Source organism: Zeugodacus cucurbitae, chromosome 4 (genome assembly GCF_028554725.1).
Source record: "Zeugodacus cucurbitae isolate PBARC_wt_2022May chromosome 4, idZeuCucr1.2, whole genome shotgun sequence".
NCBI classification, from domain to species: domain Eukaryota; kingdom Metazoa; phylum Arthropoda; class Insecta; order Diptera; family Tephritidae; genus Zeugodacus; species Zeugodacus cucurbitae.
Genome location: NC_071669.1, coordinates 35,269,936 through 35,820,681, shown reverse-complemented (window position 1 = coordinate 35,820,681; position 550,746 = coordinate 35,269,936). Strand labels below are relative to the sequence as shown.

Genomic DNA, 550,746 nt, shown 5'->3' with positions numbered 1-550,746 from the left:
ACCATGGCTTGCACTTGAGACCGCATACACAGCTGCAAAAGATTCACTTCTCCATATCGTTGTGCACTTGTACATGTGTCTACATACATACATCAGTACATCCATATATTACAACATATAACATATATGTTAGGTCAGAGTAGGTGTCTGAAGTGTTGAACACATAGACGACGACAAGCGACGATCGACATTTGTCAAATATTAAAATACACGCGTTCTTATGGGTACAGCTTTTCAGACAACAGCACGCTTGAAGTTGTCGCTGTCGCCAAGTTAGAAATGTTTCTAATTTTGCCACCGACAATTGCCGCTGTAGAGCTGCCACTAATATGTGAAATATAAAATTACTCAAAGTTCTAACAAGTATGACCTTATTTTGCAGGGAGAAGCATCAAATAGCTTTGATATATCATTTGTAATAATAACAATCGATTATTTAAAACAAATAAATCGAATTATTTATACAGTTTCTGCTAAAAAAATTTCACTTTGAACGAATAATTTTAAGTGAAAGTTTCCGGACGGCAACAATGAAATTCTTGTTTGATATGCAGTTGCTGTCTTCAAAATGTTCAAGACGCTGGCTTCAAAGCAGTGGTCGGCACTGCTTGGCACAATTGTGCCGACTTTACGTCACACGTACGCTTATAGCCTGGACAGACGTCAGAGTTAACCCCGATTAACTGCGGTTTTAATCAGTTCCAAATTTGTAGTTGACTGACGGTAAAATGGTAAAATAAAATTGGCATAATTAGTACAAAATCTCTAATAATTAAAGAAATATACATAAATACGTTATTATGAGAACTTCCATTTTAGAACAATTTAACTAACTCCCACTAACTCTCTAAAATGTTGAGGATTAAATGGGAGTTAGCAAACGGAATTAAATGAGATACCTCCCAATTAATTAATCCGGATTAACCCCGCCGTCAAACAGTTACATTTAATTGAACACACGCATGTACTTAAGATATTTTGAATATCGAAAATTTTTCCGTTATTCTAACCTTTAAAACAGTAATACTAATGTAATGGTAAGGAGTTATGAAAAAATTGTTGTTGATGTACTCACATTCTTTTAGATTATTTCGTATACGCGTCGAAGATACTTTAGATTATTATTGCTTCTTTATAAAAAGGCAGTGTTGGACAACGGGTTGTTAATAATATTATTTTACAATCCTGTCTATACATTATCAGTTAATCAGTCGTTTAAAAGCGGTTTTACCTTGTTTATTATATAAAAAAGAAACAAATTATCCTTAAAAGTTTTTTTTGTGTGCTTCCTTGCACTCTATTCTCTTTTATGACTTCGAATCTGCAATCTGTTCTTAACCGCCTGTACATATCTCATACCTTTCTAAACCGCGAAAGCACACGGTAAATTATCGATTACCGCTGATTGATTTGGTGTTTTGTTAGCAAATTATTAATTCCAAAAAGTTATGGAATCTTGAAAGTTTTAGTTGTATTTGTTGTTTATTTGGTTTTTAGATTTCTTCACTGCTATATTGGCATTTTTATTTTGCATCGAATTCCATGAATATGTAAAGTCTTGCCATTAACATCCACAAATCCCACCTTAGTTCTTCGGGGACGCATTTATAGAAGTTTATGTAACCCAGCATTGAAACGTGAGCTCATTGAAAACTGCAAAGAAAAAAATTAAAAACAAAATGTATTATAAAATGTGGTGTTTATGATTGGTGTAAAATATATATATATCTATGTATGCGTTTTTATATCATTTAAAAAAATATATAGAGGAATGATACCGCTTCATTTTAATTCTCACATACCCTACGGTCACAATCACTTGGCAGATACTTGTTACGATCAGAACTTAAGACTAAGGCTCGCCAAACAGACAGTGTGGGACCTCCATACGCGTCATAAAATCACTCAGTCCTTTAAAAGAACTCTCAACTTATTAGAAAACATCAAGGCGCAAAATATTTTAGTAGAAGCTCTTTGCGCCATACTTGTACAGAAGAATGGAACAAGTAAGGAATCGAAATTCTCTCCAATACAAAGTTAATTATGGTATCGTATACATTCACTCTGTCATATTACCTTATCGAAAGAAATATCATATATGACGCTCCTCAACTCACACTCTGGCTCTGCTTCCAACTAGGAATTTATAATATTCTTGGTATTATCTATTTTCTGAAAGTGCTCTTGTAAACTTATTTTCGAGATAATTTTTAACTGCGGTCACCTTCAGAGTAATGTGTTTATGTTCTTTTCCTAACCGAAAAAAAGATTCATAAATATTCACTCAATATACTTAGCAATATGATAAATGTAATAGTAAATGCAAAATACAATAGTAAAATGTCTGCTAATTATAATAATTACTTAAAAATGGATCTATTAGATACATTTTCAGAAGAGAAATAGCCCGAGGAGTAAGACAATAATTGGCGTTACGTATACCTCTAATAGTTTATAAGTATAAGTATCTCAAAAACTACTGAAGTTATATTAACCAAACTTTGATAAAGCAATACACACAACACTCAACTTTACTACGAAAAGTATGGTATATACATATGTATCTAACTAAAGACCTTAATCAACATTCCAGAATCTGCTCTATAATTGGGCAGTGGGCGCAACAACGTTCCAATTTGGGTAATGCTTAAGTCTCAGTTAGTTCGTGACCAATTTGTAGCCACATTATCTTGGTATCCTTATATTACATGTATTTTAAAATTTAAATTGTTTTGTCTTATTAAATAGTACAATATGTTTAAAATATTCACCAAAAGTTTCTAATCGGTCCGAGTAAAATTATAAGAGATAGACCGTTTGAAAGTTCCGCCCACCAGGCCACGTCAGTTTGAATACAAAGTTTCAACGCGTTTATCTACTAAAACTCAATTTTTCAAGTCGGTGGACACGATTTCTCGAAAAGTTATGAAGTGATTTTATTCAAATTTTCCACATATTTATACTCTCGCAACCTGTTGCACAGAGTATCATAGTTTTCTTCACATAACGGTTGTTTGTGTCACCAAGAAATAAAATAGTTAGATATGGGGTTATATATATATAAATGATCAGGATGACGAGTGGAGTTGAAATCCGGATGTCTGTCCGTCCGTCCGCCCGTGCAAGCTGTAACTTGAGTAAAAATTGTGATATCTTAATGAAACTTGGAACACATGTTCCTTGGGACCGTGAGAGGGTTGCTTTCGAAAATGGGCAAAATCGGTCCACTGCCACGCCCACAAAGTGGCGAAAACCAAAAACACATAAAGTGTCATAACTAAGCCATAAATAAAGTTATAATAGTAAAATTTGGAATAAAGGATCGCACCAGGAAGGGGCATATTTGGATGTAATTTTTTTGGGGAAGTGGGCGTGGTCCCGCCCCCAAATCGGTTATTTATATATATCTCGCAAACCAGTGAAGCTATATAAACCAAACTTTCTGCAGTCGTTTTTTTTAGCCACTTCTTAATACAGCCAAAAATTAAAGAAATCGGATAATAACCACGCCCACCTCCCATACAAAGGTTAGGTTGAAATTTACTAAAAGTGGGTTAACTCACTAACGAAAAACGTCAGAAACACTAAATTTCACATAAGAAATGGCAGACGGAAGCTGCACTCAGATTTTTTTTACAAAATGGAAAATGGGCGTGGCGTCGCCCACTTATGGGTCAAAAACCATATCTCAGGAACTACTCGACCGATTTCAATGAAACTTGGTTAGTAATAGTTTCCTTACCTCCCAATAATATGTTGTGAAAATTGGCCAAATCGCTTCACAACCACGCCTACTTCCTATATACCAGAACTTAGAAGATGATCTGAATCATTTACTTTACAATATATAAAGTAAGCACTAGTGAAGATATCGGTGCAAAACTTTGCACAAATACTGTATTTATAATGTGGCAGCCCATTTCTAAAAATCGCCGAAATCGGACCATAGGTTTTCAAGGCCCCATATATCGAACATGAGGACCTCGGTGCTTCTAACCTAATATTAGGGTTTCCAACTTTCAATGGACTTTATACAATATATATGACGAATATGTAGGTCAAATGAGTGTATTATATAATATTAATTAAGTTAAATAAATAAATTGCGAGAGTATAAAATGTTCGGTTACACCCGAACTTAGCCCTTCCTTACTTGTTTGAAATAACATTATCTAGTTAAAACACGTAAGGAAGGGCTAAGTTCGGGTGTAACCGAACATTTTATACTCTCACAATTTATTTATTTAATTTTATTAATATAACAAACAATTGGACTCACATATTCGGCATATATATATATTGTATAAAGTCCATTGAAAGTTTGAAAACTCTAATATTAAGTATATGGGAGATAGGGGAAGTTATCACCTGATTTCACTCATTTTTGGCACGGAGACATATTATTAAAAGAAAAATATTTCCTCTGAATTTTTTCAAAATATCTGAGAGACTTACCTCTGTAAAAAATTTGTTAGAAGCACCGATGTCCTCATATTCAATATATAGGGTCTTGAAAACTTATGGACCGATTTAAATGCAGTATTTTTGCAAAGTTCTGTTTCGATATCTTCACTAGTGCTTACTTTATATATTGTAAAGAACACGATTCATATCGACTTCAAAGTTCTGGTATATTGGAAGTAGGCGTGGTTGTGATTCGTTTTGGACAATTTTCACAACATATCTTTGGGAAGCTAGGAAGATATTATAAACCGAATTTCGAGTAGTTTCGGAGATATGGTTTTTGGCCCATAAGTGGGCGGAACCACACCCATTCAACATTTTTTATACCATTTTGAGTGTAGCTCTTCTGTACCATCTTTATAACGAAATTTAAGGTTTGTGGTAGTTTTCCTTACTGAATTTAAGCATTTTTAGTAGTTTTAACATAACTTTTGTATGAAAGGTGGGCGTGGTTATAATCCGATTTCCTCCATTTTTAGACTGTATAAGGTAGTTTACGAGATATGAACAAAAACTTAGTAGGGGGCGGGACCATGCCCACTTCCCCAAAAAAATTACATCCACATATGCACCTTCATACCAAATTACTTCAATAGCTTAATTTATGGCTTAGTTACAGCACTTATGGTTTTCGGTTTTCGCCATTTTCGGAAACAACTTTTCTGTGGTGTCAAGTAACACGTGTACCAAGTTTCATCAATATATCTCAATTTTTACTCAAGTTACAGTTTGCACAGACGGACAGACAGATATCCGGATTTCAAATCTACTCGTCACCCTTATCACTTTGGTATATATGACACTATATCTAACTCTTTTAGTTTTAGGTGTTACAAACAACCCTTATGTGAACGAAACTATTATACTCTCTTAGCAACTTTGTTACGATAGTATAAAAAAATGCTGAAAAAATATAAACGAAATATATTTTTGTATATTTAAAAGAAATTATAAAAGTGTCTATTATGTATGCTTCTCATATGATACCATTTTAAATTCCCATTATTTAGAAAATCTATATTCTTCGCGATAGTGGGGTTTATTATCAAAAAATATAAAAAAATCGGTTCAATCCTTATGCTCAGCCTCCGTATCGATAATATAATGTGTTTCGCACGTCTGTTATGTTACATTTATCATAATGTAAAGATATTTCGTCCCATTGGTTAATTGTATACCGGTGCACCGAAAATATGGCAATGAAGCTAAGTCAACCCTTGACATATAGTATGTGTTAAGACGCCAAATATGATTGTAATTGTGTAACAGTTTTTCGGAAGTACAGAAATGAAAGTGACCACATTGATCCGATGCAAATAAATACATATGTAGCAAATATATAAGAAAAGCATTTGTATGTAAACACATCCGTGTTTAAATTACTACTTCATTTTGTTGTTTTATAAGAATATATGAAAAATATTTATAATGCGTTCTCCAACGCGTTTTCTTATTATTTTCCTTGTTCTCTTTTATGTATATGTGTATAAAAGCATATCCACATATTTACTTAATTACTTTTTGCAAAACATTCTCAACAAAGGTGTTTACGAGTGCCGATCTCAAAGCTCTTTCGGTACAAAGCGAAATTTTGCATGCACACGCACACAAACATACATACATACATATGGTTTTGTATGCATTCATATATTTGTATATTTGGCATTTGTAGTAGGTAGTTTTAGTACGAAAATGCGAAATATCGAATAGGCGCACATGCTTCGGACGAAAGCTTTTTCGATTTCATATGCGTAAATAGTACGTATTTATTTATAAGCAGGCATGCATATGGGTACATACATACATATACATATGTACATATGTAAAACTGAGTGTTTATAAACAATAAAACCGCAAGTTATAGGTAAAAGCGAGTCATGCTTCATACACATATTGACAAAATATAAGGTATATATGAGGTGCTCGGAGAGGTTTTATTATGTATAAATATACATATATGTATGGAGGTATGCGCATATTTATACTCATATGTGCCTATGCATTTATGCATACATTAGTGCGTGCGCATATTTACTTGCTCCCGCATTAGCCAAGCATGATTGCGATGACCTTCCCACACTGTCATGGCTAAATAAAAAGCTCGGAATTCATCATACATTTAAGCTCGTATGCACATTTGTTTGTACATATGTATGTATATAAGCTTATATATTAGGTGGAGAACATCAACGTATGCAGGCCAATATCGAAATCATGTTTTTATAGATGAGAACTGACGGACACATTCTCTAAGACAAAAAATTTATGAACGTAACACAGTCTTCCCTACAGGATAGATATATTTAATATGTACATATGTATTTATATATGTATAAATAGTGTATACCTAAAAAATATCAGTCTATCATGATTATACTCAATAGTTTGATTACATGCAATAAATATGAACATTTGTTTAGACTTATATCTTTGAAATCATAAAAGGAAAATACATATGCGTAGATAAAACTAAAAAGCTTTTTACCTTTAAAACGCCGATTGTGCTGTACGTGTGATTTGACTAAAAACTACTATGTAAACATGTTGGGTATGTAGGTACAAGTGTGCATAATGTCATATTTGCGTACAAGTATACAGCTCGCATGCGAAAAAAATTTAACAATCAAAAATCAAAAATCGTGCAAGTTTTCTTTCTTATATCTTTTTGGCCGCTGAGCACCTGCCGCCAATGCCACAATGCCACTGCCAGTGTCAGTGCCACTGCTGCGCAGGTACATTCACATCACACTGCTGGTGGTGTTGTTGGTGGAGTCGCAAGGGTGTGCGATGCAGGGGGGTTCGCAGCTGAGCAGGATGAATCGGCCATTCAACTCAAATGGAGCTCAAAGCTTTTATATATTTATTTTTGACAATTCGATTTGCAGTAAAGAAAAAAATTCAAAACTGGTAACTATAACAAAAGCAAACTCGGTCTTGTTAAACGGAAGCAATATGAGCACAGCAACAAATTATATATTTACGAGTACGCACTCGTAAGTGTTTATATCAACTATGTTAGATATCTGTATCTTTTATATAGTAAGATGTGTACTCATACAAGAAAATAAATATTATTTCAGTGGAATGACATGATTTGTTATCTGTATGAATGTACGGTATATTGTAAAAGGTACGAGTACTGATCACAAAATTAGCATTGCAGTCCTAATTTACACGCTTTCTTTAAATCATTTAGCTCATACGAGGGCTTTGATGAATGAAAGCAAACTTAATGCAAATGATATCGATAATTAACTTAAAAACGGAAGACCTCTATGAAAATATGAGCTAAAGGTTTTTAAACACTTGAATAATTGGACTTCGATAATTATCGATAATTCAATTGTCCACTTTATATTTGCGCTTTTATACACTACTAAAATCTTTAAAAGTGTTTATCTCAAAGTCTGTGGACACGATTTCTCGAAAAGTTATAATGCAAATTTTGCACACATCTTTCAAATAACATTATCTAGCTAATGAATGATGTTTTTTTTTCTACCTTTATTACAACTATTTATTTCGAATTGACCAAAAAAGTGAGTTTTTTTCTGCCAAAAATTTAATTTTTTTTTTATATTATTTTTCCCTTCGTTCTTTAACTAGAGTTATCCAAGTACTATCGATCACACTAATATTTAATATTCATTGATTTTGGATGAATCAATAATAAGTTATACCGTCCACAGCAAGAGCTTTTTTTGGCCACGTCATGGAAGATGAGGTACGGCAGAGTGTTCGGAATTTTAAAACAAAACTTCCACAAAATGCGATTTAAATATGTATCTTTGAAATGCATAATTGTTTAAATGAACTATTTGCATGATTGTATACATTATTGTAAAAATATCCCTGGTTTCAACCTCTGAAATCCTCCTAAATGCTTCCCTCGAACGAACGATTTCTGAACCCAAATACTCTGATATTTAGTAAAAATATACATTTACTCATTTGCATGAGTCATATTTTGGAATGTTTATACATAATATACAGATTTGAGATTTGTCTTGGAAAGAAAAAAATACATTTATTTAAAATCAATTTTAATAAATGTAAAGCTTTTAATTATTTTATAGTTATCCTTGACATGTGCGTTAGTGTCTTGTAAAATCCGAATATATTTATATAAACATTAGAGTGGTCATTCAACAAACAACTGAGTTATTTTTTCACCCTCTAATCAAAGAGTTTTATTTTGATTATGCGTGTGCCGCATATGTACAAGTTCTTAATCTACTCATTACCATTTATAAAAATATTTTTTATTGTTTTTATTTTTAAACTACCTTTATAAGACTAACGGATATGGTTGAATTTACATAAAATATTTGCTTATGCATTTTCCTTATCCACCGATTGGTATGCATAAATAATATGAATATTTGCATCGTTCTTATGAAGGTCATTCGGCTAGAATTTATTAGCTAACAGTTTATATAACAGTATAATTGCCCAAAAGAGCTAAATGATTAACGCGCTAATTTATGTTTTGAGTCTGGGAATTTCCTTGGCTTTAAGAGGGGAGAGTAAACAATTGTCTATGAAAATTTGGAAACTAATTTTTTTTAGCTTTTACTCCCCAATAACGACAAAAGAACACAAGTGTACAAAAAATTAAAATATATTTCTTGAATTCGAACATTAATATAATACGTATTTAATCTATATTTCAAAGCAAAATCGCAAGTTATTTTGCGAATAAATAAGTTAATAATTTAATTTTACTCAGTTTTGCGATTAAAAGGTACCTTTAATAGTTCGATTTTTATAATTAGATTGACAAACATACGATATTAAGTAGAAGTTATCGAGACGGCGACAAATCAAGGGTTACAAAAAGTGGTTACTTCACTATGAAATTTGTTCTTAGCTACTATTCCACAGATAAATCGCCTATATCTAACTCTTATCCTTCTAGTACAACAAACAACAAAGTTATAATATCGTTAAAGCTTTGTGAAAACTATTCAAATACTAGCGCCAGACTATAAAAATTACAGAATTTTTTAAATTGGGGATATTGATCAATCTATAACATTTCTTTAAAGAACAATTTCTAAAAAAGGGAGGGGCAGAATATTTACTTATGTATCATCAAGTTATTATATAATACATATCTATGTAAAAATAAACATTTACGTTCGCTTAAAACTTTCGTTGTTCTCAATAGATTGAAAATACAATCATTAAATGTCTCACTGCCCATCTGTGATCACTTATGCGTATTGTAAATACACATACATAGTATGTATGTGATATATTCATGGGCTAATCCTTTGTTCTTTTAAATAGTAATTATTAACGATTTCTTCTCTACAATTGATCTCTCTTTTTGCTGAAATAAAAAAATACTTTAAATAAATTATATTGTATGTTAACTCATAAAATTATAGACATTATTAGTTACAAAAAAATTATATTTGAGAAAATTCACAGAGAATGCCCAAAAAATCTCATTATAGTATATTCCTTGACCAATAATTGGTAAAATTGGTTTGCATATTTTTTTATCAAAATATCTGCACTTTCCAATCTGACAAAAGAAACATTCACACAATAATTCAAATGATCGTATTGTAGAACTACTCGAAATATATTATTACAATATATACATATATGAATGTTTATACATATGTATGTACATATATGTATGCTTGTACGCAGTTAGAATGTGTGACTGTGCCTAAGTGTGTCTAATTGAAGCGAAGCTCGACCTCAAGGTCGTTTGGCCTAAAACGTTGCTAGACTATTTAATAACATAACCAGAAGTGGCTAACAATGTGGATGGTGAAAAATATGTTATGACTAGAATTAAAGTGGAAAACATTGCCGTATTTTTCGAGCACAAAAACTATAAACTAAACCAAATTACTTGCACTGGATGAAAATGTTATGAATTAAAAACAAAAAATCAAGTAATAAAAAATTTAATTCAATAATTTGAAACTATAAACAATTGAAATTAACAAAATAATATAACGAAACTAACCGTAAAAATAAAATCACCCGTTATGATATATCATGCATAAAATTTCCAAAATTAAACATATAGTAAATTACGTTGAAATGAAACAAAGGTAAGCGGCATGTGAATTATAAAAATAGAATCTGCATTATATGAATAACTTACTGCATTTGAGAGCTTATCTTAGCGAATAACTTATTTTATAAATAAATATAAACATAAACATAAATAAATTTGTAAGACATTCGGTTATAGTTTTTCGAATAAATTTCAGAGCATTTGTAGGAAGTTAAGAACTATAATAAACAGTAAATTTCAAATAAAACAATAAGTATTATACGCAACCTTCAACAGTCTAATACATTAAATATACGCTTACGTTACCCCCTGCCCCGGCAGCACCTGCCTTAGCCGTGTAGAATTAGCAAGAGGCAATCTAAAGCACAAAGCACTGCGTCCAATACTCAAGCAACACATAACAGAGACTCAATTCAACTTATGCAAGTTGTTGTTATTGCTGCTATTGCTGTAGTAGTCGCAATTGCGGTCGCAGTAGTGGTGGCAGTGGCAGTCGCAGCACAGCCGCAGCCGCAGTCATAGTTAAATTCACATTCAGTCATATGCGTATCAGGAAGTAAACATTTCAAGGATTGACTCATTAAAAAGTCGAATGCGAATGTGAAAACAAAAACGTTTTCAACGACGGCCGGCAACAACAATGGCAAATGAATAACAAACGCGTCGTGGCAGTGACGGTGATGGCCACGACAATCGACAAATGGCTATGCCAACGTCGTATGCGGCAGCGAAACAAACGTGCGTTAGAATAAGAAGGCCCAGTAGGAATATTTCGAATTATAGAAATTATTAAAAAAATAACTGTTGGTTGGCATTAAATAACTAATGATGTATGTATGTCACTGAACTACTCTTGAAAGGCTGGACCAATTTGAATGCAATATTTTGTGTGCATTGTACATTAAATTAATTTTTAATTAATAATTTTTTTGATATTTTATATGCCACACAAAAAATAAAATAGATGACGCCATTGTTATTGTATAGAAGCCGCCTAAAGGTACATATATAAAATTGTTTTTGATTGAGAAATGATTTATCGCTACTGTCGGTGTTTATTTATTATTATTTTATTAATTTTACAACTTAATTTTGAATGAAAAAATTGCGTGAAACCGGGTGTAAGGCTTTCATTAAAACTATAATTAAAATATAATACAGATATTATTTCATTTTAGAAAACTTTTTATATCGCACATTTTTGTATGGACATTGTCACTCCTTAAATCACTTCTTTTGCACTTGTAGTATTCAAACATTTTGTTTTTCAAAATCAGTGGCGCACATTCCAATTGGGTACTGAAATGCAGTTCAAGCTAAAGAAAATCAAAACAACAAAACAAGACAACGATAATAGAAATTTGTTAGGTCTATACAGGCTGCTAGTTACAATTCAATTACATATTCGTCTATGCCTCTCCTCTCGCCCCTACACACATATACGCATACATACATATTGTATAGCATATACTTATTGGCATTTTCTTATATGCGTTCAGTATTGCAAAAAGCTCGCACCTCGTCACTAACCTAGTGAGCTTACACATAACTATTTGCAATTATACATACAATCATGCATATTTATCAAAAGGCGTAGTCGTGTTTTTCAAAACTTCGGCGAAATATTTTACTAAGCATTCTATCCACAAATGGTATATAAATATAGTATTATGTGTACATATGTAAAATATATAGTTAATATATTTGTGCTGTTGTGTTCTAAATGTTATCTACGCATTGCACATGCATTTTAGATCAGTTGAGTCAGTTTGTTTAGCTCCACTCAGTTTTAGTTCGTCTCAATTATCGTAACGTTCTATTGCACATCCACCCATACATATACATGCACATATGTATACAGACGAATTTGTGTGGATGTGTTTGGCTAAATTCGCATTTCAATTCATTCCCTCCAACTACTCGGATTCCTATATATCTATCTCATACTATTTTTACGAAAAGGTAGTGGTGTTAGAATGCATGCGAACGTGCGTTTGTTTGCCGCCGTTCCGAAGCCTTTTATGTACACCCCACTGCCCCTACTAGCCAATTCGACGGTGAGGCGCGGAGTGTTTTCCTACCCGCATACTTGAAAACAAGCGGCGCAATGAAAATATTATTGAATTATATAAATATCTTTCAATGAAACGTTTATTTGATGTTTTAAGGCGGTATGCGAGTAGTTGTTCTTACCCGCGTTGTGTTGCATTGTGTGTATGCGAGCGTTGTAAACACTTAGAAATAACCTTTTTCATGGCATTTCCCTCTTTGCAATAGGAACTGCCGCTACCGCTTGTCAACCATCGAGCAGGCGGCGGTTGATTCGCTTGGAGGCACGACAGCACAGAGCTTTTGCTTCGGTTCTACAGATGCCTGCAATACGCATGTGTGATTCGATTGCATTCGGGTTCGTGATTTCAGTTAAATTATTAACGATAACGTCTATCTGCTCACCTATCACTCGAATTCAAAAGCTTCCGGTTAGCGCGATTTAGTTATTTCTCGAAACTCTCAAGGTCCTTCGATACTATAACGTAAGTGATTTATGTGGATTTTAATACATAAGTATAGTTGTTTGTTTAGGAAAATCTTTCTACACCATCATAAAATTAATAGTTGGTGGTCGCCGTAGCCACATGTTTAACTATGTTACTACTACCCTATGGGTCTTGAAGTCAAATCCAGTTAGATATAAATCCTGATAACTGGTATTGCGTCTCCAATGCTGAAAGTTAAGGGAGTACAGTACATTGCAATACTGCTTTACTATTCTGGTGACTGAGCGGACACTTTGACGAGCTATCCCCAACGTAAAGATAATAGGAGTAATATCAAAAAATCTACATCAGTTTTTTAAATGGGTTCGTTTTATTTTACTACAATACCAAAAACAATTATTTTACCGCTTTATAATAACAATTTTAACTTTTTTTCGATTTTCGCTTTTGTGAAACACTGTACCATAATTTGTGTGGCATTACTGAAAATTTCCGTCGCAAATATGAAAATTGGTTTCTGGTGTGCAGTGATTCTCGGTTGAGGAGTTGGGTCAGTACTATAAAACTAGTTGATTTCACTAAAGATTAATTCTACAAATTAAGTTAACTGATCTACTGCAAAGACATGGAGCGGTAATGACTTATTAATTTTTTTTTGCAATGTATTAAAAGTATAAACACAGATCTCATTTCCATATTTATAACTAAGTTAAAGTTTGAGTTTTTAATACAAGCTTATCTAAAAACTGATATTTTTATACAAATATTTCATATTCGTGGCAAGTATTTCATTAAAAAATAGGTAAATATTTTACGCGGAATCGGCTGCTTTACTTGAAATCACCTTATTTAACCTCTGCGTAGCTTTTGCAAAAGCTCAAGCTTCAATAAAGATTCGAAAGTTACATACTTTCTGGTATAAGTTTCACTTGTACAAACACATCTGTTATCAGTCCCAAACCAGAATCTAAGGGTACTTACTTTCTGGTATAAGTTTCACTTGTACAAACACATCTGTTATCAGTCCCAAACCAGAATCTAAGGGTACTCTGCCCAATCCACAAAAGGGTAGACCCTACAATCTGCGCCAATTACCGTGGGCTATCGAGCATACTGTGTGAAAGTCTAAAGCCCACCGTCAACAAACTGATTGGACCTTATCAGTGTGGCTTTAGACCTGGAAAATCTACATCTGACCAGATCTTCCCCATGCGCTACATCTTGGAAAAGACCCGTGAAAAGAAGATCGTCACACACTATCTCTTTGTCGATTTTAATGTTGCTTTCAACAGCATGAAAAGGAGTTACCTCTATGCCGCTATGTCTGGGTGATTCACTATCGTGTGACTTCTCTAACTTGATGCTGGAGAAAATAATACGAGCTGCAGAGCTAAAGAGAGAAGGTACAATCTTTTATAAGAGTGTACAGCTGCTGGCGTACGCCGATGAACCGGGGCGTATGGGTATGGTGGTGAACGAGGACAAGACGAAATATCTCCTGTCATCAAGCAAACAGGAAGCACATTCGAGTCTTGGCTCCCACGTCACTGCTGACAGTCACCAGTGTTGATTACCAATAATAATGTCAGCCTTGAAATCCAACGCAGAATCACTCTTGCCAGCAGGGGTTACTATGGACTGAGTAGGCAATTTAAAAGTAAAGACCTCTCTCGACGAACATAAACCAAACTCTTCAAGTCCCTCATCATTCCCGTCCTACTTTATGTTGCAGAAGCGTGGACGATGAGAAGGCACTAGGAGTTTTCGAGAGAAAGGTTTTGCGGAAGATTTATGGTCGTATTTACATTGGCAACGGCGAATACCACAGACGTTGGAATGATGAGCTGTATGTGTTATTCGACGACGTAGACATAGTTCAGCGAATAAAGAGACAGCGGTCATGTTGTTCGCATGGACGAAAATGCTCCAGCTCTGAAAGTGTTCGATGGTGGAAGCCGAGGAAGAGGGAGACCTCCACTCCGTTGGAAGAACCAGGTGGAAAAGAACCTGGCTTCACTTGGTTTAACCAATTGGCGCCAAACTGCCAAAGCGACGAATAAATGTCGCGCTGTTGTGGACGCGGCTATAACTGCGTAAACGGTGTCTACGCCTGACAAGAAGAAGAAGAATGTGATTTTGCGCGAATACAAATGATATCAGTCTGGATCTGTGTTTGAATTTTCCCTCAAATAACCAATAAATACATTATTTTACTTTGGTTTGGTTTGTAACGCATACATTTCAGAACAATACATATATCTCAATTATTGAAGAATATTTCGATTAGAATTACGCCATTGGTTGTACAAATTTTATTCATTGTACTAATATGATGAATATATTGGTTTGTGTGGTATCTCGGGCATGAATGTAAAAGAGTAGCATGAAACTAACTAAGTCAATAGTTAATAAAACAATGTAAGATGTTACCAAATATTATTGGAATTCGTTAACAATTTCGTCAAATAATGCAAATTTAATAAATTTTGATAATTTTTTAAATTCAAAATTTGAAGATATTTCGCCATTTAATCCCTTTGAAACTTGCGAAAGTTTAAAATACAGTGGAACTTCTCTAACTCGAATAACCATAATCCACAAAAAAACTTCGAGTTAGAGAGACCTAGAGTTAAAGAATTTTCATTAAAACATATACATTTTCAAAGATCTGTATAAATACATATTCCTTTATAACTCGAAATTCTCCATAACTCGAACTCATAAATTGGTAATAGAAGTCAAATTTCATACAATTTTCTTTCCATAAATCGAACTTTTGGACAAAGGCCATAATACAAAATGTAAAATTTTACTATCGAGGCAGAATTTTCAGAGTCCCTCTATTTCGTATGGAGGTGAACAAAAAATATGATATTACACTTAAGGATTGCAAGAGCCAAACAATAGCAAACTGCAACAAACAAAATTACAGAATACATGTTGTAGAGTATGTCCATAAAACCGTATGTGAAGCAAATAAATAAAACTGTGTTTAAATCTATATTTTACAGTTTTTATTTTTAATTGCAATTCTGTAACTCGAAGTCTCTCTAACTCGAAGTTTGTTTGTGGATTATAGTGATTCGAGTTAGAGAAGTTCCACTGTATATGTATACTTATACATATAATATCCATATGTTTTCAGATACCATAGCAACACATTCAAATGCATATAGTATATTACAGTATTCCATGGTAAATTTAAATTTTGAGTAGTGGCATAACTTCGGTTCTAAATTCTAACATGTCACATGCCAACACCCTTATCTATAGGCATCTAAATATTTTGTGAACATACACAGTAGTGTACATGTAGTACATATACATCAGTATGTCATTTTTGTCTTCCGCGCATCTGCAGCCACTTCTTAAAAAACTCCCGCATCGGCATCGGTGCCTTACTACCGCAGAAACGCATTGGCTGCCATGTCTTTGCCTTTCCAAAATGCACCAAATCGCGAGGCATGGCAGGCAGCTCCTACAACTACAAAAACAACAACAACAAAACACCAAACACCGAACACCCCAGGCGTCGCACATTTCCCGCTTGCATCGCTCACTGAACCAACCGAGCAACCAACCAACCGACAGCGAATGTGATTGTTGTTTGGGGCAATTGAACTTTCTTAAGAAATTGCGACATATACACTTTGAAAAGCTCTGGATTTACAAGCAAATGTACGCCAATGACCGAGTTCGGGTGAAAGACCTTCGATAACCATCATCATCATTATTATCATGGTAGTCATTGCACCAACTCACTCGCTCACTCACTAACATTCTCGCACATACTCACTCCGTTCGTCATCAATTTATAACGCGCGCGCTCGCTCACATCCAAATAACTCGCTCACATCCAAATAACTCGCTCACAACACTACCCATCAGGCCAGCCAGACGAAATAACCAAACAGGCACAGTCAGCCTGGCAGGCGAATGTGGCATTGCTCACCGGATTGTTGGCCTGCCGTTGTGTTGTCTGCCTGTTGTGCGGCGCTACATCCCAATTGGTAGCATTTCCGCCCGCTCTGCGCTCTGGCCTCTGCGCTCTGCGACACCTTCACCCGCTTAGTTCGTCCGCAAATACAAAAGTAAGATTCAATGAACTAAATATAAATGAAGGCGCGAACGTACCAGTCAACCGCATTGAGAGTAAGAGTACAACGTGCTGTTCGTGCATTCATCCATACAGCTCTTGCGTTCGTACGGTGGGACTATTCCCAGAAAATTGTAGATACATGTATGTATACATAAAATGTAAAATGGGTACTACGAGTGAGGGTGATCTCATTTTACTTGAAGGGATTAAGATATTTTATACATATTATCATTTCAAAATATATATGACTTTCAAAATATTAAAATTGGAATTTTTTATTAAATAGTACAGAAGTTTTCCGAAATAACGAACACATTAATTGTCAGGCCTGGTCGTTACATCGAATTTTTCGTTAATACGAGTACTCACTTAGAGGTATGTTTTTCAATCAAAATGAGTTAAATATATGTAAATTGCAGTTTAAAAAATTATTTTATTAATTATTTGTTAAAAAATGAAAAACCATAACAAATCAATTCAAATCTAATAAATTCTTACAAAATGGACCAATTCTAACATTTATACTTCTATTTGGTGCTAATCAATAATTTTAAACTTTTTTTATAAAATTCAACATTTTTTTCAATTTGCATATTTCTTTTGAATTTTTTCAAGTTTTATTTTTAATTCTGGTTCGATGTTTTTTGATTTTTTTATCTTTCTTCATATGTCTTCTTCATGCTGTTCGTTAAACCAAGTACTTACAAATCCCCGATGTTCGTTATTTAAGGTACTCAATGTAACAAATTTGCTTGTTCGTTATAAGCGGTTTTCGTTAAAACGAATATTCGTTATTTCGGAAAACTACTGTACATCGTAAAATTCTAAGAGATATACCCTTTCACAAAATAGTAGTAAAAAGTTTAAATATTTATTTTTAATAATAAACACTGTGCATTCAGTCTGCATGAGTGGCTATAGGCGAAGGCAAAAGAAAAGCAAACACATCAAAACATAATTATCAAAAAAATAGAAAAGAAAAAAGCTCATATATTGACAGCATCAACAACAAAACGGCAACAACATATCGTTGCTGACAGTGCCGCGCAATTGTTCACTGTTGCTTTTCTTTCGTTGAAACTGAGTGTTTTGAGAGTTGGAGAACAGAAAACCTGCACACAAGCAGGCAAATCATATAAACTGCTACCGAAAAAGAGAGAGCTTGAAAACATAACTCACTGATGATAAATACGTATTTTACATTGATAATCCAATGTTTACAAAATAACTCTTTCTGTTAAGCGTATTTTTTACATTGCTACTTGGTGCTCCAGAGAACTTACAACAACTTATGTTGTAAGTTCTCTGAGGCTCTCTATTGGCAGAACCAACACAACATTCTGACATTACAGAAAGTGTGCGCACGTACATGTATGTTTGCCTGCTCTGCTCCATCGCCGATGACGTAGACACGCTCCGAGTGTACATACTCTACCCGTCCAAAATATGGCTCGAGTTAAGTTTCATTTGCGATAGTTATTTTTTTTGTTTTACTTGAATTCGTTTGCTGTTAATGTTTGTTGAATTCTAGGTGGTTGTTCATATTTTTTCGCTACTCATTAGTATCAACTTAAGATCATATCCGGTATTCCCTGTGCTGGAACCATGCTTTCCTAGTCAATGCAACAGTGTAATGACGGAACGAGAGTGTGGGTTGCGTGTCTTAATATCAGTATAACAATATTTTTTTGCTTTTATTAGAAAATGGTCTCCAACAGTTCTGAATGCTGTAGCACATGTCGTATAAGTAACATTAAGGGCTATTCGAAGCATAGCAATTCTAAATTTGACATTAAAGTAGTTTGTTATTTATTGGATAATTAAGTTTTAGTTTTTAGATTGTGTACATCATATTCGTTGGGTTATTTAAAGAATCTTTGTGAAGCCTGATTTTAAACATCGTTAACAATATGAAGTGAATCGCAGGAGGTAAACCGCCCTCAGTAAAGTTTTCCTCTCCTTAGTCGTAGGGGTTCTAACAGGCCATTGTCTCATCGGGAGATTCAAAATTTTACCAGAGCTGTGGAAGCTGCATGGAGGAGGACGAGGTGGAATTATCTCATCACTTTCTTCTGGAATGCCCCGCCATTGAGAGATCAATTCTCGGTTTTCAGTTTTTCGAACAAGCTCGAGAAATAGCTAACATAGAGGTGAAAAATCTCTGCAGATTTGTAGAATGTTCAGAGCGCTTTGTCGACTCCTAATACCTAATTTAGAGGGAGATTCTGACTTCTTTCCACTGTCTTCCAGCCTTACAACCTACCTACTTAATATATGACGCCGAAAGTCTTCTTAATAATAGTTTCTCATGATAATAGATGTTCACACAAAATTGAAGTTGTAATAAATGGAAACATAAGTTATGAAGAATTCAATACATTTTTATTGCTATACAATATGCTTATCGCCTTTTATGAAATAATACGACACAATGAGTACGAAATCAAAAAGAAACCTTGTTTAAAACTCTTGACAAGCCATGAACTGCCTCTATTTTCCCAAAAAGCCAGTCATTTACCTTTCCAAGTTATTCAACGAATTGCGGTTGTGCCCACCAATAATTAAAGTAACAACAATAAGTGACAACGCTCCGGCTAAGAGTATTCACCTAAAAATAGGCAGTCGTAAGGACAGTCGTTGAGGTAAGTGTACGCATATCTCGATGCCCATGCAATCGCACAAGCGCCGAAAACTTTTAGTTTTGCATGGTCGTTCATGTAGAGGTTCAAGGACCTGCTTACGACAACAAGCACCTACAACAGTTGGCTGTACTGCATAATACACATGTTGATTCAGCAACGACAACAACGACTATATATGCAGCAATGTCAATCGCAACTTAGCACTGATAGTGCCAGCGAACTGGGCTTTTTGTTTCTGCTTTATGAAGTTCGTTCTGCCAAAAACTAAGTATTTCATATTTTAATATAATAGCACACAACAACAACAACAACATACACGCTCAGCTGTGTATGTACAAGTGTATGTACATTGAACAAGTTTTGCTTATGCTCTTAATGGAGAATATGAAAAGTTAACTGAAATAGACAGAGCAAAGCGGCATCGAAAACCGCCAAAAACGAATTGAGGAAGCGCCGCAGAAGTTAGCGTAAGGCAGCAAGCACTTCAGCGTTGAGCAACGCGCATTCTCAGCTACACAAGTAGTCTATTCTACGTTACACTTTGCTGCCCAAATTCGTGCATCTCTTATGAAGTCGCGCCGCCGACGCCGTGAATAGAAGTGGACGGACGGACGGAGGAACTGTACGGAGTAAAGCCGAAATCGAAAATGGTGCTGAATTTGAAGCCGAAGCTAAAGCTTTTTCGAGGTCACAAAAGTTTTTGTGAGTTTAAATCAAGGTGAGTCACCTTGGCCTTATTTTGATTTTCGGCTGTGTGCTGTGAGCGAGCAACCAAAAATGAAATCGAAAGAGCAAAAGCAAACGCAAACACAAAAACAAAAGCAAACGTTTTGCACTTCGTCGCGGCTAAAGCGTAAATGAGCTACTCGAACTACGAAGTTGAATAAAACTTGTGCGCTGGCTGGTTGTCTCGCTGGCTGGCTGGCTGGCATTGTGTAAGGTCATGTTTTCAAATATCTTAGATGAATGCTTGACAGAGGGACGCAAGAGCGCAACGCTTTCGATGTTAGGTTGGCCGTTGGCGCAGCTATGACGCGACAGCCACACCATAACTACCACAAAATTAGCAATTCAATAAAAGAACAGGTAAATTGTGTTTCAAAAAAGGGGCACACATGCTCCAAAATATTCATTCATGTATGTAGATAGGTATGGGTGATTACTGTTAAGTGTAAGTACTCTGGTAGTATATACATACAGCAGTTGAACCAAAATTGTACGAAATATAGCTAAGATACATATTTACATAAATAATTTATTCCTCAGCAATTCCTACCTTCAACATTTATTTGTCTTGAGTGTATGCCTTTTTATTTATTAAAAGCCATTCTCTAACTTCTCATTGCCAAAAGCTCGTATTCTTTGCTTGGTCTTTGCCCAATTTTTCACTATTTTATCTGTCTAACAAATACTTGTCTGCCTATTATTTTTGCTGCCAGCCTAATAAGAACTTACAAATGAGCTTTACGTTGCCGCAGCTCAAACTTGGACTCTTCCATTGCTAGCACGCGTTGTATACCCCAAACAGACGGACAGACAGATAGTCAAAACAGGTAAAGACAAATTAAGCGCACAGCTCACAATGAAAGGTCAACCATTTCGCATCAATGCCAAAACCACTAATCTAATATTAGTTAGTTGTTATTTGTTGCTGGAACGCTAGTGTTACCTCTGGTTAGCCAGCATGTGATATGTAAAAATGTGTATAATCGCATAAAATTTCCCGCATATTTATTCGTATAGCTGTATATAATTATGGATATATTTGTAGCCTAATTTGTGAGAGTATGTCACTACAATCGTGTTAATTTGGATTGACAAACTTACTCCATCAATCCAATTCAGTACGAAATATGATTTCAATCAAGACAAATTCTTATTTTAATTTCTCTTAAAGGAAAATATATTCTTATAATCATACTCTCATTTAAGTGTGACGATCTGTTTTTAAGTCATTTTTTTATAATTTTTTTCTACGACCAGTAAATAGATAGAGCTTAAAGTTTATTATCATTTATTAAGATATATTTCGACAGTATAAATATACATTTTAAGTTAAAAATATTGTGCAGAACATAAGTTTTAGCGTTCTGAACACCACCGCCTCGAAAGAATGGGCTCGCACTTCCTCCTCAATTCCGTCTGATTGGCTTATCGGAAACAAATAAACATTAAATGTGTTTTAATCTGTAAACTTAAATGCATGGAATGGACTACAACTAAATGAGTTTTTAGAAAAAACGCGTTCAAAGTTTCCAGCTGCCAACTCAGCGCTTCAAACCGCTTCTTCTTCAAAATTCTATGTCTATATAAAACGATTTCGAACTTAAAACACTTAATTACCTTTTTATAGATATATTAAGAAAGCAATTTATGAAAAAAAAAACAATTTTTTGAGCCCATCACATGGAATCACCCCTTATATTCATTCGGTGGCTATGTTGTTTTCTTACTCTTGAGAATGACCTTTGAATTGTCCTACAATATATCTGTTGCAAAGACTAACTTGAATATTAACGGTTTTTATTAGTAAAACAGTAAATTTACCATCACTTAAAAAAGCGTCAATTCATGCACCAAAAGTTATTTTATTTCTAAGAAATTGAGAATTTATAAGAAAGTAAGAGAACTTTAGTAGCAGTCTTAGAATAAATGTCCAACTGTACTGAATTATAAATTATTGGAAGAAGTTTGCTTCAGCACTACTAAATAATAAAATAGTATGCTCGAAATATTGCATAATTTTCAAATATCTACAACGGTAGCTATTGTCATCGTTGATGTTTGTTTAAGAGCAACTCAATAAGTTTCAGAAACAACTGTTCCTATATACACATATGCAGTGTGGCCATGCTGTTGTGTTGATATAAAAGTATGTATAAGAATGTATTCATAAATATATACGCAAGGTGAAATAAGAAGTGAGAATATATACGCCTTATAATTTGAATAATAACCGAACTAAGAAGCTCTGTTTATATTTTGCTCTTTAATGATAATGCGCAAAACAAGTAAACGTGTCCATATTCATACAAGGATTCCTCACAACCTGAGAAATTCGTAACTCTACGAAAGTGCGGCACATCTTGTTGCAATGTTTCTAGCTTCTAACTGAAACTTTATCTGCGAACACCGTTAACTTTTCATATCGCACCAAGTCTCTTCGTCTATTGAAATGCAGTGGTATACACTTTCCAATGTTTCTGAAAGCTTTTTTTTCGCTGGTGGCTAAATTTTAACAATGCACGCATTAAAAAAAAAACAAGCACTCAGGTGAACTGCGTTAAAACAGCATCTGCACTCAAGTATATACCATACATACAGACCACAAAACGCTTAGATCTGCTACAATTGCTATTGCTCAGCTCACGTTCATCCGCGCTTCTGCTACCAAATTAATATTTTGTTTAGCTGGTATTCGTTTTCTTTTGAGCTAGTCGAACGGCCGCCCTCCAGTGTCACTGCCAACAATATAACGTTTCTCATTGTTAGATTTGCATATAGTACATACATATAAGCACGAGTATAGATTTGTTATTACTATTCTTACTATTATTTTCATTTATATTTTAAGTTTATATGTGTGTATGTATATGTATGTATGGCTATTTGTATATATTCTACAAATAAGCAACTACAACAATGTCTAGTGCGAGTGAGTATTTCAGTGTTTTCAAAGCGTGTTTACAGAACCTTGAAAAGTGAAACATAAGTTAACTGTATTTTGGTTGACATTGTGGAAAAGCACGTAACGATAAACAGTCTAGGCGCTCTAAAGAGCCAAGTCGAGTCTAGTTGGCTAGCATATTTGTATCGCATTAGCACACACACACACATACAGAAACACATATACGGTTTGTATGCACAGAGAGTTCTCTGAAATTAAGATGACAGAAATCAACGGTATTTTCAAATCCACTGCAAGTTGCTCCAACCAAAACAGCAACAAAGTACCAAAAAAATAATGCACAACTTTAGGGTATCACCAATTTGTCAGGAACAAATCCAGATGCTATTAGAAATCAGAATCTCCATCCCTCTCCATCCCACTCCAACATCCCCTTATCGGCTGCCTTGTTATCGCCTTCTGAAATAGTATCTCTCGTAAACAGTTCTCTATTTAAAGTTCGAACGATTTTTTATGTTGTTTCATTTTATTACAGTAAAATCCAGTTCTAAAATTGTTGTTGCGGTTTATATCAGTTGTTATTAGTGCTGTTAGTGCTGCTAGTATCGTTTGGTTGTTGTGTTCACTGCGTTTTTGTTCGGAATACGAGGCGTAACAAGTGCACTAGTCAATGTCTAGGTCATCGCATAGAATACATGAACACAAACATATGTATGTGCATATGCAGCCGTATATATGGTGGCTCATGTACATAAATATGACAATGAGTATATGAAAATGCATAGAATTTTAGATTGCAATAGTTAGGCGTGCATATGTGCAATAAGCTTGGCAAGAGCAAGTGATAGTTATGAAAGTGATTTGGTGAGTTTACTTTTCCAATTCTAATCAATACAGTTAGCTGAGGAAGAAAGAAAAACTAAAACAAAGGAAGTAAGGGAAACGACTTCCATCCAGTTATCCAAAAAAAAACAGATTTAAAACTATAAGTAGAGCTTCATTTCAGTGCTCAATTGGCACAATTATACTCAATTGTTATATATGTACATATCTTTGTTCAACTAATATCCAAAATAAAAGATCATATCATACATATGTAAATTAAGAGAGAAATAATTGAATATATTAGCTGCTATTAAATGGCTAAAAACACTCTAAACTTATGTAAACCATTTTCGATCAGAATTAAAAAACAATCGACTAGATTTCATTTTTAATTTGAAACCGTTGTTTTCGCAAACGTTACACAGATAATACCAATACGAGTATGTACAACATTATTAAGAAATTATATTTAATTTTACATTTTTTTCAAGTTGGCAACCCGCAGTGGTTTGGTGCACTAATTTTTGCCACGATTCAGCATTTAAACTTTTCACCTTCTTTTTGTTTTGTTCGAAGTAGCTTCAAGTGGGTCAATAAATTTATAAAAAAAACATAAACGAATCCGAAACACAAAAAATCATATTGCATATTGGGTACTTTTGATTTTGGGGTCAGCAAACATATATTGGATTTTTACCAAAAGAGTGATTTGTTTTTGTTAAAAATCTGTTAAAATAAAAATGTTAATATTTTGTTTTTCCTTTGCTCATTCGCTAGTTTTATCCATTTACTATCGATATATTTTACGTTTATTGATTTCAGATCATTCAATTATGAGTAATGATATCCACGGCAAGAGCTCTTTTTTTGGACATGTCATGAAAGGTGAGGTGGCAACGGCTGAGTTTTTGGAATTTGTAAATAAAAATTTTACAAGGTACGACTAAAATATGTATCTTTCATATGCTGAACTGTTTAAATGAAATATATGATTGTATATATAGTAACAAATTGTAAAAATACCCTTGTTTTCAATCTCTGAAACCCCACCTAACCACTTAATTTGCTTCAATCTATTATCTACTCAGTACTATAATAATCAACCGTTAATACTTGGATACTATTGAAACGACAGTCTTAATGTAAACCGATTATTACATAATCATCTTCATATAGCGGTAATTGCAAGGAAACATCCTCCAAATTTAACAGTAGTAATAGAACTGTTCGAATTCGGCGCATTATCTAAATTGGGTATGTACCGATTAAAATCTTAAAAGTCGCTCCCCAACCACAACTCAACAACCGTTTACTAAACAGTGTTTGACATGCGGTATCCACATTTCTCTTAAGGGGCTCATCTCATGTAAAGGGCTTAAAAAATTTATATTTTTAGTTTTTTCCATAAATTGCTTTCTTAACATGTCTATAATACGATTAAATGTGATTTTTAAAAATTGGAAGTCGTTTTAAAGATACAGCAGTTATAAGAAAGAGCTGTTCGAAGCGCCAACTTGAAATTGTTAGGGTAAGGGTTGTCAGCATATGTAAACGCAATCAAAAATTCGCAAAATATCGATTTTCTTTTCTTTAGCATAAAACCATAAAATATTTACTGGTCGTAGAATGAATTCCTAAAAAAACAGGCCGTTACATGGGATGACCCCCTTAAATAAACTGGGTTTCTTGTTCTTATAATTTAAATCTGTATAAATATATTTCGGGATAATTGACTATAATAGCTTTCCGAAATTACATGTTACATTTGAAAGTCATTTACGCCAATGTGTATTAAGGATACTCACCGTTTTCGAAAGTAAAGATTCACTCCTTTAGCTGAGCCATTATCCTTAATATGTCCGAATGCTGGCAAACGATAATGCGAAGAGTCGAGGTGATTCTTTTGTACATATATATTTCCAATTACATTACGTATTAGTTTTCTACACTTTCATATTATGTCATGTGCATTATTTATCCATTACACACTTGCTATTGTCAATTCGTGAATATTTATTTGTTTGATAACAACAACAACAGTGATGACATCGGTCGCAGAGACCTCACAGGAGGAGCAGGAGGTGGAGAGGCAGTTTAAGCGGCTCAGCGTCGAAAACAGAGACAATTTCAGCACATGCATATATGTATGTATGTACGTGCAATTACAAATGTAAATATGTACCGTAGCGCGGTGTGACGAATGCAACGACAACAACAGTAACAAGCAAAGTAATAATACGGCAGTGACAGTCGTCGTCGCTACGGTTGCTTGTAGCTGGTGTCTGTGGTGTTCAGGCACTGGCAGTGGCGGTGGCAGTGACGTAAGGAGACGTCGGAGGTCGTACTCTTCTACTCTCACTCGCGCGGCAACGTTTAAACAGCAGCACACTCTGTCGTTGACCCCGTGCGATGTGATACGATGTGATGTGATGTATTGATATCGCATGCAATTGTAGGTTTATTGCCCTTGGGGTAGACGATATTCGTACAAGCCGAATTCATTCACATTACAAATGTATGCATGTATGTACACACGCTATATCGACGGATGAGTATGCCCGCGCTTTTGTACACTTTCTTATTTGTAGAAACCAATATATATTTTAACAAACACAAACACACTATTCTTATGATTTAAACGCGCTTTACGGTTAAAAAATGACGTATTTTATGAGTAATTAATATTTTTTAGTTTAAGTTATTGGTAGACACATTCGTATATACGTATTCAATTTTCATAACGTACGATTATGAATTGAATTTCCGAAAATTTTTAAAAAAAATTTCGAGTTTTCATATATTCCGAAATGCCGCACGAATATGGTTGTTGTTGTTTTTGTTTTTGTTGTATTGTCAGCTTTGCATTAATGCTAAAATGAAATCAAATATACACTCATTCAAATATAAAGTTCATACAAAGGCACATACATACACACATACGAGTGATTGTATGTATGTATGTATATACACATTTTTACACTCGCACATACATATGTAAGCATATGTATGCGTAAGTGTATGTATGTTGCGACTATAGATTATAAAAAGCTCGACTAGAGGTAAATGGCAAATGCATTTCACGCTTCCTCTTGCAGTGGCCGTGGCATTCACAGAAAACTTAGCGACTAAGGCGGCGACGCGGACGGCGGCAACGCTTTCGAGCACGCTCAGGGACTCCGCTGATTGTTGATATGCGAGCGTGCGAGCGTATAACTGCATCGGCATCGACGTTGATGGCCAACAAAAAACAACAAAATATTTATTCGTTGATTATAAAGCAAAATCCATGTGTTACGCGATTGCAATTGTTGTTGTTGCTGTTATTGTTATTGCTGCAGTTGATACTGCTGATTACATATAATGATGGCGATGATTATGATTACGTAGATGATGAAGTTAATCGTGCAGCCGACCAGCCGACCAGCCGACTGACTGATCGCATAAAGTCTTTGGCAGCGCTCGGTGAATGCAAGTGGCGCAGCAGCTGTTGCAGCGGGTGTTTTGCTGGCAGTGAGTTTGCTCTGCGCTGCTGGCTTGGCAGACTGGCTGGATGGTGGGTGTCAGTGACACCTTCGCGTAAGCAATAATATTGCGAAAAGTTCAAAATTCGACGTTACGAGTTGTAATTGCCAAAACAAAAAAAAATAATAATGAACACGAAATTTCCGCGAAATTTCACAACTTTGAATTCCTTTTAGTTTTTTTTAGCAACTGAGATTTTTAACGATGTTAAACGTTTTCTAATTCTAAATATTTCGAATTATAAGTTTTTGTGACTTTATAATTATTTAATACATTTAATTTTTCGCAGAGTTTGCGCTTTGAAGAGTTCATTCACTGACTCTATTCTTAAAATATTATCCAGTATATTTAAATTGTTTTACATATTTTGAGGATTCAACGTTTTTAAAGAAGCCAATTTGTACTCCAATCGAGCCACATTCACAGATTTCAATAATAAATGCAAACTGCTCACACTTCAATGATTCGTCTTTATTATCTTCAATATTTACACACACAAGTATCGATATTAGTGCTAAACTTTGAATTTTATTTTTTACCTTGTAAAAGTATGCGTTACAGGAAGGCACAACACTAAAATGTTTTTGTTTACATATCCACACATATGCACATGTTTATATGTAATTAATAATTTTCTAATTAGAACTTTACTGCCGATCCGTTATGCTAGTAACGGAAATTATTTGATCTCGAATGGTTCAAAATATGATTCCACATCGCGGGTAACAACTATGGTGACGACACCAACGCGACAGTAGGTCCAATAAATGGAGACGCGCTTAGTGGTAGGTCGGTACCGTCATAAAACTGTATTTGTATTTGCGCGCAAATTTTTTTTTGTTCAATTGCTACCGAATAAGCAATTTAAAAAGCGAAACCGAAAAAAACGAAAACGATGCGGAACAGACGAGCGAATGCGAATGCGCGATGCGAAAAATTGAAAAACTGTTCGGAAGACTCGCAAAATCCGGCCGCTTGACTTACACCCGCTGAACGAATTAATCCACGTTTATTTGCAACAACCGTCTTTTGTCGCAGTCATAATAAGACTAACGTCTCGCGGAGACCCAGTACACATTGGCTGCGGTGTGCGCGCTTTGCGAAACCCATTAGCAGCTGCGGCAGAAACATGCCAATGCATGCAATAGCAGCAACAGTGGCAGCGGTGGCGATAACATCGTGAGCGTACTCAATGTTGCAGTTTGCACTTTGCTCTGTGTGTGTTACGTGTGTATATATCCAAATTTAGCAGATTGCCTACGCTTGCTCCAAGAGTGGCGATTTGTGCGAGCGTTTCGCAGAGCGTAGTGCTCTACGGCCAAGTCAGTCGCGTAGCAAACGTTGTCGTGTGCGCATACACAATCAAGCTTCAAGTTCATCCACTGAACTTCAAAGCTTTGCTGCCAAGCAACCATATCTACAGCGTTGTGCAGTTACTCGGCGTGCACCGTCATCGACGCCACCTTCAGGTTCAAAAACATTGGGGCTCGAGCTATGTGTGTCTGATTTCGCTATGTTTACTTTATTACACGCTGCACTAAAATACACGATTATTCTCTCTCTCTTTCTCCCTCTTTTCTCTGTGGGTCTCTCTAACTCTCGCTTCATGTGGAGGAGCGTATACGTGAAATGCTCTAGTGAGCTGGTGAAATATTGTGAGTTCTGGAGTTCCTTGTATTATTAAAATAATACAAGTATTTTCATTCTTTAGTAGAATTGACTAATAGTTACCGGTTCCGAGGACTGGATTGTGCTACTCAATTTTAACGTAGATTGTGATATGGGTACTCAGGGTAGGGATGCAACCGAGACTCTGCTCCTCTTTGTCCTGAGAATTTTACTCATAAAATTTTCCGAATATAATTAATTTCTGAAGGGTTCGGGGTACTTATTAACGTCGCAGCTTACCACCGTCGCAAAATCTAAGATGTTGAAAAAGAAGTATTACGCCAATACAGGAAGAGGTATTATGTCAAAGTACTAATGACAACGCGAAATCGGATCGACCAAGGTAATTTTTAGAATAATTGTGGTGTTCGAATTCAATAACCATAGTACAAATCAAATCAAACTAAAAAAATGGAACTGTGTCCTTTGTATCGGCGTGATTTCACAATTTTTTCTAATTTTAAAGTAAAAATATTCCCAAAAGAACTCATTCCTATAAACTCCATTTGTCCGGTAAGAGACCTCATATATTTTGTCGGGAAAAGTCAATTAGAGAAAACCATTATATGCGGTACAAAGTGACTAGTCCGCTAAGCCATATTTGGTCATGTTCTCCTAATTTCATTAAAATACCACACACATATGTTGACCGAATCTTTGTTTCTAGTGTCTCATACTTAAAGTGGGTAAATTATTGTGGGTTTCTGGCTTTCAAAATGAGATCTCTCAAATGTTTTCTGATTGTCCTTATACTCATATTCGGGTACCTTCGCACTTTTTTGTCTTTCTATCATTTCAAGTGAAATAAGTTTAGTTTATTTAATATTTAGGGAACTTGCCAATACTTTCGTTTTTCCTTTTTGGTCGACCTTTGCTGATTTTCTTTATATTTTTTTAGTTTTTTCTTTATTAAATTTACAGTTCCTTCGGGGTAGTACTTAGAACACACCTAATATGTTAAGAAAATGTATTGTTTTTATCTTAGTCAATTCTAATTGAATTGTTTTATCAGTAATAATATGCTCTAAGCCAGAATTATATATTCATTTTTAAACAAGAACAAGTTAAAGACAGCACTGCTAACAGCTCAAAAAGAACGATCAACATTAAATGCGCTCGTAAATAGAAATAACGCAAACCCTATTAATACTCATTTTCTGTACCGTTTTGTGAATCGTAAAACACAATTTTAGATGAAATTTCTATAACAACTAGAAAGCGCTTCTAATTAAATAATGTGACAATTGACACTACTATTAAGCTGCAAGATAGTCACCCTTGTCATGTTATTATAGAATATAGGGATCCAAGAGTTACAGAGTAGTCAAAATACAATAACTGCTTTTTAACGCACTATTTATTATACATTGAATATATGTACTTCAGATTTATGGACAATATAATATAACTACATTGCTATTGTAAACAGATCTCAGATATTTATTTGCGTATATTAACTACGACATTTTTGTCTTGGGAAGGTGGATTCGACGAGTTATTAAGCAAAGCTGTGAGTGTTGCATGCGATGAGCTTAACGTGCTAGGCTTTGTAAGAGGATTTGTATCACTGGAGCTGGTGGCTACATTGCTACTTCCAGTATTTGCATTATTTTTATTGTTTTTAATAAAAGTGTTAATCGGTGAAGGTGTGATTGCTGTATTGGTTGAGCTCATTGTTCTAATACTAGCACTGTTGTTGCTCTGTGCGACAATGCCTTGTAGCAAAGCGTTTCGCAAGTGACTATTGCCCTGTGTGCCGGCACCAACCGAAAAAGAGTTTGTAATCAAACCTCGGCTCTTTATGTTGAGATCTACAAAGAACAGCTTCATTTTTTGAATCATAAATTCGGGCACCGTGAAAGTATTCATAATACTAATATCAATATTAGTTTTTGTGCGATATAATTCGTGTGTTTGTTTTAATCGGCACACTTCTTCGTATATTAAAAATAGAAAGCGCGAATTACGATTTTGTGCCGCTATAACGTTTTGAGAACTTAACCAGTCACGATCTTCATTATCAGGTAAGTAACGTATTAATTCTGGGTGCTTGCTTGCCAAACGCTCTTTACCGTCTGTGCCAAAACCAAAAGCTTGATTAGCCTGCACATCTAACACAAATTTAGTTGTTACTGAGATATGTGCGGTGTTCCAAAATATTTGTCTTCGCACAGGCGTAGCAGGAAGAGTTGAGGAACCTGGTGCCTGTACTTGTCTCTGTTGATTTGAAGATGAATTAAGAATTGTTTTTCCATTTCCTGTGCATTCTGGCATATTAGAGGCACCACTTGAATTGATTGTCTGCATCTGCTGTTGGGAGGCTACTGTTAGTTGCTTTTTGGCAGGTAACTCACTAAATTCCACATGTTTTGGTGGCGGACGTCTGACTGCGAAACGCAAACTGGTTGTCTCTCCAACGGGATATTGTGGCGTAATATTTTTGGTACTAACAGAAACACACGCAAGCGGCTGTTTTAAAGTGCGGTACGGATTATACTGTGCCTTAGCGTTCTCCAGTAATGCACAAGACATCTTCTGGAGCTGAAAGGTTTATAAATTTTTTAATAAATAATATACAATAAGAATAAAATAAATACTTACAATCTCCTCTGAAACAACGTTTTGACCTAAATTCTCCTTTATGTTCTTAAATGCTGGTTTAAAATATGTCTTCAATTAACATGTAAGAAAAGATGAAATTCAATATTTTTTTGTTTACAAATTCATACACGAGGTACCTCCATGTAATGTTTAATTATGGCATCTATTTCATGGTCAAAAGATTGTTGAATACTAATGCGTAGCAATTCCAAAGAGCGCATAGCAGATTCAGCAGTTGCTCCTGTGCCACTGACCTGTACGGGGCAGCTTAAACGTTGCCTCAGCCTTTGTAACATTGTTTCAGCCATATGAGGTGTGGTCACATATTTCTATAAGTTTTATATGAAATTTAAATTTATTGTATTAAATTTTGGTATTAAAAATTACACATACCGTGGAATCGTTGGAAATGGTGTTGGATATATTTATAACACTAACACTGGCCAATGTTGGCGCAACCGATTGTTGTACTGCTTGTGTCACTTGGCCTTCCAATTTCATTGTTGGGGGACTCGCTATGCTTGTAACCATTGAGTGTGTAGTTTGATTGGAACAGTTAGAGTCGTCGGAAGATGATTGCATGCCACCACCAGGTGATCGGTTAGCCTCCGTTGAAGAAGCTGAAGACGAACCAGCATCGCTTAAAATTTTCCAACTGCGTTGAATTACCATTTCGTTCACTTTTTATCACTTGCTATAATATGTGTCTTGAGATGTAAATTTTACATCACTCATGTGAGTTTAGTGCAAGACTAACCAGGGTTTCCGTAATATCAAAGTTCTGTATCGACATTCTTCCTCCGTTTGCTCGGCTAACCAGTTTTCCCTCTCTTTTACATATATTAATTAAACATCAGAGTCATTGCGCAGTTGCAAACAAACATCGTTTCATCCCCAAGCCAAAATTGTTTTCTGCAGTTATATATATACTAAACAACAATTAGTTTTTAAAAAATTGTTATTGGAGCAATTCTTCTTCGCACACATGAAGCCGGTAACATTGTTCTCCGATTTCTAATTGACGTTCATCATTAAGCACTTTAAATAATTCAGCATTGTCGTTTTCATCAATGCTTTGGTCATCAATTTCAATTGTTTCAAAATAATCCATTTCTTTGGAATGTGTGCTTTTAGTTATATGTCTCTGTTTTAAAGTTGATAATTTGGCATCAAACTCATCCATATATATTAATGGATCGGTATAGTTCATCGGAGGTATGTAATTCTCGTTTACGTCTATGCCTAATATATCAGGCACCATAAAGGCAAAAAGCCAACCGACTAGGGGCGTAGAGCCACAGGTGTAACTAGCTTCCTTGTGATAAAACAACCAACCATCTAACCGAGGTACATTTTCTGGCCAAAACGGATATTGTTGAAATGCTTCTGAAACGTCGGCTGAGTTTTCAAAATCGTACCGAGGCAGATATTTAAATGATTTTTTATTATATTTATTGCTAAGTCCAAGTTCAGGACACTCATCAAACTTTGAACGTAACCAAAAGAAACGAAACTGTGCTTCACAATGAACTAATTCTTGATTGCCATAAACTAGTGCATCCAATACATAAAATGTATCCTCGTCATGGGAATAAACACAGTCCAGAATTGTACTCACTTTACAACCACGTGGACCATTGCCACCGGGCAATAAACTATGAAAATACATACGCCGACGACCAGACTTAGTGAACATTTCAGTGCGTCCACTATAAGTTACAACTAGACAACGTTGCCCTTTTGGACATGGTACCAAAATCCAGTCACATATGTTCTCGGGACGTTCCCGTAACCACTCAGATAACTGCAATGAATACTCTGAACCATAAGCATCTTGCAATGCTCTAGAACTTTTTTTGTTTGGATGAGAATGCATCGTTTCTTTGTTGCTTTCATCACAATTTGTACCACGATTCAAGTCTTGCAGAAGCAAACGATTTCGTTTTTGCTCTTCTAATAATTTTCTTCGTCTGTCCTCTTGTAATTCGGTAATAATTTTTCCACTTTGCTTGTATAAATTCCGAAACATTTTTTTAATTATTTAGATATTAAAATATATAATTACAGTAACCAACTTCGCAAATGTAATTTACAGTGATGATATTATATATTATCTATGGTAATTTATATCGTATATATGTGTAATGCTGCCAACTTTAACTTTCAACGCAAAAGTTGTGATTTTGGATGAAATACGAAAAACATTGGTGTATTTGACTTCTGGTTATTAAAGATTTTATTAAATATTTCAACCTGAAGTTATTCAGTTTTTTGCAAATATACGTTTTAGTACACAATAGCATTAACAATAAAAAAATTATAACCCAATCTTGGCAACACGTCAAATTCCAAATTGGTTCGAAATGTCAAATACTGTAGGGCTATCACAGAGTTGCAATGTAAAGTATTTCAGTCCGAATTGTGCATCTGTGTTGCTATTGAAGCATTTTTGACGGAGAGACATAAGCTTTGAATATTAACTGCAGGCAAGTGATAATTTGTCAAGTTTCTACTGAAAAAGCGTTTCTTTATTAGGGATGCAAACGATGTTTCTGAAACATCGATGTTTTCGTCAAAAAGCATCGATGTTAGCCATCGATGTTGTGATTCTAAAAATATCGATACATCAATGTCACTTTCAACGATGTTTTATGTCGATGTTTTTTTTTTTAAACTTTACTCCACATCTTTGCAGCACTTTTTCTCGGTATTAATCAAGAATGATAGAAGACAAGATTACGACAGGCTGAGCGTTCACGACCAACGAATGGGAATAGGCAATAGAAGAATTGTCAAATGGAAAACGGAAATGTGAAACATAGTGAACCAAATTGAATAATGTGCAGATAAAATATCACAATGAACGTAATTCTTAAAATCTTCATTTATAAAATGATCTAATATAATCATGCATATTTATAATTAAAATTATATGTTTTGTTACAAAAAGTTCGCCATTTTGCCAACTTTTTTGTTGGTTGGAAAAGTGAGAAAAAAATCTTTATAGACGACTTTTTTGTACTATTGTTGTTTAAATCCGCCATTGCGGACTTCTTTTTCAAATTAATACATTTTTCACTTAAAATTTTAAATAATAATTAAGCACAAGCCTTGACTTAAGCTCTTTGTTTTGGTTTTATTGTTTTGTACCACCGTGCAATTTTGTTTTGCTCGCGTGTTCGTGGTCGTGAAACTTGTCACTCAACAGGAACTCAAAACTCAAAATAACTAACTGTAAACGCCTGTCGTAATCTTGTCTTCTATCATTCTTGGTATTAATGCGAAAACATCTGCTACGGAGAATTCGTTGGTTGAATGTGCACTTGAATAATACTGAAAATTCGCTTATGAATTAATGCGAAATAAGTTTTACAAAAAATCGAAAATACATTTTGTGTGACAGTCTTTTTCGTGCTATGTGTGTTAGAAGTTGTTTTTGGGCGTTTAATATAAGTGTTGTTTCAAATTCATCTGTTATCAATCACAACTTTATTACAGGTATAGTGAATATAAAATATATGTAAATAATTGCATAATACGTTTAAATATGTACACAATATTTCAGATTTTCAAAATGCTGCCTTCAAAATTAAAAAGCAGGGTCTGGAGCTTCTTTATAAGAAATTCAGATGCTTCCGCCACATGCAAAATCTGCAGCAAGAAATTAAAAACATCAGGTAACACGTCGAATCTTCGCTGTCACGTAGAGAATGTACATAAAAAGGTATTACTCGATTAAGTTGATGATGCAGAATGCTCCTCCAAAACTACGCCGCACTCGGAAAACATATTAATATATACAAACATACATAATATAATGAACATAACACCAACCGCTGGGACGACAGCGTCAAGTGAGTTATCCGATAATAGTAGTAAGAAGACTGCATGTATTGAATCGTGTCCTAGTACATGTACTCCGTCAGTACTGCAAAATAAATCGGATCAGTTGCCAGCGCTGATCCAACCTAATGTGAAAGACTTTTTTGAGCAGGTCAAAAGTATTTCTTACCAAGATGGGTCTAAATCAAAGAAATTTACTGAAGCAATTGTGAAATATATTATAATGGACAACAAGCCATTTTCCACTGTAGAAGGAAAAGGTTTTCTGCAGATGATGAAAGAACTGGTTCCGCTTTTTAAAGTTCCAAGTAGAGAAACAATAAAATTACGAGTGGATGAAAAATATGAAGCGCTGTCTTCAATTTTCAAAGAGTATATTCGAAAGTGCGACAGTTGATGCCTAACGTATGACATATGGACGGAGACAATGAAAAATCAGTCGTTCCTTGGGGTAACAATTCATTTTTTGGACAATTTACGTTTGTTGAGTGGGACGTTAGGAGTAATCGAACTGCACGAAAGTGATACAGCAGCTTATATAGAAGAAACTATGCGTCAACTTTTCAACGAGTGGAACGTTTCCATAAATAAAGTTTCTGCTTGTGTAACTGATAATGATTCAACCATGATGAAATTAAATAGAAGCTTGTTTGGCGAAAAAAATAATACCCTGCTTCGCACACACGCTTAATTTGGTTGTAACGCAATCAATAGATAAGTCCACGGAAGTATCAGCTTTGATAACTAAGGTGCGCGACATTGTTAAGTATATTAAAAGAAGTGTTAATGTCAGTGATCAATTGCGGCAGAAACAAATAGACACCGGGGCTTCTACAAGTAATACCAAGAAAATGATTCTTGACGTAAGAACGCGATGGAATTCATGTTTTTATATGTTAGAGAGATTTGTCCAGTTAGCCCCTATTTTAAGTGAAGTACTGCTCACTCACCCAGAAGCACCCTCTATGGTTAATGCCTCCGAGCTGAACAAAATTAAGGAGCTGATTGAATTATTAAAGTGTTTTGAAATTGTGACCAGGGAGATTTCGGCTGATACCTACGTTACCATTAGCAAGGTTATACCTTTAGTAAGCTGTTTAACTGAAGCTCTGACAAAAATTTCAGCTCAAGATGCTATTGTAGGGGAGTTAAAAAGTGAACTGCAAAAGAACATGAATAAGAGATTTGACAAACTTGAATTTAATTCAGTTCTGGCGTTGGCTACTGTATTGGATCCGAGATTCAAATTACTGCATTTTAAAGATGCACTGGCTAAAAAAACAGTTTTGTATTTAAATAGTTTCATAAAGGATGCAAATAATAGCGTTAGTACGTCGGAATCTTCGGATGAGTTTGCAACAGAAAACCCGTTTGATATTTGGAACCATCATAAACAGTTGGCCCACCAAAATATGAAATGTAAGTTTTCCAATTCATCTGCTATTACAACAACGGAAGTTGAAGTGCAAATGTATTTTGGATCGGCTGTTGCTTCTATCAATCAGAATCCAACAGAAATGTGGGATGATATGAAAAATGTATTCCTCGAATTGTATAAACAAGCTTCCAAATATTTATCTATTGTGGCCACTTCAGTACATGTACAGTAAGCTGGAGCAACGATCACACAGCAAATAAATCGCTTGACAGGAAAAAGACTTTCCAAATTGTTATTTTTAAATTATGTTTTATATATTTTATTTATTGAGAAAAGGTTTTAATAGGTAGCTCAAATATATGTATATCAACTAAAGGCGTACTACTGTATTTCACTTATTTATGGTTCTGAAATAAGCCTTTTATGCTCACTAATAAAATACGTTAAAAAAGTTGAAAAATACATCGATGTTTCGATGTATCGATGTTTTAATGGTCAATGTTATTGATTTCGATGAGTTTTGGAGAAACATCGATACATCGAACCATCGATGTTTAATTTCTCGATGTTTGCATCCCTATTCTTTATACACAAAATTAGCAGAAACTAGCAGAAGAGAGCGTCAGCTAATCGCATGAGAGCTACTGGTTTCTGCTGATAAAATTTTATGTAGAAACAGCTCTTAAATGTAAGTGTAAAACAGGGCTGCATTGAGCATTTTCTCTAATTTAGTTCTTTTAAATAATTTTTTTAAATTAATATTAAACTTAAATATTCATTAAATAACGATGAAAACACAAATTTTGATTGTTTAAGCTAACTATAAGTGCATATATTAATTAATTAATTGTTTTTTATTGTAAAAGTTAAATTTTTACTGTCTTTCATTTACTTTAGTTTAAAATATTCTGAATTGCCATTTATTTAATATTATAGTGATGAATTTTTAAGATTTAATATGATTGCCAAAAACAGCACAGATGTCTATTTGCTAATGTCTGCTACCCTGCAAGGCGAGTAGAGTTACTTAACTTATGGAATATTGGTTACCAGTACAGAAAGCTTGTATTATTTTTTATACTCTCGCAACATGTTGCACAGAGTATAATAGTTTTGTTTACATAACGGTTTTTTGTGTCACCAGGAAATAAAAGGGTTAGATATGGGGTTATATGTATATATATAAATGATCAGGATGACGAGTGGATTTGAAATCCGGATGTCTGTCCGTCCATCCGTCCGTCTGTCCGTGCAAGCGATAACTTGAGTAAAAATTAAGATATCTTAATGAAACTTGGCACACTTATTTCTTGGCAACATAGGAAGTTGCTTTCGAACATGAGCAAAATCGGACCACTGCCACGCCCACAAAATAGCGGAAACCGAAAACCTATACAGTGTCATAGGTTAGGTAAGTCTGGTAGGCCTGCAGGCCACGCATAAACCAGTTATGGTCCTTTGCGATACCAGAATGGAGTGCCTTTACGTGTTCCCTGAGTAGTAGTCTTCGTTCAGGATGCCTGCGCCTGTCGTGAATTTTAATAGTTTATGAGGCTTCACTGACGATATCTCCTCTAACTTATCGTACTGTGGGGCCCCTAAGTACCTGAAACGCTGTCTCGCTAACGCAGGACAAACGCACAAGAGATGCTCCACTGTTTCCTTGGTGCCCCGCTCTTGACATTTTCTGCATTCCTCCCGATCTGACAGCCCCATTTTATAGGCATGTGCCGCTACAAAGCTGTGACCGGTAAGAATGCCAACCATGGTCCTACAGCCCTTTCTATCGAGCTCCAGTAGGAACCTTGTATATTTTTGATCTACCGCTTTGCACATGACCTTTGCAATTTTACACCCCGGTAGATCCTTCCAGCGAGATATGATTCTTCTTGCCATGCACCTGTCTATGTCATCGTATAGAATGTGCATGGGTTTAGCGATGTTGATCATGTTTCCGGGTCACTGCTGTACAATCTTGGCAATCCCATCTACGATTTCGTTGTCTTTATGGTCTGGCACCCAGTAGAAGTGTAGCCTCATATTTCTGGCGACCCTCACCACTGCTGCCCTGCTGCTCAGGACACTTTTGGCCGACACGAGGTTACTGCCTTGATTGCCGCTTGGCTGTCTACGTAGATGTTAATTTTAGAGTATTGGCCTTGTGCGCTGGAGGCAGGATACAGTGTCATAACTAAGCCATAAATAAAGTTATGAAAATAAAATTTTTAACATAGGATCGCATTAGAGAGGGACACATTTGGATGTAATTGTTTTTGAAAAGTGGGCGTGATCTGTGCAATACTTCGAAAAGATTTCTGAAGAAAAAGAAAAAAACAACAAACACATGCGAGAGCTGTAGCACATGAAAATTTTCATTAGCTCTGCTGTGCTACCGCTCTCAATTTTTTGCTACCGCTACGCCAGAGCATAGCGCAGAATTTAATTTTTTGCTCTCGCTCCAGCTATAGTTTTTTACCTAACAAAACTCGGAGCAGAGTAGAGCACATACTTTTACATTGTTATGCTATGCTATGCTGTGGCTCTCGACAAAGTGAGAGCGGTAGCGATATAATTTAATAATTTAATGATGTAATATCAAATGCAGCTGTCATAGCAACACCAAACATAAACAACAAACCGATTATCCGCAGAAAAATCACTAATAATGAAATAGAAAAGCTTGTAAATGAAAAAAAGGCGAGCTAGATGTGAATGGCAGTTAAATCGCTCCCCTTCTACTCAGCTGCAACTAAAATATGCTGTACGAAAACTAAAAACAGCGCTTAAACGTGAGGAAGAATACCACACTCACAATTATATAAAGAAACTGTGTCCAAATTCAAACAAAGGAAATTCTCTTTGGATAGCCCAAAAGTCAATGAAGCCTCCAGTCGACTCCAACTTGCCTATAAGAGGCTTGGGTGGAAACTGGGCACGAAGTGACGAGGATAAGGCAAATTGTTTTGCAAATCACCTAGAAAAGATATTTCAACCTAATTGCCCAAAGAACAGCTTTAAGCTGCCAATCATCTCCAATAGCGCTAACGAGTCGCTTGGGTCTCGTCATCTTCTGAAATTATTAAAATCATAAAAAAGCTGAATTCAAAAAAGTCGGAAGGACACGATAAAATTACTCCAAAAATGCTAATTGAGTTACCAAATATTGCTTTAACAGCACTCTCCTTGCTCTTTAACGCTATTCTCAGTTTCGGGTACTATCCAATTTAATGGAAAAAGTCGCAGATCATCATGATAGACAAACCAGGTAAAGACTTGACACAGCCGTCTTCATACAGACCAATCAGTCTTCTACCCTGTATTTCTAAAATATTTGAAAAGATGTTACTATCAAAGATGTCTCCTTTCCTCCATGAAAATAATGTAATACCAACGCACCAATTCGGTTTTCGTGCAAAACATGGCACTGTAGAACAAGTAAATAGAATTACTAACGAAATCAGAAGGGCGTTCGAGTATAGAGAGTACTGTTCTGCTATATTTCTAGATGTGGCTCAAGCGTTCGATAAATTGTGGCATGATGGGCTTTTATATAAGATTAAAAAAAGCTTACCACTCGAAATGCATAAAACCTTGGAGTCTTATTTAAAAAATAGAAAGTTTACTGTCAAAGTAGGATACTTCATATCTGAAGAACGACCAATAAGAGCTGGTGTACCGCAGGGCAGTGTTTTAGGGCCAACTCTATACATAATATATACAGCAGACCTTCCAACAGCAAGTAATGTTTTGACATCAACTTTTGCGGATGACACAGCTTTAGTGAGCCGAAACAAATACCCAATTATAGCATCAAGAGTATTACAAGAGCATTTGATTTTTGTCGAAGAATGACTAGCCAACTGGCGTATAAATGTAAATGAACAAAAGTGCAAGCATGTTACATTTTCCTACATTCCTATTTCCTATTCCTATTTTAGTACCTGGTATTCACTTGGATAGAAGGCTCACGTGGAGAAAACACATATCGAGCAAAATAACCTGCATGAAGATAAGAGCTGCCAACTTAAACTGGCTTCTAAACAAAAATTCAAAACTTAGCCTAGACAACAAAGTTCTGTTATATAACGCGGTCATAAAGCCCATTTCGATGTATGGCATTCAACTGTGGGGTACGACCTGTACTATCAATATCGATATAGTAATTCAGAGATTCCAATCAAAAATGCTTAGAACAATCACGTGCTCACCATGGTACATGCGTAATGAAAATATCCATAAAGATCTTGGTATTCACATGGTAAAGAAAGAAGTAGAGAACTGCAGAAACAAATATTTATCCAAACTCCGAGATCACCAAACCCATTGGCTAATGCTTTAGTACATTCCTGCAATCAATCACGTCTAAAAAGAAGAGATATGCCAGCACACTGAAGAGCAATGTTTCACCAAAACAACTCGATCACTTGAAGCTGCCTTATCTCAGCTGGTTGATGTCCTCATACAACTTAAGGCTGACATCCCCGCCATCCAAGAACAAGGACGGAAGAAAGTGGGTCCTTGAGACATCTACTACAGCGGTCATATAAAGGAGCGCAAATTTAGGAGAGAGACTCCGTCGCCGAGTCCTGGCATTCACCCCGGTAGATGAACGTCTAGCCACAATCCCCATCAAATCGAAGTTCTTCAACATATCGCTTATTTGCGCCCACGCCACCACTGAAGAAAACTACGATGCTGCCCCCGCGACGATGTCAAAATCGTGCTTGGCGACCTAAACGCCAGGTTGGGTAAAGAAGGTGTCCTTGGCACAACAGTCGGAAAATTCAGCCTCCATGACAAAACATCGCCAAACGGCCTGAGGCTGATCGACTTCACTGGAGCCCGAAATATGGTTGTCTGTAGCACCAGATTCCAGCACAAAAAAGTTCATCAAGCTACGAGCCTGTCCCCTGATCGAAACACGCGCAATCAAATCGATCACGTTGTGATAGACGGAAGACATATCTCCAGTGTTTCAGACGTACGTACGCTCCGAGGACCAAATATTGACTTGGACCATTATCTGGTAGCAGCGAAGATACGCACTCGCCTCTGTGCAACAAAGAACGTCCGCCAACAAACACTTCGCAACGTTGCAATCGACCACAACACGTTCAGGGTGGGATAGATATCTAGAGCTGAAGAGGGAAGCGAACCACATTTGCAGACTTAAAAAGGAAGAGGCCGAAAGGCGTGAGTATGAAAAAATTGAAATGCTGGCCGAAATGGGTAATGCTCGAAAATTTTATGAAAAGATGAGGTGATTTAGAGAAGGTTTCAAGACTGGTGCATTATCATGTAGGGACCGAGGAGGTAATTTGGTAACGGATGTCCAGAGCATACTGGGGTTATGGAGGGAACACTTCTTCGACCTGCTGGATGGCAGTGAAAGTACAACACCAGTAGATGGCGAACCAGATTCCCCTATTGATGACGATGGAATATATGTTCCATTACCCGACCATGAAGAAATTCGAATAGCAATTGCCCGCTTGAAGAACAAAAAGCGGCGGGGGCCGATGGATTACAGGCCGAGATATTCAAATACGACGGCGAAGCACTGATAAGATGCAAGCATCAGCTTCTTTGTATAATATGGTCGGAAGAAAGCATGCCTGACGATTGGAATCTCAGTGTGCTCTGACTAATCCATAAAAAGGGAGACCCCACAACCTGCGCCAACTACCGTAGTATAAGTCTCCTCAATATCGCATATAAGGTCCTGTCGATCGTATTGTCACCACCGTCAACGACCTGATTGAACCTTATCAGTGTGGCTTTAGACCTGGATAATCCACTATGAAGAATGGGAGAAAAATGGAAAAGGGAGAAGAATCGACACTCACCTCGAAAGCACGAAAAGTTGCTCCCTCTTTGCCACGATGTCTGAATTTGGTATCCCTACGAAACTAATACGGCTATGTATACTGACGTTGAGCAACACCCAAAGCTCCGTCAGGATCGGGAAAGACCTCTCCGAGCCATTCGATACCAAACGAGGCTTCAGACAGGGTGACTCACTATCGTGCGACTTCTTCAATCTATTGCTGGTAAAAATAATACGAGCTGCAGAGCTAAATAGAGAAGGTACAATCTTCTACAAGAGTGTACAGCTGCTGGCATACGCCGATGATATTGATATCATCGGAAGCAACAACCGCGTCGATTGTTCTGCTTTTTACAGACTTTTACAATCAGCGCACTCGCGTCTTGGCTTCCACATCTCTGTTGACAGTCATAACTTTGAAGTTGTAGATATTTTCATCTATTTGGGAACTAGCATTAACAACACCAACAATGTCAGCTTTGAAATCCAACGCAGAATCACTCTTGCCAACAGGTGCTACTTTGGTCTGAGTAGGCTATTGAAAAGTAAAGTCCTCTCTCGACGAACCAAAATCGAACTCAACAAGTCGCTTATTATTCCCGTCTAGATCTATGGCGCTGAAGCGTGGACGATGACAACATCCGATGAGACGACTCTTGAGGTTTTCGAGGGAAATTTTGTGCGCATGCTTTATAGTCCTCTTAATATTGGCAAGGGCGAATACCGCAGACGATGGAATGATGAGCTGTATGTGTTATTCGATGACAAAGACATAGTCCGGCGAATAAAAAGTCAGCTTCTACGCTGGCTAGGTCATGTTGTTGGAATGGACAAAAGTGCTCCAGCTCTGAAAGTTTTCGATGCAGTACCCGCTGGTGGAAGCCGAGGAAGAGGGAGACCTCCACTCCGATGGAAGGACCAGGTGGAGAGGGACCTGGCTTCGTTTCGTATAACCAATTGGCGCCAAACTGCCAAAAGGAGAGATGCTATAACCGCGTAAGCGGTGTTTACGCCAGTCAAGAAGAAGATAGCTTGTGACAAGCCAACATAATTATGTTGGCTAAGTCTTCCATTGCTTAATTTGCTGGTAAAATAAAACACGCCTCATATCCCTTTTCCTGACATCTCCTTCATAGAAATTGTACCAGCCGTTACAACTGAAAAAAGCTGGCAAGTTAATTCATTATTAAGACTAATTCTGTGAAGTTCCAAAGTGTTTTAACAAATTTAAGTTTTATTAGATAAATAAATACAGTGGAACTTCTCTAACTCGAATCACCATAATCCACAAAAAAACTTCGAGTTATAGAATATATATAGATGTTTACGCAGTTTTATTTATTTACTTCGCATTAAGTTTTATGTACATATATACCCTTGAAACATAAATTCTGTAATTTTGATTGTTGCATTTTACTACGACGTCCGTATCCCTTGCCTTTGTTATATGATTTATGCAATCCATAAGTGTAATATCATATTTTCTGTTCGCCTTTTACGAGGATGGGATCATGTGTAGAAGTTCACGTAACTGAGGAAAGTTTTTGATTTTCATTCATTTGGGAATGACGATTCTTCTCCACATGGTTCAATCAGCTCACGACTTCCGGTTTTAGACCAAGTATCCTCTGGGTAGCCAACAAACATCCGTTTGGAGATGAGCTAAAGTTAGAAGGCGAATCCGCTTCTGCGGTTGTGCATAGGGTTTGGGACCCACCACATAAAAACGAAGTACCAATGAAAAATCGACGAAAGCCGTGGATGAGACACCCCCTTTTGATTACGACCTCTGCAAACTTTTTAAGGATAATGATTTAAGAGCATGCACTTAGAAGAAAGAGCGCAAATTTGGTGTTGGATTTGTGGTGGGAGAGAGACTTCGTCGCCGAATATTGCCATTCACCCCGGTGGATGAACATCTAGCCACAATCCGCATAAAAGCGAGGTTTTTCAACATATCGCTTATTTGCGCCCATGCCCCAATGGAAGAGAAGGACGATGTAACCAAAGATACTTTCTATACTTTCTAGCGCTGCCCCCGCATGTCAAAATCGTGCTTGGCCAGGGTGGGTAAAGAAGGTGCCTTTGGCACAACAGTCGGAAAATTCAGCCTCCATGACGAAACTTCTCCAAACGGCCTGAGGGTTCGCTGGGGCCCGAAATATGGTCGTCTGTAGTACCAGATTCCAGCATAAGAAAATATATCCAGCTACTTGGCTGTCTCCTGATCGAAACACGCGTAACCAAATCGATCACGTTGTGATAGACGGAAGTCATGTCTCCTGTGTTTTAGACGTGCGTACGCTCCGAGGACCAAATATAGACTCGGACCATTATCTGGTTGCAGCGAAGATACGCACCCGCCTCTGTGCAGCAAAGAACGCCCGTCAACAAACACAAGGAAGGTTCGACGTCGAAAAGCTGCAAACGCAACAGACAGCCACGAAATACTCTACTCGACTTGCACTCCTGCTCTCTGAGAGCACTCATCAGCATCTCGGTATAAGGGAACTGTGGGACGGCATCTCAAAATCACTGCGTATCGCTACAACCGAAACCATTGGCTTTCGGAAAAGTAAAAAAAAAACAGCTGGTACGATGAGGAATGCCGTCTCACAGCGGAGAGAAAACAGACTGCCTACCTCGCAACGTTGCAAACGACCACAACACAAGTTGCTCCCTCTATGCCACGATGTCTGAATTTTGTATCCCTACGAAACTAATAGGGCTATGTATAGTGACGTTGAGCAACAAAAGCTCCGTCAGGATCGGGAAGGACCTCTCCGAGCCGTTCGATACCAAACGAGGCTTCAGACAGGGTGACTCACTATCGAGCGACTTCTTCAATCTATTGCTGGAAAAAATAATACGAGCTGCAGAGCTAAGTAGAGAAGGTACAGTCTTCTAAAAAAGTGTACAGCTGCTTGCGTACGCCGATGATATTGATATTAGCGAAGCAACAACCGCGCCTTTTCTGTTTTTTGTTTCGCGCCTGGATAAGGAAGCGAAGCGATTGGGTCTGGAGGTGAATGGGGACAAGACGAAATATCTCCTGCCATCAAACAAAAAATCAGCGCATTCGCGTCTTGACTCCAACGTCACAGTCGTAACATCGAAGTCGTAGTTAATTTCGTATACCTGGGAACCAGCATCAACAACACCAACAATGTCAGCCTCGGAATCTAACGCAGAATCACTCTAGCCAACAGGTGCAGTTCGAGTTATGGAGATCTTCTAGTTATAGAAGTTCGAGTTATGGTAGTTCCACTTTATATGTACATCGAATATTGTCACTACATATAATTGGTGACCCAATGCATCGATTTTTCGTAAAATGCTGACCAATCAAACATGCTAAAAATATCGATAACTCTGCAGATATCAATGGCGGCACTCCGACTAACGACCATGGTTGCACCATCCCAACACCATACTGGAGCTTCCACCATTTTGGGACAAACATGTGGAACTATGGTTTGCAGCAATCGAAGCTCAATTCCAGCTAAGAAGAATTACATCTGACTTAACTAAATACCTGGCCATAGTTGCGGGTCTCGGTCAGGAAGAAGTTAGTGTGGTAGGCAGTGACGCCCTCGAGCCATCGGAAGTCAATAACTACGCTATTATTAGAGAGATACTGATCAACCACTTTTCAATCTTCTAGAAACATCATCGGAAAAATTTGTTTCAGTAATAGAACTTGGTGATTGGAGTCCATCTGAACTCTTAGCAGCAATCAAAGGACTGGGTGATGGCCAACTAGACGCCATCGAAAGTAACAAATTCATCCAGATTCTTAAGTAATTTCCTGAATTATTATTAAGGTTCGTCGAAAAAAGACCTTTTTTCATGAATTTTTTTAGAAAAAGTTATTGCTGTAGGTTTATTTTACTTATTATTATATGAAGTACAACATTTGAAGGATACTTAAAAAAAGTTTTATCGAAAAATAGCGAGGAATAAAGGATTTATCGTCGATCTCTGCAGGCACCTCGAAAAAAAGTTGTTGTGCGGTGACCAGCCTACAGCATCACTGGATCATCCGAAACCAAAAAATCAAAATGCTTTCTTTAGTTTATTAGTTTATCTTTCAATTGATGTCGAGTTTTTTTTAATTTTTCAATTTTTGGTACCATTTTCAAGCCAAAATGACGATTTTAGACGAAAAAATCGACCTATTTGTTATTGTAAACTTGTTAGTAATTCAACTTTTTGGAAAAACTCGACGTTATTCGAGAGCTATATATATGTAGAATAATTGTTCAAAATTTCAAAACGATCGATACAGTAGTTTTTTCTGTAGGCTGGTCACCGACTTTAAAAATGACATATTTGGGAAAATCGATTCAAAGTTTTGTACACTCAGCGCAGATAGCTGGAGGTGCCGTTATTCAACCTGCTGTAACTTCGTTAGTTTTTCTCCGAATGACTTAAAACTTTAACACAATATTCTTGAGATGTTGATGGTTCAGAAAAAAAAATTAAAAAAAAAATTAAAAACAAAAGTTGTCAAACAATAAAGTTTAATCTGCATGCGGTTTGTTATTGTTTGGCTATACTCTCGCAATTTATTGGAAAAATTTTATTAAGATAACACACAAATTTACCCATAAATTCGGCATAAAGTTTAATGAATAACGAAAATAGTCATATGTAGTATTTGAGGGCTGAGGTAATTCCTGAACCGATTTCATTCATTTTCACAAGCAAGGTGCACTATATCCAAGACTATACGCTCACTTAATATTGCTAAGATATCTCACATATTAACCAATACATACATGCGGAATAAAGCCCACCGTATTTTTGAAATCCTATAATTAGGTATATGGGAGCTAGGATATGTTATGACCCCATTTTAATAATTTTTGGAACAGAACACTATTAGAAGAAAACAATTTCCTCTGAATTATATTAAATTATCTAAGAGTTATTTTCGGTTAAAATTTACCCTTCGGTGCTGAGTTCAACATGTTCGATATCTGGGGCCTTGAAAAGTTATAGTCCGTTTTCGACAATTTTTTCACAAATGAAGCCAGAGATTATATACACTATTTCTGTAAAGTTGTATTCCGCTATCTTCATTGGTTCCTTATGTATATCTTATAAAGTGAAGGAATAAGATGGAATTCAAAATTGAGTTATAAGGAAAGTAGTCGTGGTTGTGAACCGATTTCGCCCATTTTGTCCGTGTTATCAGGGTGTCAAGAAAATATTATATACCGAATTTCATTGAAATCTGTCGAGTAGTTCCTGAGATATGTTTTTTGACCCATAAGTGGGCGATGTCATGCCCATTTTCCATTTTGTAAAAAATCTGAGTGCAGCTTCCTTTTGCTATTTCTTCTGTAAAATTTAGTGTTTCTGACGTCTTTCGTTAGTGAGTTAACTCACTTTTAGTAAATTTCAACCTAACCTTTGTATGGGAGGGCGTGGGGCGTATGGGCGTGGTTATTATCCGATTCCATTCGATTCGATTTGGTTTATATAGCTTCATTGGTTTGCGAGATATATACAAATAACCGATTTGGGGGCGGGGTCACGCCCACTTCCCCAAAAAATTACATCCAAATATGCCCCTTCCTAGTGCGATCCTTTACTCCAAATTTTACTGTTATAACTTTATTTATGGCTTAGTTATGACACTTTATGTATTCTTGGTTTTCTCCATTTTGTGGGCGTGGCAATGGTCCCATTTTCGAAAGCAACCCTCTCACGGTCTTAAGGAACATGTGTTCCAAATTTCATTAAGATATCTCAATTTTTACTCAAGTTATCGTTTGCACGGACAATCGGACAGACATCCGGATTTCAACTCCACTCGTCATCCTGATCATTTATATATATATAACCCCATATCTAACTCTTTTTTTTCTTGGTGACACAAACAACCGTCATGTGTACAAAACTATAATACTCTGAGCAGAGTATAAAAACAGAATTTTTAAATTTCTTCTGCGTGAAAGGTGCTCTGGCTTTAGGAAACAGTTGTTCCCTCGAGACTGAAGTGAATTTTAAGAAACTTCTTTATAGAAGTCCGGAAACACACTTTTTATGTCAACCCACCTCTCTATTGGATTCTGAGTGATAGAAGTAACAGATGATCCAAGATACATTTCTCTTCAACCTTGTAGATAAATATTACAGCTTACATTAGGCAAACAAGTATTCTGTTTCACACTGGACCGACGCTTCCGTTGTATATTTTATGAAACAATAAAACAAGTTTTTTTTTCAGCCAAAGCATCTTTAAAATGCAGTAAATTGAATCTCTGATCTAACACAGTAGACAACTCCAGAATTAAATTATTAAAATAGATCAAAGAATTAACCGCAGTATTTTGTAAGCGCACATTCCCCTAACATATTCTCCGTATTTTACAACAAAACGAATTCCAATGTGACAAAGCGTTTCCAAATAGAGGCTTTCAGGTTAATAACTGAAAAAGTGTCAAGATGTGAAGTATAAGTTTACTACAAAACATCGACATAAAACATCGTTGAAAGTGGCATGTTTTTAGATTCCAAACATCGATGCTTTTTTACGAAAACATCAATGTATCAAAGACGCCGTGGGAGCAGTAATTGAACAGCTACGGAATAACGAAAGACAGTCACTGGATTCTTCTACAAAAAGCTTTCACCATCACAAAATAATTACAGCACATATGACACTGCTGTATACGAGACAATTAAATGCTTCCGACATTGGATTGAAGGACGAGAATTTGTCACTGTCGCCAACGTGCTCTACTCGGACTTGGTTACATGCTTCGGCTGCCCAAAGTTCAAAACAACCGACCAAGGCACCCAATTTCGTAGAAGGATGTCACCCTACACTGAAAGCAACACAATTTCGAATGTCATTATATATCCCTTTTCAATTTCGAATGCCAATATACATATATCGTGTTTTAGATAATTTAAGTTTTTTTTGAAATTAAAATACTGTCATAAGGACAGGTTAAGGTTATGTAAACCAAAAAAATTAAATTAAAAACGAAAAGAGTGACATAAATAAAGACTCGGATTCTTCAAATTTTATAAATGGTTTAGCCTCCTAAGCTCTGAACGGAGTTTATTAATTTTGAACGCCAATTCGTGTGGTTTTCAAAAGCACATGTTCGGGAGTGTCTGAATCATATTTAATGGCTTACTTGCTTCTTCAGGTTTGGAGAGGGTGAACAAATCCCCTTCCAGTAAATATAAAGGCAGTTTTTGGGGGAGGAGGAGAACAAGGCCATAATATCAGATACAACTGCAAGTGAAAGCATAAGCGCAGAAATTCAATACAAGTTCACCTTTTCATTTTGATCCTAACATATCAATTCTCATATACTATTGAGTTGATAACTGCACTACTCGCCCTAACTAAACAGGAAATACTCTCCTCGGGGTACAACTTTTCGAACATACAGGATGGCTTTCTTCATTTCGAATTAATTTAAGAACTGTGATGGCTCAAAATGGTGTGAGCACGTAAAACATACTATATAAGATATTAGAATTCCTTAACGGGCAAATTTCTCCCCTAACAATAATTTAGAATTATACAGCTTTTGTAATACCTCTGAAAAGCCCAACAATTTATGCAGGTACGCTCTCAGTACAATAACAAAATATCGCCTCATCTTATGGTAACCAAAAGCCACAAAGCCAAAATTACACCCTTGGAAACATTAAGCATACAACAACTCGAAATGAATGGTGCCCTTCTGGTTAGATTAGGTTCGATGGCTGTTCCCTAAAAAGGAAATACACTTAGACTATTAAGGATAGTCCTTTGTGATGCCAGCTCACTAAAATTTAATAATCGACAAAGCGCATAGAACCTACAGCAAATCTGCAGAGGTTTTTTACTTCTGCCCAAAAAAGTGTGATCCAAAGAACATGATCACGTAAAGGCGGGGCATTTCAAAAGGAAATGTAAATGTCATCCTACTCTAAGCAGCTAACATCCGGTAAATGTTTAGCTTAACCGCGTGAATCCCCATGGGAATGGTCGGTTAGAACTCCTATGACTATTAAAAGGTTGACCTTACTGAGGGCGAAGAGTTTCCTTGAGCTCTTGCGATTTAGTTTGGACAAGAAAGATATAGTCACAGAACAGGTACTAGTGACTGTCCAGCGCTTGCACAGTTCAACTGAGATCCATTCATCCAAAAGCAAATTGCAAGCGGAGAGTCCTACTTGTTCTCATACCACTGCAGGTGGGACCGACGTGCCTAGCCTAGCAAGATCAGCAGCCTTACAATTTCCTGCAATTCCGCACTTAAACTAGTGTGGTTGCGAAGTGATCCAATGCAACAAATAGCGAGTACTGGCACTCCTTCACCAGCCTGGGATGCACAGTCAGCGAACTAAAGACTAGTATCGTCACCTCTTTGAGGGTGCTGCTGCGCTTCGCAGCAGTAAGTACTAAATGCGGATAGTTTTCGGCTTCACTGTAATGGCCTCAAAACAAAATTTTCTCTGGAAGTAATTTGCGTGGCGAAGTGTCCAATATACATATGGGGAATATGATATGGAATAGAGAAGCATCGATTACAATGTTATTATTTTATAGACATTTTGTTTATGAGCGCGTAAGAGAAAATCATGCATACTACTGAGCAGACAGCGGAGGGGAAGATTGGCACCAAGTCTTTGGTTTCCTGATGCTTTCCCGTCAAATATTGTACACACAGCAATGTATTCACATAAGGTACAGACATATATATTGGTATGTCTGTACATATCAGCTTCCATTCTTTCATTGTACATACATTCGTATGCATATTTATGCACATATGTAAATATTATGTATGTAGAAAGTAAAAACTGACAGTAAGGGAACTCGCACAACCCACATTATAGACGCTTCTTATTTCGTCTGCAATCCACTATAAGCCAAACGGGCAATTACTACAAGACACACACGCTTCCATCCACAGAAACGCCGTACGGAGCACTCATGCAACAGCCGATACGAAGCACAGGCGTATGCGTGGAAGTGTGTCAATAGGCAGGCTAGCTAGATGTCAGATTCTGTAGACGTACTGTATGCTCTTGGAAGAATTTACAGCGATTTCTACCGCAACAACAATAAAAACTATTGCATAGAGAAATGAAATGTGAAAACACTGACTAAACTGGATGTTAATGCGTTCGTTGGAAAAGCTGCCCGTCCATACACAAATACACAACATGCATGTATGGGTGTGTATCGCTGTTAGTTCGTTGTATTTGGCTGTGAAATTTTGGAGCAATTGTCAGTTGGAGGACGAACGCTGAAGCTTCTGGTACACTGCCGAGTTTTTGCCAAATAAATATAGTTGCCTTAGTAAACCTTAGTGTTCAAATAAGCTAAAAAATGAGTTCCGTGGTGAGTCTACCAAAGCGGTTATATTACCGTGGTGTGTGTTTTTAAATAAAAGTATTATAATTTTTTATTGCAGGACGAAGATCTGACCCCTGAGCAAATTGCAGGTACATAGTTTTCTAGTTTAGTGGGTTCTGTGTCACTTCTAAGTATTTTTTTTTTTCAAAATTTATAGTGCTCCAGAAAGCGTTTAACAGCTTTGATCACCAAAAAACTGGCAGCATCCCAACCGAGATGGTAGCAGATATCTTGCGCTTAATGGGCCAGCCATTCGATAAGAAGATTTTGGAGGAACTGATAGAAGAAGTGGATGAAGATAGTAAGTAAATGTTTATATGACAATCGCGAATTAATTTAAGGAGCTTTAGAGTGGATCGACCATTTTAGGTTGTAATCATATATATATTTATGTATGTACATTTGTATGCATATCTTAACTTTTCGCTGTCAAATATAGATTTTGCTAATTTAAACATTCTTAGTTTTTATACTTTTTACATATATTTGGATAGATAGTCTTACGAACTATTTGGAAACAATTTTTAGTGATTAGTGATTTTCTGCATAAATAGCATAATGAATGCAAAGGAAGTAATATTTATGAAAAAATTGTTAAAATATTAATGATCTGTTATTTGTTTTAGTAACGATCTATTATTTCTTACACAATTTTGAAAACTAAGGAGGGCTTGCATTGAAGAGTAACCTAGAGTTTGAACAAAAATATATTACAAATGCAACTTTTTTTACCGAAAATTTAAAATTAAATGTCAAATATTAAATGAAAAAAGCTTGCGACGCTCTAAAGAAACTACTTTAATTGTGTTGAATATGTCAAAGAACAAATATGAACCTAACCTAAATATAGTGACCCATTACTGAATATTTAATTAATTGTTAAGTGTTTGGATTTTAATTTTTGGAGTTTCATATTCTCTTTAGAATCCGGTCGTTTGGAGTTCGAAGAGTTCGTACAGTTGGCTGCCAAATTTATCGTCGAAGAAGACGCTGAAGCTATGCAAAAGGAGTTGCGCGAAGCTTTCCGCTTATACGATAAACAAGGCAACGGGTTCATTCCAACAACTTGCCTAAAGGAGATTCTCAAAGAATTGGACGATCAATTGACGGAGGCTGAATTGGATATTATGATCGAAGAGATTGATTCCGACGGTTCTGGCACAGTGGACTTTGATGGTAAGATAATAAATGTTTATGAATAGATGCATATAATACAGGTGCAGTGTTTGTTTGTTTTATTAACGGTAAATTGCCTTCATTAATACAGATATGTGTAGCGTGTTGACACTTGTGGCTATAATTAGGTTTTTATGATCCACATTTTTTTTATTGCCGCATACAATCGATCGAACGCTTCTATCATAAACAGCAACAATACACGCCTCTGGGTGCGAGGGCGTTACCCGATTATTTATTTTCTAATGCGTTAATTAGCGTTGTTCGGCTAATTAAAATCAGTCGGCGTGTGGAAAAACAACAATTGAAATTTTCTTCATATGAATAAACATTCGGTTTATAGTGTGAGGGATTTTTGTGAGATTTTCTAGTTGTTGGCTGGTTATTTTGCAGCAGTTTTTCAAAGAGTTGGAATTTTGTAGAAAGTATTAGAGAGGGGCGTGCGTACATTTGTACATACATACATGTACCGCTGTATGCGTGTGTACGCTGTGCGTCTGTTAAAAAATGTTCCTACTATGAGTTATCGGATATATGCATATACATACATATGTTCATATGTATGTATATAGATGTTGAATGTACAATAGTAGGAAATTTCGTGGGTCGTTTGCAATATCATTTGTATTCGTTTTTTATTACTTTAAAAAATTCAAAAACTTCAATTAATTGTTATTTTAATTTCACAGAATTTATGGAAATGATGACCGGAGAATAAGTTTTACATCCACACACAGTTTCTTAGTCGGCGGCTTTCAGCTGATCATCATATAGGCCGAAGTCGTATAAATTTTTTTTAATTACAATCATAATGCAAGAGGGCCGTTTAATAAAATAACATACCTACATACATATGAACTTACATACTTCCGTACGATGCCTTGTTTATGCTTTATTACTCGTCGTAAAAATGTGGATCCTTTTTCTCCATGTCCGTTTACTGAACCTGTAGCGTAAAATAAACCATGTATATGTATATATAGATGCATTTCCCATTTCTGCAAATGTATTCAATAATCGATATTATAACCATCATCACAATTATACACATGTACACAAATTGTATATACACGCTTAACTTTGTTACCAAAAATATTGCTCATAAAATATAATATTTATATTAAAATTTCGCTATACGTTATACGTTAGCGGATTTAAAATAAAAAAAAATTAATAAATCTAATCAAGAGTGGGTAAAGTGGTCATCTTCGGTACAACAGTTGGGGTCCGCAATATTGAGATTCCAGTATAAGAAAATTCATCAAGCTACTTGCCGAAAAGCTCATAACTATATAGAATATGTTGTAATAGATGTACTGATATGTAATAGGAAGTTTCGACATCGAGAAACTGCAATCACAACTGACAGCCGAATGGTTTCTATTCGACTTGCATTTATCTCTCTAAGAGCACTCATCAGCAACTCCGTATAAGGGAACTGATAAGGGACCAGAAGTGATCTCGGAGTTGTTGCCCAGTGTATAATGTTGAAAGGCAGTGAATAATATGTGAAATGAGGGTTGACACACATTCCTTTTTCTCCGAAAAGGCTATGTCTGAATTTAGTAGGCATGGACAATGACAACAACAAATGAGTCCAAATTAAAAGTTTTCGAGAATAAGGATTTTTGATTATTTGTTCATTGCGACGACGCATACCGCATTCGATGAAACGGTGAGCAGTACGAGATATTCGAATCAATAAAAAGCGGGTACGATGGCTAGTTCATATGGTCCGGATGACTGAGAATAATCCCGCTCGGAGAGTATACGATTCCGGGCGAAGACCTCCACTTCGGTAGAAAGACCAGGTGAAGAAGGACCTGGTTGCGCAGCGAAAAGGAAAAACGAATTAGGCGATGTTCTTAACTCGCCTATAATCGCGTAAGAGGTAATGTAAGGTAATTTTGGAGTATTATCATTTAAATAAATTATTACCATATTATATATTATGCCGACCCTATATTCTAGGTGATCATTTGGATTCTTTCACCGGTTTTTTCATGTTCTGGGTGGATGAATAATCTATTTGGGATTTTTAATATTCATCAACATTAGTTATACAATAACTAAACTTCATGACTTCCAAATGGATCTCGGGGGGGACATCGTTTCTCACATATAAAGGGCCCTCAGAATTTTATTCTGAAAAGCTAGAAGTCACGCCCATTTTTTATATCAACCTTAATGTAGCTTTTATGTACCATCTCTACAATAAAATTTAGGGTTTCTGGTGGTTTTTCGTACTTTATTAAAGCATATTTAGTATTTTTCAGCATAATCTTTGTATGGGAGGTGGGCGTGGTAATAATCCGATTTCGTCCATTTTCATGCTGTATAATCAAATGTCTAAAGGAAATGACTCCAGCGGCCACGCCCACTTTCCCTAAAAAATGTTATCCAAATATTCACCTCTCTAATGTGATCATTTGTGCGAAATTTAACTGTATTTATGGTTTAGTTATAGCACTTTACATGCCTTTATTTGACCATGAAGAAAAAAGATGGCGTTAGTATATTTTAGATTATGCATTAATCTGCAAATCTGTAAAAAATCAAATGGGGAGAGGCGGGAAACACAACTAAAACATTAACTACACATAATAAAGTTGCATTCAAAATATCCAAACAGGGTAAATGAAAACATCAATTTAAAAACAAGTAAGGAAAGGCTAAGTTCGGGTGCAACCGAACATTTTATACTCTCGCAATTTATTCCTATATATTTATTAAGATAACACACAATTTGACTCATATATTCGGCATGAAGTCCAATCACCATATATAGTATATAGGCTGAGGTAATTCCTGAAATGATTATTCTCATTTAATTTGGCTAAGATATTTCATATATTCTATTAAGCCCACCGATTTTAACCATTTCTGGTACAGAGACACACTATTAAAATAAAAAGATTTCCTCTGAATTAAATTAAGATATCTGAGAGATTTACCGATATTTTCCGTGAAAAATTCTAAGGCACTGAGTTCTTCATATTCGATATCCGGGGCATTTAAAAGTTATATTCCGATTTCGACAACTTTTTCACAAGTGATGCCACAGATCATATACAGTATTTGTGTAAAGTTTTATTTTGCTATCTTCATTGGTTCCTTATGTATGTCTTATAAAGTGAAGGAATGAGATGGAATTCAAAATTGAGTTGTCGTGGTTGTGAACGGATTCCTCCATTTTCTACACGTGTCATCAGGGTGTCAAGAAAATATTAAATACCTAATTTCATTGAAATCTGTCGAGTAGTTCCTGAGGTATGGTTTTTGACCCATAAGTTGGGGATGCCACTCACATTTTCCATTTTATAAAAAAATCTGAGTGTATCTTCTTCTGCTATTTCTTCTGTAAAATTTAGTGTTTCTGACGTTTTTCGTTAGTGAGTTAACGCACTTTTAGTAATTTTTAACCTAACCTTTGTATGGGAGTTGGGCGTGGTTATTATACGATTTCAACTATTTTCATGGTGTATGGTGGGGTACGTAAGGGAACCGACTGCAGAAAGTTTGGTTTATATAGATTTATTGGTTTGCATGACATATACAAAAAACCTATTTGGGTGCGGGGGGGGGGGGGGGTTTACAACCAAAAATGGCCCTTACTAGGACGATCCTTTGTACCAAATTTTACTTTTATAACTTTATTTATGGCTTAGTTATGACACCTTATGTGTTTTCGGTTTCGCCATGTTGTGGGCGTGGCAAATTCAACATTGGTGTTTATTGAAAATTTGTGTTTTTTTATAAGTGGCAAACTATTGACTGAAATTCATATGCCATCGTCAAATCAGAAATATACTGAATCGTACATTGGAATGTGAGCAGGCATACAGGAGAATAACTTTGGAACAACAAGTATCATAAAATAATCATCGCTTTGGTAGCACCTTGATTGGCGACTTTCGACAAACACTTCCTGTTATTTCGAAATCAACAGCGGCGGATGAATTGAACACATGTCTTACGGTACGTGAAAACCATACGATGGACTATGAATATGCGATTGTTCCTGCATAGCACCGCAGAAGAACTGTTAAGAATTGGAAATGGGAAAATTCCGGTTGATACTTCCAATGATTGGATATCAATTACACCTGCCATTTGTCAATTCACTTCAACGAAATAATAATACCGATGTTGATGACTTAAACTATACGATTCAAGTAAAATTCCGGCAGATTTGTGTTGAAAATGAAGACAAACCTGTGAATTATCCAGTTGAATTTCTAAATCCTTTGGATATGCCTGACATGAGGCCGCATCTGTGTAATTGAACCCGACTGATTGTGACGCAGCCATCGAATAATGTGATATCTGAATTGGAAAACCATCATCTCTGTACATTTACGCAACGGAACAAAAAACAAAAGTTGTTGTTTATCAAATAAGAATTCCACTTTGTTTTCTTTTCAAAACAAATAATTTCGCGCAGGGCAACGTCTGCGGGGTCAGCTAGTACATATGTTTTTCCCAAAATAATAAAACCTAATAAACCAATTGTATTTGATACAGAAGAGCGAAAAATGGAAGCCTTGGGTTTCAATTGTATATGTATGTTCTTGGTCTTTTTTTTCAAAATTATAAGTCTTAATTTCACAAAATACATCCAGTTAAAGCATGGAATATTGTGAATTTTGAATTTCGGAAAGAGTCGAACTGCACCGAATGTGTCTTAGTCTTGAGTTCATAAAAATTGGATGGTGCCAATCCAATTAAGAGAATAACGCCCTGTTACTTTCGGTTAGAGCATTTCAAGCGTTTAGCAGTTTAAACTTGTAAATTTTTATGATTGTGAAAGAGCAGTATCTAAGCAACCGACTATGTCTCCTTCTGAGGTAAGGCCGAAAAGGAAAATATTTTCACGAGAACATGTCTTAAGTAAAACGACAAGCTGTTCAATACTCTTTTGTAGCAGCGCTACCAATATATCAGCAGTACCATCTGTGTGGGTAAAGTTCATGAATAATATGCATAAAAAAGTCCGACTATATTTAAGGATAGCAGAACATCTTGAGATTTATACTGATGACATTAAATACGTGGTAGCTCCACTGTGCGTCAAATCCCCCGGGGTATTCGTTTGTTCATATGTAGTACGTCTTCATAGACACGATACTATGCTCGCGACGACATTTGTGTATGTGTAAGAGTGGTTCTTACTACGGCGATGCGAGCAAACTATTGGCCATATATAATTTTATCATCGAAGTCTTATCACGCGCCAAACTTTGGCTCATTTGGAGTGTGAGCCGCTTCACAACACGCGCCGGAAAATATTTTGGTGTATGGCCGAAAGATTTGCATAGGTATGCGTGAGTCAAATTCATATGTACGGGTATGTATGAGCTCATAGCGGATTCTAATGAGTCGTTGTATTCACGCCACCTTCGTCGCAGCGCCGACCGCACACCGCCGTAATCACCAACACCTGTCGAGTGTGGAAGCTCTTAGACGCATTATCGGCTAACATGCTCTTTCAGCTTGGTTAGCACGCTCGCTACGGTAATTTTGTTTTGACGTCGAACTGTATTCGCAATCGTGGCCAGAAGCTTTGCGATCGCTCATTTCAAGTCGCTGCAATCAGTTGCTTAACACATTTAGTACCCAGTTGACATTCCGCGAGCATAGCCGTCGTGAGCTTATCATAAACACAGGCGCTTTTTATACGCGTTTGGGAATATTGCTGCGGTTCAATATACCTGTATTATTAGCGGCTACAATATAACGATTATAAATCAATTTATTTTCGTGGTGTTTGATGTTTATTTGCTGTGGCTAAAAAACCGTTCATTGTTCGGCAACACATACTCACATACTCGTACATATGTACCTGTTTCATACACAGAACTAACGTTAACAAAAATAAGTAAAAAGTGTTGGAAGCACCGTAAACAAAACATACAACAGTAAAAATCTCAGCGTTCGCAATGCCACAAAGGTACGTCCAAACACATAGTGACTACAGTGATTAAATAACTAAAAGTTATTATTGGTGGTCTGTCCCCAGTGAGTCACAGTGTGATTTCAGTAAGAGGTCTTTCCCAAGAAAAAAAATCAAATGAATTTCACCTTACATTTCATTGACGCAAAAAGCACATCGACAAGCATTCGCAAATATACACATATACATACATACAAACAATATATGCATAAATCTGAAATTCTGGAAACGCTTGTTTTGCATTAGCATAGCATAGAACAGTTGGGAAAATTTCGTTTTTGTAGCGTATTTTAACTTAATTTATTTAAATAGCGGCATCATTTTTTACTGTTGCTAATATCAATATGTACACATTCAATGTGCATGTACATGTGTATTTATTTAAGGCTTTTGCACCTAAACAATGTGAGCAAATATCTAATCCATGGTCGCCCTATCGCAACACCGATCATATGTTCTTTTTATTTACTGCTGTTGTGTATTTAGTACACTTTGAGTTGATGGTTTTTCTTAACAAAACTGTTGACAGTTCGGACAGAAAAGATTCCCTGATACAAATACTTGTGCTACGCAAACACCCATTCATGCGGCGATATGGTTTGGTGTGCAAATGTATATACATATGTTTGTACATATGTATGTATATATATATGTAGGTATAATAATCACATTTATAATTTTTGGTGTATAATAAATTATCCAAATTTAAACACAATCGATTATGGCAGCTCAATTTATTTACTTATAATTTTGCCCAGCGTGACAAACAATTGAACCTAACATACCAAGCGCTTGACAAAAAGTATAGTATACATATGTGTGTGCTTTTGAACATAAATGCCGCACTGTCAAAGATTATTTTCAAAGAGTATGGGATATTTTTATTTATTTGATATATCAAATTCATTAATAAAAGTTTTAAATTATCACTGGGGCTCCCCCATTGAAGCCTTTAATTAGGGTGCGAATCATAATTTACCGATCGAATTTGAAATCTATAAAAGTGTGAAAAGCGTATAAATTAAAGCGGCTAATGTGTGTTTTATAACCGAGAATATTGCAGAAAGACTCTATATAAACGCGTGTAAGTGTGGCCTAAATAACTAGATACTTATATGGTAACTCTTCGCACTTCTTCCGATTTCACTTTGCATTTGTATTCGATTTATACCAAATGTAAGCAAATAAAATGTTTTCAATAAAAAAGCATGACTTTTTGTACTTTTATCATATGTTTCCAGGTCAGCTTCAGAATTTGTCACAATTTTTGTACACGCGCACAACAATTTGCACAGAGTTTAATGGTTTTGTGTACTATCAAAGTGTTTCCATGACAAGTTGAATTGATTTGCAGCATTAATTGGTTAGGAATTAAGCTCAAATTTTGCAAAGGGAAATTACATTAATTTTGGTATTGTTAGCTTAAATATTCAAACCTCAGAGACTATTTGAGCTCAGATCTTAGTTGAATTCGATCGTCCCCACCTTAAGAGATGAGGTGTGGTCTAAATGTTGATGATTTTTTCCATTTAAAAATATAGTGAATAGAAATATTTTTTTCATGAAATATATTTCTCACAAGTAACTACACCTTAGTATTGAAAAAACTTCAAGCGAAAAAACTTCATAAGCATGTCTCATATGTTACTCGGTACATTGTTTTGAATTACATCAATACTAAATTGAATTCCGGATTTGTTATATTACTATAATTTGGTATAGCATGCAGTATACGGTTTCGCCCGATTGTCGTCATGCTTATTTCTTTGTTAACGACTCCATACCACCATATGTACGTATGTGTTTTTATGTGTGCGTGTGTGCACAATCGGTGAGCTTACTTTAATTGAGGCTAATAAGCTTGGCTTTAGTGCAGAGATTATGTGTATTTTTAAGTTTTGCTAAGCGGTAAACGTTGTTATCTTAACACGGAAACCATAAGTCGTATTTACACGTGCCTATCCATATTAAGCTCACACTTTAAGAAAATTCAGTATAACTTGAATAAAAATATTAAATTCATTGTTAAATTACAAAACAATAATTAGCGCAATCGATTCATTAGCTTTCGTCAAATATCAAATGACCCTCTATGTGATATTTGTTTTTTGCCCAGAAATGTAAGGAATGTCTCGAATCAGTTTTGCGTTCCTTGAAAGTTACTTAAGTTTGTAACGAAAGGCGAATAGTATATATTGAACTCTCATTCAAAAACAACAGCAATCTTTCAAGAAAGCTTTCAGCTTTCAAGAAATCGTTAAGTCTTTACTGTTGTAGTTTTCCATTGTATGACATAATATTTATACATCATTACAAAAATCTATAATTTAAAGCTAACTTCTAGATTATATTCACCTACACAATCTGACATAATAGTCAGCTGTAAAAGAAACTATCATTCATTCATATCTCAGATTTTCAAAATGCTAGCACAATATTGTTATGCCAAGTTATCTGCAGCAATGGTTTTCCTTACTGTGAGTTAAAATTTTTACTTTTTCTCCATAACATTAGGGATTTTTGAGTTATGACTGTTGTAGATTTAGAACGTGATTTGTGCATAAATACCAGAATGATGAGTAAAGTTTTGAATTTTTAAAAATATATGATTTGACATTATATAGCTAATTCGGACCCGATAAGCTCTAGTTCTTACAATTAATTATGCCACAATGCATGTGTCTTCCGATGGTATTTTTCATTTGCACCGTTTTCTGATGTAAGCACTTTTAATTTATACATATAGTATTTAAAGAACGGGCATTAATTTTGTATTTGGATATTTAAGAATGAATCTTAACCCATTAATACCTCAAGGCATTCTCTCACTATCTTCGATGAGACTCTAAGTCGCTGCAATCAGTGATTTCAAGGCCGCCTGACTGTCTGTAAAAATATATATTATAGGGGTATTCAGAACGAACTTGTTAACCTGCTAATTCCTTAGTTGATACTTCGTTGATTCACTTAACTTTAAACATACTTTTCGCTCTATCTCAGTAGTGTGGTAAATTTTGAGACTTAAAACAATAAATATAGTTTAAAAATCTAAAAAAGACGCTTTTAAACCACATCAAACTAAAAAATTGAAAATAATTCTTAATATATGCTGACAAAAATAATTAACGAAAAATATTTGTATTTTAGGTTAAAAATAGTGAGTTGCTCAATATGATAAAAATATAATACAAAGTACCTACGCTTTTTAACCAAAAATACAAATATGTTTCGTTAATTATTTTTGTCAGCTTCGGTTTGGTTTAAAAGCTTCTTTTTTAGTTATTTTAAACTATATTTATTTTTAACTTTTTAGTTTGATGTTACGCTGTAAATAGTTCTGCTGAAAGGCGAAATCTTAAAATCGATAATTAGGCAGTATTCAGTTTTTACGCAGAACCTTCCTGTTACTAATTGGCTTTTATAGAGATGTTTTGGAATAATGTCCAATAACTTAAAGGTAGGCGTTACATACTTTTAGGGCACTTCCTTACAGTGTCGCTGAAATATTTTAAGTTTCAGTACCACTAAAAAAAAAGTTACAACCTATTTTTTCTAGTTTTCTATTTCTTTTCGGAAGTGTTTAGTGTAGGCCTTGTTTTGACGACCACCAAAAGCTCTTCTTATTATAAGTCTAGAATTGCAATTATAAAACTAAATTTTATTACCTGAAAGCCAATGGTTGTGCATAATTTCATATTATTTCCCTTAGTATGCTTTCATTGCTTAGGGTGCCAGAGAACTTACAACATAGAGAAGGTGCAGGTTCGACAGCGACTGAAATTCAAATCTGAAAGAAGTGTACTAGGGAATTTACCACGCTGCTGTTGAACTCACCTCATGAAAAGTTAACAGCGATTTCAGTTTTAGCATAGGGAATTCTGTAAAACGAGAAATCGCTGGCACATGAAATAATCATTTGATGTTTTTCAAATTCATTTAAATTTTGTATTTTTTTTTTTATTTCAAGTTATTTTAAACTAATTTATAAATTGAAATAATTAATAATTAAAATCATATTTTTACCCAATTATTAATAAAATGAATGAAAAATTATGTTTATGATGAGCGTCGAACCTGTTGCCCTTTCTCAACTAGGGAATTCCTTGGATAGGCAAAATAAGAAAATATGTGTGAATATACATATGTATGTACATATGAATGATAATTCACTGATTGTGCGAAAATTCGCCAATTGATGGTAGTCAATCCTGAAAGTCGTGTTTTATTAAATTTATATATTATTCATAAATATTTTTATTTCATTTAATTTTTATTAGATATTTTTTATTCAAATCTGATTAAAAAGTCCATTTTATTCTTTAATCATTTAAATAAACTATATAACAAATCTATAATATCATTCTGGACTCGAACAATCATTGATTTGCCGTCGGCAAATTTCATAACAATGTGTATGTTCAAATATTTTTACTACCATACGCGTGCAAAAATTTATATGTACATACATACATATGTACATATAAATGTGAATATACAAATCTACATTCCGCAGATTTGTCACTTCGACACATCTTCGGAAAAAGCAACTCGCCTACAACAAAAAATTACAACACATTTCCATGTTGAAACGCATGCGTATCAACAACAAAGCATGTGAACTTCATTCATAAGCGCAAGCGTCGCGCACATCTCCGCGCATGCCTTGCCCAAAAGCGGCATTGTCTGGGATGCTAAAAATCACAAATTCAAATAATTTCTGATATTTCCTTCAGAAGAGAAAACTGGCTGTGGCCGAGAATCATATTCATATTTCTATTAGAGCTAGCATCTTGTGCTATGGGTTATAAAATATCAATTAAGCTGATCGACTTTCAGCAGCTTTCGTGGTGCGTGTGGTACGCGCGCATCCGCTATTTAGACAGTGCTCGGGTTCAAATCCTGGCCGAAGTCTTATTTTTCCGCATATTTTATATTTCTGCCACAATTGATGGCAAATATGAAAATTTATTCTTTTATGAATTTTGTCAAGCTGATTGGCACTGTTGCCAATATTCGCTTTGACTTCAGCATCAACATCGAAATATGATTTTAGCTTTTGTCTTCGTCGCGAGGAAGCAGTTTGTCTACACCGACGGGTGCAGCGGGGAAAAGAGTTGACATATTGTTGTTTCTGCTTCTTGATGTTCATAGTTTTTTGTAGTGAGTTACTCATGTATGTAAGTTTGTATATGCGTTGGTTTGGTTTTTGACGGTCATTCACATTCACATATTCTAATTGGTGCGTTTGTTGTTGCGCATATGAAGGAATGGTGTTGTTGTTCGTATGACGATTGCCAATTCGTAATATTATACATACATATGTACGTACACTTGTAAGTTTGTAGGTCATTCGCGAATATTTGGGCGTTGGTGATTGCTCATATGAAGGAATTCCCTTGTGCTTACATACAAATATATTTATGAATGAATGTAGTAGATACATACATATGTAGAAATATCGTGTACGTGGTAGGTTTTTTATGTGATCGCGCATATGACAGATAATATATACATGTGTATATGCATATCTATACATACAAATGCTCATTTATACCTATAATTTTTTTAAAATGTAGCAATTTTTTAAATTTTAACACATTTAATTTATAAAACCGAAATATTGAAAAATATTTTTCCTACAAATTCTATTCAATATTTTTCACATTTCATTTATAAATGAAACCGAAATATTGACATAAATTTTTATTTATTTGTCTACAAATTATTTTAAATATTATTTATGAGCTGAAAAAATTCTATTGATCAGTTAAAATTTATAAAAAGTCAAAATAGTTTATCATATCAAAGCATGGGCATATCACATCAAAATGCCAATCATCACTAATGTTCATTCCCCGGCAGTCAATTCTGTTAAATAATAACGAGTAACGAGCGAATGGTGAATTCCCTACTAGCCAATTATAAGCTCTGTAAATGACCGTATCGAGCATCATACAAAAATCAAAATGCTCCTTCTCTATGTTGTAAGTTCTCTGGGGTGCTTAGGCCTTTTGGTGTTAAAACACCCCCTAAACTCAGAGAAAAATATATGTTTGTTGATATGGGTTTGGAATGAGGTTATTGATAAATCACATCAAATTATAAGCAATTATAATAAGTTACAAGATTTTTGTTGTTATTCATATAATTCGAACTTTGTCTACATTTGTACAAGCAGTATCGCTGAAGCTCAGTGATTAATTGAGGATTACACGGGATCTCACATTCCATGTTATATTTTCCTTGGTTTTTGAAAGAATTCTTCTAGTATTTCATCAACGGACAGATCTATATCCCAATGAATATTCATTGATGCTAGACCATTAAGCCTATCTTGACCTGTCGTATTTCGTAAATAAGTTTTAATTCTCTTTAAACTTAAAAAACTTCTTTCCGGCCGCATTCCCAAAAGACGTTTTGTTCCCTGTTCTAAAGCTTCGAGAGCATTCCGAAAATGTTTGCCTGTAGTTCGCTGTTTCCACATTTTCACCTGCGCAAGAAAGTTTTGTTCTGAACAGTTAATCTCTCATAAAAAGAAAATATTTCTCGAGCTTTTTTAGTCCTATAATAACAGAATTTTCGCGAGGAAACTGCTATATTAAAAATACGTTGAGTAATAAAACTTTTCGTAAACCGCCCCCCCCCCCAAAAAAATTCTGAATCCGCCACTGATACAAGTGATGCTAATAAAAGCTATTAAAAATGAAATGAGCTTTTTAGGCAAAGACACTAAACAAATTTGTTGTTACCAAGTAACGAAAAAATTATCAAACTTGCTAGTCTGGTACTTCGTTACAAGGGTAGAACGATAATTTGTTAATTTGAAAAAAACAAAATGCACGAAAAAAATAACGAATAACGAATTAACAGAGTCTGTATACCCATCTTTTTACTGCTTGCTTCACTGTTAATAAAAATAACAAATATGTACTTGAAATATTTGATTTTTCTGAATATTAATATGGACAGAGATTTGGCGCACTATATTATAGTGTAAACCCGTTATATCATACTTTAGGTTAGGTTAGGTTGTAAGGCCGTTTCGCAAAAGGAAACACCCGTAGACTATAAAAGACAGTCCTTTGTGAAGCCTTATGTCATACTTTACTAAATACTAAAATAATTCAAAAGCACTTGGGATCGTTATCGGTCATAAATATTCAGTTTACATAAAAAGAGTGTGACTCATCGTAGAAATACAAAATTATCCATACTATCTTCATTAGTGGTCCAACCCAACCGTCCAATGACCGCACAACTTTTTTAGTTTATGCCACCGTCTTTTTGGTATATCTTGTTTTGACTCCTTGGGTTTTCTCACGATGTTCAAATGTTCTACAATCAGGACCAGTGCTAATTTTATTTTCCTCCGTAAAAGGTAGCTTTTACGCAAAATTTAAATTTTTTTCATCTACAACAATGAGCGAATGATAATACTTTAATAATTTATGTAATATTTTTTTCTGCTAACATCGTTCGACTTTATTTGTCTGAGACGATTTAAAGAGATCAGCTTTACAATTTCCAACAATTACGTAATGCTTAATTTTTTCAACAAAAGAGTATCTTTAAGTTACAATTTTATTAAACATTTTTATATTACTAACTTTTAAAAACAAGTTCCCAACAGAGAGTAGTTATTTGTTAAACCAAACACAACTGATGTTCGAAAAATATAAGTACGCTAAATCAATGTCCATCCATTTCCGGCGAAACTGAACAAAACAAATTTAATTTGTGAAATGATATGATAACGGGTTTTTTGGTTATACATTTAAAGACGTGTGAGAAGTAATGATCTACTAATAATAAATTTATTGAAACATCGCTCTCTTAAAAGTAACAGAAATATTTCTGATTATGAAGGTAAGTGCGCTTAATCCTTGTCGATAGCTGTATATTTCAAGATTGTGTTTTATGTATATCTGGAATAGCCTCTGAAATCATTTAATATTCACTATACGAGCATTTTGTTGTTGACTTGAAATATACATAAGTGGATTTGTATGTATTTATGTAGCTATGGGCCATTAATTTTCAATTTACTTCCGCAAACTTTTCTTTCAAACTTAACTCCCGAATTTTGCAAAAAAATATTCAAAATGATAACTCTTATGACGAAAAACTTCCATCACCAGTAAATATTTACCACTTAGTAAATAAAAATCCTTAAAAATCGAAATCATTTGTATATGTATTAAGCAGTTTTACATTTCTATTAAATATACCGACATTTTGTTGCGCATTAATGCGGGACAATTTTTAAAATTCTTTTGATAAATATCTATCGATATATGATTTTTTGTAAAAGGAACTTGGGACGCCAATTAAATATTGTTGAACAGAAGTTTGTTTGTTTGTATCTTTCCGACAGATTATACATCTTAGTTTTAATTTCGGCCGCTGTGAATAGCACACCTTGTTGCTGCAATTCCACTGCCATTTCTTCTAAAATGTGGCTATTCTTTCTGGGCCCGCGAAGAGCACACACCTTATTTTGCCACAATTCAATTAGGAGCGCTTCCTCCCTCTCACCACAGGAATTTCTTTATTTGTACTTTTTTGTTTTCTCCAATCTTTTTTAAAATGTAAACAAATATTAACTGACAATTTGAGGATGGCAAAATATGCTTTCCAATTATATCGACTAAACTAGAGCAGACATCGTTTATAATGAGTGGAATGTAAGTTTTCAAGATGTTTTGAGCGAAAACTGTGATTTCGTTTGACAGATTTTGCATGGATGAAAACACAAGTTTTCGAACGAAAACCCATTTTTTCAATGAAAACAATGTCAATGTCGGTCCGAACGTAGTATAAGCACTCTAACTGAACAACATTCACAGGGTTGCACAAATAATCCACGCTGATTTATTGTCAATACGAGTATTTCATAATTAATAGTTCTCTAGAGAATTAAGGTTTAGATTTCCAGTTATGTCCTTATATGAGGGTAATAGTATATATTAAATAGAACTTGTAGAATTAAACAAAAATATGCGGTCACTACAAGTGTTTGCTAAAGCAGAAACTACATAGCTCGCGAATGCAAATGCGATCGTTTGACAGTATAGTTGAATGCTCATGTTCTTACGAGAGGAGCTACATAGCTTTCGCATGTTTTCGCAACCAACGTTCTGAAATTCGCTCGGTTTCGGAAACGCACAGAAGTTGAAAATTTTCAACTTCCATGCGCTAACACAGCAACCTTCACATTCTTAAGAATAGTAACCAACATTATGTTACTTACTATCTTGTGCGTATTAATTATTTAAGCCCGTTTTCTTCACTACAATATAAGTATTTTGTGAAATATAATATTTATTAGTTTATTCATAATAGATTTATCAAATATTTAAAGTATATTTTAAAGATAAGGTTTGGTGAAGTTTTAATAAACAAGGTAGGCAGTAGGTAGGCGAGGTATTCATGTACACTGCTAATAAAAATCACTATAACTTGAAAATCCTTGTCCAATAAAAATTGAGTATGTGTATCACCTTGTACGCCTGACAGCTGCGTATATAGAATTGCATTTAATAGAATAGATTCGAAATATACGCAGTCAAGCTTTCGCATTCGCAGACGCGAGCAATGTAGTTTCAGCTTAACTCTTGCGTTACTGCAATTTTTACGAATCTGAATTATTTCTGAATTAACATCCAAATTACGTACATAATGTAAAATAAAATAAATTCTTTTTTCCATATTTATATTAAAAATATTTAAATTGTGTATGTTTACTTTTTCAGGTCTACAAACTGGAGTTTCACCCGAAATGGATTTACAAATAGAAAGCTGCAGCGCCATCTACCGACTTTACCAGATTGCTTGTTGCCAGCTGATAACGAATACAGCAACAAAACGAAAAGCAGCTGGCTACGTCAAAAGATGGAAACCGAGAAGGAGGAAGCCAGAAATTTGGTAATTAAAAAAAAACTAAGTGCATCAATGATTTTATTAAAAAAAAAAAACAACAAATTTGAAATATTCCTCCACGATATATTCATATTAAAGAAAATTATTTTCATTGACAATTACAGCAGGTTGAGTTCGAATGGGTGCTCCGCGAGGAAGTACATGCGATATTAAAACAATTGAGGAAGATACTGGTCGAGTGTGCTCATCTCTTTCCAGTGCCGTTGTATGCCAATGAGGGCAAAAAGACTGAAAAATATATTATGAATGTAGCGCCAGAAAAACTTCGTGCCATTGTTACGCTTACAGGTGATAGCATCACCCATGCTGTAAGTTTGTCTTTCAGATATATTTTTAAAGAATATCTAATATTGATTTTTCTTAAGGATATAAGTTTTAAACTTGCGCGTCCACCTCATCAACAGCAGAAAACCTGTATTAATCAAGACTCGCCATGGAAGTTGCAGCAAGTGCAGGATGCAGCCAATCATCTGCAGCAAGCAATTAACCACATTGATGATGTTGATGCCACCTACCATTTCAAGTAATTACTAAGTTACTGAAACAAATATTTGGTATTAAATTGTTATGCATTTTTAGAACGTCTGACGAAGTAATGAACGTGGTAGGTAACATACTGGAGGCGTTGCAACGTGCCCGCACCAGTTTAGTGATACCTAAAAAGAAACCTATCGCAGATCTGATTAAAAGTCGCAATATGGTCTGTTAATTTTCTTCATTCGAGAAAATATATTAAAGTTTTAAATTTCAGAAATCGCTTGCTCCCAACTTATCCGAAGATTTAGCAGTCAGTTTTTATCTGCAAAGTCACAAACTGATTATGGCCGTTTATCAACTAATTACTGTACAGGGTACAATGCGCTTTGACTCATGCCAGGCAGAGACGACTGTGCAATGGCTAAACGACGTGCTGCCAATGCTTTGTGCCGGTCTTAAACTCTGCCAACAACTTAAAGACAAGGTATGTTTTATGTAAATGATAGAAACTGTTTCAAAATCGTCGAGAGATTTCTCAAATAGAACGATGTATACTTCAACTCCAATCAATAAAGAATCTATTGTCAGTGTTTCCATATACATATGTATATAATTTCTTATTTTTTTATTCGATTAATTCTTTTAGATATCTGTTTTCTCGGTATATAAGGATTTTACTGTTGAGTCGCGTTCACCATCGGCGCTTTCCTATTGACACACATTGTTGTCATATTTGAAATGTTAAAATAACACGCGATAGAAGCAGAGCATTGATCGGATTTAGCAATTTATTTGAATTTGATTTGCTATTATCTGTTTGTACGAAAATGTTCGAATATTTTAACGCATTTATTTTATGCAATTACGTACACTGGAACACAAAGAAGAATCAAGAAGCACACAAAATTACACAAAGTGCCTAAAATATATTCGTACTTATGTATGCATATAAGTCACTGTTTTTTAAAGTTAACCAAATGTGACATTTAACATATAAAAATGTATTGATCCTGGCATTGCTAGCTTAATTTAGTTATACTAATCAAATTTTATACATACATACATCCGTATACTAAATTGATAAATTTAGTTTTATTTGTTTTAATTAGTTGATTACTTTTTTAGCATAATCCTAAATTTAGTTAATATTATTTAATATTGCATTACTATAGATACCGTGACAGTACTTACAATTTACTCGCCGTCTAAAGTTGTGGTCATTAAGAAAATAATATATTATAATATAGATGTTACAACAGCAAATAATGTCTGTTTTGCTTGAAAAGCAGCAAGTAAGAAGTATAATAAAGTTGCCTTTATATTCTGCCTTAATTGTGAGTGAACTATATTTCGTAGAAATAATTTATAAAATTATGTATTAGTACGGATACGAACTGTAAACACTATTATAGTGAAAGTATTATAAATAAAAAAGCAATTTAAGAACAAATTATTAGCATTATATTTATTAAAACCATTATATGATATTTTCCAACGGTAAGGTTATCATAACCGCAATTTTAACCATAGTTTTAAAATACTTCCTATTTCCATTTAATTTCATTGTTTTGTTGTACAGAGTTTGCAATCTTAATTTGTCAATACTTATGGGTCCGGCATTAATGAGTTGTGTATGTACGGTAATATATTTATTAGAGGCACATATAGAGCATTATCAACTCATAAAATCATAAACTACTAAGCGTATTTTAATGATTTTAATGGCTATGCACTAGACATTTGCTGAAATGTCGTTTGCTTAAGAAATTGACTGAAATACTGCAAACTATTCCGAACATCACTTTTGTTATTATTATGAAGTTAGTTAGCATTTGCGGAAACGACTCGAGTGGATTATAGCGTTTGATAGGAGTGATAATAAATGCTTACTACTTAATCCACCTCTAATCGTACGTATGGTTGGCGAAGTCAAATATTTACTCAGTAACCTTGAACAAACAAAAATATTCATCGATTAACAGCATTAAGAAATATTTTGAATACGCTGCACACAAGTCAATGAATCATGTCCACGTTTTAATGCATTTAAGGTAAAATTCTATTTAACGAACAGAATCGGGTCTAATTAAGGCTGGTTTTTATATACATACATATATATTTATTACATTTACATTAAGATGTCGATCACTAATAAAACCGACTTTGGTTTAATGTAAGTTTTAATGAGTCTGTATGTCCGAATTTATGCTCGGCTTCAGCTAACATGGTTGTGTGACTGAAGCTGTTTCGATGAAATTGTTTAATTTATTGATACCCGATACAAATTCCATCCGAATTCTAATTTGCAAACAATTGTTTGTGCAATCGTGCAATCTTTTACGATTTTTCTTTTTTATACGAATATTACTTGCAAAAACTACACAAACGTAATACTATATACCACCAGAAATTTTCTCAATTAGTGCTTTATATCGTGTCGCTTCCATTTAATTTGTTTGTGTCTTTATGCAATTATAACTGTCCAATTTTGAATAAATATTTGTTTATCAATTTATAAAAAATAATTCAATATTTACGATTATAATGTATCATTATTTTGCTCCACTACATAAAATATTTTTCAAGCGCCTAAAAGTAGGCGTCGTTATTTAATCCGTATATAGCAAATTTTAACAAGTAAGGAGGGGCTAAGTTCGGGTGTAACCGAACATTTAATACTTTTGCAACTTATTTATTTATTTTTATTAAGGGAACATATAATTCGACCCACATATTCCGAATAAAGTCCACTAGAAAACAAACATCTTTGATATAGTATAAGGGATAATTCCTAGACCGATTTTTCATAATAAGATATATTATATCCAAGATTTTACGTTCACTTAATTTGGTAAGATATCTCACATATTAACTGATATATACAGTATAAAGTCCACAGGAAGTTTGAATATCCGAATTTGAAGTATATGGGGTCTACAGAGAGTGTCACCACGATTTTACCCAATTTTGGCACAAAGGCACACTGATAGAAAAAACAGATCTCCTTTAAATTTCTTTAGAATATCTGATAGATTTACCGATATTTTCAATAAAAAATTTGCCGCTAATTTCGAGGTCCTCATGTTCGATATCTGGTGCATTGAAAAGTTATAGTCCAATTTTGATGATTTTTATACTACTACTACACTAGAAATAAAGGGTTTGTGCAAAGTTTTATACCGATATCTTCACCAAACCATAGCATTGGGATGCCAAGGAAATGTTATGAACCGAATTTTGTTGAAATTGGTCGAGTAATTTCTGAGATAGTGAAATTGGATCGTAACTTCTCCATGCTCCCATATACCTAATATTAGTATTTCCAACTTTCAATGGACTTTATACCATATATATGGCGAATAATAAGGGCACATTGTGTGTTAAAAAAATAAAGTGCGAGAGTATAAAATGTTCGGTTACACCCGATATAAAAATATTAAGAACAAAATATTTCACTGAAATTAAAGTTATACTAAGACTTTAATGGCTGCCTACATCTGAATTAATCTTTTCCTAGCTTGATTTCTAAATAAAAAATATGAAGTACTCAGTACAGACAACAAAGGCAAGTTCTGTTGGTCGTGCTTTTCACTGGAATATCTTCTTTGCTAAGCTGTAATAAAATGGAAGGTTTTTCGCTACGCCGACAGAGATTAATTGTGATAATATGCAAGATACCTTATTAGTTTGACGCATATTTGAGCATCGCTCGAGAGAACTAACTAACTTGATTTGATCTCATCTACACAAGTAGCAACACGCTTACCACTATCAAGTAGATGGCTCTAGCGCACTCTCAGCGGCACTGAATAATTCAAACACTAAAACTATGGATTGAGCGCAACATACATTGTGCACCGGTTCCGGGCCATGGCTATAACCTAGAATTGTACACAGCTGCGACTGAGTCTACCCTCAGTCAGTTGATTTGTCCATTCTCTGGCGCTGGAGAAACGCTACAACGTTTTTAACTCAGCGCAGTCAATTTCAGTTGTAGACAAGCGCTGAAGCGACTCGAACGTATAAAAGAACCGTTAACTATACTACATGTTGTAAAGTGAAGTTTTGCCAAAAGACTTGTCGAATCATTTAAGAAAATTTTAAAGGTGAGTTCTTCTGTTAAAGAAATATAATTTTTAGGGGTATCTAGTGCTACTTACGGACCCTAGACCAGGTATATTACGAACTAATTTTCATATTTTCGCAATTAATTACTGTTATAGGGCAAAGTTGATCGCCGTTAAATAATTTGGTTACGTGAAGAAAACCTGTTTAGGTATTCGTCGCTTATAAATTATTAACATACAAATCTATGTAGATGTGTTTTTGTTTATGTGCACAATATTGCCGTTATCAAACGACGCAGTTACGTGAGTGTGCGCATGTGCAATGGCTTACTTTGTTTATGTTTGTGACCTTTTCAATTCACTGGCCCTGGCCAAGTTAGTTGGCCAAATGACGGAACACAAATTTATTCACGTCTAAATGTGAATGAGCCGAGATTTACTAAGGAAATAAAAAAATATGTTGCATGTGAAATCTCTCAGGGCACAGAGGCTATAAACATAGTCTGTAAATCAAAAGTGAAAATGTGTCCAAGTGACGAAATAACTGTTTGCAGTGTTAATACTTCATTCCCGCTAATGCTTAAAGCTAGCTTAAAATGTTTTGCTCGGTCAGCGAGTTATGTGAGTTGTCCGAGTTGCAAAATCCTCTGACTGAATCAAATCGGCTTACTGACTAAAACAATATAAACTATTAATATATAGATACAGAGTAGTTGATTAGAATGTCTGTATATCTCTTCTTCTATGCGATACCTTTAATAAATACTGAGTTGTATCAATGGATATAGACACTAAGGTTTTAGGTGATTTAACATTAGGATAGATATACATAGGTCATAGCTCAGTTTTAATTTTAGGTCCGTCGTTTTTTACGAAATGTAAAAATGACACACTTTGTACGTTTCAGTATTGCAGAAGTTGTTAATATGACGCCAACTGCCCAGAATGCTACGGAGGAAGTGGCTTTAGTCACAGGCGGTAGCGGCTTTATCGGACAACACTTATTGAAATATCTATTGCGCGAACAAAAAAATTTGGGTATCAAAGAAGTGCGTTCGTTGGATATATTGCCCTTTGATAATAAAATTGGTAAGACATTGTATAAATCAACAAGCTTCTTACTAGTTACATTCATCTTTGCAGGAATTTCTCACTTAGAGGCACTCAAGACTTTTGTCGGAGACATTTGCGAGCCAAAGTCCAGCACTGTGCAGGATGCCTTCAGAGGTGTAAATTGCGTTTTCCATTGCGCCGCGCTGGTTAGTATTGAGTATCCGCCGAATTTCAATGAATTAGATCGTGCCAACGTGAATGGTACCAGCGCAGTTGTAGACTTATGTGTTCAGCACAATGTGAAGAGGCTCATATACACCAGCTGTGCATCGGTGTGTCTGGTTCCATTTAAGGGCTACAGCACTTTCACTATAGTCATAAACCAAACTGAGTCAAAGGCCAACACTCCCACATTTAATGCACAGGACCCCGTTAATTTCGACAAATCTTTCCTGATACCCGGTTATTCGTCGTCGAAATTACGCGCTGAGACTATTGCATTAAATTCAAATGGAACACTGCTTAGCAATCAAATTGGTAAGCCCTGATGTCTTTAATTATATAGATATGTAGTATGTATAAGTAAGATCTAATTTTTCAGATTACTTGGAAACTGTGGCCATACGCCCACCGCTCACTTATGGCGAGGGAGATGAGAAATTTGTGCCCCGAATTTTCGAGTACTTGTCAAGCCGTGGCTTCAGCTATCCCCGTATCGCCGGTGCTGGTGGTAAACAACAGCTTGTCTATGCCGGTTAGCCAAATAATATTATTTACGACCAAGTTATGTGATTGTTAATCTTTTGCTTGCTTTTTTATATTTTCCAACATAGGCAACGTGGCATGGGGCCATTTGTGTGCATACAAAACGCTGAAAGCATCGCCGAAAGCTATTGCCGGTCTGCCGGTATTTGTGACCGATGACACTCCCATCAATGATGTGACCCGATTCATACAGAAAATGGCACTGCTAGGTGGAAAGTTCAAGATCAATTTGTCCATGTGGTATCTGCCGCATTTCCTTTTTTTTCTCCTCTCCTTCCTCGCCGAAATGCTTGTGCAGTTATTTTATCCAGTAACGAAATTTAAGCTATCGCATTCGCTTCGTGCAATAGCGTCATTCACAGCGTCGGTGTTGATGTTCAATCGTTTGCGTGCTTCGATACATATGGACTATGTACCGCTAGTAGAACCGGAGGATGCTGCGCAAGAGAGTGCGACCTGGTATGCGCGGTGGTGGGAGAGGCAACATCCAAAAAATTATAATAAATCTAGCTGAGGCCTTATTTCATAGCTCTTAGTGGTATTCACACAAAGATATTATATCCATTAATTACTTAGAAGCATATGTAAAATAGCAAAGAAAGCGATATCTTGCCCTAGTTAAGCACGAATTATTAAATTTGTATTTTTTTAAATAAGTTTGATGGTATGGGTAATTAAAAGTATTTTTACACTGTTGCCACTTTCTTCGTTATTTTCACAAGCAATTTATTTACTCAATACATTTCGAAATATACAGGTTAATATTTTTATACTCTCGCAACAAAAGTTGCTAAGAGAGTATTATAGTTTTGTTCACATAACGGTTGTTTGTAACACCCAAAACTAAACGAGTTAGATATAGGGTTATATATACCAAAGTGATCAGGGTGTCTGTCTGTCCGTCCGTTCGTGCGTGCAACGGATAACTTGAGTAAAAATTGAAATATCTTAATGAAACTTGGGACCGTAAGAGGGTTGCAAAAAAATTGGCAAAATCGGACCACTGCCACGCCCACAAAATGTTGAAAACCAAAAACACATAAAGTGTCATAACTAAGCCATAAATAAAGTTATAAAAGTAAAATTTGGAATAAAGGATCGCACTAGGAAGGGGCATATTTGGATGTAATTTTTTTGGGCAAGTGGGCGTGGCTCCGCCCCCAAATCGGTTATTTGTATATAGCTCGCAAACCAATGAAGCTATTATAAACCACACTTTCTGCAGTCGGTTCTCTTACGCACCCCACCACACACCATGAAGTAGTTGAAATCGGTTAATAACCACGCCCACCTCCCACTCCATCTTATTCCTTCACTTTATAAGATATACATAAGCAACCAATGAAGATAGCGAAATAAAATTTTACACAAATACTGTATATGATCCGTGGCATCACTTGTGAAAAAATTGTTGAAATCGGACTATAACTTTTCAAAGCCCCGAATATCGAATATGAAGAATTCAGTGCCCCATGGTAATTTTTCACCGAAAATTTCGGTAAATCTCTCAGATATCTTAATTTAATTCAGAGCAAATATTTTTATTCCAATAGTGTGTATCTGTACCAGAAATGGTTAAAATCGGGTCCTAACTTCCCATAGCTCTCATATCTGTGTGTTATCTTAATAAAAATATATCAATAAATTGCGAGAGTATAAAATGTTCGGTTCCACCTGAACTTAGCCTTTTCTTACTTGTTGTATTGTCAAACCAATCCGTGCCTAAATGCAGACCACAGAATTCCAAATAGCACCATGAGCATTTCTTCTGCAAAATTGAGTGTTTCTGACGTTTTTCATTCGTGAGTTAACGCACTTTTAGTAATTTTCAACCTAACCTTTGTATGGGAGCTGGGCGTGGTTATTATCCGATTTCAACTGATTTCATGGTGTATGGTGGGGTACGTAAGGGAACCGACTGCAGAAAGTTTGGTTTATATAGCTTAATTGGTCTGCGATATACATAAAATATATATACAAAACCCCTATTTGGGGGCGGGACACGCCCACTTCCACAAAAAAATTACATCCAAATATGGCCCTTGCTAGTGCCATCCTTCGTACCAAATTACTTTCATAACTTTATTTATAGCTTAGTTATGACACTTTATGTGTTTTCGGTTTTCGCCATTTTGTGGGCGTGGCAATGGTCCAATTGCGCCCAATACCAACAGTTTCATGGTTCCAAGGAATATCTGTACCAAGTTTCATTAGGATATTTCCATTTTTTCTCAAGTTATCGCTTGCACAGACGGACGGATGGATAGACATTCAGATTTGAACTCGTTACCCTGATCACTTGGGTATATATAACCCTATATCTATGATTACCATTCAGCACGGTGACAGAAGATTCCTTGAGTTGCATTAAAAACTAATGAAGAATGATTAGCTAGTAAAATAAATAGTTCTGTCGGCACCTTTTAAAGATTAAGTCCTCCACTTCTTCAGTTTTCAGTCATTCTGCTCATGCAATGAACAATGTTCCTTGTGAGACTAGTATTTGCAATGACTAACAATGGGCGTGGCATCGCCCACTTATATCGGTCTCAGGTACTACTCGATAGATTTCAATGAAATTCGGTATATAATATTTTCTTGACACCTGATGACACGTGTGGAAAATGGATGAAATGGTTGTACCCGAACTTAACATTTCCTTACTTGTTTACAACAATTTCATGCAAATCTTGTATGTCAGTTTTTGGTATTTCAGATCACATCTTATCATCAAATTAGTAGGGTGTAAATTATCGCAATTTTCTATTTGCCACTACGACGAGTACACCTAGCACATCACGGACCTGAAAATATAATTGTTCAGAGATTTTAATGTTTGTGTCGAAAATGAATTAATTGAAGCAGAACTCATTATTGATAGTGTGATGTCAATCGGCGGTCAATCAGCGCCGGATTAAGCCAACGAGGGGTTTGTAGTAAATACTGGCATGAGGCCCTTGGTTTGCTATAGGTTCTCAAGATAAGATTATTTAGTAAAACCAAACTGTTACAGATAAACATTTCTGGATTTAATATGGGTAAAACATAGAGATAACACTTTCAATATCGATTTCTTTAAGCAAATCATACCCTATATTAATCAAAGTGAGATGATGATAAAAAAAATCCATCGTGTTTCTCAACTCATTTTTAATACGTTTAACGTTGAAAAAGAACATTCGAGAGAAACAAGTAAATGAGCAAAGCAATTTCCATGTTTGGGAAACACGATTGGAATTATTTAATAAAAGTTTATAAAATTGCAGTTCCACTTTTATGTAAACTTCGATGTCCACTTCTTTTGCCTATAAGTCGTTTCTGCTAGTAGCTAAAGGGTGATTTTTTAAGAGCTTGATAACTTTTTTTAAAAAAAAAACGCATAAAATTTGCAAAATCTCATCGGTTCTTTATTTGAAACGTTAGATTGGTTCATGACATTTACTTTTTGAAGATAATTTCATTTAAATGTTGACCGCGGCTGCGTCTTAGGTGGTCCATTCGGAAAGTCCAATTTTGGGCAACTTTTTCGAGCATTTCGGCCGGAATAGCCCGAATTTCTTCGGAAATGTTGTCTTCCAAAGCTGGAATAGTTGCTGGCTTATTTCTGTAGACTTTAGACTTGACGTAGCCCCACAAAAAATAGTCTAAAGGCGTTAAATCGCATGATCTTGGTGGCCAACTTACGGGTCCATTTCTTGAAATGAATTGTTCTCCGAAGTTTTCCCTCAAAATGGCCATAGAATCGCGAGCTGTGTGGCATGTAGCGCCATCTTGTTGAAACCACATGTCAACCAAGTTCAGTTCTTCCATTTTTGGCAACAAAAAGTTTGTTAGCATCGAACGATAGCGATCGCCATTCACCGTAACGTTGCGTCCAACAGCATCTTTGAAAAAATACGGTCCAATGATTCCACCAGCGTACAAACCACACCAAACAGTGCATTTTTCGGGATGCATGGGCAGTTCTTGAACGGCTTCTGGTTGCTCTTCACCCCAAATGCGGCAATTTTGCTTATTTACGTAGCCATTCAACCAGAAATGAGCCTCATCGCTGAACAAAATTTGTCGATAAAAACATTTCGAACCGAACACTGATTTTGGTAATAAAATTCAATGATTTGCAAGCGTTGCTCGTTAGTAAGTCTATTCATGATGAAATGTCAAAGAATAGTGAGCATCTTTCTCTTTGACACCATGTCTGAAATCCCACGTGATCTGTCAAATACTAATGCATGAAAATCCTAACCTCAAAAAAATCACCCGTTACAAGCTATCAGCAAGAAATAGTGCAAAAAATTAAAAGTTGCTCTAACAAAGAACGAAAACACCAAAAGGAGGGAAGAAACGAAGAAATAGTAGAAATAATAGAAGAAAAGGTGCCGTTTTCGAAACTTTATCATACCAGAGCTTGAAAATTATTTAATAAAATATTGAGTAATGGGCCTAGAAATGTCTTTTAAGGTGGAATATGCTTTCAGGTATTGGCGAAACCCCAAAAAATCATCATGTGCAGGATATTCCTTATTCGATAAAATTGGGACTGTATTATAATTATATTTGGTATCTAATTAACATATACTATAGATCGCTTTATCACTTAGTTTTATTGCTGCATTTTGTTTCATGTCTATGATATTTATATCAAAATTAATCTAACTAACACATATCACTACTTTCATCATACCGGCATCACGCTCATTTTAAATTTTTTATACTAATTTTGGCTTTAAATTTCTGTTTCTCAAACTTGTCGTTAACGATTTAACTGACTTTTAGTAGTTCAATTTATATATGAGACAGGTACAAAAAACATTTAGTAATATAAGACAACTCTGCCAACTTGTAGAAGTGAGGAAGTGATACATATTTTAAGATTCGATTGACTGCTTGTTTTGCATTATTCATAATACATACATAATAGGTGTAATATATTCAAATTTTTAAATAAATACATACTTTCAATATGATTCAAGCTGTTATTATTACAACTAACAGGGAGGATGGAATAATGTGTAGAAGTTTACGTAAGTGAGGAAAGTTTTTGATTGTCATTCACTTGGGAGTGTCCAGAAACGATTCTTCTCCACATGATTCAAGCCGCTCACGACTTGCGGTTTTAGACCAAGTATCCTCTCGGTAGCTAACAAACATCCGTTTGAAGGCGAGCTAAAGTGAGAAGGCGAACCCGCTTCTGCGGTTGTGTGTAGGGCTTGGGACCCACCACATAAAAACGGCGTACCAATGAAAAATCGAAAAATAAAGCCTCGGATGAGACACCCTCCTTTTGATGACGTCCCTTGCAAACGTTTTAAGGATAATGATATAAGGGCATGCACCTGGAATGTCCGGGCGCCTCTGCCCAGCTGGTAGATGTCCTCATACGACTAAAGGCTGACATCAGCGCCATCCAAGAAGTGCGATGGACGGGACAAGGACGGAAGACATCTAATTTGGTGTTGGATTTGTGGTGGGAGAGAGACTCCGTCGCCGAGTCCCGGTGGATGAACGTCTAACCACAATCCGCATAAAAGCGAGGTTCTTCAACATATCGCTTATTTGCGCCCACGCCCCAACGGAAGAGAAGGACGATGTGACCAAAGATGCTTTCTATGAGCGCCTGGAACGCACCTATGAGCGCTGCTCCCGCCACGATGTCAAAATCGTGCTTGGCGATTTTAACGCCAGGGTGGGTAAAGAAGGTGTCTTTGGCACAACAGTCGGAAAATTCAGCCTCCATGACGAAACATCGCCAAACGGCCTGAGGCTGATCAGCTAGGGCCCGAAATATGGTCGTCTGTAGTACCAGATTCCAGCATAAGAAAATACATCAAGCTACTTGGCTGTCTCCTGATCGAAACACGCGTAATCAAATCGATCACGTTGTGATAGACGGAAGACATGTCTCCAGTGTTTTAGACGTGCGTACGCTCCGAGGACCAAATATAGACTCGGACCATTATCTGGTTGCAGCGAAGATACGCACCCGCCTCTGTGCAGCAAAGAACGCCCGTCAACAAACACAAGGAAGGTTCGACGTCGAAAAGCTGTAAACACAACAGACAGTCACGAAATACTCTACTCGACTTGCACTCCTGCTCTCTAAGAGCACTCATCAGCATCTCGGTATAAGGGAACTGTGGGACGGCATCTCAAACTCACTGCGTACCGCTGCAACCGAAACCATTGGCTTTTGGAAAAGTAAAAAAAAACAGCTGGTACGATGAGCAATGCCGTCTCGCAGCGGAGAGAAAACAAACTGCCTACCTCGCAACGTTGCAAACGACCACAACACGTGCGGGTTGGGATAGATAAAGAGAGCTGAAGAGGGAAGCGAGACGCATCTGCAGACAAAAAAAGAATGAGGCCGAAATGCGTGAGTACGAAGAGCTTGAGAAGCTTGCAGACAGAGGGAATGGTCGAAAATTTTATGAAAAAACAAGTAAGGAAGGGCTAAGTTCGGGTGTAACCGAACATTTTATACTCTCGCAATTTATTTATTTAACTTTATTAATATTATATAATATACAATTTGACCCACATATTCGTCATATATAGTGCATAAAGTCCATTGAAAGTTGGAAACCATAATATTAGGTGAGAAGCAAAGAGGTCCTCGTGTTCGATATATGGGGCCTTAATAACCTATGGTCCGATTTCGGCGATTTTTAGAATGGGGCTGCCACACTATAGACGTAGTATTTGTGCAAAGTTCTGCATCGATATCTTCACTAGTACTTACTTTATGTATTGTAAAGTAAACGATTCAGATCGTCTTCAAAGATCTGGTATATAAGTAGTAGGCGTGGTTGTGAAGCGATTTGGCCTATTTTCACAACATATCATTGGGATGTAAGGAAACTATTACAAACCAAGTTTCATTGAAATCGGTCGAGTAGTTCCTGAGATATAGTTTTTGACCCATAAGTGGGCGACGCCTCGCCCATTTTCCATTTTGTAAAAAAATCTAAGTGCAGCTTTCATCTACCATTTCTTATGTGAAATTTAGTGTTTCTGACGTTTTTCCTTAGTGAGTTAACCCACTTTTAGTAATTTTCAACCTAACTTTTGTATGGGAGGTGGTGATCCGATTTCTTTCATTTTTGGACTGTATTAGGAAGTGTAAAAAAAACGACTACAGAAAGTTTGGTTTTTATAGCTCTATTGGCTTGCGAGATATGTACAAAAAACTTAGTAGGGGGCGGGGCCACGCCCACTTCCCCAAAACAATTACATTCAAATATGCCCCTTCATAGTGCGATCCTTCATAGCAAATTTTATTTCCATAGCTTTATTTATGGCTTAGTTATGGCACTTTATGTGTTTTCGGTTTTCGCCATTTTGTGGGCGTGGCAGTGGCCCGATTTTGCTCATTTTCGAAAGCAACCTTCCTATGGTGCCAAGAAATAAGTGTGCAAAGTTTCATCAAGATATCTTAATTTTTACTCAAGTTACAGCTTGCACAGACGGACGGACGGACGGACAGACAGACATTCGGATTTGAACTCCACTCTTCACCCTGATCACTTTGGTATATATAACCCTATATCTCACTCGTTTACTTTTGGGTGTTACAAACAACCGTTATGTGAACAAAACTATAATACTCTCTTTAGCAACATTTTTTGCGAGAGTATAATGAAGCGACTTAACGAAGGTTTCAAGACCGGAGCATCCTCATGTAGAGACCAAGGTGGTAATCTTGTAACCGATGTCCAGGGCATACTGGGATTATGGAGGGAACACTTCTCCGACCTGCTGAATGGCAGTGAAAGTACAACACCAGCAGTTGGCGAACCTGATTCCCCAATCGATGACGATGTAATAGATGTTCCATTACTCGACCATGAAGAAATTCGAATAGCAATTACCCGCCTGAAGAACAGCAAAGCGGCAGGGGCCGATAGATTACAGGCTGAGCTATTCAAATACGGCGGCGAAGACGCATCGATGACGATGTAATAGATGTTCCATTACCCGACCATGAAGAAATTCGAATAGCAATTACCCGCCTGAAGAACAGCAAAGCGGCAGGGGCCGATAGATTACAGGCTGAGCTATTCAAATACGGCGGCGAAGAATTGATAAGGTGTATGCATCAGCTTCTTGCCTCAGCATGCCTGACGATTGGAATCTCAGTGTGCTCTGCCCAATCCATAAAAAGGGAGATCCCACAAACTGTGCCAATTACCGTGGGATAAGCCTCCTAAATATCGCCTACAAGGTTCTATCGAGCGTATTGTCACCACCGTCAACGACCTGATTGAACCTTATCAGTGTGGCTTTAGACCTGGAAAATCCACAATGAAGAATGGGAGAAGAATGGAAAAGGGAGAAGAATCGACACTCACCACCTTTTCATCGATTTTAAAGATCTCTTCGATAGCACGAAAAGTTGCTCCCTCTATGCCACGATGTCTGAATTTGGTATCCCTACGAAACTAATACGGCTATGTATACTGACGTTGAGCAACAAAAGCTCCGTCAGGATCGGGAAGGACCTCTCCGAGCTGTTCGATACCAAACGAGGCTTCAGACAGGGTGACTCACTATCGTGCGACTTCTTCAATCTATTGCTGGAAAAAATAATACGAGCTGCAGAGCTAAATAGAGAAGGTACAATCTTCTACGAGAGTGTACAGCTGCTGGCATACGCCGATAATATTGATATCATCGGAAGCAACAACCGCGTCTATTGTTCTGCTTTTTACAGACTTTTACAATCAGCGCACTCTCGTCTTGGCTTCCACATCACTGTTGACAGTCATAACTTTGAAGTTGTAGATATTTTCATCTACTTGGGAACTAGCATTAACAACACCAACAATGTCAGCCTCTCACTCTTGCCAACAGGTGCTACTTTGGTCTGAGTGGGCTATTGAAAAGTAAAGTCCTCTCTCGACGAACCAAAATCAAACTCTACAAGTCGCTTATTATTCCCGTCTTGATCTATGGCGCTGAAGCGTGGACGATGACAACATCCGATGAGACAACTCTTGAGGTTTTCGAGGGAAATGTTCTGCGCATGCTTTATAGTCCTCTTAATATTGGCAAGGGCGAATACCGCAGACGTTGGAATGATGAGCTGTATGTGTTATTCGACGACATAGACATAGTCCGGCGAATAAAAAGTCAGCTTCTACGCTGGCTAGGTCGTGTTGTTCGAATGGATGAAAGTGCCCCAGCTCTGAAAGTTTTGGATGCAGTACCCGCTGGTGGAAGCCGAGGAAGAGGGAGACCTCCACTCCGATGGAAGGACCAGGTGGAGGGGGACCTGGCTTCGCTTCGTATAACCAATTGGCGCCAAACTGCCAAAAGGAGAGATGCTATAACCGCGTAAGCGGTGTCTACGCTCCGAGGACCAAATATAGACTCGGACCATTATCTGGTTGCAGTGAAGATACGCACCCGCCTCTGTGCAGCAGAGAACGCCCGTCAACAAACACAAGGAAGGTTCGACGTCGAAAAGCTGCAAACGCAACAGACAGCCACGAAATACTCTACTCGACTTGCACTCCTGCTCTCTGAGAGCACTCATCAGCATCTCGGTATAAGGGAACTGTGGGACGGCATCTCAAACTCACTGCGTATCGCTGCAACCGAAACCATTGGCTTTCGGAAAAGTAAAAAAAAAACAGCTGGTACGATGAGGAATGCCGTCTCGCAGCGGAGAGAAAACAGACTGCCTACCTCGCAACGTTGCAAACGACCACAACACGTGCGAGACGCATCTGCAGACAAAAAAAGAAAGAGAACGAAATGCGTGAGTACGAAGAGCTTGAGAAGCTGGAAGACAGAGCGAATGCTCTACAATTTTATGAAAAAATGAAGCGACTTAACGAAAGTTTCAAAACCGGAGCATCCTCATGTAGAGACCAAGGTGGTATCTGGTAACCGATGTCCAGGGCAGGGTACAACACCAGGAGATGGCGAACCCGATTCCCCAATCGATGACGATGGAACAAATGTTCCATTAGCCGACCATGAAGTCATTCGAATAGCAATTACCCGCTTGAAGAACAACAAAATGGCGGAGGCCGATAGATTACCGCCCGAACTATTCAGATACGGCGGCGAAGAACTGAATAGGTGCATGCATCAGCTTTTTTGAAGAATATGGTCGGAAAAAAGCATGCCTGACGATTGGAATCTCAGTGTGCTCTGCCCAATCCATAAAAAAGGAGATCCCACAATCTGTGCCAATTACCGTAGTATAATCCTCCTAAATATCGCCTATAAGGTTCTCTCGAGCGTACTGTGTGAAAGAGAGAGAGAGAAGAATCTACACTCACCACCTTTTCATCGATTTTAAAGCTGCCTTCGATAGCACGAAAAGTTGATACCTCTATGCCACGATGTCTGAATTTTGTATCCCTACGAAACTAATAGGGCTATGTATAGTGACGTTGAGTAACAAAAGCTCCGTCAGGATCGGGAAGGACCTCTCCGAGCCGTTCGATACCAAACGAGGTTTCAGACAAGGTGACTCACTATCGTGCGAGTTCTTTAACTTGATGTTGGAAAAAATAATACGAGCTGCAGAGCTAAATAGAGAAGGTACAATCTTCTACAAGAGTGTACAGCTGCTGGCGTACGCCGATGATATTGATATCATCGGAAACAACAGCCGCGTCGTTTGTTCTGCTTTTTCCCGCATGGATAAGGATGCGAAGCGAATGGGTCTGGAGGTGAATGAGGACAAGACGAAATATCTCCTGTCATCAAGCAAACCGTCGGCGCACTCGCGTCTTGGCTACCACGTCACTGTTGACAGTCATAACTTTGAAGTTGTAGATAATTTCGTATACCTGGGAACCAGTATCAACAACACCAACAATGTCAGCCTCGAAATCCAACGCAGAATCACTCTTGCCAACAGGTGCTACTTTGGACCGAGTAGGCAATTGAACAGTAAAGACCTCTCTCGACGAACCAAAACCGGAGGAAGCCGACGAAGGGGAAGGCCTCCACTCCGTTGGAGGGACCAGGTGGAGAGCGACCTGGTTACACTTGGAATCTCCAACTGGCGCCGAACTGCGAAGGAAAGAGAGGAGTGGCGCGCTCTCATTGATTCGGCTATAACCTCCTTAAAACTTAAGTCCAGCTTAGATCTTGGTAATTGAGTGCCGTTTGAACTCAATCCTATCGAAGAGGTCAGTTCAAGAATACAGTTTTATTGGATTAATTATTGTAAACCATATTATAAGTATTGAAATACTTACGACATCATGTTCGATATTATGAGGAAAACACAATGTTTTGTCAAATTTATTTCCTTTGAACAATGTTCATAGTGTTATTGTGGTATTTTTATTGATTCTTGTATTAATTCAATCATTTCATTTATATATATATATACTTCATAGAATTGTTAATTGCTTATAAGTAGAGTTCTCTTTTAACTTTAATTTCGATTTTTGTGTAGTTTTTTCTTTAAAATCACCATCATCCAATATATAGTAATAATAATATTGTTTCCTTAAATATATTACTCTTACATACATTTAACTGTTTCTTGCGCAATTAACTTTCTGCTAAATATTTTACTGTTAATGCTTATGCACATCGCTCGTTTTGTTTTCAATCTGTCTTAATTCAATTATATTATTGCAATTACTTGTCCTAAATGATCAACATTTTCCAGCGTTCATACAAGCATTGTTCAGCATTAACAGTTTTTTTTCGAATTCAAATGTCTGCCTCCATTCACATGAGTGGTTTTAGTAACAATTATTACAGCTTTTCGCCTTCGAACCTTCGTTCAAATTGTCATTACACTAAATATATCAACATCTCAAATATTATATACTTATTTTTGGTTTCTTCATTGATTCTTGTGGTGTCATGGTTGCTTTCTTAGCAAAATAATAACAAATCTGAATGAAATAAAGAAAGAAGTCACAGTTATTTTCAAGCCTTCGGACGCCTCAATTTCTGTACTAACTTTAACTAATTGGTAATTGCTGATTACCAATTAATCATCGGTTATTTTCATTAATATTTTGATTTCCTTCGATTTCGCCCAATTCGAAGAATTTGTGTTAGTAATAGTGTTTGATTCTTAAGACAACTATTTTTGTTGTAATTTATGTTACACAAATACAATACATTTGCATGTAAGTGTGGTAAATTTATACTAAGTATTGTTGGTTACTTATTACTTTACAAATTCGCTTGTTTATATTTCTTTGCTGTTGAACCTTTTTCGGTATTTTTACAAATTACAAATTACAAATTTTTTATACCTTTGAATTTTGTATTCAGTATTTTCCACAATGCCATTAATGCTTAAAAGGGTTAAAATGTCTAAAATCATAAAAAAAATACTCTTGTGTCTGCTTAATTTACACAGATACTTAATTGTTTCGGCGTATATATTTAAGTTAGTAATAATATATATTTAAGAAAATTAACAGCAAATATTTTCCTTGTATAGTTGTTGTATATGTAGTACTTTGTTAACAATGCGAATGTCAATATTACATGTATGTATATTTATGTACACAAGCCAAATTAGCAATAACGAGTTTTATGAAGAAATTATCTAGCTCATTTTGTCCCCGTCCAAGAGATCCAACTCCTAATAAAACTGGACAGTCGAATGTGTATGTGTGCATGTACTTACGAACCCTTAAGCTGATATCTCTAAATTAATTTTGTTAGATATAACAATTAGAGTGGAAGGTACATATTTAAAGTATTTTGGGGAATACTGCCGAGTTGACAGTGCTTGGGCGGGTAAAAATAGACCCGACTTTCGTGAGACCGGAAGCAGAGAATAAAGAATGAATGCTGCAATTGCGCTGACACTATTCAATTTTAATGAGAAGTCCTACCTTCAAAAGGACTATATTCACTTAAGGCTCTCTGTATAAGCCTCGATAATTTGGACCAACTGGTGTCTTTGATTACTCTTATGAGAGTGAACCGTTCTAACACTCAATAGGATATATCAGCGAGTTAGGTAATGAAAGTTAATAAGGCCAACTTTGGGAGACCAACTTTACCTTATAATGAAAGGAAAAATTTGCGATAAGACTAGATTTCCCTCGATGTATTTATTGGTTTTGGGAACGTAAGTACATTTTCACATACATGCACATACTGAGCACAGTTCAATAGTTCTTATTAAAAATTCTTCATAATCCGTTACGGTTAGTATTTGAAATTCATGACTTCTTTGCATAATTGATAGTTAAATGAGAAATGATAAAAATAATGTTTGAATTCTTTTTCTAATTATCAGCAACTTTCTGTGCTGTTCAACAAATAAGAGTGCCGCTTAACGGTTATAATTCCCCACTATTACTGCAGTGAAAGGACAAATACCTTCGGTTCGTACATTACAAATTTGACACTCCCATTCAACAATTTACCCATGTGTTTCGAAGAGATTAGCAAGTATTTTTATCTACCACCGTTTTTGGTTCTTGTAAATAAATACATTGCTTTCATATATATATATTTGGTTGCTTAACTATGTTTGCTTTTCCCATTGAAGTTTTTCTCTTTACATTGATTATATATATGTGTTTTGTATATATATATATATATATATATATATATGTATATATATAGTATAGTGTAAAATATTTATATATATATAAGATATTGTCAATATAGTGAAGGTGTTTGTTAGGAATTCCATCGCAGAAGAACGCGCAAAGAATTCGATATAGCAAAATCGTGTGAGTTCCTTTAAAGGTGTGTATATGCATGTCAGTGTATGAGTGTGTGTAGACTTTTTGAAATTATAAGTAGTTTGTATTTATATCCTTGTTTTAAATACATTTTATACAAATTGTCGTTGCTCGTAGGTAAATGAAATGAAATATGAATGTGTGTGAGCTAAGGACAGGCGTGAGAGGTGTGTGATGTCTTTCAGATCGCCCACAGGCTTCATGAACATGCTTTCGTAAGGCAAATGCTAAAAGTGCGAAAAGAAATTGCAGTTTTAAAGCTGTGGAGTTTGTGCACTTGTATGTATGTAAGTATGTATTTCACTTGTAGAAAAGTCTTAAGCTGCGACTGTCGCGTGTAAACAGAATAGCTACAAACAACAAATATTGAATTAACATTTGGCTCTTTGAGAGACATAGCAAATGACGCGCAATGGTTGATTAATTGGTGTCTAATTGCGTATTTGCTATCAGGTGTGAATACTTAAGCGAAACTTTGCATTGCGTATGCATACTTCATAAGTGTACCTACATATGTATGTATTATGTATGTATATAATGTAGTAAAATACAGTAAATGAAATGCTGTAAGGTTTTTCTACGGTCTGCCGACTTTAGAAAAAGGAGAAATGATATGTGTGTATGTATACTTTATAGTTTTATTTTATGTATATATCTTCGTAATATTCAACTTTGTTCTCATATACGTCTTTACGTTCTTGAGTAAAAAAGTGTACCCTTTAATTGCTAGTTTTATGTTTTTATCATTTCTTATGTTATCTTTAAGTAGTTAGTATTTAGTATTTTAAATTGTCATTTTATGCAAGCGGCATACGGTTGTGCCCTCATGTATTCATTTAGCTCGTCTTTAATAATCTACTTGCTGTTTTGGCCTAAATTGACAAAAGTCCGGCTATGCCATGGGGTGTCACCGGCTTGTGGTGTTATATATATGTATGTATGTACGGTGACCCCTGCGCATACCGCATTTGTGTTTCTTGAATTAATATAAAACTTCAAGTATTTAAAGCTTTTGCGATTGAACGCTTACAAAAACGCGGAGGCGTTGCGCCTTTCGTATTTCTATTTAATACAGTTCAAATTTGTTCTAATGGAAAAGTTTAATAGCAAAAAAGAAAGAATTGAATAAATTCTTAAAAACTTAACAGAAACTATTTTTACATACATATTTAAGTAATGTATTTATGTATACGTAACTTTTACTGTTTATTTGCCTTTTTCCTACCTTAATGATTATATGTATTCGGTTTGTAATTGACTAAAATTGATTTTGTTCTAAAGGACGCGTTTTCATGTATCGATTCATTTGACTATTCGTGAATTCTTATTATTCATGTCATTTATCGTAATAATTTTTTCCACAAAATTTCAGTTATTACATCACTTTTGTAATGCATAATCAATCAAGAGTAAATACTTTACAGATAATTTTTGAACTCAAATAATTAAATAATTCTATTGCAGTTGAAGGAAAAACTCAGGTTGGAAGGAGTAGTATTACCTATAAAATTTAGAAGCCTGCTAAAGATTGCAGTGTGGTCTAGGGAAAGGTACAAATATATTCTTATAAAACCAGAAATTGTCTAACCGCATATGTAATGCACATAATCACAAAATCTGTCAATTTCATATGTTCTATAATGAGTAGATCCCGATTAATAAAATATTCAAGATAACACTACAGATTAGACTACAGTTTGTGGATTAGCACATACTCGAGGTGAATAGCCAACGATTTGACCAACCATTGAATTGAACAGGGGGTCAACATTCGGTCAACATTAAGAATACCTTGGTACATGATTTATAAACATCAATGATTTGGAAACGCTTCGAAGTTCTGTTTACTAACAGTAAATGTTTTTCCACTGAGTTTGTACTTATAATATGAAATTCAATTACTAAGGATGGTTTAATTTTATTTAAAGAAAAGTAGTTAAAGATACTATACAATATTTGCGTAAATTTTGTTGGAGCTTAGTAATAAGCAGCTGATAAAACGCATTGAAGTTACTTCTGCAAATATCTTGAGTTTTTTGGTAAAAAATTTCTTTAAAAGGAAACGAAACGTTTGAAATGCATACAAAACGATGACAATTATTTAAGACATATTTACTTTTTCCATCGACATTCTTTTTGCCAGAGTGTAGGTTTTTGTTAGGGTACCGTTCTTAAATTTAATTACTCATTCTTTACTTTTAGATTAATACTTTATGTATAATAATATTTTAGCTTAGTATTAATAGATAAATATTTGTTTTACATGTATATTTTGTATATATTATTAGACTATATATTCACTTACTCATTGGTTACTTTTTGCTTACCAATGCATAGATTTTCCACAATATTTTTTGGTTTCTTCTTTTTAATTTATTTAGTTTTCTTTGTTGTTGTTTGTAATTATTGCTTTTAGAACATTTCTTAAAAATATATATTTATGTATATCTATATTTGCCTTGGTTCATAGTATATATGTATGTATGTATATTTATGTGTATGCATGTATTTACTGATTACGTTTTTTACCTTATTATTCACATACACTTTGTGGTGCATCTTCATTTGAATCAACCGCACGCCATTAAAATGTGTAATTTACACACCTGTCTTCTTCGGCTTCCGCTTAATTTTTATTGTGTGTAAAAGTTCATAATAATACAGATTTAATATTCCCCTTACAGAGTTCAGCCAGCCATAACAGCTCCTTAGAAAATAATTACGGGATACGTATGTATGTATGTTGGCATGTATATATGTATATATATATGTATATAATTCTGTATATTATGTCATGTGTATTACATATTAATATTTTTTTTATAATATGCATGTGTGTTTGTAAGTGTAATGGATGCCACAGCAACCAGGTTAATAAATAAATACTTATATGTTAAAAAAATTGCATTATCCTTAAATATTCATTATTATTTTGGTAAGAAGTTTTTGTTTATCATTTTTAATTAGCTTTGCGTCTGTTTGTTTTCTTTAATTTAAAGTAACATCATTGGACAATTGTCATTCAATTAATCATCACACCGTCGTCGGACTGACCCTGCAAGCCACCACATACAATTCGTGGGCGCCAGTTGATCAATCATTAAGCCACTGTGGCTATTTAGCTAAAAAATGCATGTATGCCGTCAATTTTGCTGCCAGCCATTCTCTAGCAAACGCTTAGCTTTTCCCTACACTTCTTCTAACTATTATGCATCATCCATTGCTAACTACGAGTAAGTGCTGTTAAGAGTCCATTTACAAATTAACTGGTACATACAATAGTTTATGTCGCCATTTGCCGCCGCAAGCGCAGCGTGCTTGCACTATTGCCACACCATGTGCCGGAACAAACAAAACATGTAGTAACACCCTACATGTTACTTGCAAATTTGCTCTTTTTAGTTAATTCAAATTTTTTGTATTTGCTTTATTTGTGTGTTTTGTGGTTTTGTATTTGATTTTTTGTTTAATTTTTTTTGTTTGCTTTTGCAGTTGCACTACCTCAATTTCATCCTATCTAAAAGCTACAAATTTCCTTAATTTTCATTTGTCTTTATAAATTTCAAGTGGTTTTGTAATGATATCCTCCTGTACGCTGCCTTGTTGTGTTCGTATCTCACGACTGCATTATGCCAGTCGCTGAGGTTGGCCAAGCATCAGGTTGTAGACCGTGCTACAATTGCGACTTACCGCTCCATTGCTTCAATGTTTTTTTATCAATAATATATATATATATTTATATTCTCATTTGCTTCATTCAATATATATATAAGTTGTATACTATATATGTATGTATGTATGTAAGAATATTAATTTGCTTTTGCGCAAACTGCTTATTGTTTTATAAATGATTTTTTCTCCTCATCCGCTTCGAACGCAAATTATTTGCTAGTTATAACAATTGTTTTTTTTTACTTCCCCTCATTCCCTTGCCAGTGTACAGTACAAACGCAATATCGCTTAGTCATCCCCGTCCGAATAGCTTCGTGTGCAGTGTTTGGCATCGTCGTCATTGCGTTGAATTTGATTTTACGGCTTTCAGTTTCTACTTTTATTGCACCTTTTGTATGTGTGTGTGTAGGAGTAGAGATTTTCATTTCTTATTTCCGGATTCCTTTCCTTCTCTCAGTACGTATGTATGTTGTTAGTCGTCGTTTGTAATTTGTGCACCGATTTGTTTCACCTGCATGAAACTTGACACTCGTACATATCGCTGTTGTCCTTATTATTTATTTTCTATACTTGTACATATAAAGTGTAATTGTATTTAAATATTCTTCTGTTTTGTATATTTGTTTTAGTTAATGCTCATTTTATGTTTTGTTTTGTTTGCATTTTTTGTTTGTTTTTTGTATTTTTTTTGCTTTTTTAAATAATCCTCACATATGTATGTATGTATATATATATAAGTTCATTAATTAATGTTTTTAATATATTTAATTTTTATTGTAAGTATGTATGTATGAAGTGCCGCACTATTAAAATTGGTGTTTTAAATTATTACCACTAGGTTTGTTCTTTTCACATTTATGTTTGCATATACATAAATATTGTTTTTGTTTTGGTTGTAGGTAGTATAAAGCAAGTGTTCCATTGCGCACTCAGTTTCTGTTGGAGGTGCAAATGCAACGCTAGGATTTAATTGCATTTTGTTCTTGTTGTTGTTGTTCTTTTTGTTATTATTTGTTTTTTTTTTGTATGTGTCGCCAATGACTTTCACGCAGGGCAATGGCGGTTGGTTGGCTGCGTTTTATTTCAATAAAGTTTCAATTATGGTAGTTATTGTTGCGTTAAAGTATTTTGTTTATTGTTTTAATAGTATATGCCTGTTGTATGTAATTACATACAAATGTATACATATATTTATGTGTACGTTTGTAAAATGGCCACTCCAAAATTTGAAAGAGGGAGCATTGTTTTGGCAAATTACATAGGACTCATTGACACGCTTCCAAGAGAATCTTAGAATTGAAGGACTTCGGGGTTTCCAAACTGACTTCTACAATTTCGTTGTGATGGCGGTGTTTTAAGCATACAGATTTTAAGTAATAAATGGAAGTTCAAAAAAGTTTGTGTGAACTGAAACCAATTTAAATTTAAAAGACATCGAAAGGGCGCTAGCATATAATTGAATATCTTTTTTTTATTTGCTTATTTGATAGTTTATACTTTCAAAAATATCTTGTGAAAGCGGTAAGGTCGTATCTTGAATAGTTTTTGAATGACAGCTTTGACAGAAACTTTAAACGCGTTTTTCTCGAAACGTCATTTCTCAAAATTGTTGACATCGTAACACAACGAGAAATTTATCGATTGACTTCAAATTTAAACTGGGTATTATTGAATATATGTATACTATACAATGGCCTACTTTTTGATTTGTTTGAAATTGTCAATTTGGCATTAAAAAAGACATTTTTTCAGAACTACGCCATTTCGTTAATTTTTGATATTTTTCAAAAACCGTAGGTCATTGTGTAGGAAATATTTTCAACTTAAATAACCTTTTTGAATTTTTTTGTTTCAGCTACTTATTTGGCCGGAATCATGTCAGCAGTTGGGTAACTTTTTTGTTTGGCACCTCCGAAGACAGCATATAACTCCGTTATTTTTCAATATTTTTGTGAAAAATAAACGATCGAGTACTTTCTTTTAAAAAAAATTACAAAATTCGAAATAATTTTTCATGTGTTACCCTGTTTATTTATATTGTGTCTCATCCAATAGCAAGATTGATAAAATACAAAAAGTATTGTAGTATCCATTTTTTGTGCTGGAAAATTGTCATCTTAAGGATTTGAAACGAGATTAAATACTTTGAATTAATAAGATAAGAAGTAAAAATTTACTTTAAAAAGCCAAAATAAAGGAAGCTTTGCAGCTCATTTAATCCAAAACACTTGATGAAGCAGTTGTTCGAGCTTCAATTCCAAATTGTGGCTTGCTTTAAGATTTGACCTTCGTGGGTCTTACAATAGTTTTAAACATTTCATATCATAAAAATTAATGAAATTACCCAAAGATAAGTTGTTTTGGAAAAGCATTATTAGATAAGTCGTTTTTGCTATGATTTCTATTAATTGAAAGCTTTCGTAAAGGCAAAGCCAGCTTAGAAAACCGCATCGCAATTGCTTCCTCAGTAATCAGTGCATTTGCAAACGATTTCGAATTTACACAATCAATAAATGATCAACAACAGATGCTTTAAATTTGACTATAATTAAACGCTACTTTCATCACTGTCGAAGGCCATTTAATATTAGTGGGTAAGTTTTTGATTTTGCCTCTGATATTTTGTTACTGTTAATGCGTATATTTGGCCGTTATTCATGTACGTACATATGTATATGTAGGTGTATTTCGCGTCTTTCTTCGTCAGTTTTCATTTCACAACGCAATTGCCAATGGTATTTTGTTGCTGTATCTATTTTAATAACTTTGCTTAGTTTGAACTGAAGCAAGAGTGTAAATGTGGTTTTCTTTTTTCAAATATCAAAATACAAACTTTGTATTGCAATTCAATATAACAGAGAACATAAAAAAAGAATTGTGGTTGTTTGTGTACTCATTGCTTCTCCTACATACAGACGCAATAATTGTGCTTAAACGGATATGTGACTGTGTATCTGCATATCCTTAAATATAAATATATTCTACATACACATACACATTTTACATAAGTATATATGTATATCTTCATATATGTATTTGTATGTATTTTAATAAATATTAATTTATTTCTGTTTGCTATTTGCTTGTAGGCTTGTTTGCTTTCCACTTATTCATTTATAAACTTCATTTATTATTAATATTAGTATGTATATTTGTATATATGTATGTATGTATTTGGTGTATTATTTTTGTGTTGATTTTTGGTAACTTCTCCACCTTCTCCTGTCTCTTCGACTGCATGCTGCATCCAATAACGGTATTAGTTGTTTTAACTGATAACTGCGGTTTTTATATTGTTGTTGCTGCTAATGTAGTAATTTTTGCAATCCAACGCCAATGTTTAATGGTAACCATTTGTAAAGGCCGCAGGAATCAGTGGTCCCTGTGAATAGACACGCGAAAAGATGTACGCCACGCATACAGTATGAAGGGGAGAGCAGTGTAACAATAAAGTTGAAGAATGAATGACAGGGGAGATTAAAATAGAAAGAGAAAAAAGAAAATTTATTGTTTAGTTTATATAAATATAAAAGAAATATTACATAATTATTTTCATTAAATTCAGAGGAATATCATAGATAACCTCTTATCTATTTTATTTGTCTTGGCTTTCCAGAAATATTTAAAATTTAGTCAGTTTTGAGTTACGACACAGAAGCAATCCATCGCTTTTGCGCAGTGCTTTAATCACTCTATGTTCACATCTGAAAGAGAGAAAGCACTGGAATGGACGCATCGAAAATGGGCGGGATCAGAAGAAAACTACTATTAGAAAGTGTAATTTTTGCTGTGATTAATAGCATTGAAGTTCGATTTTTGAAGGAAGTGAATAAAACTCTTGGCGGTTGAACGCCTCAACCCATTCTGAACAAGAAGCAAAATCTATTAACATCCCGTTAATTTATATTTCTTTTTTCTTGAAGGTGAAAAATATGTATTCTAAAAAACTTTAAAGGAGGTATCATAAATATTTCAAATTTGTTCACAAGTTTACATTTGGATTGCATGTGCAATTCAAACTAAAGGATTAATATTATATGTATATTCTTTCATTATACACTTCTTATACTTAGATAGTGCAAATTTCGTATTGATATTCGATCATGTATTGTGATCGTTACAGAAATATTCGATGGAATATATTGTTGCTTAGAGCATTGGATCGAGAAATTTAAAAAAAAAATTGGCAAGTGCTGTTCAGTTCTGAGAGTATCCGAAGTGATAGCTGTTGGTATTAGTAGTAGAAGAAGTCGGTCATCTGCTTACAGGGAAAGTCAGATTAATTATAACTTCGGATCATTGGCGACTGACGCTCAATTATTTGGAAAACGTTTCGAACAACTACATCCAAAATCTTCGAACAACAAACAAGATAACTGTCGTTCAATATATGAGTTCAGGATTATTATATGGTTTCATTTTTTTGGAGAAGAGTACTTTTCCTGATATTGTCTTTCGAAAAATTCTGTTACTACATACATATGTAAATACTTATGCAAATTAAGGGTACGAATTTTATTTTAATGCATTATTGAAATAAGAAAATAAAAAAATTTTCTAAATTTTTATATCAGCTTTAGAGTTTGCCTACCTTGTGCAACAGCTTAAATTTCTTACTATGTTTTGTTGGTTAATCAGTCTTATTCATTTTATATGTTAGCCATCGCAAAGTTCAACGAATATATCTGTGCAAAGCAAAAGAAGAAAAGAAAGAAGTAGAGTAAAAGAGAAAGCAATAGAACTTTCATTTAATAATTGTGAAATATTTTGTATGACTGACCAACAAAATTGTATATGAAAAATATATAAATATTTCGAAAATAACTAAATAATATACGATTTTAAATCTGTTAAATATAGGATATTAATTACGCAACTAAGTTATCTGAATATATTTAATTAGTTGTGTGGAACATGAAGATAATACACAGAAGTTTAAAAGTTCAAAGAAGTAATCTTGTTTACTTGAATTAGATATTTTTAAAATTATTATGAATGCTTTGAAATGCTCGAAACGGCAAAATGGACAGAAAAGTGGTTGCACAAGTACGTAGTTATTTTCATGATTTTCAAAAGTTAAAAACGCATTCCTTAGAAAAATTAACTATTTGTTTCGCGGCATCAGTTAATTTTAAAAAAATTATAGAAAATCATTTATAATTGTTTTGGATATCCTCTAATAATTAATGCTCTCATTTTACTTACCGGGCTATAGTTTAATGGCGCCCGACTCACAGCTATGGGAAATCCAGAAGGCTGTGGGCTTGTTGCCTGTACATATCCAACGTTGTCGGCAGCAGTTGAGCTGTACATGTCAATGGTGGGCCCAGGAGAGTTGGTCGAAGGGAACCCTTGCCGTGTGGTCGCAGTGTGTGGAGAAGCGGAGGGTCCAAAGCTATGGGCTGCTGCAGCGGCAGCTTGATAGTTGTTCATCACTGAAAATAAACATACATTCTTATATCAGTATTGAGTAGTAACTAGTTCATCCTGTAAAAAATTGGGTACCCTTAATAGAGTGAGAGTCTACATAACGTACAAAGAGTCGAGCTCATGAAGGAAAGAAAACTCAAAGCATATACAATATATGAGTACAACACACAAACAAAATATGGAAACAGTATTCTTCTGTAAAAACCCATATGTAGAAGGCAGCTCAAACTAAACGGCTACAATTCGGTCTTTCAGATCGAAATTGTCGGATTAAGGGAAGGCGCTAAGGGGGCTTACACTCTAACTAACAGGTCAATCAACTTTTCTGTGCATAGCCAAACAGAATTTTAATAATTAATCAATAGACTAGCAGTAGAAAGCTCTGTTAATATCAACTCTGTACGTGGTCATATAGGCATGGAAGAAAAGTAAGGAAGGGTTAAGTTCGGGTGTAACTGAACATTTTATATTCTCGCAATTTATTTATTTAATTTTATTAATATAACACACAATTTGACCACATATTCGTCATAGCGTATGATATAAAATCCATTGAAAGTTTCAACCCCCTAACATTAGGTACATGGGGCTAAAGGTAGTTATGACATGATTTCACTCATTCCTCCGATACATATTATTAGAAGAAAAATATTCCCTCTGAATTTCTTCAAAATATCTGAGAGACGCACCTATATTTTCGTTAAACAATTTATTCGAAGCTCTGAGGTCCTCATATTCGATATATGTTGCCTTGAAAACCGATTGTCCGATTTTCATAAAGGGGCTGCCACATTATAAATGCAGTATATGTGCAAAGTTCTGTTCCGATATCCGATAGTGCTTACTTAACATATTGTAAAGTAAACTATTCAGATCGACTTCAAAGTTCTGGTATATAGGAAGTAGGCGTGGTTGTGAACCGATTTGGCATATTTTCACAACATTTCATTGAGATGCAAGGAAAATAGTACAAACCAAACCACGCCCATTTAAAATTTTGTATATCATTTTGAGTGCAGCTCTTCTGCGCCTTCTTTATATGAAATTTAAGGGTTCTGTTGGTTTTCCTTACTGGCGTGGTTATAATCCGATTTCCTCCATTTTTGGACTATATAAGGAAATGCCTGAAAAAACCGACTACTGAGAGTTTCGTTGATGTAACTTTAGTAGTTTACGAGATATATACAAAACATTTAGTAGGGGGCGGGACGGGGACAATCTTTTGTACCAAATTTCACTTTCTTAGCTTAATTTATGGCTTAGTTATAGCTCTTTATGTGTTTTCGGTTATCGCCATTTTGTGGGCGTGGCAGTGGTCCGATTCCGCCCATCTTCGAACCAAACCTTCCTATGGTGTCAAGAAACGCGTGTTCCAAGTTTCATTAAGATATCTCAATTTTTACTCAAGTTACAGCTTGCACGGACGGACAGGCAGACATCTGGACTTAAACTTTACTCGTTACCCTGATCATTTTGGTATATATAACCCTATATCTAACTCGTTTAGTTTTAGGACTTACAAATAGCCGTTATGTGAACAAAACTTTTATTCTATTATTTAGAAACTTTGTTGCAAGAGTATAAAAATGAAAAGGTGGTTGAGGAACGCAGTTCCCTTTCACTCAAGCGTCGCCCACTTATTGGTCAAAAACCATATCTCAGGAACTACTCGACCGATTTCAATGAAACTTGGTTTGTAATAGTTTCCTTACATCCCAATGATATGTTGTGAAAATAGGCCAAATCGCTTCACAACCACGCCTTCTTCCTATATACCAGAACTTTGAAGACGATCTGAATCGTTTACTTTACAATAAATAAAGTAAGCACTAGTGAAGATATCGGTGCAGAACTTTGCACAAACACTATGTTTATAGTGTGGCAGCCCCATTCTAAAAATCGCCGAAATCGGACCATAGGTTTATATATCGAACTTGAGTACCTCGGTGCTTCTAACCTAATATTATCCAACTTTCAATGGACTTTATACAATATAAAGGGTGATTTTTTAAGAGCTTGATAACTTTTTAAAAAAAAAAAACGCATAAAATTTGCAAAATCTCATCGGTTCTTTATTTGAAACGTTAGATTGGTTCATGACATTTACTTTTTGAAGATAATTTCATTTAAATGTTGACCGCGGCTGCGTCTTAGGTGGTCCATTCGGAAAGTCCAATTTTGGGCAACTTTTTCGAGCATTTCGGCCGGAATAGCCCGAATTTCTTCGGAAATGTTGTCTTCCAAAGCTGGAATAGTTGCTGGCTTATTTCTGTAGACTTTAGACTTGACGTAGCCCCACAAAAAATAGTCTAAAGGCGTTAAATCGCATGATCTTGGTGGCCAACTTACGGGTCCATTTCTTGAGATGAATTGTTCTCCGAAGTTTTCCCTCAAAATGGCCATAGAATCGCGAGCTGTGTGGCATGTAGCGCCATCTTGTTGAAACCACATGTCAACCAAGTTCAGTTCTTCCATTTTTGGCAACAAAAAGTTTGTTAGCATCGAACGATAGCGATCGCCATTCACCGTAACGTTGCGTCCAACAGCATCTTTGAAAAAATACGGTCCAATGATTCCACCAGCGTACAAACCACACCAAACAGTGCATTTTTCGGGATGCATGGGCAGTTCTTGAACGGCTTCTGGTTGCTCTTCACCCCAAATGCGGCAATTTTGCTTATTTACGTAGCCATTCAACCAGAAATGAGCCTCATCGCTGAACAAAATTTGTCGATAAAAACATTTCGAACCGAACACTGATTTTGGTAATAAAATTCAATGATTTGCAAGCGTTGCTCGTTAGTAAGTCTATTCATGATGAAATGTCAAAGCATACTGAGCATCTTTCTCTTTGACACCATGTCTGAAATCCCACGTGATCTGTCAAATACTAATGCATGAAAATCCTAACCTCAAAAAAATCACCCGTTATATGACGAATATGTAAATTGCGAGAGAATAAAATGTTCGGTTACACCCGAACTTAGCCCTTCCTTACTTGTTTGTACTTGTTGTTCGGACTTCTTTTTCACGTTAATACATTTTTCACTTAGGATTTTAAATAATAATTAAGCACTAGCCTTGACTTCAACTCTTTGTTTTGGTTTTATTGTTTTGTACTACCGTGCAATTTGTCAGTTTTTCTTTCGTTTTTTGTTTTGCTCGCGTGTTTGGGGGTCGTGAGTGCGTCACTCAACAGGAAATTAAAACCCAAAAAAGTTAACTGTAAACGAATGGCGTAATCTTGTCTTCTATCATTCTTGATCACGGGACACTTACCTCTAAATGGCCACCTGCAGAGCCTTGGTATAGTAGAATCGGCAGAATGGAGTACGTGCAAGGAGAATGAAGATCCGCTGGAGCACTATCTTTGCGAATGCCCAGCTCTTAGTCGGTTAAAAAGGGACACTTTCCAAGGCTCCCAATACTCTAATCTAAGAGAAATTGGGCAGCTGGGATGGAGAAATCTTAGAGGGTTCGTCAAATCGACCGACAATAAAATAAAGATTTTGAAATAATACAAAGACCCTTGGTAGAACTGTGATATGCCTGTTGTTCGGCTCCGTCCGAAGCTTCTAATTATTATTAGCAACGGTATTTACAATTGTACAGACTTACCTGAGAGAGCCTGAGTGAGAAGAGGAGTGTTGTTGTTCGGCGTTAGTTGTCCATTAGTTAGATCCACTATTGATTTCATATGTTGGTATCGGTGCAAACATGCGATGAATAGAACAAAGAGAAAGAAAGAAAGTTGAAAATAAGATGCGTTAGTTCTGATGGTCAAATAACTTCGCTACAACTGAGCTATGAATTGCAAAACTAGTTCAACCGTATATGTTTAATATTTCTTGAGTATTTAAAAAAATGTATTACAAACATACTTAAGAACGGGTACCGAATTGAATACACGAGTATACGAGTAAGTATTTGTTTTAATAACGAAATAGTATGAACTAATCATTAGGAAGAAGAGTACAATTTAAGCAAACACATAACGAAAGAAGTGGTTAGTGGTTATGATGTTTACGAGTACTGGAACAGGATCACTACTTATGTGTGTATTTGTGTATGTAAATTTAAAAGGGAAATGCAAATGATATTGTCGGTGGTATATGTTAATGAACCATGAGTCTGTGTAAGTAAATCTACCCCTAATACACATACATAAACATTTACAAATATACTACGGAAGTCAAACTAATTGGATATATAGTCGTAAATACCTAGTTACAACCATTAATATATGTATTTTTATGAAAGCAAACGCATCGGATTAAACGCAAAATGTATGTAACGTATCTAGGGAACCCTCAAATAGTTTAGTTGGTCCAAATATGTCTATTCTCTATTTAGAATAGCTGGTCAATACTGTTAAAATTAATATAAGAGATATTTCTAAGTGTCTTATAATTCCTGTGCTTGTGTTTCAAAATCGAGATTTTTTATTTCATAATTTTAACAGATTTTTTCTAATTTAATTTACCATAATTTTTGTTATCATTGGCCCTTAATTTCACGATATTTCGATCTGTGGAATCGCTTATCAGATTTTGATGTGACTTTCCAAAGCTGAGGTAATCACCATGAATGAATTCCAGCCAGAATGTATTTATTAAACGAGATAAATACAGTTGAACTTCCATAACTCGAATCACCATAATCCACAAAAAAATTTTGAGTTAGAGAGACTTCCAGTTACGGATGTAATATGTATGAAATTTGACTTCTATTGCCAATTTAAGAGTTCGAGTTATGGAAGTTCAACTGTATTTGCTTTCGTGTGAGTCAGATTGACTAAACTTTTGAAACAACGCTTTACTTAGGGATAACCTAGATAAATTCTTCTGGAAAATTTAGTAATAGTACATTAAATGTATTGTAAGAATTATTAATTTTTCAAAGTTTTTGAACAAAATTTTAATTTTTGAAAACATTTCACGTATGTCACAGTAATGAAATTCCGTATATTAATTTCGATTATCGTTCTTGTTTGTAATTTGATTCTGAAAATGGTGAAAGTGATCGTTTGTAGTATATTTTATTCATACAGCAGGAAAACCTTTGTCCAATTCCAAAAATTGGTAGCACTGGATCCATGAAGTATTCACATTCCCTCTCATATCGAATTCAACTCGCTAATTATGTGGTTGCTTTACACGTTTTTTAAGGAAGAGATAGCAAGTAGGGAAATTACGAATCAAAGATAAAAAATTAATAAAGTTAAATACAAATTCTTAGTTTTTGATTTTCACAAAACAGCCTAAGTTTCTGCAAACTTTTAGGCTAATCTAAAATATGCACTGAACTCAACAATATATCCTACATACAAAAATACATCCCTACTATTGGAAGGGATGTTAGTAACTTTAAATTGCAGTAACTTAAAATATTGAATTTCGCTGTTATATTAAATTGTATTGCAATTTGCATGCAAAACCACAGTAATTAATCTATTTAAGATTTTTGCTGAAATTATTTGGTTTATTGGTTGGTAAATAATTAAATTTTATTGAACCGTAAAAATGCTGGAAGTTATTTGGTTGTTTACACACGGCATAGGAAATGACCAAATGAAAAACAATTGGAATTTTTCGCGACTAAACGATTATTCTAATTGAATTTCAAAAGTATATACATATGTATGTATGTCTATATTTAACAAATTAAATATTAACAAATACTTAAATATACAAAGTATTCGGACATATAGTGTGTGATTAGAAGTCTTTAGAGCTCTGCAGTGCATCTTACTAGTTATAAATTACTTTCCAACCAGTTCATCGAGTCAACTGGATATCATTTTTCTATGAAAGTAATTGTTACTTCCAAGTTGATGCCTACGAGATGACAATTACATCAATTCGGTTAGAAATTTGTATAGTAGTTCCACACTTTAGTTAGTCTATAAAAACAATCGAGAGCAAGAAAAAGTTAAATATTATTTTAAATAACCCAACCAATAACCAATTAAATCAAATATGTAACTCCTTAAACGATTTTTTATAAATCGTACTTGCCAGTCTATTTTGGGCTAGTTTGATACTAGTAAGATATTTATTTTTCTGCAGTGTACGTGTGCATATATGTATGTATAGAGCAAACTTAAATAAACTAAATGCATAAGTTTTACATATAATTATATATTTGGCTATATATAGGGGAATACGTGAAGCTGAATGTAACTTCGGTTATGGAATGTGAGAATGTATGTACATATATATCTACGAGTATATTTTGCAACAAATTTGTGTGTCGTACAAAAGTTTGATTTTTATGCATATCATTAAATCTATTTACTACATATTTCCCTGCTATGGTGTTTTCATTAGTTACTTTACATAATTTCAACTGAGTACAGTTCACAGTGCAATCAACGATCAGTAGACAATCGTATGTACGTATGTATGTATGCACATGTTGCCCACCCACATACACACATGTATTGTATATGAATGCGCTGTGTGTGCAAACTAAGAGAATTGAATGTTTTATTTAAATACAATGCAATGGATTTATATGTATGTATGTCTATCTACCACATGTTAAGTACACAATACATTATTTTCATTAAAATACTTTTTATATTAATTAAAAGATTGCGCTAAGCTAATCGATATATTTTCGACACAAAAATTAATTAATGGAGAGAACAAACGGTTTCTGGGTACATTAATAACATTAATTGGCTATGCTATAATTGCAACAGGCCAATAATAAAAACTATTTATTTAACTGCTTTAATCTAGTAATTGAGGACTACCTGACCTTATTGGAGACCACCGCTGGGTTTAACTGCCAGGTGAAGTAGTTCATTCGCCAATTAGTAGTATGGGTCTTCAAGCATCTATCTCCTATCACAGTTGGCTGCCTTTATGCTGCAGATTTAGATCCATAAACGCCGTTTGTGTGTAATAATAGCCATTTTTATTCGATGTTCACTGATTGTAGTCAATCGGCATCACGGGCTCGCGAAAAAAAATTAGGAAATATATGCTAACATATTTTCATACTATTTACTATATATCCTCCACCACATACAAATACTTTTGTTGCAAAATATCGGAAACTTTCCTTTTGCTGTTGCCAATCGTCTTCACATGGACAATTCGTTTTTGACAACATCGCCTTTCCTCGTCGCCCCCTCCTATAAACTGGAAGTCGCTGAAACTTCTACCCTTCTCCAAACGTAAGAGTGAGTGAGTGTCCTGCATGATAGGTTGGTATTTTTTGTCATTTTGTCGTGTACAAGACATTTATATAATGCTCCCATATAATGAGGTAAAATAAAAGGCTGTTAGTTTGGAACACGTTAATCAATTATGACTGAATTCCGTTATACCTGCTAGCCATAGGTTCGACGCACCAATTTTTTCCTTCAAAAACTTGTTCTTTTTACTACCAGGTACTTTGTAGTTGATCATAATTCATATGATTTCTTATGAAAGTTCAAACCATGTTCAATAAAAAAAACTGCTCATAGGTGCTCGGCTTGGGAAAGCATAAATGTGCATTCGGAGACTTTAAGAACTTCGATCTATTCACGTAGGCTTTCAGTTGATCATTGAATTAGATGCACTTCACGTTTTGCACGTACTATTCAATTAGAATAAACCGTTCCGCATACAATTAGACATGCAACCACACTGAATGTCATACTCAATGAAAAACTGGTGCAATTTTCGGAAGAGTACATGCCTTGGATTTTTCAACAAGATAATGCTCCAATTCATAACGTTCGGTTAGTTAAGATAAGTTAATATTGAGGGGATCATAACGTATTTGAAAACGTGTGGCGCTGGCTTACATGAAATTTTTAAGAAGAAAAGCAATTCGAAGACAAGAACCATTAATTGCAGCTATTACACTCTAAGAAACTGTTTGAAAAACACGATTTTGTTAATTTTTTAAATCTTTTGAATAATACCCCTGAAATATCATTCAATAACCATGGCTGTTGCATATTAACTTTTATCTTTTTTATTGAATCCAAAATAAAAGTTCTAACCTAAATTCTATTGTAAGTACGGGTGCGTCAAACCTATTGACGAGGAGTGAATACTCTGGTAAAATTGGTTTAAAAACAAAACTGGTAAAACAAAAATTTGTTGCTCTTTAGAGAAGAGTTAGAGAAATTGCGAAACTAAGTTAGCTACTATAGCTGTACAAATTCTAAATTACAATTTTATATAATGTGTGTATAATATTCGATTTCACCCGATGAAGCTCTTTACTTTATTCTAGTAATTTTTGCTATATTAAGATAAAAAAATGAATGCAATTTCCCCCTCTCTTCAAACAATGGCAAGGAGACAAAATGAGTTAAACAAACGATTTAAATTATTTTGTATATGAGTATATATATGCAAGCATTTATTGATTATTTTCATTAGCGGATTTATGACTTAGAGCAAGCAGATAATATAGAGTTTCATTTCTTTGGATCTCGTTCGTTTGCATTTTAAATCCTTCGTATTAAAATCACACAATAAATATCTATGTGTGTATGTAATTAAGTCTGCATATAATATATATGTATAATTTTAAGCAGTTTTGTGAGCATTTCATATGAATGCCTTACAATTGATTTATTTGTGTACGTAAACATTTTCAAATATCTTCCCAATCGACCATATGCGGCTTTTTTTTAAGATTTTGTACGGTTAAGAATGGGCATTTATTGTTACATAAAGCAATTGAATGTACAATTAAGCGTAATAACTATGCAAAAGCCGTTGTTCAACAAATTTCATTCAGTTACTTTTAGGGTTTTACGTTTCATACGTCTTATCTATCATATGTGTTGTTAGTTTTCTTTTGTGTTTCCTTTAACCCTTCATGTACATACATAGATATGTATGAAGCAGTCAAGAAATGCATTTCACGTAAACATTTTGTTTTATTTGGACCATCTTAACTTAACCGAGTGTATCAATATCTAAGTAACATTCTCTATCAATCGTTTATCAGCCAAACCTTGACGAGCATATGTGCAGCGGCAGTTAGCTGTAAACACAACAGCATTTGCGCTTTGCACTCATCAGAGTTGATTTGAGTGTCTGCTTGAAAGTGTCTGGCAGCACCAAAAAGAGATTGAAAAGCCAGCGAGACATATACAAGCACACAATCAGCCTTGCTGCTCTTCGAAATTAACTCGTCCAGTGTCTGTCGAATTACTGGTGCAAGTTAAAGCCAACTCTTTGTCGTTATGCCAGGTGCTTGTATTGCCAACTGCATTTAGATCTCATTCATAAAACGTTTTTAATTCTTCATGTAAAGCTTATTAACTATATATGTACGTGTATACTTGTTTTAGCATTTTTGTTTTTGTTTTTATAAGTTTCACTTTTTGCATAGGTTTAAAATTTTTGTTTGTGTTGTTCTTCAAGTTTCGCAGAAAAAATGGATGGATAATTTATTTGCTTAATTTTTGTTATTTTCTTAAAAAATTTCTTTAACTAACAAATTCGCAGTAAGAAATACATATAATGCATCCATGTAAAAATGCTGCCCTTTTGCACTTAATTACACATTTACTTAACACTTGTAGCTTTTTACAGTTTTTGGGATTTACATACTGTTAAATATTTGTTTAAACTACGCGTCTAATATTTATGTTGGAATACAAATAAACCATATGCCTTTACTTTTCCATAAACCATATTAAAGAGGTGAAGTACTGGGTAATGCTTGCCAATCAGCGTAATGTACGATATATTTAGAGAAAATTATAATAAAGAGCTTGAAAATTCCAACAAAACATATAAATGTGCAGACGAATAACTACTAAATGGAGCAGAAATTAAGAGATTGTCACTTGAGACTTTTTACATGAAAATACAGAAACAAAAGTATTTTTGGAAGACTTTGGGTTTATGTATGAATATACAGCTTTATAACAGAAACGTGGGGAGACTACGAATAATATCTATATTTATATATGTATGTGTGGAACAGTTTTTATATTTAACTATTATTTATTGCTTGGTCTTTAAATGCTATGTAAACGCACACTACTAATTCAACTATAGATGGAATATATAATATAATATATATGTATATATATTGTGTATGTGTGTGTATATTTTTGTATTGTAATATGTGTGCATGACTTTGGTTAAATATTTAACGTCATTATTACGGGGCGTCTTATGTAATCGAGTGCACATACTATATTAATTATATATTAATTTATATTTACGGATTTTACTCTTAGTATACAGTGTAATCAGCTAATGAGTCTAACTTATTTGTGTGTGTGTGTATGTGTATGAATAGATTTTGATGTTATCGGAGAATGAATTTTCTGCAATTTCATAATTATGTATGTACTTGTTCAATATATTAGACAATATGATGCACATACCTAAATTTTCTATCGGAAAATTATGATTTATCTTGTTTATTTCTGTTTGCCAAAGTTTTAGTGGTTATAACAACGACCAATGCGTTCGAACTTTTTATAACGTTCATAATTTATTTGATCAGTTTTGAATTAGTATCTACAACATAAAATCTAACCTAATGGTCTAATGGCCAACCCTGTGTGTGAATAAATTATTAGAGAATAAAATAATTTTTTCATAAAGTTTTGTGATATTTGTCAACAAAGGGTTATCAATTCGTCTACACCTTGTAATCTGTAAAACCTTTATTGCTATTAACGATGTTGGGGAACATGCTGTAAACCACCGAAATCTAAAAACAACAGACAATAAAAATGGTGTCAAAATGTTTTATAACACAAATACGGATTCGCTAACAAATATAATCTATTTAAAATTTTCAAAAAAACGGCTATTCAAAAGTGTATATATCGATAAAGTTAGAGAGAAAGCGATCAAACGAAAAAAAATCAGATATCAATAATAATTTTATGAATTTTAAGTACTAAGTATCGTGTATATCGAAGGTTTATATGAGCATTTACTTCTCACCACTCGTAACTTTGAGTTAAATTTAAGTGGTGATGCTTAAGAAAAAATGTTATTATATGACGGTCTACTTTAATGAGTATATAAATGAGTGATTACAACCACAACTCTTAAAATTTCTCGTTACTAATTTACAAATTTCTATTTCGGCTACAGCATTTTCAAACATTACAAGTGGTATTAGCCTGATACGACTTTTCGAGTGAAATAACGAACAAGCAATCACAAAAGCCAATAAACAAGCGAACGAACAACGGCTACCAACGATTATGTTCCTACGACTATTATCAACTTCATATTATGGGGTTACATACGTACGAGTATATATAATAATTGGTAAGAACTAACTGTTGTTTACGAATAGTTACGTAAGTTGTGGGTTTGACTATTTCTACTAATTTGAGTATAATTCTCTAAGGATGGGTGTGTTTTCAGTTGGCTCTAAGTTAGCGCTATAGAGAGCGATTGAGAACGATCGGATAGACCACTTGATTATGTCACGCTTCTTTAGTACGATCAGACTTCGTATACGAATTCTCGGTCTAGTTGCGCGGATTGGTGGTATTTAACTAGAATTTTCGGAGCGGTTGCTGGCTGGTAGCGGTTGCGTATGCTATTCAAATTCAAGCATTTGATTAATGATCAGCGAGTTGTGCTAAGAGTCTCATTAAAAATTAATGTTTCCTAAAAATTGTGATTTAATTGCAGCTGTACGAGTTAGCGCCGTAGTCAAAGGCAGAGTTAAGGCCGCTTGATGTTGATACCCTGTAGCAGGTTGCGAATTGACGGTGTTTCCGCTACCATGGCCGGGTCTACGACCACCACCACTTTGTGTCGTAGAACTACAGGCACCAAAACTTCTACCGATTCCACATATTGTTAATCCTACAACAGAGCGAAACAGAAAAGGACACAAGTCGTAGTAGTGAGTGTTGGCCATTTGAATCCGAAATGTGAAAAAAAAAATTTTGATTAGAATATGTGTACAAATATATGTATATTACTGAAATAATAATGAACTAAATGAAAGTGATCTACGGCAAGGGAAGCTTTTTGATTGTTCCATCGAATATAATGGTAATTATATTGAATTCAATAATAAAGAGAAATAAATATTGTGACTAAATCAGAGACATTTCAATCCAGTGCACTGGATAACTTTGTAGAATTAACAAATCAAGTGTTTTAAAGCCATATTAGTTAGTTTTTACAAAAAATTTTTTGTTCCCTCGCTTTCTGATACATTTTGGCGGAATAAACGAACTTTAGAAAAAAAGATAAAGCGAAACGCCTAATCATAACTGTTAATTATTGTGAAATCCTTTATGTTCTATAAATTATTTTGTATTTTGTCAAATTAAATTAGTTTGAATTTTGCAATCATCGCGTGAATGTGAATCAAGTGTCGCGAATATATGTAAAAAGTTATTATACGGGTAAAAACTGATTAATTATAGTATAAATGTATGTAAGAATTTATAAAAAATGTGTGAATATATTTATTCTTAGACAAATAGTGAAAAAATAAATTGAAAAATAGTCTACCAGTAATCGAGATGCTTCTTATGAAGAGGCGTCGAAACCAAATCAAATTGTGCTATTATGCCATTTGAATAATCAGAGTGAAACTCCTATTTATAATAATTGTACATAAAAAAGTGTATTTTTAATAAATGCTGTAATGAGTTACTCGAAATTCTAAAAACTGATGGAGAAGTTCCACCATCTAAAGAAACACTGCAAAAAATTGAATATATTGGTCCATCAAAGCCTCCAGACGTAAGAGCTTTCATTAGCAGAAGAGCTGATTAAAAACAAAAACTTTTGTTTTTCGGTAAGATCTGAGTTGTTTATATTTCGTTTAAGTAACTAACATATGTTATTTTTTTCATATTCTGCAGAATCCATTATAGAAAAATTTACATCATGTGGGGACTTTAAAATCGAAACCGTGAGATTTACTAAAATCTGCTCCTACTTTCAACTCTTCGTAAATATTAAAATTACGTCTACCATTTACCCACTATTAACATTATTTTGAATTATCATAACTATTTTTGTTAAGAAAATTACTAATTCCTATAAATTAAAAATAAAAAAAAAAATTTCAACTATTTACAACACTGTTTATATTTTTGTGTGTCGGATTTCTGCTCTTTGTTGTGCTCTTTCTGAAGACAAAGAAGATTACTCCCTCTACTCTAGTTTCGGAGGTCAAAAAGAGCTCAAAAGAATGCTCGGTTTGCCCTCCATTTGGAGTTTAAAAGGAGTGATCCCTCGTAAGGACATGCTATGTTAAAAAGGAATAATAAATGCATGGGTCTCTGAGCAATGTGGAGTAATCCATGGACCGCAAAGGAGCGATCTAAGATTAAATCAGATGATCGGATTTTTTACTGGGCTGCTACAGTAGAGACAATTACAAATGTCTTTTTACAAATTTTAATTTTTGTAGAATTTATTTTCAGATCATACTTATTATCATATGAATCTTAATCACTGATAATAAATCAATGCACGATGATTTGAATTTGAATTGTCATAAGAAAAATACTTTCTAAATATTGTTCAATAAAAGAAATAAATATATATAGAATATTATTGAAAACAACGTTTTTTTCTTAGTTTGACAATAACATTATTTTCATTATATTTTCCCCATGTAAAACAACATTTAAATTTTATATTTAGAGCTTAGTGAATTTAGACAGAAAACTTAATGTTTGTTTAACGTCGGCGTGCACAAGCATGTATGTATGTATAATATTTCTTTGTCAAGAGATGTTTTAGGTTTTTAAAATTATTTTTACGAATAATTATTTAATTAATTTTCTCACTACAAATTTATACATTCTAATAGCTTTTAGCTCTGGGCATTTAATTATTTCTTTAATGCTAAAAAGACGAATAAACTTAACGAATTGATTCGGGAAAAATAAAAAAATATACCAAATAACACCGTCCTACATAACACACTTCCTTCGGAAGTAAACATCTGCTATTTAATTGTAAAAGTGTGACTGCAGCTAAGTGCGATAAGCGCCACATATTCTTTGGTTGGCACTTTATGTTGTCGTCGTTGCCGTGTGCGTCGTCATCGTCATATAATCGCCGATGAGTATGCGGTTATCGGGCACCACACTCATTACTCCAGCTGTGCGACCGAAAAGGAACCAAGGATTGATAAAGCAGATGCCCGTATGGAATTGCGAGGTTGCAGAGCGTAGAGCGATCGATATACATATATATAATGAAATGAAAAGAAATAAAAAGAAAACATCAATCAAAACCCAAATTAGAAATAATGAAATAATTTTGAATAGTTAGAAAATACTAAAAAATAAAAATAATTGTCTAAGCAGGTTCGTAAGGCGATACATGCAATATAATCCGTTAGTAAAATGAGAATGAAGGTGCCTTTAACATTCAAACGAAGTATTTACGCAATTATCAGTTCAATTTATGTACGCTAATCCAAAGCGCTAATCGCGCTCGTATTGGATTATAATATGTATTTTATGTTTAATTCTTGAACCTATTATGATACATTTGAATAGTGCCATTGATTGTAGATTAGAAATGCCGCAATTTGCCTAATATTTGATCACAATTAAAACCATTTCATGCAATACTAATTAAGTTTTAGTCCACCAATTTTATATCCATAATTATCGATATATGTTTGCTTCTTAAATGAGAACAGAAAAAGATCTTCAAAATACAGTCCATCAACGATGAAGACTCTCTTAGTAATTTAGTGTTTTATGAAAAATGTCCCTTAAAAATAAAAATTTATAAATATTGAAATAGATCAATGATTTCAAGTGTATGAAGAGATAAAAATTTGAAAGTCCTATGTATCCTGGTTCCTTGCTTATAGGCACAAAGTAAGTTATTATAAATAAAACACTCACTTTTCTCATGATTTTTTTTTTTAAATAACTATCTTATCTTCACTTATTTATATAGTTCACTTTGTTTTAAAATAGAACAATTATTTTATGTTTTCGAACACTCTTTGTATAACCACTTTTGTATAACTTTTTTCGCGAAACGATTTTTGGCAATTTCTCTCTGCGGAGAACTCTTACTGAATGAATACATGCACAGCTCATATCAAAAAATACAATAGGCACATTGGGCATGAAAGTGTTAATTAATGGAGTCATTTTTCGTATCTTGTGAACTATTTCCAAAACTGTATGACATATATTCTAATACTGTCTGCCATAATCCTGGATGAGAAAAATTTGGTAACCAAATTATTTTCTCTTTATTTTTACGTTAAAACCAGGAGAACATCTACAATAACCGTATATTGAGAATAATAATTAATTTTTGTTATATAAAAATGAGCACGCTGAGATACAAATCGAGATGCAGAAAAATTGTGACACAATTTATTCGATTTGTAAACGGTTTGGTTTTTATTGAAAGTTATGATTAAATACATATAGGAATTTCACAGTGTGGTACAAGTTTTAATTTGCAATTTGAGTTCCCAGATTGGAAATAATATTACACTCGCAATATGTTGAGTAAAGATTATATACAGTAGTTTTTCGAAATAATGAATATTCGTTTTAACGAAAACCGCTTATAACGAACAAGAACAACATTGAGTATCTTAAGTAACGAACATCGGGGATTTGTAAGTCCTCGGTTTAACGAACAACATGAAGAAGACATATGAAGAAAGATAAAATAATAAAATAAAATTAAACCAGAATAAAAAATAAAACTTGAAAAAATTCAAAAGAAGTGTGCAAATTGAAAAAATGTTGAATTTTATAAAAAACTTAAAATTATTGATCAGTACCAAATAGAAGTATAAGTTTTTTTTTTATTTTGTTCATTTTGGAAGAATTTATTGGATTTGAATTGTTTTGTTATGGTTTTTCATTTTTTAACAAACAATTAATAAAACAATTTATTAAACTGCAATTTACGAATATTTAACTAATTTTTATTGAAAAACATACCTCTAAGTGAGTACTGGAATTAACGAAAAATTCGATGTAACGAACAGGCCTGACAATTAATGTGTTCGTTATTTCGGAAAACTACTGTATAGGGTTATATAAACTATAGTGATCAGGGTGACGGGTAGAGTTGAAACACGGATATCTGTCTGTCCGTCCGAGCAATCGATAACTTGAGTAAACATTTAGATATCTTAATGAAACTTGGTAAAGCCCTTCTCCCTAATAGGATTTTTGTATATATCTCTAAAACTATTAGAGCTATATCCCTCATACAAAGGCTATGTTGAAAACTACTAAAAATAACGAAAAATGCCAGAAACACTAAATTTTATAAATAAATGATTGGTATAAAAAATTAAAAAATGGCGTCCAACCAAAATTGGTACATAATATTTTCTTGAAACATTGATGTTACACGTTGAAAATGATCGGGATCGATTTATAAAACTCATATAACTAAATTTTGAATTCAAACTGATTCGATCACTTTGGAATAATTTGTACAAATACTGGTTGGAGGTGTGCCATATATGATTTAAAATTTGTCGAAATGGGACTATAAATTGTCAAGGCCCCATATATTGTACATAAAGAACTATATATTGCACATAAGAAAATATCGGTGAATCTCTCAGATATTTTATAGGAATTCAAAGGAAGAAATTGTTAAAATCGGGTCATAACTAAGGTTTGTCAAACATACGATGGGTTTTATACCGTATATATCGCTTAATATGTGAGATATCTTACATATATTAAAATCAAGAGAGTGTATAATAAAGGATATATTATAGCTTGGTGGCGCAAATGAGTCGGTCCAGTAATTACCGAACCGCCACGTACTAAATATGGATTTCGTAATTCTAGTGGACTTTATGCCAAATATATGGACCAAATTATGTGTTACCTTAATAAAAATAAATAAATAAATAAATTGCGAGAGTATCAAATGTTCGGTTACACCCGAACATAGCCCTCCTTTTTTTATTTCCTTGCTTTCATTTACTTGTTTTCAAAACATTGTGAAATTAGAAGCTAAAAATAACAATTTACCTTGCGAATTGCTTACAAGTATGCATAGGGTCTAAGTACCATAGTCCTCAACTATAGCCTTAGTTCACCAAACAGATTTATTTCATTATATCATATCCTGATGTTTGTTAAGCCTATATAACTGAATAACCAAGCAGTTATTTTCTCAGCTGCTTCTTATTGAATAAAAAATGGGGCACGAAAGAAGTTTCTGGAATATGTACGTGTGTGCGAATAGGCCACATATTCACCAATCGTATGAGGCGATGCAGTTTCTGGTTTTGTTTTGGGGGTATGGAAGGGAGTTCAGGGCGCGAAAGTAAAGTAATAGTACAGTAATCATTATATATAGTGCTCAAGGGTACCGCATTTGTGTGCGAGTTAAAATATGCATGTGTATGTGTATCGTAGCGGTAGTAGTTGGAAATTCATACCATAAATGTCGTGTCTGTATGTGCACTTTTGCGATTTTTAAACTCGTTCTTGTACTCACCAGCAGGGTAAGGCAAACCGAAGCTTGGATATCCCGAATAACCACGTCCGGCTGCATAGGCTGCATAGGCGGCTGCCGGAAATCCTGTTAAATATGAAGAACAAAATGAATTATGCAACATTGTTTGAGTAGAGACAAGTAAATACGCAAGTTGGAGTTGAAATAAAGAATAAACACGAGATGAAGTATTATTTTATGTTGCATGCACTTGTAGGAAAGTAAAACAAGAGGCAATCAAAGTTTATCCAAGCAATTGAATTATCATCAAGATTTCCAAAAGCTTCCCCTCGAAAGATGTTTGTGGTTTTGTCGAGCACAAATTGCAATGAGCTGTGGTTGTTATGCACACTAAGCAGCTGCATTTACATATTCATTTGAATGTATTTACATATTTAAGTTCGATATGAAGAAGAAGAGATGCTATAACAATGAAAAGAGCAACAACTATGACACCATGACGTGAACTTGGTGTATTTTGCTTTGCATGCAGATGATTTGGAGCGTTTTCTTCCGGCTTCCGTTGGTCTGCATTGCTTGGATTGTAAATAATTAACTGAATGGGATATTAACAATCCGGTTTTCATATGGCTCTGTATTTATGAATTCAATATGTTAAATAAAGCCTACGGAGCATGTATTCACTGGCTCAAATGAAGATATCTGCGTATATTTGTATATATTTGTAAATGTGAAACACATTTAAGTCAAAAGCCAAAGTCTTTGCTCTACATCTAAAAGCCATTTGGTTTTAATGAATGAATGCAATACCGAGCATGACTCCGGACATATTTATTAATTGTTCTCAACTATACTTGTTGCCGCACATACGCCTGCACATATGGCATAATAGCTACGATTAAACTCCAATTACTCGGACTTTTGAGTCGGTGAAAACTTTAATGAAACCACTGATGGCGGCTAGCAAAAGCTGAGTTTGCAAATTCTAAGTTAACACACAAGGAATATGGCTATATAACCGATTGAATACTAGTTAGCAATTCATCTTTATATGTAAATATTGATAACAAAGGGAGTGGTTTGAGAAATTAGAAATAGCTATCAGTTCGACACGGTAAATTTTTGATACAAATTGGTTCTAACTTCGAAGAGTAACAACCTGGCGTTATTTTTAATTACTTTATTTTTAAGAAGTTTATCTAAATGAATATTCTACTATAACAGCCATGATATTTGCGCTGGCAACTATGATAGAATTTTAGATTACGATTGACAATTTCAGAAAATGCCTGAATGATTTTCTATTTACTCTAAAATTTTAAAAATAAATGCGAACAATTGGTCTTCAGCATTTGCCTGATTTTGTTATTCTGTATACTACAGTAAGGATAATAGTAATAGAAAAAATACACAGAATGGCGACAGGCGTTTTAGTAGCTTGTCATAGTCGCGAATAGTAACGCATTTTTGGTATTCAATTGCCTGTGTGCAACTAAACTCGGTCAAGTATATAAACAATGGAAGTGTAAATTTGCACAGAGGAAAGATAATGTTGAATTATAACTGTTTAATGTGAAATGTGCCATTTTGAATTTTCGATCCTGATTATAAACACTATCTTCAGATAACGTTAACGTTAAGTTATAAGGTATAACTTGTACTTATAGCGTGAGAGAGTGGATAGGAAAACAAAAGGCTCGAAAACAGATTTTTTGTACAATCAAAAAATATGAGAAATTTATATTTATACTTAAATTATCGATTATTTATTGAACTTACCATCGGGTAGTGTCCCCAGTCCCCACATGATGTTATCTGTTTGGAAGGGAGGAAATAGAACAGAAGAAACAATGTTTATTAATCACCTATTCTATTTATAAGTTTAGTATTTATATATGAAAGACTCTAATAGTCTTTCAAGTATGAGAATTTGTATAAAAGAATATATATGTTTAAAACCTTTATGTTGAGTATATAATTACATTGAATCTAAGAGTTTGAAAACTATGAAAATAAAATTTTCTTAAGAAATACAGATACTATAACTAGAATTTCTTGAATTTTTATGATGAAAAGGCGCTACGCCAAGTATATATATTTATTACTAGATATTAAATTTTAAATTGTTATAAAATTAAGTTGTTATCTAAATTTTATATTATTATTACACATTTGAATTGTTGTTTCATATAAACAACTCTATACAACACCTTGATCTCTTTAAAATTTCGAAAAGAAAATATTTGATTTGGAATCTGAGTGTACGACTCCTTGGTAAAAAAATTCAGCGGCTAATGAGGCATTTGTTAATTTTTACAAACATATCGATTATTTTTGATGAAAAGCAGTTAAAATTTTGATGCGTGTATATTAATATTCGGAATTGGAAACTCAAATACAAGAAGCGCTTAGTACAGCATGGTGCATCCAAGACACCATTAATCGAAGAAGGCGTAAATGAGAAGAAATTAATATAATATACATATTTAAAACAATTTGATTGGTTGGGCTGAAAAAATATCGTTGTAAAAATTTTAAAATCATTCTTGAATGCTTAGCTTTTCATGTGCTTTCCAATCATAACTAATTCGGTCACTCAAGGGTGGGTTATACATAGTAATAATAATAAAAGTCCTTTCGGCTCACTTAATTATAATTAAAATTGTTAGTGTTAGTGATCAAAGTGTTAATATGCTGTCTATGACTATTTAAAGTTAAATTAAGGTTATGTATACATTTACTTAAGTACACAAGTTCGGACAAGTACGAGTATCTAGCTATAGCGTACACAGTAATATTTAATTGATTGATCGTACATCTAGTTTTATAAAATGGTGCAAAAGCAAATATCACCGACGCCGATGTAATGATGCGCTTCATACAATTTATGCGCCGATGGATATATCGAAAATAGTTCAAATGCGATTTTGTCTTTTTAGAAATTCGAAATCAGCGCTGGTCTTACTTGCGAATGCACTACTTTTTTATTATGACTACGGCCTGCAGCAAAGTTATAAATGTTCTATAATAATCGTTGACTTAAATTTACGTCGACTACAGTTTCATTGCGTTGTTCGTGTTCGCTTAACGATTGTTGGCTTTGACGCAGTTACCGCTACCCATCTCGACGTTCGTGCCTAGTGCACGCACATCGATTGAGTCGAAACGAAAATTAAATGCTAATAGACGTTATACAATTCAATTTAAATTGAAAATGTAAAGAAAAACCTTATGCTAGTGACTAAATATGTTGCTAAACACGGAAATACACATTGATTACAATAATTTACGACTCTTCTAGGAAGTAATACATGTTTCTCTCGCATAGCTAATTAAATATTTTGCAAATATGCAGTAATGATTGGAGAGTTACTGAGACGTGAGTGTACACAGTTTACGCTAAATGTTGTTTTTACTAAAAGATACACACACACACACGCACACAACGAAGCAAAAGTGTGGCTATCTGATGCTCAATACGTGTCGCACATGCATTGGCGTTGCTAGGCAGCGCGGGCGCGCGCGCCGAAGTGCGATGTCACGTATACGCCCCGTAACCAGCACGTTGTTCGCTTGCGAGGCTGCCGCTAAAACAGAACACACTACTAATTGTGATGGTGAGAAAAACAAAACTAAAGACAAAAAAATATAAAAATATCGTAAAGAAGCTAAAATAATTTTATGATTAAGTAAAAACTTAAATATATGGCAAACATATATGCTCGAATATATAAAAAACGGGCTAAGTGAAGCTACAAACTATGAAGCGAAACCAACAGGAAAAGGAAAAAAATGAAAATGCCAGCTAGGTCTTATTCTACAAGTGAATGTTAAACGACTAGTGCATTCGAAAATGCCAGCCCGTAGTTGGTGACTGCTCATTTAACTCTTCATAGCGAGCACGTGCACTTCCTGCTGGGCGCTTTCGGCAGGTTCCTCCACACTCGATTGCGATTGCCATTGCTGGAGCGCCTATGCACAACCTGCCATCCGTTGTTGTGCACCACTTAATGGGCGACCACAGCGCTACGTGTTCCAAGCATTGCCCACACACGTGCCGCCACGTACTTCCTTTACTTATCCACAGCCGTCTGAGAGCGTCTCTTCAGCGCTTCTGCTTTTTTTAAGTTAACATTTGCCGACTCGGCTCTTTTAAATTACACAATGCAATTACAATTTAATTTGGCAAACAAAGTAAAGTGGATAAATGCTTGACATGTGCGCATTCTCTGTGGTCGATTACTCAATGGAGCTGCAAATGAGGCATAACTGCTTTCATGGCCGTTGTAATCAACTTCCGATTCATGTGGGTCTCTTTGCGTATATGCTTATATTGCGCCGATCGTTACCTGATTAGAACTGTGTATAAGTACTTAGAAAAGACGAACAATAAATAAAACATGTGACGCACTTTACACAGGCGCCTTACAAACTACATCTTGTGTGGCAAGCGTTGTGCTCATATTGCACATTGTTTAGATTTTAACAATATTGGTACAGCTAGTTACTGGATTGCATTGTTTTTTTTATTACATAAATGCTAAACAAAACTAAATATATGCTTTAAAATTTAAAAGTAATTTCTCAATAGTTAACTATTTGAAAACATACCTAGAACGTATCACTCCCCGTCTACGTATTTGGTTGTGAATTGCTTAAAGTTAATTTTTTATAATTTATGTAGAGTTGCTGCGGCTTGCTATGTAAGCCTTTTAAAATTTAAGATTATCATAATTTTGAATCGATTTTGCTTACTACGTACGTATGTTGAATCAATCAAAATTTCTTATAGCGACTGAGTTAGGCTATATTTCTACAATTTACATATGTAATTACCTCTACTCAGTGGCAATTAATCGTTTTAATTGAATTAAGTTTGCGAACTTTCATTAAGGTCGGCTGCTAAGCCCCTAATGCATGATAAGTACAAACATTGGACAATACATGTTTATTAGTTTCTAGCTACATACTCTTTGTATGTGTGTGTGTATAATAAATCTAGGCCTAACAGTAACATTATAACTGTTATGTAACTTTATTATAATTTTAAGGGAAAACATTCAAGTTTTTACTTATTTCAAATATCAACTATTTTTCATTAATATTCCGATTATCTCTAGCTTTTGTTGTTCTCTGTATTACTAAATAACTGAACTGTGACCAAGCGAAGAGATAATTATGAAATAAGAATTCAATCGAATGAAATTCGCTTGAAAATCCGACACACAAGGTATGATATGATTTAACTGGTACTCCTATTATATTTGAGGATCTGCAAATCGTCATGAACTATACTTATAGACTTTCTCAGTCAGCACATTAATCGAGCAAAGGCCAGTTAATCCTTTCGACCCCGACGTTGCCTGTGAGCAATTTCACCAGTTTGATGATTTAAAGCAAAAGCTGTATTTAATGTTTGGACTTGATTTAAGTGGCTACTTATAGGTTAATATATTAAGATGAAAATCAAAACAGTTAACAACATCCCCTACTGTCATTCTTATCTTTTTTTAACGTAGTGCATTACTTCGTTGATAATTTGTGAACGGAAATTTGCGAACGTTTGTTAGAATCGATCCAATTATTATAATAATTTAATTTAATGAATATATGTACATATGTGAAAAGTAAAAATATTCATTTTTATTCGAATTTTATATTGTTGGAAAACAAATTTGTTTGTAAGTGGTTTGTGTATTAAGTGAGGATTTTTTGAATTTCACAAGTTGCCTGTGGGCAACGTTGGGCAATAGTAGTAATACAAATTTTTGTTTTCAGTTATGCGTTCAATAGAGAAAGATGTATCTTAGAGTGAATATTTTGTACTTTGTTTGGAATGTTTCGAGTGATGAAGACAGCGGAGATGTTTCTACGATGTTAGGGACATTGTTGAAAGCGCAGAGAGCATTGAATAGGACTTTTGGAAGAAATTTGTGAATAGATATGTTTCGTCATACAATAAATGAACAGAAATTACATAACAGCATTGAAAAAATGTATCTTAATTCTCTAAGATAATGATTATCAAAGGTATTTGAAATTAGAGGAAGTTTTTAGAAACAGGACTCCATCTTACAGATGAAGATTCTAAAAAGGCGCTATATTAGAATTGTGTTTTATCGCGGTGATCTAAAAAATTGCGCCTATTAAAAATAGTTTTGTCCGCAAACCTCAATCTTATTGCAATTTCAAACTTTGTCTCAAGAAATAGATTTGATAAGCTAAGAGTTCCTTCTGAATTGATAAAGAAGTGAAATCAATCACAATTTAATATGTATGTGCGCGTTGTTTATCGTTTTGTATGGGAGATCAACCAATTGGAAATTGCAGACGTTGGAGCTCACATGAAAAAAATATTTGGATTTATCTTTCGAACATTCTGATGGAATCGTATAAAGTAAACTTTTGCTCAAAGAAGTAGTATATGGCTAATTTATTGCAATCACTTGAGTGTTCTTCAACCAAAACTAAAGCACACTCCACTCACTTAACTTCAATTTGATGACGCGAATTCTCTGATGACTTCTTGTGCTACATTCCTCGAGTCAACCAATAGGAAAGGAGGGTTAATTTTAAATTATGGTACGGGAAAAAAGTCGGGTTCGAAAGGGTTAATTGACCAATTAGATCCTGATTCATTATAAACCACAATTTGTTTTCCCTTCCAACTTCATCCTTTTCAATTCAGCGCTTATCTAGCAATTACAATAAAAGCTAGAGATAACACTCCCATATCCTTGGCCTAAGAGTTGTTTTAATGTTTATAATAAAATGTTGGACGCACATGTACATACATATATGAGATCGAAATTTAAATTGTAATATATTTAAGAATATAATTAATAATTTATCTAGTATGTTTTCTTTTCGCTTCTTTTGTTAGGCAAATTTCCGATAAACACGAGTAATTACTATATAGTACCATATATAACTAGTCAATTCGTATGTTATACAGAAGAGCAAGTCTTAATGCTAATAAGAATACAGCGCTAGAGCTGCAAATCGATTTCGCGTTAAACCTAAGAATGTTACAAGTATATTTTGGCTAAATGCTAGCATATATTTATTTAAATATATATTATGTATATATATATGCATGTATGTGTGAATGTGTATGTGTAATCGGATTAATTAAATAAATGCCTAAATGTGCAGCCTTTATGATTGGCATAAAGGGAGCGCCGTTGTTATATTATATTTAGTATTAATCGATGTACAGTTGTACCCTTGCAGTGAAGCACCAAACTAGTCAGAATATTTAACAGTCTACCTTTAGAATTCTCTGTTAGAAAAGCAGATCTTCAAAATTATACCAGTCTTATATCAGTTATAGAATTGCTAATTAATTTTAGTGTCCAATCGATTCCGAGTTTTTGGCCGATGCCGATGCCGATTAATCGGTTGGACTCTAATTATTTTACTTGCTCTATGATTTCGTATATTTGTTGAACTGTTATGAGACTGTTATTTTTCTGATCGAAATTGTCGAATTATAGCGTTTTCACACAGTCAAATCACTTGATTAATCAAATTTTTTATTGAGGCCCTTCACACTGCAGGCTAATCAATAACCGGCCAGCTGTACATAAGAAGTTGGTAAGTTTCATCAGCTGATTGCTATTTTCTAGTAGCGACATCTACCGTCGTGTAGTGTGAAAAACAATTCGTAGACAAAGAAGGTATGTATAATAACAAACACGGTCTTTGTCGCAGAGTTGCATTTTATTTTAAAGTCGATTAAAATTCAATTAAAAATGAATGTATATTTTTAATTTGTATAGTAAATCGATCTTAATCAGCGTTTTAATCGATAAGAGACCGGTTTATTGATCAATAAGCTCTTGTGTGAAAATGCTATTACGAATTATTTGACAGGTGTTTAGGACAGTCTAGTTTAGACTGCATGGTGTTTATGCATATGCAAAGGGTATTTAAGCGCACTCAAGTGTGTGTTCTTTTGATATGTTGTAAGTTGTCAAATTGGTCAATAGGTCGCTTCCACGTTATGCAACTTCACTGCACATTATTGCAAAAAGATCAAAAACTAATTTAATACCGTTAATTGTATTCAACGCCCAACAACTGTTCAACCGCGAAAAGGCGCCTGGTATTGAAATACAAAGATTGCGCTGTCAAAGCGAGTGGGTGTACAATACTTTACTGTGGCCGCGGCAGCTGGGTTATGACTGCCGTTGGTGGTCAGATGCCGAGCGTATTGGCGCCCGGCAGCTGATAGAGAGTAGCGGTGGTTGGCATTTCCAGACCTTGTACTGAAAGTAAATCGCTTAAAGGGTAGCCGAGTGAGGCGGCTGCAGTCGCCGCTGGCGTTGGACGTACTTGTGTTGCTGTTGGTGCCGCCAAATGGCCAACCGCGGCTGGTGCGCGTAAGCCGCCAACTGCGGCAGCGGCCAACAGGCGTTTATAGCCAACAATAGCGGCGGCATCATACAGGGATGCTGCTTGTGGATTTGTGGCAGCTGCAGCGGCGGCGTACTGCAATAGGGAGGGGCCTGCCGCCGCCGAAGCTGGTTGAACAGTTGCTGTTGCAGCCGAGAGTGGTATTAGAGTGTGTGTGGCGCCGGCGGTGGCTGCTGCAACCGCATTGGCTAACGATTGTTGTTGCTGTGCAGCGGCTGCCGCCACCACAGCAGCCTGATGTTGTTGCTGCTGTTGCTGATGATGCTGTTGTTGTTGTTGCTGCTGATGGTGGTGATTGGCAGCAGCTGCAGCAGCGGCCGCAGCAGCCGTCGAGAAGTGTGTCGGTATGGAGTAGGGTGTGTATCGTAACGAGGTGGATGCTGTGGGCGCACCAGCGCCAGCGCCCACGCTTGCGCCGCCGAACATGCCGGCATGCGGATGTGCCGGATGGTGATGATGATGATGGTGGTGGTGAGCGCCTGAGCTGGTGGCAGCCGCAGCGCCGGCAATATTGTGGTGTGTCGCAGTGGCAAATGTACTACTGATTAGACCACCACCGTTGGCATTACCGCCCCAAACTACCAACTCACCGTAAGCAGAGCGACCGGCAGCGCGCGTCTTGGCCAAGTTGGCCGGCAGCATGACTTCCTTTGGTTGCGCCTTCTTGCATTCGACCTAAAAATAGCCAAATAAGTAGCATCAAATTTATTTCGTCAAAGTCAGAGGGATTATGTGGATGTGTCAAAGAAAAGTGGGAAGGCGATAGAAATGGTATGTGAGCACTTACCATTTTGTTGTTGATCTCATGGAAATGAATTTCACAAACTTTATCTACCACATCCTCACTCTGAAATGTAACGAAGCCAAAACCTGAAACAGAAACAGAAACGGAAAGTGCACAAATTAATAAATTAAATTAGTAAATATCAAGGCTACAAAGTTGTCGGCACTGCAGAAATTGTACTTGGGCATTAAGTATGAAGGGGAATCGTAGATACATATATAACGCGCTTCTGTGAATTGAAGCTATCATTCCTTTAGTCCGACAACACGTAACTGTTGAAACTTTCTCCTACTTGGTTGCATGGTCATTGGGAATTCACAATTCGACCAAAGTCGGTCGGCCGGAGCTTTTGTGGGCTTTTGTGGTTTGTACAATGTTGTTCAGTTATCGCTGGCATCTTCTGTGGCAGTGAAGAGTATCTCAGAATGTTTTCCCTGCTTCAAGGCTCCGTTTGCGTCTTTTTCATTCAATCAACAACAAACCACAATCGCAGCAACTCAGCCATCAACTCTTGCATTTATGAATTCCGTCATGACGCAATGAACAAATTCAGTGAATCTACCGGGCATAAACAGTGAGCCGGAAACTTCAGTCGGAAGTGGTGAACATTGAAGTGAGTCTTCATGGTATGATTCGGGCCACGTCAACTTCCACAGAAACAAAATATCTTAATTTAATATCTTAATCCACTCATCTTTTCATTCTGCTAATACCGTCCGAAGTCCGAACATAACTCTATATCAATTTCGATTAGTTTTAAGTATTATAAACAACCGTTAGACAGCAACATGTTGCAAGAGTATATAAATAATTGGTCGCGAACAATTTGAACCAGATCATGCGAAATTGTATAATGTTACACCAGATTGAATTTCCTAAATTTAGTAGCAGGTCTGCTAGCGTGACTACTTTTTATGGAAGGAATGTAAAACATACATAATACTGTTACTTTCCCTATGATTGATAAAAGTGTGAGAGTTCAATTGTCTGACGCAGCTACTTCAACTAACTTAAAAATAAATATCAAGGTTTTCCTGTTCTGTCTATACAAAAAAGCAAATGTACGTATGTACATATAAGGCATAAATTATTGATTTATTGATTGCATTTATATGCTACGGAATTTGCACTTGCAAACAATGAGCTGTGCGATATATAATTGAACCCGCATGCAGGTGTGATTTTTCCCGTGCGTGTAATTAGCCAAGTATTTACTATTTATTTGTAGAGGCCATCTATTGTGCCTTGCCTCCTTTGATTCATTATCGTTAGCATGTTTGAACACATTTAAGCTGTGGCGGTGTGAGTTGGAGGAATTATAGTAGTTATGTAAGATTACTCCTTAGTGTGTCATTCAATATACAAGAATGATAGTAGACAAGATTACGACATTAGTGACGTAATCAGGACCTCTAAAAAATTTCAAGGAAGGAGTTACTGTCCATTTATGCAGCAATTTAAGCAGCACAAAAAGGCTAAGACTGACAAAGAAGAACAATATCAATTTTGCAAAAGTTATTGTATAGATTGAATTTCAGGAAGAAAGCATCAAATATAAACTTTGTATTCCAACGAAGCGAACGACGATTAATCAAGTTTTTCAATAGCTATAGAAATTTTGATCTCGTATAATTTGAATTTGCTTTTTAAGAGTGTTACTTCGTTTAATAGTTCATTTCAATAGTTCTGGTATGGTTTTTCATTTTTAAACAAATAATTTAATAAAACAATTTATTAAACAGCAATTTACGGATATTTAACTCATTTTTATTAAATACCATACATTATAATCATACCTCTAAGTGAGTACTCGAATTAACGAAAAATTCGATGTAACGAACAGCCCTGACAATTAATGGGTTCGTTATTTCGGAAAACTACTGTATATCAATTTTATAAGCATCTCCATTGGAAGAGAGAGTGCAAAAAATATATCAATAAAATATATCATCAATACAAAAAATATAAAAAATGCAAATATATATCATCAATAAAATTCTTGATTGTCGTATGAAGCTATGAGCTCATACATGCGCTCTATTAGCCAGCATAACCGATTAAAACTGTAAACACCAAGTTATGCTTTTCGGCACCTCTATGCGCCGCATGATTTCAGCAAGAAAATAAGACAAAATGGAAGTGAAAATAGATGCAACTGTACAACCTACTATATTGACAAACAAAGAGAAACGAAGAAAATTAAAATTTACGAACTGCCAAAATAAGATGTTGCCAATAGCTATGAAGACTATGAAGGGGAATATTGTAACAGCTGCATTTGTGACAACAGGGTTTCAGTGAAATGACATGGAGAGATGAGTGGTTGTGGCAGTTCCGCACGTAATTGACTCAACCTGATGGAGCATCCTTATTAAGTGATCCGTGTTGATGCCATGTAAATATTAAAAGCAAAAAATTTAGAACTTCGCTCATCATGTGCTCTAGATTATGTTTTACTCTGGTTATTGTCAACAACTGATGTTGCATTTTTTAAATTCCGAATTATTGCGATTACTTTCCGAAACAGCTTCATATTCGCCTGATTGGACAAATGTATAAGAACGATTGAGAAGTAAGGGGAGGTGACAAAAACAAATTTCTAAAAATAAAAATAATTACAATAAAAACATTTATGTTGAACTGATTTTCTCCTGAACATTCTAATATAAGTACAGAATATATGTGCATACATATTGGCTGGATGTAAAGAGAATTACAATTTTGTTTTTTTAAGAATATATTCCAACCAACCCCTGGTAATTCTTTGTATTTGAGAAAAACAATATTTTTATCTTGTCTAAAGGTTGGCCAAAATTCGACGAATACGTATAAATGTAAGAGTGCATCAAAGAAATAACAAAAAAAGCTATAAAAGAGGAAAAAATCTTTAAACCACAACTTGAGGCAAATTCACTTGGACGCTGCAACTTACTTGCCGGTTAGTTGATATTTTGGTAAGCTATTGGCTGTCTAGCCACAGCGCCACCAAAACAGCGCGTCGTAAATAGTTTATGGCGCCAAGTGTGGCAAGCGCTCACCTAACACCGCATCCAAGCCGCATTATCTGCAGCAAAGTTCTAAATCAGTGCAACACTGCACTTTTCACCCCACTTGCTAGTCTCACGCTAATAGCGGAAAAAATTGTTTACAGATAAAAGCATACTGCGCTCTGATTGTATGATGCAGAAGACCGATTCGCTCTGTGTGTGTCACATGCAACTTATAGCTACATAATTCTTCAGCAAGCTCTAGAAAGGAGCGTTGCCGAATTTTATCATGCAAGCGCCTTGAGAAGCATCCGAGGTATAAGGTTACAAACATTAGTATTTACTGAAACGACAGCTCTATATGAACTTTATATATATAAATGCAAATTTACAAAAACAAGATGGTTGAGCTTGTGGAGCGTTATCGCCAACATAAGTGTTCCGAACAAATGCAAAGAAAATCACTTTTGTATGTAGAAAGATTTGGTGGCGTGAAACTTGCGTAAATTTCTACACCGACAGGTAAAACAGCAGCATTTAAATCACACTCGTCCAACTTTCTTCACAGACTATTAATAAGTTTTTACGAAGCGTTTTGATCAATGGACACAAATATGGTAAAAATAAAATTTGAATCACACCAAAATAAAATAAAGTGTGTCAACTACGATATCTGCTAATTCGCGAGGATGTCCGAAAAATGAGATCCAAGAAACTTTTGCCTAGTTCTCAGATTTGTGTTCTGCATTTCATTTCAAAAGATCTGAATTTTTTAATTTTTTTATTTCATGAACATTTGACAAAATTATCTGATTTACCATCAGCAGATTATAATTAATGTGCCAACAAAATTAGTACACGTTGTTGGCCTATTTTTTTATTCAGGTTAATTTTAGTGCTTTATATGGTCTGTTGCGTATTTATTTCCGAAGAGTGTTTTGTTAAAGTTAACTTTCATCAAGTTTCATACCATGTCAATTTGTTGTAGAGTTTAAAGTCGAGACCTGTAAACCGATAGATGGCTTTGTCCTATCTAATAATGGACAACAACAACAATTGATTGGTAGTTGGATAGAACTGCCAGACAATCCAGCTGTCAAAATAGGGGGGAAAGGTGACAGTTTTCAAATATATATGCTCAAGGGGGATGGGGTCATATGTAGAAGTTCACGGGAGTGGGGAAATTTTCTGATTGCCATTCACTTGGAAGTGGCCAGGAACGATTCTTTGCATATGACTCAAGCAGCTCACGACTTCCGATTTTATACCAAGTATCCTCTGGGTAGCCAACATACATCCGTTTGAAGGCGAGCTAAAGTGAGAAGCCCGCTTCTACGGTTGTGAGGTTTGGGACCCACCACATAAAAAAACTTCCCCAATGAAAGACCAAACGGAGCCTCGGATGAGAATCACCACTTTTTATACCGACCCCTATAAACGTTTTAAGGATCACGATTTGAGGACATGCACCTGGAATGTCCGGACCCTTAATTGGGAAGGTGCCTCTGCCCAGCTGGTTGATGTCTTCATGGCCATGGTAAGCCAATGATATTGATATCATCGGAAGCAATAACCGCGCCGTTTGTTCTGTTTTTTTTTCAGACTGGATAAGGAAGCGAATCGTATGGGTCTGGTGGTGAATGAGAACAAGACTCGCGTTTTGACTCCCACATCACTGTTGACAGTCATAACTTTGAAGTTGTAGATAGTTTCGTCTACTTGGGAACCAGCATTAACAACACCAACAATGTCAGACTCGAAATCCAACGCAGAATTACTCTTGCCAAACCAAAATCAAACTCTACAAGACGCTTATTATTCCTCTCCTGATGTATGGCGTTGATGCGTGGACGATGACAACATGCGATGAGGCGACTGTTGGGATTTTCGAGAGAAAGGTTTTGCGCAAGATTGGCAACGGCGAATACTGCAGGCGATGGAACGATGAGCTGTACGATTTATACGTCGACATTGACATAGTTCAGCGAATAAAAAGACAGCGACAACGCTGGCTAGATCATGTTATACGGATGGATAAAACACTCCAGCTCTGAAAGTTGGAAAGAGGACGACCGATGGAAAGACCAAGTGGAAAGTGACCTGGCGTCACATGGTGTTTCTAGTTGGCGCCAAAAAGCAAAAAGGAGGAATGAGTAGCGCGCTCAGGTGGATTCGGTTATAATCGCTTGAATTTGATCTGAAATCCAGAAATTAATTAATTTTTAAATAAATCAACTGTCCTTGTTTGCCTACAAATGAAACAAAAGAGCTCCACTAATATGGAAATTCAAAGGCATTCTATTGCAACGCGACTCTATAAATGTATGTTTATAAATACAAATATCGGACACAGTGTACGCCATGGTGGTTACGTTAGCGCTTATGCTCGTACCAAGTTTGCAGCAATTGTCTTTGTATTATTAATACCTTTATTTGTTCACTTTGCTAGGCAAAAATTATGATAGTTAAAGCTAATATTCTCCACTTCATAGTATACATATTCATAAATTGCCATTCGTGTAACATTATTTTGCAATGTGTGCAGTCCAGTGTGTACATTTGGTGCACCTGTAGTTGAAAGACCGCGTTGACATTTCTTTCTTAACTGAGTCTAAGGCATAAATGCATAAATAATTCCTCATTCAGCCGTAATTTCGCAAATTACTTTCCTGCCGATTGCCGCATAGGTGACTGAGTGGAACGACTGTTATTAATGCCGCCTCATCGATATTTTTCTTGCCTTGTTGCAGCTGTTAAGGTTAAATGTCATTTTGACAGAATATTCATTCATTTTCATTTAACAAACAAACAATGAGTGAACTAAACTATAATACAGAGTGTATATGTATAACGGTGAGACCGGTGAATTGCTTTAGTCTTTCGCTTGTCTGCCCGTTCGTTCGTGCCCTACATATGACTAGTGGAATTTAAATAACTTGACTGTAGTCAGTCGCCTTACTTTTTGAGGTGACTGCTATGTAGAATATTTTTTTCTGAATTTGCTACTAGAAAATTCAGAAATCTGAAACGTGTATTCACTTCAAGGAAAAATCAAAGATTACATATTTCATTTATATTCCATTTCAACCGACGAAGCTGAGTTTGAGTCTGACAATATGCCTTTATGCCGCGATGTCTGAATTTGGTATCCCCGCAAAACTAATACGGCTGTGTAAGTTGACGTTGAGCAACACCAAAAGCTCCGTCAGGATCGGGAAGGACCTCTCCGAGCCGTTCGATACCAAACGAGGTTTCAGACAAGGTGACTCGCTATCGTGCGACTTCTTTAACTTGATGCTGGAGAAAATTATAAGAGCTGCAGAGCTAAATAGAGATGGTACAATCTTCTACAAGAGTGTACAGCTCCTGGCGTTCGCCGATGATATTGATATCATCGGAAACAACACCCGCGCCGTTAGTTCTGCTTTTTCCCGCCTGGATAAGGAAGCGAAGCGAATGGGTCTGGTGGTGAACGAGGACAAGACGAAATATCTCCTGTCATCAAACAAACAGTCAGCGCATTCGCGTCTTGGCTCCCACGTCACTGTTGACAGTCATAACTTTGAAGTTGTAGATAATTTCGTATACCTAGGAACCAACATTAACACCGATAATAATGTCAGCCTAGAAATCCAACGCAGAATCACTCTTGCCAACAGGTGCTACTATGGACTGAGTAGGCAATTGAAAAGTAAAGTCCTCTCTCGACGAACAAAAACTAAACTCTACAAGTCCCTCATCATTCCCGTCCTACTTTATGGTGCAGAAGCGTGGACGGTGTCAACATCCGATGAGACGGCACTAGGAGTTTTCGAGAGAAAGGTTTTGCGGAAGATTTACGGTCCCTTAAACATTGGCAACGGCGAATACCGCAGAAGATGGAATGATGAGCTGTATGTGTTGTTCGACGACATAGACATAGTCCAGCGAATAAAAAAACAGCGGCTACGCTGGCTGGGTCATGTTGTTCGAATGGATGAAAGTGCCCCAGCTCTGAAAGTTTTCGATGCAGTACCCGCTGGTGGAAGCCGAGGAAGAGGGAGACCTCCACTCCGGTGGAAGGACCAGGTGGAGAAGGACCTGTCTTCACTTGGTATTACCAATTGGCGCCAAACCGCCAAAAGGAGAGATGCGTGGCGCACTGTTGTGGACTCGGCTATAACCGCGTAAGCGGTTTCTACGCCAGTTAAGAAGAAGAAGAATATGCGTGACAATATATTTGTGTATGGTCTATATAACGAAATAATTTAAAGTAATTTTTCAACGGTAATGAGTCAGACTACATTTTATATTTGATGACAATTTTAATTTCTTCTCATTTAATTTATTATTTCATATTACACATAGATTGTGATAAATGACTTTTATAACCTATCAGTCTATAATACTTCTCCAAGAAACACAAATATTTCGCATATAAAACAGATACTTATATACTACATATTAAAGACTACGGAAAACCACTTGATGTTTTAAGGAAGCTCGACAGACGGGTCTCTTCTTATTCCTAGATTTCAACCGACCAACATAGAAACTGCAGATTTATTTGAAATTCAAATGTCGGAACATACTCCGTCGTGTTGAAGTGCTTTAAACCTTATCATAGGATGATGAAACCGATTGGCTTAAGTCAGTAAGAATAGGGGGAGAGAGAAAGAATGTAGCGCTCATTTAATTTGTTTGTATTACCTAATTGGGTAGCATAGGTGTGATTTACTCTGCGACCCTGTATCAAGCCACCCATTCAGATATTATATATGTATATATATATATTTTTCTCCTCAGTAATTGCACACTATCGATCGAAATGTGTCAGTAGTAATACACAAAATGGCAGTAAGCGCAGAATGAGTAGTTAACGAGCGAGTGGGCAATTGCTAATAATCAAAGTGTATAAAAATACGCAAAGCAAATGGCAAGAAAGTGCGAGAGTATGGGAAGGCGTTCGAGGTAACCGATTTACCTTAAGTATTTCATTCATAAATCATGAGATTGTGCCCCAGGCAATTCTCTCAACCTTGCGACAACCGCACAACCCCCATCCAAAATAACAGCTATAGGCGATTCATTCATTCGGCATTGTAACGGCACTGCAATGCAACGAACAATAACAACTATATGGACAGAAAAAAGAATCGCTTTTGAAGGCAGTAAATATTAAATTGAGCCGGAGATGGCTGCGTTCTGCGAAAAATGAGAAATGCGGCGGTGTGGAGGCAGAAAGCAGGAGGTGAACATCGAATATGCAAGCCTGTCGCTTCCTGTTTGCCCTCCTGTGTAGCGGCAGTGCGCCAGCGAGCAGTAAAATAATATAGACGTGCACATCGGCTTCTGAATGTGCTGTGTGTGGTGTCAAGGACACTTCATATTAAAATTGAAAATTTTGTTTTCCGCTGCAATGAATCCCAGCGAATATCGGCGCTCCGATTGGAACGGGAGACGGTTATGAGTTGCCACTGAATGCTTACAAATTACCATACACATACATACATATACATATATATAATAATGCAGTAAAAGATAACAACTTCGCATTTATACCATATATAAAATGTAGGAACTTTCACATTTCACCAGTCGCATGTACCACTGTAGTCTGGTCTGTATGTCCTGCGGGAATTTTTACACATGTGCGAAACTGTTGCCAACAACTGCAAACATTTGCAGTAGCAAGCAATCGCACAGAAGCGTTGTTGACAAAACTTTCACATGTGCCACAGCAACAGCAACAACCAACAGCAATGAAGGTAACAAAAATTGCGATAATAAAATGTGATCAAAATCACCGGCGCTTTGTGTGTGTGCGAGAGAGCTGTCGGCTTACTGGGTGTTGGATGGTGTTGCCAGCGTCAATTAAATTTATTCTAGTAAAACTCGGTCGCTGTACACACACATACAAATGTATGTGCATACAATAAAATTGTACTTGTACATAGAGGGAATCACTCAGTGGCACAATACGAGAGGAAACTGAAAATCCCAACTTTTAAATGATTTAATTTTTTAACGTGATTGAATGTGGAGAAAGCTGCGAAAACAACAACACAAAAAGAAATTTAGCGTGAGGCAAGCAAAATGATAAACGGGGTAGTTAGAAAGTGGTTAAAAAGTAGATGGCGTAATCGGGAAGTTTTGATTTAATTAGAACCTTCAATTAAATTTTTTTAAATCAATTTAACATTATTTTTAAAACGAAAACTAATCTTATTCAGTTTGTTTTAAATAGAAATTTTTTGCGCAAATTATCAACACAAGTCTATCGAAGGCAGTGGTACGGAGGTTGAGAAAATAATCATCAACCAGTTGAATGGCGCGCTCCTCTCTATCTCATCTTTATCGCCTTCCGAAAGGCGTTCGATTCATCATCATTCAATCGGGAATGCTTTAGTCAGTAGAAGGTGCCCCCTCAAAAAAATATAATTCACAAGAACATTATACTCTGAGGCGGGTTGTCACATTTTGTACAAAAAAGAGCTCAGAATTCGTATAAAAGTAAAGGAGGGCATTCATCAAGGCTGCGTTCTGTCACCGTTTCTGTTTAATATCGATGCTCGAAGACCTAACTATGCAGACGACATATGCTTCATGACACACACATTTACTGTGAAAGTAGGTCTCAAAATTCACTTCGGCAAAACTAAAAAAATACAAATGAAATGCCGAAATGAAATTTTTGGCGGTATGTCTATAATATCTGCAAACGGACCCTCAATGTGGTCTGGAGCTCCTCCATCATTACGCGTCGAATCAAAACAAAAACAATTCCAACGTTAAGTTCACCCTTCAATATGGTTGCGAAATATGGAATCTCGCAGCCTCTGACATCAAAAAGCTGCAAGTTTTTCACAAACCGGTGCTTTTGAAACATTTGCAGTATTTTCTGACCCTTCACTGTCTCTAACACGGACACGGTCACTCACAAGCCAAACACGCCTATGGGCCGAAATGCGCAAAAGAAAGGGGTTTGGCTTGGACATGTTCTGCGAAGAGATCCTGATCAAAATTAAACAAATACAAATAATATGAAAAAGTAAATTTTTTTATTTAGTTTCTTTCCTAATAAAATGTAGCCTGGACTCCTTTAGCTAGTTCTAATGAATGAGTATTGAAATAAATAATTCGTCAAAGTCATTTGAACGAGTACAAACAAATAAATATAAAATATTTATAACTTAATAAAATAACCATTGAAATAAAAGCAGTACTAACATTTCATAAGTTTTCATCAATATTTAAAGAAGTTTTAATTTTATTAAAAAAATTGAAACATACATATTAAAATGAACCAATTCAAAATAAATGAGCAAAACTTCAATTATATAGTTTAAGAGCTTTTTCATTTGAACTATTTAATATAATATTAATTAATTACTCAAAAAAAAAAAAAAAAATATTGATCAGGCGCTATGCCCCCCTCCCCAAGAATGCTTGGTTGATACCAAATATTTTCCATAGTATTTGGGTTAGAGCAACAAAATTTTTATAACATACCTTACACAATTTGCCTCAAAATAAGCTATAAAAGGGCACAATACGCCATACGCTACAAACACCAATTTTTGTGTGGTGCTTAATTAATTATTATTATTTTTAATTATTGTTCACTTTGGGAAAAAGAATTGTTTTATCTGTGGATGTGTTTGCATAAAATTGCAGAAAATGTGGGAAGGCATCGAAAAACATTTTTCAATTTTCTTCGAAATAAATAAGCTTATGAAAAGAATTTCAAATGTGGCAATAATCATCGATGTAAAAAGCAAGTGGGCGGTGAATACTCAGAGAAGCTTCAAATTATCATGACTCCTCCGTCAAAAAGGAGAAAAAAAATGTGCGTGGATTCCCTACGCGCGGAAGAAGTTATACTTCTTAGTGATATTCCAAGAAATGTATGAAAGAAAACTAGCGAGAGGGAAAGGATAAAAATATGGTGGAGTGACCAACACTTTCTTAAATTCACATTTTATAAATTTATTATGCACATTTTATAAAGCAAAGTCCAAATCAATTATCATTTCTGGGTTCTGACGGATTGATATCTATAATATTTACAATTGGATTATGGTAACTAAAATACGATATGAAATGTCTTACATCTATTTTATCTATATTTCTCGCGAATACCGCATCAATAGTCGTACCCCCTTTTGTCGTAGGATCATTTCTTCCATTGATCATTTCTAATGAAAATTACTCTCTGAGGAATGCCAGTAATGGTTCAGCTTCTGGCAATGAGAAATTTACATTGAAATCTCCCGCAAGGAGTACCGACATCATTTCTAATATGCCACAAGACAAAATTAGAAATGAAGTTCATAAACCTCACGCTGTCAGATAAAACGATATACCTCCTCATCGCGGGTGCTAATACTTTCGATTTGCAAAGAAAGTAAATGAACACTGACTACAGAAATGATCCTGTGAAGTATAGTCTTAACTTTTCAACGGCCAACGCAGAGTATTTAAACCAAAAGTAGTTGAGAATTCGAAGAAATGAAAGAAAAATAATGCGCAAGCATACATATGCGTAGACATTTGAATATGTCACCAATAAAAAATTTAAACATTGCTCTACAAAAACAAGAAATTCTCAAATACAGTGGTCGGCACTGCATAACACAATTGTGCTGACTCAAGTCACACGTACGCTTACGCTCTATCGTTTAGCCCTGCGCGAAATGCTTACTTTTATGAATGTCGTTTTATGTTATGTATTATATTTATGGTTTCCAGCTATTTAAAGACAGAAAAGTTAATGCTATTGTGATCTAATATATTTGTTTAAATAATAAAATAACTAAAATGAATAAATGAGTACAAAAATTCATGTTTTATGAAAATATTGAAAACATTCTAAAAATGGATGGTTACAGAGTTCTCACTGGGTATCCTTTATTTCATGCTCACCTACACAGTCAGAATTCCTCTCGTGCCGACCACTGCTCAAATAGCATAAGCATGGCAAGCGCTTTAAGTTCTCTGCTTTACTCTCATTCACTCTCTCTCTCTCTCGCGTTAGTTGTTCAACGCTATTCCCTCTCCACTGAAGCGTTAAACAATTATCGCAACCTTTTCCGATGTCATATAAGAAGTATAACTTCAAAAATAATATTAAAGTGATCAAATCAACTACTAAAAGGTTGGTTAAGGGAGCTGAACATTTCAAAAGGCACACGTTTAACACTTTAAGCAGTGGCATCATCCTATATTTTCAGATGAGAATACATTTATTTATGAAAGCCCAAATGAGAAAAGTTTTTATTTCTAAGAAATGAAGTTAAGGGACGCTATCCTGATGACACAATTTTCGTTTGCAAATTTTTGTACTTTTTTGGTTTTTAGTTCATTAAAATTTTATAAAGAATCGTATTGTGACCCTTTATAGCTTATTTTAAGGCAAATTGTCTACAGTATGTATATTTTGCAGCTCTAACCCAAATACTATGGAAAATATTTGCTATCAACCAAGCGTGCTTGGGGGACGCTATCCTAATGATGCGCGGTGTATATTCTTCCTTAAGCGCCAAAACGTTTTTATTATAGGAATGCCGAATGTGCATAAGAAGCAGTATTTAATTAACACTGGCGAGTCCATTTGATGGGTGGCGCACACATTGCAATGCGAGACATTATAAGCAAAATGAAACTTTCACACGGATGATTTGACAGTCTATTTGACAGTCTTCGCATTATCCGTTTGGATCTCCTGCACGTGGCAGGTGAAACCGTAGAGGCAGAAGTTAATAACCGTTATTGCTGGGTTTAGGAGCGTTCCGTTATTTACTCTGCATCTATATATTTCGTAACAAGTAAGTGCATAAATCACGGAAAGTATAAAGTGTTTCTTCCGAATAAATTGCGTGAAACAATGAAACATTATTTTTGTGATGATTTTGTACACAAATGTTGGAAAGCACGAGAAAGCAATAAAGTAGCAATGAATTGATACCGATATCAAAAGAAATATATATAGCTGGGCATTTGGGAAGGGTTTGGACAAAAAGTATATAAATGGCCGAAATTGTATAAATATTGATTCCGTTACTACTCCGCTGGGCTAATTGCCTAGGTCAAACATGAAGCGTTCAAGTATGTACCTTTAAATATTTTATGACCGAGTAGGTGAAGTAATGGGTGTTGACGTGAGTGGAATGTATTAACGCTGCAGTTAAAGACTAATTTCATTTAAAGCATAAAATCTTTATGGTGGCTTCATTGACTGCACATGAGGCCTTTACATAATTTCTAACAATTGTCATCCAAAGAATTCAAAGAAAACTTAGACCTTGTTAATTTGTTTAATAAAATAAAATACGTTTATAACACCAGTGAAATGTTCCAAAACAATCAGCAGAGACAAGAAAAAACGTGGCTGGCTACAGTGAAGATGAGTTTAATTTTCATTGGATCTTGGCTTAAAAATAACTTTCACTATTTTTTTCATGTGCACAACTTAAGAAAAAGTATCTTCTTCCTAAATGTAGTGCGCTGGTATAGAAGCAAATTCAACATTAACAGTTTGCGGTTGAGAAAAGGTAAATAATGAAAAAAGAAAAAAGAAACGATGTCGAAAAGTGCAGCTGCTTTCGCCGTCGCCGTCAGCTTAAAATGTATAAAATGCACACATCGCATAAATACATTTGCACTATTTACATAAGCCAACGCGGCCGTCATTAAAGCGCCTAGAAAAGCAGCCCAGCTGGCATGCTCCCAAGTTGAGATTTGCAATTATTTGCACGTGGTCTAAAAAATTTAACAAACTCAGCACCTGACCGTGGTCACAAGCCCATCATTACGAACACCGGCTACCCGCCACACAGCGCTAAGCATCAGGCCAAACACTAGGCACTAGGCGCTAGGCACCGGAGGGCTACAAACTGTACTGAAGAAAATTGTAAAGAGTGCAAATTAAAGTGGGTTTAAAAAGGTAACAGAGCGTGTAAAAAGTACACAGGCATGAAAAGAAAATGGTGTTTGCAATGCGTGCGTTTGTGACTTCGTGGTGGCTCTGAATGGAACGGTGGTGAATTAAATTGCCTCATTCGGGCAACTTACTCACATTTATCAACTCTGCTGTCGTGCTGAGGTCAAACATTTATATATATAACCAGTCCTGGAAATGTAGTTATGTATATTTGTAACTTGATTTAAAGTAATTTTAATATTTAAAGAAGTTACCTTTTATACTGATCCATCTAGGAAACTATTGCCAAAATAAGTTCGCGTAGTTCCCTATTTTTTAATTTTGAAAGAAATTAGCGAAGTCTGGTCATTTAACCTTTCAAACAAATTTGCTTGAAAATAAAGAAAAGATCTGCTCACAAAGAACTTGAGTGATCCATTCTTAACAAGTAACAAGCAGAGGTAAACAGACAGCACTTAAGAATGCCTTTCGCGCGCTTCGCTCAACTTATAGTCAATAAATCGGTCTTCTGAGCGTGCTATTCGGATGGATAATATTCAACCGATAGACCAAGTCCAAGAAGCAGTGAAGAAAATATAGCAGCCGTAGCTGAGAGTGTACACGAACACCGTGGAGTCGATTCGGCGCCGCTAACAGCAACTCGGACTGTTATCGCGCCATGATAACTCGTGATCTCGGCGACATTTGGTTTTAACAAGACGCATCAATGAATGGATTTATTGAGAGAACACCTCGATGAGGAGATAAATTCACGTTTTGGGGCGGTCGATTGGCTACTAAGAGCGTGTGATATCACACCGTTAGACTGTTTCCTGTAGGGATCTGTAAAGTCTAAAGTCTATGCCGACAACCCCACCTCCCGTAAAACATCACGCTTGTCATTCGCCAGTTACCGGTCGAAATGTTCGAACGGATGAACCATCTGAGACGTAACCGCGGTCAATATTTAAAAGAGATCATTATTAAAAAATATCCCAAATAATATTTTTTCGAATGATAATAAACATTCCCCATTAAATGTGAATTTTCTGTGTTTTTTCTTTAGAAAAGTAGGGAATTTCGAAATGGATCATTCTTTAGCTAGAGAAAATGAGTTTATGCTTATGGATTGTAAATATTTCGAGTATATTACAATTAAAAAAGCTATATTAAAACACCCCTCGTATGGTATCTTTAATCCTTATTAAAATCCAGATTTTTACTGTAACTATTATTTTTTAGGAGCTTACATACATATGTAAATGACTCACCTAAGTTTTAAATTCCAGATTCATCACGTGCAGATGAGTTTTAGAAAAATACCTATATCCAGAAACTTGAAATTTGGTTTTCTCCCAAAAACTCAAGTAACAAAATTTTAAAATAATCGATCAGTCGAAGTTATGGATTAATTATTCTAGAAATGTAGATTATAAATTAACCTGGAGGAATGTCAATGGAGCTTCTTAGTGCTTTATTTAGTAACTTGGTTTCAACAGCAGGTTGTTTTTACAAGTACTTACCTCGGTGCCGATTGGTCTGCTTATCGAACATTAGCATAGCGTCTTCAATCTGCAATTAATATAAGAAAAGTGTTGAAGGACATGAAATATAACTATCACTTATGCGGAAAACAATTACAGCTAATTTCTTACAAGTTTACTAAAAAGGAATATGTAATAATTAAGAGATGCCGTGCTACATTAAGTGCTAAGAAGCGGGACTTTAGAACTTCGACGGGAAAAATGCGAATTGCCATTAGCGATGTTCATGCTCGCGAAGTTGAGTTTCATTAAGTTTTGTCACTTTACAGTAAACTATTATGTCTCAATTAAAATAAAATAAAAGTTGCCTCTGCTGCGGCTCGGTTGATTCGCTGGCGGTCAAATGTATGTTTGTGAGAGCTTATAGAGATGTTCGTGTGAACACCTCCTGGGGGAGTGTTGATTAGTTCGACGATTAAGGAGACGCAGCTCAGTTGATCAGGAGGAGTTGAGAACGGGTGACTGCTGATAGCTTATGAAGCCACGACAGTCTAGCAGATGCTGTGGGAAATAGGAAAGTAGACTAGCGCCCTGATTGTAAATAGACGGGGATGATTTGCTCCCCAAATGGTTGGCAATTCTAAGCGAAACCAACGCAGTGTGTATTTTACAGGATGGTACGCTATGAATAACCGTTTTGTTTCGTCAGGGATTGTCAGCTACTTATCATAGGAATTGAGGCTTTAGTTTATTGTGTTACACGGAAATTTAAAATTTAGGCTGAGATCTTAACAGGTATTTTCTCGAACTCTGACTTGATGCATATTGATTAGTAGTACCGCATATATACGTAATTGTACATGGATCAAGTTGAAGTGCACCAGCGGGTGCTCTATGTGTGCACCCTGTTTGCAATGAAACTCTGACCAATGTCATAACCATGAGACCATTAAGGAGCTTGATAGTGGAAAATTCGCTGCTTTACTGGCTTACATGGCGCACATTTTGTTGCAAAATCTCGTTCACTTGTTCTTGTTTGGTATATGAACACGCCTCGTGTTCGTTGTCAACAAGTTCAGCAGCTGCGAAAACTTTTCCCATTATCCCAAATAACTGATAATACCTCAACTTGGTCGGCAAAAGAAACAAAAATAACCAGCTATCAGCTTTTTGGGAAGCATGAGCCATTGAATACACTTTTAGCTCGGACTCGTGCCCGTTGGCTGCCGTTGCTTAATTCTGTAGTTCAGCGCAGCTGTCAGTTGTCTTCTCTTTAATTAGTGATACTCTCTTTTCGTTACAACCATTTTTAGTTTAAACAAGTAAGTAAGGAAAGGCTAAGTTCGGGTGCAACCGAACATTTCATATTCTCGCAATTTATTGATGTGATTTTATTTAGATAACACACAATTGACCCATATATTCGGCATAAAGTTCAATAGAATAACAAAAATCATCATATGAGGGCAATATTTTTAGAAGTGAAGCCACAGTATTTGTGTAAAATTTTATTCCACTATCTTCATCGGGTTTTAATGAATACATTATAAAGTGAAGGAATCATGAGGAATTCTAAATCCGATTTCTCCCATTTTTTATCCGTGTTATCAGGGTGTCAAGAAAATATTATATACCAAAATAACCTTTGTATGGGAGGTGGGCGTGGTTATTATCCGCCCATTTCATGGTGTATGGTGGGGTACGTAAGGGAACCGACTGCAGAAAGTTTGGTATACATAGCGTTATTGGTTTGCGAGATATATACAAAAAATCAAAAAAATTACGTCCAAATATGGCCCTTACTAGGACCATCCTTTGTACCAAATTTTACTTTTATAGCTTTATTTATGGCTTAGTTATGACACCTTATGTGTTTTCGGTTTCGCCATTTTGTGGGCGTGGCAATGGTCCGATTTCGCCCAATTTCAATACCAATCTCAGGGTGCCAAGGAATTTATGTACCAAGCTTCGTTAAGATATCTTAATTTTTACCCAAGTTATAAGTTACACGGACGGACGGACAGACGGGCAGACAGACATCCGGATTTCAACTCGTCTCGTCATCCTGACCATTTTGGTATATATAACTCTATATCTGACTCGTTTAGTTTTATGACTTACAAACAACCGTTATGTGAACAAAACTACTAACTATAATACTCTCTTAGCAATTTTTGGTATATAGAAGAATTCATTGCCTCTTTACTATGTAGCGCATATAGAATATTGTATCAGCTCTGGTAGATCGATTAGTTTGTGATTTCGTCCCCTCAATATAACAATAGCGTATGTGCTCATACGCCATTATTTTTTATTGCTTATTTAGAATCTCCATCATTGATTCTATGTCTGGTTAAAATTCTACTTCCACAAAGTGGGTCAAAATGTCATTGGAAAAAATGGTGTATAATTTCATGTTCAAAAATTTCCTTCATTTCTGATTTGACAAAAACTTTAAACTCTATTTTCTCAAAACCCAAAAAAAATTATACGCTATTGTTATATTGAGGGGACGATTTCATTCGAACTAAAAGTGTGTTCTTGAAATAATTCCATATAGCTATATTCATTATATTATCACATAGATATTATTAATTTTTGCCGCACAGTCAATGTTTGAACTAGGTCCACTAGCGGGTTACTCTGCTACAGCGGAGGTCGTATAAGCGCACACATATATATATGTATATACTAAATAGATATATAACTTATTGGCGATGTGTACTTAAGAAAAGTTTTCGTAATTGCATGAAAATTGATTAGTGAATTAATCATATTGATGGCGAATATTTCCGCGCTGCAAACACTGAAACTCACTCAAAAACTTGGTCGCGGAACTGTTATATTGATACTAAATGGACAGCAGCTTGTTGGCTGGTTAACTCCTCGGTGGCATTGATGGCAAATTGGTAGAATGGCGATTATGAAAAAGTTTTTGCTTCGAGTGAGTTAATAGTAGTTAAGCTAACGAAATGAAAGGAAAAACTGTGAACTGAGGGAATGTTTTTAATAGAGTCGAAAGTTTTCAAAATCAAAGTGGTTTAAGTTAGAAATGGAACTTCACTTTGTTGCTGTGTATCAAAGCATATTGCCCTTTAAAGGGTTCTGATCAATGACTCAAAGCTTGTGCACCAAGATATATAGAGATCTCAACCATTGGAATCTCAGTACAATATGTCTTGTCTTGAAGAAAACCCTGGGAAAGATCATAGGATATGAAATCGACTCCTACCATCTCTTTGTCGGTCACTGCTTTTGACAGCCCGATAAGGGATCGTGTATATGCAGCAGAATCAAGTACTTCAATGATTTTTCATCATGTTTTTCGAAAAAAATCGAAGGGGGCATGAAGGGTTAAAAATTCAAAAAAAAAAAAATTTTTCATTTTTTGTTATGAAATATTAATTTTAAAAATTTTTGCGATACACAGTTTTAAATTTTGAGAAATTCGGTACAAAAAAGTCACAAGGTGTTTTAAAATCTGTTCATTAGTTTTAAAGTTATGGCGGTTCGAAATTTTTTTTACAAAAAACTTTGGCCCCTTACAGTATGGCAACCCCGCGTTACACAGACCTAACACCATATTTTTTATTTTAGGTTTTACATATACTATAAGATATATCATTGCCAAAGAAAATAAAGAACTTTTTTCAAGTGGCTTTTTTTCCAGAGAATGCCTCATATCTGCCCTAAAGAAATGTTAGCTCCTCCCATTTTAATTCGGGCATGAGAGGGTTAAAGTGTTCTTCCCAGATGGTAGTCGATATTAAAAAATATAAAATTAAGCTTGAAAAACGTGACGCCAAAGTATAAATTTAGAGATCCTACGCATAGTGTGTTTCAGCAATAACAATCCATTTGCATTATTTGGGAAGTAAATAAAAGCGAAGTTGAAGTTGGAGATCTGCGTCGTAATCATTCTACAATGATTGTACAATAAATACTTAATTGTATGAAGCCCACGAAAATGTTTTTATGTTTTTTCTTTATGAAAACATGTGTTTTATTAATTCTTCCCTGCTGAAGTTTATATTATATGCCTGTGACTGTCTGCCATAACTCGCAAGTTCTTTTGACTGTGATTAGGTTATTCGCATTAATAGCGAATTCATTCAACTGTGGACTGAATATGAAATTTTACTGTCGGGCCAACAACAACTTTCTCAGATCCTTTATACAACACCACGTCAGAAGCAGTAGTGGAGGAAAGCGGTATCAGCTGGTGCTGTCGAAAACGAGTTCTTCACATTATTACACAGTGTTGGAGTCAACTTCATCCATAACCGAAGCCTTTATTAAATAATTTGCTGTATAGAAACACAAGTGACGATTGCTTGATGAAATTTCATTTATTTCCGGCAACAGTTTTTACGCGAGTGTGCTAATTGGCAGTATTATAATAACTATACTATATAAAGAAAGTTTGAATATGTAGTCATTCTGTATTATTAATGATCCATGCTATTTTCTTTAGAAGAAAAACTGGGATAAGTTTTAGGACGAAGGAACAGAGCTTGAACTTAGCGACCTGAGAAGTGGCGAATCGAAGACGTCTATTATTTTCGAAAACTTATTTTAGTAACTTATTCCAGAATCTTATAATAGACAACATATAAAATTTGATTGAGAATAGAGATAAACGTGTAGTAAGCAATGAAGGAGAAATCCAAGGGAAATATTTTTAAATGCAACAACAATTATTAAAACGTTTTGATATTACAACTACTGTGAGACTACACACGATAACAGCCGAGAGAATAACTACAACGGAAGGAAACAAGCAACTACAAAGAGTGCAATAACAACAAAATTGCTGCACATTAGGTTTACAAAAAGAAGACATGAGAAAATATTACGCAGAAAATTGCGCAATAATAACAAAAACAAGGAATTGTGCAAGAATGCTGTGAGATTTGAAACCAAAACCAAGTCTTTGTATTATTTTCTGCAAAGGCCATTGTTATTGTTGTTAGTGCTCGGCTGACTGCTTTCTAGCTGCAGCGGAAGTGTGCCACAAGTTGCACAGAAGTTGAAAATAATATCGCATTATTTTGCCTTCTTTCAACATTTTTATTTGCTGCGCACATTGAATCATAAGAAATGCTACACATTCGCGACGACGGCGCGCCACCACCCCATCCACCGCTCACTCTCAGCAGCCTGAGCCGGAAGGGAGCACAAGACAAAGTTTTCCAGCGGCTACAGGCGAGGGAGTGCCGACGACAGACGACAGCTGCCGCTTGAGCGCATCAGCCATTCGACTGTGTAAATGAGATGCAACAATGATGCGTCGGCTGCGCCGCCGACCGTGCATCAGCACAGTTGTCGCTGCCTGCAGTATATAAGAATGATGGCAACACAATTGTGGCATTTGCGGCACGCGTGCGGAATATGGCAAAGGAATGCGCTAACAATAAAGAATATAGTGTGGCTGGGCTTATACTAGTAAGACAATGGGCGGGCGGCTGACGGTAAAGAAGCATTTCAGAGCTACACGAGTGCCGTTGTGCGTGTGCCGTGGCAAGCTGAAGAAAATATGGCAAAATCGCTTGATGATTATGCACAGTATGTGCGCAATAAGGCACAAAATAACAGCTCAGATGTGGAAGGAAATGGGAGTAACATAATCATTAAAAACAGTTAAAACAATGAAAACAAATCTTTAGGTTGCGGAAATATTGGTGTGTGAGTATTTTGTGCATATTTGGTTATTTTTCGTGTTTGGGCTCAGTCAGGGAAATTGTAATATCTAACCTAACTTTGTGTATGTAATGATTGAGTTATTATACAAACTGAATACACCGAAATATTCCATGGGATATTGGCTATGGAATTACTTTTTTGATGCGGCAATAGTTCGAATTTGATTAATTTTAATAGCAAATAGACTTAACCCTTATCTGGCTGAAAAAAAATTAAGAAAAAAATAAAGGCAGAAAAAAAAAAGAATTTACAATATAATCTTTTCCTTTTCAAGAGCTAATTGAATTGGAGGAGTTTTCTCCACTAAAAAAATATATTATCTTCCGAATAACTAATATTCTCCGATTCATTGTCATATAATCCATTTGTACCGGGTTCTATATTGCTCTCAACTTCAAACTCATCTTTCATAAGTTCGCCGATTGCGACCTCATTTAAATTTTTTGAAGCTAATGTTTCAAGCTACTTGAATAAACAATTAGTATTTATAAACATAAATTAAAAACTAATGTAATTGGTATCGAGGGTCCATTTGGACATCAAGGTACTTGTACCTCTGCTTTTAGTAAAGATTAATCCGCGTACGTCTGACATCTACCACAGTACACGATGATCTGAGATTATTTACTTAAATGCGTGCACGCAGGTGGTTGGGTCCACTTAGACCTTACGATACCAGTTGCCGGTTAATCGATAATTTCAATTGAAAATATAATAGTTCTAGTGAAGATCGTTAAACAGAACTAAGTTACAATTTAGCATTTATTAAGTGGGAACATTTAAGGCTCAGGTGGCCACTTTCAACATATATGCGATAAGTTCCGAATTATTTGCATTTGTAATTGGCTTAATGGGGGGATGGGATCATGTGTAGAAGTTCAAGCAAGTGAGGAAAGTTTTTGATTGTCACTCACTTGGGAGTGGCCAGAAACGATTCTTCTCCACATGGTTCAAGCAGCTCACGACTTCCGGTTTAGACCAAGTATCCTCTGGGTAGCCAACAGACATCCGTTTGAAGGCGAGCTAAAGTGAGAAGGCGAAGCCCGCTTATGCGGTTGTGCGTAGGGTTTGGGACCCACCACATAAAAACACCCCCCAATGAAAAATCTACGAAAGCCTCGGATGAGACACCCCCCTTTTGATGACGACCCCTGCAAACGTTTTAAGGATAATGATATAAGGGCATGCACCTGGAATGTCCGGACCCTTAATTGGGAAGGTGCCTCTGCCCAGCTGGTTGATGTCCTCATACGACTTAAGGCTGACATCACCGCCATCCAAGAAGTGCGATGGACGGGACAAGGACGGAAGAAGGTGGGTCCTTGTGACATCTACTACAGCGGCCATATAAAGGAGCGCAAATTTGGTGTTGGATTTGTGGTGGGAGAGAGACTCCGTCGCAGAGTCCTGGCATTCACCCCGGTGGATGAACGTCTAGCCACAATCCGCATCAAAGCGAGGTTCTTCAACATATCGCTGATTTGCGCCCACGCCCCAACGGAAGAGAAGGACGATGTGACCAAAGATGCTTTCTATGAGCGCCTAGAACGCACCTATGAGCGCTGCCCCCGCCACGATGTAAAAGTCGTGCTTGGTGATTTTAACGCCAGGGTGGGTAAAGAAGGTGTCTTTGGCACAACAGTCGGAAAATTCAGCCTCCATGCCGAAACATCGCCAAACGGCCTGAGGCTGATCGACTTCGCTGGGGCCCGAAATATGGTCGTCTGTAGTACCAGATTCCAGCATAAGAAAATACATCAAGCTACTTGGCTGTCTCCTGATCGAAACACGCGGAACCAAATCGATCACGTTGTGATAGACGGAAGACATGTCTCCTGTGTTTTAGACGTGCGTACGCTCCGAGGACCAAATATAGACTCGGACCATTATCTGGTCGCAGCGAAGATACGCACCCGCCTCTGTGCAGCAAAGAATGCCCGTCAACAAACACAAGGAAGGTTCGACGTCGAAAAGCTGCAATCGCAACAGACAGCCACGAAATACTCTACTCGACTTGCACTCCTGCTCTCTGAGAGCACTCATCAGCATCTCGGTATAAGGGAACTGTGGAACGGCATCTCAAACTCACTGCGTACCGCTGCAGCCGAAACAATTGGTTTTCGGCAACGACAAAAAACAAGCTGGTACGATGAGGAGTGCCGTCTCGCAGCGGAGAGAAAACAGACTGCCTACCTCGCAACATTGCAAACGACCACAACACGTGAGGGATGGGATAGATACCGAGAGCTGAAGAGGGAAGCGAGACGCATTTGCAGACAAAAAAAGAAAGAGGCCGAAATGCGTGAGTACGAAGAGCTTGAGAAGCTGGCAGACAGAGGGAATGCTCGAAAATTTTATGAAAAAATGAAGCGACTTAACGAAGGTTTCAAGACCGGAGCATCCTCATGTAGAGACCAAGGTGGTAACCGATGTCCAGGGCATACTGGGATTATGGAGGGAACACTTCTCCGACCTGCTGAATGGCAGTGAGAGTACAACACCAGGAGATGGCGAACCCGATCCCCCAATCGATGACGATGGAACAGATGTTCCATTACCCGACCATGAAGAAATTCGAATAGCAATTACCCGCTTGAAGAACAACAAAGCAGCGGGGGCCGATAGATTACCGGCAGAACTATTCAAATACGGCGGCGAAGAACTGATAAGGTGCATGCATAAGCTTCTTTGCAGAATATGGTCGGAAGAAAGCATGCCTGACGATTGGAATCTCAGTGTGCTCTGCCCAATCCATAAAAAGGGAGATCCCACAATCTGCGCCAATTACCGTGGGATCAGCCTCCTAAATATCGCATACAAGGTTCTATCGAGCGTATTGTGTGAAAGACTAAAGCCCACCGTCAACAAACTGATTGGACCTTATCAGTGTGGCTTTAGACCTGGAAAATCGACAACTGACCAGATATTCACCATGCGCCAAATCTTGGAAAAGACCCGAGAAAAGAGGATCGACACACACCACCTTTTTGTCGATTTTAAAGCTGCTTTCGACAGCACGAAAAGGAGTTGCCTTTACGCCGCGATGTCTGAATTTGGTATCCCCGCAAAACTAATACGGCTGTGTAAATTGACGTTGAGCAACACCAAAAGCTCCGTCATGATTGGGAAGGACCTCTCCGAGCCGTTCGATACCAAACGAGGTTTCAGACAAGGTGACTCACTATCGTGCGACTTCTTTAACCTGATGCTGGAAAAAATTATAAGAGCTGCAGAGCTAAACCGAGAAGGTACAATCTTCTACAAGAGTGTACAGCTCCTGGCGTACGCCGATGATATTGATATCATCGGAAGCAACAACCGCGCCGTTTGTTCTGCTTTTTCCCGCATGGATAAGGAGGCGAAGCGAATGGGTCTGGAGGTGAATGAGGACAAGACGAAATATCTCCTGTCATCAAACAAACAGTCGGCGCATTCGCGTCTTGGCTCCCACGTCACTGTTGACAGTCATAACTTCGAGGTCGTAGATAATTTCGTATACCTGGGAACCAGCATCAACAACACGAACAATGTCAGCCTCGAAATCCAGCGCAGAATAACTCTTGCCAACAGGTGCTACTTTGGACTGAGTAGGCAATTTAACAGTAAAGTCCTCTCTCGACGAACCAAAATCAAGCTCTACAAGTCGCTTATCATTCCCGTCCTGCTTTACGGTGCAGAAGCTTGGACGATGTCAACATCAGATGAGACGACACTAGGAGTTTTCGAGAGGAAAATTTTGCGCAAGATTTATGGTCCTCAGAACATTGGCAACGGCGAATACCGCAGACGATGGAACGATGAGCTGTACGAGTTATACGACGACATTGACATAGTTCAGCGAATAAAAAGACAGCGGCTACGCTGGCTAGGTCATGTTGTCCGAATGGACGAAAACACTCCAGCCCTGAAAGTGTTCGATGCAGTACCCGCCGGAGGAAGCCGAGGAAGGGGAAGGCCTCCACTCCGTTGGAGGGACCAGGTGGAGAGCGACCTGGTTACACTTGGGATCTCCAACTGGCGCCGAACTGCGAAGGAGAGAGACAGGTGGCGCACTATCGTCGATTCGGCTATAACCGGCTAAACGGTTGCAACGCCAATCACATACATACAATTGGCTTAATAGATTTTCTGAGGTTAGGGACAAAGGCTTCCCAAACAATAACAAGCAAATGCAATTAAAAAAAAAAAAAGATTTTTAGATCAGCTCCAATGCGTCATTGAGTATGTGGCCGAGCTTTAGCGAAGTACATATTTTCAATTCAGTATGAATTTACCGTCTCTGGGCATTTGCACATATAAATGTACGTATCTTTTCTATATTTGTTGGCAAACAATGTTGTGGAACATGTTGCGAGAATTTGCTAAGTATTGAATTGTTCAAGGTTGCTTATATTATATTGGAATGGGCCAAAACTTCTTGTATGCATCCAGTTAAAGTCGCTTATAAAATTACCTTTCCTGCCTTATCCCAGGTGTACTTAAGCTATACAACAGTGGGAGATAAGCAACCCATTTATCAGTTTATTGGCATCTTACAACATCGTAAAGCAGCATCAGTTGCCACCAACAAGTCACAAAATGCCTTGCCACCATCGGTCAACAACAACAACAACCATAATAGTTGTCATCAAACATCAGCATCAGCGTCGACGCAACTGTGCTTATTTGATGGATCATTCGGAAACGTTGCACAGTGAGTGCATAAAAGTCAGCAGGATATGTGCATTACAATGCCCACACATGTGTGCTTTACGTAAGTAAAATATTGCACTTGCACATCTGTGATATGCACGGAATGTACGTACTATATGGTATATAGTGGCAATATCATGCCACTTTGACGGGAATGGCACGTCCATCACGGGATGTTATGATGGCATCGCAGATGTTAATGGTGATGTCGACGCCAACGCCGATTATGGTGGGCATACTGGAATGCGAGTGATGTTGGTATGTGCCCAGAGCGAGATGGTTTATAGGACCTTTTAATGATAATGGCAGAGTTGGCGCTATTGTCCGTTAGTGAGTAAAACCTTGTTGTACACTTTCGACATATTTGTCGCAGCAGCGTCGAAGAAACCTAAATATTAGCCCGTAACCGCGCGTGAAAGACAAATGTTCGCTTTAAAACTTTTGCGGACACTGAGCGCGAATTCTTTTAAGCGATCTGAACAACATAATACTTACTCGCAGAAATGTAGCTATTTCTTCGATGTACTCGTACAAACATTATTTTTACTCTCACATCTCATCGGTCGTAAAATTACTAAGAGTGTACGTGCCGAAATTGGCTGTATATGCCGTCACGTTCAGTAATTTCTACCTTTTAGCGCACTCGATCGTGTTTCGGGATTGCTTGTTATACATTACTATTTTCACTCCATCTTGTTCTTTCTTTTATCCTTGGAAAAAATCGAGTCTATTATTTAAAAATCTTCCACCGAACAGACCACGCGCCATATGGGTCTACTTGGCGCATTTCCGTCGAGATCTTAAACTGAAAGCATACAAAATTTAGCTTGTGCAAGAACGTTACCTACAATTGGCGACCGTTATCGCGCCATGAATACCGACTATTTTACGCCTGAAATTGAAGCTCGTGATCTCGGCGACATTTGGTTTCAACAAGACGGCGCCACTTCCCACATATCGCTTTGGGCCGGTCGATTCGTGATTTCGTGTGATATCACACCGTTAAATTTTTTTTGTTTAAAGTCTAATATGCGGACAATTCCGCTTCGATTCAGGCCTTGGAGCAAAACATCATCCGTATCATTAATCCACGCGTGTTATTAATCGAAATACTCGAATGAAATTTGAAATCTCTGTGTTTTTTTTAAGTAGAGAACTTTGGAATGGATCAACTTTTATTTCGATGCGGATTTGGCACGTGAAATTACTAAATGTTTTTGAAGTTTATTTTTTTAACAAAAGTATAATATTACATGACATATATTTTTTATAAATTATGACAATTCAAATCAAATTTATGTATATCAACAATAATTGTATGCACCATAGATACGATATTAAAATAATATATATTCAACACGATAAACAACTAAGTGTTGCTGGTTGCAATAACGGGGCACACGCATCCGCCAACAACAATAACCCAATGTATTAATTATCGTATTAAAATTGTTGTCAGGCATTTTTGGCCTGGTTTAAAATTGCGAACACTGCAGATTTTGGCTTTTTACCGTTAATTGATGAGTTAAAAAGTGCTTTGCAAACCGCCTACCACCTACACATTAAGGGTGTGGCGCAATGACGCTGTTGAGTGTATAAGCGGGGTGGGGGTGGAACAGAAATGGTGCAACATAAATCCGAACACATTTTCATACATACATACATATGTATGTACATATTCAAAAATGTTGGCAACAGCGTGCCGCATGTAGCATGCGCCGGTTTGCTTTGTCATTATTCGGCCACAAACTTTTATTCTATTAGCCTTCATTAAACAACGACAGCGACAGCGTAGACGCCGGGCATCAGGCGTGCTATAGGAAGCGAATTTTAACAGGCGATAGCAAAAGTGGTGGCTATCGACTGACAACGTGGCATGTGGCAACCATTTATATTTTTAATGTGCATTCATTAATTTATTATCGTAATCCGCAATCATGGCAACTTCAAAAAGCCATCAACAACCAGCTGTAGCCAACAAGCGCTACAACAACAACAACAATAATAATAATAACAACAATCGTGTATATTAACAAGTATTGTGTCGAATAGCTGTTGTTTATCGAAGCGTGGTGCCGCAAACATTTTTGGAATCCCGAAAGCGCGGGACTGTATCAACTCTACTGGATCTAAAGATGAACTCAAATCGAAAAGCATTATTCATGGTTCTTCCAACAGCAATCGACTTCAACATGCAATGAGAACGCGCCAGTATGTTGTTCAGAAACTGGTAAGTTGCCATTTTTTGGTACATGGTATAATAGAAAATCTTTCATTTCCACATAATTTACCGTTTTACCATTAATAGAAAACATTTATTTCCGATATTCCGGCGAATCCCGATATTTTTGTTATTTATTCAAATCCAAAGCGGTCTGATACGTTCTTTCGACACTGTAATCCGAACGCACATTTGTGCATTTACAACTGTGACCACCGAGATATGCGAATATGTTTTCCGAGCGGTCGTCTGCGCTTAATTAACGCGGCCATTATAATTACCACGTGAGTCGGTATGCAGCGGAATATGGTGGATTTCAACGACATTCGTCCGCGTTCTACGCTTCGCTGCGGTTGCAGATATTTGTTAAACGCTTTGTTTCGTACTTTTTTGGTGAACGCATTTCTGTAACGCTGTGTTGTTGTATGCATATGGCCTGAACATATTAATGAGCATTGTTGGCCACTGTTTAAATATTTTCCGACCGCAAAATGTGGCAGAAATTGAAATGACATAAATTGTTGTTTGTCCCCATTTCCATACGCTTTGAAAAATCAAGTATTTATTGATACAAAAATTTAAAAGCTGAAAATCACGGCTTGGAGACTGGTTAAAACGGTAGTTAATATTGAATTAAAAGAAGCCAAGAAATCTCATTTAGGGTCATCGTTCGTTTCGCTAACATCTCATATTGGCTATAGGGAGATATTATTATTTTTTTTAACCAAAAATCTCTTGAGCTCAACTATATTGATCTAACGTTGGCTTCGGTTGCATATAAGCTTTCGTAAACTCTTTTGATCCAATTAAAAGTCTAAATTGCCGGAATGCTGCTAACATAATTTATTAATAACAAGTGTTATGAAGGCTTTTTCTAACTCTTACTGTCGATAATGCGAGAATGCATTGCTGGAAGCTTCTATACAAATTGTGCAGTTGGAAGGCTTTGTGTTGATTGATTGCAGTTATACGTATAAACAATTTCGAATTGATGCAAATATTTATAACACGTATTCGTTGCATTCTCGCTGTGATATGTTTGCTTTTGTTGTTTATTGTTGTTGCCGGGCTTCTCTAATATCCTTCGAGTTTGCAGCATCTGTCTAAAGTAACGATGGTCTCTGGCCAACTGGCATACGCACGAGTGAACAGCCTGCATACATCTCTCTTCCTCTTTTTGTATCAGCCCAAACAAATTTACACATTCCAATATGAGTAGCAAATATCCAGCAGCTCAAGTGTGTATTCCAACAAATTAGTGCTGTTATTGCACCCATTTAATTCCTTTAGTAACTAACAGGCCCAGCTTCACTTAATTGTCGGAGGAGCCAGCAAATTTTGAATTTTTGGAAAACGCTCGGAAAATTAATAATCCGAAAAGGCCTCATTGTCAACAATTTGATTGGCAAACAATCGACCAGACATTTTAGAAAATCGAAAGCAGCCAACATAATGCAAACACTTTGAGTCTGTAGTGTGTGTGTGGGCATTGTGCACAATTCGATGAATGCCTGTATATATTTGCATAGATACATATGCTCGTAATGTTGATTTAATCGTCATCTCATATGTTTGTATGTGTGTACATTATGTGGAATTATAGGTGTATTTAAATGTAAGGAAAACTTGTTGGTAATTTATTAAACGTGAGAGTAATGCAGATTTTTGGTGATAAATCGATGTTAATTACAGGTTTTGTTCTAACAAAAAGTAGTTAAGTATATACAACAATAAGCCGTCCTAACCATGTGGCAAGATTTGAACTCCTACCATTGAAATTTTGCAGAACAAAAAGTGGAAAATAACAATCCATTCTAGACTTTTGCATATGTTGCTTTTGCATTTGTTGCATAGATTTTTTTATTTTGCTTATAAAAATATTTAAATTGGAGATTATTCATCTCAAATAAAATTTTCTTCCTATTATGGAATGTAATGTCGTTGACAAGTTCAGGTTTGTTCAAAAACTTGTCGTTGTTGAAAACATTAATACGAAATTCATATAATATATAATTTCATTAAATGAATGAATGAATTAAATAATTACAAAAATTTTAGGTTACTTATTTTTATAAGTTTTAAAGACGCAATAATAATTCAGTAACAGATTTAAAGATGCATCAACAAATTCTCAATATATTTAATTCTCTCATATTTATATATTCGCATATTCTCATTCTAAGCCATTAACTAGAGATTTACACTCTCTCCCTTTTTGTAGGTTCGTTTGATCGACATTAAAGTCGTATCCAATTGATGGCGTGAATGAATGTGAATGTACCGTATTCACAGTTATTATACTGAAGTACGTATTGGATTGATTTGATAGTTTTGTTTAAGCGCTTTCTTTCATTTAATGCAAACGCACCAAATATTAAAATGTATGCTTTGAATTTCAAAGATCAATATTCAGAATTCAGTATTGTCTATTTCGAATGGCACGCCCTCCAGTGCAAACCTGCAACTACTATACGCATAAATGTATGTATGTATGTGGCAACTGTGTTTTAGAACCCCAAAAAAAAGTGGAGCGTGTTTGATAGTTCCAAACATAAGACAATGCCAAAATAAATACATATAAACGCAGAGACAGAGAGAGGCAGAGAGAGAGGGATGGACGATTCAGCCTAGATTGGCTTTTAATCGGTTGAAAAACGTAAAAATAGCAAACTCATGAAATGGAATGGCAACGCCAGCTACAACAACCACTGCCTTGGCAGTATCTTGATACCGTGCAACAATAAACACAACCCAACAGGCTGAAACATAACGTAGTGGCAACGTTTGCGTAGTGAATGGCACTTTTTATGGCCATCATTTGCATTTAATGTTAAATTGTGTGCAATCTTTGCGCAGAAATCGATGGCTCGAAAGAATGCGCACCCGAGCATCTGAAAGCGGCAGTAAGGGTGTTTGCTAAGAGCCTTTTGCGGTGGTTCTGGCAGCCAAAGGCGGAGTGCGACTGTGACGTGGATTGCTGCAGATAAAGCTTAATAAATTGGATATGCGCACACATATTGGCACTTGATCAGCACTTCAGCACTACAGCGCTTCGGCACTTTGCACGACACGACTCTACGCTTCATCTGTGGAGAGCACTCAACAAATATCTGTGGCTGTGGCACATTCGATAGTTGTCGCAGCGTTCACTATATACATATTATAGTACTTGTATAGCGAGTTAATGCAGACACTGGTAGGGAGTATTTCAGACAACTTAAAGGCAAAGCGTATAACCTTGGAAAGTTGTAAACTTTTAATAAGTCGAATAATAATTATTACCGCAAAACAAATATATAAACAACAGCCGAAAGAGGACATACAGCAAGTGCTGGCGATGTGATACAGGGTTTATATGAACAATACAAATTTATTTCATGCGAAGTTAAACTTTCGATGCTGTTCTTGCCGCGAGAAGCTTTACATTTGTTACGTGACATCATGAGTGAAGGAAGGCAATTATTATTTTTCTTTTTAACATTTCTTTATTAATTCAATCGACACTTTAAAGCCTAATAAATTATAAAATCTTAAATCTATTTAAAACAAGTAAGGAAATACATATAAAAGCAAGGCTAAGTTCGGGCCTAGTGCGATCCTTTGTACTAAATTTTACTTTTATAACTTTAATAATGGCTTACACTTTATGTGTTTTCGGGTTTCGCCATTTTGTGGTCGTGGCAGTGGAATATTTGTGCCAGGAATAGACGGACAGACGGACGGACACACATCCGGATTTCAAATCTACTCGTCACCCTGATCATTTTGGTATATATGACTCAATATCTAACTCTTTTAGTTTCAGATGTTACAAACAACCGTTATGTGAACAAAACTATTATACTCTCTTAGCAACTTTGCTGCGAGAGTATAACTAGAGAAGGCCAAGCAGGTGAGCCCTTTAGTACGTAGGCAGATCTCTTTTTTTTAATCGTGTTTGATTACAAGAATGTACCAAGGCGTTGACCAATGGGTTTGAATATTCACGGAGTGTAAATATATATTTTTCTGCTGTCCTCTACTTACATCTTTACCATAGGTATATCACAATTTTTGTGGATGTTTTCGTTGCGAATGTACAATGGTGGAAACGTGATTGCTATAAGCCTTTTTGATTGGAACCTCAGAATTATACAATTATTAGTTGCAGAGGTCGTAATCCACAGTTGAATATTATAGATCCATATCAGTTTTATGATCGTATTATGTAGCAAAACTTTGTTGTCAATGTTAAGTTTTGAATTTTCATTTCAAAACCAATTTAAATTTGTTGCTCTTAACTTCATGCAAATTATTTTACTCCCTTGCTGTTTCCGCCACGTGAGCTTTCTATCCAGGTGTATCCTAAGATATTCTACTTCATTCGCTTGTGGTATTAGGACATTGTTCACTTTAACGCCCCGACGCATTTTTGGTCGGGGTGAAAGTGTAACATTCCTCCACTTTTGTTTATTGACAGTTATTCGGCAGTTAGCTACCCATTCTTCGACAAAAATCAGCTATTCTAATACTCTGGATGATATAATGGGGCATGCGTTATGACTCTCTAAAGCTGTGTTATGCGCAAAAGTTGATGTCAATACTACTAATCGTGCATTTTATATTTTTTAAATACGTTTCCTAGGATTTATGAAATTCGAATGGCAAATTTTTTAATCGTATATAGAGGTCTTCATGTCACACATCGAACGCCTAAGCTACATCTAGAAATATAGCTGAACAGTGTTCGAATGCTTTTCTGTTTTCGTGAGTAATTTGCTCTATAGTGCCATGTTTGGAACGAAACCCGAACTTACTTTCATGTAGGAAAGGAAACATCTTTGGTGACAACCCTTTTTCAAATATTTTAGAAAGACAAGGTAGAAAACATGTTGCTTTGTATGAAGACCATCATGATGATCTGCGATTCCTTCCATGAATTCGGATAGTAACCAAACTAAAAATTTAATTAAAGAGTAAGGAGTAAGGCATTGCTTTATTCGATAACTCGTTTAACATTTTGGGGTTATATTATCATATCCTGGAATCCCACAAAACATGGCATGAGGGGCAGTCATCGAAATAATAAAATCAGAATGTTTGCATATTCAGACCAATTTGCTTTGATTTCTAATATCATATTAGGTCTACAACTTTGCTTCCGCCGTTTTTTTTGTAAATTTAAGGCTTTTTTGTATAAAACCGGTTACAAATCATTCAATTCAAAATATTGGCCGTCTCTAGCTGCTACTTTTGACCATCTTTCTGGCAGCATGCGTATTCCAAATGTCGAGAATTCGACTCAAAAAGTGAATTTTTTTCAGTTGAGAATAAGTTTCGGATGCAAACAGATCTCTACAAATATTTTGTTGGGTTAATGTTGGCTCAAATGTCCAAGATCGATATAAAACGATTTAATTGACCAGTGCTTGACCCTAGAGACATCTCTTGGAAAACGATGGAAGCAAAGTTGCAGACCTAATAGATAGATATGTCGTACATATTGTAGTATGCTACAGAAACCATATCACTGGTATTATGAATTTTGCTCGAATGAAAATGGTAATCCGTACTACAATATTGTGCTAGAAACCATTTAAATTATGTGTTATTGTGAAATATACTACAATGGATTGCATTGCACTCACCAAAAGCTTTAAGCTTTTCTTTCACAACAATACGTTTTCTGACAATTAGACATATAAAAAAACTAATAAATTCAAAATAAATTGATGGGGGATGGGGCATATGTAGAAGTTCACTCAATTGAGGAATGTTTCTGATTGCAATTCACTTGAGAGTGACCAGGGACAATTCTTTTGCATATGACTCAAGCAGCTCACGACTTCCGGTTTTGACCAAGTATCCTCTCCGTTGGAAGGCTAGCTAAAGTGAGAAGGCGAAGCCCTTCTGCGGTTGTGCGGTCCCCATTGAAAGGGGGGAATGTCCGGACCCTTAATTGAGAAGATGCCTCTGCCCAGCTGGTTATGTTCCGCAGTGGAGAGAAAGCCAACTGCCTACCTCGCAACGTTGCGATCGACCACAACACGTTCGGGGTGGGATAGATATCGAGAACTGAAGAGGAAGCGAGACGCATAAAGCAAAAAGAAATAGGCCGAAATGCGTGAGTATGAAAGGCTTGAAATGCTGGCCGACATGGGTAACGCTGGAAAATTGTATGAAAAGATGAGGGGATTTCCAGAAGGTTTCAAGACCGGAGCATTATCACGTAGGGACCGAGGAGGTAATCTGGTAACGGATGTCCAGAGCATACTGGGATTATGGAGGGAACACTTCTCCGACCTGCTGAATGGCAGTGAAAGTACAACACCAGGAGATGGCGAACCCTATTCCCCAATCGATGACGATGAAATAAATGTTCCATTACCCGACCATAAAGAAATTCGAATAGCAATTACATACTTGAAGAACAACAAAGCGGCGGGGGCCGATGGATTACCGGCCGAGCTATTCAAATATGGCGGCGAGGAACTGATAAGGTGCATGCATCAGCTTCTTTGTAGAATATGGTCAGAAGAAAACATGCCTGACGATTGGAATCTCAGTGTGCTCTTCCCAATATATATTATTCCCGTTCTGCTTTATGGCGTTGAAGCGTGGACGATGACAACATCCGATGAAACGACTCTTGGGATTTTCGAGAGAAAGGTTTTGCGCAAGATTTATGGTCCTCTAAACATTGGCAACGGCGAATACCGCAGACGATGGAAAGATGATCTGTACGATTTATACGACGACATTGACATAGTTCAGCGAATAAAAACACAGCGGCAACGCTGGCTAGGTTATGTTGTACGGATGGATAAAACACTCCAGCTCTGAAAGTGTTCGATGCAGTACCCGCTGAAGGAAGCCGCGGAAGAGGACGACCTCCACTCCGATGGAAGGATCAAGTGGAAAGTAACCTGGCTTCACTTGGTGTTTCTAGTTAGCGCCAAGAAGCAAAAAGGAGAAACGAGTGGCGCGCTCTGGTGGATTCGGCTAAAATCGCTTAAAATGGTTCCTACCCCAAATATATATATATAAACTGATATCAAAACATAAAATTTGAAAAAAGTTATGAAAAAGATTTGTTGAAAACTAATAATTATAATGGAAAATAATATTTTAAGATTGCTTGCAGTTATAACTAAATGGAATCGAATAGTCGAAACGTTGCGATTGTATTTTTTAGCAACCTCTTTTTTTGATATTTCATCGCGGTTAACTATATTTATAATCTCGATCTTTTGTTTTATCGTTAAAGAATTTATTTTCCGCCCTTTTCCAGGCATTTTACAGAATGAGTTTCACTAATTAATTTACTTATGTTACGCGAAAACCGAGAAATTTAAATTTGACATTTAGAGATGGACGATTATTTTCGATTACACAATTAAATAGTTGAACATTTTTTGAAATTTTACCACACTATTAAATATTTGTATGAGTTTTTAAAAATTCTTAAAAAGGCACTTAAGAGGGGATAATTGCACTTTTTTTATTTATGGCCAAATTTTGCAGGCATTTAAGCGGGAAAGGCACTTAGGCGAAGGCACTTAAAGGGGGAAATTTGTATGTAAATTTAGAGAAACGATGCCGCAAAATGTGGTCACTTAAGCAGGGAAGGCACTTAAACGGTTGGGGGGGTTGCACTAAAGCGGGGATCACTGTATTTCGATTGTTAGTTAGGTGTCCAAATCAAATTTAAATGACACTTCTAAAATTTCGAGTAAGAAATGTGTGAAATAGTGAGTGGTCTGCAACTTTTCTATAAAAACTGATACCCCGCACTTTTTTTTCGCTTGCGCTGATACACAGATAACAGTTGTGGTGGCTGATGGCTTTTACCGAAATTGCTCTTATTTGCTAAGCTTGTAAGTGGCCAGCTATGGAATGCTTAGCTCTGGGTTCTTTGCTGTACACAACCCTCTACTTCTATGCTCCCCCTCTCCGCCATAAATTTTGTGCCATTCTGGAAGACTGCTTTAACTGCTCTATTTGATTTTTCCTTTCCTCCCCCGTTTTTAATTAAAAAGGGATTCAATGTGTAATCCCGCAGCTGAAGTAGATAAATATCAATTTGTGGACGCCTGGGCTTTCTCAATATGATGTACGAATTCTGAACTGCATAGACACATGCTGCGAAACTTGACTTATACAGTTTTTAGTCTACATTGATGGTTGTGAGTTTGCAAATAATTCACGCCAATTCTGTCACCCATACACGGTAAAGAGGGTGTCCAGTTTGAATGCAATTCGGCACTTTGGATTTTGGATTTTAGCTTTGATTTGGTTTTGCCTCTTTTAAGAATATTCAACCATTGAACAATATTTCAAATACATTTTACTATTCTAATTATTTTCAAAGAGTACTTCGAAACAATTTAAAATTTAATATTTTAATAAGTAAGTATCAGTTGCTTTCCAAATAGTGGTAGCTAGTTCATTAGCATCAACAATTGAGTCGATATATTTATAGAAATTTAATTCCAGTAAAATGAAGTGATATGCATTAAATATTATTTATTGTGCACTTCGAATTCAATTTCGATTTACAATTAGTAATAGAGATGAAAACCAAAATGAATGGTATTTTCTGATTACGCGTACTGCTTTAATTAAATTTAGAATTTTTCAATATTTTGGTGCATGCAACTCGAACAAAAACGCAAAAAAAAGATAACACACCCCCGCAGCTGATAGGAAAGTCAACGATATTGTTTAGCCCCACTGTGGCACTCGCAACACATCAAATTATAATTTTATGAAAGTTAAACGTGAATACAGTACCTTTGGCAACTTCATCCGCTTAAAAACTGACTTCAAAGTATTGCTGTCTCGTGGCTGCATTGGCGCGCTACAAAAATGAATTGTGCGGGGTCGTAAGGGTCCTTGGGGTCCGCTGATGGCGAATTAAGTAGCAAAAGTGCAAAAAGTACACCGGTAAATTAAAAAATGGAAATGATGAAGGAATGAAGTGAATTTCCCCAGTAGCAACAATGCGGAAACTATGGGGCAGCCGAAACAGACCGACACACACATAATCGTAAATTTATATGTATGTATGTATATGCAGGGGGACATTGCTTGCTTCTCTTTTTGCAATCTCTACAAGTGAAGTTATTAAATTATTCAACATTTCATTTGGTTGCTCTGTTCCAGGCGATAAGCCTTAGTGGCGGCCCGCAACCCCGCGGCAGCAACACCAGCGCCAGCACGAGCTGTGAAAGCTGCCCGACACCGTTGCTCGTTGCTGCAATGTGGCACTCACGGCGGCAACAGCAGCATTTGGTGCATAATGCCGCTGTTAGTCGCAGTTACAGCCATTTGGCTGATATACATTTTGTAAACTTATTTAATTTTGTTTCCGTTTTAGCTGCCCTCCTTTCTGCTGACCTTTGTCTGCACAACAACTTGTACAACTTGGCTTCATTTGAAATTTTATTATGTAAAATTATTGTGCTTGATGGCCTGTTTTTCATTGTTTTGCTTTGAGGCTTCATTTGTATTACGGCTATAATGTTTGCTTGGCACATAATCTTTTATTTTTGCAGTGCCACCGAAAACAAAATAGGATTTTAGTGCTCTTTCGCTCCTGCTGCTGTACTTATATCAGATAAGTAGGAGGGCGTAAGGTCAAACATTTATTTTTATTATCACAACTGTCGGAATACTCAATTCTAATGCTAAATTTGCTCAGCGAGTCTTTAATTATTTAAGCATTCCCTACTCATATTAGTTCAACATTTTTCTAATTATATCTAATCAATCATACAATGGATATATGGGTTTGGTCAAATCTAAAGCTCGGTACCCTAGTGCGTTTATCTCAATTGCGAGTATTCTTAAAACAAAGAAATCAGAAATTAAACCTTTTCGTAAAAATTAATAGGCTATATATTCACTTACAATAAATACAATTGTTGTTATTTTCTTCTGATTTTTAAGAAACTTCAGCACCCCCTTTAAGTTTTATCTCGACATAATATTAGTTCAATACATTTCTACAACAGGTCCTGAATTATGGGAAATTATCGACAAAATCGCCACATGACAATCATCATCTTCATCAAACAACACCTTCGAAAAAGTTATTACTACCAACAAAATAAAAACAATTGCGTAAAACAAACAATTGAAAACAAATAGCGAAAACCGAAAACACCAAACTTTCTGCAGTCATTTCTTTTAGCCACTTCTTAATACATTCCAAAAATGAAAGAAATCGGATAATAACCACGCCCTCCCTCCTTATAAAGGTTAGGTTGAAAATTACTAAAAGTGGATTAACTCACTAACGAAAAACGTCAGAAACACTAAATTTTACAGAAAATTGCAGAAGGAAACTGCACTCAGATTTTCTTACAAAGTGGAAAATGGGCGTGGCATCACCCACTTATGGGTCAAAAACCATATTTCTGGTACTACGCGATCGATTCGAATGAAATTCGGTAAATAATATTTTCTTGACATCCTGATAACACGTGTGGAAAATGGATGATATCGGTTCACAACCACATAACTTCCCATGTAACCCAATTTTGAATTCCATCTTATTCCTTCACTTTATAATATAAAGAACCAATGAAGATAGGAAGTAAAACTTTACACAAATACTGTATATGATCTGTGGCATCACTTGTGAAAAAAATTGTGGAAATCGGACTAAAACTTTGCAATGCCCCGGATATCTACATGAAGAACTCAGTCCTAAGGGTAATTTTTCACCGAAAATATCCGCAAATCTTTCAGGCTTGCACCATAAGTGCTGTCTGTCTGTTTAAATTAGTGGAACTTTTAAAATCAAAAGAAAATAATCACTATTGCATTGTTAAATAATAATTGAATAACAAACTACAGTGATATACAAATGTTTTTGTTTCCGTTTTTTTTTGATTATACAATGTAGATAAACACACTAGCGTTAAATATGACCTTTGCTTTTCTTCCTCCAAGTAATTGATAAACGGCGTCTATGGGTTATAATGGGCCTAATCATTCATTCCGAGGCGAATTCGAATTCAGTTCGAAAACGACTTTTGATCGAAAAATTTCATGTAATCATTGATTCCGTCGATAAACTGCTTTACCACAAAGTGAAAAAGTAAAACTGCTTTGTCGACAATTTTGACAAGTTTAATCAATTAAATTGTCTGAGTTTTTGTTTCGTTGTTGTAAATATTTCAAATATATACAATCGTGTTTCATTTAAGTGATTGTGACAGTTGAGCTGAAAATTATGTACAAATTCTTCTAAAGAGCGAGATACATCAGTATTTATGTTAGTTTCTATTGCGTGTGATACATGTATAATTCAATTTCCTTTTGGGCTGGGTAAAATTGCACCAACTGCTCTCTTGTTAGTGGTACTTGTTTTAGGGACCTCATCTTGAATATTTTTTGTTGCAGTTACTGGTGAGCATCCTTAAAGTTAATTGGCTGAAGGGTCCGACCCCTGTTCTAGATATGTGTCATTTTGTCCTTGATTGGAGAGCCTACTTCGTTTAACTTTTGGGAAATTTCTCTCCAAAAAATATTTCGGCTGGTTTTTATTGAGAAAATGATTTCGTTTTGTCGCGGTCCAATTTCAATTCATTAATCAACAAAATGTTTTTTTCAGTGTTTTTGTCTCTTATCTCTAAGGTCCTCATTTAAAACCAAAATTAGAATGTCATGAACGTCTGTTTATATAATTACGAACATATGGTATGTTCATTTTAAATTTCCGCAGCTCACTCTCCAACAAACAGATTCGACTAAACTAAACTTTTTGATTTATCGGATTCAATGATTTCGATGTTAGCGACATCTATGAGCTGTGGAAAGTATTTTATCAAGTCGGAAAAAGTCACTTCGATCGAAAATTTGATTTTCAATATGATGTCAATGATTTTAACGAAACAGCATGTATCCAAAGAATGAAGAGACCATTTTATTAAGAGGGACTTTCATTAAGTGGTGGTTTTCGAAATTTCAAAATTAAAAAAAAAAAATATTTTAAATTATTAGTGTAAAATATTATCTAACAAGTAAGGAAGGGCTAAGTTCGGGTGTAACCGAACATTTTATACTCTCGCAATTTATTTATTTAACTTTATTTATATTATATAATACACAATTTGACCCACATATGCGTCATATATATTGTATAAAGTCCATTAAAAGTTGGAAACCATAATATTAGGTTAGAAGCACCGAGGTCCTCGTGTTCGATATATGGAATTCGAAATTGATACAAACTGTTGTAACTGGATATTTAAACAACGAAAGGGTGACAAAGGGTGAGTGTTGGGGTTTTCCGATTTATATAAAGAGCATTGTGTAATTAGATGTTGGTCAAAATGGAAGTTATTTTATAAAATAATAAATAATAGAGCGACTCGATACTTGACATTTTATTTTGTTTCAAAATTCAATATATTCAAATCGAAAATATTTTTATACTCTCGCAACAAAAGTTGCTAAAGAGAGTATTATAGTTTTGTTCACATAACGGTTGTTTGCAACACCTAAAACTAAAAGAGTTAGATATAGAGTCATATATACCAAAGTGATCAGGGTGACGAGTATATTTGAAATCCGGATGTCTGTCCGTCCGTCCGCCTGTCCGTCTGTGCAAGCTGTAACTTGAGTAAAAATTAAGATATCTTGACGAAACTTGGCAAAAATATTCCTTGGCACCATAAGAAGTTCGAAAATGGGCGGAATCGGACCATTGCCACGCCCACAAAATGGCGAAACCCAAAAACACATAAAGTGTCTTAACTAACCCATAAATGAAGATATAAAAGTAATATTTGGAATAAAGGATCGCACTAGGAGGGGGCATATTTGGATGGCCCCGCCCACAAATCGGTTATTTGTATTTAACTCGCAAACTAATAAAGCTATATAAACCAAACTTTCTGCAGTCGGTTCTCTTACATACCCCACCACACACCATGAAAATAGTTGAAATCGGATAATAACCACGCCCACCTTCCATACAAAGGTTAGGTTGAAAATTACTAAAAGTGGGTTAACTAACTAACGAAAAACGTCCGAAACACTAAATTTTGCAGAAATAGCAGAAGGGAGCTGTACTCAGATTTTTTTTAAAAATGGAAAATGGGCGTGACATCGCCCACTTATGGGTCAAAAACCATATCTCAGGAACTACTCGACCTATTCGAATGAAATTCGGTATATAATATTTTCTTGACACCCTGATAATACGGACAAAAAATGGGCGTAATGGGTTCACAATCACTACTACTTTCCTTGTAACTCAATTTTGATATCCATCTTATTCCTTCACTTTATAATGTAAACATAAGGAACCAATGAAGATAACGGAATAAAACTTTACACAATTAGTGCATATCATCTCTGGCTTCACTTGTGAAAAAATTGTCGAAAACGGACCATAACTTTTCAAGGCTTTTCAGATATCGAACATGTTGAACTCAGCGCCTGAGGATAAATTTTAACCGAAAATATGGGTAAATCTCTCAGATATCTTAATTTAATTCAGAGGAAATTGTTTTCTTCTAATAGTTTGTCTCTGTTCCAAAAATTATTAAAATCGGGTCATAACATTTAAATATACCTCATTGTAGGTTTTTCAAAAGTATCTTCTCCTAGCTCCCATATACTTAATTGTAGGTTTTTCAAAAATACGGTGAGCTTTATTCCGCATATATGTATTGGTTAAATTTCTTCAATAAATTGCGAGAGTATAAAATGTTCGGTTGCACCCGAACTTAGCCTTTCCTTACTTATTATTTTCAGATTTCCAAAAACATTTAATGTGCCTTTCTGTATTATTATTTTTCTAATCTCGCATATTATGAACGATTACGTACCGAAGATCCAAGATGGTTTCTAATAAGATTACTATTGAAGGCATTCACCTGAGAGTTTTATTGAGAAGCTCGGGACCATGTGTAATGCTTTCATGAATATGTATAAATTTGAGGCTGACGTTGCTGTTGGATTTCCAACTCCCCGGTATTCAGTAACATCTGTTACGGTGAAGAAGATGCTGAGGCAATTCTGCTGCGTGCTCTGTATGCACACTGAGTTGACTAGATACGGTGTAATTGTTGTTGTTGTTGCAATATCTGCTGTCGCTGATGTTGATGACACCGTCGCTGTCATTTTCTACGCCGGGTGTGGTTGCATATCGGGCAGGCGCGGGGACGATGATGTGATGTCAGCGCATAACAGTGGACCAGTGACATTTTCAGCTGCCGCTTGGACAAGGCGACCTGCGACACAATGTCCATGCAAACTCATGCGGTATAGTCGAGTACTTGTCGAATATGTGTACGCTCATTCCGTTGCCTCGGTGTGTTTGTGTGTAGGTATGACCATCTACATACTTGCGCCATGGTTATGGCTGATTGTACAAAACCACTGAACAAGAAAAATTAATTATGAAAAATCCACTGAAGTGTAGTTGTGTGTGAGACGTGTCAAAATATTGGAAAAATAAACAGTGCTACGAAAGAGAGCTGGCGGAAAATGTGACGCGAAAATGAAAATGAATTGGACAGTAAATGCCAATGTTGCTGTCGCAATGCTCTTTTGAAATTTAATCATTTATTTATGTTAAAACTGCTGGTGCTAAAGCTCGCCCCTGGTTTTCCGTTCCCTTGCTCGACGCCTTTACTTTATCAAATGTGGACATGTACTTGTTATGTGACGCACATGCATGCATACATATATGCATCGGTTGTACTAGTGAATGTATATATGTGCATATGTTTGTTTTTCTTTTCGCAGTTAACGTTTTACATATTTTATCAAGAATTCCCACTTGTTATTGACAATCCCTCAGGTTGATAGCACGACTACAGCAACTGTGTGGTGAATACTTTTCAAATCTTGCTAATCCTCGATCGAATTTGGTTTTATGAACTCATGACATGAGTCGAGATATTTGCAAGTCTGGTGGATATGCGTTCTGCATATCATCTGAAATGTGTTGTTTCGGTCCAAGAGATGTACTATAAATCTCTCATATATGTCGAATACTAAATGCCCATTTTTTAATATATAGTCCGGTCCGGAAATTGATCTAATTTGGTAAACATTTATTTGTAAGAAAAATCAGGTGCACACAATTTTAGTTTATCTTTTATCCATCTTTCGTGCCTCGTATTACCCAATGTAACGCTGCCGCAACTACACAAAAGTGTTAGACCTTTTCTTTTTCATGGCATTTTGATAGTGTTTTAATTTGAATAAACTGATGGCAATAAAACCGATGGCCCCAGCATATATGTACGTATGTTATCTCACATTTCTGTGTACATACATATGTATGTCTGTATGTATGTATTGACATGCAAATATTTCAGTTTTTTAATTATTGTTCACACGCACAAAGCTTGATGTGAGACCTGGAGAATTAATCCGCTGATTGCCGGACCGCATTCCACGTCAGCCATTGGAAATTCAATTTTTTTGCAAACGCGTTCTGATTCAATATTCTGTACTGTTTTTGTATGTATTGAATTGTATTATACATACGTATGTGTGTATGTATTGTAGGCGTATTGATAAATATTAAAAGTGAGTTATTGCTAAATGGCTTTATCATTGTTGAGTGCGTGGTCGACCGCAATGGAATTCAGCGAAATTTAAAGAGGCCTAAGTACTTTCATATTATATTACAAACTGATCTTTGCTACTTACACACTCATTTATAATAAGCGATTATTGCTCAATTATTGTATTTGTATGGACAAGACATGCGTGTTTTTGGAGTACATTTAATATTTTTTATCGCTCAGAAGAACTAATTTGAAAAAATGTTGTCTTATAGTTCAGACATGTGTTATGTGATATGTTAACACACCTAGGAATATCGGGGTATACATAGTTATATTCGTATATATGCATGTATATATACAATAGAACTTCCCTAACTCGAATCACCATAATCCACAAAAAAACTTCGAGTTAGAGTGACTTTTATTTTAGACTCATTCGCGTTATAGAGCTTTCATTAAAACAAAGTTTTATATATTTTTTGTTCGCCTAGAGGGAATGATTTAAAATTCTGCCTTGATAGTAAAATTTTAAATTTTGCTTTATGCCCTGGTCGAGAAGTTCGATTTATGGAAGGAAATTGGTATGGAATTTAACTTCTATTGTCAATTCAAGAAAACAAATCGAGTTACAGAAGTTCGAGTTATGGAAGTTCAAGTTTATATACATATTTTCATTTCTCGACTATTAGGGGAATAAACTGGTATGTTCTAGAAGCCTGTGTTATGATCCGTGAACCTTTCACCTGATTCGTTGATAATAACTTACTAAGCTATGTTTATGTTAATACTAGTGAAAACTATTTGTATAAATTAATACAATAAACTGGTGCTGTTTACCTATGAGGTACGTATCAAGTGTCGGATAAAATTTTAAAGTATTAAATCTGTATATACCCTATAGATATACAACTATCCCATAGATATAATAAGACATTTAATTGCGCAGTGACTGTATATACACGTACATTGGTCGGTTATGTAAAAATCTGAGTTCCAAAATCATGGCATTTCAGTTAAATCAATGTCAAAAGCATCAGAAACATATAACGGCGTTGCCTTGAGGACAGTTTAGTCAGTTTCTCTTTAGTTTGGATTCATTAAAAGTGGGTGTTAGAACAAAAAGGATTCCATGCAATAATTTCCATTGTCATTGAGATACTTGGATCGCGTTCAAGTGACTTCCATTATTCTTTCAAGCCTATTTGTCATTATATAAATATTAATATAAGAACTTAAAAACTCGCATGCTTCTATTTAAATTTCGAATTTTTTCGTAACTACTGTTGTAAGTAGTAAGCCATGACAACTTTCTTTAAAAACACAAATTTACGGAAATTTTACAAATAATACAAATAAGAAATTCCTCAGATAATTTTAACGCAGTATGTATGAACAATGCTGCAGAAAACAAAAATACTTTTCTTATTTTTCGGTCCATATAATTGTCTATTTTGATCGTTCAGACAACTGTTGGAAAATTTAACATGAAAACTTACACACAATAATCAATTTCAGTTCTTTCAATAGAATTTTTTAGTTGACATACCTGTAAAAGAAAAGAGAATGTTATTAGTAAATATATACTCGTTATTTGATGTATTATTGTAATTAAAAGTAAAACAGAAGTAAAGGAAATTAATATGTGAACTTTAAGGTGGCTAATCAAGTTGGTTGAAAACTGCTCTAGATAATCCATAGATATGCAGAAACATTAAAATCACTTAACAAGAAAAGTGAATTGATGTTGCTTTATGACACAAGATAACTTCTTGAAGTATCGCGCTGGACATTGGAAGGCAGATTGCTTGTGTGAATGCATGCAATGAAGAAAAGCAAACCACAAATTGCCATCAATGTTCTTCATGTGGAACAAGATAAAGCTGGAATATAGAAGGAGCAATTGAAATGCTAACTAGGGGCGCTGTAGCCACAAAGGAAAGAGCATCAATGCGGAAGGAAATGGAAAAGAAGCAATGAAAGCGTGCATAATGTGAAAACATAACAAGTTCAGAGGCAGCAAACACGAGCGGAATCAGCGGCCGCCGGCAACAAACGCACAGCATGGATCGAAGGTGTTGAGGTGGAAGTGCCGCAGGCTGAAAGCGCGCTCGTTCGCTCGGTCGCTTGATTCATTCGTCCATTTGCTGGTTTGTTGGTTGGATGGCCGGGCTGAAAGCAACCAGAGTCATTGCATTATAATACTTGTGCTGCTGTTGTTGTTGCAGCTGTTGCTGTAGCTTGAGCTGCAACGTTCGCATTTTTATTTATTCGCAAATTTTGCATATATTAAAATTCATATATGCCAAACGTACGTGTGGGTGGATAAATAAAAGAACCGAGGACACATACGAGAGCAAGTTGCGTTTCTGTTAAAGTTAGGACGCGCGTTTTTGCATTTGCGAAACAAATAACTATATACATATATACATATGTGTTAGTATATTCGCAAAAGTAGAATATATAATTATACTCTCGCAACAAATGTTGCTAAAGAGAGTATTATAGTTTTGTTCACATAACGGTTGTTTGTAACACCCAAAACTAAACGAGTTAGATATAGGGTTATATATACCAAAGTAATCAGGGTGAAGAGTGGAGTTCAAATCCGAATGTCTGTCTGTCCGTCCGTCTGTGCAAGCTGTAACTTGAGTAAAAATTAAGATATCTTGATGAAACTTGGCACACTTATTTCTTGGCACCATAGGAAGGTTGCTTTCGAAAAATCGGACCACAGCCACGCCCACAAAATGACGAAAACCAAAAAAACACATAAAACGCCATAACTAAGCCATAAATAAAGATATGGAAATAAAATTTGGTATGAAGGATCTTACTATTAAGGGGCATATTTGGATGTAATTATTTTGGGGAAGTGGGCGTGGCTCCGTCCCCTACTAAGTTTTTTGTACATATCTCGCAAACCAATAGAGCTATATAAACCAAACTTTCTGCAGTCAATTTTTTTAGCCACTTCCCAATACAGTCCTAAAATGAAAGAAATCGGATCATAACCACGCCCACCTCCCATACAAAAGTTAGGTTGAAAATTACTAAAAGTGGGTTAACTCACTAACCAAAAACGTCAGAAACACCAAATTTCACATAAGAAATGGCAGATGGAAGATGCACTCAGATTTTTTCACAAAATGGAAAATGGGCGTGGCGTCACCCACTTATGGGTCAAAAACCATATCTCAGGAACTACTCGACCGATTTCAATGAAACTTGGTTTGTAATAGTTTTCTTACATCCCAATGATATGTTGTGAAAATAGGCCAAATCGCTTCACAACCACGCCTACTTCCTATATACCAGAACTTTGAAGACAATCTGAATCGTTTACTTTACAATATATAAAGTAAGCACTAGTGAAGATATCGGTGCAGAACTTTGCACAAATACTATGTTAATAGTGTGGCAGTCCCATTCTAAAAATCGCCGAAATCGGACCATAGGTTTTTAAGGCCCCGTTTATCGAACACGAGGACTTTGGTGCTTCTAACCTAATATTATGGTTTCCAACTTTCAATGGACTTTATACAATATATATGATATATATATGACGAATATATGGGCCAAATTGTGTATTATATAATATAAATAAAGTTAAATAAATAAATTGCGAGAGTATAAAATGTTCGGTTACACCCGAACTTAGCCCTTCCTTACTTGTTTTTATTTTATATTCGTGTGCAGTAATAAGACCGTATACATTTATTTCCGAATATATTATATTCGTTTCCAACACATTTCTGTCACATTTCCACCTTAAAATTTATTAAAATTGCTAATTTGCCAAAAAGCTTAATTACACCGGTCAACAAAAAAAATATTTTTTTGGGGTTTCTGTTCTCATGCTTGAATTCTGATTCTAGACATTGAAAACACTTAAATAGTAATCTTTAGTTCTTTAAGTTTGCTTTGGGCTGATCTACATTTTAATTTATTTCATAAATCAAAGATGGCAGCACTTTGATTAACCCGAAAGTAAACAGTATTATTATTTGTAAGAGGCACAGTAGTGAATGTTAACCTGTTTATTATAGCTGGAACAACAATATTAGTGTATTACTCAGTTAAAAAATTGCATCAAGTCAGTGTAAAAAATGATGTTGATTCATTCTGTTTTATTTGCGGTGAATTTATTAAAGTTAGAAGTAAAAAATTTGCTTTATCAACAAATTTGAAACTTTGCGAAGCCTATGAAGCCTATTTTAACCTAAAAGTCAGTAATCAAAATAATCTATAGTGAAATTGAAGAAAAAATATAAAAATCAGTCATTTCTGCTTAAAAATCGAAAAATTGCTCTAATTTCTACGAAAGCAAACTTTAACCGGAAAACAAAATTTTCCTTATTTTTGTCATAGGAGAAACTAAAATTTAACATGTAGATGTCAGACCCAAAAATCGTGTTGACCGGTGTTATTAATATTAAAAAATGTTTTTATTTATCCTATTTATAGGATATTATCCTACTACTGTCTTCGTAGATAAATGATTTCAACATTTTGGTACAGTAATCGATTACATCTCGCGTATCTTGTATGTTATTCTCCTAGTGAAGGTCTTTTTAAGTCCTATGCCGTTTCCAAACCAACGTACAAAATTTTAGAACATTCACTCGGATCAGAACACCATTAGGCATTTCCTGAATTTTAACCCACAACTCTCCAAGTTGTAGCCGATTATTGAATACCCTTAGCTTCTAATAAAAGAAGTACAAGGTAAGTAAGGATTATTGAATACCCTTAGCTTCTAATAAAAGAAGTACAAGGTTAATTTGAAGTGCTTTAAGATATATTCCTAATATCAATAGTTTTGAACATGAATCAAAATATATTTTAATCTTTATGCAGACTCAACTAAACTTTCTTAAGCCTTCAAAGAAGTAGCATATTGACATATATATTTTTCGTATATATTCAGTACTCCATTTTATATAAAGACATCAGCGAAAATATTTAGCGCCTTCGTTTAGCAGTACACGCAGTTCTTGTCATATACATAAGTAGTGCAGTAAATAGCGCATAATAATATAATATTACTAATATGCACGGTCAACGATCCGTCCGACTGAAGAATATTTATCCGCGCAATAAAATTGTAGTAATGAGCATGACAACAGAACTGCCGTGGAGTGACAGATACAATTTGTTCCGATGTTTTGACGACCCCAATTACTTACATAACTAAATAAAAATGATCTCAGTTCGTTTTCAAAGCTATAAGCATACATATATATGTATATGCAAGTATGAAATACAAAAAATTCATTTCGCATCAGAAAGCCTTTCTGATGCCTTCAGTACGCTCTGCTTGAGCTAAATGCTGCAAGCTAAACTTTCACATTTTTTGCACATATGTGCCAGAATAACTAGAGCCCTTGGCGCATAACAATAACAGCAACAGCAAAATATTGTGAGATTCGCACATGAGCACGTAATATTAGAAGCTGAGAATGACAGTCAGGTCAGACATTTTTAAACCAAGTTTCGAGTCGGTGAAGTGTTTTCAAGCAGAAGTTATGAAGATACAAGAAGCGTACAAGCAGGCGAAGGGTACCCTCTTAGTTTGTGAGACAATTGTTATGCTATCATAGGACATGAAATGGAATTACAATTAGGCACTGGAGGTGAAGAGCGAAGTCCAAATTTCGTTCGAATGATCAGTAGTGAAAGTTAGTGCTTTACATTCAACTGCATTTGATTAATCAAACCAACTTCGTTTTAAATAAATCATTGAGTAACTTTTGAAGTATAATATGCACAAACACTTTTCCAAACATATAGAATAAGGTTTCAAACTTCATTTTAACTCGACGGTGCTTGTATATATTTTATATGCAATTCTAAATACCAAATGAATAACGAAAACCATCATATATTGTATATGGGGGCTGATGTAGTTCCTAAACCGAGTTCACTAATTTTCCCCACCAAGCTACACTATATACAAGACTATATGCTCACTTAATTTTGCTAAGATATTTCACATATTAATCGATATATGCGGAATAAAGACCACACATTATTAGGTATATGGGGAATTAGGTATAGGGGAAGTTCTGATTCGATTTCAATAATTTTTGGATCAGAGACACACAATTAGGAGAAAATAATTTCCTCTGAATTAAATTAAAATATCTGAAAGATTTGCCGATATTTTCGGTGAAAAATTACCCTTAGGCACCCAAGTAGATATCCGGGGCCTTGAAAAGTTATAGTCCGATTTCGAAAAAATTTCCATAAGTAAAGCCACAGATGATATACAGTATTTGTGTAAAGTTTTATTCAGCTATATAACTACAGATATCTTCATCGGTTCCTTATGTATATGTTATAAAGTGAACGAATCAGATGGAATTCAGAATTGAGTTATGTGTACAAAAAATCTATTTGGGGGCGGGGCCACGACCACTTCAAAAAAATGACACAGAAATATGCCCGTCCCTAATGGTATCCTCTGTTCCAAATTTTACTTCCGTAACTTTATTTATGGCTTAGTTATGATACTTTATGTGTTTTCGGTTTTCGTCATTTTGTGGGCGTGGTAGTGGACCGATTTTGCCCATCTTCCAAAGCAACCTCCTCAGGGCGCAAAGTTTCATAAGAAGAAATTTTTACTCAAGTTATAGCTTGCACGGACAGACATCCGGATTTCAACTTCATATCTAACTCTTTTATTTCTGGGTTATACAAACAACCGTTACGTGAACAAAACTATAATACTCTTGTGCAACATGTTTCGAGAGTATAAAAATGAATCGGTAATTGTGTTGCTAAGCGCATAATTCGAGAACAGCTGAAGTGATTACGCTAAGTCTTTTTTTAGAATATTCCTTGAAGTACAAGGCTGGTTCTTACGGAGAGAAATTGTCTTAAAAAGTCTTACTCTTAAAATCCACACTTTTCTAATCTCACATTCTAATCACATTCAAAACAATTTGTAATCTATAGATATAACAAGTAAGGAATGGCTAAGTTCGGGTGTAACCGAACATTTTATACTCTCGCAATTTATTTATTTAACTTTATTTATATTATATAATACACAATTTGACCCACATATTCGTCATATATCTTGTTTAAAGTCCATTGAAAGTTGGAAACCGTAATATTAGGTTAGAAGCACCGAGGTCCTCGTGTTCGATATATGGGCCTTAAAAACCTATGGTCCGATTTCGGCCATTTTTAGAATGGGGCTGCCACACTATTGACATAGTATTTGTGCAAAGTTCTGCACCGATATCTTCACAGGTACTTACTTTATATATTGTAATGTAAACGATTCAGATCGTCTTCAAAGTTCTGGTATATAGGAAATAGCGTGGTTGTGAAGCGATTTGGCCCATTTTCACAACATATCATTGGGATGTAAGGAAACTATTACAAACCAAGTTTCATTGAAATCGGTCGAGTTGTTCCTGAGATATGGTTTTTGACCCATAAGTGGGCGACGCCACTCCCATTTTCCATTTTGTAAAAAAATCTGAGTGCAGCTTTCATCTACCATTTCTTATGTGAAATTTAGTATTTCTGACGTTTTTCCCTAGAGAGTTAACCCACTTTTAGTAATTTTCAACCTAACCTTTGTATGGGAGGTGGGCGTGGTTATGATCCGATTTCTTTCATTTCTGGACTGTATTAGGAAGTGGATAAAAAAAACGACTGCAGAAAGTTTGGTTTATATAGCTCTATTGGTTTGCGAGATATGTACAAAAAACTTAGTAGGGGGCGGGGCCACGCCCACTCCCCAAAAAAAATTACATCCAAATATGCCCCTTCATAGTGCGATCCCTTATATCAAATTTTATTTCCATAGCTTTATTTATGGCTTAGTTATGGCACTTTATGTGTTTTCGGTTTTCGCCATTTTGTGGGCGTGGCAGAGGTCCGATTTTGCTCATTTTCGAAAGCACCTTCCTATGGTGCCAAGAAATAAGTGTGCCAAGTTTATTCAAGATATCTTAATTTTTACTCAAGTTACAGCTTGCACAGACGGTCGGACGGACAGACAGACATTCGGATTTGAACTCCACTCTTCACCCTGATCACTTTGGTATATATAACCCTATATCTAACTCGTTTAGTTTTGGGTGTTACAAACAACCGTTATGTGAACAAAACTGTAATACTCTCTTTAGCAGCATTTGTTGCGAGAGTATAAAAATGAATTGCTGTTCGTTAGTTTCGCAAAAAGTGGAAATATTCATGGAAGGTAAGAAAAGGATTAGAAAGTAAGTAAATAAGGGAAAATTGCGTGGAAGATAATAATAAGAGAATTTTATTTGAGTTGACAACAAAAATATATATAGTATATGAGGGCTGATTCATAAACTCATTTTCACCACCTAGGTATAACAGGAATAGGGGCAACTTGGCTCCTGTTGGTAGGCAGAAAAACGGCACATCCGTTCTTGAATTTACTCCTAAATTGCAAATCAACGAAACATTAGTCTGCAAAATTGCCAAAAATAACGCTAAAGCGAAGATTTTCCAGATATTCAAGAAGTCGCTGGAGGAACTGTACGGGCACGACGAACTAATCGCACGCCTAAAATCATCTAATTTGTGGCGGCACATCAAGAATCGCCAATTAACAACGAATTCACGAGTGTTTTTGCAACAAAATCAAACTGTGATTGTAGAAGCAGTTGCTAGATATTTGAAATGGTAGGGTCTCAGTTGACATATCGACGGAATAATAACATTTTCAACAGATTTCTGTCACTTCATAGACTCGAAGAGGAGCTTATTCATCGTATTTTTCCTGACATGAAACCACAATATAATAATCATAAATGGCTGATTGAATTACCTATATTGGTGGTAAAGATTGAGCAAACTTTGAAATTTGCTTAATTGTGATATACTTCAACATACGATTAAAAAAATTCAAAGTTTAACAAATTATGATGATTTACGCTTAATATAGATCTGCAATAATGTATATCAATCATTTTCAAATTTACCGGCTATAACGTTTTCGTCTTTATGCGTAAGAATTTTTTCATTATATTCAAACATTTTAAAATTTAATGTATACCTTGACCACAAAAACGTGTGGGCGGGTCTGATAGTGTGGTATAACGTACACTTCAAAGTTCGGGAATATGGGAAGTAGGGGTGGTTGTGAACCGATTTGGTCTAGCAGTTTCGGAGATATGGTTTTTGACCCAGAAGTGGGAGCAGCCACGCCCATTCAATATATTGTGTAGCATTTTGAGTGCAGCTCTTCTGTACGATTTTTATAATGAAATTTAAGGTTTCTGATGGTTTTCAGTGATGAGTTAAAGCATTTTCAGTAGTTTTCAATATAACATTTGTATGGGAGGTGGGCGTGGTTCTAATCCGATTTCCTTGATGTAGCTTTAGTAGTTTACGAAATATATACAAAAAACTTATTAGGGGCGGGGCCATGTCTACTTCCCCAAAAAATTACAGCCATAAAGTGTGATCCTTCATACTAAATTTAATTTTCATAGATTAATTTATGGCTTAGTTATAGCTCTTTATATGTTTTCGGTTATCGTCATTTTGTAGGCGTGGCAGTGATCATGATTTCGTCCATCTTCGAACTTAACCTTCCTATGGTGTCAAGAAACGCGTGTTCCAAGTTTCATTAAGATATCTCAATTTTTACTCAAGTTACAGCTTGCACGGACGGACGTATAGACAGACATCTACCCGTTTAGTTTTAGGACTTACAACCAACCGTTATGTGAACAAAACGATAATACTATCTTTAGCAACTTTGTTGCGAGAGTATAATAAGCGCGTCGAAACTATTGTCACTATTTCTAACATTCCTGGGTGACCAGTGTTTCTTTTCATACACAGATATACACTCGTATATATATTTCATTCGCATGTATATAAATATGTATGGAGTTGGAAGATTGATTTATTTGCCTGTCACATTTCTTGGTTGTTGATTGCATCTTAATCCCATCATAATGAGTGTCGTTATTTTTACTTTTCCAACAAGCGGCATTTTTGAACTTGATTTTTATTTTTCTATTTTGGCAATCAGGAAATGAACAACTTGGAAGGCCAAATGGCGGGGATGAAAAGTATATGAAAAGACGACGAGGAAACCGACGATTTATTACAGTGCAGATGAAGGTGGCGTCGAAATGAGTTTCCCTACGTATCGGAAAGTGTTTCCGAATAGAAAATGAGGGTATAGAGGAAATGGACAAATTTTTCTTTTTGGGAGATTGTCGCATCTCGTTGTTATAAATTTGACAACTCTGTCAGGATCGAATAAGTAGTGCTACAGTTTTCTTGCTGACACTGATGGGCAATGAAGACGCAATGACTTTGTCGTGAGAGAGTACGCAGGAAGAAATCGGTGAGTATGGAAAAATGTTATTAAATCCCGACAATAATTTTAAAATACAACCGCACTAATAAAGAGTACTTGGACAATCGATGGTTTTGAACTTGCGTCGGAAATACTTAAAAAATTAAGTTATTTCCGGAACGACAGTCTCCGAGCCATGGTTCAAGTTGAATTCGATTTATTTTAAAATAACGGTATTTTATTATGCTAACTGACTTAGCAAAGAGTTATCATCATTCAAATTTTACAGACGGCCTTAAGAGAGAAAGTCAATTTCACCAAAGAAGAGCATATTTTTTCACAGCTCCTTGTGGTAATTAGGGCTGACATTAATTGAATAAATCTACGGCTTAGAGGGGTTAGGTGAGTTTCAAAAATGTCTATTTTTGGAACATTTTTTTGTCTCATTATATATTATAATATGTTTCAAATATTCTCCGAAAATATCACATCAATCCGAGTAATACTTTAAAAGATATACCCTTTGGTATTTCCGCCCATCAGGCCACGAAAGTATGAATGCAAATCTTTAAACGCGTTTATCTAAAAACTCAATTTTTGAAGTAGGTGGAAACGATTTCTCGAAAAGTTATGAAGCCAATTTGTTCAAATTTTGCACACTTCTCTGATATTATCTATTTAATGAACGAAGGATTTTTAATATCTTTATTATAACTATTTTTTCGAATATAAATATATGTCGAAAATTTGACCAAAACAGTGCGTTTTTTTGTTAAAACTGTGTCAGAAATTCAAATATCAATATTTCCTTTTTTTCTTTATTCATTAACTAGATTTATCCATACAATAGCGAAGCCTTTTTTGACACAACGTAGGAATGTGGTGCCAACGGCGGAGTTTTCAGAATTTGTAAATAAAAATTTCACAAAATACTGAAATACAAAATAATGAAATGTGTGATGGTACATATTAAAAAAAAATTAAAATACCCTTGTTTTTAGCTTCTGAAACCCACATAACCCCTTAAGCATATAATTTTTAATTTAAACTAAAATTCTGAAGATATTTCAAATAGTCTTGATGAAAAATGTCTCTTTAATTTAAAAGAGCTGGACAGGATATTCTCAACTGATGCGGCACACAGCTCATCGCCTTTACAACTCACATTCACTCTTCTTCTTCTTAACTGGCGTAGAAACCGCTTACGCGGTTATAGCCGAGTCCACAACAGTGCGCCACGCATCTCTCCTTTTGGCGGTTTTGCGCCAATTGGTAATACCAAGTGAAGACAGGTCCTTCTCCACCTGGTCCTTCCACCGGAGTGGAGGTCTCCCTCTTCCTCGGCTTCCACCAGCGGGTACTGCATCGAAAACTTTCAGAGCTGGGGCACTTTCATCCATTCGAACAACATGACCCAGCCAGCGTAGCCGCTGTTTTTTTATTCGCTGGACTATGTCTATGTCGTCGAACAACACATACAGCTCATCATTCCATCTTCTGCGGTCCTGTGTTTCTTATTCACTGGTTATTCGTTTTTATGTGGTGGGTCCCAAGCCCTACGCACAACCGCATAAGCGGGATTCGCCTTCTCACTTTAGCTCGCTTCCAGACGGATGTCTGTTGGCTACCCAGAGGATACTTGGTCTAAGACCGGAAGTTGTGAGCTGCTTGAGCCACATGTAAAAGAATCGTTCCTGGCCACTCCCAACTGAATGGCAGTCAGAAACTTTCCTCACTTACGTGAACTTCTACATATGACTCCATCCTCCACATTCACTCACACACACATAAAAAACTTGATACTATTACGACTGTATTTACTTTCAAGGATAGGTAAACAGATCGGTATGCAAATGCACACAAAAGCGTCTCACACAGGGGGGGTACTGGGCTGATGGTTTGCGCGTCAACAACAACTCACTAACTGAGCTGCTCTAATCGCAAATCGCTTTGAGTTCTACGCGACGCGCACAGAATCTTCACAGCACTCCATATCCTTTCGCTCGAGAAAAAATATTTCTATACAAATACATGCACTGCGATTGTAAGTGTGTGTATGTAGAATGTTTGAACGCAGTGTGCGTACGACTGTTTGTGGCAGGTTGCAGAGCTGATTTTTGAAAAAGTCATTATATTTCAGATTTTATGATGATGTTTATTCAATTCTTGATATATTACCCTAAGCGTTTACACTCCTCAATGCACACAAGCCAGCGCGGAACAACAACAAAACCGCAGACATTTTCTTGAAAAGGTGCCAACAACAACGACAAGAAATTGGAAAAAGCACTGTTGACGCAGGCGGGGGTGGCATGCCCTATCGCTCTCGGTGCCCGCTCGGCTAGCGTTGAAGCGATGGCACGTAGATTTCCGAAGCCGCACAAACAATAAAGGCTCACAAGAGGAAGTGAAAGCATGCATATAGAGACGTACATATATGCATGTCTGGCATAAGGACCCTGTGTTTGTATGTTTGCGCGTAAATGCAGATGTAAATAAAGAGCGAAGCGTTACTTGTGCTGTTGGCAAACCATTACATTTTTGCTGACTTTGCAAGCGTCGGGCGAATATGAATATGCGACAGCATCATGGAAGCTGAATCAGCTTTGTTACCACACCAGGCCATGAAGGGTTGCCAACTGAAATTGTTTGTAGCACAATTTATTGAATAACGAAGGCAATCTAATGCACGTGCGACATCAACACGTTAATGAAAAGCTTCATGTTCTTCTACACACCTCTTCATAGCAGTATCTATGGACATACTTACATATGTATATCCATTAAATACATAGATATGTACATGTATACTTATATGTGCTACAAAAATTTAAAGTTAAAGCCGACTGTTAGCCGAAGGTGGGTTGTAATCATCAAATAATATATGTAGCACTGTTAAATTCTGTTAGAAGCCAGTGGAATTACAGTAAATTGGGTTTATTGTGCAGAAAGTAAAAAACTCTACTTTATTAAAAATCAGTTTAAACAGTTTTATAGTAAATATATATGAAGTCTTGAATCAGCATAGGAATCTTAGTTATCGGCCTTACAAATGGTGAAACACTTAAGCTCCAGTTACCGATGCTTGACTTGACTTAGCTTCGAAAAATTTGGCTTGGAAAACTTAGATGCAGTTATACTTCACACAACTTCAACTTCAGCTGTTATTATTATAGTTTCTGGGTAGAGTTGCCAGATGTTCAGATTTAGCTTTAAAACTAAGTTTTTTAAATTAAAATATCACCAACATTGAAGATTTTAAAACTAGTATACAAAAAAACTTCACTATTAGGAAATCTGTAAACACGTTAAGATTTTCTGTTTGAAAGAAAACTCTTTAATAAATACATATATGAATATAGCTTTGAGCAGAATAGCACAAAACAAACGTGCACGCGTAGTTCAGTTTTTCGATATTTAGAATTGTTAGAAGATGTAATAATTTGGAGCCAGCCAAGCGTATAAATGATAGGTGAATAAATAATTTATTCAAATTGTATTTGAACATTTACAATCAATTTTTCATTACATAAATTCGCAAAATATTTTTTTCTGAGCAGATCACCACAAATTCTTGGAGAGATTCGCAATAATTATGTTTCTGTTGCAAAAATTATCCTCATATCGAACCTATTTGATTTGATTTGTTTATTGCACTTAAAGTTTGCGTTATAAATAAAATAAAAGATTTTTTTATTAAACACATTAAAAAATAATTGTTGTGAAAAAGGTATTTTCCTCTGAATTATCTAATTTTTTCTTTATTTGAAGATTTATAAATATTTAAGATTCGAATTTTAACATATTTAATTTTAAACGAAAACATTCAGGCAACACTGGAATAGTGTCATAATGAGAATGAAAAGAGAAGCAGTGAGAGAGGGAGATTAGTACAAATGTCAACGTAACTTAGAGTTCTAAATTCAACAGACTTTCAAGTCAAGTCATGCGTTCGGTAATCAAATACATGCAAGGCCCATTAAACGGATCTTTTATGTGACAGTTCTCAAGTCTCTCTAGGTCAAGTCAAGCATCGGTAACTGGAGCTTTATTCAACATTACGATATTCCCAATGAATCTCTAAAGAGCCCAAAAACTAAATTGTAAACTTTGAACTACCGGAAGTAAACGGAAAACGATGCTTTGATGGTGAAATCATTTTAATTGCAAAAATTTTCAAAAACACGTAAAACCATATATTAAACAACAACAACGACATTATACCGATTTGAGAACGAAAATTTGAGAAATAAGTAAGCTGGGAAACAACAAAGTTTTATGCAAAAGCAGCCAAAATAACTGTGTGGAAATTATCGTACATTGAAACTTTTGTAGAGGAATGCACTATTTTCCCGCGCAGGAATCTGAAGGTGTATGTTACATATAAGTACTTGTAGACCAAAGATAAACTTTTGATGAACTGTGAAAAGCAACTAAGACATTGCAAATGTTCGCCACGGGAACACCTCAAACTCTTTTCGGCTACAATCAAACAAAAAACGGTTTTATGTTCAGCTTCAGATCAGTCATTAAATCACATTGAACGCCGAGAAACTTTAATCTCCATAATAACAGTATATATTGGTCACTAATTTTACTAAAAAGATTTTTAGAAGTGTTAATAATATGCATATATAAATCATAATTCAATGTTATAATACGTTTTCAAAATATTTTATAAACCGTGAGCATGACAGTATAATCATTTTTGATAATTATTATTTCACTAGTCTGTAAATACGTAAATAAATCGGCTATAATTCTCTGTGTCCAGGAACCCATTGCAGATTTATCGTGTATTAAGAAGCCAGTACCGTTAATAGTTCATGGCTCTTTTTCTATCTTATAGGAAATACTTAGGATCTTAAGTGATTCCAAAGCCACCTGTATGTCTGTAAAAATATATATGTTTATTGTCGTAAGCATCCTTTTTGTCAATACGAGAAGATTTCTTTCATTGCTGTAATCTCTGCTAAAAAGAGGCTGCAGTGAATCGCATGGCAATTCGAGTATTTAATTTTTCTGAAAAGACACCACTTTATGGATGCTTATTTCTGTTTCCTTGTCTACCTCGCCCTTGTTCCACATCTCTCTAGTGCGGAAGGCAATATTGAAGGGCGTATTTAGATTTTATTCTAAAGGATTTCGGAAATTCGTGACTAGTAGGGAATATTCCATCAAACGAATAGCAGATTTATTGTCATTTGCTTGCGAAACCTATAAATTTGTTGTAGTAAGTAAAGAGTGACATTTAGTGCCTGACTAGGCGTTGTTCTAAGAGCTCTGCTGATACATATACATTTTCAGTTGCTTTACTGCGTATTTCTTTTACATTATTGGCCACCTGACCAATATGCCACAAGACATGATCGGCCTTACCACTGCTCCGTAGAGCCTTCTGCTGTAGCTCGAGGCCTTAGTCCAAATTTAGGTCCCACTATCCTTTTACAGCTATAAATTGCTTTCTTTAGCCTAGCGTCTAGGTTTGGTTTTCTGTCTGGAGGTTTAAGATCTTTCTTTCTAGAGTTAGTCCCAGGTAGCTTGCTTTCTCTGTCACTCATAATCTCTAGCTACAGATATACTATCAAAAAATATACTAAAAAATATTTAATTGTTGTTCGCCTTTATGTATTTATTGTCATTGGCTGAATTAAATATTATTGTATATTTTTCCAATTTTGTACAGTTAGCAATAAATATTATTTAAAAATATTTATGATTGAATTGACAATAAACCACAAAAATTCTGGATTTCATTAACCATAAAGAGTTGCAATAAATTATATAAATTTTTTATAAAATAATATAATTTTTTTTGAGACAACAAAAAAGAACATATACTCAGTAGAGTTAATCCAGTTATAAACACACTTATATCGTCCATATCGCTATAAAAATCGGAAGACTTCGCCTAACTTTAATTTAAAAAGATGGATCCTGTACATATTTACTGCTGGTTTTATGTATTCACATTCTACATACATATTACAATATACGGAGCCCTACCCAGGAATGATTTATGTAGCGGTATTTACAAGTAAGGTTATTCCTATTCAAGTCACATATAATTGGCTAAGTTTATTGTTCGTTCGTATCGTTGACGAATTTTTCTTTTATCTCTACTTTAATATAATTCGTTACGAGAATTCCGCTGGAGTTTATTTTTCCTGGTGGATGAACTATTTATTGCTTCCAGGGCCATTAGCATACCTGAAGCTCCATGCCAAATCAACGCGAAAAAAGTGAACAAGAATTCGTTGGAGAACAAAAAATGTCAGAATATTTCCGGAAACTCCTTTGAAGCCTTTAAACCTGAGTAAAAGAGCATACTTAAAAGGATTCCTAAATAAATGTGTAGGTTTCAAACGCGAAGTAAAAAATGAAACTTACTAATAAAACCAATATGGAATATCCAATCGACCCACCTATTATTCGCTAGCCTGTCAGATAAAATAATATAATTAGTACCAGACGTACATTATTTTTTTAGCAGATTACTATATCCAGTGAGTAATTTTTTGTGACTTTCTAGCGATTTCTTACAGAGATCTTTTATTATACGAGCAATGTTTTATCGCCATATCCACGAAATATCTAGTGTAAGTGTGTGTGTGGAGGCACATTTCCGGCAACTGAATTGCTTGCCTTGGATGAGATTAAACCAATTTACTGTGGCATGCTGTGCATCACGATGTCGTTTACATACGCAAACTACGCCGAGGCATAAAATATGAAATATCCGTGGAATGTGGTCGAGATTTATACGCTTCGTGAAGAAGAACGGGCAAACGCCAGCAAAAGGCAGTTTGCTAGTTTGTTAGTTTGTCGGCAGAAAACCAATAAAACAACAGCGCAGCTATGGTACTAATAACGGTGACAGGGCGAAGTTTTATGCCAAAAATTTGCAAGCTTGAGTTTCGCTGAAACAGTCGCGGAGCGAGACACAAAGGTACGAAGAAATGCAATTTAGACAGAGCGAGCATCTAGTAGAACGAAGAGTCAAGCAGGCAGTGGCAGAAGCAGAAGCAGATTCTGGAGGAAACCGCCACGATATGTAGAAATATTTGATTTGTTTGAGGACGCTGAGCGCATATGAGTTTCTTAAAGTCAAGCTGCTGTTGTATAGGTGCAATCAGCAAATATGTGCGATATAAGCGACAGGCATAAGTTCGTTGCGAGGTGACTTATACATATTTCGAAACGCAATAAACCTGCCTTCACATTCAAACACACAGCTTAAACACAGACGAACGGATGGATGAAAAAAACGGCATTTATTGCCGTTAAAAAAACTATGACCACGACGTCACCTATAAAAAACTGGCGAAAGAAATAAAATCAGTGGAAAAGGGCCAACATCAAAAGTCGTTAGGTGTGCTGCGAGCGTACAATAAGATGGTCATGAGGAGGGGAAAGGAATGGTAAGGACGATTAAATTGCGCAGTGGCAGCAGTTAATGGCCACTCTCGAGGCGTAAAATGTGAGGAAAATAGCCACAAGTCTTAATGGCAGTTCACAATGACGAAACGTGGGAAGACTGGGAGGCAAACACCAAAACAAGGACTGCACTGCGTAATTGGACAGTATGCGGCATTTCTGTTATGCGAAGATGATTGCAGCGACTGTGATACGCACATATTCACATGTGAATGCATGAGGGCACATGCGTTGATGTAGCTTATAGAGATCTTTATGCGCGAACTATAGAACACTTTTTAGCGTGTCGAGATCTCCTTTCGAGGTGTTGCTGCTCGTTGCTATATTCGGTATTCTGTTAGCCAGACTACAGGCATTAAAGATTTGGGTCTCTTAGATAATATTTTAACGGATTTTGGTTACTTTTCATATTTACTTTTTGCATCTTTGGCTTAGTAATTTAATTTAATTTCATACATATGTATTCGTAATTCCTAATTCCTACACATTCACTATTTTAAAACGTCAAACGATAGGTCTAGGTACCAATTTCTTACAGGAAAGTTTCAGCAGTTATCACTCTATTTACATACATGTAAGTACATGTAGCCAATGGGAATTTCGAGTATGATTTAAGGCGAATGCAAACGCAAATGCGTTTCTTTTGAGGAGGCGAAGTTGGCTATATTAAAAATCATCGATTAAGAAGGTCGTTCGATACCCAACGAGGTTTCAGACAGGGTGACTCACTATCGTGTGACTTCTTTAAAGTGATTCTGGAGAAATAATACAAGCTGCAGAGCTAAATAGAGATGGTAAAATTTTTTTTATATGAGTGTACAGCTGCTGGCGTACGCCAATGATATCGATATCATTGGCCACAGCAACCACGCTGTTAGTTCTACATTTTCCAGACTGGGTAAGGAAGCGATGCGAATGTGTCTGGTGGTGAATGAGGACAAGACGATATCTCCTGTCATCAAACAAACAGTCAGCGCATTCGCGTCTTGGCTCCCACGTCACTGTTGACAGTAATAACATTGAAGTTGTTAATAATTTCGTCTTCCCTCGCACCAGCATTAACACTAATAACAATGTCAGCCTGGATATCCTACGCAGAATCACTCTTTCCAACAGGTACTAATTGGGATTGAGTAGGCTATTGAAAAGAAAAGTCTTCTTTCGACGAACAAAAACGACGACTTTGACATAGTTCAGCGAATAAAAAGAAAAAGCGGCTGCGCTGGCTAGGTCATTTTGTTCGAATCGACGAAAGCGCTTCAGCTTAGAAAGTGTTCAATGCAGTACCCGCTGGTGGAAGCAGAGGAACCTCTACCACGTTGGAAAGACCAGGTGAAGAGGATGTACGCTCACCAATTTGCGCCAAACAGCGAAAAGAAGAACGAATGGCGTGCTGTTGATAATGCGGCTATAATAGCGTAAACGGTGTCTACCCCAGTAAAGAAGAAGGTCGTTAACCACGAAGCGAGATAGTATGAGTATTTAAGCTGATGCATTAATCTAATTCCTATTCTTAAAATCATCATTTTAGTTGCTACGTGTTAGAACCAACTCTCTATTCTAAAAGTCTACAGAAATTTAGTTTAAAATATAATTATAAACCTTTATTAATAAATAATTACGAATGCCATGAATATATTGCTAAACTAGAATTTCCGCTACAAATCAACGCACCGTGTAACTTGGCAGCACAGCCATTAAAAGTGAAAGAAATTATTGCCCAAAAATCGATGGTTTATCCATCTAGAAGTGTTTATGTATAAAGTACCATTTTTTGGGAATTCCGGCCATGTACAGGAAGTGCGAAAAATGGTGAACTGTTGAAAAAAACTTTGAACGCTGTGAAAGCGGCTATCCCTCTAGTAAAGTGGAAACTTGACTAACCATCACGAAATTTACCGACAGGGAAGCTGGACCCATTTACATTCGTGTACATGTATGTGTATGGTCGCTGTTTATAAGTTCGTTTGTTGGTGTGTGAGACAATTGCGCGACTATTGTTCGTCATTTGCGGTTCGCTGCAAATTGAATGGAAGTGCGCTGGAGTGTGATGGAGCCGATAGCATAAACGACCTGAAGCATTGGCGCTTTTTATGTTCTTTGCCACTTACCCCGTTAACCATTGAATAGACAAGCATAGTTTTTGGTCATTAAGAGATGGATAATGCCGGGGAGTGGTCCAACTTTGGAACACTATAGAACCAGTAGCCATTTTTGAAAGTGATATTTTAAATAGCCGATTTGTCTGCAAAAAATGGGAAAAGATTCGGATGTGATAACATAGAGACGTTCACCTGATGAGGCCTATTGATTGACCGGGTGCATAATATACAAAGGACATTTATATACTTGAGTTAGTTGAGTTGAGTTTTTCATGTCCATTTAAATTCTAAATTCTTTTATGTTTTTTATGTTTTTGTACTCAATAAATGATTGTATGAATAAGAATATTTGAATGAGGTTCAATCACAGATGAGTGAAATTGCAGGATTTAGTTGCGGAAACGGAAGCGGAAGTAACAGAAGAGAGTGATTTTTCACGATTTGAGATCGACAAATGATAACTAACTGTATTCAAGTATGCAGATTGCTGCTTCAGTGGCCAACTGTTGTGGGGCCAGAGCATTTTACTTCTCACTTTTGTTAGTTTTGGATTTACTAACTCGATTTATTATTATAAAAGTCCACTTTTGTATTCTTTTTCGCACCTTTCACTTATCTTTCTATTTAATTTAAAATTACTAATTTCCATAACATTTTTTATAAGATTTTAATGGTTGGCAAAGGATATGTATGCCCGAGTGTATGAAAGTAAAGCAGTTAAACCGATTGTAGGGTGTTTAAAATGGGTAAACACTTGTGTGTGAATAGACTTCGAAGAAAGAATCGCCAAAGTAAAAAGTAACCACTGCAAATTCTGTAACAAAACGATGCAATAAAATATGAAAATGGCGTAAAAGTGCGCGATTTGCATTACTCGCTGAATGGTTTTAAATTATTTACCAACCGAGCAATAAAACGAGGAAGGTGAGAGCTTGCAAAAAGAAATATTGAAGCGGCAACGGAAGGCGAAATGCAAATCCGACTTTTTGTTCGGTGTTTTTGTAGATGGGGAGGTGTGAAGGTGATGAAGCAAATGCGTTTGCGTTCGCAAAAGAGGAGCCGAGTGCAAAATGGGATTTTTCTCTTATTTATGGCCCTGAATTGCAGTTGAAGTGAATTGTGATTGAAAGACCGTGTAAAAACGCTTATACGCACTCGACTATCCACACGCACACATGTTCATATGAGAGTAAATGCACACATGTGGACAAGTACTTGCGGGAGGAGGAGGGTTTGCAAGTGATGAAGTGGCTGTGCGGAAATACAAGAATGTAAGCTGTCGGTGTGTACTGTCTTGACATAATGTTGAATGTGGTTAAAAGATGCAGAGTACAATAAAAGTGAAACTAACTTGTGGCGTGCTAAGTTGCAAGACAAGTCGCCACTTGTAGGGCCTTTAATATTACGTCAATGCTAGCTCTATAGCATAAGTGACAAAGTGCAACTACAAACGAGTTAGTAACAATGTGCTTATTGGGAAAGTATTTTGCTTAATATTTATTTATATTAAATAATACACAATTTGACCCACATATTCGTCATATATATTGTATAAAGTCCATTGAAAGTTGGAAACCATAATATTAGGTTAGAAGCACCGAGGTCCTCGTGTTCGATATATGGGGCCTTAAAAACCTATGGTCCGATTTCGGCGATTTTTAGAATGGGGCTGCCACACTATTAACATAGTATTTGTGCAAAGTTCTGCACCGATATCTTCACTAGTACTTACTTTATATACTGTAAAGTAAACGATTCAGATTGTCTTCAAAGTTCTGGTATATAGGAAGTAGGCGTGGTTGTAAAGCGATTTGGCCTATTTTCACAACATATCATTGGGATGTAAGGAAACTATTACAAACCAAGTTTCATTGAAATCGGTCGAGTTGTTCCTGAGATATGGTTTTTGACCCATAAGTGGGCGACGCCACTCCCATTTTCCATTTTGTAAAAAAATCTGAGTGCAGCTTTCATCTACCATTTCTTATGTGAAATTTAGTATTTCTGACGTTTTTCCCTAGAGAGTTAACCCACTTTTAGTAATTTTCAACCTAACCTTTGTATGGGAGGTGGGCGTGGTTATGATCCGATTTCTTTCATTTTTGGACTGTATTAGGAAGTGGCTAAAAAAAACGACTGCTGAAAGTTTGGTTTTTATAGCTCTATTGGTTTGCGAGATATGTACAAAAAACTTAGTAGGGGGCGGGGCCACGCCCACTTCCCCAAAAAAATTACATCCAAATATGCCCCTTCATAGTAGGATCCTTCATACCAAATTTTATTTCCATAGCTTTATTTATGGCTTAGTTATGGCACTTTATGTGTTTTCGGTTTTCGCCATTTTGTGGGCGTGGCAGTGGTCCGATTTTGCTCATTTTCGAAAGCAACCTTCCTATGGTGCCAAGAAATAAGTGTGCCAAGTTTCATCAAGATATCTTAATTTTTACTCAAGTTACAGCTTGCACAGACGGACGGACAGACAGACATTCGGATTTGAACTCCACTCTTCACCCTGATCACTTTGGTATATATAACCCAATATCTAACTCGTTTAGTTTTAGGTGTTACAAACAACTGTTATGTGAACAAAACTATAATACTCTCTTTAGCAACATTTGTTGCGAGAGTATAAAAAATACTACGAAATTTTAGAATAAGGAATGTCTGTTTTTTTCACATACTCCTGTGATAAAAAAGAACATCGAAGAAATGTTCATATTGGCATCTAATAATAATGGAAATATTAATAAGGATAAAGCGTTAAATATTTAAATCATAAGATGTAATGGAACACTGAATTCAACTTTCACATTGTCGTTCACAATTTAGTATTTTCGAGTAAAGGTTTAATGAAGTGTGGTTAATAGTATAAGCCAATATTTGTAATAGTTGTTATTATTTTCTTAGGTATCGGAATGCTTCGATATAGATATTGCGTTTAGTGCGTAGGCTTTTATTCTATTCATTAATCTATTTATAAGAATTTATTAATTTAGCGGGGTTCGGTTGCTTACGTTAAACAATAAAGTTACGATGAAGATACACTGAGGTAATTAATTAAGTTCTAAATTTAACCTCTATTGATATCGAAAACGAGAAAAAAGCACAACAAAAACGTTGCTTTAAACATAAACAAATATAATATGATTATTGTGTTAGTTTAAAAATCAAGTAAAAAAAAATTACGAAAAAACTTAAAAGCTAATTAAGAGGTACTAACTTCAAAATAAAAAAATTAAAACAGCAACAAAGATTGCCAATTCACAGCTTCTGCATTGTTCATTGCATGTAAAAAATCGTTGTTTTTCAAAGTCTTATCCATCTAAAATACCGGCTTTTAGTTTTTATTATTTTCTCTCAAAATATATAAAACACCGACTAGTTTTATCTAATCTCCCTGAGAAAATCTGAACGTAGCTACAAGACGGGCGACTTAACCAAATTATAACATAGAAGTAGTGGCACTAAACCAATAAGTTTGTGTTGTTTTTGTTTCTAGTTTTGAATATGTGTATTGCAGAACTTTCTTCAACAATTTTGTGAAATAGGTCTGTTAGAGGTTCAAGAAATTTGAAAAAAACTATTAAGCCTTTCAAACCAACTTGCAAGAGTACAGAAATTGCATACATAAACACCTCAATATATGTATATACAACTGCTTGGCTAACAAATATCTTGGCTAAAAAATACTCGCTGAAGGGTTCCTAAGCGCAACATATACATTACCTATGTGTGTGCAAATACACAAACACGATGTGCTAGTTAAGATACAAATAATCAGTATGTGCCGCAAACTGGAAGGTTCAGCCTATTCAGCATGGGCCATGAGCTACCAGAATGAACACAGCAAACCGTCATTATTATCATTATCAGCACTTGCATCATTAGCGATTGCATTCATTAGCCAAGCCGCATCACCAAGTTCATTTCAACGCTAAGTACCAGTAATGGGGTGGCCACATTTATTTTTAAATGTACACACATATTACCGTTGTCACCTTCACACTCGTCAATTGCACTGCCAGTTGACAGCTCCCCAGTTCAGCCTCAACCCCATTCTTCAAATGTCAAGCGTACAGCAAGTTATGAATAAGCTTTGTGCGGATTTTTGACATTTTGCTCTAAGAGCGATTTTTAGCCCTCCATTTTCTGTTTACCTCCTCGCTATTTACTGCCTTTCTTTCTTTCATGCTTTCTTTCAGTTTCTGCAAAATCTTCTTTATGTATTTTGTAGACGTTTGCGTTTCGCCCGCACGCCATTAATTTTCCATTAACGTCATGAAATACTCTTCAACGTGAATCCCCTCCTCTGTTCTGTGATTGGAAATTTTAGCGCGCAACCCCCGCTTCCTTGACTGTCCATCCGTTTACCACTTCATTGTCGCTTCTCCTTTTTTTGCATTGCTTCCATTTGTTGTTGTATGTACGTGTTAATGCGGGGTGTTGATGACGGCGGGTATTACTTAGCATAGCACGAATGGAGGGACTTCGTCTTTTGTGACGCGCTGTCTTTTTGTATTTTTCTACTTTCAATACATTCTCTTATATTGCGGTATACACTCTTGTTCTTTTTACTCTGTTTGTATGTTTGGCTTCTCTTTTGACTCCTTGTCCAATGTAGTTCTAAAATTCAAATGTATCACTGGAAGGATACCAGTAAAGGTACTTCTAAATACTTTAATTAGTGTCGAGGAATAGCATTTTTATTTAATTTATAATTATGGCGACTAAAAACAAACTTTAGTTGATGATGAAGCGAAGTGGTAATGTCGGAAAAATTCTAGTTTAAAGATTTCAAATTAAGTGCCCATGTAGTACCGCTGGTATACTATATTAGATGTCAGGTTTAGATTCCACGGATCCGCATTTGCAAATATGTATACACATATACATATATAAATTTTTATAGTTTTAAATAAAGCCACCTTTGATTTTATTTCAAAAATGTTATAAACCACAGGTTTCTCATCGAAATTGGCAAGAATCGTCTCATTCTAGTGAGAAGATTTCACTATTTTGTGCTGAAGAAGCATTATCTTGAAGAATCTGAAATTATTCTAACGCTTGCGCTGAGTTCTATGATAGTCTCATTCTACACATCTTCACTACAATTAATTGAATAAACTTAACTCTAGTATCTATTACTTGGAAAATCTGTAGTGCTCTTACAGGATTTTAAGATATAAGAAACCAAAGGCCGTCTGGAAAGTTATAATTGAACATTTTGCCAGTTTTGTTTTTATTCACCAACAATTTATAACCAAAGCTCACTATTTCTGATCGCAGATCTTTTAAAGGGAAGGGAAAAAGCTGGTCAAAAACTGCATCAAATAATTAATATAAAATTAATTCTTATTAACATAAATCTGCTCGGTTTACTAAGCTCTGGAATTTGAAAAATATAGGTTTTATTTACATCATTGTCTCTTCTAGGAGTATATATAAACAATTGCATGTTTGAATGGGAGCTTTACTGTATTCGTATATCAACTAGCGCCACATTACATGTTCGTAGTATTGTTGATATGGATATCATGTGCCATTGCCCATTGCACATTGATTTCTAATATTCATGCGATTCCATTTACGAAATTTCCATACCAAAAAATCTTTGTAATAGTCTGATTGCTTTGTTCGTTTGGGATTTGGGTATACAGCGGATAACTACAAGCTTATAGTATGAGAATCATACAGCCAAATGAACGAGTTACCAACTACTTTACGACTAGTTCGAACCACACTTACAAGGATTTAATAGCTTTTTATCTGTAGATGTCCTGTGCTGTGGCAATTGAAAAGAAATTAACTGATTCGAAAATCTTTATTGTTATAAGCACGTTTGATGTTTTTGTTTCTAGTTAGATTCTTTATAGGAGAGAAATTTCAACCACACATATTTAGATAGAGGGCACACGAATAATTTCTTTGTGAGATCGTGAGGGCTTGTCTACTTTTAAGCAAACACGAACGGTCCATGTTGCTGAATCATCATATGCATACACATATATTTCAAAGAACATCATTGTTTCAAGAAATTCTTGAGTAACTAACCAGTTCTCCACTACCTTAAAGTGATTTCAATAAACGCTGTCGATTGAAATTCAAATTTTCTGCACATATACCACACACACATTCATTTATATACAAAATGTATTGGTATAACCACTTTCTGTTGGGAAAATTAATGTATTTACATTTCCTTGCATTTTTAATTAACTTAATACTATATTACACGAACGAAAATGGCTATGCCACAGCAGAAGGTATATGCTGTAGACCTTCAATATGTATTGGTATGTGATATTTGTTCACATAGATTTATATGACATGAGCTTCTCATGTACATATTCTACATATATGAAATTTCTCATCCATTAAATAAGAATCTAAAGTTTAATTTTTAATATGCTGAATATGCTGGATATACTGAAATAAAACAGTTGGCCTAGAAATTCATAAATCTAGGTATTCCCGGCTGTTAAAGAGTAAGCCTGCTATATCAGGAGTTAAGAGAGGATATGCGCCAAAATTACAAAACATCTGAGCACAAGCTCACCGTATACACTACAAAATGTATGCATTTAATGGAGATGTGCCACGACTCTACTGAAATCTCAGCTGCGGAAACAAACACAGCACATTGGAGCCCATATTGTGGCACAGAAGCAATTTCGAAAAATGAAAATATACAATAATAAATATGATTAGACATGTAAGTGATGGGCACTGATGTTGCCACGGGCACATTGTTTTTGCTGTTAGCTTTCCAACTACTATGTAGATTGAGCACACTGCGCCAAGTTTACATGTGCGTCAATTTAGCACCAGTCAGGCATGGAAGCCGACACAACATCAATGCTTTACATGCACCAGCCCGGCATGGCTTCGCTACCTCACTCAATGCATGTACATGAAAAAAGTATAGGTGTGCATGTGGGCATACCTAAGAGACAATATATGGATTTGTTTATTCATCCACATACGTGTTTGTACGTATGTTTGCAGGCGAAAATCTTGCTTTAGGCCAACGGGCTTACCTGGTACCACCCCTTGCAATGTGTGCCACGCCGTAGCGACAGTTGATCCACTCCTATCTACGCTTTCAGAGTAGCGAGTCCAAAGTCTCTGCCCCAATCCATTTGTAGCGCTCGTTCCTTGCCGCTGTGACGTATGTTACTTCGCCGCCGCTTTCTGCCAAAGTAATTTGACAAGTGACATACATTTGCCTTGGTTGCAATTGACGCAAGTCAGCGAAAAGATGGGCATGTAGGGCCGTCCGTTCGTAGCTGCTATAATAGGATTTTTCCGGAATTTATTTATGTTGTTGTTGCATTTGTTTTTAACATTTGTCAACGAGCCTTTGTTCGTGTGCCTCCCACTGCTGTCGCCGTTATAGTTGTTTTGCCATTGTTGCAACCGGGAAGACACCTGCCAACTGCCAAAGCAAATTGAAATTGGACGCAAAATCGAAGCTCCAATATACATATATGTAACAATGCTCAGGCACACGCACAACAGATATACTCTACTTGTGAACACACACCAGCTACCAGACTGTCCGGTTGTTGAGGCACGCGTGTTCGACCATTTATCGGAAACACAGAAGATTTTTCACTGTCATATTGGTTATATTGTTTGTGCGTTGTTTGTTTCATCAAATTGCTGTTGTAATGTTGTTTGGACAATTAATTAAATGAATTGCACCGTAAAGAAAGAGGTGTCAGGGGATGCTGACCGTTTTCGCTGCGGATGAGTAATGAACATCATATGAGGAAGGCTTGCAATTTGTGTGAACACAATCATCTAAACATGAACAAATGATCTTTTAAATGCCTATCACTCTTTCAAATGTAGCTTTAGGGACGAATTAATATATTTATCAGTATGATTATAGAGGTTAATTAGTTAATCTGTGATAACTTATTGTGGAGATCAAATTCGGGGAGCCCCGATCCGAAAGTTAGTGGGCTATATATAATATGAAATACGTATGTATATTGGATCAACTATTCTGTGTACTTACAGAACCAGTAATTCAACTAATGAAATCATTCATTCAATGAATATGTATCTTAATTATGACAATTCGCGCAAATCATTTTCATTTGTTAAACATACAAATAACATAACCTCACTCAATTAAATTTTACAGCAAAGCAGTAGTTGACCGTTACATTCACTGGAGCCGATCAAAACACAAAGTTCACATTTTCCCATCGCAAACAAAAATAGCAGAGGTAGCGTCACTCTGAGACCTCCGAGAACCGCATGAAGCTTGTAATTGCTAAAGCTTTATAGATTTTCATCCATTATGTGCAAATATTGAAATAAATTTCAACATTCAACGGTTTGGCTTTGACTGGTACGCTTGTTGTTGTTAACCTTCGCTCTTTATCTTGTCCCTATGAATTCTATGCTCGCTCATTTATGTACCCTCTTTAAATCAACCGTTAAACAGCAAGAAATATTGCTTCCGACGAATAGCACACAGAGCTACAGAGCGCTGCCTATCTCGACCTCTGCGTGCATGAACCCGACGATAGTTTGCAGTTTGTGCAGCCACCGCCATTTGAAAACGATGCCGAAAAGGTAATACATACAAAGTAGCTGAGTAGATGAACAACAAAAGAATACTAATCCGACGGCACTGCAAGCAGATCGGCTTTTGGTTTCTGGCAACTGTGCCGGCTGAAAGGTTAAAAGCTCGATTATTGCTCGACAAAGAACACGCGGGGGTTGATGGAAATTTTTGTATGCAAAGCGTTGCGTGCGTCCGTCCATCACTTGTATTCAATTTCTTATCAATACAAAACAAATGGGGAACTTAGTAGAACGAGTCAGGAAAGCAATGGCTCAGAACATTGGCGGCAAGAGAGTAATACGCCAGAAGATATGCACAGCGCTATTTTGAGTAGTATGTGGCAGCTTTGTGAAAAGTGTAGTTGAAGAATTTTATTTATATTTCATTATCCCGAAAAAGTTTGTGTACTTTGCAAGTAATTTGAAAATACATAATAATGTGAGGTTAGGAATATGTAAAACAGACGGAAAAGTTTCTATAACAGGCAATTACTTTTGAATAGTAAAGGCTTATGATAAACCATAATGTTGTAATCAGAAATCTTAAAACAAAATTGTTCTTGATATAGCATATATAGTGAAAGAGCATTTACTCTAACACTAGAATATTATAATTCTAATGCTCTCGGCATTAATATGATATTAAATGGAACGATTTCTCTGATACGAAAATAAAAAAGGGTGCAGAATTGTGAATTTAAGTAATCTGTAAGTAAAGTTAATAAAATGGTGAGAAAAGGGCGACTGACACTTTAGTATCTTCTGTTGTGGCAAGTATTGAAAGTTTCTGAAACATGATCTATGGATTGGAAAAGCTTCATAGATGCTCTTAAAAACATATACAGCACAAAATCGAACCAAATATTACATCTTATTTCTAAATCCTTAAATTATGTGATCACTAAAATTTGACATGAAATAAATAGTTGGTACCGTTATGAAGCTTATATCCCTGCACAGAAATACCAATTACTTTCAGTAAAACAATTTGTGTGTGGCTTGTAGTGCTGCTTTGAGGTTAGGTGTCTACAATTTTTAAGTCCTATTTTCTTTTTACTTTTGTGTTAATTCATGAAATAATGATTTTCGATCGAAAAATGTTATGTATATTGTTTAAAAATAGATTTCAAGAAAACCTAGATCGCGTAAAACCCATATTAGTAGTGAAAAAATCTTAGTAGGGAAGATCAAATCTGATCCTTTCAAGTCAGCAAGACAAATTATGATCGAAATGAATAAAGGGTCTTATGCAGATATATCTAGAATGTTTGTAGTAAGATGACTCAACGAAACGAATTAGCAGGAAAAAATCACTCCTGTCAAATTGCCACACCAAAACTCGACTGGTATTTGCAAAGGCCCGCAGAAACAAACCAACATTTTTATTTGAGTCCATGTCCATAAACTGTATATTTATGCAGTAGGATGGTTCAAAGCACACCGCAATCAAAGATCTTGATTGTTTCGTCTATTTTTATTGTTAATACAATATATACTGTTTTTGTGTTTTCATTATATGAAACTGAATACTTTGCAAAATAAAACCAATGTCTCGTCAAATCTTTAATTTATAAACTTAATGAATAAATGAAGGCTTTTGTTATAATGGATGCTATACTGTCTATTGCTATAGTGTCTATTGTGTATTTAAAAAAATCCTTGGAACATAAATTTGGCTTTTTCCATATTTATTTCCAAATCAAAACGCTTGCCACTCAAAATGTCAGTAATGAAAACATCTTTATTCAATTCCAGTGGCTGCTCTCATAGAAACAATACGAACTGGCTGCATGGTTTTCACTAAAATTAGGCTGTTGTATCGAAAAGGTATATTTCTTATTGGACTAGTTGTAAAGCGGGGCTATGTCAAAAACTTGAACAGTGACTAATAAGCTCTCGCATGACGGCGCAAGAAGCCACATATATGTGTAGCTGTCCCGTGGAATTTTCCGGACTGTAAATGACAGCAACAGTTACAAATGTAAATCTGAAACAAAGTTGAGAGTTCCTCTCCTTTAAGCACGAAAGAGCCGTCACATCAGTGGATTAAAGTCAAAGTATAAATAAAGAGAGGAATCCACATAGTGGATGCGTAAGTATATAACAATGCCACATTTCCTTTCATTCTGGTATTTATGTCAAAGTCCAAGTGTTGGATCTGTGTTTGTGGAAACATTCCGCAACGAGGCAACCATGTTAAGAAGGGATGTGAAAGTCAAAATCACAACAAGCAAATGAGCAAATGAGCAAACGAATACATTGCGTGCCAAAAGAGCTTGTACGGAGTTGTATGACGGTCGTAAAGTGAATCGCGGCAAAGCGAGTAAAAGGATGGTCAGCGAGTATTGTCGTATTATTATGTCCAATTACTGTCGCAATTATGGCAACGAATTTACTTACGAACTGTCAGTTTATTGCGCATCAAAGCGCAGACCAACTAAGAAATAACCAAAATAAAAACACAGACATTACATTTTAGGACGGCAAATACAGTTATTTCAAGTATGGATAAAATGATACCGAGGGTTACAACACAAACGAGACAATACAGAAACATAGATACAAACATGTAATAGGTCCATTTTGTTAACGCTTGTGTTTGTGCACTTACGAAGTATTTCGACGGGCCTTCTAAAGCATCAAACCCAATTGTGGGAAAATTATATATATACCTCGTACGTGCAGGCCTATTTAGGGACAAATTTCTCTACATTTTTACGACGTCTCAAAACGCAATGATTGTCTTCAAGTGTGGAATAGACAAAAATATCGAACATAGTTCGCAAATACTATATCCAAAAGCGTTGACGACTGCAATGTCAATGGATAAATTTGTTTGAATTGAGTGGGAAACGTAGATCAATTTCTGTTTAAACAGAACATCCCAGGCATTAAGGACAACACGGTATAGGCAATATTTTAACCTTGGTGCCAATGCAGGGTATTTTCCATTATAAGCTTTTACAACACTTTTATCATTTGATGATTCTTTTTGACGGTAGTATCATTATTCACATAAATGTGTTTCAGTACGAGCGATATTTATACACACTAGTTCAGAAAAAATCATCTCCAGGGCATATGGATTGATATGAAAATACGCTGATAAGCCATGTTACACAAGCGAGTAAACCCGAAAAAATTAAATCGAAACCGTGGAGGAAACGATAATTACAATGGGCAGCATGTGTAGGTATTTCCAAACAGACGTGGGTATAAATGCGTGCCACATATCATCCTAATCATTACTGGCAGTTGACCTAACTGCCGATGCTTTGCTCACTCACCCGTTCCAATTCGGAAGGTATGGCGTGTGTCCATAACATGGCAGGCAGTCATTATTACTCAACAATGTATAACAAATTGTTCAATTATCAAAGGGTGCATCGTATCAGCCCACACACTTTCGACGTGAATGCATAAAAGAGACATTCGTTTGAACGCATACATGCTCTCTCGCGAAGTGTCAGGCAGCGGAGCTTTGTATGTGGCAGCTCACCCTCGTTGCCAACTCGTGCAGCAGAAGCCACTCCCCAACAGCCACAGGCGATTTAAGGCCTGCTATAGTCTCCCACCCATATCTTTCTTAATGCCTCAGGAGAGGTGCGTTGCGTGCCGCGAGTGTCCAGGCACTTTTGTCAAGTTCACAGGACATTAGGCAATTTGTACGGTTGCTGGTAATAATTGAAGTCATGAACATGTCATAAAGCAAAATCAGATTAAATCACAACTTAGCGGTGTAGGGGAGCGGTGCACGATTTGTCTCACGTGACAGAACGATGGCTATATGTATGTTGGCGTGTGATACAAAGCGTTGTCATTTTAGTTGTTTCAGGTAAATGGTCCGTCATCAGTGTAGCTTTTGTCAATCTTACTGACGCTTCGTTAATCTTGTTGAAATGTTCGCCTATGTTGAGATTTAATTATTCAGTAGGAATTGAGTAGCTTTGGAGATATTGCATGCACAAATAATCTGGAAAAAAAATCAATGCAATGTTTAAGGAATGGCTTACGAAGCTATAACATTTATTTTCTAATAGCTTTTTCCTATAAGTGTTCCCTTAATTGTCAATTGTTTTCATCGTTTCGAGGTGATTAGTATATCAACCATTTCAAAATTATGGAATTAATTAAAATATATATCTATGGGAAAACTCTGTGTAATATAAAAATTGAGACGAGTTACACAAATCCGAAAAATATCGATTTCCATTTGCCACGTCCACAAAAAGCTGTAAAATGCTATAATTATGTTATGGGCGATGGAGTCATATGTAGAAGTTCACGTTAGTGGGGAAAGTTTCTGACTGTTATTCACTTGGGAGTGGCCAGGAACGATTATTTTGCATGTGGCTCAAGCAGCTTTACGACTTCCGTCTTAGACCAAGTATCCTCTGGGTAGTCAACAGACATCCCTTTGGAGAGCTAATGTGAGAAGGCGAATCCCGCTTATGCGGTTTAAGGGCATGTACCTGGAATGTCCGGACCCTTAATTGGGAAGGTGCCTCTGTCCAGCTGGTTGATGTTCTCGTAAAAGTAAAGGCTGACATCATCGCCATCCAAGAAATGCGATGGACGGGACAAGGACGGATGAATGTGGGTCCTTGTGAATTCTGTGTCTTTGGCAAAACAGTCGGAAAATTCAGCCTCCATGATGAAACATCACCAAATGGGCTGAGATGATCTCCGGGGCCCGAAATATGGTCGTCTGTAGTACTAAATTTCAGCATAAGAAAATACATCAAGGTACTTTTCTAGATCGATGATGTTGTAATATATGGCCGACATGTCTCCAGTGTTTTTAACGTGCGTACGCTCCTTGGTCCTAACATCGACTCGGACCACTATCTTGTTGCAGCTAAGATACGGAGATACGTGTAGCAAAGCGCACACGTCAAACACAAGGAAGGTTCGACATCGAGAAGCTGGTATCACAACCGATTTTCTACTCGACTTGCACTCCTGTTCTCTGAAAGCACTTATCAGCATCTCGGTATAAGGTAAAGAGGTACAGCTGTAACTGTAAATAGGGAAGCCAGACGCATTTGCAGACAAAAAAAGAAAGAGGTCGAAATGCGTGAGTATGAAGAGCATGACAAGTTGGCCGACAGGGGTACTGCTCGAAAATTTTACGAAAAGATCCGGCGACTAACTGAAGGTTTCAAAACCGGAGCACACTCCTGTAGGACCGCCAGAGGTGATCTAGTTGTTGATGACCAGAGTAAATTGAGTTTGTGGAGGGAACACTTCTCCAGCCTGCTGAATGGCAGTGAAATTGCAACACCAGGCGATGACGAACCCGATTACATAATCGACGACGATGCAGATCGTGCAGATGTTCCATTGCCCGACCGTGAAGAAATTCGAATACCAATTACCCACTTGAAGAACAACAAAACGGCGGGGGCCGATGGGTTGCCGGCCGAGCTAATCAAATACGGGGGCGAAGAGCTTATAAGGTGTATACGTCAGCTTCTTTGCGGAATATGGACGGAAGAATGCATGCCTGACGATTGGAATCTCAGTGTATTCCAATCCACAAAAAGGGAGACCCCACAATCTGCGCCAATTACCGTGGGATAAGCCTCCTCAAAATCGCTTATAAGGTTCTATCGAGCGTACTGTTTGGAGGACTAAAACCCACCGGCAACAAACTGATTGGACCTTATCAGTGTGGCTTTAGACCTGGAAAATAAACATCTCACCAGAACTTCACCATGCGCCAAATCTTGGAAAAGGCCCGTGAACAGAGGATTGGCACACACCATCTCTTTGTCGAATTTAAAGCAGCTTTCGGCAGCACGAAAAGGAGTTGCCTATATGCCGCTATGTCTGAATTTGGTATCCCTGCAAAACTAATTCGGCTGTGTAAGCTTACGTTAAGTAACACCAAAAGCTCCGTCAGGATCGGGAAGGACCTCTTCGACCCGTTCGATACCAAACGAGGTTTCAGACAAGGTTATTCACTCTCGTGTGATTTCTTTAACCTGATGCTGGAGAAAATAATACGAGCTGCAGAGATAATTAGAGAATGTACAATCGTCTATAAGTGTGCACAGCTGCTGGCGTTCGCCGATCATATCGATATCATTGGAAACAACACCCGCGCAGTTAGTTCTGCTTTCTCCAGACTGGATAAGGAAGTGAAGCGTTGGTGGTGAACCAGGACATGACGAAATATCTACTGTCATCCAACAAACAGTCATCGTGTTCGCGTTTTGGCTCCCACGTCATTGTTGACAGTCATAACTTTGAAGTTGTAGATAATTTCGTCTACCTGGGAACCAGTATTAGCAGCAATAACAATGTCAGCCTGGAAATTCAACGCAGAATTACTCTTGCCAACAGGTGCTACTATTGACTGTGTTGGCAATTGAAAAGTTAAGTCCTCTCTCGAACAAAAACCAAACTCTATTAGTCCCTGATCATTCCCGTCTTGTTTTATGGTGCAGAAGCGTGGACGATGCCAACATTCGATGAGACGGCAGTAGGAGTTTTCCAGAGAAAGTTTTTGCGGAAGATTTATGGTCCCTTAAACATTGGCAACGGCGAATATCGCAGACGATGGAATGATAAGCTCTATGTGTTATTCGACGACGTAGACATAGTTCAGCGAATAAAAAGACAGCGGCTATGCTGGCTAGGTCATGCTGTTCGATGCAGTACCCGCTGGTGGAAGCCGTGGAAGAGAAAGACCTCCACTCTGATGGAAAGACCTGTCTTCACTTGGTATTACCAATTGGCGCCAAACTGCCAAAGGGAGAGATGCGTTGCGTGCTGTTGTGGACTCGGCTATAACCGCGTAGGCTGTTTCTACGCCAGTCAAGAAGTTATGAATGTAAAATTTGGTGCAGAGGATCACACTAAGGAAGGGCATGTTTAGAGGCAAAATTCGGCTCGCAACATTTCCTTGACATCCCAATAGCATAGTTTGAAAAACTAAGGAGAAATCGGTTCACAACCATGCCTACTTTTCTTATTAGGTTAAATACTGTATTTCGTGTGTGGAATAGCTCGTATAAAAATCGCCGAAATCGTGCTACATCCCCAAGTTCCTAGATATCGAACAGCACTTCGAAGTTTGCGGCTAATTATTGTAAATATAGGTAGATCTCTCAGATATTCTAAAGATATTTAAAGGAGATATGTTTCTCTATGCCGAAAATTGGCAAAATCAGGCCAATATTTCCCCCGTATATCTCATATACGGGGTTTAAAACTTCTGGTGGACTTTATACCGTATATATCGGTTAATATTTGAGATATCTTAGACAAATTAAGTAAACGTATAATCTTGAATGGTAAGAAAAATATTTTAATAAATTAAATAAATAAATTGCTGGAGTATAAAATATTGGGTTTTTTATTTGTATATTCTTTTAATTTTACACTTTTACCGCTTTTGAGCAATAAATATTGTATTTTCTTCCATAATTTTTGTGTTTGCCCCCTAATATTCGCTGATGTATGAATTATTTGTCACTGATTTCTCTTTTGTGAACAGACTTGTTCGCATGTGTATGATAATTTCAAAATTTAACGTTGTGTTTTCGTAGCTTTCCTCGCACATTAGTTTCTTTTCTCTTTATTTCCTTTTTAGATGTTGTCGGCGAAGCCTTCGAGGCCACTTCATCGCTTTTGGAATTCGCACGTTGTTGCAGCAAATAGAAAGAATAAAAAGCGCCCTAATACCTCTTTCTCACATGTCCGTACATGCGGGTCCATATACATATTTGTACACATGTATGAGACAATGGTTATGGAGGCATGTTTGAGAGTGGCACATTCCGCTGGCGAACAATGCTCTGGACTCGACACCTCTTTCTTTTCACGACGGAGCCCACCCCCCTCTCTGAGCGTATAAAAAGCATAAAATGTAAATACTCGCTGAGTGTTCTATTGTTGCATTTGTTTGACTGCTGATGTTGCATTTTTTCTTGTACACTCACACGTTATTTGTACATACACGCAAATATTAAAGTGTTGTTGTGCGCAGGATGTGCACCTCGAAATGGGACAAAACATTTGCATAACAATAAACGCACACCGTCAACAAGGCGTCGAGCAGCGTGCACAGTTAGACTCTGGGCGCTCAGCGTTCAGCGCTCGGCATTCAACTGTTAACACTTTTGAGTGCTGCAACTTGGTGTACACAGTGTTGCCATGTGCTGCAGCGTCAATTTGGCTCACCAACATAAAACGCCAACAAAACACCTTAAGCACCTGTACGGTGAGTTAGATACTGGGCTGGTTGGCGCATAAGAAATGTGGGGTATGCCAAGTGTGTGTGTGTGTGTGGCAGAGTGATGTTGCATGTACATACATATCTATGTGTGCAACACGAATGGCATCACATTGTTTGCCACCTAACCAATGTTTCGTTGTTTCATTTTTTATTGCATGGGCCTTCATCATGTACAGTCAGCACCAGTTAGTGTATTGAAAAAAAGCTTTGGCAAAGTCAGTGGGGGAGGGACCTGAAGAGGCCGAGATTATGGATACACTGAAGTGGGCAAGTACGAAAAAATGACAGGACGAGTAAATGCTGACAGCAGTGGAGCCAACATTGAGGCCAGCGCAGAAAGGTAAGGGAGCGGTTGAAAGGTACATAAGTGGCTCTTGGAAACATATGAGTGCGAAAAAGCTGACGCACCAGACTTTGCGCTAAGGACGAGATGAATTTAGAAATGAATGGCTTTTAGCATTTCATATAAATAGTCAGCGAAACAATATTCCTAAGCAAAGCAGAGAGGCACTTGTGCAGCTTGAAACGTTTTTTTTTTTACAGCACAAATTTTTAAAAATAATATCAAGGTTTGCACAGTTTTCTTCAATGGAGAATTTTTTCCTGTATTCGTAAAACTTTAATAAGTTCCGAAAAACTTTTGGTTGTAAAACTTAGGGGATAGAGTATTTAAGAAGATAGCACGCACTCTTACGAGTATTTGCAGGTGAAGGCGATTGCCAGTCACAATATACATTATTGTCATCTTAGAGATAATGAGTGCAAATCATTGTAATATCTTCTATTTAAAAAGAGCAAGCTCAACATTCGCTAACCTGATATGATATGAACTCAGAATTGGTTTATGTCAAATAGTCGTTATATATTCGTTTGTATACATACCTGCAAGAAAAAAAGGAAATTTTGTGTGATTAAAATGCATGTATGGATGTAAACGCACAATAAACACTTAAAAATAAATAATTCCGAAATTTCTCTTCAAATATAATTTATTCAGAATTTGTAATTAAAACGGCAATGACTTAACCAAATTTGGTGTATTAACACAAAAACTTTACATCGTTGAGGATGAAGTTTCATTATTTCAAATTATTTTCCAGTTACTTATGTACGTACGTACATCTGACAGAGAATTGTGTTTAACCCTTTCATGTCCGAATTAAAATGGGCGGAGCTACAATTTTTTTAGGACAGATATATATTAGTCTTAACTCAAATATGAAGTGATAAAAATTTCAAAGTCCTTTGTATCCTGGTCCATAAAACTAAACTAAACACTTTTATCATGACTGATTTCTTTTTAAATAACTCTTTATTTATTTATATAATTCAGTCTCATAATTGAAAAAAAGTCTACATAATTGAAAATAGCGCTGGTCAAAAAGAGGCATTATATTACTCATATATTGAATGCCGAATAAGATACTGCAACTCTGCACTCAAGTTTTAATATTTACTTTATTCCTTTCAGCTTTTAACATTTAAAAGGTCCATTGCAGATATTTAAAAATTTTGTCACATATGTACATACTTTATAAATGCGCTACGACGTGAAAGCTAGAAACATTTGATAACAATCAGTAAGGAGTTCGTTTCAACTCAGAACTCTCATGCGAAAATAATGTTATTTAAATTTTATGTTTGAAAACTTTTTTCGAAAAGAAATGTATTAATTCGATCCAATTCTCTCCATGCTTAAAAACAAGATAATCTCATACCGAAGTTGGAGAGCGAACACTAATCGAAGTAATTCAAAACTTTATGGCTTTTGGGTTCTTTGAGAGAGTGTTGGATACTCTTATTTTTTTCTTTTATATATCGAATTCATTCATGGATTTAATTAGTGTTTGAAAGCATAAAGCAGTTTTTTTAAATATATACATATATGCCAAGAAAATCTTGTAAGAGACAGATGTTCACGGAAGTGCCTATTAATAAAAGTTATATGTTTGAGCAAGTTTACTACAATTGATTGGGTAAATTGAACTCCCAGCAGGCTGACAATATTCATAACCATCCCTGAAAAAAATAGACACGAGAAGAAAACACATTAAGCGCCACACGAGAATAATACTCATAAATTATCTAGATATTTGCAGCTTGTTCTCCGATCCAAAAGAACAAGCATCGTGTTGTGTTAGTGAAGTCGAAGGGGAGAGACGGAGGAGCGAAGGATAAAATTAAATTGCTCATCAGCAAGCAAAGCCAAGCGCGGGTGAGGAAAATGGACATGAAGTGCTGGTTAAGCGCCAGCACACATAAGTAGATTATGAACTACCGCTTCAAGGCAGGCTGCACTACGGTTGCAATAACAAAAATAAGTCAAAATGTGTAAATCGTAGAAAAAAGCAACCGGAGTATCTCCGAGTATATAAACCGGGTATATATACCGGCTTTGAAAAGGACGACAGTATAGTAAATAAGGAAAATTGAATCGCGGGCAACACTTGTGCGTCCATTCTACAATCGATCCCGGTGCAATATATGGCGCCAACAAAGCCCTGAAGCCATATGTGCGGGTTTGTGTATGAGTGGAGCCACCTGCAATTCCAGTGTACCTGGACTACAGTGCCCGAATGCATTTACATATTTCTGCGTCATTGTTGTTTTGCTCCGTTGTTTTTGTGCATATTTTTATTGCAGTGCCCACCGATGGTGTTTGTGTCCACTATTGACGCCATTTGTGACAACTTAACATATGAACATACGTCTAAAGGCGCTCTAAGCCATTCCACGAGCAGCCAGCTCTCGCCGCCCTGCCGCTCCCCTCGAAACTCAACTGATTGCGATTTTATTTATTTTTTGTTCAGTTCTTGTTTTTGTATTCGATTTTGGCGCACATATATGCACGTTTCTTTGTATAATGTTTGTGTGTGTCTGCAGTTGGTTGTTTGCTTCGCCTTGGTGGCAGCCCAATAAGCCCGGTGAAGCATTGAGGATTTCCTTGTCTGACTAGCGTCAATTTATTACTTTTCTTTGATGCAGCCACCGTTGCAAAGTGATGTTGTTTTCACCTTTTTTTCTTTTGTTTCCGTTATAGTTGTTGCTTTTCGTTGATATTCAACTCCTCCGAGGCCGGTGTACTGCTGCTTCAGTAATTTATATGAAACATCTGCGTATTTTTTCTATTATTCTTATTTGTATTAAACGTGCTAAATGAAACCCGATAATACTACATATGAGGCCTTTTCATATCATTTCTACATTTTCATTGGCATCAAATTAAATATAAGATTAATTAAGGCTTAATAAAAAATGTTATAAGTGAACAGAGTAACTCAACACTTTAGGTGACCAGAAACCTTGATATCTCTATGTAGGATATCAAGGCTAGAAACTGAACCAAATAAATAAACGGTTTCTGTTTATATATTTCTATATGAATTATGATTTGATTATAATTCTTAATATGCTTAAGTATTTATAGAAAATCTGCTTTATCGATTCGCTCTTCTCTCCATGCTCCCAGTTAACAGTGATCAGCATGAAACCTAAAAACCAAGAGATTATTAAATGTGGCAAATATTTTGTCCTAAGCGTAAACTTCTATCACGAAGTCGTATATATTTCCAAATACATATATTGCTCGCTGTGTTCGACTGGGTGAATATGACATTCATGGCTTGTGGGAGCAATACGCAACGGCTCAGCACATCACCTGTGTGATTAGGGCATGAATAACGGCGAGTTGAAAAAATGAAAAATATCTTTGTGCATGAAAAAGTACAAACAATGCTTACTAAGAACCTCACAACAACTGAACATTAATCAAGCGCAGGTTACATTAGCAGCATCAATACGGTGTGCTTTTTTACTCCTGTATGAGAGGGCACTCTTCTCTCGGTTAGGTAGCTAAAAAAAGAGAATCCTCTGTCATAGTAATGCTATTGCGGTGTGTTTTAAATAGGATTTTATAACTTCCCGTATGTTCAGACTACTAGCGAATATCCAATTAACCCTATAGCTTGTGGATACTATTATTACCTCTGCTTTACGAGTTAATCCCTCACAATGGTGCTGTCTTCTTAAAAAAAATTGCAGTAAAAATATTAGGTTGCCCGCTATGCAAGTGATTATGATGATATCTTATTAAAGTGGTATAACGGTATGAAATTCTGTCTCTAATTTACTTTGCTAGTATTTTCTATATACACCAGTTGTTTCTTATATTCGCTACTCTCGAAGCGTAGACGAATCAAAAGCCTCTATTGTAAAATCAAGTTAAGTTATACAATATCTAATTTATACATTTCTATAACATCGTAATGCGCTAATTTAGTATTAGACAGACCTCTTCACGTGAATGATATTAATTCATGCCACTATGTTACTTTTAGAATTTAGAAATGTACGTAGAAAATTTAACTATTAAAATTGTATGTTTGTAGGTACATGTGAGAAACGCTTGCTCGACTTTAAATTACTTCCACGTGTATATATTTGTATTTGAATATGCGTATATAAAATTTTGTACATAAATATATGTGTGAAATTGCCGTGGAGTATACTCCGGTGCTCGTGGCTGCTATGAGCGAGGATGAAGTCTGAAGAGAAGAACTGTGAGCAGCGTCGGAGCAGAAGCACCGGTGATTTCAATGAGCTTGGTGCAGGTGATGAGAATGATGCCTGTGGCAAGTCGCGTACTTCAACTCATTCACTTTAACCACAATTTTACACCCACTGAAATGTCTTGCTTTAAAGGCATGGCGTCCATATGAAATAGTGTATTGTAAAGGGGAATTTCTGTGAAATTTTGTACCCTATAAGTGACAGTGATTTCCTCTGCTGCGTTATACATTATATTTTCATTTCACTTCATTTCTATTTAGACTATTCTCTATTCATAGAAGCTTAAACGTTCGGTTTCGATATTTACGACGATATACCTAATTCTTCCATATCGTTAAAAAAATAATATATGTATTTTTAACATAAATTGAGGAATAATTTTATCAAACAAAAATTAATCTTTTGATGAGAAAACGAAAATGTGTTTATCGGCGGATAATAAAATTAATGTTTAATGATAAGCTTTAATTCTTATAGAGAACGGAAACTAACTTAACATATTATTGAAATTACATGGAAGTTAATTTCCATAAAGATATCCACGCTCAAACATCGTTCTTGTTCTACTGTAAAATGTTTGATAGTATAAGGAAGAAATGTATAGTTTAATAGCAAAGTCGAAGTACAACATCGTGTCAGGTACAGAATGGGTACTTTTGGGCCAGGAAATAGCTGATCCATATAATTTTATATACTGTTTCGATTTATATGATATTTTATACAAACATAGTGTTCAAATCATATTAATAGTGTAAAAAGTTTGCATCAAGCCCTTACTCGGTGCAGTAGGTAATCCTAAGCTGGTTCGCACAGAATTTAATAAGCATTGAGAGACTTTTCTTTCCTTGCGAAGGCGGTCGGAAGAAACCACGGGGACGAAATGACATCAAATGAATCAATGATGCATGCAACAAAATTGAAGCACCACATTTATTCGGCAGAAAGTGAGCGAGACCAGTCAGATCGAAAGAGGTAAGCATGCCTACGTCATGTGTACCGGTACGAAGCGCGTCAGCAAACGACGACACGTCGGTGGAAGCCATTATGGCATGTGCATGGACAAGTAATCGATACCCAGCACTGCTTGTGCGAGGCAGTGATTTAAGGATTCTTAACGAGAATCCAAAAAAAATCGCACATTTATTTCTTTCCCTTATTTTTTTAATACGCTTCACTGCGCTGAGCAGTACAAGGGAGTGCGCTGTTGCATGCAAAATACAAATCCAGCTTTTGTATTTTCAACTCGCTCCACTGCGTTTTCTCTTCCTCTCTTTTACGCTTCGTCTCTGCAGAACTGCTGTCGCCTGCCGCTTGCGCTTCCGCCGACCAGCTCAGTGCCACTTAAGCTGCGCTTAACTGCTTTTGGTTGGTCGCTAACCGCAAATCGCGTACTAAACAAAAATCCTTTGTGCAGAGAAAAATCCAGAAATGCTTGCACCAAAAAACGCAAATGCTTATAAATACTTCATGCAAATAGTTTGGGAATATGAAAACGGCATACAGACAGAAACCGCAAAACAAAACAACACTTTAAATAACTACTGGCACAACAAAAACCAAAACAAATCCGAAAAATGAAATGAAAAAGCGCAGAAGAACTAAAAAATTCAAATCCACTTATACGCTTGTCCCAAAAGCCAAGCAAATCCGAGGCCAAATGGAAGGGCTGGTTGTTTGTGCATCCAATGGCAGGGTACGGCCGGAAGAACGCATGCTCGGGTGGGACGCACTGGTCAACAGCTCGCCGCAACAACGTTCGGCTCTGGTTGGGCAGTATTTAGTGTTTTCACTTTTTATTTACGCCAGTTTTTCTGTTTATGTTGTTATTGTTCGTTGACCATCATCCTGTTGCCAATTTTGCCTATTTTTATGGATTATCTGCGGCATTTCTTGTTTTTTTGTTGGTTTTGCTGTGTTTGTACTTTGTTTGCACTTCCCTTCGTATAGCTTTCACGACGCTTCTGTTTCCATTTTGGCTTTTATTTCACATTTTTCTTACCATTTATTTATTAAACAACTTTTGTTTAGCAATTTTTTGTGGTTTTTAGTTAATTTTTCATTCGTTTACATTCGCTTTGTTTGCTTGGGATTTTAGCGTCGGCAGTGACCGCAAAGGACTTTATGCTGAATTCGCAATGAACTTCCACCACATTTTTTCTATATGCAGCAAATTGTTTTTAATCAATTGACACACTCATGTGCACACATATTTCCGTTATTATAGGTACCCAAGAGAATATTTCGAGGTTGTCGAGGTTCGTGGGCCTTGTGACGCATGGAATCTCTCCTGTTTCGGAACTTGCGGAAAGATGTGCTTTAATAGATCGACTACGCATATCTACCTACCTACCACCCATAAAATGCAACAGTTTTTGTATGTTAAATTCTAAATATTATTTTTTTTTTAATTGATTGCGAAATGTCTAGTTTTATCAATTTGTATATAGGAAAACTAGAAATGGATCGAAGAAGTTCTCTTCTGTCAAACAACAGCTATAGAGAGCTGGCAACCATTCCTTTTTTCAGATATTATCTTTCTACCAGCCAAAACAACATTGTGTTCTTCAAAATAACAAAACCTAAATACATAACCAATGATCACAGTATAGAGGATCTGTAGAGAGAGAGAGGATCTGTAGATACACATTTTTTTGGATTTTTGGCCGTGACAACGCCCCTAATAGCTTTTTTATATCTCGCAAAGTACTCAAGGTCTATCAAACAACCTTATTAAAAAGATATTTGCTTTTACCACCCCGTTATACGATATGAAAATTGGTATACTCTGATAATAACCACGCGCAACCCGCCATACATAAAATCACTAAATTTTACCATAATGATTGTACAGAACAGCTGCTCTAAAATTCATTTTAAAATTTTACAAATTCTTAGGAAACAGCGGACCTGGGCATAAAATTTTAATTTTTCTTTCACTTTACATTATATACATATGTATATGGAGAATCAATGATTATATCGGAATAAAACTATGCGCAAGGTACTACACTCGTCTAAAAGTCGGACTATAAGTTTTCAAGGCCCCATGTACCTAATATGAGGTCGTCATTTCATACGGCTAACATTTTACTAAAATATGCTTCAGTCTGTGAAATATTTTCTTGATAAGAATGTACACCGGTACTGAAAATTAATAAAACCGGGTCAAGGGTAAAATCGAGACCCTACACATTTACTTAAGTTAATTAATTTCAAACTTCCAATTATAAGATATTAAATTGAGGGAAGGTTTGCTGTTGAATACACTATATAAGATATAAGGTATAAAAAGTTTTTTTGGATTCAATATCGCATATCGTATACTTACGTATTTGAATATAAGATGTCACAATATAATTATCTGAGAATTTTTCAATTGCCATCATTCAGTAGGAAAAATTAAGGTTATTGTTACCAATCAATTGGTTATGGCATCGGCATCGGCCAGTATCGGCCAAAAATTTAAGCATAGTTTAAGTGAAGTTTAATTTTTTCTCATTTCTTGAATTTGTGCTTAAATTTATTAATATAATTAAAGAAAGTTTACTTTTATAAGTGTAATCTAAAGCTAAGTATTTGTGCTAATTTGCTTTTGTGTTATATTTAAATTTTAATTGTATTTTAACTATTTTCTTAAATTCTGGTGCCGAGTCTTTTAAATCATTTGTTGTTGTTATCAATTATCAATTTTATTTCCTACTTTGCAAATGTTTGTGCGATTGCATATTGTTTTTTTTTTTAATTTGCTCTTTTTCTTTTGATTCGTCTTTTTTTCTTTCATTTTTGCTCACAGCTGTTTGCGTGTTATTTTTAAGTGGCTCAGTGCTTCTCAAACTGCTCACTATTATATTGGTTGTAATCTCGGCTAATTCAGTATAACTATCTTTGTTTTTCTATTTACTATTATATCATATTTTAATTTTTATTATTATTTACTATTTTGTTTTTTCCTTCAATTTAATTTTTTTTTTTAAATGACTTGCAATTTTCCGAATTGTACTATTAAAGGTGATTCTGATCGTTTTGTTTCTTGTTGGCTTTGTGACGGGCTTGCCCATCTTAAATGTGCTGGATTGACAGGTAGAATCTTAGATTCTATTCTCGATGGAAAGGGTCTGCGCTGGTCGTGCTTAAAGTGTAGACCGACAGATATTGAATTAAGTTTTTAAACAGGCGCGCAATAATTTTAAAGAAATCGGTCGAGAACTTCAAAACCTTACAGAAAAATTTAAGCATTATGAAGTGTTGTTTCAATCATTTAAATGCCTAAATGATCAAGATGATAATGCCAAGCCTTCATCAAAACGTAAACGTCCGTCTAATGAAGAACCTGCCACTTTGTCCGTAAAAAGTATGTCACCGGTGAAATTAGACCTTATTAATCTCTCATCTCCTTTCCCTCAAGGAGAGAAGCCTTCCTCTTCAAAAGTGCTTAATCCTCCGAAAACAATTAACGATAACCTTAAGCGGAAAACTATTCAGGATCCGCCTCCTATTAACTCTGAGTTTGTGGCAAAAAATTTGGTAGTAATACCTCAACGAAAATCAATTTTCGTTTCGAGATTCGCTTCGCATCTCGTCGAAATTAAAAATTAACGATATTGATATTGATGTCAGAAAATTTAACTTTAAATACGAAAGAAACATATCTTCTTTCAAGATTGGCGTTTCAGCTGTTAATTTTCAATTGCTACTTGATGAATCATTTTGGCCACCTGGTGCTTTCGTGCGCGAATTCGAGCAAAATCAACAAAAACAAACTGTAATTGCTCATATTCCAAAAAATGCCGCGGATTCAAAAAACTAATTATAAAAAATTCATTACAAATTCACTATCAAAATGTAAGGGGTTTAAATACAAAGTTAAAAGAATTGTATTTGAACAGTACTAATTGTAATTTTAAAGTCATCGCTTTTACTGAAACTTGGCTTAAACCTCATATCTTTGATAACGAAATATTAAGTAGTGAATTTCAAATCTTTAGATGCGATCGACTGAACAGAGTGGGGGGGGTGTACTATTTGCTGTGCATTCTTCAATTCCATCTGAAGAAGTAGAAGTTCCTCATGCGGACTTTATTGAATTTAAGTGCATACGAATTTGTATTATTAAATGTTCTATTTATCTAACTTTATCTTATATTCCGCCTCAATCGGACTTATCTGTATATACGCAGCATGCTTCTTTAATAAATAATGTTTTTTCAATTGCTAAGAATACTGATTACATAATTGTTCTAGGCGATTTCAATTTACCGTGTGTATCTTGGAAATCTGTTGACGATTGCATTACTCCTTTTTGCACTCGTTTAAGCTTTAATGAGTTTTTGGAAGAAATGTCTGGGATGGGTCTTAACCAAATTAACTTAATTCCGAACAAGTTTGGTAAATTCTTAGATTTGGTCTATGTTGATAATACTTCAACAGTTTCTGTGGTCCGATCTGATCCTTTAGTTTTGCCAGAGGACTCTTATCACCCTGCCTTGGAAATTAATATCGAAATCATAGACGAATTACTTGTATGCAACAAACAGGACCTTTGTTCTCGGTTCAACTTTACGAAAGCTAACTTCAAAAAGATTAATTGTGAACTTTCTAAATTGACTTGGCCTGATTATAGTGGTAATATTGAATTAAATGTATCACATTTTAATGAAACAATTTTTAATATTTTTGAAAGATTTGTTCCGAAATGTTTTATTATCAAAAGAAAAATTTCAAATTCGAATGAGCTATGTAAATTAAAAATTAAAAAAGCTCGTGCTTTTAAACTTTATAAAAGAACTGGAGCTCTTGTTGACTATTTAACTATTTGTTATAAAAACTACATAATCAAAGTAAAAAATAATATTATTCGTAATCCGAAATTGTTTTATGGTTTCGTTAACTCCAAACGCAGGATTTCAAATTTTTCGTCCGCGATGAAATATAAATCAACAATGTCATGTGACAATTATATTATTTCTAATATGTTTGCAGAATTCTTCAAATCCAATTATTGTTCAAACTACCCTATGAATGTGCCATATCATCAAGTGTTATGTCCGAGTACTGTAATTAATACACCAATTATTTCTGAAACAGATGTCTTAAATTATTTAGTTACGTTAAAAAAATCGTTTAAATATGGCCCTGATATGATTCCCTCAAGCTTTCTTAAAAATTGCGCAAAACATATCTATCTGCCCTTAACTAAGCTTTTTAACCTATCTCTTAAACAAGGTATTTTTCCGTCAATGTGGAAAAACTCTTTTATATTACCTTTGCATAAAAGTGGAGTTAGATCATCTGTTGAGAACTATAGGGGGATAGCTAAAATGTCAGCTATACCCAAACTTTTTGAAGCTATTGTCACTGACCAAATAACTTTCTTAATCTCTCCTTTAATTTCATTCTCTCAGCATGGATTTTGTAAAGGAAAATCTACAGTAACAAACTTACTTGAATTTGTAAACCATGTGTCAATGGATTTTAGGGATAACAAGAATACTGATGTTATATATACAGACTTTAGTAAAGCATTCAATAGAGTAAACCACTCAATTCTTTTGCAAAAACTGAATCTTCTTGGTTTTCAACCAAGACTTCTTGAATGGGTATCCTCATATCTTACTAACAGAAAACAACAAGTTTTATTTAATAATACATTATCCGATTCAATTAGTGTCACTTCAGGGGTTACACAGGGTAGTCATCTCGGCCCGATTCTGTTCTTGTTGTTCATCAATGATATACCTTCAGTAATTAAGTTTTCAGAAATTTTATTATATGCGGATGATGTAAAACTTTTTAAACCATATACTTCTCATAACGAAAGGACTGAGTTGCAATCGGATTTAAATAATTTAGTTACTTGGTGTCACAAAAATGATATGCCACTGAATCTTAAAAAATGTAAAACGATGTGCTTTTCCCGTAGAACTGTTGATCTTTCCCCCTATGTAATAAATAACTTCAGTTTAGAGCAAGTTTTTAGCTTTGTTGATTTAGGAGTTAATATGGACCCTAAACTAAATTTTAATTCTCATGTAAATTCAATTGTCTTAAAAGCTAAAGGTGCTCTTAGCTTTGTTAAACGCTGGTCTAAAGAATTTAGTGATCCGTATATTACTAAAATTCTTTTTACAACATTGGTAAGGCCTATATTGGAGTATGGTTCTGTGGTATGGAATCCTAGCTATCAATCCCATTCTGATAAGCTTGAGTCCGTTCAAAAACAATTTTTACTTTTTGCTTTAGGCCACTTACATTGGGATTCAAGATTGAATCTTCCCCCGTATACTAGTCGTTTAAGACTTATAAATCTTCCCACACTCACTAGTCGCAGAGAAATGCTAGGTATAATTTTCCTAGTAAAACTTTTGAATGGTTTAGTTTGTAGTTCATTCCTTTTGTCTGATATTAAGTTTAATGTCCCATTGCGTTCATCCAGGCAGTTTAGACCATTATTTCTAAAATCTTCTAGAACAAATTTTGAGTTAAATGAACCATTCTGCCGGATATGTCATGATTTTAATTCGCATTCCAGCACATTTGATCCATCTGACTCAATATTTAGCATCAAAAAAACTATTTTGTCTTCTCTTAATAAGTAATATTCAGAAATTTTTAACTTTTTGTTTTTATAAATTTTTAATTCTCAGCTGTTGAAATGTTTGTTTCTGTAGCTGAGCAGTTTGAGAACCGGACGCTTAAAAATCTCTTGCCTTTCTAGACTCGGGAAATTCCGCTCGTATGCGGACTGCGCCCCACGTGTTGGTTGGGCGGGAGGAGGGTAATCGTTTGGGTTAATAATAATAATAGGCGTCGGAGTATTTGGCCGCTGCAGCAGCAATATTTTTTCATATTTTTTTGATTTCTTTAAAGTTTAAAATATTAATTCTTCTTTTCAGTTTATAAAACACAGTTTGATTCATATTTGATTGAATCAATCATTCCTCGCGATAGTAAAGTATAAAGTATATTAGTATAAAGAAATTCAATATTTTTCAATAAATTAAAAGTTTTATTTAGCACAAATTCTGGTTCCGATTTGGACTATAAGATGGATGCAAAAGAACCTCCCGAATTTTCTATCGAGTCACCATCAATATGTGTGGACTGTCTTGTCCTGATGAGACACAACTCTTCTACAAATGGCTGACCGCTTCTCGACATTTTCTTCCTTCCTACGTTCGAATTAAGGTTGACCGTAAGGGGATAGCTCAAAACATTGTATAGTATGATTTTGATATAAATATCATAGACATTAAGCAAAACGACCAAGTGCATTATTTAAAATATGAGTGCAATCTATAGGTGCTTCGTCGAATAACTTGTATTAAATTACGTAACGTATAGAATTTACCAATATCTGAAAATGTTTCCAAGCTTTTGAGAGTATAAAATGGCTCTAGTGGAAATAATATATTAAAGAGTATACTTAATATATGTACATAAAGGACTCATTGAACTATCTTTCAACGGTTTTATATAAATCTACATTTATATGGCATATACACATGCGTATGAGCTTACCATGCATTTTTCTATATTTTTCTGATTCCATCCTTTTTTTCAGTTGTGTAGTTGTGCCCTTCATTCGTTAATGTGACTGCTGTCATTGTGGGTTTTTATGTCAAAAGCAGCTAACTTGCTCCCGCATTCAGCAAGGCACGACAACAAATTCACTCATGAAAATATTTTTTTCTGCCTATCTCTAATGTTTCAGACAACTGTGTATGTATTGTTGTTATTTCTGTTGTTGTTGCTCAAATGTGCTGCTAAACACAGCAGCTGGCGCGAGCACGTAGCAAACGGAGTAAAGCTCGTAAGCCGCCACACTACCAATAAATGTTACAACAGCGGCAACAACACAACAACAAATATCAGAATATTTCACCATTGAGGGGAGGGTACTCAAAATGGTTATAAATTATGACGCATGTGGCAGCAACAACTCATTCATTCAAAATGTCATTTAAAAAACGCAAATGAAACTTTATGGGACTCCATAACCCCCGCCACAAACGATTTGTTAAGTACACACATTTGTACATGATTCGAGGGCTTACAAGCATGGCAGGGCGTTCGGAGGGCAGGCGCTTTTTGTTTTTCCTTTTTCCTTTCTCGTTTTGTTTTTTGTATTTTAGCTTTTTTCGATTGTTGTTTCTTTTGCCTTTGGACAGGGGCGGGAGTGTGTTTACATGCTCGATGGCCTTAAAGCATTTTGCGCTGAATGCCAGTATTATTTCGGTTAATTGTTTCCCTCCATCCACTTTCTCCTTGAGTGGAGTTGCGCGCCACATAAACATAATCGAAAGTTGCGAAATATTAATTGACAAAAGTAATGAAACAAATCTATACCAATACATGTGCAAATATTTATTGAGTTCAAGATACACGCACATACACCCGCATGTCTGCATATTGATCTTAAACATTTTTATGGCATCAGTGAGGGTATAAATCAAATAAATTGCGTGCCGTGTTTATGTTGCTGATACCACTACAACAACAGCAACAAACCGTTATGCCGCATGAAGTACCGGAGGCGCAATGTTCCACAAACATTTTGAAAGTGCGTTTTAATTGTTTGCACAAAGCCGATGTGCAATGAGATTTGTTCTAATTACACTATGCACATACATTTATATACATACAGGTATAATATGTGTAATTGTATGTAAGTATATAAATGTATCCATATTCGAGCATATAGATATAAAACAGCTAGCAGTAACAGCCCTTCCTAAGCAGCAATACAGCTTTGATAACAAAAACAATTCGGCTCGATCAGTGCAAATGCTCCACGATATATATCAGCCAACATATAGACCTGCCAGCTGCACAGTTATGGCCATAAGAGGGAGTTGCAGTAATCTTTTGTCTATTGGGACAACGGAGAAAAAGTTTCGAGATAAAAACGCCGAAATACATATGAGCACTTCTAAATAGCTATGTATTTGCATAACAACAAAGTTACACTTTGCTTGTATATATGTATATGTATATACCTGCTGCTAGCTGCAAAAGTTGCGTATACGCACTGACGACAAGTAGTACTTTGCCAGTTCTTATGTATTTTATTTTTTTATATTTTTGTCGGTGTAGAAAAGTGCAGCACCTGCGAGCAGGCAGATGTTGTTCATTGTCTGCTTGGCGAGAACGCAGAAGATGCGAATCGTGCTAGTATGTATCTGTTGTACTCAAACGCCGCAGACAAATAAAAAGGCGCGCGTCTATTCAGGTGTTACCACAAGTTCGGTTCCACTCAGTCAGTAAAGTCCAATAAGTTAGTTTTGAGCAATTAAATATGCGAGCCTTAATTTTAGTAAACTAAAACATTTTACGAATTGTTGGCATTTCTGAAGCATGAATGCACAGAAATCAGTGTGTAGCAAGTGCTTTGGAAAATATGTTAGTAAATGTTCGGTTTTACAACAACAATGTTACAACAGTGAAGTCACCGCATTGAATGTAAGGATTCCCAAATTTTGTCATGTTTTTAATTGCAATCATCTCCGCTGCCTGCAACCCACCAATTTGGGAAAACATTTTGCGTGTATCTTCGAGTATCGAGTTTTGCTGCCACCCCCACAACAAACACGAAGTTACGCCTAATTAATAGCAAAACTTTATACACTCTGAACTTGCAAGTTGCCGAAAGTTGCGTATACGCCCTGTTGAGACAGTGCTGCGCAAAGTTTACAAAAAAGCCAACGCATAACAAAGGCGGGTTGTGCTCGAAACGCCCCGAAATGGCAGCACAAAGCTGATTAATTGCGCACAATGTATACATGCAACCAAGACAAATTTGTTTATGCTAATTTCGTAGAATAATGCGAAATAAAGAATGTATTTTCGCAACCTTACCTAAGTGGATCTTCTATTATTCATTGCAAGCACTTCTCCATTACGTTTGCTTTCCGCATACCTACAGTTGTGAAGAGTTTCAATGACCAAATGCAAAAATATTTTGGAAAATTAAACTGCTTTCAAATGCGATCACAGCAGAAAGCTAGCAAAAAGCGTGGGCAATGTGCTGCGGTGCTTCAAATATTGGTCCGCAAGCGTATAAAATATAATAATTGATGTTGTGTAGCACTCAACACTGCCGTTGCTACCTGGAGCATATATTAAAAGAAAATTATTTCCACCCAACCAGCTGCAAATCCACCACTGCACCCAGACTGCATCGCAACACACAAACACACGCACATAGTTGCAGACACTTGTGACATTGCCTTGCCTAGTCGTGTGCCGAGTGTAGTAGCGATGAAAGTGCTTGCATCATCCGGTAGGCGGCTATGTGCTGCTACGAGTGCTTACATGCTCACGGGTATACCAACAAACATGTGTATAGGTGTGTAAGTACATAAAAGTGTGTGTGTGTGTGTGCGCAGTATGCCCGAGTGCGATATGAGCTCGCAAAGCGGATAATAATAATTCCACATGAAAGTGCCACTTGCTTCTGTTACTTGCCACTGCTGCGGCAATCACTGAAATTCTTATCTCATTGTGTGCAGCAGAGACGGCTGAGCTACAACTACAACAGCAGCGCATGCGGTTATAATTTAAATGTAAGCAATAACAAAAGTAACAACTTGTGTTGACAACACCGCAAGCATTTGAACGGTCCGCACTTGCAATTCTACATAGAAACGCTTTGCTCTTGGTTTTACCGACATTTGTACAATTGTTGTTCAAACTGCCACTGCTGGTTTACTGATAAAAATCCGAGATAAGTCTCCATTTCTCCCACTTAGTTTGTAAATAAATTCCAGTTGTGTAAAAATATGAAATAAAACATATAAATTTGTATTTGCAAATAAGTACATGCGGATAGCTGGCCTAAAAATACTGTTTATAAGTTTTTGGCACAGATAGGTTTCGCTGAAGCGACATGCACCGAAAATTATCAATTAAAAATTTATTACAATAACAAAAACATAAATCTTAAAAGTTATAAAAAGCTGTATGTCAGGCCCCTTCGTTCGCTGGGATGCATAATATTTATTTAATATCAGACGGAGTTCTGTCAGTTACTCCGATATGATATATTCTACTCACACAGTTCTCCAATTTTTAAATTCATTTTCTTTCACTGACTGAGACCAATAAAAGCTTCTGTGTAATTACACCAACATGAGAGAGATGAATTCTACCAACTGCACTAGAGGAACTGCATATTTATTATATGTTATTTTAGATATTAATCTAAGAAGTACGGTTTATAAATTTATTTTTAAGTTGTCCACAATGGAGGAAAGCGAGATATACAACTCTGAATGCTATTATTTTAAAGCTGAGATGCCTAACTAACCTTTTTCCTTTCTGAAGATCAGTTCTGATTTGAACAAAATCGCCTCTTTCTACATCCAGAAAAATAGAAAACATGTTGAAGGTCTTTCTACGATAATCTTAATACGCTGACATAGACACACTGGAATATCCTGATGCGGGTTTATTTTCTTGTCACCATGACTAACTTTGAGCTAGAGCCGCAAGTATAAACAACTTACCTAATCGATGTAATACCATATTTTAACAAAGTTAACTGAATTGATTCAATAAAAGGATATAACAGGTATGCTGAGAGAATATGGAGATTGTCAAATTTTTGTATTGGTCATTCTATGTTTTTTTAATTAAACATTTTACAAAAGTGATGGATTGAACTTAGTATTGTCGTTATAGCATGTATATAAAAATGTAGTACAATAATATTATAATTGAGAAACATTTCGCACAACCGGCTACTGGATTAACGATCAGCTGTTATACATTTTTGTACAATTTTTATTATGTATTACCATAAGAAATTATTATTTATTACCATAAGCCAAATTTACAACGTGGACGCAGTGTAGCATTCCATTTTCAACTCGATTTGTATTCGATTAAAAAATAATGTAGTTAAAGAAGATTTGTTTTTTGTATGGTAAATCGATCTAAATCAGCACTTCAATCGATATTTATTGAGTCTACAATCCCTACTAATATTATAAATGCGAATGTAAGTTTGTTTGTTACGCTTTCACGCAAAAACTACTGAACCGATCATCATGAAACTTTGTACATATACTCTTGAAGGTACTAGAAGCAACATAGGGTACTTTATATTAATAAAAAATTTTTTACGAAAGATAAAACAATTGTTTGTCAAAAAATTTATTTTTTCCTCGACGAGACAATATGGATGATTTTGAGAATGAAATTGCACGAGAGCTAAATTATGATTTCATAGCACTGCAACATCAAGTGACAGAATTAGTTCCTCAATTACTTCCAGAGCAAAATCATGTTTTCCATCAAGTTTTACGTAAAATAGACTCCGGTAGTGGTGGACTCTTCTTTCTCGATGCACCAGGAGAAACTGGAAAAACGTTTTTACTAAACTTATTATTAATCTCCGTCAGAAAAGACCAAAAAATAGCAGTTGCCGTAGCTTCGTCAGGTATTGCCGCGACGCTATTAAACGGCGGTCGTACGCACATTCCGTTTTAAAATTACCATTGAATTTGGCACAGGAAGATTCGCCAATCTGTAATTTTAGTAAAAATAGTTCACGAGGTAGAATGCTGCGAGAATGCAAGCTTTTAGTGTGGGATGAAAGTACAATGTCTCACAAAAAGACTATAGAAGGTTTAGACCGGACCCTCCAGGACTTGCGAGATAGTACAGATATAATGGGAGGCATGGTGGTTTTATTGGCTGGTGATTTCCGTCAAACCCTCCCAGTGATTCAGAGGGGGACACCAGCAGATGACGTGGATTCAGGACTTTACGCAGAAATGTTGTTGAAAATTGGTGATGGTTGTTTAGACGTTGACGCTGAAGGCTACATATCACTGTCAAGAGAATTTTGTAATTTAGTAAAAAGTGATGTGGATCTCATTGCTAATGTTTTTAAGGAATTAAAACAAAATTTGTGTAGTGATCAGTGGCTGTGTGCAAGAGCAATATTAGCACCAAGAAATGAAATCGTTAATAGGATCAACACTGACATTTTAAACGAAGTTCAGGGAGAAATGAAGGAATATTTGTCAATGGATACAATTATGGATACGGAACTAAGTACTTCACATCCTGTGGAGTTTTTAAATTCACTTGAACTATCGGGTGTACCGTCACATAAACTTCAATTGAAACTAAATGTACCAGTAATGCTTATGCGAAATCTAGATGCTCCTAGGCTATGTAATGGAACAAAGCTTCGGATAACAAAATTGGGACAAAACATACTTGATGCTACTATTTTAACAGGTGTCGGTAAGGGAAATAGTGTTATAATACCTCGGATACCAATTATTCCAACTGACTTTCCATTCCAATTTAAAAGGATTCAGTTTCCCGTCAAGCTTAGCTTTGCTGTTACTATAAACAAGGCACAAGGACAAACATTACAGGTATCAGAAGTGCATTTAGAAAACACATGCTTCTCTCATGGTCAGCTTTATGTAGCCTGTTCACGTGTATCTAATGCTAGGAATTTACACATACATATTTGCACGCGACAGGAAAACTTATAACATTGTCTACAAAAATATCTTAAATTAATACTTTGTATTTTATTTTTTTAAATTGTTAGAATTCACAATTATTTATTTGTGTGACGGTGAAATATATTTTAACATTTGTTGTTGCATTTCAATAAGCATATATTAAAGTGTAGAAACTTCTGTCTGTAGTAATTTTTAAAAATTGTTGATCTCAGCCAAACAATCAAATTTAGTTATCATATTGACTCATTTCTATTATTATACCCTTACCCTTTATCTCTCATACTTATTTAATGACTCCACTGCGGGCGAAGCCGCGGGTAAAAAGCTAGTAATATTATAATTGAGAAACATTTCGCACAACCGGCTACTGGATTAACGATCAGCTGTTATACATTTTTGTACAATTTTTATTATGTATTACCATAAGAAATTATTATTTATTACCATAAGCCAAATTTACAATGTGGACGCAGTGTAGCATTCCATTTTCAACTCGATTTGTATTCGATTAAAAAATAATGTAGTTAAAGAAGATTTGTTTTTTGTATGGTAAATCGATCTAAATCAGCACTTCAATCGATATTTATTGAGTCTACAATAAGTTATAAAATCTTAAATCCAATTAAAACTAGACAAGCTCAACCAAGTGATTGTGTTGTGAAACGTTGCTCTTTAGTATGCAAGTATATCTTTTCTTTTTAGACGTGATTTATTGCAGGAATGTACTAAAGCATTAGCCAATGGGTTTGTGTGATCTCGGAGTTTAGATATATATATTTTTCTGCTGTTCTCTACTTCTTTCTTTACCATGAGAATACCAAGATCTCCTGGATATTCTCGTTGCACATTTACCACGTGATTGTTCTAAGCATTTTTGATTGGAATCTCTGAATTATATCGATATTTCAGAGGTCGTACCCCACAGTCGACTGCCATACATCCAAATCGGCTTTATGATCGCGTTATGTAACAGAACTTTGTTGTCTAGGCTAAGTTTTGAATTTTTGTTTAAAAGCCAATTTAAATTTGCTGTTCTTATCTTCATGCAGGTTATTTTGCTCGAAATGTATGTTTCTTCACTTGATTCTTTTTCTACAAGTAAATACCAAGATATGTTACTTCATTCGCTTGGGGTACTAAAATATTGTTAATTTTATTTTTACGTTTTTGGTCTTAGGGAAAATGTAACTTGCTTGTACTTTTGTTCATTTACATTTATACGCCAGGTGGCTAGCCATTCTTCGACAAAAATCAAATGATCTTCTAATACTCTTGATGCTATAATTGGGCATTTGTTTCGGCTCATTAAAGCTGTGTCATCCGCAAAAGTTTATGTCAAAACATTACCAGCTGTTGGAAGGTCTGCTGTATATATTATATATAGAGTTGGCTCTAAAACACTGCCCTGCGGTACATCAGCTGCGACTTTTCCTTGAAATTGGATAGTACCCGAAACGGAGAATAGCGTTAATGACACGGAGAGCACTGTTAAAGCAATATTTGGTAACTCAATTAGCATTTTTATATTCTCGCAACATGTTGCAAAGAGACATGGTTTTGTTCACATAATGGTTGTAAATCCGGATGTCTGTCTGTCCGTCCGTCTGTGCCAACTGTAACTTGAGTAAAACTTAAGATATTTTATGAAACCATTGCCTCGCCATAATAAATAAAGTTATAATATTAAAATTTTGTTCAAAGGATTGCACTAGGAGAGGACATATCCGGATGTAATTTTTTTGGGAAAGTGAGGAAAGCACTGCCCTCCTCTAAGTTTTTTGTACATATCTTGTAAACTACTAAATCTATATCAACCAAAAACTCTGCCGTCGTTTCTTTTAGGTACTACCTTACACAGTCCAAAAACGGAGGAAATCGGATTATAACCACGCCCAGCTCCCATACAAAAGTTATGTTGAAAACTACTAAAAATGCTTCAAGAGTCAAAGGAAAAGTACCAGAAACCTTAAATTTCATTATAAAAAAGGTACTGAAAAGCTGCATTCAAATTGGTATACAAAATTTAAATTAGGCGTGGCTCCGCCCACTTATGGGTCAAAAACCATATCTACGAAACTACTTGACCAATTTCACAATCTGTTTGCAATATTTTCCTCCCAATGATATGTGAAAATAGATCAAATCGGTTCACAACCACGCCTACTTCCTATATACCAGAAGTCGATCTGAACATTTTACTTTAAATATATAAAGTAAGCACTGTTGAAGATTTCGGAACAGAGCTTTGCATAAATACTGCATACTGCAGTATGGGACCCCCTTTCTAAAAATCGCCGAAATCGGACCACAGGTTTTCAAGGCCCCATATATCGAACATGAGGACCACAGCGCTTCTAATTTTTTTCTACTGAAAATGTAGGTAAGTCTCTCAGATATTTTGAAGACATTTGTTAGAAATCTATAACCTAGCGTTCCAAAAAAGTCTTTAAATTCGCTATCTGTAATTTTAAAACGAGATGGGCAGTATATAGCCGTTAGATTTAAATCACAACCCCGACTTTTTAAGGATATTGTTGTAGCTTGTAACTGGGCTGTAGCATGAGATTCAAGAGCATAGTGGTTTAACCGATTTCTAACCAACACTGCCGTTCCGTCATGCGCCATTTAAATCCAGTATAAATCCCGGTATTTTGATATTGTTTCTAACGATTGTTCTCTGATATTAGCATTACATCTATATTTTTTTCAGACAGAAATCTAATAACCTCCAATTTATATTGGTTAATACCGTTAACATTCCATATGCAGATATCTAGTACGCTCATTTTTTACTTAATAAAGGTTGCAGCATTTGGTTTTGTGATTTTATTAAATCTTGTATCATATTATAGTTTGCAAAGTAGACATAAATTGTGTCATACATTGCGTAAGATTTAGTATCATAGTTTCAATACCTCCATTTGTAGGTTTTTGCGGCAGTTGCATTAGTACAGTGCTGCCTTTTACTACGAAAAGGCTATTGCTTAATAATTTTATAATATTTCGGGGAAGTCACATTTTCGTAGAAAACGAATGAAATCAAGTGAAAGAGTGTCGCCTCCTACAAACATTTGATTAATCCTGTTACTTAGCTGTGCTAGCAACAACAAATTGTAAACAGAGTGGAGATTAGTGGCTTGTGAAGATTTACTGTGTCCAGTGACAAAACTTGTCTCACCTGCATTATGGCATAACATGTAGTGTCTTGGCAGCACCTGCGCTAGCAATTTCGAATGGACAATGCCGAAAGAGCTCTCCTACAGATGTTCATACTCAAAGGCAAAAGTGTGGCGTGTGTTCGAGAGTGTAGACCCCATTTGCAAAAATTTGTTTGCCTTTCAGTTTGCCTTCGCTTGTCGTTGTTGTAAAACTATCTAACATCACATTTCTAACTCGATTGCACACTCGTATTATGTAATGTCGGCATATACACGTATCGTCGCATTCCCACACAAATGTTCGGTATGCTGCACAAATACTTTGTGGTAATTTGTGACATTGAGAGTTGTGCGGACAAGCATGTATGTACTACAGGCAGAGGTTATGCAATTCATGAAACAAATGTAGATAGGCTCCTATGAAATGTGTCGCAAAGGTTTTGGGCAATTGGCATGCGTTGCCGCCCTCACTTATAAATATTGACAAATGATCACGCAACGCCACAGCTTTCGAAGATGGTTCTCATACCCACAGAAGGGAAATCAGGCTTAGAAAGGCCCACACATACCACCCCAGGGTTTGCATTGCGTGAGACATTTCGGTTGATAAATGCTTGTATCTAATAGTTCTTGCCTTTTTGCTTTTAGCTTTTATAGCTATTGCTGCTCTCGAACGGTAGCTTTCGTCTATCAGTTCGGTTTGAGTACAATACATTACATACACAAGTACAATACAATCCACAACTGTAGTGACTCAGTTTACTATGATTATCAAATTTTTGGGAACAAAATAGGTGTAAAGTACGAGGAGGAATTAAATATGTCTTCCGGCCATTAATAAAATATTTTCCTTTTGTAATTAATTTCGCCTGTGCCACTTTGAGAGAGCAGGTTGCATTTCTTCACACTGATATTTCAATAGATCTATGAAATGCAAACATCTAAATGATTGTTTTTGAAAATTTAATATTTCGCCAAGCTCTTCAACGAGACTACGCGTCAATCCTGGTGTACAGCATACTAGGCGTTTTTACCATATAAATATAGCGTTTCGACCAATAACGCGATTTTGACCCTATCAATGACCAATGTCGAATAATTCTATAATAACTTTGAACAGCAGCGGACATTTCAAAGAAACAAAATTCAGATGAATTTCAAAGGCCCTTTTGGACACGCTTGGTCGGGGGTCCTATTCTGTAATTCGATTCGAAAATTAATTTTCTCGAATTCGAATGTTTTTAATTCTGTACCTCCTTTTTCCCATTTTCAATCCTACTTTCGAATAGTGAATCCGAATTACAAATATTTGCAATTATGCAATTCGAATTTAATTGTAAAATGTACTCCAGTTTCATATACAATCTTCGATTGCTTATGAGTTGTAGAAAGAAAATGTTTTGAAAAATAATCATAATCAAAGGCTTCCTTGGAAATTCTAAAGTTTTGTATGAAGCTATAATCCCAAATGCAAAAAAATTTAACCGAACATAATACATACATACATATGCACACAACATTACCTTTTTTGCAATAATTCCATAATATTAATTCTCGCAATTATTACACTCTCGCAACATGTTGTTTCACAGAGTATTCTAGTTTGTGTCATCAAGAAATAAAAGAGTTAGATATGGAATTATATTATATAAATGATCAGGATGACGAGTGGAGTTGAAATCCGGATGTATGTCCGTCCGTCCGTCCGTGCAAGCGATAACTTGAGTAAAAATTGAGATATCTTAATGAAACTTTCAACACATGTTCCTTGGGACCGTGAGAGGGTTTGCTTTTGATCCACTGCCAAGAGGGCAAAATCGGTCCACTGCCACACCCACAAAATGGCGAAAACCAAAAACTCATTAAGTGTCATAACTAAGCCATAAATAAAGTTATAACAGTAAAATTTGGAATAAAGGATCGCATTAGGAAGGGGCATATTTGGATGTAATTTTTATGGGGAAGTGGGCGTGGCCACGCCCCCAAATTGGTTATTTGTATATATCTCGCAAACCAATGAAGCTATATAAACCAAACTTTCTGCAGTCGATTCTCGTACGTACCCCACCACACACCATGAAAATAGTTGAAATCGGATAATAACCACGCCCACCTCCCATACAAAGGTTAGGTGGAAAATTACTAAAATTGGGTTAATTCACTAACGAAAAATGTCAGAAACACTTGCATCACATGATATATTGTGAAAATAGGCCAATTCGCTTCACAACCAGCCCAACCATATACCAGAACTTTGAAGACGATCTGAATCGTTTACTTTACAATATATAAAGTAAGCACTAGTGAAGATATCGGTGCAGAACTTTGCACAAATACTACGTTTATAGTGTGGCAGCCCCATTCTAAAATCGAACCATAGGTTTACAAGGCCCCATATATCGAACATGAGGACCTCGGTGCTTCTAACCTAATATTAGGGTTTCCAACTTTCAATGGACTTTATACAATATATATGACGAATATGTGGGTCAAATTGTGTATTATATAATATAAATAAAGTTAAATAAATAAATTGCGAGAGTATAAAATGTTCGGTTACACCCGACCTTAGCCCTTCCTTACTTGTTTTCACAATAATTTCCTATACCCACAATGAAAAAGAATCCATCTCTTTCAATTAAATTTACACTTGTTTTATTTAATTTTGACATTTAGCATTCGAAAATTCTGGCACAGGTTGGTACAACTTTTGGATATTTATAAGCTAAATTTGATTCTTACAGAATGAATTAACTTTCGAATCGAGATACAGAATAGGGCCCAGCTCTATTCCATCCCCTCCAAATATGTATCAGGTATTTGAGCACTCGACCGACTGAAATGATTTTGAACACACAAAACTAAATGGTCACAGACAAGCAAAGCTAAGGCTAACAAGTTGAGATATATGTGTAGGTGAGAGTGGGAGCGCACCTACTCTGTACGACAAATACGAGCGCTACTTTGTTTTATATTACACTTGGTATTCTTAGAGATTGTTGGCGCTCCTGCGCCTTTGTATGCTTTTCAGGTGTATTTAGGGCACACAGCTGATCCTATATAGATTTTCGTACAACTACAAATGTTCAATCTATATACAGACATAATAACGGGCTTGCACTCTGCCCCTATTTTGCAGAATTGTGGATTTCTAAAGGCGCTTGCCACCACATCATGGACGCTCATATTGCCTCTTATGTGTCCTTTGCACCTTTAGAAAGTTGGAAACTGCAAATTTTTCTTTAGACTTGCAACACACACCATTAGAGCGCCTCATAAGCTGAACAAAGCAAAACCAATAAATGAACGTACTGAAAAGAAGGATGCAGCTAACCTAAGTCACACAAAAGTCCCTGCAGTGAACGGCGCTGGGGAGGGTGTTGCTGAGGGCTATGTCAGTATCTTGCCTAGTGTCTGAATTGCATTATTTCCAGCCGAATACACTGACATTGCACTCCCTCCAGCGCCGCCGGTGCTCCTGAAAGTCGCTTCAATTTTTTACAATGAAAGCGCAGAATTTGCGAAAGAAAGCCAAGGCAGTGGAAGAGTGTGGTCATAGACTGCTGTAAACCCATAAGTGTATGTATGTACATCCCGTTAGGTTCATTGCAAAAATATATTGAAAATTCAAAACGGTTTGCTTTTTTCTAGATTCTAGTTTAATATGTACATATGCATGCGCATTCTAACTTAGGCAACACAGAGATGAAGCGTTGGTACTGCAACACTTGCGCTGTTTCGCCGTCTTTCTGGACTTTTATTCGCCTTGAGCATACAGTTGTAACGAGGGGCTTTGTTGTTGACATGTCGCATATTTCTGAAAACAAGAGTCGATAAGGCGAAACCTCTCGAGTGCCAAGTAGTAGTGTGTGGGCTTCAGTAAAGCCAAGGGACAGTGCAAATGACACTATATAACAACAATAACAAAGCGGTCTTATTCCCACAATATGTTGAACAAATGTGGATGCCACATGCAAATAACAGCAAATTATTGCACAGATTTCGTATTAGTTTGGCGCAAATAAACATAAATAGATGCACTATCGAAGAAAAATAGGGGAAAGAAACTCTTGATTCGGACCAAAGCTTGTTTCGCTAGCTTTGTGGGAAACGATGTTCGTAAGTGGTAGTTGGCAGAAGCCGTGGTACTTATATCGGGTGATCCAAGTAGAGCAACTATTTTCAATAGTCTTTTTTTGACAGATCATACGTGAGTCACCCTCCATTCATTATTGGATAATATTTGACCGAATAGACCACGTCCAGCACGCAGTGAAGTAAATATAGCAACATAGTAGCTGAGAGTGTACACGAAGATCGTGGAGAGTCGATTCGGCACCGTTCGCAGCAACTCGGCCTGACGTATGGAATGACTTGGCGCATTTTACGTCGAGATCTTAAATTGAAAGCGTACAATACAGCTTGTGCAAGAACTGCTGCCGTTAGACCTTCCCAAGCGACTTCGCTTCGCTATTTGGGCTCTTGAAAAGTTCCCAGAAGATTCGACGTTTTCGAGCCAAATACAGTTCAACCATGAGGCTCATTTCTGGCTCAATGAGTATGTAAACAAGCAAAATGCCGCATTTGGTACGAAAAGCAACCTGAATAGATTCAAGAGCGGTCATTTTTTGCAGAAAAAACAACGGTTCGGTGAGGTTTGTGGGCCGTGGATCGATTAAAAAATGATGCCGGTGAAAACGTAACCGTCAATGGCGACCGTTATCGCGCCATGATAACCGATTATTTGATGCCTGATGCCTGATGCGACATTAGATTTCAACAATACGGCGCCACACAGCACCGTAATGAATATAAGCAACAGACTTTTCAGCGATAGAATCCGAGTAGGCTTTGACCGGATCGGATTATTAATTTATTGATAACATCATATTTCTTCTTTTCTTAAACAGCAGCAGCCTTACTTACCTTGTGTGCAAAGAACCGTTTGAAGCGTTTAAATATTGATACAGTCTTATTTTAATCTGTGAATATATTGTTGTAAAATAGCTTACGCACTACTAAAGTTCTTAATAGATTCCCGAAAAGTGAACACGTGTCTGAAATAGGTAAGCCAATTGACCGGAAACTCCTTTTGACTGAGAATACTTCTTCAAACATTTAACTTCATTTCCTTACTACCATACTGAAATTTGACTTTTATTACTGGTGCATAAATATAAAAGTATTTTTGTTGTTGCTTTTTATACATATACATATATTACATGTGCGTTGATGACAGAAGAAATGCTCCCAAAGGCCCGAAGTACAACAACGTACGGATGTATGAAATTTCGCCTCCCACCGCCAGCGATCATAACACGTATGCAATGTTACTCTTTTAAGATGTCACAAATTGAACGGAAGATTAGCAAAGCGGAAGATAAGTGCAATGCAAATGGAATACTCGAACAGAAAACCGCTCGCAGGCCCAGTCTGGCAGTGCGGTAGTGGCAGGGAAATGCAGATTGTACAACAAAATGAATTTAAATGGTTAGGTTGCCAGTGGAGTTGGTGTGTGTGTGCGGGCATGTCGACAGTTGCTGTGGTCAGTGGCTGGTCGGTAGGTCGGCTTGTCCTGTCCGGCTGCATTTTGTATGCACGTAAGTGCTCATTTCAAATACCGCACACGCACACTTAGGCGCATGTATGCGTTCGTGTTTCGGTGCGCTCAAATAACCAGTTTAACCATGGCCGGGTAGGGTGCGGCAACAAATGTAAACGCGTGTAAATGAAAATTTCAAATTTCCAATTGAAATTCTCTACAACAGCAATTGTTGCAACGATAACAACAACACAGCAATGACTGGCAGCAAGCTAAGAGCAATATGGCAAGAAGAAGGAACTGAGTAAGTAGCATTTGGAAGCGAGTATGTGTGTGGATACGTGATTATAAGGATGTATTCCCATATATATTTATACGAAGATATTGCCATTATGGCTGCTGTGTCGCTTACTGCTGCAGCTGCCAAAGGCGAAAATACCTATTTGAAGAACAGAGCCTTGGAGCAGCAGCGCTGGTGGGGCAGCGGAAGAGGAAAAAGTAAGAACGAGGCAAGAATCTGGACATTCACGAAAGTCGTTTCTGCAACGCATGAATTGCCAGTGACAATTGTCATTGTGTCTTTCCGTTTTTCTTGTCGAAGCCCATTTCACTAGAGGCGCCCTCCCGACAGCCGACAGCCAGCACTATCCAGTACGAGTATAGTTTTGCCATGCAATTCGAACGAATGAATAAGCAAATGCATGTTGAAATCGACATTTCGGTTTGAATTGGAAAATAAATTTTGTGTCACGTGTTGGTTTGCATTCCCAATTGAACTCTTACGACCACCGCTCCCCCAATGACCGCCCATATGTTACGTTTGTGCACTTTGTATTAAAAAAATTGTGGGAGTTGCTTTAGTATGTATAAATAAATTTAACTAGATGTTGGTGTTTGTCTGAGATTAACAGACAAATGATTTATTCTTCAAATAAAAGGCAATTTACATAATTTCCACACCTTTTCTCGTTTGTTCGAAAGAAGAAATCGCTGATGATTTCCTGTTGAAAATTGTTTTCAATAGTGTAAGCCTGCCTCATATCAAGGGAATACGTTTTTGCGGACTATTGACCGTATGGGAAAGTGAAAAAAGCTCAAGTTTGATTAAGCATAAAAACAAAAAATAATAATAAAACACAAGTAATGAAAAATGTCGGACACCTTTGCACTAATGTTAAACGCTAACAACTTCAATGAGTCTATAAATAAGTAATTTAAAGATCAAAGAACCGTTTTGTCACTCAAGGCCCACAGTAGTTCATCCCTCCATCCACCTTTCTCTTAGTTCGGGTGCAACCGAACATTTTACACTCTCGCAGTTTATTGATATAATTTTATAAAGATAACACAATTCGACCCATATATTCGGCATAAAGTTTTATAGAATAACGAAATTCATCATAAATAGTATATGGGGACTGAGGTAATTCCTAAACCGATATCACTCATTTTCACCACCAAGATACAATATATCGAAGACTATACGCTCACTTAATTTTATATTACTTATAATTAGGTATATGGTATCTGGGGGACGTTATGACCCGATTTTAACCATTTTTGGTACAGAGACAAACTGTTATAAGAAAAAAATTCAGAGGGAATGAATTACATTAAAATACCTCAGAGATTTACCTATGTTTTCGGTGGAAAATTACCCTTAGGCACTGAGTTCTTCATGTTCGATATCAGGGGCCTTGAAAAGTCATGGTCCGATTTCCACAAGTGATGTCACAGCTCAAATATAGTGTTTGTGTAAAGTTTTATTTCGCTATCTTCATTTGTTCCTAATGTATATATGTATTATAAAGTGAACGAATCAGAAGGATTCAGAATTGAGTTATATGGGAAGTAGGCGTAAATGTGAACCGATTTCGCCACCCGTGTCATCAGGGTGTCAAGAAAATGTTATATACCGAATTTCATTGAAATCGGTCGAGTAGGTCTTGAGATATGGGTTTTGACCCATAAGTGGGCGACGCATCGCCCATTTTCTATTTAGTAAAAAAATCTCAGTGCAGCTTCCTTCTGCCATTTCTTATGTTCTTATGTTGGTGTTTCTGACGTTTTTCGTTAGTGAGTTAGCCCACTTTTATGCGCTAAAAGAAACGACTTCAGAAAGTTTGGTTTATATAGCTTTATTGGTTTGCAAGATATATACAAAAAACTTATTTGAGGCGGGGTCACGCCCACTTTCCAATAAAATTACATCCAAATGTGCCCCTAACTAATGCGATCCTATTTTGCAAATTTTATTTTCATTACTTTATTTATAACTTAGTTATGACACAGTATAGGTTTTCGGTTTTCGCCATTTTGTGGGCGTGGCAGTGGACCGATTTTGCCCATTTTCGAAAGCAACCTCCTCAGGGTGCCAAGGAATATGTGTTCCAAGTTTCATTAAGATATCTTAATTTTTACTCAAGTTATCGCTTGCACATACAGATAGACGGACAGACATCCGGATTTCAACTCCACTCGTCATCCTGATCATGTTGGTATAAATGACTCAATATCTAACTCTTTAGTTTTAGGACTTACAAACAACCGTTATGTGGACAAAACTATAATACTCTGTGCAACATGTTGCGAGATGTCGGATGGTTGAAATCGGATAATAACCTCACCCACCTCCCATGCGAAGGTTAGGATGAAAATTACTAAAAGTGGGTTAACTCACCAATGAAAAACGTCAGAAACACTAAATTTCACTGAAATAACAGCAGAAGGAAACTGCACTCAGATTTTTTTACAAGATGAAAAATGGGCATGGCATCGCCCACTTATAGGTCAAAAACCATATCTCAGGAACTACTATTCGGTAAATTCGGTATATAATATTTTTTTGACACCCTGATAACACGGATAAAAGACGGGCGAAATCGGTTCACAACCACGACTACTTTCGGGTCATAACTTCCCCTAGCTCCCATATACCTAATTATAGGTTTTTCAAACATACGGTGGGCTTTATTCCGCATATGTGTATTGGTTAATATGTGAAATATCTTAGCAATATTAAGTGAGCGTATAGTCTTGGATATTGTGTACCTTGCTGGTGAAAATGAATGAAATCGGTTCAGGAATTACCCTAGCCCTCATATCTATATATGACGATTTTCGTTATTCTATTAAACTTGATGCCGAATTTATGGGTAAATTTGTGTGTTATGTAAAAAAAAATTATTTAATAAATTGCGAGAGTAGAAAATGTTCGCTTGCACCCAAACTCATGACTTTTAAATATGTATAATATAAAATATTAAGTGTTGAGCATAACAAAGTTTCCCCACTATATAATAATAATTTCGTTAGTAAGTGCTATTTAAAATAAATATCATCAATAACTCCATCTGCTTTCTTGTGCATGCTGCTTCAATGTAAGTACATGGTATGCACAACAGTTATAAGTGTGATTGCAAGCATTCCTCAGTGTAAAAAAAAAAACAAAACAAAAATTGTCTTAAAGTAATGAATTCCTACCTTCGCTTTGCTTTGGCCTTGATTCTGCATTTACAAATGAGTACGCTTCCCTACTTCTACGTCAATACGACATTGCTACAAAGGATTGCAACCAGCAGCAAAACGCTATTTATTCGTCGAAGCGCAAACAGATTCCACCATCAAAACGAAATGAAATGATATAAAATAAATGGATTGCAAGCAGATAAGACATAAGGAGTCATCAATAAAGTTTCACGGAACAGTTTGTCAAGCAAGTAAAAGAAAGCTAGAAACTCCGGAAAGAGAATAAATGATTCAGACCGACAACTATTTAAACTCAAATAATCAGCAATGGAGGCATTAGCAACAGCCAGCGACTAGTGTACATTACATTAGGATTAAATGACAATACGTTCTGAGTGATGTTATGCTAAAAAATGTCGAACTTTCCAATGGAAATGTAAGATTGCACCTGGCAACACTTAATGTTGCCTAGGCCAGAAATATATATAGCAGCCCTCGTACTTATTTTGTTTTACTTAAGTCGTTAATGTTCATATTGACAGATTTAGATACATATATTGAATGTTAAGTTATAGTAGCTGACAAGAAGAGCCACTGTGATGGTATAACTAATTTTTATACTTTTTCTTTGGTTCATCCTTTATGAAAAAACTGTTAGTCTAACTATTAGGAAGTCTACCTTGAATCGCGCTTTGAGCATCTTGTAGCATATTGTATTATCTAGGTCCACAGGCTTTTGCTTTTTCATAGTCAACGAAGCTATATAAGAAATACCAAATCTTACTGGTTTGTGATATTCGAAAGTCTGTGGCTGATAAAAATTATTGAGATAAGATATCAATACGAAATGCGGTTAGTTCAATGTATACTTCCCGATTTTTATAGTTTATTCCATACACAACAGAGGAACAATCAAAGATCTCATCTCATATTTATATATTTTAAATTTTGTACGCGTTCAAGGTCATTTCGCTTATTACGACAAGAGTTTAATACAAGTTTGATCTCATAAGAAGCCATCATTTCACATATACGATGAAATGAATACCTAAGACCGCTTAACCCATTAATTCCCAAGGGTAAAAATAAATGCGTATTTTATGATTTTATTGTTTATTACGTTTAAAAATACATAAAAAAAGAGAAAATCATTAAAAAAAAAATATTTATTCATTATTTTTCATTCCGTGAAATGTTGCGCCTACGCAACGTTGGGATTACTGAACTTATATTATACAAGCAAGTCATAAAAATACATTTAAAATATTTCATTTACGCTAATACTATTGCGATTAGCGTGAGTGAAATATTTTAAAACAATCAGCATGAAGATGTATTTGACATTTTTTACACATATAAATTGTTGTACTTCTACACTGTCTACATCTCCTTCGACGTTTATTTTCGTGCTCCTCTATGACATGACCAATATTATCGAAGCGAATATTGGAAAGTAATGCGTTTTTGGATGGTCTTCCTAAATTTATATTTGAATTACCCAAAAAGTGAGAATTATCTGCAAGTTGGGCTTCTTCGGTTTTCATCAAACTAACAGTAACGTAAGATTTAAATTCTAATTGAGTCATATATTGCTCATTTGCCAGATTGTAAATCTTTCACGAGTTTACTAAAATACTATCTATCAAATTAATGAACAGTGGCCACCACCACTTTTTCCCTCTTACTCGAATACTATAATTGACAATTCCATTATCATGCAGATCGACGCCTCCCATATTTTTATTATAATCTGCTATAACCTGGGGCTGTGGCACATTCACCATTTTTTTTAGTTTTCTATCGTAACGTTTTGCTGTAACCAACGGTTCGATTTTGCGTTATTAGTAGCCAAAGCTGAATCAAATGACCCTCTCTCTTTTTTCTGAAGAGTTTTCGTATTTATCATGGTTTTATTCATTGTTCTATTTTCTCGAACAGTACCAGTGGCAAAATAGTCTCGTATCAAGTTAGCTATGCTATTAGCTCAACGTTCTAGAACCAACTGAATAATAAAAACAAAACAGAACTACTCCTTGAATAGCGAGAACCCATTATTGACAATACATTTCTAACACGAATGGCAAGCTGAGTAACAATAACAACTGATTATTGTTACTCCCAACGTTGCGTATACGCAACATTTCCTAGAAATGTAAGATAAACAACACGGGTGGGTAGTTTTGTCCACCAAAAGGGTTTATATCACAAATAAAATATTGTTAAAGCTTTGTACAGTGTAAAAAGTAAAGCTTTATTTAAATTAATATTTTTTATGATTGGATGAATATACCGATCCCGAGATGACTCAATTAGCAGTTTTTGAATGATAAAAATAAAATGCATTTGTATTTGAAAAACCTTAAAAAAAATGTTTATTTATCTGTTAGTACTTCTTTTTGAGACTGGCTTAGATTTCATAGATTTATTTCCTTATTTTAGAAATAAAAAAAAAAACAAATTTGAAATGTTGCGCTTGCACAACGTTGGGTAAAGATGGGTTAAATGGTAGTCTATGTAGTCAAGTTCTTATTTTCCAGGCACCATGTTTTATCTAATTCAGAAGGCTTTCTGCTACAACTTCTGTGAAACAAATAACATTTCCTTTTTAATTTACTTACATACATACATATTAATTTTATTGTAATGAATTGCATAATGCTGACGAATCTACGTGTGTGTGTGTGGATATTCTTGACAGATCTCATGAGGACTACCATAGCTTTGCTTATTGAATTTGGAAAAAACTTACAAATATGTAGTGTGAAAATCGGTTCTCAATTACAAATATAGTATTTTTTAAATTTTTGATTAATGTTGGCTTTAGGAGATGCGTTAGTTTTTGAGTATGTTCTGTTGGGTTGACTAATGGAGACGGGTATGTAATTCAGCGAATTTAAGACTAACCGTTTGCGCAAATCAACGATATACATTCGGTAAGAAAATAGATATCAAATGCAAATACCGCACCTCTGGCATCCACCTTGGCCCATCTGCGACTATTTGTTAGAATTTTAGTGAGTAACACATGAAGACTTGCAGAAAAGTAGTGGGCACACGCGATGCCTGTCAAAATTGAACATTTGCTCTATTTCATTTTTGGCGCTTTTCAATGCTTTCTTTCAAATGGAACCCATTATGCTTGTTTTTTGGGTTTTTTCTTGTTTTTCTTTTCGCTTTTTTGAAATTCGCTGTTTGCAACGTTTGGTTAATTTTTTTCATATCGTATTGTATTGGTATTGATCAAACAAATGTGACCAGAATAGCTTTGAGCCTCATGAAAGTCGTGCAATCACAGGCCGTAGGTGAAATTGTGGCACACAAACTGTATTAGTTCGAATATAAATAGGATTCATAGACATCGATGTCGGTTATGGCACTCTACATTGGGGTATATATAATAACCAGTCTGTATGTCATTTAAATATGTATATAAATATATTTGATACGATTATTTATATAAAACTACCATATGAAAATGTATTATAGGTAATACCATATATATGTATATATTTTTTCTCCAAATCTTTATTGAACACATTTTTGTGGAATAATTTTCTATTCTAATTTAGATAAAAATCTACTTAAACAAGTAAGGAAAGGATAAGTACGGGTGCAACCGAACATTTTATACTCTCGCAATTTATTGATATATTTTTATTAAGATAACACACAATTTGACCCAATTTTAAAATCCTATAATTAGGTATATAGGAGCTAGGGGAAGTTATGACCCGATTTTAACCTTTTTTGGTACAGAGACACACTATTAGAAAAAAAAATATTTTTTATTTAGTTCCTGAGATATAGTTTTTGACCCATAAGTGGTCGATGCCACGCCCATTTTCAATTTTGTAAAAAAATCTGAGTGCAGCTTCCTTTTGCAATTTCTTCTGTAAAATTTAGTGTTTCTGATGTTTTTCGATAGTGAGATAATCCACGTTTAGTAATTTTCAACCTAACCTTTGTATGGGAGGTGGGCGTGGTTATTATCCGATTTCAACTATTTTCATGGTGTGTGATGGGGTACGTAAGAGAACCGACTGCTGAAAGATGATTCTTGGGCAGTCCACTTCCCAGTATCAAATATCTATCCGGATTATTTTCCGAGTCATTGGAATTGTCAAGGAGAGGAATTTGTATCGAAGTAATTACAGTTCGTATGGATTTGTTCGCATCTACCGCGATCTATTGAAATAGAGGAGTCTGAATAACTTTTACCAAATTTATCAGTTCGAAATAAAAATGAATAAAGAATGAATGTCGGGTTTTTCTATTGCTTTTCAACAAATTAGTTTAATTTTCTCCCAAACACAGCAGCATGATTTATCTTTTGTTAAAAATGAAGTAAATGAATTCCATTTTACAAATAGCGCAGCGTTGTCAAGCAGTCAATCAAACTTACTGCCGGTAGCATCAAATAGAAAAGTCATTGCTTACGCCCTATTGGAATCAAATGAAGAACTGTTGTAACAAAAGCTGCATACCACACTCATATACCTGCATATATAAGCATAAACATGCGAGGAATGCATTATTTGTGAATTGGAAATGCGCTTGTCATAAATACACACATACATATCTACATCTACATTGCGAATGCCCATATAAAGAGTGGTAAAACGTTGCGACATCTGAGCGTTTGGATACACTTATACATATCTATGGTAGAATGCGAACAGCGACAAATATGTGAATTTGTAAATATAAATACATTTCGATGGAAATTCAATTATTGACGCCGGCTTGCGCTAAAAATACATATACAAATGCATTTGTGCAAAAAACTCATAACGGTATTTCAATATACGTCACTTTGCGGAGGTAAAAGCTCAATATACATATGTATGCATATGCATGTGAGAGTTGCAGAAAGTTATGAATATACAAATGTAATTATCTGTATGCATCGGAATGGCAATCTGCTGACTTCAACGAAATATTTTTACACAAAACTGATGGAAGAAATTCTAATTTATACGACAATTGTATTTATTTTAGTGCCACTTGCTAACATTAATCATTGGTAATGGATTTTTTATAACAAACACAATAAAAGTGAATTATACGAATTTAAAGTTTGATAAATTACGGATGCAATATGCAAATGATTGCGAATAAAAAAGGAATATGGAATATATTTGGGCGTACAAAGACCTCGCAGACACTGGTGATACTATATTATTTTAGTAAGGACATCCAAAGTCATCTAATAATTACCCAAAATCTTTAGATGACGTATCTGGAAATGTGCAGAAATTATAATGATATATAGAAACCCGAAAATTAGTCAGAGCTGGAAAGACAATCGATCATTCCAGACCATCAATCTGGTTTCAGACATATACACGGTAGTCCAGAACAATGTCATCGTATTGTGAAAATTATACTAAGTATTTTGGGGGATAAGAAGTTTTGTTGTTCAATTTTCTTAGACATTCAGCGAGCCTTTCACAGAGCCTGGCACTCCGGCCTGCTGTATAAAAATATAAAATCAAAAAGATTCTACCTACCCGCTTTATCTCTTCCTTAGGCATTACTACGATTCAAGATGAAATTGCAGGTAATTGCGGCTAATACTGAGAGACGACAATTTGACTGTTGCCACTTAAGCAAACAACACTGCAAATCAAATCTGGGGTACAGCAAGTAAATCCAAATGTGATTCAAAGTTGCCAGTAAAAAACACTTAGACTAATTGTAAACGCGGTGTTTATAAAATATATATTTCCACAAGGGACGTAAAACCCCTATGGTGACTGATGAAATAAAAAAAAAAAACAAAAAGATATAGGTCAAGGTAGTACATATCAAGATAAAATTATCATTCTAATTGACACGCTTTAAAGTTATTTGACAACAGCAAGGTCTCACGAAGACTGCCGTTTAGATCGTAAGAATTATCTAAATATAATATTTAATGGAATAAAAATCATAAATATTATTTAAAGACCTAATTGGACTTAAGGTACCAATGTGAATTACGACAGATTGAAAGGGAAAATATATTAAAACATAATTTCTTGTTCAACCATTTCAACAGTGGCACATATAATTTTATGATTTCATGTTTTCTCCTACTTACCGGCCCATATTGCTCGAAGTAGCTTTTGACATCCTCCAGTGTTGTGGGCGCTGACAGCCCACCCACAAAAATTTTCTTCGTTCGCGTCACCATCTGTTAAAAGGGACGAAGAAAGGAAATACATGAATATATATGTACATATAACAAAATAATAATTGAAATATTGCAATCGTTTAAATATTATAAGGCAAACATAAAATGTGGGGGCAAATTCTGGTCAATAAATTTAACTGGCACACCCAAATGGTTAAACATTTTAGTTCTGCCAATATTCTCCAAATGGCTTCCTGACATCAACATATATGAAAGAACATATTAAATGTTTTTCTAGAAATGTTTCCATTTTTCAGTACTTTTATTAATTTTTGGATATTCTATTTTCATTTTCATCACAATAGTTTGGGCTGTCAAAGGAGTTTTTCTTTAGTCCGGTTTTAAAGTAACTAAGGAGTATAGTAACTAAGATTATAGTATATTCACCAAACCAAAATCTTTGTACAACAGTTATCAAAAACATTTAAAACATTTTAAACATTATATTTAATTCACGGTTATTCGGTTTTTATGTATACGAGTATTCGACATTTACTTTTTGGTATACTACACTATACTAGATATAATGTCAGTCAGTGAGATACAGTTATCTCACTATGTGAGGAATTACTAGAAGGGTAGTTGTCAAACCACCTGCCACAATATTTGCCTGTCGGACCCCTAGACTCATTTGCGTTCAGGAATAGTGTTTTTAACTAAAATACTGCTTAAAAAAATTTACCCAATGTTTTTATTTCATGTCTATATCAATCGATTATAATCACCCAATACTGTTGATTCCAAAGTCCTATGCTTTGACCCCCTGAGGCTAATTTTGTCGACCTATATTAGAATAGTCTATGGTGACAGTTGGGGTTTTCAAGAGAAATGTTTTGCGCAAGATATTTTGAAAGTATAGACTTTGGAAGGATTTTTCAAAATTCGACTTCGGAGATTCAGCCGATTTTATGACGTGGCGTCCGAGCGGTCTCCTAAACTTTTAACACGTTTTTCTCGAAACTACTTTTTTTGGTGGATTTCCAAAAATTTTGATTTTAAGTATTTTTAAAAAATTCGAAAAGGTCGAAAAAATTGGGTAAATTTTTTTTTTCAAGTCGATGCCATTTTTTTAATGGTCAACCCTATAACGATATCTTTACTAATGAATAGTTTTCTTCTTTTAAAATATAAGATATTCATCTTGGAAAGTAAAATTTTTATATAAGGATTTAAGAGCAAATTTAGAAAACTGATCCGCGCAGTTGCATTAAGAGTTCCATAAATTGTTGTGAAAAATTAATTTTAATGACTACAATTTGGTTTTTCACATCACATTATTATAAATTCTCGTAGCTAACTGATTTCGCATAAAGAAACTTTATTATTTATAAATTCTTTTTGTTATCCCTTTTAATTAGCGAAAATTGTATGTTTTTGCTCAAAAAATTCAAGTGAAGCTCGAAAGCTTTTACAGTCAATAGCAAAGCGTCAAAATCGTTACAACTGATAAATGCTCTGTTGACATATATAGTATATATTCCACAACTCACCGCCTTTAGTTCAACACACTATGTGCAACATGTGGCACAGAGGTATAAAAGCCTTTTTAGTAAAAGCGCCTCACCCGAGCGCGATGTTTGTGAAGTTGCTGCCCGTCGATGGGTCGGCCTTCACAATTTGAGATCTACCCACAATTCCCATTGAAAATGGAAATTTTCGCCTTTATGTACATTTTGGAGTATTATGTTAGTCCGTTGAGTTGTGTGAAGTGTGAAAAGTCAGAAGCAGTAACAAAATGATCAGAGCAAACTTTCTACAGTTTTCGGGAACAAGCACTCGTACATAGGCACTTTATCATCCGGCACTCAATGCGCTCCAAGGCGACGCACAAACACACCCATTCTATGCAGCAGTATTGAGGGCGTAGCTTGTGCCGCTGAAGTGTGCCTTGTGCAAAGGCAGCAATAAAATTCATGCAATGTCGTAAAATTAAAACACTTCAGTATCTATCTAACGAACGAGCGTTACTAGCCTCTGTGAGCTGGTGCCGAATGCACCAATGGTTGCACAGAAAGGGCTTGTGGCGTGCGCTATGGATAGATGCTGGCACAGCAGAATCGGGGCCGAAAGCAGCAATAACAATGTCAGCAACACCATTTGCAGTAACTTCTCTGCAACAGTCGGCTAAACTGCGAAAGGATGCGCACCGATATACCTTACATATAAAGGGGCGGCCCATTTCCTCGATGCCGAGTAGACAGTGTCAAGTGCAATTGTTGTTACACGTGGTAGGAGCGCCTCCAACAGAGCTGAGCTGGAGCTTGTGTGAGTCGGTTGAACACAGCTTGCCACTAGCGTACGAGGCGTTTCTGTTATGTTTATTATACTTTCGGCACGGGACAGTACCATCCCGAGTACAGGGTTGCATAACTCGTGCTGACAGCCGTGGTATATGTAGGTTCTGCCATAAAACGAAGGCCACTGTCTGGCTGTTTAGTGATGATTCCTGTCCGTCCCGTTTATGTGCGGCTCTGTAACGGTAGTGTGCCTTGCTGGCTCTTATTGAAATTGCAGCGTTGTTAAAAAGCGATTTGGTCCAACGGGGACAACGTACTTGCACGCCGTTGCATCAAACAGCAAAAACAACAAAAACACAAACAACACAAACAACATCAATAGGATGGCAAGCTGGCGTGGCATCATTGTGCAAGTGGCAGCGATGCGCTATCATAACTCATTTCCTCCTTGCTGTAGCGCCTTCGCCTCTCTCGTTACAAGCATAAATGGATGTTGCTCCCACAAACAGATTGGGTTCGGCGCATGTTGCTGCTTGCGCTGTTTTGGCGGAAAATGCGACGTGGCAGCTTGGAAGTAAGTTTGGGGGTGAGGAAACAGTGCTTGTAGCAACACATTCCTTGTTGCAGGCAGACGCGTCGCGGCACTATGTAGCATTTGAAGATGAATGAGCGCATCGTCCGTTATCTTCTTAATTTCCGAGCGCAGTCAACTATGTAGCAGCACCGCTTGTGCACCCAAGAAGGTATGTTCAATAAGCATACAACAACAAATGAAAGGATGAAACAGATACAACCTACACACAGTCCTGGCACATACACACACCTACATAAATACATATATATGTGCCACTAGTCCCTGTACCACCATATATAACTGCTACTTTTTGGACTTGAGTAATTGCACGGCCCACTGTCTACAAAATGTTTAGTGTGCAAGTGAATCCTAATTTGTGAATTTCAGACGTTTTGTACATATTTTCTACTGACGCATTTATTGTCGGAGTTTCTAATAAGATATATTAAAGATTCTATTACCGGGGATATGCTTTCCATCAATGAATATTCGTAGTAATAAGTAAGTACGCATAGAAGTGGTAAAATTTCACATGAATCCGTTATATGAGTACTTCTTAAGATATAGTCTTCAAACCTAGTATTAACTAATGAACGATTGAGGTGCTTCGTAAGCACCGCAAGGACGTTAGTTGCGTTATTTGTTTAGGTTTTTGGGTAGATCTCGTATAATTACTAGATTATCATTTAAGCAAATGTGTTCATTACGATTTCAACATTTCGGCACAAGTATTTTCATATTAAAATAAAGACTCCCAAAAAATTGTAAGGTTTCCGCCGTTACGAGTGCGTGATGTGCGAATTATTCTCCCACAAAAAAAATTTGATTGGATTATTAGCAGTTGGGGTCGTGTAATTTGAGATTCGAAATACTACATTTGAGTGAGTTTGGGCACATCAATCTTGCGACTGAATTTAATTTCCGAAAATGGTAGCGTGTATGTTATGGGTATGGTACATCACGTGTTTATATATATTTTTGCATCCAGTCAGAGATATTTGTATGACGAAAAGCAAAAAATATATAAATAAATATAAAAGCAATAAAAAGGTTAACGTAGCACTCTAAAGAGATAAAATTCCAAAGAAAGGAATATTTGTATGTGGGACAAAACCGTAAGGAAAATCCATTATCCCTTTCAAATGGAAACGAAAATATACCTAGCCTCTACAACTGCACCTCTCCATCATCATTTTCATTAATCCTTTCCCTCATCAAAGCCCAAAGTAGATGGACAAGAAAAGGCCACGTAAAAATCCACACAAACCCAATTGAAAGGAAGTAATCACTGCCAAAGAAATGCAGAAGCGTGAATTGGCGATTTGGAGCAACAAATGAAGATCTAATGTACAGTATAAGAAAGGGAGTTCAATCGAGTGTATTAGAGTGAGAAGATATACACAGCAAATACATCATTCAATAATGCACCACTAAAGCTGGCAACCTTTAGAGATATAGCGCATGGTTGAATGGCGAAGTTACCGCTAGTAGCTACAAAAATTGTCTTTACAGTTATTAGTAGCTTATACAGCATTTCACTGCCAACTACAACCACACAATTTTCAACGTGTTCGGTTGTGCATGCATTCATATGTAAGTGTGCTTCATCGAATAACCACGCAAACGCAAATACACTTTCGTTCATTGAATCATTTTACATTCTATATTCTTCACAAAGTACATACTCACACTCAGTATATATAGGGCATATATTACTCCATATTCGCTGGATAGCTCAATTGAATTGTACGTTAATAGCGTCGAAGGCGCAACTGTGGTATCGTATGACCCAAGGGTAACTGGCACAAACAAATACAACAACACACACCCATACGTAATTGGAGATTTTTGATTAGTTGGCATAACAAAAACAAATTTAAAGCATCATTTCTTAATAGTGGCCCGGTCGACCTTACTTCCAGCTAGCATATGAGACCTACACCCACAGTTCCACTAAACAAAATTGGTATTTAGTTTGAGAACTGCGATTTAAATGCTTGAAATCCAGGGATTATGTATGTAGGTTCCAAATCGGACGACCTAGTGGCTTCACTCTCAGCAATTATAATATACAAAATAGTCACATATATAAACCAAGTAATTCTGATTCGCACAGAAAACTAATTTCAGTTTCTTAATTGCCTTTAAAACTATTGCAACCTTTCTCGAACTGGGCATAAACCCTTTAATACTTCAACCAGAGCACGAGCTCCGTATTTTACATTAAAACATTTGCTAACTACCAGTGTATGGTACACACATAGCTTTAATGAAAACACAGTTTAAAGATGAGGCATTTGACTAAACTGTCAGTCTGTAGACACTCACTGCACGTGCCGCGTCTCCTGTGCGCAGAGCTACATGAGCGGCCAGCAAGAGTGAGCCCACAAATCAGTTTGTTTGCGAAATACACACGCACATTCGAGTGTGTATGGGACTTAAACTCCCTCTCCTCCGAGTAGTCGTGCTCGGTTTATCCAAGAGGACGTGTTTGCATTTGTGGTCAAAGTTTTATTGTTACATGTAAGGAGATTTGTCACACTTAACATAAACGGGCAACAATTCAAGGATGCTAAATGCAAGCAACCGCATGCTCGCAACGCTTGTGTGCATAGTTATTTAGGGCAAAACAAAACACAAAAATGATTTTTTGAAATCCTTACTTTAACATATTTCCCTCTTGTAACTTAGTAAGTTAAAACCGAGACCGTAGTTTTTATAAAACTTGCCGTCTTAAAACGCACCGCTTTCAAAAATTCCTTGCGTGCACAGAGACTAGATTCTCTTAACAATTATTTTAAAACATGGTTTCATAATATCTCAGAGATCGTTATATGCCCAGCAATATTCGTAAGTCTCCCAAAGAGAAACCTATATAATACAGTATAATCCCGATCCGTACATTATCCGAATATTCGATTATCTGAAATCATTTGCTCTATTTGCTAATTTAAAAATGTTTTGACGGCATGGAATGTATAACTTATTAAAATTAACTCCATCCAATTCTTCAATTAACACAACGACGATTTTAAAGAAATAACAGAAGCAATGAAAATTCTTAGCATTGGTGAAAGGTGTGATGAAGAGAATATTAAGGAGTGGCTGAATTGCGATAATGAAGATCCTGAATTCTAAATAATAACTGAAGAAACCATTGACTATTTGAACACTAAAGAGAGGGAGTCAAGTACCATCTCACCCAGAAGATTTTGAAACTCTAGATGTTGATTTTAAATGATTTGAAATACATGGCAAGTCAGGTCCCATACAGTTGTTACAATTCAAGCGCATCAGGGCCATGGCCGTCATTACGTCAAAGAACAATTACAAGTAATTTTCAACCAAAATTTTAATTCACCTCAGTAAAATTGATATTTGTGCACTGTTATTTGTGTAAATTTTTATTCAATGTTTGCATATTTTATTCATGTTTGATTTTTATACTCTCGCAACAAATGTTGCTAAAGAGAGTATTATAGTTTTGTTCACATAACGGTTGTTTGTAACACCCAAAACTAAACGAGTTAGATATAGGGTTATATATACCAAAGTGATCAGGGTGAAGAGTGGAGTTCAAATCCGAATGTCTGTCTGTCCGTCCGTCCGTCCGTCTGTGCAAGCTGTAACTTGAGTAATAATTAAGATATCTTGTTGAAACTTGGCACACTTATTTCTTGCCACCATAGGAAGGTTGCTTTCGAAAATGAGTAAAATCGGACTACTGCCACGCCCACAAAATGGCGAAAACCGAAAACACATATAGTGCTATAACTAAGCCATAAATAAAGCTATGGAAATAAAATTTGGTATGAAGGAGCGTACTATGAAGGGGTATATTTGGATGTAATTTTTTACTACTAAGTTTTTTTGTACATATCTCGCAAACCAATAGAGCTATATAAACCAAACTTTCTGCAGTCGTTTTTTTAGCCACTTCCTGATACAGTCCAAAAATGAAAGAAATCGGATCATAACCCCGCCCACCTCCCATACAAAAGTTATGTTGAAAATTACTAAAAGTGGGTTAACTCACTAACGAAAAACGTCAGAAACACTAAATTTCACATAAGAAATGGTAGATGAAAGCTGCACTCAGATTTTTTTACAAAATGGAAAATGGGCGTGGCGTCGCCCACTTATGGGTCAAAAACCATATCTCAAGAACTACTCGACCGATTTCAATGAAACTTGGCTTGTAATAGTTTTCTTACATCCCAATGATATGTTATGAAAATAGGCCAAATCGCTACACAACCACGCCTACTTCCTATATACCAGAACTTTGAAGACGATCTGAATCGTTTGCTTTACAATATATAAAGTAAACACTAGTGAAGATATCGGTGCAGAACTTTGCACAAATATTATGTTAATAGTGTGGCAGCCCCATTCTAAAAATCGCCGAAATCGGACCATTGGTTTTTAAGACCCCATATATCGAACACGACGACCTAGGTGCTTCTAACCTAATATTATGGTTTCCAACTTTCAATGGACTTTATACAATATATATGACGAATATGTGGGTCAAATTGTGTATTATATAATAAAATAAAGTTAAATAAATAAATTGCGAGAGTATAAAATGTTCGGTTACACCCGAACTTAGCCCTTCCTTACTTGTTTTGTTACATGTTAGTAAGTAGTATTTGAAGAAACAGAAACATATACCATGCTAAAAGAAAAAGTAACCAAATTAGTAAAACTTCATTTTTTACCATAGAAAATAGCTAATATTTAGTTAAATATTATTCTAATATTTAGTTAAATATTAACTTTTAAATAGGTAAACAATTTGAATGAAATGTTTTTGATTTATTAATATGAAATTGTGCCCCCATTCTTGTTTTTCCAAAGGTTTAAGCCGATTTGTCATAGAATTGGCCAACTTTTGCAGTACTAAACGTTTATCTTCGCCCATTTCTCCTCAGTGGAATGTTTTAGCTGTATTGAGCTGTCGTACTGCTTTGTTCGGCTAAAAAATGTTGCGGAAGTTATTTTCCGTAAATTCTCTATTGAATTCAAAGCAGGACTTAATGACGGACACCGAAGTTAGGAAATATTACGCGACTCAAAAAGGTAGTATAGCCTGCGACGTGGATAAGCGCGTTATCCTTAGTAAACGTGATAAGTTCACTGTCCAGCAATTCCATATACATGTATTTTGCTTTCATACGACTCGGTACAAGGCAAATGGGAGACTTCTCTTTGGCGCTAAGAGCAGAACACATCATTCGAGATCCAACGCCATGTTTGCGCTTATAGTAAGTATGGCATCTACGGCACCCTGTAGATCCCTCCAATACTTATGATCCATCTAAATTTAAAGTTCTCTCATCATTAAATATCAAATTTGGAAATTCTTATAATTTGTATTTTTCGAAAAAGGATGCATGCGTTTTTATGGCGATCGCGCGTGTTAGACACTTTAGTTTTATATTTAAGATTTAAGCCTCATTTCAAAATTTGTTGTACACGTTGTCTTGGCACTTATAGACCAAATTCCGCTTTAATGTGGAGCAACTCATCATGTCCTGCGTTACTAATTTGCGAATATCCCATTTGGTACGTTCATTTATCGAAGATTTTGGTCCAGTACGCTTATGTTTTTTGTATTCCTCGGGGTTTCTAAAAAGTTTCGTATGGTTTTTCGATGCAACATTACTTCAGCAGTAATTACATACAATTTTAAACCATCTTTGTTCATAATTTTCATGTTGATCTGTTCCTCAGACGAAATTCGGTTTCATGTGGCATTTTTAGCAACACAAATAAATCATTTTGCACATATACCTATCTATTCTATGAAGCGACCCGGTTTGCATAGTGGAATTATACTAACGGTACTTTGAGCAAAGTGTTTTGTGCGGCAAACAGAAATTAACCATTAATAAATATAACTGCATACTCAGAATTAAGCTATTGTTTTTTTATAGCTCGTGTTTTTTATGTATATAATAAAAATTTATTAAAGTTAAAATAATGTTTGATTTGCTTTGAAATCGATTATCCGGAGTTTCGATTATCTGGAATGCCCCAGGTTTTATTTGATCTCGATAATCGGGATTCTATTGTATTGTGCGGAGTTGGGCGACGCTTCAAGTAAATGTGGATTTGCAAAAATATCTGTGATCTAAATTTATTCTCTTCAGAGTACACACATTCTGAATTTTTTTAAATGGAGATGCTAAATAATACTTTATCTTTCCAAGCGACTTCGTATGCTTTATTGTAAATTTAATAACAAGTGTCACGGCATAAAACTGTAAATTTCATTTACTCATTTAGGCGTTGTCAAGCGCAAACAATCACTTTAATGCGATGATACGGAGCGCTGGACAATTGTTAACCCTTTTCTGGGCTACTGCCTACTCTCATTTCCAAGCATATTTTCCATTATGCCTGGTAGTACTTAGAAAGAACGCGGAATATTTAAATTTTTAATTTTTCAATTTAAATTTTTTAGTATGCAAAAAGTTAATAGAATATAAGAAAAACTCTGTCAAGCGAAAACAAAAGTGTAACAACAAAAGCGCATAAAGGGTAATCTGGAAATTGTGGGAACAAGCACAATTTTGCGCACAGCGTCATAAGTAGAAAAGTGAGCGGCATAGAATAACTTTGCCGCCACGAACGTCATTGTTACATCAGCGTGAAGAAATTGGTGGGGAAGTTATCATACCTCAATCCAAAACATTTCGGCAGCATCCACCAACTGCTAAGGTTTGAAAATTCACACAACAACAATGGATTAAGAATATGAATTACGAATGAATAATGTGAATAAAGAAATGAGGGATTTGAACGCTTTGTCGCCGCTGTGGTAATTTCAGCTAAATTTGTATTGTTGTGCTCATCGAAGCGTTGCCTTTGTAGGCAGCATCATTTCTACCTTCGTTCATGCATACACAGACACCCACCAATACATAGACACACTGTGACAAAACATTTCGCGTCGCTATACAAAGTGTCTCAAATTGCCTCCTAAGAATAAAAATGCTACAACAAAAAGCGAAAAAATCGATCCTGGCGGTGTGAACCTGAATTGTTGATTATGTTGAAAGCCAGCGCTCAGCCTTCTCTATCCGTATCCATGCTTGAATGCTGGAATCCCCAAGCAGGGCGAAAATAATTATGACATAACGAAATTCGTTCCACACGCTCTTCTTTAGACCGATTTCACACAGGCAATTTTTGTTGCGGCAATTCTTAACTTTATAGGAGAGGGGGCGACGAAGAGAGGAGAATTTCTCTCTCTTTCGCTTCCCTTGGTCGCCCCCTCTCCTATAAAACTAAGAATTGCCGCAACAAAAATTGCCTGTGTGAAATCGGTCTTTGTGTGCTTTTTAAAATATATTTTTTATTTTTGTAATTTATGATTTCATGCGAAAGTGTGTATTGGTATTGTAAATAAACACTTCATGGGTAATGGCAAGGGTAAAGGGTTGTGACGATCTAAAAGCGCCGTTCATCCTCCTACGGTTAAGGAAAAATCTGATAATATCGAGAGTAAAAAATAGGTCAGAACTACACCTACCATAAATAAGTTTGCTTCAAATAAGATTAAAGAGCTTGTATCTATACCATCATTAGGAATTTGAAATTTATTGAACCGGAATTCGTTCTATAATGTGTTGACTACTTCTATATCACTAAGTGATTTTAACTGTTCGATTTACATTACCTTCACAATCATCATGAAATGTTGAGGAAACGAAAGCCTTAAATTATATGTGTGTTTAGGAATCGATCATTGCGACTGTAACGCAGATTTTCTGCCAACTGTGTTTCGTTCGGAATCCCTATGTATATTTCCCTCACTAAAATACTCTCAAACCCATTCGTTATAATTCAAATGACATCCCAATCTTATTACCTCCACTATTCATTTCCGCAAAAAAGGCGGCAGCCTTCAATGACTAAAGCAGTAAAACGGTTTGGGTCCCATTAGCTGCATAATTCCAACCGCTTGCCACATATGATGGAGCACCAAGGTGTGCATTATGTCGGCAATGTCAACGACGTGGTGGCGAATTCACCAGCAATTGCGTCGCACCAGCAACCACACCGAAAGATGCCCTGTCTACATACATACATACGAACAGCTGTACACAAAAGCAACCTCCGACACATGCACGAATGTATATGTGTGTGGCAACAATGAAGCAGTGCTGGAGATGGAATGGATGGGAATGAGCTCATTTAATATTAAAAGGATTTATGAGACGTTTTGCTTATTTTGACAACAGTTTTTTGGTGCCTTGATGAAATTTTCGTTTAAACGAGTTTGTTCGTTCGTTAGATCCTTGGCGGGTTGCCTTGCGGCGGACGGAATGGAAGGGGGAGTGTCGGCACGGTTAACTTACTTTCGCGTGGCTGGCACGATAGTTAGTTGGTTAGTTATTTAACGTTAGGGGCGGCAAAGTAAAAGTATAAAATGCCAACAGCAACTTACAAATTTAGAACGCACTTCGCGCCACTCACCCCCAAATAGGTTGCGATGTGGCAAGTGTGTTAACGTTAACGGAAAATGCGTGAATATGAATGAAGTTTGGGCTTTGCGACAGTGAATGTCTCAGCCAGAATTTGTGACAGATTTGAAAATTCATACCGAATTAATTATTCACGACAAAGTGTTAAATTGATTTTCTCCTTCATTCCTCCTCACCCCCCCTGTCGCATCTGACTTTGAAGTGTGTGTATCGAGATTTGATGGCACGCTTAATATTTGGCTTGACGTGTTTAATGTGACACGCCAGAGTAAAGGATTAAATTTTCCACGTATTTACGCAGACATTTCAAACACTAAAAGCAAATATTAAGCCTGAATAATTTGTTTGACTTTTTATGCAGCTAATTTCTGAATATTTAACTGTAGTAGTGCAACTTTTATACCAGATTATTTACTATTAATTCACTTATTCATATAGGCTTGTGAACTAGGAAACAACCCACCAAGTAATAGTATATCTTTATATTTATAACTACTTAGTCTAAGGTGTGTTTTTAATGCTATTGATATTGAGCCATCAAGCCCTACCGCCGTTACCGCAAAAATTCCACCGATTAATTTCATTTTTATTTAGTTGTAATCTTTACCGTCGCATTTACAGGTGCGCCGCACATGATAACAGCCCTCAATGTTTCTCCAATTTTTTACTACTTCATTCAATTTAAGGGATTTCGGGTCACGGCCCTAACGCAATCTATTGACAGACATTTACTAATTTGCACGCCACTACACTCACTCTATGCCTACTTCCGGAAAATATCGCGGAAGTGCGTGCACTTCGCTCGCTTGTCTTATTTTATACATTTCGGCTTTGTTGCCGTTTTTTTTGGTTAGTTATATTACTCCCTGTCAGGAAACCATTCGGACACATTTGTATTCTCCATCCCCTGAGTATTCCACTCTGAAGTGTGCACTCTTTACTCTAAATATTGAACCTTATTGGTTTTCGTTTTGAGCATATCGCCAATATGAAATCAATATTATAGTTCATTGGTTACTTCCCCAGAGGCAGCCTAATTAGCTACTTTGCACTTTCGAATACTTCGCCTCTTGAGTTTCATATCACTACGGCTATAAGGACGTGCAATTGACGCCCTCCACGCCACATTAATATACAATTAGTGTAGTAAAGTCCGCGAACCCCATTAATTTGTATAAAAAAATACATCTGGTATATCTTTAGCGCAACTAATTACTTATTACTTTTTAGAATATATACAATTATTATTTTTAGACCCTTCTTACAATAATGCAATACCGTCTTCAACAAAGCGTGGTATTTACCCATTGACATATACATATAGTTTAAAATTTGTTCAATCGCATAATGCCCATTCATGACTCAAGATTCCCACATATCTATCCAAGTAACTATCTTATATACTTGTATGAACGCGTACTACGAGCGCTCATGCCAACTCCCACAGGCACTTCAGTTGACAAACACAGCCAGGCATACGCTCCCACATATCCAATAATAAACGCTGCGGAGAAACATATTCTCAGGCTTGCATATTCATATAACGAGAGCAAACAATACCCCAGAAATGTACCAATAGGTGTGAATGCATGTGAGTGCGTGTGTATGTATGCTCGGCTTTGCATAGCTTGGCTTGGCTGCTGCCGGAGTGTGTGGATGTGTGGGGTGGTTGTGGGAGGCAACGCTAGCTGACTACACGTTATTTATGCATAACAATAATGAATATTATACAACAAGCCCGAAATGTAATTCTGTGTAATTAATTATTAATTTATGCGCATACATTTAACTCATGAAATTGTCGTTCTCGTTGTCGCCGACTAAACTGTCACTATTGCTGTTGTCGTCACTGCCTTGTCGTTGGCATTACGATTATTGTTCGCATTGTCCGTACTGTTACCGTGGCTTTGATTGTGTGTTCTGGAAATGATATCCCAGTAAAAAAATGAACACTTACAACTTTCAAAACCTCATTACTTTTATTGGCCACTGTAATAAGAAAATAATAAAATGTTTATGTTCCGAGTCACTTATGTTTTTTTATATCTGAACTTCCTCCTCGGCATGTGAAACTCGAACTTAAAGTTATTATTTAAAAACTTTTATCTAGAACTGATATAAGTGAAAAGGGATAAAATAAATTGAATACTATCTCAGCATGGTAAAATAATGTGTTTCGTTTTCAATTGGTTGGGGTTAGTTTCTTCAAAATTAGTTTTCTTATTTTTCTGCTGGGTAATGCAAGTGTGCGTACATACTGAACATACTGAGTGCGTGCGTACATTTATATAGCTAAATTTGTGAACACGTTTGAAAGGTTTAAATGTGTATACATACTCCTACATACAGACATACTGATGGTATATCCATGAAATTTATAATGGCGGATATCTCCAAAAGTTAGAAAGACAGGAAATTATTGCGGCCAGTACAAATGCAGTAACAATAGATGAGTATGAACGAATACTTGTGAAAACATGTCAATTTATTTTGCTGTTAAATAATTTTTTACGAAAGCTGTGAGCAACATTACTTTGAGGTAATCGAAATAAACAAAGCTTACCTGTGAAGTGTCTTTATACATCTATTATTGAATTTTTAAAATATATTAAATTAGTTAATATTATAACACAAAATCTCCCATTTAGAAATGTATTCGAATATCTGAAAATATTTGTTTTAATTTGAAAGACATACGCGATATTCGAATACTATGACTAGAACTCTGCAAAGTCCATCGCCAGAGTTTAGACTGCTTTTACATGTTTGTATTTAAATTTAAAAGGTCTCAAACTTTAATACTATGATATTGATATTGGTATGCCTGTGATAACAAACAAGTATGTTTATGCCAATATTAAATTTTCAAGTTTAACTAATCTAATTATTTATATTTGCTCTAATTTATTGAAAAATAAAATGCAAAGAAACAAATATGATATAATAAAATAAATTAAACGATAATAAAAATAAAAAATAAAATAAGATAAAATATGCTCATTTGAAATATGATATAAAATAAAATAAGAATGAAGATTTTTTTTCCACTTTATTTTAACCCGCAAAAATTCTATATAAATTATATTTCTATCAGCGAATACAAAAGTTACATTACTTCATTTAAAATTGAAAGGCGTCGCGTTTTAAAGTTTATTCTACCAAATCTTGTGCCACTTTTTGGCTAAACTGAAACGTTTACTCACGCATAATCTATTCGGGAATTAATGTAATATTCTCGAAATCACCGTTAGCTACGTTATTTATACTTAGACGGCGTATTTACAAACAAAATAAATAAATTCATCAGATAAGCCGTAAAATGTAGGTGGTATTGCGGACACACACACATCCATTCATATGCCGTATATAGCAGCATTGTTCGTGCGCAATCCGAAACCACAAAGTGCTGTAACGGAAGGATACAAATAACTTCTGCGGCAAGACGGTTGACTTTGGCTTTACATATACTCACTTGTGTGTAAATACATACACACGAATTTATTTATATAAATATATTCGAGTATAACATTTTGTTGGGTTGTTTATTTGTATTTTTTTTTTTTTTTTTGTATTTGTAGAGTTGCATGCCCGTGTGTCATTCGCAAAATTTGGGGTCGGCAAATGGTTTTGATTTGATTAATGAATGTTCTAATTAAACAAAAACGCGCTCACCAACTTTTGCCACACAAAAACCGAAAAACGAATGAATAAGCGAACGTATACGCTGGCAAGTGGAGCGTGCGAAGACTGTGTAGCGGCTAAGAGGAAAAAGTAGCAGAATGTGAATTTCGGAACAAATGATAATTGCGGTTAAACCTCAGTTGTACAACAGCAAAAAAGGATCCGTAAGCAGAATACACGTGGTTATTTCTTAAAGCAAATGAATTCATACAAATAGTATATATTTACGAGCATATATACATATTAACGAATGTTTTATATGGATCGAGTTTCCACAGATATTAATATACATATATGTCCGCATTGACAATAATTTCGCCCATATTTATATTTAACAGATGATTCAATGCGTCGAAGCTGTGATTAGGCCGATTATTGCAAATAATTAAGGAATAATTTAACATATTGTTTTAGTTTTGTGAAGACGTCAGCTATTATTTACTCAAAATAAATAAAGTAATATGCAGTGCATCGATGAACTTCATTCAATTTTTTGTGATGAAACTCCATTAAGGACCAATCGAGGTCGCAGAGCCCTCCCAAACGAAGTTCGTGAAGTTCGTCCAAATTCAGTTGCTGTTAAGGAAACCATTGATGCCAGAGGCATTAGTGGGACCAGCATACATTAAATATTCCATTATTGGATTTCAGACAATTTTCCAATCGTTCCGATTGATCGAGAAAATTAAACAAAAAAAAAAACAAGTAAGGAAAGCCTTAATTCGGGTGCAACCGACATTTTATACTCTCGCGATTTATAGATATAGCTTTTTTAAGATAACACACAATTTGACATATATTCGGCATAAAGTCCAATAGAATAACGAAACTTATCATATATAGTATATGAGGGCTGAGGCAATTCCTGAATCGATTTCACTATTAAGACCATCGTATTTTTCAAAAACCTATAATTAGGTATATACAGCTAGGGGAAGTTATGAACCGATTTTAACCATTTTTGGTACAGAGGCACACTATTATGAATTAAATTAATATATCTGAGAGATTTACTGGTATTTTCGGTGAAAAATTACCCTAAGGCATTGAATTCATCATATTCGATATCCAGCCATCGAAAAATTATAGTCCGATTTCAAATTTTTTTCACAAGTTACGATCTGATACTGATCACATACAATAGTTTTGTAAATCTTCATTGGTTCGTTATGTATGTATTATAAAGTGAACGAATCAGATGGAATTCAAAATTGAGTTATATGGAAAGTAGTCGTGGTTGTGAACCGATTTCACCCATTTTCTAAAAATGTCATCAGGGTGTCAAGACCTACTATATACCGAATTTCATTGAAATCGGTCGAGTAGTTCCTGAGATATGGTTTTTGACCCATAAGTGGGCGACGCCACGCCCATTTTCCATTTTGTAAAAAAAATCTGAGTACAGCTTCCTTCTGCCATTTCTTTTACAAAATTTAGTGTTTCTGAAAAGGCGGTTGATGCATTTTGAACTCATATTTTGGAAATTCCTCAATATGAGTGGCAAAAGTGCTTCTCAAATTGGATCAAACACATACAAAAGTGTTGAATCTTAATGGAGAACATTTTGAAAAACAATAAAGCATTTTCGATTGCTAATATATTCTTAGTTCTCTAAACTCGATATAAAAGGCTACCAAAAATGTTCGAGGTTTGTACGCAATAGTGCAATACTACAATACAACAATATTAGTTTTTGTTGTTTATACAGATTTATTCTATCATGTCTTATTAACTCAATAAAGCGGTGCTAAGACAATTCAAATAAAATAATTACGTTTTCATAGTATTTAAACATTATCGCACTGATTACTCGACTCCTTCACAGACTTGACGTTTTTAAGTTAATGTCGGTTGTTGTTGTTTTAGTAGTAGTTGTCACATTTACACGAAATTCATCAAGAACAACAAAGTGTCAGTAATATGTATTTGGTGTACAAATCGTTGTCTTCGTCGAACAGCCCGACCGCGCAGCACACTTTGGTCCCATCTCACTTGGATTTTATGGGTTCGTGCTCTTCGCATTGTCATTACTAAGTGTGCACGTAAATTTCGACAATTAAAATTTTTGTTTACGCACCGCGTTGGAAGTTTTCGTAAGCGTCATGCCATTTTAAACCCAAACAAGTCCGAACTCACACCGGAAAACGCCTCTTGGGAGGTTAAACCATGCGTGTGGTAGTCCGACCTTAGGAGGTGGGAGGTACACTCCAGCTTTTCTGCGCATTTTATAACGAGCCAGGTGAGTTTTTATTGTTTTTCGTTTTTTGTTTTTGGGTTTTTGGGGGACAACTTCAACACAAGCGCACACGTATTTGGGTTTGCTTGGCTCGGATAAGTTCGAAACCAACTCAAGGGTGCTTAGCTCACTCCGCCTCCCTCTCATTGTTTCAATGTGTCCATTTCATTTTCGTGCGTGCTTCATGTTGCTGTTTTGCTTTCTACGCCATTATTGTTGTTAATTTATGTTAAAACTCGAGATGGTTAATTCTGAAAAGTACCTCCGCCGGTCGAAAAGTTTTTTGCAGATAATAAAAAGAGCAATAAAATTAACATAAATGAACATTTTTCATGTAAAAGTTTACCCCATGACAGAGCGGGTGTTTCGAGGCAGTCGGCTACTACCCGTTGACAAACTTTTTGGTTTGCTAAATTGCAACAACAATTAGTGATCTCTACATTGATTTTTAATCTGTTTTTCGTGAGGTTAAACAGCTGTCATGTTTACACTAGTCCAGGTTGGAGGTGATAAACTTAGTTAGTTAAGTGATTTCTGGAATAACGGTGGCTCTTTTCGGAATTCGTTCTTGTCGTTCAGTTTATAAGTGACCAATAAGGATTCATGAAAAGTACTTTCAACACGTATGAGGATTGTTTATGAAGCACTTCAGTTACTACCAAGCATAAAAAGTTGTTTTTAAAATTCTAAAGAACAGGCTTGCCATCTCTCTTGAATTGTCCTGTTTATTTTCACACCTCTGATAAGTCTGTTTCTTTTGTTACTGTTTTTAATTTTAGTAATGGACGACAAAATGCGCCATATGAAGGAAAACAATGTGTGTTTAAAAAGCGGTATGGGTGTTCGAGTCGAGTCGTTAATCTTTCATTCACAAAATGCCAAGGAGATTTCTTACTTTTATATCTTAAGGAAACGAGGTTGCACATACAAAGGAACGGTAAATACTCACGAGTTGGCGCCTAAATTTATCAAAACACGCAACGGCAAACGCTCGTGCAAGCATCTGTAGACTCCTCTCTGAAGTAGTTGCGAAACCGAATACGTCGAAACGACGGCGGCTACGCAGCAACCGACGCGCAGTGAGTCAAAATCATTGATGCAAGGTGTAAATACTACGGCTTGCCATTACGAGAGTCTGGAAACAACGCCGCATTGTCTGTGATCCCACTCACAAGTAAACCAGAGCTTATTATACTCTCGCAACAAATGTTGCTAAAGAGAGTATTATAGTTTTGTTCACATAACGGTTGTTTGTAACACCCAAAACTAAACGAGTTAGATATAGGGTTATATATACCAAAGTGATCAGGGTGAAGAGTGGAGTTCAAATCCGAATGTCTGTCTGTCCGTCCGTCCGTCCGTCTGTGCAAGCTGTAACTTGAGTAAAAATTAAGATATCTTAATGAAACTTGGCATACTTATTTCTTGGCACCATAGGAAGGTTGCTTTCGAAAATGAGCAAAATCGGACCACTGCCACGCCCACAAAATGGCGAAAACCGAAAACACATATAGTGCTATAACTAAGCCATAAATAAAGCTATGGAAATAAAATTTGGTATGAAGGAGCGTACTATGAAGGGGTATATTTGGATGTAATTTTTTACTACTAAGTTTTTTTGTACATATCTCGCAAACCAATAGAGCTATATAAACCAAACTTTCTGCAGTCGTTTTTTTAGCCACTTCCTGATACAGTCCAAAAATGAAAGAAATCGGATCATAACCCCGCCCACCTCCCATACAAAAGTTAGGTTGAAAATTACTAAAAGTGGGTTAACTCACTAACGAAAAACGTCAGAAACCCTAAATTTCACATAAGAAATGGCAGATGGAAGCTACATTCAGATTTTTTTACAAAATGGAAAATGGGCGTGGCGTCGCCCACTTATGGGTCAAAAACCATATCTCAGGAACTACTCGACCGATTTCAATGAAACATGGTTTGTAATAGTTTCCTTACATCCCAATGATATATTGTGAAAATAGGTCAAATCGCTTCACAACCACGCCTACTTCCTATATACCAGACCTTTGAAGACAAGCTGAATCGTTTACTTTACAATATATAAAGTAAGCACTAGTGAAGATATCGGTGCAGAACTTTGCACAAATACTATGTTAATAGTGTGGCAGCCCCATTCTAAAAATCGCCGAAATCGGACCATAGGTTTTTAAGACCCCATATATCGAACACGAGGACCTCGGTGCTTCTAACCTAATGTTATGGTTTCCAACTTTCAATGGACTTTATACAATATATATGACGAATATGTGGGTCAAATTGTGTATTATATAATATAAATAAAGTTAAATAAATAAATGGGAGTATAAAATAGTTGGTTACACCCGAACTTAGCCCTTCCTTACTTGTTTTATTATATTTTTGTATATATATGGAGATATTGTATAAGAATGAAAAAAAAGATGCGAAAAGTTAAGACAAATTTATACTTGGGAAAGGACGCAATTGTTGTTATTTATATTTCTCCTAATGGTACTTAGAAATTTAAAAAATATTTATTTTTGAGCGCAATGGAAAATTTGCAACCTTCAGAAGGTTGTTAATTTGTTAATCTTGTGTTTATCTCTTTCGGTAATTAAAGACGTTCTTTTAATATGCCCGGCCAACTTGATCGAAGCGGAATTAGCGAGTTATGATTGTTCTCTGTACTATCCAAATGCAAAAGAAGGGCTCAACTCGGGAGTAACAAAACATTTTATACTTTCGAAATTTATGTATATAATTTTATTCAGATAATACACAATTTGTTCCATAATACATATTCAAAAATTCGACATAAAGTCTACCACAGTTGTCACGAGATAATAAACAAATTTGGTGTGGGATTTATGGTAAGCCGGAGGTTTCGCCACCTTGTCTCCAGATTCTCCCCAATGAGGATCAAGACTAAATATCACTATCAATATCACTATAGCCTAATTTGTGCGCTCGCACCGACAATAGAAAAAGATGGTATCGTCTTCGAAAGGCCAATTCTACTAATGTTTGGAGGAAGTGTTTGATAAATAATCCCGTCACTATGTTAAGATCGTGCTTGGCGATCTCAACGCCAAAGTGGTCAAGGATGGCATCTTTGGATAGACAGTCAGAAAATTTATCCCCCACGACAATACCTCCGACAACTGAAAGAGGTTGGTTGAAAAATGGACGATGACAACCCGAGATGAGAAGGTATTTGTAGCATTTGAGAGAACTGTTCTCCGCAAGATCTTTTAGCCGTCCACGTGCGCTAGAAGTACCGAAGAAGATGGATCTATGAACGGTATGAGATCTACGATGACATGAATGTAGTAGTTAAGCGTATAACAATTTGAATGGGAGATAGGTGTGGTTATTATCTGATTTAACCGATTTTCATAGTATATAATCACATTCCAAAGGCAATGAGTACACCAAATTTGATTGATATAACTTTAATACTTTCCGAGATATATACAAAATTAGTGGCAAGAGCCACGCCTACTTTATTAAAAAAACTTCAACAAATACAGTAGTTTTCCGATATAGCAAATATAAGCAAAACAACGAACATCAGGGATTTGTAAGTACTCGGTTTAACGAATAACATGAATAAACAAGTAAGGAAAGGCTAAATTCGGGTGCAACCGAACATTTTATACTCTCGCAATTTATTGAAGAAACTTACAAACATACAAAATTTACCCATAAATTTGGCATAAATTCGGCAACGAAAATCGTAATATATACTATATGAGGGCTGAGGTAATTCTTTCATTTTCACCAGCAGGGTACACTATATCCAAGACTATACGCTCACTTAATTTTGCTAAGATTTCTCACATATTAACCAATACATATATGCGGAATAAAGCCTACCGTATTTTTGAAAAACCTATAATTAGGTATATGGGAGCTAGGAGATGTTATGACCCAATTTTAATAATTTTTTTAACAGAACACTTTTAGAAGAAAACAATTTCCTCTGAATTACATTAAATTATCTGAGAGATTTACCCAAATTTTCGGTTAAAATTTACCCTTAGGCGCTGAGTTCAACATGTTCGATATCTGGGGCCTTGAAATGTTAAAGTCCGTTTTCGACAATTTTTTCACAAGTGAATCCAGAGATGATATGTACTATTTGTGTAAAGTTTTATTCCGCTATCTTCATTGGTTCCTTATGTATACACGATAAAGTGAAGGAATCAGATGGAATTCAAATTTGAGTTATAAGGAAAGTAGTTGTGGTTGTGAACCGATTTCGCCCATTTTTAATCCGCGTTATCAGAAAGTGTTATATACCGAATTTCATTAAAATCTGTCGAGTAGTTTCTGAGATATGGTTTTTGACCCATAAGTGGGCGATGTCACGCCCATTTTTCATTTTGTAAAAAAATCTGAGTGCATCTTCGTTCTACTATTATTTCTGTGAAGTTTAGTGTTTCTGTCGTTTTTCGTTAGTGAGTTAACCCACTTTTAGTAATTTTTAACCTAACATTTGTATGGGAGGTGGGCGTGGTTATTATCAAATTAAAAAATTCAAAAGCAATGTGTAAATTGAAGAAATGAGTACATGAAGAGGCAAAGAAGAACAATGCCAATTTCTCAAAACTTATTTTATTGATTGACTTAAGGAAGGAGCCATCATATATAATCTTCGTATTCCAACGTGGCGTACAGCTTTTAATCAAGTATTACTAATAAAAAAATATTTTGATCCCGTATAGGATAACAAAGCAATTTATTAAAGTGCAATTTACGGATATTTAACTCATTTTTATTGAAAAACATACCTCTAAGTGAGTACTCGAATTACGAAAAATGCGATGTAACGAACAGGCCTGACAATTAATGGGTTCGTTATTTCGGAAAACTACTGTATGTCCCTTTTGTGACAAGAATAACGTGTACCAAGTTTCACTTAGATATCTCAATTTTTACTCAAGTTTTCGGTGGCACGGACGGACAGATAGACATCCGGAATTCAACTCTACAAGTCAAACTCTCTCTATGTTCAAACAACCGTTAGCTGGACAAAACTTATACTCTGTTCAATTTGTTGCGAGGGTATACAAATTTTGTCTTCTTAAACTCGATTTCTTTTATTTTCTAAGTGCATCACTTTGCAAAAAATATATGGTCTAATCCCGTAATGGATTCGAATACCTGACGGTTTTTACGTGAAACTGATTCATGTTACCACACTAGTTATGTCTGCATAAGGGTAACCATCGTTAGAATATAATATTTCTCTATATTTTCTCTAAAGAACCTCTTAGGATACATTTACAGCACTTCTTTCAGCAAGCCAAAAATACTACATTGAAACATTTCTCTCCCAATGCTATATGTGGTTCCTACACATCTAAATCAAATAGTACAAAGAAGTCAAAACGTGGGGTTTACGGATCGACAAAGGCAGTTGGTGAACTGACCGAATGGAATTGTTGATGCCCAGCGGCTGTCCGAGATTGTGTGGCGAGGAATACAAAAATGCACACGTTGAACAGGGGTGCAGGCTAGCATATTTGCATGGGACAGAGCTAAGCTGACTTGCGAAGTGAAGCGTGACCAGGCGTTGAACGTGAACTGCATACGCGTTTGGAACAAACAAAAACAAAAAGCACAGTAATATATGTATTTGGTTGAGTGATGGCATTTCCAATGGATACGGCGACGAGCTCTAATAAGGAACTGTGTGTGCGCATCATTTCCGGTAGAAAGCGCCGACGTGCGTTATTTCCCCACACACTTGTATGAACGCTTTTATGTGTTTTACCTTCGCCTCTCTTCGCATTTTATGCTCTTTGCGAACACCACACTATGGCTACCTGTAATTTTTCTGCGAACTCGAGCGAATTCATCAATTTGCGGCAAATGTTAATGCGTGTAATTGCGTTTCGCCCAATCACTAGATAAAGGATTAGTAGTCGAGCGGTTTAAAGCGCACCTTGGTTGCTGCCGCTGCAAAGGTTCGCTGCGTGCGAAATCATTTAAATGCAAATTAAATTCGGCTCTCATGCGCACACACCAATTAATTCACGATTCCCACATTCACATTGTTGGTGTAATACTAGTATAGAGAAGGCTGATCATTGAGGTTAGGATATGATTAACGCAACAACTGAAGCTTAAAGTAAACCACCAATGACACCTTCCAGCCCACCGCCCCCAGCCGTGGCGTATCACTTACAGGGTGTAGCCTGAATATCAGCGAAGGGATACGCATGAGCTTGAGTGACAGCCGTGTCGTGGGGTAATGGCATGACAAATCGAAAGTCATATGTCATCTGCAGCAGACATTCAGGGCAACAACAATGGCATTCAGTCGCAGCAACAACGTCTTCGCGCGTCCAAAACAAGCAATTTATACGCATTTACGTTCGATGTCGTCGCGGCGGGCAGGTGAGAGATAGGAATGTGGCGCGCTCGTGCGCTGATAGAAGCGCGTATGCAAATGGTGGACTGGAGTGCGCGTAATTAATGTATTCCATTCTCGCCTCGCACATACCCACAAACAGATTGCACCAGAGCCCGATTGCAGTACAACATGTCGTATGAGCAACACGGGGCGTACCCGCAAGAGTGTGCGTAATTTATGAGCTGCTTTATGTGGCACAACATCACTTTCGACGCACATACCAGCAAGCAATTTGCCACAGCAAACATATGTACACGAGCCCGCTCACTGCTGCATTCGACGCTTCAGTTTCTTGCAGCATTTTTCAAAGCATTTCAGCCACAGTTACGGTTTTTATTGCAAGTGGCAGTCGCTTAATGGCAAAGTACATGTGTCTCTACGGGAATATTCGTGCTCTGTAGAAATATGTATGGGGGCGTGTGCGTTGCGGTGTCGCTTTGCATATTCTTGTACTTTATTGTGATTTGATTAATTACACATTTGAAAGGTGCTTCAGCGAAATCAACCTCGTTACCGACGCTGCCATTAGACACTTTGAATGGTAAACTTTGAAATCATAGACAGAGCATACATACAGTGAGTACGTGTGTCGTGTGCAGCGCAAGACAAACAATATGAATGGCTGGAATGGCTGGCACACAATGTGTGTGCATTATGATTGATTAGTTAGAGTAATTGTGATAATGCAAACAAATTAACCTGTGCATCGGTAAATTCATATTACAGTTGCAAATACAAAGAGGCACTCGAATTGAATAAACTCAGAAATATGATAAATTCCGCCACAACTGGTATTAGGGATTCATCTGGCAATCCGAGAACTATTCGGATTTGACATTTATGAAATATGCTACTATGAATTTCAGTAGTTTTGCCACTATACATACGTATGTACTCGTATATCACTTTTAAAGAGGGAGACTCTTTTTTTCTTGAAAAATATGAAGCCACTTGCTTACATAACTTGAGATATTTTGACGAAACTTGGTACACATGTTCTTTGGGACCGTGAGAGAGTTGCTTTCGAAAATGGGCAAAATCGGACCATTGCCACGCCCACAAAATGGCGAAAACCGATAACATATAAAGTGTCATAACTAAACCATAAATAGAGTTATAAAATTTGGTTCAAAGGATCGTCCTAGTAAGGACGATATTTGGATGAATTTTGTTGGGAGAAATGGACGTATCCCCTCTCCCAAATAGGTTTTGTGTATATATCTCGCACACCAATACTGCTATATAAACCAAACGTTTTGCAGTCGGTTCCTTAGGTACCCTAACATACACCATGAAATCGGATGAAAACCACTCCCACCTCCCATACAAAAGTTAGGTTGAAAATGACTAAAAGTGCGTTAACTCACTAGCGAAAAACGTCAGAAACACTAAATTTTACAGAAGAAATAGCTGAAAGAAGATGTACTCAGATTTTTTTACAAAAAAAATGTGAGTGGCATCGCCAACGTATGGGTCAAAAACCATATCTCAGGAACTACTCGACATTTTTTCAATGAAATTCGGAATATAATATTCTCTTGACACCATGATGACACGTGTGGAAAATGGATGAAATCGGTTCACAACCACGACAACTTCCCATATAACTCAATTTTGAATTTCATCTTATTCCTTCACTTTATAATATATACATAAGGAACCTATGAAGATAGCGAAATAAAACTCTGCATAAATACTGTAAATGATATGTGGCATCACTTGTGGAAAATTGTCGAAGTCGGACTACAACTTTTCAATGCCCCGGATTTCGAATACGAGGAACTCAGTGCCATATGGTAGTTTTTCACATCTCAATATAATTCAGAGGAAATATTTTCCTTAGAATAGTGTGTGTTAAAATCGGGTCATAACTTCCCCTAGCTCTCATATAGCTAATTATAGGATTTTCAAAAATACGATGGGGCTTAATAGCTTATAAATCGGTTAATATGTGAAATATCTTAGCCAAATTAAGTGAGCATATAATCTTAGATATAATGCATGTTTCACCATTTGACTTAATTTTTCTTTAAATGATCTCGCTTTGCCATTTAAATATTATTTAAATATTGTCATATGTAACTATAGTTGATTTCCAATATTTTTTTTCCATTTTGACAAATTAATACAATTTTTTGTTTACATAAATATGCTTTTATTCTTTCTAACATTAATGCCTTTTAACTTTTTGTGTGCCAATTTTGAATAATGGTGAAAACTAGAAAGCTTAAGTTCAATGTTAAATAAAATTTAAAATTAAAATTAAATAGAAATTAATTTTCTCATTCCAACTTCCTGACATATGTATGTATATAATTATTAGTTGTGATTGACGAATAAGCACAAAGTAGTTCCCTCTTTCACTATTATTCTATTACTAATAGGCAGTTTAAAACTTAGAGAAAGTATTAATTTCATCATTGTCACGCAATTATCAAAAGCAAGAATATAATAATCCTCTTTGTAATTCGTGCAGCAATAACTACTCCGAAGTTGATCTAAATAAATGTATATATTCTGTATACATGTATGTGCCTATAAATAAATGCCCACTTCTGCGAATTATTGAGTTTGAAATGCGAGGCAGTGTGGACTATGTGTCTGTATAAGGCGATATTAACAGCAGTCATTATAGGAGTGTAAAGCACAGACCCCACTGTTGCTGTTACAAAACAGTGACGGTGCAACTTTTCTTCGTTCGTTAAGCGTTACGAACTATCCTTCGGTGCGCTTCTACACGCGCAAATGTGCAACTTTGCTGAAAAAGTTTCCAATACAACCATCGGCACTTATTTCAAACAATTAACTCAATATTGCAACAACTTTCTTCGTTCAATAGTCAAGTTGTCAGGTTCCTCTCCGCACTATACCTTCTCAGTCGTGAACGGCATGACTTCTAAACAAAATCAGAAAACCAGCCAGTAAACTGTCTAGCAGCAGTCATACCCTTGTTAGGCGAATTTATCTCAAGCACTCCTGTGTGCTGCGTGGAATGGCAAAGTAAATAGAACTTAACGAAGAGCCGAAGGGCACACTCTAACACCGAAAGAGTATTCATTACTGTAGTTCAGTAGTTAGTACCTTCCGACTTGGAGGCAACGCGTCAATTGTTGCCACTTGTAATCTACCTCCGAGCAAATGCGTGACAGAAAAAGTTTCGGCGACACTCTCGTTGGACAGCGCGCGAAATAAATAAACACATAAAACTCCATTGAACTTTGAATTCAACTGAATTCAACACAACTGGACTCGCCAAAGGCATATTATTGAGAAAGTACAATCTATTGACGTCTTAAATGCGAATGCTTATGTGCCCCTACATACGTCAGACAATTTGGCACTCAGAAAAATACGAGGCTCGGCAGTAAATTCAGTTATTCTCAGCAGTATGCTCATGTCGAGTAGCCTCACAACTTCGCGGCGGGGTAATAGAAATGTTGCATGTCTGTGCAGCCACGCCTACCCTCGGCGCTTTGTCGTCAGTCGATATTTGGTACTTTTACTTTCGCATAGCTGTTCGAGCGGCGATTTGCGTGCGCATATCGTTAACCAACATCGGAGAGGTCACTGTTTTCAACAACATCGCATTAGAGAGTGCGCAGCACCCCCTGCCTACACCTGAAAACAAACAACCAAGAATAGAACTTATTGTTTGCCTTAGGAATTTACCCGGCAAGTTGGTCTTTTGCAGCACACCACCATTGCCGCCAGTTATCCTCGTTGTTCGGTGCTTCGCGCCACATTTGTTCATCCTGCATTTTATTTGGATTTCAGTTTTAGTGTTGCTTTTATTATGATAGTTTACTCATAATTCCCATTTATGTATGTTTCTAACTATAACGACATCCAGGTATGGCTCGAGGGGTACTTGATAAAACCCATACTGCATAATTTTGTCAATACCCATGGAATATTATATCACTTCAGGTGGAGGGTGGTGCTCAGCCGAGAGATTAATAGTGGTTTAGGTGTACACGTGTGAATGTTAAAGAAAACGAAAGAGGAAACGAAAATCAATGTAAGACAAAGGTTGATAGCGATACAAAGTAAAGCTTTATAGTTTTATAAAGTAAGCGGAACTCAGACGCTACGCAGGTATGAAGGAAAAGTGTGATCCCGTTATGGGATTATATATACAAATAATAGATAAAACATATTAAACAAAAAAGTTAGATTAAGTACGGAGGATACGTAGAAATGAATTCTTCTAATCGATCTTAACTAAATATGTGACGACCTTCTTAAACATCTTTTAACATCTTATTATTCCAGATCGGTCGGTTGCAGAGAGAGATCATCTATCTATAACTTAAGGTTTAATAAAATACAAACTACTATCTCTCCCAACTAGATTTGAAATTGACTTGGATTACAGTAAAATTGTTTAGAAAAAAACAGTCGAGTAACAATAATAATACACGCATATTCGCCCCATCTTCGCCCACATTGGTTTTTATTTGTGTATGCAAATATTATCTAAATACTTAGAAGTTTGACGGTGATTGATTTTTGTGTGCCCTAGTGATGAGCGATATTTCACTACCGGTGATTTTTTCACTGTGATTGAAAAATCGCTTATAGCAACAGCGATCAATTTTTGTAAATATCAGTGATTTAAAATCGCTATTGCAGTTAAGTAATTTGAGTTCGATCACAGTAGCTATAGAGAAGTTCAGTGCATTTGTGCGATCACAGTACATATAGGTGTTCAGTAATTCTAATTCGATCACTGTAGCAAAAGCAGTTCAGTGATTCTAATTCGATCACTGTAGCAATAGCAAAGAATGTATAATTATAAATTCTTTGATCACTGTTTAGTAACAATATCAGTTCGAAAGTAGCAATCACTGTTCAGTACCAGTATCAGTTCGAAAGGAGCAATCACTGTTTAGTAACAATATCAGTTCGAAAGTAGCAATCACTTTTCGGTGGTCACAGTAGAAATTTTAGTTGTGATTTCGATAATTTTGGATACGGTGATTACAAAAGCAGTTAAATGTACCCAAAATGTATTAATTAGTTAATAGTGATTACAAAAGCAAGTAAATTTTGGATATTGTTAAAATTAATAAAAATGTTTATGTAAAAAATGGAGCACAATTCGTTTTTTTTTGTTGTGATCGCAATAGCAATAAAAAATCACAGTGATTTAAAAGTAGCAATCACTGAAATCACAGTGATTCAAAAATAGCAATATCGCTCATCACTAGTGTGCCCTAAGTTGCAAGCCAGATTTAATTATGTGAGAGAGAAGGCATAAATGTGAAAATAGTTTCGAAAAAAGTAAAAAAAAAATTGTTGGTAAAACGAGGGAAAATAGGTCACGGAATACTTAAAAAGTGTGCAGCCTTCATATGAACCAACGTTTCGATTCCTACTGCATTATTCCTTTTTAAGTATGTCCTTCTCCACGATTTACCCACAGTTGACGACATTTCCATTCCCTTTTGCTTGTGTGCGACTCCTTTGTCGTCGATAAATTTTGCACAACTTTCCGCCTCTTTGCATTTTCCATGGAAATGAAATGGAAAATTTTGAAAATTTCCTGCGCCAAGTAAGAAAGTTGCAGCAACTTTCGCATTGCCTATTCGCTCCCCTCATTTGTCAAACCCACAGTTTTCCCACATCACAGACTTTGATCGCAGGGAGCAAGCAGCAAGAAACCCAGGCAAATCGACAAATTGAAGTTCAGCCATTGTGTTGAAATGTCTTGAAAGTGGGGGGGTGGGGTTTGGCGATGGGAATGAGCCGCATGAAAGGGATGTAGGCGGAGATGCCAACTGATGATATAGCATAAAATATGACGCGTGGTATGAACAACTCAACTAAATCCGGATATAACTCAGCTGGATGAGTGCATCTTGCTGAGTGGCACATAATGAGAGAAAATAGTTCAAAGAAAAGCAAGCGGCAAATGAAAAGTAAAACCATGAAGTTATTGCAGCCAGCGGAAATTGTTAGCTGAATAAATTCGCGAGTTTGAAAGGAACCAAAATTTAAAAAATAGAAATAAAAATAAAATGTGACATATTTTTTTTTTGTATTTTGTCTTAAAATACACAAATATCTCAAGCCTTCACTTATTATGCGCCCATGTTTCTACAATTATATCTGCATGAGCTTCAAATAAATTGGTATACAAAATCGAATTTTTGGTCAAAATCAATATCTCGGAAGCTTATCGACCAATTTACACAAATACTGTATTTGAGCTGTGGTATCACTTGTGGAAAAATTTTCGAGATTATATCGAACATGAAGGACTAGCATTTCTCTGTACCAAAAATAGTAAAATTCGGGTAGTAACTTCCCGAAACTCCCATATACATATACATATATGAGTGTTTAAGCATGGATACGAAAATTAGTGAGTATGATCCAAGAATTACCCCATCCCTCTTATTCTGTATCTAATGATTTCGTTACTCTATCGGACTTTATAACAATTATATGGGTTGAATTGTATGCTTTCTTAATAACATAAAAATAATAAATAGCTTGAGTATAAAATGTTCGATAACACCCAAACTTAGCCCTTCCTTACTTCTTTCTACATAAGTTGTTGTCACTACAAGACTATAAAATTTAAATATTTTTTTTAATATTTGGAGTCTTTAAATTATATAATCCTATATACATATAATTCCTCACTCCTAGAATTCATCGCATGTGTGAGTGTAGTTAACTACCCTCGTCATATTTGTTTGCCTACTTACTGGCGCAGCCGTTGCTGATTTATTAAAATTTTAATAATTTTGCCACCGTCAGCGATTTCGCGAGGAGTGTACACCTACAGCGCCATGTAAGCGCCAAATACACAAACTCATGTGATACAACCATATATGCACACATGTGCATGTTGTAGCCACAGAAATTCAAAAGAAATGTGTATTCTACACAATAACAATAAAAGAAATGGCAATAGTAGCAATAAAAACGCTGTGTCGAGTGCGTATGTGTGTGTGAGTGTGCGAATACAGCAATAATAGAAGAAATCACAAAATAAAATGCCACAATTGGTGGCTGCCGCAGCTGGCAAATAAGGTACGTCCACTGATTGACTAAAGAGCTGGTGTTCATTCTCTGCGCCACCAAGGGAAACGAGAAGCCCACGGTGGAGCTCCAGCTCCGACTGCGTCACATGCGAATCGACGAGGAAACAATACATGGGGGCGGTGTGTGTGTGTGTGCCGAAGTATGAATGCGAAAGTGTTTGTGAATGCGTCTGTGTGACGTGGCGTGTGTGGCATTCAACCGCAGTGCGGAAGCAGGGGTAATTGCTCTGTTGTGTATTACGAAGTAAGAAAGCGAAACAAAACATGACAACAACTTGCTAAACAACAATGAATAAAATCAAATCGAAATAGCAGAGCATCGCATTAGCAGGTTGGAGGGAATTCAATCGCAACGCCATCGAAAGAATTGAATCGAATAAGGCATCTGCTGCAATGGCAAAGCGGCTTCGCTGGAGAATGGGACATGACTCAAGGAATATAACGCAAAGTCGAGTGTAGGGAATTGACTGAATTGATTTGCTTTGGTTTGGATTGGATTGAAATCAAATGGAAAGAAAATAAGTCATTTCCTCTGCCCCACTACCGCCGAGTGCGCGTGCTTGCGTGTGGGTATGTAAATATTTCATTCCGATATACCTTTGTGTATATGTATGGACGCCTGCATCATCGTATCGATTTTCACTTCTTTCTTATCTTACTTCACTGTATTCTTTCTCTTGGAATTGCGTGAATAGCAACAATGACAAGGAATTGTCAGCGCAACCTAACTGAATGACTGACTGACATTTCATGCGCTGTCGACGTCTCACTCATCGCCATCTGCTCACGCACGAGTGTGTGGGTGTGTGTGTGCGGTTTGTGGGTAAAAGCAGCGAGACAAGAAGCGCAAATGCAAAGTTCCTTAAGTGCTATACTGCCTGAAGAGGCAGAGTTGGGAGCAAATTATTATTGCAACCTGGAGGGAGTTGAGCTAAACCTTGATTTCGGTATTTGGCTATGATTGTTTCGGAATTTGCGGTGTTTTGTGCAGCCAGAAGGCACTTACCCAAACATATATATGGAAACGCTTTTGTACTCAGAAAAAAATTGCTTTCATATTTTATTAAAACATTTTACTATTTATTGCTGGTATTTATTTCTGTCCTCATATCCATTAAGTTTTCTCAATAACTACTAAAATTGAGTTTCAAGAATTAATATATTTGCACACTCATTCATACATATGAATGTATATGTATATGTTGTGTTCGTATAAACTTGGTTAACAAGGTTTTAATGCATGTAATTTTTACTTTTTCTCAAAATTTTGAGAAAGAAACGAATGTGGTATTTACGAAGACAAACATGGTCCAAGCGCATTTCGCAATAAAAATAATTTTCACCATTCACACATAAATATATGGTACAAATACATATGTATGTAGAAGCAATTCGTGTTGAATGCTGCATACGCTTCATGGGGCCCAGCAAACACTTCACAATTACGAGCACCGCATCCCATCCCACGGGCCTGCCGGGTAGTTAAATAATGTGGCGAGAATTGAGATTCTTGTCGGTGTTGTTGTTGTTGTTTACGCAATATCAATCCAATGGCAGAAACAACAACACACCAAGAGGGAGTTGTTATTCTATGAAATTGCAAACAATCGAATCGTGTGAAAGTCAACTGCGAAACTCAAAACAAATGAAAGTTGAAAACAAAGCGAAAGCAACGACGGAGATAAAAGCACAGCAGGCAAAGCGGAAAGCAAGTCAAGCGATGTAGAAATAAAACTTAAAACGCAGCTAAAAGACAAATAAATTGAACTAATAGAGACGTTAACAACGGAGCCGTATGCTCGCACATGTGCGTATCGGTGTGTGCTACTTAAATTTGCGATTTATTTTCCTTTCCTCCCACTGGGAGCAGTGCATAGACACAAGTTTAGCTACTGTGCATCCCTGCTCCGCCTCCCACCATTGTACGTCTACTTTTTGTGCCGAAAGAAAAACAAAGCGTTTCCTACTTGCTGATTGGGAGAGATTCCTCGCCTGATTGACTGCCATTGCCGTAGCACTTGAGATTGATTCAGCCGAAAATAGTTGGTGGGAGGTGATGCTGATGGCAGCGGATGTCGTAATCTCTGAAGGATATGTGATTCATACTCACCTTCATAAGTACTTTCGCACACGAGCCCACACTCTCATGTGCAAATGTGAGCTCACGATTGATACTGAAGGGATCGATGCGGTGCACGCATGGGAATTATCGAGAGGAAAATTCTAAGCAACTTCTTTAAAGTTAATCAGTGGCAATAATCGACATATCGACGTGCAATATTGGCTTATAACGTATACGCAATACAATATAATAATAATAATATATAGAGACTTCAATCGGGTTTTGGTTAAAGTAGATACTTAAGTACATATACAAATGTTTGGTAAATATATAAAATATTTGTTTACGCTTAGAAGAAAAACATAAAATATAAATTTTTATATAAGAGTAACTATTCTCTGAATTTCGGAATATGGCAATGGACAAGCTTAATTTATGAATGGTGCTTAAACAAGGACCCGAAGCAACAATCCTTCAAAAGTAATCCAGTGACGCAGTGCTATTTATGTTATATTATAATATTACCGTTTTTAAGTAGGTATAGAATTTAAATTTACTAACGATAATGTTTTTCTTCAATTATATTGGGAAAAGGCATCAGCTGCATTCCCGTCCTGCGTTTCGTAGAATCTGGCTTGCTTTGTAATGAAAATGCAAGAAGTGCCTTCTAACTATGATTCAACAAAAACGACATTTGAGCGATTAAAACATAGGCCTAGATGAAGGAAAGTAGTATATGTGCAAATTTCAAAGTATAACGACGCAAAGCACATGTCAAAGTTACAGAAAATGTTACTCAACGAAAATTATAATATATATAATATCAATGCCTTGGCATGGCCATCATTCTGTTCTGACTTTAATACACTAGAACATCTCTGGAGAGACGTTAAAGAGCCGTCACTGGCAAAAAATATTTCTATTTTGACAAATAAGTTAAGGAAATTTGGAAACGCTATCAGTTCTGCTCTATTATCTGACTTAGCTTTTGTAAAAAGTAACTTCAGAAATATCAAATTGCCACAGGTGAAAGGATTATCCCTAAATTAAGACCAAACCTTTGATCTGTAAAGAAAATATATCTTTAAAGAAAATGAGCGAAAGAAAAAGCCTATTTATAACATACTAAGTAATAATTATAACTCAGCTGGTTGCGCCGGTAATTCAACGACCTACAAAAAGAATTAGAGTCTGGACTGTTATAAAATTTCGAAAATTATCCTCTGCTCTCCTAAGGAAGTGACATTACATTCTGGATTACAAACTATCTGAACGTTCTGATGTAAATATAGCTGTCATAGATTGGCTAAGCGTTATAGAGCCAAAGCCAATAGAACGCACTTTCTTGTAATTCACACAGGCAAACAGCAATCATAGTCTAAGCCTGTGCTAAAATGTCCTCTTAATCATGCGCAATAGTGTTCACCGTTTTCTTAGGTGGAGAAATACTCAAATCTGCACAAACAATAAACTCTTTCGACAATAAATCTTACAAAAACACCCCTTCTAATAGGCAGATATAAAATTTTCGAAATAAAGATCTAAAAATTACAATCATTTTGGAATTATGCTTCATAGTTTTTGAAGAGATAGTTATAGTAAACCATAGAACCGCGAAGATAATTAGATGCATTTATAACGACACTAAACATTAAAGAGAATATATTCTTACGAGTTATACCAAACTGTATTTGTAATTCATTTTCTGAAGACACTATTAATCTATGTTTCCCTCCAAAATTTCTCACAGGCACTCTTTCCACTACTTCTAAATTTCGATGGACCCACGAACGACATTCATCAATGCCGAGTGACAAAAGCAGAGCAAATGTGGCACGACTTCATTGACGCTACTAAATTACTGATTTTTTGCGCTTTGCAGACAACTAATGATTTTAGCAACAGCGATGGCAAACGCTGCTGTCACGAATGCGGTTGATTGTGCCTGCGCGATGCCAACTTGCTGTTTTTCGCAGACGTTTTCTTCCGAGCGCTGGCGCTGAAGCGATTACCGCCATTGCTACTTATGCCAGCTTGCAGCTGCCGACGCAGCCAATGATGATGCCAGGTTTTTCAGTCCACACCGCGTGCCATTCACTTCCAACGGCTGGCATTTTTCGAAATGCAATTCATTGCTTCTTTGATTTTTTCGAGGAAACCTTCTTTCACTTTTTGTTGCGTGGCTGCTGATGTTTCACTACTGCTGCGTCTTGACATCGCTTTCTTTATCTGTAGATTTTTTCAGCCACTTTTCATCCTTCATTCTTATCATTATCGCAAAGACTTCTCTCTGCGGGCGAAATGTTTCTTCATTTGTTTCGTTTTGTTTGCTTCTGTACTTTATTTTTGTGCAAAGAACCAAGTACTTGTTTCTCTTTTTGGTTTTAGTTACACATTTGCTCTGCTAGTCGTCTTCCATCATTGTACTTTTATTGTTCACTTTTTGCACGAAGATAGTTTAAATTTTTTAAGTTGGTTTCTTAAAATGTCCCTTCGTTTCAAAAGAACGTCAATATTTCAATAATTGCACAATCAAAGAAAAAGCTTTCTCTTTGGTATCATAGAATCTGAATTTGATTTTGTAAATCATAGGTATCTGCATAAATTACAAAATAAAATAATAGCTTGATATCTCGGTTAAAGAGTCCATGAAATGATTGGACCTAAATTAATGGATTTTTGATGGAAGCTATATGGAACAAATATTGTTTCAAATTAGAATGCAGTAGAGCAAGTGGCTCAAGACGAATTAACTTAATGAAGTCTATTTCCAATTTATTGTGTGTTATATTGTCCACAACCCTAAACTTCGGAAGCCAAGAATTATATCACAATATATTTTTTGGAATATTACAATTGTACCTAGTATACAATGATTAAATACTAACAACAATTCAAATCTAATAAGTTAAAAAATAATAATTAAAAGCTAAATGCTAGAGAAGTTCTTTTTCCTGATAAGACTTTTTAATTTCTTTACTATCACATGAGTGGTGTAAATTTTTTATCTTTACTTTTACTGGCCTGTTTTGTTTGCTGTCGTAGCTAAACCAAGGTATATTTTCATTTGACAAATCAAATTCATTTCGATGGTCAGCAGCATCAAATGTATTTAGTTTGTAGGCACCGTTACTCAAAAGCTTTATTAAAATTTTTTTTTTGTTAGAGCGGTAATATCCGAATGTAATTTATTGAAATCTTTAGCATCGTTTATTATATTATAATTGGTGTTGGTCGGTGAGTTTTGGTATCATTAATGGCCGCATTTTTTTTTATTTTTATTTTTCAAAGGGCTATTAATTGTTGGGGAACTATCAGCTTTACGTTTTTTTGAAGAGCGCTTCTATGCGAGTATCCACTCAGTTTCGTATACTTCATCAACACTTACATTTGATGGTTTTGGTGCTGTACTAGCAGGCTAGCTTTTACTGGCTTTCAGTTCTTCGTTTTCTTTTTTGAGTGCTATACTGTCTTTGTGTAATTGATTACACATCGCTTCTAAAGTTTTTAGCCTTTCATTTACAAGAGAGTTAGCCTTTTGTAATTCTTTAATTTTATTTATTCTAAACGAGCTTAGACTGTTTCTCGGCGTGGCCTCATGTTGAGGTTCAGCCATTTTTTGTTTTTAGCGATACTGTAGCGTTACTGGGTATTAGCAACCTGTCGTTTGATCGGTAATGCAGTTGGGAATAAAACTTTTTATTCTGCATTTATTAAACCTGTAAGACAGCTTTGAGTAATTTTGTTTTATTTTTTATCAGATTCTGCAAACCACAAAAGTAAAAAAAAGATATACTCAATTTGCGTCAGTACTCTGTGTCTTTCTTTAATGCACAAAAATCCGGTATCGCATTCAGTTTAACAATGAAAATATATTAAGTGGATTTAAGTAAACTTAACATTTTAACACAGAAAGAACTACCTGAACTGTACTTACTAAATTTTGTTTACAAGTGAGATTAAGTGCACAATTGTACTAAAATAAAGTTTATACATATTAAGCTTATTTTTTGGAAATATGCGAGAATTTAAGAGATTTTAGAATTATTCAATCACTTCTTCTACTATTATCAATTGAATGGAAGTATACACCAAAAAATCCGAACTGATTATTTAATTTGGTAAATCCAATCCAATATGTACAATTCTTTAGTATATTTGCTTAAGTTAATAGCCCATATTCGATCTTTGCCATTGCAACACAGCGCACAATACCATTGAAGCCGGATGACACGATTCATCCGCTTTTCCAGCACTTTAGCAGCGGTTGAGCATTACTACTGTTACCGTACTACGACCAGCTGTACTTGGTTGCACACACAGTCGCACATGTGGCAAGGCAATCAAACACTGCGCACATAAGTACAGGTTCATGTCTCTGTCGTCTTAAGAGCGACACATTTAATTCCAATTCAAGCTAAGCTGAATGCCGCTCAACGTTAGGAGCTCAGCCGCCTGCTTGAAGGCTAACTAGGCGAGGCAGTCCCTGCCACATTTCAGCCAGAGCTCGTCAGCGTCTTGCCTAAATGCCTGACAACGGAATTCATGTGTGAAGTGGCCGGTTTTGCGCTAGAAGATTTCGAAAATTGCTCACTTGTGACAAATGGATTGGCCCGACACGAGCAACATCCGTTCGCCAGTGTTGAACAAAGCGGCATTGGCTTTCCATTTCAATTTCCATCAATTTTTATTTGTTCGCTGCAGCACACATGCTAGTTCACGTTTTTTTTACGTGGCATGAGGTTGGAATTAGGGAAAAAAAATTGTTTAAGTGCAGACATTGGAGCACACACATATGTATGTACACATTCGCATGTGTTTTATCTATATCGTGGGCTGCCAAAGTGATTTTTATTAATAGATAGTTTTCAAAAAATATTTTGAAATATTATTCCAATCTATAATTAATTCGCTTTTAAGAGCTCCATTTAACGGGTAATTTAAAGATTATTTATGCAAAATATGGAACCAAAAAAAAAATGTATATAATTAAGGATTCTTAACTCGCAGACAATTTATATAATTATATCCATAATGACCGTTTGGAAAATTAATTGTATATTCCGCAAAACAGGGGGGCATGAAACATTTAGCACTCAAATATACTTAAGGACCGGTTATATGTGTGATTCTTGAACAATTTTGCAAATTGCGAATGCATCTCGTGAGATATTCAGATGAAAGACCATGCTTGTATATTTATATACGTAAACGCTTTTATAACGGCATTGGAATTACAGATACAACTGTCAAAGCCCATTCCACTTTTGAAAGTTTCCTAATTTGTGTTTCAAATTGTTGAGTAATTCATCTATGATTTTCTTAAAAAAAATATATTTGAGATACTCTTCCCTATTTATATACATTTTTGGAATTGTATATCAGACAGAGCCTTTGGTGTCCTTAATGCCTTCTCATATGTGTAAACTTAAACTGCTATCTCAATTTCAAGAACTAAACTGAAAAGTAAAAGAAAACACAGCCTTAACTAGGTGACGATGAGCAGCCCAACTAATTGTGAGCTCAACTGCTTTACAAACTTTATATTTCACAAAAAAACGAGAACATAAACAACTGCATGGCGAACGTGCCAGCACACACACAACTCTCAACTCAACACACTTAGACCTAGCATAAATACAAACATTCATAGAATTTCAAAAATTTACAAGAGAGTGACGAAAATTAATTGCAGTTTCCCTACTGCTGGTAAGCTACTTTGCGGCAGCTTTCACCCGTCAGTTTATTTATAAAGAGCAGCTTCCAACTGGCTGCTCCGTTTGCACCTCCGCCGCCACCTTTCAACCACATTTATGTAGTTTTTCTAATGCCTGCGCTTGAGTAAATTCCATAAAGTGTTGCCAGCGCACATACTCGACACATGCCTTATCGGTACGAGCCAGGTCGACTAGTTAACCAGAGACCGGATGACCACACACACACACAGACGAGACAACACATAAGCAAGAAAGGATAACAGTCGTTGAAGTAGTAGCAGCGATGGAAGAGCTCATTGCTGTAGCAATATTAAATGATTTAAGTGGCAAGCGCGAAGAGCTGTGACGGCAACTACACTCTTATCAAGCTTTGTAACAAATTCGCCACTGATTGCAAACAGTCGAAGGCACACACCCCCATACTCAAGAGCTGCCTTTGGAAATGATGACCATCGCTAATGATATTCCTAACGGTAATAAAATTTAAATAACAATTTAAAGTTTAACTATTAATCAAATATAGTAGACATATTAACCTTGACCATAGGTTCACTGACAATCAGAGAAACCTGAAAGCAATCATTCCTCGTCCATTTTTTTGCTAATTGTCGTCAGTAATATGCGTAAACTCTTTGCGTTTAAGGGCTAGTCGCATGTGACCTTCAGCAAATGTATATACCTTCAACTCACTAAACGGCAGTAATTGCTGCTAGAACTAGTTTATTAATCCCTTGAAAGAACCGAAGTAAAATGAAAAGCTGAGATAATGTTTGGCACGGTGCACTCCTCAACGGTCTACACCCCCCGGCGCACAGTTCCAGACGATAAATGTTGCCGCTTCGTTTGAAATGTGGCAAACGACGAATTCTTACAACCAAAAACAAGTTAAAGACGCCGCATGTTGACAAAGAGTGTACCCTCAGTTGCGAGTACATCAATTGTTGTGGGTGGATTGAAAACTTGAGAACAGGTGCGGAAGTGGAAACTCCATCGCAGGCAAATGCTGCGATGTTGCGAGAAATGCTGGCATTTGGCAAACAAATTAAAAGTAAATTATGGTGTTATTACCGTTGACGCCCACACTAGCACAGCGAGGCGAAATTAAAGCGCTAAAACAATGCAGTCAACAATAAGCGTAATGTAATTATGGTTTTTATAGTCCTCGAGTCCTTATTTGATTGCAGAGTTGGCTTGAAATGATGTACTAACCTTGTTGGAATTTCTTATAACGACCATGTGCGTTTGTTTAACTGCATAAATACTTAAGACATTTATATACTGTAGAACTCCGTAGCAATTTGCGCATTCGTCGACTGCTTGCAGTGTCAGTTGGAAATTACGAAAGTCATAGTGAATGTGAATGGAACCGTTGACTATCCAATTACGTTCCCACTATTTGGCGAGTCTTGTTTTGCTATATTAATTTCGTTCGATTCGAAGACTGCTAGTCCATTACTTTAAAACAATATCGATTCCCTATGAAATACTCATAATGGTTTAAAAAACAAAAAATAAAATAAAATACAGTGGAACTTCCATAACTCGAACTTCTATAACTCGAAGATCTCCATAATTCGAACTCTTGAAAAGGGTAATAGAAGTCAAATTTCATACAAATATCCTTCCATAAATCAAACTTTTCTACCGGGGCATAATACAAAATTTAAAATTCCACTATCGAGGCAGAATTTTAAAATATCATATGGAGACGAACAAAAATATGAATTCCACTTATGGATTGCATAAATCATGTAACAAAGGCTTGGGTTACAGACGTCAAGAGCCGGACAATTGCAAACTGCAACAAACAAAATTACAGAATACGTGTTTTAACGTATATACATAAAACTTTATGCGAAATAAATAAATAAAACTGTGTATAAATCTATATTTTACAGCTTTTTGAAAAATTTTATGTTTTGATGAAAATTCTATAACTCGAAGTCTCTCTAACTTGAATTTTTTTGTGGATTATGGTGATTCGAGTTAGAGAAGTTCCACAGTATATACATACAAATGATTCTAGGCACCTCAGATTGCCATCGCATCCCCATTTTTCACACCAATAAAAATGCAGATATATTTACATAATCGTTTTCTATGTAGTGGACTGTGTATTAAAGAGTCATTAGCCGTCTTAACAGTTTGACCTTAACAGGAAGCAAATTTACAACTTTCTCGCACGTTAATTTGCCTCCCTTCCGCATGAGTGGTACGACACGTTTTGGCCACGACCGTTACGGCGTCGGCACGTGAATGCTCACAGGATTTGATAACAGTAAATAATAGGTATATATATAAATGTATGCATATGTACCTATGTGTGTACAATGACATTAAATGCGTGCTATTATTGGGAGAATTCCCAGGTCATTCGACTGACAAACGCTCGAACACAAACACAAGCTCATTTGTGTGGGTGAAAATGGAAGAGACCTAAATTAATTTATTGCGTGTGGCTGATATTGCTATTTGTGGTTTATTTTCAAATTTGGAAGACGAAAAAACATAAAAGGCACTAGCTCCAATATATAAATCACCAAACAAGTACTGCTAGTACACATACAGACATTTATATATAAATTAATTCTATATATACATAATAAAAGGTATATGTATGACATTTTTATATTTATTGCAGAGCGATTCGAAATTTGCGAGCCACAATTTAAGGGTCAGAGAAATGTTTCCAAAAAGGTTTCGAAAGTAACGAGACCAACAACTCAAATGTGATCCAACGAAATATATAGAGTTGAACTTCCAAACTTCGAGTTAGAGAGGCCTCCGAATTTCGGAAGGTATTAGACTTCTATTGCTAATTCAAGAGTTCAAGTTATGGAAGCCCAATTGTATATACATCATAGGTTTGCCAGATTAAAATGTCAGAATATGTTTTATATACGATCTGTCTTGTGTTTAAAAGCAATCAAAATCACAAAAAAGTATTTATTCCACCTTTACTTCTCAATTTATTAAATTGTGCATTTTCTTGTGGTATTTCTATACGAAAATTGTTTTTACTTACGACGAGTTTCTTCGTTGGAATGGTGGCGGGCGCTGCCTGTATTGCCGCTGGTGGACTGATCGCTTTAATCGCCTGCGTTGGCGGTGGAAAAATCTCCGCTGGCTGCTTAACGTAAAACAGATTTACTCCAAAGTGTGAAATTTTGTTGGCTTTTACTTAACGCGTCGGGAGAGAAATCAACAACGCACGCACACACACACGCGAGAGAGTTGTAAATGCCGCTAAGGAGCTTGGTGACGCTATTTGGCACAGCTCGTCTCACACAAGTTGCTACAGGTTAAGACAATGCCAGTCACTTGGGACGATACGCAGTCGGGAGCTGGCACAACGCGTTGCCGTCGGAAAAATGCGATTAAGACGTTGCGTTCGAGGCGCTTAATACACAATTGACATGAAGTATTGCCAGTGGCGGAACCGAAACGGCACGGGGTAATGCAGGACTCTTTATTGTTGTAGAGTAGCTCACACAATACAACAACAATTCAATTGCCGATGGTTAGGTTGTCGCGTCAGCGTTTCCAATGCTGTTTTTTCCGGTCCCCTATTTGCTCGCTCGATTTTTATTTCCTTTAGTATAAGTTTTTTTGTGTGTCGTTGACGAAGAATTTGGCGCCTTTGCTCAAGGTTTGATTGATTGATTGCTAACGTGAAGATACTGATTTACACAGCTATTTTATTTTTTGTATTTTTACCAGCACATTTAATGTATTCAAATTAGTTGCACTGATTGGAGAAGCGTTAATGTATTACTAATAATCTAATATTATTGCACAATTAAATTGAAGCACTTATCCAAAGTATCCAAGTTGCTTCAAATCCAAGTGGACTTTCTAAGTCGCTCGTTGTTGGGTTTTTAAGTTTTAACGGTTCCTTAAATATGTATGTATAGTACTTTCGCTGCTGTAATGGTTAATCACAAATGCACAATGAGGCAACAACACTAACAAAGCTCAAAAGCACACGCACTCAAAGCTATTATTGCAATACTCTTCAAATTGAAAAACTGAAGACTATGTTTAGGCTTTTCCTTACACGAAGCAGGAAATAATCCAAAATGTTCTACTTTTTACAATTATTTGAATAACAGCTACGATTGATTGTTTGAAGCGACACTGAGCTGAGCAGCCACATTCAATGGTTTTGAAAGCGTTTTTTTTTAATTTCCTCGAAATTTCCAAGAATAACGGTACTTTAATTATTATCAATACTTTTATGTCACGCTTAAGTTCACCTTGTTTGGTTTTTCACAACTACTTACGAAGCTCTTGAAAATTACACTAAAGCTCTACAAAGATGTTTGCTCCTTTTGTTGTTTTATTTGAGTTTATATATGATTGCACTTGAACGCGTTTCGAGACTTTTTTATTTTTAATTGAATTAAATTCAATCCGCTACAATCTGATAATTCAGTGGTGTTTGGTCGCAAAAGAGAGGGAGCGTGCGTGGTGTTAAATGACGGAAATTGCCTCCTGATTGATTTTATAAATTGCAGCATACAGATCTATATCGCGTTTGCTATACTTTGCTCTAAATTGCTTTCTATAGATATTTTTTGCTATTTTTGCTTATAACTGTGTGGTTTGCTAAAGTGGTTTGAATCAACTAGGCTACTTTTGCACGACGGCTAAGGAACGCAACGACTGATGGACTCGCTTGTCTGATAACGACTGATGAAGCTGAAGCTGAACCAGTAGGCAGAAGCGGCAGCAGCGGTAGCTACTGGGCAGGTTTCAGGAAACGGTTGCGGCAAGGAGTGCACGAAGCAGCAGTAACGGCAGCGACAGCAACGAGCTCTAAGTACGAACTCGGCAACACGAAAGCGGCTGGAAGAGTGATAAGGACGAAGTTGAAGCACACGATAAGAGGGGTGGCGCAGACGCTGCATGTTGATGGAGCGAGCGGGGGTGTGCCAGTGCAATCTGTGCTGTAAGCTCTCAGAGCATATAAATTCAATTGAAACTCAAAATACTGAGCAGAGCGGCCTGCAACCTATGTGTTTGTGTACTTAACCACAACTGAGCTGTATATCCCGGTAATGCTATTTCGAGTTAGAGTTGCCAAATGTTCGTTTAATGTAAGCAATATAATACAATTGGGGATATACTCGTATAAAGCTACAGTTAGAAGTAACTTGAATAAAAATACAACAACAATTTCCTTCTCCTTCTGTAAAAAAAAATGTATGCATTATTGAAAGTTTACAAACGTTATCCTCAAACTGCTTCCTGTACTTCATCACAGCCTTTTGCGGTATACTGTTATAAAATCGATCGATGTGCATTCGTAAGTTTCGCAAGAAAAGTGGGGGAGTACATTCGTACAGTAAAGAGCCAATCACACATACACCCACAACGGCCACCCCCGACACCGCAGAACGCCAGTAAAAACATCACAAAACCGTCTTCCTCTCTTACAACCCTCCCTTTCTCCCTCTCACATATTACTTTCCTATCAATTGTTATCCTTTTACCGTATACGAAAATACATAAGCAGCAGCAAAGTTCACTTTCACACAACCTTCTGCGAATGCGTTACAATCGAAGGCCATCAAAGGCCGTTTACAAAGTGAGCGCCAGAGAGAAAAGAGAAACCGGAAATGTGGTTGTACCCGGCCGAAACTTGGATCGCTCACGGAGCGTCGCGTCGTGCATGAGCTACATTCTCTCTGATTTGCACGAATCTCTTGTTTAGTTTTATGGGTGCTAGACATTTGAGATTTACATATTTATGTGCCACAGGCACAATTTCGTCCGTTACACCAACAATCCAGCCACCTGTGTTCATATGTTTGTGTGGAGGCAACGAAACATGCATATGTGGGTGTATTTATTGCCGATTTAATTTGCTAAAACGCAAAAACAATTGCAAATGCAACGACAGTAGCTTAGCTCACTGCTGGCTAATAAAGAATGCTGCCATATCGTTTCGAATTTTCCGAATAGTTGTGTGTACATACATATAAAAACTTGTTAAGCAGAGTCTTAAAACAATAAGAATATATGAATAATATAAACACAAAGGTAATATTTGTAAAGCGGATCTGGTTATCGCTATTTCATTGCCATTTAGTGGTATCTATTGTCCATCACTAATAGAAAATGATTCCAACAGTAGTTCAAATTAGGATAAAACAATAACTATCTAGAACAATTCTATATGAAAACAAATTAAACAAGTAAGGAAGGGCTAAGTTCGGGTGTAACCGAACATTTTATACTCTCGCAATTTATTTATTTAACTTTATTTATATTATATAATATACAATTTGACCCACATATTCATCATATATAGAGCATAAAGTCCATTAAAAGTTGGAAACCATAATTTTAGGTTAGAAGCACCGAGGTTTACGTGTTCGATTAATGGGGACTTAAAAACCTATAGTCCGATTTCGGTTATTTTTAGAATGGGGCTGTCACACTATTAACATAGTATTTGTGCAAAGTTCTGCGCCCATATCTTCACTAGTACTTACTTTATATATTGTAAAGTAAACGATTCAGATTGTCTTCAAAGTTCTGGTATATAGGAAGTAGGCGTGGTTGTGAAGCGATTTGGCCTATTTTCACAACATATCATTGGGATGTAAGGAAACTATTACAAATCAAGTTTCATTGAAATCGGTCGAGTAGTTCCTGAGATATGATTGTGACCCATAAGTGGGCGACGCCAGGCCCATTTTCCAGTTTGTAAAAAAATTTGAGTGCAGCTTTCATCTACCATTTCTTATGTGAAATTTAGTGTTTCTGACGTTTTTCGTTAGTGAGTTAACCCACTTTTAGTAATTTTCAACCCAACTTTTGTATGGGAGGTGGGCGTGGTTATGATCCGATTTCTTTCATTTTTGGACTGTGGCTAAAAAACACGACTGCAGAAAGTTTGGTTTATATAGCTCTATTGGTTTGCGAGATATGTACAAAAAACTTAGTAGGGGGCGGGGCCACGCCCACTTCCCCAAAAAAATTACATCCAAATATGCCCCTTCATAGTGCGATCCTTCATACCAAATTTTATTTCCATAGCTTTATTTATGGCTGAGTTATGGTACTTTATGTGTTTTCGGTTTTCGCCATTTTGTGGGCGTGGCAGTGGTCCGATTTTACTCATTTTCGAAAGCAACCTTCCTATGGTGCCAAGAAATAAGTGTGCCAAGTTTCATCAAGATATCTTAATTTTTACTCAAATTACAACTTGCACAGACGGACGGACATACATTCGGATTTGAACTCCACTCTTCACCCTGATCACTTTGGTATATATAACCCTATATCTAACTCGTTTAGTTTTGGGTGTTACAAACAACCGTTATGTGAACAAAACTATAATACTCTCTTTAGCAACATTTGTTGCGAGAGTATAAAAATATTAAACAAGTAAGGAACGGCTAAGTTCGGGTGTAACCGAACATTTTATACACTCGCAATTTATTTATTTAATTTTATTACTTTATTATTACCGAATTTTGTTTGAAAGCAAATTGTGTTCCCTACTAACGGGTGATTTTTTTGAGGTTAGGATTTTCATGCATTAGTATTTGACAGATCACGTGGGATTTCAGACATGGTGTCAAAGAGAAAGATGCTCAGTATGCTTTGACATTTCATCATGAATAGACTTACTAACGAGCAACGCTTGCAAATCATTGAATTTTATTACCAAAATCAGTGTTCGGTTCGAAATGTGAAATCCGCTTTTTTATCGACAAATTTTGTTCAGCGATGAGGCTCATTTCTGGTTGAATGGCTACGTAAATAAGCAAAATTGCCGCATTTGGGGTGAAGAGCAACCAGAAGCCGTTCAAGAACTGCCCATGCATCCCGAAAAATGCACTGTTTGGTGTGGTTTGTACGCTGGTGGAATCATTGGACCGTATTTTTTCAAAGATGCTGTTGGACGCAACGTTACGGTGAATGGCGATCGCTATCGTTCGATGCTAACAAACTTTTTGTTGCCAAAAATGGAAGAACTGAACTTGGTTGACATGTGGTTTCAACAAGATGGCGCTACATGCCACACAGCTCGCGATTCTATGGCCATTTTGAGGGAAAACTTCGGAGAACAATTCATCTCAAGAAATGGACCCGTAAGTTGGCCACCAAGATCATGCGATTTAACGCCTTTAGACTATTTTTTGTGGGGCTACGTCAAGTCTAAAGTCTACAGAAATAAGCCAGCAACTATTCCAGCTTTGGAAGACAACATTTCCGAAGAAATTCGGGCTATTCCGGCCGAAATGCTCGAAAAAGTTGCCCAAAATTGGACTTTCCGAATGGACCACCTAAGACGCAGCCGCGGTCAACATTTAAATGAAATTATCTTCAAAAAGTAAATGTCATGAACCAATCTAACGTTTCAAATAAAGAACCGATGAGATTTTGCAAATTTTATGCGTTTTTTTTTTTTAAAAAGTTATCAAGCTCTTAAAAAATCACCCGTTACAATACAGAAATCATTGAAATTTTGTGGTGTTGAGAAATGTACTACAATGGATCGCATTGAACACACCGAAAACTTTAAGTTCTTCTGCCATAATCATATGTTTTCTGATATTTTGACATACAGAAAGTAAATTAAATTCAAAATAAACTGAAATAAAACAAGTAAGGAAGGGTTAAGTTTGGGTGTAACCGAACATTTTATACTCTCGCAATTTATTTATTTAACTTTATTTATATTATATAATACACAATTTGACCCACATATTCGTCATATATATTGCATAAAGTCCATTGAAAGTTGGAAACCATAATATTAGGTTAGAAGCACCGAGGTCCTCGTGTTCGATATATGGGGCCTTAAAAACCTATGGTCCGATTTCGGCGATTTTTAGAATGGGGTTGCCACACTATTAACATAGTATTTGTGCAAAGTTCTGCACCGATATCTTCACTAGTACTTCCTTATATATTGTAAAGTAAACGATTCAGATCCTCTTCATAGTTCTGGTATATAGGAAGTAGGCGTGGTTGTGAAGCGATTTGGCCCATTTTCACAACATATCATTGGGATGTAAGGAAACTATTACAAACCAAGTTTCATTGAAATCGGTCGAGTAGTTCCTGAGATATGGTTTTTGACCCATAAGTGGGCGACGCCACGCCCATTTTCCATTTTGTAAAAAAATCTCAGTGCAGCTTCCTTCTGCCATTTCTTATGTAAATTTTGGTGTTTCTGACGTTTTTTTTTACTGGGTTAAAAGGTTTGTGACATCACATTTCAAAATTTAGGGCAATATCGTTTCCCGCTCTGCTGCGCTCCTGGGTGCTAGACGACTGGCTGCTCTGTACCACGCCGATAATGCGCGGCTACTTCTGCCGGCGGTGGCGGTGGCGGTGGTGGCGGTGGTTGAGTTCAAAATGTGACAACTTGTGACAAGGAGGGGGGGAGGGGTTAAAAATCCTTAAATTCGTGTGACGTAATTTATGGATGGCCCCTTGGGTATATGGGAGATAGGGGATTTACTCATTTTTGTCACGGAGATATAGTATTACAAGAAAAATATCCCCTCTGAGTTTCTTCAAAATAAAAAATCAAATCAAAAAATTACATCCAAATATGCCCCTCAGAGTGCGATCTTATGTACCACATTTTACTTTCATTGTTATGACACTTTACGTGTTTTCGGTTTTTGCCATTTTGTGGGCGTGGCAGTGGTTCGAGTGCTCATCTTCGAAAGCAACTTTCCTATGTAGCCAAGAAACAGATGGGCCAAGTAGAAGGAAATTTGTATGAATTTTTTCTATTGCCAATTAAGAGTTGGAGATATGGAGAACTTTGAGTTATGGAATTGTATATAACTCTATATCTAACTCGTTTAGTTTTGGGTGTTTCATAATACCGTTATGTGAACATAACTATTATACTCTCTTAGCAAATTTGTTGCGAGAGTATAAAAATCATTGCAAATAGAGTACTTCAAAACGATATATGTATGTACATATATGAATATGGATTCATACGTAATAAAAGTGTACAATAACAATAACAACGAAACTGACTGGTGAAACAAAAGCCTAACAAAAACAATGTTTGAACTCCATGTCGCATGCCGCGCTCGTTTGTTACTTATGCGCAGGTGCGTGCCAAATCAAAAGGCAATCTGCCAGCGGCATTCCAATCATTTTAATCCGACAACTATGCCCCCACCCACCACAAGGCTCCGTGACGATTCGTAGGTGGCGGGCGTGCATGAAGGAAAGTGCATAAGCGTAGCAGTGCTATTAAGAAGTCAACGGCAGGGAAGCCATGCATATGAACACAAATGGCGATTACACAAATCGTTGAGAGATTGCTCTTCTCTATGATTAATTCTTATTAATATACATAGACAAACCACCCACTGCTTCAAACTTACCCCCTCCTGCTGCCTCATGCTCAGGCTACTCAAGAAGAATTAGCAAATGTGCTGATGTGCGGAAAAACATTCAATTTGCGCTAACAATCGAAATCAAAGCGACTAACAAACGGACCAAAATAAACGCAGGCGCACAAGTTCCTATCGCCAACACTCGCCGTCGCACTTTCCGATGCCGTTCCCTCCGATTTCAAGCGACGAATCTTCTCAGCGGCCCCAGCGCCGTTGCTTAATTGCGTTGAATGTTGACGCTGCAATGCGTTGTCTGGCACTCTGCTGCTGCAGCCACTTCGCTCGTCATCAAAATTGCCAAAATCACGCAACGCTAAAGTGTCAACTTGACATTGCGCTAAGTGCGTCAATGTCTTTGCTTGACACCCTTGCCTCATCTCACAAACTCACATAAAAGCAACCAACCGACGGACCAACCCCCAACCTCCCACCACCCATCAGCGCGCAGCCCAGCAATTGAGGAGAGCAGCAGCAGCCGCGCTATTTTGGTCGTAAATAACTACTTTGTGAATCCTCCTCCTTCTTCCGACAATGCCACACTCTAACGCAGGCACTCATGTTCATACCTACCGCCACCTTTTCGAACAAACCGCCAGCGGGTCTGCCAGTGACTCGGCACGAGACGACATTCCAACAGTTAAATCACAAATCGCAAAATGTTGCAAACACAACAACGCAATTGTCAGGAAGACACACGCACAGGTTGACAATAGCACGAGAACGAGCAAATAGAGCGCGAAAGAGCGTAAAGGCTAGAGAGAAGGCATAAACAAGTGAAAGCGGAAGCTTGTTGACGTGGGTTGGTGGGTCGTCGGCCCTATGTGAAGAAACGTTTTCGGGATACCGTTTTGTGAAAATCTCTCAATCTGCTTTAACTGGTGAGAGTTTCGGGAAATGCCAATACATCGATAGAGGCAGTAACAAGGCAAGCGCTACTCTAACACGAAATCCTGCACACACCAAGGAAATGTTTATGCCAACTCTGAGCGCGATATAGAGGTAGCGTCTCGTTTAAAGAGACATGCGCAGACGAGCCATCTCTGCCGCCAACTACCAGTGTTTGCCGCCAAACATACCAATAATAACATTACCGAAAAAGTCTGAAAGTAAAGTAGCGTGCTCCTTTTTATATCATCAACAACGCCACGGCTGCTGCCATGGCAGCATTATCAGTACTGGTTTCTGGAGAACGTAAATGCGACCCTGCAGGAATTGGAAGTTGTGATATGCGGAATTTCAAGGAATTTACGATATTAACAATGGATTATTCCTCAACTCTCCTTTTATTAACATTTCTATTTTATGTGCTCTTTTTTGTTTGAAATATTCTACCTATATTCGTTTTCTTTGGACATATCGACCATTTTTGCATGACACCCCCGTAGTTTAGAACTTGTCCAGCTATGGACTATTGTAACTTTAGGATTATGGGACGACGAAATTATATACGTGGACATACATAAATATGTACATATATCATGGTTAAATATATATTTATTTTATTAAAAGTTTTAGCTTGGATTATTCATTGAAACTGTTTGTCTCTTCTTTTCCACCGTTTTCATTTCTTATTACGATTTTTCAATAACTCTTAAAGTGTGGTTCAATCTTAGACGGACAATATGTAATTGTTAATTTTGTCCAATCATAAAATAATAGAAGAAGCAATGTTCTGATTAAACCGAACTTGAAAGTTTAAAATAAAAAAGTCAAATGTTAATTCCTTGGTGAATTTGTTTTCTAAACCCACTAACAGAAAAGTGGGCTTTTTATTTTGTTTGGTACGTAAACTGGTTTAAAATACCTCAATTCTCGCTTAATATATATTCGCCTTTTTCCAAAGAAGGTTTAGAAAGATTGTGAATTCAACTGCAACATACAGAGATAAGAAACGCCATATTAAAATTCGGACTTTGCCACATATAAAACACACCATTGTAAAGGGTTTTTCAATAAGAGTCTTACCAAAGGGCGTTTGCATGTCTACCACGGGCACGGTTGCAGAAGTCCAGACGCTGAACCCACTTTATGTGAGATAGCACGTTCTCCAAACTTAGTTTTCAATAAATCGATTGTGACGTTCGCTGTGTGGATTATGACGACCTTAAATTAGGCGTAGCGCTCTTAAAATTGAGGCCACTGACTCCGAATTTCGGTTGTAAATTTTAATAATTTCGACTTGTTGTTGATGAAATGGCAAACCTTACTGAAGAGAAATCTCAAAAGAGCGGGGAAAATATGACGTCGTTTGCTGTCCCTATCGGTCCCTTTAGTTGCTTTGCATTCCTCTTTGAGTGTTGATAGATGTACTTTCAATAACATTGTACAAAACTCAGCTAGGTATTGTATCACTTCAAATTAAAAAAAAACGTGTGTTCTTCGATTTTCGAAATTAGCCTCCAATATTGACATTTTTCGAAGTTCGATAAAAGGACTTTTTAAAAGAATTATTAGTAATGACAGGATATTGTTAAACAAAATCCAAACTTTTTCGCCAAGCTAATACAGTAATCCCCACTTAAGTGTTAACAAACAAGACTTGTGAGATACTAAAGCGGGAAAGGCACTTAAATGAATCCCTAATTCGAAAGCAACCCTCTCACGGTCCCAAGGAACACGTGTCGTGTTCCAAGTTTCATTAAGATATCCCAATTTTCACTCAAGTTATCGCTTGCACGGACGGACGGACGGACGGACGGACGGACGGACAGACGGACAGACATCCGGATTTCACTTCACTCGTCATCCTGATCATTTATATATATATAACACCATATCTAACTCTTTTATTTCTTGGTGACACAAACAACCGTTATGTGAACAAAACTATAATACTCTGTGCAACAGGTTGCGAGAGTATAAAACGTACCTCTAAGCGAATACTCGAATTAACGAAAACTTCGATGTAACGAACAGGCCTGACAATTAATGTGTTCGTTATTTCGGAAAACTACTGTATATGATATCTAGGAAACTACTAGACCAATTTCAACAAAATTTGGTTCCCACTTTTTCTTGGCAATCCAATTGTATAGTTCGAAATGTGAATTCGATTCACAACCACGCCTACTTCTCATATACCACAATTGTGAAGTCCAACTGATTCGTTCCCTTTATAACGAATAAGTTAAGTCCCAGTGAAAATATCGGAACAAAATTTTGCACATCTACTGTATTGTGGCGGTATGAAAATCATCGAAATCGGAACTATACTTTTCAAGGGTATCGAACATACGGACCTCGAAGTTTGCGGCTAATTTTTTAATAATGTAGCTTAGTAGCAAAAATAGTTGAACTCTGATTATGTGGGTCAAATTGTGTTTCTCTTAATAAAATTAAATAAATAAATTGCGAGAGTATATCATGTTCGGTTACACCTGAACTTAGCCCTTCCTTACTTGTTCCTTACGACTCAATCTCCCGAAAAAGGTTAGTTTTCCCAGAAAAAAAGTCGCTTTCGCCGTAAAGTGTAATATATTACATAATATATTACTGTTATATGGATCGACCATTCAATCGTTTAAGGAGTATTTATTCATTCGTCGATAAATTAGAGGAGAAAATCTTCTGGTGCTCAAATTGGATTCACCAAATAAAATTATTGAAAATACTGAAAATATTAAACAATTATGCTTTTAATTTAGTCTTAGCTCTACCAACACCCCATCACCCTTCAGCCAGAGCTATCAGGTTATTTTCCAACACCGTAGTAGTACAGTAATTAAAGAACGTCAAACCCAAATCTTTCATATCTTTTTCAAAATTTACAATAAGTGGAATAAGTACATATTTAGTATTTGACTAGACGAGGATGGGAAAGAAAAGCGGTCAACAAAAAAAATCATTGCAGCTAAGCCATGACGCGCATGAGGAGAACAGGGTCTTTCGTGTTACAAGCAACTGAAATGATGCTCGCGGACCATAGAGCAGAACGGATATGTGGGACCGGCAACGGTTATGGCCGACTGATAACGGGACATAAATAATAACCAACGGACGATGCTGACTGCCATAAACCCACACGAGTCATACACACGTAAACAATAACAGTGCACATTCGCCTCTCTCCCACCGATTGACAGTAACATCATAAAGTATACACGTGAATATATCGCAGCATTTCAATATTTAGTTATACGCATCGCTGTGCCGCCTTGGGAAAAGGACATGAGCAGGAGTTGCGGTTTTTCAATGCGTCTAAGGAAGTTGCTGCGAACAACAGGGTAGGATACAGGCATACACACATCTGCTGGTACACTCGTTCATATCGTGCTTTATAAACTCATACGCGTAGATATGGTCTGAGTCATTGCTGTGTGCTGCGTATTGTTTTGCGATCCATTTTAACGGAAAAATTCATAAATATGGATATGGATAAGGATGTATTTTGCGCAATGTAGGTGTGTATGTGTATTTGCTCGTTCATGTTTATTCGTGAGTAGTGATAAGCTCGCGTGCAACCTTAAGTGTTGCAACAAAAATGTGTAAGCATGTCTCCTTATCGGCGCGCGTGGGAAAAGTCTTCATTTACGACTCCAGCTAAACAACTATCGAGCGACTTGAGGGAACTCCCAAGCAGCTAAAGGAACATGAAATGTTCCATTGGATGTGTACTCACACACAAACAATTTCTTGTATGTCTTCTTATTCCTTAAGCAAATTTTCATTTATGCTCAGACGCTTTTGAAAAAAAAGAAGTTCGTAAAAGCTTCCATGATGTTACTATACATATTGTACATTAGTTCTTAATTAGAACTTCTTATTGATTTTAAGAATAAACAGAAGAGCGCGCGGCAATGAGCACAGATCCGACTCAGTCAACTAAGGATTTTCGATTTCTTTTTATACTCTCGCAACAAAGTTGCAAAGAGAGTATTATAGTTTTGTTCACATAACGGTTGTTTGTAACACCCAAATCTAAACGAGTTCGATATAGGGTTATAAATACCAAAGTGATCAGGGCGACGAGGCGAGTCAAAATCAGAATGTCTGTCTGTCCGTCCGTCCGTCTGTACAAGCTGTAACTTGAGTAAAAATTAAGATATCTTGGTGAAACTTGGCACACTTATTTCTTGGCACCATAGGAAGGTTGCTTTCAAAGATGGGCAAAATTGGACCACTACCACGCCCACAAAATGGCGAAAATCGAAAACACATAAAATGCCATAACTAAGCCATAAATAAAGCTATGGAAATAAAATTTGGTACAAAGGATCGCACTATGAAGGGGCATATTTGAAGGTATTTTTTGGAGAAGTGGGCGCGGCCTCGCCCTCAAATACGTTTTTTGTATATATCTCGCAAACCAATGATGCTATATAAACCAAACTTTCTGTAGTCAATTCTCTTACGACTCCACCACACAACATGAAATTAGTTCAAATCGGAAAATAACCACGCCCACCTCCCATACAAAGGTTAGGTTGAAAATTACTAAAAGTGAGTAAACTCACTAACGAAAAACGTGAGAAACACTAAATTTTACAGAAGAAGTATCAGAAAGAAGCTGCACTGAGATTTTTTTACAAAATGCAAAATAGGCGTGGCGTCGCCCACTTATGGGTCAAAAACCATATCTCAGGAACTACTCGACCGATTTCAGTGAAACTTAGTTTGTAATATTTCCCTTTCATCCCAATTATATGTTGTGAAAATAGGCCAAATCGCTTCACAATCACGTCTACTTCCTATATACCAGAACTTTGAAGACGATCTGAATCGTTTGCTTTACAATATATAAGGCAAGCACTAGTGAAGATATCGATGAAGAACTTTGCACAAATACTACGTTTATAGTGTGGCAGCCCCATTCTAAAAATCGCCAAAATCGGACCATAGGTCTTCAAGGCCCCATATATCGAACATGAGGACCTCGGTGCTTCTAACTTAATATTAGGATTTGCAACTTTCAATGTACTTTATACAATATATATGACGAATATGTGGGTCAAATTGTGTATTACATAATATTAATAAAGTTAAATAAATAAATTGCGAGAGTATAAAATGTTCGGTTACACCCGAACTTAGCCCTTCCTTACTTGTTTTAAATTATAAATGATTAGAGCGCCACTTGGCGGTAGAATTAGTTTCATGTGCAGTTAGTTGAAAATTATATAATAATGCAAACTGTTACACATGCTATGGATAAAGGAACTAACTAGTGGACCCCAATATAAATGGCAGATTATTATAATCGTTTGAACTTATCGATAATTTTTATTTGCCGCATAAATTGAATTATTTGCATATACATGTACACACATACATCTTGTGAAAGAGTCCAACAAAATATTTGTATAAGGCCACGCTTTCATTATTTCCATTGAAAAAGTGTTCGATAGTTAATTGCATGATTTCAGCATTTCCCACTTAGCAAACCATATGTTAATTAATAGAAACGTTAATTGGTCAATTTGCAGAAACACATTCTACTAAATAGAGTCTGCACCAAAATTCTCCACTTTATTTCGCACAACATTCACCACCTTTCGACTATTTTTGTATTTATGTAACATGAGAATTGTGTTGTCAGAAATCGCTAATAGTCTGAAGAATTTTGGTCGCCATATGTGTGTATGCGTGTGGCAAGTATCTTCTTTTGACAGTTTTCTGCTATGTTTCTGACTGATATTAATGGCTGCATCATGCTGGCAATTGGTGCTACAGACTGAAGAAATACGCCAGCAGAAAAGGGATAAATGCATGACTGAAGATACTATAAACACTTTCCCTTTATTTTGAGTTCTTATCCTCTGTCTAACTAACAATGTAGTGGGGTAGAAGACTAAACAGCTGCTGAATCTCCCCTTACTGCTGCCTCCTCCTCTTTAGACAAAATGTTCCCCCTTATATGTGTATGCTACCTTCCCTTCACACTAGAATATTTTCGCTAAAATTTAATTCAAGCGGGAAGTTTCATAGAGTCATAAAATTGGGCTGGAAGTAAATGAAGTTTGCAAATTGGCAATTGTTTTGGATTGCGGAGAAAGAGATATTGAGAAAGCATATTTAACAAAAACAAAATGCATCGGTAAAGTCACAACAAATTAAATTTCCTGAGAATTTGCGGTATTGACAATTGTGAAACAATTGTTGAACCATGAGTTAGGTAGCATATTTGCTTCTAACGTGGATTTAGACCAGCATTACGAAATTAAGCCACTAAGACGCCATTAAGCCATTGTCGACAGCAATTTTTCAATCCTTAGAAATTTTTAAAGTTATGCAATAGCAAATTCTAATATAATCGACTCAATCGACTGGAGTTTATTCTACTGTCAGTAGAAAATCGCAATATCAATGCATAACACTACATATATTCCTATATCTCACCATCAATTATCTCCATGGGTTCAAAATTTTATGAATGTGTTCTTCTTTATAGCTTGTCAGTTCACTTGGTGATCGTGGTGGACTTGCAAGAGAAATCGAGTTCCATACATAATGGCATCGAAGGTATTATATTTTCATAGGAATAAAGAACTTCATTGATATCCTAAACCGTTTTTGTTTTATTTAGAGAACGTAAGCGCTCTTATTGCAAAACCCTCTATATGTAATTTTAACAAATTGTAATGTTAGTCATATATTAACAAGGAATTTTAATGCATAACATTTATGAAGATTGCTTGCACCCCTGAGTACCAAGTTTCTCTAGTCCACAATATAAATATTTACACCGCTGCAGAGCTCTTGTATAGTCGAATGGCTTTTGTATGAGCCATCAGATTGCTTTTATCACAGGAGTTTACGTGGTTATGTTATTCCGATTTTTAAATTTTTCTATGAAAAAAGTTGAAATAAACACATATAAACAGAGTAATGCTGAAAATACAAAAACGGATTCAAGCGAATGCTAATTGTTGTGGGGAATGACTTGTAAACTAGGCTGGGGAGCACAACTAGTAAGCTGAAAGAGCATAAAGGCAGATTGGTGGCGTTGGCAATATTGACTGCTCGTAAACGTGTAATGACTGTAATAATTCACAGTTACTTAACGGTATTTTGTTTAGCTAAAGTGGCTGCTCGATGGCAAAAACAAGGAAAAAACTGCTGCAAAACATAAAGTCGCAAAGTTAAGTTCTTTTTCAACGAGCATTTGTTTATACATATGTACATTATATAAATAACGTATGTACATAAATCCATTGCAATGCATTGCTTGGAATTGATTTTCAAGTCCAAAGAAAAGGAACAGAGGAGTTGGTGAAATCCAAAGATTTAATTTAAAACGGACATATAAAACACGACGGACAATAGAGCACTGAGTGTACATAACCTGATTTTTATTCATTTACATTTACTTCCTAATTTTTGTTGCCGAATCACATAATATTAAGTAAAATATTCTCAATTTTTGGGATACATATACAAATGTATTATTCTGAATAGCAAATTTACAGAAAATAGCAAATCAGAAAATAATTATTTTAAGCACACGAACCAAACTAAGTTTAGCTATTCAAAATAATTTAATGAAGTAATTATCATTATCTCTATCTGAATTAGTCCTAAGTACTAAAATTAAAATTATTATTAAAACCTATCAATTCTATGTAACTGTAATAAAACATCTTCATTTCAAGATGGTAGTAAATAAGAAACCAATAATATATTATAATTGCGATTAATCTAACCCAGAGACCGTCGGAATATGTGGTGAGGAACTGACTATATTCATAAGTATAAACTCGTACAACAATACAGACAAACAAAACTGCCATAATTTTTACATAGTAGCATCGTAAATTTCTATGTATGCCCAGTGCTGTTTGCTAGGGCGATTGGTTATTGCTACCATTATCGTCACCAACAATACATACTTTTAGCTGAAGCAGCAGCGCTCAAGTCAACTCGTCTCGGCTCTATTCTCGTTTGTTAATTACTGCCTCGTCGCTTAATTACTAAATCGATAATCACACTCAATTGTTATTAGCAATCGGTTCGTCTGGTGAGGAGTAAGGGGCGATTTGTTGCAATAACGACGTACTTAAGGACAATACAGGGTGGCACAGTAGTCTCCATTAAATCAAAATTTTATTACAAGACATAACAACAAGGTGAAGCAATTAAACTTCTAGCACACGAAAAAAATTATAATTTTCTTAGCAAACATTTTAATTTTAAATTTCAACGCGAAGCAGCACCTGATGCGGGAGCGACATCGGCTAACCGATCGCAATTAAGTAAGCACACTCAATGACGCTGGAGTGGTGTTTACCAGTTACGTACAATTATGTGAATACATATTTGCACTTGTGCGTGATATTGTTCAGCCCGGCTTCCTAATAAATATGGACGTTATTGTTGCCTTTCGGTGTTGGTACGGTTGATGTTTTCCAACTCTGCAACTGGGCAGCCTGCCGCGGCGATGATTGGTAGAAGAGGCAGCAGAAACAAGAATGAAGCGGACCATTATAGACTCACACTTAACTGTAATTGTGGAGTTGTGGTATGGCCAGCTGCTACCGACGCCGCTTCATAACTGTGCAGCAGTGATTACAAAGCTAATTATGTCACAAACATAAACCGAAATTGATCGGTAATTATGTGGCAATGCCTCGCCTACTCGTTGAACTCGCTTATTTCACTCCCCTCACTTCTATACTGGTGACTACGGATAACTTTCGTTTTAACTATTCGTTACCATTACCACTTAAAGTAATCGAAAAACATATGCGTGTGCATAGCTTGATTGAATTAAATGTTGTCAGGAATATTGGGTGTTTTAAAGTTGACTATCAATGGAAACAGAGTGGTTTGAAACTGCCACACACTTTGAAATAGTCATACACTTTCATTATACTCTCGCAAATGTTGCTAAGAGAGTATTATAGTTTTGTTCACATAACGGTTGCTTGTGTCACCCAGAAATAAAAGAGTTAGATATGAGGTTGTATGTATATAAATGAAGGACGACGAATGGAGTTGAAATACGGATTTCTGTCCGTCCGTCTGTCTGTGCATGCGATAACTTGAGGTTATGTTGAAAACTATTAAAAATGCTTTAATTTAGTAAGGAAAACCACCTGAAAAGTAGGCGTAGCTCCGCTCCCAAAAAAAAACAGATCTCAGACACTATTCGATTTACAATCACGCTTACTTCCCATATACAGTGGAACTTCCATAACTTTTATAACTCGAAGATTTCCATAACTCGAACTTTTGAATTAGCAATAGGGTTTAGAAATCAAATTCCATACAAATATAATACAAAATTTAAAATTTTACTATCGAAACAGAATTTTAAAAGAGTCTCTAGAGGGTTATAGATATCGTATGGACGCGAACAAAATATTATATTACAATTATGGATTGTATAAATGGCATGCCAAAGACATGGGATACAGACGTCAAGAGCCAAAAAATAGCAAACTTCAACAAACAAAATTCAGAATACATGTTTTAATGTACATATGTACATAAAACTTTATGCGAAGTAAATAAATAAAACTGTGTTTTTTATTGATTTATTTTATTTGCAATATATATCTTCTATATTAATATAAAAGAAAGTCGTGTTAGTTCAACTATTTATAACTAGAGAATGGCTGAACCGATTTGGCATAAATTTGGTTTGGAGGTAGCTTAAGGCCGGGGGTATGAAATAGGATACTTTTTAATCCATTTTCGTGACGAGAACGTGAATAAAATTGGAATAAAAAACGCAATTGACATTCCATATAAATCACAAATTTATTGTTTAAAACATCTGAGTAGGCTTTATTTTCATAAAAAAGAAGACAAAACTGAGAAACGAAAAAGTTATCAGTCATAACATCAATTTGATGAAAAAAATCACATACATTTTTTCAATTTTTTTCATTCCTTCGCAATTTCACGCTTTTGAATCGTATTGACAAATTTTTGAGGTCATTACGTTCCAATTTATAATTGAATTTTAACTTAACCGGTTTATGTTTTTGCGCTTTTCTTTTGCTATATTTATTGTGAAAAAATTCCATGCCGCGACCAAAACGGACAAACCTAACAAGAACAAGCCGTAATGCAACTAGGATTAGATGCATTGGTACTGAAAGGACTCAGCAAGAAAATGAAATTGCACGAGAAGAACGCCGTGCTCGACTTCGGGCTTCTCAGTTACAAGAGCAAAGAGAGACAGCCAGTGAAACGGATAGGTTAGCTATGCGAAATCGTAAGAAATCAACAAATAAATTATTTTCGAAGCTCAAGAAGAAATTTTTCAAATAGTGATTTTAATTGAGAAGCGTTTCGATACGATTGCAGTATTGATTACAGTTTGCATAGGAGCGTTCACATTGGGATGATGGAGGTTGCTTACGAGTATTGTGATGAATTGAAGTTTTCCGGTGAAAATCCAGAATTATGCTGCCTCAATGGGAATGTGAAATTGTCCTCATTAGCATCGCCACCTGAACCATTGCATTCACTGCTTCGTGGCGAAACGCCAGAATCCTCAAAAATACAACGGTTGTTTTCAAATGACATCATTTGGGGACACGATCGAAGAGCGAGGTTTTAATCCGACTCCCAAGTATATATGTTTATTTTGTACTAACACACCCATTTTGCATTGTATTTTCCGTGTTACATACCGTAAAGACTTAATTTCTGTATTACTGTTAAAACAATTCCAATAGGATATCTATAATATAAAAATGTATCGCTAAATGTGTTGTTAAGCGCATAACCCGATAACAGCTGAACCGAATTCTTTTTTTTATAATATTCCTTGAAGTAGGAGAATGGTTCTTACTGAGAGAAAAATTACAAAAATTTCCTGAAAAAGTCTATCCACACATGTCTAATCTCTCATACAAACAATTTGTATTCTACCGATATAAAAATTAATTGCTATTCGTTAGTCTCGCAAAAAGTCGAGAACAGGCACACCGATCTGGTTAATTGTAGTCTTGAAATATTCGGGTAAGGCCAGGAAAGGTGTAGAAAGTAAGTAAATATGGAAAAATTGCAAGGAAGATAATAATAAGAGAATTATTCCAATTGACAACAAAAATATAAAAAAAGAAAACAAAAAATAATAATATTTTGAAGGTTGCCATTGTTGCTTTGTTAAAATATTTTTGTCATTGTTCAATTGTATATGGTTGTGTCGATAGCTCAAAACAATTTGTAACAAGTAAGGAAAGGCTAAGTTCGGCTGCAACCGAACATTTTATACCTTCGCAATTTATTGATGTAATTTTATAAAGATAACACAATTCGACCCATATATACGGCATGAAGTCCACTAGAATAACGAAAATCATGATATATAGTATATGAGGGCTGAGGTAATTCCTGAACTGATTTCACTCATTTTCACCACCAAAGTATAAAGGGAATAGGGGCAACTTGACACCTGTTAGTAGGCGGTAGATAAACGGTACATTCGGACTTGAAATTATTCCTAAATTGCAAAGCTGACGAACTAATCGCATGCCTAAAATCATCTAATTTATGACAACACATAAAGAATTGCCAATTAACACTAAGATACGAGTGTTTTTGCAACAATATCAAACTGGATTGGTAAATGGCAGTGTGATTAATAATATTTCCAACAGATTTCTGTCACTTCATGGAACCATAAATGGCTGATTGAATGACCAATATTGGTGGTAAAAAACAAAGATGTCGATGTTTTCAATGCGACAATTTAGGATTTCATTCCAGAAGAGTTGACACAGCTACAAACCAGGATGACGTAAACAATTATCTCACAGACTATTTAAAATTGCCTGAACTATCAATACTTACTTTGCAATTAAAAGTAGTATGAGTTGTCATCATGCTGCCTAACATAAATCAACCTCGATTTTGCGATAGAACAAGATTAAGGCAAGCAATATCGTCAGCAAAGAAAATTAAAAAAAAAATTAACAAATTATTATGATTTACGCATTTATAGATCTACAATAATGTATATCAATCAATATACCGGTTATATTGTTTTCATCTTTATGAGTAAGATTTTTTTACTATTGTGGTCGGGTCTGCTTTTAAAACATATAATAAGCAAATTCTTTAACAAAATCTTAAATTGAATGGCTTTATTTGTGCTGAACCAAGGGGCGTTTGTAATTAATCTTAAAGTTTTTGATTGGTATCTTTGTAGAATCTCAATAATTGAGTTACTAGCAGTGCCCCAAAGTTGCACACCGTAGGTCCATATAGGTTTCAGTATGGTTTTATGTATAAGTCATTTATTTTCTAGATGTAATGGCGAGTTTCGTTCGAGTAGCCAATAAAGCTGATTAATTTTTATTTTTATTGTTTATGTTTGGCTTGTATGTGCTGTTTCCATGTTAATCGTTTGTCCGAATGAATGCTAAGGTATTTAACGTTATCACTATTAGGAATTACATTGCCATTTAAAAGCAAAGGAGGGCTGTCGCTTCGCTTTAGTGTAAAAAAAAACTTGTACAGATTTGTGATTTTTGTCATTAGATACGTTTCTTACTTTGTGACTTAATAGTATAATATTATTATTCATTTCATTTAAAGAAGTGGGAAAGTGAATTCCTCTTATCACTACAATAAATGGACGATCCTGTTTACGTTGGTAGGTGTGAAAATACACCTTGATCGCGTCTAAATGTTTCACTGTTTTTCTATATGAGTCTATATTATTTATCATAATTCTAATTTGTCCATCATTTAGCGATTTATATCTAAAATATTTTTTTTTTTTTGCAATTGCAGTAAAAATAGAATGTATCATTTCGCCAGGTATGATTAATGCAGTGGTATTGGAGCATTCATCACTTCTGTTTCGTACGCTGACACGTTTTTGTCTTCACCAGCCTCTAGCAGGACATCGTCGTCATCAGTTAGGATGTCAAACCGATTATGATTTGTTTTTTCTTTTGGAGTTTAGGAGATTCAGTTGTTGTACGCTTTTCATTATTGAGCAATACATATTGCCATTTATGATTTGAATGTTCATTTTCTCTTGATGAATTAATTCTACAATGCTGTTCAGTTAAATTTGTAGTTAATACTATGTTTTTTTTTTATGTTTATGATAACAAGTTGCAATCAGTCTCCCTACGCGGGATAATACACTTTTTAACCCTTTCATGCCCAATGTTGCCTATAGTCAACATTGTACTTACCGGCTTCTAATTCGCGTTATTTAAATATTTTTAACCAGCGATTTTTTCAATCATGTAGACTTATGTGTTGTGCAAGCTTACAGTTACTTTTTCTGATATGAGCTGTGCACGTTACATCCAGTAGTCGTTCTCCGTCTACACATCTGATTCGTTCACTTAGCAATCTATAAATTAAGCATTAATTTAATAATTAATAAATAACTTGCGAGAGTATACAATGTTCGGTTGCACCCGAACTTAGCCCTTCCTTACTTGTTATACTCTCGCAACAAAAGTTGCTAAAGAGAGTATTATAGTTTTGTCCACATAACGGTTGTTTGTAAGTCCTAAAACTAAACGAGTTAGATATAGGGTTATATATACCAAGGTGATCAGGGTGACGAGTAAAGTTCAAATCCGGATGTCTGTCTGTCCGTCTGTCCGTCCGTGCAAGCTGTAACTTGAGTAAAAATTGAGATATCTTAATGAAACTTGGAACACGTGTTGCTTGGCACCATAAGAAGATTAAGTTCAAAGATGGGCGGAATCGGACCACTGCCACGCCCACAAAATGGCGATAACCAAAAACACATAAAGAGCTATAACTAAGTCATAAATAAAGTTATGAAAATAAAATTTGGAACTAGCATCGCATTAGGGAGGGGCACATTTGAATGTAATTTTTTTGGAAAAGTGGGCGTGACCCCGCCCCCAAATATGTTTTTATACTCTCGCAACAAATGTTGCTAAAGAGAGTATTATAGTTTTGTTCACATAACGGTTGTTTGTAACACCCAAAACTAAACGAGTTAGATATAGGGTTATATATACCAAAGTGATCAGGGTGAAGAGTGGAGTTCAAATCCGAATGTCTGTCTGTCCGTCCGTCCGTCCGTCCGTCCGTCCGTCCGTCCGTTCGTCCGTCCGTTCGTCCGTCCGTCTGTGCAAGCTGTAACTTGAGTAATAATTAAGATATCTTGTTGAAACTTGGCACACTTATTTCTTGCCACCATAGGAAGGTTGCTTTCGAAAATGAGTAAAATCGGACCACTGCCACGCCCACAAAATGGCGAAAACCGAAAACACATATAGTGCTATAACTAAGCCATAAATAAAGCTATGGAAATAAAATTTGGTATGAAGGATCGTACTATGAAGGGGCATATTTGGATGTAATTTTTTTGGGGAAGTGGGTGTATCCCCACCCCCTACTAAGTTTTTTGTACATATATCGCAAACCAATAGAGCTATATAAACCAAACTTTCTGCAGTCGTTTTTTTTTAGCCACTTCCTAATACAGTTCAAAAGTGAAAGAAATCGGATCATAACCACGCCCACCTCCCATACAAAAGTTATGTTGAAAATGACTAAAAGTGGGTTAACTCACTAACGAAAAACGTCAGAAACACTAAATTTCACATAAGAAATGGTAGATGAAAGCTACACTCAGATTTTTTTACAAAATGGAAAATGGGCGTGGCGTCGCCCACTTATGGGTCAAAATCATATCTCAGGAACTACTCGACCGATTTCAATGAAACTTGATTTGTAATAGTTTCCTTACATCCCAATGATATGTTGTGAAAATAGGCCAAATCGCTTCACAACCACGCCTACTTCCTATATACCAGAACTTTGAAGACAATCTGAATCGTTTACTTTACAATATATAAAGTAAGTACTAGTGAAGATATCGGTGCAGAACTTTGCACAAATACTATGTTAATAGTGTGGCAGCCACATACAGTATACAGTCCAAAAATGAAAGAAATCGGATAATAACCACGCCCACCTCCCATACAAAGATTAGGTTGAAAATGACTAAAAGTGGGTTAACTCACTAACGAAAAACGTCAGAAACACTAAATTTCACAAAAGAAATGGCAGATGGAAGCTGCACTCAAAATTGAAAATGGGCGTGGCGTCGCCCACTTATGGGTCAAAAACCATATCTCAGGAACTACTCGACCGATTTCAATGAAACTTGGTTTGTAATAGTTTCCTTACATCCCAATGATATATTGTGAAAATAGGCCAAATCGCTTCACAACCACGTCTACTTCCTATATACCAGAACTTTGAAGACAATCTGAATAGTTAACTTTAAAATATATAAAATAAGTACTATTGAAGATATCGGTGCAGAACTTTGCACAAATACTATGTTAATAGTGTGGCAGCCCCATACAGTATACAGTCCAAAAATGAAAGAAATCGGATAATAACCACGCCCACCTCCCATACAAAGATTAGGTTGAAAATGACTAAAAGTGCGTTAACTCACTAACGAGAAACGTCAGAAACACAAAATTTCACAGAAATGATAGCAAAAGGAAGCTGCACTGATATTTTTTTACAAAATGGAAAATGGGCGTGGCATCGTCCACTTATGGGTCAAAAACCATATCTCAGTAACTACTAGACAGATTTCAATGTAATTCGGTATATAATATTTTCTTGACACCCTGATAACACAGATAAAAAACGCGCGAACTCGGTTCACAACCACGACTACTTTCCTTATAACTCAATTTTGAATTCCATCTTATTCCTTCACTTTATAATATATACATTAGGAACCAATGATGATAGCGAAATAAAACTTTACACAAATATAGTATATGATCTGTGGCATCACTTGTGAAAAAATTGTCGAAAACGGACTATAACTTTTCAAGGTCCCAGATATCGAACGTGTTGAACTCCTAAAGTTAATTTTTCACCGAAAATATGGGTAAATCTCTCAGATAATTTAATGTAATTCAGAGGAAATTGTTTTCTTCCAATAGTGTGTCTCTGTTCCAAAAATTATTAAAATCGGGTCACAACATCTCCTAGCTCCTATATACATAATTTTAGGTTTTTCAAAAATTCGTTGAACTTTATTACGCATATATGTATTGGTTAATATGTGATATATCTTAGCAAAATTAAGTGAGCGTATAGTATTGGATATAGTGTACCTTGCTGGTGAAATTTAATGAAATCGGTTCAGGAATTACCTCAGCTCTCGTTACTATATATCATGATTTTCGTTATTCTAGTGGACTTCATGCCGTATATATGGGTCGAATTGTGTTATCTTTTTAAAATTTCTTCAATAAATTGCGAGAGTATACAATGTTCGGTTGCACCCGAACTTAGCTCTTCCTTACTTGTTTTATTTTATTTTTCTACTTCGATCCATTCTAAATCTACATAGGTATCTTATATATTCATTGTAAACTAACAGAGAATTAAGTGAGAGTTGGTAAACGAAAAAATCATCTGCTTCTACGAGGATGGTTTTCGGCGATGGTGTTGTTTGAATTGGAAAGTTACTGCATGCAAAAACTTTCTCTCTCTTGGCTTTAAAATGTAATCAAATGAAACTCTCTGGCATATTACATACCTAAGCATCAGCTTTTAACACTTCTCTATTGGGAGATTAGCGCTTAAGAGCACGTTAACCAACCAAGCAAGCTAAAACAATGCGAACAACATACTTTCACACACACACAGCCATGCATATGCACATAGTGTTTACGTGTACAGACTTACCACAAGTATCAGTGGCAGCATCAAGTTGCCACAGTTTGCGCTTGACTGGAGTTTTTACTATGGACTTTTATGGTATACACTGCTTTATTTATTATTGTTGTTATGGCCGACTGTGTTAAGTGGTATCATAGCCATTTATGAGACTTTAAAAAATCGCTCATTAAACTTAAATGGTGGCGCAAAGCAACAACAAAAATTACCTAACAACCGGCGCTAGCAGAAGCATCCAGCCACTACCAGAGCCATGGTACACTTCCGCTGGCGCAAGGCATCGCTGGCAACCAGGCGCAGCATGGAAATCATTTCACTGGCGAATGAATGATAAAATAGAGAATTTCGCGCTAAACGCTTTCGATGTTGTTTTTGCATATTTGTTAGGAAATATTGTTGCGAGTTGCTGAAGCACTGAACTTAATGCGTTGTTGTTGTTTACAATGGTAGTAAAATACACACACTACCTTACATTGCCATACCGGGTGTAAGTGCCCGTCAACGCACTTGGCAAACACGTGTGCCCAATTGTCTATACCATGTTACACGAACCTTCCAGTGATAGCTTGAACATGTGTGCTCGAAGCGTGTGTTCAAAAGTGCGAATGCCACACTGTTAACATAATGTGTGTGCCGGGAATTACGAGGACCCGAAAGTTTAAAGTATGCCTTTAACAAAATTTGAAAATACATACTGACTGAAAAAAAAATAAAAAAGGTAAAATTCATCAACCATTAATCAAAGCATTTTCAATTTTTTTTTGGAAATGTAATAATAATATAATAATATAAATAGTTTGGCCGATACTATTTAATATTTTAATCTATAGTTAAAATACCTGTCCCACTTCTCTGTGACCTAAGGCTACTACTATTAAAGGAGCCTTATCGATCTCAAATTTCCATACGTTTCATAGGATTATTGTTCCTTCCATAAAGTTGTACATCAGGTTCTTAGCATTATTCTTACTTTATTCCAAAAACTTTGGCTGGTTCAAAAAGTGGCTTAAAAATAGGGATTTGTCTACTCTTTTTTGTGTTTATAGCACAAATTAATTAACATTTTATCAAGCTACTACGATTTCAGGTAGATGGTAACCCTCCTTTAATTTTTAAGTGATGCCGAAAACTGTTTTCCAAAACATTTTTAGTCGAAATTATTCTGAATTTTATACATATTCATTAATTCTTAGTACAAACTCTAACATCAAGCAGCACCTTGTCACGCGGGAACTTCCCAAAGAAGGAAACAAAAATTGTAACCCTCGTAATTAAAGTTTGGGTACTCTCGACATTATCTCATATGGTAATTCTAATTCTTAAATGTTGATTCCAAACGCCACCTCGAGTACACTTATGTTCTATCCACATGACCTCCATTATTTGCGCATTTGTAATTTTTACAGTTTCCATCATTACTCGCGGTTGGCTGATTTGACATTTCACGCGTTCGCTGCGAGGGCAATTGCTGCAAATAATTTGTGAGGCAAACATATGCTGAGTACACACAGCCGTTTCGGGAACCAAACACATCCCTATATATATATTTTTTTTTGGTGTACAAACAGTACATATGTATACCATAAAGACCTCGTGATTATTAAAGAGGTTGCCACTTTAACTATTACAATAAAGTAAGGCAGTCTACGGGCGAACGTAACTGTACATCACTAGTTAATTATGGATATGCTATTATGTTTAGAAATATAAAGCAGTTTATAAGCATATATGTATGTATGTACACGTATATTTAATAGAGGGAGTTTTCGAATTTTGCTTTTCTCGAATGCTTTAAATATACCATAGTCCACTTTTAAGCACTTCTAAATATGGTACCGAACAGCTAATTTTTAACTCCGCAATCTAATTGCAACTCTGCCCGTTATAACAACCAAATATCTCTACAAAAATTAATAAGGCGACAATTTGCGATTTAAAGCGTTCACTATTTGCAGTCAATGTATAGCTATTAATATGATCCAAGCGAAAAGATCTAATGTGGGTCTTACAAAAATCAAAACTTCGAATACCGTTTAGAAGAATGCAAATTTTCATCCATCTGGCTAACTTCATCTGGTAAACATAAAATGTTTTGAAAAAATGTATTGGATGTGTCCATAAGTTTCCCGCACCAGCAAGACTCATATAAAGAATATTCATATGTATGTCCATATATGTTGATCTCGATCAGTTTTTCAATTACCTGTCCAATCTCATTCTGATTCTCCGTCGCAACTAATTTATTTTATTCTATTAGACATTATAATTACAAGTATGTGTTGGTCGACTGTTGCGGCATTCCACATACGGGGATATATGTATACACTGGCGCTTATATAAAGCAGACGAATGTCGAAATTCGGTTGACAGAATCACCTCCATCGCAGCCAGAAAGCAGCCAAAAAGCGGGCACAAGCAACGTCGCTTTTCTGCTATGAGTACCAACAGAACATTCGGCAGTCGGGTTCCATCGCGCTCCGACCACACCTCAAGAGAATTTCGATCCGCCATGCTCCTGTGGCATGTTTAGCCTATCTGCTGGTTGTTGCTTGGTTAAGATTCGGTTGCTGGTTTTTGTTGGTTGCGCGCTTCGCAGATTTCCCGCGGTCGCTGATTTTGTGCGCGCAACCACAAAACAGGCAACAACAACGACAATGCGCTGCAGGAATCCAATTTGAATGCGAATATGCCACCACTATAACAAATACATACATCAACACACCACACAAATCCTGCAACATGCTTCACACATACACATTCATATCGGCGCTTCAAACGGTACATTTCATATATTTATGCATTTATCTCTCAATGCATGTATGTATACAATGTGTATGTACATATATTGCTATAAGTCGAAGGTACAAATAATGCACATTAGATTAATGAGAATTGATATTTTTTGTATGGGCAAAGGTCTGGCTTGTTTTGAGCTACCAAAAATCAAATCATCGAAATTACGATGAAGATGTAATAATATTAAAAGTGGAATTTGTGAAAAGAGCTATGCTCGGTAAAAATTTTGTCTTTGTTTTGGATGTCTAAACATAACAGGAACAACAGTGTAGAATAATAAACAAATTGTAGACTAAAGTAAACTCCCATTTACAGCTGATTGGCAATAATATTATCATTTTGGTAAAATAAAATTGGATAGAAAGCAAATATTGCGGTTGTTAGCCGCACAATTAGTACAAAATCATTAATTACTAAAAAAATGTAAATAAATCCGTTATAATTAGAACTTCCATTTTAGAAAAAATTAGCTATTTCATTGCAAGCATATGTTTTTGTTTACATTTCATTGAAAAACAGCTGTCAGTATTGCATATTTCATTTACAATAGGTTAAAAGCGGCCATGTTTAACAATGCTGCCAACGAAAATGACACGAACTCCCACTAACTCTCTAACCTCTGTACTCTAACTCTAAATTAACCCCGATTAAAGCAGTTAATCCGAATTAACGCCGCCGTCTGTCAGGGGTATTACTTACTTATACTGTAACATTTCTCTCTCTATCCGTCTACCGAACTCGGCTAGCATCTTCCAAACAGAAGTACTGGGCATAGAGAAGGTTAGCTCTATTGGCTAACTACAAGAGGATACATAAAGCAACAATATACGCAGATAGCCAGGCGACAATAATGACCTTGTCGTCGCTCATGGCAAATTCCAAAATAATCCATAACTGCAAGAAATCACTGAGCTCACTGGAAGACAAAATTCACCTAGACTTGATCTGGGTCCCCGGCCACAGGATCATTTTCGGTAACAAAAAATTAGATGAGTTGGCAAAGGCAGGAGATTTTCTAGATGAATGCGAGGCTGACTTCAGTGAGAGAGCTCAATATACAATTTCAACAATTAGCCAATACCAGATGAAAATGGACAACGAAATGCAAAATAACTCAACCAAGATATAGCCAAACTATGGCAACAAAAGGACTAGGGACTTATTAAATAGGTCCGTGAAAAGTATCTACAGACTTACCGCTACTATAACAGGGCATTAGCCATTTGGAGAACACGCGATGAAAATAGGTATGTCGCACAATAGCATTTACCACGGCTGTAAACTAGAAGGTAAAAAGAAACAATTTTCCACAGTAATAAAAATGTCTATTATTAGTGCATCAAAATGGCACTGCTACTGCTAATTGAGTCCGTAAAAAACCAGGGCTGCCCTCCTACCTAGCTACCTAGCTATACTGTAACTTTCTTTTTAATCCAAATATCTTAAGCTACATATATGTATTTTAGAAATCACTATATCATCTAAATGATAACTAAAATATGCCGATATCATTAATTTTTGTTACCGAACCAATTATGCTTGAGAAATTTTATTAATATATAAAATTTGTGTAAATAAGTAACGAAGAGTTACGAAAATCATTAAATTGGGCATATCATAAGATATCGGATGACCTTGTGTTCACTTCATTCCTTAGGGATCTATCATGTTGATCGATATACTACACATATGGTATACTTTAAACCCGAAAAACCACAAATTGCGCACATATCGCAACTATTTTTCAAAAAAGTAGTCATATGTTGGGACTAACTTTACGTTCTAGGGGAACGTGGCTCGAGCTGGAGATCATTGCGATCCAATTGCTGGACAATAGTTTACAACCTAGAATATTGAAAATACACCTCTTCCTAGACCTTCCCCTTCGATTCAATTAATGTAAATTTTTCATTTTATGTCATGCTACCATTATTCAACATCATTGTGTTCTAATGAAATTTAGTAATTGTTTATTTATAATTAAACAGATTCTAAATACATTAAATCAAATCAAATTTTAAATTGTTATAAATTGTATTAAATTGTTATTGGTTATAGCGTTTTCAAGGACCGTAATCATTATAAGTTTTATTTTAAAAATCACATAATAAAGATTATGTATTGATTTTCATGATTTTCTTCACCGTTAATGATTAATTTTGAGTAATTTTATAAAAAATCATACATAAGCAATGCGCGACTATTATAGCATAAAAGGATAAATAATCAATATAACAATTTCGGTGCTGGTTCGACTTGCGTTCTCCACCACGGAAAAGGATGTAATAGTATATTCGAAGAGATAATACAATAAAACAAGTTGAACGGACGCACATTGGACGCACAACTTAACTATCTTGTGCTATTCAGGAATTGATTTCGATGGTGGCCCCGTGCTATTCAAGAAATCATGTTCCTAATCCAAAATGCATGTACTTTATCCTTATTTTATTTGTGAAAGCTCTTTACTATATGAGGATTGACCACCAAGACCTTCAACTGTTTTTTGTTAGTAGACTTTAAGTTAGTTTTTATGGTTGTTCCCCATAGGAGGGGCAAAACACTAAGACTATAAGGACAGTCCCTTGTGAAGTCAGAAAAACACAAGCGCTGTGAATATACTACAAATCTGCATACTTCAACAGCCGCCGATTTGCGAGGATGTTCAAAAAGTGAGATCCACGGAATTTTATTCCGGATCTTGCCTAGACGGAGCATTCGAAAAGGATGGGTTGAGCGCCCTAGACATCTTACGATTTTCCTTGGGTCAGAAGGATTTTTTGACTACTTGTTCGCATTTTACTGTAAAAACTGTGAAACTCATCAGCCTTACTTTATTACCTAGGATTCCAGGCACCCAAACTAGTTAAATTGTGGAGGTCTAACTGGTATCGACTGAAAGTGAGGGTATACATTTCTTTAGCAGTCTCGGGCGCGTAGTTAGCGAGCACTTAATCCAGAGTTAATCGTCACTTCACTGGAGGACGAAGGATGTTACGCTTCGAAGCAATATATCCGCTGTTACCATTATAGCAGCACTTGCGCCTTAAAACCGCTAAAGTAGCCTTGTCATTTGAAGCGGCCTCCACTACGCAATGATCCCACCGAGTATTAATTTAGCTATGGTTTCATATAGCCAAAGAACTACTTAATATACATAGACTTTAGTTCATATTAAAACAGTTGTTAATATTGATACTTGTCCCCTACAATTGATTTTGTGAACAAATTTTACTGTTTCACATGAAAAAAATTTTCGAAGATGTGAGATTTTCCCCATGTGAAATTCATATTACAGAAAACACAAATATGTGAGTTTTTTCATTGGGAATATCGTTCACATGAAATTTACAATAAGGCTGATTGTATATGATTTTTTTTTTTTTACTCAAAATAAAATTATTTTGGATTTTATTGAGTTTTTTTGGTACTATTATTTCATGTCCCTTTATAGCAACCAAAAATGAATAACAGCTGAGCTTCTCCATAAAAATTTTAATTGATCAACTAATTTGGCTGTCTAAAAATGCTAGTATCGTGATAAAACAAGATTCAATCTAATTTGGAAGTGTTAGCCCTAACGGTTCTTATTATAGCGAATTTGGCGACCAGTTATGTGAGCATGAATTGAAATATGAACATCTTCACATATGATTAAAGTTTTAAAGATTGATTTTTTTACATAAACTTATTCCTTTTGTCATATAATCGTAAATTAAAGATTTACTCATCCTAAAAACAACGCACAATGCTGGAATGCTGTGCACCCTAATTATGGAGTGTGGTTAAGGGTTTCCAATAATAGCCCATCAGCTCATCGGCACAGAAATCCGAATATATTTATTTTATTTTGATATCCCTTATTGACAGCGTAATTCTCAGTTATATATACATTCACCCATATAAACTTTTTAGAGAATTAGAATTCCATTGAGTGTTTAATATAATTCCCAAATATCCACCCTGCATTGTTTAGCTTTGTGTTGCCCTCTACTTTGTCGCACATCTATGAAATCAATATCGAATTCTTTATAGCCCAGTCGTTTCCCAACAAAGGCGGCCCTTCCTCTTTTAACCGATTAATGTCAATTGTCCACATGCAACTCGCTACTGTGCCTCATATGTGTGGATTCCTTTGCACTCGAGTTTTTACGTCCTTACTATTTGCCATATAAAATCCCAAACAATTCAGAAACATTATCGCTGACACCTCACTTTTCACTTTCATTTATTTTATATCTTCTTCAGCTTAAGTGATTGATTGTCATTTGTATAGTTTGCCATTTGCCAGCTCCTCCCTCCCCAGCCGGCGCTGTAGCCATTGAAACTTTAATTTAATCAATGCCGCAATGAAACCAACACTGTAGCTATGACAGCATTGCTATGGCATGAGGAGCGGAGGAGTGTGATGAAGTACGGGACTTACTTAGAGAATACTATGTGAAGTAATAATAATATTTCATTTCGTTTGACTCATTGCCTGCATTTCGGCTCACTGCCGGTGAGTGGGTGCGAGAAGATGCAACCTCTGGTGGGGCTGACATTCCTGGTGCCGAATTTCATTGTCGAGCAGCCCATAGCGGGAAAATGTCATCGAACAATGGTCACAGATAGTCATCACCGCTGGGAGAGTGGAGGTGATGTTTGAGTTGAATTGCGATGCGGCAGCGAACAAGCGTGGAACAGTTCAATTTAAAAAGTTTGCTGAAGCACTAAATCAGCAGAAAAACTTCAAATTTCCATTGTTCAAACTAATACGAGCGGCGAATGGGCTTACACGCTTTTCACTTTTCCACTTTACACCAGTCCAAAGTCATCCGAGGCGAAGGCGAGTAACGGGCGTTATGCAATGCCTTAAAGCTTCTTTGAAACGGATGAAGGACGGCCGTTATCTGCACCAACAGTCCAACTGTAGCTGTGAAGTTTGCCGGCGCATTTGACACTTTTCAAAAAACCAACAACAAACAGCAGATGCATCAGAATATCAGAATATGTAACAACATTAGTGGCATGGACTTGCCACTGCACTGCATTCCCTTCGACGTTGGCGCGTTTGTCAAATGTAGGAATGCTGAAAAATAACTTTGCATTCAAAAGTTCATCTTCAATTGAAATAAATTAATTTCCCCTTTTGTTTCATGACGGCAGTGATCCTTAGCTCACACCCTCTCACAGCTTTGGCCAGCGCCCACTTTAGCATGCCATACTCGTATCACTCTTGTGGCAGCCAATGAACGTGCAACACAATCACCAACACCTCTCTAGCACGCACGTGCAAGACAGTGGCGCAGGCAGCACAGCACACATACACACACACTTATTCGTACATCTCAAGGCAGAGGACATGTGCATGTGTAGATCGAGTCCGCCTGGCCAGGCGCTGGTGCACATTTGAAAGTTTTCACTTTTGTGAAATGTTCATAATTACACTAGAATTGCACTTTAAACTTTTCACTTTTCAACCGAGTGCCACTTGTCTCAGCTCCCTTTTCACCTCTGGCAGTGCCTGGTTAACCCAATTGTCTCAAATGCGTTCACGCAAATATATGTATGTTGTACGTTACAATCTTAATTCATATATATATCAGATCCATATGTTTTGACTGGCGTTTACACTTCAATCTGTGCAACACGGGATGTGTCGGCTGCAGCGATGCAAATTTGCGACACTGGGAGGACACTGCGTTTTCTGACGTTTGATTTTGTAATGGAGATTTTATTTTTTTCCTCTAATTGATACATATATAGAGTTATAAATGTATACATATACATATATCAAATTGATTAGCATGACGAGACGACTTGAATCTGAATCACTCTCTGTCTATACGCCGGTCTGTCCATAAAGGGTATTTGAGTAAAAAACAAGGAAGGAGAGACTAAATAAAGGTCTTCACAAAAACTGAAACAAAAGTTTCAAAATGATTTCAACACTCGTTTTTAGACGAAATTGTGAACGGTTTGCAATCATATTGACTTGTACTATTAGCCATATACCATTCTGCACCTGAGGTATTTTTATAAAAATCAACGAAGTCATGTCAATCAAAGGCTTACCAATCTATTTTTATTTTAATTTTGCTAACTATTTTACATATTGATTGACTCGTGTGGGTGCCGGGTCACAGCGGAATCGCTGGGAACTGCAGAGTGGATGAGCTCTCATGAATGGACACCCGTCGTCCTATTTCACCATTCTGGGAACGAGTCTGGGCTCCGTTATTGGGAATCCTGCTGACGCAAACTGCCATAGCGAGATGGAAACACCAAGTCATCTACAACTCTATAGGCGAACCATGCAAACTTTCCGGATTAGACATTCCGGATTAGCATCAAGCATATGCGATAGGCTCAAAGCGCTTTGGCGATACGTAAGAGTCTTCTTTGCGATCCATACCTAGGAGTCTTTTGGCATCGCAACGTACTGGCACTTTTAGCTGTACAAATGCGATCCATCGCGAAACCTACCGCGAAGGTCAGTCTGTTTAAACTAATCTAACCTAACCTACATATTGATCGGTATATACATTATGGGATAATGTACTATCCCGAATTATGGGATCAAGGGGGTTGTAATATCCCATATAAAAGAGCGCAAATTCGGTGTGGGATTCGTGGTGGGAGAGAGACTCCGTTGTCGAGTCCTGGCATTCACTATGGTGCCAGAATATTGTCGGAAGAAAGCATGGCCGACGATTGAATCCTAAGTGTACTCTACCAAGCCATAAAAAGGGAGACCCCACAATCTGCGAAAATTACCATAGAATAAGCCTTCTCAACATCGCTTATTGGATTCTATCGAGCGTATTGTGTGAAAGACTAAAGCCTTATCAGTATGGCTTTAGACCACTGGGCGGCACTGCTTGGCACAATTGTGCCAAACTCACATCACACGCACGTTTACGCACTATCGTTCAGTCATTGTCGAACCAGCAACGAATGAGTATCGCATATGGCTGTGGCACTTTGCATAAGCTGCGTGAAATGCCTTACTGTTATGAATGTCGTTTGATGTTATGTATTACATTTATGGTTTTAAGACAGTAAAGTTAAGGCTTTTTATCTAATATATTTGTTTTAATAATAAAATAAGTAAAATGAATGAACGAGTACAAAAATATATTTTTTATGAAAAAATGGAAAACATTCTCAAAATGGAAGGTTACAGTGTTCTGGGTATCCTTTCTTTCGTGCTCACCTACACAGTCACAATTCCTCTCGTGCCGACCACTGCTTTAAACGTGGAAAATCTACAACTTTCCAGATTTTCACCATGCGCCAAATCTTGGAAAAGACCAGTCAAAAGAGACACCATCTCTTTGTCGATTTTAAAGCTGCTTTCGACAGCACGAAAAGTAGTTGCCTCTATATCGCGATGTCTGAATTTGGTATCCCTGCAAAACTAATACGGCTATGTAAATTGAAGTTGAGCAACACAGCTCCGTCAGGATCTGGAAGGAACGCTCCGATCCGTTCGATACTAAACGAGATTTCAGACAGGGTGACTCACTATCGTGTGACCTCTTTAACCTGATGCTGGAGAAAATAATACGAGCCGCAGAGCTAAACAAAGAAGGTGCAATCTTCTATAAGAGTGAACAGCAGAGAGCTGCAACGGGTACATCATTTAGGTGCACACTCGAATGTACACTCTTATTTAGTTTGATCAAACCTTTCAGTATGAATACATGTATTGATCGGTAGGGGACGAGTTCAAGACGAACAAGCTGTGTCTCGAACACTCGAAGAATAAGCATACATGTTTGTTTTAGCAGAGTGCCAAGTTGACACTCGTTCATGAACGGGTTTAGAGATTGTATTGAATGTGATCGAGCTACACCCGAGTGTGCACAAAATTATGTGTATAATTGGCAGTATTGCTATTATTGAGAAGTGATTATCAAAAATTTGTGGTTATAAAACTGTAATCGAATTCATATGTTTTTTGACTAGTAGTATAATTTGTTTCCTGTTCTTTTATTTATTATTTTTATTCGTAAAATTTAAGAATTAAAAAAAATCTAAATCTATACTACTATTATAAAGAGGAAAGATTTGTATGTATGTTTGTAATGAATAAACTCAAAAACTACTGTGCCGATTTCAAAAATTCTTTCACCATTGGAAAGCTACATTCATCCCGAGTAACAAGGCTATATTTATTGCTAGAATCTCAACTTTCTGGAAATAGTTCCGATGAGGGTATCAAAAAGACTCTGTGATGGAGAATCTTAATCTGAAAATGAAAATCGTCTTGCATCGCAATCGCGTGCCAGAAAGTAGAGTAACAAACGCTCGCAGCTGCTTGCTGAACAAAATTTCAAAAACTTATAACTTATAATATATAGGTGCAATGAACTGTTTGTTTTTTATTAATGATTTCTTAATTAATAAAGATTTGCGGTCCCTTAAACATTTGCAACGGCGTGTTGTACGACGACATAGACATAGTTCAGCGAATAAAAAGACAGTGGCTACGCTGGCTAGGTCATGTTGTTGGAATGGACAAAAGTGCTCCAGCTCCGAAAATGTTCGATGCAATACCCGCTGGTAGAAGCCGAGGAAGAGGAAGACCTCCATTACGTTGGAAAGACCAGGTGGGAAGGACCTGGCTTCACTTGGTATTACCAATTAGCGTCAAACTGTCAAAAGGAAGAATGAATGGCGCGCTGTTATGAATTCGGCTATAACCCCATAAGTGGTACCTACGCCAGTCAATAAGAAGAAGAAGATCCAATATGATATAATTACATTTTCATTTCCTTAAATTAATTGATTCAATCAACCCAAGTCTGTAGGCTGAACACTCGGCATCGTCGGTCACCATTTGACAACAAGAGCTAAATTAAATGATTTCGAGAGTTACATAATTTTTCATCTCATTTTAATTTTTAAAATTTATTAAAGCTAACCGCGCAATTGTCCCACATCTAGAACGTAAACACTAAATATTATGAGCTGACGTTTATTTTCAATTTTAATGCAAATAAATATATTTTATTTACTACAAATTGCTGACATTTCGCGACTCCAACCGCACAACCAACAACTTATTTAATGAGTATTTAAAAACATTTGTATGCGTGTCTGGGACAGAGGAAGTCTTAGGTGTTTGCGTCTATTTGAGATTGTATGCAGATATGCATGAAACCTCGAGTCTTTGTAGCAAATACGAAAATATTCGCTGAAATGCGAAAGTAAGAAAAATGCGCGAAAGTGGGAAAATTCAATGTCGACGCGTTGGAAAAATTAAAATGCGGTTGCACGTCGTTCCACCACTTAACGCTGTTGCCAGAGGAAGAACCTCGAGATTATTAAAAATACGCCCATCTCCAATTCTTTCATGACACTGTTAAATAGCTGGCACCCACAGTGTCCCCATTTTTAAAACTCAAAATGCTGAGCTGCCTTCTCGCCCGTCATTGCATCCTCTTACCACATAATGCGCACTCATACTATACACGGTTGTACAAGTTTGTATGTGTAAGTATTGCGTGAGCATACTCGTAAGAATATGTCTTAACATATCAGGGTTTGGTACATACATATATTTGCGCTGACTTTTTTGTGGCGGGCTTATTTTTTGCTAACTTGGCTCATCTGCATTTTATGTCGCTAAGTATTATCATTTTTTTCGCATTTCATTTTATTTTTTATATTCAAGAATTACTTTACCCATTTAAAGCCAACCGCACTGCAAACTTAAGTGCCAACATTAAATTTGATTATTTCTACACAAATTCAGAATCCACTTCTTTCTGGGCGGCTCTGGTCTGGCGGCAGTACCACCCTTAATTGAGTTAGCTTATTAAATATTTATAAGTATCGATTTAAGTATCTTGAAAAAGGGGTTTCAGTTAATCTTTTTAGGTTAAAAATAAAATAATAATTATGTTCATTCAAGGATATATAAATAAAATAGTAAAATAAGCAGGCAACATTCAAATTTGAATTTTGCTTCAGGTTCTTATACAGAAATTAATAGAGACTTAATTCAAAAAGATTTTACAGCTAAATTTACCTTGTCAATAATTTAAGTAAATATTATATCATTCTCATATATGTAAAGTACGTATTTTAAATATATCAGGAGCTTTTTAAACGATCCAGCTGGGATTTTCGCTACTGCTTTCATCCTTTCAGCAACGCACTGGAATAGGGGACACCAAAGATAGGGCCATAAGATTAGTCTTGTTGCTGCCACTTTTCATTCTGCGCCCGTAGTTCCATATTTCGCAGCTGTTTGCAGTTGCCACTTCTGCCACAAAACCCATGGTTCTCATGGCATTTATATAGCGCTTAATAACTCCGGTATGGTGTATGGTTATTTTGTGTGAGACGAGCATACATACAGAAGCTATTTTTTTATCTTCGAGGGGAAGCAGTGGGCAGTGACTTACAGAAATTTGTAGTTATCATCATTTTTCACACAAGAGCTGCAAAGCTGTTTCTTATTAAGAGGCTTTTATCTATTTTATGCTACGGCGGTACGTTGCAGATAGTACAGTAGTTTTGTAACTCAAAGGTTGCTTGTAACACACAATTTAAGAAAAGTCCGCAATAGTCAAATGGTGACATGAAAGATGAAATTTCATAGTCTTCGTTAAACTTAGTCTTTCAGAAAAGAAATATTATAGTTAATCCTTTCGTAATTGTCCAAATAAATATCATGAAACAATTTGTCTGTTTATGTAACAATAATAAATTCGATTGAAGTAGTAACAGCTGACAATTGATTAGGAACAAATTTATTAAACCATTTTAAACAAGTAAGGACAAGGGCTAAGTTCGGTGTCACCGAACATTTTATACTCTCGCAATTTTCTAATTTAATTTTATTAATATAACAAACAATTTGACTCACGTATTCCTCATATATATGATATGAGTTATGACCCGATTTCACTCATTTTTATACTCTCGCAACAAAGTTGCCAAAGATAGTATAATAGTTTTGTTCACATAACGGTTGTCCGTAGTTATATATGGGGTTATATATATATAAATGATCAGAATGATGAGTGGATTCGAAATCTGGTCTGTCTGTCTATCCGTGCAACGGATAACTTGAGTAAAAATATCTTAATGAAACTTGGTACACATATTCCTTGGCACCCTGAGGAGGTTGGTATATGGGTGAAATCGGTCTACTGCCACGCCCACAAAATGGCGAAAACGCAAAACCTATAAAGCGTCATAACTAAGCCATAAATAAAGTACAGTAAACTCTCGAAAAGTAAATCGATTCGTATTTTGGGTAATTTACTTTTTCGAATAATTTACTTTTCCAAATATATACATAAATTATCTGCTTTATAATATTAAATGCATTTTTAAACTTAAAAAATTCATTCATTTATTTGCTTCAATAAAACATGTGGATTTACATGAAAAAACATATTTACATTTACATACATATGTATTTACTATGAAGAGAAAAAATCTTGAATATTCATTTGTTTTTTTTTTTCTTTTGCAATATATTTTCTGACCATTTTTGTACGACAATTCAAAAAGTTTCGCACCTGATTTGCATCGTTTTCATTTTTAAACCAGTATCAAGTAGGAGATCAAGTAGGAGATTTTATTTACTAAAAAAACGCGATATACAAGAGAGTAAGTGTTTTTGCAACATCGTAAAAAACGCTGCTTTCTTCGTTTCGAATTTTTTATCACACTCTCTGAAAAGTAAATTAAACAAGTAAGGAAGGGCTAAGTTCGGGTGTAACCGAACATTTTATACTCTCGCAATTTTTTGATGTAATTTTATAAAGACAATACAATTCCACCCATATATTCGGCATAAAGTTCAATAGAATAACGAAAATCATCATAAATAGTATATGGGGACTGAGGTAATTCCTAAACCGATTTCACTCGTTTTCACCACCAAGATACAATGTATCGAAGACTATACGCTCACTTAATTTAATATTACTTATAATTAGGTATATGGGATCTGTGGGAAGTTATGACCCAATTTTCACCATTTCAGGTACAGAGAGAAACTGTTATAAGAAAAAAATTCAGAGGGAATGAATTACATTAAAATATCTGAGGGATTTACCTATATTTTCGGTGAAAAATTAACCTTAGGCACTGAGTTCTTCATGTTTGATATCAGGGGCCTTGAAAAGTCATGGTTCGATTTTGACAATTTTTCCACAAGTGATGTCACAGCTCAAATACAGTATTTGTGTAAAGTTTTATTCCGCTAGCTTCATTGGTTCCTTATGAATACATTATAAAGTGAACGAATCAAATGGAATTCAAAATTGGGTTATATGGGAAGTAGACGTAGTTGTGAACCGATTTCGCCCATATTCCACCCGTGTCATCAGGGTGTCAAGAAAGTGCTATGTACCGAATTTCATTGAAATCGGTCGAATAGTTCTTGATATATGGTTTTTGACCCATAAGTGGGCGACGCCACGCCCATTTTCCATTTTGTAAAAAAATCTCAGTGCAGCTTTCTTCTGACTTTTCTTATGTAAAATTTGGTGTTTCTGACGTTTTTCGTTAGGGAGTTAACCCACTTTTAGTAATTTTCAACCTAACCTTTGTATGGGAGGTGGGCGTGGTTATTTTCCGATTTCTTTCATTTTTGGACTGTATAAGGAAATGGCTAAAAGAAACGACTGCAGAAAGTTTGGTTATATAGCTTTATTGGTTTGCGAGTTATATACAAAAAACCTATTTGGGGGCGGGGTCGCGCCCACTTTTCCAAAAAAATTACATCCAAATGTGCCCCTCCCTAATGGGATCCTATGTTCCAAATTTCATTTTCATAACTTTATTTATGGCTTAGTTATGACACTGTATAGGTTTTCGGTTTCCTCCATTTTGTTGGCGTGGCAGTGGACCGATTTTGCCCATTTTCGAAAGCAACTTCCTCAGGGTGCCAAGGAACATGTGTTCCAAGTTTCATTAAGATATCTTAATTTTTACTCAAGTTATCGCTTGCACGGACAGACGGACGGACAGACATCCGGATTTCAAATCTACTCGTCATCCTGATCATTTATGTATATATAACCCCATATCTAACTCTTATATTTCTTGGTGACACAAACAACCGTTATGTGAACAAAACTATGATACTCTGTGCAACAGGTTGCGAGAGTATAAAAATTTACTTTTTCGAGGTGCATGTGTAATCTTAAAGGTGATTAACTTTTCCGCGATTATTTACTTTCTAAGAATTTACTTTTCGAGAGTATACTGTAATATATCTCGCAAACCAATAAAGCTGTATAAACAAAACTTTCTGCAGTCGGTTCCCCTGCGTACCCAACCACACATCATGAAAACAGTTGAATCGGATAATAACCAGGTGGACGTGGTCCCACATTAAGGTTAGGTTGAAAATTACTAAAAGGCGCTAACTCACTAACGGAAGACATTAGAAACACTAAATTTTACAGAAGAAATGGCAGAAAGAAGTTGCACTGAGATTACAAAATGGAAAATGGGCGTGGCATCGCCCACTTTTGGGTCAAAAATCTCATTATCTCAGGAACTACTCGACCAATTTCAATGAAATTCGGTATATAATATTTTCTTGACACCCTGATTACACATCAAAAATTGGCAAAAGCAGATCACAACCACGACTACTTCTAAATAACTAAATTTTGAATTCTATCTGATTCATTCACTTTATTAGATATACTATACATAATTATAGGTTTTACAAAAGTACGGTGGGATTTATTTCGCATATATCGGTTAATGTGTGAACTATCTGAGCCAAATTAAGTGAGCATATAATCTTGTTTGTGGTTTCAGTAATCGGGTATTGTTGAAAGAATGGGTGAATAGCCCAGATTTCCTAGTCTAATGGTAGGGCTGCTACCGAATTTCATTGAAATTGGTCGAGTAGTTTCAGAGACATGGTTTTTGACCCATAAATGGTCAGCACCACGCCCATTTAAAATTATGTACACCATTTTGAGTGTAGCTCTTTTGGCTTTCATCTTTATAATGAAATTTAGAGTTTCTGGTGGTTTTCTTTACTGAATTAAAGCATTTTTAGTAGTTTTGAACATAACCGTTGTATGAGAGGTGGGCGTGGTTATAATCCGATTTCCTCCAGTTTTGGAATGTTTAAGGTAGTACCTAAAAGAAACGACTCTAGAAGGTTTCCTTGATATAACTTTAGTAGTTTACAAGATATGTACAAAAAACTTAGAAGGGGGCGTGGCCACAAAATTTTTCATTTTACTGAAGGCCCAAATCATGTTAAGAATTTTTTCTTAATTTGACTAATCACTACTTAAAAAAATAGCTAATATAGAAGAATACTGTAAAGATATTTTTAAAACATTTTATTAACTTTTGTTATGAGTTATTTATAAAAAATGTAGTGGACTTTTGATCGTTTCTGTGAATTTCATGAGAACCCAACACTAATACATAACCGCATCCGCTAACGTGTCAATGAATCTCTATATTAGCTTGGTACAAACATTAATTGGAATTGTTAATAATGTGTTACTTACTTTAGGATGTGCTCTGCGGGGAAACGCTACCTTTGGATCGATCTGCAAATAGAGAAATTAAAGAAATCACAGTTGAGTAATGTATATAAATATAAAATTGTATATAAAATCGAAGTATTTCAAATAATAACAAGTATTATAACAAGGGGTGGGATCATGTGTAGAAATTCACGTAAGTGAGGAAAGTTTTTGATTATTCATTCACTTGGGAGTGGTGGTTGATGTCCTCATACGACTAAAGGCTGATATCACCGTCATCCAAGAAGTGCGATAGACGGGACAAGGACGAAAGAAGTTGGGTCCTTGTGACATCTACTACAGCGGCTATATAAAGGAGCGCAAATTTGGTGTGGGATTCGTGGTGGGACCGCATAAAAGCGAGGTTCTTCAACATATCGCTTATTTGCGCTCACGCCCCAACGGAAGAGAAGGACGATGTGACCAAAGATACTTTCTACGAGCGCTGCCCCCGCCACGATGTCAAAATCATGCTTGGCGATTTCAACGCTTGGGTGAGTAAAGAAGGTGTCTTTGCCACAACAGTCGGAGAATCCAGCCTGCTTGACGAAACATCTCCAAACGGCCTGAGGCTGATCGACTTCGCTGACCAACTATAGACTCGGACCATTATCTGGTTGCAGCGAAGATTCGCACTCGTCTCTGTGCAGCAAAGATCTGTAGCCTCGGACCATTATCTGGTTGCAGCTAAGATTCGCACTCGCCTCTGTGCAGCAAAGATCTGTTGCAATCGCAACAGAAAGCCACGAAATACTCTTCTCGACTTGCACTCCCGCTCTCTGAGAGCACTCATCAGCATCTCGGTATAAGGGAACTGTGGAATGACATCTCAAACTCACTGCGTACCGCTGCAGCCGAAACAATTGGATTTCGGCAACGACAAAAAACAAGCTGGTACGATGAGGATTGCCGTCTCGCAGCGGAGAGAAAACAGACTGCCTACCTCGCAACGTTGCAAACGGCCACAACACGTGCGGGATGGGATAGATACCGAGAGCTGAAGAGGGAAGCGAGACGCAATCTTCTATAAGAGTATACAGCTGCTGGCGTACGCCGATGATATTGATATCATCGGAAACAACAACCGCGCCGTTTGTTCTGCTTTTTCCCGCATAGATAAGGAGGCGAAGCGAATTGGTCTGGAGGTGAATGAGGACAAGACGAAATATCTCCTGTCATCAAGCAAACAGTCGGCGCATTCGCTTCTTGGCTCCCACGTCACTGTTGACAGTCATAACTTCGAAGTCGTAGATAATTTCGTATATCTGGGAACCAGTATCAACAACACCAACAATGACAGCCTCGAAATCCAGAAGAATCACTCTTAACAACAGGTGCTACTTTGGACTGAAAAAAGTAAAGTCCACTCTCGGCGAACCAAAATCAAACACTACAAATCGCTTATCATTCCCATCCTGCTTTATGGTGCAGAAGCTTGGACGGTTGGAGGTTTCGAGAGGAAAATTTTGCGCAAGGTTTATGGTCCTCATAACATTGGCAACGGCGAATACCGCAGACCACGTTGTCCGAATGGACGAAAACACTCCAGCTCTGAAAGTGTTCCATGCAGTACCCGCCGGAGGAAGCCGAGGAAGGGGTAGGCCTCCGCTCCGTTGGAAAGACCAGATGGAGAGCAACCTGGTTACACTTGGAATCTTTAACTGGCGCCGAACTGCGAAGGAAAGAGAGGAGTGGCGCGCTCTCAACGATTCAGCTATAACCGGTTAAACGGTTCAACGCCAATCACATACATACAAGGAAAGGCTAAGTTCGGGTGCAACCGAACATTTTATACTGGCAATTTATTGCTATGACCCATATATCCGGCATAAAGTCCAATAGAAAAACGAAAATCATCATATATAGAATATAAATTGAGGTAATTCCTGAATCGATTTCACTAATTTTCACCACCAACATGCATTATATCTAAGATTATATGCTCATTTCATTTAGCTAAGACATTTCACATATTAACAGTTTTATAAGCAATTATATACCAAATTTCATTGAAATCGGTCGAGTAGTTCCTGAGATATGGTTTTTGACCCATAAGTGAGCGACGCCACGCTCATTTTCCATTTTGTAAAAAAAATCTGAGTGCATCTTCTTTCTGCTATTTCTTCTGAAAAATTTAATGTCTCTGACGTTGATGATTGTAAATAATAAAATTTGTGTCTAGCACACATGCACATATATTTTTTATCAGGGCCGATTAATATCAGGTTACCCCTTATGTGTGAGATAGGGAATATCTTAAATATCTCATGTTAAACGAAATATCGGGGATAAAATTAAACAGAAGGACAGAAACTAATATATGCCGAGTTTTTAAATCAAATAAACTAAAAAGATTTAAAATTGTAATGATTTTTGTTTATGTTCGTATATAAATTAAGCAGCAGTGAAGATACCGGAACAAAACTTTGTACAAATATTTCGTTTATAGTGTGACATCTCCCATCTTAAAATCACCGAAATCGGACTATAACATTTCAATGTCCCATATACTCAACATGAAGAACTCAGTGCCTAAGGGTAATTTTTCAACGAAAATATCATATATCTCAGATATATCTCAGATCTCAGACCTTAAAGTAGGTCTTTGTTCCAAAAATTATTAAAATCGGGTCATAACTTCCCATAGCTCCCATATACCTAATTATAGGTTTTACAAAAGAACGGTGGGCTTTACGCCGCATACATATGTATATCGGTTAATATGTGAAATATCTGAGGTGTTAATGCCGAATATATGGGTCAAATTGTGTGATATCTTAATAAAGCTATAGCAATAAATTGCGAGAGTATAAAATGTTCGGTTGCACTTGAACACTGAAGGTGTTGGTAAGTTTCAAGAGCTGATTGCTATTTTATGAATAACCACAACTATTATTTCCAGAAGCGACCTCGTAAAGTTGCCTTACAGTTATTAATAAACACAGTCAAATTTACAACGATGGCAACAACCCGCTGAGTTGCATTGCATTTTCAACACTATTTGTATTCGATAATAAATTAATGTAATAAACATTATAGAAAGTGGTTGGTAGAAAACATCGTTTCTTACAGAAAATTTAGAAATAATCTATCCCACGAAGACCAAGCCATATAGCTATGATACAGCTTTTGGACTGTTTGGGGGAATGATTCAGTTTAGAGCTTTACAATGTGCTAGGCACCAAGTCGAAGTTGAGGGCTCCCCCCTCCTTGATAGGCGGTTAACTAAGCAATGAAAAATTAAAATTAGTACTAGAACACCTATCTCCACCTAGTTCTTCTACCAACATAGTCTAAATATAACCGTATAGCAATATAATGGAATAAATTAATTTCATTTAATTCCAAAAGGAATGGAAAACGCATAGCTTACAGCGCGGACAGCACCCAAAAATAAACGATGAAAAAATCAGTAAATATGCACAATACTCGTACAACTGAAAGTGCTGGGAAAGTTGCTCACGTAGACTTAACGAGTCAGTTTAAGGTAATTAAAATCATAAAACTTCAATTACTTTTTATACATCTATATGTATGTTTGTATGATTTAATATGTAAATTATTTACTATAAAGATGGCAGAGCATTTCAGCTCATTTGCATGTCGGATGCTTCTTTGATGTGACGTTGCGTGATGTTGCATAAATGAACTAGGGCTAATGCCAATTGCCATTTCAAGTCGGACTGCGATAGTGACTTCTTAAATTAATGCGGTGGCTGTGATTATATCTGTCCTTGAATTGAAGAAATCGACAGCAAAGTAAATTAAAAGAACCAATAGTAAATTAAACGCTCCGACTGGGGGACAAAAGCGTAGCGCTATGTATATACATACACACACAGTAAATGGGAAATGATGGGAAAGTGAAATGGCAACACAACAATAACAAATATAAATTGAAATATTGCCGATTCGAAAAATCAAAGAACGAGCAGTTGACAAACCAACGCAGGGTGTGATGCCAGTGAGGCCGGTAGCCAGAGTGGCGAGGGAGGCATTGTAGCGAATGCTGGCAGGTAGAACGCCAAAGCTCAATTGCAACTGGGCGATTATTTCCTGCCATATTGGAGCAGTGGAGAAATCGATTTCGAGATTAAAGCTAAAACTAATCAGCGTTGAGTGGGCGCGACACATACATAGCTCAATTCATTTCATACAAACATACATAATTGTAGTTGGAGCAGAATGAGAGAGATTGGGGATTGGGAAACGCACCATATTTCTAGGCTTGCTATTACGCGTGACGGACATCTGGCCAATGAGCCGACCACTAAGCCGAATCAAGTTTGGTGAACAGATTCACTGAAAAAAATGTATTTGTTCGAGTGAAAGTACAGAGGTTACAAACTTGGACGGAAACGTTATAATGAAATAAAGATGTCGACTCTTTCTGCCGAATACTTAATTAAAGAATCGCATGATGATATCGAGAGAATAATTAACTTAACCAAATAACTATAACTATATTATTTCATAAGTAATGCCAAAATTGTAAAAATTAAAAATTTTTCTCAGTGCACCCTATTTGGCTATTTGGTAAACTGGTTTAACGAACCGAAATGGAAAATGAATGAAAACAGCAAATAATTGGAAATGTTTGGGCACTATTGATGCTGCTTTACTAATGTTTGCAGTCGAGTGTATACTTGTGTGTGTATGCGCGGGAAGTCACAGTCAACACCAGTGAGAAAAATGCACTGAGGAGGAAATGGCCTGAAATCTCACTACTACATCGCCTTTTTCAGTCGAAGAGCAGCCAGAAAAAAAATATTTAATAAAATTGCAAAGCGCAAAATTTCAAACAAACGGAAATTGGACATCAGAAATCATACTACCAGCTGTCGTGTGCCACGTGGGCACTACCAGAGAACTTTGAATTCATTCGCGAATGCGTCAATCCAATGCAATTAAGTTAATACAAGTGAATATTCCAAATAGATATGAATATGTGGCAAGCAATGGAATTATAGTCCAGTCACAGTGACAAACATACTTTGACACGAGCAATACTGCTTTTTTATATATCGGTCATTTACATGACTAGTGTCATAACTCAAAAAACACGATTTTTGGTGGGAGAATGGAGTCATATGTAGAAGTTCACGTAAGTGAGGAAAGTTTCTGACTGTAATTCACTTGGGAGTGGCCAGAAACGATTCTTTTACATGTGGCGCAAGGAGCTCACGACTTCCGGTCTTAGACCAAGTATCCTCTGGGTAGCCAACAGACATCCGTTTGGAGGCGAGCTAAAGTGAGAAGGCGAAACCCGCTTATGTGGGTACATAAAAACACATAAAACCACCCCCCATGAAAAGGAAGCAACAGCCGGATGAGAGACCCCAATCTTGATGACGACCACTGCAAACGTTTAAAGGACTACGAATTAAGGCATGCACCTGGAATGTCCGGACCCTTAATTGGGAAGGTGCCTCTGCCCAGCTGGTTGATGTCCTCATACGACTAAAGGCTGATATCACCGCCATCCAAGAAGTGCGATAGACGGGACAAGGACGGAAGAAGGTGGGTCCTTGTGACATCTACTACAGCGGCTATATAAAGGAGCGCAAATTTGGTGTGGGATTCGTGGTGGGACCGCATAAAAGCGAGGTTCTTCAACATATCGCTAATTTGCGCTCACGCCCCAACGGAAGAGAAGGACGATGTGACCAAAGATACTTTCTACGAGCGCTGCCCCCGCCACGATGTCAAAATCGTGCTTGGCGATTTCAACGCTTGGGTGAGTAAAGAAGGTGTCTTTGCCACAACAGTCGGAAAATTCAGCCTGCTTGACGAAACATCTCCAAACGGCCTGAGGCTGATCGACTTCGCTGGGGCCCGAAATATGGTCGTCTGTAGTACTAGATTCCAGCATAAGAAAATCCATCAAGCTACTTGGCTGTCTCCGGATCGAATCACTCGCAACCAGATCGATCATGTTGTGATAGATGGACGACATGTCTCCAGTGTTTTTGATGTGCGTACGCTTCGTGGTCCCAACATCGACTCGGACCACTATCTTGTAGCAGCTAAGATACGCACCCGCCTCTGTGTAGAAAAGCGCACACGTCAACAAACACAAGGAAGGTTCGACATCGAGAAGCTGCAATCACAACCGACAGCCGAACGGTTTTTTACTCGACTTGCACTTCTGCTCTCTGAGAGCACTCATCAGCATCTCGGTATAAGGGAACTGTTGAATGGCAAATCAAACTCCTTACGTTCAGCTGCAACCAAAACCATTGGCTTTCGTAAAAGTAAAAAAAAAAAGCTGGTATGATGAAGATTGTCGTCTCGCAGTGGAGAGAAAACAGACTGCCTACCTCGCAATGTTGCGATCGACCGCAACACCAGCGGGATGGGAAAGATAACGAGAGCTGAAGAGGGAAGCGAGACGCATTTGCAGACAAAAAAAGAAAGAGGCCGAAATGCGTAAGTATGAAGAGCTTGACAAGCTGGCAGACAGGGGTAATGCTCGAAAATTTAAAGATCCGGCGACTAACTGAAGGTTTCAAGACAGGAGCACACTCCTGTAGGACCCCCAGAGGTGATCTAGTTATTGATGAACAGAGTATACTGAGTTTGTGGAGGGAACACTTCTAGAGCCTGCTGAACGGACGATTCTCCAATCGACGACGATGGAACAGATGTTCCATTGCCCGACCGTGAAGAAATTCGAATAGCAATTACCCGCTTGAAGAACAATAAGGCGGCGGGGGCCGATGGATTACCGGCCGAGCTATTCAAATACGGCGGCGAAGAGCTGATAAGGTGCATGCATCAGTTTCTTTGCAGAATATGGTCGGAAGAAAGCAAGCCTGACGATTGGAATCTCAGTGTACTCTGCTCAATACACAAAAAGGGAGACCCCAAAATTTGCGCCAATTACCTTGGGATAAGCCTCCTCAACATCGCGTATAAGGTTCTGTCGAGCGTACTGTGTGAAAGACTAAAGCCCACCGTCAACAAACTGATTGGACCTTATCAGTGTGGCTTTAGACCTGGAAAATCAACAACTGACCAGATATTCACCATGCGCCAAATTTTGGAGAAGGCCCGTTAAAAGAGGATCGATACACACCACCTTTTTGTAGATTTTAAAGCTGCTTTCGACAGCACGAAAAGGAGCTGTCTTTATGCCGTGATGTCTGAATTTGGTATCCCCGCAAAACTAATACGTCTGTGTAAGCTAACGTTGAGAAACACCAAAAGCTCCGTCAGGATCGGGAAGGACCTCTCCGAGTCGTTCGATACCAGACGAGGTTTCAGACAAGGTGACTCACTCTCGTGTGATTTCTTTAACCTGATACTGGAGAAAATAATACAAGCTGCAGAGCTAAATAGGGAAGGTACAATCTTCTACGAGTATAAGAGTGTACAGCTACTGGCGTTCGCCGATGATATCGATATCATTGGAAACAACACCCTCGCCGTTAGTTCTGCTTTTTTCAGACTGGATAAGGAAACGAAGCGTATGGGTCTGGTAGTGAACGAGGACGAGACGAAATATCTCCTGTCGTCAAACAAACAGTCAGCGCATTCGCGTCTTTGCTCCCACGTCACTGTTGACATTATAACTTTGAAGTTGTAGATAATTTCATCACCAGGAAACCAGCATTAACAGAAATAACAATGTCAGCCTGGAAATCCAACGCAGAATCACTCAACAGGTGCTACTATGGACTAAGTAGGCAATTGAAAAGTAAAGTCTCTATCGACGAACAAAAACCAAACTCTACAAGTCTCTCATCATTCCCGTCACGTTGACGATGTCAACATCCGATGAGACGGCACTAGGAGTTTTCGAGAGAAAGGTTTTGCGGAAGATTTATGGTCCCTATAACATTAGCAACGGCGAATACCGCAGACGATAGAACGATGAGCTGTATGTGTTATTCGACGACATATACATAGTCCAGAGAATAAAAAGACAGCGGCTACGCTGGCTAAGTCATGTTGTTTGAATGAATGAAAGTGCTCCAGCTCTGAAAGTATTCGATGCAGTACCCGCTGGTGGAAGCCGAGGAAGAGGGAGACCTCCACTGCGATGGAAGGACCAGGTGGAGAGGGACCTGGCTTCGCTTGGTATAATCAATTGGCGCCAAACTGCCAGAAGGAGGGATACGTGGCGCGCTGTTGTGGACTCGGCTATAACCGCGTAAGCGTTGTCTACGCCAGTCAAGAAGAAGAAGAAGGAAGCTGGTGTAACCTGGAGTCCTGGATCGTTTTCAACTATTTTTGCCACCAAGCTACATCATATCCAAGATTTTATGTTCACTTGCTTTTGGTAAGATATCGCACATATTAACCGATATATGCGGTATAAAGTCCACCGTAAGTTGGAAAATCCGTATATTAGGTATATGGAGGCTACATGAAGTATTGATCCGATTTTGCCCAACTTGGGCAAAGAGGTACCCTAATAGAAAAAACAGATGTCCTTTGAATTCCTTTAGAATATCTGAGAGATTTAAGTATATTTTCGGAAAAAATAGGTCATAAGCACTGAGGTCCTCATGTTGAGTATATAGGGCATTGAAATGTTATAGTCCGATTTCGGTGATTTTAAGATGACGATGTCACACTAGAAACGAAATATTTGTACAAAGTTTTGTTCCGGTATCTTCACTGCTGCTTAATTTATATACGAACATAAACAAAAATCATTACAATTTTAAATCTTTTTAGTTTATTTGATTTTAAAACTCGGCATATATTAGTTTCTGTCCTTCTGTTTAATTTTATCCCCGATATTTCGTTTAACATGAGATATTTAAGATATTCCCTATCTCACACATAAGGGGTAACCTGATATTAATCGGCTCTGATAAGAAATATATGTGCATGTGTCCTAGACACAAGTTTTATTATTTACAATCATCTTTTGCTTTTCTTTATTTTTCTGTAACAATGCAACGAGTGGATAAAAAAAGAATATCGGCACTTACTTCGGGACTGACCAGCATTCCCAACATTAAATCATACCTTTAGTCTCCTGAACAAATTAGTTAGAATTAGTTTGAGCTCTCACTGCAGATTTTTTAAAGGCTCAAAGCACTTGATTATTACTAATTCCAAAAGTTAAAAGAATAAGTATAAAGTTATAAGAATAAGGTATCAAAAATAAATTTCGTTATGTGACATATGTATATATAGTTTTTCAAATTTCTTGTAGGACTATTTTAGTTTGAATCTGATTGCCTTAAGGGATTAGGTAGGTTTCAAAATTTCAAAATTTGGGAAAAAACTATTGGCTTCTTAAATAGTGCAATATGTTTAAAACATTATCCAAAAATATCAAATCAACCCGAGTAATATTCTAAGAGATGTACCCCTTGGATGTTCCGACCATCAGGCCACGTTAGTATGAATGTAAAACTTTAAACGCGTTTATCTCAAAACACAAGTCAAGTCGGTGGACATGATATCTCAAAAAGTTGTGAAGCGATTTTGTTCAAATTTTCCACACATCCTTGGAATGAATTTTTGAATACCTTAATTTCAACTATTTTTTTCGATCCAATATATGGCTAAAATTTGACTAAAAAAGTGAATTTTTTGGTTAAAACTCTGTCAAAAACTCAAATTTCAATATTTTCTTTTTATCCTTCGTTCATTAGCTAGATTTATCCATGTCCTACGAAAATATTTCTGGTTTATTGATTTTGGATTAAGCAATAATTAGTTATGCTGTCCACAGCAAAACCTGTTTTGGACACAACATGGGAGATGTGGTACCAACGGCTGAGTTTTCGGAATTTTTAAGTAAAAATTTCACGAAATACTTCACAAATATGTATCTTTGATATGCTAAATTGTTTAAGTGATATATATTTTGTATATATAATATTAAAAAAAAATCTTAAAAAAATATCCTTGTTTTTAGCCTCTGAAACCCCCTAACCCCTTAACATACCTAACTTTGGCGAATTAAATTTTATATAATATTACCGCATTATATGACTAGTCATTTCAATCATTGCCAGAATTAGTTAACTCATAAATGCATATGCAATTATGTGATTATGTAAATGTACATCAAGTGTATGTAAGTATTTGAACGAAGTAATGGTTTACCTTTTTACCGTCTAGTTCATGAGTACCTTGTGTTAGAACCTTGTCTACGCTGGCTGGATCACTGAATGTTATAAATCCGAACCCCCTGAAAAGAAAGATAAATCCAAATCAGTGCTTGAATATGTAAATACATTTACTGTTTAAGGTAATTCTTGAAAAGAAATCATCAATTTGTTGAACAGAACTGGCTTCAAAACTAACAACAAGCCGGTACTGATGATGCATTAAATAAATAAATAAATAAAGTAATTAAAAATTACAACCCTAATCGCCCGTTCCCAAAGTACAGATTTGGGCTAAGAAAATATTCCGTAAGCATAGGAGAGGTTGTTGCAGATATTTTTAGATGTAATATTAGATCATCGAAAATATGCTTCGTTTCGAAGAGCACAGATATTTTCGAAAAATACATATTTTTAACCGTAGATACGCTCGGTTAGTTTTCGAATGTTGTAGCTCAATTGTAAATTTAACTCCAATTATAGCGCGGAACGTAAATTGCAACATTGTAAAACTTTCAAAGGAAATAAACTCGAAAGCAATCTTCAAATGTCTCATTTGATATCAAACTTAATGTAATTCATATGTACTTATGAGTATTTATGAAAAGGAAGCTTTGAATGTCTGATTCTCAAAAGTTATAGCAGCGCATTTCCTGTGTCTCCTTGATTAATTCCATTAATACCACTTTGAATTGCCGTCGACTACAGCAACAACATCGCTCTTCGTATGACAAACTAATGTGTGGGCGCTCTGTGTGGAAGCGGCTTCGACAAGGCCGAATAAGTGTGGCAAGTTGAAGCGGGTCTCATCAATGTCGCCAATGACTTCGCTCGCCTGCAACCAGGCACGCATTAATTTGTTATTGTCGTTTGGCTCATTGTTTGCGATACTTTGAATACACTTTCCACTTTGGGCGTCGCATTCGCTCCTGCGGCGGCTTCCTTCGGTGCTGCACGCACATTGATAAGACTGCAATTGTTAATAGGATAATAAATGCTCATTTCCTTTCATTTATAATGCCAACGTCAGCGGCGTATTTTACAACACAACAACAACAGTATCTCTTTTGTGGCAACATACATATATTTTCAGCTACTTCATTATTGCAACATTTCCTTAGTTTTATTACATTTAAAACGTTTCAAGGAATTTTTATGATTGGAGACTCTCTCAGCAGCTGGAATGCTCTGAATTTTAAGAGCTACTTTAATTAAAATTCAATCAACTAACTTGCAGCGTGTACTTTTAGAAACATTTAAATTCAACTAAAACAACACAAACACCACCACATAAACAGGATGTTTCAAGCTATGTTAGTGGTTGCTTTGAAATTCCAATACTGCAGATGCATTTGTGGCGGGTTTGTTGTTGCTGCTGGATGTCTGGTTGGATGCTTGCTTGGCAGACTGTTGCGAGCTTCATTTTCTTAATGACACCCTCAGAATCACCATACACACATCTACATTCATGTAAAACATAGAGAACGTATGCACTTGCATCAGTGTGTGTTCTCCCTTACTCCGGGTGAACTTGCAAAAATTCACAAAATGACAAAAATTCTTTTATAATACTAACAACAATATACATATATGTGTGTACGTAGCCCAACAGCGGCGGGATTTTGGCTTGCCACGAGCGTCAGCCAGCAAGCAGCATGCCACTTGGTCAAACAACCATACACGCTGTATAGCTGTGTAAGTGAAAAATATTACCATACTACATATGTATTCATATATATATATATATGTATATTTGTATGTATGAATGTATGGGCAAATGTGTGTGTAGTTGCGCTGTGCCTCGGTGTTGTGGTCTGACGCACAAATATTCCCTGCAAATTCACTTGCGCATGCATGGAGCAACACATCCACTTAAATTCGGCATGCCTCGACACCGACATGTAACCAACCTACAACAATCAAAGTAACGATGCTTAAAAAAAGCCACCACAGTCGGAAGCCAAGAGCCAAAGCTGCAAGCAGTAGCGCCTCCGACATTTTTACTTAACTTTCCCTTGCATTGTTTCATTCTTACTGTTGTTGCTTTTGTTGTTTGCGTTGTTTTTCTTGTTTTTGTTGTGATAAACTTATTCTTGTTAAATATTTAATTAAAACGCTTATTATCTCGCACTGCATTTTAATGAGTCTCTTAGCTCGCCAACAAGCAAGCTCCAGCACAACAGCCAATTCTCTCCCCATTCAAACTTTGGATGTCCCTACAACAGGGTTGCCAAATGATGTTTTTTCTAAAAAAATTGCTTATTTATAATTTGCCAGTGTCTCTCGCTTTGAACACGTGGAACACTATACTTCAGCGGCTTTTCAATCGCGTCCAAAGCAAAGTTACTATAGTATCGAAAACTAAGTTCGTACCTCGAACGACACACAAAACATTCAATTGTTTTAAACTACACAACGTTCCTTTACGATAGATCCTGGAGCCTTTATCCAATTTTATCGAGAAAAGTCAGATAGATTGGTAAAGAGTTTTTGATGATACATATATGGAGAGTATGCGATCTGATTCTTATTATTTATCCATATGTTAGGAAAACTTTTGCTCGCTATAAAAGAGCTGAAAGATAATGGCAACCCTTAAAAACTCGGCTCTATTGTGGCCTTGTCGTTCACTCTTGATATCTTCCTTTTATTATTTTATTATACTTTGTTGCTACTTCTGCGTCGTCAGGCTCAAAGCAAGTTAACCAAAGCTTGGCAGCGATCCGCTTATGGTGCCGCATTCACACCGCCTTTGCTAACCTCATTCGATGTTGGCAACGTAATATGTATGTATATTAGGAGGCACCCCCTTGCCACCTAATGCAGCACCGCCTATGCATGTACTCATATATGTGTGTTGCTAGGAGTTCGCGTGCCACATAATTATACATGCATGCATATATTTGCGTCGAGTATTAATGTTACAGCTTGTATCCGTCTGGCAGCTTGTTTCTCATCCGACTGGATGCTTACTGCTCACATCCCCATCAGTGTTCTTAATTTCGCTGCCACTAATGCGCCCCAAACACTTCAGTTTGGCTGGACCGCCTGCTCCGTATGCCTGCACTTCGTCAACTCTCAACCAGCAACCAGACCAGCGTAATTAACGACGATTCTATTGCAATTGTGGCAATTGTTTTTGGCTTTGATTCCCAGTGCTTCTGCCACCGCCATTTCTTCTTCTGCGACTAGCTGCTTCATCCCTCGTCCAACCGCACTGTCTTTATTTTAAGTGCCACTTTTGTTACGTCTCTTCAGCCAGCAGTTTTCCAACTTTCTTTGTTGTTGCATACATATTTATTTCTGTTTTGCTGCGCTGTGCACATTATCCCAACGTTGTGTGGCAAGTTGCAAGTAGCGGAAAAGATTTGTATTTTCTACTTACATAATGTTTATTTGTAGTCAATGTTATTGCGAAATTGTTTTGCTGTTATTGCACTTTTGTTATTCACACTTTAAAGTATTGCGCTTGTTGCTGTTATTTTAGTGGTTCTTATTAGTTTTTTACTTTATGTTAACGCGCTCGGATATTAGTGGTGCCACCCGTATCACTGTTCTTTCTGATTTTTATTAAATTTTTTATTGGCATTTTATCCATTTTAATTCCACTGCTACTTCGGGTCATTGGTGTGGTTTAGCTTGTTTTAGTGTCCTGCTGGCACTTTGAATTCACTTTACCACACACGAAAGTGAACAGTAAATCAAAATACTCGGTAAACACGCATGTGTTTAAGGATAAGGTGGTGCTCTAATAAGCAAGGCATAAATAACAAGTAAGAAAGGGCTAAGTTCGGGTGTAACCGTACATTTTATACTCTCGCAATTTATTTATTTAACTTTATTTATATTATATAATACACAATTTGACCCACATATTCGTCATATATATTGTATAAAGTCCATTGAAAGTTGGAAACCATAATATTAGGTTAGAAGCACCGAGGTAATCGTGTTCGATATATGGGGCCTCAAAAACCTATGGTCCGATTTCGGCGATTTTTAGAATGGGGCTGCCACACTATTAACATAGTATTTGTGCAAAGTTCTGCACCGATATCTTCACTAGTGCTTACTTTATATATTGTAAAGTAAACGATTCAGATCGTCTCAAAGTTCCGGTATATAGGAAGTAGGCGTGGTTGTGAAGCGATTTGGCCTATTTTAACAACATATCATTGGGATGTAAAGAAATTATTACAAACCAAGTTTCATTGAAATCGGTCGAGTAGTTCCTGAGATATGGTTTTTGACCAATAAGTGGGCGACGCCACGCCCATTTTCCATTTTGTAAAAAAACATGAGTGCAGCTTTCATCTGCCATTTCTTATGTGAAATTTAGTGTTTCTGACGTTTTTCGTTAGTGAGTTAACCCACTTTTTGTAATTTTAAACCTAACTTTTGTATGGGAGGTGGGCGTGGTTATCATCCGATTTCTTTAATTTTTGGACTGTATTAGGAAGTGGCTAAAAAACACGACTGCAGAAAGTTTGGTTTATATAGCTCTATTGGTTTGCGAGATATGTACAAAAAACTAAGTAGGGGGCGGGGTCACGCCCACTTTTCCAAAAAAAATACATCCAAATGTGCCCCTCCCTAGTGGGATCCTATGTTCCAAATTTCATTTTCATAACTTTATTTATGGCTTAGTTATGGCACTTTATGTGTTTTCTGTTTTCGCCATTTTGTGGGCGTGGCAGTGGTCCGATTTCTCATTCATTTTCATTTCGAAAGCAATCTTCCTATGGTGCCAAGAAATAAGTATGCCAAGTTTCATCAAGATATCTTAATTTTTACTCAAGTTACAGCTTGCACAGACGGACGGACGGACGGACAGACAGACATTCGGATTTGTACTCCACTCTTCACCCTGATCATTTTGATATATGTACATATATAACCCTATATCTAACTCGTTTAGTTTTGGGTGTTACAAACAGCCGTTATGTGAACAAAACTATAATACTCTCTTTAGCAACATTTGTTGCGAGAGTATAAAATACTGGGACTTAAATAATGTTATATTATCCCTTAAATTTCCATATCAGTTAGATTATGATAATTCCATTTGCATGTACCCAACATCACCATAGAGGTGATAAGCCCTTTAAGCAAACAAAATATAAAACCAGTAAACATTTTGAAAATTATTAAATTGTTTTTCTTAAATATTTCCTTTCGAAGTAGCTCAAGGCTCAAACAGTGGTCCCTTATTTTATATTGTTTTGCTTACTTCAGTCCACGAGAAATTTCCCCAACAGATTTACGAGGTATTTTAAATTAAGGTACGTGGTAGGTAGGAGTGCAGCCTTATTGTTGTTGGGCTCAATTAGTACTAGTTGTGCAATTTTGATGCACTAATTGCAAAACTATATAATACAGTTATCCCGTTTCCTCTACTTATGCCCGATATGGTTTTATTAGACATCCGTTCAAGGTTCGATGCCTTATACGGATAGAGAGAGAAATGAGATTGAAACATAACATAACTTTCGAACCTTATAAGTTATATTGTATCTTAGGTTAAGTTCAAAGGCTGACACTCGCGACAAATAGCACGATGGTTCACACTTGGACAGATAAAGGCGCCAGTCCATTGTAATGACGAAATACTCCTAAGTATGGATCGCAAAGAAAACTCTTATGTTTGGTCTTATCTTACTTTGAATAAGACAATACTTGAGTGGTACTTTTAGTTTCATAAATCTGTGCAACAAATTTAAATTTCTCTTAAACTAAGTACGGAGTCAAATCCTAATTCCTGTTTACTTTATTCAAAAAGTACTATATCTCGTAGTAAGTCTTTGGAAATTTTAGTATTTAAGGTAATCCAACACTTCTGATTCTTGTTATACTCTCGCAACAAAGTTGCTACGAGAGTATTATAGTTTTGTCCACATAACGGTTGGTTGTAAGTCCTAAAACTAAACGAGTTAGATATAGGGTTATATATAACAAAATGATCAGGGTGACGAGAAAAGTTCAAATCCGGATGTCTGTCTGTCCGTCCGTCTGTCCGTCCGTCCGTGCAAGCTGTAACTTGAGTAAAAATAAAGATATCTTGATGAAACTTGGCACACTTATTTCTTGGCACCATAAGAAGGTTAAGTTCGAAAATGGGCGTAAACGGACCACTGCTACGCCCACAAAATGGCGAAAACCGAAAACCCTTAAAGAGCCACAACTAAGCTATAAATAGAGCTATGGAAGTAAAATTTGGTATGAAGGATCGCACTATGAAGGGGCATATGTGGATGTAATTTTTTTGGGGAAGTGGGCCTGGCCCCGCCCCCTACAAAGTTTTTTGTACATATCTCGCAAACTACTAAAGCTGTATCAAGGAAACTTTCTAAAGTCGTTTATTTTAGGTACTACCTTATACAGTCCAAAAATGGAGGAAATTGGATTGTAACCACGCTCACCTCCCATACAAAGGTTATGTTGAAAACTACTAAAAGTGGGTTAACTCACTAACGAAAAACGCCAGAAACACTAAATTTCATATAAGAAATGACACATGTAAGCTACACTCAGATTTTTTACACTTATTGGTCAAAAACCATATCTCAGGAACTACTCGACCGATTTCAATGAAACATGGTTTGTAATAATTTCTTTACATCCCAATGATATGTTGTTAAAATAGGCCAAATCGCTTCACAACCACGCCTACTTCCTATATACCGGAACTTTGAGACGATCTGAATCGTTTACTTTACAATATATAAAGTAAGCACTAGTGAAGATATCGGTGCAGAACTTTGCACTAATACCATGTTTATAGTGTGTCAGCCCCATTCTAAAAATCACCGAAATCTGACCATAGGTTTTCAAGGCTCCATTAATCGAACATGAGGACCTCGGTGCTTCTAACCTAATATTATGGTTTCCAACTTTCAATGGACTTTATACAATATATATGTATGACGAATATGTGGGTCAAATTGTGTATTATATAATATAAATAAAGTTAAATAAATAAATTGCGAGAGTATAAAATGTTCGATTACACCCGAACTTAGCCCTTCCTTACTTGTTTTTTATTTTAATGTTAAGTTCGTAGGATGGGATCATGTCTGATCACTTGGGAGTGGCTAGAAACGATTCTTCTCCACATGGTTCAAGCAGCTCACGACATCCGGTTTTAGTCCAAGTATCCTCTGGGTAGCCAATAAACACCCGTTTGGAGGCAAGCTAAAGTTTGATGATGACCACTGCAAACGTATTAAGGACTACGATTTAAGGGCATGCACCTGGAATGTCCGAACCCTTAATTGGGAAGGTGCCTCTTCCCAGCTGGTTGATGTCCTCATACGACTGAAGACTGACATCACCGCCATTCAAGAAGTGTGATGGACGGAACAAGGACGGAAGAAGGTGGGTCCATGTGACATCTAGCCACAATCCGCATCAGAGCGAGGTTCTTCAACATATCGCCCATGCCCCAACTGAAGAGAAGGACGATGTGATCAAAGATACTTTCTATGAGCGCCTAGAACGCACCTAAGAGCGCTGCCCCGCCAAAATCGTGCTTGGCGATTTCAACGCTAGGATGGATAAAGAATGTGCCTTTGGCACAATAGTCGAAAAATTCAGCCTTCTTGACGAAACATCGCCAAACGGCTTGAGGCTGATTGACTTCGCTGCGGCCAGAAATATGGTCGTCTGTAGTACCAAATTCCAGCACAAGAAAATTCATCAAGCAACATCGCGTAACCAAATCGATCATGTTGTGATAGACGGAAACATGTCTCCAGTGTTTTAGACGTGCGTATGCTCCGAGCACCAAATATAGACTCGGACCGTTATCTAATAGCAGCTAAGATACGCCCCCGTCCCTGTGCAGCAAAGAACGCCCATCAACAAACACAAAGAAGGTTGGGATAGATACCAAGAGCTGAAGAAGAAAGCGAGACGCATTTACAGACAGAAAAAGAAAGAGGCCGAAATGCGTGAGTATGAAGAGCTTGAGAAGCTGGCCGACAGAGGTAATGCTCGAACATTTTATGAAAAAGTGAAGCGACTTAACGAAGGTTTCAAGACCGGAGCATCCTCATGTAGAGACCAAGGTGGTAATCTGGTAACCGATGTCTAGGGCATACTGGGATTAGGGAGGGAACACTTCTCCGACCTGCTGAATGGCAGTGAAAGTACCACACCAGGAGATGGCGAACACGATTCCCTAATCGATGACGACGGAACAGATGTCCCATTACCCGACCATGAAGAAATTCGAATAGCAATTACCCGCTTGAAGAACAATAAAGCGGCGGGGGCCGACGGATTACCGGCCGAGCTATTCAAATACGGCGGCGAAGAACTGATAAGGTGCATGCATCAGCTTCTTTGCAGAATATGATCGGAGAAAGCATGACTGACGATGATTAATCCGTAAAAACGGAGATCCTACAATCTATGCCAATTACCGTGGGATAAGCCTCCTAAATCTCACGTATAAGGTTCGATCAAGCGTACTGTGTGAAAGACTAAAGCCCACGGTCAACAAACTGATTGGACCTTATCAGTGTGGCTTTAGACCTGGAAAATCAACAACTGACCAGATATTCACCATGCGCCAAATTTTGGAGAAGGCCCGTTAAAAGAGGATCGATACACACCACCTTTTTGTAGATTTTAAAGCTGCTTTCGACAGCACGAAAAGGAGCTGCCTTTATGCCGCTAAGTCTGAATTTGGTATCCCCGCAAAACTAATACGGTAGTGTAAGCTGACGTTGAGCAACACCAAAAGCTGCGTCATGACTGGGAAAGAGCTCTCCGAGCCATTCGATACCAAACGAGGTTTCAGACAAGGTGACTTCTTTTACTTGATGCTGGAAAAAAATTGAGAAGGTACAATCTTCTATAAGAGTGTACAGCTGCTGCCGTACGCCAATGATATGAATGTCATTGGAATCAACAACCGCGCCGTTTGTTCTGCTTTTTCCTGTCTGGATAAGGAAGCGAAGCGAATGGGTCTGGATGTGAATGAGGACAAGACGAAATATCTCCTGTCATCAAGCAAACAGTCGGCGCATTCGCGTCTTGGCTTAAACGTCACTGTTGACATTCATAACTTCGAAGTCGTAGATAATTTCGTATACCTGGGAACCAGCATCAACAACACCAACAATGTCATCCTCGAAATCCAACGCAGAATCACTCTTGCCAACAGGTGCAATTGGAAAGTAAAGTCCTCTCTCGGCGAACCAAAATCAAACTCTATAAGGCGCTTATCATTCCCGTCCTTCTTTATGGTGTAGAAGAGGTTCTCAGAACATTAGCAACAGCGAATACCGTAGACGATGAACGATGAGCTGTACGATTTATACGACGACATAGTTGAGCGAATAAAAAGACAGCGGCTTCGCCCGCTAGGTCATGGACGAAAACACTCCGGCTTTGAAAGTGTTCGATACAGTACCCGCGGAGGAAGCCGAGGAAGGCGAAGGCCTCCACTCCGTTGGAGGGACCAGGTGAAGAGCGACCTGGTTACACTTAGGATCTCCAACTGACGCCGAACTGCGAAGGAAAAAGAGGCTATCATCGATTCAGCTATAAGATTTATTATTTCGTTTGCAAGATTTATTACTAATTTCAAACAAAAAAAAATTTTGTGAGTTAGTTCTCTGTGGAAGCTTTTATGTCAACCTCTCCAATTGTATTGGTTGTAACACTGTTCACACCTATATGCCAAGTAACACTCCCAGATTATTTTGTATTCCCTTTGACTAACACTTCATATTAACCTTTATTTGGCGTCTTGTTGCACATTTTCCAGCACAATTCTCAAGCCATTTACACCAGCGATTGTGTTTGATGATTGCGTTCACCCCGCAATCATGAAAGTGGCGGAGTCTCCGCTCTGCAATTAGAAATTCATCCTGCCCCCCCCAACTATACATTGTAGCAGTACTTCTACATATACATATAACTCTCCCCTCACCGCATTTCATTTGGCGTCGTATTTGCTATATTTGAGAATGTTTGCATGCTGGGGCGAAGAAGTACTGTCTAGTGACAATTCATCTGACGGCGCGGTGTGTTTTCTGGCACCAGTGAGTTGTTGTTGTTTGCGCACTTAAGCTTAAACTTTTTCGAAATTTATTTGCAAGTTCTCTAATTTGTTATTCTCCCATTTTAATATCCAATCTCATTTACTAGAGTCATTTATTCAGCTCCCCACCCGCAGCACCCAACACTTGGCGCTCTCCGCACACGACGCCCGTGCTTCATACTCGCGTACTAGGAAGTGCTTTCCACGATGAGTTCACCTTCCAAAGGACAATGAGACCAAAATACGAGGAACCAAGTGTCGCTCTGGCCGTTGTTTTCACACGCAATTGTTGCTATCATCGTCGTTTGCTGCTGGCATTTTACGTTGTCACAGAATTTGTCGCACCTTCGCCAGTTTGCGCTGCAATGGAATGCCTGTTTACATTTATTACTTTGCTCAACTTAAAGTGAAAAATTTCCATAAACATTCTTTGAAGCAACATAAAGTTTTATTAAATTCTACTTGAAAGTACGGCGAACAGCAGCACCGCCACGTACGACTTAACAAATGAGTACGACATCATTTAAATTCACACTCGACGAAGTGTTTGCATTGATTGTTTCAGTTGATTGCAGGAAGAAAGTTAAGGAAGCTGACCCAATGAGGGTGAGGTGTTTCCAAGGAGGGTTCTAAATCCCCTAGCTTCATCAAAGGATACAAAGAGCCTAAGATCAATCCTTATTCCGACCAATAACAAAAAAAACGAACGAGCCATCGAAAATTTAACTCAACGTATGGATCATCTGAGAGGTAGCCGCGACTAAAAGAGATAATCTTTGAAAAATTAACGTCAAATAATGTTCTTTCGAATGATAATAAAAAGTAGGGAATCTCGCAATGGATCACCTTTTATTTCCAGATATTGCCAAATTTTATATTATACATATATTGTTGCGAATAAATTCAATATTGTATAATATTTACTAACTCCATAGGTCATATAATATATATACAGTAATCCCCGCTTAAGTGTCCCTTCTTAACATGCACGACTTTTAGGACACTTAAGCAGGAAAGGCACGTAAATGAATCCCGCTTAGGTGCCTCGGGGTACTTACCAAGTATTTCCTCAAATACTTCGATCTAACAATAATTATGAAAAACATTACAAAACTATGTATATGTTTTCATTTTGACAATTATCAACGCATTCAATGTCAAAAATATTAAAGGCAGTTGAAAGAGTGCTATTACAGTAACTTAAGCGGGCAAGGCACTTAAGCGGGGACTTGCTTATGTAAATTTAAAGAAAAAATAAATATGCCGCAATATATTGTCACTTAAGCGGGAAAGGAATTTAAACGGGGGGCATTGTTAGTCGTTAAAACTCCAGAACGGCTGTGGGGGTCTAGGGAAGGTGAGAAATAAATGTAGATTCAATTTGAACATTATTGCATACAAACAATTTGTAATTTATATATCTACGAGTATGTATGTACTTATATTTATAAAAATTAAAGTTTGTTTGTTAGCGATGCTAAGGCTCGAGAACGGCTGGGCCAATATTGATGAAATTGTCAGAAGTTGTTCTATGTGGATCTGGGAAGGTTTAGGAATAAAAAAACCTTATCATTTTCCTGAGGAAAAGTAGGGAAATTGGAAAACTTCAAATAATGTCTTTTTTCTATAATTTCTTTTTCACTTATTTTTTAAATTTGTTTTTCAATTCTATCTATCATAAAAAAATCGGAAAGGTCGTTAAACATGCAAATAAATGAAACTCCTGGCAAAAGTGTTGAAGATTTGTAAACTGATAATATAGGATGAGTGCACAATGGCTCACAAACCGTCTCTAGAAGCACTTGACAGAACAATGAAAGATCTGCGCAAATATTGACATAAACTGGACGATTTAAAGTCAAATTCCGGGAGATTTGTTCTCATACAAATCGATCGATCGTGTTGAAAAGAAAAGATGAGAAGATGAAGCCGTGAATTCTTCAGTGGAATTTATAATTTCTTTGAATTTGCCTGGCAAGCTCCGCATCATTTGAGTCTCGAATTTGGATCTGTCATTATTATGCTTCGCAATCTTCATGCGCCGAAACTGTGTAATGGAACCCGACTGATTGTGACGGAGCTATCGAATAATGTGATAGTTGCAGGAATTTTGAATAGGGACTTATAAGGGGGCAGAATGCTTGATTCTACGAATTCCTTTGAGTCCCAACGATTTAACATTTCTGATCAAACGTGTTGAGTTTCCAGCAAAACGTGCATTTGAGATTTATTCTCTGTCCAGAACACATAATTTTACACAGGGCAACGTCTGCGGGGTCAGCTAGTCACTTATATATAATTGTTAATAATATTAAATGGCATCAGTTCTTGGCCACAATGTGGTTTAGTATCAAAAATTAGTACAATCGGTCAAAGTCCTTTTAGACAAAATAATAATAACAATGGCAAGCAAGCATACTCAGAATTCAATTAAAATGAAAATCGAGATTTTCGATTCATCATGTTCAGATATTTATAATTTTATTATTTCAAAATGCTAATGTTAAGTTAATTAACAAAAATTCCCTCTTAGCAAAAGAGAATACATGAAGTACCAAATTATGAAGTTATATATACTAATATTCTAAAAAGGGAAAGATTTGTATGTAACGGGTGATTTTTTTGAGGTTAGGATTTTCATGCATTAGTATTTGACAGATCACGTGGGATTTCAGACATGGTGTCAAAGAGAAAGATGCTCAGTATGCTTTGACATTTCATCATGAATAGACTTACTAACGAGCAACGCTTGCAAATCATTGAATTTTATTACCAAAATCAGTGTTCGGTTCGAAATGTGAAATCCGCTTTTTTATCGACAAATTTTGTTCAGCGATGAGGCTCATTTCTGGTTGAATGGCTACGTAAATAAGCAAAATTGCCGCATTTGGGGTGAAGAGCAACCAGAAGCCGTTCAAGAACTGCCCATGCATCCCGAAAAATGCACTGTTTGGTGTGGTTTGTACGCTGGTGGAATCATTGGACCGTATTTTTTCAAAGATGCTGTTGGACGCAACGTTACGGTGAATGGCGATCGCTATCGTTCGATGCTAACAAACTTTTTGTTGCCAAAAATGGAAGAACTGAACTTGGTTGACATGTGGTTTCAACAAGATGGCGCTACATGCCACACAGCTCGCGATTCTATGGCCATTTTGAGGGAAAACTTCGGAGAACAATTCATCTCAAGAAATGGACCCGTAAGTTGGCCACCAAGATCATGCGATTTAACGCCTTAACGTCAAGTCTAAAGTCTACAGAAATAAGCCAGCAACTATTCCAGCTTTGGAAGACAACATTTCCGAAGAAATTCGGGCTATTCCGGCCGAAATGCTCGAAAAAGTTGCCCAAAATTGGACTTTCCGAATGGACCACCTAAGACGCAGCCGCGGTCAACATTTAAATGAAATTATCTTCAAAAAGTAAATGTCATGAACCAATCTAACGTTTCAAATAAAGAACCGATGAGATTTTGCAAATTTTATGCGTTTTTTTTTTTTTTAAAGTTATCAAGCTCTTAAAAAATCACCCTATATGTTTGTAATGAATAAACTCAAAAACTACTGTGCCGATTTCAAAAATTTCTTCATCATTGGAAAGCTACATTCGGCCTGAGTAACATAGGCTATATTTATTGCTAGAGAAGATTAGGGATCCTTATTAAAACTTAACTGACGTAATCCAAGGAGTAAAAAAAAGTGCCGTAAAACGTGTTTCGGCGTATGCGCTGCGGAAACTCTTAATGGTAGAATAAAAGTATGTTCTACAATATTAAATAACATATCTACAAAAAATTACGCATATGTCTAACTATTATAATATAGTTATGTCACAATAAGTGTTTTTACATAAAAAATAAATTTAAATACTACCACTATAAAAGGTCCTTTGCTTTGGTATTAACCCATTTGAAAGATATCACGAGTTTAAAAATGTAAGTTATTAGGAAATCGGGTTAACACTTCTGAAGTGTTTTTCAGCTTCCACTCTGCGCTACCCGTGAAATTTGGTATGAAAATGTACGCGCACAGTTTTGAAGCTTATTTCTCTCATTCATCAAGTTTGCGCTCAACTCGGCTTTGGCATCCACTTTGCAGGCACACTAGCCTAAAAAATTAAAACATCGGACGCATGGATTACCCGACGGGATTTTCGTACATGTTGCCACTCTGAATATTTTATGGAAATGAAAATTGATCTGTCACTAAAAATGATCAGAACTAATAATCAGTTCTTTTCAGAACTAAATACAACTTATTTTAATTTTTTCAGTAAATAACATATTGTAACTTTTTACTCTCCGAACAGCGTAGCGACTCCAGTTATAAGAAATAATTTTTTAATTACATTTTTATAGCTATTAAGCAAATAATTTACAAGCACATGCGCGAGGATCGATTTTCGACCTATCGCAGCTGATTGCTGAACACAATTTCAGAACTCCACAAGTACGCGTACGGAGCGTGTGCAGCGGTTTAAAGAACAAAATATTAGAAATGTACAAACTCGCACTAGGTAGTCGCACTCTGAGCGTTCTCAACGCCTACATAATCAGAGAGAAAGACAACGGATATCAAAGACTAGAGATAGTAATCAAATTTTAGCTCATTGCAAATATAATTTAACTTCATGTTCGAGGTTTCCTCATTTTACGTTTTTTAAATGACCCCACGCAAGAAACGAGAAAGAACATACATATGTACGGGAGAGTGTCTAGTATATATATATATATATATATATATATATATATATATATATATATATATATATATATATACATTATTTTTTTTAAGAGCACAATACACCTTAAGTCGCAATGCGTCCTCAGCTCTTAATATATAAGTTTTCTTAGACCGTGTACCGTATTAAGAACAAGTAAGGAAGGGCTAAGTTCGGGTGTAACCGAACATTTTATACTCTCGCAATTTATTTATTTAACTTTATTAATATTATATAATACACAATTTGACCCACATATTCGTCATATATATTGTATAAAGTCCATTGAAAGTTGGAAACCCTAATATTAGGTTAGAAGCACCGAGGTCCTCGTGTTCGATATATGGGGCCTTAAAAACCTATGGTCCGATTTCGGCGATTTTTAGAAAGAGACCACACTATAAACATAGTATTTGTGCAAAGTTCTGCACCGATATCTTCACTAGTGCTTACTTTATATATTGTAATGTAAACGATTCAGATCTTCTTCAAAGTTCTGGTATATAGGAAGTAGGCGTGGTTGTGAAGCGATTTGGCCTATTTTCACAACATATCATTGGGATACAAGGAAACTACTACAAACCAAGTTTCATTGAAATCGGTCGAGTAGTTCCTGTTATATGGTTTTTGACCCATAAGTGGGCGACGCCACGCCCATTTTCCATTTTGTAAAAAAATCTGAGTGCAGCTTCCATCTTCCATTTCTTATGTGAAATTTAGTGTTTCTGACGTTTCTCGTGAGTTAACCCACTTTTAATAATTTTCAACCTAACCTTTGTATGTGAGGTGGGCGTGGTTATTATCCGATTTCTTTAATTTTTGGACTGTATTAAGAAGTGGCTAAAAAAAGCAGAAAGCTTGGTTTATATAGCTCTATTTATTTGCGAGATATGTACAAAAAACCTATTTGGGGGCGGGGCCCACTTCCCCAAAAGAATTACATCCAAATATGCCCCTTCATAGTGCGATCCTTCATACCAAATTTTATTTCCATAGCTTTATTTATGACTTAGTTATGGCACTTTATGTGTTTTCGGTTTTCGCCATTTTGTGGGCGTGGCAGTGGTCCGATTTTGCTCATTTTCGAAAGCAACCTTCCTATGGTGCCAAGAAATAAGTGTGCCAAGTTTCATCAAGATATCTTAATTTTTACTCCAGTTACAGCTTGCACAGACGGATGGACGGACAGACAGACATTCGGATTTGAACCCCACTCTTCACCCTATTCACTTTGGTATATATAACCCTATATCTAACTCGTTTAGTTTTGGGTGTCACATAACAACCGTTATGTGAACAAAACTATTATACTCTCTAGCAACTTTGTTGCGAGAGTATAAAAATGGTAGATTATGTACTTTAACTATTACCCTTTACCAACTGAGTTATTACTGCCTATTGGAAATTTCATCGAGAAATTGATACTTTTCCACTTTTTTCGGAAAATAACCGTAATTTGTTTAAGTAGTTCTCTACTTTGTACAAGAAATTATATGATGACACTGTGTAGTTTACAGCCCAGCGTACATTTCAACCAGCCAGCAACAGCATCATAATAACAGCAGCCAGTATTAGAGACAAATTCAATTAAAAAGATGAATGAGCTGATGCCGTGCTTTTTGCTGATTTTGCCGGTATAAAGCAATTGGAATAGCAATTCTGGATGTTTTGCTTTGAAGCCCAGCAGTAACAACTCAAGTGAGTCTGGGAAGTTGGAAGAGACTAAATCCGGGTAATGAGGCACATTAAATGCACGCATCGTGAGCGGCGTGCACAACTGTCGCAGATTCCTAAATGGGGCAAAATAATTACCCCTATATGCTGCCGTTGGAGGTGCGGTGAGGGCGTGTGTTCGTACAACAGACGGTTGTTTCAGCAATTGGTGCTTGTTTGGCAGCCGACAATTCGAATTCACACACCACCATGCCACCGAGCATGGTTATCATTTCACCGTTCTGCAGAGCCTCCCCACTTTCGTTGACGCTTGGAATGCTATTGTTTTGAAGAGTTGGTCGTGTGTAAAAGTTGCGAAATTTATGGCGATGCGTTGAACGCAACCGCTCGTTAATGGATGTTTCCGCAACTTGCCGTTATTTTGTGATATTAGCAAATGTTAGAGGTGGAAATTTTTAAAATAATTGTGAACGTGAGCCTATCTACAAAACCAGAGCACTCGTTATGACAGGAATTAACTGAAGAGCGAGTAAACAAACTGGCGCAAACAATGAAATATCACATCATGAATCTCTTCTGGAAATTAGTGTAATCTATGTGCAGAAAAATGTTGCGCTTAGTCACAATACACCCAATAAATGTTTCTGCCAAAGTTGCTCTGATTAAGGTACAATTTGCTTGGTGTAGCCTATTTCAATGTATTTGCTCTCTTGTTCAAAATATTTCGCATATTAATAGATATGTACGTTATAAAAACAACCGGATGTTTGGAAACCCTAATACTAGATACATGTGAGCTAGGAGAAGGAGTAAGAAAAATATTCCCTCTGACATCTGAAGGCTTTACCAATATCTTTAAAATATCTGAAAGCTTTACCAAAAATTTTCGGTAAGAAATTATTCATTGGTACTGAGTTCTTCATGTTCGATATCTGGGGTGTCGAAGATTTTTAGTTCGATTTTGATAATTTTTAAATGAGTGATGTCACACCACCTGGAGGATGGAGTAATACGTAGAAGTTAAGGCTGACACCGCCATCCAAGAAGTCCGATGGACGGGACAAAGACGGAAGACTATGAGACTATGAGGGCTGCTATATATATTTCTGACCTAGGCAACACTAAGCGCACAATTTGACAATCGCTCAAAAAAAGTGCTTCGAAAATTGGTTTGAGCGCATGCAAAAGTGTACAAATCTTAATGGAAAATATTTTGAAAAACAATAAAACGATTTTCGTTGATAAATATTCAGCCCTCGTACAGCGGCCATATAAAGGTGCGAGAATTCGGTGTGGGAGAGACGTCGTCGAGTCCTGGAATTCACTCCGGTGGATGAACGTCTAGCCACAATCCGCATCAAAGCGAGATTCTTCAACATATCGCTTATGGAAGAAAAGGACGATGTGATCAAAGATACTTTCTATGAGCGCCTAGAACGTACCTATGAGCGCTGCCCCGCCTCGATGTCAAAATCGTGCTTGGCGATTTCAACGCTAGGGTGGGTAATGAAGGTGTCTTTGGCACAACAGTCGGAAAATTAAGCATCCATGATGAAACATCGCCAAATGGCCTGAGGCTGATCGACTTCGCTGTAATCGATATCATCGGAAGCAACAACTGCGGCGTTTGTTCTGCTTTTTCCCCGCATAGATAAGGAGGCGAAGCGAATGGGTCTGGAGGTGAATGAGGACAAGACGAAATATCTCCTGTCATCAAACAAATAGTCCGCGCATTTGAGTCTTGGCTCCCACGTCACTTATAACTTTGAAGTCGTAGATAATTTTGTATACCTAGGCACCAGTATCAACAATGGACAATGTCAACATCCGTTGAGACGGCAATAAGAGTTCTCGAGAGAAAGGTTTTGCGGAAGATTTATGGTTCCTATTTACATTGGCAACGGCGAATACCGCAGACGATGGAATGATGAGACGGTTGTAAAGACTGACTGCCATAATGGTGTAAAGATCTTGGATTTATTTGTTCCTTAAAGCATTGCAAAGAGAAAGTTATTTGAACCCGAATCTTCCATTGAACAGTTTTAGGCAGCAATCTCTGCTTAATTCGCTTAATGAATTAAAGCGGTGACTAAAAATGCGAACCACGCGAAGGTTTAAAAAAATATAACACACCGTTGGAAATATACATATGTATTAAAACAAGAGCTTCGTGTTAGACACACCCTGTGCCACTGTTTTGGTTGCACGGGTGCGTCTTGTCTCTTGCATTGTCAGAGTGCGTGCACTTACGTGTTGTTTTTATTTTATGCACAGTCCTTCATACTTACGAGTGCTTCTTCACGAGAATCGCTCTCAAACCATCAGCTATATACGCATCTGTTAGACTGCTGGTACACGTTTCTTACACTCTTATTGTAATAAAATTCCTTATTTATACTATATGCACCATTTTGAATGCTTTCATTTTCCTTTCGCATCTTGGCGGTTGCTGCGTGCTCAAGGACTTGTTTTGAGGTCGAATAGGCGGCTTATGGCAGGGTACACCTCTATAGACCAAGAAAAACTTGTGAAGAAAATAAAAAAATACATGTATTAGAATGTGGAGGAACAAATCAGCGTAAGGTACTTGACGCGATGCCACTTAACTGAGAAAGGCCGAATGAAAACACACAGGGGTGCAGATGCAGCCAAGAACACAAGACGTGCCAAAGCTATGCCTACAATGGTGACTTGCATATTCCCGCCAACGAGCATTCGCCATTCAAACGCTGTTTTACTGTCTATCTTGGACTTAAAAATTTGAATACGTACAGTGCGGCACCGCAGATAAGTTGCCCGCTGGTTAACAGCTCATAAGAAACACATCTCATGCGACGTGTCTTTTTCTCGGTCTTGTTATTTTGAAAAATTCTAAGCGCAGTCTACTCGCAGGTTTCAGGGAGATTTTGGAAGGGTGGAGATGATAATGGTGGCTTAACTATACTTCCTGCCACCTATTTGTGCCGTCCTCTTCAGTTATTCCTACTTCTTTTATTTAACGACGGCTATTCAGCCGCATAATTGTGCTACTTGTGCGTTGCTCTTTGAGTGTTGTGAATTAGTTTTTTATAATTTTTATTGCGTTGCATTAGTTGCCTTAAGTAGTCGCCAACGGAGGTTGAAATGAGATGTCGGAAGTGGACAGACATATGTAACACAAAGCCACTGCAATCGCAGTATCCTCCACAAGTGCACTGGGACGCTCGAGCAGAAAAGACCGGTAAATTAAAGGTGGCTGCAGAGGATAAGCGTTAAGCTGGCTAAACTCTCACAATCAACTAAATCCGCGTCACAAATCTATACTTCTTTATTATTATACCTTTGCGCTTCTGACACAAGTTACTTTCACAATAGCAAACGAACAAGTGGCACCTTCCAGTGCTTATTGCGGTCGCCACATTTAAATCCAATCTCTCTTTCGCCTAATTGCAGGCACAATTGTGTAGCTTTACAATGAGCCCATATAAAGGCATTCCATACTGTATATATTCAAAAAACAGAAATTTTGGCATGTAGTGCATCATTTGAAGACTACCTTAAAGAATTAAGAACTTAATCTACTACAGCCGTTCTAGGGAGATGGGGTCATATGTAGAAGTTCACGCAAGATAGGACAATTTCTGACTGTCATTAAATTGGGAGTGGCCAGGAACGATTCTTTCGCATATGACTCAAATAGCTCACGACTTCTGGTTTTATTATTATCCAGAGTTTTATTATCTGGTTTTAGCAATTATCCTCTGGGTAGCCAACAGACATCCGTTTGGAGGCGAGCTAAAGTGAGAAGGCGAAGCCAGCTTCTGTGGTTGTGCGTAGGGTTTGGGACATAAAACCATATAAAAAAACCTCCAAAATGAAAGATGAAACAGAACCTCGGATGAGAAACCCTGCTTTTGACGACGACCCCTGTAAACATTTTAAGGATCATGATTTTATTCCATGCATCTTGAATGTCCGGACATCATCGCTATCCAGAAGTGCGATGGACGGTACAAGGACGGAAGAACGTGGGTTCTTGTGACATCTACTATCTGGTAGCAGCGAAGATACGCATACGCCAACAAACACAAGGAAGGTTCGGCGTTGAAAAGATGCAATCGCGACAGGCAGACGAACGATTTTCTACTCAACTTGCACTCCTGCTCTCTGAGAGCACTCATCAGCATCTCGATATAAGGGAGCTGTGGAACGGCATCTCAAACTCTTTGCGTACCGCTGCAACTGAAGCAATTGGTCTTCGGCAACGCCAAAAAACAGTTGGTACGATGAGAATTGTCGTTTCGCAGTGGAGAAAAAACACATGCGGGTTGGAAGATGAAAATCTTGAAAAGCTGGCCAACATGGGTAATCCTTGAAAATTTTATGAAAATCTGAGGAACTGTAGGGACTAAGGAAGTAATCTGGTAACGGATGTCCACGGCATACTGGGTTTATAGATGAAACACTTCGATGACGATGGAATTTATGTTTCATTACCCGACCATGAAGAAAATCGGATAGCAAAGACTAAATTCTAAACTATCAACGAACTGAAAGTGGAAAAGACCCGAGACAGAAAAATCGATACACACCACCTTTTTATCGATTTCAAAGCTGTCTTTGATAGTACGAAAAGGAGCTGCCTCTATGCCGCGACGTCTGATTTTGGTATCCCCGCAAAACTAATACGGCTGTGTAAAATGACGTTGAGCAATAACAAAAGATCCGTCAGGATCGGGAAGGATCTCTCGGAACCGTTCGGTACCACACGACGTTTGAGACAAAGTGACTCACTATCGTGATTTACGAAAGATTTATGGTCCGGTGAACATTGGAAACGGCAAATACCGCAGACGATGGAACGATGAGTTGCATAATAAAAAAATAAAAAGACTTGGTATTACCAATTGGCGCCAAACTGTCAAAACAAGGAATAAATGACGCGCTTTTGTGGACTCGGCTATTACCACGTAAGCGTTGTCTACGTCAGTCAAGAAGAAAAAGATGTTTGAAAACATTACCCATTTTCGGTAGAAAGGCACATTAATCAGATTGATTGTAAATTGTGTTAATGGGATGTAGGCAGTTTCCCATTATTTTTTCTAGCAATCTGAATGAATTCTTCTGTACTATAGCGCCACCTCCAGCGTAGACACGGGCACGATTTACCGATGTGTGCGGGCCCACAATATCGTACAAAAAGTGGAAATGGTCTTGTTTGGCATTTTTTTTTAGAAAGAAGGATATTTTGTCCTTTATTTCACAAAATATTTCTCTTTTCAACTACCGAAATTATAATTTCAATAGAAATGTCAAAATCACACGAGTTTGATTTTCAAGCATTGAGTGCGATGCTGCGAGGTAGAGGTTAACGCATTATCGCAAAATCGTGATTACATTGGGCGTCTACATTTTCCAACATATGTCTGAATTTGTGATCTGCCCGCATTTTTCGTGTCTACGCTGGACCTGGCGTAATCTACATAAAATTTAGTGCTTCTGGTGGTTTTCGTTAATGAGTAAAAGTATTTTTAGTAGTTTTCAACATAACCTTTACATGCGAGGTGGTCGTAGTTATATTTAGACGTAAAAGGGGCATGTTCTAAGTAAGTTTTTTGGGTATATATGTATGTATACAAAAAACCTATTAGTGGTTGGGGCCACGTCACGTAAAGTTGTAAACGAGAGTCCGACCGATTAATCAACCTTGGCATCATCGGCCAGTATCGGCCACAAAATTCATTAATGTTTTCTTACTTTTTTGATTTCTTCAGAGCCTAAAATATTAAATCTTCTGTTCAACTCACGATGTTAATATTAAGTCCAGTATAAAGAACTTCATTATTTTTGTTTTACATTTATTATTACATTATTTTGAATCATCCGATTTATTTCATATATGCACAGTTTTGTTCAGCAACTTGTTGAGATTTTGAAGATAATTTCCTAATGCACTCGCATAGTAATCCTTGTTGCTATTGGCAACTGGGAGAGTAAGTTAGTAAGGTTGAAGGTTGCAAACGAACAGTTATATAAGCCTGAAAGCTTCTGTATTACCGTAATTTTTGCAGATGAGAGTAATTTCAGCCTGTTTTGATCGGATAAAAATAGATATTTGTGGAGTCCATACAAAGGCAAAAGCAATTCCTGAGCTACAACCGCAAAATCTACGTAGAACCGTAAAACATGGTGGAGGGCATGTAATGGTGTGGGGATGCATTGGAATTCATGGATTGTACTATGTACAAGAGTGTGTATCTGAACATTGTGCTACAAAATGCAGCGAAATTAAATACTTTTGATAACTTTCGGAATTATCAAATTAAAGAGCCGAAGCATAAATTCAATCTTCATAAACGCAATCTTCAGATTTGAATGCAATTGAGAATCTGTGGTCTGTTTTGTAACGAGATATGCGAAAATACCAAATTAGAAATAAAGCCTTTCAACGCCCTGCAAACAGAACGGAATAAAATTGCTCCAAACTATACAAATAAATTGGTAAAATCCATGCTGAAACGTACATATGAGATCAGTTATAGATAGTAAGAGGCATCCCACAAAGTACCTACTAATCGATCTAAAATCCTTAAAAAATTGCAATGCATTTTCTTTTTTTGTTACTGCATTTTCGCTGTGAGATGCAATATTATGCTGTAGTTTGTTTCTGTTGTAGATAAATAAAATAACTATTATCTATTTTTTAAAGCATACAAGCAATGTGTATATCTGCCGCTGTTAAGTGGTATTTAATTCTTTCGAAAATGTATTTAGTTTTCAAGTAATACTTGATTTAGTATTTATTGTACGGTTGCATCACCTTGGCTGTGAGCCACTGTATTTTTTTTATTTGAATACTAATTGAATTGATAAAAACTTTCATATTTACATATGAACTGATTTTTTACTTATTTTGTGATGTATTATATTTGTTTTTGTTTTTATTTTGTTACTATACTAGTTTACTTAATAAATTTGTTCATGAAAGAATCGGCATCGGTCGATACTTTGCCAACTGGCCGGCTCCGGCATCGGCTTCGGACAAAAATTGGGTTTTGGTGAACCACTGGTGAACTTGTATACTGAAATTATACATATATTATAGGTATAATTTATAGCTCATCTTCAATATCAATCATCTTATGATACCAAGGAACCTGTGTACCAAGTTTTTTTTAAGATAAGGATAGACAGCCAGCAATTCAACTCGTCTCGTCATCCTAATAATTTTGATATAAAACAAGTAAGGAAGGGCTAAGTTCAGTTCGGAACATTTTATACTCTCGCTATTTATTTATTTAAGATTATATAACACACAATTTGACCCACATATTCGTCATATATATGGTATAAACTCCATTGAAAGTTGGAAACCCTAATATTATGTTAGAAGCACCGAGGTTCTCATGTTCGATATATGGGGTCCTAAAAACCTATGGTTCGATTTCGGCGATTTTTAGAAAGGGCCAGCCACACTATAAACATTTTGTGCTATTTGTGCAAAGTTCTGTTCCGATATCTTCACTAGTGCTTACTTTACATATTGTAAAGTAAACTATTCAGGTCGAATTCAAAGTTTTCACAGCATATCATTGGGATATAAGGAAAATATTACAAACCAAGTTTAATTGATATTAGTCGAGTACTTTCGGAAATATGGTTTTTGACCCATAAGTGGGCGACGCCACGCACATCTTCCATTTTGTAAAAAAGCGTGAGTGCAGCTTCCATCTGCCATTTCTTATGTGAAATTTAGTGTTTCTGACGTTTTTCGTTAGTGAAACCACTTTTAGTAATTTTATTAAGCGTGGTTATTATCCGATTTCTTTCATTTTTGGACTGTATAAGGAAACGGCTAAAAGAAACGACTGCAGAAAGTTTGGTTTATATAGCTTTATTGGTTTGCAAGATATAAACAAAAAAACCTATTTGGGGGCGGGGACACACCCACTTTTCCAAAAAAATGTCATTCAAATGTGCCCCTCTCTAATGCGATCCTATGTTCCAAATTTTATTTTCATAACTTTATTTATGGCTTAGTTATAGCTCTTTATGTGTTTTTGGTTATCGCCCTTTTTTGGGCGTGGCAGTGGTCCGATTCCGCCCATTTTCGAACTTAACCTTCTTATGGTGCCAAGGAATACGTGTTCCAAGTTTCATTAAGATATCTCAATTTTTACTCAGGGACGGACAGACATCCGGATTTGAACTTTACTCGTCACCCTGATCACTTTGGTATATATAACCCTATATCTAACTCGTTTAGTTTTAGGACTAACAAACAACCGTTATGTGGACAAAACTATAATACTCTCTTTAGCAACTTTTGTTGCGAGAGTTAACTCACTAACGAGAAACGTCAGAAACACCAAATTTTACATAAGAAATGGCAAAATGACGCTGCACTGAGATTTTTTTACAAAATGGAAAATGGGCGTGGCCTCGCCCACTTATGGGTCAAAAACCATACCTCAGGAACTACTCGACAGATTCGAATGAAATTCGATATATAATATTTTCTTGGCTCCCTGATGACACGTGTGGAAAATGGATGAAATCGGTTCACAACTACGCCTACATCCCATATTACTCAATTTTGAATCCTTCTGATCCTTTCACTTTATAATGTATACATAAGGAACCAATAAAGATAGCGAAATAAAACTTTACACAAATGCTGTATTTGAGCTGTGAGATCACTTGTTGTAAAATTGTCAAAATCGGACCATGACTTTTCAAGGCCCCTGATATCAAACATGAAGAACTCAGTGCCTAAGGGTAATTTTTCACCGAAAATATAGGTAAATCTCTAAATAAATTGCGAGAGTATAAAATGTTCGGTTGCACCCGAACTTAGCCTATCCTTACATGTTTATAAGAATATCTTAGTGATGTTAGGTCCGAATGTGTCTATAGTTAAGTTAATATGGCTAAAAGAATGGTCAAAATATATTTACAAGTAACAATAAAAAGTGTAGAAAGGCTACGATAGCAGGACTTATTTTCAAAAGATATATATTGCATAATCTGAAATAAACATACATACGAGATATTAAAATATATTTATGAAGAATTCAGAAATGTGCGATACAACATGGGAGCATATGGCAAAAAATTATTTTATGTTAGCCATAAATAACGGTTTAACGACCGTCCGAGGAATATTCAGGTAACTCAGCTCACAGAAATAGTAATAGCTTCCGAATGTCCGTAAGAAGTCGCTCCTCTATACATACATACATTATTTAATCCAATCCTTCAGCGTTGCGGATAGGGAGATTTAAATTAGCCTTTTATTAAAATTAATCGATTTTGTGACAGTTTAAAGGAACATTACGCAAGCTATGTCTCATTTTTATGGGATTTTATGCCGCTTTTTATGTTAAACCAAGGAAAGACAGCAACGTCCGTCTAGGAATTCTTCCCTGCCCTCTCTTAAAAATGCTAAATAAAAAAAAACAACATATTTTGTACTTGCAGCATATAAGCAAGTTATATAAAAACTCGTCAGCGGTTTGTGGATTTTATATTCGCTTTGGGCTCCCCACAAAACTATCTGCATTTACGTGCAATATACATATGTATGTATATACAAGCACTTTGCCTTCTTGTGTAAATCATTTTTAAAGCACATACATTTTTTTCGAAAATGTTTATTCAATAATGGAATAAATCACCGAAGCACAAAATTCCTCCATTGAACCATGTGAACCATCATACTCTTGAAAACTACAGTGGAACTTCCCTAAATCGAATCACCATAATCTAAAAAAAAAACTTCGATTTAGAGAAAGACTTCGAGTTATAGAATTTTAATTTTCATTAAAATATGCAATTTGTTAAAAAACTGCAAAATATAGTTTTATACACAATTTTATTTATTTACTTCGCATAAAGTTTTGTGTTTATATACGTTAAAACATGTATTTTTTAATTTTGTTATTTGCAGTTTGCTATTGTTTGGCTCCATAGGAATTTGGATATTCTCCATAGGAATTCTAAATTTTAAATTTTGTATTATGCCTTGGTCGAAAAGTTCAATTTATGGAAGAAAATTTATGAAATTTAACTTCTATTGCCAATTCAAGAGTTCGAGTTATGGAGAACATCGTGTTATGGAAGTTCCATTGTATTACAGCATTCCAAATTATAACACAATTGATCGGAAAGGAGCCTTAATTAAAGATATAAAATCAAAGAAAATTTAAATAAAAAACAAGTAAGGAAAGGCTAAGTTCGGGTGCAACCGAACATTCTATACTCTCGCAATTTATTTAGAGATTTACCTATATTTACCTATTTACCCTTAGGCACTGAGTTCTTCATTTTTGATATCAGTGGCCTTGAAAAGTCATGGTCCGATTTTGACAATTTTTTCACAAGTGATGTCACAGCTCAAATACAGTATTTGTGTAAAGTTTTATTTCGCTATCTTCATTGGTTCCTTATGTATATCTTATAAAGTGAAGGAATCAGATGAAATTCAAAATTGAGTTATATGGGAACTATGCGTAGTTGTAAACCGATTTCGCCCATATTTCACCAGTGTCATCAGGGTGTCAAAAAAATATTATATACCGATTTCATTGAAATCTGTCGAGTAGTTCTTGAGATATGGTTTTTGACCCATAAGTGGGCGACGCCACGCCCATTTTCCATTTTGTAAAAAAATCTCAGTGCAGCTTCCTTCTGGCATTTCTTTTGTAAGATTTGGTGTTTCTGACGTTTCTCGTTAGTGAGTTAACGCACTTTTAGTCATTTTCAACCCAACCTTTGTATAGGAAGGGGACGTGGTTATTATCCGATTTCTTTCATTTTTGCACTGTATAAGGAAACGGCTAAAAGAAACGAATTCAGAAAGTTTGGTTTATATAGGTTTATTGGTTTGCAAGATATATACAAAAAACCTATTTGGGGGCGGGGTCACGCCCACTTTTCCAAAAAAATTACATCCGAATGTGCCCCTTCCTAATGCGATCCTATGTTCCAAATTTTATTATCATAACTTTATTTATGGCTTAGTTATAGCTCTTTATGTGTTTTTCGTTATCGCCATTTTGTTGGCGTGGCAGTGGTCCGATTCCGCCCATTTTCGAACTTAACCTTCTTATGGTGCCAAGGAATACGTGTTCCAAGTTTCATTAAGATATCTCAATTTTTACTCAAGTTACAGCTTGCTCGGACGGACGGACAGACAGACATCCGGATTTGAACTTTACTCGTCACCCTGATCACTTTGTTATATATAACCCTATATCTAACTCGTTTATTTTTAGGACTTACAAACAACCGTTATGTGGACAAAACTAGAATACTCTCTTTAGCAACTTTTGTTGCGAGAGTATAAAAATATAAAATATTAATTAACAAAAACTATCACAATTGTTTGACATTAAAAATCCGCAAATTAATTTATGTTCTCATTTAATTTGACCGCCTGTTCCGAATTGCAATGTGGTTCGCTTGCCGCTTATCAAGGACGGACAGCTGACGCAAAACCGCAGCGAAAACATGTATGTTAAGTACAAACTTGTCTAGCTACATACATTGAGCACGCGTGTCTCCTTTTTAATATTTACAAATATAACAAGTAAGGAAAGATTAAGTTCGGGTGCAACCGAACATTTTATACTCTCGCAATTTATTGCTATATTTTTATTAAGACAACACACAATTTGACCCATATATTTGGCATAAAGTCCAATAGAAAAACGAAAATCATCCTATATAGTATATAGGTTGAGGTAATTCCTGAACCGATTGCACTCATTCTCCCCACCAACATACATTATATCTAAGATTATATGCTCATTTGATTTGGCTAAGATATTTCCTATATTAACCGATTTATAAGCTATGAAGCCCATCGTATTTTTGAAAATCCTATAATTATGTATATGAAAGCTAGGGGAAGTTATCACCCGATTTAAACAATTTCTGATACAAAGACACACTATTATATTTACCGATATTTTGGTTTAAAAATTACCATAAAACACTGAGTTCTTCATATTCGATATCCGAGCCATTGAAAAGTGATGCCACAGTACATATACAGTATTTGTGTCAAATTTTATTTCGCTATCTTGATGGGTTCCTTACGTATGTATATATTATAAAAGGGAGGAATAAGATGGAATTCAAAATTGAGTTATATGGGAAGTTGTCATGGTTGTGAACCGATGTCATCCATTTTCCAAACGTGTCATCAGGGTGTCATGAAAATATGATATACCGAATTTCATTGAAATCTGTCTAGTAGTTCCTGAGATATGGTTTTTAACCCATAAGTGGGCGATGCTACTCCCATTTTCCATGTGGCCACGGCCACTTCCCCCAAAAAAATTACATCCAAATATGGATCTTACAGGGACTTTGTACCAAATTTTACTTTTATAACGTTATTTATGGCTTAATTAGGAAACTTTATGTGTTTTCGGTTTTCGCCATTTCGTGGGCAACCCTCTCACGGTCCTAAGGAACATGTGTACCTAGTTTCGTCAAGCTATCTCAATTTTTACTACTTGAGACTTGATCATTTTGATATATATAACCCTATATCTAACTTGTTTAGTTTAATGACTTACAAACAACCATTGTGTGCACAAAAGTGTAATACTCTCTTAGCAACTTTTGTTGCGTGAGTATAAAAATGCCTTATACTGGAAGAATATATCATTTAAGTTATTTGAAGGCTTATAGATTGACTCTCCCGGATCAGAATCGGCAAGACGTATTTCTCGCTGCGAATCAAACTAGTCCAGCCAAAAATTTTAAATGAAAAAGTCCCAAATCTCCACAAATTACTTCTATATTTATGTATGCATATGTTATACACATCGAATACATACACTCGGCTTCGCACAAAGCACCGTTTCGCATTTCTAAGTAGTTCTTCGAGGTGGTGCTGCTATTTCAACCACAATTACTGACCAATGCCCATTGGCACAACGTTCTACAGGGATAACTTTAGTGTTTTATTTCGTATTGTTTTGTTTCCCATCGCTTTGTTCACATATTTCCTGTTCTTATTCGATTATGTTGCGTTCTTCCTGGTTGATTTAGTTTACTTGCTGCAGCTGAAGTTACTTCGTTTAAGCTCTCCATAAATTTGGTAAACTTTGCTTTATTTTTACTTTAACCCCTTCTTAATCAGATTTAACATTTTGTATTCCTTAGACATATACGAGTACAAACGTCTGGTCGGAAATCCCTCAACTTAAATATTTCTCAATATGAAATATTTCTGGCTTTGGAATATTTTCTACCGAGATTTTTTCCCTTAACATTAGTTTTTCATTTAATATTTCAAATTTCTTAAAAATATTATGCTCGCATAATCGACGACAATTTTAATAGTTTATAATTTTTGTAAGGCAAAGCTAACAGTAAACAAATGTCGTAATCTTGTATTCTATCATTATTGATAATTCATATATCAAGTATCACTCAGACCTCGATGCGTCGTTACGCTGCGTTTTTATACTTTCGCAACAAAGTTGCTAAAGAGAGTTGTATGTTTTGTTCACATAACAGTTGTTTGTGTCACCCAAAAATAAAAGAGTTAGGTATGGATTCATACATATATATAAAAATGATCCGGATGGCGAGTGGAGTTGAAATATGGATGTCTGTCCGTGCAACGGATGACTTGAGTAAAAATTGAGATATATTGATGAAACTTGGTACACGTGTTTCTTGGCACCATAAGAAGGTTAAGTTCGAAGACGGGTGAAATCGGACCACTGCCACTGCCACGTCCACAAAACCGAAAACATATAAAGGGACATAACTAACCCATAAGTAAAGTTATGATAATGAAATTTGGTATAAAGGCTTGTTCTTGGAATAGGAATATATGGATGTAAATTCTTTGGGAAAGTGGGCGTGACCCCTTCCCCTATTAAGTTTTTTGTAAATACATTGGAACTTCTCTAACTCAAATCAGCATGATCTAGTTATAGAATTTTCATCAAAACATACAATTCTTCAAAAAGCTGTAAAATATAGTTTTATACTCAGTTTTACTTATTTAATTCGCATAAAGATTTATGTAAGTACGTTAAAACTTGTATTCAGTAATTTTGTTTGTTGCAATTTGATATTGTTTGGCTCTTGACATCTGTATCCCATGCCTTTGTGACATGATTTATGCAATCTACACTTATGGATTATTTATTATATTTTTTGTTCGTCTCCATACCATATAGATAGATTCTTTTAAAACTCTGTCTCGTTAGTAAAATTTTAAATTTTGTATTATGTCCTGGTGGAAAAGTTCGATTTATGGAAGGAAATTTGTATGAAATTTGACTTCTAGTGTCAATTCAAGAGTTCGAGTTATGGAAGTTCAAGTTATAGAAGGAAATTAGTATGAAAGTTGATTTCTTAACGCTATTGCCAATTCTAAAGATCGAGTTATAGAAGTTCCACTGTATTTCGTAAACTAATAAAGCTATATCAACGAAACTCTCAGGAGTCGTTTACTTCATTCACTTCCTTATACAGTCTAAAAATGGAGTAAATCGGATTATAACCACGCCCATCTCACCCCACGCCCACTCCCATACAAAGGTTATGTTGAAAACTTCAAAGCCCCATATATCGAACATGAGGACCGCAGAGTTTCGAATCAATTTTTTACCGAAAATATAGTTAAGGCTCTCATATATTCAGATAGTGATTTTTAAATTTTCTAAAGATTTTAGATTTTAAATTTTTTTTGGAAGTGCAAAAGTTTCTGGTACGGAAAAAAATTATATTAATTTTTACAAGGAATCAATGTTAAAACAACAATATTTTATTTTTATTGAATTTCTAGTATTTCTTGTGTTTTTAAATGAATTAATAAAGTTTTGCATTTGATTTGTTACATTTTCTTATTATTAATACCGAAGGACTCAATACAAAATACGGTAACATATCTTTGACATTTATATGATTTCCAATAGAAAATAGCAATTCACTTTGCGTTGTTCCAATTTGAGTCGCGAAAATTTGGAACGTATCTAAGACGCAAAGCGAGGTCTCACTGTAGGAAGAATCAATGGGGTCGTATGAATTAAATTTGAAGAATTCTTTTTATCAAATGTTAAGAAGAGTTATTTTGTAATTATTCTTCAGCTTACACTTTCCACCTTTATATAACCATTATTTATTTATTATTTGTTTCAATATCTATGTGAGAAATACATATACATATGTATGTATATTTTATATTTTCTTTAGTAAAAGTCTGAGTTATATGAATTGTAGTTCCATATACATTTCTTTTATTAGATCTACTATTCAAAGGTTAATCTTTGCCTCTTTGAGAAGCAGAAGGCAATAATATTTGTTTTATAAGCGACTTACAAGAACAATCAATTCACAAACGATTTGTTTTAAGAACGTTTTCTAATTGGAATGCGGCTTTTACAAGAGTATGTGGACAGGTTACAATGCAAATTACTCCGATTTAACACCAGACTCTGGGAATGAACATCCAACCCTGCTGCACCTCTCATCTATTTATCTATAGATGTTGTAATTATGCACCGAACTTAAATTCGAAACAGCTGTGAGTCATGTAACCTGTAAGCCAACATTAACGCACAACATCTGATTATTTACAGATTCATTTCGATCATAATTCGAGCTAAAATTTTCCAAATTTTGCGCTATCAATTTGCGATATATTATTCGCAAGCAGCTGACTAATTTCAAAACAAAGTCATGCCAACCAAAAAGTGAGTGCAAGCAACTGATATAACCGATAATCACGAATGTGACAATATTTCAAAATAACTGTAAGTTAATAAACAGTTACACTCACCTGGATCTCCGCGTCGTTGGATCTTTCATGACCATAGCCTCTGATATATCACCAAACCTGCTGAAGTAGTCTCGTAAACTTTCTGAAAACAAACACCAAAAAGCAGGAACATTAAAACAAGTCCGCACATAAGATCAATAACTAAAAGCGTAAATATATAATTAATTTAGTTCTATAAATGTCAGCATGAGACGAAATACATATGTCATAATATAATGATTGGCCTAATCGGCAGATCGCAGCCAATTTGGCAGAGTTTCAATTCATGAAACCAACCAACACATTAATCAAAGCAATTTATCCCGCTCAACGTTGTGCCTATCCGCCAGGCCTGATGGCCTGCCAAGCCGCGTTGATGCACATTCGAAGAGCCACTCAGTAGCTTCTTCATTCACTGAAACAACCAGCAATATTTCTCCTAAGCAACTATCCATTCACACCATCAGCGGCGGCAACATGCCCGATGACTCCCAAAAAAGCGTCTCCTCTCTCTCACATACGAACGCCTCATAAATCTAAAATACAATAAAAATTCAATAAAAGCATGCGAAACTCCATGGTCGCACAAAAACGACTCGGAACCAGAGGGCAAAACCACACATGAACTCACGCATACATGCGTAAAAGTCTCGGTGACGACCACCAGTTGCTGCGAGACTCGCTTGGCACATCGACATTGGCCCGACAATGCACTGCAGTTATGGCTCTTCTTATTGTTGTTATACTCTCGCAACAAAAGTTGCTAAGAGCGTATTATAGCTTTGTTCACATAACGGTTGTTTGTAAGTCCTAAAACTAAACGAGTTAGATATAGGGTTATATATATTAAAGTGATTAGATTGAAGAGTGGAGTTCAAATCCGGATGTCTGTCTGTCCGTCCGTCCGTGCAACGGATAACTTGAGTAAAAATTGAGATATATTGACGAAACTTGGTATATCAGTTATCAGTATCGAGTTTTTTTTCATCAAAATTAGGTTGAAAATTACTAAAGTGTTAGAAACACTAAATTTTACAGAATAAATAGTAGAAGGAAGCTACACTCAGATTTTTGTACAAAATGGCAAATGAGCGTTGCATTGCCCACTTATGGGTCAAAAGCCATATCTCAGGAACTACTGGATAAATTTCAATGAAATTCGGTATATAATATTTTCTTAACACCCTGATGACACGTGTGGAAAATAGATGAAATCGGTTCACAAACACGAGAACTTCCCATTTAACTCAATTTTGAATTCCAGCTTATAAAATACATATAATATATAACCAATGAAGATAGCGGAATAAACTTTAAAACTAAATAAAACTTTACACAAATACTGCATATCTTATATCATCCAATGTGAAGAACTCAATGCATAATGGTAATTTTTCACCAAAAATATCGGTAAATCTGTCAGATATCTTAATTTAATTCAGAGGAAATATTTTTCCTCTAATAGTGTGTCTCTGTACCAGAAATGGTTAAAATCGGGTCATAACTTCCCATAGCGCTCATATACCTAATTATATGATTTTCAAAAACACGATGGGCTTCATTGCTTATAAAACGGTTAATATGGGAAATATCTTAGCTAAATTAAATGAGCATATAATCTTAGATATAATGTATGTTGGTGATGAAAATGAGTGAAATCAGTTCAGGAATTACCTCAGCCTATATGTATACCATATATGATGATTTTCGTTTATCTATTGGACTTTAAACCGAATATATGGGTCAAATGGTGTGTTATCTAAATAAAAATATAGCAATAAAGTGCGAGAGTTTAAAATGTTCGGTTACGCCCGAACTTAGTCTTTACTTACTTGTTTTTGTTGTTGTTGTTGCTTAAGTATGTAACACGCTTAATTATAAATAATAAAAACAGAAAATTTATTTGTTTATGACAGTTTAGGCTCATAAATTTTAGACCAACAAGCAGCAGCTGATGAACATAAGCAATAGCAATAACCATACAGTGCATTAAAATGCAAAAGTATCTCACAACAACAACAGTAATAAAGAATAACGAACATACATAGATATTCGCAGTTGCAGTAATCGGATTCCATCATGCCACACTTAAATAGCACTCTATGGAGAGCTGTATGGCTCGTATAATGTTGAAAGAGGTACTCATATACATATACATGTATGTATAATACACAGGCAATTTTAATGCATTATCCAGTTTCTTCTAAATTTAGCACACATTTGATTTTCGGCATAAAAAATTTCAGACCACTAAAATAAAAAATCATTAACAAATACCATTTGTATTGGAACAGATTATAGAAAGATAAAGATGTAAAAATAATAACAATACATAATAAATCCAAAGACATACTCTCTCCCGCCCTTTGAATCGATTTGGTATTGTAAACTTAGCTAAACCTGTGTAGTTTCAGAAAAGGCTTCACAGATAATATTGCAATCAGTGAACGACGCAAAGTTGTAAACCGAGTCAGCTGATACGACCTAACTTATGAGATCGCAATTTAAATGAACGCTCACGACTAGTAATAAGCTATATTTCACTACCGATGATTTTTTCACTATGATTGAAAAATCGCATATAGCAACTGCGATAAATTTTTGTAAATAGCAGTGAATTACAATCGCAATGGCAGTTCAATAATATGAGTTCGATCACAGTACCTATAGCAGTTCAGTAATTCTTGATGGATCGCACCATTAATTATAGTTGCGACTTCGATAATTTTGGGTACGGTGATTATGAAAGCAGTTGAATGTACTCATAATTTATTAATATATATATAAATGATTTTAAAATGGCAATCGGTTATCACTACTCATCACCGCTTCTACCGTCCGTTTCTGCCGTACCTTACCGTGGATACCAACTAGAATCGGTTTTTTTTCATATAAACGAGTCGGCCCTTGCTAAGATACAACGCATGTAAGCCAGTCTTGATATTTTGTAGTGATTAAAAATAAACTTTAAGATATTTGAATTATTCTTCAACTAACTCGAAATCACAGTCAAATATTATTATTTATAATTAGGTAGACTATTATTAGTAGGTGGATATTAATTTTGATCTTTTACATTATGAAAAATTACAACTGAAAAACAAGAGTTGTACAAAACCATTTAAACAAATTGAGCAATGGCAACATTTGCTGTCATCGATTGGTCACTTCTCTGCCCGCTATCTTCAAAAATGTATATGTGAAAGCAACCTCAAAGTTATCTAGTTGAAGATATGCGGAAACCTCATTAAAAATGTTATCGCTGCTTGCTGAGTGCTGCCAAATTCAGTTTTACATAAATTTACTATTCACAATGGTAGAAACGACTCAAAGGCCAAATTTTAGACAAAAAAGGAAATACAAATATACATTTTGTTTTTACTTTGAAATACATCTTAATTGATTAAATAAAACGTTAGACATAATATTGTGCATGATTAAGAGGACATTTTAGCGCAGGCTTGCACCATAAGTGCTGCCTGTCTATTTGAATTACAAGATAGTGCTTTCTTTTAGCTTCTCTATACCGCTTAGCCAATCAATGACATCTATTGATTTCTAAATTCTACAATGCCACTGCGGGCTAAACTTTTGGCAGCGTAAAATTATTGGTTATTTGTAGCGAGAAGTTGGTTTCGTTATTTGAAGTCTAAATGTATGCTGCTAGAAGTAGAACTAAATCGTACCAAATACGTTGAACTTATTCATTTACTCGTAGTTCAAAATTTTTTCTTATATTATGTTTCAATATGCGTATGAAATAAGAGAAATGTACTGCTGATTCATATATTTAGAAGATTTACTAGGAACTTTCTGTCTAGCATTAAACAATACTATACGAATGAAGATTTAATATAGAATCGTATCAAGTTCATTATGCCTTACAATTGCCCTCATCGGGCACTGTTCGATAGAGATACGGTTTCAAATAATCACAATGTATTTTACGTTCTATTGACCCCCATTTTTATATGAGTTGAAATTCGTGTTGTGTAGATAAAATTTGCTTAATTTAAAGTTTTCGCCAACACTTTGAAGAACACTTAGTTACAGAGTGTTGAAAAGTTACTTAGCCAGCAAATCTTACACAGAAACACCAGGTGGCTGAGGAAACCGCAAATATTGCACGGCAAACGATTCCCAAATTCAACAAAATAGCTAGACCAGTGCAAATGGCTTTAAGCAGCTGACCATTAGCAACGATTGACCAAAAACGCTCTCAGCACTCTTCCCTGCCGCGGCGAGCCACTTCCGTTGTGGCAGCTGCTCGGCTTTAAAAAATTGTTTTCGGTTGAGATGCGGCAAAACGTTTTTGAAACTGCCTATTTTTTACGCAGTTCTCGCATTTGGCGTGTTTATGTGTGTGTACGATTGCAGAGCTTACCGCTATGGCAATAAACAACAAAAAGTGAAATGTTTGCTATTTAAGTTTTGTGGTCCTCTCCTTGTGTTGATGCAAAGTACTTTCCTTCTCCTTTTGTTTCCATTTTAGTTTTTCTGCTTTGGTTTTGGTATGCAAATTTTGGACTGAGCTTAAGCAACCAAAGTAGGCGCTGGATCTGAGTGGAGTGGTCGTCGCTGTGCTCTTCCATCTGGTACACAGCGCTATTGTTCCAATTATTTTCTTTACAGTAGTTAGGAAGTGTTGCTTTTGTTTCTATCCGAGACTACCTTGCCACACTTTTCAAGTTGATTGGCGTCAGCGGGTCAGCGGACGCCGCTCAGCCCGCGAAGCAAGTTTATTTTGTTGTTCTACATTCGGCCGCCACGAATGTGTAGGAAAACTTTGTCATGTCGCGTGTATGTGTGTGTACATGTCAGCAGATTTGTGGCCAAAACGAGACCTTTGTCAAAAGTTGGTCGAAACTTGAATGAAAAATGGAAAGAGTCTCTTTTCACCTGACGTTGCTGTTTTTGTATTACCTAAATTCGTGTATGCTTGACTGGGCTTCTATGTATTTGCGTGTGAGAGCCCCTTTGCGGTACAATTGATTGAAATCCTTTTTGCTTCTTTTCTTCTAACAAACTTGTATCTGAAACAATAAAATTAGGAGTTCCCACAAAAAAATTAGATTGTAGAGAATGAAATTCTGTTAAAATTTATGGACGGCTTTATGTGCTTATATATTAATATAAGTTTACAACAAATACAGATACATTTCAATCCCTGCGTGTATTAGCAAAGTCGGTCGTTTCTTCTCATGCCAAGCTGAGTTTTCCATAATCCACTTTCAAGTATTTGAACATGAGCTATTTGTATATGCATACATACATATATTTGTATATCGTTAAGACTAATGCCACAAAATAAACCAAAAAACAAGCATACAACAAAAACAACAACAAGCGTATTATGTATTCACATGAAATCATCGAACTTCAGGTAAGCGGATATCCCCATACATACTCATACATATAAATATGTGAGTAATACATGTGTTAGCCAAAACCAAGGGTGACTGACTTCAGGTCATCAATATGCACTCCAACCAACATAATATATGTAGGTATATAAATGTCATTCGTCAAATATATATATTCATATATGTATATATAATTGTTAACGTCGAAAATAGCCCGAAAAAAATTTGTTATACCTTCATGGGGTTTCCTTAAAAAATTATATAGAACTCGGTAGTTTATGTATGTATGTGGTTGGCGTAGTAACCGTTAACCGAATCGATGATAGCGCGCCATTCCTCTCTTTAACTCGCAGTTCGGCGCCAGTTGGAGATCCCAACTGTAACCACGTCGTTCATCCACCTGGTCCCTACAACGGAGTGGAGGCATTCCTCTTCCGCGGCTTCCTCCGGCAGGTACTGCATCGAACACTTTCAGAGCTGGAGTGTTTCCGTCCATTCGGACAACGTGACCTAGCCAGCGTAGCCGCTGTCTTTTTATTCGCTGAACTATGTCAATGTCATCGTATAACTCATACAGCTCATCGTTCCGTCTGCAGTATTCGCCGTTGCCAATGTTATGAGGACCATAAATCTTGCGCAAAATTTTCCTCTCGAAACCTCCGAGTGTCGTCTCATCTGATGTTGACATCGTCTAAGCTTCTGCACCATAAAGCAGGACGGGAATGATAAGCGACTTGTTGAGTTTTATTTTGGTTCGCCGAGAGAGGACTTTACTTTTCAATTGCCTACTCAGTCCAAAGTAGCACTTGTTGGCACGAGTGATTCTGCGCTGGATTTCGAAACTGATATTGTTTGTGTTGTTGATACTGGTTCCCAGATATACGAAATTATCTACGACTTCGAAGTTTTGACTGTCAACTGCGACGTGCCTCCTTATCCATGCGGGAAAAAGCAGAACAAACGGCGCGGTTGTTGCTTATCATTGGCGTACGCCAGCAGCTGTACACTCTTATAGAAGATTGTACCTTCTCTATTTTTTCCATCATCAAGTTAAAGAAGTCACACGATAGAGAGTCACCTTGTCTGAAACCTCGTTTGGCATCGAACGGCTCAGAGAGGTCCTTCCCAACCATGACGGAGCTTTTGGTGTTGCTCAACGTCAGCTTACACTACCGTATTAGTTTTGCGGGGATACCAAATTCAGACTTAGCGGCATAAAGGAAGTTTAAAATCTACAAAAAGGTGGTGTGTATCGAACCTCATTTCACGGGTCTTCTCCAAGATTTGGCGCATGGTGAAAATCTGGTCAGTTGTATATTTTCCAGGTCTAAAGCCACACTGATAAGGTCCAATCAGTTTGTTTACGGTGGGATTTAGTCTTTCACACAGTACGATTGATCGAACCTTATAGATGAGATTTAGAAGGCTTATCCAGGCTTATCAGGCATAGATTGTGGGATCTCCTTTTTTACGGATTAGGCAGAGCACACTGAGATTGCAATCGTCAGGCATGCTTTGTTCCGACCATATTCTGCAAAGAAGCTGATGCATGCTCCTTATCAGTTCTTCGCCGCCGTATTTGATTAGCTCGGCCGGTAAGCCGTCGGCCCGAGCCGCTTTGTTGTTCTTCAAGCGGGTAATTGCTATTCGAATTTCTTTATGGTCGGGTAATGTGTCTCGCTTCCCTCTTCAGCTCTCGGTATCTATCCCATCCCGCACTTATTGTGGTCGTTTGCAAAGTTGCGAGGTAGTGAGACTGTTTTCTCTCCGCTGCGAAAAGACAATCTTCATCGTACCAGCTCGTTTTTTGTCGCACAATTCCCTTATACCGAGATGCTGATGAGTGCTCTCAGAGAGCAGGAGTGCAAGTCGAGTAGAGGATTTCTTGGCTGTATGTTACGATTGCAGCTTATCGACGTCGAACCTTCCTTGTGTTTGTTGAGATGGGTACGTATCTTCGCTGCTACCAGATATTGAGTCCTCGAAGCGTACGCACGTCTAAAACACAGGAGACATGTCTTCCGTCTATCACAACATGAAAATTTTCTTGTGCTGGAACCTGGTGCTAAAGACGGCCATATTTCGGGCCCCAGTGAAGTCGATACGCCTCAGGCCGTTTGGCGAGGTTTCGTCTGAATTTTTCAACTGTTGTGCCAAAGACACCTTCTTTACCCACCTAGCGTTGAAATCGCCAAGCACGATTTTGACATCGTGGCTGGCGCAGTGCTCATAGGTGAGTTATAGATGCTCATTGAAAGTTCTTTGGTCACATCGTCCTTCTCTTTCGTAGGGGCGTGGGCGCAAATAAGCGATATGTTGAAGACCCTCGCTTTTAAGTTGATTGTGGCTAAACGTTCATCCACCGGAGTAAATGCCAGCAATCGGCGACGGCTGCGCTGTCGGCTCTGTTGGTAAAACCAATTATGTCTCAGTCATCCGCATATCCTAGCAGCATTGTGCTTTTATAATAGATATTTCAACTGCAGTTCAGATTAGCGATGTTCAGATTAGCAACGCGTATCACTTTTTAAAGCAGTATATTGACGAGAGCCAATCATCCTATCTAAAACATCTTCTGGCATCGAACGGCTCGGAGAGTGGCGTGTTATTCAGTTTAGTTTTATACTTTGTAAAATAAGCTGTAGAAGTTTTCATATTCTGGAAAATATTGTGCAATACAACGAAGGGTTAGTTCTAAATATTTGTGTTATACGCACAAATTCATTATAATAGTTCATTTTGGTGATTTTGCTGAACGCTGCATCCTCATATTTTAATTTAACATAATTTTCCGGATATATGGCAAACACACTCTACTTATTTTGGCTTTTTAACATAATGTAAATTGATAAACGAGCACATTCATATTTACACACGGAGAACGCTTGAGAGACGGTCTCGATTTTGGATAAATGAGAAATGTTTTCGCTTGGGGGAATTCCGGCAGCAACTGCAAAACAAAGGCAAGTCAAATGGCGATAAATAAAGATAGAGAGAATTTGTCTGCAATTAGAATGAGGTGGGTCATACGTACACACAACGAAGACCCGGTGACCAGCATATTGCCTGCTGTTTCGTCAGCCCGTCTAACAGGACTGGGAGACAATGCGATGGAATAGCGGAATGTTGATTGGTGAAGGTTCATACTATTGATTAATCACAAACAATGTATTTTAGTAAAGTCATCAACAACAACAACTACATAATAAACTTCTACACAAACCACTTTAATTTGAAGCAAGTGAATTAAATAAATCCATAAGGGCCATCAGCGTGCGCTAAGTGATTTCAGCAACTAAGTAGAAGCAGACAGCAATGGCAGCGCATTAATGCGCAGAATAGCGGAATAGGCACAGGCAGTAGAAGCAGCGGCGAGGATGGGCAGAGCACGCGGCTCAACAATATGGAAAATGCGCCACACCGGACCATTTGGTTGGTCGCGAAAACGGTGCCGCATCTTCTTACGTCTTCATTTTAATTTTGATGAGCTTTGAAACAGCGGCGAGGCTGGTGCTCCGCATTAACTTTTGGCAATTAAAAGTATTAAAAGTCATTGAGGACCGGCGACCCGTAACCCTTTTATGACTGCCAACCCGTTCAAGTTCGCTGTTCGCTAAGAAAGTCAACGTCAATTTCAGTCCAAGTCAGTTGATAGTGACTTGGCGCTGGGGCAGTGGGCTCCCGACTTACAGCCACAGCAGTGAAGTGTATAAAGTCCTTAGGTATGTAATGTCGTTTTATGCGCCTGCCAGATTTCTTGTGGCTAAAAAATTATTCAATTATTGCACAAACGTCCGCCATTTTGGGTCAATTCAGTCATTTGAGCAATGATTCGCATAAATTCACATCAATTTAATCACATAAATTAACTGGACGGATGAGGGACGACAGCTTGGAATCTATAATATGAATAGCCTACAAAAACAATAGAGGAGCGTGGCAAGAAAAAATGATATATTGAGCATCTGCCCTTTCTGGTGTGAGATGTACGAGTATACGGAACTGAACAACCCAACGTAAACGAGTATTTGGGGGCGGCGTGCTGGAATTCATTGATGCGGACATCAGGTCATACGTCAGAAACAACAAGACTCTGCTTATATAGCAACGTTAAACATATTTCTTCAAGGAACATTGTCAATTGTGGAATAAGATTTCGTTTTTATTGTTTCAACAAAAAACTTTACTTTTAGTTTTGTCTGCATACGTTAAAGCTTTACAAACTATATGTTTGTGCAATTCTTTGGACATTTCTGGAAAATCATTACGCATCGTTGCATCCAAATAGCTGCTGACAATTTCAAACGACAGCGCAAGGATTTGAGTGGCTGAAATAAAATGCGGCTTCAGCTGTTGCGCAGTTACCCTTCTCATTTGACTCATCTGCCGATGATAATCCATTTCAGATAATTCATTTTCTCTTGTTTGCAGGTAGAACGCTCGTAAGATTTCAGCAGGTATGCTGTTCATGAATAAGACTGCGATGACGCTTGCTGACTTTTTCTAAAATCAATACACCAGGCTACCTATCCGCAGTGGTTCGGCTTGTATGCAGGGGCGGTCATAAATACTTCCCGTTGAGATATCGCGGATACCAAAAATTTAGAAAAATATTTTAAATATTTAGTAAAAAAATTGGCCACATCGGACTACTAGATCCTATAGCTCACTTAGCACAGTAATTGCACTTATATATCAACCACTTTAATACAGTGGATTTTTTCACAGCCATTCAACAGCCAATATAATTTGAACAAAAACTTGTAATGTCTCCTCTAGAAGGAGGAAAACCTGGTTTTAAAATAAGAATTTTGAACAATTTAAATGCCATCGGTATAAATTTTGACAAAAAACGTTTGGATTTTTAGATTTTTGGCCTATGGGCGGAACCACTGTGCTATCGTGCACAATTTTTACGCAGTGCTATGCATGCTTGGCAAATAGAATTGCAAATCATATTTCCTTTGATTAATATTTTGGAATCAGTGTCTATCTATTAGTCTATTTTCAAGAACAGTTGTCTAAGAAATTGTATTTTGTTAACACACAATTTGATTCCAAATCAAAGTTGTCATCAAGTCCACTAAAATTACGAAAATCATTGTATATATTATAGTACTAGCGGACCCGACAGACTTTGTCCTGCATGATATTTGAAGCTATTAGGGTATTAAACAAAGAATTTTTTTGTTGGGACAAACTGAAATTACATTTCCCAAAACAGTTTTATATACTTTTAGGCGGTTTCTAAACAGTAACAAAGGCAAATATAAAACATCGAAAAAATTTATAAATTTAAAACCAATTAATTGTACCACAAACCATTGAATTAATTTGATGACCACAAACCATTCTCGAATCTCTGGACCGATTTCACTCACCACCAAGCTACATAATATCCAATATTACACTTTCATTTACCAGTACATACCGCTCAAAGAAATATTTTATTCCAATAAATCGCACTCAAACACAGCTACTTTCTGGTTTCTAGTACTTTTAAAATTTTATTAACATATTTTGTATTTATATATTCGTATATGTAAACAAATATATAAATGCAAATATTCAAATACAATAGCTTTCAAATTATTCAATCCGGTTTTTCAAATGTGATGCAATAAAATATGCAAATGAAGAAATTCAATGCAGAAACTTCACAAAATTCATATCGAAACTCCCGATGTCTATACAATTGCCAATGCAAATGTATTTACTCTCAATCGAAAGCAAGCCACCAATAGGAAAGTGTTAAATCAATAACTCCGAAGTAATTGCCTTAAAATTGAATTTTAAATATCGACGGAAGGGGCGTGTGTAGGTACGTGAATGGTAGATGCGTGAACACTTTAAAATACTGCAAACATAAAATATATGCGCACATACTGCATACATTCAATAAATATTTGCATGCAGGAAGCACGAACCGAAACTGAAAATAATTACTCATACGCCCAGTCGCACAGCATATACATACAAATTGCTCATACGCATACACATACATCCGTGCGAATGCGTGTGAGTGGATGTGTCGATGCTGTCAATGCTGCAGTGAGACTCGAATTTTCACTTGAAATACTCATAATTGGAGACCAACTGGCAAGCTGGCACAGGCTCCACCTGTTGACAGCGACACGTACCAGGCGGCGTTTTGTTGTTGCAGCCGCAGCCACTGGTAGCCTCATTAGTGTCAAAACACAAACAATTTCAACGCACACATACTCGCACGAACAGTGACATTATTGACACTTATCCAAAAAGCTGAGTAAACACCACGAACCAAGTGATAAGTGTACATATTTGCCGTATACACCATCCCTATACAAACATACAAATATACATATATATTGATTGATGTATGTGAGTTTGTGCGTTGTGCTATACATACACTCTTTTTACCAACAAAAGCAAATTTATATCAACAAAACATCAAAGCTTTACACTCTCTTCCCATCCCTTTGCACTGCATTGTCCTTACCCCCGTTTCCTCGTTTCCTGGGTAAACGGCACTTCCGGTCAGATCCTTAAATTCAGCTCTTGCCAGCTTTCGTTGGAAATGGCAAATCGAATGTGCGCTTGTGTTTCCATAAACAATTTGCAGATTTAAGTCATTCGGCAAACAGCAACAGGCCAACCGATGCGCCAGCTGGCTTCCATCATCGGCTTGGAGCCGGCTAAAAATCCATGCACACACATATTTACATCGTGTACGTGGTAGAGTGCTCAATATTTGTTGCCGCCGGGCCGACACTCTGCCATGTTGGTGACAGTTTGTCGTTCAGACCAACGACCATGAGTGACGAGTTGCCGTCGCAGCAACAGTAGAAGATGCCTTTCGGAGCGAACGCTCACGACGGAGTAGTTGGGAGGATTTTAAACACAACTCGGCGAATCTGTTTGCTGTGACGAAATGTAATGTTGTTTTTCATAGTTTTCCTTTACTTTTCTCTAATAAAAGCAATTAGCGTAACGGTACCTCAGTCTTCTGATAAGACCGACAAGCACGTACTTGGCTAATTTGAAGCGCGAGTGGCACATTACGCCGCCGCTCGTCCCAAAATACTTAAGACAGTGTAATGGAGTAATTCTATAGAGAGAGTGATAATTAGTGCAAGTAAGGCTAACATTTTAGACTTATTTATTGAAATAGAATGGAAGTAAATACATGGGAAAAACATAAAATTCCGAATCCGAAATGATAATGGATTTTAAAGTGACCCCTACCAGCGAATCGAAACCACCCAACAATTTTAATAGATTCTCAACTATCTCCTCACTAACTTTTTTAAATAACTGTTATAATGTTGCTTTAGACTCAATTTACAGATTCAAACATCCGTTATTAGTTACACAATTATTACTTATATAATACATTTAGAAACAAGTAAGGAAGGGCTAAGTTCGGGTGTAACCGAACATTTTATACTCTCGAAATTTATTTATTTAACTTAATTATTATTATATAATACACAATTTGACCCACATATTCGTCATATATATAGAAGCACCGAGGTCCTCATGTTCGATATATGGGGCCTTGAAAACCTATGGTCCGATTTTGTCGATTTTTAGAATGTGGCTGCCACACTATAAACGTAGTATTTGTGCAAAGTTCTGCACCGATATCTTCACTAGTGCTTACTTTATATATTGTAAGGTTGTGAAGCGATTTGGCCTATTTTCACAACATATCATTTAGATGTAAGGAATCTATCACAAACCAAGTTTCATTGAAATCGATCGAGTAGTTCCTGAGATATGGATTTTGACCCCTAAGTGGGCGACGCCACGCCCATTTTCCATTTTGTAAAAAAATCTGAGTGCAGCTTCCATCTGCAATTTCTTATGTGAAATTTAGTGTTTCGGACGTTTTTCGTTAGTGAGATAACCCACTTTTAGTAATTTTCATCCTAACCTTTGTATGGGAGGGGGGCGTGGTTATTATCCGATTTCAACTAATTTCATGGTGTGGTGGGGTACGTAAGAGAACCGACTGCAGAAAGTTTGGTTTATATAGCTTTGTTGGTTTGCGAGATATATACAAATAACCGATTTGGGGGCGGGCCACGCCCACTTCCCCAAAAAAGTTACATCAAAATATGCCCCTTCCTAGTGCAATCCTTTGTTCCAAATTTTACATTTATAACTTTATTTATGGCTTAGTTATGACACTTTATGTTTTTTCGGTTTTCGCCATTTTGTGGGCGTGGCAGTGGTCCGATTTCGAAAGCAACCTTCTCACGGTCCCAAGGTACATGAGTTCCAACTTTCATCAAGATATCTACATTTTTACTCAAGTTATCCGTTGCACGGACGGACAAACAGACATTAGGATTTTGACTCGTCTCGTCTCCCTGATCATTTTGATATATATAACCCTATATCTAACTCGTTTAGTTTTATGACTTACAAACAACCGTTATGTGAACAAAACTATAATACTGCTTAAGTGCCTCCCCGTTTAACTGCCTCTCCGCGGGAAGGGCACTTTCCGTTCAAATCCGGATGTCTGTCTGTCCGTCCGCCCGTGCAAGCTGTAACTTGAGTAAAAATTGAGATATCTTGATGAAACTCGGTAGACGTATTTCTTGGCACCATCAGAAGGTTAAGTTCGAAGATAGGCAAAATCGGACCACTGCCACACCCACAAAATGACGATAAGCGAAAACCTGTAAAGAGCTGTAACTAAGCCATAAATTAAGCTATGGAAATGCATTTTGGTGCAAATGATTGTTCTAGAAGGTGCATATTTGCATGCAATTTTGTAGGAAAGTGGGCGTGACCCCGCCCCTACAAGGTTTTTTATACATATTTCGTAAACTACTAAAGCTAGATCAAGGAAACTTTCTAGAGTTGTTTCTTTTAGGTACTACACTATACAGTCCAAAAATGGAGTTCTACGAGAACTTTGAAGTCGATCTGAATTATTTACTTTACAATATATAAAGTAAGAAATAGTGAAGATATCGGGACAGAACTTTGCACAAATACCCCATTTATAATGTAACATCGCACTTCTAAAAATCACAAGTATTCAAGGCCCCATATATCAAACATGAAGACCTCGGAGCTTCGAATAAATATTTTACCGAAAATATAAGTAGGTCTCTCAGATATTTTGCAGAAATTCAGAGGGAATATTTTTATTCTAATAATACGTCTCCGCGCCAAATCGAGTCATATATTCCCCTAGCTCCTATATACATACCTAATAATAATGTTTTCAAACTTTCAATGGACTTTATACGAAATATATGCCAAATTGGCAAATATCTCCCTTCCGCTTTTTAGCTCTTTATTCAATGCTTTATAAAAAGCGTTACAGTGATCGGATTTAGTTCAAATATGCACCGTTTCGTTCGATAATCTGTTTACATCCCCTCGTAGGGCATCCATCCTTATTTGCGAAGAACTCGACCGTTTTCGCTTGATATTGTCGTCGTCAGTCACCATCCGCTTCAAAAATGGGTCGAGTTCGTTCCGTTTCAGCAGCATATCGCAGGCGTTAATTAGGTCCCGAAGGTTTTTTTGCGTCAAATCATGCGGCACCCAAACATCAAGCTTTTTGGTGTCCAGCTTTCTGTAGATGGTTTAACATGGTTTGGTGACTAACTCCCATCTCCTGGGCGATGTGACAAGATGCCACATGCCGGTCTAACTCGATATTTTCCCTGATTTGATCGGTATTCATCGTCACAAGTCTTCCGCCGGCTGGCTTATCCATGGTGTCGTTTTCACCCGCTCTGAATCGTCGAAACCATTCCTCCGCATTTTGAAGTGATAGAATATACATATATAATACCACCCCCCAAAACTCCATTAATCTCACGGAACGTTTCTCTAGCGGATTTGCCTTTAACGAAGCAAAACTTTAAAATAGCGCGAATTTCGGCGTTAGTGAACTCCAACCTAATATATGAGTCAAAATGTGTTTTATATTAATACAATTAAATAAAACAAGTAATGAAAGGCGAAGTTCGGATGTAACCGAACATATTATACATTCACAATTTAATGCTATATTTTTATTAAGATAACACACAATTTGACCCATATATTTGGCATAAAGTCTAATAGAAAAACGAAAATCATCATATATAGTATATTGGCTGAGGTAATTCTTTAACCGATTTCACTCATTTTCACCACCAACATACATTATATCTAGAGTCCGACCGATTAATCGACATCAACCAGTATTGGCCACAAAATTCAGCATCGGCCATATTTGCCTCAACCAATCATTCCTCACGATGTTAATGTTAAGTCTAGTATAAAGAACTTCATTTATTTCAAATATGCACACTTTTATTCAACAACATGTTGAGTTGAAGATAATTTCATAATGCCGTGTTGCTATTGGCAAAAAACTGGTAGAGTAAATTTTTAAAAATTTCTCTTGAGACAAATTTTCATTACCAACATCAACAAGTGATCCAGCTTTAAGCAACGCAGTGGAAAAAATCATTTAGAAAAACCGTCATCCAAAACCACAAGATGAATGATCAGAGAAGCTGGCCTGGAAGTGCAAGGTTGAAGGTTGCAAATTAACAGTTATATAAGCCTGAAAGCTTCTGGAATATCGTAATTTTTGCAGATGAGAGTAATTTCAACCTGTTATGATCGGATAGAAATAGATAGGAATGGAGTCTATACTATGGACAAAAGCAATTGCTGAGCTACAACCGCAAAATCTACGTAATACCGTAAAACATGGTGAAGGGCATGTAATGGTGTGGGGATGCATGTCGTCTCCTGGTGTCGGGAATTTGGAATTCATTGATTGTACTATGTACAAGAGTGTGTATCTGAACATTTTGAAACGAATTTGGTACAAAATGCAGCGAAATAAACGCTCATAAACGCAATCTTCAGATTTGAATGCAATTGAGAATCTGTGGTCTGTTTTGGAACGAGACATGCGAAAATACCAAATTAGTAATAACTTTCAACGCCCTGCAAACAGAACGGAATAAAATTGCTCCAAACTATACAAATAAATTGGTAAAATCCATGCTGAAACGTATGAGAGCAGTTATAGATAGTAAGATGCATCCCACAAAGTACTAATCGACCTAAAATCTTTAAAAAATTGCAATGTATTTTATTTTTTTGTTACTGCATCATTTTCTATGTGAGATGCAATATTATTTGTTGTTTGTTTTTATTGCAGATAAATAAAGTAACTATAGAATCTGAATTTTAAAGCATTCATTTAATGTGTATATCTGTCGCTGTTAAGTGGTATTCAAATTTTTTGGAGAATGTATTTAGTTTTCAAGTAATAATTGCTTTAGTATTTCTTGTACGACTGCATCACTTTGGCTGTGAACCATTGTATATTTTATAAAAAGAAGTTATTTAGTTTTGAATATTAATTGAATTAATAAACACTTTCATATTTACATATGAACTGATTTTTTACTTACTTTGTGATGTTATTTGTTTTTATTTTGTTACTATGCAGTTTACTTAATAAATTGTTCATGAAAGAATCGGGATCGGCTAAAAATTGTGTATCGGTCGGACACTAATTATATCTAATATTATGTGTGAATATATTTACATTCACAGAGTACGGACGGGTACAACCGAACATTTTATACTCTCGCAATTTATTTATTGAATTTTATTAATATAACACATAATTTGACCCATATATACGACATATAGTCCAATAGAAAACGAAAATCATTATACATAGTACATGAGACCAGAGGTAATTCCTGAACCGATTTCACTCATTTTCATCCTTATATTATAAAGTGATGGAGCAGATGGAATACAAAATTGAGTTATGAGGGAAGTAGGCCTTGTTGTGAACCGATATCGCACGTTTTTCCTACATGTTATTTTACTTTTTACGCACTTTTAGTAATTTTCAACCTAACTCTTGTATGGGAGGTGGTCTTGGTTATCATCCGATTTTAACTTTTTTCATGGTGTATGGTGGGGTACGTAAAAGAACCGACTGCAGAATGTTTGGTTTATATAGCTTTATTGGTTTGCGAGATATATACAAATAACCGATTTGGGGGCGGGGTCACGCCCATTTCCACAAAAAATTGCATACAAATATGCCCCTTCCTAGTGCGATCCTTTGTTCCAAATTTTACTTTATTTATGGCTTAGTTATGACACTTTATAGGTTTTTGGTTTTCGCCATTTTGTAGGCGTAGGCAGACATCCGGATTTCAACTCGTCTCGTCATCCTGATCATTTTGATATAGCAACTTTTGTTGCGAGAGTATAAAAATGAAGCGACTTAACGAAGGTTTCAAGACCGGAGCATCCTCATGTAGAGACCAAGGTGGTAATCTGGTAACCGATGTCCAGGGCATACTGGGATTATGGAGGGAACACTTCTCCGACCTGCTGAATGGCAGTGAAAGTACAACATCAGGAGTTGGCGAACCCGATTCCCCAATCGATGACGATGGAATAGATGTTCCATTACCCGACCATGAAGAAATTCGAATAGCAATTACCCGCCTGAAGAACAACAAAGCGGCAGGGGCCGATAGATTACCGGCTGAGCTATTCAAATACGGCGGCGAAGAACTGATAAGGTGCATGCGTCAGCTTCTTTGCAAAATATGGTCGGAAGAAAGCATGCCTGAAGATTGGAATCTCAGTGTGCTCTGCCCAAACCATAAAAAGGGAGATCCCACAAACTGTGCCAATTACCGTGCGATAAGCCTCCTAAATATCGCCTATAAGGTTCTATCGAGCGTACTGTGTGAAAGACTTAAGCCCACCGACAACAAACTGATTGGACCTTATTAGTGTGGCTTTAGACCTGGAAAGTCCACCATGGACCAGGTATTCACCATGCGCCAATTCTTGGAGAAGACCCGTGAGAAGAGGATCGACATACACCACATTTTTGTCGATTTCAAAGCTGCTTTCGACAGCACGAAAAGGAGCTTCCTTTACGCCGCGATGTCTGAATTTGGTATCCCCGCAAAACTAATACGGCTGTGTAAGTTGACGTTGAGCAACACCAAAAGCTCCATAATGATTGGGAAGGACCTCTCCGAGCCGTTCGAGACCAAACGAGGTTTCAGATAAGGTGACTCACTCTCGTGTGATTTCTTTAACCTGATGCTGGAGAATATAATACGAGCTGCAGAGCTAAATAGAGAAGGTACAATCTTCTATAAGAGTGTACAGCTACTGGCGTACGCCGATGATATCGATATCATTGGAAACAACACCCGCGCCGTTAGTTCTGCTTTTTCCCGTATGGATAAGGAAGCGAAGCGAATGGGTCTGGAGTAGGGTGTCCCTTAAAATGCAATATTAAGAATTACGATGTGCCACACAATTTTTTTTCCTTTCGGTAAGTTGAATCAATCTACAAAATTTCAAGTCTGTTGGAAAAACGAATACCCTGCCTCAAGGCACTCGAAGTTTTACGTTGTTTCAATATTTTATAACTTTGGCAGCCTGGCATCTGAGAGAAGTCATTTTTCTCATGTATCTACCTTTTAATTCATATGCAATATAAAAATAAATACCGCTGTATGTCCAACTGCATTTACTTAGCTATTATACATATGTAGTTCGTCATCAACTTCTATTTTACTCCGCGATTTGAGTCAATAAAGTATTTCTTTTCGTTCGCGCGCCTGGCCCTTTGACTGAGGGCAGGTTTTAACTTGTCGAAAGTTTTCTTTATCCTTCGTAAACTGAGTTGTGTTTTTTGAGGATTTCTGGCTTCAAGTGTTATGATGAGTGGTGTTAAAATAAGGAAGCATTTATATCTTATTGACCATAGTCAGGAAGAGATATTGGGAGTGAAACTACCATCCCGTCTGCAAGTGCTGAGGTATTTGTCTTATAAACTGCTAAAGGCTTCTGAAGCAAGTCGGATGACTTCTGATGTTGTTTGTGAGATTTGGTAACGAGTAAGAATTCATACTAGTGACATAGCTTACGTGGTGAAAAAAATTATCGCTCTTCACGATGAATATAGAGTACTCCAGAAAAATGCATCTCGACGTTCAGTTCGGCAAATAGAATTAGAAGCTTCTTTTGTGGACAAATTTAACGATCTCTTCGATGTGTCACACAAAGATGCAATGACTTTGATTACCATTCCGGATGACCGCGACATGTAGGTGCAATGTTACCTGCAAAAGATATGAAAATTGCTGGGTCGAGAAGAGGCGACGTGAGAGATTGGAAAAAGAAGAGGGGAGAAAATTACGACACGCTGCTAAAGGTTAGTAAAATAGACAATGTTTACTCATTTTACACAGTAGTAATATTTTTTATTATTATTATTATTATTATTATTATTATTATTATTATTATTATTATTATTATTAGGATTACTATTATTACTATAAGGTTGTTCATTACAGCATCACTCAACCTAAGGATTACTGAACATCTGAGTTCTTTAGAAACAGATGAACTTCAGTGCACAATATCTAATCTAAAAGAAATAGTTTTATTACATGCAATCACATTTCGTTTCGTTTTGCTACATTTCGTAAGCATCAAAATTGGTTTGTTTGGTGCAAGTTGTGTGCGAACAGTTGGAAGCGAATTTCGTTGCGCTAATTGATACGTCAAGGGGTTAATATGTGAAATATCTTAGCCAAATTAAGTCAGCATATAATCCTAGATATAATGTATGTTGGTGATGAAAATGAGTGAAATCGGTTTAGGAATTACCTTAGCTTATATACTATATATGATGATTTTCGTTTATCTATTGGACTTTATACCCAATATATGGGTCAAATTGTGTGTTATCTTAATAAAAATATAGCAATAAATTGCGAGACTATAAAATGTTCGGATGCACCCGAACTTAGCCTTTCCTTACTTGTTTTTTATTACAAATATCGGTAAATCTCTCAGATATTCTAAAGAAATTAGAAGGGGATGCGTGTTTCTCCTAACAGTGTCCGTCTGGCCCAGATGGGTAAAATCAGGCCAGTATTTCCTCTACACCCCATATACCTCCTATGGGGATTTTTAAACTACCGGCGGACTTTATACCGTATACCGTATTTATACCGATATCTTATCAAAATTAAGTGAACGTGTAATCTTAGATATTACGTAGCTTGGTGGCAAAAAATAGTTAAAATCGGTCCAGGAATTACCCCAATACCCATATCCTAAATATATTCTCGTTATTCTAGTGGACTTTATTCCCATTATGTGGGTCAAATTGTGTGTTCTCTTAATAATATAGTGTTGTCATAGTGGAAGAGCACTTTTTTCACTATATAAGGTAAATTTTTCCGCAATTCGATATCGGAACAACTTTTCGACAATGAACAAGTAAAGTCCTGTAACAGTTTTGTATTTCTCCAGGTAGTCGATGTGGATCAAATATTATGAATACCGAAAAATGATGGACTTAGCCGGCGGATATGATAGACTTCGTCTTCGTCGGGTGAAGTCCACTGTTTCGACTATTACTTGTTCTCTGGTGTGTTTGTTTTAGATTATGTTCCGTCAATGGTCATGAAATGACCCAGAAGTCCCCAGGGACTGCGCTTAAACATCGTGAAACACTGCTGTGAAGTGATCACACTTGCGCTAGTTGTCCGATTCTTTTAATTCAAAATCGAGTGTCTTTTTTTCCAGGCCACCCGTTGTTCTCGTAACCTCACTTCGGCAGTAAAAGTCGGAAATGAGATTTTCCAACTTGTTAAATATATAGCACATTGAATTGACGTATCCGCACAAAAAGGTAATATAATAATAATAATATATAAAATAAGAAAGCAAAGCAAACAAACAAAAATTATACAATTAAGAAAACCAGTGCAAAAGGAATTGCTTTACATATATTTTTTATAAATACATATATGGCAGTAGTAGTATCAATATATGTAATAGCATTGAGAGAATATGAAAGGAAAAGTTCAACAGAATTTGCAGATAATACTATAGGCATTAATATAAAATAATTTGCATGCGAAAATTCTCGTAATTTATAGTTTCAATGTGGAGTTCGCTCACACAAAAAAATCGCTTAAATAAATATCAGCAATCAACAAGCAAACAGGCAATGAAAGTTATTCAACAATTTCCATCAATCCGAACTACGTTTATGCAACACCAATAAATTGCCAGAATGCTAGGGATGCCAGTTCATACTTGTTGTAGCTGCACGCATGTAACTCATATGCCACGTGTACCTTTGTACATGCACACACACACATCAGTCTTAAAATATACAGTAGCGGACAAAAAAGGGAACACTTACATGCAATGACTTTAAATCGATGTAGTATTAACAAATCCAACTACATATATTATAGAATAAGTATTTTTTATACTAAGTACATTATTCAGCTACTAGAAAACACTTGAATTTATTTTCTTGAGTCTACACGTTGTTGCAAATAAAATGAAAAGTGCAAAAAAATACAGGGTCTATAAAACGCAAAAAGGGCTCCGGACGGCCGAAGAAGACTTCTGACCACTGTATTAAGCGAATTAGCATTCGAAATAGATTTAAAACTGCTAAAGAAATTAGAAGCGATGTACAGGAACTGAATGCAATCAAAATCAGTACGCAGATTGTACGGCGGCGCTCCAAGGCGTTAAAAAGCGACAATAAGGCTTCCCGTGGGCTAAAGTGCACAAAAGTTGGACCAAAGAGGATTCGAAAAAAGTCATATTTTCAGATGAATCCAAAATGAACCTCTTCGGTTCAGACGGAATGTCGTACGTTCGCAGAAGAGATAGTGATCGTGTCTGGGAGTGTTTTTCCTATCATAGTGTTGGAAAGTTGGCCTTGATTGATGGAAATGTTATCGCAATTAAGTACCAACAGCTCTTATAGGAGAACCTGGTCCCTTCAATAGAAGAGTATTTTTCCTATATGGAGAACGTCATTTTTCAGGATGATTCTGCACGATACCATCGAGCCAAATCGGTAAGCAATATTTTTTTATTTTGCATAACCATATTAACATTTAATTTCCAAAATGATTTGGTTAAATCGCATTTATTTTTTCCGGTTACAAAAATATTTAGCAGAATTGGGTGTTTTAACACTGGATTAATTGAAGACGTTTGGTATAACGGTATACCGGTACAAATGTTGCATTCGTTAGTTGATTCCATGCCAGAATGAATAAATGCCGTTATAAAAAAGGAGGCGCCACATAATATTAAATAAAGACATTTTGATATCTCTATCATATTACTAATTTATATAAAAAATTCGGCCTTCTATTGTATCGCGTGTAGTTTTAAGACCATTTTTGATAAGTACTATATGGGAATTTCAAATACTGCAAATATTCAAATGGAAAATGTTTTTTACTGAAGTATTTCTTTATGTTTGGCATACGTATATAAAAGTTGTTCATCACAAATTTTGTTATATTAGTCTTTATTTTTAAATAAAATAAAAAAATCACACATTTTTAGGGTGTCCCTTTTCATTTGTCCGCTACTCTACATATGTACGTGCACTCATTCGATGCCTTCATTGAATGAACGGTAAAACTGGCACACGTTACACATAACTATGTAAAAACTCAAAAAATCCTGGATACACTGCAGGAAATTATAATAGCACCACAGATAAATTTTTTAGATGTAATTTGAATTACAATTCTAACCTACGATGTATCTTCAGATTTCTCCAATTGACGACCAACGAATCCAACAAACGAAATTTTCTTCACGCACCTTAAGGTCTACCTGCGATAAATATATCGTTTTTATGTTGAATACTAGCGGACCCGGCCATACGTTTTTGTGGCTAAGGTATACATTAAATTAGTAAGTTTTTCCATGTAGTGAAAAAAATCTTTGCATAAAGATGAAAACGTTATAGCCGGTAAATTTGAAAATGATTGATGCAAATCAACACAGTTTGGTAAACTTTATATTTTTATACTCTCGCAACAAAGTTGCTACGAGAGTATTATAGTTTTGTGCACATAACGGTTGGTTGTAAGTCCTAAAACTAAACGAGTTAGATATAGGGTTATATATATCAAAATGATAAGGGACAATATGATCATTGGACAATAACAAAAATATTTTAAAAGCAACAATGAAAACCTTCAAAATATTATTCTTTTTTGTTTTCTTTTTTTATATTTTTGTTGTCAACTCAAATAAAATTCTGTTATTATTATCTTCCTCGCTATTTTTCCATATTTACTTACTTTCTAAACCTTTCTTGGCCATGCTCGAATATTTCAAGACTAAACTAGTCAGATCGGTGTGCCCGTTCTCGACTTTTTGCGAGACTTACGAACAGAAATTCATTTTTATATCAATATAATACAAATTGTTTGTATGGGAGATTAGAAAAGTGGGGATTTTAGACTTTTTCAGCCAATATTTTTAATTTTTCTCCGTAAGAACCATCCTTGTACTTCACGGTATATTCTAAAAAAGAATTCGAAGAATCGGTTCAGCTGTTCTCGAGTTATGCGCTTAGCAACACATTTACCGATTCATTTTTATATTATTAGTATTAGTACTCTCGCGCTCACTTCAAAGCTTCTGTAGGTAGGAGACCAGTCCTGATCCTTTTTGGTTTCAAATCGAAATAGTTAAGAAACGAAAAATTTACTGTACTTTGTTGTTGTAGTGAAAACAACAGATTTTTATTTCACTTACAAAAGCAAAAGTATCAAACGATTTCGCATGCATGACACGAAAGACAAATATCATCTCCTGTCCCCTCGACTGGTCTAGCAACAAGGCTTATTACTTTTTTGGCATTTCTCCACTGGTCGTCGTTCTTCTTGCAGCTTCTTCAAATATTTGATGTTGGAATTTATGGCAGTTCAATTGAAATGCATACACTATTAACTATGGCATAAGTGGATGAGGGCATTAACTTATTCTCGCTCGAATGGCATGCATGTCCTACTGTGTAAATGTGTATTGGAAAATACAACCTGGCCGCTTTATCTATACTATCTATATCTACTAATATTATAAAGAGGAAAGGTTTGATTTTTTGTTTGTTTGTCTCGAATAGGCTCCGAAACTACTGAACCGATTTGAAAAATTCTTTCACCGTTGGAAAGCTATACTCCGATAATGTAAAAAAATACCAAACAACTTTCTTTAATCGCGAATGCTGCGAAAACGATTGAACATATAAGAAAGTGATGTACTACAATTTTGTAGAACTTATCATTATCTACAAAACACGACATCATATCTGTAACTATTATAGTTTAGTCACAATAAGCGATTTTATATAAAAAAAATTAATTAAAATACCACTACTTGGAAAGTCTCTTTATTTATACCTTAGTATTAATCCTTATCGAAATAAATGATTTATTATTTAAGATCGCTTTATATAACTTTTTAAATTATTAGATTCTGACATTCCATTCAAAAGATATCACGAGTTAAAAATTTTGAAAAGCCGCTCGGCGGCTAACTATGCGTTGTAGAGTTGTAGGCGTCACTCGGGAAGATGGTACGGGAAGGGGGTTAAGATCACTCCCGCGGTCGATTCCCTACTGAATGTTGCGGTATTAAAAAAATTGTCGCTTGATAATAATATAATATAGGGAATAGGGGCAACTTGGCACCTGTTAGTAGGCAAACAAACGGCACATTCGGCCTTGAAATTACTCCTAAATTGCAAATGAACGAAACACCAGTCGGCAAAATCGTCAAAAATAGCGCTATAACGAAGATTTTCCAAATATTTAAGAAGTCGCTGGGGGTACTGCACAGGACTTTAAAAGACTTTAAAAGATCTTCCAATTATTCCTGGATCAACTGTTACTGACGGGCTAATCGCATGCCTAAAATCATTTAATTTGTGGCGACACATAAAGAATCGCCAATTAACAACTAACATATGAGTGTTTTTGCAACAATATCAAATTGCGATTGTAGAAGTAGTTGACACCGCGATGGATTAATAGCATTTCCAACAAATTTCTGTCACTTTATTGACTCGAAAGAGAAGTTTTCCTGACATGAAACCTCAATATGATAACCATAAATGACTGATTGAAAGACCTATATTGGTGGTAAAAAAAAATATCGATGATCTTAATGCGACAATTTAGAATTTCGGTCCAAGAGAGTTGACACAGCTACAAACGAGGATGACGTAGTCAATTATCCCAAACTATTTAAAATTGCCTGTACTTTGCAATTAAAAGTAGTGTGAGTTGTCATCATGCTGCGTCAACCTCGAGTAATCAATATCGTCGCCGAAGTCAAGATTGGACCAACTTAATTTAATGTATACCTTAGCCACAAAAACGTGTGGCCGGGTCTGCTAGTAGCTATATAATTGAGAGTATGTCAATTGTTAACAGTTTTGAAATGCTTTTTGCTCCATATAAACATAAATATAAAATTAAACACGCCAGGCTACACACAATAGCGACTCGCCAGAAGCTCCAGCACAAGTAACTAGTTATCGAACAAATCGGTACATATTTGGCCTCAATCGGATCATTCTAACTTACTTATCCTGAATAAAACGTTCAATTCAATCCAAAAGTTCTGCAGGCTCGCTCGAGCTGCTCCTCTCATTTGTGGTATGAGCCATGCTAGAAATATGGCCGGAGGTTCGTTAACCTAAGAATGATATCTATCACCATTTATTATTGATTTTATCAATACACGTTATTGACATTGACATACGTTATTAGTAGCCACATTCACCACAGAATTGTCATTCCATCGAACTAATAGTACTTAATGTCTTTGGTCAAAGCTGAAATCAAATGACCCTCTCTCTCTTTTCTGAAGAGTTTTCATATTAATCATGGTTTTATTCATTGTTCTATTTTCTCGAATAGTACCAGTGGCAAAATAGCCTTTCTCTTTCAGAATGCAAAATAATTTGTGTGAAGAAAAGAAATTATCAAAAAAATGCGATGTTTGCGAGGATCTTCAATGGCAGACAATAGGTCCAGAACAGTTTTTTCCCCTAGACCTAAATCATTTCTATTGTCGTTACTATCCTTTCCGCCATATGGAATAAACCGATACAGATAACCATTTGAACAACACAATCACCATATCTTGAATCCAAATCTTACAGGCTTCCCTTTGATGAACATCTTGCAACTTTGTCCTCCAAAATACGGCACCATTTCTTCGTCAATTGACAAGTTGTGTGAGAATATTCCAAACTGCATATTTTTTGGTTCATTACATCGAAAATAGGACGCAATTTAGCGAATTTATCATTTTTATCCAGATCCGCATTATCACATAGATGAATGTTTTCCTTTATAGAGTCAAATTTGTTCCGACTCATACAATTTCTTACAATTGATACATTTTTGTCTTCATCTTTTGACCAGTACAAGTACCAGTAACCAGTACCAGTCCTTGAATAGCGAGAACCCATTATTGACAATACATTTCTAACACGAATGGCAAGCTGAGTAACAATAACAACTGATTATTGTTACTCCCAATGTTGCATATACGCAACATTTCCTAGAAATGTAAGATAAACAACACGGGTGGGTAGTTTTGTCCACCAAAAGGGTTTATATCACAAATAAGATATTGTTAAAGCTTTGTACAGTGTAAAAAGTAAAGCTTTATTTAAATTAATATTTTTTATGATTGGATGAATATACCGATCCCGAGATGACTCAATTAGCAGTTTTTGAATGATAAAAATAAAATGCATTTGTATTTGAAAAACCTTAAAAAAAACTTTATTTATCTATTAGTACTTCTTTTTGAGACTGGCTTACATTTCATAGATTTATTTCCTTATTTTAGAAATAAAAAAAAAACAAATTTGAAATGTTGCGTTTGCGCAACGTTGGGTAAAGATGGGTTAATGGTGGTTGATATTTCCGATGCATCGATGTTTTTATCCGATGCATCAATGGATTGAAAATGACAAATGTAAGTACTCAAAAATTGTCCGAGACACAAATTCTTTAACTATTGGAGTATTTGAACTAGTTCAAATGCATACGTCTGAATACATAAGCGAGCAAATTTTGAAGCATGCGAAGATTGTAGCATTAATGAATCTAAAACATCTGCATTTTTCACTGATAGTGCTACCATTATGATAAAAGCAGAAACATTAGCCTTTGGAAAAAGATGCCATATTCATACGTTCAATTTAGTTGCAAAATCGGCATTAGGATTCCAAGAAGGATGGTTAAAATGCAGTATTGTTTTTTACCTCAATTAATAATAATGTTAATGCTATTTCAAAAGCCGAAGCATGGACAGGGATTCTTCTGATAGTTCTAATAAATTGATCATCATGAGATAGTCCAAATAAATTTTAAGATGAACAGAAAAAATTGTTAGATATGTTGGACGAGCTCTCCTTATGCATTTGCGCCCTCCAGTAGAATTCTGCTGGAAATTTGGAACTGTTTACAAACACAATTTCCTAAATTATATAAATTAACTTTCAAATACTTAACAATTGTTGAAACTATTGAATAACATAATTTTTATTAGCATATTATACTATTTCGTAGACATATGAAACAAAAAATGTAACTTAATTTGTAGTTTTAATGTTTTTAAAGCAATTCTTTATATATATTTGACATTTTCGATGCATTGATGTTTCTATTCGATGCATCTCATAACATCGATGTCAAGTTTCGATGCATCATATCGAATAAAACATCGACGTTTTTTTAATGACCATCCCTACCAGGCATTGAGGGCAACGAGACTGCCAAAAGTGATGTACAACTGACATCCTTCAATTGAAATCGTGACCGACATTGTTAAACCCATACAATGATCTGGACAAGGTCATGGCGTTGAAAAAATATACTGGGGTCCAGACCATAAATACACAAAATTCCTACTCGATAGAAGCGACTGTAGCAGAATGGTTGGAATACTCACTGGTCACTGTCTGGTGGCGGCACACGCCTATAACATGAGGCTGACGATTCTAGATGACTGTAGGAAATATCAAGAGCAAAGTACCAGAGAACCAATGTAACATCTCTTGAGCGCTTGTTCTGCATTGTCAAGACAACATGTCCAGCATTCGGGAGCCTTAACGCATCAGAATCTGAAATCTATCTATCGATATCTCATAGTGAAACCACATCACCCTTTAAAATTCGCGTCAAGCACAGGCATCCTACAACTCCTCATGGACTTTGTGTGACTTGTTGTGACTGTTCATTCCTACTTAGGAACTTCTTCAATTGCATATTAACAAGAATCACATTTTTGTTTCAAATTCGCGGCAAATAAGAACCAGAAAGAGATTTCATATTCAGCGTAAGTTCTGCTTTCAGTTTATTAGAGTGTTCATTCGTATGTTGGAATTTAAGATTAATTTGCGCTGAAATTGCAATGAAAATAAATTAATTTGTTCGCCATTCATCTGTGCCACACTATGTAGCCAATGTGCTGCTGGCGTTGCGTTCAACACGATGGGAAAATTGCCAGAGAAAAATTATGTGAAAAAAATCATAATATAAAACTTGGGTAGCCATCGAGTTCACTTGAGCGCGAAAATGTGGTAAAAATAGTTGTTGTACTCGTACGCCACACGCAACACACAAGAGAGCGACATATATACATGTAGCTGCAATTCAACATGTGCCACATGACAGCTTTAGTCTCGGCTGCATTCACTCAGCTCAAGCACAAGCGACTAATTCATAAAAATTTCGCTCGACGAAAAGGGGAAAGTGTGGCGGCATTACCACGTTTGTTACGCCACTTGCGGCACCAGTCATTCAGCCACTTCCATCCGTCATTCACTCACTTGCACGCAGCCACATTCAATGCAATTAGAAAGATTTGAGTGACGACATTTTCGAAATAGATAGAATTCTCGCCACCCAACCCACAGGGCTGTCGCACGCCGTACACAACACGCCACATGCCACATGCCATGCAACACCAAAGATGATGCGCGCGACGCGTGAAAAATTCAATTTCCTTGCAGACATTGATGCTCTCGCCTAAAAACTGCCAGAGGTCTGACAATATTAACATGTTGTTGTTCTTATAATTGCTTTGGTTTCTGCAGTGTTATTGTCGCTCAGTAATTTTAAGAATTTACAACACTTGCCCCATCCAGTTGAGCATCACTTCCACTTAAGCATGACATAATATGAGTTCTATGAGCAAGAGTTCGTACATATTTTCAGCGCATTCGTCGCCTGCTAGTGATTTTGCGAATTTCATGTAAGAAACCGCATTGTAATAGAATTAGTTTGGAACTACCATAGTATGAGTGTGCGTTTGATCATTCGAAAAACACCAAATAACCTAAAAGTATTGCTTCCATCTTCAGAGTAATCTAAGATCATATCAGTATGCAGAATTTGTTTTTCTAAGAGCTTGAAGCTTATTTTCCCCCGATATTAGATACACCTAAAAAGTCAATGGATTCTTACGATCGTATGGTAATTTATGAAGGAAGGCAATTAAAACCTGCTCCACCTCATGAAATGGTTTTCGAACTTCAGTATTGAGTATACTGGAAGCGGCAAACAAAATTATATACTTAAGCTCAATCTACTCGACAAACCAGAGTACGTATTTATGTGATTATGTAAATTGCTCCAGTTCAACACCTAATATGCCCACAGTGACAAGCATTTACCGTAACATTTATAACATCTTGAAAGACATAACAAAATTTATTTCCGTCACCCTCACTCACGGCCAAATAAGGATCCACGACAGAAAAGTGATTAAAATTGTAATTAAGCATTTGACAAGAAGAGCCAGCGCCAGAGCCATACGCGATAGTTAACCACCTAAGCTTAAGCCGGAAATTCATTTTACTCCTAGGTGTTGTTGTTACGGTTACACATGGCGCTTGATTGCTTTACCACTTGCCGGTAATCGTTTGATGTCACCAATCTAACCATTCTCCACCTGAGCTGTAGGTGTGCGTGTATTCACTTAACGCTAAAAAACGACACGTGAAGCTAAATTTGCCCGAGTCCATTCTTACCAAATACTGGAGGGGATCAGCACACGTATGAGTGACCGGATTTTGCTATCCGCCCTGTATAGAGAGTGCACTCTGTGTAACTCTCCTTGAACTGCTGAGTCTTACTTGAACACGGCGACGTGCCAAATCCCACATGATTGCCACAGCATACCGCACAGCATGTGTTAAATGTGTGCATAAATTTACAGCTTTTTTGATTGAGATTATATTTTGAGTATTTAATGGCAAAGTAAAGCTTCTAAAATAGACATTACACTTCATTTCAAAGCATGAAGTTACGATGAAACACAAAAAAATATTTTTATGGGGAGACTAAAATTAAAATGAAAAAATAAAAACTAAAAAAAAACTAAGGACGGACTAAGTTCGGGTGTAACAGAACATTTTATACTCTCGCAATTTATTTATTTAATTTCATTGGAAGTTGAAGACCCTAATATTAGGTATATGGGAGCTAGGAGAAGTTATGTTTCGATTACACAAAATTTTAGTACGGAGACATATTATTGGAAGAAAAATATGCCCTTTGACTTTCTTAAATATATATGAGAGACTTACCTACATTTTCGGTAAAAAATTTAAAAAGAAGCACTGGGGTCCTCATGTTGTATATATGGGACCTTGAAATCTTATTATCTGATTTCGAAGAGTTTTAGAAAGGCGATCCCACACTATAAATGCAGTATTTGTGCAAAGTTCTGTTCCCATATCTTCACTAGCGCTTAATTTATACATATATTGTAAAGTAAAATATTCAGATTGACTTCACATTTCTGGTATATAGGCGTGGTTGTGAACCGATTTGTCCTATTTTCACAACATCTCATTAGGATGCCAGGAAAATATTACGAACCGAATTTCATTGAAATTACTTGAGTAGTTTCGGAAATATGGTTTTTGACCCATAAGTGGACGGAGCCACGCCCATTTCAAATTTTGTATACCAATTTGAGTGCAGTCCTTCTGTAACATCTTTGTAGTGAAATTTAAGGTTTCTGGTGTTTTCCTTAGTGAATTAAAGCGTTTTTATTAGTTTCAAACATAACCTTAGTATGGGAGGTGGGCGGTGTTGTAATCCGTTTTCGTCCATTTTTGGGCTGTATAAGGAAGAGACAAAAGGCAACGACTCTAGAAAGTTTGGTTGATATAGCTTTAGTAGTTTACGAGGTATGTACAAAAACCTTAGTAGGGGGCGGGGCCACGCCCACTTTCCCAAAAAATTACATCCAAAATTGCTCCGTCTTAGTGCGATCCTTTGTTCCAAATTTTACTTTTATAACTTTATTTATGTGTTATATGCTTTCGGTTTTCGGCATTTTGTGGGCGTGGCAATTGTCCGATTTCGCCAATTTTCAATACCATGTTCAATACCTCATGGTGCCAAGGAATATGTGTTCCAAGTTTCTGATCATTTATACATATGTATATAACCCCATATCTAACTCTTTTATTTCTGGGGGACACAAACAACCATTATGTGAACAAAGCTATAATACTCTCTTTAGCAACTTTGTTGCGAGAGTATAAAAATGTTTTTAATAATACAAATGTGATGGACGAGCTGCGTGAATACTCGTAGTATACAAAATATATTCAACATAACATGTGCTGCGATGAGAATCGAAATCTGCTTGATGCGAAATTGTTTTTTTTTATTCATAACCTAATCTGACTAGATTTTAAAAGAGCCTTGATATCTAAGATATCAAGATATCACTCAGCCAGCTTCTCTTTACAGAATAAAAATATTTAAAAAAAAAAGAATGGTTAACTCTGCCAAATGCTTTTCTTAAAACAAAATACATATATAATATATTTTTAAAACCCTTAATTCGCAAATTTGTAAATGAATTTCAAGCTAAATACCGAGGAAATTAAACTGATAAAGATTTAAAAAAATGCATATGGGCTCAAGCTATCGCACTTGGTGGAGCCGGGTTCCAGTAAACCAAATTTCAAGGCAATCTATCAGTGGTCAGTATAAGCTTATATGTGCATCCGTTATAGGTACCGTGATTTACAAAATGTATTTAAACATCCGTTTAAAACCCCAATTCAAAATTGTGAAACTTATTTGGAGCTTTCAAAAGAAGCAAAATTTATTAAAATTTACAAATATTACGTTGTTTTAGTCATGCAAATGGGAAGTTTACAAAATGGTTTTCAACTACACATAATATACTGTACTATTTCTGAAAATTGTTTTATACCAAAACAACTTGTAAACACCTGACAAATTTTGTATTCATCTGGGTAAGTTTTGAAATGTGAACGTGTCCAGGAGCTCTGAAAAGTTTAAGGCACATATTTTATAAACAATCAGAGCTATACCAGTATGGCTCGGCGAAAATTCTGATGCAGTTTTGAAATGGATAATACCAGGCCCACCAATTATGTACCGAATGATTGCATAAACATTAAATTTAATTCCAAGTATCATGTTGCGAGCTTTGCTGTAATCTCATAGATTTTTCGATCGATTTAAACAAAATTTGGTGCATGATATTCTCGAGATGTTGTTATTTTAAAAATTTACGCAGCTGGACAACAATCACGTCCACGTCCGTCAATTAGAACGTCATTATCTTATTTGACATTTCAGTTGAAAACGAGGACTTCCCCCTCTCTATCTCTATAACGTGTATCTCGGCGTTTCTGTCTGAAATTTCAAATTATTTGGTAGTTAACGTGAACAAATCGGTTCATAAGTTATCCCAGCTAACATATACCCAGTATCTTTTTTATATCCTGTTTTCATATTAGACCATTTTCGTATATTAAAAGCTCACACTTCGTTGCTTGTTCGTAAATTCTATTCGCCAGACATGGCTCCGTGTGACTTTTCCCTATTTCTAAAAATAAAGAGATCCTAAAAGGGTCTTCGTTTTATAAGCATATGCGAAATCGCTGAAAGAGCCAAATATATATATATATATATATATATATATTTGGCGTAGGAACCGCTTTAAGCGATTATAGCCGAATCCACCAGAGCGCGCCACTCATTCCTCCTTTTTGCTTTTTGGCGCCAATTGGAAACACCAAGTGAAGCCAGGTCACTTTGCACTTGGTCTTTCCACCGGAGTGGAGGTCGTCCTCTTCCGCGGCTTCCTCCAGCGGGTACTGCATCGAATACTTTCAGAGCTGGAGTGTTTTCTTCCATCCGTACAACATGACCTAGCCAGCGTAGCCGCTGTCTTTTTATTCGCTGAACTATGTCAATGTCGTCGTATAAATCGTACAGCTCATCGTTCCATCGCCTGCGGTATTCGCCGTTGCCAATGTTTAGAGGACCAAAAATCTTGCGCAAAACCTTTCTCTCGAAAACCCCAAGAGTCGTCTCATCGGATGTTGTCATCGTCCACGCTTCAGCGCCATACATCAGGACGGGAATAATGAGCGACTTATAGAGTTTGATTTTGGTTCGTCGAGAGAGGACTTTACTTTTCAATTGCCTACTCAGTCCAAAGTAGCACCTGTTGGCAAGAGTGATTCTGCGTTGGATTTCAAGGCTGACATTGTTGGTGTTGTTAATGCTGGTTCCCAGATAAACGAAATTATCTACAACTTCAAAGTTATGACTGTCAACAGTGACGTGGGAGCCAAGACGCGAGTGCGCCGACTGTTTGTTTGATGACAGGAGATATTTCGTCTTGTCCTCATTCACCACCAGACCCATACGCTTCGCTTCTTTATCTAGTCTGGAAAACGCAGAACAAACGGCGCGGTTGTTGCTTCCGATGATATCAATATCATCGGCATACGCCAGGAGCTGTACACTCTTGTAGAAGATTGTACCCTCTCTATTTAGTTCTGCAGCTCGTATTATTTTTTCCAGCAATAGATTGAAGAAGTCGCACGATAGTGAGTCACCCTGTCTGAAGCCTCGTTTGGTATCGAACGGCTCGGAGAGGTCCTTCCCGATCCTGACGGAGCTTTTGGTGTTGCTCAACGTCAGCTTACATAGCCGTATTAGTTTTGCAGGGATACCAAATTCAGACATCGCGGCATAAAGGCAGCTCCTTTTCGTGCTATCGAAGGCAGCTTTAAAATCGATAAAAAGATGGTGAGTATCGATTCTTCTCTCTCGGGTCTTTTCCAAGATTTGGCGCATGGTGAATATCTGGTCCATTGTGGATTTTCCAGGTCTAAAGCCACACTGATAAGGTCCAATCAGTTCGTTGACGGTGGGCTTTAGTCTTTCACACAATACGCTCGACAAAACCTTATATGCGATATTGAGGAGACTTATACCACGGTAGTTGGCGCAGATTGTGGGGTCTCCCTTCTTATGGATTGGGCAGAGCACACTAAGATTCCAATCGTCAGGCATGCTTTCTTCCGACCATATTCTACAAAGAAGCTGATGCATGCACCTTATCAGTTCTTCGCCGCCGTATTTGAATAGCTCGGCCGGTAATCCATCGGCCCCCGCCGCTTTGTTGTTCTTCAAGCGGGTAATTGCTATTCGAATTTCTTCATGGTCGGGTAATGGAACATCTATTCCATCGTCATCGATTGGGGAATCGGGTTCGCCATCTCCTGGTGTTGTACTTTCACTGCCATTGAGCAGGTCGGAGAAGTGTTCCCTCCATAATCCCAGTGTGCTCTGGACATCCGCTACCAGATTACCTTCTCGGTCCCTACATGATAATGCTCCGGTCTTGAAACCTTCTGTTAATCGCCTCATCTTTTCATAAAATTTTCGAGCATTACCCATGTCGGCCAGCTTTTCAAGCTTTTCATACTCACGCATTTCGGCCTCTTTCTTTTTACGTCTGCAAATGCGTCTCGCTTCCCTCTTCAGTTCTCGATATCTATCCCACCCCGAACGTGTTGTGATCGATCGCAACGTTGCGAGGTAGGCAGTCTGTTTTCTCTCCACTGCGGAACGACAATTCTCATCGTACCAACTGGTTTTTTGGCGTTGCCGGAGACCAATTGTTTCGGCTGCAGCGGTATGCAATGAGTTTGAGATGCCGTTCCACAGCTCCCTTATATCGAGATGCTGATGAGTGCTCTCCGAGAGCAGGAGTGCAAGTCGAGTAGAAAATCGTTCGGCTGTCGGTTGTGATTGCAGCTTTTCGACGTCGAACCTTCCTTGTGTTTGTTGACGGGCGTTCTTTGCTGCACAGAGGCGAGTGCGTATCTTTGCTGCTACTAGATAATGGTCCGAGTCAATGTTTGGTCCTCGGAGCGTACGCACGTCTAAAACACTGGAGACATGTCTTCCGTCTATCACAACGTGATCGATTTGATTGAGTGTGTTTCGATCAGGGGACAGCCACGTTGCTTGATGAATTTTTTTATGCTGGAATCTGGTACTACAGACAACCATATTTCGGGCCCCAGCGAAGTCGATCAGCCTCAGGCCGTTTGGCGATGTTTCGTCATGGAGGCTGAATTTTCCGACTGTTGTGCCAAAGACACCTTCTTTACCCACCCTGGCGTTAAAATCGCCAAGCACGATTTTGACATCGTGGCGGGGGCAGCGCTCATAGGTGCGTTCTAGGCGCTCATAGAAAGCGTCTTTGGTCACATCGTCCTTCTCTTCCGTTGGGGCGTGGGCGCAAATCAGCGATATGTTGAAGAACCTCGCTTTTATGCGGATTGTGGCTAGACGTTCATCCACCGGGGTGAATGCCAGGACTCGGCGACGAAGTCTCTCTCCCACCACAAATCCAACACCAAATTTGCGCTCCTTTATATGGCCGCTGTAGTAGATGTCACAAGGACCCACCTTCTTCCGTCCTTGTCCCGTCCATCGCACTTCTTGGACGGCGGTGATGTCAGCCTTTAGTTGTATGAGGACATCAACCAGCTGGGCAGAGGCACCTTCCCAATTAAGAGTCCGGACATTCCAGGTGCATGCCCTCAAATCATGATCCTTAGTACGTTTGCAGGGGTCGTCATCAAAAGGGGGGTTTCTCATCCGAGGCTCGGTGTTTGTTTTCATTGGGGAGATTTTTTTATGTGGTGGGTCCCAAGCCCTACGCACAACCGCACAAGCGGAAAGAGCCAAATGCTATCCCAAAATTAAAGCTTGAGAAGTGTTTCGAAGATTGGAAAAAGCGCTGGCATAAATGCATAATAACGAATAGGGACTATTTTAAAGCCGACGATATTAATGTAGACGAATGAATAATTTTTTTTTTTCAAAAAACGAAAATTCCGTTATTTTTTGAACACACCTCGTAAGTTGTATATCGGCCATGTGTCAAATCAAATGAAAATAAGTGGAAATATTTTTCCATTTTTATATCCAATAAAACGTTGGTTAGAAGCAACAGGTACGAAACAAGAAAATATGTAATTGTATCGCTCCGCACCCTGCAAGGCAGTAAGACTAAGATAAATATGTAACAGCGGCGTTCTTCAAATGCAAATTGCCGTTGCTCTCTCCAAAATGACGGTGCGAATCCGCAGTGCGCGACCAATTGTGTTGCGACGTAGCAGGTGTTGCACCTCACTGCCACTGCGTGAATGTTTTATAAAGGTATAAATGTGTTGCCATTTAAATCCTGTTCAATTAATCTGTTTTATATGAAAGAGCAACACTTTCATTTAGAGGAGGGCAATACAATGTAAGTATGGATGCCTTCACATGCGCCAACACTCGCAAACATCGAAACGAAAGTTCACATGTATGGTGTGTGTGTGTGTGCGGTATGTGGCATCCACTCATACCGAACGTAAACGCGTTTTGCGAATTTCAGCTGCCACTTTCGTTCGCTTGCCCATTCAACAACTTAAATTAATTAATTTTGACAAAGTCTTCGGCGTAAATGCGCAGGTGAACGGGGTGCCCCGTGAGTAATGGGTGTGTATGGGTGCCAACCTACATGCATAAGCACAAGTCGTGCCAAGTCTGACAGAAAGATGTATACGTGTATATGAGCAGCAAGAACGAAAAAGCGTGGCTATATAAATGGCAACAATGCATACAGCGCAAACTTAATTTCCAAGATGAACATAATTACGGGAGCACCTGACGCGTTTGCCAGACAGCTAGGCAGCCAAACAGCCGGACGAACGCACACATGCACAGGCGCCCTCTACACCCAGCGAACCATCAAGTGCTCCACTAACAGAATTCGTAAGTTGGCGCGTTCACCACACACGTCCGCCTCACAGACACATACACACTCGCCGTTACCGATTTGGTATGGCGTGAGCAAACTTTACACGCCACAAGCATTGCGAAAACAACAAAATTGATACGGCAACTATGCCCTCTTCCTTCAGTACATACACACATACACGTAGGTGACAGGTGGCAAGTGGCAGCAATGGATACGCCAGCGCCAAGCAAACTCAACAACTTTATGTGCTTTGTTAATATACGTCTGCGGTGGCATGCAGCATACGCAAACTCGCATTCGCTCCTCTAGCCAGGGGGGTAAGTTGCGAAATTTATGAGCGTTCATTCAATTCGACGCAATTCAGTTCAGAAATGAATCGCAATCGCTGCCGGAAATGAAACGAAAATAAATGGCGAAAGCAACTACATACATACATAACAAAAATCTGTGCACAATTATAGTAAGCACAAGATGAGTGTTGCCGCACAAGTCGGGAGCTGCTAACAGCCTCCACTCAGAGCTGATAAATGACCTGACTCAAGGGCCGCCCCCTTTGCTACACAAAAGGGGCGTTGCAGGCAAGTAAAGATGAGGAATGGCAAGGGGCTCAAATAGTGTATGGCACCAAAGGTGGCTAGTTCAGTTTTTTGTGGATGGATTAGCTAAGATGGATAGCAGTATAACAAAAGATAGATTTAAAATTATGCCAAATGTAATTTCTGGTCAGTTCATCAACATTTGGAATTTACTTGTGATTACGAAACTAAAGGCCATACTTTTTTGATTTCCCCTTTTTAAAATTTAACACTACATTTACGGACACGAAATCCATCATTTGGACGGGTATATTAAAATGCGATTTTTTGTACATTATTTATAAAAACTATAAATTTGTATTCATTATTATCTCAATACAGTGCATATGTATGTAAACTGCACATTGGCTGTACTCTAATAATTAAAAAATACTGTTTCTGTGTTAAGAATTTTTAAGCATTAAATCGCAAATCCGTCAAATTGAAGTTCCGTAAATTTAGTGTTAAAATAAAAAAAATATAATATACAGCGGAACTTATCTAACTCAAATCACCATAGTCCACAAAAAAAATTATAGTTAGAGAGAGACTTTGAGTTATAGAAGTTTGCAATAAAACATACAATTTGTTAGAAAGCTGTCAAATACGTTATAATATATACGTTAGAACATGTATTCTATAATTTTTTTGTTGCAGTTTGCTATTGTTTGGCTCCTGACGTCTGTATCCCACGCATTTGTTATATGATTTATGCAATCCATAAGTGAAATACCATATTTTTTGTTCGTCTCCATACGAAATATAGGACTCTTTCAAAATTGTGCCTCGATTGTAAAATTTTAATTTTTGTGTTATGTCCTGGTCAAAAAGTCCGACTTATGGAAAAAACTTTGTATGAAGTTTGACTTCTATTGCCTATTCAAGACTTCGAGTTATGGAGATCTTCGCGTTATGGAGGTTCCACTGTATTATTAAAAATAAAAAAATAAAAAAAAAATAAAAAAGTTTTCATATTTAATTTTTCAAAAATAATCAAACCATTTTGTAACCTGTTTTGTAAATCGGAATCGTCAGTAATATTATATACATACTGTTTTGAATTCGGCAACAAAAATGAGAGTTGTTTTTAATTTTCGAGAAATTGTAACAATGGAGTATTATATTTGTAAATAATGATCACAATTATTAATAAATGCACATTTTAAAAGTATGCCTAGGAAAGTATAAATACTCGTATTGCATTCGATATACGAAAGAAACCCAGAATCAGGTTCTTACGGAAAAGAATAATTTAATGTTCCTCTAAACATTTTCGAAATCACAAAATATAACTGAAATATCGAACATGAAGACTTCAGTGTCTGTGGCTAATTTTTTTACCGAAAAGATCTTTTATATATTCTATAGCAATTCAGAGTAAATACTTTTCTTCTAATAATGTCCATCTGTGCCAAAAATCGGTGCAATCAAGTCATTACTTCCCCTTGCTTGCACATATGTACTTCATATACCTATTTTCAAATATACGGTGGTCTGAATTCCGTGTATGTATATATGTACGTTAATATGTGAGGTGTCAAAAATTAGTAAAATCTGTGCAGAAATTTCCCCACCCTTATATACTATATATAATGCTTTTCGTTATTGCATTGGACTTTATGCCGATATATATTCACAGAAAATTGTTTTAATTGCATTTATGCTAAATGTCTTTTAAAAAATTTGCTTCTAGTTAAAAGATAAAGAAATGTTGAAAATATACATATAAGAGTTCCGTATATGCAACATGTAACCTGCTACAACAATCATTTTACTTTTTATCACAATTCTTTGACTATTCCTAATTTTCCAAAACAATGAGATCTGATGGGGGGATGGGGTCATATGTAGAAGTTCATGGGGGATGGGGTCATATGTAGAAGTTCACGCAAGTGAGGAAAGTTTCTGATTGCCATTCACTTGGGAGTGGCCAGGAACGATTCTTTTGCATATGACTCAAGCAGCTCACGACTTCCGGTTTTAGACCAAGTATCCCCTGGGTAGCTAACAGACATCCGTTTGGAGGCGAGCTAATGTGAGAAGGCGAAGCCCGCTTGTGCGGTTGTGCGTAGGGCTTGGGACCCACCACATAAAAAAATCTCCCCAATGAAAACAAACACCGAGCCTCGGATGAGAAACCCCCCTTTTGATGACGACCCCTGCAAACGTACTAAGGACCATGATTTGAGGGCATGCACCTGGAATGTCCGGACTCTTAATTGGGAAGGTGCCTCTGCCCAGCTGGTTGATGTCCTCATACAACTAAAGGCTGACATCACCGCCGTCCAAGAAGTGCGATGGACGGGACAAGGACGGAAGAAGGTGGGTCCTTGTGACATCTACTACAGCGGCCATATAAAGGAGCGCAAATTTGGTGTTGGATTTGTGGTGGGAGAGAGACTCCGTCGCCGAGTCCTGGCATTCACCCCGGTGGATGAACGTCTAGCCACAATCCGCATAAAAGCGAGGTTCTTCAACATATCGCTGATTTGCGCCCACGCCCCAACGGAAGAGAAGGACGATGTGACCAAAGACGCTTTCTATGAGCGCCTAGAACGCACCTATGAGCGCTGCCCCCGCCACGATGTCAAAATCGTGCTTGGCGATTTTAACGCCAGGGTGGGTAAAGAAGGTGTCTTTGGCACAACAGTCGGAAAATTCAGCCTCCATGACGAAACATCGCCAAACGGCCTGAGGCTGATCGACTTCGCTGGGGCCCGAAATATGGTTGTCTGTAGTACCAGATTCCAGCATAAAAAAATTCATCAAGCAACGTGGCTGTCCCCTGATCGAAACACGCGCAACCAAATCGATCACGTTGTGATAGACGGAAGACATGTCTCCAGTGTTTTAGACGTGCGTACGCTCCGAGGACCAAACATTGACTCGGACCATTATCTAGTAGCAGCAAAGATACGCACTCGCCTCTGTGCAGCAAAGAACGCCCGTCAACAAACACAAGGAAGGTTCGCCGTCGAAAAGCTGCAATCACAACCGACAGCCGAACGATTTTCTACTCGACTTGCACTCCTGCTCTCTGAGAGCACTCATCAGCATCTCGATATAAGGGAGCTGTGGAACGGCATCTCAAACTCATTGCATACCGCTGCAGCCGAAACAATTGGTCTACGGCAACGCCAAAAAACCAGTTGGTACGATGAGAATTGTCGTTCCGCAGTGGAGAGAAAACAGACTGCCTACCTCGCAACGTTGCGATCGACCACAACACGTTCGGGGTGGGATAGATATCGAGAACTGAAGAGGGAAGCGAGACGCATTTGCAGACGTAAAAAGAAAGAGGCCGAAATGCGTGAGTATGAAAAGCTTGAAAAGCTGGCCGACATGGGTAATGCTCGAAAATTTTATGAAAAGATGAGGCGATTAACAGAAGGTTTCAAGACCGGAGCATTATCATGTAGGGACCGAGAAGGTAATCTGGTAGCGGATGTCCAGAGCACACTGGGATTATGGAGGGAACACTTCTCCGACCTGCTCAATGGCAGTGAAAGTACAACACCAGGAGATGGCGAACCCGATTCCCCAATCGATGACGATGGAATAGATGTTCCATTACCCGACCATGAGGAAATTCGAATAGCAATTACCCGCTTGAAGAACAACAAAGCGGCGGGGGCCGATGGATTACCGGCCGAGCTATTCAAATACGGCGGCGAAGAACTGATAAGGTGCATGCATCAGCTTCTTTGTAGAATATGGTCGGAAGAAAGCATGCCTGACGATTGGAATCTTAGTGTGCTCTGCCCAATCCATAAGAAAGGAGACCCCACAATCTGCGCCAACTACCGTGGTATAAGTCTCCTCAATATCGCATATAAGGTTTTGTCGAGCGTATTGTGTGAAAGACTAAAGCCCACCGTCAACGAACTGATTGGACCTTATCAGTGTGGCTTTAGACCTGGAAAATCCACAATGGACCAGATATTCACCATTCGCCAAATCTTGGAAAAGACCCGAGAGAGAAGAATCGATACTCACCATCTTTTTATCGATTTTAAAGCTGCCTTCGATAGCACGAAAAGGAGCTGCCTTTATGCCGCGATGTCTGAATTTGGTATCCCTGCAAAACTAATACGGCTATGTAAGCTGACGTTGAGCAACACCAAAAGCTCCGTCAGGATCGGGAAGGACCTCTCCGAGCCGTTCGATACCAAACGAGGCTTCAGACAGGGTGACTCACTATCGTGCGACTTCTTCAATCTATTGCTGGAAAAAATAATACGAGCTGCAGAACTAAATAGAGAGGGTACAATCTTCTACAAGAGTGTACAGCTCCTGGCGTATGCCGATGATATTGATATCATCGGAAGCAACAACCGCGCCGTTTGTTCTGCGTTTTCCAGACTAGATAAAGAAGCGAAGCGTATGGGTCTGGTGGTGAATGAGGACAAGACGAAATATCTCCTGTCATCAAACAAACAGTCGGCGCACTCGCGTCTTGGCTCCCACGTCACTGTTGACAGTCATAACTTTGAAGTTGTAGATAATTTCGTTTATCTGGGAACCAGCATTAACAACACCAACAATGTCAGCCTTGAAATCCAACGCAGAATCACTCTTGCCAACAGGTGCTACTTTGGACTGAGTAGGCAATTGAAAAGTAAAGTCCTCTCTCGACGAACCAAAATCAAACTCTATAAGTCGCTCATTATTCCCGTCCTGATGTATGGCGCTGAAGCGTGGACGATGACAACATCCGATGAGACGACTCTTGGGGTTTTCGAGAGAAAGGTTTTGCGCAAGATTTTTGGTCCTCTAAACATTGGCAACGGCGAATACCGCAGGCGATGGAACGATGAGCTGTACGATTTATACGACGACATTGACATAGTTCAGCGAATAAAAAGACAGCGGCTACGCTGGCTAGGTCATGTTGTACGGATGGAAGAAAACACTCCAGCTCTGAAAGTATTCGATGCAGTACCCGCTGGAGGAAGCCGCGGAAGAGGACGACCTCCACTCCGGTGGAAAGACCAAGTGCAAAGTGACCTGGCTTCACTTGGTGTTTCCAATTGGCGCCAAAAAGCAAAAAGGAGGAATGAGTGGCGCGCTCTGGTGGATTCGGCTATAATCGCTTAAAGCGGTTCCTACGCCAAATATATATATATAATGAGATCTCATTTAAGAAAAATAGACCAATTAGTTTTTTAATTTTCATTTAATTTGCTCGTATAAAATCGGATTGGATCAAATCGTAAATTGTCCGGCCGTCTTTTTAAATATGAAACACGATCTCATTCAAAGAAACGGATCCTAGTTAAGGGGTTAGGTGAGTTTCTGAGGCTGAAATATCATTTAAACAATTCAGCATATCGAAGACATATGTACATACATATATTTAAATAGTAATTTTTGATTTTTTTATTTACAAATTTAAAGTCTCAATTTTTTGGAAAAATAGTTGAATAAATATACAAAAAATCCTTCGTTCATTAACTAGATAACCTTGTTTCAAAGATTCCTTATGGAGATATCGTCTCCACCGACTTGAAAAATTTAGTTTTGAGATAAACACCTTTAAAGTTCTACATTCGTACTGATGTGGCCTGATAAGCGGAACTTCTAAAGGGAATATTTCTCGCAACAAAGTTGCTACGAGAGAGTTTTTTTGGGGAAGTGGGCGTGGCCCCGCCCACAAATCGGTTATTTATATATAACTCGCAAATCAATAAAGCTATATAAACCAAACTTTCTGCAGTCGGTTCTCTTACGTACCCCATCACACACCATGAAAATAGTTGAAGTCGGATAATAACCACCTCCCATACAAATGTTAGGTTGAAAATTACTAAAAGTGGGTTAACTCACTAACGTAAAACGGCAGAAACACTAAATTTCACAGAAATAATAGTAGAAGGAAGCTGCACTCAGATTTTTTTACAAAATGAAAAATGGACGTGACATCGCCCACTTATGGGTCAAAAACCATATCTCAGGAACTACTAGACAGATTTCAATGAAATTCGGTATATAACACTTTCTTGACACCCTGATAACACGGATAAAAAATGGGCGAAATCGATTTACAACCACGACTACTTTCCTTATAACTCAAATTTTTATTCCATCTGATTCCTTCACTTTATCATGTATACATACATAAGGAATGTATACATAAGGAACCAATGAATATATCGGAATGAAACTTTACACAAATAGTACATATCATCTCTGACTTCACTTGTGAAAAAATTGTCGAAATCATATATCGAACATGTTGAACTCAGCGCCTAAGGGTAAATTTTAACCGAAAATTTGGGTAAATCTCTCAGATAATTTAATGTAATTCAGAGGAAATTGTTTTCTTCTAATAGTGTTCTGTTAAAACAATTATTAAAATCGGGTCATAATTATAGGTTTTTCAAAAATACAGCGGGCTTTATTCCGCATATATGTATTGGTTAATATGTGTGATATCTTAGCAAAATTAAGTGAGCGTATAGTCTTGGATATAGTGTACCCTGCTGGTGAAAATGAAAGAATTACCTCAGCCCTCATATAGTATATATTACGATTTTCGTTATTCTATTAAACTTTATGCCGAATTTATGGGTAAATTTTGTATATTTGTAAGTTTCTTCAATAAATTGCGAGAGTATAAAATGTTCGGTTGCACCCGAACTTAGCCTTTCCTTACTTGTTGGGTATTATTTTAAACATAGTGGACTGTTTAATAAAACAATATTTTTTTTTTCAAATTTCGAAATTTTGAAACCTACCTAACCCAATAACACGTTGGATGGATTTAGCTATCACGTATCAGATATCAGATATAGAACCTATCAAACACAAATAGCAGCATGATCTCCAGTAACAATATATTTCCTGAGCCTCCAATCAATATTTTGATGCTTTTGTGGATCGTATCTCAACGATAAACGTTTGCTACGAATTATTATTCTCTAAACGGAAAATGTCTCCTGTCGGCTGTCATCTAGATTTTTACAGTTACAAGATAATATATGTTAAAATTGCTATCTACTCTACTTTTAAAACTTGAAGATTGCAATGTGAATACGGAAATCGGTGTAATATAAATATAATTTATCTCGCCTTGACTAATTTGTAATTCCTGTAAAGCGATATGATTTGATTTTCTGTGCATAGTGGTGGATGCCAACGAAAAAACGATAATAAACCAAAACTGGCATATACGATTTCTTTTTTAATTTATTCGCTTTTTTGTTGCCCCCAGTCTTTGGATGGCATAGTTCTTGTGGCACCTGGGCAATGCATAACTTTTTATGTTGCATACGCAAACTACACACACAAATAATGTTTATCATTGGCATATGTGGCAATCGCCTAAATGGGTTTGGCACCAATTTACAAACGTATCAGGACTGTTATTTAAGGTACTAAAGGTAGATTATCAAATATGCGGTCTGGCTTGCAGCAATCTCTTAATGCACATAGCGGATTAATGCTGCAAATTATATGGCTTTATGTGATTGCTTCGGTTGCATCAAACGCGACATGACAATCACACAAGAACCAACCTAAACACATGGAGGTTTGCCGTTTCCGCAATAATAAGCAGTAAACATAACAGTTTGTGCGCCCCGGAGCCTTTCATTTACTCTGCATTGCAACACTTGTTTATTGTGGGTGCTATTGACCAGCCTTTTTGTTGTCCTAATGGCCGGGTCAGTTGGCTGCTGCTGCCACTTGGCAAGAAAACTCTTGTAATTGCAACACAGCATCTAAAACTCCACCAACGCCAAAATCATTATGATACTTTACATCATCATTGGGTAATCATCATCAGCGCAGTCATTAGAAATCCCAACCAAACAATTACACAAGCAACAATTTGTAACCCCCGTTACGGCAAACTTTCGGCGAACAAGGCCGGTGACCTGCTCGGTGGAAAGGGGTTTCGAAGTGGTCTGCTTCCCGCCGTCTAGAGCTTTATCACTAATTACGGGCCACATAAATTGGTGGCGCAACAACGGCCAAATGACAATCTCACACACAATCCAGTTGGTGCAGTTCGTCGCTTGGCAACGTAATGCGAAGCTTGTTGCAGGCATCCTTCGTACATGTATAATAATTGTTTGTATGCGTTCACTCGCGCACACACATTTATATTGGCATTGCGTAGCTTCTCGGTCGTGCACATTTCCACTAGAGTCAAACTGAGGCGTTAATGGCCGCCTGGCAAGGCAGTGAGACGCAGTGAGGCGCAGCGATACTATATGACCTTGGATGGTGTCCAGGAATTGCTTGCAACATCATAAAAACCTACAATGGCGCTGGCAACTGCGATACAAATTGGCTGCGTTTTGCGGCTGCCATCATCAACCAAACAGCATCCTTTAGCGACAGGAGCCAAACACGAGGAACTGCGATAGTCGCAAAAACAATTGCTGCAACATTCATATAAAATGTGGCCCTGCCATTTAAACTGTAAAACGAAACAAAAAGCGCTGAACGTTGAAGCAGAACATCAGGCGTGAGTTGAGGTAGGAGGAAATGTGCTCAGCCACGTCCGCTGCCATTCATTGTCGACTGGGGAGCGGTAATCGTAGGATAATCGGCAACTAGGGAGCGCCTCGTGCGTGTGGCATGTTGCAAAATACTTTACAAATTTGTTGCATCACTAGCAACGCCGCAGGCTCTGGAACCGCCACAGTTGCAAAGCTACTTTTTGCTTTAAATTCAGTTGTTATTGGTGTTTTTTTGTTTTGTTCTTTTGTTCATTTCATAATAGTAAAATTTTATTGTGTTACGGAAGGAAAGTTGGAAAGAACAAAACACAGGAAAATCAAATAAAGCGGAAGAAAAACGCTGTAAAACAAAAACATGTTTATAAATGCAAAAAATTAAATGAGGCGAATAGAAAGTCGGCAAATGAAATGATAATGAATATAAGAAATTCTGCGCTTTGCCACGTTGCAACCGACACTGCACGTCGATGCGTTGCACCCAGGAAGTAAGATGAACACCAAAGTCAGAGAAATCAGATTTAGCACACTTTTGCAGAACATTGAAAAATTACTGTAGTTCAATATTTCTTCTTGCGAGTGTCGATGCGAAATCTGTCCATGCAAGTTATAATTTGAGACTAATTTGGGATATCTCGCTACAACTCACACATGTTCCTTAGTACAAAGTAGAAATTAAGGCTTTATAAAACAGTCATGTCAGTTTGACATTAGAAGATTACCGCAATCTTCCTACAATCTTGTACACCTCCCAAATAAGTAATACGTGAATCCAGATCGGGCTAGCACTCCATGTCGCAGCACATTCTTTACTAAAACATGAATCAATGGATTCTCTCAACAAACCTTTAATATTAATATACTCCTAATTTTGTTCATTCATTCAACAATGGCAACGTTACGCATTATCTGACTATTAATTACTTTTGGAAGTGATTTGAAGTTGTATAAGCTGCACTGATCAACAACAGCGATTGAAATTAAAAGTTTCGATAGTTCATCAGGGTGAACAACTACCTTGCCGTCATCTCACTTTAACTGTTGTAAACTAGTACTACTACTACTAGTGAGTATAGCAACTCACTTTATTGGCTCCCACAAACGTACCTGCACGTGTTCACACTTCAGTTGCCTCGAGTGGCACTTTCACACTTTGCAAAACTAATATAGACTTTGGCAAGTTGAAGCACCGTCCAACCTAACAGATCCCAGACACTAACTTTCCAATAAGAATTCATACACAAAGCAAAAATACGAAATCCCTGAAGGTCATCAATGTGATTAGCACAATTGTGAAAGTTTGTTGAGTCATTTACAAGCTTCGCCATAATTCTTACACATAAGTATATATGTATATGTGCAATGAATCCAGTTCTGTATGAGTAGATTTTTTTGTACATACATAAATATATAGAAACCTTGCTGGCCAAATACCACTAATTGTTTATACGTAAAAGACTTTAAAATCCCCCAAAACATTTTTCTAAAACTCTCAACATATTTAAAAAAAGGACATATGTATCTTAACTCCACAGCATAACCATGGGAACCTTAAACGAATAGCTTTGTGACATTTATTCCTTACAACGCGGAAGTCCACCAATTCATTGCTGTATGCATATCCATAAGTAACTCGAGCATTAAGTTCGCCATGCGCTCGCATTTACACATGTCTTCCCGCATAGCCGGTTACATACCTTACATTATTTATATTGACGGCTGCAAGTAGATATTTGCGACACATTTGTTAACTACCGACTGTTTGTGTTTCAGTGTTTGCCGGAAATTCGGAATTTATGTATAACTGCTTGAGCGACTTAATGAATTGTTGACACGTCATTAAGTCTGCTTGACAGATACAACGGCGGAAGTTGTGACAACAACAAAGGTGTAGACAACGACTGAACAAACAATTACAAGCAAACAACTCGCTCGGCTGTTGATGAACGATGAGCTTCGAAATGACTCTGCGAATTTCAATTGAGCACCGTGTAATGTAATGGTTATGAGCTTTGGCCACTCGTGTTAAGGAACCCAGTTAGATATCGACTAAAATGGACTGAAAAAAATTAAATGAAGAACAAGCAAGGAAGGGCAAGGTTCGGGTGTAACCTGACATTTTATACTCTCAGAATTTATTTATTTAATTTTATTAATATAACATACTATTTGACCCACACATTCGGCATCACATACATATGTATATGGCATAAAGTCCATTAAAATTTGAAAACCCTAATATTAGTTATATGGGAGCTAGTGGAAGTTATGACCCGATTTCACTCATTTTTGGCACGAAGACATATTATTAGAAGAAAAATATTCCCCCTGAATTTTTTCAAAATGTCTGAGAGACTTACTTATATTTTCGGTAAAAAATTTATTAGAAGCACTGAGGTCCTTATGTTCGATATATGGGGCCTTGAACGATTCAGATCGACTTCAAAGATGTGGTATATAGGAAGTATGCGTGGTTATGAACTGATTTGGTCTATTTTCGCAAAATATCATTAAGATGCAAGGAAAATATTACAAACCGAATTTCACTGAAATTGGTGGAGTAGTTTCGGTTTTTGACCCATAAGTGGACGGAGCCACGCCCATTTCAAATTTTGTATACTAATTTGAATGCAGCCCTTATGTAACTTCTTTATGATGAATATTCCTTGGGACCGTGAGAGGACTGCTTTCGAAGATGGGCGAAATCGGTCCACTGCCACGCCCACAAAATGACGAAAACCGAAAACACATAAAGTATCATAAATGAGCCATAAATAAAGTTATAAAAGTAAAATTTGGAACAAAGGATCGCACTAGGAAGTTGCATATTTGGATGCAATTTTTTTGGGGAAGTGGTCGTGCCCCCCCCCCCCCCCCCAAATCGGTTATTTGTATATATCTCGTAAACCAATAAAGCTATATAAACCAAACTTTCTGCAGTCGTTTCTCTTACGTACCCCACCACACACCATGAAAATAGTTGAAATCGGATAATAACCACGCCTACCTCCCATACAAAGGTTAGGTTGAAAATTACTAAAAGTGGGTTATCTCACTAACGAAAAACGCCAGAAATACTAAATTTTAACGAAGAAATTGCAGAAAGATGCTGCACTCAGATTTTTTTACAAAATGGAAAATGGGCGTAGCATTGCCCACTTATGGGTCAAAAACCAGAATTCGGTATATAATATTTTTTTGACACCCTGATGACACGTGTGGAAAATGGATGAAATCGGTTCACATCCACGACAACTTCCCATGTAACTCAATTTTGAACTCCATCCTATTCCTCCACTTTATAATATATACATAAGGAACCAATGAAGATAGCGAAATAAAACTTTACACAAATACCTTACATGATCTGTGGCATCACTTGTGAAAAAATTGTCGAAATCGGATTATAACTTTTCAAAGCCCCGAATACCGAATATGAAGAATTCAGTGCCCCATGGTAATTTTTCACCAAAAATTTCGGTAAATCTCTCAGGTATCTTAATTTAATTTAGAGGAAATATTTTTCTTCTAATAGTGTAACTTCCCTTATCTCTCATATACCTAATTATAGGATTTTCAAATTGGGTCAAATTGTGTGTTATCTTAATAAAAATATATCAATAAATTGCGAGAGTATAAGATGTTCGGTTGCACCCGAACATAGCCTTTCCTTACTTGTTTTATTTTGATATTTTGAAATTGTTGACGACTCCTGCAAACGTTTTAAGGATCCCGATTTTAGGGCAAGCACTTGGAATGTCCAATCCCTTAACTAGAATGGTGCCTCTGTCCAGATGGTTGATGTCCACGAACGACTAACGGCAAGAAGTGCAATGGACGAGACAAAGGCGGAAGAAGGTGGGTTCATGTGAAATATACTACAACGGCCAAAATGTGGGAGAGAGACCCCATCACCGAGCCGTGACATTCACTCCGGTGGATGAACGTCTAGCCACAATCCGCATCAAAGCGAAGCTCTTCAACTTATCTCTGATTTGGGATCACCCCCGACGGAAAAGAATAACGATGTGAGCGAAGATACTTTCGTAGAACGCATCTATGATCAGAACAGTCGAAAAATTCAGCCTCCATGACGAAACATCCGCAAACAACTAGAGGCTGATCGACTTCTCCAACTTCATCAAGCTACATGGTCGAAAATCGCACAACCAAATCAAACATGTTGTAATATACGAACTTAAATATCGACTCGGATCTCTATCTGGTAACAGCTAAGATACCCTGTGCAGCAAAGAATGCCCGTCAACAAACACTAGAAGGTTTCAACGTCAAAAAGCTGCAGTCGCAATATACAGCCGAACAGTTTTCTACTTGACTTGAATTCCTGGTCTCTGCTTTCTACATAGATACATGCGATGGATGATGAGTTGTACGAGATATACGACGACATTGAATACGAATCTTTGAAAGTGTTCGATGCAATACCCGCTGGTGGAAGCAGAGGAAGACCTCTACTCCGTTCAAAAGATCATGAGAAGAGCGACTCTGTTTCGTTTGATATTTCTAATTGGCGCCAATATATTTTGATATATTGAAGTTTATACATAAAATCTATGAAAAGGTGCGAACATAACTTCCTTTATAAAATCTAAAAACCACCCAATACTCATCACTCTATATTTACTCTATATCTTCCTATGTCGAATAATTTCAGGTGATGCAAACAACCATTATGTTACCAACTATGTATATTAAAACTTTGTGCAACATATTGCATACGTCTATCGAGTTTATACAACACATAGGAGTTATTTCCAGTGATAAAATGGCGCCCATGCGCCTCAACATCACGATTAGATGCACAAATGTAAGTTGGTAGAGGATGGCAATCGAAGTGAAAAACGTATCGAAATGCGTCCGCCTGCCGCCACGTCACTCATTAGTAGGCGTTTCAAGCCAAAAACCTCGCAAACGAACGACGTGCGGGAAGTAGCGAACGACTAAATGACATGGGAAGATATGTATCTTGATGCAGTTAACTGGCGACTGGGGCTGGAAGTGTATTTGGCTGCTTAACAGCACGAATGGGGACCATCGACGTACTCGACAGGCTGCAATATGGTCCTTACAAGGCGAGGAAATTACTGAAAAAGATATGAAGAAGTTAGTTAAATATGAGTATAAAAACTCCGTGGCCAATCTGGCGCCGCTGCCGTAACGTACGAGCCACAAAGTGGTGGGTGGGTGATTATTCCCTTGCACTTGCACAGCAGTCGCCGCCAGTGATAGAACGTGCACTTGCATACATTGCAAAGCTCTTCGAAACTGATGATGCATAGAAGTTCAAAGTGCATTTTTCGAGTTGTATGTCTTAGAGAGCAGGTGGTGTTGGCAAGAGCGTGTGCCTATGTGTGCACTTAGAGCTGAAATTGGAAGCTAACGCTCCGGTTGGCGGACAGCCAATCCAGCCCACTGCAACAGCATCATGTCTTATCATGTCTTTGCCACAGAAATGTCCACTCTCCATTACTCGTTAAAGTTAGGCCAGTTGACGGCTTTTTACCAGCTCAAGGCATAAGCTACAGCTTACGGTAATTGAGTTTGTCTCGGTTGCAATTGTACCGTTAATGCTTATGGCCACAAGTATAATGCAGCTTAATGCATTCGAAGCAAATACGCTCCAAAACATGATTGCCACAAATGCATTTTAGCAGAATTGTTGGCTTTTAAAGATGATTACAAAATAACTGTTTATTCGGAAGTTATTTCTTCAGCGCCGTCACCTTGACAACTTTTCTTGTTATTTCCCAAAAAGTGTGCGCAAACAAGGTTCCTCATTGGCGTTGGATTTAAAATTATGAATATAATTTGTTTTTGTGTTTTGCTCAACTTCTGCACTGAATGCGCTCCACATTGGCGAGTGCGTGGCGTATAAGCGCCATTTCAAAGGGATCGTTAAAATTCAACAACAACAAAAACAATGACAAATTGCGCACAAAATAAACTAAATTTCATCGAGCAAGAGCTAAGCCTTTTTGCATTAGTGTGATTTGAATAAAAATATGCGCAAATATGAAATATACTTGCCCATATCACACGTTACAGTGAGCATTTTTAGCTGTGAACTCATTTTCATCCTAACTCTTTTAAACATAAACAGATAAGTTCAAATAGAGCGCATAACGAGTCCCGCTCCTTGTCCAGTAGAGTTTTGTAACTCTTTTTCAGCATTTCTTCGCGTTCCAAACATGGTTAAGATTATTTTAACTCTGAACCGAACTATTCAACAGTTGTGAAATAAAATCACCTTATCCTTATAGTGAGGCCGCGACGAAATAATATTAGCTGTATTCGATTGGTCACTCTCCGTTCGCTATCTTTGGGTGCTGCTCGCTTATTAAAAATTTTACATGTAAAAGTAAAAACAAAGTTGAATTCAAGCAAGAGAGTATGAGAATACCTCATCAAAAATTCTATCGCCGCTCTACAAGTGCTGCCTTTTTGTTTGAATTTCTAGATAGTGTGTTCTATTGACTTCTCTATAACGTTTAGCCAATCGATGACAGCTATTATAGAAACAAAAATTCTTACTTTGAACTTTGCAAAGGGTTATAGTGACTATGTCGGTAGGTCCGACCTTCAAGCTGCCAATACCGATCTACTCATGGTGCCTCATGGTTCCTCATGGTTACGAACGTGCGGTTAAAATCTAGTATAAAATAAAACTCAAAACGTTAAATATAACTGGATACCTGTTCACCCCTTCTGTAAGGGGGTTGAACCTTGAACTCAATATATGTTATACTTTCCGCACCGTTAATGTTTAATTTGGTTTTTTCGGTAGTACCAAAATAAAAATACGGGTAATCCAAAAGTGAGTTTTATTTTGATTAAAAAAATAAAATCATACACATATAATGATTATTAATGATTTTTATTTTTTAAATTAATCGTTAACGGTGAAGAAAATCATAAAAATCTAAATTAAAAAATCATGGTGGAAATGGAATGATTGTCCAAAAAGGATTAATATGCGTTATCCTTTTTTTCTGTGACAATTCTAAGTGCTTGATTCATTAGTTTTAAAATTAGAACGAACACTATGCCCCTCCGTTATTTGCATATCGCTTCTCTAGAAGCTCTACTTAATCTGTTCACGGAACACTATGCTAGTACTCCCTACGTTATCGTGGGTCCCATACACATGTATATCCACACCAAGAATCGCATCTCTAGAATGGTTTAGAAGATCAATTAGTAGATTTCACAGCTAACAAAACCTAAATCTCTTGATGTCCCTGCGAATTATGGCAAGAAAATGAAAATAAATGAGATACCATTACCCAACGCGCGGACTACTTCAACGCGCTTCACTGTGTTTCAAAACACTGCTTATAAATCGTTGCTTGTGTATCAAAACCATATTTTCTTATTCATGTATTCGAAAAAATTCCACGTCGAATTTGCATGGAGCTCTACGAGCGGGATTCAACGTGTCTGTCGAAGCTTACGGAGGAGTAAACAAATACCACAAGTTGGGTTGTTTTGCAGCTGAATTGTCGTCACCTAATGTCGCCATTCAAAAGTCTTAAGTATGCGCATACATATGTACTTAGGCATCTATGTGAATATAATATTTTTTGTGCAAGCATATGCACACGTACACAGATAATATATTCGTGTATATTTATAAATTAGTGAAGCAAGCGAACGAAAATATACAGCAACGTTTGATAAACCCAATACTCGTGTACACGTATCCTCACACATACTACAGCTTTTTTGTTTTTTCACTCACACACAAAAACACATATATGTATATGTACGTCGTGTTTAAATTATTGCTTTGAGTCGAAAAAAGGAAGTGGAAGAAGGTTGCCTGCATTAATTATTGTAGCTGCTGCAGCTGAAGTTGAAGGATGCCAGCATTTGCCACCTGCAAGAGTAGCACCGTCTTCGGAGCCGAGAAAGTATGACCCTACAACAAAATTTTCAACAGCAATTAGTAACAGCAATGAGAGTGGAAGAAAGCGCTACGGAGAGAAAAAAGAAGATTTGCAACATCATGTAAACAAATGCTGTCGTAATTCGTCGAACAATTTGAAAAAGGAGTGTTGGATCTGCAATAGACAAGGAATCTGAAATGCTTATCGTTGCATCTTAAGTGATATTCCTGAATTTCGAAGTGAACAGATTTTTACTTCCTTCACATAATCCACTAGTCCCGCTTTATCAAATTTTGAGTTCGCACTAGTTTCTGGATCTTTAATTCCTTCACATAATCCACTAGTCCCATTCGCATAAAGTTGTTTAAACATTCGTTAAAACATGTATTCTGTATTTTGCTTGTTGAAGTTTGCTATTTTTTGGCTCTTGATGTCTGTATCCCATGCCTTTGTTACAGATTTATTCAATCCATTCTTTTAAAATCCGGTCGAAAAGTACGATTTTTGAAAGGAAATTTGTATGAAATTCCACTTCTATTGCCAATTTATGTGTCATGTTCAAGTTATGGAAGGAAATTTGTATTAAAGTTGATTTCTAAGCGCTATTGCCAATTGAAAAGTTCGAGTTATTGAAGTTCGAGTTATGGAAGTTTCACTGTATGTATATGTAAATCAAAGAAAAGCAAAAGATCACTGTAAAAGAATATTAGAGATGAATACATTGCAATCATTTTATTAAAAAAAAAAAATCAAATTTCTCCTGGCTCATTCACACAATGTGATATACATCCTGCTCTAATGCTTTGACTCTCCCGCCCATGCTCCCATGAACATATAAGATTTATTCTTCCTCGTTGCAATCATGACGAACAATGCGTTTTTGAAGTGGCATAGAGCTCTACACTTGCAACACCATCAAAGCGAACGCAAAACCAATTGTGAACTAAGTGGTTGTTGAAGAGGGTGAGCGAACGTTTCTTAGGTAATAGCTACGGCTATAACAAACACAATAACAATAAAGGACGAATCCTCCACGCAAATGTGGACAATGTTGAATGGAATACAATTTTGCGCCAACTCAGCAGAAAAACGCCAGTAAAGGGAGAAAACAAAATACGTTAAGAAAGGAGTGAAGAAAATCATATGAATAAATAAATATGCGCACAAGAGAAAATACGGTAAAAGAACAAAAAAAAAATAAAGTTAACATGTGAGGAAGGTGCTATAGAACATTGTACACTCTCGCAATTTATTTACATATACTATATATTCGGCACAAAGTCCATAAATAAGTCGAAAGTCTCTTTATGGAGTATATATAATATATAACTTTGATATATGTACATAACCCTATATCTCGTTCGTTTAGTTTTATGACTTACAAACAATCGTTGGGTGCACAAAACTATTGTACGCTGTGCAACATTTTGCAAGAGTATAAAAACAATTATAACGCAACAGATGGAACGGCACATGGACGAATGAAAAGATAAAGAGAAATCTATAGTTCTAAATGTTGAGATTCTTCTAACTCTTGCTCTAGACGAAATTGGCGACTGTTGTAATTAAAACAAGTAAGGAAGGGCTAAGTTCGGTTGCCATTTTTGGCACGGAGAAGAAAAATATTCCCTACAAAATATCTGAGAGACCTGTATTTTCGGTAAAAAAAATTATTAGAAGCACTGAGGTCCACATGTTCGATATATGGGGCCTTGAAAACCTAGGGTCCGATTACGGTAATTTTTAGAAACGGGCTGCTACACTATAAATGCAGTATTTATGCAAAGTTCTGTTCCGATATCTTCACTAGTGCTTACTTTACATAATTTAAAGTAAACTAATCAGATACGACTTCTGGTATATAGGAAGTAGGCGTGATTGTGGTGTTTTCCCTTGCTAAATTAAAGCATTATTAGTGGTTTTCAACATAACTTTTGTATTGGAGGTAAGTGTGGTATAAGGTAGTACCTAAAAGAAACGACTATAGAGAGTTTGGCTGATATAGCTTTAGTAGTTTACAAGATATGTACAAAAAACCTATTTTGGGGCGGGCCACGCCCACTTTCCCAAAATAACTACATCCACATACGCCCCTTCATACCAAATCTTTTAGCATCAATAGCTTAATTTATGACTTACTTATAGCTCTTTATATATTTTCTTTTATTGCCATTTTGTGAGCGTGGCAGAGGTCCGATTACGCCCATCTTCGAACTTAACCTTCTTATGGTCCCAAGAAATCCTCTTCCAAGTTTCATCAATATATCACAATTTTTACTCAAGTTACAGCTTGCACGGACGGACGGACAGACAAATATCCGGATTTAAACTTTACTCGTCACCCTGATCATTTTGATATATATAACCCTATATCTAACTCGTTTAGTTTTAGGATTTACAACCAACCGTTATGTGAACAAAACTATAATATTCTTTAACAAGCTTGTTGCGAGAGTATAAAAATTAGGAAATATTTTTATTTCAAAATGTAAAAGCAAAAGTGTCTTTTCTAGCAGTGCAGATATGCAGCGTCACTACTTGTGTTGTTCGAAGGAGTAGACCCGACAGCAAAAATAGAGGTTTCCTTAATCGTGCATTCACATTCACTCGAACGCATACTTACTTACTTACTTATATTATTTATTTACTCGTCAATAGATACGCAATTCAGGTAAAAGTGTGTGTTCATGAGTATTTACATTTTCTGCTTTTTGCATACTTTAATACCGTATTTTATCCAAGCATATCATTTGCATTGCAAATTGGTTGATGCAACGCGCTGGAAGCGTTGAAGCATCAAACAAAACACCGAGCACAAAAATATAACTGTGCAGCGAAAACTGCGCCAGACCGATGAAAATGAAGCGGCAAACTGTTATGTACGAGCGAAAGTGGCAGCCTGAATGATGGTGTTGATCACAAGAAGCTGCGGCTGCTGGCAGTTCCTTGGTGCAGTGGTAGGATTGTTATGGCTGCGGCGGAGGCCCTCGCTTGTGCGTAAAAGCGATTTGCAAAGGTGCAAAAAACGCCCGCAGCGTCTAATAAAAATAATAATCAAATAAAATGCGAAACTCGAGCAGAAACACGTAAAGTGTTCGCAGTTAAACTAAATCTGTGTTTTTTATAGATAATTTTTCCACATTTTCATAAAATAAGAATTCGCATAGGCAAATTTTTTTTTTATTAAAACCGTTTAAATAATGCAATGATATAATCGGAAGCAACAACCGCGCCGTTTGTTCTGCTTTTTTCGGACTTGATAAGGAAGCGAAGCGTATGGGACTGGTAGTGAATGAGGACAAGACGAAATATCTCCTGTCATCAAACAAACAGTCAGCGCACTCGCGTCTTGGCTCCCACGTCACTGTTGACAGTCATAACTTTGAAGTTGTAGATAATTTCGTTTATCTGGGAACCAGCATTACACAGAATCACTCTTGCCAACGGGTGCTACTTTGGACTGAGTAGGCAATTGAAAAGTAAAGTCCTCTCTCGACGAACCAAAATCAAACTCTATAAGGCGCTCATTATTCCTGATGTATGGCGCTGAAGCGTGGACGATACAACATCCGATGGGATGACTGCTCTGAAAGTGTTCGATGTAGTACCCGCTGGAGGAAGCCGCGGACGAGGACAACCTCCCCTCCGATGGAAGCATCAAGTGGAAAGTGACCTGGTTTCACTTGGTGTTTCCAGTTGGCGCCAAAAACCAAAAAGGAGAAACGAGAGGAATCTGGTGGATTCGGCTATAAACGCTTAAAGCGGTTCATACGCCATATATATACAGTGGGGAGCAAAAGTGATTCCACGATCAACATTTTCATGTTTGAGCGCGCATAAAAAATAAAAGAATGAAGTAAATGACAAAAACTTTTTTTTTCTTGAATAGCAAAATAGTAACGGAGGCAATGGCATAGTTATAATACAAAAACAAAAAAAAGCGGCATGTACTCAGTTTTGCACCATCCGTGAAAAAAATAAAAGAAGTGCATTATTAATATTTAGTCCATAGACCCTTATTTTCTATGACATTTTCTATATGTTCTGGCATGCTCACAAATAGATTTTCAACAATTACTTTCGGAATATTATTCCACTATTGTTCAACACGCCCCCAAAGATCGTTTAGGTTGGAGGGGGCTGATTGATACTGTCCGAGCTGTCGCTTCACAATTGACCATAGATTTTCAATTGGATTGAGGTCGGGACTTTGCGCTGGCCACTCCATCACCTTAAAATTTGGTTTCCCAGCCATTCTTTTAAAATTTTCACAGGATGCTTGGGATCCCCATCTTGCTGAAAAGCGATTTCATGCTCTGGATACGCACACTGGTCAAGAAAATTGGGAAGCAGGGTTTGCAAAATACTTAAATAATATTTCTTACGCATAATCCCGTCAATTTGTGCAACGGTCCCACTTTCCAAACGTGACGCACCCCAAGCCTCCAAAAAACAAACCAGCTTTATCCGAGAAAAATGTTAAGGCACGACAAAAATTCGCAAAGGCACACAGAAACTGGACAGTTGAAGACTGGAAACGTGTTATCTGGTTGGACGAATCCAAGTTTAACCGTTTTCAATCGGATGGAAAACAGTACTGTTGGCGTAGACCCGGTGACAAGCTTCAAAGGCAACACGTGAAGCAAACAATAGAACATGGAGGAGGCAACATAATGGCTTGGGGGTGCTTCACGTTTTGGAAAGTGGGACCGTTGCACAAAATTGACGGCATTATGCGTAAGGAATATTATTTAAGTATTTTGCAAACCCAGCTTCCCAATTTCCTTGACCAGTGTGCGTATCCAGAGCATGAAATCACTTTTCAGCAGCGTAGACTAGCGTAGACACAGCGACAGCGATTATAGCCGAGTTTACAATAGCGCGCCATTCGTTTCTCCTTTTAGCAGTTTGGCGCCATCTTCTGAAATTATTAGTATCATAAAGCGCCTAATCCAAAAAAGTCGTCAGGACACGATAATATTACTCTCAAAAGGCTAATCGAGTTTCCAAATATTAACTGCTCTCCTTGCTCTTGAATGCAATTCTTAGTTTTGGTAACTATCCAAATTTATGGAAAACGTAGCAGATCTTTGTCAAATATTTGAAAAAGTGTTGCTATCAAAGATGCTTCCTTCAAAATTTATAACTTAGTCTTGACAACAAAGTTTTGTTTTACATATAATGCTATTATAAAACCAAATGGGATGTATGGTATTGAACTGTAAGATACGACCTGTACATCTAATATTGATATAATACAGAGGTTCGAAACAAAAACGCTTGGTGCAGTCACATGAATGAAAATATCCACAAATTACTTAATATCCTCTGGTAAAGATGGAAATAGGGGGCAGCGGAAAGAAATATACAAATGTAGCTACAAAAACAGATAACGGTTATCAGTAAGACAAAAACTTTAGTTTTCAGTATAATAAAAGGAAAGAGGGTCTGCATTTGCAAACGTAAGTACTCTCCATTTACTTTTGCCAACTTATCGAACGTCGACGAATGCCATCAAACGTCGGGGAAGCTGACAAATAATCCAAAGGCCAACGCACGATCATTCCGTATGGCACAACAAAGAGCGTAACCATTTGTAGAGACATAAAGCTCAAAGGCTCCAATAAAGTAAATTGCTGCATTAGTGTCGGAGTCAGTGGCGACGGTGCAGCAATATCAGATTATGAACTTGCCAAAACTAGCAGCAACACAAAAAAAAATTAAAAACAAGCAACAAACAGGTTCGGGCATGACATCGGCGGCGCTTTTCTGAATTTTCAGGGATATCTGAGATTTCCAAAGGCTATTAAAATATGAGAAAAACCTCAATTGCGCCAATGAGGCAGACATCAGCAGTTTTTCCTGTCTTCCAATGTGCTTGAGACAGTCACTGTCTCACTTCATTCCCAATAAGAGTGCGTGTGAGTGTGACCTGAGTCAGCGGAGCATGTCCTGCGCTTGCGTTCCAATAAAAACTTATATCGTGTTGAGCTGATTTTTATATTTTCAAACAAATGTCTAAGTTGTGGTTGTTGTTTTCGCCTGTCACATGTCATTACTAACCGTTTTTTGGTGTTCTTTTTCTTGTTTCTTTGAATTACGGCCAGCATTTCGTGTGGCTAAGTAGCCAATGTCGGGAGGACACGGAGGCACATGAAAAAGCTGCCACAACGCTTTAGTTTAATGTGTTACAAATGCGAATTTCGACAGTCGTTGGCAACTTAGCGCACAGTTGCAAATGCAATGAGGCGCAACGCCTACGTAGTAGGTGTATTGACAAATGTGTATGTATGCATGTGTGCACGTCGTCTTGTGTATGGCTGAATGAATGCACGGCTTTTCCACCCCACATCTGCACCATAATCCGTGCTTCTGCTGCTGGGCGACACCTTGCGGAAACCAAGCGAACAGCGTGTGAATGGACGGAAATGGCAAAGCTTCGTGCAGAGACTTTATGAATGAAAAAGCTTTTGGCACTCAAAAGCTCTTGCTGCCAAACAAAAAGGGTGTCACACTCAAATAAATGAGCACGCATAATTTTTAAGAGAGTCATAGGAGCGTTAAGAGAGCGAACACGAATCAGAGAATGAGCTACAGATTCGTTTAATGCAATGGCAGCAACTTTGTGCAGCACTGTTGCCGCCAGCGGTCATAGCCGGCGTTTGCTGAATGCACGTGTCACGTGTTGTTCCACACGAAAACGACGAAATCGACGAGCACGATAATAACGAGGTTGACGAGGATGTCAACGAGCAGAAAACGAACGAGGCGGCTAGGTATTTAAAGTCGATGGCCACCAATGTTACTTCGATGTTGCGGCAGCAGTCAATGGCACAGCACAGCAGCAGCGTGGACATGGTGCGAAGCCATGTTGAACTGCAGTCAATCCAAGTGGTAGCGAAAACAAGAACTCTTGAACGACTACACAACCACATACAGTGCATAGACAGCAACAGACCAAATAGGCCAAAGGGCTGAAAACAAGACAAATTGCATTGAAATCATTTGGGGGGCTAATAGTTTAACCACCGATATTTTCGGATAATTATGTTGGCTTGTCATAACCTATCATAGCTTCATAGCTTGTATATTGAACTAAAGGCATTGCCAGTTCAGCTCTTTTTCATTCACAAAATTTTATTTTTTTTTTTTTCAAAAAAAGGAGTTGGCCATGTGAAAAACCCCATTTTGATAAACCATGATTTAGCTATTAGCTTGTGATGGTCAAATAAAACACGCCTATTATAAAAAAATCTATCAAATCAATCAGCACATTTCCGTCGTTGGTTGTCGTTGTTGTTGAAACTGTTCGCTCTTTGCTTTCAGCCATTTAAATTAATGTTATTGTTCACATATTTGCACATAATTTAATTTGCAAAATAGAAACATAAATCATTTGTTTACGTTCTGTCTTCTTTTTTGAATCACTCAGCATTCACAATCGCAAAAATCGGTGATTTTTTGGCAGCATTGCCAACTCATATTTGGTAAATTCAACTAAATGCACGAAATTTTTGTGCATTACTAGCCGTGTTTTATTTAAAAATGAATTGTGTTGGCAATGCGGACCCGAACTCTCAGCTGAAATGTAATTTATTAAAAAAAAAAAACGGTTGATTTTATTTATCAAATTTCTTTTTGTTTACCGCTTTTCTATAATATTATGATCTTTTAAGGAATCAACAATCATTATTAGATCCGGGATGGTCAAAATAATTATGTATAAACTTTTTATTTGCCATTTTGCACATCGATAGAATTTAAAATTTTGGTTTGTTTACATACTTATCTGTGAAAATGGGGTTTCTAGCTATTGCCAACTACTTTTTTTTGGAAAAAACCTCACTGTTGTGAAAAAAAAACGATGAACTGGCAATGCCTCTAGTTCAATAAGCAAGCTTTGATAGCTTATGACTAGCCAACATAATTATGTTGACTAAGTCTTCCATACAAAATAAGCCAATAGCTTAATTTGCTGGTCAAATAAAACACGCCTAATGTAATAATAAATTTAAAATAAAAGTAATGAAGTTCTTTATATTAGACATAATATTATCAAACAGTGTTTTATAAGATGAACAGAAGACTTAATATTTTCAAAAAAGTAAAAAACATATGCCCATTAATTTGTTTAATTTAAAAGAAGTAGAAAGAATCGGCTAAGATATTGGATAAGATTAATCGGTCAGACTCTAATATGTTTATAAGTGAACTAAGTGTTTAAGGGGTTACGTGGGTTTCAGAGATTGAAAACAAGCCATTTAAACAAAGTTTTTTAATATATACAATCATATATTTCAATTAAACAAATCAAAGATTATCAAAGATTCTTATAATGAACAGTATTTGTGAAATTTTTATTTAAAAATTCCGAAAACTCAACCATTGGCACCACATCTCCCATGCCATGTCCAAAAAACAATAAACTAAACATATTTCGATAGTACATAGATAAATCTAGTTAATGAACGAAGGAGAAAAGAAAATATTAAAATTTAAATTTTCGAATCGAATAAATTTTCCATAAAAATAGTTGTAATGAAAATAAAAAATCCTTCGTTCATTAACTATATAATGTTATTTCAATATGTGATATGTTGAGTTTTGAAATAAACGCGATTAAAGTTTTAACTTCAAACTAACGTGGCCTGATGGGCGGAACTTTTAAAGCATCTATCTCTTAGGATTTTACTCGGATAGATTTGATATTTTTTGATAATATTTTAAACATATTGTACTATTTAATAAGACACATAACAAATTTATAATTTTGAAACCCACCTAACCACTTAAATAGACGATTTGTAAGCCAAGAGTATATCATAAGAGGGACTCCACCCATATTGCGACGTCTCTGTGGAATTTTGTTTAATAAAAACCATAAGGACAGACTTATAAAGCGACTGTCCGCCCTATCTATTAACTAGGGTCAAAATAGAGATATGTATACATGAAATCAGTCCTTATTTTTTCAGCCAATGTACGAATAGGAACTACCTCTTAAAATTAGGTTTCCATATTATTATTAGTTAATTATTTATGAATACATGTATCGCATATCTAACATATGTATAAGTAGTTATTTAAAAGTCTCATTTTTCTTTCAATATAAATATATTTTATTTGTACTTTTTCCTTTACGGGCCCGTAAGGCGTTCATACCTAAATATTTATAAACATTGCCTTTAGAAAATGAAATTAAAATCCATAACTAAACTGAAGTACCGAAGAGAAATCCGCAATGTTCAAATCAATTGCACATATATTTATGTATATACATAGCATAATAAAGCATGTGACTGCATAAACATGAAGACCGCAAATAACTTCGCACACCAAAAACACGGAAGTGTGCAGAAATAAAACAATCGGTTGTAAGCTCGCTGGAGACTTACACCCACAGCCGAAACACTGCCCGCTCAACCCAAGGGCACTCATTCAGGACTATCTGAGCTTGAATGCGCAAATGTGGAGCACACGAACTCGGTAACGAAAATGCACCAAGGCTCGTTACAGCAACCGAAGTGCGGCAACAACGATTGTTATGGGAGCCAAGCCAAAGATGCGTGCAGCAAGCAAACAACTTGACAGACGTGCCGCAATCAACGGGTCATGCAACTTTAATGGGTAAACAAATCACACTTACGGTCTGGAATGTTTTGATTGTTGTTGTAGCATAAACAGCGATTGTGTGGTCGTTGGTGTATTGCTTTTATTATAATATTTGTTCCTGTGGCAATGTTTCAACCAATTTTGGGCATTTCTTCGCGCCTTCGATGCACATTTGTTTGCATATACTACAATTGTAATCGCTCTCCACTCGATGCCGCACTGAATACAAGAGTATTTACAGGGGCATATTAAAAAGTAAAAAAAAAACGGCATTCGCTTGACCAACCAGTCGAAATTCAAAGCAAGCAACAACACGCACCGACAAATACGACGATAAAACAAAACAGCAACACCATCACCCACTTTTATTAAATATGGTTTGCCCTCACACACACTCGCTTACAAAACGAGCAAGGAGCAAGGCAATTGAGTCGTTCGAATGTCAGTCATCGTCTGTTGCAGCAATTTTCGCAAGAGCGCAGACAAATACAACCTGCCACCAGCGACATTATGAAACTCTCACAACAATGTAAAATGAGCTCTTGTCTGCTACGTGCAACAATAACAACTACAACAGTACTAAAACAAGTATTTAATACCGTTCCGGCATATTGCAAGCACGACCTGCCACCTGCCACCTACCACGTGCTCAGCACCAACTGCCTGTCTGGCGAGGTGTTTGTATGCCTTGTTAAACTAAGCGAATGCCAAAAGATCCTGCGATACGGACATTTGCATGTGTATGTTTGTGTAGCTTGGCTGACCCAAATTTAGAGGCTCGCTGAAATGCGCGAGTGTTGTACCCAGAAATGATTTTCCCAGCACAAGCAGCGAATTGTTACATACATACTTGACTGAACTTCTTTTCAGTTCGTGAACTAAGGCAGTGTCCTAAATATTTGGACTGTCTTCCCGGTGGACTCTAGCAACCGCTATGTTATACATACATACATATATAAATATATAAACAAAATCGAATCGACAAACCGGCTAGCGTGAATTCACGCACTTAAACCAATGTTTTACAGCAAAAGGAGGGAAACGAATCTTATAGAACTCGTACAAAGTGGCCTGCCTTGGTAGGAAATAAAGGGCCCGTAAGTATGAAAAAAAAAAACTAAAGACAACAGAAGAGACGAACACAACCTAGGCTTAGTACACGTATCCCATTATTAGTATGAGATATAGAGAAGAGCTACCAATGATATAGCATTCGCAAATCTGTGCACAAGTCAAGTCATCTCATATTTTACAAAAAAATCATTCACAGGCATAAAATCGGAAGAATGGGATTCAAATTTCGCAATAACTCAATCAATTCACAACGGCGTCGTTACCATCCTAACTGACATCCGCATCCTCTCATCAGATGGGAGTTTTCTTCCACTGCATTTGCATAGCAGCCCCATCGCAAACACCTACACCAAAACGAAAACATCATCATCATTGCTGATGGTGGGCCTGCGTGCCCTGGCAGTGAGTGAGTATGAGTGGGAATATGTTGCGATGTGCTGGTATTTTCTTCCATGTCAGTGTCGTGCGGAGTCGTGAACGAGCCGCACAGCACCGGAAGTTGGTAATATATTTTGCACCGTTGCAAAAGGAAGCAGTTTGCGCAACCGCCTAACTTCACCGCTTTCCCTCTACGATTGCGTCTTTTTCTCCTCCTTCGATGGCAATATAAATAGACTGTTGGATTGTTTGTATCAAAAGGTAAAGCGAAACTTGGATCTAACTTTTCGTACGTTGACACTTTAATGTCTTTTTGGCAGACGGTGTATACAAAAATTTGTAAGAAATTTGAAAATGCAAATAAAAACATATTTTAGCCGCACCGCAACCCTACAGTCGTAGTTCAAAGAACTGATCACTTACAAATCATGCCTCATTCGTCAAGCTATCTTTTCTTCCGAATTATGTTTGTCTCGAAAGATAATAATCACAGTTGGTAATATATTTAATGACACAAATTCAGTTTTCCAAAAGCGTAAGAAAGTTATCTTTTTTACCTTAAGCAGTTAGTCAGTCTAAGATTCTCGAAAAATCGATTATTTGGGCTCTTAGTACACTTTAAGTTTATACAAAACTAGCTGACCCCGCAGACGTTGCCCTGCGCGAAATTATTTGTTTTGATAAGAAAACAAAGTGGAATTTAGATTGTGTTGAAAATATTTATTTGCGATTTCAAAATTTTTTTCAATGTAACGCAGCTTGATAAACAACAATTTTTTTGTCTGTTCCGGTGCGTAAATGTAAAGAGATGGTTTTTCAACTCACTTATCACATTATTCGATGGCTGCGCCACAATCAGTCGGGTTCAATTACGCAGTTACAGCGCATGAAGTTTGCGAGGAATAGTAATGACAGATCCAACTTTGAGGCGCAAATGATGCGGCGGCATGCCAGGCAAATCCAAAGAATTTAGAAATTCAACTGAATAACTCACGGCTTTGTGTTCATTTTCAACACAAATCTCTCGGAATTTTGCTTGCATCGTATAGTTTAAGTCATCAACATCGCTATTTTTGACAGCTAAAATTAAGCGTGCACTCAACCTCTCGTAGTTACGATAATTTTGGCAAATGTTTGGATAAACATTCACGATGAGTTAATCTTTCGTTGAAGTGAATTGACAAATGACAGGTGAAATTTATATCAAACCATTAGAAGTATCAACCGGAATTGCCCTTTTCCAATTCTTTGCAGTTCTTCTGCGGTGCTATCCTGTTGCAGGAACAATCGCATATTCATTCGATTCATCCAATTCATTCGGCGCTGTTGATTTCGAAATAACAGGAAGTTAAGTCAAAAATCACCTGATAACAGGAGCATTACACCACCAAAACGACGATTATTATTCCACAGAACTTTCATTGTTCTGTGCCATAGCTGATTGCGTTGCAAACAGGTGTTTTATTGATTTGCATGTTTAGCGGAAGCTTCAGTGCCGAATGTGCCGTTCTTCCAACTTCTAATAGCGTTGCAGCAATTCCAGTAGATGCGAGAGCCAACACAATGCCATTTTGAGATCGTTTTGTTGCCAAAATCAATGATATCAGTAACGTTTTCCCAATTCCGCCGGAAGCATCAAGAAAAAATAGACCACATTTTCCATCATTGACAGCGTTCATCAATTCATCATAGGCACTCTTTTGCTGCTCATTCAATAATGGAACATTTCTTCCACAATAATGGAACATTTCTTGATACTTGTTGTTTCAAAGTTATTCTGTCGTAAGCAAGTTCACATTCCAATGTACGATTCAGTACATTTCTGATTTGACGATTTGGCGCTGGCATATGAATTTCAGTCAATAGTTTGGCACTCATAATCAAACACTAATCTTCAATCAATATCAATGTTTCATTGTAGATGTCCTCGTTCATTTGCAATTCTGAATTCTCTGCTGAAAAAAAATCACTTTTTGGAATTTTAAAATTTTATTAATACAAATCAAATACAATTATCAAAATCTATAATATAAAAATGAATCGCTAAATGTGCTGCTACGCGCGAGAGAACAGCTGCACCGATTTCGCTAATTCTTTTTTTTTAATTCTTTTAGAATATTCCATGAAGTACAAGGATGGTTCTTACGGAGAGAAAAATTAAATAAATGGCTAAAAAAGTCTAAAATCCACACTTTTCTAATCTCCCATACAAACAATTTGTATTCTACAAATATACAATTGAATTTCTGTTCGTAAGTCTCGCAACAACTTGAGAACGGGCACACCGATCTGGCTAATTTTAGTCTTGAAATTTTCGATCAAGGCCAAGAAATATATAGAAAGTAAGTAAATATGGAAAAATAGCGAGGAATATAATAATAAGAGAATTGACAACAAAAATATAAAATAAATGAAAACAAAAATAATAATATTTTGAAGATTGTTACGGTTGCTTTGTTAAGATATTTTTGTCATTGTTCAATTGTATAAGGTTTTGCTGATAGCCCAAAACAATTTGTAACAAGTAAGGAAAGGCTAAGTTACCTAAACTAAGCAACCCAACATTTGATACTCTCGCAATTTATTGATATAATTTTATTAAGATAAACACACCATACTGACCCATATATACATAAAAACCAATAGAATAACGAAAATCATCATATATATTATAAGAGGGCTGAGGTAATTCCTGAACCGATTTCACTAATTTTCACCATAAAAGTATAACCGGAATAGGGGCACCTGTTAGTAGGCAGACAAACTGTAATTACTCCGAAATTGCAAAGCGGAATAGCTAATTAAGGACTAACATGCAGGTGTTTTTGCAACAAGATCAAACTGCGATTGTAGAAGCAGTTGCTAGATAATGGTAAGATCGCAGTTGACACATACTCGAAAGTGGAGCTTATCCATCTAGTTTTTTCCACACATAAACAACAATATACATAATACCCATAATTGGCTAAGAGAACGACCAATATTGGTGGCAAAAAACAAAGATGTCGTCGAAGTCAGCGCCACAATTTAGAATTTCGTTCCAGGAGAGCTGACACTGCTACAGACCAAGATGACGTACTTAATTTTTAGTATCATTGGAATTGCCTGGACTATCACCACTTAATTTTGCATTTAAAAGTAGCATCAGTTGTCATCAGGCTGTATAACATAAATCAGCCTCGACTTTGTAATGGAAAAGGACTGGCTGTGAAGAAGCTAATAAATATCTAAACTATATTGATTTGTATCAATCATTTTCAAATTTATCGACTATAACGTTTTCGTCTTTATGCATAAGAATTTTTTCACTATATTGAAAAATTTACTAAGTTATTATATACCTTTGCCACAAAAACATGTTGCCGGGTCTGCGGGTCTTAAAAAAATTTCTTAACAAAGCAACAATGACAACCTTCAAAATATTTGTATTATGTTTTTTTGTTTTGCTATACTCTCGCAACAAAGTTGCTAGCAACAAAGCTAAGGCTGCTAAGGAGTGTTATAGTTTTGTTCACATAACGATTGTTTGTAACACCCAAAACTAACTAACTAACTAAGAGTTAGATATAGGGTTATATATATCAAAGTGATCAGGGTGAAGAGTGGAGTTCAAATCCGTAAACTGTAACTTGAGTAAAAATTGAAATATCGTATTTCTTGGCACCATAAGATGGTTAAGTTCGAAGATAGGCGTAATCGGACCTCTGCCACGCCCACAAAATGGAAATAACCGAAAACATATAAAGAGGTATAACTAAGCTATAAATTAAGCTATTGAAGTAAAATTGGTATCAAGGATCACACTATGAAGGGATATATGTGGATGTAATTTTTTTGGAGAAGAGGTCGTGGCCTTGTCCCCTATTAAGCTTTTTGTACATATATCGTAAGCTACTAAAGCTATATCAATGACACTTTCTAGAGACGTTTCTTTTAGGTACTACTTTATACAGTCCAAAACAGGAGAAAATCGGATTATAACCACGCCCACCTCGCATACAAAATTTATGTTGAAGACTACTAAAACTGCTTTAATTCAGTAAGGAAAACCCCCAGAAACCTTAAATTTCATTATAAAGAAAAGCTGCACTCAAAATGGTATAACAAATTTTAAATAAGTGTGGTTCCGCCCATTTATGGGTGAAAAACCATATCTCCGAAACTACTCTACCCTATATATCGAATTTGTACTACAAGTGAAGAAGCTGTTATTGTAAAACAATTTAAATATATGTATCTATAATAAATATATTCAGTAATGATTAATAAACTCTGAACCTTTAAATATGTAAAATGATGTCTCTTCCACGAAGATCCGTGCAACTTTATTTTATTCTTGATATTAATACCGCATACTTACTTTTTATTATTAAGATAGCACACAATTTGACCCATATATTCGTCATAAAGTCCCTTAGAATAACGAAAATCGCCATATATAGTATAGGAAGAAAATTTCATTCCGAAATCTTCATAGGTTCCTAAAGTCAACAAAATTATTATGTAACGAATTTCATTGAAATCGCTCGAGTAGTTTATGAGATATGTTTTTCGGTTTTCGCCATTTTGTGGCCGTGGCAATGTTCCGATTTCGTCCATTTTCAATAGCAATCTTCACACAGTTCCAAGGAACATGTGTAGTTCGTCAAGGTTTCGTTTCCCACAATTTACTTACCTTACCTTACTTCTTGATAAGCGAGGCGATGAGAATAATAAAACTATAACTTTCATAGTAACTGTAAACGGTAAAACAATTATAATTATTTTATTCATGATATGGTCTAACCTTTTGCTACCAAACAAACCATCCATTTATATCAATCTGGTAATCCCATAAGATGAGACAAAATGGAATCTCATAAATACAAGGATAAAATGCGACTATCTTAGGTTTGTTTTCACCGGTAACCTATGACCATAATAACTATCTAATATCATGTTATGCAATTATAGCGAGGATTAATTGTATTGCATCTATGTTTCCATGCTGAGGCGGATATGGCGGCAGGGATAGTGTGCGCTTCCTTTGCGTACACGTAGTGTTATAGTTGACAGTGTTATCATAAGTATTCTCCAATCGGCAAGGTTTGAATACACGACGCTTTGGCCATATCTAAAAACACAATTTCAAAAATTCGAGCATATATTTGACCTAAAAAACGTCTCACAAAACCAATCCCAACCAAGGAGGCCCCAAATTTAACTAAATATAGATAATTGCCAGACACGTTATGTAAATCTTCATTTGATTTCGGTTAATGAATTTCAAACGTTGGGTCTGAATCCGGAACATCAGAAATATTTTTAATTCCCACCTTGGCACTGAAATCGACAAGAATGGTTTCTACATTGAGAGATGTCATCACACACAAATACGGCCTAAGCATTCCTAGTAGAAATCCAAGGCACCAAATTTCTACAGGAAGTATTTATAGACTAGAAGCAGGCACAAGTCAATGCTTATGTTTGACTGGGAGTCATCACCTCCACAAACTTCATTCAGATTACTTACTTTCCACCTCAATCAAGTACATTCACCTGATAAACATCAGCACTCGTGCCACCATCTCTGCTTGTTTACCCAAAGCCCTTAATAATTTTAAACGCCATGAATCCATGAACATAATCACGCTGCAGCTTTTCAATCTTACTCTTCTCGTTAACGAGTCCGCCGAGTCTATATTTGCTGTTGTTTTCGGTTATTTCATAGACTGCCTCTTGTATGACGTTTTTCGTTGTCGTAATAACAGGATATTACATAATTTTAATGTGTCTCCTTTAATTTAGATGTTTCCCGCTTAGACGCCGTACACCCGGATAGTGCCGACAGACGGGCGTTTTTGCATGTCCGCCAAACATAAAACCCAACCCTCTCAGCCTTGAAGTCACGGCGCAAATGAAAAGCAGAGTGCAGGGGAGTTGGAAGCACCCAGCATGTTGTGCTGCCAAAAAATTGTCTATTAGTGAAACTGAAATGAACAGCGCGGTGCAGTCTGTGCCAGTTGCGGAATAAAATGTGAGGCGGTTGGCACATAGTCGGCGGATGAGTTAAATGGGATATGTCTGCTTGTACATGCGAAAAAACATATATGTACGAGTGCATAAAATGTGGTGTGTTGGACAAAGTGCAGTGTTGAGGTACAACCTTTTATAGCTGGGAGTCCGCGTCCGTTGAGTAATGCATACGAGCAACATGTCCTTTGAATCGAACACCACAACTCTTAAAAGAATATGTATACACAAACGCAAGATAGAACTGTCCTTAGAGCGTTTGGCAGGGCAGATGTGCTGCCACCAGCAGTAGAACCCGAGGGGATGAGAACCGTGCGAGGCAGTGCCGTGGAATGCATAACAGCAAAGCGAACACTTTTTTTTAGTATTTCATTTAACCATAATTTTGGTAAAAGCCTATATTTTTGGCAATAAGCCTGGCCAATTCACTCTCTTCCGTTCCACCCTTTCAACTGCCACACAGCTGGTTCGCTCTTGTCAAGGTGCCGCTCCATGCCAGAGCTACTTTTGCGTCACATGGAATGCCAATTCGCCACTTTATAGACTACGCTTGCAGTACTTTGCCTTGTTTAAGCGTAGTCCAAGAGCCAAAAATCTGAATATTGTGTGAAAGAGTTTCTAGGCAGGGTTAAAATCAGCACGAAACGAGAATATGGCTTTATTTATTCATTTTTTCATTTCTGATTAAAGGTAAATGCAGTTATTCGAAATGGCTTTAGAGTAGGTATTTTTGAAGTTGTTAAAGACCATGAGAGTTAATATGAGTAGTCATTTACATTTGCGTTTTTCCTATGTCCTTCAGTGGTAGAATTTTGAAGAGAATTGGACAGTATTTCGAATGGAAATATTGGAATAAGTGTTGAAGTACATACTATATGTAAATAATTATATGTAATTACTCCAATTCGTTATATAATATGTTTTAGACCCGCAACAAATTGCACAAAACCTTTGCAAACATTTGTTAAATCTAATTATCACTACACCCAATTACATATTACTCTTCAAAACTATTAAAAGTTTTTCTTCTGCAAATATTCCTGGAAATATCAAATGGGTGTCTAAAATCTGAATATTGCTGGAAAGGGTTTCTAGGCATATTTTAAGTTTGGTATACATGGGGGATGGGGTCATATGTAGAAGTTCACGCAAGTGAGGAAAGTTTCTGATTGCCATTCACTTGGGAGTGGCCAGGAACGATTCTTTTGCATATGACTCAAGCAGCTCACGACTTCCGGTTTTAGACCAAGTATCCCCTGGGTAGCTAACAGACATCCGTTTGGAGGCGAGCTAAAGTGAGAAGGCGAAGCCCGCTTGTGCGGTTGTGCGTAGGGCTTGGGACCCACCACATAAAAACGAATAACCAGTGAATAAGAAACACAGGCCTCGGATGAGAAACCCCCCTTTTGATGACGACCACGGCAAACGTATAAAGGACTATGATTTGAGGGCATGCACCTGGAATGTCCGGACTCTTAATTGGGAAGGTGCCTCTGCCCAGCTGGTTGATGTCCTCATACAACTAAAGGCTGACATCACCGCCGTCCAAGAAGTGCGATGGACGGGACAAGGACGGAAGAAGGTGGGCCCTTGTGACATCTACTACAGCGGCCATATAAAGGAGCGCAAATTCGGTGTTGGATTTGTGGTGGGAGAGAGACTACGTCGCCGAGTCCTGGCATTCACCCCGGTGGATGAACGTCTTGCCACAATCCGCATCAAAGCGAGGTTCTTCAACATATCGCTGATTTGCGCCCACGCCCCAACGGAAGAGAAGGACGATGCGACCAAAGATGCTTTCTATGAGCGCCTAGAACGCATCTATGAGCGCTGCCCCCGCCACGATGTCAAAATCGTGCTTGGCGATTTTAACGCCAGGGTGGGTAAAGAAGGTGTCTTTGGCACAACAGTCGGAAAATTCAGCCTCCATGACGAAACATCGCCAAACGGCCTGAGGCTGATCGACTTCGCTGGGGCCCGAAATATGGTTGTCTGTAGTACCAGATTCCAGCATAAAAAAATTCATCAAGCAACGTGGCTGTCCCCTGATCGAAACACACTCAATCAAATCGATCACGTTGTGATAGACGGAAGACATGTCTCCAGTGTTTTAGACGTGCGTACGCTCCGAGGACCAAACATTGACTCGGACCATTATCTAGTAGCAGCAAAGATACGCACTCGCCTCTGTGCAGCAAAGAACGCCCGTCAACAAACACAAGGAAGGTTCGACGTCGAAAAGCTGCAATCACAACCGACAGCCGAACGATTTTCTACTCGACTTGCACTCCTGCTCTCGGAGAGCACTCATCAGCATCTCGATATAAGGGAGCTGTGGAACGGCATCTCAAACTCATTGCATACCGCTGCAGCCGAAACAATTGGTCTCCGGCAACGCCAAAAAACCAGTTGGTACGATGAGAATTGTCGTTCCGCAGTGGAGAGAAAACAGACTGCCTACCTCGCAACGTTGCGATCGACCACAACACGATCGGGGTGGGATAGATATCGAGAACTGAAGAGGGAAGCGAGACGCATTTGCAGACGTAAAAAGAAAGAGGCCGAAATGCGTGAGTATGAAAAGCTTGAAAAGCTGGCCGACATGGGTAATGCTCGAAAATTTTATGAAAAGATGAGGCGATTAACAGAAGGTTTCAAGACCGGAGCATTATCATGTAGGGACCGAGAAGGTAATCTGGTAACGGATGTCCAGAGCACACTGGGATTATGGAGGGAACACTTCTCCGACCTGCTCAATGGCAGTGAAAGTACAACACCAGGAGATGGCGAACCCGATTCCCCAATCGATGACGATGGAATAGATGTTCCATTACCCGACCATGAAGAAATTCGAATAGCAATTACCCGCTTGAAGAACAACAAAGCGGCGGGGGCCGATGGATTACCGGCCGAGCTATTCAAATACGGCGGCGAAGAACTGATAAGGTGCATGCATCAGCTGCTTTGTAGAATATGGTCGGAAGAAAGCATGCCTGACGATTGGAATCTTAGTGTGCTCTGCCCAATCCATAAGAAGGGAGACCCCACAATCTGCGCCAACTACCGTGGTATAAGTCTCCTCAATATCGCATATAAGGTTTTGTCGAGCGTATTGTGTGAAAGACTAAAGCCCACCGTCAACGAACTGATTGGACCTTATCAGTGTGGCTTTAGACCTGGAAAATCTACAATGGACCAGATATTCACCATGCGCCAAATCTTGGAAAAGACCCGAGAGAGAAGAATCGATACCCACCATCTTTTTATCGATTTTAAAGCTGCCTTCGATAGCACGAAAAGGAGCTGCCTTTATGCCGCGATGTCTGAATTTGGTATCCCTGCAAAACTAATACGGCTATGTAAGCTGACGTTGAGCAACACCAAAAGCTCCGTCAGGATCGGGAAGGACCTCTCCGAGCCGTTCGATACCAAACGAGGCTTCAGACAGGGTGACTCACTATCGTGCGACTTCTTCAATCTATTGCTGGAAAAAATAATACGAGCTGCAGAACTAAATAGAGAGGGTACAATCTTCTACAAGAGTGTACAGCTCCTGGCGTATGCCGATGATATTGATATCATCGGAAGCAACAACCGCGCCGTTTGTTCTGCGTTTTCCAGACTAGATAAAGAAGCGAAGCGTATGGGTCTGGTGGTGAATGAGGACAAGACGAAATATCTCCTGTCATCAAACAAACAGTCAGCGCACTCGCGTCTTGGCTCCCACGTCACTGTTGACAGTCATAACTTTGAAGTTGTAGATAATTTCGTTTATCTGGGAACCAGCATTAACAACACCAACAATGTCAGCCTTGAAATCCAACGCAGAATCACTCTTGCCAACAGGTGCTACTTTGGACTGAGTAGGCAATTGAAAAGTAAAGTCCTCTCTCGACGAACCAAAATCAAACTCTATAAGTCGCTCATTATTCCCGTCCTGATGTATGGCGCTGAAGCGTGGACGATGACAACATCCGATGAGACGACTCTTGGGGTTTTCGAGAGAAAGGTTTTGCGCAAGATTTATGGTCCTCTAAACATTGGCAACGGCGAATACCGCAGACGATGGAACGATGAGCTGTACGATTTATACGACGACATTGACATAGTTCAGCGAATAAAAAGACAGCGGCTACGCTGGCTAGGTCATGTTGTACGGATGGAAGAAAACACTCCAGCTCTGAAAGTATTCGATGCAGTACCCGCTGGAGGAAGCCGCGGAAGAGGACGACCTCCACTCCGGTGGAAAGACCAAGTGCAAAGTGACCTGGCTTCACTTGGTGTTTCCAGTTGGCGCCAAAAAGCAAAAAGGAGGAATGAGTGGCGCGCTCTGGTGGATTCGGCTATAATCGCTTAAAGCGGTTCCTACGCCAAATATATATATATATATATACATATATACAGTATACTCTCGAAAAGTAAATCGATTGGTATTTTGGGTAATTTACTTTTTCGAATAATTTACTTTTCCAAATATATACATAAGTTATATGTTTTTATAATATTAAATGCATTTTTAAACTTAAAAAATTCATTCATTTATTTGCTTCAATAAAACATATGGATTTACATGAAAAACATATTTACATTTACATACATACATATGTATTTACTATGAAGAGAAAAAATCTTGAATATTCTTTTGTTTTTTTTTCTTTTGCAATATATTTTCTGACCATTTTTGTACGACAATTCAAAAAGTCTGACACCTGATTTGCATCGTTTTCATTTTTAAACCAGTGGATCAAGTAGGAGAGTTTATTTACTAAAAAGACGCGATAAACAAGAGAGTAAGTGTTTTTGCAACATCGTAAAAAACGCTGCTTGCTTCGTTTCGAATTTTTTATCACACTCTCTGAAAAGTAAATTAAAAGATTTACTTTTTCGAGGTGCATGTGTAATCTTAAAGATGATTAACTTTTCCGCGATTATTTACTTTCTGAGAATTTACTTTTCGAGAGTATACTGTACATACAATGAATTTCGTATGTGAATGAAACGCTATTATATAAGAAAATAAACAAATTACAGTCCTAATATGTGGAAAGTCTCAACCGAAAACGGATGAAATCGCTCCATTGCGATTGATAATAAAATACATACATATATATGTTAAAATTTTGGTTAAAAATAATTTGTGATTGATCTTTGACGTAATGAATCTCATCTTTGTATTATGGCCAAGGCCCTGATGCTTCAATTGTAACAACTGTGTCGGATCCGATTTTCCCTATATTTCAAACCACTTTTAAGTAACATCTAGAGCTTCAAAAGCTTCTGCATGATATGGTACTTGACACTTGTCTCTTCTTCATCTTCTCTTTTCTAACTGTTCAAATCGTCAATGATTTCATCAGTTAATATGTGGAATCCATGGTCTTCATTATCGCAGTTTAGTCACTCTTTAATATGCTCTTCACCACACCCTTCTCCAATGCTAAGAATTTTCATTGCTTCTGTTATTAATGCTGTCAAAATATTCTTAAATTGGTAAATAGAGTTCGGATAATCGATAATATACTGTAGATTGATTTGTATCGTCTCAGGTGGCCTTGTAAAATACATTTCTGTTAGTATGAGACATATAACAATATACAATAAAATATTATGTTAATTATTGTGAAAATATTTAGCTTAAAATGTGTACTAACAAGTGGATAACATTGAATATTTTGGACAATAACGAAAGCTGAGTTAATACGAAACTTTTGTATAACGTTTTGTTAACAACTCGAAATATTTTACAAAGAAAGTTGAAATCGGAGATATACATATACCAAAATCCTTATAATGACTAAATAAATTGATAAGGTAAAATAATTATGACTATAGGGATCTTATATCTCCTTCTAACTATAATCTAACCGTTCACATATAGTCAAATGAGATAATCAATTTTCAAATGTGTTGTATTACACATCTGTCGTTCATTTTTGTTTACATTTTCATTTGACATTTCTCCTCTTCTTCGCAAAATTATCGATAAAACTAGGAATAACACCGAAAATCTATTTGTATAAAACGAGATCATTTTATAATCTCGGATTATCAAAAGAGGAATTTTGTATGGTAAATCCCGTTTCTTAATTACAGATTATCGAGTTAAGCTCGTGAATGGAGATAATCTCGTTATATGTAAACATATTATATTCATATGTACATACTTATAAAAAAATTATTCTGAGAATGATTGCGATAATTATTTGTAACCGTTTTTATTTTAGGATGCAACTAATTTCACATCACATAATACAAGTAATGTAATTTCATTCAAACCAATTTCGCAAATCATCATCATCATTTCATTTTTTATCTCTAGAATGACTCCTCTTGTGATATATGATAACAGTTGTATAAAAGTTTTTCATTATCTTCATAGGAAATAACAAAAACAACATGTCTGCGAAGCGTCTGCAATTGCGGCATTCCAGATGAAACGTCACAACCAGAATAAGCCACAACTCCATTAGCCGCGCAAAAACTACTTCGTGCATCATTCGGTTGTGCAGCACATAAGGATTCCCTGTTAATATTAATGTTGTACTTGCTGCAACTGCTGTGCCGCATGTCACTTGTGGTTTCGTCTGAATCTCCCCTCCGCCGCCACGTGAATTATAGTCGCCGGCCGAGCAGCTGACAAAACCTTACAGTCGACGTTGTAAACTCTATAAAATGAATATTTACTTTACGGTCGTGGCCCTTGCCATGTCACACTTTCACCTAACTGCACGAGCCACATGTGGCAATGGTAGTGTGAATAAAAATGAGCAGCAGGAAAGCAAGAAAAATTAAAAATGTTGTGGGAGTAACGAAAATATTTGCAGCTCTATATAGAGCATGAGTGCATACGAATGTAACGAGTTGAAAGTGTGGCAAGTGCTCCTAAGTCAGTTTGTTGCCACACAAGTGCAACGCAACCGACAACGACGACGACGTACAAGTTAATTAATTGTGCTTTCCATGCCAAAGACAACGCTGCAACCGACTCGAAATTTACCAAAACGGCATAAAGGTGGTGTGATGGATGAAGTGGTGGTGTAGGCGTGAAGTGGCATGCGGCTAACAGCCAGTAGGCAGAAGACAGCTGACGTCGGTTGTGGCGCTGACGCGGCAATTGTTGAAGGCAAGTGCATGCGAACTCCCATAACACACGAGCATACGACTGCGAACATATTCAAGTCTGTGCCGCACAAGCAAGACGAGGTAACGCTAGCGTCGTAAAATCAACACAACACATCAGATCACATCCTCAAAAATTGCCCTAAGCGCAACAGCGTTTTTGCCTACAACAACAAAAATAGATGAGATAACATTACAATAAAGTACATCTGTGTGTCAATCTGTACCTCATAGCCCAGTCACACAACACATGCGTTGAGTACACTTGTTCAAAATACCCTCCTTCATAGCTTGTCCCTCCCTTACATAGTTACCTTGATGCAACTATGTACATATGTATATAGTCAATCGTCAGCACATAAGGGCTGTGGACTGATTTGCCATTTTCTTATCCCGCCAATGATTTGCCAAATATCGCTATTACAGATTGTGAGAAGTTATGTTGCAGAATTTAGAAGTGCACTAGTTCCATCTTAGCTGCCATCTAATGATAAACGGTCTGTTTTCCCGGCAACTATCTTCTCTCAACATGCAATTCCAAACCGCCGAGCATTTTCTCCATGAAAAAGTTTCTCACCATATCTAGACGTTTAAACTCATATTAACAATATATAAAATTAAAACGATTAATAGAGAGATGAGGCAAATTGAATTGAAGAAATTAAGTAAAAATATATAAAATGGTTACAAAATTTTCAAAGGTTAAAATAATGATTACCTTAAATAATGATTATCGCTCCGATTTTTAAACTAAAAAATCAAGCAGTTAGAATTGTCACAGATATTTTCCATCCAAAGCATTTATATTATACTCTCGCAACAAAGTTGCTACGAGAGTATTATAGTTTTGTCCACATAACGGTTGGTTGTAAGTCCTAAAACTAAACGAGTTAGATATAGGGTTATATATACCAAAATGATCAGGGTGACGAGAAAAGTTCAAATCCGGATGTCTGTCCGTCCGTCCGTGCAAGCTGTAACTTGAGTAAAAATTGAGATATCTTAATAAAACTTGGAACACGTGTTCCTTGGCACCATAAGAAGGTTAAGTTCGAAAATCAGCAAAATCGGACCACTGCCACGCCCACAAAATGGCGAAAACCGAAAACACATAAAGTGCCATAACTAAGCCATAAATAAAGCTATGGAAATAAAATTGGAGGATCGCACTATGAAGAGGCATATTTGGATGTAATTTTTTTGAGGAAGTGGACGTGGCCCCGCCCCCAAATAGGTTTTTTGTATATATCTCGCAAACCAATAGAGCTATATAAACCAAACTTTCTGCAGTCGTTTTTTTTAACCATTTCCTTATACAGTCCAAAAATGACAGAAATCGGATAATAACCACGCCCCCTCCCATACGAAGGTTAGGTTGAAAATTACTAAAAGTGGGTTAGCTCACTAACCAAAAACGCCAGAAACACTAAATTTCACATAGGAAATGGTAGGTAGAAGCTACACTCAGAAAGTGGGAGTGGCGTCGCCCATTTATGGGTCAAAAACCATATTCCTGAGATACTCAACCGATTTCAATGAAACTTGGTTTGTAATAGTTACCTTACATCCCAATGATATGTTGTGAAAATAGGCCAAATCGCTTCGCAACCACGCCTACTTCCTATATACCAGAACTTTGAAGACGATCTGAATCGTTATCTTTACAATATATAAAGTAAGCACTAGTGAAGATATCGATGCAGAACTTTGCACAAATACTGCATTTATAGTGTGGCAGCCCCATTCTAAAAATAGCCGAAATCGGACCATAGGTTTTTAAGGCCCCATATATCGAACACGAGGACATCGGTGCTTCTAACCTAATATTATGGTTTCCAACTTTCAATGGACTTTATACAATATATATGACGAATATGTGGGTCAAATTGTGTATTATATAATATAAATAAAGTTAAATAAATAAATTGCGAGAGTATAAAATGTTCGGTTACACCCGAACTTAGCCCTTCCTTACTTGTTTGTTTATGATTCATTCATTTTAACCAGGGACCGTAATCATTATAAGTTTTATTTTAAAAATCACATAATAATGATTATATATTGGTTATTATGACTTTCTTCACCGTTAATGATTAATTTTCAGTAATTTTGTAAAAAAAACATAAATAATCATTATTTTTAAGAAAATTAAATAAAAATCATTCATACGCATTATTTTTGAGAAAAGAAATTAAAATTCATAAATAATCATTATATATTATTTTTATTTTTATTTTTACTCAAAATAAAACTCGCTTTTGGATTACAGGTTTTTTATACCACTCCCTTCTTTCGGTCTATCAAAAATATTTTTGAACTAGGGCCTCAAATTTTCAGACACAGAATGTATGTCCCGAATTACATGCAACTTGCAAATTTTATCTATATCAGGCCTAAAATATAGAAGTTACTCAAAATAGAGTTTTATGGACAAAGTAACTTATCTTATCCATACCTCAGGAACTACTGGACCAATTTCAACGCAGTTCGGTTCATACATTTGTTTGCCATCGCAATAGTCAGATATGACACAATAGTAACAAAAAACTCAATAAAAAACCGGTAATCCAAAAGTGAGTTTTGTTTTGAGTAAAAAAATAAAAATCATATATAATGATTATTTATGATTTTTAATTTTTTTGCTCAAAAATAATGCTTATGTATGTTATTTTTTTTTTTTCTTAAAAATAATGATTATTTATGTTTTTTTATAAAATTACTCAAAATTAATCATTAACGCTGAAGACTTATAATAATTACGTTCAGTGGTTAAAATGAATGAATCTTAAACAAAGCAGATAGCAACAAATGCTTTTGGATGGAAAATGGGGAAATTGATTAGTTTTTGTTACCCCACCATCTTCATTAAAGAACAATTAAAACCATTTGAAACCCAGAATAACGGATATAATCCACCTGTAAATACAAAAAAAAACACGATAAAGGAAAACATAGAACCTTTTTTGAAAACCTGGATATTCCAACTCTGAAGTAATTCTTTGCTCTCAATACATGATTTTCAGGAATGCATTTCCAAAAACATACAAATATCTCCTGCGATATAGACATTTATTGTAAAGAATTCCTTGTTATTCTGGGTATTCAAAATTGCAAAGTAAGTAAGAACATAATGTGTTACGATAAAACTGATGTATGAACAAATAACAGAAAGTTACCATGTTGAAATTTTCAATAAACTACATTCTTTAAATAATTTATGTATGATGGTTTTCATTACTATAAAACTAAATGAGAATATGTACTAAGACCCAACGTTTCATATCAGATGATTCAAGACGCATTTTAGCGAGTATTCTTGCTGACGAAATGGATCACATGAGCTGACTACTACATCGAGTTAAGTATTCAATTACAGTAGAATCCTGATTATCCGAATATCCGATTATCCGAACATTGAGCATATAAAGGCCATGAAATAAATTATTAAAATTAACTTTTCCTAATTCTTCAATTAAACCGTACGACGAGTTTAAAGAAATAACAGAAGCAATGAAAATCTTAGCGTTGGTGCAGGATTCGATGAAGAGATTATTAAGGAATGACTAAACTGCGATAATGTAGACTCTGGATTCCAAATATTAACTGATGAAAAAATCATTGAACAGTAAGGAGAGAGAAGATGATGAAGAGACTGAAGATTTATATCAAGTACTATCTCACGCATAAGCTTTTGAAGGTTTAGATGATGCATTTAAGTGATTTGAAAAGCAAGACAAGTCAGATCCCACACTGTTGTTGCAATTAAAGCACATCAGGGCCATTGCCGCTATGAAAAGATGCGATACATTACGTCAAAGATCAATTACAAGTAATTTTCAACCAAAATTTTAAATTATATTATATACATACATAAGTATTTATTATCGTTATAGCTCGTGTTTTTTATGCATGTAAAGCCTCTTACATAACAAAAATTCATTAAAATTAAAACATTATTTGTTTGCTTTGAGATCGATTATCCGGAATACCCCTGGTTTTATTTGATCAGGATAATCGGGATTCTTACAGAACTCAACAAGTTGAAGTAACATAATTTTGACGCCAAACCAACAATGTCCAAAAATCGAACTTATTTTCGTCTCAGCCCAGTCTTGAATAATTATAATTATGCCTATCATTATTATTATTATTACGCATATTCATATATATGTGCATTTCTGCTTTCGTTAATATTTCTTATTCACTGTTATTTTTTGAATTTCGGTAAATGTGGAATAAAAGGTCGATATGTTGCCGTTACTATGCAATGAAAATTATTTCATACCTTTCTCGTTCGTTGTATTAAGATCTCTTAGGATAAGTCTAGCTGATCTTTCTTACTGATAGTGTCGCAGCAAAATTTTATTAAAAATTTGATCACATTTATTAAACTTTAAGCCAAAAATGCCTCGTGATACTCGATTATCAGCCATTCCAAATGCATGAAAGCGGTTCCAAAATACGTCTAAACCAAAGCGACATCGAAACTGTATATCAAAATTTCTTAAAAACCCCACTCCAGTACGACGCAGTGAACGAAAAACGACATTGATGATAGGTGCAAAAGGATAATTCGACGGCTAGCAGTTCCGGACTCGATAAGCAGCGGTCAAATAAGGACTAAGTTAAGACCGCAAATAACGAAAAATATAATTTTTCCAATTATACATAAAAATCAGTTTCTCAAACATACCCCCATGATACATAAACCAACTCTAAAGAAAGGCACAATAAAGCACATTTGAGGTTTGCAAATAAATACCAATCCTGGGCCGATTAGTGATAGATTATAGTCTTTAGTGACGAAAAAAATTAAATTTGGTCGGCCCAGCTGATTGCAAGAACTATTGGAGAGATTCGCACCAGAAACGACGGTCCTGCTACAAGCAATGTATTGGAAGCGGTATCTTGATTTCATGGGCTGCATTGTGCTGCAGTTGAAAGATATCTACATGTTTTATATACACTCAAATGAATGGTATAAGTATGTAGATATTTTGGACAGCGAGTTAATAAAATGTGCTGGCAATATTTGTGGCATATAACTGGACTAATCAGCAGGATAACGCTTTAACCCACACGAGGATCTCTGAGCGATCCTCTCTGCTCCTGTTTTCCAAAACGGAAAGCCATTTGCTGCTGGCTATTAAAATAAACATTTCTTCCAGGATTTACTGGTAAAAATAGTAAAATGCGCATATAAATATTATCAGCCCATTCTTTAAATTCTGTTTTATAGTTTACAAAAAATTTTAAATTTTTTTTAATTTTTTGTTTTTTTATATCTTACTAGCAGGCCGCTCCGGCTTCGCACGGGTTTAAACATAAATTTCAAAAGTTATAAGTTTTTACAGACTTATACAAACTCTCCCATATATATGTATGTACTTTCCCGTTTCTTGCGTGATGTCAATTAAAACAAGTAAGGAAGGGCTAAGTTCGGGTGTAACCGAACATTTTATACTCTCGCAATTTATTGATGTAATTTTATAAAGATAACACAAGTCGACCCATATATTCTGCATAAAATTCAATAGAATAACAAAAATCATCATAAAGAGTATATGGGGACTGAGGTAATTCCTAAACCGATTTCACTCTTTTTCAACACCAAGATACAATATATCGAAGACTTTACGCTCACTTAATTTAATATTACTTATAATTAGGTATATGGGATCTGGGGGAAGTTATGACCCGATTTTTACCATTTCGGGTACAGAGAGAAACTGTTATAAGAAAAAAATGCAGAGGGAATGAATTACATTAAAATATCTGAGGGATTTACCTATATTTTCGGTGAAAAATTAACCTTAGGCACTGAGTTCTTCATGTTCGATATCAGGGGCCTTGAAAAGTCATGGTCCAATTTTGACAATTTTTCCACAAGTGATGTCACAGCTCAAATACAGTATTTGTGTAAAGTTTTATTCCGCTAGCTTCATTGGTTTCTTATGAATACATTATAAAGTGAGCGAATCAGATGGAATTCAAAATTGAGTTATATGGGAAGTAGACGTAGTTGTGAACCGATTTCGCCCATATTCCACCCGTGTCATCAGGATGTCAAGAAAGTGTTATATACCGAATTTCATTGAAATCGGTCGAATAGTTCTTGAGATATGGTTTTTTGTAAAAAAATCTCAGTGCAGCTTCCTTCTGCCATTTCTTATGTAAAATTTGGTGTTTCTGACGTTTTTCGTTAGAGAGTTAACCCACTTTTAGTAATTTTCAACCTAACCTTTGTATGGGAGGTGGGCGTGGTTATTATCCGATTTCTTTCATTTTTGGACAGTATTAAGAAATGGCTAAAAGAAACTACTGCAGAAAGTTTGGCTTATATAGCTTTATTGGTTTGCGAGTTATATACAAAAAACCTGTTTGGGGGCGGGGTCACGCCTACTTTTCCAAAAAAAATTACATCCAAATGTGCCCCTCCCTAATGGGATCCTATGTTCCAAATTTCATTTTCATAACTTTATTTATGGCTTAGTTATGACACTGTATAGGTTTTCGGTTTCCACCATTTTGTGGGCATGGCAGTGGACCGATTTTGCCCATTTTCGAAAGCAACCTCCTCAGGGTGCCAAGGAACATGTGTTCCAAGTTTCATTAAGATATCTTAATTTTTACTCAAGTTATCGCTTGCACGGACAGACGGACAGACGGACGGACGGACAGACGGACGGACAGACATCCGGATTTCAAATCTACTCGTCATCCTGATCATTTATGTATATATAACCCCATATCTAACTCTTATATTTCTTGGTGACACAAACAACCGTTATGTGAACAAAACTATTATACTCTGTGCAACAGGTTGCGAGAGTATAAAAAATAAATGAGGAAAATTCGAACATGAAATTATATTTTATTTACAATGAGCTAAAACTTGATTACGACCTCTAGTATTTGATTTCCGTTGTCTTTCTTGACTTGCAAGACGATTTTCAGTTTCAGATTAAGATTCTCCATCACGGAGTCTTTTTGATATTCTCACCTGGGAAGTGTTTCCAGAATGTTGAGATTCTAGCAATAAATATATAGCTTTCCAATGGTGAAAGAATTTTTGAAATCGGCACAGTAATTTTTAGTTTATTCATTACAAACGTACATACAAATCTTTCCTCTTTATAATATGTAGTAGTATAGATATATTAATAATAACAAACCTGCATACACAGAAATATTTTGCAATTTTGTAATCTTTTATTTTTTTTGCAAAAAGTTCATGCACATATATGTAATTGTTTGTATGACGTATAACCAAACCATTCGTTGAAATTATTACCGCACAGAATATGGACGATTCACGTGTGGATTGCTGTGAATTAAATTAAATGTGGGTGTATAACCTGACAGAAGAGGTCTTTGGATACGGTATATTCTAAACCGATAGTATCAGATGAACTCCACCACTCCAGTTAGTTGAACAAGTAGTTGTATGTGTGCATTTGTACGCTTTAGTGAAAGCCGCCCAATAGCCCTGACACACGTGTTTGTCCGCTCTTTTATTGCGATATTTAATACGTTCGTGCGGCCATAAGTGTTCATATAAGTAGCAATGCAAACTGTTAAGTAACTGTTTGGCCAAGAGCTGTCTAAGTAACCCAAACACTGGCACCAGCCGAGCTTAAGCAAACAGTGCCGCAAATCTGCATATAAAAGGCACATTGCACTTTTCTGATATTGAAATAACAGGAAGCTGTACCTATGTAAATAGTTTGCATTGGAGACATTGAAAAGAAACCACAGAAATAAATGAATAAAAATCCACAGTAAACGCACAAAGTACACTCAGAGAAATGTAATAGTGCTCTAAAAATACAACTGTTTTAGAGAAAAGATATTGCGAAAGATTTACTTATTGCTTTTCGCCATGATTTACGCGATTACGATTACGATTTATAATATTTCTGTTCTTCTCTCTCTTTCTCTTTGTAGTGAATTCCCCCTCGCTTTAGTTCCCGGTGCTCACTTTTTGTATTTTTATCTAATATTGAATTCACTTACAAAAGCGAAAAAAAATGCATCTTCAACTCCGCCATGAATGCAACGACAGTTTTATCCGAGTGTTTAATGTGAATATGAATATATTGACGACCGTTAAATGTTGGGCGAGTTTAGTATGAAGTTATATATCAGAACATTTTTGCCACATACAGTGATCCCCGTCTAAGTGCTCCCCCTGTTTAAGTGCCTATCCCTCTTAAGTGACCATATTTTGAGGCATCCTCATTTTTTCTCTAAATTTACATATAAAATTCCCCGCTTAAGTGCCTTTCACGCTTAAATGCCCGTTATATTTTAGCCACAAATACAAAATTGTTTGCAATTTTCCTCTTATAAGTTCCTTTTCATATTTTTGACATTTAATGCGCTGAGAATTGTCAAAAGAAAAACATAATCATAGTTTTGTAATGTTTTTTGTTTTTCATATTTATTGTTATTAATACGTATTTTTGTTAATAATAATAAATAAATGTGATTTTCATTCTAAAAGAAAAAATATTAGATCGAAATAATTGCGAAAAAGCTTGGTAAGTACCTCGAGGCACTTAAGAGGGATTCATTAAAGTGCCTTTCCCGCTTAAGTGTCTCAAAAGTCTTGCATGTTCAGAGGGGGCACTTATGCGGGGATTACTGTATTTCTAAAGTAATAAAATACTACATCTCCGAATATTTATTATAGGTAATACAGACATTTCATAGAACTCTTTTTAAGCTATTTAAAATACTGAAATAAATATAATACAGTTGTACTTCCCTATCTCGAATCCTTATATTCCACAGGAAAACTTCAAGTTAGAGAGACTTCCGAGTTGTTTGTATGAAATTTGACTTCTAATACCAATTCAAGAGATCCGAGTTATGGTGAACTTCGAGTTATAGAAGTTCGCGGCATGGAAGTTCAACTGTAAGTGATTTCGATACCCGCTTACTTAGTCCTTATTTTCTTTGTATATAAGTACGTAGAACCAGGACCAGAGCAGCGTAGCTTTAAAGTAATAGAACTTAACAATCCAAGTTTAAATAATTTTACCAAATTATGTAAGAAATGTTAACAAGATTACGACCTTAAAATAAATATATTTTTCGGACGACTTATTCATATAAAGTTCTAAAGCAGGCCTGTTAAACCTCTTTTTATCAAATAATCTCTCTCTTTGCTGTTTATAGACAGAAAAGAAAGATATTTATTTCGAATAAAACTTCCTGTTTTTAATCAGACATTATTTGACTAATGGTGTAATAAATATGTATATTATTCGGTTCTACGTGAGTCAAAATGACACAAAATCTGAAAGTTAGAAAAAAGTTGTCTAAAAGCGATAACTTCGATCACAATGGCTGGCAACTGACACGAAAAAGTTTCTCATAAATTTTTTGATAATATAGAAAATTATTACATTGCAGTTTTCCAAATAAAAACAACCCTAATGCACAACAAACTTTACCTACAATTTCCCATTTCATACATATACGAGTACAAGAAGGCAAATATATCACACCTACATACGTATGTACAAGTAGATATTTCAATATTCAAATAAAGTAAGACTTCAGGCTAAAGGCAATAATTATGGAGAGGTTGACAGCGACGACAGTGATGATTGAAAACGCCACGAATTACTTGTACGAGGACAAGCACAACAACTTCACGGAATGAGGGTATGGCTGCCGAGGGTTTCATGAGGGGAATGAAATGCGATGATGAATGCCATAAAGTGCAGACGATAATTTCCCATTAATACTCTTCCTGATTGCGATTTGGAATTGGGATTGCGTTTAGGATTTGTGCATTGGCGTTGGAGATGAAGCAGCGATGGATTTTATTGATGACTGGTACATAGTAAATTGAGCTTCAATCGTTTTCGGATTTTGTCGCTGCAGCGTTTTTCACCGAATATTTGTATGTCCATTTGTGTGCTCGTCTCCCCTGATTATATTTGTATGCTAATATTGGTGCCCGTTCTCACTATGTGTAGTATAATCGCACATGTCATATTGATAGGTGTGAGCAAGTTTGTCCAAACGAGTTATTAATTGCTGAAATGTGTTGAATTTAAATTGAATTTCTCAAGTTTTCATTTCGGCTCTTTTCAATCAACTTCCAGGAAGCAGTGTAAACTCGACCCAACTACCATCAAAATTTTGAAAAAACAAGCAAGGAAGGGCCTAAGTTCGGGTGTAACCGAACTTTTTATACTCTCGCAATTTATTTATTTAACTTTATTTATATAATATAATATACAATTTGACCCACATATTCGTCATATATATTGTATAAAGTCCATTGAAACCCTAATTAGGTTAGAAGCACCTAGGTCCTCATGTTCGATTAATGGGGCCTTAAAAACTTATGGTCCGATTTCGGCGATTTTTAGAATGGGGCTGCCACACTATAAAGGTAGTATTTGTGCAAAGTTCTGCATCGATATCTTCACTAATGCTTACTTTATATATTGTAAAGAAAACGATTCAGATCGTCTTCAAAGTTCTGGTATATAGGAAGTAGGCGTGGTTGTGAAGCGATTTGGCCTATTTTCACAACACATCATTGGGATGTAAGGAAACTACTACAAACCAAATTTCATTGAAATCGATCGAGTAGTTCCTGAGATATGGTTTTTGACCCATAAGTGGGCGATGCCACGCCCATTTTCCATTTTGTTAAAAAATCTGAGTGCATCTTCCATCTGCCATTTCTTATGTGAAATTTAGTGTTTCTGGCGTTTTTCGTTACTGAGTTAACCCACTTTTAGTAATCTTCAACCTAACCTTTGTATGGGAGGTGGGCGTGGTTATTATCCGATTTCAACTAATTTCATGGTGTGTGGAGGGGTATGTAAGAGAACTGACTGCACGCCCATTTTCCCAAAAAAATTACATCCAAATATGCCCCTTCCTAGTGCGATTCTCTGTTCCAAATTTTACTTTTATAAATTTATTTATGGCTTAGTTATGACACTTTTTGTCTTTTCGGTTTTCGCCATTTTGTGGGCGTGGCAGTGGTCCGATTTTGCCCTCTCACGGTCCCAAGGAACGTGTGACGGACGGACAGACGGACGGACGGACAGACAGACATTCGGATTTTGACTCGTCTCGTCACCCTTATCATTTTGATATATATAACCCTATATCTAACTCGTTTTGTTTTATGACTTACAAGCAACCGTTATGTGAACAAAACTATAATACTCTCTTAGCAACTTTTGTTGCGAGAGTATAAAAAATGCGAAAATGATGAACTTAAATTGCCTGAAATTTGAAGAATTTGATAAAACATCTTTGATTTTATGAGAAAACGGATGGATACCTTATGCGCATAAATTCGAAAGAAAGTATAATAGTTTTGTTCACATAACGGTTTTATGTAACACCCAAAACAAAAACAGTTAGACGTTGAGTTATATATACCAACATGATCAGGGTGACGAGTGGAGTGTAAGTCTAGATGTTCGTCCGTCCGTCTGTGCAAACTGTAACTTGAGTAAAAATTGGGATATCTCCATGAAACTTGGTCACGTTTTCCTTGACACCGTTGGAAGGTTGCTTTGGTAGATAGGCGAAATCGGACCACTGCCACACCCACAAAATAGAGAAAACCAAAACAAATATTTGGATGTAATTTTTGGGAAAGAGGACGAGGCCCGCCGCCTACTAAGTTTTTTGTACATATTTCGTAAACTTCTAAAGATATATCAACGAAACTCTCTAGAGTCGTTTAATTGACGCACGATTATAACCACGCCCACCTCCCATACAAAATAAAATTACTGAAAATGATTTAATTCGGTCATGCAAAACAGCAGAAACCTTAAATTTCATTATAAAGATGTTAGAAGAAGGGCTGCACTCAAATTGGTATACCCACTTATGGGTCAAAATTCATATCTTTGCAACTACTCGAACAGTTTTAATGAAATTCGGTTTGTAACATTTCCTTGGCATCCCAATACAATAGTTTGAATATGTGTGAAATCGATTCACAACCATGCCTACTTCACATATACCCTAATTATTAATCATTCTGAATCGTTCACTTTACAATATACAGTATGCAAAATTCGTATTTGTACACTTTCAGCGAAAATAGAAATTTTAAAACCAGTTTTGCAAGCAAAAACTAGGTTTAGATGAAAAATGTCTGCAGAATGTCAAAATAATGTTTCCAAATTTAATATTAAATATAATGACAGAAGGGTAAAAGTAAACGTCTTCGTTACTTAGAACGTTTGCCCACATTTAAGCACGGTGGACTTTCCATCATATTTTGGGAATGTTTTGCTGCAGCTGGAGTAGGAAAACTTGTTCCAATAACCGGAATAATGAATGCGAAAATATACATTGATATTCTATGAAAAAAGATAACTTTGGATTGGGGATCATATCACCAAGATATGACCCCAAACATATTGCGCTGGATACTCGTCTTTGGATCTTCTACTACTTTCGATTTTACATAAAAACAATAACCGCAAAGCCCAAATATAACCCCAATTGAAAATTTATGGTCTGTTGTTGAAAACGGTTGAAAATTTACAATATTAGCAACAAGAAACAGCATAAAGAAGCATTGCAAAAGGAGTGCAAGAAAACTTACGAAAAAGTTAAGGAAATCATTGGAACAGCGATTGCACGCAGTTATTTAACAAAAAAGATATCCCACTAGGTACTCATATTAATAAATGCTTTTGATTATAGTTATCAGTTAGGAGTATACGAACACGGCGAGTGGCTATCATATAATTTTAGTTTTTGTGGAAATATTATTTACTTTTATATAAAAATTAATACATTTGGCATTCTGCAGTCATTTTTCATCCAAATCAAAATTGGTTTGAACATTTTACTCTTATACACACACTCTTATGCATATAATTTTCGCTGAAAAAATAGGGTGTACGAATAAGGATTTTCCATACTGTATAAGTAAAGCACCAGTGAAGCTGTCGGAATTTTACACAAATACTGCATTAAAGTGTGGGTGGCACTATAGTGAGGACCTCAGCCCTTTTAATTTTTTTTTTCGAAAATTTCAGATATTTTGAAGAAATTCAAAGGGAATATGTTTCTTTTAATAATATGTCTCCGTGCCAAAAATGGGTGAAATCGGGTCATAACTGCACCTATATCCCATATACCTAAAATTAGGGTTTCCAACTTTCAATGGACTTTATAACATATACATATATGACGAATATGTGGGTCAAATTGTGTGTTATATTAATAAAATTAAATAAATAAATTCCGAGAGTATAAAATGTTCGGTTACACCCGGATACTTGTTAATCATAACTTATAATTCATAAGTTACATCAAATATGTCGGCAAATGACAGCACATTTATAGATATTGTAATAATGTTTTTGCAAGAGCTGACACATTTGTTTAATCCACATAAACCAAATTCAATGGTTTTCTTTCCACTGATTGATTATATTTCATCCATTCCAGCAATAATGTTCATTTCGAGAAATCAGACATGAAAAAAGAAATTAGTACAAAACATGTCTCCATCCCCTGATCCGTCACTAATATAATGAACTCAGGTGGCAACAGGTATCTCAAAAACTTCTCACAAAGTCTAAAACATGAAAACGACCGCTCTTTCAGTGTTCAAGATAAATATTCTTAGGAAAATACAGCCATCAGTTCTAGTAAAAGTAGATCGGAAAGCAGACTTTGCGAATGATCGATTCCTTATCAGATCCAATGTTTGCTGCAACATCTAGTGAAGAAAGAGTACTCTTAGTACATACAAGCAGTACTTAGGGAAACTATTATTTCTATTTTTATATGCATGGCATGAATATTAAATATACGCACTTCGGAAACTCATTTTGTGGCAGCACGGTGAGCACTTCTATTTTCGTAGCTGTCAAAAATATGTACATATATATTCGAATTGTGTCACATTTGACAATTTTTGTGTAATTCAATAATCCACTTCATTTACTACACATTAAACTTAGCATGCTTTTTGTACGCAATTTAGTATATACAAATATAGTTTGAGGTAGATCAGGTCATTCTAAATTAGTACAGTATGAAAAAAATTTAAATAACTAAAAATATTAATTAATAAATGCTAAAGGCTATTTTAAACTAAACAAACGAAAAACTACTTCCTGATGAAGTTACGTTCAAATCAATATCAGCTTTTTAGAGATCTTGATAAACCTATATACTACAATCAATGACATGAGCGAGGCTACTTTTCTGCAGTTATTCTACTACTACTACTTTTCTGCAGTTCTATATATATATAATATATATACTTATTTCTTCTTAAAAACAAAAGTAGTATATTCTATAAGAGTGTACAGCTGCTGCCGTACGCCAATGATATGAATGTCATTGGAATCAACAACCGCGGCGTTAGTTCTGCTTTTTCCAGACTGGATAAGGAAGCGAAGGGAATGGGTCTGGTGGTGAATGAGGACAAGACGGAATATATCCTGTCATCAAACAAACAGTGAGCGCAATCGCGTCTTGGCTCCCACGTTACTGTTGACAGTTATAACATTGAAGTTTTAGATAATTTCGTCAATCTTCGAACAAGCATCAACAACACCAACAATGCAAGCCTCGAAATCAAACGCAGGATAACTCTTGCCAACTGGCGCTACTTTGGACAGAGTAGGCAATTGACAAGTAAAGTCCTCTCCAGACGAACCAAAATCAAACTCTACAAGTCTCTTATTATTCGCGTCCTGCTTTACGGTGCAGAAGCGTTGACGATGTCAACATGCTAGGAGTTTTCGAGAGGTTTTGTGGAAAATTTATGGTCCTTTGAACATTGGCAACGGCGAATACCGCAGACGATGGAATGACCTGACAGGGGCTACGCTTGCTGAGGAAGGCCTCCACTCTGTTGGAAAGTTCAGGTGGAGAGCAACCTGGTCACGCTTGGTATTTCGAACTGGCGCCGAATTGCTAGGGAAAGAGAAGAAATACGCGCTATTATCAATTCGGTTTTAATCAGATAAACGGTTCCCAGGTCAATTACATTCATACAGGGAATTAGGGTTAGACTATATTTTAAACACGTAGCACGTCGAAGCAGAATTACCGGATCCATATTTACTCCATATATATCATACTATAAGGATAACTAAAAAGCTAGCAATTTTGGTTATTAAATATACCCTAGACAGATAGATATTATGTAAGTAATGACAAATTAATTTCCTTTAAATTAAAAATAATAAATTCATAGTCGACAATCCTTTGTAGAGATGTTTGTTAATATACATATGTATGTGCAAACATAAAACTACGAAAGTAATTGCACACTCTTATACCCATAATTGCATCAAGGTGCTTCCTAATTTTGCAAGTCTCACTCGTTCGATTAAATATTAAAATTAGAGATTATAAGCGCAGACTGACAGGGTAACAAGCGTTCGCTGAAACAGTTGAATGGGTAGGAATATAAGAGCGTTGAATACCATTTAACCGCATTTAGCCACGAATGCGGGGGACACCGCAAAGCGGAAATCCTTACGCTGTCTGCAGAGGTCTGTGCACCGACAAGAAGGCGTGCCAGTTGTCGCTTGCTATCACTGTAACCGCCCTCGGCATCACAGAGCCACTGAGCCGGCGTTCAAAGACGTCAGCCGGTTATGGCAAGCTGCAAAGTCACCCATAAGTTGTTCAGCTCGAGTGTCACTTTTCTATATCGTGGCGTTAGATTTGTCAAGTAATCGTCATTCAAGCATTGGCAGACTGCAGTCAATGGTTACCAGTTGATGGGTACTGACTCTTGCTGTGGTTAACATTGCGCCGAGCAGCTAGTCATGCACGGCGGATCGCACTCGAAAAATGCTGACGCAGTCGCCAGCAAAAGCCAACAACTCAGAGTCAACACTTTGCGCTGCAGTTATGCGGCGCGGCAAACAGGCAGCCTCCGTCAAACAATTCACTAACCAACTATGAAAATATGCAGTTAGATTTGGTTGTCAGCGATCAGCAGAGGCGTGATGGGCTGGTAGCGGAGCTGTGTGACATAGTTTTCCACACAGTTTTCGCCAACTACTTCAAGGTATGTACGTGCGGGAAGTAGAATGCCAAGTAGGATATGCGCACAGCCTGAATCTCGTTGCCGCATCAGCGTCATTGACGAAGGGTGGCAAGTACCACGAGTGTATGTAAGTAAATCTGTGACGACGTTCTCTGAAGGCGTGTTGATAACAACTTAAGAAAGGTTAGAAAAGAGAAAGGAAAAAAAATCAAATGCCTACTTATTAACCACTAATTGTAGGAAACAGTGCAAAATCCCCGCTGCACACACACATACATATAACTAAACACCCTGCAGGGATCTGAACTCATTCTTTTCTATATATAATGGCCTAGTCCAATGTATCATAGTATAACCATATATGAAATGGAATAAGTATTAATTCAATTTCCACAGGGGACATATACGAGCAAGCCGCTTGTGGCGTATAAGTAGCCGCCTTATGGGTACTAAATACTTTCGTAACGAAGCGTTTTTCTACATATGAACATGCTTATCATCTCAGCAATATGGTCCAAAGGAGTGTTTGTGCGACATCTTATATAACATTGTACTAACAGTGGTTATGCATGCAACGCCAAGATTTAGTGATTAACACGAATTTAGCTGCCTTTTAAAATAGTGGAACGTACACTTAGACATTCAGCGATGAATCACCAATCAAATAAGGATGCTTCCTCAAATGCAAGAAAATTGTCGGCGTTGTATTTGTTATTACTCACACAGCATTTATATTCGTGCAATATTTTACAGGCAGTATAATAGTTTCATTCTCCTAAGGATTGTCTATAAAATTAGAAAACAATCTATAAGAGACCAAGAAATGTTAAAATTCGAGACGATTCGTGAACGTTGTCACACCAAATCGTACAATTTAAAACCTAATTGGTCAATGTAATAAAAATCCGGTTAACTTTATTCCATAAAGGTTCATATCCATATGTCAATGTAAATATTTTCTTCAGCATAATATATCTTTGCCACCAGAAATTTGTATAATTTGGACTGAATATGCAATTGAGAGCTAAAGTCCTCTGTTCGAAAGATGGTCATACTATAAAAATATCTCATCATGCTCACAAACGCATGAACAACTACATCTTATAAGAAGGAAATTGATAACTAGGTATTTGATATGACTGTTCGAGCCTTAGATAACACAGTTCTGCTAATAAAAACCAACATCTACACTAAGTAGGACCTTCAACTCTAAAAATACCACAATTGACAGTAAAAGAACGTCTTCGGTATCCAAGTGGAAAAGGATTTGGTTTCACTTTAAATTAGCTTTGAAATAAATATATAATTGAAAAGTTTAACAAACGTACAGATATATTAATCACACTTAACGCACACGTTTCCTGCACTTTCAAAATTTACCATTTTTCTTTTCAAAAAAAAAGAAGGGCGAGCCATATCTCATACACTACTAAGAATCCTCCGCCATTTATTTCGGACTATGGGAGCTAGATTTTATCACTATGGGGTTGACTTGGGTTCGAGGAAAGTCTATACTCAAAAACCTAAATATGTATCTCCACAAAATTGTATTAATATAACACAACATTCTATCTACATATTTAGCATAAAGTTCACTAGAATAAAGAAAACCAGTAGCATACCTTATTCCTCCGCCACCAAACCACAGTGCTTTCAAGATAATTTCACATAATTTTCTGAGATATCTTACATATAGACCGATGTAAACGGCATAATACCCACCGAAAATATGATAATCATAATATTAGATGTATAGTGTCTAAAGTAATGCTCAGAGTTTTCCCATTTTTTTCACATGGGCACATTATTACATGGAAATAGTCTTCCAAAAACATTGACGTCTTCATGTTCAGTATCTCTTGCCTTGCAAGATTATGAACCGTGTTTGACTATTTCTATACTCTCGCAACAAATGTTGCTAAAGAGAGTATTATAGTTTTGTTCATATAACGGTTGTTTGTAACACCCAAAACTAAACGAGTTAGATATAGGGTTATATATACCAAAGTGATCAGGGTGAAGAGTGGAGTTCAAATCCGAATGTCTGTCTGTCCTTCCGTCCGTCCGTCTGTGCAAGCTGTAACTTGAGTAAAAATTAAGATATCTTGATGAAACTGTTCACACTTATTTCTTGGCCCCATAGGAAGGTTACTTTCGAAAATGAGCAAAATCGGACCACTGCCCGCCCACAAAATGGCGAAAACCGAAAACACATAAAGTGCGATAACTAAGCCATAAATAAAGCTATGGAAATAAAATTTGGTATGAAGGTAATTGTAATTTTTTTGGGGAAGTGGGCGTGGCCCCGCCCCCTACTAAGTTTTTTATACATATCTCACAAACCAATAGAGTTATATAAACCAAACTTTCTGCAGTCGTTGTTTTTAGCCACTTCCTAATACAGTCCAAAAATGAAAGAAATCGGATAATAACCACGCCCACCTCCCATACAAAAGTTAGGTTGAAAATTACTAAAAGTGGGTGAACTCACTAACGAAAAACGACAGAAACACTAAATTTCACATAAGGAATGGCAGATGGAAGCTGCACTCAGATTTTTTTTACAAAATGGAAAATGAGCGTAGCGTCGCCCACTTATGAACTTGTGAAAATAGGCCAAATCGCTTTACAACCACGCCTACTTCCTATATACCAGAACTTTGAAGATGATCTGAATCAATATAATCAATACAATATATAAAGTAAGCACTAGTGAAGATATCGGTGCAGAACTTTGCACAAATACTATGTTTATAGTGTGGCAGCCCCATTCTAAAAATAGCCGAAATCGGACCATAGTTTTTTAAGGCCCCATATATCGAACACGAGGACCTCGGTGCTTCTAACCTAATATTATGGTTTCCAACTTTCAATGGACTTTATACAATATATATGACGAATATGTGGGTCAAATTGTTCCTTACTTGTTTGAGGATAATATTATAACTATAACATAATATTAATAAGAGAAGGATAAGATTCAAGATACACTTTGAATGCAGTATTTGTGCAAAAGATTTAAACCGATATCTTAATGTTAATATTGTGTCATATGGAAAGCAGACCTGGTTGTGAACCGATTTGGTACATTTTCAAAGAGTGGCATTGGAATGTCAAGAAAATGCTTCGTACCATATTTTTATTGAGTCGTTGTTGAGATATGGTTTTTGATCCAAAAACGTTCCATCTTTGGCATGTAATTTAGTTCTTTTGGTTACCAATTTAACACATTGTTAGTAGCCGTTATTATTAATTTATTTCACTCGTCTACATGTTGTATTAGGAAGTGCTATTGGGAACTGCCTCCAGCAAGTGGAGTTGATATAGCAGTAGTAGAATGTACATAAAACCAATTAGGAACGGTTTTTTGGTTAACGGAAATACCACCATACTGTGTGCCGAATTTCACTAATATATCTATATTTATAGTAAAGTTAGGGGGATGGGGTCATATGTGGAAGTGAGGAAGTGAGTGAGGAAAGTTTCTGATTGCCATTCACTTGGGAGTGGCCAGGAACGATTCTTTTGCATATGACTCAAGCAGCTCACGACTTCCGGTTTTAGACCAAGTATCCCCTGGGTAGCTAACAGACATCCGTTTGGAGGCGAGCTAAAGTGAGAAGGCGAAGCCCGCTTGTGCGGTTGTGCGTAGGGCTTGGGACCCACCACATAAAAAAATCTCCCCAATGAAAACAAACACCGAGCCTCGGATGAGAAACCCCCCTTTTGATGACGACCCCTGCAAACGTACTAAGGACCATGATTTGAGGGCATGCACCTGGAATGTCCGGACTCTTAATTGGGAAGGTGCCTCTGCCCAGCTGGTTGATGTCCTCATACAACTAAAGGCTGACATCACCGCCGTCCAAGAAGTGCGATGGGCGGGACAAGGACGGAAGAAGGTGGGTCCTTGTGACATCTACTACAGCGGCCATATAAAGGAGCGCAAATTTGGTGTTGGATTTGTGGTGGGAGAGAGACTCCGTCGCCGAGTCCTGGCATTCACCCCGGTGGATGAACGTCTAGCCACAATCCGCATAAAAGCGAGGTTCTTCAACATATCGCTGATTTGCGCCCACGCCCCAACGGAAGAGAAGGACGATGTGACCAAAGACGCTTTCTATGAGCGCCTAGAACGCACCTATGAGCGCTGCCCCCGCCACGATGTCAAAATCGTGCTTGGCGATTTTAACGCCAGGGTGGGTAAAGAAGGTGTCTTTGGCACAACAGTCGGAAAATTCAGCCTCCATGACGAAACATCGCCAAACGGCCTGAGGCTGATCGACTTCGCTGGGGCCCGAAATATGGTTGTCTGTAGTACCAGATTCCAGCATAAAAAAATTCATCAAGCAACGTGGCTGTCCCCTGATCGAAACACGCGCAACCAAATCGATCACGTTGTGATAGACGGAAGACATGTCTCCAGTGTTTTAGACGTGCGTACGCTCCGAGGACCAAACATTGACTCGGACCATTATCTAGTAGCAGCAAAGATACGCACTCGCCTCTGTGCAGCAAAGAACGCCCGTCAACAAACACAAGGAAGGTTCGCCGTCGAAAAGCTGCAATCACAACCGACAGCCGAACGATTTTCTACTCGACTTGCACTCCTGCTCTCTGAGAGCACTCATCAGCATCTCGATATAAGGGAGCTGTGGAACGGCATCTCAAACTCATTGCATACCGCTGAGATGGCGAACCCGATTCCCCAATCGATGACGATGGAATAGATGTTCCATTACCCGACCATGAGGAAATTCGAATAGCAATTACCCGCTTGAAGAACAACAAAGCGGCGGGGGCCGATGGATTACCGGCCGAGCTATTCAAATACGGCGGCGAAGAACTGATAAGGTGCATGCATCAGCTTCTTTGTAGAATATGGTCGGAAGAAAGCATGCCTGACGATTGGAATCTTAGTGTGCTCTGCCCAATCCATAAGAAAGGAGACCCCACAATCTGCGCCAACTACCGTGGTATAAGTCTCCTCAATATCGCATATAAGGTTTTGTCGAGCGTATTGTGTGAAAGACTAAAGCCCACCGTCAACGAACTGATTGGACCTTATCAGTGTGGCTTTAGACCTGGAAAATCCACAATGGACCAGATATTCACCATGCGCCAAATCTTGGAAAAGACCCGAGAGAGAAGAATCGATACTCACCATCTTTTTATCGATTTTAAAGCTGCCTTCGATAGCACGAAAAGGAGCTGCCTTTATGCCGCGATGTCTGAATTTGGTATCCCTGCAAAACTAATACGGCTATGTAAGCTGACGTTGAGCAACACCAAAAGCTCCGTCAGGATCGGGAAGGACCTCTCCGAGCCGTTCGATACCAAACGAGGCTTCAGACAGGGTGACTCACTATCGTGCGACTTCTTCAATCTATTGCTGGAAAAAATAATACGAGCTGCAGAACTAAATAGAGAGGGTACAATCTTCTACAAGAGTGTACAGCTCCTGGCGTATGCCGATGATATTGATATCATCGGAAGCAACAACCGCGCCGTTTGTTCTGCGTTTTCCAGACTAGATAAAGAAGCGAAGCGTATGGGTCTGGTGGTGAATGAGGACAAGACGAAATATCTCCTGTCATCAAACAAACAGTCGGCGCACTCGCGTCTTGGCTCCCACGTCACTGTTGACAGTCATAACTTTGAAGTTGTAGATAATTTCGTTTATCTGGGAACCAGCATTAACAACACCAACAATGTCAGCCTTGAAATCCAACGCAGAATCACTCTTGCCAACAGGTGCTACTTTGGACTGAGTAGGCAATTGAAAAGTAAAGTCCTCTCTCGACGAACCAAAATCAAACTCTATAAGTCGCTCATTATTCCCGTCCTGATGTATGGCGCTGAAGCGTGGACGATGACAACATCCGATGAGACGACTCTTGGGGTTTTCGAGAGAAAGGTTTTGCGCAAGATTTTTGGTCCTCTAAACATTGGCAACGGCGAATACCGCAGGCGATGGAACGATGAGCTGTACGATTTATACGACGACATTGACATAGTTCAGCGAATAAAAAGACAGCGGCTACGCTGGCTAGGTCATGTTGTACGGATGGAAGAAAACACTCCAGCTCTGAAAGTATTCGATGCAGTACCCGCTGGAGGAAGCCGCGGAAGAGGACGACCTCCACTCCGGTGGAAAGACCAAGTGCAAAGTGACCTGGCTTCACTTGGTGTTTCCAATTGGCGCCAAAAAGCAAAAAGGAGGAATGAGTGGCGCGCTCTGGTGGATTCGGCTATAATCGCTTAAAGCGGTTCCTACGCCAAATATATATATATATATCCCTTGAGGCTAGAAATGAAATTCTTCTTTTTTGAAAAAGTTTTTCCACAGTTTTCTTTCATCATTTTCTCCACGATATATGTATTTCAGTTTTGGATCTAGTATGTACTCCTTAAATGTTTCATTAGCGTACCTAAATTCTCTTTAGCCTAGAAAAGAAGTAAATGTTGTCGATATCGATTTATGGTTTATAAAATCAGTTTCAATTTCGACTTTGTGGCAAGCTATATCGAACGCTTTTGAACATCCAAAACCAGGGTAGAAAAGAATTTTTTTCTTCAAAGGCTTTTCATATAATATATATAATGTAACTTGAAACCCAAACTGGAACGCTGGAATTATGACATTTCGTTCTATGATTTTATTGAGACCTTTTATGGGAATTTTCTCAAAAAGTTTCGACAGTGTCGGTAGAAGTGATATGGGCCTGTAAGAAAATACAGCATATCCTGGTTTGCCTGGCTCTCGAATCATGATAGCTTCCAATAAATTGGCACGTATTTAAGATCGAAGGACGTATTAATAATGTTGGTAATTTTACTTTTTACTATACTTATTGGAGGAAGCTGTTTAGGAACCTCGGCAGTAATCAGGTCGTAACCGGGTGATTTTTGGTTTTTCATGTTTTGAATTAGTTAATTTTATTTTTATACCATTATCTCGGGTATGAAGCAAAATGTAGTAATGGAACTAAGTGAGAATATGATCAATAGTATAACTTATTGATATCATTAACAATTCTGTTGAACAATGACAGTTTTCGATTCTCTCGAATCCTTATGCAATATTTTCATAGTCTCACAACATGTTATTCAATGAAACATGTTTAAAACTTGAGATATCCACAAATAACATAACAAAGGCGCGTGGCACCGCTCACTTCTGGGTCAAAAACCATATCTCAGGAAGCAATACAATCCATATTTGGAACATCACACTTAAGCGGGAATCACTGTATTTATGTATTATGTGGAAAAGTGGTTATAGTATTTTTACTTTGCTCAATTCACATTCGTTGTGCAACATGAATAATGTCGCCAGAATGAATTCAGGCTCAAGAGCGCACAATATAATTCATTATACTTATGTATTTATAAAATATACATATGTTTATATGTTGTGTGTATGTAGGCATATACACAAATTGAGACAGTAACTAAAACGTTTGAGCATGACCAGACACAGGCGAAAAGACGTGTACAACAAAAAGAGGCGTGAAAACCGTCACAGCGAAACGATGAAGTAGACCACTTGGGCGCTTTTGAAAACGCCATTCGAAAGATGGCATTTTTGGCACAGGTACAAATAAACAAATGTCGCACAGAAAAGTATGCGGGCCCAGCGAGAGGGACGGACAGTGGCAAGCTGACAAACGTATAATTGCAGTGGGCCGCTACGTTGGGGTTTGTTCAGAACGTCAACATTGGCGGCCAACGGCCAACAGTCATCATTGAAGGCAAATTCACTAATAAATATGTACAACAAACACAACAAATAAGCGGAACAATACCTACCGGCCGCTCTACAATGGGCGGAGCCTAACCAAATAAAATTTACAAATTCAAAAGTGTACTGCTAAGCATGTACATCCATTGTATGTACATACATATATCGTATACAAATTAACCAAAACCAACAATTAAAAAAAAATACATGCAAATTTATGCAAAAATGTGGAATGAGGTCCGCGAGTAATATTTATACAGTTAGTTTACTATTAAAGGGTTAACTCGCTGTTGGTTTTTAATTATTTTTTACCGTTAATGAACTCGACTATCTATTTATTGAAAAATGTATTTCTTCAATGGAAGTATCCAAAATTCAAATTCCCAACGAGTTCTTTTCTTAAGTTTGGAAATAAAAGGCAATCGCAAGGGTTCAAATTCGTAGATTGCAGTGGATGAGCAGCAGTTGGTAGCTTAATTCGAATAATTTGGTAATGACGACGGCGGAAGTGTCAACGGTACGTTGCCATGTCCGAAGAACACTTCTTTCTTTTCTAAAAGAAGCAGTTTTGACAACTTTTTTTTGTTCTTCTCCAGGTACTTGATGAAGATCACAGCTTGCGTATCCTATTGCGTTGTCATCATCTTTCTGGCCGACAAGACAGTCTTCCCTTCATTCAGAAAAGTCCACTGTTTCGACTGTCAATTGTTCCTTCCTTGGTTTCTAGTGTGACGAAACGACAGTCACGAAACGACCCAGCAACTCTTTCGGATTACATTTAAATATCGTCTAATTTCTAATCTGCACATAGTCGAATTTTGACACATTATCCTCCTTGCAAACAATTTTCAACACAGTTTTTTTAAACCATTAAATGATATTTATGAATGATATGATCAGAAACAAAGACGATGTGCTCGTCCATAAGCATTCCGGGCTTCTATCTTCTGCAAACATAGGCAGACAACATCTTAACACTTAATAGCTTATGTGAACACTATATTCCAGGTCTAAACGCATTTAAAACAGCTATGAATTGTTTCCATATTAACATTGGAATAACGAACTTTGAAGCTATGAGAAACTTATTGTAGCTATATTGTATACATTTAAATTCGTTTGATACTACCCCAATTTCAACGATCGTCTGCGTGACTGGCCAAATTACTTAACCCTATAGAATACTGCTTCACTGCACACATGCAATCTCAAGAATTTCTATCAATTACAAATCAATGTAATTCATTTTGTATAAAATCGAATTGAGCATTGCACACAACGGATAGACGACGCAGCCGCCATCTCGCGTTGTCCGACAACACAAGTTGTTGTTATTACAGTATTAGTATTCTGTTAGTATTATATTCTCTATATATTCGAGAGCTACGTCAATATATCTACATAAGTACGTATGTATGTGTATGATTTTTTGTTATTTCTACATTTCACAGTTATTTGTTATGCGCGCATGTTAGGAGAGCGCTGAAATGCATTTCGCGTTTCAAATCATATTTCGATCAATTGAAACCTTTATCATCGTCATCGGCTTTGAGCGCAAAATTCAACCGAAACGAGCCAATGCTTGCGTATTTGTGAGCAGACCCTGCAGGAAATCTCATTGTTTCTGGCTTACAGTAATGTTTTGAAGTTTATTTGACATTGCTCGAACCATCAATAATTTTAATTCAGAGCATATATAATACTCAGAATGCTTGAAATATACTCATTTTATTAGGAAAAAACTATTATATATGAACATTTAATATATTTGTAGAGGAACTATTTAAACGTTCAATAAAACTAGTAAGGAAGAGCTACTAAATTCCCGTGTCACCGATCGCCTGCCATCATTTTCACCACTAGGCTGCATTATTTCCAAGGTTATACGCCCACTTAATTTTGCTAAGATCTCTTTCATATTAAACGATATATATTATGTAAAAGACCTGAAAGATTTTCCGATATGTTCGGTTAAAAAATTCGATTCCGATTATCCCATTTTAAGTCTATGTATGTATATCAACAGAATAATATGTACGAAATTTCTTCGAAATGGTTTGAGTAGTTCTTGAGATATATGTATGTATATTTTGAATCCAGACAATTAAAAAAATATTTATCAAAACTTTTTATCCATAAGTGGCCACGCCCATTATCTTTTTTTATGCCAACAGATTTCCTGTACCCTCTTCACTAAAAACTTTTGTGGTTCTGGCGTTTTTCGTGAATGAGTTAACGCACTTTTAATGAAGAACAGAAGCGTTTTCTTGGAATAAAAATGAAGGAACAGCATTAAATCTGTCGTCATAGGTGTGAGAGGGAGTCAATGGTGTGGAAAGTCTGTGACCTGGAGATCAAACAAGAATTTTCCAATAATTTCGGGTTATAATTTCAACAAGATTATAATCCTTTGCATAATGTTATTATACAATCGTAAATAAGTGAATAAAATATCAGAGTGTTAACCATTGGAATGACTTTAATACTCTCCTGTCATTAGGATAAGGATGTAGAAGACAATTTGAAAATATTTAAATACACAGAATTTCTTTCCACATATCTATATGACTACTTTGGAACTTAGGTACATGGCGTCGCAAGCAAATTTTCTACAAATTAATTACTACTTAAACCCGCCAACTTGAGCTTTTTAGTATGAGATCCAAGTTAATCAATAATATAGACATAGCAAAAATTGTCATAATTGGTCTATACTTTAACGGTCCGGACATTCCAGGTGCTTGCCCTCAAATCGTGATCCTTAAAACGTTTGCAGGGGTCGTCATCAAAATTGGGTACTTGGTCTAAACCCGGAACTCGTGACCTGCTTGAGTCATATGCAAATAATCGTTCCTGGCTACTTCCAAGTGAGTGGCAGTCAGAAACTTTCCTCACTTACGTGAACGTCACAACACATGACTCCATCATTACACATACACATATCTAATATAGAAAATATGCACTCCAAAAATGTTGAGACGAATTCAGAAATTTCTAACGGTGTATCCATACGTACGATTGTATTTAGCGCGGTGATAACCACAGTCGAAGTCGTGACATTCGGTAAGTATGTGTAAATATAACTGGCACCGAAGAGCTGTTGATACGAGTATATGCCGCAAATAGAGCAGCCACGTTTGTAATGAATCTGGGAAAGTGCAATCCAATGGGAACGTTGAAGTAGCAACAACAAAATACGAAGACACTGCAACTGCAGCATGACTTCAGTCACTTGTGTTAATTATTGTAGGAGAAATCAACTAATTTGCGCACTGTTACACACATACATACATACACGAAACCAAATAACAAAAGCAACACCCACCGAAAATACTCTATTAAAAGCATTATTAGCATTTACTTTGAACGGCCCACTGTGCACTTATACCGTTACGCCTGTGCATTATGTATGTGTGTGTGTGGCTCAAGCATATTGTCGCTATTGCAAAGCAGCTTCAGTTGCAGTTAGCTACTTGCAACATTGCTTACTTAGCAGCATTTGCGTAATTAAGCGATTTGGGTCGTCGCGGGTCGTTGAATTACGCTGCGGATGGGTCGTCGCACAGACGAAAGCGAATCCCTTCAACATGATGCACGCTGGCACACCCACATGTACTCACACTCGAATATTGCAAACGCGAAATGTTTTTTGCAATTTCATCGAATCGTTTCAACTGCAACACGCCACTTTGTATATATCCACATATTATGTATGTATGTACATATGTATGTAGAGCATCTTTACTCCCAACCCTCGTTTCACTTGTATTCTATTAATGATGACCGAGGTGTGTGTGCGTGTGCATGTGTAATTATTACACTTACCTGGGCTGGTTTGCCAACTTAATCCGCCGATAAACATTTTCCTGCAATAAAATGGAGAAAGAGAAGGAATTTAATTAAAATTTGGGCTAGCAAATACGATTAAAATGGAGAGTTGCATACTCTATTTCGTAATATGTGGCATTTCAATTTATCGAAATCCCCAACTTAATTGTTATATGAACATCCACATTTTGTTTTACACAAACAAAGTACAAAGCTATAGTTCAGGAAGAATAGAATAAAGGCAAAAAATAACAAGTAAGGAAGGGCTAAGTTCGGGTGTAACCGAACATTTTATACTCTTGCAATTTATTTATTTCATTTTATTAATATAACATACTATTTGACCCACATATTCGGCAAATGCATATGTATATGGCATAAAGTCCATTGAAAGTTTGTAAACTCTAATATTAGTTATATGGGGGCTAGGGGAAGTTATGACCCGATTTCACTCATTTTTGGCACGGAGACATATTATTAGAAGAAAAATATTCCCTCTGAAATTCTTCAAAATATCTGAGAGACTGACCCTTATGTTCTATTCAGGTATATAGGAAGTAGGCTTGGTTGTGAACCGATTTGGTCTATTTTCGCAACATATCATTGAGATGCAAGGAAAATATTACAAACCGAATTTCATTGAAATCTGTCGAGTAGTTACTGAGATATGGTTTTTGACCCATAAGTGGGCGATGCCACGCCTATTTTCCATTTTGTGAAAACATCTGAGTGCAGCTTCCGTCTGCTATTCATTCTGTGAAGTTTAGAAATAACGTTTTTCGTTAGTGGGTTAACGCGCTTTTAGTAATTTTCAACCTAACCTTGGGATGGGAGGTAGGCGTGGTTATTATCCGATTTCAACTATTGGTGATGGTGGGGTACGTAAGGAAACCGACTGCAGAAAGTTTGGTTTATATAGCTATATATATAGTTTATATAGCCCACTTGCCCAAAAAAAATCCATCCAAATATGGCCCTTACTAGGACGATCCTTTGTACCAAATTTTACTTTTATAACTTCATTTATGGCGTAGTTATGACACTTTATGTGTTTTCGGTTTTCTCCTTTTTGTGGGCGTGGCAATGGTCCAATTTCGGCCCCTCTCACGGTCCCAATGAATATCTATACCAAGTTTCGTCAAGATATCTCAATTTTTACTCAAGTTATCCGTTGCACGAACGGAGGGACGGACGGACGGACAGACAGACATTCGGATTTTGACTCGTCACCCTGATCATTTTCATATATACAACCCTACATCTAACTCGTTTAGTTTTATGTCTTACAAACAACCGTTATGTGAACAAAACTATAATACTTTCTTAGCAACTTTTGTTGCGAGAGTATAAAAAGTAGATTCAAAAAAAGGTGGATCATCCAATACAAAAGTAGCTCATAATTTGTGATCTTTCAATAACCTGAAGCAAAAAGTATTCATTTTACCTGAAGGTGTTAAGAGTTACCTTCCCGTTATACGAGCCTAGTTGGACCCATCTCTGGAAGTAGAGTGCTCAACATCGTGACAAAATTTGAAAATATGTCTAACTCTTTTTACAACTTTCGCTCGTTGAAAGGCGAATTCAAGCTAACGAATGTATCTCAAATATCAAAACAGTCATTACTATATGAGTTTATGATTTAACCCGCTCCAATAGATATGCATTGTTTGCCTAGCTTCACGAGACATTTTAGTAACTGACACACTGCACTCAACCAGCGCACATAATTTGCGAGTCGTAACTTTGCAACGTTCCTCAAGCAACTGCTACGAGATTTAGTTGGATGCGGGCGTCTGAGCGGCAGCAAGGTGGATGATCTATTATCATCACTATTAAAGCGGCTTTCTCTTTGCTATTGTTTTCAAGCGCTAAGACTTACCCAATGTTGCATGGCGATAGCCCGCATGTTGCAACAACCCCCCACCTGGGAAGCAGTCTCACGTACATATCTAGCCTTGTTTGACATACCTACCTGCTCACATAAGTACTTTTGTATGTATGTTTGCAATTGTTTAGCAGCGGTGCAGCGAAGAAAGACAAAGAAAAAATGACGACGACAGCAAACCGAAAATGAGGCGAAACAAAAGCAATTTCATACAGCCAAGAATTAAAACTGCGCGCAACAACGCCACATAGATGACAATAGAAACAACAAAAACCACACAAAAAACGAGGCAACTCTTTATCGTGATAGAGACAATAACACTGGGCCAATTCTGCAGCAACGGCACAGAAATTACAATAACAACAGCATCATCAGCAATCAATCTAAGCAACAACAAAAGTAATACACTGAAACAAAGGTATTTTTCAAGCGTTCCAAAGTGCGCCAAAGCATAGGAAATTTCATACAAGAGAAATCAACGTCAATGCACGAGTCGGTCGTATAAACAAACATACATACATACATATATACAAATGTAACCATATGTGTAAATCGAAAACTTTATGTAAGATACTAAGCTTTAACGGAATCCATGGCAAGATAAAGTGATCTATTTAAAACATTCATCCAGGCTCTTATTATTGTGCTTTATAGACACCAAGTCAAAATGCGAGATATCGTCATAAAATTAATAGAAACAAGCAAGGAAAGCCTAAGTTCGGGTGTATCCGAACATTTTATACTCTCCCAAATTATTTATTTATTATTTAAAAAAATTGCCTCAAGACCTGAGGTCCACATGTTCGGTATCTGGGGCCTTGATATGTTATAATCTGTTTTCGGTGATTTTAAGAAGGGTGATGTCACACAACAAACGCAATATTTGTGCAAAGTATCGTTCGGATATCTTCACAGGTGCTTAATTTATAGATTGTAAACGAATCAGATGAACTTCAAAATTGTGGTATAAGGGAAGTAGGCGTGGTGTGTGGTATTGGGATGATAAGGAAATGTTGTAAACAGAATTTTGTTAAAATTGGTCGAGTAGTTTCTGAGATATGATTTTTCACCCATAAGTGGGCAGAGCCACGTCCATTTAAAATTGTTTATAGAATTTGGAGTGTAGCCCTTCCTATGAAATTTAAAATTTCTGGTGGTTTTCCTTACTGAATTAAGGAATTTTTTGGAAGTTTTCAACATAACCTTTGTATAGGAGGTAGGCGTTACGAGATATATACAAACTTAGTAGGGGGCGGGGCCACGTCAACTTTCCCAAAAAATAAGGCCTCATATGCTTCTTCCTAGTGCGATCCTTTGTATCAGATTTTACTTTTATAACTCTAAGTAAGTTTTATGTGAATATCTCGCAAACCAATAAAGCAATATCAACCAAGCTATCTGCAGTCATTTCTCTTACGTACCCTATTATACATCATACAAATTGATATAATGGGATAATAGCCACGCCCACCTGCCATACAAAGGTTATGTTGAAAATTACTAAGAGTGCGTTAACTCATTAACGGAAAACGTCAAAAACACTAAATTTTACAGAAGAAAGAACAGAAGGAAGGTGCACTCAGATTTTTTACAAAATGAAAAATGGGTGTGGCGTCGCCAACTTATGGGTCAAAAACCATATCTCAGGAACTAGTCGACCGATTACAATGAAATTCGGTACATATTACTGTCTTGACACCCTGATAACGTGAATGAGAAATGAAAAAAAAATCGGTGCACAACCACGACTACTTTCCATATAACCCAATTTTGAATTTCATATGATTCCTGAACTTAATAATGTATATATAAGGAACCAATGAAGACAGCGGAATAAAACTTTACACAAATATTGCATATCATCTGTGGCTTCACTTTTGGGAAAACTGTCGTAATCGGACTATAACTTTTCAATCCCGCGGATATCGCACATGATGAACTCAATGTCTAAGGGTAATTTGCAACCGAAAATATGGGTAAATCTCTCAGATAATTTAATGTAATTCAGAGGAATTTTTTTCTTCTAATAGTGTGTCTCTGTTCCAAAATAAGATAACTTAGCAAAATTAAGTGACCGTATAGTCTTGCATATAGTGTACCTTGATGGTGAAAATTAATCAAATCGGTTCGATTTCACTCGTTTTCACCACCAAGATACAATATATCGAAGACTATACGCTCACTTAATTTAATATTACTTATAATTAGGTATATGGGATCTGGGGGAAGTTATGACCCGATTTTTACCATTTCAGGTACAGAGAGAAACTGTTATAAGAAAAAAATTCAGAGGGAATGACATTAAAATATCTGAGGGATTTACCTATTTACCTTAGGAACTGAGTTCTTCATGTTCGATATCAGGGGCCTTGAAAAGTCATGGTTCGATTTTGACAATTTTTCCACAAGTGATGTCACAGCTCAAATACAGTATTTGTGTAATGTTTTATTCGACTATCTTCATTTGTTCCTAATGTTTATATGTATTATAACGCACTTTTAGTAATTTTCAACCTAATCTTTTCAACCTAACTTTTGTATGGACTGTATAAGAAAATGCCTAAAATAAACGACTGCAGAAAGTTTGGTTTATATAGCTTTATTGGTTTGCGAGTTATATACAAAAAAACCTATTTGGGGACGGGGTCACGCCCACTTTGATTTCGATTTCGATTTTGCCAATTTTCGAAAGCAACCTCCTCAGCGTGCCAAGGAACATGTGTTCCAAGTTTCATTAATATATCTTAATTTTTACTCAAGTTATCGGACGGACGGACAGACATCCGGATTTCAAATCCACTCGTCATCCTGATCATTTATGTATATATAACCCCATATCTAACTGTTATATTTCTTGGTGACACAAACAACCGTTATGTGAACAAAACTATAATACTCTGTGCAACAGGTTGCGAGAGTATAAAAATACATGAAGCCGCTTCGCTAGCTTCTCCTACTAATTTATCCAATCCTCACGGTAGGAATAAAGTGCCATATTCAGATGAAGTGGCTGAAATACACAATAAACGACGACTTCGAAGAATCTGGCAGAATGGTAGAAATCCGATTGACAAGAGTAGACTGAACAAAGCAATCAAAGAATTAAAATCTAAATTAGCAGAGCTGAAAGAAGAAACGATTGCAGAATTTCTTAAGAATACCGATCCAAATAAAAATGATGACTGTAATCTATGGAGAGCAATAAAATATTTAAAACGTCCTCCGAAGCGACAAGTCCCAGTGAAAGATGTTAACAACTCATGGTGTAGATCCGACAAAAACAAAGCCGACGCTTTTGGCAATCATCTTAAGAATATTTTCAAGCCGTTTGCCCTTATTAGTGACCATCAGCGACAGTGTGTTGAAGCTTATCTTGACTGTCCATGTCAAATGGATAAACCAATGCCCTACGTAAAACTGTCGAAATTGCAAGAAGGAGTGTCGTGTCTAAAAAATTTCAAATTACCAGACCTAGATAATATTGATGCTTGGACATTCCGATGACACCGCCATTCTTGCTTCAGCTTTTTCCGCTATCGACGCTTCTGAAAGTGTTCAAAAGAAACTACACGAAGTAGAATCATGGCTTCATAATTGGAACATCATGGTGAATGCAACAAAATCAGCGCATGTCACCTTCACCATGAAATTAGGAGAATATCCCAGGGTCAATCTCAATCAAAGAATCATACCAAAATGGAATAGCGCTAAATACCTCGGGATGCACTTAAAAAGAAGACTGACTTGGCACCACCATATAAAAGCAAAACGTGAACAACTTAAAATAAATACCAGAAAAATGTACTGGTTACTTGATCCTAAATACAAACTCAGTCTTAACAAGTAAGGAAAGGCTAAGTTCGGGTGTAACCGAACATTTTATACTCTCGCAATTTATTGAAGAAATTTTATTAAGGTAACATACAAATTAACCCATAAATTCGGCATAAAGTTTAATAGAATACCGAAAATCGTCATATATAGTATATGAGGGTTGAGGTAATTCCTGAACCGATTTCATTCATTTTCACCAGCAAGGTACAATATATCCAAGACTATACGCTCAATTAATTTGGCTAAAATATCTCACATATTAACCAATACATATATGCGGAATAAAGCCCACCGTATTTTTGAAAAACCTATAATTAGGTATATGGGAGCTAGGATGTGTTATGACCCGATTTTAATAATTTTTGGAGCAGAGACACACTTTTAGAAGAAAACATTTTCCTCTGAATTACATTAAATTATCTGAGATTTACCCATATTTTCGGTTAAAAATTACCCTTAGACACTGAGTTCATCATGTTCGATATCCGCGGGATTGAAAAGTTATAGTCCGATTCCGACAGTTTTCCAAAAGTGAAGCCAGTGGTGATATGTCCTATTTGTGTAAAATTTTATTCCGCTATCTTCATTGGTTCCATATGTTTATATTATAAAGTGAAGGAATAAGATGGAATTCAAAATCGAGTTATAAGGAATGTAGTCGTAGTTGTGAACCGATTTCGTCCATTCCGAGTTATCAGGGTATCAAAAAAATATTATATACCGAATTCCATTCAAATCTATCGAGTAGTTCCTGAGATATGGTTTTTGACCCATAATTGGGCGATGCCACGCCCATTTTCTATTTTGTAAAAAAATCGTTTTTCGTTAGTGAGTTAACCCACTTTTAGTATTTTTCAACATAACCTTTGTATGGGAGGTGGGCGTGGCTATTATCCCATTATATCAATTTGTATGGTGTATAATAGGGTACGTAATAGAAATGACTGCAGAAAGTTTGGTTTATATAGCTTTATTGGTTTGCGAGTTAAATACAAATAACAGATTTGTAGGCGGGGCTAGGCCCACTTCCCAAAAAAATTACACCCAAATAAGCCCCTTCCTAGTGCGATCCATTATTCCAAATTTTACTTTTATAACTTCATTTATGGCTTAGTTATGACACTTTATGTGTTTTTTGGTTTTCGCTATTTTGTGGGCGTGACAATGGTGCGATTCCGCCCATTTTCGAAAGCAACCCTCTCACGGTCCCAAGGAATATTTGTGCCAAGTTTCGTCAAGATATCTTAATTTTTACTCAAGTTACAGCTTGCACAGACGGACGGACGGACGGACGGACAGACAGACATTCGGATTTGAACTCCACTCTTCACCCTGATCACTATGGTATATATGACTCTATATCACACTCTTTTAGTTTTAGGTGTTACAAACACCCGTTATGTGACCAAAATTATAATACTCTCTTAGCAACTTTTGTTGCGAGAGTATAAAAATAAGATGCTTTTATATAAATCCATTTTAAAACCGGTTTGGGCTTAAGGAAACAAAATCTGGGGAACTGCAAGCAAATCGGATATAGAAATAATTCAACGATACCAGTCGAACACACTGCGGCTGACTGCAAATGCTCCATGGTAAATCAAAAATATTCATTTACACAAAGACCTCGAAATAGAAATGATAAAGTGCAGGATCCAAAAATACAGTTCTAGATATGATAACCGATTGAACTACTCGACGGCTGCAAAGGCAGCATCCCCTAGACTTACCATTTAGATTAAGTTTAAGTTTAACTTTACTCAATAAGTTGTGAAATATAATAGAAAAGTAAGTTATTGATATCAGTAATTTATAGAACAAATTAAATGCCTTTAATGTATTTAAATCACAAATTGCAATTTAGCATCAGTGCAAATCTTTAGATATGGGGCATTCTCTGGAAAAAAAGCCACTTGAAAAAAAGTTGTAAAACCTAAAATAAAACATATGGTTTTAGGTCTGTGTAACGCGTGGTTGCTATATTATAAGGGGCCAAAGTTTTTTGTAAAAAAAAATTTCGAACCGCCATAACTTTAAAACTAATGAACAGATTTTAAAACACCATGTGACTTTTTTGTGCAGAATTTCTCAAATTTTGAAACTGTATATCGTAAAAATTTTTGTATTTTTCAAATTTTTATTTTTTTTTTTGTTTTTGTTTTTTATTTAAAACTATCACGTGCTTGAATCTAATCTACGTAATAATTAAAAAAAAAGCAAATTAAATGTCTGCTACGTTAATTTGTTTTAAATTGTTAAAAATTCCAAAAACAATTTTTTTTTTTTGCCATGAAATATTAATTTTAAAAATTTTTACGATACACAGTTTTAAAGTTTGAGAAATTCTGTACAAAAAAGTCACATGGTGTTTTAAAATCTGTTCATTAGTTTTAAAGTTATGGCGGTTCGAAAATTTTTTTACAAAAAACTTTGGCCCCTTATAATATGGCAACCCGCGTTACGCAGACCTAAAATCATATGTTTTATTTTAGTTTTTACATGTGCTATAAGATATATCATTGCCAAAGAAAATAAAGAACTTTTTTTCAAGTGGCTTTTTTTCCAGAGAATGCCCCATATACATAATTGTATTTACTTATTGTCATTCGAAGGATGGTAAATAAATGAATTTAAAAAAAAATCAAATCTAACAGAAATGTCAAAGATTAGTTTATATCGATTACTGTATCGTGAGCTATAAACAGCTGGTATCTAATGCTTTTGGACTTTATGAAATATTTCATCATATTAGAATTCATGTTCTAGGCAAACAATCTGAATATTGACACTCATACCTCTGCTGATCAGCGTGTTCGAACTGGCATCCTTTGTCTGCCTCATAAATAAATGATGAAAATTGGAAGCAATTAATAATTCATGAGTGTCAAGGCTCTAATTGATTCTTCCCCCATTCAATTTGTACTTTCCATTCTACATATGTACAGCTTCTTCGAATTCTTGTGCCTTGGAGCTATAAGCAAATGAAAGCGAATGTGTGGTGGGACACACAGCCAAAATTGAAGAATAAAGTTTCTTGAAATAATCACAACATTTCAATCGCATTTCTATTCTCCACTTTGTTTATCTCCGTCATTTATGAATTAATGCTCGCGTCTCAAGGTGTATTCAAGAGCTATGGAAAACAATGTAACAGCAATATTACATATGCATACCTTTCACAATAGAGGCAAATTAGGAATTCATAGTAATCTTCGTCACTTTTGTGACCTAAGTTACCAACACGCACATATTCGAACATACGTAAGACTTCCTTATAATAAATTCCAACATTGTGTTGAATAAGTTGAAGCGAGAATCGATTTGTATGCATAATCATTTTATGAGGGTTGCTATTTACATTTCCTATGAATTTTACAGTAACCATTTTAGCAATCTCAATCATTATACTCTCGCAACAAAGTTGCTAAAGAAAAACTATTATAGTTTTGTTCACATAACGGTTGTTAGTATCACCCAGAAATAAAAGAGTTCGATATGGGGTTATATATATATATATAAATGATCAGGATGACGAGTGAAGTTGAAATCCGAATGTCTGTCCGTCCGTCTGTCTGTCCGTCTGTCCGTGCAAGCTATAACTTGAGTAAAAATTGAGATATCTTAATGAAACTTGGAACACATATTCCTTGGGAAAAATCGGTCCAAACCCACAAAATGGCGAAAACCGAAAATACATCAAGTCTCATAACTAAGCCATAAATAAAGTTATGAAAAAAAATTGGTACAAAGGATCGCACTATGAAGAGGCATATTTGGATGTAATTTATTTATATTTTATTTTAATTCAGAGGAAATTCTTTCTCCTAATTGTGTGTCTCTGTTCCAAAAATTAAATCGGATCAGAACTTACCCTAGCTCCCATATACCTAATTATATGCGGGCTTTATTCCGCATATATCGGTTAATATGTGAGATATCTTAGCAAAATTAAGTGAGCATATATTCTTGTATATAGTGTAGCTTGGTGGGGAAAATTAGTGAAATCAGTTTAGGAATTACAATTAACCCTCATACACCATTTATGATGATTTTCGTTATTCTATTGGACTTTATGCCAAATATATGGGTCTTAATAAAATTACATCAATAAATTGCGGTATAAAATGTTCGGTCGCACCCGAACTTAGCCTTGCCTTACTTGTTATTTTATTAATTTCCTTTTTTTATAAGGATGACGAGTGGAGTTGAAATCCGGATGTTTTGTATATTATTTATATTTGTTTTATTTTATTAATTTCATTTTTTTCTTTCTCTAGAGTCGTTTCTTTTCCTGAGCTCTCTTCGAGTACTGAGCTATATGTATACCTTTGGATGGTATATAGATAATTTAGCAATATCATATGCAATTACTTCCTCCTTACAGATTGTGAGTGTATCTATTGTTCAACAGAACCCGAAATTGGCGTTTTCTTACTTGCCTCTGTTATTTATCTATTTGATTTTCTTTTTTGCACTAGTCATTTAAATAAACATTCGGCCCGCCGACTGGCGAAGCGTACGTAAAAGTTAACGACAAACAAAGTGAGTGAAATGCCGCGACAATGTGGACCAAGTGACGCGTTGCATGCCGCGTGCATATTTACATGCGATTCGCAATGTAGAATTTAATTCTTATACGCAAGTAAATGCATAAACGTGTGGATCGACCACGACTAACCGCTTTGTCGCCGACAGCGCTGCTAACGAAGCATGTCAAAGTCAACCCTGATTATTCTTCGTTAAATCGGTGTGCACTACTTACATGAATAGCAAATAGATGCGAACGGACAGGGGAGTGGCCGAGGGATGATCTATTCGCAATGAAATGCTTCATACGAATGTCGCAGGTGGATCTATCCGTTAGACAAAATCAAATAAATAACTACACTTGTGGCACACATGCACAAAATTAAGAATGGATGTGCGCGTTCTCATTTGCAAGTGCATACATACATAAATACATATACTCATGTGCATAGTTTATTAACGTACACATGTATATATAGTATATACCAATTTATATTTATTGGGGCCCAACTATATTTATTAGTTTTTTCCTTTAACCACCGACGGGCTGCTTACATTCCAGTAACATACCGTTTCTGTTGTTGTTGTTGTTGTAGATTAATAGGCTAAATATAATTTTAACTAAAACCATTGTTCGATTAAGGTCAGGGTGATCGAGTGGTGTTCAAATCCAGATGTCTGTCTGTTTGTCCGTCTGTGCAAGCTGTAACTTGAGTAAAAATTAAGACATGTCAGTGAAACTTGGTACACGTGTAAACTACAAAAATGCTTTAATTCAGTAAAGAAAAAACCAGACACCTTAAATTTCATTATAAAGATGGTACAGAAGGGCTGCACTCAAATTCATATACAAAATTGTAAATGGGTGTGGTTCCAAACACTTATGGGTCAAAAACCATATCTCCGAAACAAATCGACCAATTGAACATATCATTGGGATGCAAGAAAATATTAAAATTCAGGTTAAAATTCGGTTTTTACGCCTACTTCCTATATAACGAAACTTTGAAGTCAATCTGAATCGTTTATATATTTGATAGTGTGGCATCGCCCTTCTAAAAACTGAAATCGAACCATACGTTCTTTAGGCCCCATATATCGAAGATGAGGCCAAAAATAAAAAATCCAACGCGATTTTTTTTGTCAAAATGTGTACCGATGGCTTCTAAATTGTCCAAATTTTTTATTTGCAAACGGGGCTTTCCTAAAAATCCAACCGTATTTTCTAAAAATGGAGTTAAATGCATGAGTACATTTTTAAAGCACATCACAACTTTTTTGAAAAATTTCAACAACGCATTTCAAATTATTCTGGTAATTGCTCAGGCTAACGAATCAAGATTATTTTTAATGGATTTTAAAGTTAAAGGTATTTATTTTAACTTGTGAAATTAATTAAGACTAACGTGATATGTGTTTTTTGTGTTTTATATCACCTATTTTTTTCCTTTTTTGTGCGTCCTCAATTTGTTTATATAATGTTTTAATTGTTTTCCCCCCGATCTCCCTTTAGGTTTATGTTAAATTGTCTTTAGCAGAGTCTTAAGGTAATAAAAGCGGTAAAGTTAGGTGCGGAAATTTGTGGATGTATTTGCAATCGTCAAAATATTAATGCCCTAAGAACACTAATTTTGCGTTCAAACTCATTATAACTGGGCTAAGAAAGCTTGGGAAGTGGATAAATCGACGTTATTTCAATCTGTGTACGGTTTACTAGGGGAGACAGAAAAAATCCACTGTATTAAATTGGTTGATATATAAGTGCAATTACTGTGCTAAGTGAGCTTTAGGATCTAGTAGTTCGATGTGGTAAATTTATTTGCTATATATTTAAAATATTTTTCCAGATTTTTGGTGCAAATTTCATAGCGATATTTCAACGGAAAGTATTTATGACCGCACCATACAAGCCGAACCACTGTGCAGTGCTTCTAATAAATTTTTTACTGAAAATATAAATAAGTCTCTCAGATATTTTGAAGAAATTCAGAGTGAATATTTCTCTTGTTTGGGATTTGTCTCGATGAAAACTTGCTTTAAAACAACTGTAAAATACACGCAATGCACTTTGAGAATGCTCTAACCAAGGATATGCAAAAAAATTTACTGAAACAAATTAATAAAAGAATACGTGCTGTAGAAAGCGTGACCCCACTGGCCCCACTTAAAACAAAAATTCATTTTTCTGATGACATTGCATGTATGAATGGTATGGTTAAAAAAATCAGAGAAATTATGAGGGTTAATGCTATTGTAGAAGGGAGGGACATGGACTTAAGTTTATTTTAAAACAAAGTTAACTATATAAATAAGTAATGATAAGAGAGTTATTTAAAAAAATGCATGAGAAAAGTGTTTAGATTATTTATAATAATTTAATTTGTGCCTATAAGCAGCATCCTGTAACTAATGAACCAGGATACATAGGACTTTAACATTTTTATCACTTCATATTTGAGTTAAGATTAATATATTTCTGTCCTAAAAAAAATGTTAGCTCCGCTCATTTTAATTCGGGCATGAGAGGGTTAACTACTTAATAGTATCATACTGAATGGGATGTGCATATACATTATCAGTAAGTATACCACAAAGATCCTCTATGGAGTTGAGATCGGAACTCGAAGGTGGTCAATCCAATAATTGGATATTCCGGGACTGAAAAATTGCTTTTGTGGCGCGAGCCATAATGAATGGGAACATTGTCTAGCTGAAATATCAATAATTTTCATCTTACAAATTCTCAGCACAAGCAATGAGCTCACTATCTAGTAGATCAAAGTATACTTTGACATTCACTTCAGTCGGTAAAAAGTGCATATGGGATTTGCCTTTAGAGAAAACGCAGCCCATACCATTTAATATCCCCACCATGGTTTCGCTTATAGCAAGTCTCTCTTGGGTGTCGATGACCATCAAGATCATCCAAATTTAACTTTTTTCATCACTAAAACAAAACTACGTTTCCCAACTCGTCTTCCCAAAACCCATATAGTATGTATGTATGTCGAAAAACAATTACTAGAATTTTTATGTAAATTTTTCATTCGCGGCTGAGCTAGCTTTGATTCAAACTTAAGACCCATTTCATGCTTCATAATTTGCTGAACACGATGTCTAATGATTGTTGAAACCAATCAATCACCTAACACCTATAATGTACTTTTTTTACAATTTTTTCACTTTTGTTAATAAATTAAATTTATATACTGTCTGTACTGCCAGCGCACAAATTGATGAATTTGCACATATAATTATTTTTTATGAAAAATTCAATTCAATGGGAACAATAAAAGAGAAGAAAAGAAAAGAATATTTGAACTAAGAATACTGCAAACTGAAAAAAAATTACCGTTATTAATTCACGAGATATACTGAAAAAATCTTTTGCACATATAATTCTTTTATGAAGGTATTTGCCTGAATCAATCATTCCTCACGATATTATTATATATAATATAATATAATATAATATTAAGTCTAGTATAAAGGAATTTACTGTTTTTTATATCTCGCAACATGTTGCACAGAGTAGATATTATAGTTTTGTTCACATAAAGGTTGTTTGTATCACCCAGCAATAAAAGAGTTAGATATGGGGTTATATAAAAATGATCAGGATGATGAGTGAAGTTGAAATCCGTCTGTCTGTCCGTCTATCCGTGCAAGCTATGACTTGAGATATCTTAATGAAACATATTCCTTGGCACCCTGAGCAGGTTGCTTTCGAAGATGAGCAAAATCGGCACACTGCCACGCCCACAAAATGGCGAAAACCGAAAACACATAAAGTGTCATAACTAAGCCATAAATAAAGTTATGAAAGTAAAATTTGGTACAAAGGATCGCATTAGGGAGGAGCACATTTGGATGTAATTTTTTTTAGTGGGTGTGGTCCCGCCCCAAATAGGTTTTTTGTATATACATATCTTGTTAACCAAAAAAACTGTATAAACCAAACTTTCTGCAGTCGTTTCTTTTAGCCATTTCCTTATACAGTCCAAAAATGAAAGAAATCGAAATCGAAGGCGAAATCACAAGCACGCCAACTTTCTATATAACTCAATTTTGAATTGCATCTGATTCGTTCACTTTATAATATATACATAAGGACCTGGTGAAGATAGCGGAATAAAACTTTATAAAAATACTCTATATCATCTGTGGCTTTACTTATGGAACAATTTTCGAAATCGATTAATATGTGAGATATCTTAGTAAAATTAAGTGAGCATATAGTCTTGTATATAGTGTAGCTTAGTGGGGAAAATTAGTGAAATCGGTGTAGGAATTACATTAGCCCTCATATACCATATATGATGATTTTCGTTATTCTATTGGACTTTATGCCAAATATATGGGTCAAATTGTGTGTTATCTTAATAAAATTACATCAATAAATTGCGAGAGTATACAATGTTCGGTCGCACCCGAACTTAGCCTTTCCTTACTAGTTTTTTTTTTTCAAATTTATTATTACATTATTTAGAATGATCCGATTTATTTCAAATATGCACAGTTTTGTTCAACAACTTGTTGAGATTTTGAAGATAATTTCATAATGTCACTCTTATAGAAACCCTTGTTGCTATTAGCAAAAAACTGGGAGTCTATTTTTAAAAGTTTCTCTTGCGACGAATTTTCATAATCAACAGCTTTCGCCATAAACAGGAACAGGTAATAATCATTTGGTACTGGTTTGGAATATGAGGTGGTTGCAAAAGAACCTCCAAAAACAAGATTTCTTTCTATTCTTAAACAAGTAAGGAAATGCTAAGTTCGGGTGCAACCGAACATTTTATACTCTCGCAATTTTTGAAAAAATTTTATTAAGATAACACACAAATTTACCCACAAATTCGGGATAAAGTTTAATAGAATAACGAAAATATCCAAGACTATACGCTCACTTAATTTTGCTAAGATATCTCACATATTAACCAATACATATATGCGGAATAAAGAACACCGAATTTTTTGAAAACCCTATAATTAGGTATATGGGAGCTAGGAGATGTTATGACCCGATTTTAATAGTAGAAGAAGTCAGTTAGGAGTCAGATAGAATTTAAAATTGAGTTAAGTTGTCGTGGTTGTGAACCAATTTCGCCCATTTTTTATCCGTGTTATCAGGATGTCAAGAAAATATTATGTACCGAATTTCATTAAAATATGTCGAGTAGTTTTTGACCCATAAGTGAGCGATGTAACGCCCATTTTTCAGTTTGTAAAAAAATTTGAGCGCAGCTTCCTTCTGCTATTTCCTCTGTAAAATTTAGTGTTTGTGATGTTCTTCGTTAATGAGTTAACCCACTTTTAATATTTTTCAACCTAACCTTTGTATGGGAGGTACGCGTGGTTATTATCCGATTGGGGTGGGGTACGTAAGAGAACCGACTGCAGAAATTGTGGTTTATATATGTAGCTTCATTGGTTTGCGAGATAAATACAAATAACCGATTTAGGGGCGGGGCCACGACCACTTCCCCAAAAAACATACATCCATTTATGGCTTAGTTATGACACTTTCAACTCGTCTCGTCATCCTGATCATTTTGATATATATAACCCTATATCTAACTCGTTTAGTTTTATGACTTACAAACAACCGTTATGTGATCAAAACTATAATACTCTCTTAGCAACTTTTGTGGCGAGAGTATAAAAAACTATATTGCTGACATAGCAACTTGTTTTGAGAAAAGACGAATAACTTATTTTTCCTATCTACATATATATATTCTGTCAAATAAGTACCCGGAAATTTGAAATAAAATACAAACAACTTATCAATCATCTAATTTATTATATCCTCTTCAAAATAGGCCCCTTCTGAGGCAATACACTTCTTCCAACGAACAATCCAATCATCGAAACCCTTTTTAAAGCTATATTCAGGGATGACCTTCAGTTCTCGTTGCGAATTAGTTTTGATGTCTTCACTGCTTCCACGAAGTGGTAATTTGAGTTTTGGAAACAGGAAAAAGTCGCACGGGGCCATATCATTTTTGTTAAAAAACTCGTTCACAATGATCGCTTTGTGCGCTGGTGCATTATCGTGGTGGAAAATCCAACTGTTGTTCTGCCACAAATCTAGTCTTTTGCGACGAACATTCTCTCTCAAACGCTTCATATAGCCAAGATAATATCCTTTATTTGTTTTGCCCTCCGGTAAGAATTCCGAATGTACAACACCACAAATATCGAAGAAAATGGTCAGCATCACCTTGATTTTCGTTATTCTTTGGCGCGGTTTTTTCGGTTTCGGCTCATTTTTGTAGCGCCATTTCGATGATTGTTGACTTGTTTGCATGTTGTACTCGAAAGCCCATGTCTCGTCACCAGTTATGATGCGTTCGATGAACATTGGATCATTGGAGCCATCTTACTGTGATTCACTTTTTGAAGAAAATCCAAATCTTTTGGCACCAATCGCTCTGCGACTTTCCGCATACCCAAAACAACAACCAAAATATGACGTGCGGCCTTATGAGACATGTCCAGTATTTGGGCTATCTCTTGCAAACTATAATGACGATTTTCGAGCACCATTTCCTTTATTTTGTCGATGTTTTCTTCAATTGAAGAGGTCGAAGGCTGTCCTGAACGTGGCAAATCGTTCATTTTTTCTCGCCCTCTTTGAACTATTTCTATCAATCGTAAACTTGAGTTTTCGATATGGTTGAAAATGTTTTTGTCAACATTTCCAACGTTTTCGCAAAAGAAACTTCGTTTGGAACACTAAATTTCACACAAACTCTATGTTCAATATTTTTATCCATAGTAAATATCGCAACGCACACAAAAGGTTGACTTGTTCCTAATGACGCCGTAAATGACACATAGCAAAAAATGACAGTTGTGGCAACCTGGGAAAAAAATGTTTAAATATTCACAGCTGGAATACACATAACGGTTGTTTGTAAGTCATAAAACTAAACGAGTTAGATGTTATATATATCAAAATGATCAGGGGGACGAGACGAGTCAAAATCCGAATGTCTGTCTGTCCGTACGTACGTGCAACAGATAAGAGTACAAATTGAGATATCATCACGAAACTGGCACACAAGTTCCTTGGGACCGTGAGAGGGTTGCTTTCGAAAATGGGCAAAATCGGTCCACTGCCACGCCCACAAAATGGCGAAAACCAAAAACACATAAACTGTCATAACTAAGCCATAAATTAAGTTATAAAAGAAAAATTTCGAACAAAGGATCTCACTAGGAAGGAGCATATTTGGATGTAATGGTTTTGGGGAAGTAGGCGTGGCGTAAACCAAACTTTCTGCAGTCAGTTCTCTTACGTACTCCACCACACACCATGAAAATAGTTGAAATCGGATAATTACCACGCCCACCTCCCATACAAAGGTTAGGTTGAAAATTACTAAAATTGGGTTAACTCACTAACGAAAAACGTCAGAAACACTAAATTTTACAGAAGAAATAACAGAAGGAGGCTGCACTCAGATTTTGCAAAATGGAAAATGGGCGTGGCATCGCCCACTTAAGGGTCAAAGACCATATCTCAGGAACTACTCGACCGATTACAATAACATTGAAATTTGGTACATAATACTTTCTTGATTATTACACACATAGTGCATATAATCTCTGGCGTCACTTCTGAAAAAATTGCCGAAAACGGACTATAACTTTTCAAGGCCCCAGATATCGAACAGACAGACAACATGTCTCAGCTCCTAAGAGTAAATTTTAATTGAAAACTCTCAGATTATTTAATGCAATTCAGAGAAAATTGTTTTCTTCTAATAGTGTCTCTCTGTTCCGAAAATTATTAAAACGGGTCATAACATCTCCTAGCTCCCATATTCCTAATTATAGGTTTTTTTAAAATACGGTGGGCTTTATTCCATATGTATTGGTGAATATGTGAGATATCTTAGAAAAATTAAGTGCGCGTATAGTCTTGGATATAGTGTACCTTGCAGGTGAAAATTAATGAAGTCGGTTCAGGAATTACTCATTTACTATATATGACGATCTTCGTTTTTCTATTGGAGTGGATGCCGAATTTATGGATAAATTTGTGTGTTATCTTAATAAAATTTCTTCAATAAGGTGCGAGAGTATAAAATGTTCGGTTGCACCCAAACTTAAATTTGTTCATGAAAGAATCGGCATCGACTTCGGACAAATTTTGGGTATCGGTCGGACACTACTTCATTCATAGTATAAATACAACACAAATTTTTTTGAATTCAAATACATTTTTCTTTAAAATAAGTATTTAACAAAACAGGCGAAAAATTCATGTCACAGTGAAAATAGCCCACTGCTAAAAATATTAAATATAGTAACATAAACCTTATTACTTATATTTTGTTTGATATTATTTTTGGCAAATAACATCCCTTAAGCGATTTGGGATAGATTCCAATAACTTTTTTGTATTATATATTCGGGACTTATTTTATCCCATTCTTCCGAAGGATCTTTTTTAAGTCATCTTTGCCCGATATGCTGTGTTTGCTTATTTCAATTTCTAATTTATGCAACACATTTTCAATAAATAATGTTTATATTTGGTGATTGGAGAGGCGTTTTAATCACCCTGGGGCAATGATATGGCAGTCATTCTCTTACGATTCCAGCTGTATGCTTGCGATCATGCGCTTGGTATGAATGATAAGTGTCCTTCATACAAAATTTTCGCCAGTTTGTACATGATTTTTTGAAAATATTTGAATATTGATATTTTTCCATAATCCCATCGACAAAGTGCAATTTGCATACACTAGTGATGCATACTAGTTGAGCAAGCACCCCAGAAGCCCATTATTTTACTGATTTGATTTGAAAACATTTTTGAGATAGCACAAAGCATTGACACATTTTGCTATGCGTTGTTGTTTTTGCATATTGGACATTCAAACAGCAAGCGCCAGTAATATGTTCTGCTGTTGAAAAATTAGTTCAACTTAATTTTCAATAATCTGTCCTGCTAATAAAACCAAAATTTGTAAATTTTGTATTGTGAAAAGAATTATGAGACATAATGTGTACATATATGTACATCTATTCTATCCCGCGGAGTACTATGCCATCCAGTTGAGGATCTCCTTTCTAATTTAAGACCCCTAATATTACTACTCTTTATGTTGCTTGCTGGAACAGATGTTCATAAACACAAATTTACTCACTGTTATTACTTATTTGCACGCAGCTGTATTACATGCTACATGTAACTATCGCAAGCAAGCATTCGCGTACGCTTATGCATGCAATTGCACATGCAACCTGCAGCCAGGCAACGTCCACACTAACGCACTCCGACTACCCCCTTATCACCCGAAAGATTTTCATGAGAATCGGCGCTTAAATTGTTTGTGAATACATTGTTGACATTTGTCACATTTGAAGATGTGTACAATGGAGAAGTTTCTCATATTACGGAATAATCACAATCCATCCACCTTCATGGTCGGGCGTAGAGCAAAAGGTATGTACTGTATGTATGGTGGAAAGCCGACTGTTGGAAAAACAACAAAGCCAAGTATTATGACGACAAATAGATACATGCATATATGATGATGTACTACATACATACATACTTATGTACATGCGATTGAAATATAGTATACTTGTATGTACATACATACATATGTATACTATATGTATGTTCGCATTCAGTGTATACTTGACTTTGATGTAAGTAATAAAATACATACAAACATATGTATCATTTAGTATCATTTCGTGTGTTTTTTTTCTTGATACATATGTATGTATTTTGTTTGTGTGCATTGTTTTATTTCTACTGTTTCCCGTTATATAGTACGTGTGTTAATCGGATAGTCGTTCTTTCTTGCGCTCTCCCGCGCCACGAATGCCCAAACCTTTTGAAACAAGACAAACCGATAAAGCATGCTTAGAGGAATGCAAATTGACGTATGTATGTATGAATTTTAGTTAACCAACCACAGCAACATATCGCCAATATATGTAGGTACTCAATTATCTGGGAATATTCCGATTTGCGATTGGTATATACATATGAACATATATGTATACCTTCTCACAGCACAAATATGACAAATGTAGTGATTTGCGAATGATTTTCAAATAAATATCTCGGACGCGAAGTAAAATCTTTCAATAAAACTAATAGTAAAGGGTGATCCATGTAGAGCTACTTTTTCAATAGCCTTTTTTGACTGATCACTCGTGAGTAGTGTCAAGCTGTCATATTATTTTTGTTTAGTATTGTTTGCCATATCATCTAGTGATGAGCGATATTGCTATTTTTGAATCACTGTGTTTTCAGTGATTTCTATTTTTAAATTGCTACTGAACAGTGATTGCAACTTTTCGAACTGCTATTGCAACTGAACTGTGAAGTGCTGAACACATAGACGACGACAAGCGACGAGTGACTCTGTAAAATATTAAAATACACGCGTTCTTATGGGCACATCTTTTTAGACAACAGCACGACTTCGCGACAAAATTGTTGAAGTCTTGGCTGTCGCCAAATTAGATATCAAGAGACGATCGGGATCGGATCGTCCCGATATTCAATTTAGAGGTGAGGGAGTTAATACCACCATCAATATATTGTAATATGTCAAATGTCCTTGGCACATTGACTATTAAGGATCGAGGGTCACGCGTGTTGCACACATGTTAGCATATTACATTATAAGATAAACCTTTTCAAGTGAAGATTTGTCACACATATTAGAATGTAAGACGAACCTTAACACGTACCACCTGTGGTGCGTCTCAAGTGGAACATATGTTTATAAGATGAATATTAGATTGTAAGAATATTTATATTTAGTCTTAAGGATTAGAATATGTATAAAAAGAAGGTAAAATAAGGAATAGTCAGTCAGTCCTTTGGATGACTCAAACCAAGTCATTCCTTTAGCTGACTCAACCATCACACCCAAAAAATGTAGTTTTTACTACACGACGTTCCGGTCGAGTTCGTGAAGTTAACTGGTAATTCTGCCAAGAACAAAGTTCGAATGTTTAATTTGTGTATGTATGTAGGAAGAGTCGCCACCAGTTTGGAGATATATGACTGAAGTATATATTTGTAAGTCAAGCCAAAAAGCTTTATGGTTTAGTACGTCTTATTATCTTCACTTTAATAATCATCGTTTTCATAATTTTCTGCTTGTTGGCTTTCCTCGTGCCAGCTCTTTGAGCTTAATCTGTCTCTATGCCTTTTCATCCGTCCAACTCTCCGGCCTATCCATCAGTGATGCATTCAAAAGCCGACTCAGGCTTTCTATTCACATGATTTTCCTTACTTATGCCATACATATCCGTGCATTGTTAGCCATAAACCACGCAGTAACAATTGTTAACGCCTTGCAAGAGCGCCAATGTGCTACCATCGCTAGTCAACAGAAAATGTCTGTAGAGAAAGACAGTTAAGACCCAAAAGCCAGCTTTAACCCAACACTAATGTTGAGTAATTCACTTTAATGCAAAGCTGTAAAGATTTTTAAAGGCGAACGCAGCTCACTTAGAGGTATAAACGCAGACTGGTTCTGCTCCGATAAGAACTAGTTGTCTGCTAACTATGAAGTAGACTGTTTTACTATAGAGTGGGGTGCAATAGTAGCAACAGCTACAATCAGTGCGACGAAGAGCAGCAACAATTCAAACACAAAACGAAAAGTCAGTGGCAGGCAGCAAGCAAATAACTTAGGCAACTGAGCTCGGGCAACAACTATTTACTTCAACGACAGCAGCTATTGTAACAAAGAGAGGCATACATACGTATGTATATACTCACAAGTATGCCGTTTGGCGGCGGAGGTTGTTGACGCACAAGACGGAAAGCTCCCTAATGTTGTGACAAGGCCGATAAAGAGTCTGAGGGGCGGCTTAAATAAAGGGGTTAAAGGAAGTGTTACTACTTCTGTTTAGACGACGATTACTAAGCCGTCTGCCAGGCTGTGTGAATGTCTGTTCGCCTGTCGGGCTGCACCCTGTTGAGCTGCCCACTCGGCTTGGCTGCAATGTGACAACCTGGTTATGGGGGTTGTGCTATTGAGATTAGTTTTAAGATCAGAATTACTGTGTACCATACGCATTCCGTATTAAGTATACACACAGTTACCATTACTGCGCTCATGATTACGACTAACAGTGGGCAAGTCATATGTTTTATTCATTCTAATAAATATGGATTTATTATGCAATTTATTTCAACAAAATCGAATACCTGCACCGCAGGTACCTAACTTTAAATATTGTAAACCATGGTTATTTTTTATGGTCCCCACAGGAATAGGTCTAAAGGTGTGATATCACACGATCTTGGAGTCCAATTGACCGTCCCAAAACGTGAAATTATGTGTTTACCGAAGTGTTATCTCAATAAATGCATTGATTGATGCGATGTGGGGGAAATGGCGCCGTCTTGTCGAAATCAAATATCGCCCTTTTTTCTGGACGGAATGGTAGCTCTTGAATCTCTTCAGGTTGCTCTTCGTCTCAAATGCTGCGATTTTGCTTGTTTACATACCCATTGAGCCAGAAATGGAACTCATGGCTGAACAGAATTTGACTCGAAAATGTCGGATCTTCTTGGGACTTATCAAGAACCCACAGAGTGAAGCGATGTAATTTGAGAAGATCGAGTGGCTTCAATTCTTTCACAAGATGTATTTTGCACGCTTTCAATTTCAGTTGCTGCGACCGGCGTCGAATCGACTCTACACGGTCCTCGTGTACACTCTCTGCTACGGCTGCTATATCTTCTTTACTTCACATACTAAATATGTGAATGAAGTTGTGTATTCATCAGAAGATCATTTGGAAATAATTTTTTTTATCGCTAATTTAAAACTGGAAATTGAAACACTGTACCGCTTAAAATACAAAATGCATACTTGTTTACGCATGCATTTTTGCCGCTTCGTAGGTTCGTTGGCAACTCTACTAATTTTTCACATGACAAATTATATGAGGAGCACTACAACTACAACGAAGCTAAAACGGAGCAACAAGAGCTGTAGAAATACGAAAAGCTGCAACTGCAACGGTTTGAACAATAGCAATACCAACAAAAAGCATCAACAATGTTTTCAAACAGAACATAGTAACAACAATACAAAAAGATCTGCGCACAAAATGAGTTGCCGCAAAAAAATTAAAAAAGAAAGTACACACAACAAACAAAACTTATAATATGTAATGCGAATGCAGATAAAGAGCAAAGAATTCAACTAACAGTACTCGGTCATGTGGCGACATCGTTTCCCACAAGACCTCTATCCGTCACCCTACAATAATCATTGTCGTCTGTGCTGTTGTTGTGGCACATATTCATCTTAGTTTATTGTATACTGGTACTGGTACTGTACTACTGGTTATGCTGCTTTTGAGCCCTAATGTTGTAGTCTCAGTCGAGCGCACCACGAAAGGGTTGCAGAAAAATAAAACCACAGGCGAAGAAGCATCACTCCGCATTTTCGATTTGCTCGCATAATTTCATAATTTAGGACCCGGTGGCCCCCGAATCCCGGTGGTTTCCGCTGCTTCATACTTTATGGTCATTGTGATGACAGCGGCGCTGATACCAAGTGTTCCGTTCCGCGGCCTCAACTTACTGCCACCAGCGACAGACGGCCGTCTACGCAATGAGTCAAACCAAGTAAAGGGAGAAGATATTTATTTATGATAGTTGCGAAAAATGTGAAGTAGCGTTAGAAACATGAAGTAGGCATAAAAAGAGTCGACAAAAGTAGTGCAGAACATTAATGCATTCGTGGGTGGGTGGCACTACCTCTGTATATGCAGGTGTTTGGCGCACTGTTGAATTCCCTGGCCGTTAGGCTCCAATGGCGCTGCTACTGCTCATCGTATCCATGGCAGCGCGAAGATATTAAATGTTTGAATATACGGTTTGCTGGTCCGAGTTCAAAAGTTCTTTGCCTTTTTATTTTTCCTCTGCGCCTAGAACTTATTATGCGCTGTCGCCGTAGACGTTGGAGAGATTTAATCGTGCGAAAAGCTTCGACTTTGCCTTACTAGTACTTATATATGTATGTATGTATGCAGATACTCTGTGAAGCTATTTATGTTGAACTTCTTCAGTACATAAAATACATATGTACTTAAATACATATATATGTATATACATATATGCATAAATATTGGTAATGCAATTATTTTTATTGTATGCAAATGCCTATATACATATGTATGTATATATTTATATAAATGTTTGTATATATTCCAATTAGGTTTGTACATTTTTTAAAGCTATCAACTTTACACCCCGCCACACAAGTGGCTCTCTTTCCATCACCTCACATATCCACACAATTCACTGGTATTATTGCTGAATGCCGCTGCTGTGTCTCGGAGTTATTGCCTCTTAGCGCTGTTGTTACACACTCTGAAAACGCCAAAAATTTGCATGCCACACTATTAAATTATTGCCAGAGCCCTAGCCCTGTAACAGCAATGCAATAGCGATAAAAACAGCAACAATACATTAAAGCGATGATAGCATTGATAGAAGGGCCAAATGGTCTAGTCAAGTGTAGGTAGATGTACATATATGTCGGTGGAGTAGTGAAATCGGGTTTGCCCGAAGGTTGTGGAGAAATTGAAACAGGATCACTATTGCATAGCCCTTGAATTTATCGCACATCAGCAAATTAACAGCGATGAAGTAGCTTAAAGCAGTCAAATTGTGTGTTCAGTACTGATGGGTATTACTATGACTTCATAGAAATAAATAAAACAAGTAAGGAAGGGCTAAGTTCGGGTGTAAACGAACATTCTATACTCTCGCAATTTATTTATTTAACTTTATTTATATTATATAATATAATAATACACAATTTGACCCACATATTCGTCATACATATATATTGTATAAAGTCCATTGAAAGTTGGAAACCATAATATTAGGTTAGAAGCACCGAGGTCCTCATGTTCGATTAATGGAGCCTTGAAAACCTATGGTCAGATTTCGGCGATTTTTAGAATGGGGCTACCACACTATAAAGGTAGTATTTGTGCAAAGTTCTGCATGGATATCTTCACTAGTACTTACTTTATATATTGTAAAGTAAACGATTCAGATTGTCTTCAAAGTTCTGGTATATAGGAAGTAGGCGTGGTTGTGAAGCGATTTGGCCAATTTTCACAACATATCATTGGGATGTAAGGAAACCATTACAAACCAAGTTTCATTGAAATCGGTCGAGTAGTTCCTGAGATATGGTTTTTGACCCATAAGTGGGCGATGCCACGCCCATTTTCCATTTTGTAGAAAAATCTGAGTGCAGCTTCCATCTGTGTTTAGTGTTTCTGGCGTTTTCCGTTACTCTGTATGTATGTGATTGGCGTTGCAACCGTTTAGCCGGTTATAGCCGAATCGACGATAGTGCGCCACCTGTCTCTCTCCTTCGCAGTTCGGCGCCAGTTGGAGATCCCAAGTGTAACCAGGTCGCTCTCCACCTGGTCCCTCCAACGGAGTGGAGGCCTTCCCCTTCCTCGGCTTCCTCCGGCGGGTACTGCATCGAACACTTTCAGGGCTGGAGTGTTTTCGTCCATTCGGACAACATGACCTAGCCAGCGTAGCCGCTGTCTTTTTATTCGCTGAACTATGTCAATGTCGTCGTATAACTCGTACAGCTCATCGTTCCATCGTCTGCGGTATTCGCCGTTGCCAATGTTCTGAGGACCATAAATCTTGCGCAAAATTTTCCTCTCGAAAACTCCTAGTGTCGTCTCATCTGATGTTGACATCGTCCAAGCTTCTGCACCGTAAAGCAGGACGGGAATGATAAGCGACTTGTAGAGCTTGATTTTGGTTCGTCGAGAGAGGACTTTACTGTTCAATTGCCTACTCAGTCCAAAGTAGCACCTGTTGGCAAGAGTTATTCTGCGCTGGATTTCGAGGCTGACATTGTTCGTGTTGTTGATGCTGGTTCCCAAGTATACGAAATTATCTACGACCTCGAAGTTATGACTGTCAACAGTGACGTGGGAGCCAAGACGCGAATGCGCCGACTGTTTGTTTGATGACAGGAGATATTTCGTCTTGTCCTCATTCACCTCCAGACCCATTCGCTTCGCCTCCTTATCCATGCGGGAAAAAGCAGAACAAACGGCGCGGTTGTTGCTTCCGATGATATCAATATCATCGGCGTACGCCAGGAGCTGTACACTCTTGTAGAAGATTGTACCTTCTCGGTTTAGCTCTGCAGCTCTTATAATTTTTTCCAGCATCAGGTTAAAGAAGTCGCACGATAGTGAGTCACCTTGTCTGAAACCTCGTTTGGTATCGAACGGCTCGGAGAGGTCCTTCCCAATCATGACGGAGCTTTTGGTGTTGCTCAACGTCAATTTACACAGCCGTATTAGTTTTGCGGGGATGTTTTCCGTTACTCACTTTTAGTAATTTTCAACCTAACCTTTGTATGGGAGGTAGGCGTGGTTATTATCCGATTTCAACTAATTTCATGGTGTGTGGTGGGGTACGTATGTTCCAAGTTTCATCAAGATATCTCAATTTTTACTCATGTTATCCGTTGAACGGACGGACGGACGGACGGACAGACAGACAGACATTCGGATTTTGACTCGTCTCGTCACCCTGATCATTTTGATATATATAACCCTATATCTAACTCGTTTAGTTTTATGACTTACAAACAACCGTTATGTGAACAAAACTATAATACTCTCTTAGCAACTTTTGTTGCGAGAGTATAACAAGTTGCACTTTCTTTTATTCAGTGAGTTCAATAGTTTAACCGCGAGTTGATACTCAGACAACGTTGAACCCAAAATTATACAGCCGGTCTACCTTACAACACCCGTAGCCCCGACAACAATATGCTATTAGACAACAGATAACTGTGGAGTTATATCGAAAGATTCAAACAGAACCGATGCAGAATGGTCGGTCTTGTATGGAAACGGCGGCCAAAAATACTTCCATTCCCGCTTAAATGCCTGTAATATTTAAGCCACAAATACAATATTGTTTGCAATTTTCCTCTTTTAAGTGCCTTTTCATATTTGTGACATTTAATGCGCTGAGAATTATCCAAAGGAAAATATATATGTGACCTGGTCTACGGAAAGGGGGCTTAGGTCTCAAAAAATCAATTTTCACTTTTTAGTTGATTCGGATGGACGAAACGAGTTGTTTATTTTTAACAGCTGTTTCACAGAAAACTAGTTTTCGCACGTTAGCTCCCTTTTCGTAGACCAGGACACATATATAGTTTTGTAATGTTTTTTATACTCTCGCAACATGTTGCACAGAGTATAATAGTTTTGTTCACATAACGGTTGTTTGTGTCACCAAGAAATAAAAGAGTTAGATATGGGGTTATATATATATAAATAATCAGGATGACGAGTGGATTTGAAATCCGGATGTCTGTCCGTCCGTCTGTCCGTCTGTCCGTGCAAGCGATAACTTGAGTAAAAATTAAGATATCTTAATGAAACTTGGAACACATATTCCTTGGCACCCTGAGGAGGTTGCTTTCGAAAATTTGCAAAATCGGTCCACTGCCACGCCCACATAATGGCGGACCGAAAACCTATACAGTGTCATAACTAAGCCATAAATAAAGTTATGAAAATAAAATTTGGAAAATAGGATCGCATTAGGGAGGGGCACATTTGGATGTAATTGTTTTTGAAAAGTGGGCGTGACCCCGCCCCCAAATAGGTTTTTTGTATATAACTCGCAAACCAATAAAGCTATATAACCAAACTTTCTGCAGTCGTTTCTTTTAGCCATTTCCTTATACAGTCCAAAAATTATTGTAAATTACTAAAAGTGGGTTATATCACTAACGAAAAACGTCGGATACACTAAATGGGTCAAAAGCCATATCTCAATAACTCCATAACAGATTTCAATGAAAATCGGTATATGATATTTTCTTGACACCCTGACAACACGGTGAAATCGGTTCACAACCACGACTACTTTCCTTATAACTCAATTTTGAATTCCATCTGAATCCTTCACTTTATAATATATACATTAGGAACCAATGAAGATATCGAAATAAAACTTTACACAAATAATGTATATGATCTGTGGCATCACTTGTGATAATATAACTATAACTTTTCAAGGCCCCAGATATCGAACATATTGAACTCAGGGCCTAAGGTTAAATTTTAACCGAAAATATGGGTAAATCTCTCAGATAATTTAATGTAATTCAGAGGAAATTGTTTTCTTCCAATAGTGTGTCTCTGTTCCAAAAATTATTAAAATCGGGTCATAACATCTTCTAGCTCCCATATACATAATTATAGGTTTTTCAAAAATTCTTTGGGCTTTATTCCGTATATATGTATTGGTTAATATGTGAGATATCTTAGCAAAATTAAGTGAGCGAATAGTATTGGATATAGTGTACCTTGCTGGTGAAATTGAATGATATCGCTTCAGGAATTACCTCAGCCCTCATATCTATATATGACGATTTTCGTTATTCTATTAAACTTTATGCCGAATTTATAGGTAAATTTGTGCGTTATCTTAATAAAATTTCTTCAATAAATTGCGAGAGTATAAAATGTTCGGTTACACCCGAACTTAGCCTTTCCTTACTTGTTTTTCATATTTATTGTTATTAATAAGTATTTTTGGTGTTAATAATAAATAAATGTGATTTTCATTCTAAATAAAAAATATTAGATTGAAATATTTGAGAAAAAGCTTGGTAAGTACCTCGATGCACTTCAGCGGGATTCATTTAAATGCCTTTCCCTCTTAAGTGTCTCAAAAGTCTTGCATGTTCAGAGGGGGCACTTAAGCGTGGATTGCTGAATATATTATATATATGTATATAAAGAAATTTTAACTTAGCTTTTTAAAGTCATAATAAGTAATAAGTAATAAACAATAATATTAAAATAAACCGCTCCAAACCCCTCTCCCGCTTCCCACTGATAAACGAAATAAACAAGATAGTATATTTGCAATCTATAAATGAAATAACTAGTTAGTAACGAAAATCATTTTATATTTATTAATTTCTGGATCGATTTTAACTTTTTTTGCCACTACATTATATCTAAAATTGTACGCTCACTTAATTGTGTCAAGATACCTCGCATATTAACAGATACATGTATACATTATAAAGCCCATAGGAAGTTTGAAAATCCGTATATGAGGTACAGGGAGCTAAGGGAAGTTATGACCCGCTTTTACACATGCTTGGCACAGAAGTACGTCATTAAAAGAAAAAGATTCCCTCTGAATTTATTTAAAATATCTGAGAGTTTTACCAATATTCTCGGTTAAATATTATTCATTGGCACTGAGGTCTTCATGTTTGTATAAAATTTTGTTTCGCTGTCTTCATTGATTCCTATTTTCCATCGGTAATATCGGTTGAATGTTTGACCAAAAAATAGACATCTGCCCATTTGTTTTTTTTAAATCTGTGTACAGCGATTTTTAAATATTTGCTATAGTGCTAAGCAAATTTGGTTTATATATATTTAGTAGTTTGCGAGATATATACAAAGGAACCTATTTGGGGCGAGACCACACCCACTTTTCGCGAAAATCATTAAATCATACAAAATTTCATTTCCGATTCTTAGCCGAGTCTTTCTACTACTCCGCATTCCTCACGATGTTAATATTAAGTCTAGTATAAAGAACTTCATTATTATACTCTCGCAACAAAAGTTGCTAAAGAGAGTATTATAGTTTTGTTCACCTAACGGTTGTTTGTAAGTCATAAAACTAAACGAGTTAGATATAGGGTTATATATATCAAAATGATCAGGATGACGAGACGAGTCAAAATCCGAATGTCTGTCTGTCCGTCCGTCTGTCCGTGCAACGGATAACTTGAGTAAAAATAGAGATATCTTAACGAATCTTGGAACACGTATTCCTTGGCACCCTGAGGAGGTTGCTTTTGAAAATGGGCAAGATCGGACCATTGCCACGCGCACAAAATGGAAAATCGAAAACCAAAAACCTATACAGTGTCATAACTAAGCCATAAATAAAGTTATGAAAATAAAATTTGGAAAATAGGATCGCATTAGGGAGGGGCACATTTGGATGTAATTGTTTTTGAAAAGTGGGCGTGACCCCGCCCCCAAATAGGTTTTTTGTATATAACTCGCAAACCAATAAAGCTATATAAACCAAACTTTCTGCAGTCGTGTCTTTCAGCCGTTTCCTTATACAGTCCAAAAATTAAAGAAATCGGATAATAACCACGCCCACCTCCCATACAAACGTTAGGTTGAAAATGACTAAAAGTGGGTTAACTCACTAAAGAGAAACGTCAGAAACACTAAATTTTACATAAGAAATAGCAGAAGGAAGCTGCACTCAGATTTTTTTACAAAATGAAAAATGGGCGTGGCATCTCCCACTTATGGGTCAAAAACCATATCTCAGGAACTACTCGACCGATTTCAATGAAATTCGGTATATAATATTTTCTTGACACCCTGATGACACATGTGAAAAATGGATGAAATCGGTTCATAACCCCGACAACTTCCCATATAACTCAATTTTGAATTCTGATTCCTTCACTTTATAATGCATACATAAGGAACCAATGAAGATAGCGGAATAAAACTTTACACAAATAGTACATATCATCTCTGGCTTCACTTGAGAAAAAATTGTCGAAAACGGACTATAACTTTTCAAGACCCCAGATATCGGACATGTTGAACTCAGCGCCTAAGGGTAAATTTTAACCGAAAATATTGGTAAATCTCTTAGATAATTTAATGTAATTCAGAGTAAATTGTTTTCTTCTAATAGTGTGTCTCTGTTCCAAAAATTATTAAAATCGGATAATAACATCCTAGCTCCCATGTACCTAATTATAGGTTTTTCAAAAATACGGTGGGCTTTAATCTACATATATGTATTGGTTAATATGTGAGATACTATACCTTTGCGAAATTAAGTGCGTGTATAGTTTTGGATATAGTGTACCCAGCTGGTGAAAATGAATGAAATCGGTTCAGGAATTACCTCAGCCCTCATACACTATATAGGACGATTTTCGTTATTCTATTAAACTTTGTGCCGAATTTATAGGTAAATTTGGGTGTTATCTTATTAAAATTTCTTCAATAAATTGCGAGAGTATAAAATGTTCGGTTGCACCCGAACTTAGCCTTTCCTTACTTGTTTTTGTTTTACATTTATTATTACATTATTTAGAATGATCCGATTTATTTCAAATATGCAGTTTTGTTCAACAACTTGTTGAGATTTTGAAGATAATTTCATAATGCAACTCGAAATCTTTGTTGCTATTGGTAAAAAGCTGGGTGAGTATATTTTTTTAAATTTCTCTTGAGACAAATTTTCATTATCAACATTAACAAGTAGTGTCCGGCCGATACCAAATTGTTGGCCGAAGCCGATGCCGATTCCTTCATGAACAAATTTATTTAGTAAACTAGTATAGTAACTAGGGATGCAAACGATGTATTGATGTTTTTGAAACATCGATGTTTTCGTCAAAAAGCATCATTCTTTTAAAATAAGTTAAAAAAGTTCAAAAATACATCGATGTTTCGATGTATCGATGTTTTAATGGCCGATGTTTTTGATTTCGATGGGTTTGAAGAAACATCGAATCATCGATGTTTCATTTTACGATGTTTGCATCCCTAATAGTAACAAAAGAAAAACAAAAACAAATAACATCACAAAATAAGTAAAAAATCAGTTCATATGTAAATATGAAGGTGTTTATTATTTCAATTAATATTCAAAAGTAAATAACTTATTTTTATAATATATAGATAGAAAAAATCAGTTGTTCGTATTTTCTCAAAACAAGTTGCTACATCAGCAATATAGCTTTTTTCCTTTAGGAACAGAAGTAAAGCTTTTTTTGGAGGTTCTGTTACATGCACTTCATAGTCCAAAGCAATACTCCCCCAATTTTTTAAAAATAGCAACAAGGGTTTTTTTTAAGAGTGACATTATGAAATCATCTTCAAAATCTCAACAAATTGTTGAACAAAACTGTGTATATTTCCAATAAATCGGATCATTCTAAATAATCTATACTACTATTATAAAGATAGTTTGTAGTCCAAAACTCCGTGATGGAGAGTCTTAATCTAAAACTGAAAATCGTCTTGCAAGTCATTCTTTCTCTTTTCTTCGCATCGCAATCGCGTGACAGAGAGTCAAGTAACGAGCGCTCGTAGCTGCTTTCTGAACAATATTTCAAAACCTCCTAAGTACGCGCTTGAGATTCGACATACATAATTCGGCATGAAATCACTGGCACATTTCATTCATTCAAAATTATTGACTGTGTAATAAACGAAGACACCAACTACCAAATTGAATTTTTAAACTCCTTGGATGTGCCTGCCTTACCACCGCACAATTTACGACTAAAGGTTAATAATCATGCTTCAAAAATTAAACCAACTAAAACTGTGCAACGGAACGGGTTTGGTGGTAAGAAATTTTTTTAACAACGCACAGTGTGAGATTTAGTCAATCTAGCATCTCAAAATTAATTTTTATATGAAGTTGTAGAGATATGAACTTGAAATTTGGCACGATCGTTAAGAAGATTACAAGCTTCAATATGGTGAAAGACAACTAGTTACAACTAGTGTCAAAGGGGACTAGTTCCGAACTATCCTCAAAAACACTAGTTGGGGACAATTTTTTTTACACATTTATATTCAAATTTTCTTCTTTTTTTCTCTTCTAACAAAAACTTGTCGATATATTGATATAAGCACCCACATACAACCATTTCTATAAAATTCTTCAAGTTTCGTGCTTTAGTTTTCGATGATTCTTTGCAAATGAGAAAAGTAAAAAGCTAACGTTGTTTCAATGTTAACTTTATTGATATCTAAAACATAATAAAAACGAAAAACTAAAACATTCAACGAAAGTTATTAAAAGAATTGAAAATATTCAAAACAAGATATTAATATTTGCTGAGTCTCTTTTTCCACAGGATCTCAGATACATTGCGGTAGCCATAGTTAATTGTTCCGAAGCTACATTTGATATTAACTCTTTGCATTTCCGTTTTTGTGTACTCGAAGCACTTTCAGCAAACTCTTTTTCTCGTCTTCCGCGTTGAGGTATTTGTTTTGAAGCTGATGGTGCGTGATCAAGAGCAAAATCAACAGCAGAAATTTTTGAACTTAGCCAAATAGCATTGTCATGCATAAATCTTGCTTTATCACGGTGAGATTTGCTCCATCGCGTTTGAAATTGGAAGCAAAGCTTTTTTATACGATCTTTAACTTTGGTATCGTCAACATCTGGTCCAAAAATTGATATAACGTGCTTTTCGACCGCTTCTGTTTTTTCACTTTTCACCTTGCTTAACCAAATCCAAAATAGCTCCTCTCGCGATATTTCACTCATACTAAAAAAAGGCAAAAAATGGGAAGGATTTTATTTTTTAAATTTGTTTTAGGCACATTAACAAAGATTCTGCTGGCATTCCCATCACGGAACTCCGTGGGACTTGGAAGTTCTAGTCTATCAAATATTTGAAAATTTTAAAATTTGTCTTACCTTTCAGGTGGTTATAAAACAATTTTTTCAAAATACTTGAGTGCAAAAATAAATATTGTATAAAACAAAAATTTTAAGTTTAAGTAATAACCTTCAATACAAAAATATTTTAGGCCAAAAAAACCACTCACAACTTCGACCTGACCACTCAAACTTTTGTGATCAATGCAAGCTTGCAAATCAATTGTAGCATGCTATGCAATTGCACGTATTTGATAGTTGTTATCACGCCAGTAACATTTTTTTATTCTCTTTTGTGTTTGTTTTCGTAACAATTGGGGTATCATCTCACGTAAAAAAAAAATGAGCGAGTTACGAAAACATTTTTTTTTTTGAATTTCGAGATGCTAGATTGACTAAATCTCACACTGTGCAACGGGATCTACGCGATTGTACGCGAAAGGAAAGTTCGAATTTTTTCAGTTTTTTTTCGAATTTTTTTATTCTTTCGGGATTTATTTAGTGTATGTAGATGTATTTAGTAAGTAGAAACTTACTTATTTCAATACCGCAAAATTTACCGTTATAAAATATTGACAAATATAAGTACACTATTAAATTTTGCATGGAAAGCTGTGTGTGGCCGCATATATACATATGTACATATGTATGTATGTATTTGTTGCATTAATATTAAAAATATTAAATTCTTTAATTTTCTAATTACATACTATATTTATTAGAAAACATCACGTAAAATGTTTAACGAAAAATTCAGCAATCCATTAAGCAAATTTTACATATGGTTTGTACTTTCATTTCTCAAGAATGAAATTATCAATAGCTGTAATCGATTGGTCACTTCTCTGCTCGCTATCTTTGGGCGCTGCTCGCCTGTCAAAAATTTTACATGTGAAAGCAACAAGAAAGTTATCTTGTTGAATTCGTGCAGGAGAGTATGCGAATACCTCATTAGGAATTCTATCGCCGCTTGCTGAGTGCTACCAAGTTTTGTTTTACACATTTTAGAACCATTTTAGTATTGTGCACGGCTCAAAGGACAAATTACTGTCAAAATAATAAATATTGTTATACACAAATTTGAAATTGAAAATAGCAGGCGAAGATAAATCGTAAGTATTTTAGTATTGAATTTATTTAATAAAAACATTAATCAAAATTTTGTTGCCGAAAACGTAAGACATGGACGGTGTTTGAAGAGTTCAGTGCGACCAAGTATAGACAATTCGATTTCAATGCTGCCAGTTCGTATGAAAATTTGGAAAGTTTGACAGCTAATGTATATTAATTATTATATGTAAAGCAACAACGAAGTTATCTAGTTGAATTCGTGCAGGAGAGTATGCAGATACCTCATTAAAAATTGAAAAATGTTATCACCGCTTGCTGAGTGCTGCCAAATTATGTTTTACTTATATAGACTATTCACAATGGTAAAAACGACTGAAAGGAAAACTTTTAGAGAAAAATTACAATATAAATATATATTTTTGTTGTTTTTACTTTGAAATACATTTTCATTTAATCTCGGAACAAAAAGATAAAAAAATATTTTGTGCAGATTTAAGTATTTCTCCACCTAAGAAAATGGTACAGCACTATTGCGCATGATTAAGAGGACATTTTAGCGTTTTAATTACAGGATAGCGCGTTCTATTGGGTTCTCTATAACGCTTGGCCAATCGATGACAGCTAATATATTAATAACTGTCTTTAAATGCCTTTAAATATCTCATAACCACATATATTCTGGTGTTTTACACTGCAGGCTTTGTCAGGCATATTTATAACCCAATTAGTACAATTTGTGTGCTCTTTCAACATATTGCACAGATTATAATTGTTTTGTTCACCTTCCGCTTGTTTGTACGCCCATAGCTAAGCTAGTTAGATATAGAATTATATAGCAAGAGTTATATATATACAAGAGTTATATACAGACATATTTTATTTTTAAGTTACAGGCCTATATCTCTTCATTTAAGCTTAGTTTTAAAGATTGGTATATTTTGAACAAATGCTGTGAAAATGAAAAATATATACTTTTTATTTGCAAACCGGATTTTCCTAAAAATCTAACGGTATTTTCTAAAAATATAGTTAAATGCATGAAAAACTGTACATTTTTATAGCACATCGAAACTTTTTCGAAAAATTTCGCAGCAACCACGCATTTCAAATTATTCTGGTAATTTATTTTAACTTGTGACATTAATTAAGACTAAGGTGATTTGTGTTTTTTGTGAAATAAGTGTGTTTGTTTTTCTCCCCGATCTCCATGTGGGTTTATGTTATATTGTCTTTAGCAGAGTCTTAAGGTAATAAAAGTGTTAAAGCTAGGTGCGGACATTTGCGGATTTGTTTGCAATCTTGAAAATACTAATGCGCTATGAATTCACTAATTTTACGTTCAAACTCATTATAATTGGGCTAAGAAAGCTTGGAAAGAAGGATAAATAGAAGTTATTTCAATCTGTGTACGGTTTACTAGGGAAGACATCATACGTTTTTGTTCTAATTATAATGGCTGTAAAAAAAATGAACTGTATTAAAGGTCCGAAGATCCGATCCGATATTTTTGCTGCAGGGATACTGCAATTGGCAGTTTTTTTTAAATTTACCGCTTTTCCGCTTCCGTGGTCGCCTTTTTTGTCTTTCTTTCATCTTTTTTTCATATGACTTCGAAAACAGTAAAAAATTGAAGGTGACATTTGCATTATTATTTATTTTGGAAGTAATAACTCGTGCATAAAGGCCTTAATCTGCTAATGCTTCAGATTTGGTCTTTTCGACTTAAAAAAGTGCATCTGCTCATCTCATATCTACTGAAAAGATCCGATATCGTTCCAAAATGCTCTTAAGTACCACAAATAACAATTTTATTTATTCCGCTAATACGGACCTGCTTTCACAATGCCGCAATACAATATGTAAATATTTAAGTGACGCAAATTTTAAAGCACATTTTTGACTTGTTCATTAAAACACCCCATATAAACAAAATTATGGAAGGTACTTTTGTGTCACAGCATTTGTTCAAAAATGACCGATCTTTAAAACAAAACTTAAATGAAGGTTTTGCGATGTCTAAATGAAGAGATATAGGCTCGTAACTTAAAAATAGAATATGTACCTATTCTAGTGAATCGAGCAATGGGTTTTCACGTCTCTAAATTGGAGACACCCAGTTTCTTCTTCTTTGACACTACACCCGTAGGTCGGTCTGAGCCAGAGGTTCAGGATTACAGTGATTATATGATGTGAACCATATAATCTGGATCTTCACGGCTTAGTCAATGAAAATTATATCAATCAAAAAAATGTGATATATATAATCCTGTAATTCCATATTATACATGTGTGTATGTATATACAGAAATATGTAATCTAAACTTGGTTCAACAAATGTGTGCCCACACCGCATTTACTGTAATGCACTTCTATTCAGTTTTTCTTTATATTTCCTCGTTTGCAAATCCACAACCGATTTAGAAAGCCGTTAGTTCTGCATCATTATACTATTTCATTACTCTAATCATTATTACAACTATCTGTGCGTATACAATTACTAATGTTGCTTTTGTTTTGGCTTTACAAATAGCACTGATTACCACCGAGTATCTGCCTGCTTGGCTGCTCAACTACGAGTATTTCTGTTTGCTGAGAGGTGAATAAGTGAATCTTTATTGTCAGCACAAAAAGATGTACAAATATGGATATATGTATGTACGTTCCTATAATTACATCTTTATTTCGCGGAACTTTGGGAAACTTTGTTTGAATAGCATGAGAGGAAAAAATTGCATTTGCATTGCAGACCTGCGAAAAAACCTACGCTTAATATGCAATTGTTGTATAGTATGGAAGTAGTGATGTAAATCTATTTCGCCATTTGTGGCAGCTACTTTTGCGAAAGCTGTGAACCGTAAAATAACAAGTTTCAATTTGAACAAACGAATCGATACAGTATACATAGATGTGTACACATGTGCTTTTATTTCTACAATCTCGAGATATGTTGAATGGTGATAGCACTTCTTATAGCAGAGCCAAGGATTACGTGTGAAAGTAAAGAAGTCCAAGCAGAAGTTTTAAATGGGCCTCATCTAACCACTCACTGGTGAGACCTAATTTCGAACAAGTAAGGAAAGGCTAAGTTCGGGTGTAACCGAACATTTTATACTCTCGCAATTTATTTATTTAACTTTATTTATATTATATAATACACAATTTGACGCACATATTCATCATATATATTGTATAAAGTCCATTGAAAGTTGGAAACCCTAATATTAGGTTAGAAGCACCGAGGTCCTCATGTTCAATACATGAGGCCTTGAAAACCTATGGTCCGATTTTGGCGATTTTTAGAATGGGGCTTCCACACTATAAAGGTAGTATTTGTGCAAAGTTCTGCATCGATATCGTGCTTCCTTTATATATTGTAAAGTTAACGATTCAGATCGTCTTCAAAGTTCTGGTATATAGGAAGTTGGCGTGGTTGTGAAGCGATTTGGCCTATTTTCACAACATATCATTGGGATGTAAGAAAACTATTACAAACCAAGTTTCATTGAAATCGGTTGAGTAGTTCCAGAGATATGGTTTTTGACCCATAAGTGGGCGATGCCACGCCCATTTTCCATTTTGCAAAAAAATCTGAGTGCAGCTTCTATCTGCCATTTCTTAGTGTTTCTGGCCTTTTTCGTTACTGAGTTAACTCACTTTTAGTAAGTTTCAACCTAACCTTTGTATGGGAGGTGGGCGTGGTTATTATCCGATTTAAACTATTTTCATGGTGTGTGGTGGGATACGTAAGAGAACTGACTGCAGAAAGTTTGGTTTATATAACTTTATTGGTTTGCGAGTTATATACAAATAACCGATTTTGGGGCGCGGCTACGCCCACTTTCCCTAAACAATTACATCCAAATATTCCCCTTCCTAGTGCGATCCTCTATTCCAAATTTTACTTTTATAACTTTATTTATGGCTTAGTTATGACCCTTTATGTGTTTTCGGTTTTCGCCATTTTGTGGGCGTGGCAGTGGTCCGATTTTGCCCATTTTCGAAAGCAACCCTCTCACGGTCCCAAGGAACGTGTGTTCCACGTTTCATCAAGATATCTCAATTTTTACTCAAGTTATCCGTTGCACGGACGGACGGACGGACAGACATTCGGATCTTGACTCGTCTCGTCACCCTGATCATTTTGATATATATAACCCTATATCTAACTCGTTTAGTTTTATGACTTACAAACAACCGCTATATGAACAAAACTATAATACTCTCTTAGCAACTTTTGTTGCGAGAGTATAAAAAACGATGCACTATATAAAATTGCTTAATGTTTGTAATACAATGTTGTGCATCCACCGATATTTTCGAGGAGAAAACATAAAATAATATTATTCTAACATTACGTATGTAAATTAAAATTATATATGGTGAATTAAACATGTTTCTGAAAGAGTAGTCACGGTGAGGAACTGGAGCTTTTTACCTTTTCCCTTAACGCACTATGACATTTTCGGATTCTAAAAATAAGGGCGTCTAAAATATTTCCAAGTTTCTGGAAAACTTTATTTTAAACAATTAAGGAAGAACCGATTCGGGTGTAGCCGATCATTTAATTCGCTCGGAATTCACAAGATATTAATATCATTATATATTCCTATTTTGAAGTCTAACCTCGAAAAACGAAGAAATTGCTTTTCTTCTTATGACTCAGTCTCTCTAAAAATAATGGTTTGGTCGAACATCCAGCCGAGTGTTGTGCAGTGTTATACAGCGAGTTTTAATTTTATTTTGATATCTTCAATTGAGATATTTGCAATCTAGAATTTTTTCTACGCAATAGAATATATAATGTATTGTTAGAAGTATTGGAGTAAGACAAAGTCCAACGCCGATTTCAGTCATATTTAGCGCTAAATTATATTATAGTTAAGAAAATATGTTTACGTCGAAAATCCTTTTGTGATGTATACTGGATACAGGGGATGAACTGAATTTACCTCCGGCTTTAACCACGCCCACTGATTATATACTCATTCACATTCTCTGTGAAATCGCTATTGCACTTTAAATATTTTTCAGTCAAACCGTTATATATCTAGATGGTGTTTAAAAGAAATTGTTTTAACAAGTTTTTTGACACAGGAAACTGTTTGCGAGATACGAAGTTTAAATCTAATAGGAGGCGTGATCGAGCCCAATTTCATAAATTTTGAACCTACATACTGTGGTCCTCTGATATAGCTCTTTATTCTTTTTCATCAGACAGACGGACATATTGATAATTTTTATATGAGTATGTACTTTATATGTATATCTCAATTAGTTTAATTAATGTTATACAGTTATACCCGCTTAAGTGCCACTGCTAAAGATGAAACACTTTTGAGGCACTAATTATTCTTAATAATAACAAAAATACTTATTAATAACAATAAATATGTTAAATTCGGGTGCAACTGAACATTTTATAATCTCGAAATTGATTGATATAGTTTTATTAATATAACACACAATTTGACCCATATATTCAGCATAAAGTCCAATAGAATATCGAAAACCATCATATATAGTATATGAGGACTGAGATTATTCCTAAACCGATTTAACTAATTTTCACCACTAAAGTTAACTATATCCAAGACTAAACGCTTACTTAATTTTGTCTTCCCATATTAACCGATATATGTGCATAAAGCCCACCGCATTTTTGAAAAACCTACAATTAAATATATGGAAGCTAGGGGAAGTTATATCCCGATTTTAATAATTTTGGAACAGTAAACAAAATATAAAGGGTCCACCGTTTCGAATATATAAATGATAAGGTAAACCTTTTGAAAAAAATTAGCTGCTGCTACAAAAAGGAAATATTTCGTAGAGAAATTGCTGAATTGGTCCATTTTGGAAGAATTTAGAGAAGTATGCAGCAATTAAGTGGCACAAAAAGGCTAAGAGCGACAAAGAAAAAAATTTCTCAAAACTTATTGTATTGATTGAACTTCAGTAAGGAACCATCAAATATAATCTTCGTATTTCAACGAAGCGAATGACGTTTAATCAAGTTTTTAAATACCTATAGAAATTTATGAGTATTACTAATGTAAAAATATTTATATCTCGTAGAGCGTGAATTTGCTTTTTAAGCACATTACTTCCCTTAAATTAACATTTCAATTGTTCTGTTATCGTTTTTCTTTCTTGAACAAATCATTTAATAAAACAATTTATTAAACTACAATTAACTGGTATTTAACTCATTTTTCCTGAAAAACATAACTCTAAGTGAGTACTCGAATTAACAAAAAATCGATGTAACGAACAAGCCTGACAATTACTGTGTTCGTTATTTCGGAAAGCTACTGTATATGATTTCTTTTTGACAATACTCAGCGCATTCTATGAAAAAAAATATTAAAAGGCACTTAAAAGAGGAAAATTGTAAACAATTTTTTATTTGTGGTTTAAATGTTACAGGCATTTAATGGTAGACAACAAATATAAAAATATGATATTATAGCGTTAGTTAATTTCAATTAGAAACCCTTGCACCCTTGTATAACTTTCCAAAGACTATACAAGTCGCGGTACGTCTAAGTGTTTTATGCTATTTTAAATTTTATTTTGAAAGTATAAATAGAGCACCTTCCTCCATATGTGGCGGCAGCAATGTGGCAGGTGCAAGTGCCAAAACACGTACATACAAATGTTACAAGAAATAGCATATGACAGCGGAACACAAAACAACAAGGAAGCAACTATTCGATCCCAAAATAAGATAAAATTCTATTTCTTCGAAATTCGCGCAATCGAAATGAGCCGCTGGCTCCACACCCGCCCATTGGCTGCCAGCTTTTATTGTGATACTCTTACGCAGCAAAAGAAAAAACTTAATCAAAAGAAATGATAAATGCATAAATCTTGAATTAATTCAAAATGCATTTGATGGCTATAACACTAAGAGTGGCCAAAGCAACACACTCACACGTGCGCGTGCAGTTACACGTTCATTCACTACAAAGCTCAAGCACAACCTACATGTGTGTGTGTATTGAATGCTGCTCCATTGAGAAATTCTCCCCTATCGTCCCACAGGGCTGATGCGCCTGAATGCGTGCCACGACTGCGCGCAGTCATTCATCCACACCGCCACATAGCGAGCATGTATCTAGAGCTGAATGTGCATGCCACAAACCATAGTGCTCCCAGTAACGAACGCATTTGGTTTAAGCCATTTGGGGACACACGACTTGCATACATAGGAAGATATATGGTACATACGTATATCGTAGCACAGACAAATTCTCTAATAGAGGAACCTCACCTCATGCACCGCATAGTTCCTTTCATTAGTTTATCTGTCTGCACGTTTACCTATTGGCTCAGCCACTCGTCGCCCGCAGTCCCTACTCTAGCCATCGGCCGGCCGATTCGTCGTCCGAGTAGCAATCAACAGTACTGCCGAGATTTATTTGCAGCCAGAATGGAGTGAGAGCGATCGGGAGAAAATTCCTAAATAAATAATGCCCAGCTATTAATACAATTCACTTTGCATATTTATTTTTAGTGGCAACTTGCCGCTTTCTTTCATTTTCCTTTTTTTGCTCCAAAGTAACCACAGAAATGAAAAACGAATTTCGCCAAGCAAGTGAATCGTTTAAATCCAACAACAATAAAACGATATTCTGCAAAGTATTTATAGTATTTTGTAGGGTGCAACAGCATCGGCAATTATCCAAAGCACGCCGCTTTTGACACGCGTGCGACGCGGGCAGCGATGCGACGCGCAGACAAAGTTGATGGACTGCCCAGATTCAAGCACATAACCGCACATATGTCTGCATGTATTAGATGGTTATACATATATGTATCTCTTGCATACTGTGTTGGCTGCTGCATTAGTTCGGATTCGCCACATATAATTTCAGAGCAACAAACAATATTCGACTAATTCTAGGGGTTTAATTCAATGAATTTAGACTGACAAGCGAACGCGTGAATAAAATAGGAGGAGCAAGAGTAGAACACACTTTTAGTTCTCTCTCTGGAAACAGCATAACAATTATTAAAGTATATAATTTTTAGTTTGTAATTATAGTAAAATTATTCAGTAAGTGTTGTTTGGAACCCTTTTTTATTTGTACACCAAAATGGCCACACTGAAGAGACATACTGATTTCGATTTTTAGTCCAAAAAACGGATATTTTAGAGTATATAATGTACGATATTAGGTACTCTAACCTACCTGCACTAGATAATTATATGATGGTAACACAAATCTCCACTTAAGGAATTCTAAATAAAACGACTCAATTTGCTTACAAAACAAGTCTATAGACAGCAGGTATAGGTGTTGTTCTAAAAGCTCCGCTGCTACTTATACATCCTGCTCTTAGTAAACTTTCCACACGCTTTACCGTGTATTTTTTCTTTTCCATCATTGGCCACCAGACCAATATGCCATATTGCATGATCGGCCTTAACACTGCTGTGTTGAGTCAATGAGTTTCTCGAGGCATTACTCCCCAAGTTTATTGCGTTTATAATTACTTACATAAGGATAGCAAGAGTGCTTTCGAATTTCACTCTAACCGAAACAGTTACATCATCAGCGTAAGCCACAACACGTAGTCCTCGCTTTTCAAGATCTAGCAACATTGTATTCATTGTTAAGATCCAGAGAAGTGGGGATATCAAGCCACCTTAATGTACGCACAATGTACGCACCTCGGAAGCACCCAGCGTTGAAATTATGACCCTGTCTAGAGGCATATGTTGAATCATATTCACGAAAGATTCAGAGATATCTAGATCATTAAGCGCGTTTCTATGGTTCTAGGCTGAATGTTATTAAAAGCACCTTCTATGTCAAGAAAGGCTATGAGGGTATTAATTTATCCCCAGAGATTTTTCAATCTCTACAACCACTGAATTAGGACATATCTCTGTGGATTTTTCATTAGAACACGCGTGCTGCAAAACTGCCAGTTTTTCTGGGGTTATCTTGTTTATCACATGTATTTCTATCAATCTTTCTAATTGGTCTATAGTCTTTTGAACTAGTTTGTGAGCTCTTCCCTACCTTTGGTATATAAATTACTTTGACTGCATAACGATGGAATATAGTTAAATCGTAGCGCCCCTTTGAACATTGTTACTAAACAGTCTGCAATGTAATTCAGGAATTGCTGTAGTTCCGCCGGGAAGTACCCGTCCAGTCCCAAGGCTTGAAACCATCAATTACCCATCTTACCTTGCTTTCTGATACTACTTCTCTAGAAATGGGATATCCCTCTTCCTCTGTGTTTAATGCGTACTCATCTGCACGATTTTCTGGGTGTCCCAGGGATTCTTCACTAATTGTCGTCCAGCCATGATCTGGTATCTCATGTTATGAGCAAACTTTGCTAGTATTCAGTAGTCAGACGAGATGCCTCTACTATAGTCTCTATATCATTTCAAAAAGATTTCCAAGAAGTTCTTTGAGTTTTTCTTATATCTGGTCTTTACACGGTTATAATATCTATCCCAATCCTCCTCTACATTAGATAGTTTTGCTACATTAAAATGTCTTCCGCAATCTTTCTGTGGCTTTTTAAGCTCCTTACCTTACAACCTTAGGCGTAGATCTTCACCTACTGTGTATTAACGTACAGGCCGTATACTTCTCAAGAAGCTTTTGCTAATTGATTAAACGAGGTTGTTTAAATGCACTTTCTTTTGATGTAGAAATTGTGAAATCATAAAAATACGTTTATATCTAGTTCCAGTGCACATGGGCCAGTTTTTTCCTATGATTCCTAAATTTATTAACCCTGACTACTATATATCAGTAAATTTAACATAAATATTTTGGATATAATATTATATACTACTTTATATGGTACTAGACGAGCATACATATCTATGTCATGTGTATAAGTAATATAATACCGAATGTTCGTTTACACTCGGACTTAGCCCTCGTTTTATTGATTACTTTTTATTTACATGTTATATAAAGATTTCCTTACCCTGGATCATTTGGCACCTCCGATGGCGAACCGGTACTCATCTCTTGCGACTGGCTTACTAACTCCATTTTCATATCCATTATTCGAATAACGGTTATCGCTTTTTGATATCAAAAATTTCAGTTGATCGCGTTGACACGTTGAATTTATCGGCTTAATTCCAATTAGCCCTGTTGAGGTATGTACGTCTAGTTGGCGGTTAACTACACACACTATGTCTAAGGATATAACTATGGCTATGACTAAGAAAAGCTGACGCCTTTCTCAAGGGCATAGGAAAGCTCTAGCTGGCATTATCTCAAGCAACAAGATGGGATCTCGCAGAGATGTCAATGCGAACGCTGTATATCAACATTGATATCTAAATACCGATTATAATGATTGTGATGATAACGGAATCCAATTCCAACTGCGCAACAATAGGTTTCTAAACTGCGCACTACTAAAACGCACACCAACTAAGTGGTACATGTGTAGGTATGCGCAAACATATGTAGATACGAATTTAATTAAAAAGGCTGCGCTCACGGCTTTGGTCTTGATTTAGTCACATTTATAACACATTCTGGCTGAATTGACTTTTCAATATCAAAATAAGTTCTTGTAGCACGAATTTAATTGCTCACCGGTTTCATTTCATTAGATTTCAATTTATTCACATTCTTATTATTTTTTTATTTTTCCTTCTTACTGCCGCGTGCCTGCTACAAACTACAATTTCGAATACCCGTCGGAGGAGCACCACTTCTTGTAAGAGTTATATACATACATATGTGTGTATGTATTATATCGCAAACAGCTGAATCCCTTGGGCTTACAACAATAATATTGATAAATTCAATTCCGAAATAAGTTCTCTTTGAGTTCGTTTGTTTGCATCACTTTCAAATCTAATTAACAATCACTGTGTCCATGGATCCCTGTCTTCGTGGAAGGTATTAGCAACAAATAATATATGTACGTAGAACATTATAAATTCCTCAGAGACAAAGGCGCTATTGAAGAAATTTACTTTGCATATATAAAGCCACTATATATAAAATGCACAAATAGATTAGAGTAACGACCCATTATTTCTATAAAAAAAACAGCATTTGAAGATATGGCGGTAACGAGTAATGAAATTCTTCAACTTCCGTCCAGATGCATTCTGACCCTAGGTTATTACACAGAGATGATGAAAGCATCCGATCTCTTCGGCTGTCTTATGAATGTTCAAGCGAACAGCTATTCTATGAAAACCTGACACTGACACTAATTATTTTGGTGGGACAAAAAGCTAATGCGAAAAGGTTTAATTGAATTCAAATGAGTAGCCTTCCAATAATAATAGCGAGGACTTAAGCTAGGAGGTTTCAACTAATATAACTAGTTAAGTGAGAAACCCGAATATATTACATACATATATTGAAACCGACTCTCCTTGCATACATATGTACATATATGTATGTACATAAATCGGTGTTGACCGTAACATCGTGAATTTTATATTGCACTGGAGGGTTTTAATATATTCCATGACTCAATTGCAAACATACGTCAATCTATTTATTTATAAAAACATGTATTTAATAAACACGAATACTAACACATAATTTTTGAATCTGATCTTTTCATTTCATGAATAGCTCAGAGACTTTCAATTCAAACCCCTTCCACACAAAACACGCATAGTTAAAGCCTCCCCTGAATTCGTTTTGCAAAACAGTACTCGTATTTCGCATATTGTAGATCTATACAACGAGTTAGATCGCTGCTACAGCAATCGAAAACACGTGACCGCAATTAGTGGTAATTTTGAGCGTCTCTGCCGCAGTCACCGACAGCGTCAAAGCTATTTCTCCTGCCTCCATTAGCAACAAATATTGTGAATTTCATGAGCTACATCGCTCCAAATGCTCTCACGGGGCATGCTATAATTTCAACAAATAAAGTCGAATAAACAATGAGTACGTATTGAAAGCCTTAATGTGGGTCCGAAGTGGACGGAGGGTTGATAATGGTAGAAATTTTCACTATACAATGAATCTAACTTGCTAGCATTTTATTGAACTCGATCAGCATTGATTGATGGAAATCGAAAGCGTAAAAATTCGATGGAATAAAAAGAAATAAATCAAGAAGAGAATAAAAACTCGTTGAAATAAAGTAGACGCTCTAAATTGGTAATCAATAGAAAGCATAAAGAAGTGAATAACAGAAGATATTTCATATGAATTATACATTCATATAATATATACATATAAGATACAACTATTAGCATCATCTTTATCACATGAAGTAGACATGTAAGCGAAGTGCAACGATGGCACTAATTTCTTGCGCCCTCACCTGTTCAACGGGGCAGAAAATAGTATATTTAGGGACTATTAAGATGTCTGGTTCTATACCAGAGATGAATTAATATTTGTTTTATTGATTTTTTCACAACGATACAAAAAAATTCTATGGTCAGTACATTTTCTTCTCAAAGCTAAATTCGAACTTTGTATTTGTATAACATCACAATAACAACAATAAAATAAACCTATATTCCATTAATAAAACCGGCATATTATTAACAGAATTAATTTGTGAAACACAACGGACGTAATAATGAACATTCTAGATGGTAACCCTGACCCATACTGCTAGACAAATCAGAGTTTCCTATAGTCTCAGATCTATGGCAATATGATGCAATCGACCTATGATCCTAAAATCAATATAATACAGTCTCGTGCTTAGTAGTATTGCGACACATGGGTATATAAAAATTGTAGTTTCTTCACTGAGTACTATATATTTTAATATAAAATGACAACCACAAACAGAAGCAAAACATCACCCAAATATCAGCAATGAAAAACCTTTAGACTGAGAGCAATATGTGTGAATCTCTATAGGGTCTTTAAAATACAGTTAGTATGTCGCTATCATGTTTATTATATATAGAGTAACAGCCGATGACAAAGTTACATTTCTGTTTTCCTGTTGAGGGGCGGAAGTTTTGAAATCCTTTTAGACCCACTATATAATAGAAATACTAAGATTAATAGAAACAAACTGGCATCAAGCCGCTGAATATCTAAGAAGACCGGAAGCCTATAAGGTGCACGTTTTTGTTTCCTTTCATTGCCAGTTTTCAAAAAAACACACATTCACCGTATTCATCAGAGAGTATCATCGCTTTAGCTTAAATTAAGTAAGTTGTATGGGCCCGCGCATTTTGCATATGTCCAGTGTGTGTGTAGATGTGTACGAACGTTAGGGATATCTCTACTTATGCACCCTTTTTTATCTTGATCTATGTGTAAGTAAATGAAATATTGTTTATGCAATTTCTGCGCTTTTAAGATAAAAATTGAAATTGGTTTAAGATCCTTGAAGATTTTGCTTTTGTTTTATTTCCACGGTTCGCTGCAGCGCCTCTTTGGATTTAGTTGCACTATTCAGTAAACATACATGAACTAACTTTTTTAATAAATTGTATTGCATCACTTTAGGAATATACAAAAAAATAACAAAAAACACATCACAAATTGACAACTTTCGTTGTGTTGTATTTTAAATATATATGCGCACACGTTTGTTTGTTTATTTGTAGATAGACTCAGCGGTAGCGAAAACCATTTTTTCTTATCGAAATTGCATTGGTATTGCGGGTGAGTGATTTTTGCGTTGGTTGCGGCAAACGTTTGCCTTTTGCATTCCTCTATTGCTATTCGACCAAGCTCCACCAAGCAAGCGCTCGCGACAACTTCCTATGCGATACTGAAATCCAAACCGAGAAACTATCAGAACTCAGGCGGAATGGCAGAATGGCAGAACGTATGTTCAACACAAACGGTCGTCCGTCGCTGTTGTTGGAACGTCAGCGTAAGCAACAACAACAGCAATTAGCTAACAAGCCAGCAAACTACCAACAAGCGCACACACACATGCACCTATGCAAGTAGATAGGTAAGGCAGCAGCGACGTAACCTAAGCGCCAAAAGTCGAACATCACGACAGACGACAGTTGTCAGAGCAATAGCCGGCAACACAAACGCTAACTAGAGTAATAGTTTCAACGATAAAACAAATATATATGCATGCATGTTTGTGTGTAATGAAAACTGCAACTGCGACTATAAAGCTGCGCGCGAGTAAACTTCAGCAATGTTGTCGTCGAGTGTAGCACCCACATGCGCCCGACCGTTACCACCGTCACTCCGCCAATCATCCCCATTACACAGACACTGCCGTCCGTCGTTCAGCCTCTGCCGCAGCCACTGCCGCTGCTTGACTGCAGCACTAGCTGCCGACGAGTGGTGGACAGAACTGAGATTCTCCCATTGCATTCGACCACATTGGCATTGGAGCGCAAGCGAGTGCGCTGCACAACAGCTGATAACACAGCGGCTGCAGCAGAGCGCAGAGAGCCGAATTTACATTATTTACATTTAGCATTGCATGGCCAAACATATAAACACAGATGAATATATAGTCGCGCCAGTACTAAGCTCATTTGGATGAAATACTCCATATAAACGTGTTCCAAACCGTTTGAGTTGTTGTTTGTTGTGTTATTGTGTTATTGTTTACACATCACTGATAAGACAGAAGTGCAGTTACCGTAGCAGCTGTATCCAAATATTCAGAGAATTGAAGAGCTAAAAGCGCAACAGTAAAGAGTAAAAGCTTTTAAGAGTGAGCCTCAGCTGTTCATGGCTATTTTTAAACCGGAAACGTACTCGAGTCTTACATAGCGATTGGTTTATAAACCCGAGCCTAACGGAATTTTCAACGTCGTCATTTCGTCTTTTTTATACTCTCGCGACAAAAGTTTTTAAGAGACTATTATAGCTTTGTTCACATAACGGTTGTTTGTAAGACATAAAACTAAACTATGTCAAAATGATCGGGATAACGAGACGAGTTAAAATCCGGATATCTGTTCTTCCGTCTGTGCAACGGATAACTTGGGTAAATTAAAAAAAACGAAACTTGGTACACATGTTGCTTGGAACCGTGAGGAGGTTGGTATTGAAAATGGACGAAATCGGACCATTGCCACGCCCACAATATGGCGAAAACCGAAAACTTATAAAGTGTCATAACTAAGCCATAAATAAATTTGGTATAAAGGATCGCACTAGGAAGGACATATCTGGATGTAATTTTTTTGAAAAAGTGGGCGTGGCCCCGCCTCTATGTAAGTTTTATGTGAATTTCTCGCAAACCAATACAGTCATTTCTCTTACGTACCCCATTACACACCATAAAAATTGATATAATGAGATAATAGCCACGCCCACATCACATACAAAGGTTAGGTTGAAAATTACTAAAAGTGCGTTAACTCACTAACGGAAACATAATACTTTCTTTCTACATAATACTTTCTTGACACCCTGATAACGCGGATGGAAAATGGGCGAAATCGGTTCACAACCACGACTACTTTCCATATCAAATCACTCAAATTTGAATTCCATCTGATTCCTTCACTTTATAATGTATACATACATAAGGAAACAATGAAGATAGTGGAATAAAACTTTACACAAATACTGCATATCATCTGTGGCTTCACTTGTGGAAAAATTGTCAAAATCGGACTATGACTTTTCAAGGCCTCGGATATCGAACATGATGAACTCAGCGCTAAGAGTAATTTTTAGCCGAAAATATGGGTAAATTTCTAAGATAATTTAAAGTAATTCAGAGGAATTTTTCAATTATTATAATCAGGTCATAACTTCTCCTAATTGTAGGTTTTTCAAAAATACGGTGGGCTTTATTCCGCATATATCGGTTAATATGAGAGATATCTTAGCAAAATTAACTGAGCGCATAGTCTTGGATATAGTGAACCTTGGTGGTGAAAATGAGTGAACTCGGTTCAGGAGTTATCTCAGCCCTCATACACTATATATGATGATTTTCGTTATTCTATTAAACTTTGTGCCGAATTTATACGTAAATTTGGGTGTTATCTTAATAAAATTTCTTCAATAAATTGCGAGAGTATAAAATGTTCGGTTGCACCCGAACTTTGCTTTCTCTCAAATATGATTAGAGCTAGTTAATTATTTTATTTCCTCTTTATATAATACATATGAATTAGATAGGGCAATTAGGAACACATCAGAATTTGCGAAATAAATTATTTGCCCTCATAAGAGATTCATGGAGTTATGTTGACTGGACCATCCGAAAACAGCAAAATTTCAAAAAATAATGTTGTGTCCATTAGAGAAAAAATGGGAATTATGAGTGTGTTCGAGAAATAAATATTAAGTGTGCGTGAAATTTCACATATAAAAATTCAATTCTTCATTCAACAAAAAAATTCTATTTCTGACATGATTGTTAAGACCAGGCAATGGAAGTCGCCCTCAAGTTGGGTATATCGATATATACTATTCTTGAACTTCCCTAATTCGAATCACCATTATCCACAATATAGAATTTTTTAATAAAAAATACCATTTTTCATAAAGATGTAAAATATAAATTTATACACAGTTTTACTTATTTAATTCGCATAAAGATTTATGTACATACGTTAAAACATGTACTCTGTAATTTTGATTGTTGCATTTTGCTATGGTTTGGCTCTTGGCGTCTATATTCCTTGTCTTTGTTTGACTCTTTCAAAATTCTGCATGGATAGAAAATTTTGTATTATGCCCTGGTCGAAAAGTTGGATCTATTGCCAATGGAGATCATAATTCGAACTGTTGAATTGTTGAATTCGAGTTATAGAAGTTCGAGTTACGAGTTTTATAACTTCCGTTGTAATTTTTGGTGTAGGTGTCCGATAAAGAGGAATATCAAAGGCATATATTCGGCATAAAGTTCAATATAATAACGAAAATCTTCATAAGTAGTATATGGGGACTGGGTAATTTCTGAACCGATTTCACTCGTTTTCACCACCAAGATACAATATACCGAAGACTATACGCTCACTAAATTTTATATTACCTATAATTTGGTATATGGGATCTGGGGGAAGTTATGACCCGATCTTAACCATTTTTGGTACAGAGACATAATGTTATAAGAAAAAATTCAGAGGGAATGAATTACATTAAAATATCTGAGAGACTTACGTACATATATTTTCGGTGAAAAATTACCCTTAGACACTGAGTTCTTCATGTTCGATATCAGGGGCCTTGAAAAGTCATGGTCCGATTGAGAGCTGTGTCATCAGGGTGTCAAGAAAGTGATATATACCGAATTTGATTGAAATCGGCCGAGTAGTTCTTGCGATACGGTTTTTGACCCATAAGTGGGCGACACCACGCCTATTTTCCAATTTGTAAAAAAATCTCAGTGCAGCTTCTTTCTGATATTTCTTCTGTAAAATTAAGTGTTTCCCACGTTTTTCGTTAGCGAGTTAACGCACTTTTAGTAATTTTCAACAAAATCTTTGTATGGGAGGTGTGTGTGGTTATTATCCGATTTCTTTTATTTTTGGACTGTAGAAGGAAATGGCTAAAAGAAACGACTGCAGAAAGTTTGGTTTATACAGTTTTTTTGTTGGTTTATTTGGGGGCGGGGTCACACATCACATCCAAATGTGGCCCTCGCTCATCCTATGTTCCAAATTTTATACAATAAATAGATTAGATAGATACAAAAAACCTATTTGGGGGCGGGGTCAAATGTGCCCCTCCCTAATGCGATCTTATGTTCCAAATTTTATTTTCATAACTTTATTTATGGGTTAGTTAAGACACTGTATAGGTTTTCGGTTTTCGCCATTTTGTGAGAGTGGCAGTGGACCAATTTTGCCCATCTTCGAGAGCAACCTCCTCAGGTGCCAAGGAATATGTGTTCCAAGTTCCATTAAGATATCTTAATTTTTACTCAAGTTATCGCTTGCACTGACAGACGGACGGACAGACATCCGGACTTCAACTCCACTCGTCATCCTGATCATTTATATATATATAACCCCATATCTAACACTTATATTTCTTGGTGACACAAACAACCGTTATGTGAACAAAACTATTATACTCTGTGCAACAGGTTGCGAGAGTATAAACAAAAAATGATTGAATTCATTGAAAATAGCGGAACACATACACGGCTTGCATAAAGTTCCAGCACTTGGCATCATAAACGCTCAGATAGTTCATGGCCTCAATCAGATACCACCCTACTAGTAGCATTGGACCTGTCAAAAGCTTTTGACATGGTCAATCTCGTAACGCTACTAGAAGAGAAAACAACTTTCTCCGGTTGGAAAAGATGGACCTTGAATTACCTGCGTGGTCAATCATCTATATTATTTCAAGGTAAAACGTCAAATCTAAAAGATTTTAATCCACTGGGCGGTGAAATCTCCCTACTACTGTTTAATTTCTATATCTGGAAAATCTCTCAACCATCAGAGGTAGTCGGGCACCGGAATTGTTTTTGAACACATCTTATTATAATAATTCCAGTGCCCTGTGCGAATCTTCTATCGTTCGTCATAAGGTGTCGCGTTCGTTTGCTAAAATTGCTGTTTTTGGTACGATGCACGCGTTAGGACAGGTCGCCAGGTTATGCTGTTTATCAGACCACCGATAGCAATGGTGATTTCTGGCGAGCTGATGCTGTGAGGGCTTTGTCGAATATCGAATCGTCTATCTATTCTACTAGCTACGATCGTTTGGCATTTCGAGCTCGACATCGCCAGACCGAATATCTATACTCTGACATTCAGGGTAGTATCCCTGCGATATATGTCGCCATCAATAAAACTATATTGCACGGTGTTATGCAATATGAAGACTAAGCCCTAGAACTATCTCGTTAACCATCTTTACGACTGGCTTGAAAACCTGCAACTCCAGACGTTCTGAGTGGAATAAACATTGTAGACATTAAAAGTGAAGACATTTTGTTAGATGTATGAAAAACTTTATTTTTCAATGTATCCATTGAAGATTATCGCTTCAATATTTTTTAACATACATATTTGACGTCTCTCTTGATATTTCGATGCAGCACACAGATTGCAAAACTTAACAAGAAAACAAAAAGAACTAGCATTAAGGCTTATAATGACTCAGAATCGCTCAAACCGCAAATACGCCTACATAATATCTAGGGCGTTGGAACAGGTTTCGGTGGTGGTGTATCTTTGGTCTCCTCCTCTTTTTCCTTGTTCCAATTCTGCAAGCCCTTGGGTAATGATGTGTCTTCTTCGAAAGAACCCGTGCCTTCCACGAATTCTTCATATGTAGACTTTTCTTTGAATGGTCTTGGACCTAGCAGTTCAATCATATCATCGCGACTCAAAATTTCATTTTTTAATAGACGTTCGGCGACCCGACGCACATCTTCCTTGTGTTTTGTCAACAATTCTGTGGTGCGTTGATGAGCTTGATGAATAAGAACACGAACTTCACTATCAATCAATTGTGCAGTCTCTTCCGAGTAAGGTTTAGTGAAAACAGCATCTCCCTGCTGGCCCGCATCGAAGCTCACTTGACCAACTTTCTCATTCATACCGAAACGCACAATTTGAGCATAAGCGCTATCTGTTATTTTTTTTAAATCATCCTGTGCTCCAGTTGTAATGCGATTAAAGAATAACTCTTCGGCAACTCGACCGCCCAGAGTCATGCACATTCTATCAAAAAGTTGCTCCTTTGAAAGTAAGTACTGATCTTTAGGCAAATACTGGGCATATCCGAGGCCTTTTCCACGCGGTATAATTGAGACTTTTAACAGAGGATCGGCGAACTCCAAAAACCAACCCGCAACTGCGTGACCGGCTTCGTGATGCGCCACGGTTTTCTTTTCCTCCGGGGCTAAAACATTGGTCTTTTTCTCCATACCTGCTATAACTCGCTCGATCGCCTGCTCAAAATTTTTCATCATAATGGAATCCAACGAATCACGCGCAGCTATAAGAGCAGCTTCATTGCATACGTTCGCAATGTCCGCACCAGTGAAGCCGGGAGTTAATGCTGCCATTTTGCGGGCAAGATCTTGTTTATCCAAATCAGTCTTTAGAGGTCCCAGATGTACCTATAATTTTAAAAATATTAAGAAATTTATGTATTCATATAATGTTCTCAATCAATTTAAGATATTGTTCTACTTATTACCGAATATTAAAAGAACTATAATATAAAGTATACATATACAAATTCTAACTGGTCCGAGAGATGATGCAATTTTGGATGCAAACATGTAAGATAAGCATTAACATTCGTAAGTGAAGTTAGAATTCACAATAACATAAATAGAACTAATTATGAATTAAATAACTTAAGAAGTGATAAATAATAATAAAAAATGTAAATATTAAAATTATATATATTAGTAGTTGATAGTTAGTTATACCCGCATTGCTTTTGTTTCGTTATATTTACTTTGAAAATGTTGGCACGTCCTTTAATGTCAGGTGCTGGAACAAAAATTTGACGATCAAATCTCCCTGGACGCATCAGCGCTTTGTCTAATATATCAACACGATTAGTTGCTGCTAGAACCACAACGTTAGTAGTTGTATTAAAGCCGTCCATTTCAACCAACAATTGATTTAATGTGTTCTCTTGTTCGGAATGTCCGCCAAAAGATTTTCCACCACGCTTTCGTCCAACAGCATCAATTTCATCAATAAACAAAATACAGGGTGCGTGCTTTCTAGCCATCGCAAACATATCGCGAACACGTGATGGACCAACACCAACAAACATCTCCAGAAACTCTGAGCCGGATACGCTTATGAAAGGAACATTTGCTTCGCCAGCCGTTGCCTTTGCCAGCAAAGTTTTTCCAGTTCCAGGTGGCCCAGTAAGCATAGCACCTTTGGGTATCTTTGCGCCGAGGTCAATATATTGTTGGGGATTTTTTAAGAAGTTCACAAATTCCATAATTTCTATTTTGGCCTCCTCACAACCTGCAACGTCCCTGCAAAAGTGCTTTATTTTATAGATACTTATGTATCACATGATTGTTTCAAATTATTACTTAAAGCGTACGCCAATTTCATTTGAATTAATAAGTTTTGCTGTGGATTGCATAACGCCGCCAAACAATCCACCGCCTTTTCTCCCACGTCCACCGCCCATCATATCAGCTGATCTACGCATCATATACACCAAAAATCCGATTATTAGGAGTGTTGGCAAAAGGCCGGTCAATGCGGACGCTTCTACTTCCGTGCGGTATATAACAGGCACATAATTCAGTGGTTCAACACCAAGGTCTGTCTGAGCAGTTTCTAGATTACGTTCAAAAGAGTCTACACTGCCGATATTAAACCAAAGAACACCACTAGCATCTTGTGAATTTCCCGGAAGTATACGCACGCGAACCCACTTCTTGTTGACCACCTCCAATTTTTCCACCAGACCCTTATTTAGATAGCTGCAGAAATTTCATTATGCACATATTCAATACGAACAAATCATACTTACTTATTTACAAATTCCTTCCACGAAATTTCTTTATATCCCATTTCGAAAAATGCTATTGACGCCAGTAATGCAACAGCGCTAACAGCTCCAAAAATTATCCACTTTTCACGGTCTCCTCCTGAACCTTCTCCTATAGGCCGACCACCGCCACCACCAGCTCCTCGATTTCCTTGTGACCCTTTCGAACTGTTTGTAAACATACCAAAACTCCAATCACTTTTATTTGTTGAAGATGTGCTGGAGCTACTTTCTTTACCAACTGAAGGTTTGCTCTCTTTCGATTTGGACGCTTCATTATCAGATCGTTTCTTGTCTGCTGACTTCCCTTCATCAAAGTACTTTTCAAAGCCTTTTGGTGGTTTTTTGCAAAAGTATTGAACTTGTTCCAACAAAAATTGTATGACTGGTGTTGGAACGAATTTATGTGTTTCTGTCACATTTCTATTAGAAATCCTAAAATTTATATTGTTGGTAACGTAACTTCTACGAAGGCACCGTTCCATAGCTTTCGCAGATTGAATCAATCTGTGCGCCATCGCTTTCTAATGTTATTATACAATACTTTTTTATACTATTTTGATTTACACCTAAGCAATTAATTTTTTATTTCGTAGTTTTCGTTTTTGGTTATCCAACCGTTTTGCTCTCCGGTAGTTGCCTTGTCGCACTTTTATTCTAAAACAAAACATTTCATAAATTAAAACATCTTTTACTTAAAAATAATTATTGTTTAGTACTTTTAACTTAATTGCAAATAAGAATATAGTCTATTTAAAATAGTTTCTATTCAGTTTTCCAAGGAATAAACTACCAAATCTTGTCTTTCTAACATTGAGGTGGTGAAATAAGGCGGCGAACAAATCCATCCACAGAACAATGACAGTTGCCAGTGTTGCCTTCTCCCAATCTATTACAAAGTTCTGTTAACAATATCAGAAGTTCCTATGGGATTAAATAAATTTATAAAATTTTTAAGATATAGTGATAAAAAAGTTTCATCTTATTCATATGATTTATTATCATACCAAAAGGTGATCAGTTAAGAAAAAATCTCAAACTGTTTGCTATTGACCTACAAACTATTCGTAAAATAAACTGCGCATTCCAATTGGAATTAACCTTATAATTTATATACATCTTTGCAGTGTTTAAATATTGTAATCAAGCAAATATATTACACATATTTATCCTCTCAAATAACCCTTTATTTATAATCTGGAAGTTGAAAGTATGTAGTACATAATTGGATTATTCTAAATTCCTCAACTGGATTTGTTTGAGTTTGGTTAGTTCGAATGTCGAAGTTAAAAATATGGCAACCCGCTGGCGAAATAAAGCGAATGCAATATGGCGTCGTTGTGCTGTGTCGTGGGCAAAGATGACATGATACGAAACTCTCTCATTTTCCCTCAAACCAAATTCCCTGATCTCTCATTTTAAGTTGGTAGCAGTGCGAGTTGAAGGAATTTTTGACAGAAAAGGCGGGATGCCAGAAGTAATACCGGTAAAAGTATATGACAAAATCAGTGCGAAATATAATTTTAGGGAAATACACTGATAATATTAAACTGTGTGAAACTATTTTTTTTGCTATTATTTGTTACAAATGACATCTAATATATCAAATGACATCATTATATTTAATATATTATATATTTTATGTTAATAAATTAATATATTTTGTTGCATGAATTTATAAAAAATCATGTTTTTATTTTCTTAATTATTTATATATGATATAAGTCTAATAGGGAACAGAGCATTTAAAAATAATATCTAAAAGTTAAAATACCCAAAAGTTATTTCTAAAATGCCCAATTTATTTTTTTACATAGCGGGATCATTGTCAAATGTTATAAAAAATGTGGATTTTTACAGCGCTCTCTCAGAATAAAGAGTTTCGTATCATGTCATCTTTGTCGTGGGTACGTATTTAGCAGTGAAAATTTTTTTATTTATGAAATATTTTCAACATTTAAATCAAATTTGTGAGAAATTTGTTATTTTCTGATACGGAAATGTTCAGTGATGCGTTAAAATGTAGAACGAGTGTAGAAAATAAAATTGAAACTAAAAAAGTTCCTTAGAAAATTTCGCCGATTCAGCGATTTATACTTATACAGCGTCAAGTCAGGCGAACCGTCATGGAAAGAAAATTCATCTTCGTATTTTCTTATAGTTTTCTTTGCTAACGGAAGTTTTGTCATTATATCAATTCCTAGAATAATATAACTGAAAAAATCGCATTAGTTCAACCAAAATGCATCGAAAAATATACTAAATATCCTACCGGCTAGAACCGTGGTTCGATCTTAAATTTACAATCATATATACATAGCAAAAGCATCGCGAACTTTGCGTACGTGTGTACACACTCCCTTTAATGCACTTAGTTGTACGTACAAAACATCAGCCTACAGAAAGCCTTATTGGGGTTTTGGAATGAGGGGCATTACAGCGTAGTGCAATGAAAAATCAATATTGCATTTGTTGGATACCCAACGTGGTAAAGTTGTATAGCTTGAATCCAAACCGTTGGACGTTTGAAGGGCGGGGTGTTTGTATATTTTTTCTTTAAGTTTTGAGACGGGAAGAAAATGTGTACATATTAAAGAAACTTTCTCTATATGCCGGTTATCTTATTTTTATAAGGAAAACTAACTAATACTTGTTTGTTACTCAAAATGTATACATTAACGGTCCAATCATTTTAATTACAGAAGTAACCCAATAAACATATATTGAATACGTACCTAGTTTTACGTGTACAATATAAATTTTATATGTGGATACCAATACTATAGTTGGATTTAATGAAATACTTTTTATTGACTAAGACATTAAAATAAAAAGTAAAGTGAAATTCGAGAAATCACAATGCACGTGTCTTTAGTTCCTCACATTTATAGCAGGAAGTTAGAATCCTTCGTTATGAATTAATGATGTTAATAATAAATAGATCCAAATATGAATTAAATAAAGTAAATATTAAATTCTATTTTGTTTTCTCACTTTCATTTGGGATTAAAGAAAGATTTTGATTATGAATATTAGACAATAAAAATGGATATTAGATTTTAAATCTATCTATCTAACTTCTATTTTGATTTTAAATTTATTATATGATCGGTGTAAATTAAATTGGTTTTATGTTTGTTTAGCAACTCAACTAATAGTTAATTTGGAATAAAATACAGTTCTCTATATGAAAATCTATCAACTTGGTCATTTTGGCCATATCGTATAGTGAACTTATTTATAAAGACATTCACGTTATATATAAATTTTAATGTTATTAAATGACTTATAGTAATTAATATTTTTAATGTATTTTCAGCTTTTGTAACTAAAACTCCGTTTTGACATCACACTTAACTATTCTCATCATAATCTAAAACACCATCGAAAACGAAATAACAAAATCAACAAATACTTACAAAAAAAAAAATAAATAAATAAAAATAAAACAAGTTAATCAAACAATAAAACCCAAAAACAAAATCGCGCACGATTAAGATAAAGTAATAAACTGATCTGAAAACTTTGGCAGATGTTATAGTGGAGGAATAAAGAAATTGAATAATTTCTTGTTCTCTATATTTTGAACAATCACAGTAAAAAAACTCATACAGTTCATCAATTAAAAAGTTCATAATTTTAAAATAGCTAGCGGCCAATACGTAAAGTTTGTGGATCAAATTATTGTGAGAAAGTGCTTAAACGTACGCGCTCGTACGCGAGCTTTCTGGCTTAATTTTTTTTTTGGTGAAGACCAGACAAATAAACCGTAACGTCACTAATTTATTTAAAAATATTACTCTCAATACTCAATAATTTTTGAAGTAGCAAATTTGTTAGATATAAAAGTTTATCACTGGAAAAAATATAACAACTTAAGAATCTCAAAGCAGACAAATCCAATTGGGAAGAATTTGTGCGTACAAAGTAAATTAAATAGATACTGTCTGTTAAGATACTGTGCCACATGGAAACTGCAAATAGTTAAATGATAAAAGTTGCAAAACTTAAATACATCATTTTATTTCTGTGAACTCATAAAAACATTCCGAGGTACGACACTACTGACAAACTTAAAAAATATTGTCATCGCCAGAATTTCGAATGCTGTTTACAATACAAAATATTTAAATAAAATTTAAAAAACAAAGTAACTACGCAAACATCGTCCAGTGTCAAAAAATCTATCTAACGTCAGAAGTAAAAAAGTGGTGCATACCCCTCTCAGTTTGGGAGGCAGCAGATTCTATTAAATTGATCCCAAACCCTTAAAAACAAAGTTATTGAAATAAACACTCCTTAAACACAGATCCTCTAAAAATCATTAACACTTCAATACATTCATGCAGATGCGAGAACTGTCCAAACTTTAAAAATTCTGAACCACAATAAAAAGCAAAAGCAACACAACCAGCAACAAAACAAAAAAAAAAAACAACTGAAAAGAAAAGTTTTAAAGTACAAAACGTAATAAGAAAAGAATTAGTTACAAAACAAACATTAATATTAATTATAAAAAGAAGAAACTTTCAGAATAGAAAATTAAGAGTGTTGTGAAAAGAAATGTAAAACACAAAAATTAAACATTAAGACAACAATAAATAAAAGCAAACAAAATAAAAAACGATTCACGACAAATTAATAACATAAAAATTGGGTAACGTGGAAGTGAAATAAAAACCAAAACACAGATAACGTAGCTTTGTATTCGGAGGTATATTTTATGATAACTAAGTGCGTAAAGTGAGAAAACCAATATAAAATAAATGAAATACGGTCGTCAAAACAACGGTGAAAATATGGTTTATCTATTACCCACTCCTGGCAATTAGCCGGCATAATTCCTTTTCGTCAACAAATAAATGCCTATTATGACAAGGTGTTTCGATGAAAGATATATGTAAACGCTTTTGAAATTTTCCAAAAAATTTAATCAGTTTGTACCGATTGAATCGAAAATAAAAACTGGAGTAAGTGCATGACCAACGAAGCGGTTTATTTAAAAAAGTATATAAATAGAAGATAGCAGATAATAACTAAAACTACGATTCGTTCGAAGTAACTGTAGAAAACTAGTTGAACCGAAAGCTGCACTGAATGCAGTATACAATTAATAAGTAATTGTAACGTAACAACAATGATTTACACCATTCTTCAAAATAACATGGCAAATTAAGAAATTTTCAATAAGAACAACTTTATTATTTAACTAGGAGTGCAGGAACCGAAAACAGTAACCCAAAAATATATTTCCAAAAACAGAACTCAAATATTATTAAGTTCACTTTTATGTGTGAATAAATCATATGTTTTACAATAATAACAACACAACTGATCAACTTCAAATAACTAGTGTATAAAGATAGTTATAAATATATGAATTAGCAACGAAATTCTTAAATAACTACTCCATAAAAAATCATAGTTTTGAAAAAAAAAATAAACTAATAATAAATAAGCGGACGATAGAAAGTAGGAGGGCCATTTGTTGGCGAGCACTAGCTACGCTTACTCAGAACACCCCACACGGAGATAATCAAGCAAAGATCCGGGAACCAATCGTGACAAAAGTGGAAAAGCGGAACTAATTTAGACAGACTGCAGTAACAAATCGATGAAATTTATAATATATATTAAACAGGAAATAAAATAAATAAATAAATTTATTAAAAACGGATGTTTGCGCATGTGAAAGTGTCTAGTACCTATTGTGTGCTTGTGTATGAATGATACTATGCATCATAACGAAATAAGACAAAATTAAATAAAATAAACTGTTTATAAAGAACAACAAAACACAAACAAAAATTCAAAGAAAGATATAACAACTCTGTGATAATTATTGTAAATTTATAATATAAACTTTAACAAAAAGTAAGGAATATCAACAAAAACAAAGATTATTATTACAAAACAGCAACAAAAGAAATTTTCGTTAAATTAAATTGAATTAATTACTAGAAGTAAAACTAAAATTTAAAATATAGACGTAAAACTACAACACAAAATAGAAGCAACTAAAGCAAATGCAAATGAAGATAATGAAACATTGAAACAAATTCGTGATATCTTAAAGGACTTCGATACATATATACTATAGTATATTATTATATTATATTTTATATTAATTAAGTGAATAATATTAAGCTTATATATATAAGCAAAACAGACTTAAAACGCAAAAAATAAAATAACAAAATACAAAATCATTATCTGAGCAGCTAGTGCAGTATAAGAAGCACTGGGACAAACTGGAGTACTGCGAGCAAATGAGCTAAGGACTGTCGTAATATATGATTAAAGAAAGACTTTGATAAATTTAAAGCTTAGAACAGTAGATAACAATAACATAAAACAAAATAACAGCAACCAGTAACCAAACAACAAAAAAAAAAAAATTCAAACAGCGAATAGGCAGCAAAGCTATTAAAGGTCAACTTTGAAATGCGTTTAGTTACGTCTTCAAAAAATCTCTTAATATAAAAAATATATGTATATCAGACGTGTCTAAATATAAAACTAAGATTTAAGAACAATAGAAAACAAATATCCTAGTGACACACAACTAGTAAAGCGGTTTAAAACGTATGCGGGCCAGGCTCAACAATGCATGAAAAATGAGAAATTTGTGAGGAAAATGAAATGAAATAAATAAATAATCACGCTTTTAACATCCAAAGAACAAATCATAACATCAAATGAGATTTACTGAATACTACTTAGCTCTCTTCGTGCAATCCTACAAGGCGCTGTGTTCCGGCATTTAACTCATACATACAATAACATTCAGAAAGGCTTTCAGTGAACTATCACTGCCTCCATAAAAATCAGCGTGAGCGTGTTATTACTCCAATAATAAAACATTACCGTCGAATTGAAATAAAAATTAAAAAAAAAAACTTACCAATTCAGCAACAAAAAGGATTATAAATTATATTTTATTTAACCCTCTCTACACATTTCCTTCGTATGTTGCCATCCGTGCAGTTAGCAAATTAACTAAATTCTAATTACGACTGACCAAGTCTATCATTCTTTCAACCGAAGTGTATCCCCAGCGATCAAAAGAACTACCACCACTACTACCAACAACAAGTATTCCACGTGTATTTAGCAACATGAATGCCCAATCAAAAGGTTACCGCACCGGTGAAGGTAAACAAAAAATACAAATACGTTAATTGTAATATTAGTAATATAATATTTTTATTTTTTAATTATCTTAATAATTTAATATATTTTATTATATAATACGAAAAATACCGTTATTTTTTAATATGGTGCAGATATCCTTTACTTCCGTAAAGCGAATTTTTTTCGTATTACAGCTACTCTTACAATTAGAACAATGTGCATTAGCTTCTTCAACTTCGAATCAATATCGATTGATTATTTACTGACATGTTATTAGGCAAAGTTATTTAATAAATTTCCAATCAGTTCTTTCCATCTGATTTATTTCAAATTTGTCACATTAATTTTGAAAAATTTCATATTTTATATTTATTTTAAATTGCTCATCGTCTTTCCGAATTATTAGTGAAAAAAACTAGAAACTTGTGTGTCCTGGAAACTGTTAAATTACAAAATTTTAATCTATTTTAGTGTAAACTTCCTGTTGTCCATCGTTATAAACAGAATAATTGAAAAAGGAATTTGTAGTGTGCGGTTTATTTGAGCGTGCATGTTTTGATGTATTTGTAAATGATCCTCTCTATGTGTGTGTTTGTTTGTGCCTGTCTCCAATCTATAGTTTGTCATTGAATCGTTTGTGCGGCTTTATCCATCTTTGTTCGTGCTGTGAGCTTTGAGGAGATTTCACAGTTGTGAAACCTAAAAATAGTTGAGTTAAATCAGGAGTTCTTAAATTTTTTACATCATTTACATTACAATCTACATAATATTGTGACTAAAACACTAAATAAAAATTGTAAACCTCAGACGGATGGTAATAGTTTTTTATGCTTTTATATTTTTAGAAATCTACGATAACATTTCCTGTGATGGCTTTTTCAACATGAATGCCATGCGTATTCAAACTACTTTTCCGCCAATTGGCACTTTTACTTTGGATTCTACGCTGGGTCCGCCACCGGCTCAATCGCAAACTCAACCACCGATATCCCAGCATCCTCCACAAATTGGGATTTTCGACGCTAATGAGGTTCCGGAGATCATTCAAAATCCGGCAACAATCGGTGTATTCCAATCCAATAGTGTTTTGAGCAATGGTGGAGGTAGTGGTGGTGGGGGCGGTAATAACTCCTCATCAATATTTAGTTCGCAATCGAGCTCTTCGTCAGCTGCCAACGATCCAAGTCAAGCAACTCGTGAGACTGGAATTATTGAGAAACTTTTGGTACGTACGCAAAACACTATTCCGCTACAAAATTCTCCAGCCTTTTCAGAGTAAGCCTATTTATATAAATGCATATCCACTATTTTAGCATTCTTACGGATTCATTCAATGTTGCGAGCGTCAGGCGCGATTATTCTTTCACTTCTCGCAATTCAGCGGTAATATTGACCACTTAAAAATTGGTGATCCTGTCGAATTTGAAATGACCTACGACCGTCGGACAGGCAAGCCCATAGCAAGCCAAGTATCGAAGATAGCTCCAGAAGTGGTAGGTTCAAAAAACCAATACAATTTAGTATTTAATTTCATAGTTACTTTTGTGAATGGCAGGTGTTATCAGAAGAACGTGTTACTGGCACTGTTACAACAGAACTTCGTACTGATTGCGCTAACAATTTACTTTCGTCGAACGAGACCACAGGACGCATCAGCTATGAAAACCGTGGCGAGTGCTTTTTCTTGCCATATACCAAAGATGATGTTGAGGGAAATGTCAATTTACGTGCCGGCGATAAAGTCAGTTTTCAAATTGCAACTAACCAAAGGTATTTGCTTATTAATCATTCAGTTGTAGCGCAATATTTTTGACCGTTCGCATTTTATAGAGGTAACCTTGGTGCTTGCCACATCCGTTTGGAGAATCCAGCGCAGCCTGTTAAGTATCGTGGTGTTGTATGCTCCATGAAAGAATCCTTTGGATTTATTGAACGTGCTGATGTCGTCAAAGAAATTTTCTTCCATTTTTCTGAAGCCGAGGGAAACGTTGAGCTACGCCCAGGCGACGATGTTGAATTTACCATACAAACTCGTAATGTGAGTATTATTATAATAGTTAACAGAATACATTTTTCTAATCCGTATTTCAATATCAAAAAAAATTGTGACATATACCCAAAGCCTTATATGGACACATATATATTGGCGTAGGAACCGCTTTAAGCGATTATAGCCGAAATAGCTGGAAACACCAAGTGACGGCAGGTCACTTTCCACTTGGTCTTCCCATCGGAGTGGAGGTCGTCCTCTTCTGCGACTTCCTCCAGCGGGTACTGCATCGAGCACTTTCAGAGCTGGATTGTTTTCATCCATTCGTACAACATGACCTACCCAGCGTAGCCGCTGTCTTTTTATTTGCTGAACTATGTCAATGTCGTCGTATAAATCGCACAGCGAATCGTTCCATCGTCTGCGGTATTCGCCGTTGCCAATATTAAGACCATAAATCTTACGCAGAACCTTTCTTTCGAAAACCCAAGATCCTCGTCTCATCGGATGTTGCAATCGTCCACGCTTCAGCGCCATATATCAGGACGGGAATGATAAGCGACTTGTAGAGTTTGATTTTGGTTCGTCGAGAGAGGACTTTACTTTTCAATTGCCTACTCAGTCCAAAACACCTGTTGGCAAGAGTGATTCTGCGTTGGATTTCGAGGCTGACATTGTTGGTGTTGTTAATGCTGGTTCCCAAGTAGACGAAACTTAGTTGTAGATCTTCAAAGTTATGACTGTCAACAGTGACGTGGGAGCCAAGAAGCGTTCGTTGACTGTGTGTTTGTTCGTCTTGTCCTCATTCACCACCAGACCCATACGCTTCGCTTCGTAATATCATCGGCGTACGCCAGCAGCTGTACACTCTTATAGAAGATTGTACCTTCTCTATTTAGCTCTGCAGTTCATATTTTTTCCAGCAATAGATTGAAGAAGTCGCACGATAGTGAGTCTCCCTGTCTAACGCCTCATTTGGTATCGAACGGCTCGGAGAGGTTCCAAATTCAGACATCGCGGCAAGTTCCTTTCCGTGGCTGCTTTAAAACTGATGAAAAGGTGGTTAGTGTCGATTCTTCTCATTCAGTCAGTTCGTTCAGCTTTAATCTTTCTCACGGTGTTCTTTTTTCTTTCACACGCTCGACAGGACCTTATATGCGATATTGAAGAACCTTATACCACGGTAGTTGGCGCAGATTGTGGGGTCTCCCTTTTTATGAATTGGGCAGAGCACACTGAGATTCCAATCGTCAGACATGCTTTCTTCCGACCATATTTTACAAAGGAGCTGATGCATGCACCTTATCAGTTCTTCGCCGTCGTATTTGAATAGCTCGGCCGGTAATCCATCGGCCCCCGCCGCTTTATTGTTCTTCAAGCGGGCAATTGCTATTCGAATTTTTTCATGGTCGGATAATGGAACTTCTCTTCCATCGTCATCGATTGGGGGATCGCCATCTCCTGGTGTTGTACTTTCACTGCCATTCAGCAGGTCGGAGAAGTGTTTCCTCCATAACCTCAGTATGCTCTGGACATCAGTTGCCTCTTTCGGCCTCTTTCTTTTTACGTCTGCAAATGCGTCTCGCTACCCTCTTTAGCTCTCGATATCTATCCCACCCCGAATGTGTTTTTCCTTTCCTCTGTTTCCTCTCCACTGCGGAACGACAATTCTCATCGTACCAACTGGTTTTTTGGCATTGCCGGAGACCAATTGTTTCGGTTGCAGCGGTATGAAATGAGTTAGAGATGTCGTTTTACAGCTCATTTATATCGAGATGCTTATGAGTGCTGACAGAGCAGGAGTGGCAGTCGAGTAGAAAATTTCTTGACTGTCTGCTGCGATTGCAGCTTTTCGACGTCGACCTTCCTTGTATTTGTTGGCGGGCGTTCTTTGCGGCACTAGGTATCTTCGCTGCTACCAGATAATGGCCCTAGTCAATATTTGGTCCTTGGAGCGTACTAAAACACAGGAGACATGTCTTCCGTCTATCACAAAGTGATCGATTTGATTGCGCGTGTTTCGATCAGGGCACAGCCACGTAGCTTGATGGTTTTTCTTGTGCTGGAATCTGTACTACAGACAACCACATTTCGGGCCCCAGCGAAGTCGATCAGCTTCTGGCTGAATTTTAAGACTGTTGTGCCAAAGACACCTTCTTTACCCACCATAGCGTTAAAATCGCCAAGCACAATTTTGACGTCGTGACATCTTTGACCACTTTGTCTCGTTCACATTGTCCTAGACGTTCATCCACCGGGGTGAATGCCAGGACTCGGCGACGGAGTCGCTCTCCCACCACCATTCAACACCAAATTTGCGCTTCTTTATATAGCCGCTGTAGTAGATGTCACAAGGACCCACCTTCTTCCGTCCTTGTCCCGTCCATGGCACTTCTTGGATTGCGGTGATGTCAGCCCTTAGTTGTATGAGGACATCAACCAACCAAAGGCACCTTCCCAACTAAGGGTACGGACATTTCAGGTGCGTGGCCTCAAATCGTGATCCTTATAACGTTTGCAGAGGTCGTCATTAAAAGTGGGGTTTCTCTTCCGAGGCTCTGTTTGGTCTTTCATTGGAGAGGTTTTTTATGTGGTGGGTTTCAAACCCTACGCTCAACCGCAGAAGCGGACTTCGCCTTCTCAGTTTAGCTCGCCTTCAAACGGATATCTGTTGGCTAATCAGAGGATACTTGGTCTAAAACCGGAAGTCGTGATCTGCTTGAGTCATATGCAAAAGAATCGCTCCTGGCCACTCCCAAGTGAATGGCAATCAGAAACTTTCCTCACTTCCGTGAACTTCGACATATGACCCCATCCCCATAACATGTTCATAAATATGTAGCAATAATAAATAATACAACTAAAAAACCGCTTTTCGTATTCTAGGGTCGAGAGTTTGCTTGCAATATTACAAGATTGCCCCCAGGATCCGTTATTTTTGAGGACGTTGATACCACGATCTACAAAGGGCAGGTGTTGAAGCCTCTTGACCGTAATAATCCAACCCGACAAACTAATGACCCATTGCCCGGTCGTATACGGTATCGAGCACCGGACTATTCGGAAGTGGAAGTACCCTTTGGGGACAAAGATCAGGTAAATTCACAAACAAAAAGACTATGATAAAAGTATCTATAATAAATTTTCTCATATAGAAGGGTGACTTCACTTTGCGCCATGGTGATTGGGTTCAATTTTTACTTGCCACTGATAGGCGTGATCAATTGCAGCGTGCAACTTCGATTTCTTTACTCGATGAGACCTTTAAGGTTTCTGGTGAGAAGCGTGAGCAAGGTGTAGTTGCCTCACTTAAGGACGGGTTTGGCTTTTTACGTTGCGTTGAACGCAATTTACGTTTATTTTTCCACTTTACGGAGGTGTTGGATACGGTAAATATGCCTGGAGTAAAAGTAAATCGAATTTAATAATTTTATTTTAATATTAATTTTTCAGAGTCGGGAAATTGCTGTAAATGACGAAGTTGAATTTACCGTCGTTCAGGAGCCCGGTGTTCCATACAACACATCCCGTTTGCATGCAATTCGCATAAAGCACTTGCCACCAAACACAGTGCAATTTGAGATGCTAATGGCAAGTAATATTGAAGGTATGCCTGCAAAACAAATAGTTCTTTTGACTATAGCTACAACATAAAATATATCTGTCATTGCGGTATTTGCAACAGGTTCTGTAACGCGTGAGGCGCCTAAAAGTCCAATCAAATCCCAAGATCGCGTTGAGGGCGGTGTGATCACGTATGATCACGGTGATGTCAAAAAGACTATAATGTATTTCCTTAAAGACTGCGAGAAACCACCAAGAATTGGAGATCGTGTACGATTCGATATCTACTTGGTGAGTATGTGATGTACGGAATTCCACAATGGGTATTTTATGTACTTTGAAACAGAAAGTCTTTAATTTTTCTTTGTTAGCATCTGTTAAAACCAGTTTTGGTCAGAATTATTTATATATATTATTAATCGTTTCATATCGTTTATAATTCCAATTAACCAGGTAAAACGAAACAAAGAATTCATTGCTGTAAATGTACAACTAATTGGACAGATGCAACAAATTCATCAGCAACAATTGCAACAACAACAACAACAACCACAACATATGTTAACCAATACAACGAACCAACTGCAACATCAACATATGCACAACCAAAACAATGAGCAAATGCTACTGTCCAATGGTGTCGGCGTTGGTCTCAATACCGGCATTGGTGTTAACGTTGGCATCGCAGGTAACACCGGTGGCATGTTGCCCCCACCACAGAACGGATATTTACCACTGACTAATACAACTCAGCTGCTATCCACACCAAAGATTGAAGACTTCAAATTGGACAATAATAACTTAGCAATGAACGAACATGGGCAAACTTACCGTGGCTTTATTGCTGTCATCAAAGAGAATTTTGGGTTTATCGAGACTCTTTCGCATGATGAAGAAGTCTTTTTTCACTTTAGCAATTATGTTGGCAACCCGAACTGGTTGGAATTGGGTCAGGAGGTGGAGTATACTCTTTCACCGAATGGCAATACTTCCGCCTCTGGAAACTGCTTGCCGGCCGAAAATGTGCGCACACTACCAAAGGGTTCCATTCCACAGCCAGTCATTTTGGATGGAACTCACAATGGAATAGTAGCTCGTCCACTGCGTTGTATCAATCCCGATCAACAGGAATATGCTGGACTTATAGAGGTGTTGGATGAAACTAAACAAAGTGTTTTGACACAGCACGAATTCGGAATTACCAGTTTGGTAAATAAGCGTGATTTGTTACAGAAAGGTGACTTGGTCACTTTCAAGATCGACGAAATCGGACGCGCTGCGGAAATAAATGCTGTACGCCAAAAGAAACGTGCAACTGTTGATTCAATTAAAGGACAATTCGGTTTTCTCAATTACGAGATCGAGGATGGCAAAAAGCTCTTCTTTCACATGTCAGAGGTGCAAGGTAATGCAGTTGCTCTGCATCCAGGCGATACGGTTGAATTTTCGGTGGTCACCAATCAGGTAATAATATTTTAATTTTAATTTTAAAGTTCCTCCAGTAAAAATTAAAAATTAAAATAAGTGTCCCTAAGTTTAAGTACTAAGTACAGTTGGAACTTCCCTAACACGAATCAGCATAATCCATAAAAAAACTTCGAGATAGAGGGATTTCCGAGTTACGGAAGGTAATTTGTATGAAATTTGACTTCTGTTGTAAATTCAAGAGTTCAAGTTATAGAAGTTCAACTGTACTTTGAATGCAAAATAAATATTCTTTATATTTTGAATTTGTATAAGCTTTTCACCAATGAATTATAAACTGTTCTCTTGTGCAGCGCAATGGCAAATCTTCAGCTTGCAATGTAGTGAAGATTAACGATCGTCCGGACCGCTTGATATCCCGCTTAAAGCTAAATGCTGACGATACTGTGCCACGATTAATCATCACTCGCGCACCACGCGGACCACAGAGCAAGGGTTTCTTGCCTCAAGCACGTATTGCACGCATTCCAGGTGAGTCCAAACAAATATTTCATTTTTGAATAGTTCCCACAATCGTTGATATTTTCATATGTTTTCAGGTATTTTAATTGAATAGAAAGCTGCTGTATACAAATACGATCTGGAAGGCGTTGTAGCCTTACACGATTTAGTATCCGCAACACCACATGGAATAAAAAATGAATAAACATAAATTGAGGGTGCAGGATAAGCGAGAAGGAGGGAGGGGGCAAATAAATATAATTTAACAGAATTTATAATGTATATGTAGGCAGTGTGGACGTGCTTGAGGATAAATATTAGAAGAAGCAAAGAAATGCGTAAGACCACATCTCTTCCTCAGAAAAGAAAATAAATATGGCATATTTATTAATATGAATACTAAAATAACACAATACAAAATATCTTAAATAAAGGAATACAGTAATAAAAAATATGAACTGCTTGAGTAAAATAAAAAAAAAAACAGAAAAAAGAACTATATTGAATATGACAAGAGATTGTAAGCATGCAATGCATATGCACGATAGAATACAGCTCATCGTTGCTTATTCTCTATTTAAAAGTAAACATTTTACGGAAAAAATGCCAAAGTGCAAACGGATTTTTAATTATAATTTTTATTTCTATTTGAATTTAATAACACTTCAATTATGAGTATTCAGACGTAAACATAAACTTGAAGTCAGAAATTTATTGAAACTGCTAAAGTAGACGCGAATCAAAGGTGTGATAGATATAAACAAAAGCCACGGTAAAAATGTAACAAGCACACATAACTAAACCAGTATCAGAACAATAACTAATCGTGCTAATTTATTGCTCATTTCTATCTATTATTATTACCGTATACGCATATATAGTTTATTTGTACGAAAGAAATTCCCTTAACTTATATGAACAGTTACTGTGACTAAATTGAAATTATTAAGGATCAACATACAATCTAAACTCCATCAAAAATAAACAAAGAAAAGATGTTTAGGCCTATTATTAAGTAAATGCAAATAAAAAGAGGTCTATCATTCAGCGCTATATCCAATCGCTTTGTGTTAACATTTACATAAACTTCATATACATCCTACTTCCGATGCGTTCGATCGTATAGATTTACACGTACAATGCCATATTAAGACTACTATGAATTTTTCATACCATTTTGGTACAGACAAGACGTTTCCTCTGGTGTCTCATTTTCATATACCTATTGCATTGAATTAACAATGTTAATTATTATTATTTGGCGGCGCACTCCCTTGAGTGGTTTTTTTTTAGTATTTATAACTAAGAATATATGTTCCCATCCTTTCTTCTCATACATATTAATGAATATAATTAAATGCATACTTATTGTGTCACACATAATCGTAATACTGCGAAAGCAATTGAAACAAATGAATATTTTCAAGTTTAAAATATTTTATTAACTTATTTTCTTAAAAACAAAAACAAAAGAAACAATAAAAGTTACAATTTTGAAACGGATGTGAATGAAGCGAACACACAAAATTAAACCAAGTTTAGTATTTAATTATAAAAATAATTTATATGATTACAAACGGTTTATTATTGTAATAATGGTGATGAATTGAAAACTGTTGCACTAAATCAAATAATTAAATGGTAAAATGGAGGTGGCGAATACAATTTGCTCCTTTCATTTGCAAAATACACATATATAAATAATAAATTAAAAGAAGGCAACAAAAAAATAATAATTTAAGTAAATAAGAAACCCCCAAACAAGCAAAAGCATAAGAGTAAAAATAAAGTATATTAAAATATTTATAATAATATTCAAGAAAACAATGAATTTCAATTACATTCAAAATTGGGATCACTCCTACAGCCATGTTAAAATTATAACAACTTACAGAACCAAATATAAAGAAATCGAAAAGATGAAAATATATATAATTGCTTGAATATCAATAAAAAACGAAACATCACAACAACAAACATGAAAAACGTAAAACTGCAAAAGTAACAAGATGCAAACTCTATGAAATCAAATAAAATAAATACATACTTCACTAAAGCTATAATTAGTACGGAGTTTTATTGCCCTTAAACGCCATACATAAATCGTGCTTAAAAAGTAATATTTAACATTTCTGAGAAAATGGGGCCCCTATTAAGAGTTGTTGTTGTTGTTGTCTAGTTGTCGTCGAAATCATCTAACGGGAGGCTCAGGAAAGGTGCTGTTTCGACAAGGGTTGGACAAAAGTGAAAGGGATGTTAGATGAGTAGGGTTCGTTGGGCATGCAAAGAGGTGGTTAGAATCATGAGGGGACTCGTTGCATGCGGGACATGTATTTTGTATGTCGGGGTTCAGTCTGGATAAGTAGGAGTTTAACCTGCCACAATATCCAGATCGAAGTTGCGCAAGGGTCACTCTGGTTTCACGTGGCAACTCGAGCTCTTCGTCTGCTATAGGTGGTGGTTTGGTTCCAAGGACGCCATTCACTGGAAGGGAGTCAATGAAGGTGTTGATAGCTCCACTGTGAATGGCGTTTAGAGCGGTTTAAAACTGTTTGCGTCCGCAGCCTGGTCGGTATAAGGGTTTAGTTCGTCGACGTGTTGTAGGAATGATCTCTTGATGCACCTAGGGGGCGGTTCTGCTTCCAGCAAGTGACTACATGGGTGATTTCTACGAAAACACCCAAGTAGAAACTGTTTGGTAAGCAGTTCATTATGCTCCTTAATAGGCAGCATAATGGCCTCACTATGAAGGTGTGTCATTGGTGACATCAAGAGATATCCTGTTGCTGTTCGGAGTGCAGTGTTCTGGCACGTCTGTAGCTTCCTCTGCTGCGTGTCACTGCATCCAGGCGACCATACCGGTGCTGCGTAATTTACGACCGGCCGGCCGATAGCCTTGTAAGTGGCCAGCAACGTTTCTTTGTCCTTTCCCCAGGTGCTACCGGCTAGCGGCTTGAGGATTTTGTTGCGGCTCTGTACTTTAGTGACTATCGCAGTCGTGTGTGGAGTGAAGGAGTGCAGACTGTCAAATGTGCTCCCAAAATTTTGGGATTATTATTTACTGTCGGAATTGGTGTGCCATCGACATGAATGTTAAGACTTAGTCTGTACTCTTTCGTCCAATTGGTAAAAAGGGTCGCCGTGGATTTAGTGGGTGCGATTACCAGGCTCCTCGCAGAGAAGAAGCGAGAAAGTTCGGGGAGGTAGCTGTTCACTTTCGAACACATGTCATCGATGCCAGTGCCCGACGTCATTATCGTACAATCATCTGCGTAAGAGGTAACGGAAATTCCCTCTGGTGGTTGAGGAAGTTTGGAGATATGGAAATTAAACAGTAACGGGGAGAGGACACCGCCCTGTGGAACCCCTTCTTTAATTTTCCTAAGTTTCGATGTTTTACCTCGAAATAATACCGATGATTGTCGACCGCTCAGGTAGTTCATAATCCATCTCCTCAGCCCCGGAGAAAGTGTTGTTTGTTCGACGTCTTCTAGAAGCGTTGTTAAGTTGACCGTGTCAAAAGCTTTTGACAGGTCCAACGCTACAAGGACGGTTCGGTTCAGGGTGGTTTCTGATTTAGACCATGAACTATCTGGGCGTTTATGACGCTAAGTGCTGTGGTAGTACTATACACTTTACTGAAACCATGCTGATGTTTAGCTAGGTTCAGGTGGTATGTGAGTGTCGGGAGCAGTAAGGCCTCAAGTGTCTTCACTACTGGGGAAAGGAGAGTTATCGGGCGATAGGACTCCCCTTGGTTGGCGGGTTACCCAGTTTTCAGTAGTGGAACCACTCTTCCGATTTTCCACATATCGGGTATTTTAAGAGTGGTTAGCGACAGATTAAGTACCTTGGCGAGAAATTCTACTCCCGTTGAACCTAGATGTTTTAACATCAAAGAATTTATTCCGTCAGGGCCAATGGCTTTGGAGGACTTGGTCTTCCTGATGACCTCATGAACCTCCCCTCTGGTGAAAACAAGTGGCGCACCGTTGTTTCGCATTTTGCGCAGCCGTCTGGTGACACGTCTTTTAGCCTTGTCAACCGGGGGGTGCAGTATAAATTGTCGGCTAAAATAGCTCGCGCACCTCTCCGAATTGAATTTCAACCCGGTCGTCATGTCTCCTCGGGTTTGACAGGGATTTGAGGGTTGACCAGAGCTTGCTCACACCTGTGGAAAGATTACAGGACTTCAAGTGCTCTACCTATTTCGTCCGCTTATAGTTATTTACCAGTTGTCGAATCTCCAAATTGAGATCCCTTATGCGGGGCTCACAGGGATCGACCTGGTGTAAGGAGTCACGCTCATTTGCTAAAACTGCCGCTTCTGCCGGGAAATTAGGGCGCATGTTAGCAATTCTTCCGGCTGGTATGAAACGAGCAGTAGCATCGGTGATCACCTTGCGGAATTGACGTTCGCCAACGATTACGTCCGTAGGAATGGGAAGAGCGGCGAAGGCATTCTCGGTGAATTCCGTGAAGCCGTCCCAGTTAGCTTTATTAAAGTTAACATAGGTGCGGTTGTCCGCAGAAATAAAATCGGGAGGTTTTTCAATCGAGATAATTATGGGCAGGTGGTCTGATGCAAGAGTTAGCATAGGTCGCCATGTTATGCTGTTTATCAGACCACCGCTAGCAATGGTGATGTCTGGCGAGCTGCTGCAGGTGCTCATAATTCTGGTGGGAGCTTCGTCATTCATTGTGCAGAATGTCGAATCGTCTATCTGTTCTGCCAGCTCCATCAGCTCCATCCCTCTCCGATCATTTGACAGGCAAGAATGTCAAAGATCGTGGTGCGCGTTAAAGTCGCCAAGTACCAGTCGGTTTTCACCACGTAGTAGCGTACTAATATCCTGTTGGGCAACTTGTAACTGGGGGGATGTATATATTAAATACTAGCAGATCC

General features: G+C 36.5%; 8 protein-coding genes, 2 long non-coding RNA genes and 1 pseudogene across 31 annotated transcripts; 6 read left to right on the top strand and 5 right to left on the bottom strand.

Moving 5' to 3' along the window:
- The first annotated feature begins 11,876 nt into the window (after window positions 1-11,876).
- Window positions 11,877-31,019, top strand: LOC114803924 (uncharacterized). Its single transcript, XR_003752257.2, has 3 exons — window positions 11,877-13,041; window positions 25,022-29,376; window positions 29,433-31,019. It is a non-coding gene; the product is annotated as an uncharacterized LOC114803924 (long non-coding RNA).
- LOC105211528 (uncharacterized) lies at window positions 30,729-32,745 on the bottom strand. Its single transcript, XM_011182995.3, has 4 exons — window positions 32,384-32,745; window positions 32,128-32,319; window positions 31,991-32,059; window positions 30,729-31,930 (listed from the first exon to the last, which is right to left on the bottom strand). Exons 1-4 carry the CDS (start codon window positions 32,660-32,662, stop codon window positions 30,830-30,832), a joined length of 1,641 nt encoding a protein of 546 aa, XP_011181297.2. The 5' UTR covers window positions 32,663-32,745; the 3' UTR covers window positions 30,729-30,829.
- LOC105211527 (snurportin-1) lies at window positions 32,707-34,371 on the bottom strand. Its single transcript, XM_011182994.3, has one exon. It carries the CDS (start codon window positions 34,017-34,019, stop codon window positions 32,949-32,951), a length of 1,071 nt encoding a protein of 356 aa, XP_011181296.2. The 5' UTR covers window positions 34,020-34,371; the 3' UTR covers window positions 32,707-32,948.
- A 17,881-nt stretch (window positions 34,372-52,252) lies between these two features.
- On the top strand, window positions 52,253-54,634 carry LOC105211526 (troponin C). Of its 2 annotated transcripts, none has more exons than XM_011182993.3 (5): window positions 52,253-52,402; window positions 52,476-52,506; window positions 52,575-52,718; window positions 53,342-53,593; window positions 54,283-54,634. In XM_011182993.3, the coding sequence occupies exons 1-5, from the start codon at window positions 52,391-52,393 to the stop codon at window positions 54,309-54,311; spliced, it is 468 nt and encodes a 155-aa protein (XP_011181295.1). In that variant the 5' UTR covers window positions 52,253-52,390; the 3' UTR covers window positions 54,312-54,634. The 2 variants fall into 2 exon arrangements, with proteins under 2 accessions (XP_011181295.1, XP_054085695.1); XM_054229720.1 differs by having other exon boundaries at window positions 52,271-52,399.
- Window positions 54,635-59,197: 4,563 nt separating this feature from the next.
- On the top strand, window positions 59,198-71,412 carry LOC105211525 (protein rogdi). Of its 2 annotated transcripts, none has more exons than XM_011182991.3 (7): window positions 59,198-59,543; window positions 69,299-69,470; window positions 69,590-69,793; window positions 69,851-70,008; window positions 70,065-70,185; window positions 70,237-70,446; window positions 70,609-71,412. In XM_011182991.3, the coding sequence occupies exons 1-7, from the start codon at window positions 59,533-59,535 to the stop codon at window positions 70,675-70,677; spliced, it is 945 nt and encodes a 314-aa protein (XP_011181293.1). In that variant the 5' UTR covers window positions 59,198-59,532; the 3' UTR covers window positions 70,678-71,412. The 2 variants fall into 2 exon arrangements, with proteins under 2 accessions (XP_011181293.1, XP_028895631.1); XM_029039798.2 differs by lacking the exon at window positions 59,198-59,543 and adding an exon at window positions 69,085-69,226.
- Window positions 71,413-73,909: 2,497 nt separating this feature from the next.
- On the top strand, window positions 73,910-76,543 carry Hsd3b3 (3 beta-hydroxysteroid dehydrogenase/Delta 5-->4-isomerase type 3). The gene is made up of 5 exons (XM_011182989.3): window positions 73,910-74,068; window positions 74,937-75,118; window positions 75,173-75,619; window positions 75,684-75,836; window positions 75,916-76,543. Exons 2-5 carry the CDS (start codon window positions 74,956-74,958, stop codon window positions 76,359-76,361), a joined length of 1,209 nt encoding a protein of 402 aa, XP_011181291.2. The 5' UTR covers window positions 73,910-74,068; window positions 74,937-74,955; the 3' UTR covers window positions 76,362-76,543.
- A 10,715-nt stretch (window positions 76,544-87,258) lies between these two features.
- Window positions 87,259-523,593, bottom strand: Rbp6_3 (RNA-binding protein Musashi homolog Rbp6). 19 transcript variants are annotated; one of them, XR_008470744.1, is made up of 15 exons: window positions 519,807-523,593; window positions 475,009-475,049; window positions 368,919-369,000; window positions 336,680-336,764; window positions 326,588-326,629; window positions 242,731-242,823; window positions 140,658-140,706; window positions 125,251-125,333; window positions 125,054-125,138; window positions 117,825-117,860; window positions 116,088-116,171; window positions 102,265-102,330; window positions 98,422-98,651; window positions 97,808-97,901; window positions 87,259-96,598 (listed from the first exon to the last, which is right to left on the bottom strand). XR_008470744.1 is itself a non-coding variant. In XM_054228379.1 (15 exons), exons 2-15 carry the CDS (start codon window positions 519,884-519,886, stop codon window positions 96,557-96,559), a joined length of 1,098 nt encoding a protein of 365 aa, XP_054084354.1. In that variant the 5' UTR covers window positions 519,887-520,730; window positions 522,951-523,593; the 3' UTR covers window positions 87,259-96,556. The 19 variants fall into 19 exon arrangements, 18 of the variants coding, with proteins under 18 accessions (XP_054084354.1, XP_054084355.1, XP_054084358.1 ...); XM_054228379.1 differs by lacking the exon at window positions 97,808-97,901 and having other exon boundaries at window positions 519,807-520,730; window positions 522,951-523,593; XM_054228380.1 differs by lacking the exon at window positions 97,808-97,901 and having other exon boundaries at window positions 519,807-520,726; window positions 522,951-523,593.
- On the bottom strand, window positions 136,486-136,666 carry LOC114803928 (small nucleolar RNA U3; annotated as a pseudogene).
- LOC128921295 (uncharacterized) lies at window positions 152,623-183,978 on the top strand. Its single transcript, XR_008470745.1, has 3 exons — window positions 152,623-153,243; window positions 178,789-179,109; window positions 182,892-183,978. It is a non-coding gene; the product is annotated as an uncharacterized LOC128921295 (long non-coding RNA).
- Window positions 523,594-528,673: 5,080 nt separating the features above from the next.
- Window positions 528,674-532,102, bottom strand: LOC105211521 (AFG3-like protein 2). The gene is made up of 5 exons (XM_011182978.3): window positions 531,946-532,102; window positions 531,209-531,883; window positions 530,760-531,158; window positions 530,159-530,699; window positions 528,674-529,811 (listed from the first exon to the last, which is right to left on the bottom strand). Exons 2-5 carry the CDS (start codon window positions 531,742-531,744, stop codon window positions 528,882-528,884), a joined length of 2,406 nt encoding a protein of 801 aa, XP_011181280.2. The 5' UTR covers window positions 531,745-531,883; window positions 531,946-532,102; the 3' UTR covers window positions 528,674-528,881.
- A 2,443-nt stretch (window positions 532,103-534,545) lies between these two features.
- On the top strand, window positions 534,546-546,298 carry LOC105211520 (cold shock domain-containing protein E1). 2 transcript variants are annotated; one of them, XM_011182976.3, is made up of 12 exons: window positions 534,546-538,381; window positions 539,206-539,585; window positions 539,674-539,853; window positions 539,916-540,130; window positions 540,191-540,398; window positions 543,237-543,446; window positions 543,506-543,739; window positions 543,804-543,957; window positions 544,036-544,205; window positions 544,368-545,378; window positions 545,693-545,870; window positions 545,939-546,298. In XM_011182976.3, exons 1-12 carry the CDS (start codon window positions 538,345-538,347, stop codon window positions 545,953-545,955), a joined length of 2,994 nt encoding a protein of 997 aa, XP_011181278.1. In that variant the 5' UTR covers window positions 534,546-538,344; the 3' UTR covers window positions 545,956-546,298. The 2 variants fall into 2 exon arrangements, with proteins under 2 accessions (XP_011181278.1, XP_011181279.1); XM_011182977.3 differs by lacking the exon at window positions 534,546-538,381 and adding an exon at window positions 538,693-539,068.
- Window positions 546,299-550,746: the final 4,448 nt, after the last annotated feature.

Bases quoted from the DNA above. Each gene is read 5' to 3' on its own strand.
- LOC105211527 (XM_011182994.3), bottom strand. From the start codon at position 34,019: ATGTTTCGGAATTTATACAAGCAAAGTGGAAAAATTATTACCGAATTA.
- Rbp6_3 (XM_054228378.1), bottom strand. From the start codon at position 519,886: ATGGATATGAAAATGGAGTTAGTAAGCCAGTCGCAAGAGATGAGTACC. The intron at 369,001-475,008 runs GTAAGTGTAATA...GTTTGTTTTCAG, and splicing joins AAGTTGGCAAACCAGCCCAG to AAAGTTTACGAGACTACTTC. The intron at 125,334-140,657 runs GTAAGTACTTGT...TTTCTGTTTCAG, and splicing joins GCAGACCAATCGGCACCGAG to GTTTTGGCTTCGTTACATTT.
- LOC105211521 (XM_011182978.3), bottom strand. From the start codon at position 531,744: ATGGCGCACAGATTGATTCAATCTGCGAAAGCTATGGAACGGTGCCTT. The intron at 531,159-531,208 runs GTAAGTATGATT...AAATTTCTGCAG, and splicing joins TGGAAGGAATTTGTAAATAA to CTATCTAAATAAGGGTCTGG. The intron at 529,812-530,158 runs GTAAATATAACG...TTAAAATTATAG, and splicing joins GACGTGCCAACATTTTCAAA to GTACATCTGGGACCTCTAAA.
- LOC105211528 (XM_011182995.3), bottom strand. From the start codon at position 32,662: ATGGTAATTCAACGCAGTTGGAAAATTTTAAGCGATGCTGGTTCGTCT. The intron at 32,320-32,383 runs GTATGTGTAATT...TAAAACTTATAG, and splicing joins CCATTTCCAACGATTCCACG to AAATATGTGACCACACCTCA. The intron at 32,060-32,127 runs GTACCTCGTGTA...TGTTAATTGAAG, and splicing joins TAATTAAACATTACATGGAG to ACATATTTTAAACCAGCATT.
- LOC105211520 (XM_011182976.3), top strand. From the start codon at position 538,345: ATGAATGCCCAATCAAAAGGTTACCGCACCGGTGAAG. The intron at 540,399-543,236 runs GTGAGTATTATT...TTCGTATTCTAG, and splicing joins TTACCATACAAACTCGTAAT to GGTCGAGAGTTTGCTTGCAA. The intron at 543,958-544,035 runs GTATGCCTGCAA...TATTTGCAACAG, and splicing joins AATGGCAAGTAATATTGAAG to GTTCTGTAACGCGTGAGGCG.
- LOC105211525 (XM_011182991.3), top strand. The intron at 69,794-69,850 runs GTAAGTTTGTCT...ATTTTTCTTAAG, and splicing joins GTGATAGCATCACCCATGCT to GATATAAGTTTTAAACTTGC. The intron at 70,447-70,608 runs GTATGTTTTATG...TAATTCTTTTAG, and splicing joins GCCAACAACTTAAAGACAAG to ATATCTGTTTTCTCGGTATA.
- LOC105211526 (XM_011182993.3), top strand. The intron at 52,719-53,341 runs GTAAGTAAATGT...TATTCTCTTTAG, and splicing joins AGAAGAAGTGGATGAAGATA to AATCCGGTCGTTTGGAGTTC. The intron at 53,594-54,282 runs GTAAGATAATAA...TTAATTTCACAG, and splicing joins TGGCACAGTGGACTTTGATG to AATTTATGGAAATGATGACC.
- Hsd3b3 (XM_011182989.3), top strand. From the start codon at position 74,956: ATGACGCCAACTGCCCAGAATGCTACGGAGGAAGTGGCTTTAGTCACA. The intron at 75,620-75,683 runs GTAAGCCCTGAT...CTAATTTTTCAG, and splicing joins ACTGCTTAGCAATCAAATTG to ATTACTTGGAAACTGTGGCC. The intron at 75,837-75,915 runs GTTAGCCAAATA...TTTCCAACATAG, and splicing joins ACAACAGCTTGTCTATGCCG to GCAACGTGGCATGGGGCCAT.